General features: G+C 40.5%; 8 protein-coding genes, 1 long non-coding RNA gene, 5 other non-coding genes and 1 pseudogene across 43 annotated transcripts; 10 read left to right on the top strand and 5 right to left on the bottom strand.

The window, feature by feature from the left end:
* Window positions 1-3,689: 3,689 nt before the first annotated feature.
* On the top strand, window positions 3,690-17,289 carry FCGR2A (Fc gamma receptor IIa). Of its 6 annotated transcripts, none has more exons than XM_063625005.1 (8): window positions 3,705-3,842; window positions 4,279-4,299; window positions 4,621-4,878; window positions 8,105-8,359; window positions 9,118-9,240; window positions 10,040-10,096; window positions 12,126-12,163; window positions 15,777-17,289. In XM_063625005.1, exons 1-8 carry the CDS (start codon window positions 3,758-3,760, stop codon window positions 15,948-15,950), a joined length of 1,011 nt encoding a protein of 336 aa, XP_063481075.1. In that variant the 5' UTR covers window positions 3,705-3,757; the 3' UTR covers window positions 15,951-17,289. The 6 variants fall into 6 exon arrangements, with proteins under 6 accessions (XP_063481077.1, XP_063481078.1, XP_063481075.1 ...); XM_063625006.1 differs by having other exon boundaries at window positions 4,624-4,878; XM_063625007.1 differs by lacking the exon at window positions 10,040-10,096 and having other exon boundaries at window positions 3,690-3,842.
* A 2,939-nt stretch (window positions 17,290-20,228) lies between these two features.
* Window positions 20,229-20,299, bottom strand: TRNAG-GCC (transfer RNA glycine (anticodon GCC)). The gene has a single exon. It is a non-coding gene; the product is annotated as a tRNA-Gly (tRNA).
* A 145-nt stretch (window positions 20,300-20,444) lies between these two features.
* HSPA6 (heat shock protein family A (Hsp70) member 6) lies at window positions 20,445-23,286 on the top strand. The gene has a single exon (XM_063625004.1). The coding sequence runs from the start codon at window positions 21,023-21,025 to the stop codon at window positions 22,952-22,954; it is 1,932 nt and encodes a 643-aa protein (XP_063481074.1). The 5' UTR covers window positions 20,445-21,022; the 3' UTR covers window positions 22,955-23,286.
* Window positions 23,287-26,727: 3,441 nt separating this feature from the next.
* TRNAL-CAG (transfer RNA leucine (anticodon CAG)) lies at window positions 26,728-26,810 on the bottom strand. Its single transcript has one exon. It is a non-coding gene; the product is annotated as a tRNA-Leu (tRNA).
* Window positions 26,811-27,504: 694 nt separating this feature from the next.
* On the top strand, window positions 27,505-27,576 carry TRNAG-UCC (transfer RNA glycine (anticodon UCC)). Its single transcript has one exon. It is a non-coding gene; the product is annotated as a tRNA-Gly (tRNA).
* Window positions 27,577-28,486: 910 nt separating this feature from the next.
* On the top strand, window positions 28,487-28,558 carry TRNAN-AUU (transfer RNA asparagine (anticodon AUU)). Its single transcript has one exon. It is a non-coding gene; the product is annotated as a tRNA-Asn (tRNA).
* Window positions 28,559-36,510: 7,952 nt separating this feature from the next.
* Window positions 36,511-36,584, top strand: TRNAN-GUU (transfer RNA asparagine (anticodon GUU)). The gene has a single exon. It is a non-coding gene; the product is annotated as a tRNA-Asn (tRNA).
* Window positions 36,585-38,029: 1,445 nt separating this feature from the next.
* Window positions 38,030-46,250, bottom strand: LOC134734469 (low affinity immunoglobulin gamma Fc region receptor III-A-like). Its single transcript, XM_063627080.1, is given in 6 exon segments — window positions 38,030-39,475; window positions 40,981-41,238; window positions 44,617-44,874; window positions 45,207-45,227; window positions 45,897-46,106; window positions 46,109-46,250. Coding segments are annotated over 6 exon segments (1,077 nt in total). The 3' UTR covers window positions 38,030-39,287.
* A 31,473-nt stretch (window positions 46,251-77,723) lies between these two features.
* Window positions 77,724-92,825, top strand: FCGR2B (Fc gamma receptor IIb). Of its 8 annotated transcripts, none has more exons than XM_063627121.1 (8): window positions 77,879-78,101; window positions 84,996-85,016; window positions 86,144-86,401; window positions 87,721-87,975; window positions 88,707-88,820; window positions 90,007-90,063; window positions 92,098-92,135; window positions 92,245-92,825. In XM_063627121.1, the coding sequence occupies exons 1-8, from the start codon at window positions 77,990-77,992 to the stop codon at window positions 92,320-92,322; spliced, it is 933 nt and encodes a 310-aa protein (XP_063483191.1). In that variant the 5' UTR covers window positions 77,879-77,989; the 3' UTR covers window positions 92,323-92,825. The 8 variants fall into 8 exon arrangements, with proteins under 8 accessions (XP_063483194.1, XP_063483191.1, XP_063483193.1 ...); XM_063627123.1 differs by having other exon boundaries at window positions 77,891-78,101; window positions 86,147-86,401; XM_063627124.1 differs by lacking the exon at window positions 90,007-90,063 and having other exon boundaries at window positions 77,724-78,101.
* Window positions 92,826-105,609: 12,784 nt separating this feature from the next.
* LOC134734485 (large ribosomal subunit protein eL31-like) lies at window positions 105,610-106,051 on the bottom strand (annotated as a pseudogene).
* Window positions 106,052-124,055: 18,004 nt separating this feature from the next.
* On the top strand, window positions 124,056-131,681 carry FCRLA (Fc receptor like A). Of its 12 annotated transcripts, none has more exons than XM_063627063.1 (6): window positions 124,287-124,680; window positions 127,809-127,826; window positions 128,090-128,242; window positions 128,538-128,804; window positions 129,264-129,548; window positions 130,411-131,681. In XM_063627063.1, exons 1-6 carry the CDS (start codon window positions 124,551-124,553, stop codon window positions 130,704-130,706), a joined length of 1,149 nt encoding a protein of 382 aa, XP_063483133.1. In that variant the 5' UTR covers window positions 124,287-124,550; the 3' UTR covers window positions 130,707-131,681. The 12 variants fall into 12 exon arrangements, with proteins under 12 accessions (XP_063483134.1, XP_063483132.1, XP_063483133.1 ...); XM_063627061.1 differs by having other exon boundaries at window positions 124,509-124,680; window positions 127,812-127,826; XM_063627064.1 differs by lacking the exon at window positions 127,809-127,826 and having other exon boundaries at window positions 124,056-124,680.
* A 7,376-nt stretch (window positions 131,682-139,057) lies between these two features.
* FCRLB (Fc receptor like B) lies at window positions 139,058-145,466 on the top strand. The gene is made up of 7 exons (XM_063627145.1): window positions 139,058-139,153; window positions 139,956-140,006; window positions 140,292-140,312; window positions 140,670-140,924; window positions 143,155-143,421; window positions 144,026-144,316; window positions 144,570-145,466. Exons 2-7 carry the CDS (start codon window positions 139,976-139,978, stop codon window positions 144,983-144,985), a joined length of 1,281 nt encoding a protein of 426 aa, XP_063483215.1. The 5' UTR covers window positions 139,058-139,153; window positions 139,956-139,975; the 3' UTR covers window positions 144,986-145,466.
* Window positions 145,467-160,148: 14,682 nt separating this feature from the next.
* Window positions 160,149-177,966, bottom strand: LOC134734507 (uncharacterized). 2 transcript variants are annotated; one of them, XR_010117615.1, is made up of 4 exons: window positions 177,497-177,966; window positions 177,095-177,168; window positions 175,694-175,829; window positions 160,149-161,960 (listed from the first exon to the last, which is right to left on the bottom strand). It is a non-coding gene; the product is annotated as an uncharacterized lncRNA (long non-coding RNA). The 2 variants fall into 2 exon arrangements; XR_010117614.1 differs by having other exon boundaries at window positions 177,099-177,168; window positions 177,497-177,965.
* On the top strand, window positions 161,258-169,184 carry DUSP12 (dual specificity phosphatase 12). Of its 2 annotated transcripts, none has more exons than XM_063627183.1 (6): window positions 161,258-161,738; window positions 163,262-163,375; window positions 163,460-163,578; window positions 163,963-164,059; window positions 164,685-164,871; window positions 168,808-169,184. In XM_063627183.1, exons 1-6 carry the CDS (start codon window positions 161,356-161,358, stop codon window positions 168,967-168,969), a joined length of 1,062 nt encoding a protein of 353 aa, XP_063483253.1. In that variant the 5' UTR covers window positions 161,258-161,355; the 3' UTR covers window positions 168,970-169,184. The 2 variants fall into 2 exon arrangements, with proteins under 2 accessions (XP_063483253.1, XP_063483254.1); XM_063627184.1 differs by lacking the exon at window positions 168,808-169,184 and adding an exon at window positions 167,653-167,745 and having other exon boundaries at window positions 161,356-161,738.
* On the top strand, window positions 177,874-388,377 carry ATF6 (activating transcription factor 6). Of its 5 annotated transcripts, none has more exons than XM_063627165.1 (16): window positions 177,874-178,116; window positions 191,240-191,316; window positions 195,110-195,197; window positions 197,195-197,301; window positions 211,758-211,887; window positions 212,617-212,820; window positions 222,557-222,777; window positions 239,751-239,936; window positions 241,164-241,255; window positions 263,815-263,946; window positions 270,647-270,760; window positions 272,149-272,248; window positions 280,044-280,111; window positions 283,019-283,133; window positions 338,398-338,482; window positions 387,753-388,377. In XM_063627165.1, exons 1-16 carry the CDS (start codon window positions 178,035-178,037, stop codon window positions 387,959-387,961), a joined length of 2,010 nt encoding a protein of 669 aa, XP_063483235.1. In that variant the 5' UTR covers window positions 177,874-178,034; the 3' UTR covers window positions 387,962-388,377. The 5 variants fall into 5 exon arrangements, with proteins under 5 accessions (XP_063483235.1, XP_063483237.1, XP_063483239.1 ...); XM_063627167.1 differs by lacking the exon at window positions 387,753-388,377 and adding an exon at window positions 372,078-372,212 and having other exon boundaries at window positions 177,921-178,116; XM_063627169.1 differs by lacking the exon at window positions 387,753-388,377 and adding an exon at window positions 357,102-357,168 and having other exon boundaries at window positions 177,921-178,116.
* Window positions 388,378-408,072: the final 19,695 nt, after the last annotated feature.

Below are 408,072 nucleotides of genomic sequence, written 5' to 3' on the forward strand. Positions count from 1 at the left end.
AGTCTCACTCTGTTGTGTTGCTCAGGCTGGAGTGCAGTGGTACAATCTCTGCTCACTGCAAGCTCCGCCTCCCAGGTTCACGCCATTCTCCTGCCTCAGCCTCCCGAGTAGCTGGGACTACAGGCACCCGCCACCACGCCTGGCTAATGTTTTTCTATTTTTAGTAGTGGCGGGGTTTCACCGTATTAGCCAGGATGGTCTCGATCTCCTGACCTCGTGATCCGCCAGCCTCGACCTCCCAAAGTGCTGGGATTACAGGCTTGAGCCACCGCACCTGGCCGGTTCTCTTGAATTCTTTGTTGTGTAGTAATGAATAGTTTTCTATCTTCTTTAGTATTAAGAAATGGCTTTTCTGATCTTCTGAGAAACTAAAACGGTATTATTTCTAATTTTAGATTTCCCCTCACTTCTCAAGGCCTCAAACACAATATCCTCTAATGACATTGTCTTTGGGGTGACCCAAAATTATCATATATTTCTTACTTATGAGCAGAGAGTTTGCAGCTTTTACTTGCTTTGTCTCTTTTAATACCTACAGCCGCCCCCTGGGGGCAGAGGAGGGAGTGTGTATCAAGTATCACATTTCCACAGTTTGCCATTTATTTCCACTTAAGCTGATTACAGGCTGTGTTTACTTTTCGTTATTCCACAGCATCTCTTTAGCTCTATTTCAATGGTAAATCCCACCAACGTGCCAGTCTTTCTCCCTCAACTGGATTCAATCTGAAAAGTAACTTAATAAAATCCTAATTGTAGACTCCCTCTCCCTTGGGGTCAAACTAGAACCCCACTGAGGAAGGAACTCCTACAAACAAAAAAGCAGGAGTAGCCCTTCTTGAGCTGTCTTGACATTATTGATTCTGTGTGGGTGCCGACATCCCAGTCATCTCAAAGAGGAGATTTTGTTAATGAAACAACATGAAGAGGTGAACAGTCTTTTGAGAACATAAGCCAGAGGTAGATGTCCTGGGAATGTGAGTGCTATGGCATTGGGTAGGTGAAAGGAGATGCCTACTTCCACACTCAAACAGAACACTGCACCTCATGCTTTGCTGTGCAGTGGGAGTGGGTGGTTGACCTAGAGGCTTTGATTCAGACCCACATCACAATTTCCCTCTAGAATCTTCTTATTTAATAACTGCTGACCCTGCCATAATAGGTCTCTAGGGGATACACCAATCCTCTTTCAATGTTCTGGCCAAAGAGTGGACAAAAATCCCTTCCCTTGATTTCCCAAGACTTGGGACTCTCAAGAGATTTTACTAAATGACAATGAAAAACAAATAAATTTTAAAAATTATAAAAAAATAAAATCCATTGCAGAGGGTACAATAGTTACTTAGGAATGAGGAATACAAAGTATTATGAAAAGTCTGAAGAATTGACAAATATTTGTGGCTGGTTTCTAGGAAATTTCTCCTTGCTGAGAATAGCTTTATCTGGCTACCCAGAAAGTTTAAGTCCCTTCCACACAGTTCCTAGAAGTCACTCAGGATGTGGTCTTGGTGATTGGGCAGAATATATTGCTATAAAGTCTCAGAAAAGGTTTAGGAAAAGTGCTGGGCTCAATAACTCATGCCTGTAATCCCAGCTCTTAAGGAGGCAGAGGTGAGAGGATAGCTTGAGTCCAGGAGTTCAAGACCTGCCTGGGCAATATAGTGAGACCTCATTCTCAAAAAAAAAAAAAAAAAAAAAAAAAGTTTTAGGAAAAGTTTAAACATATTTGTGTTTTTTAAAGGCTACCTTAGATACAAAATCATTGTCCTGAAATTTTACAGTTGGACTGGGGTGGGGTATAGTATATCTCATGGGTAAGCAGAGTATAGATGGCCTGAGAACAATTTATTGCTCCTTCCTTTGCCACCTGCATATGTGAGGATAACATTCTTTTGCCTGTATAGAAATGAAGTGTGCATTTAATTTTCAGTGTGTGGGTATTCCCCTAGGAATCTCTCTAGTCCTAGCCATGATCACAATGTCTGAATCTACCATAACCAGCCCCCTCTCAGACCCATATACTCTGTCACATTCTCTGTAAGATACTCTCCACAGAATATGTCTCTAGCTCTGCTGGCACCTCCCTGGGGGTCTTTACTAGCTTACTCCCAACTTGCCACTTCATGGAGCATACGTTGCTATACTTCCCACCCTGGACTGCATCCTGTGTGCCTTGACTCTCAGGAGGTCCAGACTGTGTGCATGATAACTAGCAACCACTATGGCGAGCAAGATTCCCACTGCACCAGCAGTGGCTCTCCACCTGCTCTGGGAAGCATACTTCCTTGGGCACTGGGAATGAGCACCCTTTTCAGGTAAAATACCACCCACTAAATACAGGGGTGTCACTATCTTCTCACAGGCCCATCCATAAAAGAGTAGCATAAAGATAGTAATTAAATTATTTAACATTTTCGATATTTTTGTTATTATTCTAAGTACTTTATACAATTAATTTACCTGACATTATTTAACCTTCAAAACAACTCTATAAGGCAGTTACTTTTATTTTATTAAATTTATAAAAATAAATTTTATTTATTTAATAAAATCCCCCATTTTATTTACTTTTTAATTAATTTTATAGAGATGAGATTTCACTCTGTTGCCCAGGATGGTCTTGAACTGTCACTATTATCTTCTAATCTTGACTTTTTTCCTTATATGCTACAATACTGCAATGAATATTCTTGTTGATTTTTTTTCACACCTAAGTGTTTCTATTGGACATATTTTTTGAAATGGAATTTTTAGGTGATAAGGCTTACAAATTTCAAATGTTTAATAGATAGTCCCTAAATCCTCTTCAAAAATGTTTGCAAATTTATAACCCCATTATTTGTGTTCCATTTTTGAAAGATATAAATATGTGTGCAAATCAACTGCTCCGCATGGGCAGTTCCTTACAATTTCTGTAATGGAAAACATAGAGGGAAAACTACTTGCAGTTTCAGTGGGAGAAAAGGTTCCCGTTTCAAGAAAAGACAATTTCAGTAGGAGAAAATATTGTGAAAAACAAGGTAATTTTCTACTTTAAGTCTGTCCTGTGGGCATAAAAAATAGCTGGACATTATCTTCTTCCCAGGCTCTGCTCCCCTCTTCTCTGTCAGGCTGCATTGCTGGTCATTTTTGGCTCCTGTTGGAAGCAAACTACTCTAATGCCTTTGGATAAGATTTTGACCAGGAATTATCTTTTTTTTTTTTTGAGACGGAGTCTCGCTCTTTCGCCCAGGCTGGAGTACAGTGGTGCTATCTGGGCTCACTGCAAGCTCCACCTCCCGGGTTCACGCCATTCTCCTGCCTCAGCCTCCCGAGTAGCTGGGACTCCCTGCCACCGCGTCTGGCTAAATTTTTTTTGTATTATTAGTAGAGACGGGGTTTCACCGTGTTAGCCAGGATGGTCTCGATCTCCTGACCTCGTGATCCACCCGCCTTGGCCTCCCAAAGTGTTGGGATTACAGGCGTGAGCCACCGCACCTGGCCGACCAGGAATTATCTTAAACAGAAAAAGAATACTCTAAGGAGGGGTATACCGGCCAGCACAACGGTAACCCCTCCCCCGGGTTTTCACAAGGACACAAGCTGGTGTGTAATAGACTTATCTGTAAAGCAGACTCAACTCCTAACTGGAATTGTTCCTGATTGGTTAGCAGAAACAGAATTGAGGACTGATGACAGCTGCACAAGAAGATGAAACCATTTCCTTCCTCTTTTCTAAGCTTGTCTCTTAAACCCCACTGGACGTTGGCACAGCGCTGGGATGACTATGGAGACCCTAATGTCTCAGAATGTACGTCCCAGCAACCTGTGGCTGCTTCAACCATTGACAGTTTTGCTGCTGCTGGGTGAGTGAGGGTCATTCTGAAATAGGGCAATTTCAGACATTCCTACTGCCTGGACTCCAGCCACCGGTGTGGTAAGGAGCAGGCCTGGGCTCTGGAAGCAGGGGATAGATTGAAAGAGGAGAGAAGACCCTGAATTCTTAAGTGTTCCAATGGTTCCTAAGGTGAGAATTCAGAGGTAGTTTCGTAGTCCCTGGAAAGTCTATTCTGCACCAAACATTCATGTGTACTTTGTAGTCACGAGGAGGAACAGGAAATGAGATAAAGGGGACATATGAAGTGAATACTCTTATAAAAGATCAACTGGAAACAGGATCTTGAGATGGGTCCTGGAGAAGGAAGAGCCCAAGCTCACCTCCCCTGCCCCTTTCACATACGCAGCTAAATTTGAAGCTGTCTTCTCCTGCTTGACGTTGATCCACTCTCTTCTCTTTTACAGCTTCTGCAGACAGTCAAGCTGGTGAGTAGGCCCTTTGCTTCCTTGTATTGACAGTGTTGTATCCTCATAATATGATGCTGTGTTTGCTGAGGGGGGGATATGTCTATTCCACTGAAAATCAAGCTTGGGTTCAGCATGGGCAGTTCCCCCATTTTAGTGGGGTCTGGGGTTTGCTTCTTGGATCCACTGAAGACCCAAGGGAATGAGGCTGCTGCAAGTACAGATCTTGAACTACATCTACAATAGGACTCTGGTGCCTGACCTCCCTTGGGAGCTCTTTTGGCATCCACAGTCCCTTCAGGGTTATTTATTCCACACCCCTTTCCACTCTCTGCCCCTCAGCAGCTCCCCCAAAGGCTGTGCTGAAACTCGAGCCCCAGTGGATCAACGTGCTCCGGGAGGACTCTGTGACTCTGACATGCCGGGGGGCTCGCAGCCCTGAGAGCGACTCCACTCAGTGGTTCCACAATGGGAATCTCATCCCCACCTACACACAGCCCAGCTACAGGTTCAAGGCCAACAACAATGACAGTGGGGAGTACAGGTGCCAGACTGGCCAGACCAGCCTCAGCGATGCTGTGCATCTTACTGTGCTTTCCGGTCAGTGGAGGAAGGCCCCGGGGTGGACCTGGGAGGGCCAGGACAGATGAAATCTGTTTACAGGAAGAGGTTTGCAGGAAAGAGTGGGGGTAGACTGCTTACTGGGAAGCACTGTTGTGAATTGCTCATTCATTCTCCACTTCACCCGCCCCTTTTGCTTAGCATGTGTGGTGGGGGAAGGGGGAATTTCTAATAATTTTCTCAGCATGTGTTAGGTTGTTTTTGCCTCAGTCTTGATTGAGCAAGGGGGTTACGAGGCCACAAACAGCTGAGTGTGAGAGAAGCAGAAGGAAATCCCTACTTTAAAAAACTACCCTCCTCCTGTGGCAACGTGGTAAAGCAGAGAGGTTGGAGGAAATAGACCTCTAAAGGCTCTAAGGCAGGAGGCTGCCAGACAGGTGTGAGCAGGTGGGAGTGCAGAATCCAGTCTGGAAGATGGGGTCAGAGGTGAGGGGAGGGTGAAGGGTAGATCAGGCAGAGGCTGATAGGCTGTTGCAACTATTTTGACTTTTATTCCTGAGTGAGTTGAGATGGCTTTAATTAAAGGAGTCACATGATCTGATTTAGGTTTATGTAAACATCTGACAGTGTTCAGTTTAATAGAGTCTGTAGAGAAAATGCTTCTAGATAGTATTTCTTTTTTTCCCCCCAAATAGCTGGGACTCCAGGTGCACACCACCATGCCAAGTGACTTATTTTTATTTCTTTTTATAGAGACAGGGTGCTCAGTATGGTGCCCAGGCTGGTCTTCAGCTCCTGGCCTCAAGTGATCTTCCCTCCTCAGCCTCTCAAAGTGTTGGGATTATAGGCATCAGCCACCACGCCTGGCTTAGATACTGTTTCTACCTGCTTCCAATGTCTGAAAATATAAGCACATTTCTATTGTTGTTTACTTGAGCTTCACTCTTGGTGCATAAACCCTGGAGATGGTCACAGGTAAACATTCAGTGTTTTAGATTCTCCTGTTCAACACTGAGAGGGTGATTTGTTTTTGTGGTCCTTTAAGGCTGCTGCTGTACCAGAGAGATCCTGGTGGTGGAGTCGCTTTCTGTTGATGGTGCTCTACTGAAGGGGAATAAATAAATATTGAGTTGACCTCAAAAGCTGCCTAATGACATCATAGCTCCTCTCTGTATTGGCTTCCCAGAGACAGCTGATAGTAATTCTGACTCTTCTTATGAAAATGTAAAAATATAGATAATAAAAATTGAGGGCTGGATGTGGTGGCTCATACCTGTAATCCCAGCACTTTGGGAGGCTGAGGCAGGAGGATCACCTGAGGTTGGGAGTTCGAGACCAGCCTGACCAACATGGAGAAACCCTGTTTCTACTAAAAATACAAAATTAGCCGGGCATGGTGGCGCATGCCTGTAATCCCAGCTACTCGGGAGACTGAGGCAGGAGAATCGCTTGAACCTGGGAGGTGGAGGTTGCAGTGAGCCAAGATCACACCACTGCACTCCAGCCTGGGCAACAAGAGCGAAACTCCGTCTCAAAAAAAAAAAAAAAAAAAAAATTGAGATCTGAAGGGTTGTTAGAGAGAAACTACCTAGTCCCACCCATCCATTGTACAAAGAAATGCAACTGATTAGACCCAAGAGCTCAGCAGTTAATGGCACAGCCAAAATCCCAATCCTGACTTTAGTTTCTGTTTTATGCCATCTCAGTAATGGTACCTGGCCTTTCATATACAGAATACTTTTCTTTTGGCCAGGCACAGTGGCTCACGCCTGTAATCCCAGCACTTTGGGAGGCCCAGGTGGATGGATCACTTGAGGTCGGGAGTTCGAGACCAGCCTGGCCAACATGGAAAAACCCCATCTCTACTAAAAATACAAAATTAGCCGGGCGTGATGGCGCATGCCTGTAATCCAGCTATTCAGGAGGCTGAGGGAGGGGAATTGCTTGAACTTGGGAGGCAGAGTTTGCAGTGAGCCGAGATCACGCCATTCCACTCCAGCCTGGGCAATAAGAGCGAAACTCTATCTCAAAAAAAAAAAAAAGAAAAAGAAAACTGTTTTTTAAATGAATTTTTATTTAAATAAGATAGAATAAATTATATTTATTCCTATGATATAGCAATTTGATTTTCATCTTTATTAAATTTATTGAAACTTTGTTAATAGATTTGTCCTCCGAGGTAGCTGAATTTTGGAATCTGATTACTCTGCCATCAATGAAGGGAAGGAATTGTTGGGAGGGAAGATGTTTGTAGGCAAAAAGGAAAAAGTGATTTTAAGTTTAAAATTTTTCTTGAATGCCCCTTTTATTCAGAGTCACAAATGAATACTGAATTCACCTGTGTGAATTCAAAAGTCATACCTTTTTATTTCTTATGTGGATGGAAGATTTCATGCAGGGTATAGTATGGTCTGAATGTTTCTGTGCCCCCAAAATTCATATGATATGAATTAATCAAATAGCAACCCCCAGGGTGATGGTATTAGGAGGTGGGGTCTTTGGGTAGGTGATTAGGTCATGAGGGCAGAGCCCTTATAAAAGAGGGCCAAGGGACCTCAAAGGCCTCTTCCGCCATGTGAGGACACAGCAAGAAGCCTCAGTTCTGTTCTGTGAACCAAGAAGTAGGCTCTTATCAAAGAAGCTGTAAGCACCTTGATCTTGGACTTTCCAGCCTCCAGAACAGGGAGAAATAAATTTCTGTTGTTTATAAACCACCCAGTTTATAGTATTTTGTTATAGCAGCCAGAACAGACTAAGACAGGGTGGATGAGGGACGATTAAGCCTCTATTTTTTTTTTTTAAACCAGCAACAGCGTGTGGAAAAAAGGGGGGAAAAAGGCTCTACTTCTTTGCTAATACAGTTCGTGGCTGCCCACCCTCACTTCCCAAAGCTTGTACAAAATTTACCATTAAATTAGTAATCCCCAGACCACAAAAACTGATGGCTTCAGGCCCCGTCGAGTAGCCTCTACAGTTACTGAAATGCGCTCATTTCTCTACTCAAACACAGTATTTTAAATTCCTCAGAATTGTTTTAAATATCTGCTCTGCATCTTTGAAACTTCTGAAAACTTCTGTTTTTTAGAAGTCCCATAGATATAATACCATATATTGCCTATGAGAGAATGCTCGCATCTGTCATGAAGCATCTTCATTTCTCTCTGCCAGACATCGTTTCAAGTTCTGTGAGTAATGTACCTCTGAGACTGAAAAACCCTTGGAATCTATCCTTACAACTTCTTCTTATCATATTTGTGCCTTTCAGAATGGCTGGTGCTCCAGACCCCTCACCTGGAGTTCCAGGAGGGAGAAACCATCGTGCTGAGATGCCACAGCTGGAAGGACAGGCCTCTGGTCAAGGTCACCTTCTTCCAGAATGGAGAATCCAAGAAATTTTCCCGTTCGGATCCCAACTTCTCCATCCCACAAGCAAACCATAGTCACAGTGGTGATTACCACTGCACAGGAAACATAGGCTACGTGCCGTACTCATCCAAGCCTGTGACCATCACTGTCCAAGGTATGGGGAGTCTGCCAAGATGTAGGGAGGGGAGAAGAGGGGATGGACAAGGGCTGAGGTCACATGGGCCTACATGGAGGTCTGAGAAAGGCCACAGCAGCAAAATTGGGCACTGGAGCAAAGAGGAGTGGTGTGGAGGCCTGGCTAAGTATGGACCAACAAGTAGGGGCCAGAGCTTAGAGTCCTCACCTCCCAGGTAATAGGTAGTCAGGCTGTTGTTTCACTTTGAAATGCAGGCCCCAGACTAAAGATGGCAGCGAAGCAGAGCTCCCTCATTGACACAGAGGTTCCCTAAGCTCCTGGGCATTCCTAAGAGCTGAGGTTTGCCTCGTTTCCTCTCATGGCTCATGTTATAGCCATTCACTCCAGAAGGTCTGGCATGTCATGGACTGTTCAAGGCTGTGCTCCATAGAGTAATGATGCCTCCAGCTATGCGAGGCTTTGGGCCCACCCTCCGTACTGCCCCCAAGGGCTAAGGGGAGCCCTTCCCTCTGCTCCTGCATGCTCACCAGTGTGCTTTCATTCATTTGGTGGAGAAACCTGGGTAGGGAGGAGGCACAAGTCTAGCCACAGAAACCCTGTGCCGGTGAGGCTGGGGATGTGGTGAGTCTTGCACTGGTGAGTGACTCAGACACAGAAGAGCTTCAGGTGACAAGCACTGGGACATAGCATTGGAGGTGGGAGGTGGGACAGGGAGAATACAAACTTTGTCATTAAAATAGTAACCCCCATCCTGCCCTAACGTCTGTCTTCCCTAGCGCCCAGCGTGGGCAGCTCTTCACCAATGGGGATCATTGTGGCTGTGGTCACTGGGATTGCTGTAGTAGCCATTGTTGCTGCTGTACTGGCCTTGATCTACTGCAGGAAAAAGCAGATTTCAGGTTTGTAGCTCCTCCCGGTCCCTTTTGTTATCAGTTTCTATTTGGCCCAGGCCCTAACCCCAGACATTGCCAGAATCTCACTCTTAGGGCTAGATACGCATTCCGATCTAGGCCCACCTTTTATTTATTAGTTCATTTATTAGTTCATCCTCAACAAGAGCACTAATAGGACTCACCTCACAGGGTTGCCATGGGGATGAAAGAGCCTGATGCTCTTACACCAGTGCCTGGTAGGCAGTAACAGCACACAAACAGGGCTGTTGCCATCCTGGAGGAGGTGGTATGTGAGGGCAGCGCTTAGCTAGGGAAGGAGGACTCTCCAGGCACTGGGCCAAGGCAGGGACTGAGGCTGGGTGGGGCTTATATGAGGGGGGAGTAGAGAGGGCACTGCAAGCCACCGAGAAAGAGAAATAATCCCACTAACACCTCACAAAGCACTTTGCAATTGGTTCATACCCAGGACCTCAGTTACTGATGATAAGTAAATACAGAGAAAAAGAGAGAGAGAGACTGAGACACAGGGGTGTTTTTAAAAGGCAGAGTAAGCCTCAGACAGATGCCATGGAGTGGCCTTTCTGACACTCCTGGCATCCCCATGGGTGAGCTGAATTCTGCCTCTGGACCAGCCCTTTTCCAGGCGGGAGCAGCCCCTGAGCAGGGGAACTAGGGGTGGGAGGACAGGAAGCATCTGCCAGAGGGAAGGCCTGAGCTGGTCCCATCCAACCCTGGCCCTGGTCCTTGGTCCTGAGGACTCAGGCCCCACCGCCTAATCCTACTAACCTCTGTGTGCCCCTCCCAGCTCTCTCAGGATACCCTGAGTGCAGGGAAATGGGAGAGACCCTCCCCGAGAAACCAGGTGAGTACAGGGTTGTCTCAGGGATTCAGTGATGGCTCACCAGGGCTGCCAGTTGGACTGGAGCCAGCGAGAAGGGGCTTGTGCGAGTTCAGCTGGGAGCCAGGGAGGGAGCAGCGATGGGGAGATGGCCAGCGCTCAAATCGCTTGGTCAGCTCTGAGTCTAATTGCTGGGCCTAAAGAGGACCTCGCTGGAGATGAGAAGAGAAACACCAGTCCCAGATACAGAGGAGAGGGCTGTGTTCAAATTTCTAGGACCAGGAATCTGGTGATATTTCCAGAGCAGGAAATCAGAGATACTTTGGTCTTTCTGTGGAGCTTTGGCAGAGCTGGCAAAGGATAGGGCTACAGGCTGTAAGACTGAGGCCAATCGGATGCGGGAGGCAGGAGTCTAAGGGGAAAGGAGGAGGAGGTCTGGAAACCCCTCGATTTGCTGAGGAATCTGCCTCTGTGGAGGGATGGGGTGGAGTGGCCAGGCTCAGCTGTCTGTGGAACACTAAGAGGAGGTTTGGGCTTGAGAAAATTCTGGGGGACTAGGGGCACTAGTGGGCTCTACTCTGTGGGCAAAGCTCGGTTCCGATGCCCAGGCACTCAAGGTTGACTGAATTTTGGCCTGGTTCTGCCCCCATCACACAGTGTAGCCTTGAGCATGTCAGTCTCCCTGATGGGGTTCAGTCTCCTCACTGAGGAAATGAGTGGGTGGCCGGGGTGACCTCTCAGGCCTTCTAGGTCTGACATTCAGGTGGGAGTATGTAAACGAACTTCCAGGAGGATGCCAGGCAACTTCCAGACTGTAGTTAAAGTCAGAGCACAAAGGAAACCAGGGCTTTCTCTGGGGGCTTCCATGACAGTACGAACAGGCAGGAAAAAGAGGCTGTCAAAGACCCCACCTCAGATGGCTGGAGTATGATTCAGAGCAGAGCCAACAGATTTAAGAGCTTGAGCAAAACATCACTCGTTCAGCTGTGCTTGCAGCAAGGTTGCGTGTCCGCTGGCCAGGCCCAGTGGTGATAGGGGCCTGTGTTCACACCAGGGCCAAAGCAGATCTGGAAAAAACAAAGTCCAAGCAACTGGATTATCCGTCTTGTTGTGTGGTTCTGTCTACACTGGCATAAGCACATTTCACAAGGCATTTTTGCAGCCAGGCATTGGGGTTTTTAAAAAAAGGTTTTTTAAAAATCCTTTTCCAAAAGGCAAAGCTGGGTTGCTGGAATAGTTGGGGAATGTATTAGAATGGGAATTCAGAATGTGGTTTGCTGCAGAATTTGGAGCATGGCAGTAAAGACTCTCTTTGTTCAGGGGGTGAGAGAAGAGACTAGATGCGTTGTCTCAGACGCCTCCTAACTTCCTGAGAAATGCTGCTTTGCAGATACTGAGGCTGCTTTTCCCACTGGCAAAGTCAGTTTATGACAAAAACATGAGGCAATTACGTGTGTTTTGGACACTAACCAGAGAAAGTCCTTCCTTCCCTCCCTTCCTCCCTCTCTCCCTTCCCCCCTCCCTCCCTCCCTTTCTCCCTCCCTGCCTCTCTTTTTCTCTCTCCTGTTACTTTCTTACTCTGTTTTCCTTTTTAATGCCATGGAGTACTATATTCTTCAAAGTTCCAACAAAGATGAACTACATTTGACAATGTGGAAATGGCCCTCAGCCTTCTCTCCCTGATGTGGTCAGCAAAAATCTGGACTTTACTTCACTCTGATGCTGAACACCCCGCTCCACCTCTTCCCCAGTATCTCAGATCCCCAAGCTGTCTGGTTTGCTTCTAGGAAAGCTCAGCAATTCCCTGAAAAGAGTGTGGCCCAGGTGACTGCTTCCCTCCACCAGTGTGGCCCGTGGGGAAGGCTGTGGCTGGGTGACCCCAAGGGTGGGTACATGAGGCCATATTTACTTAGCCCTTGGCCTTACAGGACTGTGTCGGGGGGTCAGCAGTCCTTGCCTTGAGTCTGGTTATGGTTTTGCAGGCTCAGCATCAGCATGGGCAGGCCCTTTTCAACAGCAGTGCCCTGGCTAATCTTTTTCTTTTTCCCCACAGCCAATTCCACTGATTCTGTGAAGGCTGCCCAATTTGAGGTGAGTAATCTCAGCCATCTCCTTTTCCTCCTGCCTTGTCCCTTCTCTCCCGTTTCCTCTCTTTTTGCCTTTGTTAATGCAAAATTAAAATGGAGACTGGGCCCGAAAACTCCTGAGCAAACAAAGCCACCCAGGCCTTAGAAATAGCCTTATCATTGCTTAAACTGCAAACATAAGTGAAACTCAAGTTGGATTGTAACTAAACATAGGTAATACTTAACCTGGATCATTTCTGGTAAATGTTTATGTTAGACAGAAATAAGATTTAACCCTAGCCAATCGTAAGCAGCCAACTAACATAATTATGTGACTAAGAACACTTCAATAAGGTACCTCACCCAAAAGACAATTATATAACTGCAAACCTATCAAATTTCTTTATTTTATTTCCACATTTTCCCAATTAATACTTGTCTCTGACTTTCTGTCATTAAAACATTAGACCTCTTTTGGTTGGGTGTCGCCCAATTCATGAATTGCTTCTTACTCAAATGAACTCTTTAAAATTGAATTGTGCCTTAGATTTTTCTTTAACAGTTTGGTGTCAGAAGTAGGATATAAAGTAGAATCTCCCCCAAAGATCCCTAACAGCAATGGGTAACCAGGCATAGGACCCATTGAGCCCATTGTGTTCACCGGTTTCTTCCTACATTTGTGAGTCACTAGGTAAGTCCTTCTCAGGTATCAGGCTTGCAACTTGTGTCCTGAGCTCTCTGAGTTTATTTGAGTAATTTTATTTCTCATTTGATTCAGCGGTTAATCTGGGTGTTTGACAAGTTCATCTGTTTCCAACAGGAACTATTAGTTTCCAGTCAAGGTCTGATTTCTGGATTGGGATCCAGAGGTCAAATTGGGTATTTGACAGATTGAACTAGGTGTTCAACAGAAACTGAACTGGGGGTCCAGTTGGAGTCCTCAGGTAGGTAAATTTCAGAAAGGCAAGATATTATGGCTTTGTCAGAATGTACAGAGTCTGGGACTCCTCCATCTGAAACAGTGATTTTTATGTTCAGATAATATGGGCCCAGAACCTGTGACTTTCTAGAGAAATAGGTGTGCCTTACCAGAGATGACTTAAAGTTGCAATGGTCACAGTGAGGATGTTTAAATCTAGAAAAAATTGTTCATTTAAGGGATGCACTGGGAAAAAATGAGATCCCAAATGTCTCAGAGACAATGATAAATAATTTTGATTGGTATGTAAAGGTTTCTAAAAGAATGATTTAAAAAAATAATCTCTCTAAGTAAATCTTTACAATGTGTTAATAAGAAAGTATTCTAAACCTATTAACCTCTTTGATTGCTTGCTTTTTCCATCTGAACCTACTCAATGCTAACCTCCTTAAAAAATTAGATCCTCAAATGAGCCAGGAGTATCTACAACAACTAAATTTAACTCTTGTTATTGCACACATGAACTATTATAAAAGCAACCACTAAGGCTAAAAATAATAAAAACTAATTGGAAATAGGCCAGATAAACTAGATGTCTCTTTAGTCACTCATTTAAAATTTAATTCACAGTCTCAATAAGATTGACTCCTAATAATAGGTGAAAATGCCCCAAAACTCCTTCTTGGAGAAAGCTTCGTACCCTTTCTCTGGGCCTTTGAGTTGTGCAAATGTTTTTAAAACACAAGCTTCAGCGAAATGACTCATCAAAAAGATAAAAGGAGGAATTTTTTTTTTTTTGGAGACGGAGTCTCGCTCTGTCACCCTGGCTGGAGTGCAGTGATACAATCTTGGCTCACTGCAAGCTCCGCCTCCCGGGTTCACGCCATTCTCCTGCCTCAGCCTCTCCGAGTAGCTGGGACTACAGGCCCCCGCCACTACGCCCGGCTAATTTTTTTGTATTTTTAGTAGAGACGGGGTTTTCACCGTGGTCTCGATCTCCTGACCTCGTGATCCGCCCGCCTCGGCCTCCCAAAGTGCTGGGATTACAAGCGTGAGCCGCCGCGCCCGGCCAAGTATTTTTATTTTCAATCTGGGTATTTGCATAGGTTCAATAAGAATCTATTCTCCTTGTAACAGGACATAATTGGGTAAGTCCTTGGCTTGACTTCTTAGCCTAGAGAGGCTTTTAAAGGTCTAATCTGAGATTTCTCAATTACTAGATAGTTTTTAAAAACTAAAGTTGACTGATACAAAGTCAGTAAAGTCTCTTGGATATCACCAAAGCTCTGGCTAAAATATATTTTAGAATTACTGTTTTTGTTATACCTATATAAATAATCAGGTCAAATTTAATGAAACTAGATTTATTTTTGCAAAAAAAGTTAACTTTGATTTTTGGTAAAAATGGAAAATAAAAATATTTTTCTCCAGAATAAAAAAGATTATATTTTAGCAGAAAACTATTGTGCATCCATTGTCAAATTCTAGGCCTGTTCATTTTCTTTGAAGTTTTATTATCTCCCTATAAACCAGATTGACTCCTGAATTTTTTTTTTTTTAGTTCCACTAAAAACTAAAACTGCCCTTTTCCAAAGCTCTGCAAACTGAAACTGGTGATTTTAAGCTTCAGAAAAATCACTACAACAGAGCACGTATGCCTTAATGCCAATCTTAATGCCTGTTGCTATCTGGGTCACTCAGAGAGTTTACCAGAATATTTATTGAAATAACCAGAGACATTCAAATTGCAAACCAGTAAAGCACATCACATCGCAACTGCTATCTTCAGTCTACCATTTAAACTTGCCTCAAACTCACATCTAGAAATTGTTTCACCTAGCTGTCCTCTAAACTCAAAAACTAAGATCATAATTTGCTCCAAATATTAACTTTGTTTTTTTAATAGAAGAATACTCTGAATTCCTTTCAAGCAATACAATCTAAAATGAGCAAGTTAGCCTCAATACCACCCCAAAATAGAAGTTCTTGATATCTTGACAGCTTAACAAGGAGGAGCTTGTGTTCCTACTGATGTCAAAAGAAATGCTTAAAGATCTCAGTTGGCTTTATGGTGATTCTAGAACTGGGCAATACTTGCCTCCTTAAATTAGAATAAGGTTTCCAATGAGTTACAGCAGAGGAGATTGGCTTCATAGACAGAAAAAGGTCTGAAGAAAGCAGAAACAAAGAATTTAAAGTGGATTGGCTATTTTAAAGCTGGTTAAAGTTGCAAAAGACAGAAATAGGGAAACAGAATAATAAATAACTAGTTGGTTAACATCAGGTTACTCTTTTGTAAGGATGCCAATTGAAACTGGCCTGTTTGGGAAATTAGATTTTTAGGTTATTAGGTTATTATCTCTCTCTCCTGATTTTTCCAAAGGCCAGATAAGAATGTAGTTTCTGTTTGGTGACTGGAAACTTTATCATGGGTGATTCCATTTTGATTTTTAGTCTGTTCTGTTTGGGCCTAGTGCAGGAGCTTAGTGCAAAACAATAGCCTCCTAAAATTTAAAAGACTTTAAAGAACAAATATGAGTTTTTCATCAGATAATATTTATTTGTATTCATTAATTTATTTGATTGGTTAAGTCCTGGCTCCCGAGAATCTTTGCTCAGAGGAATTTTTCAATCCTTGGCTATTATTCTCCTTATAGTTATTGTATTTACCTCCTTGGTGTATTGAATTATCCTATGGGTTTTAAATGCTTTCCTGCAGCCACCTGGACATCAAATGATTGCCATCAGAAAGAGACAACTTGAAGAAACCAACAATGACTATGAAATAGCTGACGGCGGCTATATGACTCTGAACCCCAGGGCACCTACTGACGATGATAAAAACATCTACCTGACTCTTCCTCCCAACGACCATGTCAACAGTAATAACTAAAGAGTAACGTTATGCCATGTGGTCACACTCTCAGCTTGCTGAGTGGATGACAAAAAGGGGGGAATTGTTAAAGGAAAATTTAAATGGAGACTGGAAAAATTCCTGAGCAAACAAAACCACCTGGCCCTTAGAAATAGCTTTAACTTTGCTTAAACTACAAACATAAGCAAAACTTCACTGGGGTCATACTACATACAAGCATAAGCAAAACTTAACTTGGATCATTTCTGGTAAGTGCTTATGTTAGAAATAAGACAACCCCAGCCAATCGTAGGCAGCCTACTAACATATAATTATGTGACTAGGGACTTTCTAACAAGATACCTACCCCAAAAAAACAATTATGTAATTGAAAACCAATCAATTGTCTTTATTTTGCTTCCACATTTTCCCAAAAAATACTTGCCTGTGACATTTTGCCACCGGAACACTAAACTTCATGAATTGCACCTCAGATTTTTCCTTTAACATCTTTTTTTTTTGGAGACAGAGTCTCAATCTGTTACCCAGGCTGGAGTGCAGTGGTGCTATCTTGGCTCACTGCAAACCCACCTCCCGGGTTTAAGCGATTCTCATGCCTCAGCCTCCCAGTAGCTGGGATTACAGGCATGTGCCATCATGACCAGCTAATTTTTGTATTTTTATTTTTTATTTAGTAGAGACGGGGTTTCGCAATGTTGGCCAGGCCGATCTCGAACTTCTGGCCTCAAGTGATCTGCCCGCCTCGGCCTCCCAAAGTGCTGGGATGACCAGCATCAGCCCCCATGCCCGGCCTCTTTAACATCTTCTTTCCTATGCCCTCTCTGTGGATCCCTACTGCTGGTTTCTGCCTTCTCCATGCTGAGAACAAAATCACCTATTCACTGCTTATACAGTCGGAAGCTCCAGAAGAACAAAGAGCCCAATTACTAGAACCACATTAAGTCTCCATTGTTTTGCCTTGGGATTTGAGAAGAGAATTAGAGAGGTGAGGATCTGGTATCTCCTGAACTAAATTCCCCTTGAGGAAGACAAAGCGATGCTGCAGTTCCCAAAGAGAAGGACTCTTCCAGAGTCATCTACCTGAGTCCTGAAGCTCCCTGTCCTGAAAGCCACAGACAATATGGTCCCAAATGACTGACTGCACCTTCTGTGCCTCAGCCCTTCTTGACATCAAGAATCTTCTGTTCCACATCCACACAGCCAATACAATTAATCAAACCACTGTTATTAACAGATGTAGCAACATGAGAAATGCTTATGTTACAGGTTACATGAGAACAATCATGTAAGTCTGTATGACTTCAGAAATGTTAAAATAGACTAACCTCTAACAATAAATTAAAAGTGATTGTTTCAAGGTGATGCAATTATTGATGACCTATTTTCTTTCTTTATTTTTCTATAATGATCATATATTATCTTTGTAGTAAAACATTATAACCAAAACATTCTGTTTACCTTTTCAGGGCTGTATTGATTGGGGTGTAGACTGAACTGTCTGGGGTCTGTTTCTTTTCGGTGATAAAAGTCTTGAGAAGGTAGTAATGGATAAGATGTGAGGGAGAGGAGAGATGGAGACTTGGAGTGTAGGGTGAGTGCCCCTCTTCTTAAAATTGAATACTCTTCTTCTAATGAACTTGTATTCTTGTTTCCATGTCTTCTTCCCTTTTCTTCTATGGCAAATAAAACACTCACTTTGTTTTGGAACACAAGTTCTCAGAAAGGCAAACTTCAGGTGAGTCGTCAGTGGAGACTGCTGACTTCTTGCACTGCTATTTTCCCAGTGCAGTTACCAGAAGGATGTGACTTTCTCAGAGAAGTCATTCCAGGCAGATTAGAAACATGACTGACAGTCTCCTTGATGGTTTGGTGAGTGCCCTTAAAGAGGCTTCCATTTTCCTGGGACACAGCATCACTGTGCAAAATTCTTGCATTTGAAAAGTAGCAGCTTTCTCTGTTGGATAGTTTACATCGATTTTTAAGGAGGCTATGGAGCTTCCACCCACCCTTCCAGACTCTATGTATTAGTCTGTTCTCATGCTGCTATGAAGAAATACCTGAGACTGGGTTATTTATAAAGAAAAGAGGGTTAATTGACTCACAGTTCCTCATCGCTGGGGAGGCCTCAGGAAACTTACAATCACAGCAGAAGGCAAAAGAGAAGCAGGCACCTTCTTCACATGGTGGCAGGACAGAGTGAGTGCAAGCAGGGAAGGTGCCAGACACTTATAAAACCCTAAGCTCTTGTGAGACTCACTCACTATTATGAGAACAGCATGGGGAAACCGCCCCCATGACCCAGTTACCTCCACCTGGTCCCACTTTCGACAGATGGGGATTATGAGGATGACAACTCAAGACGAGATTTTGGGTAGGACACAGCCAAACCATATCACCCTAGACAGAGGCTCCACAAATATGTAAAACCTTGTTAAAACCTGCTTTTACATTAAAATCCACCCAGCAATCTGACTGCTTCTCAGTATTCTACTCCTACCGCCCTGGTCCAAGCCACCATTATTTCTCACTTGGATTACTGCAATAGCCTCCTGACTGGCCTCCCTGCACTCACCCTTGCCATCCTATAGTCTATTTTCACCACAACAGCTATTGTGATCTTTTAAAAATGTGTGTCATATTTGTCACTTCTTTCCCCCAAATCATATACTATCTTCCCCTTGTGCTTGAAGTAAAGGCTAGATCCTTTGCAATGTTCTACAAGATGCTACAGGATCTTGCTCTTCACTCTCTCTGACCTCATCTCCTACTGCTTTTCCTTGCTTGCTGTTGGTCACTCTTGCTCTTCCTTGAATGTGCCAATTATACTTCTGCCCAGAGCCTGTGTTATTTCCTGTTTCTGGAATGTTCTTTCTCATAAAGCCACATTATGCCTCATTATGTCCTTTAGGTCTTTACTCACATGTCACCTTATCAGTGAGGTCTCCTTGATCATTCAGTATAACCCGTCTGCCCTCCCATACTCTTAGTGTCCCTTTCCTTCTTCATTTTTCTCCATTGTGCTTATTACTACTGATGTACTATTAATATATGTTTACTGTTTTTGTGTTTGACTTCCCCACTCCTCTCATTAGAATGTGAGCTCCAGGAGAAGCCTTTGTCTGTTTTGTTCACTACCACATACTCAGAGCCCAGGTCAGTGTCTGGTGCATGGTACAGTGCTTAATAAATATGTGCAGAATGAGTACATTCTTTGACGTTTGAAATCAGAGACTTTAAACTGGAAAGTCCTTAGAAACAATGTAGTCCAATCTCTTCATTTTAAAACGGAGGAAGCTGTGGCCCAGACAGGTGAAATTACTTGTTCAAGGACAAACAGGTAGTGGATGTCACTGACCTTTATATATATATATAGTTTGGATTATACTATAAATGTTGTCCTAACCTGTCAAAGGAGAAAATAGCCACCTATGGAGTAAGGGTTTTTAGTTTCTCTTTTTACAAATGGAAGTTTCCTTTGAATCAGGCAAGTAACGTTAAATAGAAGCCAACTTTTAAGTTTCTCTAACACACTGCTAAATTATAACACGAGAATATACCACATACTCTCCAGCTGCCAGCTATTGCAGTTGCCATCCTTGTTACTATAGTGGTGAGTATCTCTGCCTGTCATGCGTGAGAGAGGGGTTTGATTCCCCGACGGGGTGGTCACGGAAAATTGTGTGAGGATTTTGTCAACCTTCAGAAGTCTCAGAAATGTCCCCTGTTTTGGCTTTCAGTGGAAATCCGAACGCCAGAAGATCTGAATGGAATGTTCTGGATTGAAGAAAGTGGGAAATGGCCTCAATTCACAAAGTCACAGCCTGTTAGAAACCAGTGTGACCTTACTGCCCAGTGAACCCATCTCGTCCTCCAGCCTTTAGGAGGTAGGTTGGACTGGAGCCTGCAGTAGTTTACTCTCCACCTGAGTCCTGGTCTCCGGCTCGGAACCCACTCAGGCCATAGAGAAAAACGCACACTGTGCCACTCCACCGCGCCTCTGGAGACGAGGCTCCTCGGGGATACAAACACTGGGGAGAACATGAGGAACATCCCGACCGTACACTGCGTCCTCCTTTCCCGGGGGTTGCGTTCTCTCTTGGGCTGAGCGACGAGGTCTCTCCCGAGTCCCAGGGCCACATTGCGATGTCACATCTCCTTTGTGGAAAGTGACTGGTAAAGGAGAGAGAACAAAACTGGAGGAACCTAAAGTCTTCGGCTACCTGGTTTAATTTATTCAAGACTCATTAAACCTAGATGAGAAAAAGAACTGCAATGTATAGGAAAAGAAACCAAACCTGCATTGGCCGGGAATCGAACCCGGGCCTCCCGCGTGGCAGGCGAGAATTCTACCACTGAACCACCAATGCTACTGTTCGCTGAAACGCTGCAGTATCATCCCTTAAAGCTCACTCTCTCCGGCCATTCATTAAGGAACCATGCACCCTCTTAAATTGCGGTTTGGAAAATATTTTGTTCAAGATAAAATTGTTTTAAGATATATGTATATATATCTTTATATCTGTATTCGCATGGTAACATATTTTCGGCCTTCCTGAGCCGCTGGGCTCGCAGCGGCCCTCCAAGGCAGCCCGCAGGCCCGTGTGCGCCTCAGGGATCCGACCTCCCATAGCCCCGGGAGACCTTGCCCCTGAAATTGCTGCCTTTGCGTCCTCTGCCACAACCGCGCGTCCTCATAGCCAGCGGGGAGAAGCTAGAACCTTCCCCGCGTTTCTTTCAGCAGCCCTGAGTCAGAGGCGGGCTGGCCTGGCGTAGCCGCCCAGCCTCGCGGCCCATGGCCCGATCCGCCCGAACCTTCTCCCGGGGTCAGCGCCGGCCGCTCCGCCCCGCTGAGTCAGCCCGGGCGGGCGGTCGGAAGGCTCTCGACTGGGCGGGAAGGTGCGGGAAGGTTCGCCGCGGCGGGGTTCAGGGGAGGCGCAAAAGGATAAAAAGCCCGTGGAAGCGGAGCTGAGCAGATGCGAGCCGGGCTGGCTGGAGAGAAACCGCAGGGAGAGCCTCACTGCTGAGCGCCCCTCGACGGCAGAGCGGCAGCATCCTCCGTGGCCTCCAGCATCCGACAAGAAGCTTCAGCCATGCAGGCCCCACGGGAGCTCGCGGTGGGCATCGACCTGGGCACCACCTACTCGTGCGTGGGCGTGTTTCAGCAGGGCCGCGTGGAGATCCTGGCCAACGACCAGGGCAACCGCACCACGCCCAGCTACGTGGCCTTCACCGACACCGAGCGGCTGGTCGGGGACGCGGCCAAGAGCCAGGCGGCCCTGAACCCGCACAACACCGTGTTCGATGCCAAGCGGCTGATCGGGCGCAAGTTCGCGGACACCACGGTGCAGTCGGACATGAAGCACTGGCCCTTCCAGGTGGTGAGCGAGGGAGGCAAGCCCAAGGTGCGCGTGTCCTACCGCGGGGAGGACAAGATGTTCTACCCCGAGGAGATCTCGTCCATGGTGCTGAGCAAGATGAAGGAGACGGCCGAGGCGTACCTGGGCCAGGCCGTGAAGCACGCAGTGATCACCGTGCCCGCCTATTTCAATGACTCGCAGCGCCAGGCCACCAAGGACGCGGGGGCCATCGCGGGGCTCAACGTGCTGCGGATCATCAATGAGCCCACGGCAGCAGCCATCGCCTATGGGCTGGACCGGCGGGGCGCAGGAGAGCGCAACGTGCTCATTTTTGACCTGGGTGGGGGCACCTTCGATGTGTCGGTTCTCTCCATTGACGCCGGTGTCTTTGAGGTGAAAGCCACTGCTGGAGATACCCACCTGGGAGGAGAGGACTTCGACAACCGGCTGGTGAACCACTTCATGGAAGAATTCCGGCGGAGGCATGGGAAGGACCTGAGCGGGAACAAGCGTGCCCTGCGCAGGCTGCGCACAGCCTGTGAGCGCGCCAAGCGCACCCTGTCCTCCAGCACCCAGGCCACCCTGGAGATAGACTCCCTGTTCGAGGGCGTGGACTTCTACACGTCCATCACTCGTGCCCGCTTTGAGGAACTGTGCTCAGACCTCTTCCGCAGCACCCTGGAGCCAGTGGAGAAGGCCCTGCGGGATGCCAAGCTGGACAAGGCCCAGATTCATGACGTCGTCCTGGTGGGGGGCTCCACTCGCATCCCCAAGGTGCAGAAATTGCTGCAGGACTTCTTCAACGGCAAGGAGCTGAACAAGAGCATCAACCCTGATGAGGCTGTGGCCTATGGGGCTGCTGTGCAGGCGGCCGTGTTGATGGGGGACAAGTGCGAGAAAGTGCAGGATCTCCTGCTGCTGGATGTGGCTCCCCTGTCTCTGGGGCTGGAGACAGCAGGTGGGGTGATGACCAGGCTGATCCAGAGGAACGCCACTATCCCCACCAAGCAGACCCAGACTTTCACCACCTACTCGGACAACCAGCCTGGGGTTTTCATCCAGGTGTATGAGGGTGAAAGGGCCATGACCAAGGACAACAACCTGCTGGGGCGTTTTGAACTCAGTGGCATCCCTCCTGCCCGACGTGGAGTCCCCCAGATAGAGGTGACCTTTGACATTGATGCTAATGGCATCCTGAGCGTGACAGCCACTGACAGGAGCACAGGTAAGGCTAACAAGATCACCATCACCAATGACAAGGGCCGGCTGAGCAAGGAGGAGGTGGAGAGGATGGTTCGTGAAGCCGAGCAGTACAAGGCTGACGATGAGGCCCAGAGGGACAGAGTGGCTGCGAAAAACTCGCTGGAGGCCCATGTCTTCCATGTGAAAGGTTCTTTGCAAGAGGAAAGTCTTAGGGACAAGATTCCCGAAGAGGACAGGCGCAAAGTGCAAGACAAGTGTCAGGAAGTCCTTGCCTGGCTGGAGCACAACCAGCTGGCAGAGAAGGAGGAGTATGAGCATCAGAAGAGGGAGCTGGAGCAAATCTGTCGCCCCATCTTCTCCAGGCTCTATGGGGGGCCTGGTGTCCCTGGGGGCAGCAGTTGTGGCGCTCAAGCCCGCCAAGGGGACCCCAGCACCGGCCCCATCATTGAGGAGGTTGATTGAATGACCCTTCGTGATAAGTCAGCTGTGACTGTCAGGGCTATGCTATGTGCCTTCTAGACTGTCTTCTGTGATCCTGCCCTTCAGAGATGAAGGGCTGGGGGGGTCTTCCCTCCAAAGCTAGAACTTTCTTCCCAGGATAACTGAAGTCTTTTGACTTTTTTGGGGGAGGGCGGTTCATCCTCTTCTGCTTCAAATAAAAAGTCATTAATTTATTAACACTTGTGTGGCACTTTAACATTGCTTTCACCTATATTTTGTGTATTTTGTTACTTGCATGTATGAATTTTGTTATGTAAAATATAGTTATAGACCTAAATAAACTTGTAAAACTCCTTCTTGCTTTTCAGTCCAACCAATCAAAGTACAAAAGTACACAAAGACTTTCAGAAGCAGAAAATGTTGGGGTGGGTGCTGAAGGAGGAATGTGAAGAATATTCCTGAAACCGTGTGCGTGATTCCTATAGGGGAAGGCAGGATTTGGAAGAGAGTTTGAGGCCAACACATTGGAACAGTACTGAAGAGTTAGGGCTGATAAAGAGGAGAGGATTGAGACTTACAATGCAGGAAGAGAGAGGGAGAGATGTGGAATTGGAAAAGCAGAGAATGAAGAGAAAGTTAAGTACTGGCAAGGTTTCCATGTGTGATCCTATGATGCAAATTCTGTATTTTTGTCATAGGAACCTGGTTTAGTTTGTCAGTCTAGGTGTTTTAATAACACTAACAAATAGTTTACATGCTTATTAGCTGTTTCTAATCATGTCACTTTATCCATTGTTCTTTTAGAGAAAAGACTCTGAGTCCTGGACTCTGGAGGATGGTATATGTCAGAGGAAGTAGGTCTGGTGGTATGATTAAAGTTACTATTGACTTTATCTATGTCAGAGAAATAGTATGATCCCATCTGGTTTCTGCCCATGGCATAATGAGGATGTTGGAACAAGACTGTATAGATTTTCAGCCCTGCAACTTTATATACTGTGCAAATTAAACTCTCCAAGCTTCAGTTTCCTCTTCCCTGCAGTGGGGATGATGATGATAACAGTACCAACCTCCAGATTGTTGTGAGGGTTCAATTAATTAATATATGTAAGAGGCAAAGAAGAATGTCAGCCATATGATATACTATCAACAAACATTAGCAATTACTATTAATTGTTAGTTGGGTGTTAACTATGTACCAGGTACTTGACATACACAATCTAACTTAATCTTCACAGTAGCATTACGGAATACTGTCTTCTTTTTGAAGATGAGCATTATGAGGTTCAAAGAGGTTAAAGAATTTATTCAAAGACACAAAGCTATTAAGTGGGGACAGGAAGGCTGGAATGAAGAACCCTGTCCTGCCTGAGTCTAGAGTCTGAGCATGCCACCTTACAAATAGGCCATAACTCCACTTGTTACCAGATCTTCCCCTAGATGTTTTGAAATTGGATATATTACTCCTTTGAAACGCAGCTGGATGCTGAGCCCCGTGAGAAAAAGTGTGCATTTTATTGTATATTTGCAGAGACAGAGTCTTGCTCTGTCGCCTAAGCTGGAGTGCAATGGCGCGATCTCAACTCACCGCAACCTCTGCCTCCCGGGTTCAACCAATTCTCCTGCCTCAGCCTCCTGAGTAGCTGGGATTACAGGTGCCCGCCATCACACCCAGCTAAGTTTTGTATTTTTAGTAGAGACTGGGTTTCACCATGTTGGTCAGGCTGGTCTCCAACTCCTGACCTCAGGTGATCCGCCTGCCTCAGCCTCCCAAAGTGCTGGGATTACAGGTGTGAGCCACTATGCCTAGCTAGTTGTGTGTTTTTTATAGCAAGTGACGGAATCTGCAAAATATCCTTAGGCAAAACTTTACTGCCAGTTGAGTCAATGACAATATAAAAGCAAGGATATTTGCCTTTGCTTTGTTGGTGTAAACAAAATAATCAAAAGGATAAACTTGTGTTAGTTCCCAATCAATCCAATCCAGAGTATATTTGCCCTATGCACATTGGGAGATTTATTTTTATCTCAGAAATTATGGGAGAGCTTGGCTAGAACAATGCTACATTATACATTATATTTCTTAGGTTGATTTTTTAAAGACAGAGAGAAGGTTACACTAACAACGCACTTGTCCCTGGCTGTCATTTCACATTTTTAACTGCCCTCTTTTCCTGGCCATGGCCCAAGTCTTACACAACCTGGCTTCACATGGAAGGAACCTGAAAAAAAAAAAAAAAAAGAGAGAGAGAGAGAGAGATGGAGTAACACATACATCCTGCATTACATTCTTCCTTTCCTGAATCTCATCTCAATTCTCAACATTGACCCCCCTCAACCTGTTTGAACTTCTCAAGAGGATTGATGGTACTCACTTTTATATAGTTTCTTAGTATTTTGATAGCATGCCTTTTCTCCTTTTAAAAAACCCAACACACACAGAATATAAGAAGAAAGATTTTTATCGTATTTAGTTGTGACATCTCAGATCCTCCCATTTGAGTGCAATCTATTTTTCTATAGAGAGATGTAAACAAACTTTATTTACTTTTAAATGTCTGTTGATCATTTTGCTTTAGTTTCTTTGGGGACTGTTTCTTGTATACTAGGTATCTAAAAATCCTTATATTGTATGTAGTCTTAGTTTGATTATTGTAATCACAACTATGTCACCCAGTTCCAAAGGGGGGGAAAAAGTTTGAACAAATTAAATCAGAACACATGCCCATTATTAAAAAAATCAATTCTTGGTACAAGCAGTTTCTTGCCCCCTTCCCAGGTCCTACTCCTCACAGGCAACCACTTTCAAGTTGTTGGTTTTTTAAAAGAATTTTTGATTTTGCAATAATTTTAGATGAACAGATGAGTTGCAACGATACTACATAAAGTTATTACTCTATATCCTTTCTACTTCCCCTAATGTTAAAATCTTACATAACCATGTTATATTTATCAAACCTAAGAAATTGGCATTGGTATAACATTAATGACTAACTGTAGATTTTATTCAGATTTTACTTTTTTTTTTTTTTTTTGGACACAGGGTCTCACTCTGTACCCCAGGCTGGAGTGCAGTGGCACGATCTCGGCTCACTGCAACCTCTGCCCCCTGGGCTCAAGAGATTCGCCTCAGGATCCCGGAGTAGCTGGGACTACAGGCGGGAACCCCGGGTGCTTGGGAGGCTGAGGCACGAGAACCGCGAGAACCCGGAAGACGGAGGCTGTAGTGAGCCGAGATCGCGCCACTGTACTCCAGCCTGGGGTACAGAGTGAGATCCTGTCTCAAAAAAAAAAAAAAAAAAAAAGCTGGGGAGCGGGGCAAGGCGGTGGAGAATCCGATCCTTACCAAAGTTTGACACTACTGCGTTAGCGTTAAAAACAAAACAAACAAACAAAAAAAACCCAGTTAAGACTGTACAGCAAATTAAAGGATCCTGAGTTGAGGGCGTTCTCTTGTTTAGTCAAAGGAGTTGGTATCTGCCTGCCTTAGTGTGCTTGACGCACAGAAAGGGCTCAACACATTGTTGTCGAATAAAAGAATGGATAAATTGACACTGGGAAGTTGGAATAATAGTCTCAACTGCTCCCTGATTTCATAGACCAGACTCCAGCCTACAATACAGAAAAAATAGATTTAGTTCTATATGTGCAGAGAAGCACAAATAATTTTCGTAAATGTAGATACCCAGGATAAAACGCAGTGTTGACCGATCGAAAAGTCTTTCTCTAAGAACTCAAACATGATTGCTGGTTGGTTCAAATCAGGAGGAAAATTAAGGACGGAAAACATATCTTGTCAGAAGTGGGATTCGAACCCACGCCTCCAGGGGAGACTGCGACCTGAACGCAGCGCCTTAGACCGCTCGGCCATCCTGACTCACGTTTTATGTCCTTTCCTAATTTCTCCTAATTTTATCATATACTGATGGTGCACGCTATCAGGTCACATTAATGTGTCTATTTACTGTTTCAAATAAAATTCTAGCTCTCTCTAGACCTTGTCGCAAAGCGGAAAAAATGAAACAGCCTCCGACAGCTCTTTTCTCTTTCCTATTTCCTCACTACCCAAACTAAACCTTAAGGCTCCATTTTCCCTGGCGACTCTTCGAGCGCCCCTCTGCTTCTCTAGAGGGGTCGAGCCATGTCAAGGTGGACCCTGTGCCGGCCCGTCTCCCTCGGGTCCTCTGCACCAATCACTGTTGCTGAATCCGACACCCGGAGGATCCAGTGCGGAGTCTCGAACAGCTGCGGAGCTGGGAGCTATGGGACGTGAGGAGAGCAGGGGGAAGAGAAGACGGGGGAGGAAAATCCCCCGGCGGTGCTCAACTCCAGCTTTCTCTCTCGGCTGTGAGCCGGCCCTGCCCTCCGGCTTCCAGAGCCAGTGGCTTCTGCGTTCACTGTCCCCCGCCGTTTGCGGGGCGGGGCCGATTCATAAGAATCGGTTCTCACCAAGTGAGGGCTTAGCGTATTTAACCTCAGCATCATAAACAAAAGACACTGCTAGAACGGTCGGGAAATTCATACGCTTTGCTTATCTTATATATAAATTTCTAAAATCCCGAGGTGGGGCCGCGTTGGTGGTATAGTGGTGAGCATAGCTGCCTTCCAAGCAGTTGACCCGGGTTCGATTCCCGGCCAACGCAAGCTTTTGTCTTCTATGAAGAACTTTTCTGAGTAGGATCCTACAGCGCGTTGAGTATCCGTTTTACGCCTCAACGAAACTGCAGCAGTACCTCATTTTCCGTACTCGCTTCCTGTGTTTCCCCGGCCCCTTTCTAGACCCAGGCTCTTTTTGAAGGGATTAAATTCTGATGGTTCTTTCCTCCGTTCCTTCCTTTGTAAACTTCCAACTCTTGAGGACTCTTTGGGATCATTTGAATCCTGGGATGAGTCTTAGCTTCAGAAAGGGGCTCTTGTGTCTTCACTTGCGAGATTCATTCGATAGCCACGCACTATTGAGCACTTGAACTTGGCTAGTTTCTCTAAGAAACTGCATTTTCAAATTTAGTCTTAGTAAATAAATCAATTGAAATAAAATTAATAAGTGGAAATTTTAAAATGGATACTTAATAACTCAACCATTGGAGAAGGTTTCAGTGCATTTGAAACAACTGGGCTATTGAATCTACTTTTTCAAATGTAAATTTTATGAAATCTAAATACGGATTGTTTTTCCGAAGAAAATTTCCCTTCCGAGTTGAAATGTGCTGTCTTTAAGTGTAAAATACATAGCGATTTTTGAAGACTAGCTAAGAAAAAAAATATAGCCAATTAATATTTTTATATTGATTACTTGTAATATTTTGCATATGATGGGTTAAAGAACAGGATTTGTTATTAAAATTATCACCTCTTTCTTTTTACTTTTTAATGTGACTATTAAAAATGACACGTGGGACTCGAATTATATTTCTACTGCAGTGTGCCGGTCTAGAGAGTAGAAGCAAAACTTTGCCAACAGTCAGCAATTTTCCCTGAAAGCATGCTGGTAGTTTAGGAGTATCTTTTTCTAAAAGACAATTTTTGAAAAAAAAAAAAAAACACTCGCGGTCGTCCTCGTTAGTATAGTGGTGAGTGTCCCCGCCTATTACGCGGGAGTTCGGGGTTCGATTCCCCGACGGGGAGATTAGTGTTGGTTTTTACTTTTTTTCCTCGTCTCTTCCAGTCAAGTAAAAAACAATTTACAAGTGCTTAAAAACCAAATTAAAATAATTAACAAATTAGAAAGAAACACAAACTCCAGTCCCAGTTAGCTACAATCCCTTTTTAATAAATTCCAGTCTTCATTTTAAACCTAGTTAGCTCCTAAAACCTGTTTTCCTTATTTGCCTGTGTTAATGTTTAGGCCTTGTATACTCAATGCTGTAACCCAAATTGTTTCCTCTCGCCTAAAGGCTATCAAGTTCCAAAGGGCACCATGCATAAATACGCCTTTCTTCCAAAAACCCTTCAACCTGCCACCCGCAAAAACCTTAGCTGCTGTTCCCCACACAACACCCTTTTCCAGCAAAAAATAGCCAAAAAATTCAACATCCAATCTCCCTAACAGCAGTTAGGGTCTCCACTCCTAAGGGGGAACTGAAAGGAGATAGTTAGCTTGGTAGATAGCAAGGGAAGTGTCTCTGGAGAGCCCCTGGCCCCGTGGGTCAGTGCCTCATTCCCACATAACAAAAAAGCAGCCTGGGAAAAAGTCAAGCTTCGGGCAAACCAGCACCGGAGGTTGCGCCTGAAACCATGCCGGTGGCTGCACAAATAGGAGTGCCTCCAACTTTCTGAGATAAAAACTTGCACAAACCTCCAGCTCACTCAAATAAGGGAACAAGGCCTGAAATAGAAATGCCTTTGATCTTTGTATAGTCAGCGGGCTCCCAGGAAAAAGTTCCTTCTGTTTTTGTAGGCATAGGCACAGTAGGCTCCAGTGGGTTCCAGTAAGCACTTTCCTTTCCTTTTTTTAAGCTGCAAGTCCAGCCTCTATAAATCACAAGTTCAGCCCCTAATTGGTCCTGGGGCAAGGTCCCGGGCCAAGCTTTCACTTCAGCTCCTTAATAGATCTAGGGCCAAGCAAAGCAGCCTCTACAAATCATCACTTAAGCCCCTAATTATTCCCGGCGGAGGTCCTAGGCTAAGGTCCCGGGCCAAGCTTTCTAATTAGTCCCGGGCCAAGGTCCCAGGCCAACCTAAATCACACATTCTCCAAAACAGCCGGCAAACTAAGCACATTCCTTCCTGTTTCCAGTCCATAAAAACCCCCAAAGTGGCCTCATAGTAAGCAACCCATTCGGGCCCCCCTCTCTGCTGGCAAAAAGCTCAGATGTACTGGAGTGAGCATTTGATTTGGAACTGAGTTACACGGGAGAGAGGCAGGGATTCAATTTGGCTGGGAATCAAACTCTTTTGATAATTTCCTAATAAACTGATAGTCATTAGATGACTTGTAGTCTCGATAAGTTGAAACTTTTTCCTAACATGCTGTTTATGATACTGAGTTCTTTGTCACTGGTTGAACTAACAGTAATTGTATTCACAAATTTTCTAGCCTTTAAAATACTGTCTGAGGGTTTTATGTATCTGTTATCTTTTATTATACAAAAGTCATTTATTGGAATGACATATATAATTAGATTGACCCTAACCATTCAGACTGGATGAGGCAACACAGTGTGAAGATTAAGTGCATGGGCTCTGTTGTGCTTCCTGTGTTTGAATCTTGGCTCTCTTTGTCTCCATTTCCTCTCTGTAAAAGAGGATAATGATGACAATTTTAATTCTTAAATGGGTTAGTATATAAACATATATTACAAATGTATAAACATTGCCAGGATGGTCCATTGTTAATGACTGCAGTGGGATGATGTTTGAGATTTTAAGTCTCATTCCATAAAATTGAGGTGAAATTCAACAGGGATGGGAAGAAAGGACATCTGCACCTCAGCCACCCTTTAGCTCCAAACCTCCCTTATGCTCTCATCTGCCCCACAGCCTCCATCCTGTAACGAGGACTAGCTGTGCCAGTGGAGGCCACAGCATCTAGCTTATGCCTCCAATGTAACCTGTTACTGCCCACCTGCTCTCCCTGATATTCTCTGACTCTTAGTACTAAGGTCCCACGGAGGCTGCAGTGCCCACAGGCAAGAAGAACCAAGGGTAGTACTGACTGGTAGTGGCTAGCCACAGCTGTGTGGGGCCAGATTGACACTGGGCAATCGCTAAGTGGATCAGGGTTCAGGCTGCCCTGTCTTGGGAGACATAGAGGGACAGGGACCTATAACCAACACCTGCCATAGGCTGGCTTCAGTTGCCCTTCAGGTTGGGATTCACTGAGTGGTTTTTCTGGAAGTAGCCACCTAGAGTTCCCTGTGGCCAGCCGAAGTATGGGGGCTGGATTTTTGGGATGTCTAGGGAAAGCCAAAAGCAAAACCCAGAAGATAATTCTTTTTGTGGAGGAGTTAACAGATCTAGCACTGACCAATCAGAATAGCCACTGGCTATACATTTCCCCATTATAATAGGATTCGCCACATTCCACAAATTTTGTTTTTTTAAATTTCCAAATATATGAAGCCTTTTAAAAGTTATTTTTTGTCATTGATTTCTGAGTTAAATTCCTTATGTTCAGAAAATGTTCTTCATATACTACTGATTCCATGACATATGTTGAAGCTTACTGGCCTTAGCCAGGTGTGGTGGCTCAAGCCTGTAATCCCAGCACTTTGAGAGGCCGAGATGTGGGATCACTTGAGGTCAGGAGTTCAAGACCAGCCTGACCAACATGGTGAACCTGTCTCTACTAAAAATAAAAAATAAATAAATAAAAAATATTAGCCAGGTGTGGTGGCACGCGCACCTGTAATTCCAGCTACTCAGGAGGCTGAGGCAGGAGAATCACTTGCACCCAGGAGGCAGAGGTTGAAGTGAGCTGAGATAGTGCCATCATACTCCAGCCTGGGTGACAGAGCAAGACTCCATCTTAAAAAAAAGAAAAAGAAAAAAAAGAAACTTATTAGCCTCATATAAAGTCAGTTTTCATAATATCCCATGTGTGTTTGAGAAGAATGTACAACTAATAATTATTGATTGCAGTTCTATATATATGTCGGTTAAATTGAGCTTGTTAATTGCATTCATATGCTTAATAAAAGTAAATAAGAAAAAAAGACACATGCTTAATTTTTTTCTGTTTGATCTAGTAAGGGTTGAAGTATGTGGAATTCTCTCACTGTGGTGACGGATTTGTTCATTTTCCCTTGTAGGCCTAATTCTTGCTTTCATATTTTAATGCCATTTTATCAGTTACATATTCATCAGTAGTTTAATCTTTTATTATATGATGACCATCTTCATCCCTAATGATGCGTTGTTTGTTAAACTTTATTTTGTCTGATATTGTATAGCTATATGCCAACTTTCTTTTTGTTAGAATATTCCTGGCATTCCCTTTTCCATTTAATCTTTCTGTTTCTTTACGTTTTAATGTCATTCTTCTAAACAGAATAAAATTGATCTTAAAAATTCACTTTATCTTTTAACTGGAAGGTTTTGTTCAGTTGCATTATTATAATTACTGTTATAGGCCGGGTCATGGTGGCTCACACCTGTAATCCCAGCACTTTGGGAGGCTGAGGCGGGTGGATCACTTGAGGTCAGGAGTTCAAGACCAGCCTGGCCAACATGGTGAGACCGCAACTCTACTAAAAATTAGGTGGGTGTGGTGGCATGCACCTGTAGTCCCCAGGAGGCTGAGGTGGGAGAATCGCTTGAACTGGGAAGGTGGATATTGCAGTGAGTGAGCCAAGATGCCACCCCTGCACTCCAGCCTGGGTGACAGAGACTCTGTCCACCCACCCTCCAAAAAAAATCGCTGATATATTTGAATTTATTTCACCACCTCGTTTTGTACTTTTGATCTCAATTATTCTTTTATTCTTTAGCAATTCTTCCTTTTTACTCTCCTGCTTTTGCATTGCTGTCACATACATGTAAAATGAAGCACAGGAAATGTATGTATATTCACAATCAACTGGAAACTAATCACTTTTTATTCTGCTGTCAATCCAGCAATGGAGGTAAAGCACAGAGTGGTAGTTCCAAACTTGAACTTCACAGATGAACAAAATTTCCCCATAATGTTTGTTACTGGCCGGGCAAGGTGGCTCAAGCCTGTAATCCCAACTACTTGGGAAGCTAAGGCAGGAGGATTGCTTGAGCTTGAGAGTTGCAGGCTGCAGTGAGCTAAGATTGTGCAGCTACACTCCGACCTAGGTGATAGAGCAAGACCCTGTCTCTAATGACATCAGAAAAGTTGGTCACTAGTATAGGGTGGCCAACTTTTCATTTTGCCAAGTTACGAAATTCATAATACAAATAGCCACAAAACTATCATCTATCCTAATTTTAATTTTAAAAAAGAAAGGACATTTAAAAACAACTTATTTTGGCAAATGAAAACTTATTACTATTGGGTTTTCACCATTAAAGCTGATGAGCTTGGCCTTTCCTCCTTGCTTTTGATAGGGCCAAAAGAGAGACATTCGCTACTTTAACAACTTTAAGGTGGACTCCAGGAATTTCACCAACAGCATGACCTTTTCCACCAAATCCAGCAACCAGAACTGTTGTGGGAAGTCAGGGACCCCGAATGGAGGGACCAGCTGGAGCCGAGGCAGAAGAACATAAATTGTGAAGATTTCATGGACATTTATGACTTCCCCAATCAATACTCTTATAATTTCTTATGCCTGTATTTAATCTCTTCATCCTGTCATCTTCATAAGCTGAGGATGTATGTCACCTCAGGACCCTGTGATGGTTGTGTTAACTGTACAAATTGTAAAACGCGTGTGTTTGAACAATATGAAATCAGTGCACCCTGAAAAAGAACAGAATAACAGCAATTTTCAGGGAACAAGGAAAGATAACCGTAAGGTCTGACTGCCTGCGGGGTCGGGCGGAATAGTGTCATATTTTTCTTCTTGCAGAGAGCCTATAGATGGACGTGTGAGTAGGAGAAATATTGCTGAATTCTTTTCCCCACAAGGAATATTAATAATTGATAGTCCTGGGGAAGGAATGCATTCCTGGGGGTAAGTCTATAGACGGCCACTCTGGGAATCTCAGTATTATGTGGTTGAGATAAGGACTGAAATACGCCCTGGTCTCCTGCAGTACCCTCAGGCTTACTAGGATTGGGAAATTCCAGCCTGGTAAATTCTAGTCAGACCAGTTGTCTGCTCTCAAACCCTGTTTCTTGTTAAGATGTTTAACAAGACAATGCATGCACAGTGGGACAGAGGCCCTCATCAGTAATTCTAATTTTGCCTTGCCTTGTGATCTTTTATTGCCCTTTGAAACAAGTGATCTTTGTGACTTACTCCCTGTTTGTACACCCCCTCCCCTTTTAGAAACCCTAATAAAAACTTGCTGGTTTTGTGGCTCAGGTGGGCATCATGGAACCTGCCAATATGTGATGTCACCCCTGGCGGCCCAGCAGTAAAATTCTTCTCTTTGTACTCTTTCTCTTCATTTCTCAGACCGGCTGACATTTAGGGAAAATAGAAAAGAACCTACATTGAAATATTGGGGGCTGGTTCCCCCGATACAGAACTTCATCATTTTTTTCAATAAAATTCAAGCAATCATCATCAGGTACAAAGGCTGTGATTTTCTTGCTGTTCTCTCATCTGCCTCACAGCCTCCATCCTGTAACAAGAGGACCAGCTGTGCCAGTGGAGACCACAGCATCTAGCGCTCGCTGGATGATCAGCTTGGCCCTGGCATACTTCTCAGTGGCACAGCTGGGCTATTTGGCTCCAATCCCTACTTTTTCCAGCCCAATTCCCTTTGCATGAGAAGCACCTCCAAAAGGGCTGGTCTTCAGGACTGTGCCCGAATGGGCTTTCTTGTACCATTTGCCATGCCACTTCTGATCCTGTCGGTGACTATGGAGCTTCCTGGCGGTAGACAGTCCATGACACTTGCCCATATTGCCGGCTCCACAGGTCTGAGCAAAAGAACAAAAACAAAAATTTAAAGTATGAAAGAAATGACTCTAGGCCTGGCACGGTGGCTCACGCCTGTAATCCCAGCACTTTGGGAGGCTGAGGTGGGAGGATCACCTGAGGTCAGGAGTTTGAGACCAGCCTGGCCAACATGGCGAAAGCCCATCTCTACTAAAAATACAAAAAAATTAGCTGGGCGAGGTGGCGGGCGCCTGTAGTCCCAGCTACTCGGGAGGCTGAGGCAGGAGAATGGCATGAACCCTGGGGGGCGGAGTCTGCAGTGAGCCGAGATCACGCCACTGCACTCCAACCTGGGCGACAGCAAGACTCCATCTCAAAAAAAAAAAAAATACAAAAATTAGCCGGGCATTGTGGCCCATGCCTGTAATCTCAGCTACTCAGGAGGCTGAGGCAGGAGAATTGCTTGAACATGGGTGGTGGAGGTTGCAGTGAGCCGAGATTGTGCCACTGCACTCCAGTCTGGGCAACAGAGTGAGACTCCATCTCAAAAAAAAAAAATTAATCAAAAAAAAAAATGACTCTAGTTTAAAGATCATTTGGCAAATTTATTTATTTACTTATTTATTATACATATACACATATATGTATTTTACATAAGATATAAGATATGTGTACACATAAACATATGTGCATATATAATTTCTGCATATGCATATCTATGTTTGTGTGTCTTCTCATTTCACTGAACATCATTGAAAACTTCCACCTGTACCTAAACTGGAGCCCACTGATGACAGAGGATGGCAGGGCAGAAAGAAAGGAGATTCTGTATGGAGGCTATGGAAAGGCCCAGGGTCTTGGGCAATATAGAAAATGGCTTTTGTCCAAGTGTTCTTATTGTTCAATTCCCACCTATGAGTGAGAACATGCCGTGTTTGATTTTCTGTCCTTGCGATAGTTTGTTCAGAATGATGGTTTCCAGCTTCATCCATGTCCCTACAAAGGACATGAACTCATCCTTTTTTATGGCTGCATAGTATTCCATAGTGTATATGTGCCACATTTTCTTAATCCAGTCTATCATTGATGGACATTTGGGTTGGTTCCAAGTCTTTGCTATTGTGAATAGTGCTGCAATAAACATACATGTGCATGGGTGGGGAACATCACACACCGGGACCTGTCGTGGGTGGGGGGAGGGAGGAGGGATAACATTAGGAGAAACACCTAATGTAAATGACGAGTTAACGGGTGCAGCACACCAACATGGCGCATGTATACATATGTAACAAACCTGCACCTTGCGCACATGTAGCCTAGAACTTAAAGTGTGTGTGTGTGTGTATATATATATATATATATGAATTAAAGAAAAAAAAGGCTTTTTAGACCCAGCACTGACGAGGTTCCCTAGATCGATGGTGGTGGAATTAGGAGTCTCTGTCCTCAGATATTTGGATCTGGATATGTCAGCATGAAAGTCCTTAAGTTGCAGACATTTTTTAAAAAATATTTTTTATTTCCAAGCTGAATAACATTAATTGGAATGTAACAGGCTTTTTAAGCTCCGTGTTCTGTCTGCATGTCTAATACGCCGGTAGAAACCTTTCAAAACAGCATGGGTTGAAGACTAATTTTGTAATACAAAACTCACTTAGACATCACATTTTGCTGGACGTGATTGGACCTGTAAGAAAATATTTTTAATGCTCACGATAATAAGCTTATTATGAGTCAGCACTCAACATGTGCACATGCATACATAAATTGTCTACATCAGCAAAAAAACTTATTGTCGTACTTCTCTGACCAAAATCAACGGAACCCCCGAACCCACAGAGAGCATCCATTTTGGATTCCCCGAAGACCCTTCGTTCCTGCATCCTCTTCTGCTCTCCTTTTCTCAGCCTCTTCTGGTGGAAGCTGAGTCCTGCTCCAGATCTACGTAAGTGCTAGCGCTGAAAAAAGACCTGCCCCGCTCAGGGCTGTGAGCCGCGCCCTGAAGCACAAAAAGCTAATTGTGTCACAGGTTTCAAATCAACCTCAATTTTTTTGGAGACGTAGAGTGCTGAGCATTTTTTCTTCAGTGAAGTGACTTGGCAGCCAAATTCGTTAACACCCGTCTCTGTGGCGCAATCGGTTAGCGCGTTCGGCTGTTAACCGAAAGGTTGGTGGTTCGATCCCACCCAGGGACGGAAGTCGCGTTTTGTGAACCTCGGGTTTTTGAAACTTCGACTGAAAGAACCGCGTGCGATACTATTCGCCGGGAGCGCTGGGGCCTTGGCTCTCAAAACCAGCCGCGGTGCTAACCGCCGGGAGCCCTGGCAGCTGATCTCCGCGTTGTGTGGTTCCCAATGTCCTCTTCTGCCTTAGTGCTGTACGGGTAATTTTGAGGTATTTGGTTTTTCCGACTAGGGTTGTAATGATAACTCTTAAGCTACTTAACCACTGCAATTACGTTATGGAAACTGACACTTTAAGAAAATTTACTGACCAAAGGAAGTAAGTACTAATAATCCCAAAACGAATTGTTTGTCTTTCCACCAAACCTGTACCTGCCTTGCCTTTCTATTTCCTAACTCAGAAAACGGGCAGTATGTGTGGAACCTGGTCCTTAGTCACGCCGTGTACTGTTGGCTGCCAATTCTTGGAGAGTTGGCCTCCTAAATACCTTGTTGATTAAGCACCTTCCTCTCCAGCCTCACCGCCAGTTACTTCCTCATTGCTCCCTTTGGGTTACTGCGTCCTGCCTTGCTGCCCTATCTGGCTTCCGGTCTTCAACTCTCCTGTCCCATCCATCCATCAAGTAGTTGCCAGAGAATCCTTCTAAAATACTATACGGTACAAACCTGGTCTGCTTAAACTCTCTGAATGTATTGCAGGGTCTGATATGATCTCCTTAGTTTGGAAGGTAATGCCCTTCATGATCTGGCCCTGAAACTCTTTCCTCTCCCTCACCGACACAGAACCAAACTGCTTTCTTGAACTCACACTCTGAGTTTTGAATCTTTGCCTATGAACCTCGGGCTTTTCTTCTCTTCTTTGCCTGGCAAACTCCTACTCATCCTTCATGACCACACCCCTCAAATCAAGCCTCTTTTCTGCAGCCCTTTCTTCATTCTCTTCCTATTTAACTGTTTTTCTCACTAGAATTAAAGCTTCTCCAGGGAATGACCCTGTGTTGTTCATTTGATATCTTCAGCACCTGAACTCAAGCTTGCACATTGTAGGTAGTAAATAAATGTGAATTGAATGTCCAAGGTTTCCAAATGCACTTGTGTCATGTCTGAATCTTATGTAATATTTATGTATGTAATCTAGCTTGAATCGTCTTGGTATATAGTTCATAATTCATACAATCAGGCTGACCCTCTACTTCTGCCCAGGCCCCTACCTCCTGCGTAGCTGTGCCTTCTCCTATCTGCCCCAATGCTCTAAAACTATCTCTAATGCTTATTCACCCTCCTATCCCATACTTCCCATAAGAATCCCCCTTAGCCCAATTGTCTCAGCAAGATTTGGAAAGCAAGCTGGCTAATTCATATGAGTTGTGGTGAGATGGTTGCTGGGAGGAGGGGTTGTTTCTCACCAATCCAAACCAATCTCTGTTACAGTGTTGGACAAAGGGAAGAAGAAAGAATTTTATCATTCATATTTTATTACCATGGTTTTCCCATCTTCTATCTAAGAGTAGCATGCAAGATCTTGTAAAATGCTTTATTGGAACCAAGAAATGTTGCACTTAAAGCTTACAAAACAGAGACAGCTAAAGCTTTCTTTCATAAGCAACAATTGTCTTCTCCATCCCCACCTCATTGGAACTGACATGATGAAGGATTTGAAAGTTTCATAATTTAACTCAGCGAAGCTCAGTAGTACATTTAGTATTGGTTATACATCGTTTGTTTAATAAATGCAATGAACAAAGCTACACAGGAATTAGATATTGAAGCAGAAAAGGTGGTTTTACAGTCCCTGCCCTTAACCTCTAATTCTTACTGCCCCAGCCAAGAAAGCATTTTCACCTCCTGCGCTTTCCTTCCTGTGTGCTTGTGGTTCGTTCTTTCTTCTCAGGCTTTCTCATTCTGAAGCTGAGATAGTTCTGTTCACTTAGCTTAACTTGGGACAGTGACACAGGGTTTGTTCTATACTTTCTTTTCCACCCCACCCCCACCCCAATCCTCAGTCCCCTTCCTAGGACCATTTTCTACTCCTAGCATTAAGAGGGCTCATCGTTATATACTTGGAGATGGTCCAGTTCTGACAGACTCCCCGGGAAGACTCAATTCTACTTCACCCTCATGATTTCCTGTTAATTCCACTACGGCTAATGTTCTAGGAAGACAGCCTTATCTCTGGGCTCAGATGGGGACAACTTCCTTAGTCTATCCTGGACTACCCTGCTATTTCTCAGCCATGCTTTCATTGGTCCCACTGAATTCCCTAGATCCCCAGCAGTTCCCACACTCTGTATGGCCCTGCCTCAACCATTAATTCTACTTATCCATTTATTTAGGAATAATTATTTTCTTTTTTTCCCTCTAAACTGGGTAATTTATAATACGAGCAATTTTTGTATGTTTAAAGGATTACCATCCCTAGCCTGTATTGTTGCTTTGCTGTGAGGGAATGGTTGGGACAGAAAAAGTGTTTGTGTAGCTCTGAAACTTCAGTTCCTAGGAATGCAGCTACTCACTGGGGCTTCCCTGCTTGAAGATTATGGGCTTTTCCCTTCCACTGGAGACCAAGGAAAAATCGAGAGTTGGGTAACGGATCTGGCTCTGAGTTCTATGTTTCCTGCTGCTTGTAGAGAGGCCTGAGGATGATGGGGTTGCAAATCCAGAGAAATGTTCAGAGATGCTGCTGCCACTGCTCTTATTACCTGCATGGGATGGGGGTCATTTGTCTTGAGGGTCCTTTCTCCATTTAAATTTATGGTCCTTCCAGTCTCTTGTTGAGCTTTGAATGTTTCTCTTCACAGAGAAATATAGTCCTGTGTCCACTGCAAAAAGGAATACCATCACCAAGCAGAAAGAGATTTGGTACCCAGGTGGAAAGAATGATGAGATGGTGGTCACTGCCAAACCTATTAGGAGAAGTGGAGAGACGAAAAAATATGACAGTCACTAAGGCAGATATTTGGAACAAACAGTGAGGTCACCAGTAGAGAGTCTTTGACAACTGCCAACAGACAAGTGGTAGGAATGGTGGGGAAGTCTGGGGGAAGGTATTGCTTCCTCCCATTGGTTCCTGATCTTAGTGCTATCTGAGCAGAGGACAGCTCACCAAACACTTAGCAAAGGCTCCTGCTTGTTTGACAGAGATGTGACAGGGAGCGTTAGCAAGTTAGGTTGTAAGCTGGATTTTGTGTGACAGTTAAGAAATTGTCAGACAATGCTATGGTCTAGAAACTGGGACAAATTTGTTGATTTTGCATTTCAATTTTTTAAACTCTTGATTTTGATATATTTCCAAACTTAAAAAAAATGACCAGAATAGTATAAAGAAATCTCGTATATCCTTTACCCAGATCCACTCATTGTTTACATGTTACCCCATTTGCTTTATTTGCTCTCTTTCCCTAACCACTTGGGAGTATTTACTTTCAGTTTAAAGTGTCATGAAATTATTTTTGTACAAATTATGGCATTGTAGTGTCAAAATCTCAAAAGGTGTTTTGCTGCCTTTCTACATGCAAATTGTTTACAGTTTATGTCTTAGGCTAGTTACAGATAGAAGTTCTGTGAAACTGGAAAGTCCAGGCACACCACTCTAGAGCTCTGATTCTGGAGGCTGGTGCTATAGAACCTAGAGATGTTTTGTGGATGACTTAATGGGATCATAGGATATTAGTGCTTGTTCAAATCTTTTACTTAATGGTTAAATATACAGGCTTTGAAGTCTTTGATGTGACCTTAGGGACAACTTATTTATTTATTTTTGCACCTCAGTTACTTCATCTGTAAAATGGAATATTACCTATCTCATGTTGTGAAGGTCTACTGTGATAGTCAAACCAGGTGCATGTAAAGAATTGTTTAGCACAGAGTCTAGCACACTGAAAGGTGCCCAATAAATGCCAGCTTATTTTTGTTATGGAAGAATAAATTGGGGTTCAGAGAGACTAAGTGGCTCACCTCTGGTCAGATGGTTAATTAGCTGCAGGGCCAGAACCCAGGTTCTGGGCTCTTTCTGTGAGGGGATGAGGGGCTCCTGCCAGTTTGGATCGTGGCTAAAAGGCTTGGATAAGAAGGAGGCCAGCATGATAGGAACATATGACATCGTGGGTGTGATTAGGGTAAGGAAAGACAGAGGTATTTATTGGGGAGGAGATGTGGCTTCTGCTCCTGCCATCATGCTGCAGAGTGAATGACACCTCTTAGCTACCCTAAAAGAATGGACTGAAACAGAGCTGCAAACCTACACTGCAATCAGGGACTTTTGGGGACCTCCTGGTGATCACCAGGAGGGAACCACATATGAAGACGTGCGTGTAAGAATCAGGAATCTCCTCCCAACTCAACTTCCCAGAGTGAGTGCAGGCTCCACACACAGGCATCCCTGGGCATTCCAGGGTGGCACATGTCTCACCTTGAGTGATGGTGATGTTCACAGTCTCTGAAGACACATTTTTACTCCCAATAAGCCCCCTGCAGAAGTAGGAGCCGCTGTCTTTGAGTTTGGCATTTGGAATGTAGAAGTCAGAATTATGATGAAAATACTTCCTGCCTTTGCCATTCTGTAAATATGTGACCTTATGCAGAGCAGTGTTCTTCCAGCTGTGACACCTCAGGTGAATAGGGTCTTCCTCCTTGAACACCAACCGAGGGGCCTGGAGCAACAGCCAGCCTGAAAGACACAGAGACACCGCAGGCCCGGGAGGCCTCAGCTGTCAGTGCAGAGCTTTGTGAAGGGGCCACGTACCACCCAGATCCTGAGACATAAGGGAAAGCCAGATCGGGAGTCAACCCTGCATAGCTCCCTTTGGGGAAGAGCTGATGAGGCCCTGCAAGAGAACTGAAGTCATACCAAGACCTTTGTCTAATGGGGAAGAGGGACACACACACATGTGATTAACACACAGGGTTAGAGCAGAGGGACTAAGCAATGAGGTAAGTGAGAAGCAACGATGGGCATATCTGCAGGATCCTTAAGTGCTAGACTTAGATTCGCTGTGGCAGGTGACAAGGAGTCACAGTAAGTTCTAGATCAGAGTAAATATTGTATTTGAAAATGATGTTTTGCCCTATTAGAGGAAAAGGTAGATTTCAGAAGGAATAGGCAATCAAAGGAATATTGAAAGACTCTTGTGGCATTCAGGAATAAGGTGACGATGGCCACAGAGTGGCTACAGAAATTGTGAAGGAGAACTCAATGTAAACATCAGGGAGGGGAAGGGCGTGACTGGTAGTGCTCAGCGTGGCAATTCGTGGTTTCTGAGGTGTCACAGGGCCTCGGTGAGACCAACTTTATTACTGAGCATGGCCTTCAAGAGAGGAAATTCTTATATCGCCAGAGCTGATTCTCACAATCGCGTCACCAAGTAATCAGACTTCACAAAGAGAGAACATGAAGTCATGGTCGGGAAAGGGCCTGAATAATTAAAAAATAATGATATTATAGATAAATATTATAATGGCATAAGAAAATATTCATGAGACAATGTTAAGTTACAAAAGCATAATACTTCAAATATTTTAAAAAGTATTATGCACAGAAAAAAGAAGGATATGCACTTATGTATTAACAGGGGTTTTCTCTGAAGGAGTGGGACCAAAGGACATTTTAAATTTCTCCTGTTTACTTTTATATATTTTTGAAATTGACCCCAAATGACTTTTGTAATAAGAACAAAACAAAATTTACTATAATTTTATTTTTTAAATCTACATTCTCAGGTTGAATTACTATAATTTAAAAAATCTACTACCTGATGCTAAACAAAATTGGTAGGACGTGTGTTGGTCATGATTCTCTACCGCAAAGATTTGCCAAACAGAAAGTAATCTTTATTACCTATTAAGATATATCATTTATCAAAAGAAGCCATGTGCCTATATATCCACTTACTTTTTCAGCAGAGAGATGAATCATTATTAGCATAAAGTCATGGTTAGTATACAGTCTTGTGGCCTTTGGAGGAACATTCTTGTTCCAATCTGTCCTGTCATGGACTCAGTGAATGTCCATATGTATATTCCTTCAAGTGATATTTCATCAAGCACTCACTATGCATGACACATTGTGGACTGGAGATACCCAGATGACTGGACATATAGTTCTCAGCCTCAAAGAATCTACAGTCTAGACATGGAAACATAAATATTCAGAAATAATCACAATACAGTATGACGAGTGCTACAACAGGCTAAGAATAAAGGACTGCGGGGCCGACTAGATTGGAATAAAGAAATTCTGCCCGAAAGAAGTAAAAAATGCAGGCTGGGCATGGTGGCTCACGTCTGTAATCCTAGTACTTTGGGAGGCTGAGGTAGGCAGATCACGAGGTCAGGAGATCAAGACCATCCTGGCTAATACCGTGAAACCCCGTTTCTACTAAAAATACAAAAAATTAGCTGGGCGTGGTGGCATGCACCTGTAGTCCCAGCTACTTGGGAGGCTGAGGCAGGAGAATCGCTTGAACTCGGGAGGTGGAGGTTGCAGTGAGCCGAGATTGCGCCACTGTACTCCAGCCTGGGTGACAGAGAGAGACTCTGTCTCAAAAACAAAAACGAAAACAAAAACAAAAACAAAACAAAACAAAACAAAAAAGAAGTAAAAAATGCTTCTCAGAGGAGGACATAAGTGAAATGGGTCCTGAAGGATTAAAGGATGCTCAGAAGTTTACCTGGTGAAGCTAATTCTCATGGTCACCATTTAATATAGCCTTGATTGGCTAGACTTCTAAAGCCAGTTTCTAGAGCCAAGTTCAAGGCAAACTAGTAACTCCTAGACTTGATTTTTCTATTGCTTTCTCTTGGTAATTCCCCATTTTATTTGGTTGTAGGTGGACATCTCTTACCTAGCTAGAAATGGACGTATCTTCTTGTAGCTCTGGAGAGTGAAGACCATGTCAGTTGACTGGTACTGTCAGAGGCCAAAGAGCCACAAAAATCAGTTTCAGAGGCCCAATTCCATGGAGCTCTCTTGCAGATCCACCTCTTTATGCCTTTCTTCCCCCAAAGCTTGTTCCACCCATAAACATTGTATGAATGGAACAGCTGTGGAAGTAGAGTTAGGTTTGCAGGGCGACCCTGCAGGGACCAGGCTATGTGGTAAGATTGTAGGGACACCAGGAAAGACCCCTGCCTTCAAAATATTTCTCCTACCTGCGCCTGATGTCTATATTCTGTTAATAGTACACAAGGACTTTCATCTCATGATTAATGTGCAGGCTGAACATGTTTCTGCTTCTATTGGAAGAGATATCACATTACCAAATTTATGCTTAATTATAGTTTTGAGTACAGCATTGATGAAGAGAGAGAAAGATATGATGCTAGGCCACTAGGATTGCTTTGGGAGGTGGCTTAGGGCATTACACGTCTGAGAGTGAGAAGAAGATTGAGGTCCTAACACCAAATTCATTAATTTATTCAATAAATATTATTGGCCAGGTGTGGTGGCTCACGCCTGTAGTCCCAGCACTTTGGGAAGCCAAGGCAGGTGAATCACCTGAGGTCAGGAGTTTGAGACCAGACTGACCAACATGGTGAAACCCTGTCTCCACTAAAAATACAAAAATTAGCTGGGTGTGGTGACAGGCACCTGTAATCTCAGCTACTCAGGAGGCTGAGGCAGGAGAATCATAGAACCCAGGAGGCAGAAGTTGCAGTGAGCTGAGATCGCCCCATTGCACTCCAGCCTGGGTGACAGAGTGATACTCTGTCTCAAAAAATAAAATTAAAAAAATAAATAACTATTATTGAGCATCTATGCCATGGCCTAACCTTCACATGACACATTCACATTGTATGCATTCCATATGGGGATTCCTGGAATTGTGCAATGCAGCAGTTCTATATCTATTGTCTGATGGGCTTTGACATTTTGCTCAAGACCTACTTAGAGCTAGGACTACAACTCTGATACCATTCAGTGGGACCACAGATCATCTCATCTTAGCTTTTATCTCTAAGAATATCATCTCTGGCTCTTCCCAAGTATTTCAGGACCCTTTGTTTCACCCTTTATTGGTGATTTTCCTCTTCCCCTTCATCAACTCACCGATATGGACTTCTAGCTGCACTGGGTCACTGGGTGTGGAGAGGTTTGTCCGGCACGTGTACTCTCCACTGTCGTTGACTCTGGCAGTGGCAATGAAGTAGCTCGAGGCCTGGCTTGAGATGCGGCTCCCATTGTGAAACCACTGTGTGGAATTGTCCCCAGGGGAGTAGGCTCCCTGGCACTTCAGAGTCACATTGTCCTTCTCGAGCACCCTGTGCCATTGAGGCTCCAGGAACACCACAGCCTTTGGGGAATCTTCTGAGGAGTGAAGAGAATGTGGGGTGAGGACAGGGAGAGGAGCAGACTGTACACTGCCATTCCCAGGGAGCCTCAAAGCCAGAATGAGCTCATTGCAAACCCATGCTTGGTGGCTCAGTCTTAGAGCATCTTAGCCCCATTTTTGGCCTGTTCAATATCTTGAGGAAAACTGGCCAGAGAAGCATAGGGCCAAGTTCTGCTGTGTTGGAGGAACTATCCCTGCTAACTCCACATCGGTATTTTCCCATTCAACAAGCATTTCCCAATATCTTATGGCCATTGTCCCCATATGTGCCCCACTGGGTCAATCCAAGACCATGAAGCTGACTCACCAGTCCGCGTGCCAGCTGAAACTGCAAGAAAAAAGAGTAAATCAAATATTGAGTAGGGGCAGAGATCAGAGTGATTAGAACATAGAGTGAGTTTAAAACTCCCCTGCCCTCCTCTGCCCCAGGAGCCCAATTTTCCCAACAATCAGGATGTTTCTGGTGGAAACCTTCTTGCTACCTGCTCTCTGGTCTCCAGTGTTCATGCCTCTTGTGCCACTGTCAACCCAAAACCCTATTTTCAACACTGGTCCCTTACCCCTTGCTCCCTATGCAAACTCACAAATTAAGGGTACAGGTTGAATTTCCCTGAATCAAGCCACAGAAACAGCCCCAACCCATATCCCCATAAGAAAGGGTAGAAATTAAAAATCATAGAGGAGAACCCTGGAATGTCAAACTGAAAGAGACAGACCCTAGGGACCATCTAGTCGAAGCTCTTCGGTTCCACACAGTGATTCTGAGACCCAGAGGGGTGAAGTGACTGGCCTCACTCATGAGTATGCCCCAGTTGGAACCAGCATTCTCCTCATTTCTAGCCCTATCTTGGCTTGTCCTAGGAGCTCAATCCACAGCTATAGATGTGGTGAGGGGTCCCATCCCTTCATGGGAGTCTCATCCCTAGCCTGAAAATGGGTCTCTGCTGAACCCAAGGCATCTCAAACTTCTCCCTCAACCAGGGAGACCCTGACTTACCTAGAAGTAGCAGAGCAGTTGGGAGGAGCAGCTGCCACATGATGCCCCGCTGGAGTGGACAAGTCACCACAGATATCCACAGCCCTAAAGGGACCAAGCCTACTAGACAGGAGGAAGTAAACAGCCTTTCCCCAGCCCATCCACCCATCTCTGTCACCCACTAGTTTCCTTTTCTTGAAACTTCATCTGACTTCTCAATCTGAAGTCTAGAAGGGAGCCCCACCATATAACAGGAACAGGAAGGAAAGAGCCTGGAGGCAAGGTGGGTGGGTCTGCCCCCTTTATTCCCCCAAAGGTCTGCGGCTGAGCATCTGAGGGCACACACAGAATCTGCCGGAGTGTGCCCTCAGCCATCCCAGGATGCTTGCCCCCATCTGCTGGGTTTGGATCCACCCAGCACCAAGAATGGGACAGCAAGACCCTGGGGATGAGATTCAAGGTGGAAGGAGCATTCTCTGAGGGCTTCCTTCATTTCACCTCAGAACTTCTCACTCTCCTGACTCGCCCAGACCCATCTGTCTCCAGCCGAGGCCCTTCCTGCACACAGAAAGTGGTCCTTTCAAATCTTCAGACCACTAGCAGTGTCTCTGCCTCAATATTACCTCCACTCAGAGTTTCTTTCAAAATTCAAAATTCAAAATCTATATGCTCCTGGGATATGTAATCCACAGGAGCTACTGACTTTTTAGTGTGATTTGATCATTAGATTTCCAGGTTAGAAGAAACCCACATGGGGAGAGAAATGGGCCCTGGAAGAACGAGTCACCAGTGAAAGGCTGAAAAGATCACAGAAAAGGTGGGGGTGGGGAGAGGCGAGGACAGGAACTCTTTACCTTCCTCGTGTTACCAGGGTCCTGCAGATTTAGCTCAGGGCCCTCCGGGCCACTGGATCTGAGCTGGTCTGTCAGCCTAGTAGCCGGGGCTCCAGGGCTCCTTACCAGAAAAGGTGGAGGGGGGTGGCCAGGAAGTGGGAGGGTTGTTAACCTCTTCTCTTCTCTCCAGATTCTCCCCCCCGTAACCCCACGTTGTTTACTCTCACAATGGTCCAGGTCCCAGACAGAAAATCGGATGACTCTGCTTGATAGTGCCACTCCCCCAGTGGATTCTTGGGCATCTGGGACAGGTCTCGCCTGGCTTAGAAAAGCCCAGGAGGCGAGCAGCAGGCCCGTGTGGGCACCTGATACTTGTTAGGGGTGGAGTGGAGGCAGGGGCTGACACAGGTGCCCGCCGACCTTTGCTATAAATGAATGCTCTTTCTACTCCAGAATGACATAAAAACCACTACTCAGGTTTTGTTTTTTATTTATGTGTTTCATTTGGCTCCTGGGTGGAGTTAATTGATCCTCCCATTGCCATCCACGTACCCACCCCTCCCCCCCACACACCGAGTCTTGCAGCAGCCCCTCGTCCACAGGCCCTTGGATTGGACAACGGAAATGAACCCAGGCAGCCATTCCAGTTCTCCTTCTCAAGTGACTCATCTACGCCTTGCAAAATCCAGACAAGTTTCTGGAAACTTAAAGTTCCTTTCTGAAGCACTTCAGATGCTTATCTGGGAAACCTAAATCAGAAACAAAACCTTCAGTGCTAAGGATGGTCTCTGAGGCAAAAAGCGGATATCCCTCAATTCTTTCTTCTCTTCAGATATCCAAGTAGCTTTCTGCCACGTGACTTCTGATGCAAGGTCTTCACTTTGTTTTCCTTCTTTGAGGTCTTATTTTCTTATTTGACTCCTCTTTGGTCTGTGGCTCTCCAATGGAGGGAGGAATTCTTAGCTGCCAAAAGGGTGGGCTAGATAGGAAGAAGAGGAGAGAGCACAGGAGGAGAGAAAGGGACCTTTCAGGGGGTTTTCATTAAGTGGTTGTTGAACAATTCTCAAATTGAGCGTTGTTGGATTTGTAAGGGTTAATTTTACGGTAATGGATAAAATGCAAAATTTCAGCCTATGGTGGCTTATTGTAATCCTAGCACTTTGGAAGGCCAACGTGAGGTGGAAGAATTGCTTGAGGCCAGGAATTTGAGACCAGCCTAGGCAACATAGCAAGACCCCATCTCTACTAATATAGTAATAATAATAATAGCCAGATGTGGTGGTGCATGCCTGTAGTCCCAGCTACGCAGGAGGCTGAGGCAGGAGGATTGCTTGAGCCCCAGAGTTAGAGGCTACAGTGAGTTATGTATGGCACTGCACTCCAGCCTGGATGACAGAGTGAGACCCTGACTCTTGGGAAAAACAAAAAAAAAAAGCAAAATTTTTACAAAAGGGCAGATGGTCTTGGGATATCATATACTGAAGTGTTTATCTTCATGTTTTCTTTTCTTTCTTCTCCTTCCCTTTTTCTTCCCTCCCCTCCTCTTCTCTCCTTTTCTCATTGGAAGGCCAGGCACAGCAGAAGTTTCTGACTACAGAGGTCAGTTGATTGTCACCCTCTAGGACTTACAGTTTCTTAGGGGGAGAACATCAGATAAGTATTTGAAGTGCTAGAGGGACTGTGACAGTATTTATGAAATGCTGTGCATGCACAAAGAAGACAGTGGCTAATTTATCTGAGGGAGGAGTGTACATGGAAGAGAGGACACTTTAATTAGATCGCAAAAGATTCAGCAGGAAGATTTTTGAGGGAAATAGGCATTCCAGGCAAGAGGAGCAGCATGAGCAAAGACTTGGGGTGAAATAGACTGTCATGTTTGCAGAGCTGGTTGTAGTTCCACAAGCGTAGTTGGGTGTAGTTCCACAAGTGTAGTGAGTACTACAAAGGAGAAGCACAGGTTCCAAAAGGATTAAGATGTCTGGGTCTCACATGAGTCTGGGTGAAATCCCAACTCCACCACCTATTTAACCTTCTAGCCCTCAGTTTCCTTATTTGTCAAGCGAGGCTAATAATAATGGCACTCATGGCTTAAATGAGATAACGCAGATAAAATTGTTGGTTCCATATTTGGTACCACACCTGCTGATTACTATTGTAAGTGCAAGATGGGAGATTGACACCTTCCTTAATTTTCTAAATTAGGTTGTGACCCCCACCCCCACCGCCACCCCAACTCCTTTAGGAGCTTGTGCTTCTCCTTTGTAAACTCATTGCATTTGTGGACTGAAAGGTCTTGGAGAGCAGGGAACCTGTTCACCTTGTTTACCTTTGTACCCTCAAAATTTAGCACAAGGGCAAGCACATACTAGGCACTCAATTAGTATTTATCATGAAGAGTTTTGTGTGTCAGGATGAACGGTACATATTTCATTCTAAAAGCTAATGGGAACTAATAAAATGGCTTTAGATTGGGGAATCACAAGATCTGTTTTATATTTTATGAAAACTACTCTGATAGCAGTCCAAGGAATTAGTTAGAAGGGAGAGAGATGGAAGGTGGAAGGAAAAGTTGGAAGATTATTTCAACAATCTAGTTGAGACAAGAGCCACTCTGTTTAAAAAGTGGATATGAAATGGAAACATCTAGGAGAGAAGTTAGGAAGGAAGGATGGACAAGATTTGGTGAGTGATTGGCTGAGGGGTGATGAAGAGGGAGAGGTCTGGGTGATGCTCACATTTGTAATTTGGGTGATAAGGAGGATGGCAGTACCTTTCATGGACAAAAGAAAAATGAGAAGATGAGCAGGCTTTGGGAGGGAGAGACAATAATTTCGGCTTTTGATGTTACTGCGTTTGAGGTAGCTGTGAAGTTTTCAGGTGAAGATTTCCAGTAGGCAGTGAGACACATGGCCCTGGACCTCAAAAGACAGGTCTTGACAAAAGACACAATTTAGGAGGCACCAACACAGTTGAGGTTTCAAACCTCTGATAAAAACCTTTGGGCCCTCTCCCAAGAAAGGATGCAAATATACACATTATGTTTCCTTTAATTTAAGAAGCTCTATTTGAATCCATCCAGAGATCCTAGGTTAAGATAAAGTAAGGATAAGATCTCTCAAACTGTAAGAGTATTGAGAGAGAATTAAAGGGAAACAGTAAGGGAAAGGAAGGAGGGATTGAGAGGGAGAGGAGAAGATGAGAGAGTCAATGACAGAAACTTGACATGCAAACATTTTTGAAGCGTGCATAGGAAAAATAGCTGACAAAGTAGTTTGTATAGGAGGGGCTGAAGAGGAGGGAACAAGGAAGTTTAGTGGGAACAGATCTTCAAGGAGGGAGTAGTCAACAGTAACAGTATTAATGTTGTAGAAAAGAATTCAAACAAGAGTTTGATTGAAATATGGCAATCAAGGAACTATTAATGACCTTTGCCTGGGCAATTTCAAGGGCTAGGGCTGAGAAACAGGAGTTTGACAGCTTTTGATTGAAGACGGAGTAGGAATGAAAAAGTGTTTAGTGAAGTGCTTCTCCTCTTCAGAATCTCCATTATGAAGGAATAGTGCACATATCATCTGGCTGTCCAGTATCACCTCTTCCTCCCCTTCTTATTAGCATATCATTCTCCCTAGAGAAGCCCCGCTGTGAGTACTTAATAGAAAGCAGTGATTGCTTTCTACTATGGAAACCCGAGGGTCCAGATCTTCCTTTTCCCCACTTTGGGGCACTATTAAGGTCTAAATTGTGTCTCTCCCAGTTCATATGTTAAAGTCCACATGTGGAACCCCCTATACCTCAGGTTGTGACTATATGTGGATATAGAGCCTTTAAAGAGGTAATTAAGTTAAAATAAAATCATTAGGTGGGCTCTAGTCCAATATGACTGGTGTCCTTATTAGTTGGGACACAGACACATACAGGGAGAAGATGGACACCTACAAGCCAAGGAGAGAGGCCTCAGAAGAAACCAACCTTATGGACTCAAAGTGGGAACAACAGACACACTGGGGCCTACTTGAGGGTGGAGGGTAGGAAGAGGGAGAAGATCGGAAAAAATAACTATTGAGTAACTAGGCTTAGTACATGGGTGATGAAATAATGTGTACAACAAACCCCCATTATAGGAGTTTACCTGTGTAGCAAACCTGCACATTTACCCCTAAATCTAAAATAAAAGTTTTTAAAAAAAATTAAAAGAAACCAACCCTGTTAACACCTTGATCTTGGACTTCCAGCCTCAAGAACTGTAAGAAAATACATTTTTGTTGTTTAAGCCGCCCAGTCTGTGGTACTTTGTTATAAAAGTGCTAACTAACTGATACAGGCAGATAGAGGACAGGCATATGACCGAGGTTTGGCCCATTAGAGTCTCTTCTGAGATGAATCCTGAATAAGTGACACTTGTTTACTTATAAGGGAGATTCACTTCTAGGAGAGGGAGCTGGTTGGGTCCCAGTCATCACAGCAGTGGGATGGGCTGACCTCCTCTAGTTTCCATCCAATAAATTTCTTTCCTCTACTTAAAAGACCTGGATTCTGATAAAGTTGGTTATAACCCAGGGCCCTAAGTGACACAATAAGAAAGAAGTGGAGGATGGTAACTAGACAGAGCCGATTCATCAAGACAGGGGAATTGCAATAGAGAAAGAGTAATTCATGCAGAGCTGGCTGAGCCAGAGACTGGAGTTTTATTATTACTCAAATCAGTCTCCCAGAGCATTTGGGGAGCAGAGTTTTTAAGGACAACTTGGTTGGTGGAGGGGAAGCCAGTGATCCAGGAGTGTTGATTGGTCAGGGATGAAATCACAGGGAGCTGAAGCTGTCTTCTTGTTCTGAGTCAGTTCCTGGGTGGAGACCACAAGATCAGATGAGCCAGTTTATTGATCTGGGTGTTGCCAGGTGATCCATCAAGTGCAGGGTCTGCAAAATATCTCAAGCACTGATCTTAGGATCAGTGCTTAGGGAGGGTCAGAATCTTGTAGCCTCCACCTGCATGATTCCTAAACCATAATTTCCAATCTTGTGGCTAATGTTAGTCCTACAAAGACAATCTAGTCTTCAGAAAAAAACGAGGTCTGCCCTGGGAAAGGGCTGTTATCATGTTTGCTTTAAACCACAAGCTATAAACTAAGTTTCTCCCGAAGTTAGTTCAGCCTATGCCCAAGAATGAGGAAAGACAGCTTGGAGGTTAGAAGCAAGATGGAGTCAATTAAGTTAGATCTCTCTTACTGTTTCAGACACAATTTTGCAAAGGTAGTTTCAAGAGAATGGGAGTTTTTGTTTTTTTTAAATGAAAGATTTGAGCTTGGTTTTGGGTCTTTGGGAAGAAGTCAGCAGGGTGGGAGAAGTTGGATGCCTAACAGGGACGGAATACCTAGAGAAGCAAGTGTGGGTCCTGAGGAGATGAGAATGGGACATGGACAGGGAGTTGGCTGTAAACTGGATACGGATTACCTCTCGCTCTGAGCTGAAGGTAGGAGCTGAGGGGGTACATATGCAAATCCATTTTCAGATGTTGAGTGACCATCCACATCTGCTGGTCCTGATTTTCTTGGTTAAGGAGGAGTCAAAGACACCTGTGGAGAAAGAGTGGGTAACAGTTGTGGTGGGGGTTTGAGAACACCAGAGTTGAGAATGGCCATTGTGGTGCATGGGAGAAGGAGCCGACTATTTGTATGTACAAGAATTACCAAGAATTCCAAACAATTGTAAGGATTGCCAAGCAATGCCAAGGGTCCATCTGAGGTGGGTTGCTATGGATTTGTAACTGGATCAGTCTTCAGTGCTGGTAACATTTCTCCAATTGTACTCAGTGCCAACTGCTGTCTGATTAGCCTGCTGAAAACAGTCCTGAGCAGGAGTGGAGGGAGTTCCTACAACCTGTATTACCTCCAAAGCAGCTCAACAAGATTGAGGAAATGCTAGAATGAAGGTATGTGGGCTTTCAGTGAGCTCGTCCAAGACAGGTAGTCAGGAAGGCTGTGAGAAAGGTAGGCTGGCCTGGCAGTCTTTGGTATAGTCCAGCAGTTGAATTCCAGTTACCTATTGCTGTAACTGTAGAAAAAACAAACTCAGTTCCTCCCGCTATGCTCTCACAACACATTTCTGACAAAGATATGTGGGGATTTCTCTCCACTGGCAAGCAAGGAAGCAAGCAAGCAATTTAGCAGTGGGCACCGACTGGGTGTCTTCTAATCCAGTGGTCCCCAGCATTTTTGGCACCAGGGATTGGCTTCGTGGAAGACAATTTTTCCTTGGACAGGGGTAGGGGGGTAGGGGATGGTTTCAGGATGATTCAAGTGCATTACATTTATTGTGCACTTCATTTCTATTATTATTACAGTGTAATATTTAATGAAGTAATTATACAACTCACCATAATGTAGAATCGGGGGAGCCCTGAGCTTGTTTTCTTGCAACTAGACAGTCCCATCTACGGTGATGGGAGACAATGCCAGATCATCAGGCATTAGATTCTCATAAGTAGAACGCAACCTAGATCCCTTGCATGCGTAGTTCACAATAGGGTTCATGCTCCTGTGATAATTTAATGCTACAGCTGATCTGACAGGAAGAGGAGCTCAGGCGGTGACGTGAGCCATGGGGATCTACTGTAAATACAGATAAAGCTTTGCTCCTCACCTGCCACTCACCTCCTGCTGTGCAGCCCAGTTCCTAAGAGGTCACTGACAACTACAGGTCTGGGGATTGGGACTTCTGCTCGAATTCAATTGAATTCCAACACTATCTAACTGGAAATAGCATCAGGTCACACAAGTGAAGGACTCAGTCTCACAAGACACTTCTGATACTCCAGGGTGAAGCCCCAGGTTGTTTTACCTGTGCTTTGACCGACCAGTTATAAATGGGGGTTCCCACCACCCGCATCTTGGGTTCAATTAATTTGCTAGAGTGGCTCTCAGTACCCAGGGAAACATTTACATTTATCAGTTTATGATAAAGAATATTACAAAGGACACAGGTAAAGAGTACATAGGGCAAGACCTGTGGGAAGGGGCTTGGAGCTTCCATGCCCTCTGGTGCACTACCCTTCAAGAACCTCCCTGTGTTCGGCTCTCTGGAAGATCTCCAAACCCTGTCCTTTTGGGTTTTTATGGGAGCTTTATTACTTAGGAATGATTAATTAAATCATTGGCTATTGGTGATCAATTCAACCATCAGCCCCTCTCCACTTCCCAGAGGGAGTTTGGAGGGTGGAGCTGAAAGCCCCAATCCTCTGACCTTGCCATGATCTTTCTTGTGCCCAGCCCCTGTTATGAAGCTACCTAAGAGCTGCCAGCCATCAGTTACCTCATTAGCACACCAAAAGACATTACTTTGGAGATTCTAAGGATTTTAGGAGTTGTATGCCAGGAAAAACGATGAAGACTGTATAAAGGACCCTTGACATAACTAACTCCATCTTAGAAAAAGACTCCATTTTATATTTCATAGGGCATTTGGCCAACAAGATAAAATGTTCTAAGAAACAAATTAAAAATGATAAAGACTGCACGCGATCAAATAAGGCCACAAACAGGCACACTCTTCCAACTTTCAGTTCTTATCACCGGACTCCGTGACTAAAAGAGAAGGCCTTCAACAGCTTGAAATGGCTATCTTAGCTGACACTGTCTTGCAGTCACTCATGATAATAATTTGGCATCTGCCACTGAAGGCTTTGCCACCTCAGACTCTTCTTTGCAAGACCAATGGATAGCCAGGCTCAGACCAGGACTCCTTTGGTCTTCTTAGATCCTCATCAACTGGTTTGTTAACCCTTTCTCCTGTCTCTTTTTCCTCTTGATATTAAATAGTACTTAGTTTGTTGTGGAATGTTTAACCTACAACATTTATGTAAATGTTATAGGTAGAGGGGAGTGCCATATTTGGGAGAGAGGGTCACTCTCTCTCTCCCACTGGACGTGAACAAGGGCTCATTTTGTCCTAAGGTCTTGCTGGCAGCTATTGTTAAGACTTTATAACATTTAGGAAGCTATACAGCTTCTCTTTCTGCTGTATTCTAATCACCAGAAGTTATAAGCCCACCCAGATTCAAGGGTAGAGGATGTAGGCCTCATCTCTTGATGGAGAGAGTGTCAAAGAATTTGCAGCCATGTTTTAATGCTGCCACAACTAGCTACTCTAATACACTTTAAAGATTTCTTGATTCTTTGGTGGTGTGGTTAGAGTAAAATCCTTAAAAATAGAAAGGACTGGGGGAAGGGGCGACTGTAAGATCTAGGGAAGCGAAGATTTTTTATCCTATTCTAAGAAAAATCACAGGAAGAAGGGAGGTAGTTGGTACTAACCAGAAAGAAGCAAGCCAGACAGACATTATCCATTCATCCCCTCCCAGGTCCAAGAGTTTGCTTACGATTATAAACAGCAAGAAGACTGTATTTTGTGATGCTATCTTAGCTCAGGGCTACAGAGCAATGCTGTTGTATGTAGGAAAGGATGATTTCTTGAACTTGAATCCATAGTAAGTTCTGAGTTTTTTCCAACTCAACAATTGCTATGACTCAGTTAACTCAACAAATAGAATATGATGTACTAGCCTGATATCCATCCCTCTCCCTCCCTTCTAATATAACCTTGATTCTATTCAGGAATCACCCTCATATGCAGAGGTGGATCTTGACTGATTTAAGCCACTCAGGGTGTAGCATTCCCCTGGCTTTTATTGATTAAGTGGGTGAAGACGGAACTTTGTCCTAAATAGGGCCAATCTGGTAGAGGGGAGTGCCATGTTTGGGAAAGATGATCTCTCTCTCCCACTGGACATGAACAAGGGCTCATTTTGTCCTAGGTTCTGCTGGCAAAACCTAAGATTTTGAAGGCAGCCAGTCTGAGGTCAATGCCGAAAAGCCAAGGACAGAGTGGAGGGATAGAACATGGTCTTGGTGACATCAGTGAACCTCTAAGGCAACCAACCCAGATTTCTTACAATTTCAAGTAAATTTCCCTGCTGTTTAAGCCAACTTAAGTCAGGGCTTGTTACCTTCATCCAAAGGCATCCTAATGAATACCTTGGTATTTACTGAGTACCTACTAAAAGGATAAGAAACTCTCTTTCTGGAAAGAGCTAATAATGAACAGGGGAGGAAACTTGACATTTAATGAAGAAGAAAGAAATGCTGACCTGGAGGCCAGGAGCTCTAGACCTAGCTATCTCACCCAGGGTGACCACCGATTAAATTGTCTAGATCTCAGTCTCTACAATCATGAAATGAGAAAGTGAACTGTGGATTGTATGTTTGCTAAGATCTCCTCTGGCTAAACTACTGTATGTCTTAATGTCAACTAGAGGAAATATGACGCCCTCACTTCTTTTTTTTTTTTTGGTAAGCATCAGTGGTCCACAAAGAAATTAACAATTGGTACCAACAGAGAGGCAAAAAATAACTTTTTTTTTTTTTTTAGACAAAGCCTCACTCTGTCACCAAGGCTGGAGTGCAGTGGCATGATCTCGGCTCACTGCAATCTCTACCTCCCGGGTACAAGTGATTCTCCTGTCTCAGCCTCCCAAGTAGCTGGGATTACAGGCATATGCCCCCATGCCCAGCTAATTTTTGTATATTTAGTAGAGACGGGTTTTTGCCATGTTGGCCAGACTGGTCTCGAACTCCTGACCTCAGGTTATCCACCCATCTCAGCCTCCCAAAGTGCTGGGATTACAAGTGTGAGCCACTGGGCCTGGCCAAAAAGGAATATAATTGCCTTTTAAGAAAATATTCTGCTTGCTTTCTTTTTTAGAGATGAGGTCTCACTGTGTCAGCCAGGCTGGATTAAAAAACTCCTGGACTCAAGCAGTCCTTCTGCCTCAGCCTCCTGAGTAGGCAGCACTACTGCCTGGCTTCTACTTGCTTATTTTAATATTAATAACAAAATATAGTAAGCTCTGAGCTTTAAATACAATAGATTTCAAAATTATTTAATAAAAAAATTCATGGTCCCGGCATGGTGGCTCATACCTGTAATCCCAGCACATTGGGAGGCTGAGGCAGGAGCATTGCTTGAGGCCAGGAGTTCAACACCAGTCTGGGCAACCTGGCAAAACCCCATCTCTTAAAAAAATTCAAAATAAGCCAGGCCTGGGGATGCATGCCTGTGGTCCCAGCTACTTAGGAGGCTGAGGCGGGAGGATCACTTGAGCCTGGGAAGCAGAGGTTGCAGTGAGCTGTGATCATGCTACTGCACTCCGGCCTGGGCAACAGAGTAAGACCCTGTCTCAAAACAAAACAAAACAAAATATTCACCATTATGTGTCTAGTAAAGTGAAGAAAAGAAATAGGAAAGGAAACTGTCAATATAAAAGAAAAGGGAGGAGAACAGGCAGAGTTAGAGACATAAAGACACAAAATGGGATGGGAGTTAGAGGAAAACCAGTGAGAGAAAACTCAGAAAGACACAGTTACTGGGACAGTAAAAAACAAAACAAAACAAAAAACCCCACAAAAAACAGAGAGACACCCAGGTTTACAAATATAGTGTCTTAAAATAGATGGAAAATGCATGAAGAGCAAGGCATCTACTGAGAGGTCTGGAAACAGACACACCTCGAGATACGTCATACAAAGGCAGTCATGGGACAAGGAGAGAACACTTTCACAAAACCAGGAAGACATAGATAGACAACAAGGGGAAAAAACCGCATGAGATCGAAGTAGATTTTGTGGGATGACCTTAAGCTGCACCTGTTTGCTTTGGCTGTGGTTATTAAAATAATATGACCTGTTGACATAGAAGAACTTTCCAAAATTTTATGCTATAGCCAAGAGTGAGTTTTAAATGCCCTGCCTCATGCTATCTCACATCAGAACATGCTTAGATGTCCCCCAGACTTGCAAATTTTTAAAGTTTCAAAAAGAGAGTGATGGCGATGTGTTATGGGAAGGATACTGGTCAAGGAGGAAGGAAATCTCAGTTTTGGTTTCAGTCTGACAGGGGTCAGTTGTCAAGCCACTTCTCTTCCCTAAACTTGTTTCCTCATCACAAAGTGAGGTAATTGGGCTAGATTATATCTAGCTCTTTCCATCTTAAATATTCTCTAATTCTGAATGTTGCCTTCCAGTGGTAATTTCTAGATATTGCAGAATGTAGTAGGCTTTGTCTTCTAAAAATCCTAATGAAGGCAGCTTTTGGGAGCCAAAAGGATTTTCTAGCAGAGCTAGCAAATTATACTTCTAAAAGTTAAAAGTTAGTTATAAAAACTAAACTCATGCTTCTGCTCATGTGCAAAATCTTCAGAATCTACTGGAACAATAAAAGGTAACACCAAAAAGAAAACTTAGTTTTTGAAAAAGTTTTTGAAAAAGAAGTGGAAATACTGTTTTGTTTTGTTCTGTTTTTATCCGTGCCATCCCATTGGAGAAGAGGGAAAGGTTGGCAACATCACTGGGAGTATGAGCAGAGCTCAGAACCGTCCCTAGACACTCAGTCCTTGTCCCTTTCGCCAATATTTTGTTATTGTGGCTATAAGCACTTTTTGGTTTGAAAATACACACGTGATCTATATATGTTCTTGTTGCAAATAAGTGAAACAATTCAGAAGTAAATAAAATAAAAGGAAAAGTGAGATTTAATGACTCCCTCCCTCAATTTCACTCCCTTCCTCAGAGGTAACCCCTTAGAAGCTTGTAGTATATCTTTCCAGAACTTTCCCCATACACTTATATTCATACAAGCACACATCCACCTATATATATATTTATATTTTGTTCATTTTTGTTGTTATTATTAGCATATTACATAATGCATATTATTCTGCAACTTGCTTTTTTATAATGATTCCACATATACATAAACACCATGTTGTTTCACCATGTTGGCCAGCTGGTCTCGAACAACTGCAAACTCCACTCAACATTTTTCACATTTCACATTAAATGGGAGGAGAAATGCTTAAAAAAATGTATTTGAGAGTGTGTGGAAAGAAAGAAATGGTATTATTTTGACTTTCTTTTATTCTTAAAAGATTTGGGTCATTTTGACCACAAAAACAGGAACTTTCTCCTGTATGGGCAGTTGCCTACTACGCAGCCATTTCTTCCCTTCTTCTTTGCTAACGGAACTTGATTTTGTTTAGCAATATTGTGGTCATGAGCTGTAGAGAAGCCTAGACCTTTTCCAGCCTCAGTGTGTGAACTTTCGGTTAGTCTAAACCAGTGGTTCTCAAATTTGAGCTACATCAGAGCCATTTGGAGGGCTTGTTAAAAATACAACTTGGTGAGCTCTACTCTACCCTCAGAGTTTCTGATTCCGGTGGGGCTTGACAATGTGCATTTCTCTTGGTACAAGGACCACACTTTGCGAACTGCTGCTCTGAGCCAATTATGGTGTTCTATTGTCTTGCCATGCTTAGGACTAAGCATATGATACAGTTCTGGACAATTAATCCTCAGGGATAATCTGCTAGAGGGATTCTGGGACACAGGAAGTAACCAGTTCTTTCTCAGTCTTTGGACATGGTGATGCTTAAAGATGTGATGCTGGGAGGTACTATGGCAGCCATCTTGCTTCCAGAGAAGACTGGCTGACATGCTGAGAGTAGTAAAGCAAAGAGAGGGAAAAATCTGGGTTACTGATGACATTATTGTAGATTAAACAGCTCTGGAGCTGCCCTAACTTCAAGAAACTTAATATGTGAGATAGTAAAACATTTATTGTTATTTAAGCCATTTGAACAGAATTTTCTGTACTTGCTGCAGAAAGCCACCTAACTGATTCATTCATACACCTCTCTCTCAGTGCTCAGGGAGACTCCAGCTGATGTAGTAGCAGAGCAATTTACTTGAAGCAAGATTTTGGATATTTTAGGTTGTTTCTAATTTTCATTATCATTCAATATCTCTGCAAAGAGTAACAGTGCTTTTGTATATTTTGGGATATTTCCAAAGATCATTTTCCCAGAAGCAAAATTACAATGTCATAGGTACATAAATTTCTAAGGTTTTGATAGTTTTTCCAAATCTCTTTCCAAAACAATTGTTTTAATTTCTACCCGATTCAGAAATATATGCAAGTTCATTTAATCACGTTCTTTTTTCTTAATTGTGGGCAATTTCATAGATGAGAAATGGGGTCTCATCATTTTTATTTGCATTTATTTGATTACTAGTGTGGAATCAACATTTACCATGTGTCTGTCAGCCAGTTGCATTTCCTCTTTCATATTGCTATTAGATGGAAAGCACTTAGCATCATGTCTGGCCCGCTTGGATATTTATTTTTTGTTTAACTAAATGTTTTCGGGTTTCTCTATTGATATCCCTGCCTTTGCCTATTTATCAAAACTCTATGTTCTTCTCACTAATTTCTTATATAACAAAAATACCCCTTTGCAGGGAGACATGAATTTTTACACATTTTTTTTCCAGTTTTCAGCTAGTAGTTTGTTTTTGGTTGGTTTTAGTTTTGTATCATTCCAAAATTTAAAAGTTTTATGAAGGTCTTTTCTTTCTTTCTTTTTTTTTTTTTTGAGACAGAGTCTCACTCTGTTGCCCAGGCTGGAGTGCAGTGGCATGATCTCCGCTCACTGCAACCTTTGCCTCGCCTCCTGGGTTCAAGTGAGAATGTTCGGCTAATTTTTGTATTTTCAGTAGGGACAGGGTTTCACCATGTTGGCCAGCTGGTCTTGAACTTCTGACCTCATGTGATCCACTTGCCTCGGCCTCCCAAAGTGCTAGGATTACAGGCATGAGCCACCACGCCTGGTCTCTTTTCTTTCATTCTTTTTTTTTTTCTCTATTTTTTCCTAAGCTTAGAAATCTTTCTTCCTTCAGAGAATTTACTCAACATTCAATTCTATTATCCTCTGGTGTGTCCATAGCTTGATTCTTGTGGTTCACTCTATGATCCTTATGAAACAGATTTGCTTGTATTCTGAGAGGAGCTGTCTGCTTAACAACTTGCCTGGCTCGAGGGGCTTACTAATGCCTTTTAGCTCCCTGCTTTTTGACTCTCTTTACAACTCTCCTTAGAACCCAACAAAAAGAGATATAAAATAAGTGACATAAAAATGTGAAGTGCTTAAACCATTTATTTTACATTGCTGACTTTTTTCCATGTATCTTTCCTTTCTAATTAGTACTTAAAATCAAGGCTGAAGCACCTTAAAGATAGAAATGGCTAAATATTCTTGAACCTTTCAATCGTAGGATGCCAGAACAGGCCTCTAGAGTAGATAATATCTATACTGAGATCAAAGAGTCTCCCCTAGAGCAGAGTTTGTTGTATTCTGAGTATGAGGAGAGTAGGACAGTGTGATAAAGCTGCAGTGGAGTAAATGGGTCTTGGTACCACAGTGCTTTACAGAACACATTAAGGAGTTTGGGTTTTGTCCTGAGGGTGTGGGGAGCCACTGAATTATCTGAAGCAGGAAAGTGACATAATATAATTTGTACTTTAACAAAATTACTCTGGTTGCTGCTTGTAAATAGGCTGGAGGAGTAAGACTGGGAGCAGAAAGATAAGTTGATCTCTTGCAGTAGTCATGGTGGCAGATGAAGATAGCCTCAGGCTAAGGTAATGGTGGTGGGGTTGAGATATTTAGCAAGAAGAACCAGCACAATTGGATGTGGGTTGTGAAAGAGAATGTGGGAATCACAATGACATCTAGATTCCTGGCTTAGGAGGTGCCATTCCCTGAGGTGGGGAATACGATGGAAAGAAGCTTAGTTGGAAGGGGTTGGGGAAAGATGGTAAGTTCAGGTTTAGATATTCTGAGTTTGAGGTGCCTGTGGACATAGCAGGGGAGTGGCCAATATCAGCTGGGTAACTGGAAGGAGAAATCTGGGCTATAGCTAGAGACACAGACGGGCTGAATTGTGCTTTTAGAAAATTAACTGGAAGCCAAAGAGATGACTCCTTATTTGCTGATACCTTGCAGCAGGTCTATTTCCAGTGACAAGGAGGCAAGTTTGAATTGGTTAGAGCCTCATTCACAGTTCTTCAAATGTTCTTGTCAAGTATTTACTTGCTACTAAGGAGGACAGCCTCAACCTTCCCCAGGACCATTTTCCAGCATCCTTCAGCATGTTTGGCTTAGGACCAAGTTCCCACCCTTCTGAATCTTTACCCTTGCTGGAGACACATGCACTTGATATAGTCAAAGGGCAAAACAGACCTGACGGGGAGGTTCCAAGCCATTTGAGTTGCAGACCCTGGGTGTTAGAATCTAACTCCTCGTTTTCTACTACAACTTCAAATGTCATCCTCCTCACTAAGGGTCTAAATCCAGAGGGCGGATGAATGAAACAAGCCTTTCTTTCTGAGTACCACTGTCTGAAGTCATGCTGAGGTCAAGAGACATTCAATCAGAAGAGCAGACCAAGTGGCTTAAGGTAAGTGCAGCCCCGGGTTCTCCTTGCTCTGGACTCTTTTTTTTTTTTTTTTTTTGAATTGAAGTCTCGCTCTTGTCACCCAGGCTGGAGTGCAGTAGCGCGATTTTGGCTCACTGCAACCCCCGCCTCCCGGGTTCAAGCAATTCTCCTGCCTCAGCCTCCCGAGTAGCTGGGACTACAGGCACCCACCACCATGCCCGTCTAATTTTTGTACTTTTAGTAGGGACAGGGTTTTGCCATGTTGGCCAGGGTGGTCTCGAACTCCGGACTTCAGGTGATCCCCCCCTCCCACCGCCTCGGCCTCCTAAAGTGCTAGCATTACAGGTGTGAGCCACTGTGCCCGGCCTGCTCTGGACTCTTAATCTCACTCCACTAGACTGTTAGCTGGCTATTTCTTGCGTTAAACCACTCAGATCTCTCTTTACTTTCCTTGAAAACTGGGTTCCTTTGTCCTGCAGAAGAGATGTACACTGTCCACTTTTGTTTCAACAGAGGGCAGTAGAGAACAGCAAACAGTTTACATTTCTAAGCCCAGAAGAAACAAAACAAATCCATTTACAACATTCTCCCCAGGTCAAGGTACCCAAAATATGGCACACTGTGCTTCATGTGTTCATAAATGGGGCATGTCTTTGTGAAGGTAGGGCAGATCCCGGAGAGTCAGCGACTCGTAGACGACCCTTCCTCTTGTGAACAACAGTTTAGCTATGTGTAACTCATGGAAGGCTTTATGGAGAAGGAGTTTGATCTTGAAGGATAAGTATGAGTTGGCAAGATAGCTTTGGTCACAGAAAGCAGCATGGGCTCAAACATGGCAACAGCATGGCAAGCTTGGGGAAGTTCGGAATAGGATTGGGCAGAATCTGACAAGACCGCAATATACCTCAAGACCCTAGGTGTTGGAATCTTCAGGATGGCACATAGCATCCTGTGTCGTGGGGCAGCTGTGATATTTAGATACACTTTCAGATGCTATGTGCCATCCCAAAGTGTTCGAATGTCACTTTGAAGGGTTTAACATCATCCTGAAAGCAATGTAAAATCATTGAAGAATTTTGAGCAGGGTGGTGATCTAACCTATTAGGCAATTTGAGATTTTCTTGTTTGTTTTTAATTGAGGTATATCATGGTCTTGTTAATCTTTTAAACTTTAGCCAACGAGGTGGGTATGTAGTGATATTGTGTTTTTAATGTGTGTTTCCCTGATAAGTTGTGACGACTTATTATCTTTTTATGTGCTTATTTGGTCATTTGGATATCCTTTTTTGTGATGTTTCTGTTTAAGTCTTTTGCACACTTATGAATTAGCTTATCTTATTCTCATTGATTTTTAATAGTTTTTTATGTATTTTAGATATGTCTTTTGTCAAATATACCTATTACAAATATTTCTCCTACTCTATGGCTTTCCTACTAACTTTTTAATGATGTCTTAACTTTTACTTTTTTCTTTTTTTTTTTTTTGAGGCAGAGTCTTGCTTTGTCACCCAGGCTGGAGTGCAGTGGCGCAAGCTGGGCTCATTGTAACCTCTATGTCCCAGGTTCAAGTGATTCTCATGCCTCAGCCTCTGGAGTAGATGGGACTACAGGCACGCACCAGCATGCCTGACTAATTTTTTTATTTTTATTTAATAGAGATGGAATTTCATCATGTTGGTCAGGCTGGAAAATTTTTTAAATATATTTCAATAATGATTATACCAAAATATATTTTGTATTATTTGAGAAAATCTGTAATATATATTTGGGAGATTAATAAATACAATTATGAAGGTCACTGAAGCATGACTCTTCTAAAACAAGTTAACAATACATTCTACAGAAAACCTTTTAGACATTACCATCTCTAACCTATAAAATGGAACTCTAAATACCTTTTTACCATCTCAGTAGTAATTTCTGCCACATCACTTTCAGAAGGCTCATAAGCCAACTCACGTACAACCATAATATTAATGAGGAAAACAGTTAGTGTCAAAGGAAGAGGATTGAAAGTAGATGTGTTATGAAACTCCTCTTTTACTTTTTTGCATGCTATCAAAATCACTGCCAATAATATGAATGTCAGGTCAATTTCCATAGGTAAATCAGTTATCTTTTACCTCTTTAAAAAAAAGTTTTGCAGAAGAGGGCTGAAAATTTCTTGAGCCATTTCAGCACAAAGAATGGAAGTTCAGTTCTCACCATGATACAACTCTATCCTGCTGTCATCTTCATTGTGATGGTGGCAGAAGTTTAGCAGGGTGCAAGTGACCACTAAATGACATCTTTTCATGAAAAAACAATTGAAAAATCTTCTTGAAAACCCTATGAAAGATGAATTGGAATGGAGCAAGACTGAGGCAGGATGACTGGTTAAGGGCTTGTTTCAGCCCTTCTGCCATTAGAGGACACACAGAAGCTACCATCTAAGAAGCAGAGAGCAACCTCTCACCAGAGAGTCTGCTGGCACCTTGATCTTGCACTTCTCAGCTTCTAGAGCTATAAGAAATAAACTGTTGTTTATAACTAGGAGGCAGTTGTACTATTATTATTACTATTTTATGGTTGAGAAAACCAGGCATGGGGAAATTAAATGACTTGCTTGAAGGTTTTCTACTGCTAATCATTGGCAAGAGGAAAAGAAATGTGCAAGAACTTTATTGATTGGATGGGAATGGTAAATACATTAATTTGAAGGATTTTGTCTTAGTAGATCTTAGAGAAAGAAGAGTAAATTTGGGAGAAATAAGTGAATTTTGTTTTAGAAAAAAAAAGTGTGTGTGTTTTAGTTTTTGGACAGAGTCTCTCTCTGTTGCCCAGGCTGGAGTGCAGTGGCATGATCTTGGTTCACTGCACCCTCCATCTCTCAGGTTCAAGTGATTCTCCTGCTTCAGCCTCCTGAGTTGCTGGGACTACACGCCACCATGCCTGGCTAATTTTTGTATTTTTAGTAGAGATGGGGTTTTGCCAAGTTGGCCAGGCTGGTCTCAAACTCCTGACATCCTTGGCCTCCCATAGTTCTGGGATTACAGGTATGAGCCACTGTGCCCAGCCAAAAAAAATGTTTTGAAGTGGAAATGCCTAATAGGTAGCTATCATTATATTATATATATAATATATGATAAATATATTAATAAATATATTTTTCTAGAGTTAAGTAGAAAAGTGTTGGCCAGAGATAAAGACTGAGGAGTCATCAGCATACAGGGAGTGAAGCAAGGCTCTCATTCTCAGCACTATTGACACATGGGGCCAGATAATTCTTTGTTGTGGGGGGCTATGCTCTCCACTGGAGGACATTTAGCAGCCTTCTTGGCCTCCACTCAATAGATGCCAGGGCCAGCCCTCTCCAGTTGTAATAGCCAAAAGTGTCTCCAAACGTTGGCAAATGTCCCCTGGGAGTGGGGGGCAAAATCAACTCTGTTGAGAACCACTGGTATAGAAGAAGCCAAGAATGTAGATAAAATCATTTAGAAGTAGTGAGACATATACAGGATCATGTTTCTTAGCTCTTTAAAGTTCATTTTCAACCTTTTTGAACATAAACATACTTTCTTTAATTTTATCTTAATTTTCATATCTAGTTTGTCAAGTTTACAACTATTAAATTGTATTATAATGCTAAAAAGTCTTTTTAAAATTACACCTCTACCTCTCCTTCCCCCTCCAATTCTGATGCACCCCTTGAGGGAGTCTCTTCTCACTTAGAAAATTATTGATAGAGAATTATGTAGAGGACAGAAAGCTGAGCAAACACCAATATTTAATGGACAGGTGAAGATAGAGGGGTGTTCAGGGAGAGTAACAGGAGTCATCAGAGGGACACCAGGAGGGGAACCCTGGTAAGCCGTAATGAAACAGGTGGTGAATGACTTCAGAGTATTTTGGCCTTGCAAACTGCAAGGGTACATCCTAAAAGAACTGCTTACTGCCCCTGGGGTTCATAAATCACTTCTTAGAGAAGTGAGAGAATTCTGAGCTCTCCCTGGGCTTAGAGTAAAAAAGGCATTTCCAGTGATAGGGCCCAATGCAACATTCAGGACAACTCAGGGAAGAAAACTTTGAGATTCAGAAAGAAAAATGACTTCTTCTGTCAAGGAAGAGATAAGGAAGACTGCAGATGAGGAGATGGCCTAAGTTTTGGACTTGAAGGGAAGATCAGAAAACAAGGTCTGGGTTCCCATTTATTTTGGAAGCAAAGTATTATTGTGCATTAGAAACTAGGCTCGACACTCTTCTTTTGCTTATCTTCATATCTTGGAAAACTTTTCTTTTAAAATCTTCCAGCCAGTTTAGTTGACCAAGAGAAAGATTTAGATATTTTGACATTTCCGCCAATTTAACTTCTGATTATCTCCTTTGTGGCTGGCTAGAGTGGTGGCGCTGGCATCCTAGCTCTCCAATCAAAATTTTTAAAATAAAGATCTGGCCGGGTGCAGTGGCTCACACCTGTAATCCCAGCACTTTGGGAGGCCAAGGGGGGTGGATCACCTGAGGTCAGGAGTTTGAGACCAGTCTGACAACATGGAGAAACCCCATCTCTACTAAAAATACAAAATTAGCCAGGTGTGATGGTGCATGCCTGTAATCCCAGCTAATTGGGAGGGTAAAGCAGGAGAATTACTTGAACCCAGGAGGCAGAGGTTGTGGTGAGCTGAGATTGCACCATTGCACTCCAGCCTGGGCAACAAGAGTGAAACTCCGTCTCAAAAAATGAAATAAAATAAAATAAAGATCTATGGGCATTTTAATAATGCTTTATTTATCTGTGATTTTCAGCAGTTTAAATATGATATATTTAGGAGTGTGTGTGTGTGTGTGTGTGTGTGTATTTTAGTCTGCCTATGCTTCTCTGTCCTTCTTGGATCTGTGGTTTGATAACTTCCATTATTTTTGAAAAATCGTTGGCCATTTTCTCTTTAACTGTTTCTTCTCTCTCATTCTTTCTCTCTTCTCTGGGATTTCAATTACATGTATGTTAGGCCAGCTTATATTGTCCCACAGTTCTTGGGTGTTCTGTTCTGTTTTTCACTCCTTGAATTTCAGTTTCGGTAATTTCTATGAACCCATTTTCAAAGTACTGTTTTTTTTCTCAGCTGTATGGCATCTACTGATGACCCTGTCAAATACATTCTTCTTCCCTTTTACTCTGTTTCAAAATTTTCTAACATTTCCATTTGACTCTTCCTATAGTTTCTATCTTTCTGCTGAAATTCCCCATCTGTTTATGTATGTTGTCTACCTTTTCCACTAGAGCCTTTAACATGTTAAATATGGTTACAATTAATGGTTTGATTTTAAAATTCCCTATTTGATAGTACCAACATCTGAATCATCTTTGAGGCAGTTTCTATTGCTTGCATTGTCTGTTGACAGGATTTTTAAACCTTGCTTTTCTGTGTTGGCTCATTGTTTGTATTGAATTCTGGACATTATGTGTAGGACAGTAGGGACTGAGGTAAATTGCATTTATGGTTGGAAATGAGCATCCCTTTTATTCTGGTAAGCTCTTAGCGTGGGCCAATCTAGTCAAGATTTGAGATGGGTTCGGGTTTTATTGTTGCCATAGTTACCTTCAAATTCTTCTAGTGTTATCTTGTGCTTCGGTGGGGGCAGCATTTCAGTAGACCAAGAGACACTGGTATTACTGGATGGTATTTTCTCAATTTTCCTGCACTACCCCAACTTTAGGCCTTTCTAAAGTATGTGCCTGCACCTCAGAGATTCTCTCTTCAGTGGCAGAGTACTTTTGCTCCTTATTCAGTACTTGCTAGCCTGGGAGGTAGGGCAGAGATTTATCCGTTGTGAAGTTGCCTTTGCAGAATATATATATACATAAGGAGAGAAATATGGCTGGGCGCAGTGGCTCATGTTTGTAAGCCCAGCACTTTGGGAAGCTGAGGTGGGTGGATCACTTGAGGTCAGGAGTTCGAGACCAGCCTGGCCAAGATGGTGAAATCCAGTCTCTACTAAAAATACAAAATTAGCTGGGCGTGGTGGCAGGCACCTGTAATCCCAGTTACTTGGGAGGCTGAGGCAGGCGGAGAATTGCTTGAACCAGGGAGGCAGAGCTTGCAGTGAGCCAAGATCTCACCACTGCACTCCAGCCTGGGTGACAGAGCAAGACTCCATCTCAATAAATAAATAAATAAATAAATAAAAATAAAAAATAAATGAATAGAGAGAGAAATCTAACATGACTGACTCCATCCTGCTTCTAACTCACAGGCTAATTTTTTTTTTTTTTTTTTCTTATTCTAGCATGGAGGTCAAAAAAGCTATGAGAGAAATTTATAGTTAAACTTTGAGGCAAGGGAAACTGAACTCCCTCCTTGTTCAAGATCAAAACTGCATTTATAAGGCAAGGTTAAAATATGGTAGGGACTTTAACTTTGCTAAAGAATAGACTCAGTTAAACAATGACCTGCCATTGCTTAGTGTGTCTTCCTCACTTCCTTGCTTTCCATGTGTCCTTACAGTAGCATGTTGCTTACTGCACCAGAGTCACGTAACCGGGGGTTGCAAAATTTATAGCTTCCCCAACTACTCCATAGATAACATCACTATTGTGAACCCTGAAGAACGAGTCTTCGAGGAATTTTTCAGATTCAACATTTCAGTAGACCAAGAGACGCCACTAGGTCCTGAGATCCACCCACTCCCGGGAACTGACTTGGCTGCGTGAAGACAGCTTTAGACGCCCCAGTAATTTCATCCCCAGCCAATCAATTGTTCTAGTTTCCAAGCCTCCTGCTCACCAAAGTACCCTTGAAAAACCCTAGTCTCTGAATTGTCAGGGAGACGTGTTTGAGAAATTGCTCCTTGCTCTCTTCACATGGCTGGCCCTGTGATTATTAAACTCTTTCTTTGCTGCAATAGCCACTGTTCTTATTGATTTTTTCAGGGCAGTGGCTAAGAAGAACGTGTGGGGCTTGGCAGCTGTTCTAGTCCCGCCTCAGTCTTAGTCGGGCCTTCTGTCCCTGGATCTTGAGGATAGGGCTTTTTCAGTGATCCTAGGTCTCACTCAATGGTAGAAGACCTGTAATCATCTAGGCTCGGGATGGTTTCCAGCCCCTTCCCCAAGTGTAGAGAGTTTTGTTTTTTTTTTTTTCTGTTCCTTTCCTCCAGGTGTAATGGGCTCTTTTCCTGTGCCCTGGGCCCTTCTTCTAGTGATTTAAGACATTTGTTCCTTAGAAAAAAGATTCAGGTGGGCTTCATGACTTTCCCAGAATGATGGCTGCTCCATTACCTAGGTATGTATTCCCTGGCCACAAGCTTTTCATGAGCTCTGGTGGAGTCCCATGAAGATGCTTCAAATGGATAGGAATGGCCCTTGTATCATGAGCTCTCAGTTCTTGGCCACATCTGGCTTTCAGCGATTTATTAAAAATTTTAGCTGAATTCTTCTAACCCATTTGAATGGTAGCCCTGCCTTCCTTCCACGCTGTCTTACAGGTGAGCCTGTGCTCATATCCTAGTCCTCTTTAGAAACATCTGTCTTTTCTTAGATTTCAGGGTACTTGGTTGCCTCACTACCTCAGCACTCTGATGGGTTCAAGAAAAGTTATCGCTTTGTGTATTATCTTTTTTTTTCCAGCATTTCTAATTAATACAGGTTTTTTGGGGAGGTTGTTTCTAATTAAAACATTTTAATGAGGCTGGTTTTCACAGCTGTTTTTATACCACAAATCAAAATGGCCAAGTCCAAAATGAAAAAATCACCAGAATGGCAGGGCATAATGGGTTTAAGCACAGAAATTAGATGAAGTTATCTGTTTCTCACATGACTTGATAATCTAAAAAGCAGAAAGTAAAATGGTATGTTTTAAAAGTTATCATAAAAAGTGTCCTTGGGGTCGGCCCTGACTATGTCCTGAAGGCCATGCAGGCAGGAGTTGTGCGAAGTAGGTAGGCTCTGCTATTGGCTCTTCACCCCTCTGGTTAGTTTACAACCTCTCCTTGTTCAAAGTTTGCACCAAAGCCTGATACTGGCTTTTGTTTTCCTTGAGGCTATGTTGTTTCTCATATAAACATGATTTCCATTTTATGACTGTCCTAACCCTTCATGGGGCAAGCCTGTTTCTCTGAGCTACTACATTCTTCATACGTTTATGTTATAACTTCTTAATATTCAGAAGTACCTTAATATTCAGAACTACCCTCCAAAATGGAGGGCTCTTTTCTGACCATGTTCTCAGCTGTTGGACAGGGGACAGGGACTGATCATGCTGGGTGGTTTGAAAAGCCTATGGGAGGCCAAGTAAGGGAGACCTACTGCCAGGACTATCACTCCAAGCTCAATTCCAGGGGCTTCCACCCTCACATTCTAGAGGAAAGCATATTGCCACTCATCCAAGTTGTGTGCTGTGATTACTAGTGAAATCTGATCAGCTCTGGGGGCCCTCGGCTCTTGGCTGTCAATGGAGGATGATACTGGGCTACATAGGAGGAAGAGGTAAGGAAGAGAGAGTATGCAGATATGTCTGAAATCACAATCTTTCTGATTAGATATTTTGGCTCTATAATCAATTATTTCTTCTAACACTCACACTTTTCCTCAATTTTTATTTATTTATTTATTTATTTTGAGACTGAGTCACTTACTCTGTCGCCCAGGCGGGAGCGCAGTGGCGTGATCTCGGCTCACTACAACCTCCGCCTCCCGGGTTCAAGCAATTCTCCTGTCTCAGCCTTCCAAATAGTTGGGATTACAGGCATGTGCCACAACGCCTGGCTAATTTTTTGTATGTTTAGTAGAGATGGGGTTTCACCATGTTGGCCAGGCTGGTCTCATTGGCCTGACCTGAGGTGATCCACCTGCCTCGGCCTCCCAAAGTGCTGGGATTACAGGCATCAGGCATTGTGCCCAGCCTCAATTTTTAATTCTACTACTTTCTGCTCTAATTCAGGTGAAGCACAGGATAGGTTTGTATTGTTTTTATATCTGTCTCCTGCATGTATCCTGTCTTTCCCATTGTAATGAGGATTCCTCAGGACAGAGACCACTGTTCTTCTCATTTCTTCATTTTTTCCTCCCATCCATCCCCACCCCATCTTTCTTACCTAGCAGAGTCAACACTGGGTTAGAGCACTGGATATGGATTGAGTAAATCAGTCACTAGTTGATCCCCATGAGTTATTGCTTTCCTGCTCAGAATTTACTATTGCCACTCTCGGTATCATTTCCCTCCGGTGATTCCTGAAGACCTCGTTTTACTTCTGTAATTCTGCCAGGGACCAAGTTAACTGCAGCCTGCCCTTCTGCTCCAGTCACAGTAAACTCTTCTCCTAGGGCCTCTACTGAGACTGGAGGCCACAGGAAAGAACAGGTGCTGAGCAGGAGCTTCCACTGTCCTCTTGTACAAAATACTTTTCCCAGTTTCTAGAACGATAAACTGCGACCCAATTGAAGGGCTTTTCTGTAAGACTACTCAACCAGCGGCAATACTTACCTTCGTATTTGCAACTTTACTGAAATACCTTGGTCAGAGGAGAGCTCCTTTTAATTTTTATTATATGTTTATTTAGTAGAGGCAGAGATCTCCTTTATTTACATTCAAATCACTTTTAGGATCTGTCCTGCCTTATCAGTCTGCCAATAAATGCACAAAGAGAAATGGATGATGGGAACTTGATGGTGGCAAGATTTGTTTCTTTTTTCTTTCTTCTTTTTTTTTTTTGAGACAGTCTTGCTTTGCTGCCCAGCCTGGAGTGCAGTGGCATGATCTTGGCTCACTGCAACCTCCACCTCCTGGGTTCAAGCAATTCTCCTGCCTCAGCTTCCCAAGTAGCTGCGATTACAGGTGTGTGACACCACAGCTGGCTAATTTTTACATTTTTAGCAGAGATGGGGTTTTACTATGCTGGTCAGGCTGGTCTCGAACTCCTGACTTCAAGTGATCTGGCTGCCTCAGCCTCCCAAAGTGTTGGGATTACAGGCGTGAGCCACCATGCCTGGCTGACAAGATTTGTTTCAAACTGGCCCTGGACCCAGCACCCTCCCTTCTGCTTCTGACTCCTCACATATCAGTCCTTCTGCTTTGGATACCTGAATAATGGACATTTCTGGTTCTCAACCCTTCTGCTTTCTCTCCAGGGGGTGGCTTACATCTTCCTTCCTGGCTAGCACCTTTTTAGGGTGGCGCTTACAGTAAGCTATCTCTTTGTCCTCACCCTTCTGTGTGTTGCCCCAGAGATGAGCCTGCCCAGGTGTTACCTAAGATCTCAACTCTCTTCTGTCCCTGACAGGTTGTGGCAAACTGGGCACCCTCATACTGAAAATCATCATTGAAGACAGAGTAGAATCCGGAGCTTCATAGCGGTGGAAAGTTATGATGACTTTCCTTGCCCATCATGAGGGTCATAGCTGACACTCCTATAACAAAAGATGAGTTAGCAAGAGAAAAGTTTGTCAACATTTTATTTTATTTTATCAAAATTTTACGTGATGCAGGAGCCTTCTGAAATGAAGACCCAAAGACTCAGGGAAGACTGTTTTTATGCTTAGGTTCAATGAGGAATGCCTAGCCCTGTAGAAATGTGATTGGATAAAGGGTATAGTCTGATGCTAACAGACTGATGGGGAAAACTTAGCAAGGTCTGTGTGTTTAGATTCTTCTTGGCCTGTGTACCATTCCTTCCTCCTGGGTGTGGAGCAGTACTCCTCTGAAATGAGGGTCTTTAATGACTTTTCTCAGTTGCTTTGCATTTGCTTCTTTGTGAAAGATCAGTTGACTATATTCATGTGAGCCTATTTGTGGGCTCTCTATTCTGTTCCATTAATCTATTTGTCTGTTCTTTCACCAATAATTGGATGCTTTTTACAAGTTCTTCCTGGTTCTAACCACCATGTTCCTAATGATGATAAGCATTGACTCATTTCCAATTTTACCCAGTGTTGCCAGTTGGGGCACAGAAACAATACCCCAACATATGGCACTTTGGCCTGCTGAGTGCTTTGAACTGAAGGAGATTGGAAGGCCTCAGAAGCAAGGTCTCTCTGACATTCTCTTGCCCTCCTGTCTTTTACCCTTCCTTCTCCCCTGAAGCAAGTCATAGAAACCAAAATCCCTCTTCCCCAAAGCAAGCCATAAAACGTAGAAAGGTTACTCTCTTCCCTCCTCCCTGGCTGAAGTGATCCACCCACTTCAGCCTCCCAAAGTGCTGGGATTATAGGCAGGCGTGAGTCACCACTCTTGGCCAGGTATTTGCATTTCTAACAGGTTGTTAGAGATGATGATGCTTTAACACAAAGACTTGAATTCCCTGAGGAGGTGTGGTTGATGCTTAGACCTGGCTGAGGCCTCTCCAACCAGAGCCTCCATCAGTCAATCATCATTTTTGTTTGTTTTCCTGGTGGTTGCCTTCTCTGCCAGGCTTTCCCCTCCTTTGGGGTTGGCAGCTGATTGTAGTGCCTGGCTGTCTCAGCTTGTGGGGAAGTGGCTATAAGGAGGAAACTGTAGAGAGGATTGATAAAAACAACCACAGGGATTCACTGAGGCTGTGGTCAGGATATTAAGAGGAAGAGAAACAAAATTCAATCAAGCAGAACAAAAAGAAAGGAGTACATTCTGAATCAAGCGGCTGGAATCTGAGAGTTTGTAAACTTGAACCATTTGAGTTTATAGCATTTATCTGCCTTCCCAAAGTGGGTCTATACACACTAGTCCCAACTGGAAGCAGAGACTAGATTCTTCTAGCCTTTTAATGATAATAATGATAAAGACTGAATTTATATGGCAGTTTCTGTGTTTAGCATTATTTATGGATTTTCTCATTTAATCTTCACAACATTATAAGTTGAGTACTAATGTAATCTCCATTTCACAGATGAGACAACAGAGCTTAAAAAGGATGAATAGGACAGGCGCAGTGGCTCACACCTGTAATCCCAGCGCTCTGGGAGGCCGAGGTAGGCAGATCACTTGAGGTCAGGAGTTCAAGGCCAGCCTGGCCAACATGGTGAAACCCCGTTTCTACTAAAAATACAAAATTAGCCAGGCGTGGTGGCGCACGCCTGTAATCCCAGCTACTCGGGAGGCAGAGGCTGGAGAATCACTTGAACCCAGGAGGTGGAGGTTGCAGTGAGCTGAGATTGTGCCACTGTACTCCATCCTGGGTGACAGAGCAAGACTCTGTCAAAAGAAAAAAAAAGGATAAATAAGATATCCAAGATTGCACAGCTGATAAGAGACAAGATGAGGCTCTTGATCTGGGTCTGTCTCCAAGCATCTTCATTATCGGTTCTCATGATTTTTGAGTTATTCATACTTTTCCCCTTACCAGAATACACATTTTATATAAAATCATCCCTTTCAAAGAATTCTCCTTTCTTTTTTTCCTTAGAGAAAAGTCTTGCTCTGTTGCCCAGGCTAGAGTGCAGTGACATGATCTCAGCTCACTGCGACTTCTGCCTCCCAGGTTCAAGCGATTCTTGTGCCTCAGCCTCCCAATTAGCTGGGACTAAAGGCGTGCGCCACCACACCCAGCAAATTTTTATTTTTTATAGACACAAGGTTTCACCATGTTGGCCAAGCTGCTCTTGAACTCCTGACTTCAAGTGATCCGCCCACCTCGGCCTCCCACAGTGCTGGGATTACAGGTGTGAGCCACTGGGCCCTGCCCAAGAATTTTCCTTTCTGACTGACATATTTCAGTTTTAATAAATAGTGTGTCCCTCTATTTGTAACCATTTTGTTTTAGAAGTATCTCCTTGTATTTTGTGCTTTCCCTTTCCCAGCTGTGATGGGAAAAAGAGACTCATTTCTGTTGTGATTTAGTGTCCTTGGAAATGCCCTACCTGACTCTGTGTCTATCTCCTTTAATGAGCCATCTAAAATATATTGTCTGGTTCTTTTGTCTCAGTAAAATGTCTAGTAGTGGTATTTGGATCCTGAGACAATTCAGGGAAGTAGCATGTGCACTGTGTAGGACTTCCTGATCATTTTTAAATCGTGGCACAGAGAAAACCACACAAGTAAAGTTGTAAACAAATGAGGCTGCTTACAGCCAGGGGCAACTGGCCCTACCTGGCTATTCCTAGGCCTGAGAGCCACTCATTAGTTTTGTGTGCTGGTAACTCATACAAGGCATGTAGGTGGTCCCTGCACACTGTTTGTGAAGCTCCTTGAGTGTTGTAGAAAACGTAAGTCTTTAGCGTCAGGCAGACTTGGTTTCGTATTCTGACTCCACCACTTACTAACCGTGTAGCTTTGGACAAATCATTTTAACTTCTCTGAATCTAAGTTCTTCATGTGCAAATGAGGGTGATAATACTTATCTTCTGGGGTTGTTGAAAATTAGAAATAATGTGAGTTTAGTGCCTCCTCCATAGTAATAATGTGAAAGGAAAATAAAAACTCAGGACTCTAATTCACTGTGCCAAAAAAAAAAATTAAACTGAAAGCTGAGTCATGCAAGAAACTGACTTTCCATTCGATCCTAAGCAGATAGCTACAGATAAAAGATTAAAAATCTCCGTAGATGGCCAGGTGTGGTGGCTCATGCCTGTAATCCCAGAGCTTTGGGAGGCCAAGGTGGGTGGATCACTTGAGGTCAGGAGTTCAAGACCAAGCTGTCCAACATGGCAAAACCTCAGTTCTACTAAAAATACAAAAAAAAAAAAAAAAAAAAAAAAAGAAATTAGCAGGGTGGGTGGCAGATGCTTGTAATTCCAGCTACTTGGGAGGAGGAAGCAGGAGGAATTGCTTGAACCTGGGAGGTGGAGGTTGCAGTGAACCAAGGTCGCACCTCTGCACTCCCACCTGGGCGACAGAGAGAGATAAGAAAGAAAGGAAGGAAGGAAGGAAGGAAGGAAGGAAGGAAGGAAGGAGGGAAAGAAGGAAAGAAAGAAGGAAAGAGAAAGAAAGAAAGAGAAAGAAAGAAGGAAAGAGAAAGAAAGAAAGAGAAAGAAAGAAAGAGAAAGAAAGAAAGAAAAAGAGAAAGAAAGAAAGAAAAAGAGAAAGAAAGAAAGAATGAAAGGAAGGAAGGAAGGAAGGAGAGAAGGAAGGGAAAGAAAGAGGGAGAAAACTCCACAGGTTACTTATTTCTACCTTATCTTACATGAAGTGCCAATTTACCGAGAGCAAGACAATACATAATTGACTATTCCCCTGTCTGCTACTTTTCCCTTACAACATGTGGGTTACCATACTCTTCCTCTTTCCCCTCCGGCCTGCTTTTCCTCTAAATATTGAAACCCTCAAATTCATCTTTGGAGAAAGTCACAGACCACATACTGTTTCTGTGATTCGTGTTTTTATCTTCCGGGCATGTCCTTAACCTTGGCAAAATAAACTAAATTAATTGCCACCTGTCTCAGATACTCTTGGTTTTACAGTAAGAATTCATATGCTTACATAGTAACTATTAATTTTGGTTTCTTAGTGTGTTACCTATATATTGTATGCCTTTGTTTCTAATGATATTTATAAAGTATTGATGCCAGCTCATTGTTATCTCATCGCCAGTTAAAAAAAAACTAATTTTTAACCTAAAAATTAGATAAGAGCTGGAGATGGATTTGGGGTTAGAACGGGGGCAGTAGTAAAAGCATGCATCAGAGTGGGTAGGGCTGCTGAAGGTTTCTGAAGACCACAGAGTGTGATAACAAGGTTTTACAGTGTCATTTCCTTAAGTATTAAAGTATTACAGCTTGCTTCCTGAGAGGGCATTTGGGAGAGTCCCCAGAAAGGGGCCCCAGGAGAGATTCCAGAGAAACTCTTGTTCTGGAGATGTTGAGGGTGAAAAAATGGTAATGAGGATGATGACAGAATGCAAGAAAAGGGAACCAGCATTCACCGGACACCCACGATGTACCAAGCACTTTGCTAACCCTCATATTCTCTTTTACTTTCCAAAAATCTGTAGTACTGTGGTTCTCAGCCAGGGGCAACTCGTCCCCTGGGGAACACTTGCTAATATCTGGGGGCATATTTGTTTTCACAACTGGGGGTGCCACCGGCATCTAACAGGTAGAGCCCAGGAGTGCTGCGGAACATCCTACAATGCTCAGGGAAGGTCCTCACAACAAGAATAATTTGGCCCAAAATGTCCATAGTGCTGAGGCTGAGAAACTGTGCTTAAATGGTAGGCACAATAATCTTCACTTTTACAGATTGGAACCTGACACTCTGAAAAGCCACCTGGCATTCAAACCGAAACCTAACACAGCTCCAAAGCCCATGCTCTTTCACCATGCCATTGCAGTGAGAACAGGGATGGAAATGAGGGTGGCAAAAATGACCAAGATACAAAACCAGGGCATAGATTGGCGCTGAATAGATACTTATTGGGATATTCATTAAATAGAAGAATGAATAAGAAAAAGAATGAATGAGGGCAGGGGAATAATGAGGATGAGTGTGGTCATTCTATTGCCATCCTGACATACCTCCTTGTCCTTGTTCCACAACTCAACAGTGAGTCTGAGATTATGACAATAGAGAAAATTAAATGATGGTAGGTGGCCTGGAGCCCCCATGCTCAATTTCAGGAGGAGTCCAGATTCCAGGGCCTGGGTCTCCAAATGGAAGTAGAAGTACTAGAAGATTGCTGGTGCACGCTGTCCTCCATCGCCCTTTCTCAGGAGGATAGAGACTGAAACAGGAGGTTCTGAGCTGAGTTTTGGTGACCATTTCCCTCTTTCTCCCAGAGGCCCAGGCCAGCTGTGGCCTCAGGGGAAGAAGAAGGGAGTTGTTTCCCTAGTTTCTAAAATTTCTGTGAATTTGAACATGGGCTACACCAGATTTATTCTGGGAAGCTCTGAATCTTCTAGGAGGGAATGACTGAGAGGAAAGAGGGTGGAAAGGGAGGAGCCTCTGATAAAACAGAACCTTTCTTTTTCACTTCCTCTTTCAGACTCCAAAATTTGTTTGCCCTCTAGGGTAGAATCCACCAAGCTTTGAGAGAAGGCTGTGACTGCTGTGCTCTGGGCGCCAGCTCGCTCCAGGAAGTGATGGGAATCCTGTCATTCTTACCTGTCCTTGCCACTGAGAGTGACTGGGCTGGCTGCAAGTCCCCCCAGCCTTGGGGCCATATGCTTCTATGGACAGCTGTGCTATTCCTGGGTGAGTCAGGGCCCCCAGGAGGGAGAGAGGAACAGGAATCTCAGTTGGGGATAACCCTGGGCAAGGATGAGGGGTGGCATGGGAAGCCCGTCAGGACACCCAGGGGAGGGAAGGCAGGCTGGTGAAGACGAAACCCTGATGACTCTGCTGGCTTTGGAAAGTCATCCAATGTGGCAGAGTTCAGGGCTTTTTCAGTGTCTTTCACCCAATCTCACTGAACACCCAGACTCTTGATGTTCTGTTGCTTTCCACATCAAAACCCACTCTGAGAAAAGTCTAGTAACCTATACTTGAATGACAAATGAATGGCCAGAGTGTTTGCCTTCTTTGAAATTTATGTTTCATGAAAGACCAAATCTTAGGCAGGAGGGCCAGTGCTGCCTTGGGTAAGGGGTAGGGAGGAAGTTATAAGGTGCATTTTTGGGAGGAGGTGGCAGTGGCCATTCTCTGTGCCCCTGAAACCACTTCATGTAGCAGAAGCCTATTGTCTTCATGTGTAAGAATATTCCCCTGGGCAGAAACATAGGGAGATCTGGGTTATCCAGGGAACGAGGGCTCTGAGAATACGCAAACCTGGGTAAGTCTGGAGTCATCTGTTGTGGGACCAGAGAAATCATGCATGCTTCTTTTTACTACACAGACCGTGATGGGGAGGAACTGGATCTGATCAGCAAGAAAGCCAGGGTCTTAGGCCAAAATGGAGGGCTCTTTTCTAACCATGTTCTCAGCTGTTGGACAGGGGACAGTGACTGATCATGCTGAGTGGTTTGAAAAACCTAGGGGAGGCCAAGTAGGAGAGACCTACTGCCAGGACCACCTCTCCAAGCTCAATTCCTGGGGCTTCCACCCTCACATTCTAGAGGAAAGCATATTGCCACTCATCCAAGTTATGTGCTGTGATTACTAGTGAAATCCGATCAGCTCTGGGGGCCCTCGGCTCTTGGCTGTCAATGCAGGATGATACTGGGCTACAGGAGAAAGAGGTAAGGAAGAGAGAGTATTCTCCCATGAATGGGATGGAATGGATTAAAGTAGAAGAGAAAGTAAAGTGAACTACCTCATTTGTCATGTGGGGAAGCTCAGGCCTAGAGAGGTGATGTGCTTCTCTATCTCTGCTGCTAGGGCTAACAATGTGCCAGTCACCTGGGCAAGACTCCTGGGAAAGATCTTTGGTATTTTCTCCCATTTGCCTTTTGCTAAGTCATCAAAGATTTACCCCATTTTTTCCATTCTTATTGGGCCTTCCACATTTAGGTCTTCATCACTTGATAACTCAATTTTTATAGCACCCTCTGAGGGGGTCTTTATTCCTCCTGTCTCCCCTCCCCTGCATCCATGCTGCCCACCAAGGCCATGGTATCTTCAGGTCCAGCTATGGCTGTGTCAGTGCATTTCATAACTGCCTTCCATGCTGCTCCATTGCCTACTGCAAAAACTCTAATTCTGCCCTGGTAACTGTGTTCCCCATTGCACCCCAAATGGATCTTCTTCTACAGCCAGGCAGCATGTATACTGCACTTTCTGTTTTTACCACCTTTGCCCCTGCTGATTCTCCAAATTCTATGTACAGGCACTGTTCTAGGACTTGGAGACTTATCAGTGAACACGACCGACAGCCTTCCTGACCGGAAATACGAGGTCAATGAACTTATTGTGAAGCAATAAGTACACCGGGTGGGAGCATATTTGGTATTTACTGCTATTTAGTAACTGTGGAATGGATACATAATTGGTGACTTCTCTCTCCTTTCCTCATCTTTTTCTTTTTTTTTCTCTCCCTCTTCCTCTTCTTCTTTTTTACCCTCTCTCCCACTACACCATCCCCCTTGCCAATCCTACATACTCAGGTTTTTAGCTACCACTTCTATGTCAATAACTCTTAAACCTATTTCTCTTGCTTGCTTCTGTCAAGTATAATTTTATATTTCCACTGCTGGTTGGACACCTCTAAAACGATTCTCCAGCTCAAAAACAAAGCATATTTAAAATCCAACTTATCATCTCCTCCTTACAAATGTTCTCTTCCTCCTAACATTTGTGTTTGCGTAAGCACAGCCACCCTTTTCCTAGTTATCCAACTTAAATCACCCCCACAGTCTATTAAATGCCAACTTCTCTCTGCCACTTAAATTTCTTCTGCATCTGTTTCCTCTTCTTCACCTCCTATTGTCAGTACAACTTTGGGCTCTCATCTCCTACCTAGATTCAACCAGTGAATGATTTCCAGAGCAATGGCACATAAAATTAATATGGCTACTGCTCTCTTTGAATTTATATTCTACTGAGGGATATAAATAGTAAGTAAACAAACAAGAAGGCATAAGTACAAATGGAAAAGGGCTATGAAGATGTAAACAGGGTATTGTGATAAGATTAGTTGTGGGGAAAAGAACAGAGCAGCCTACTTTAAACAGGATGTTATGTAAAGAGTTTTCTGAGGGAGTGACATTTAAGCTGAGACTTTCAACATGGTAAGGATTCAGCCATTTGGTGATCAACGATGCGTTTCAGGGTAGAGGGATTGGCATACAGAAAACTCCCAAATTTCAAGAATGCCAGGAAGGCCAGTGTTAATGAAGCTCAATGAGTGGGGGAAGAGGGATCTGAGCTGAGGCTGGAGAAGTAAGCGTGGACCCAATTTGGTAGGGCTTGTAGACCATTTCCGTTTTATTTTAAGATCAAAGAAAGGCAACTGAAGGCTTGTAAGCAGGGGAGTGACATCATCTGATTTCTTTCTTTCTCTTTTTTTTTTTTTTTTTTTTTAAAGAACTAGCTTCTTTGTGGAAAATGGATTATAGGGGGACCATAAGAAGTGAGGGGACAAATTTAGATATGGGAAAAAGCTGATGGTGACCTAAACTGAGTAGTGTCTATAAAGGGGGTGAAGAGAAGTTAGTGGGTTCAAGATCTAAGTTGGAAGCAGGATCAACAAGACTTCCTGGTGTGGAAGGGGCTGGATTTTGGGAGACAGAGAGGTTAAAAGATGGCTTGCAGGTTTCTGGCCTATGTAGCTGGGTGGATAATGAAGATAGATATTTGATATGGGGAAGACGGAGAGAAACAGAATGTGTCCACTTGATATGACAACATGAAGCCATTGGTGATTTTGACAAGAAAAGTTTTAGTGGGCTGCTGAGGGCCAAGTCCAAATTGCAGAGAATTAGACAGTGAACGAGAGGAGAAGAAATGAGGACAGTCTATGTAAGAAAAACAATGGAGAAATTTAGTTTTGAAAGGGATGAGACAGGCCAGGCGCGGTGGCTCACGCCTGTAATCCCAACACTTGAAGAGGCCGAAGTGGGTGGATCATTTAAGGTCAGGAGTTCAAGACTAGCTTGGCCAACATGGTGAAATACCATCTCTACTAAAAATACAAAAATTAGCCAGACGTGGTGGTGCATGCCTGTAATCCCAGCTGCTTGGGAAGCTGAGGCAGGAGAATTGCTTGAATCTGGGAGGCGGAGGTTGCAGTGAACTGAGATGGTGCCGCTGCACTCCAGCTTGGGTGAAACAAACAACAACAACAACAAAAAAGACCCGAGAGAAATGGGGCAGTAGCTGGAATTATATGTGGTGTCAAGGAAAAGTTTTTTTGTTTTTTGTTTTTAATGGAAGATACTGAAATAAATTTACCATTGATGGGAAGATCCAGCTAAGAGAGAAACTGGTGATGCAGAAGAGAAAGTGAATAACAGAAAGGGAAATCCTTGAGAGGATTAAAGGGAATGGGATCCAGAGTACTTGCTTTGAGACTGACCATAGACAGGAGGAGAGATGCTTTCTCCAATGAAATGCAAGGAAGGAGAAGACAGGTAGAGATGCAGATAGACTGATAGATTTAGTCGGGGGATGATGTGAGATCTTCTGTGTAACCTCTTTTGTTTTCTCTGTGAAATATGAGGAAAGGCATCAGCTAAAAATGAGAGGGTACTGGAGGCAGAGGGTGGGACGAGAAAGCTTGGGGAATGAGGAAAAGATGAGTGTCACTACTCAGAGTAGCAGAGCAAATTTCTTGGAGAAAAGTGCCACAAGGGCAGTTTAGTGTCCTTTTGAATGTGGTGATCGCACATTTACTGCGTCAACAGTTTGCCTTCTTGTGTGGTAATTTCAATAACACGCAGCTGAGCAAGTAAAGGCATGGAGAATACAGGTGCATTTGGTAAAGATAGAGACAGGCAACGAAGTTAAGGGGATTTGCAAGGAGGTAATTATAATGATACCTCATTGAATTCAAGCTAGATGGCGGTGGGTGGGAGGTAAACGCAAACACGTGCTCAAGGATAGACAGTGGTAAGACGGATGCTTTGGGGTTCTTGATAAGGTCAAAGATTATTCTGGGAGCTGTACTTGAGCAGAGAAAGTTCATCTCCAAAGAAAGAAAGTTTACTGATGATGAGCAGTTCAAGGAATGAAGAGGCCAGGTGTTTGATGTGTTATCCACATATTCTGGATCACTGCAGTCATCTTTTTTTTTTTTTCTTTTTCTTTTTCTCTGACCTCATTCTTCCATCACAATTAGTTTCTTTCTTAATTAAGCTCTTTGGCATTTGCCCTGTTCCAATCTATTTGACACTGCACTTTCAGCCCCAATTTGAAAATTCTAAGTGACTTCCCACTGTATACTGAACCAAGGAGTGAACTTATAAAAAAAACTTAAATTTATTTGAAATTCACCATGTGTCATGTAGCACACTAAATGCTTTCTCTGGATTATCTCATTTAATCCTAACAACAACCCTATGAGGTAGATACTGCTGTCATTATCTTCATTTACAAGCAAGGAAACTGAAGCAGAGAAAATTTAAGTAATTTGTGAAAGGTCACTTAGCAGTAGCGGAGTCAGCATTTAAACTCAGTATGTGCTTTCCCCCACTGCCACACCACCTGGCACTAGAAGCCCTCCAGAGTATGACTTCTACCTTGCTTTCCTGCTTTGTCCCTCATTATTGGAAGTGCTTAAGGAGAGACCAGAAATCAAGTAGAAGTTGGGCTGCAACTTGCTGGGAATGTTGCCAAGTACTTGCTGCTCCTTCCCATGGAATACCTCTTCCCTCTCAGCCAAAATCCTATCAGTCCTGGAAGGTCCTTGATGAACCTGGAAGGTCCCATCTTCTCCGTGGGATTCCCCTCCTTACGAACCCCAAACCCTCCCAAACACAGAGCCCTGGGATCTTTTCTTTCTCTGAACCTCCATAGCATTTTATCCATATTCCTCTAATGTCATCTCTTACATCAGATTACACATGTGCTTATCTCCACCGTTAGATTCTTGTCCTCAGTGGAAGTAGGGACTTACATTCTTTTCCCTTAGGTGAACTCAGCATGCATTGCAGGGCAGTAGGAAGCCAATGCAGGTTTGTTGATTAATGTTGGATGCAAAGGAAGGAAGTGATTGGTCCAAGTGTATATTTCGAGATATTGGAGCATCGGGACCAGAATCCAGTTCTCTAAACTTTGAAGCCAACACTTTCTCCACATTGCCCCCTTTTCACCTCTTGGTTCCGATTCCATTTCCTTCCATACTTTTGTCCCTGAAAATATACATGCACTTGGAAGCTTCTTGACTTTCTCTCAGCCCAGATGCAAGACAAACCCCTCACCCATGGACAGATGGACACACAAACACACACACACACACACACACACACACACACACAGAGCTCTGATTCACCTAAGGATCCAGCTTTGCTTCTTTACCCAATAATAGCACCCACAAATCTTTACCCACCCTAGCCCACACTTTGCCTCCACTACGGAAGCTCTTTTCTTAACCCAGTGGCATCCCCCTACCCCTGCATGAAGTCACAGATCTAGTGCCATTTTGCAGTCTCTTCCTCCTTTTATCAGGTATTTCTAATAGCAAAAACCTGGAAGACCTAAATGCCAAGCAAAAGAGTTGTTAAATAAATCACAGGACAGCCAAATAGTAGGATATAGTGTAGCCATTTAAAACGACAACATGGGCAGGGAACGGTGACTCACACCTGTAATCCCAGAATTTTGGGAGGCTGAGATGGGTAGATCACTTGAGGTCAGGAGTTCGAGACCAGCCTGGCCAACATGGTGAAACCCCTTCTCTACTAAAAATACAAAACGTAGCTGGGTGTGGTGGCACAGGCCTGTAATCCCAGCTCTTGGGAGGCTGAGGCAGGTGAATCACTTGAACCTGGGAGGCAGAGATTGCAGTGAGCCAAGATCACGTCATTGCACTCCAGTCTGGGTGACAGAGTGAGACCCTGCCCCCCAAAAAATAAAATAAAATAAAATAACAACATAGAAACAGATTCATCTACTAGAACTTGCATTGCTCAGTGAAAAATCAGGTTAAAGAACAGTTTTTAGAGTATATCCTCATTTACACTTATGTATGTCTGTATGTGAACAGTGTGTGTGTGTGTGTGATCACAGAAAAAAATCCAACAGGATGTATGCCAAGGTGATAATATTTTGCTCCTATGTATTTTCTATTTTTCTATAGTGATCATGGATTACCTGTGCAATTTCTACCCCCTCCCAACAACAGAACAAATCTTGCTCTCAGGATAAACTCTGGCAAAATTATTTATACTGATGCATAAATCATATGTAAAGCCCAACAGAGACCTCTTTCCAGAGGCACATTTATTTTAATCAGTCAAGAGGGGTAAGCCAAAGGAAAATGTCACAAAACCGGTGGAAGAGGGTGTTATATAATTTTATTTCATTTTTGTATGTTACTGGGAGTTCTCAGTCCTTTTAAAAGTGCAGCTCATCCAGGCAGTCCCAGGGCATATGGCCATGAGGGCTGTGCTGTAGGTGAAGGGCGCTCTGGGCCTGGGCAGTCTCTGAGCCAAAGTGGGCAGGTGTCAGTTCAGACACTCCACTGTGGGCTGATCTTTGCTTTCTGTCTTACAGCTCCTGTTGCTGGGACACCTGGTAAGTACTCCACCCACAGCCTTTCCTTCCCCCAGGTCCCCTTTTCCTCTCCTCCCAGTGCCCTGTCTGGAGGTGCTCTAAATGCAGCAGCAACTGAGCCCAGTACCAAGTCAGGGCCAGGAAAGGGTAATTGCTCCCGGAAGACGGAAGATCCCCTGCTCCCTCTCCCACTCTCCTCCTTCCTTTTCCTCCTTCCATGGAGGCAAGTGGTAGGCAGCCACGGTGTTCAAATGGGGGAGCGGTCACAGAAAATGAGAACTCTGACCTCTCTCTCCACTGCCTTCCACTGTCCAAATAAAACCAAGAGCTTCCTCTCTCCAAATAAAATTCAGGCACATGCAAAATCACATGGCCTGCATATGTTGTCCCCCTGTGTTGCTAAATCCTTGACTGTGCATGTTTCTGAGAGCTTCAAGGCCTGTTCCCTGACAGAGTGGTCTCTGCATACCTCTGGCTACACTTTGCTGGGCACTTCTGTGTTTGTGCCACTCAGCCTCCACCGCTCCAGGACTGGCCCTCCAGCTTTTCTCCCTCTCTCTTTATCCTTCTGAGGCCAGAGAGGCTCGTCTATGCTTAGGTGTGAGGACGGGCCATCTTGACCTCATTTTTAAAGTATACAGAATGACATTAGGTCAGAACGGAAACCTGATATCCGACTCCCATGCCTGCCATCTCCACCAGAGCCCCCACTTATCTTCAGCCAGCCCCAGGGGAAATTTATCCACTAGTGTCCAAATGCCTTTGTTTATCGGGGAGAAAAGTTGTCTCAAAAGAGTATGTATGTATGGGGTGTCTGTGTGTCTGTGGTGGTGGGGAGAGGTTGGTGGGGAGAGAGAGAGGGAACTGGTGAAGATATCTCTTGTAAAGTATATGTATTTCTAGGGTGTTTCTCTTGCCTGCTCCCTCCTTCTTCCCTGTTGCCCTGTCTGAGTCCTGGGCTCCCTGGGGCCCTTGTGGTGGGATGTATGAGCAAAAGCAACTGCCTTCAGTTGCAGAACCATTCTGGGCCCGGCTCAGCTTTTGGTGCCCCCAGTAGGCCTACAGGTGCTTTTTTGTCTGAGATTCAGGGCCTGTTCAGGCTCTTGGGCTTCCTCTTCCTCACGCTACCTCCTCTCTCTGCCCCTCAGCAGCTCCCCCAAAGGCTGTGCTGAAACTCGAGCCCCAGTGGATCAACGTGCTCCAGGAGGACTCTGTGACTCTGACTTGCCGGGGGGCTCACAGCCCTGAGAGCGACTCCACTCAGTGGTTCCACAATGGGAATCTCATCTCCACCTACACGCGGCCCAGCTACAGGTTCAAGGCCTACAACAATGACAGTGGGGAGTACAGGTGCCAGACTGGCCCGACCAGCCTCAGTGACCCTGTTCATCTGACTGTGTTTTCTGGTCAGTGGAGGAAGGCCCCAGGGTGGACCTGGGAGGGCCAGGACGGATGAAATCTGCTTTCAGGCAGAGGTTTGCAGGCAAGGGGGGTGGCCTGCTTACTGGGAAGCATCGCTGTGTGTTGCCTCAGCACATGTCAGTGGTTGTTTTTGCCTCAGTCCTGATTGAACAGAAGAAGGTTACAAGGCCAAAAACAGGCAGCCAAGTGTGAGAGAAGCAGAAGGAAATCCCTACTTCATAAAACCCATTTCCATTTTAATGGCAGAATTGAAAAGCACAGACCACAACTGAATCCTAGCCCTGGAAATGACTCACTATACAGCATGAAGAATTCATTTAACCCTTGAGTTTCCATTTCCTCACCTGCTCCGTGGGGCACTAACGCCTCCCTCAGAGGCTTCTGGTGAGAATCAGTGTTTCCCTGCCCCCACCCTCCATGCCCCTTCTCCACGTTCTCACTGTGCTAGGTGCTCTTCTCTGTCTTTCTCTTCCACCAGCCTGTGGGAAACCTGAGATGAAAGTCGTGTCTCATCCATCTTTGTATTTCCAGCATCTGAAACTGGGCAGAGCTTAATAAATATTTTGCCGGAGAGTTTGATGATCTTACAAAGCTCCCATTGAAAGGTGGCTCTCTGCAAAGCAAAGTTACAATGAGATTGTGATGAACACTGCCCTTGTGGCTTTTCACTTAGTCCCCTCCCTTCACCTGAATAGCAAATTTTCCTCAAAAGTACACAGCAAACGAACGACCCACTGGTGACACTGCTGCCTTTAGACCCTGCTGGAAAGAAGCTCCACATTTATCAACATTCCCAAAGTAAATTTATCAAGTAGCATTCATTAGGTAACATTTGTTGCACATTCATGACTTTCTACTGTCCACAAAGGCATATGTCCTTATCATCTGCAGTCTCCTCGGTCAGACTGGATTCCTCCTTCCCTCTTCGACACGAAAGAGATGGCATCTTAGGGTCTCTTGTGTTCTTCCTGCAGAGGCCTGTCGGGCAGGAAAAGGCTGCAGCTGCCTTCCTGGGAGAAGGAGGAGATGAGTGTATCCTGAACACCTGTTATGTGCTAGGGGCTATTGTAGATACATGACATTATCATGCTCATTTTCACAAATGAGGAAGCTGAGTCTCAGAAGACTTAAATTATTTGCCCAAGAGTTCATAAATGACAGAGCCATCATTAGAGTCCTGGACTGTCTGATTTCAGACCTAAGCTGTTCCCTCTGCACATCATGTCCCACCAGTAAGGAAGATCTGGGTCTCAGAGCTGAGCCAAGACCTCCCAGGTCCTCTGGGGTTTTTTGTGTCTTTCAGAGTGGCTGGTGCTCCAGACCCCTCACCTGGAGTTCCAGGAGGGAGAAACCATTGTGCTGAGGTGCCACAGCTGGAAGGACAAGCCTCTGGTCAAGGTCACATTCTTCCAGAATGGAAAATCCAAGAAATTTTCCCGTTCGGATCCCAACTTCTCCATCCCACAAGCAAACCACAGTCACAGTGGTGATTACCACTGCACAGGAAACATAGGCTACGTGCTGTACTCATCCAAGCCTGTGACCATCACTGTCCAAGGTATGGGGAGTCTGCCAAGATGTAGGGAGGGGAGAAGAGGGGATGGACAAGGGCCGAGGTCACATGGGCCTACATGGAGGTCTGAGAAAGGCCATAGCAGCAAAATTGGGCACTGGAGCAAAGAGGAGTGGTGTGGAGGCCTGGCTAAGTATTGACCAATGAGCAGGAGTACGGGCCAGAGCTTGGAGCCCTCAGGTGATAGGTGGCCAGGCTGTTGTTCCACCTTGAAATGCAGGCCCCAGACTAAGGACGACAGTGAAGCAGAGCTCCCTTGTTGGTGCAGAGGTTCCCTAAGCTCCTGGGCATTCCTAAGAACTGAGGTTTGCCTTGTTTCTTCTCATGCCTCGTGTTATAGCCATTCACTCCAGAAAGCCTGGCTCGTCATTGACTGTTCAAGGCTGTGCTCCATAGCGTAATGATGCCTCCAGCTATGCGAGGCTTTGGGCCCACCCTTCCCACTGCCCCTGAGGGCTAGGGAGAGCCCTTCCCTCTGCTCCTGCCTGCTCACCAGTGTGCCCTTATTAGTTTGGTGGAGAAACCTCGGTAGGCAGGAGGCATAAGTGCAGCCACAGAAACCCTGTACAGATGAGGCTGGGGATGTAGTGAGTGCTGCAGAAGTGAGTGACTCAGACACAGAAGAGCTTTGGGTGACAAGCACTAGGACATAGCATTGGATAGAGGGGAGGTGGGACAAGGAGAGTACTGCCTGTCCTGATGTCTGTCTTCCCTAGCGCCCAGCTCTTCACCGATGGGGATCATTGTGGCTGTGGTCACTGTGACTGCTGTAGCAGCCATTGTTGCTGCTGTAGTGGCCTTGATCTACTGCAGGAAAAAGCGGATTTCAGGTTTGTAGCTCCTCCCGGTCCCTTTTGTTATAAGTTTCCACTTGGCCCAGGCCCTAACCCCAGACATTGCCAGAATCCCTCTCTTTGGGCTAGATACACATTCAGATCTAGGCCCTTATTGTATTATATTCATTCGTTCATTTATTAGATCATTCATTTGACAAGACTTGAACAAACTAGCTTATATGTCAGCCAATGCGTGAGACATGGTGGGTGATGCCAAGATGAAGTCCAGTCCCTGCCCTTGAGGAGTTTTCAGCATTGTGAGGAAGACAGGGTCATTATAATAAGATAGGATAAGAGCAATGATAGGGACATGGAAAGCCTAGGATAGAAGTACAGAGGAGGCTCCATAGCCCAACAAGGGCTGAGGCAGTTGGAGAAGGTCTCGGGGAGAGCAGTGTAGTGTAGTGATGGAGTGCACGTAGTGGGGCCGGACTGCTGGGTTCAAAGCTAGTTCTACAGCATACCAACTGTATGACCCAAGTGAGTCACTCCACCTCTCTGTGCCTCAGCTGTCTCATGTGGAAAATGGGGACACTAATAGGACTTACCTCACAGGGTTGCCATGGGGATGAAAGAGGCTGATGCTCTTACACCAGTGCCTGGTAGGCAGTAACAGCGCACAAACAGGGCTGTTGCCATTCTGGAGGAGGTGGTGTGTGAGGGCAGCGCTTAGCTAGGGAAGGAGGACTCTCCAGGCACTGGGCCAAGGCAGGGATTGAAGCTGGGTGGGGCTCATATGGGTGTCAAAGGGGAAGTAGAGAGGGCACTGCAAGCCACCGAGAAAGAGAAATAATCCCACTAACACCTCACAAAGCACTTTGCAATTGGTTCATACCCAGGACCTCAGTTACTGATGATAAGTAAATACAGAGAAACAGAGAGAGAGAGACTGAGACACAGGGGTGTTTTTAAAAGGCAGAGTAAGCCTCAGACAGATGCCATGGAGTGGCCTTTCTGACACTCCTGGGCATCCCCATGGGTGAGCTGAATTCTGCCTCTGGACCAGCCCTTTTCCAGACAGGAGCAGCCCCTGAGCAGGGGAACTAGAGGTGGGAGGACAGGAAGCATCTGCCAGAGGGAAGGCCTGAGCTGGTCCCATCCAACCCTGGCCCTGGTCCTTGGTTCTGAGGACTCAGGCCCCACCGCCTAATCCTACTAACCTCCTGTGTGCCCCTCCCAGCTCTCCCAGGATACCCTGAGTGCAGGGAAATGGGAGAGACCCTCCCTGAGAAACCAGGTGAGTACAGGGTTGTCTCAGGGATTCAGTGATGGCTCACCAGGGCTGCTGGCTGGACTGGAGCCAGCGAGAAGGGGCTTGTGCGAGTTCAGCTGGGAGCCAGGGAGGGAGCCGTGGTGGGAGGATGGCCGGGGCTCAAATCGCTTGGTCAGCTCTGAGTCTAACTCCTGGGCCTAAAGAGGACCTCTCTGGAGATGAGAAGAGAAACACCAGTCCCAGATACAGAGGAGAGGGCTGTGTCCGAATTTCTGGTACCAGGAATCTGATGATATTTCCAGAGCAGGAAATCAGAGATACTTTGGTCTTTCTGTGGAGCTTTGGCAGAGCTGGCAAATGATAGGGCTACGGGCTGTTAAGACTGAGGCCAATCGGATGCGGGAGGCAGGAGTCTAAGGGGAAAGGAGGAGGAGGTCTGGAAACCCCTCGATTTGCTGAGGAATCTGCCTCTGTGGAGGGATGGGGTGGAATGGCCAGGCTCAGCTGTCTGTGGAACACTAAGAGGAGGTTTGGGCTTGAGAAAATTCTGGGGGACTAGGGGCACTAGTGGGCTCTACTCTGTGGGCAAAACTTGGTTCCGATGCCCAGGCACTCAAGGTTGATTGAATTTTGACCTGGTTCTGCCCCCAACACACAGTGGAGCCTTGAGCATGTCAGTCTCCCTGATGGGGTTCAGTCTCCTCACTGAGGAAATGAGTAGGTGGCTGGGGTGACCTCTCAGCCCTTCTAGATTTGACATTCTGAGAGACAGGGGCCACCCAAGCCCTGGCCCAGGTGAGAGTGTGTAAAGGAATTTCCAGGAGGATGCCAGGCAACTTCCAGACTGTAGTTAAAGTCAGAGCACAAAGGAAACCAGAGCTTTCTCCGGGGGTTTCCATGACAGTACGAACAGGCAGAAAAAAGAGGCTGTCAAAGACCCCAACTCAGATGGCTGGAGTATGATTCAGAGCAGAGCCAACAGATTTAAGAGCTTGAGCAAAATATCACTCGTTCAGCTGTGCTTGCAGCAAGGTTGCGTGTCCTCTGGCCAGGCCCAGTGGAGATAGGGGCCTGTGTTCACACCAGGGCCTGTGTTCACACCAGGGCCAAAGCAGATCTGGAAAAAACAAAGTCCAAGCAACTGGATTATCTGTCTTGTGTGGTTCTGTCTACACTGGCATAAGCACATTTCACAAGGCATTTTTGCAGCCAGGCATTGGGGCTGCATAAATGGTTTTTTAAAAATCCTTTCCCAAAAGGCAGAGCTGGGTTGCTGGGATTCTTGGGGAATGTATTAGAATGGGAATTCAGAATATGGTTTACTGCAGAATTTACAGCATGGCGATAAAGGCTCTCTGTGTTCAGAGGGTGAGAGAAGAGACTAGATGCATTGTCTCAGATGTCTCCCAACTTCCTGAGAAATGCCACTTTGCAGATACAGGGGCTGCTTTTCACACTGGCTAAGTCAGTTCATGGCAAAATATGAGGGAATTCAGTGTTTCAGACACTAACCAGACAAAGTCCATCCTTCCTTTCTTCTTCCCTCCCTCCCTTCCTCCCTTTCTCACTCATTCTCTCTTCCTTTTTAATGCCATAGAGTACCATATTTTTCAAAATTCCAACAAAGATGCATTACATTTAGACAATGTGGAAATGGCCCTCAGCCTTCTCTCCCTGAAGTCTGTGGCCAGCAAAAATCTGGACTTTACTTCACTCTGATGCTGAACACCCCCCTCTCCCACCTCTTCCCCAATATCTCAGATCCCAAGCCTCCCTGGTTTGCTTCTAGGAAAGCTCAGCAATTCCCTGAAAAGAATGCAGCTCAAGTAACTGCTCCACTTTTTCACCTTGGCCTGTGGGGAAGGCTGTGGCTGGGCTACCCCATGCGTGGATCAATGAGGTCATATTTACCCAGTGCTTGGCCTAGAGGCCCAAGACAGGGTCAGCAGTGCTTGCTTTGGCTCTAGTTTGGGCGTTGGTTTTGCAGCCTCAGCATCAGCACAGGCAGGCCCTCTTCTCCAGCAGTGCTCTGGCTGATATTTCTTCTTTTTCCCACAGCCAATCCCACTAATCCTGACGAGGCTGACAAAGTTGGGGTGAGTGATCCCAGCCGTCTCCCCCTCCCTTCTCCCCGTTGCCTTTTCTGTTGCCTTCTTTCCTAGGCCCTCTCTGTGGATCCTCACTGCTGGTTTCTGCCTTCTCTAGGCTGAGAACACAATCACCTATTCACTTCTCATGCACCCGGATGCTCTGGAAGAGCCTGATGACCAGAACCGTATTTAGTCTCCATTGTCTTGCCTTGGGATTTGAGAAGAAAATCAGAGAGGGAAGATCTGGTATTTCCTGGCCTAAATTCCCCTTGGGGAGGAGAGGGAGCTGCTGCAGTTCCAAAAGAGAAGGTTTCTTCCAGAGTCATCTACCTGAGTCCTGAACCTCCCTGTCCTGAAAGCCACAGACAATATGGTCCCAAATGACCGACTGCACCTTCCGTGCTTCAGCTCTTCTTGACATCAAGACTCTTTCATTCTACATCCACACAGCCAATCCAATTAATCAAACCACTGTTATTAATAGATCATAGCAACTTAGGAAATGCTTATGTTACAGGTTACATGAGAACAATCATGTAAATCTATATGATTTCAGAAATGTTAAAATAGACTAACCTCTACCAGCACACTAAAAGTGATTGTTTCTGGGTGATAAAATTATTGATGATTTTTATTTTCTTTATTTTTCTATAAAGATCATATATTACTTTTGTAATAAAAAAATTATGAAAACAACATTCTGTTTACCTTTTCAAGGCTGTATTGGTTGGAGCGTAGATTGAACTGCCTGGGGTCTGTTTCTCTTCAGTGATGAGACTCTTAGGAAGGCAGGAATGGATAGGATGTGGGGGGGAGAGGAGAGATGGGGATTTAGAATGTAGAGTGAGTGCCCCGTTTCTTAAAACTGAATACAGTCATGCACCACATAATGATGTTTAGTTCAACAACAGACTGCATATATGATGGTGGTCCCATAAAATTATAATACCATATTTCTATTGTACCTTTCCTATTCCTATGTTAGATGTATGAGTACTTACTGTTGTGTTACAATTGCCTAAAGTATTCAGCACAGTAGCATACTGTACAAGTTTGTAGCCTAGGGGCAATAGGCTATATGCTACAGCCTAGGTGTGTAGTAGGCCACACCATTTAGGTTTGTATAAGTATCTGCTATGATGTTCACACAACAAAATTGCCTGCATTTCTCAAAATGTATCCCCATATTTCAACAATGCATGACTGTGCTCTTCTGCCAATGACCTTGTCTTCTTGTTTCCATGTCTTCTTCTCTTTCCTCCTATGGCAAATAAAACACTGTTTTGCAACACAAGTTCAGAGGAAGTCAAACTTCAGATGAGCCCTGAGTGGAGATTGCTGACATGTCCTGCTTTGCTATTCTCCCAATGTAGTTACCAGAAGGATGTGACCTTCTCAGAGAAGTCATCCCAGGCAGATTAGAAACATGACTGGCAGTCTCCTTGAGGGTTTGGTGAGCGCCCTTGGAGAGGCTTCATTTTCCTGGGACTCTAACGCAGTAACATTGTGCAACATTTGTTGCACTTTTTATGGTAGGATAAAAAGTACTCGCTTTTTATGGTCCCACAATCAGATTTCATACACACTTATTGTTTTACTAATAAGGGATAATAATTAAAATTACTGCATTATTAAGGGCTTACTTTGTGCCAAACTATATGCTTTAGAATTTAGAGAATTTACGATTAGCCTTTTATATTTCCTCTTTTGTGAGTTTCCTGTGTATTTATTCTTTGCCCATTTTTGTAGATACAATGTATGTCCCTTTATTTATAAATTGCATAGTAGTAACTTATTTCCTTTTATTTATATGTAAATTATTTCACTACACTAATAATATATTCTTTTTATAAAATTAAGATACAGATAGGGAAAACAAAAAAATTAGATGGCCCATAAATCCATAAACCAGAAATAATTAATGCTAACATTTAAGGATATCAATCCACATTCCTGTCTGTGGCAGTGTGTATTTGTGTTTTAAAAATTGGGTCTAATCCCAGTTACTCGAGGGGCTGAGACAGGAGAATCGCTTGAACCCGGGAAGCAGAGGTTGCAGTGAGCCAAGATCGCACCATTGCACTTCAGCCTGGGCAGCAAGAGTAAAACTCCGTCTCAAAAAAAAAAAATTGGATCATATCATATATTTTTACATGTTAATAAATACACTCAGGCAAAAATGTATGCTCATTGTAAGCATGTAAGCCCAAATAATACAGAAAGATAAGGAGTAAAAAGTAGAAGTTCCATTTTATCATCACTTCCCTCTATCCTCTTCCCTTTTCTTTCTTTCTTTCTTTTTTTCTTTTTTTTTTTTTTTTTTTAAGAGATGGGGTTGTAGCCCAGGCTGGAGTGCAGTGGCAGGATCACTGCTCACTGCAGCCTCAAAATCCTGGGCTCAAGTGATCTTCCCACCTCAGCCTTCCTAGTAGCTGGGACTACCACACGTGGCTAATTTTCAAGAATTTTTTGGCCGGGCATGGTGGCTCACGCCTGTAATCCCAGCACTTTGGGAGTCCGAGGTGGGCAGACTGCGAGGTCAGGAGATCGAGACCATCCTGGCTAACACGGTGAAACCCCATCTCTACTAAAAAAAATACAAAAAAACCCCCCAAAATTAGCTGGGCTTGGTGGCAGGTGCCTGTATCCCAGTTACTCAGAGAGGCTGAGGCAGGAGAACGGCGTGAACCCGGGAGGCAGAGCTTGCAGTGAGCCAAGATCATGCCACTGCACTCCAGCCTGGGCTACAGAGCGAGACCCCGTCTCAAACAACAACAACAACAACAACAACACAAATAATTTTTTGGCTGGGTGCGGTGGCTCATGCCTGTAATCCCACCACTTTGGGAGGCAAAGGTGGGTGGATCACCTGAGGTCAGGAGTTCGAGACCAGCCTGGCCAACATGGTGAAACTCCATCTCTACTGAAAATACAAAAATTGGCCAGGTGTGGTGGCTCATGACTGGTTATTCCCAGCTACTTGAGAAGCTGAGGCATGAGAATTGCTTGAACCTGGGAAGCGAAGGTTGCAGTGATCTGAGATCATGCCATTGCACTCCAGCCTGGGGAACAGAGTGAGACTCGGTCCCAAAAAAAAAAAAAAGTTTGTAGAGACGGGGTTTTGCTATGTTGTCTAGGCTGATCTCAAACTGTGAGCCTCAGGCGATCCTCCCCCACCCAAAGTGATGGGATTACAGGTGTGAGCCACTGTGCCTGGCCCTGACATGCTATCTAAAGTCTGAAACTTGACTCCTGATCCCCAGGGTCAGTTTCTTTACTGATAGTTTTTCAATAAGCCATTTAGATAGTTGGCTTTATTACGTAGCCAGAGGCAGCATAAAAATCCCTCTACGAACTTCTGCTCTGAGCTCTCCCATAGCCAAGATTCCTTGCATGGATCTCGGTGGTTTAATCCAGACAAAAAGTGCAAATAAGGTACAGGAACTATAAGGATGCTAGGGAGCTTGCACCTGGAATCTCTTGGACTCCCAGTAATTGCCTAGACTTTCTTTCTCTTGCTATAATTTTAAATAAGTGCTTTGTTTGAGCATGCTCGGTAGAGTTCGATGAGTTCTTTCAAATATCCTCTTCAGCAAGGACATCCCTGACTGCACTTCCCCTACTGCTATTCCTCTGCTCTTATTTCCTTCATGATATCTATCACTATATGGAATCATGCATTTTTTTGCTTAAATATTTACTTACAAGTTCTAAAATGTAAGCTCACTCTGGGCAGGGTGTTTGTATTATTCACTGGTGTATTCCAGAGACTAGAACAATGCAATCACTATTTATTGAATGAGTTAATGAATGAAATAATATTATATTTATTTAAAACTCTTAAATGCTTTAAATAGATCTTTACTATATTTGAAACTTATTTTGGGACTTGGTGTAAGGTGAGAACCTAATATAATTTTTCCACATGAAAGTCAGTTGTTCCAATACCATTTGTTGAACAGTTTAATAATTTGAAATCCTAATTTATCACCTAAATTCCCACTCATAGGTCTATTTTTAGCCTGTCTTCTATTACATTGTTCTATTTGTCTATTTCTGCATCAATACCACATTTTTAGTTATTGCAACTTTATAGTGTACTTTGATATATAGAAGGTCGCGTTTTCTTTTTTTTATTTATTATTTTATTTTATTATTATACTTTAGGTTTTAGGGTACATGTGCACAATGTGCAGGTTTGTTACATATGTATCCATGTGCCATGTTGGTTTGCTGCACCCATTAACTCATCATTTAGCATTAGGTATATCTCCGAATGCTGTCCCTCCCCCCTCCCCCCACCCCACAACAGTCCCCGGAGTGTGATGTTCCCCTTCCTGTGTCCATGAGTTCCCATTGTTCAATTCCCACCTATGAGTGAGAACATGCGGTGTTTGGTTTTTGTCCTTGTGATAGTTTACTGAGAATGATGTTTTCCAGTTTCATCCATGTCCCTACAAAGGACGTGAGCTCATCATTTTTACGGCTGCATAGTATTCCATGGTGTATATGTGTCACATTTTCTTAATCCAGTCTATCGTTGGACATTTGGGTTGGTTCCAACTCTTTGCTATTGTGAATAGTGCCGCAACAAACATACGTGTGCATGTGTCTTTATAGCAGCATGATTTATAGCCCTTTGGGTATATACCCAGTAATGGGATGGCTGGGTCAAATGGTATTTCTAGTTCTAGATCCCTGAGGAATCACCACACTGACTTCCACAATGGTTGAACTAGTTTACAGTCCCACCAACAGTGTAAAAGTGTTCCTATTTCTCCACATCCTCTCCAGCACCTGTTGTTTCCTGACTTTTTAATGATTGCCATTCTAACTGGTGTGAGATGGTATCTCATTGTGGTTTTGATTTGCATTTCTCTGATGGCCAGTGATGATGAGCATTTTTTCATGTGTTTTTTGGCTGCATAAATGTCTTCTTTTGAGAAGTGTCTGTTCATGTCCTTCGCCCACTTTTTGATGGGGTTGTTTGTTTTTTTCTTGTAAATTTGTTTGAGTTCATTGTAGATTCTGGATATTAGCCCTTTGTCAGATGAGTAGGTTGCAAAAATTTTCTCCCATTCTGTAGGTTGCCTGTTCACTCTGATAGTAGTTTCTTTTGCTGTGCAGAAGCTCTTTAGTTTAATTAGATCCCATTTGTCAATTTTGGCTTTTGTTGCCATTGCTTTTGGTGTTTTAGACATGAAGTCCTTGCCCATGCCTATGTCCTGAATGGTATTGCCTAGGTTTTCTTCTAGGGTTTTTATGGTTTTAGGTCTAACATGTAAGTCTTTAATCCATCTTGAATTAATTTTTGTATAAGGTGTAAGGAAGGGATCCAGTTTCAGCTTTCTACTTATGGCTAGCCAGTTTTCCCAGCACCATTTATTAAATAGGGAATCCTTTCCCCATTGCTTGTTTTTGTCAGGTTTGTCAAAGATCAGATAGTTGTAGATATGTGGCATTGTTTCTGAGGGCTCTGTTCTGTTCCATTGATCTATGTCTCTGTTGTGGTACCAGTACCATGCTATTTTGGTTACTGTAGCCTTGTAGTATAGTTTGAAGTCAGGTAGCGTGATGCCTCCAGCTTTGTTCTTTTGGCTTAGGGTTGACTTGGCGATGCAGGCTCTTTTTTTGGTTCCATATGAACTTTAAAGTAGTTTTTCCAATTCTGTGAAGAAAGTCATTGGTAGCTTGATGGGGATGGCATTGCATCTATAAAGTACCTTGGGCAGTATGGCCATTTTCACGATATTGATTCTTCCAACCCATAAGCATGGAATGTTATTCCATTTGTATATACCCTCTTTTATTTCATTGAGCAGTGGTTTGTAGTTCTCCTTGAAGAGATCCTTCACATCCCTTGTAAGTTGGATTCCTAGGTATTTTATTCTCTTTGAAGCAATTGTGAATGGGAGTTCACTCATGATTGGCTCTCTGTTTGTCTGTGATTGGTGTACAAGAATGCTTGCGATTTTTGTACATTGATTTTGTATCCTGAGACTTTGCTGAAGTTGCTAATCAGCTTAAGGAGATTTTGGGCTGAGACAATTTTGAGATACGTCCCATCGATACCTAATTTATTGAGAGTTTTTAGCATGAAGAGTTGTTGAATTTTGTCAAAGGCCTTTTCTGCATCTGTTGAGATAATCATGTGGTTTTTGTCTTTGGTTCTGTTTATATGCTGGATTACATTTATTGATTTGCGTATGTTGAACCAGCCTTGCATCCCAGGGATGAAGCCACTTGATCATGGTGTATAAGCTTTTTGATGTGCTGCTGGATTCGGTTTGCCAGTATTTTATTGAGGATTTTTGCATCAATGTTCATCAAGGATATTGGTCTGAAATTCTCTTTTTTGGTTATGCCTCTGCCAGGCTTTGGTATCAAGACGATGCTGGCCTCATAAAATGTGTTAGGGAGGATTCCCTCTTTTTCTATCGATTGGAATAGTTTCAGAAGGAATGGTACCAGTTCCTCCTTGTACCTCTGGTAGAATTCGGCTGTGAATCCATCTGGTCCTGGACTCTTTTTGGTTGGTAAGCTATTGATTATTGCCACAATTTCAGAGCCTGTTATTGGTCTATTCAGAGATTCAACTTCTTCCTGGTTTAGTCTTGGGAGGGTGTATTTGTCGAGGAATTTATCCATTTCTTCTAGATTTTCTAGTTTATTTGCACAGAGGTGTTTGTAGTATTCTCTGATGGTAGATTGTATTTCTGTGGGATTGGTGGTGATATCCCCTTTTTCGTTTTTTATTGCATCTATTTGATTCTTCTCTCTTTTCTTCTTTATTAGTCTTACTAGTGGTCTATCAATTTTGTTGATCATTTCAAAAAACCAGCTCCCGAATTCATTAATTTTTTGAAGGGTTTTTTGTGTCTCTATTTCCTTCAGTTCTGCTCTGATTTTAGTTATTTCTAGCCTTCTGCTAGCTTTTGAATGTGTTTGCTCTTGCTTTTCTAGTTCTGTTAATTGTGATGTTAGGGTGTCAATTTTGGATCTTTCCTGCTTTCTCTTGTGGGCATTTAGTGCTGTAAATTTCCCTCTATACACTGCTTTGAATGTGTCCCAGAGATTCTGGTATGTTGTGTCTTTGTTCTCGTTGGTTTCAAAGAATGTCTTTATTTCCGCTCTCATTTCATTATGTACCCAGTAGTCATTCAGGAGCAGGTTGTTCAGTTTCCATGTAGTTGAGTGGTTTTGAGTGAGTTTCTTAATCCTGAGTTCTAGTTTGATTGCACTGTGGTCTGAGAGACAGTTTGTTATAATTTCTGTTCTTTTACATTTGCTGAGGAGAGCTTTACTTCCAACTATGTGGTCAATTTTGGAATAGGTGTGGTGTGGTGCTGAAAAAAATGTATATTCTGTTGATTTGGGGTGGAGAGTTCTGTAGATGTCTATTAGGTCCACTTTATGTAGAGCTGAGTTCAATTCCTGGATATCCTTGTTAACTTTCTGTCTCGTTGATCTGTCTAATATTGACAGTGGGGTGTTAAAATCTCCCATTATTATTGTGTGGGAGTTTAAGTCCCTTTGTAGGTCACTCAGGACTTGCTTTATGAATCTGGGTGCTCCTGTGTTGGGTGCATATATATTTAGGATAGTTAGCTCGTCTTGTTGAATTGATCCCTTTACCATTATGTAATGGCCTTAATTGTCTCTTTTGATCTTTGTTGGTTTAAAGTCTATTTTATCAGAGACTAGGATTGCAACCCCTGCCTTTTTTTGTTTTCCATTTGCTTGATAGATCTTCCTCCATCCCTTTATTTTGAGTCTATGTGTGTCTCTGCATGTGCGATGGGTTTCCTGAATACAGCACACTGATGGGTCTTGACTCCTTATCCAATTTGCCAGTCTGTGTCTTTTAATTGGAACATTTAGCCCATTTACATTTAAAGTTAATATTGTTATGTGTGAATTTGATCCTGTCATTATGATGTTAGTTGGTTATTTTGCTCATTAGTCGATGTCGTTTCTTCCTACCCCCGATGGTCTTTACAATTTGGCATGTTTTTTTTTTTTTTTTTTTTTTTTTTTTTTTTTTGAGACGGAGTCTTGCTCTGTCGTTCAGGCAGGAGTGCAGTGGCGCAATCTCGGCTCACTGCAAGCTCCGCCTCCCGGGTTCACGCCATTCTCCTGCCTCAGCAATTTGGCATGTTTTTGCAGTGGCTGGTACCGGTTGTTCCTTTCCATGTTTAGTGCTTCCTTCAGGAGCTCTTTTAGGGCAGGCCTGGTGGTGACACAATCACTCAGCATTTACTTGTCTGTAAAGTATTTTATTTCTCCTTCACTTATGAAGCTTAGTTTGGCTGGATATGAAATTCTGGGTTGAAAATTCTTTTCTTTAAGAACGTTGAATATCGGCCCCCACTCTCTTCTGGCTTGTAGAGTTTCTGCCGAGAAATCAGCTGTTAGTCTGATGGGCTTCCCTTTGTGGGTAATCCGATCTTTCTCTCTGGCCGCCCTTAATATTTTTTCCTTCATTTCAACTTTGGTGAATCTGACAGTTATGTGTCTTGGAGTTGCTGTTGTCGAGGAGTATCTTTGTGGCATTCTCTGTATTTCCTGAATCTGAATGTTGGCCTGCCTTGCTAGATTGGGGAAGTTCTCCTGGATAATATCTTGCAGAGTGTTTTCCAACTTGGTTCCATTCTCCCCATCATTTTCAGGTACACCAATCAGACATAGGTTTGGTCTTTTCACATAGTCCCAAATTTCTTGGAGGCTTTGTTCATTTCTTTTTATTCTTTTTTCTCTAAACTTCCCTTCTCGCTTCATTTCATTCATTTCATCTTCCATCACTGATTCCCTTTCTTCCACTTGATCACATCGGCTACAGAGGCTTCTGCAATCTTTGCGTAGTTCTCGAAACTTGGCTTTCAGCTCCATCAGCTCCTTTAAGCCCTTCTCTGCATTGGTTATTCTAGTTATCCATTTGTCTAATTTTTTTTCAAAGTTTTTAACTTCTTTGCTATTGTTTTGAATTTCCTCCCGTAGCTTGGAGTAGTTTGATCGTCTGAAGCCTTCTTCTCTCAACTCGTCAAAGTCATTCTCCGTCCAGCTTTGTTCCATTGCTGGTGAGGAACTGCATTCCTTTGGAGGAGGAGAGGTGTTCTGCTTTTTAGAGTTTCCAGATTTTCTGCTCTGTTTTTTCCCCATCTTTGTGGTTTTATCTACTTTTGGTCTTTGATGATGGTGATGTACAGATGGGTTTTTGGTGTGGGTGTCCTTTCTGTTTGTTAGTTTTCCTTCTACCAGACAGGACCCTCAGCTGCAGGTCTGTTGGAGTTTGCTAGAGGTCCACTCCAGACCCTGTTTGGCTGGGTGTCAGCAGCGGTGGCTGCAGAACAGTGGATTTTCGTGAGACCACAAATTCAGCTGTCTGATAGTTCCTCTGGAAGTTCTGTCTCAGAGGAGTACCTGGCTGAGTGAGGTGTCAGTCTGTCCCTACTGGGAGGTGCCTCCCAGTTAGGCTGCTCGGGGGTGAGGGACCCACTTTAGGAGGCAGTCTGTCCGTTCTCAGATCTCCAGCTGCCTGCTGGGAGAACCACTACTCTCTTCAAAGCTGTCAGACAGGGACATTTAAGTCTGCAGAGGTTACTGCTGACTTTTTGTTTGTCTGTGCCCTGCCCCCAGAGGTGGAGCCTACAGAGGCAGACAGTCCTCCTTGAGCTGTGGTGGGCTCCACCCAGTTCGAGCTTCCTGGCTGCTTTGTTTACCTAAGCAAGCCTGGGCAATGGTGGGCGCCCCTCCCCCAGCCTCGCTGCTGCCTTGCAGTTTGATCTCAGACTGCTGTGCTAGCAATCAGCAAGACTCCGTGGGCATAGGACCCTCTGAGCCAGGTGCGGGACACAATCTCTGGTGTGCCGTTTTCCAAGCCCATTGGAAAAGCGCAGTATTAGGGTGGGACTGACCCGATTTTCCAGGTGCCATCTGTTACCCCTTTCTTTGACTAGGAAAGGGAACTCCCTGACCCCTTGCGCTTCCTGAGTGAGGCAATGCCTTGCCCTGCTTCGGCTCGTGCATAGTGCGCTGCACCGACTGTCCTGCACCCACTGTTTGGCACTCCCTAGTGAGATGAACCTGATACCTCAGATGGAAATGCAGAAATCACCCGTCTTCTGCGTCACTCATGCTGGGAGCTGTAGACTGGAGCTGTTCCTATTCGGCCATCTTGGCTCCACCAGAAGGTCAAGTTTTCTCTCATTCTTTTGTTTCAAGGTTTTCTTGGCTACTACTGTGCTGCTTCTCTTCCAGATGTACTTAAGAATTCCATAACACTATTATGATATTGGTAGAATTGCATTGCATTTATAGATTATTTGGGTAAGGTTTGACATCTGTGTCATATTGAGGCTTCCCAAGTTACAACTCTCCATTCATTCAGACTTATAGACTTTTCCTATAATATCGTGTGAGCTTGGTATATTTTTTGTGATAGATCTTTGACAAACTTTTTTTTCTATCATTTTTGGTCTGGTTAGGATTTTTTCTCTCTCGGGAGTCAATTTTGAAAATTTTTGATTTCCTAGGAATCATCCATTTTATTGGTATGCAGTGGTACATCGCACTTTTTCCCTGTTTTTTGGTAATAAGTTGTGTGTTTGTGTTTACATCCCTCTTCTCATTCCTAGGTTTTGGGTTTTCTTTCTTTTATCAGTTAGGATGACTTCAGTTGGAAATAACAGGAAATCGTGATTCAAATTGGCTTAAACATTAAGGAAATGTATTATCTCACATAACAAAAAGTCCAGAGACAGAGTTTCTAGCACATCAGAACTCTTGGTCCACTTTTCTACAATTCTGTGAGCACTGCCCTTGAGCTAGCAGCAAGATGATTATAGTGGTTCTAAGCAGCATCATACCCAGACCGCTATAGAAAGAAAGGGACTAACTGTCTCTTTAATGTGTAGCCTTTTTTTTTTTTTGAGACAGAGTTGCAGTGGCGCGATTTCCATTCACTGCAATCTCTGCCTTCTGGGTTCAAGCAATTTTCCTGCCTCAGCTTCCTGAGTAGCTAGGATTAAGGCATGTGCCACCACACCCAGATAATTTTTGTATTTTTTAGTAGAGACCAACCAGGCTGGTCTCAAACTCCTGACCTCAGGTGATCCACCCGCCTCGGCCTCCCAAAGTGCTGGGATTATAGGTGTGAGCCACTGTGCCTGGCCTTGTGTCTGTTTTTGACAATGAGGAACATTTTCTCAGAAGTTCTGCAACCATCTTCCCATCATATCATATTGGTTAGGACTGGGTCACATGCTCATTCTTAAAACCATCACGAGAAAGGGGACTGAGATGACCATAATTTACTCAGCTTAATCATTTGGAGAGTCAACCATCTTGTTCATCCTAATCAGACTTACCAAAGGTTTGCTTTATTAGTCTTGTCTCAGCTTTTGTCTGGCTCAAGTACTTTGCCTTTTGCTTGTTTTCTAATGTATTATTTCTTTCTTAGATTTCATTTATATTTACTGTATTATTCATTACTTTCTAAGCTTCTTGTTTTGAAAGAGATTCACAAAAGGCTATGCCTTTTCCTCTTCTGCCATTTTGGCCACACCCATTAGATTTTGAGATGCATGTAACCCTGCCATTGTTGTTTCTAAACAGTCTATAACTTTAGTTTTATTTTCTTCTTAACTCAAAGTTTATTTGGAAGGGTGTTTTGTTGTGTTTGTTTTGTTCAAGAGAAATGAGCACTACCTTTTTTGTTTTCTATTTTATTGCAGGACGGTCAGTAAATGTGGTCTGTATGATTTTTCTGTACTTGAGTATCTTTAAGTATATGTATGAAGACAATATTTTCTTTCATTTTAAAATAAAGTTTTGTTTTTTATTATAGCAACACACACACTTAGTTTACATGGTATAATAGGATAGAAGGCATATAACAAGAAATAGCTGTTTATTGCCCCTTCCCTCACATCTCAGCTCTACTTCTCAGAGGCAACCATGTTCAATTCTTTCAACTATGTCTTCTGCTAACTTACCTCCATATTTCCAAACAATACAATATGCTGCTATTTTTTGATTTTTCAATATTAGACATTATCTATTTGATTTCCTACTATAGAATACGAGGACTATTCTTATTATACCGTGCTTACTCACTTCCCACCTTTCCTACCATGTACTCCAACATAGCTTTATCACAATTTATGATTACTGTTTGTTACTGAGACAAATAATGTTGTCTCCTTATATTTCCCTTCTTGAACAATCTTTTTTTCCTCTAGAGATAATAAATGCCTCATTTTCATATATTTTTTAGTTGTCTATGTGTTTATTAGCCTTTCCAAAGATTTTTAAAAATGCTCTAAAGCAGCTTAATACTATTTTCCATGTGGTCAAATGCACCATGTAGCTTTTCAGTTTCTCTTCCTTCCTTCCTTTTTTTTTTTTTTTTTCTCCATTAGCAAGATGTCCCTCCTTTTTTGACACTGTTTTCGGTCATTTGATCTCTGGACCTCTTGCACAGCTGTTGTCCTAGGACTTCTCTATCTTTTATATGAAATCCTGTTTCCTGAATCTTATGTCTTCCTATTTCTTGGTTTCTTCCTTGCATGGCTGCCGCATGTTTGCCACGGCATCCTGAGAAAGGGTTTGTAGGTGATATAGTGGAGGCCATAATGCCTCACTTCATACTCACTCAACTCATCTGAATTCTCCTGCAGCTGCTGGCTGGGTCAATTTCTCCTGAGAATTAAACTATGACAGGGAAAAATTAGTCACCTGCAAATAGTCACCCTGGGTAGGAGAGAGGCCCTAAGAGTCTAGCTTCTCCTTATACAGAGTTTACAATTATCCTCTCATTTTTAGAATCATTGTTTAACCATATATTTTGTTGTACATGATTCCTCCAAATTCCTGAACTTTTTCTAAGATCTTCAGGAAAATTAGCTTGCTTTTCATTAGCATTCCTTTCTTTAGGGAAATAAACTCAATTCCCTGTTACCCAATTTTCTATAACAACATGACCAAGATTTGTGGTTATCCCAATGTTACTTCTTAGATATTAGACAAAAATAATGTTAAATGGTTGAATAAAAGAGACATCTTTATATCTCTGTTTATCTTAATTAGACTTGTCAGAAGTCTTTTTTATTGGTCTTTTCACAAAATTAGTTTTTGATTGTTTGATCACATCTTCCGTTTGCAATCTTGTACATTGTAATCTCTTCTATTTTGTAATATTCTTAGTCTTGAATAATAAAAAAAAGTATATATTTTCCCTACCACACTAGTCTCTCTGTTTACTGTATTCCTGTGCCCACTGGAATGAAATGTTCCTTAATTTTTCTATTTTTGCTGAAAACCACAATTTCGACTGATAATTTAAATTATACAAATTGTTATCTCAACAAGATTACTTAAGACTTGTCAAACACATTGTAACATACATTTCTGTAACTGCTGTTAGCCAAATAATTAAACACTTCAATCTATGATTTCTGCATACCCAACGAGAACCTATGTCTTTTTTTTTTTGAAGGCAATTTTATAACTTTATTTGATGTATTTGACGATCAGCGATTAGTTCTCATCCACATTGACTGTCTGTAGATTTTTGAAAGTGGCAACAGGTACATAGGTAACCAAAGTATAGAGCTTATTTGGTGAATCTTCATCCTCATTACGTTTTCTGGACAGCCGCACATGGATTCGGTATGGGACATTCTTATTCCTTTGGCCCAGACAGCTTTGTTGAGCCTGATATCAATGCGCGCATCTGGAGTTCCCATCTCCTTCATGGCAAATTTCCCAATCTCTTTGAGTGCCCGAGGGGCACGCTTCTTGAAGTCCACTCCATAGATGCGCTTGTGAATGTAGATGGTGTATTCTCGGATCACCACCTCGTTGATGGCAGAACGGCCCTTTTTCTTCTCGCCACCCTTCTTTGCGGGAGCCATTCTGCTGGGTCCAAGTTGGAAACAAGAGCGCGAGGGATTGTGGGAGAAGGAAAGCCGAGAATCTACGTCTTTTAATAGATCATGCTTTGGGTGTCAAGTCTAAGAATTCTTTGGCTAGTCCTACATCCCAAAGAATATGTTCTTCAGTTTTGTTTTGTTTTTTTAAGTTTTATAGTTTTACTTTCTGCATTTAAACCCAGGATCACCCAGGCACAGTGGCTCACACCTGTAATCCCGGCACTTTGGGAGGCCAAGGCAGGAGGATTGCTTGAATCCAGGAGTTTGAGACCAGCCTGGGCAGCATAGTGAGACTCGACCTCTACAAAAAAAAAAAAAAGTTACTTGGGAAGTCCCAGCTACTTGGAAGGCTGAGGTGGGAGGGTTGCTTGAGTACAGGAGGTCAAGGCTGCAGTGAGCTATGATTGCACCACTGCACTCCAGCGTGGGCAACAGAGTGAGACCTTATCTCAAAAATGTACATAAATAAGTAAGTAAATAAACCCAGGATCCATTTTGAGTTTATTTTTTATGAGGTATGATACTTAAGTTGAAGTTTATTTTTTTTCCTGTAGATGACCAATTGCTCCAACAATCATTTGTTGAAAAGGCCATCTTTCCTCATTGAATTGGTTTTGCACCTTTGTCAATGATCAGTTGGGCCTATTTGTGTGGGCCTATTTCCGGTTCTCTATTCTGTCCCATTATTCTGTGTCTATCACTCTGCCAATACCATACAATCTTGATTATTGTAACTACATTGTAAGTTTTAAAATTGGTTAGACTGATTCCTCCCAATATTCTTTTTTTCGAGATTTTTAAGCTATTCTAGTTCCTTTGTCTTTCCATATACATTTAAAAATAATATTGTCTATATCTATAAAAAATCACGCTAGGATTTTGACAAGAATTGTGTTAAGGGTGTATATTAGTTTGGGCAGAATTGACTTCTTTACTATATTAAGTTTTCCAATCCATAAACATGATATGTCTCTCCATTTATTTAGATTTTTACAAACTTTCCTTCATCAGTGTTGTGTAGTTTTTGTCATACAAAACCTATACACGTTTTGTTAGATTTATAACTATTTCTTTTTTCTTCTTAGTATTGTAATTGTAAATGATACCGTTTTAAATTTCAGAGTCCGCATGTTCATTGCCAATATGTAGAAATACAATTGATTTTTTATCTTGTATGTTTATCTTGTATGTTGCAACCTTGCTGAAGACTCACTTGTTAGTTCCAGGAGTTTTTAATGTATTCTTGGCATTTTCTAGGTAGACAATCACATCATGTATAAGCAGGGGCATTTTATTTCTTTCTTTCCTACCCATATGCCTTTTATTTTCTTCTCTTATCTTAGTGAACTGGCTAGAACTTCCAGCATTATGTTGAATAAGAGTGGTACTAGCAGACATCTTTACTTCGTTTTGATTTTAGGGGGAAAGCATGCAGTCTTTCACTGTTGAGTGTGGTGTTAGCCAAAAGTCTGTGTAGATGCTCTTTATCAAGTTGAGGAAGTTTCCCTCTGTGCCCTCTCCTTTTTGCTTGTTTCTTTTTTAAATTTTTTTTTAGACGTTTCGTCAGGAATTGGTGTTAATTTTGTTGATTTTTTTGTATTGATTGACATGATTTTTTATGGTTTGACATAATTTTTGATGTGATTTTTCTTCTTTAGCATGTTAACATGGTGGATTACATTGATTGATTTTGAAATATTGAACCAGTCTTGCATTCCAGGAATAAACCCCACTTGGTCATGGTGTATAATTCTTTTTATATGTTACTAAATTCTATTTGCTCATATTTTGTTTAGTATTTTTGCATCCATAGTCATGAAAAATATTAGTCTGTAGTTTTCTTGTGTGTGTGTGTGTGTGTGTGTGTGTGTGTCTGTGTGTGTATTAAACCTGTATTTGTCTTTAGCCCAAGATATGATACGTCTATCTTGGTATATGTGTCATGGGCACTTAGAAAGAATGTGTAGTCTTTGGCTTTGGTATCAGGGTAAACTAACTTTGTAAAATGAATTGGATTGTGTTCCTTCCTATTCTATACTCTGAAAACCATTGTATAGAATTGGCTAATTCTTCTTCAAATGTTTGGCAGAATTCACCAGTAAAACCATCTAGGACTGGAGATTTCTTTTTGGGGAGTTTCAAAATTATGAATTCAATTTCCTTTATAATTATAGAGCTACACAACAATCTATTTCATTTTGGATGAACTGTGGCAGTTTGTGCTTTTTGAGGAATTATTTCATCTAAGTTGGCAAATGTATGCATTTAAAATTATAGGCCAGGCACAATGGCTCATGCCTGTAATCCTAGCACTTTGGGAGGCCAAGATGGGAAAACTGCTTGAGGCCAGGAGTTTGACACCAGCTTTGGCAACATAGTGAGATTCCCATCTCTATTTTTTAAAAAATAAATATGGGCCAGGAGCAGTGGCTCACTCCTGTAATCCTAGCACTTTCAGAGGCTGAGGCAGGCAGATCACCTGAGGTCAGGGGTTTGAGACCAGCCTGACTAACATGGTGAAACCCTGCCTCTACTGAAAATACGAAAATTAGCCTGGTATGGTGGGGCGTGCCTGTAGTTCCAGCTACTTGAGAGGCTGAGGCAGAAGAATCGCTTGAACCTGGGAGGCGGAGGTTGTAGTGAGCCAAGATCACGCCACTGCACTCTAGCCTGGGTGACAGAGGGATACTCTGTCTAAAAAAAAAATAATAAAAATATATATAATAAAAATAAATAAATAAAACTATAGTATTCCCTTATTCTCCTTTTGATGTCTGCAGGTTTATTGGTAACTTGTATCTTCACTCTCTCTGTCAGTCTTGCTTGAGGTTTGTCAATTTTATCTTTTCAATGAAGATCAATTTTCTCTATTTCTTATTTATTTTCTCTATTGTTTTTCTGTTGTCAATTTCACTTTTGTGTGCTTATCTTTATTCTTGCCTTCCTTCTGCTTGCTTTGGGTTTATTTTGCTCTTCTTTTTTTAGATTCTTGAGGTGGGAACTTAGATTATTGATTTGAGATTTTTCTCTATGCAATTAGTGCTATAAATTTCCATTCCAATGCTCTTTTAATTGTGTCCCACAAATTTTTATATATTATATTTTCATTTTTATTCTGTTTAGTGTATTTTATTTTATTTTCCTTGAGACTTCCTCTTTGACCCATGGATTATGTAGAAGTACGGTGTTTGGTTTCCAGGTACTTAGAGATGTTCCTGTCATCTTTCTGTTATTGATTCTAGTTTGATTTCATCATGGTTGGAAAACATGCTCTGTATAATGTTGAGTCTTTTAAATTTGTTGAGGGTTTATTTTGGCTTAGCATATGATTTATCTCAGTGGGCACTTGATAAAAATGTGTGGTCTGCTGTTTTTGGGTGGAGTGTTATAGAAATATTGATTAGATCATGTTGCTTGATGGTGTCATTGAGTTCTTCTGTATTTTTGCTGATTTTCCATCTAGTTGTTCTATCAATCATATTGAGAGAGGAGTGTTGAAGCTTCCAGCTATAATTGTGGAGATGTCAACTTCTACTTTTAATGCTATCACTTTCACTTCACATATTTTGTAGCTCTCTTGCTTGGTGAATTTACATTTAGAATGTCTTTTTGGTGGATTGGCCCTTTTATCATTAAATAAAGTCCCTTTTGTCTCTGGTAATTTACTCTGCTCTGTAGTCTAATTTATCTGATGCTTTTGTGGGTGGTGGTGGGGGCCACAGTTTTTTTTTTTTTTTTTTTTCCTGTGGTATCGCTAGACTAGTGCATTTACTATCTAAACATTTTCAGTCATGCTAGGCTGCCCCTTTCCTTGTCTTTTGGGGAGGAAGAGAAGGATTTTCCTGAGGCTTTTTTTCTCTATACCTTTGGCATTTCTGGGTTGCTGGCTTTTTCAGCTCCAGGTGTAGCGTACATGAAACAAAAAGAAAACCTATGGAACTCATCACCATTTTGTTCCCCAGGTTCCAAGGTCCCTCGCTCATCTGCTTTCTTTTCTCTTTTCTCCATTTTTAAGTCTTCTTATTTCTGTTTTATATATAATATCTAGGGTTTTTAGCTGTATTTAGCAGGAGGAATAGGGAAAAGTACCTCTATTACATATTTTCAGTAGTCTGGAAGCTGCGCGTGCATGCGTGTGTGTGTGTGTGTTTGAGACAGGGTCTCACTGTGTCACATAGGCTGGAGTGCAGTGGTGCAATCATGCTTCACTCTAGCCTCAAACTACTGGGCTCAAGCAATCCTCCTGCCTCAGCCTCCCACCCAAAGTGCTGCAGTTACAGGCGTAAGCCACTGAGCTTGGCATATTTTTATTTATTATTATTATTAACATGGGGTCTTGCTCTGTCGCCCAAGCTAGAGTGCAGTGGTTTGATCATGGCTCACTGCTACCTTGACCTCCCAGGCTCAAGCTGTCCTCCTGCCTCAGCCTCCCAAGTAACTGGGACCACAGGCATGCACCACTATGCCCAGCTAATAATTTAAAAATTTGTGGTGATTCCTCAAATACCTAAATACAGAAATACCATTTGACTTAGCAATCCCATTCCTGGGTACATACCCAAAGGAATAGAAATCCTTTTATTATAAAGACACATGCACATGTATATTCATTGCAGCACTATTCACCATTGCAAAGACATGGAATCAACCTAAATGCCCATCAATGATAGACTGGATAAAGCAAATGTGATACATGTATGCCATGGTGTATTATACAGCCACAAAAAAGAATGAAATCATGTCCTTTGCAGGGACACAGATGGAGCTGGAGACCATTATCCTTAGCAAACTAACACTGGAACAAAAAACAAATACCTTATGTTCTCACTTATAAGTGGGAGCTAAATGAAGAGAACACATGGACACAGAGAGGGGAAAAACACACACTGGGGCCTACCAGAGGGTGGAGAGTGGGAGGAGAGAGAAAATCAGGAAAAATAACTAATGGATCCGAGGCTTAGTACCTGGGTGATAAAATAACCTGTATAACAACCCCCCATGACACAAGTTTACCTATGTCACCAACCTGCACATGTATCCCTGAACTTAAAACAAAAGTTAAAAAAAATCTTGTGAAGATGGGGTGTCGCTATGTTGCCCAGTCTGGTTTTGAACTCCTGAGCTCAAGCTATGCTCCTAATATTTTTAATATACATATTTGCACTTATATGTTCATCAATACATAGAGTTAGTCATAGCCTATATTTGCCCCTTGAACTTTTTGGGCGATAAAAAGCACCCAGATAAAAATAAGCCAAACTATCCGTAGGAGAAGTCTCTAGGTGAAGGACTTATGGATGATTTTTTAATTTCCTTTTTCCTTATTTTCTACCATTAGTATGTATTGTAAATAACATTTGGAAGCTCAGTGTTCTATGCACGTTATTTTATTATTATTAAGTAAAATCCTGTTTATTTCTACATCACTTTTATGAATAAAATTGAGTTTTATAGGCCTTCTTTTTGCTTATTTGCTAACCAATAAAATTGCAGGCTTTAACTTTAAAAATGCAAGTTTTCATAAGAAATATAAGGAGTCTCAGAAAGAGATGTCCCCTCTCCCTTTGATTAACAGACGAGCACTATCCTTCTATGTCATAAAGCTGCTTCAGGAATCCAATTTGATAAGGTGTTAAACTGAAGCGTTTTATTAAAATATCAATATTGTTTTCTTGGACAAAATGGAGATGTGTGGATATTCATATTTGTTTACAACCTGTTCTATTGATATCAATCTGTCCTTGGAAGTAAAATTTGAGTAATGAGACCATGCAGAATTCCTTTAAAAACTGCCACATCTGGTGAAAATTATCTTCAAAAATAAATCCATGCTTCATTTTGATGAGATTATTTCAAAATCTGTCGCCTGAGCAATAATGCTTTAATTTACATCTATATACTCCTACACAAAATAAATACTTGTAAAATTGCTCTGTCAAATTAGAAGTGGATCACTGATACCTTCATTTTCTCAGTTATTCATGTTGGGGGAAAGAAGCTCATGGTTCTTTAAGATATTCTACTTCAACGCAAAAATTGGGAGAATTATTTCAATTAATTAACAAATCCATGGTGAGCTGAGAGTTGAAGGCTGTGCACTATGCTGGCAGTCTCAAATAAAGCAGCTAAGAGAGAGGAGAGAAACCTTAGGCTCCAGCAGAAGCCTGCCTGTCTCTGTGATATACCAGCTCAGGATAACTCTGTTAAGGAGTCATTTTGCTGAACAAATCTGCAGAGCCATCACAAAGAGAGTAAGAAAAAAACATACACATATTTTAAAAATTGTTTGTGGCCTAAGAACCTCAAGCAATTTCAATTTCCAAGGGAAGGAATTCAGGGCACTACACTCCATAAATTCTTAAATATTTTATTTGCTGCTAGCAGTCAGGTAGAAAAAATAGCTCAGGGCACTGTCTTCCAGGAATATGTGAGTTTTCTTTACGAAAATGAGGCGCACCTGGCAGTAGAATGAGTTTCCCATACTTCCAGTGACCTGACGGTAAGGGATTGGCTTTCTTTAGAAACTGAGGGCCGCTCCCTGGTGCGTGGGAGATCTGGTGCATGGAAGAACTCAGAGCATCTTTGTGTAATCTTTCTGAATGTGTATTCTGAAAGTTTAACAGGTGATGAAATAGGTACCCAGAAAGGGGCATGTCAATTCATGTCTAGCTTATGTGGAGACTTCCAGCTTCTACCTGAACAACCTGAAACTGGTTCTGAGTGAATTCTTTCTTTCTCTTTCCCTCTCCCCTTCCTCTCTCCATCCCTCTCTCTGTGCTTCTCCTACCTTCCTTTTTTTTGTTTTGTTTTTTTGAGATGGGGTCTCACTTTGTCGCCCAGGATGAAGTGCAGTGGCTCCATCTCAGCTCGCTGCAACCTTCACCTCCCAGGTTCAAGCGATTCTCCTGCCTCTGCCTACCGACTAGCTGGGACTATAGGCGCCCGCCACCACGCCCAGCTAATTTTTGTATTTTAGTAGAGACAGAGTTTCGCCATGTTGGCCAGGCTGATCTCAAACTCCTGACCTAAAGTGATCCACCTGCCTCAGCCTCCCAAAGTGCTGGGATTACAGGCATGAGCCACCATGCCTGGCCTCTTTTTTTTTTTTTTTTCTCTAAGTCAAGGTGTGTGAAATAACTGTGTATCCTGCAGTGCATTTTTAAATCTTAGGAATGAGACAGGTGACATGACTCTAGATTTGCAACGAGCCGTGCAAGTATTCAAAAGCCATCAGTACTGCTATAGATGGTAAATAGATAATAAACGAATATTATGAAAAACTTTATATAGATAAATATGACAACTTAGATAAAATGAACAAATTCCTTGACAGCTGTACACAAACTATCTAGGTTCATTTAAGGAGAAATAGCCTCAATAGCCCTTTATCTATTAAAGAAATGGAATTTTCAAGGGGGGAGGGGCCAAGATGGCCGAATAGGAACAGCTCCAGTCTGCAGCTCCAGTCTTCAGCTCCCAGCCAGACCAACTCAGGAGGCTGGTGATTTCTGTATTTCCAACTGAGGTAACCAGTTCATCTCATTGGGAATGGTTAGGCAGTGGGTCCAACCCATGGAGAGCGAGCAGAAGCAAGATGCGGTGACGCTCCACCTGGGAAGTGCAAGGGGCCAGGGACCTCCCTCCCCCCAGCCAAGGAAAGATGTGAGGAACTGTGCTACCCAGCTGGGTTACTACGCTTTTCCCACGGTTTTTGCAATCTGCACATCAGGAGATTCCCTCGTGTGCCTACACCACCCCGGCCCTGGGTTTCAAGCACAAAACTGGGCAGCTGTTTGGGCAGACAGGGAGCTAGCTGCAGGAGTTTTCTTCATACCGCAGTGGCGCCTGGAACCCCAGTGAGACAGAACCATTCACTCCCCTGGAAAGGGGGCTGAAGCCAGGGAGCCAAGTGGTCTCGCTCAGCAGGTCCCACTCCCACAGATCCCAGCAAGCTAAGAACCATTGGCTTGAAATTCTCGCTGCCAGCACAGCAGTCTGAAGTTGACCTGGGACAATTGAGCTTGGTCATGGGAGGGGCATCCGCCATTATGGAGACTTTAGTAGGCGATTTTTCCGACGGTAGTTAGAAGGCTGGGAGGTCTGGGCAGGGCGTGGCAAAGCAGCTGTGGCCAGACTGATTCTCTAGATTCCTCCTCATTGGGCAGGGCATCTCTGAAGGAAAGGTAACAGCCTCAGTCAGGGGCTTACAGACAAAACCACCATCTCTCTGGACAGAGCACCTGAGGGAAGGGGCAGCTGTGGGCACAGCTTCAGCAGATTTAATTGTTCCTGCCTGCTGGCTCTGAAGAGAGCAGCTGATCCTGACTAGCAGGATTCTCCCAGCATAGCGCACCAGCTCTGCTAAGGGACAGACTACCTCCTCAAGTTGGTCCCTGACCCCCGAGTCTCCTGACTGGGAGAAACTTCCCAACAGGGGTCGACAGACACCTCATACAGGAGAACTCTGGCTGGCATGAGGCTGGTGACCCTCTGGGATGAAGCTTCCAGAGGAAGGAGCAGGCATCAATCTTTGCTATTCTGCAGTCTCCACTGGTGATACCCAGGTGAACAGGGTCTGGAGTGGACCTCCAGCAAACTGCAGAAGAGGGGCCTATTAGAAGAAAAACTAACAAACAGAAAGCAACAACATCAACATCAACATAAAGGAGCCCCACAAAAAAACCCCATCCAAAGGTCATCAGCCTCAAGAATCAAAGGTAGATAAATCCATGAAGACGAGGAAAAACCAATGCAAAAACACTGAAAACTCCAAAAACCAGAATGCCTGTTCTCCTCCAAATGATCACAACTCCTCTCTAGCAAGGGCACAAAACTGGATGGAGAATGAGATTGACGAATTGACAGAAGTAGGCTTCAGAAGGTGGGTAATAACAAACTCCTCTGAGCTAAAGGAGCATTTTCTAACCTAGTGCAGGGAAGCTAAGAACCTTGATAAAAGGTTACAGGAACTGCTAACTAGAATAACCAGTTTAGAGAGGAACATAAATGACCTGATGGAGCTGAAAAACACAACACGAGAACTTCGTGAAGCATACACAAGTATCAGTAGCCAAATTGATCAAGTGGAAGAAAGGATATCAGAGATTGAAGATCAACTTACTGAAATAAGGTGTGAAGAAAATATTTGAGAAAAAAGAATGAAAAGAAATGAACAAAGCCTCCAAGAAATATGGGACTATGTGAACAGACCAAAACCTATGATTGATTGGTGTACCTGAAACTGACAGGGTAAATGGAACCAAGTTGGAAAACACACTGTAGGATATTATTCCAGAGAATTTCCCCAACCTAGCAAGACAGGCCAACATTAAACTTCAGGACATACAGAGAACACCACTAAGGTACTCCTCAAGAAGAGCAACCCCAAGACACATAATGTTCAGATTCTCCAAGGTCAAAATGAAGGAAAAAATTTTAAGGGCAGCCAGAGAGAAAGGTCAGGTTACTTATGAAGGGAAGCCCCTCAGACTAACAGCGGATCTCTTCAGAAACCGTACAAGCTAGAAGACAGTGGGGGCCAACATTCAACATTGTTAAAGAAAAAAACTTTCAACCTAGAATTTCATATCCAGCCAAACTAAACTTCATAAATGAAGGAGAAATAAAATCCTTTCCAGACAAGCAAATGCGGAGGGATTTTGCCACCACCAGGCCTGCCTTCCAACAGCTCCTGAAGGAAGCACTAAATATGGAAAGGAAAAGCTGGTACCAGCCACTGCAAAAACACACCAAAATATAAAGACCAATGACACTATGAAGAAACTGCATCAACTAATGTGCAAAATACCAGCTAGCAGCATGATGACAGGATCAAATTCACACATAGCAATATTAACCTTAAATGTAAATGGGCTAAATGCCCCAATTAAAAGACACAGGCTGGCAAATTGGATACAGAGTCAAGACCCATCGTTGTGCTGTATTCGGGAGACCCATCTCACGTGCAAAGACACACATGGGCTCAAAATAAAGGGATGGAGGAATATTTACCAAGCAAATGGAAAGCAAAAAACAAAACAAAAACAAACAAACAAAACTGGGGTTGCAATTCTAGTCTCTGATAAAACAGACTTGAAACCAACAAAGATCAAAAAAGACAAAGAAGGGCATTACATAAAGGTAAAGGGATCAATGCAACATGAAAAGCTAACTATACTAAATATATATGCATCCAATACAGGAGCACCCAGATTCATAAAACAAGTTCTTAGAGACATACAAAGAGATGTAGACTCCCACGCAATAATGGTGGGAGACTTTAACACCCCACTGTCAATATTAGACAGATCAATGAGACAGAAAATTAACAAGATATTCAGGACTTGAACTCAACTCTAGACCGAGTGGACCTAATAGACATCTACAGAACTCTCCACCCCAAATCAACTGAATATACATTCTTCTTAGCATCACGTAGTGCGTATTCTAAAATTGAATACATAATTGGAAGTAAAACACTCCTCAGCAAATGCAAAAGAACAGAAATCATAACAAACACTCTCTCAGACCACAGTGCAATCAAATTAGAACTCAGGATTAAGAAACTCACTCAAAACTGCAAAACCACATGGAAATTGAACAACCTGCTCCTGAATGACTACTGAGTAAATAATGAAATTATGACAGAAATAAAGAAGTGCTTTGAAACCAATGAGAACAAAGAGACAGCATACCAGAATCTCTGGGACAAAGCTAAAGCAGTGTGTAGAGGGAAATTTATAACACTAAATGCCCACAACAGAAAGCTGGAAAGATCTAAAATCACCACCCTAACATCACAATTAAAAGAACTGGAGAAGCAAGAGCAAACAAATTCAAAAGCTAGCAGTAGACAAGAAATAACTAAGATCAGTGCATAACTGAAGGAGATAAGAGACATGAAAAACCTTCAAAAAATCAGTGAATCCAGGAGCTGGTTTTTTGAAAAGATTAACAAAATACATGGACCACTAGCTAGATTAATGAAGAAGAAAAGAGAGAAAAATCAAATAGACACGCAAAAAAATGGTAAAGGGAATATCACCACTGATCCCACAGAAATACAAACTACCATCAGAGAATACTACAAACACTTCTATGCAAATAAACTAGAAATTCTAGAAGAAATGAATAAATTCCTGGACACATACACCCTCCCAAGACTAAACCAGGAAGAAGTTGAATCCCTGAATAGACCAATAACAAGTTCCGAAATTGAGGCAGTAGTTAATAACCTACCAACCAAAAAAAGCCCAGGACCAAACAGATTCACAGCTGAATTCTACCAGAGGTATAAAGAGGCTGGTACCATTCTTTCTGAAACTATTCCAAATAATAGATAAAAAGGGACTCCTCTCTAACTCATTTTATGAGGCCAGCATCATCCTGATACCAAAACCTGGCAGATACACAACTAAAAAAGAAAATGTCAGGCCAATATCCCTGATGGACACCAATGCGAAAATCCTCAATAAAATACTGACAAACCGAATCCAGCAGCACATCAAAAAGCTTATCCACCATGGTCAAGTCGGCTTCATCCCTGGGATGCAAGCCTGGTTCAACATACGCAAATCAATAAATGTAATCCATCACATAAACAGAACCAATGACAAAAACCACATGATTACCTCAATAGATGCAGAGAAGGCCTTTGATAAAATTCAACATCCCTTCATGCTAAAAACTCTCAATAAACTAGGTATTGATGGAACATATCTCAAAATAATAAGAGCTATTTATGACAAACCCATAGCCAATATCATACTGAATGGGCAAAAGCTGGAAGCATTCCCTTTGAAAACCGGCACAAGACAAGGATGCCCTCTCTCACCACTCCTATTCAATACAGTATTGGAAGTTCTGGCCCAGGCAATCAGGCAAGAGAAAGAAATAAAGGGTATTCAAATAAGAAGAGAAGAAGTCAAATTATCTCTGTAGACGACATGATTGTATATTTAGAAAACCCCATCGTCTCAGCCCCAAAACTCCTTAAGCTGATAAGCAACTTCAGTAAAGTCTCAGGATATAAAATCAATGTGCAAAAATCACAAGCATTCCTATACACCACCAACAGACAGAGAGCCAAATCATGAGTGAACTCCCATTCACAATTGCTACAAAGAGAATAAAATACCGAGGAATACAACTTACAAGGGACATGAAGGACCTCTTCAAGGAGAACTACAAACCACTGCTCAAGGAAATAAGAGAGTACACAAACAAATGGAAAAACATTCCATGCTCATGGATAGGAAGAATCAATATCATGAAAATGGCCATACTGCCCAAAGTAATTTATAGATTCAATGCTATTCCCATGAAACTACCATTGACTTTCTTTGCAGACTTAGAGAAAACTACTTTAAATTTCATGTGGAACCAAAAAAGAGCCCGTATAGCCAAGACAATCCTAAGCAAAAAGAACAAAGCTGGAGGCATCATGCTACCTGACTTCGAACAAAACTACAAGGCTACAGTAACCAAAACAGCATGATATTGGTACCAAAACAGATATGTAGACCAATGGAACAGAACAGAGACCTCAGAAATAACACCACACATCTACAACCTTCTGATCTTTGACCTGACAAAAACAAGCAATGGGCAAAGGATTCCCTATTTAATAAATGGTGCTGGGGAAACTGGCTAGCCGTATGCAGAAAACAGAAACTGGACCCCTTCCTTACACCTCGTACAAAAATTAACTCAAGATGGATTAAAGACTTAAATGTAAAAATCTAAAACCATAAAAACCCTAGAAGAAAACCTAGGCAATACCATTCAGGACATAGGCATGGGCAAAGACTTCATGACTAAAACACCAAAAGCAATGGCAACAGAAGCCAAAATTGACAAATGAAATCTAATCAAACTAAAGAGCTTCTGCAAACTATCACCAGAGTGAAAGACAACCTACAGAATGGGAGAAAAGTTTTGCAAGCTACCCATCTGACAAAGGTCTAATATCCAGAATCTACAAGGAACTTAAACAAATTTACAAGAAAAAAACAAACAACTCCATCAAAAATGGGCAAAGGTTATGAACAGACACTTCTCAAAAGAAGACATTTATAGGGCCAACAAACATATTTTAAAAAGCTCATCATTGGCCGGGCGCGGTGGCTCACGCTTGTAATCCCAGCACTTTGGGAGGCCGAGGTGGGCGGATCACGAGGTCAGGAGATCGAGACCACGGTGAAACCCCGTCTCTACTAAAAATACAAAAAATTAGCCGGGCGTGGTGGCGGGCGCCTGTAGTCCCAGCTACTCGGAGAGGCTGAGGCAGGAGAATGGCGTGAACCCGGGAGGCGGAGCTTGCAGTGAGCAGAGATAGCGCCATTGCACTCCAGCCTGGGCGACAGAGTGAGACTCCGTCTCAAAAAAAAAAAAAAAAAAAAAAAAAGCTCATCATCATCACTGGTCATTAGAGACATGCAAACCAAAACCACAATGCGATACCATCTCACACCAGTTAGAATGGTGATTATTAAAAAATCAGGAAACAACAGATGCTGGCAAGGCTGTGGAGAAACAGGAGCGCTTTTACACTGTTGGTGGGGGTGTAAATTAGTTCAACCATTGTGGAAGAAGACAGTGTGGTGATTCCTCAATGATCTAGAACCAGAAATACCATTTGACCCAGCAAGCTCATTACTGGGTATATACCCAAAGGATTATAAATCATTCTACTATAAAGACACCTGCACACATATGTTTACTGCAGCACTATTTACAATAGCAAAGATTTGGAACCCACCCAAATGCCCATCAATGATAGACTGGATAAAGAAAATGTGGGACATATAAACCATGGGATACTATGCAGCCATAAAAAAGGATGAGTTCATGTCCTTTACAGGGACATGGATGAAGCTGGAAATCATCATTCTCAGCAAACTAACACAGGAACAGAAAACCAAACATCATGTGTTGTCATTCATAAGTGGGAGTTGAACAATTAGAACACATGGACACAGGGAGGATAATATCACACACCAGGGCCTGTCAGTGGGTAGGGGTAAGGGAAGGAAGAGCATTAGAACAAATACCTAATGTATGCGGGACTTAAAACCTAGATGATGGGTTGATGGGTGCAGTAAACCACCATGGCACTTGTATACCTATGTAACAAACCTGCACTTTCTGCACTTGTATCCCAGAACTTAAAGTAAAATAAAAATTGAAAAAAAAAAATTGAATTTATTATCAAAACTTTCCTGCAAAGAAAGCTTAAGGTCCAGATGGTTTTACTGCCAAATTCTAACAAACATTTAAGGAATAAATAATACCAATTCTATACCAAGTCTTCCAGAAAATTAGGGAGAAAAGACAGAAAAGATCTTTTCTCCCTTTTCTGGGGAGAAAAGATGCGACTCAGACATCCAGGCAAAGGCATGACAAGAAACCAAACCTAGGCTGGTCCAAGTGCAGTGGTGTTTACAACTAATTGATCATCACCATTTACAGATTTCTTTGCTCCTTCTCCACTCCCGCAGCTCCATTTTAATAGCCTTTAAATAAAAAGTATTTTAAAAAATGAAGAGGCCAAGCGCGGTGGCTCACGCTTGTAATCCCAGCACTTTGGAAGGTCAAGGCGGGCCTATCACTTGAGGTCTAGAGTTAGAGACCTCGCCAACATGGTGAAACCCCATCTCTTCTAAAAATACAAAAATTACCCGGGTGTGGTGGCAGGCACCTATAATCCCAGCTACTGGGGAGGCTGAGGCAGGAGAATCATTTGAACTTGGGAGACAGAGGTTGCAGTGAGCTGAGATGGCACCACTGCACTCCAGCGTGGGTGACAGAGCGAGACTCTGTGTCAAAAATAAACAGAATAGAATAAAAATAATAAAAAAAAGAAAAAAAGCCTAGAGACCAATATCTCTCATGAACATACATGCAAAAAGTTTTACCAAATTTTAGCAAACAAATTCAATATTATATAAAAGGATAATACATATTGACCAATACAAATTTGGACCAATTCAAAACCAATGAATGTAATTTACCATATTAACAGATTTAAAAAGAAAAAAAAATCATTTCAATAGATGCATAAAAGCACTTGATAAAGTTCAATACCCATTCATGATAAAACAAACAAACAAACAAAAATACTCACAAACTCTCAGTAAACTAAGAATAGATGGAAACTTCCTTAACCTTATAGGGGACATATACAAAAATCTACATCTAACATCAGAAAGAAAGACTGCATGCTTTCTCCCTAAGATTGGAAACCAGGCAAAGAAGTCTGCTCTCACTGCTCTTATGAGCATAGCTCTGAAAGTTTTAGCCACTGTAATAAGGCAATAAAAGAAAATTTAAAAACATGCAGATCAGAAAGGAAGAAGTAAAATTGCCCCTATTTACAGATGACATGATGGTCTATATAGAAAATCCCAAGTAATCTATTTTGAAAAACTCCTATAACTAATAAGTGAGTTCAGCAAAGTTACAAAGTCAATATACAAAACTCAGTTCTATTTCTGTATACCAACAATGAACAATCAGAAATGCATTGTAAAAATACCATTTATAATAGCATCAAGAATATAAAATACTTAGGGGATACATTTGACAAAAGATGTACAAGACCTATATGCTGAAAACTGCTGAAAGAAATTAAGGAAGACTTAAATAAATGAAGAGAAATGTTGTTTTCATGGATCAGAAGATTTGGTATTGTTATGGTGTGAATTATTTCCAAACCGATCTATAGAATCAATGTAATCCTATTCAAAGTCCCAGCAGGCTTAAAAAAATTGACATGCTGATTTTATTTATTTATTTATTTTTATTTTTTTGAGATGGAGTCTTGCTCTGTTGCCCAGGCTGGAGTGCAGTGGCATAATCTCAGCTCACTGCAACCTCCACCTCCTGGGTTCAAGCAATTCTCCTGCCTCAGCCTTCCAAGTAGCTGGGATTACAGGTGTGTGCCACCATATCTAGCTAATTTTTGTATTTTAGTAGAGACAGTATTGTACTGTGTTGGTTAGGCTGGTCTTGAACTCCTGACCTCAAGTGATCCACCCACCTCAGCCTCCCAAGGTGCTGGGATTACAGGCGTGAGCCACCGCGCCCGGCCATGACATGCTGATTTTAAAAGTTTATGGAAGTACAAACGTATTTATATGAAAATTTAAAATTCATATGGAATCGCTTTTTTTAAATTCTGAAAAAGAAAAACAAAGTTGAGGAACAGCGTCCAGAAATAGGATCAAATATATATGATCAATTGATTTTTGATAAAGATGCTAAGGCAATTCAATGAGGGAAGTATAATCTTATTCAACAAATCGGTGCTGGAACAATTGGTAGCCATATGTAAATATTGACAGTGGGGTCCTGCAAGGATTGCTGCAGATGGTATAGGGGAGGGTCTCTATCCAGGTAAGATGCTGTGGTAAGGGCAGTTAAGAAGAAAGGGTGACATAAGAAGAGAAGGATATTGTGATTTGTTTAGAAGCCCCTTAGCCTCTGCCTAACCCTGAGGGTCTATGTTTTATGTAGTTTTAGGAGTGGCGATGCATCTAAACACATTTTATTTATTTAATTTGTATGGCCAAGCGTGGTGGCTTATGCCTGTAATCCAGCACTTTGGTAGGCCGAGGTGGGCAGATCACAAGGTCAGAAGATCAAGACCATCCTGGCTAACACGGTGAAAGCCCATCTCTACTAAAAATTCAAAAAATTAGCTGGGCGTGATGGCACGCACCTGTAGTCTCAGCTACTCGGGAGGCTGAGGCAGGAGAATGGCTTGAACCCTGGAGGCAGAGGTTGCAGCGAGCCGAGATCATGCTACTGCACTCAAGCCTGGGTGACAGAGAGAGACTCCATCTCAAAAAAAAAAAGAAAAAGTTATTAGGGCTAGCTAGGCTTTTCTTCCTCTTCTGAGGCTTCACATCACATCAGCTGCAAGGCTTACTGCCTCACTGCTTTCCCCAGCACCCATTTTCAACCACTCCTGGACTCCCTGGGGCCACCTGCACAAAAGCATATGCCTCTCAGATAATGGAAATTTTATTCTAAATGCTTATTTTAGACTCAGAAAGATCCACTCTCTTATGCTCGTGTGGTTGATACGTCTGCTCTGACCTGTGGTTTTTGTACAGTTGAAGGGCCATACTGTCCCTCTCTCTGCCTTCAAGGGGGACCAAACTACCTTCCCCCATTTCTCTCTCTTTTTTTGCTTTTTTTTTGAGATGGAGTCTCGCTCTGTCACCCACGCTAGAGTGCAGTGGTGCAATCTCGGCTCACTGCAACTTCCGCCTCCTGGGTTCAAATGATACTCATGCCTCAGCCTCCGAAGTAACTGGGACTACAGCCATGCACCACCATGCCCAGCTAATTTTTTTTTTTTGGTAGAGACGGGGTTTCGCCATACTGGCCAGGCTGGTCTTGAACTCCTGACCTCCAGTCCAGTGATCCGCCCACTCTGGCCTCCCAAAGTGCTGGGATTACAGAGGTATGAGCCACAGTGCCTGGCCTACCTTACCCCATTTCTGATGGCTCATTTCATCTCCAAATAAACTACTGGAGGCCTGGTGGGTGTTATGATGAGAGAAAGGGGAGGAATGTGGTCACTGTGGAAAGACACATGGGCCCTACCATTGAGGAGGCCTCAAACAAATAGCAAACATTCAGAGGCAGGCACAATGGTTCCCAGAAGGCCACCTGGAACCGAAGGGAGAGGCTGTAGCCTCTATATTGCTCCTATTCCTGAGTCTCCTCAGGTTTCTCAAGATATCAGATGTCTCCTGTCTCTAATTTCCTCAGGATCAGTGGCTTGAGCTTTGGCTATGAGCCTAAGCCCTGAGCTGGCTGCTGGATCCTCTGGGAATAGATTTTCTTTTTCCTCTACTCTTTCCCAGTGGACTCTCCCTGCCTTGTACTCATATTTCCACTGAGACTGAGCAGCCTTAGTCATGCTCCAGAAACAGAGAGCTGACACGAGTCTAGAGAAATTTGCATGCAAATTTGTGTGGGCTTTGAATAGTCAGAGCCTACTAGAGACTAATCTGATATCTAGCTTGGTGCCATGACTAATCTTCCTTCTCTGTCTTGCTACCTTCTAGTCACTAGAAACATATAAGCGTTGGAATGGGCAGGACATTTGAATTCTCATCATTGATTCCCCAGTGATTTTCTATTGGCCTTCAAACAACAGCCCACCTTCTGTCCCCAGTTGCATCACCAGTGAAAAGGGTGGTTGTTGCACTGACCTTTCCCAGAGTGTACATGAACACCAGCTGGCTATCAGACAATGGCATGCTTTGAAAGGCCCCTGAGCTCTGTGAGGAAATTCTTGAACAGTTGAGAGTGCTACCATTTTGTCACAGCCCTAAGGACGCAGATGATGCTGAAAGCGTGTTGGCCAAATCTGAATGATGAAAGCCAATTACAAACTTGAAAATGAAAACAGACCCCAGATGCAAGGAGATGAGACAGTTAGATTTACTTCCTCTTTTCTAATCTGAGAGGTTTCATGTTGAAGAAAATCAGTGTTGGGGTTGCAGGAGACCTAAACACAGTCACCATGAAGCTGGGCTGTGTTCTCATGGCCTGGGCCCTCTACCTTTCCCTTGGTGTGCTCTGGGTGGCCCAGATGCTACTGGGTAAGTAAAATATTTGAATATTGGTGTGGGAATGGAGCTTTGCTTAACTCTGGAGAAAGGACCTGAAGGAAAGAAACATGGACTAATTCTGGCCCTCCAGAGAAGCAGTGTTCAGGTGGAATAAGAAGGGTAGGTATAAGAAAGTTTGGTGTGCAGGATTGAATGACTTTCTGAATATAAAAATCTTCCTTCCTGAAAGTCCCCTCTGATCATGATGTCCTCTCTAGCTCTAATCTCAACTCTTTTCTTTCACTTATGAGACAAGTTTTCTTAAAAGAATAGTCTGCACTTGCTATCTCCACTTCCTCACTTCTCACAGACTCCTCAATGCTTGCAGCCTGGCTTCTGCCGTAATCGGTTTTGTCTAGGCACAATGATCTTCATATTGACTGGGTTATGGCATGCTTTTCAGTTCATATCCCGCTGGACTTGTCTGCTACACTGGGCTCTGTTGATCACTTACTCCTTCTTGCATTCTCTACTACCCTGGCTTCCATGGCACCATTTTCTCCTCATACTACATGGACTTCTCTTGATCCCTTAATAGCTTTTCTTCTCTTCCCCTTAAACACTAGTGTTCTCTATAGTTTTATAGCCTTGCCTCTGTACTCCTCTTTCTTTACACAATCTCCTTCATGAGCTTATGTGTCTATATAATTTTTGCCACTATAACTCTGTATTTAAGAGTCCCAAATCATATCCCCAACCCTAACCATGCTTTTGAGCTTCACATTCAAATACCAAGCTTCATACCAGACATATCTACCTACATATCTCACAAGTGTCTCTGCGCCATGTGACCAGAGCTGAACTTATCTGTCCTTTTGGCCCCTGCCTCATCTAATTCATTTTCCACTTTCTGATCTCAGCTAATGACACCAGCATCTACCCTTACAAGGCCATAAACCTCAGAAACAACCCAGACTCTTCTTTCTTTTTCATTCTCTAAATCTGATCAATCATTAGGTTTGGCAAATTTTACCTTCTAAATTGTTCATAGAAGCAGTCCCTTGCCCAGATCATCACTAATGTCTTAGGGCAAGCCCTCATCCTCTATGACTTGGGCTATTCCAGTACATTCCTAACTAATCTCCTTGTCCAAACCTTGTGTTCTTGAAATGAATTCCGTACCCTGCAGACAGAGTAATTTCTAAAACTCAAGTTTACCAGCCCAAATTCTTTATCATGGCAGGAAAGGCCAAGCAGCCTCTACTTTTACCCTCTCAGCCTTGTAACCTATGCTCTAATAAATCTCAATCAGTTCATATTTACATACTCACACACCAGACTCTTGCCTGTCTATAAGGCTTTGCTTATACCACTATCTCCACCTGAAATAAGCTCTTTCCATGGCACCCTATTCTCGTGCTGCTTGCAAATGTGTAGGTATCCCTAAAGACTCAGCTTAAGTGGTATCTTTTCCAGGCAGCTTTTCTTGAATGCTTCTTTCTGCTCCAATGGCTGCTTGCGATACATTTTTCTTATTATAATATTTTCCTACTTATGCTGAAATAATGTTTTCATCTACCTGTGTCTTCCACTAAATTGAGAGCTATTTGTGGGTAGGGACAATGTTTTTTTGTTTTTGTCTTGTGATAAGAACTGCAGACTTGGAATCAGATACTCCGGTGTCAAGCCCCTCTTCTATTTACCAGCTCTATGTCACTTTAGGAAATCACTTTTTCTATTTCTGGTTGAGTTTTCTTATTTGTAGAATGAAAATAATAATACCTACCACCTAAGGTTTATTGAGTGAGTTCCCGGTAACCCAACAAGATTTTATTTTACTTTGTTTTTTGAGACAGGGTCTCGCTGTGCCACCCAGGCCGGAGTGCAGTGGTGCAATCACTGCTCACTGCAACCTTGACCACTTGGGCTTAAGCAATCATACTATCTCAGCCTCCCAAGTAGCTGGGACCCACAGGCAAGTGCCACCACGCCTGGCCAATTTTTTAAAAAATTATTTGTTGAGATAGGGTCTCTCTGTGTTCCCCAGGCTGGTCTCGAACTCCTGGGCTCAAGGGATCCTCCCACCTCAACTTCCCAAAGTGCTGTGATTATAAGCATGAGCCACCATGCCTGGACAAGATTTTATTTTTAAAAAGAAAAAATGGAGAGGAGGCAGAGCACAGTTGAGTGACAATGGAGGAACTGAAAAGAGGTAGCATTACAGTGAAGGGAGCTGAGAAAGGATGGAAAGAAAACACCTGGTACTGATGTGATGAGAATTAGGAAGTAGGGAGGGGCCTTGGTAAGGGACATGACAAAATCAAAGAAGAACGCTAGGCTATTGGGAGTGGAAGAGAATAAAAGCAAGCGGGGCACGAAATGACAGTCGGATGGAGTGAAGAAGTATGCACATGTGAATGGTCATGAGGCTGGAGGAGGGGGAGAATAGTTAGGGAGATAAGGAGCAGTCCCAGGGAAGGAAGAAATGTCACTTCCCTTGCCTGGGTCTACCATGAAAGTAAGAGATAGGTTGAAGAGATGTGGTGAGAAATGGATAACTCTAAATTTCAATCTGGAGCAAAGAATTGTTCCACAGGTACTAATATGGACTGGGTGGAGGGGGAAAAAGACAGAGAAAGCTCTGTGCCACTGCCAGGGAAAATTCAAGTGGCAGAGGACATTAAAGTAAAGATGGCTGAAAAGTGAAGACCTGCAAGGGGGAGGAAGAAAGGAGGAGAGACACTGCTGGGTACTGAAAGCTCTTTGATAAATAACATATTCAAGGCTGAGGAGCCAAGTGAAGTTTGGGAAAATTAGAATATGAAAGAAAGTCCCCGAGGAAGGTCTGAGGACTGAAGTAGACCATATCTGCACAGTGAAGTAAAAAGAACACTGATTTTGGACTCAGACACACCTGCCTTTCCCGTTCCATTGCTTAGTCTCTTTTTAAGCTTTGGGTATGTTAATTTGGTTTTCTAAGTGTGTTTCTTTAAGATTATAAAATGAGGATAAAGTCACATACCTGGAAAGTTTGTGAGGATGAAGTAAGATACGGCACACAAGTGCTAACAGGGTCTGGCACCCAATGAACATTAGAATCTGATGTCTCCCTTTCATTCCTGTCCTGTGCCTCCCTGCTTCGAGTTACCATTGTCTTTGCTCCTGGTTTCCCGTACCAGCAGCTGGATGTGATGCCGGTGAGTTTCACCATTCTTTCATTCTCTCCCCTCCCTCTTCTCCAAACCACAGTGCATTTGCTGAGAGCACCTGGACACCAGTGAATCAAGGTCAAAACTATCCCCCTGAGACACTCACAGGGGTCTTTCTGAAAAAAAGGTTTTGGTGTCTAACTAGTCTCATTCTAAAAAGGATGATTAACCTGGGAGATGGAGGAACCCTGTCCTCTTTCTCCAAGTTGCAGCATCATTTTCTGGTTCTCCCTGGGCCATGCCCTCTTCAGCTGCCAGTTTTGAGACGCTGCAGTGTGAGGGACCTGTCTGCATCGAGGAGAGCAGCTGCCACATGGAGGATGACTTGACTGATGCAAGGGAAGCTGGCTTCCAGGTCAAGGGCTACACTTTCAGTGAACCCTTCCACCTGATTGTGTCCTATGGTGAGGTCCTGGGAAGGCCTGAGCAGTGCCCCAAACCCCTTCTTTCAGCCTCAGAGCCCACCCAGGAAAGTGTCCCTAGGAAACTGGCCATGGGATGAGGTACTTCCTTCCCAGTATTCAGCCCACAGCAACCAGGGTGCTCTAAGTCGTAGGCCCTAGGGAAGTTGTCCCATACTCCCAACCAGGGGTGAGAGTTTACCTGGACCCTCAGAGAAAGTTTAGGGGAGTAGGCATCCCTGGGGGTAGCTCCCAAGGGAGGCCCTGGGTGACACTCAGCTCTTTCTCTGGACCATAGACTGGCTGATCCTCCAAGGTCCAGCCAAGCCAGTTTTTGAAGGGGACCTGCTGGTTCTGCACTGCAAGGCCTGGCAAGACTGGCCACTGACTCAGGTGACCTTCTACCGAGATGGCTCAGCTCTGGGTCCCCCCGGGCCTAACAGGGAATTCTCCATCGCCATGGTACAAGAGGCAGACAGTGGGCACTACCACTGCAGTGGCATCTTCCAGAGCCCTGGTCCTGGGAGCCCAGAAACAGCATCTGTCGTGGCTATCACAGTCCAAGGTGAGAGCTAGAAGCAGCATCGTCATGGCAGGGGAGAGTAAGGAGAGACAGGGAGCCCAAATTGTCTTTCTTTAGCCTGGAGGTGGCAAGATCATCAAAAGATTATGGAGCAGGTTGCTGGCAAATGCCCAAGTTGGGCTTCAAAAGGGACAAGACCTCAGCCTTTTGAAGTCATCCAGCCCCACTCAGAGTCCAGCGTAGTTTCTACCACCCAGATCTATGCTTCCCAGTGCTCACTGATTGGGTGTCTGGACAACTATCAGATTTGCCCATCTGTGGATCTTTCCTAGTCCTGTCTACTTGCAGAAAGAACTTGACAGATTCAAATGGAATCTAAGAGAGCCCATTCCTGCTGGAAACAGGGGAAAGGAAGTATAACTCCCCAAGGCTCTTCACCTGCATGCGTCTACCTGTATATAAGATGGCTGAGCTCTTCTTTCTTGCCTATCTTTTTCCCAGAACTGTTTCCAGCGCCAATTCTCAGAGCTGTACCCTCAGCTGAACCCCAAGCAGGAGGACCCATGACCCTGAGCTGTCAGACAAAGTTGCCCCTGCAGAGGTCAGCTGCCCGCCTCCTCTTCTCCTTCTACAAGGATGGAAGGATAGTGCAAAGCAGGGGGCTCTCCTCAGAATTCCAGATCCCCACAGCTTCAGAAGATCATTCCGGGTCATACTGGTGTGAGGCAGCCACTGAGGACAACCAAGTTTGGAAACAGAGCCCCAAGCTAGAGATCAGAGTGCAGGGTGAGTTCGCATCAGAGTGCAGGTTGTCTGTTTGGCATGCATGTGAATGAAAAGGGGGGATAGGGTGAATTGGCCTGTGATCTGGGGTTCAGTGTGAGCAAATTAAGAAGGGACCCAGAAGAGGCAGGAACAATGGGCCAGAATCCCTGATGATGAGAGACAGCACAAATAGAGAACTTCTCCCTCCGACTGTGGTGCACACCTCACCAGACCAAGAGCTGAGCCAGCTCCACACCTGCTGCCCCACAAGCCTTAGCATCCCCCCATGCTCTCTGGGCATTTATAGAAATTTAGTATCTGGAATGAAGATGGGATAGTCTGAAGTCTATGTTCAATTCTGGGAGCCACTGTTTAGAGTCTGCACTTGACCTGAAACACTACCAGAAGAGGTGTCCAGGGTGATAAGGGGGCTTGAAGTCATGTCATATGAAAAATAATGGAAGGGGCTGGAGATGCTATCCTGAAGAGGAGGTTACTCAGAGGCCAGCAGAGGTGTCCTCAAAAAGCTGAAGGCTGGCATTAGCACAAGGAATTGGACTAATGTCTTATATAATAAAGAGGCTGACCTAGAACCAGTTACCGCATTCATGCTTCAGGGAATTAGATTCAGCCTTGATAGAGAAAGAACTGGCTAATAGTTATAGCTGTCCAGTGGTGAAGCCTCACTGCTGAAGAATTTCAAACAGAAGTGGCCAAGCTTCAGATTAAAATTTGGACCAGGAGGGACACTAGAGTCCTCAAGTCCCTGCTGCCATTGGGCCCCACAGCCACTTTCAGAGAACAAGAAAGATTGGCCAGGGATGGGAGGGAAGAGCCAGAGTCAGACTTCACTCTTGTATGTGCCTCCTGCCCCATAATCCAGGTGCCCCCAGCTCTGCTGCACCTCCCACCTTGAATCCAGCTCCTCAGAAATCAGCTGCTCCAGGAACTGCTCCTGAGGAGGCCCCTGGGCCTCTGCCTCCACCGCCAACCCCATCTTCTGAGGATCCAGGCTTTTCTTCTCCTCTGGGGATGCCAGATCCTCATCTGTATCACCAGATGGGCCTTCTTCTCAAACACATGCAGGATGTGAGAGTTCTCCTCGGTCACCTGCTCTTGGAGTTGAGGGAATTATCTGGCCACCGGAAGCCAGGGACCACAAAGGCTACTGCTGAATAGAAGTAAACAGTTCATCCATGATCTCGCTTAACCACCCCACGAAATCCGATTCTTTCTGTTTTCTCTTCCTGTCCTGCACATATGCATAAGTACTTTTACAAGTTGTTCCAGTGTTTTGTTAGAATAATGTAGATAGGTGAGTGTAAATAAATTTATATAAAGTGAGAATTGGAGTTTAGCTATAATTGTGTATTCTCTCTTAACACAACAGAATTCTGCTCTCTAGATCAGGAATTTCTATCTGTTATATCAGACAAGAATTTTGTGATTTAAAGAGAACTAATGGAAGTGGATTCAATACAGCAGTCTCAGTTGGGGGCAATTTTGCTCCCCAGAGGACATTGGGCAATGTTCGGAGACATTTTGGTCATTATACTTCGGGGGGTTGGGGGTGGTGGGATGTGTGTGCTACTGGCATCTAGTAAATAGAAGCCAGGGATGCTGCTAAACATCCTATAATGCATAGGGCAGTACCCCACAACAAAAAATAATCTGGCCCAAAATGTCGGTTGTACTGAGTTTGAGAAACCCCAGCCTAATGAAACCCTAGATGTTGGGCTCTGGAATGGGACTTTGCCCTTTCTAATTATTATCTCTTTCCAGCCTCATTCAGCTATTCTTATTGACATACCAGTCTTTAGCTGGTGCTATGGTCTGTTCTTTAGTTCTAGTTTGTATCCCCTCAAAAGCCATTATGTTGAAATCCTAATCCCCAAGGTGATGGCATTGAGAAGTAGGCCTTTGGGAAGTGATTAGATCAGGTGTGCTAAGCCCTCGTGATTAGGATTAGTGACCTTATTTAAAAAGGCCCCAGAGAGCTAACTCACCCTTCCACCACATGAGGACATGGCAAGAAGGTGACGTATATGAGAACCAAAAAACAGCTCTCACCGAACACCGACTCTGTTGTTGCCTTGATCTTGAACTTCCAGCCTCCAGAACTATGAGAAATAAAATTCTGTTGTTTGTAAGCTATTCAGTTTGTGTATTTTGTTACAGTAGACCAAATGGACTAGGCAGTTGGCCTCTGCCACATGGCTGAGTTTATGATATGTTAAAAATACTCATAAAATAGTGTCTCTGTCTACAGAGGGCTTACACTGTGGGATAGAAGGGAATAGTAGCCCATCCTATAACACAATTAAAGCAGGGTATATAGAAATTTCCCACAGGATCCTACTGGGCTAAGAAATAAGTGACTGAGTATAATATTGCCAGAGTTGCAGATATTTGTTTTTAATTCATCTGTCTCTGAAATCTTTTTCTTTAGTAACACATAATGACTCTGTTTTAGTCCCGTATTAATACTTTTTTCTATGCTTGGACTTCTACTGTACATTCTCAGCCAATGAGAGCTGGCCTGGCAGACTCCATAGTAACCTTAACTCAATCAGTTAGCACATCATTTTATCATGACCTCAGCCAGTGGCTGTTCTACCACGTTATTCTGAATTACATGGTGTGATTTTCTCCACTGTGGCCTTTCTTTGTGCCATTTATTCTGTGCAGTTTTGACCCAAAATGATTTACAAGAGACATGCACATGATCATTCTAGACATGCCACAAAGAAACAAAGACATAGAATCATGCTGATGGTAAAATGAGAGTTTTATGGTAGTTCTTGCCACCTTCGAGGGAAAAAAAGATCAGGAGGCATCTGGGAGTTGGTAGAAGTCCATAAACATCACTACAGCCTGAGAGGACTGATTTACAATTGTATGAATGGGAGTTGCAAGAATGACCAGAACTATGTCATGACTTTGATGGACTTGAAAAAATGGAAGCTCAGTTGCCAATGTACCATGGTGGATGTGTCTCCAAAGATACTATGTTATAACCACTCTACATGGAGTTGATTTCAGCTAATGCTCGCATTTGCATGAATGCGTCCTGCAAGCTCCTGCTAAGTGGGGAATTCATTTACAGATAGTAGAAGCTATCAGAGATCTCGGAAGGAAAACATGGATGCGGCTGGCTGAGATAAATGTAATCTCTGTACACCTCATCCATGTGCATCCGTGCACCTCTATCATCACACTGCATTTTAATTATTTATTACTCATTTTTGTTCACCAGAGGGTGAGGTCTTTGAGAATACTCCTGAGCTCTTTGTTCCATGTTGTGTCATTGATGTCTAGTATAATGAGGCATATGTAAGTTCTCAGTAAACTTTGTTTAGTTGAATCGAGTTGGGCCAGCAAAATAAGGGAAGACATCTTGAAGAGGATGGGAATGAAGCTGGACCTTAAAGGATGAATGTCATGTCTGGCATCAGCTAAATCTCCAGACTCTATCCAGGGGACCCAGCCTCAGTCAAGGACTTAGAAACCTCAGGGAGAAGATCTCCTATCAACAGGGATGAGGAAGGCAAGAATAGAGCTAAACGAATGAGAGAGAGAAATAGGGAGAGCAAGCATTTATCTGTCTCTTTCTCTCTAGCCTGGGGAGGTTGGAGAGAGAGTAGGGAAGAGGAATTGTTACAATGGATCTGGTTTATGGCTTGTGCCATTTAGGATTCTGTAATTGACAGAGGTCCCAATGCAGCTATGCTCAACATTGTCTCTGAAATAAACATTAGACAGCGAGCACATGAAAGGAAAACTGTTCTCCACTCACAATACCTCTGACATCAAACATGGATTTCCATACCAAGCTTTTCTCTGCTTCTCAGTGGAAACCAACTAGATGTTCTACAGTTTATCAATTCTGGCTCCAACTACCTAGAGTTAGCACAGACCCCATAGGTTAAGGGGTCAATCCCACATGACTGCTCTCACTTCAAAAGCCAATTGCAAATCCCAGGCTTCGGGTACTTGACACTGACCAGCTATAAGTCAGAGGTTCTCACAACTCCTTGGGTTCAATAATTTGCTAGAATGGCTCACAAAACTTGGGAAAACAGTTTACTTAACAGCCAATGACGATATACATAGGGCAAGGTATGTGGGAAGAGGTGCAGAGTTTGCACGCTCTCTGGGTGTGCCACCCTCCAGCTTCTCCGTGTGTTCACTGATCGGGAAGCCCTTAGGGTTTTTAATGAAGGCTTTATTACACAGGCATGATTGATTAATCATTGGCAATTGGTGATTCACTCAAACTCCAGCCCTTTTCTCCTCCAGGAGGTCAAGATGAGTTTTCCACACCAAGCAATTCTCTAATTCTCAGCAGAAACCAATTAGATGTTATGTAATTTACCAATTCTTACTCTAACTACCTAGCGTTAGCAAAGACCCCTGAAACTTCCAACCCTCTAATTGCAGAGTTAAGAGTCACCTTATTAGCATAAACTCAGGTATGATTGAAGGGGCTAATTATACATAACAAGAAATACTCCTCTCATCCCTATCACTCAGGAAATCCCCAGGATTTTGGTAGCTCTCTGCCAAAGAGCTACCCAAAGGGGCAGAGAAAAGTATATATTTCTTATTGTGTTACACACATCCATTATCTTGTAAGTTGAATAGTGCATTTGCATACTCTATAACCCAGAATTCCATGCCTAGGTGGATGTGCCCAAGAGAAAATTTAGCACATGCACACCAGAAGACAGGTATGATAATGTTTATAGTAACAAAGCTTGTAAAAGCAAACTTTGGTACTGAAATGCCTTTCTTTTGTTGACAAGAAGTCAGTGCAGATGTTCATCAACAGGAAAATGAGTAAATTACCATGTTAATTTGCTTCAAACCATATTAAACACCAAACTCTATATAAATAGGATGTTGTACTACCAGCTATGCATTTGGAAGTGGGGATGATGATGAACAAGACAGGAACTCAGGGAATAGATCGCTCACTGAGGACTAGAGTGTTCAGGTACATTTCATGAAGAAGATAATACATGGATGGGGCCTTGAAAAACATGACAGATCTACAGAACAGGAGAAGAGAGGGAAGGACTTTCCAGAGTGGGATGATGTAAGCAAGGGCATAAAGGGGAAAACTGGCATGCAGATGTCAGGGAAAAAGAAGGCAAATCCTTTGAAACAGAGTTCAGTGGAAGGAAATAATAATGGAGAAGTAAATAGACTATCGAGGCTCTTAAATGTGCTATAGAGGCTCTTTAAATGTCCATAAGAAAATTGATCGAATTCTGTAGGTAAATTTAGAGTACAAGAGGAACTCGTGAAAAGTGATGTTTAGGATGATTATTCTGGTACTCTGGTATAAGGTGAATGGGGAGACTAGAAGAGAGGTTGAGGGAGGTGGATTGGAAGGCTGTTGTTCTCATCCAGCCTTCAGAGACAAGGGCCTTGGCTAGGGACAAGAGGAATAGAGAGTAATGATCTGAGAGGTGTTAACAGGTCTGGGTGATCAGATATGGAGTAGCATTGCTCCTCCCAAACACAAAGGTCTCTATGCCCAGCCCAGTAGCCCAAGGTAGAAAAACCCGGTTTAGTTACAACTTAGAAGAGACTAGGGAAGGGATAAAATGACCTGCTAGAATCATAGATGGAACTTTAAGGAGGGTGTGTTGGGATAGGCCTCATCCTAGTCCTGTTTTCTTAAAACTTTTCTTCCCTCTTGGTATCAACCTTCTCCCTTCCCACTGGACAAGAGGAGATGTGGAGAAATACGGAGAGTTACAGCACAGCCTTCCTGCCAGAGTTCCTTCAGACAGGCACTGTTAGTTTTCATTAACTGTGTGTGAATTTCTCATAAAGCTAAAGACATTCAATGTAAATAAATACTCTGCTCTCTATTCTGAAATTGTCCTTTGCACTCCTTTGGTATTTAAATGCCTTTCTTTTGCTGGAAAGTTTACATTAAAGAGTATAATTTTAGGCCAGGCACGGTGGCTCACGCCTGTAATCCCAACACTTTGGGAGGCTGAGGCAGGCAGATCACCTGAGGTCTGGAGTTCGAGACCAGTCTGACCAACATGGAGAAACCCTGTTTCTACTAAAAATACAAAATTAGCCAGGCATGGTGGCACATGCCTGTAATCCCAGCTACTTGGGAGGCTGAGGCAGGAGAATTGCTTGAATCCAGGAGGCAGAGGTTGTGGTGAGCTGAGATTGCACCATTGCACTCCAGCTTGGGCAAGAAGAGCAAAACTCCATCTCAAAAAAAAGAATAGTAATTTAAAAAAATATATTATTATCAGCCCTGTCCTGGCTCACAGAAAATAAATAAAATAAAAATGACTTAAAATATTCTTACTTAGGAAAAGAAAAATTTGTTTGGTAAAATTACAAAGGTAAGAAATACTGAATATCGATGACAAGAGGGAACAGGAGCCCTGTGACTTGCTGGTGGGTGTGTAAGCTTCTGCAGCCACTTTTGAGAGTAATATCACAGTATTCAATCTCTTCCTTTGTTTATGCCACAAATACTTACACAGCATGTGCTATGTGCTGTCACTGTTGCAGGTGATACTTCGGCAAATAAGAAAAAATTCCTGCCTCAATGCAGCTTACATTCCAATGGGGGGAAACCTACCACAAACAAATAAATACAATTCTGGGTAGTGACAAGTACAATGAAGAGAAATAAAGCAAAATATGGAGCCAGCAAATGACAGTGAGGAGATACTATTTTAGATAGCACAGTTAGCGACCATCTCTCTGAGGAAGTAATATTTGAGTGAAGTGAGGAAGTGAAACTTACAAAAATCTGGGAGGAGAATAAGAATCTTTCAGGCAGAAAGAACAGGAAATGAGGCCCTGGAGCAAGACTAAGCATGGAATGTTCCAGCAACTGTTCTAAACACAATGTGGCTAGATCAGAGTGAGTGAGGGGGAGAGTTGTAGGAAATGAGGCCAAGGGTCAGAGAAAGGCCGATTTGTAGGGCCCTGTAGACCATGGGAAGGTGTTTGGAACTTATTCTGAGGGTACCTTTGGGGAATTTTGAGAGAAAGTAACACAATATGGTTAACATTTTAAAAGTATCTCTCTAGCGACTCAGTGACTAAATTACTGTACAAAAAGATCAGTGTAGCAGGTAGAGTCATCAGGACTTGCTGATGAATTAGCTTTGGGTTTTGGAATGAGTGTGCATGTAACTCACGAACATAATTCTGCAGTCTCGCTCTCAGGTGTGTATCCCATAAAGGCGCTTCAGGGCTCTGTAGGGAAGCATCATGTCCTTACCAGTACCAACTTACATGAAACCTCCTATGTGCCAAGCCCTGTTCTAAGCCCTTTATATATGTTAATTCATCCAGCCCTCACAATATGTGCCAAGAAGTCCATTGTGGAATTGTCTGTGGTAGTTGAGGGTTGGCAGCAACTAGGATGTTAGGGGAATGGACAAGTGCAGTGTAGCAGAAGCATAGAATATTAGGGCAGTCATGGCTGGGTGCAGTGGCTCATGCCTGTCATCCCAGCACTTTGGGAGGCCGAGGTGGGTGGATCACCTGAGGTCAGGAGTCTGAGACCAGCCTGGCCAACATAGTGAAACCCCATCTCTACTAAAAACACAAAATTAGCCGGGCATGGTGATGCACGGCTATAATCCCAGCTACTCAGGAGGCTGAGGCAGGAGAATTGCTTGAACCCAGGAGGCGGAGGTTGCAGTGAGCTGATATCATGCCATTGCATGCCAGACTGGGTGATAAGAGCAAAATTGCGTCTCAAAAAAAAAAAAAGAACATTAGGGCAGTCAAAAGCAATAAATATGATGCATGTAGGGCAATCTGAACAAATTTGAAACATCTGGGATTAATTTTTAAAAGTAGAAGCAAATATAATATCTAGAACACAATGCCACTTATGTAAATTAACAACACTAAATATTTCTCAAAGATAAAAATTGCATGTCATACCTAATGTAAATGACAAGTTAATGGGTGCAGCACACCAACATGGCACATGTATACATATGTAACAAACCTGCACGTTGTGCACATGTACCCTAGAACTTAAAGTATAAAAAAAATTACATGTATATGGGAACACACAGTAAACATTGTACAGTGAGTGCTTGCGTGGAGGGGAGGAGAACAGTAATGTGGATGAAAGTCGACAAGGTAAGACAATAAGAGGGGGAACTTGCAAAGACCAATAATGACAGCGGGCCATGAGCAGCATCTTGAATCCCTGACAATCAGAGAGATAAGAAAACAGATTTTGGAGACAGACTTCTATTCAAATCCCAGTTTCATCATCTCAGTTTCCTCATATGCAAAACTGGGATATTAATAATTCTTCCTCAAAGGGCTTTACAAGAATTAAGTGCAGTAATATCTGTGAAGCACTTAGCATAGTGCCTGCCACACGCCGAGACACTAAAGTGAGCTGTCATCAGCAACAACAGCATTAGTTCATTACTGTAATTATCACTGAGAACATTTTATCACCAGAATGCTTATCAAATGGTAACATATATTGTCCAGATGTTATGTTGTGATAGGCCTCAAATAATTGCTCAAGTTACAAATGATAATTTCTAAATTTTTCTGCATTGTAAAGGAGTGAAGAATTAGAAATTCTGGGGAAAAGTCCTAGATGGAGTAAAAAGACTCACTTTGGGAAAAACTTAGAGGAGAGCCTAGAATAAATAAATATTTCGTGGGAAATTTTTCAAGTCAAATTCTGAGCACTATATAATATGAACACTATGGATGATTCCAGAGGTTTCTAGGGAAGACTATACAGTTCACAAAGTTTTGGTGTACTAAAGTTTCTTCTGAATCCAGTAAAGGGGCTGAGATCTGTGCTCTGGGGGATGAGAAGCCAAAATAGAGCCAGCTTGTGTTGCCTGAGAGGACAGCTGACAACTGCATTGCATTCTTACCATAGAGGTGGTGGCTTTGTGCAGAAGTCAGACCTCTGTGGCAGGCTGTGGATCATGTGGGAAGCCACACACTGGCCCTGAGACAAGGAATTAGCAGGGTGGAGGGAAAGCACAGGAATGCTGCTCAGCCCAGGCACTCCTAAAGCAGGCAGGTGATCATCCCTGTTCCCAGTCATTAGTACTTCTCTGCCTCCCTCACTCTTGGGCACATTATCAAATATGTCCCTACTTTGTTTGAAATCTACAGGACTCTATCTCTTTTATTAAAACCTGCACTCAAAACATGATCTGAAGTGACTAGCATAATTTAAGTGACTAGCCACATTTTCCTAAGAGGCATTTGCATTTTTAAAAGGGGCTAGTCCATTAAGCAAAATATGAGGGAATTCTCAGAGTGGAACTTCAGGCATCAGCAAGAGGGGAAGATACTATCTTACTGGGAGTTGACAGTACCTGATAATTGATCTCCTTCCCATCAGATTTCCAAGGGATCAAGGTGTCCCGGTTCTAAACAACCACAGGTAAGGACAGGATAGAGTCCAAGGAGACATACTATCAGGCTGGAAAATTCATTAAGTATTTACACGAAAATTCAGGTTCCTCATTGCTCAGGTATGGTCACATGGCTCAGAAAGCACAAGAAGTAGAGCCCCGAGGTCAGATCTGAGAGGCTTCTGAGGGGCCGATGCAGTGACTTCTCTGCTGCAGGTCAGGAGTCCTGGAACTGGGGCATGGTTGGGGAGGGGTTGCAGGGAAGGGTGGGAGGAAGGAAGAAAGGAACAAGTGAGTGGAAGTGCCACAGGATGAGCTCATTGGGATGGGTAGGAAAGAAGAGTTTTCTAACTTCTTAAGAATTTAAGAATTTATGAGAACTCAAGATTTCAGGAAGGGAGGAAGAAGAAACATATTGCATTTCTATCCTTGACTGGGGAACTAGATGATAGGGATGTGAAGGGTGGTTGGTGAGTCATGCCTTTTCGTCTACTCATTGTGGGAGGATGTGAGCTCCAGGGGCAGGCAACCCAACACTGAACTCTCTAGGTCTCACGCCAATGTCTGTCATCAGGAGTGAGCAGGAAAAAGGACCTTAAGGACATGAGGCTGTGTCTTCCTCAGCTGAGCCTTGCAGGGCTGGCTGGAAGGTGGAGAAGGGATGGGATGGGAGTGGGATGTCAATGGGAGCCTGAAGATGGCAGGGTCATCTGCTGGAGCCTGGGGTTCTATGGGGCTCTCTTGTGCTGTGGAAGGCACAAGTTCTACAGGCCTTCCTTACAGCAGTCAGGGCTGGCCTGAGCTGTGAGGTGGCTATAGAGGCGGTAGATGAGACAGTGCCTAGCACTTGGGATACCTGATATTCAGCCTGTCTCCCACTCGTTCAAGTCTGCCATATTCAGGAACTAGGAGTGGGTAGGAGAAGCAGCAATGTCTCCTAGTACTCAGTGGCATCCGCTGGCCACCTTCTTTCTCTCTGTTCCCCATCTCATGCCAGTGCATCTCCATCCTTCTGCAGCTGCTGCAGTCAGATCCACCATGTGGGCCCTGACAGCCCTTCTGCTCCTGGGTGAGTCCGCAGTGAGGTAGCAGAAGAGCTTTGGGTGGTGGAGAATAGGGTGGACCAAGGTATGGGGAGAGGAGGGTGGGTATCCAATCCTCAGTTTCCAAGTGGTTCATTATCTATTTTTGGAGGGGTGAAGAAAAAGGGACTTTCTCAGAGCTTGGGAAACCAGGGGCAGAAGAAGAAAAACAGGTTTTGGGACCATTCAGCCTTTCTTGTCGTCAAGAGTCTCTCTCCTCTCATCACCAACATTCTCCTTCTCCTTCCTCTTCCTTCTTTCTTGTTCTGCAGTTCCAAGCAGTGGGCAAGCTGGTGAGTCTTATACATTTCTCATCCCAATTTTCTACAGCTTCCACTCCAACCCCCTAAGTGACCTGCTCAAGTAGACTCCTCACTTCTTGGCTGCTCTGGGATAGTGTCTCTTCCCACTCTCGTCAACCCCTGGGACTAAATTTTCTTGAAGGCATTTAGAAATGGGTGCTGGCTGATGGACTGATAGTCTGTAACCCAATGAATGTGATCTCCTCTCCTGCAGGGATGGGTTAGTACATGGGCTGGGGCCTGGGAGCTGGGGTTTCCTAAGATTTCCCAAACTCAGGTAGTTTCTTTGGGCACCTCACCTTGGTTCTCTTTGCATGCTGCCCCCTCTCACCCCACCTCCCACCCCAGCTACTCTAGAGAAGCCCATATTGTCCCTACATCCACCTTGGACAACGATCTTCAAGGGGGAGCGGGTAACTTTGAAGTGTGATGGATACCACCCACTGCTCCTGGAGCTCCGGCCCATCAGCACTCTCTGGTATTTGGGCCACCTACTTCTGCCCTCTCACAAGAAGAGCATTGAGGTGCAGACACCAGGGGTGTATCGATGCCAGACACGGGGAGCACCTGTCAGTGACCCCATCCACCTCTCTGTATCCAATGGTGAGTGGTCTGAGCATGAGGGGAGGGGGAGCACGTGTCTCCTCTGGCAATACTAGCCCTCTGGTGGGAGGGGACACTGGGCCAATCCCAAGGTGCAGGAAATAAGGGCCACACTGGGGCCTACCTTAAGTCTCTGGAGCAGGTAGGGACCTGCATGGCACTATGCGAGAGATGCAGTAAGGCATGCCTAGCCCCCAAGGTCCCCTTACCCTCCTGCCACAGTGTGAGGCACAGTGTGAACATTTCTGTTTGTTTCTGAGACCAGCTCAGAAGAGCAAAGGCTCCAAGGACCTGGAGTGCTGGACAGAGAACTTTAGGGGGTGGGGGACTGAGCAGTAAAGGAAACTCAACAAACAGGAAAGGTGAGTTTCCCTGGCAGGCTGAGCACAGATGGAGGATCTACTCTCAGTTGAAGAGTGTGATGCTTCTCTGTGCCTCAGTGTCCACATCTGTAAAGAAGGGACAATAATAGTATGTATCTCTTTGGCTGCTCTGAGGATTAAAAGTGAATTATGATTTGCTAAAGAAAAAAAGCAGCAATTGAACTGACCACTTACTCAAAGTTTTATTGCAGACATGTATATATGTGTACACAGGAGTCAGCTGAGAAACTGATTCTCGAGATGCTTGAAGGGTTTTAAAATAGGATAAGAAAAATAGCAATAATTTGTTCATTAAGGTACAGGATTGCTGGGCACGGTGGCTCAAGCCTGTAATCCCAGCACTTTGGGAGGCCAAGGCAGGCAGATCACCTGAGGTCAGGAGTTCAAGACCAGCCTGGCCAACATGGTGAAACTGTCTCTACTAAAAATACAAAAAAAAAAAAAAAAAAAAAGTAGCTGGGCATGATAGCAGGTGCCTGTAGTCCTAGCTACTCAGGAGGCTGAGGCACGAGAATTGTTTGAACCCAGGAGGCAGAAGTTGCAGTGAGCTGAGATCGTGTCATTGCACTCCTAGCCACAATTTGTATTCAGAATTTAAAGCACTTCACTCAATGTTCTGATTAGCACTTACACACACTTCATATTCATACTCTGTGGTTTCTTGTTCAGAAATCGTTGGTGATAGCAATAATTATACTGAGTACTATAGGAGTAATTACTGCTTACAGATTGAGAGTGCATGTGGATTGTGGCTATTACTTGCGGGATTCTTTCTCAATGTACAACACCTAAAATGGCATCTGCTCTATGCTAGGGCTCTGTAAGTGTGCTATAATGATCACAGGGTAATTATGGGGTGCTGTAGGAGATACTTAAGGCTGTCCTGGGGTGTCAGGGATGTTTTCTAGAGGAGATATGGTCTAAGCCTAGACATGCAGGACAAGCAGGTGAACTTAAACAGGGAAAACAGGGTCTTCTTGGCTGAGGAAATAGCAGGTACGAAAGCCTTGGGCTCAGAGCAGGGCCAGTTCTCTCAACAGTTCAGTATGGCTGGAACTTAGCCTGTTAGGAGTGGAAGGTGAGGAAAGCAGAGAGGAGATGGGGCAGGAATGAATACTGCCATGGTGAGGGAGAGGTAAGCAGGACCCAGTCAGGACGACTCTGACACCATCCTAAGGAGGTTATAGTTGATTCTCATGGTCAAAACTCTTTGAGGCTGGAGCCAAGTCTCTGGCATCTTTGCCTCCCTGGCTAAGTGAAAGACCAGCCATCCCCCTTCCTTCCCACTAACCTACAAATATATCTTGCACTATGAGGCTCCTGTGTGCCAACCACCAGGGAAGCCCCGTCCCCTCAAGAAAGCAGTGGGAGGCCATGCCCGGTGGCTCACGCCTGTAATCCCAGCACTTTGGGAGGCGAGGTGAGCGGATCACCTGAGGTCAGGAGTTCGAGACCAGCCTGACCAACATGGCAAAACCCTGTCTCTACTAAAAAATGTAAAAATTAGCTGGGCGTGATGGCACGCACCGGTAATCCCAGGTACTCGGGAGGCTGAGGCAGGAGAATCACTTGAACCCAAGAGGTGGAGGTTGCAGTGAGCCGAGTTTGTGCCACTACACTCCAGTCTGGGCGACAGTGCAAGACCATGTCTCAAAAAAAAAAAAAAAAAAAAAAAAAAAAGAAAAGAGAAAAAAAAAAAGAAAAAGAAAAAGAAAAGAAAGCGGTGGGAGATGGCGGGGAAGGGAGGGAGAGGAGTTATGAGGAGAAAGCAGGGAGGTTGTGAGAGTGGGAGATCTCCAGGGCTGGACTTTCTGTGGAGTCAAGCGTGTCTGTGGTGTCTGTCGCAGACTGGCTGATTCTGCAAGTGCCCTATGCTCCAGTGTTCGAGGGCGAGCCGCTGGTCCTGCGCTGCCGCGGCTGGTACGACAAGGTGGTCTACAAGCTTCACTACTACCACGACGGCCAGGCCGTGCGCTACTTCCACTCCAGCGCCAACTACACTGTGTTACAGGCGCGCGCCAGCGACAGCGGGCGCTACCAGTGCTCGGGCACCATGCGCATCCCGGTGGAGAGCGCGCCCATGTTCTCCGCCAAGGTGGCTGTGACAGTGCAAGGTGGGAGAGACCAGGGGCCCCGGGAGGGAGGCAAATGAGCACTGAGAATTTCTGGGACAGGAGCTCGGGGGGAAAAGAAGGGGCGGAAGTTCAAATGGTGGCTTTCTCTTAGACTATAGACGCTGTCTCCTCTCCTTTGCCGTGAAGCAGCGCTTGATCCGCCGCCTGCTTGGAGGCTGGTCCCTTTCCCCGACGCACACCCTGGCTTCTCATTCTGGCTGGGGACTCCCACAAAGAGGGCAGCTCTAGCAGGGGCAGGGGGCACTGTAGGACTGGAACGAAGGAGCGACTACCTAGGGTCCTGCAAGGCAGGCTCAGCGTCTCCTCTTCTAGGCTGCAGAACCCGAGCAGAGTGTCAGTCGGAATGTGACATGAAGCGTCTGGCCCGGTCCCTCCTCCTTTAAAGTTTTCCCCGTCCCTCGTGGACTCGGTCCCCCTGCCCCACATTTCAGAAGGCTCCCCTTCCCCCTCCACGTGGACACACGGCCTCCTCCCCTCCCCGCTTGGTGTGTGGGTCTGCAAGGAGCCCTCGCGGGAAACAGGAAGGAGCGGGGTCGCGGAGCGGTGGACAAGCCGGCGCCGTTGCTCCCCGCCCTCTCCGTAGAGCTGTTCCGGGCGCCGGTGCTGAGGGTGATGGGTCCGCGGGAGGCCCGCGGCGCGGCGCTGGGTGGGGTGGTGCTGCTCTGCGACACGCGCCTGCACCCGCAGAAGCGCGACACGCCGCTGCAGTTCGCGTTTTACAAGTACAGCCGCGCGGTGCGCCGCTTCAACTGGGGCGCCGAGTACACAGTCCCGGAGCCCGAGGTCGAGGAGCTCGAATCTTACTGGTGCGAGGCGGCTACCGCCACCCGCAGTGTCCGGAAACGCAGTCCGTGGCTGCAGCTCCCGGGGCCGGGTGAGTGCCTGCACATCCTCCCAGACGCCCACCCTGGCGGTCAGCCCTGCTTCCGCCTCTTGGCACCCACGAATCTCCCCCGCCTCCCGGTCCCCGTCCCGCCCCCCGCCTTTCCCATCTCCCCCTCGCCGCCCTCCTCTTCATCCCTCTTCCGGCCTTCCCCATCCCCGCCCACCGCCCCACGCCTCTCCCCTAGCCCAGCGTCGAGAAGAACCATGCAAGCCGCGTGTGACTGGGCGTAATGCATTCACAGGTTCTCCCCTGGACCCGGCCTCCACCACCGCCCCAGCTCCATGGGCCGCAGCCTTGGCTCCTGGTAACAAGCCGCTTTCCTTCAGAAAGCCCCCGGTGTCCAGATCGGTCCCGTGGGTCACCACCGTCCCGAACACCACCTCCACGGGGCTGCAGTTCCCGGCAAGCGGCGCCCCGACTGCGGGGCCACCCGCCTGCACTCCGCCGACGCCCTTGGAACAATCGGCTGGAGCCCTGAAACCCGACGTGAACCTTCTGCTCCGAGAAATGCAGCTGCTCAAAGGCCTTCTGAGCCGGGTGGTCCTGGAATTAAAGGAGCCACAGGCCCTCCCGGAGCTCAGGGGAACGCCCGAGACCCCCACCTCTCACTTTGCTGTGAGCCCGGGAACCCCAGAGACCGCTCCTGTGGAGAGCTGAGGGGGCGGCTACCGTCCCCTCTGCAGGCTTATTCCTCCCTGGTCTCCTGCTTCCCCTCACGCGAATTTCTTTCAAAGCCATCTGTTTGCATCCTTGTGTTTTGCTGTGGTTTTTAAAAGAGCGCCCACGAAGTGTAGTGGCTGACGATTTCAACCTCACACAGCAGTTTGTAACCGCAAGCAATCTCTTTGAATTCTCACAGAATTCAGCAAGAAGTAGAAACCTGTTATTTACTACATTGTGATTTAACTTTGGAAGTGAATTTAGTCACCCGTAGCCTTTCAGATAAGCCTAGCCAGTACATATTTCAGCACAGGCAGTTTTTTTGGTATTTAAGTACATTGAGGTGACCGAGGACTTGAGAATATTTTAGGGTCAAGGTGTAATTATTCATAATGAATTTACTCTGTTGATATTAAAAAGACGTTCAGTCCTATTACTGATGAGTTCACATCTTCAAATAAATCCTGGGTTCTATTTAGTTTTGGAGAGGGAAAGTTGTTTGTGTGGGCCTCCCATTCCCTGGTTAAAAGGGTCAGAGTCTTTGGGAGGCTGAGGTGGGCAGATCACCTCAGGTCAGGAGTTCGAGACCAGCCTGGCCAACATGGCGAAACCCCATCTCTACTGAAAATACAAAAATTAGCTGGGCATGGTGGCAGGTGCCTGTAATCCCAGCTACTCGGGAGGCTGAGGCAGGAGAATTGCTTGAACCCAGAAGGCGGAGGTTGCAGTGAGCCGAGATCTCCCCATTGCACTCCAGCCTGGGCAACAAGAATGAAACTCCATCTCAAAAAAAAAAAAAGAGAGAGAGATGCTTCTAAACTTTTCCTGCCATGTGGCCACACAGCTGTGCTTGAGTTTTTGTGAGAATGTGGCCTTCCATTACTTCCCAAGGACAGCCCACTCTATCTTTGGACAGCTCTAGCAATTAGAAATTTCTTCCTTACTATAATGAGCAAAATGATTTTGTTGTAACTTCTACTCACTGTACCCCCTTGCGTTACGTAAAACAAAACTAATTTCTGGGCCTCTTGACAGGCCTTCAGATAACTAAAGACACCGCTTAGCTCATGCCTATGTTTTCTTAAAGGTATACTCTTTCATTCAAATTTTTTTTTCCTCAGGGTTTTTAACTTTTTCAAATTTGTAATTCCTTCTCCATCCTGGCCTTTTTAAAAAAATTTTTTATTTTTTTTTTGCTGTTAACCTATTTTTATTTTATTTTATTTTTATTATATTTTAAGTTCTGGGGTACATGTGCAGAATGTGCAGGTTTGTTACATAGGTATACATGTGCCATGGTGGTTTGCTGCACCCATCAACCCGTCATCTGCATTAGGTGTTTCTCCTAATGCTATCCCTTCCCTACCTCCCTAGCCCCCAACAGGCCCCGGTGTGTGATGTTTCCCCCCCTGTGTCCATGTGTTCTCATTGTTCAACTCCCACTTACGAGTGAGAACATGCAGTGTTCGGTTTTCTGTTCTTGTGTTAGTTTGCTGGGAATGACGGTTTCTAACTTCATCCATGTCCCCCCCACCCGCTTGTTTTTTAAATAGCATATCTCCAGTTTTAAAATTTGGGACCCATGACTTACTTACCATGTTCCTCAGATGAATGTGTCCAGGGAGAATAAGGCAGGAAGACAGGGTTTTATTTTTATTTTGTGCAATTAAACAATTGTACTTGTGACAGGATGTCAAAAACGATATTTCAAGATACAGTGGACATGAAATTCTGAAGCTGGATCATCACATGCAGAATTTACAAAGGAAATGGTTGAGGATCTGTTCCTTGACTTTTGGACTCTGAAATCATGTCAAGGGATAAAAAGGGGCCAGGATGTGGAGAGGAGAGAGGATCTGTGAAACAATTTATTTGCCATATTTCACCTTCATAGTGGGGAGGTATGGGAAGCTTACCTCCTCCTTCTCAAGCCTAATGAGAGAGATACCCATGGAATCACCCAGATAGGTCTGAAATGTGTTCTCTGCAGTAGGGAGATACAGGGAACTGGGCCTGACTTAGGCTTGAGAAAGCTAAAGTGAGCTATGGTGGTAGGATAGAAGAGCCTATTTTAGGATTAGCCAGCCCTACGAAAGATCCAGAAGCCACATCTATATGTATTTCTGTGGCCTATGAAAAACAGAGTGCTTGCTGGGCACAGTGGTGCATGCCAGTAGTCCCAGCTCCTCAGGAGGCTGCAGCAGGAGGATCGCTTGAGCCCAGGAATTCTGGGCTCTAGTGCACTATGCCCATTGGGTATTCATACTAAGTTCGGCATCAATAGGTGATCTCCCGGGAGCAAGGATCTCTAGACTGCCTAAGGAGAGGTAAATGGCCCAGGTCAAAACTCTGTGCTGATTAATAGTGAGATAGCACCTGAGAATACCCACTGCACTCCAACCTGGGCAACACAGAAAGACACTGTGTCTTTATAAAAAGAAAGAAACAGTAACAATAAAATTAAGAAGAAAGAGACCTGGTATGGGGTTGCCTTGGTTCCTGTACTATAGGGTCACCAGGAGGGGCAGACAAAGGCACCAAAAAGCTGGAGTTGCATCTGTATTCCTAGGGGCAGAGGAAAGAGGTGCAATGGAACACCTGGAGGAGAGATGCATCTGCCTTGAGCACAACACCCTAAGGAAACGGTTCCCAGAAATAAACATGCAAAAACTCTACAAAAATGCTCATGGGAGAACAAGTTAGCTTTAGCCGCCTGTCAAATTCAGAGAGTAGGAAACAGCTCAGCCAAATAACTTTCTGTTCCCTTACCTATCCTCCCTTTCTTCCCTCTGCTCTCCTACTTTGTCCTATGTGAGAAGCAAAGGAAACAGATGCTAATGAGAGGAGGAGGGGATGTGGAGGGGGGGTGGGAGAGAGAGAGAGAGAGAGAGAGAAACACCAATCAAGTCCCTTCCCCAAGTCAACACCTTAGCTGGATAAGTAAGAAGACAGACTTACCTTTGGATAAAGACTGGAGGTCTGATTAACATCTAGAATGGGCATTCTGATTTAGAAACTGAAACCATACTTGTAGCCTAAAGTCATTATAGGACTCCCCATTACCTAAAGAAGCAGAAAAATCATGGATATTTGCAAACTTCAATGTACACATGAATCACCAGGACTCTGGATGATCCAAAGTTTGCCAATGTCCATGGCAAATGCAGATTGTGATTCAGTGGTCTGGGGTGGGACCTGAGAGTCTGCATTTCTGAGAAGCTTCTAATTGATGCCAATGTTGAAGGTTCTTGGGCCACACTTTGAGTAGCAGGGTGCTGTGAGCCAGGGAAGATTACCCGCACTGAACAAATTTTAAATTGACTTTGAAAGATAAAAGAGCTACATTTTGATCAGGTAATGAATTGTGCTTTTAACATACAAGTTACCCACTTTATTTAATTTTTCAAACATTATTGTGAATATAGTCTGTTTGAAAACTTCATACTGTATTAAAAAAAATGTTAAGCCTATTTTTCTTGCCATCCTCCCACCCACTCCCTCAGTGGGTTATAGACGTAACCACTATTTAACAATTTGATGTGCACTCTTCCAGGCCTTTTATTTTAAAAAAGAGCTTTTTAAGTATATTATTATATTGATCAGGATTCAATTTCAGGGAACAGAATTAACTCTAGCTGGATTAAGTAGGAAGGAATTTATTACACAGTATTTAATAGCTTACAAAATGGTTGGGAGAGATGAAGAGACAGACTGTAGTTTGTGTTTTCAGCAAAGTTTCCCAATATCAATTCAACAAGGGAGTTGCTGCCTCTTCTGAGATCAGAAATTTGCCAGCCTTGGGTCACACAGCCATTGCTATGATTGAGAAAACAGTCATGATAGAAGAGACACTGCTATTGCTACGGTGCCAAGACCATACCTGTCTTCTATGGTCCAAGGAATGGATGCTCAGGGCCCTGCCCCTAGCAGCACAAAGCTAGATCCTGGACACTAGGTAGGTACTATTGCTGGTAAAGAAAAACCAAAATCTTCCTCAACCAGGTTTCCAGAAGCAACATCAGCTGCAGCAGTACAGCCTCCGCTTCAGTTTTATCTTCCATGTGGTGTATAAGGGCTTCTGAGTGGCCAGACTTAAATTACACCCAGCACCTCACTGCAGGGAAGTCACGGTCCCTTTTACATTTCCAGGCTGTGCAGTTCAGAAAGGCACTTGAGATGGTAATGAGTGGATATTGACACCACCTCTACAGACAACAAAGGGGTTAGTCCTAGAATTTTAGTGCTGGAAAAGACTTAGGGATTTAGTCTAACTTGTTAGAGAAAGGAAATTGAGACCCAGAGAGCTGAAATGACTTGGTAGTGATGGAATAGAAATAGAACTCCAGCCATTTACATGGAGTTGAATGTAGCCTAATGAGATAGCTTCCTCTCCAGGACTCTTGATATTCTCCAGCTTCATTGGGCTTATTCCCTATAAACTTACCAGACAGATTGTTTTCATCTAAAGCACACCTCTTTGCTCCCCAACTTTTGTTTATGCAGTTAATTTTGGGGACCAAAACGCAGAACCTTATACCTTATATTTATCTCTTTTAAATTATGTCTTTGTTAATGTAATAAGACAATTTTTGATCCCAGTACAATTTTTGATCCCTTCCAGCTTGTAACACATGCATATTAGGTAAGCATGTCTTTGTGCTCTAATCAAAATTACTTTTTTAAAAAGTTGAATAAAGCAGATAAAAGAAATTTGGGTGGAGCTCTATCTCACTAGAAATCTATTTCTTGATTGCTACCTATCTGTGTCGTACTCTTTTGGTATGATTGTTTAACCAATTACCAGCCTAGTTGACTGTTTTCTATTTTTTTTTGTAATTTTTTTTTTTTGAGACAAAGTGTTAATCTGTCACTCAGGTTGGAGTGCAGTAGAACGATCTTGGCTCACTGCAACCTCTGCCTCCCGGGTTCAAGCAATCCTCCTGCCTCAGCCTCCAGAGTAGCTGGGATTACATGTGCTCGCCACCATGCCCGACTAATTTTTGTATTTTTAGTAGAGACAGGGTTTCCCCATGTTGGCCAGGCTGAGTAGTTGACTGTTCTCATATGGAGCTCATAATTATCTCCCTTGTCCACAAGGAGGTCTGTCCAGAAGCCTAGGGAAGTACTCAGTATATGAACATTTCCCTAATCTGCCTGTCTACTCATCCTGTCAAAAAAGAGAAGGAAAGAAAGAAAGAAAGAAAGAAAGAAAGAAAGAAAGAAAGAAAGAAAAAGAAAAAGAAAGAAAACCAAAAAAACAGACTATCAGGGCAAGACCATTCTTCGTAAGCTCATGCTGGCACCTAGTGGACACTGCTTCTTTTTAGGAGCGTTTACAAGCCCTTCCTGCAGTCATCTGCCCTGAGAATATCATTTTGGATTGGAGGCAGCCTTAAGGTTTGATAGCCTGAAAGTATACGAGCAGGTGGGACTTGCCCATGGAGTACCCCTGTAGCCCCAGTAAGGGGATTTGAGATCCACTGTGAGAGGGCTGTGAACATGAAGCCTGTGAGGGACAAGGACACGAGACTGCAGGTGCCCCTGCCCATGACAGCACTGTGACTCTGTGGCCACCATAAGGGCGGATGTGGCCAGGGTGACTGAACACATGTTCCAGGACAGCTTGCAAAGTCTCAAAACTAATTCTCCTTTTTGCCTAGACATGCCAGGCACATTGAATAAAACAACTTCAAGTGTCTTAGCCTTCATGTCTCTGCCACCTTTGCCTCATCACTCTTTCTACCACCCTTTCCAGGCCCTTATCTCTCATTTCTTTCACTCATGGGAAAGACTCAGCTTAAAGTCACCTATTCTAAGAATTTTTCCCAGCTTCCTCAAGCTAAAATGAATTATTTCTTTGTCCCAGCCGCCAAAGTATTTTGTTTGTACTGTCAATTGAACGTATGGGTTGAGACATCTGAGAGAAAGAAGGGGATATATTTGGTGATAAGGAGATATGTTTGTTGGCATGACATTTTAAAGGATTTGGAAATAATCTGTGGACTACCCTAAAGTTTATAGGACTTCTGATTTTTCTAGTTCAAAAATCCTTCAGGGAATATTAGAGAAGGCATTATTGGCCTTAACTTTTTTGGATAGGGGCACAGAAGTTCAGCGAACTTAACCGGCTGGGCCAAAGTTATTCAACTACTACATGAGAGAACCAAAATTTAAATCTAGGGTTTGTGCATGCAAGTCCAGAGCTCTTTCCACTATAACACACTGGCCTAAGTGCAGGCAGCAAAAGCTCTCCAAGGTTGTGAGGGGACCCATGGCCATTCTCTGCATTTTGTCTGTCTGGGGAAGAATGGAGGGAGAGGGTTTGTGCAAAATGTCACTCAGCAAACCCTGATGTGGAATGGGGAACATCTGTGGTCTCCCTTGCCCCACTCATCTGACTCTCTGTTTACCAATTTCTTCCTGAGTCAAAAAAGGAACTGAGAGCATGGCCCAAATATCACGAACCGGTTCCTGCCCCAGCATTTCTCAGAAGGACAGACAAACAATGTGATGGACGTGCTAATGTTGGGTTGGGTGGGGAGGGTCGGAAGTCGGGCAGGAAGAGTTATTTGCTCAGTTGGCCAAGTTATTCCTACGCAGTGAGAGGGCTTCAACTACCAATCCGTTATCGCTGGTCCTAGGGTTCTGTAGAGCTGAAATTATTGCCTCAGAATCTTGATAATAGGTGCTACAGAAGGAGGACACATCCTTACAAAGACAGACCTCTAAATGAATATGCAGACTTAGGGATGTGGCTGTGGCAGGGTAGATGATTAAGATCTACTTTTCCCTAAGTTCTCATGGCCACTGAATTCCTGGACTGGTTGCGTAGTAATTTATCTCTGCCCAACAGCTTTTGTCACCCGTCGCCCACAGCCATTTCTCTAGCCCACTTCTTCACCATAGCTCCAGCCTCTCCTGTTCTGCATCCTCTCTGAACTGCCTCTAGTGCAGTGGTTTAACTTAGAATTTATTTATCGCACCAATGAGATATGTTAAATCCATTCTTATTACGGCTCTGCAATGTGGCTATACTTATTCCTGTTTTACATATTAAGGAGCTGAGACTCGGGAAATCAAATAACTTTTTAAGAGTACACGATTACCTATTAGTAAGTAGCAGGCCCAGATGCAGCTTGGGATTCACTTCTAGGTTTTCTCTGGCTTCAGACTGTGTCCCTCAAAGACAGTGCAAAATTTGAACTCATCACGTCCTAGGTACCTACCTTCTATAGAATCATGTTATTATTCTTCCATTTATATTTTTGTTCGACATTGTTATTTGGGAGCCTCAAAGTGTATTTTCACATCTGTCCCAGATCTTAAGTCGCATTAAGAATATAATTGTAAAAATTGACAAACATTTACTGATAACTCACGGGATGCAGGAGGGCACTGGTGGCAATGCTGGAAATATTAATAGAAAGAGGAACTTGTCTTTGGACCATGATGAGGAGGTGATGAGACAAAAGAAGGGATATTTCTCTGTGACTGCTCACAGAGATCTGCACTTATAGTAAATGTTCTATAGATGATAATTATAAATCTTAACTGTGACTATGCTCTAGAAGCCCACAAGTTTTGAGAAACAACTAGAGTAAGAAGACTGGGGTCAGCCGGGTCGCAGTGGCTCACGCTTGTAATCCCGGCACTTTGGGAGGCCGAGGCGGGCGGATCACGAGGTCAGGAGATCGAGACCACGGTGAAACCCCGTCTCTACTAAAAATACAAAAAAATTAGCCGGGCGTGGTGGCGGGCGCCTGTAGTCCCAGCTACTCGGAGAGGCTGAGGCAGGAGAATGGCGTGAACCCTGGAGGCGGAGCTTGCAGTGAGCCGAGATCGCGCCACTGCACTCCAGCCTGGGTGACAGAGCGAGACTCCGTCTCAAAAAAAAAAAAAAAGAAGACTGGGGTCACGTGTATCCACATGCGATCAGCCTTGTTACATAAAATGGGTGCCTTCTCAAAAAAGCAAGCCATCGCACACTTGATGATCTCTTAGCAATTATAAGAAATTTTTGCTTGCTCAATATTCATCAAGATTGCAGTTTCAGTGGTGATAAAAACAAATTGTGGCTGTGTGTGTGTGTGTGTGTGTGTGTGTGTATGTGTAGCTACTAATCCTAAGACAGAGAGCCTCTTCTCCTTTCCTTGACGGGAAAGCAACCCGGCTCCCTCTCTAGAGATAGCATTTCCTTCCTTGGGCCTAACATCCTGATTATTCTCTTGCAGGGCTTCCATATTCATTTTTCCTTTTTTCAAGACAAGTGCAGAGAAAACATATTTTACCAAAAGGCAAATAATGCCCCCTAGTGGCTAAGATCCTAAATACAGAAGCTGTTAAATTCACTCCCAGTTAGATATATACTGAGCCAGCCTCTGTGGGCATTCAGTAGCAATTGAGATGTGTCTCCTGCCCCTATCCTTGAAGGAACTTATGCAGTAATTTTAGGGAATTGAGAAGGGAAATCTCATTTCTAAGGATACCATAATAAAATGTCAGTAAATGAACCCTTACGTTTCACCTCTTTTCCAGAATATAAATATCTATTACTCTTCATGGTGAAGAATTTTGATAATACTCGTTGAAATAGATAAATAAAAACTATATAAGAAGTACATAATGCATTTCATGTAAGTCTCTTTCATAATGCCCACTCCCAGAAATAACTAGTTAATGGTTTGATATACCATCTATCTTTCAACATTTTTCATATATGTGCATACATATATGTATTTTTAAAGTAAATGTGCTCAGACATTTCTACTTGTAAACCAGCTTTTTAAAACTTTATGATATAACCATACAATCCAGGAATACCACTGCTAGGTATATACCCCAAAGAAAGGAAATCAGTATGTTGAAGGGATATCTGCACTTCCGTGTTTGTTGCAGCACTATTCACAGTAGCCAAGATATAGAATCGACCTATGTGTCCATCGACAGATGAATGGATAAAGAAAATGTGGTACTCACGTGATAGAGTACTACTTAGCCATAGAAAGAATTAGATTCAGTCACTAACAACAACATAGATGGAACTGTGGATCATTATGTGAGTGAAATAAGCCAGGTAGAGAAAGACAAACATCACATGTTCTCACTTATTTATGGGATCTAAAATTCAAAATAATTGAACTTATGGAGATAGAGAGTAGAAGGATGGTTACCGGAGGCTGGAAAGGGTAGTTGGCGGTTAGGGAGAAGGTGAGGATGATTAATTGTTACCAAAAGAGAAAAAAATAGAATAAGGCCTAGTATTTGATAGCACAACAGGACGACTATAGTCAATAATAATATAATTGTACATTTAAAAATAACTAAAAGGGTGTAATTGGATTGTAGCACAAAGGATATATAATTTTACATCTAAAAATATAGGATATATAATTGTACATCTAAAAATAACTAAAAGGGTGTAATTGGATTGTAGCACAAAGGATAAGTGCTTGACGAATGGGATGGATGCCCCATTTTCTGTAATGTGATTATTACACATTGCATGCCTATATCAAAACATCTCATGTACCCCATAAATATATACACCTACTATGTACCCACAAAATGAAAAATAAAATATCATTTTAAAGAACTTTCTGATAGAGCTAGCACATCCCTCTTTGTTCTATTTCTTAGTAGTTGCCTAGTATTTCACTGAATTGATAAAACAACCCATTTAACCAATCTATTACTTGTAGTCATTTAGATGTCTCCAGTTATTCAATATTATAGACAATGGATGCTGTATCGTCTGTCACCAAGATCATCCTCAGGCTCCCTCAGGCTCAATGATTTACTAGGAGGATTCACAGAACTCAGAAGCGCTGATATACAAAGTTATGGTTTATTAGAGTGAAAGGATACAGATTAAAATTCAGTGAAGGGAAAAAGGCCCAGGGATGAAGTTCAAGAGAAGCCAGGTGCAACCTTCCAAGTATGGCCTCCCAGAAGAATTTGTACAGAGATGTGCTTAATTTTCCCAGCAATGATGCATGGCAACATGTGTGAAGTATTGCCGAGCAGGAAGCTCACCCAAGCCTTGGGTTTTTATTGCGGGCCAGTTACATGGGCATGCGTCATCTGCATGACTGACCTTACCTACTCAATTTCCAGCCTCCCGCAGGTCAAACTGATACAGCATGGCCCAGGGCCTCAGGCATACTGAAACAGCCTTCACCATAGGCTCCCTGTTAGCATATCTAGTCAAACTGATATAGTGTGGCATGAGGAGCTCGTCAAGGGCCAGTCCTCCAGAAGCCAGACCATTCCTTGAACTTGCAGGGCTTGAGCAATCAGAGCCTGCAGAGTTAACCCTTTACTACACATACGTCTTTTATATTTATGATCTGAACACTGACTAGGCTTTCAGCAGCCCGTTCCCACAGGTCTGCTTCCATATATGTTCTCCACAGAGAGTATTCACATATTCGCCACTCTCCTCAGGCAATTTTTCCTCAAACTGGCTATTCTTCTCACAGCTCTATCCTCACGGCATATAAACTAGGTTTTTATTTCCCCCAGAAAATAGAAACCATCAGAAGAGAATGCCTTTAACTTCTTGCCACCAAACTCCTGAGCCTCCCTTCATCCCCACCCATCATTTTCTTCTTTCCTCTGGTTACCATGGAAAAGGTTAATCATCCACCTGGCTTTGGATCCCATTCCACCCCCTAATTAATTCACAGACTCCTTTTCTCCTGTATCTTTAACTGTTTTCCCTCTTCTGATATGTCTACAACTTTTCCTATAGAAAAAGAAAAAGAAAAGAAACACCTCCCTCTTTCACACTTCCCTTTGGGTATGGTCTCTTCTTTCTTTCATCTTGAAAGATGAGTCCACACCTACCGCCTCCATTTTCCTGCTTTCCACTTCCTCCTTGCCCCCTGCAATCAGGTTCCATTTCCCCAACCCCACTCCCAACAATCTCACTGAAATTACTCTTACTATGGATACTAAGACCTTGTGATTTTTAAACCTGATGAAAGCTTTTAGTCCTCACTTTATTTGGCCTCTCTAGTGTGACTCATCCTTGGCTTCTAAGATACCAAATTTTCTTATTATCTCTTCCACTATGACTCAGTTTCTGTTGTGGGTTCCTTTTACTTATGTGTCCCTTAAATCTTATTTTTCCTCAGCAATTGCTCAATTCTTTTTGTATTTTATTCTCTCATCCTAGGCAATCTCATCAATCCTATTTCACTCATAAAATGATGACTGGGGCTGGGCATGGTGGCTCACGCCTGTATCCCAGCACTTTGGGAGGCTGAGGCAGGCGGATCACCTGAGGTCAGGAGTTCAAGACCAGCCTGGCCAACATAATGAAACCCTGTCTCTACTAAAAATACAAAAAAAAAAAAAAAATAGCCAGGCGGGGTGGTGCGCACCTGCAATCCCAGCTACTTGGGAGGCTGAGAATAGCTTGAACTGAGGCAGGAGAATAGCTGAGGCAGGAAAATAGCTTGACCCCAGGAGGTGGCGGTTGCAGTGAGCTGAGATCACACCACTGCACTCCAGCCTGGGCGACAGAGCGAGACTCCATCTCAAAAAGAAAAAAAAAATGATGATGATGATGATTGGATCTCTTTTTTATCTCTTTTCTGAGTGTCATATCCCAGTCTCCAGCCAGCCCAGCCAATGATGACATTTACTTTTCTCCAAACTGTCCCTCCTCCTTTGTTCCCCATCTTGGTGAATGAAATCGTCATCCACTCAATCACTCAAACTAGAAATAAAGTTATCTTTTATTCCTCCCTCTTTCCTCTCCCATATCTATTTGGTCTCAAAGCCTCCTCCCTTCTACCTTTTTAATCGCTCTTAAACACATTCGCTTCCTCTGTGTTTCCTCTACCGGCACCCTTCATTCCTTGACTCAATTATTGCCTTAATCTCTTAACCAGACAAGGTTGTTTTCTAAAATACAGATCAAGTGGTATTATTCTGCTGCTTAAACTTCTTTAACAGTCTGCATGATCTTTAGGAAAAATTTAAAACTTCTTAGCAAGGCATACGTTCCCCTTATGATCTGCTCATGCCTATCTTTCCAGTGTCCTGAAAGCAACTGTGAACACCATCTGCATCATCCTTCTTTCTCCCTTTTCCAGCAACACATTTACACTTCTATGGGGCTTTCTGGCTTTTGTGCCTTTGAAGATGTTGGTCCTTCCAGTCAGAACTTCTTTCCTCGTCTCCCTCCTTTTTCCCTGACAAATTTCCACTCGTCCTTCAAGATGCAGATGAAGCATCACCTCCTCTGGGAGGCCATCCCTAATTACCCCCCTTCCATTAGGATTGGATGCCTCCATGTGCTCCCTTAGTACACCGCCCTTGCCTCTACTATAACACTAATTAGGCTATTTACTTACTTTCACTCTACCATTTCACCAAGCTCCTTGAGGGCAAAGACTGTCATACATCTTTATATCCTCAGCATCTACAGTTGTGCCTTATTTTACTTAGCATAATGTCCTCAAAGTTTTTATTGTTTTTGAGATGGAGTCTTGCTCTGTCACCCAGGCTGGAGTGCAGTGATGCGATCTCAGCACATTGCAACCTCCACCTCCCGGGTTCAAGGGATTCTCCTGCCTCAGCCTCCCGAGTACCTGGATTATAGGCATGCACCACCATGCCCAGCTAATGTTTTTGCTTTCATTTTTGTTTTTTAGGATGGAGTCTCGCTCTGTTGCCCAGGCTGGAGTGCAGTGGCATGAGTTCAAGGGGGTTCAAGCGATTCTCCTGCCTCACCCTCCCAAGTAGCTAGGATTACAGGCACCTGCCACCATGCCTGGCTAATTTTTGTATTTTTAGTAGAGATAGGGTTTCACCATGTTGGCCAGGCTGGTCTTGAACTCCGGACCTCAGGTAATCCACCCGCCTCGGCCTCCCAAAGTGCTGGGATTACAGGTGTGAGCCACCGGGCCCCGCCTGTTTTTTTGTTTTTTGTTTTTTTGTATTTTTAGTAGAGACAGGTTTTCGCCATGTTGGCAAGGCTGGTGTCAAACTACTAACCTCAGGTCATCTGCCAGCCTCAGCCCCACAAAGTGCCGGGATTACAGGCATGAGCCACTGCGCCCGACCTCAAAGAAAATCTGTGTGGTAGCATGTGACAGAATTTCCCTCTTTTTATATGGCTGAATAATAGTTCGTCATGTGTATATACCACATTTATTTCCTTCCTTCCTTCCTTCCTTCCTTCCTTCCTTCCTTCCTTCCTTCCTTCCTTCCTTCCTTCTTTCTTTCTTTCTTGGAGACACAGTCTCTCTCCATCCCCTAGGCTGGAGTGCAGTGGCATGATCTTGGCTCACTGCAACCTCCATCTCCCGGGTTCAAGCGAGTCTCCTGCCTCAGCCTCCTGAGTACCTAGGATTACAGGCGCCCACCACCATACCCAGCTATTTTTGTATTTTTAGTAGAGATAGGGTTTTGCCATGTTGGCCAAGCTGGTCTTGAATTCCTGGCCTCAGGTGATCCACCTGCCTTGGCCTTCCAAAGTGCTGGGATTACAGATGTGAGCCACCACGCCCCGCCCATATCACATTTTCTTTATCCATTAATCCATGATGGACATTTGGGTTACTTCTACCTTTTTGCTATTGTGAATAATGTTGCCATAAATACGGGTGTGCAAATATCTTTAAGATCCCACTTTCAATTCTTTTGGCTGTATAACCTAGAAGTGAGATTGCTGGATCATGTGGTAATTCTATTTTTAATCTTTTGAGGAAACTCCACACTGTTTTCCCTAGTGGCTGCACCATTTTACATTCCCTTCAGCAATGCATAAGGGTTCCAATTTTTCCACATCCTTGCTAACACTTATTTTCTGTGCTTGAAAAAAATACTAGCCATCCTAATGCGTGTAAGATGATATTATCATTGTAGCTTTGATTTGCATTTCTCTAATATTAGCAATTTGAGCATCTTTTCCTATGCTTTTTGGCCGCTTGTATATCTTCTCTGGAGGAATGTCGATTCAGGTCGTTTGCCCAGTTTTTTGAAAATTGGGTTACTTGTTTTCCTGCTGTCGAGTTGTAGGAGATTTTTTTATATGTTCTGCATATTAACGTATCAGATATATGCTTTGCAATTATTTTTTCCCATTCTATACAAATTGCTTTTCACTCTATTGACTGTTTTCCTTGATATGCAGACACTATAAAGTTTGATATAGTCCCATTTGTCTATTTTCGCTTTTGTTTCCTGTGTTTTTTGTATTTTATTGAAGAAATTAAGGGAGAAGAAAAGGAAAAATCAGTTAGGTAGACAGCTAAGGCTAGCCCTTGGAGAAGGAGCCTGCCTGAAAAATCACAGCTACAAACAAAATAGAGCAGCTTAGGCAAAACTCAAGCTGCACCTGCACAGATAAGCAGGTAGGGTCTGGCACAGACGCTTTTCATTCTTTGTGTAATTGGCGAGCTCCCAGGAAAAACTTTCCTCCCCTTTTCAGGCATATACACAGTGGGCTCTGTGGGAACTTGCACAGGGAGGAGGGGGGCTTACCTAAAACAAACCTACAGTGATACAAACAAGAGAAGCCATGCTTTGTGCTTGCCTAGAGACATACCCACATCGGCAGAAGATAAGGGAAGTTGCACCCACAGCTTTATTCATAAGAGAAGTTACTCAAACAGCTATAGAGATGAGAGGAGTTTCTTATAATAGGTTTTGAATTCAACTGTAAAAATGGCACCCCACTTGGGCTCCCCTCTCTGCTGTGGAGAGCTTTCTTCTTTTGCTTATTAAACTTTTGCTTCAACCTCACTCTTGGTGCCCACGCTCCTTAATTTTCTCGGTCGTGAGACAACAAGTTCGGATAACACCTTAGACAATGAGACCATTGACCCTTACCTATTTCAACATTTTTATCAAACCCAAGGCCATGAAGCTTTCCCCCTATGTTTTCTACTAAGAATGTTATGTTTTTAGGTCTTTAATCTATTTGGAGTTATTTTTTGTATATGGTCAAAGGTAAAGGTCCATCTTCATTCTTTTGCATGTGGATATCTAGTTTTTCCCAACACTGTTGAGGAGATTGTCCTTTTTCCATTGTGTGGTCTTGGCACTCTTTTTGAAGATTATTCTAACATATATGCAATGTTGCAGGTGATCAGCAACTTTCTGGGCTGGTGACACGGGTGGCAGGAAGAATTTACCAACACAGTTGTAGGTAAAGAAAGGCAGGTTTATTAGATAAAGTATGAAAATACACGCAAGGGTGCAACAGGCAGGTCAGCAAGAGAGAAGCTGACTGCTAGGAAACAAAGGTTTGCTGGGGATTTTGTAGAATGGTGCTTATGTTGTGGGCAGAAGAGGGCTTTGTGCAGTACTAATAATGCCAAGGTTGCAATGAACTAACTTCCGTTTTTCTATCAGCTGAGGGTCTGGTGATGGCTGGGCACAGGCAGATTGTGAGTTATTTGCACAGCAGGGCTATGTGTCCTGGACCACGAAGAAAGGCAGACTTATGGCTTATCTGCTTTCTCCTTTTACTTCCCTTCGTCTAGCCAGCCTGACTCCTTTTCCCTAATTAGGACTCCACACGCAAGGGTTTGTTCTGTTCCAGAATAGAGACAGGTCGATGGATCTATCTTTATACCAGTACTATAGCTACTACTTCTTGACCAATTACAGCTTTAGTATCTCTCTCACCTGTCCTCCCTATACAAAAGATATATAAAAGACACTCATTGTACTGAGTACCTTCCTGCAGCATTCAGTCTGGAGCAAAGCCTGCTTCCTTAAACTCTTTCCAAAATCCCCAAATAAAAGCCCCAAATCTGTATAGGATCTTCCTAACATCTTCGTGCTGAGATGCCCTGAAATTCTCCATAGCTCATGACACTTGCTTAATTAAAGTTGGTCTCTGGTAGTCCTGACTGGAGGACATTGACTTACAAAAATATAGGATTAATATCTTCAAAATAAATAGACAGTAAACATCAACAAGGATTCACACCCCAATAACGAAATTGGGCAGAAAAAGGAAAAATAATCATAAGATGTAAAGTACAGATGGCTTTATAATATTGGAAAAAATTTGACTTCAAATGCATAAAAGGATGCTTCTGATTCAGCTGGTGCGACCTTTATTTCACATTTGAGTTTAGCTGTTCCCGATATCTCTTTCCTGAAAATTTCAATACTAAGAGCTCGAGAAACCCTGTATTTGGGGAAGCTTATCCTTTACCATCAACTTTGGGGGTGGGGGTCAGAAGGAACACGGGTGGAAAGGCCGCGCTGAACGGGACCGAAGCTCCGCCCCTCAGCGATAAGTCCATATTCTTGCGGCCGACGTGGTCCTCCGAGGGAGCAGCGGAGCCGCTGAGGCTGGCGAGTCCCAGGGGAAGGATGTTCTAGCCGGAGTCTACTCGATGGTAGGGCAGGGAGCCGCCTGGCCTCTGGGTGCGGCCATGTTGGACGCTCCTGGCCCGAGTCATGGCTGCGAGCTCAGCAACCCCAGCGCCAGCAGAGTCAGCTGCTCCGGGCAGATGCTGGAAGTGCAGCCAGGATTGTATCTCGGTGGGGCCGCGGCCGTCGCGGAGCCAGACCACTTGAGGGAAGCGGGCATCACGGCCGTGCTAACAGTGGACTCGGAGGAGCCCAGCTTCAAGGCGGGGCCTGGGGTCGAGGGTCTATGGCGCCTCTTCGTGCCGGCGCTGGACAAACCCGAGACGGACCTGCTCAGCCATCTGGACCGGTGCGTGGCCTTCATCGGTCAGGCCCGCGCTGAGGGCCGTGCGGTGTTGGTGCACTGGTGAGTGGCCGGGTCAGGGGGTGACGTGCCCCGTCAAGCTTCCAGCCGGCCCCCGACGCCCCTTTCCTTCCGAGGCCCTCGGGAGGACATGAGCGCGGTCATGCCGCGTGAACCTCCTCCCGCTGCCTTCTGCGGGAGGCGTGTATCCAAGAGAGGAGGAGGCTGGAGGCGGGCACCTGGTGTGTGCAGGCTTTCATTCATTCACGCTTTAGTTGGTTCTTCCTACAGCAACAGAGGGCGGGGTAGGTATCATCTGATAAATGACAAATTACCTACATCCCAAGGAGTTTACAGCTCTGTTGGAGAAGCTAGACACCCTCCCCGATGATTGTAATGCAGATTAGGTTGCTTGGTGTCTTGTAAACGGGATTTACGAAGATTTAGTGTTAAATGTTTTTGTTTGGGATGGGTGGGGGGGGTGGTTGATGAAGAGGTGAATCGATTTGGATTTAAAGGATCCCTGGGCTTTGCCTAGGGAGGAGATGGTTGCAGCAAAGACAAAAAGAAAATGGTAATCCCGCAGGGCGCGGTGGCTCACGCCTGTAATCCCAGCATTTTGGGAGGCAGGAGGATCACGAGGTCAGGAGTTCGAGACCAGCCTGGCTAATATGGTGAAACCGGTCTCTACCAAAAATACAAAAATTAGCTGGGCGTGGTGGCGCTCACCTGTAGTCCCAGCTACTCGGGAGGCTGAGGCAGGAGAATCACTTGAACCTGGGAGGTGGAGGTTGCAGTGAGCAAAGGTCGTGCCACACCAGTGTGGCCTGGGCAACAGAGTGAGACTCCATCTCAAAAAAAAAGAAAATGGGTATCCCTAAGCAGTTCTTGGTTGGATTGGAGTATAATAACAATCGTTTAAATTTATTGAGCACATAAAAGACAGAAGATAGTGATAGAATCGAAAGAAGTCAGGGACCAGGTTTCATGCTAAGATGAAAGGAGATTGGATTTGTTTTTGTTTTGTTTTATTTATTTTTATTTGGATACAGGGTCTTGCTCTGTCACTCAGTCTGCAGTGTAGTAGTGTAATTACAGCTCACTGCAGTCTCAAACTCCCAAGCTCAAATGATCCTCCCGCCTCAGCCTCCAGAGTAGCTGGGACTACAGGCATCACCACATCCGGCTAATTTTTTATAGAGGTGGGGTGTCACTTTGTTGCCCAGGCTGGTCTCCAACTCCCAGACTCAAGCAATCCTCTCACCTCGCCTCCCAAAGTGCTGGGATTTCAGGCCTAGGTCAGCCACTGTGTCTAGCCAGGAGTTTGGATTCGTTCTGAGCCATTATAAAAATTTAAAAAATTACCGTTATTATTTTTGAATAGGTAATACATTCATATGGTTCAGAATTCAAAAGGAAAAAGGAATAATTATTTTGTACATTGATAATATTTCAGAGGCAATGGGCTTATTTGAGAAGTAGAAATGAAGTGGGCCTAAACTTTACTATTAATAGGGGGCTGGGTTTTGTGTGTTTTTTTTTAATTGTTGCTGTTTGCTGTTTTATTTTAAAGGTCTCTTTTTCAGTCATGCAGGAGTCAGTCGAAGTGTGGCCATAATAACTGCTTTTCTCATGAAGACTGACCAACTTCCCTTTGAAAAAGCCTATGAAAAGCTCCAGATTCTCAAACCAGAGGCTAAGTGGGTTCTTTTTTTATAGTAATAATTATGCTTTTGTGATGTAATTTTAAGAAAATGAAACTTTATATTTCTTTATCATTACAGGATGAATGAGGGGTTTGAGTGGCAACTGAAATTATACCAGGCAATGGGATGTGAAGTGGATACCTCTAGTGCAATTTATAAGCAATATCGTTTACAAAAGGTTACAGAGAAGTATCCAGGTAAGTAATAATTGTTAGTGTGTAATGGGCTTTCTAGATGTCATTTACTTTGGCATTGTATGCTTTACCTTACTTCCAGCAGTCCCTGAGAAACTATTGTTTATTTTTGAAACTGATTTAGCCAGAAATAACGTATTCAAAATCACATGGTTTATAAATGGCAGGGTCAGGATTTGAATTCAGGCAGCCTGTACCCAGAACCTAAGCACTTAAATCACTGTCCTCTCCTACCTCAGCCTGATTTCTCAACACTGGAATTTGATTTTTTTTTTTTTTTTAATTTTTGAGGTTAGCACTTGTTGCCTCAATTTGACATTAACTGAATTTATCTGAAAATGCAGAGTTGATTTTGACAAATAAATGCATTTTAATTATGTCATATAGAATTGCAGAATTTACCTCAAGAACTCTTTGCTGTTGACCCAACCACCATTTCACAAGGATTGAAAGATGAGGTTCTCTACAAGTGTAGAAAGTGCAGGTAAAATATTTTGTATCCTTTGGATATTTTATCTTGTCTCCGTAGCTGAAAAGTACTTAACGTTTTATTTTCTTAAATTTCTGTAGGAAGATTTTGTTTAATTGAATAATATAGAAATTTTTAGTTCAGATCTGTTTTCAGAAAGAATATAAATTCTTAAAAAGAGAAATAATCAGATTGTAAGGGTTACTGAAAATTTAAATAGCGTAATCAATGTTACATTATTTTGTTCTCTAAGCAATATTGCACATTTTGCTGGGTGCGGTGGCTCACGCCTGTAATCCCAGCACTTTGGGAGGCCGAGGCAGGCAGATCACCTGAGATTGGGAGTTTGAGACCAGCCTGGCCAACATGGTGAAACCCGGTCTTTATTGAAAATACAAAAATTAGTTGGGCATGGTGGCAGGTGCCTGTAATCCCAGCTACTCTGGAGGCTGAGGCGGGAGAATTGGTTGAACCCAGGAGGCGGAGGTTGCAGTGAACCGTGATCAGGCCACTGCACTCTAGCATGGGTGACAGAGTGAGACTCTGTCTCAAAAAAAAAAAAACAGAAATACTGCACATTTCATCCATGTTTTCATCCTTTTGGAAGTCATTAATGTTTTTGTTTGTTTGCGGGTTGCAGGCGATCATTATTTCGAAGTTCTAGTATTCTGGATCACCATGAAGGAAGTGGACCTATAGCCTTTGCCCACAAGAGAATGACATCATCTTTCATGCTTACCACAGGGAGGCAAGCTCAATGTACATCTTATTTCATTGAACCTGTACAGTGGATGGAATCTGCTTTGTTGGGAGTGATGGATGGACAGGTGAGAAAACATTTTCTACAATTTTATTCTATCATCTATATTTTATTCCTTCTTGCATTTTAAGCTCTATTTTAAGTAGTGTTTTGCTCCATTTCTTAATTTCTTTATTTCTGAAGATTATATCTTTCTAGTATAGATAAGACTATCAAAAATAAAATATTTTTCAAAAACCAGCTGATCCAACATAGTGATCTACTTCTGGTTGAGAACCCTGGTCTAAGTTAATAAATTTCCTTTAAGACTATTTATATTTTTTCAAATATAAGACTAACATTTATTTTTAAACTAATTAGAATATATTGGCTGGGCACTCATGCCTCATTAGCTCATGCCTGTAATCTGAGCACTTTGGGAGGCTGAGGCAGGAGGATCGCTGGAGCCCGGGGTTTCGAGACCAGGTTGGGCAACATAGTGAGACCTTATCTCTATGAAAGAAAGCAAAAAATTTTTAATAAAAGAAAAAATGTATTTAACAAAATTTGAACTTTGTAACAAGAGTAGGGTAAATCAGGGATTTTAAAATTAGGTTAAAAGTTTTGTCTTTTTCTCTGTTGGCTTCCTGTGTCTCGCTTTTTTTCTTATCTTTTAGGAAAGTGAAATTTAATATGTTTTGCTATGAGATTCTTTTTCATTTCTAGTTAAATAATGCAGCTCATCCTATTGCTCCTATAACCAGTGGGTAGGGAAAAAAAGAAAAAGAAAGAATGCAGTTCATGTGACATTTTACATAAAAAAGGGTTTAACTTGGTTGGAGTGTGCCATGACAGCCACATTTCTCCTTTAGGTTTACTTGATATTAATGTGAAGGTACTCTATAATAATAATCTTAATAATGATTTTGAAAGTTTGTATGGTTTGTATAAAAGTTTGTATAGTGGCTAGTTTATGAAACCCTTTCACTATATTATACCATTTGAAGAATGCCATAGCATTATAAAATAGGTGGAGCAGTTATATTCACATGTTATGTATGAGGAAACTGCTTATGAGTAGTGTCTTGCCTAGAAAGTGGTACCATATGATCAAACTCACATTTTCAGATGATGCTGCTTTTTTTAAAAAAACAGCCTTATTATAGTATAATTCACATAACATACAATTTACCTATTTAAGGTGTACAGTTCAGTGGTTTTTAAAGTGTATTCACAGTGGTTTTTGCAACCATCTTGTATTAATCCATTTTCACACTGCCGTAAAGATAGTACGTGAGACTGGGTAATTTGTAAAGGAAAGAGGTTTAATTGACTCATGGTTCTGCATAGCTGGGGAGGCCTCAGGAAACTTATTATCATGGCAGAAGGGAAAGCAGGCCTCTTCTTCACAAGATGGCAGGAGAGAGAAGCATGTGTGAAGGAGGAACTGTCAAACACTTATAAAACCATCAGATCTTATGAGTACTCATTCACTATCACCAGAACAGCATGGGGGAATCTGCCTCCATGATCCAATCACCTCCCTTCCTCCACACGTGGGGATTACAATTTGAGATGAGATTTGGATGGGGACAGAGAACCAAACCATATCACATCACAATTCACATTCCCACTCTTCCCATTCTTTTTTTTTGAGACAGAGTTTCGCTCTTGTTGCCCAGGACGGAAATGGCACAATCTCGGCTCACCGCAACCTCCGCCTCCCGGGTTGAAGTGATTCTCCTGCTTCAGCCTCCTGAGTAGCTGGGATTACAGGCATGCGCCACCATGCCTGGCTAATTTTGTATTTTTAGTAGAGACGGGGTTTTTCCATGTTGGTCAGGCTGGTCTCGAACTCCTGACCTCAGGTAATCCACCCGCCTCAGCCTCCCAAAGTGCTAGGATTACAGGCGTGAGCCACCGTGCCCAGCCTCACTTCCCATTCTTGATGGTATTATTTGTAGCAGTTAGAGATTTTAATTTTGATCATATCTAATTTATCAGTTTTTCTTTTTTGTGACTTGTGATTCTGGCTTGCTAATTTTACTTAACCTGGGAAACACACACACACACACACACACACACACACACACACACCCTCCAACCAAGTTAAATACATTTTTATGTAAGATTCTAAATCCTGTGCATACTTATTTGTATACATATTTGATTTTTTTTTGTAGAATATATACCCAGAAGTGGAATTCCTGGCTTGAAAAATGTATTTTAAATATTAGTGATATTCCAGGCCGATATTCAAAATGCCCATACAAATTTGGTTATCACTAACTGAATGCATGTACTCGTTACTCCATATCCTTGACGTAATAGATACTATATAACTGGTAACATTTTGTCAATCTGTGGGGTAAAAAATGTTAATCCTAAAATGTTTAATTGGAATTTTATGAAAATAGTCATCAACCACCATCTTTATGTATTTACCAGCCATTTACAGTTTCCTTTTCTATAAATTGCTCTCATATTCCTAGGCCCATTTGCTTACGGGTTTTGTCTCTTTCTTATTCATTTGTAGGACCTCTATATATTCTAGATGTTAATAGTTCATCTAGTATATTGCAACTATTTCTTCAGTCTATTGCTTATCAGATTTTTTATGTTTTGTCATATTAAAACGAAGGATATTTACATAATAAAATTTGTTAGTTTTTTTATTTATGGCTCCTGAATTTCTTTTTTTTGAAATGGAGTCTCGCTCTGTTGCCCGGGCTGGAGTACAGTGGCATGATCTTGGCTCACTGCAACCTCCACCTCCTGGGTTCAAATGATTCTCCTGCTTCAGCCTCCCAAGTAGCTGTGATTATAGGCACCCGCCACCATGCCCAACTAATTTTTGTGTTTTTAGTAGAGATGGGGTTTCACCATGTTGACCAGGCTGGTCTCAAACTCCTGACCTCAGGTGATCTGCCTGCCTCGGCCTCCCAAAGTGCTGGGAATTACAGGTAGGAGCCACCACACTCAGCCCGCTTCTGACTTTTATGGCTAGTTTTCTATAGCTCAAGATTAAAAATAAAAACTCTTACCTTATACTATGCACAAATCAAAGAGCTAAACATAAACATTAATGCTATAACTAACTACATTAGAAGAAAATGCTGTTGCCTTATTAGGCTTTTTTGATTTACTTATTTTCCTGGAATATCAGTTTGTCTTTAAATAGCTAAGAATCTGACTTATATGCTGTCAATACACACAGTTAGTATTACAGCATGAAAATCCTAACATGCTTTTCTGTACTTTAGCCATGATCATTTTCATCTGAAGTCCTAAATTACAAACTGATTTAAAAGATATATATAGATATAGGCATGATCTTGGTTCACTGCAACCTCCGCTGCCCAGGTTCAAGCAGTTCTCCTGCCTCAGCCTCCCAAGTAGCTGGGGATTACAGGCGTGTGCCACCATGTCTCACTAATTTTGTATTTTTAGTAGAGATGGGGTTTCCATATGTTGGCCAGGCTAGTCTCAAACTCCTGACCTCAAGTGATCCACCCACTTCGGCCTCCCAAAGTGCTGGGATTACAGGCGTGAGCCACCGCTCCCTGCCATAATTTTTTCTTTTGAGAAAAAAATTACTCCATTTGTTTTAGCTTTCATAAAATCTTACTTTTTGCTTCATACTATTATTCTCTATTCATATATTATTCTTTAGAAAGTTTTAAAAACAGGTTGAGGAGGTCGGGTGTGGTGGCTCATGCCTGTCCCAGCACTTTGGAACAGTGGCATATATATATATATGCCACATCCATGAAACCTTCCTTAATCAAATCGCAAGCTTCACCTTTCTCCCTTCAATCTCCCTGAATACAACATTCTTCTTATGCGATAATTATAGTCTACTATCTATTACAGTAAATTTCCAATGCATTTTATCTCACTGATTAGATTATAAACTCAAGGTGGGGACCGTGTCTTGTTTTTATATCCTATATTGATTGCCAAAGATAATGATTACTTTTGTATAAAAGTGAATGAATAAAGTAACACATTTGCTCTATTTCAGCTTCTTTGCCCAAAATGCAGTGCCAAGTTGGGTTCCTTCAACTGGTATGGTGAGCAGTGCTCTTGTGGTAGGTGGATAACACCTGCTTTTCAAATACATAAGAATAGAGTGGATGAAATGAAAATATTGCCTGTTTTGGGATCACAAACAAGAAAAATATGAACATGATATTTTATAGCTTGGGAAGAAACTTGCAGATGATATGTGCTGCCTTTGCTTCTTATCATTCATGGAAGATTGTTTATGCTGTCAACATTTCATTTGAAATGAGAGAAGATAAAATCACTTGATGTAACGTGGAAACTATGCTTTACATGGCAATCAAAGCCTTTTGATCATGTACATTTTATTTGATATTAAAATCTTTTATAACCGGATACTGTCTGCGTTTCATATATTTTTAAAAGTTCTGATTTTTGGAATGTTATATGATCTTAAGGTCTGTATAGACAAAATTATGTACAAAAATTTGAAACTATTACATTTAAATGGATATTCTTTTATTTCCAGACATATAAAGCAGATTTGTTTGGACATATTGTAGAATTATTTCACTTTCTTTCTTTTAAGGGACATTAGTAAACCCATACATGTCTGGATTTTTTTCTTGGAAATGGAAAGGCCATTAGTAAAACGCTGATTAAAATGCAATTTTCCTACTACTGTTCAGTAATCCCAATTATCTATATTTCTAGAAAAGTGTTTGAGATCCCTTTTGAAGTTATCTACATAAAGAAATATATAAATGTTAGATGTGTTTCTAATGATGAAGAAAACAAATGTAGAGTTACTATATATCAAGTCATTTTGTAGCCCAATATGTGAGTATTGGAAAAGGTAATACATCCAGATTAGTTTTTTAACCTGATATATAGAAACTAGAATTATTTTACTCATTATTAATAATTACAATTGGACCTAATTAGATATTTGAACATTTACAAGAATCAGAATTAACTAATAAAGGCCAGGTGCAGTGGCTTATGCCTATGATCCCAGCACTTTGGGAGGCCAAGGCAGGCAGATCACTTGAGGTCAGGAGTTCAAGACCAGCCTGGCCAACATGGTGAAACCCTGTCTCTACTAAAAATAAAAAATCAGCCAGGCATGGTGGCACACGCCTGTAGTCCCCGCTGCTCAGGAGGCTACTCCAAAAAAAAAACAAGAATTAATAAAGAAAAATACTGTCCATAAACACCGTAGTGGGAGTAATTTTTAAATGCAAAAATATGTTGTGAATTATGATCCTTTTAAATGCCTAGCTCAGTTTTTTAAACGTATGGGAGTATTATGGAAAATTCTTGAGAAAAATCTTAACATTGGACCTGAAGACTTTGGCAGTTTCCATGTAATAATTTTTCTATTTTTTTTTTTGTTTTGTTTTGAGATGGAGTTTCATCGTTGTTGCCCAGGCCGGAGTGCAATGGCATGATCTTGGTTCACTGCAACCTCTGCTGCCCAGGTTCAAGCTTAATTCTCCTGCCTCAGCCTCCCAAGTAGCTGGGGATTACAGGCGTGTGCCACCATGTCTCGCTAATTTTGTATTTTTAGTAGAGATGGGGTTTCCATATGTTGGCCAGGCTAGTCTCAAACTCCTGACCTCAAGTGATCCACCCACTTTGGCCTCCCAAAGTGCTGGGATTACAGGTGTGAGCCACCACTCCCTGCCATAATTTTTTCTTTTGAGAAAAAAATTACTCCATTTGTTTTAGCTTTCATAAAATCTTACTTTTTTGCTTCATACTATTATTCTCTATTCATATATTATTCTTTAGAAAGTTTTAAAAACAGGTTGAGGAGGTCGGGTGTGGTGGCTCATGCCTGTCCCAGCACTTTGGAAGACAAAGGCGGGTGGATCATTTGAGGCCAGGAGTTCAAGACCAGCCTGGCCAATATGTGAAACACCCGTCTCTATTTAAAAAAATAGTAACAGTTTGCGGCATATGAAATTACCCCTTTTGTAGGTAAAAAGTAGTTACATAGCTGCAGTTTAATATGACTCAATGCCTATCCATCATACACTGTTGATCAGATTATAAAATCAAATAGTATGGATCAAATGCAATTTTAATTAAGTTGTAAATTCACTAGTCATGCTCCCCACCATTTGCAGGGTTCCAACAATAGTACACATTGAGGCCTATATACTATTTGTCTTAACTTTTAAAACATAAATTGGCCGGGTGCAATGGCTCATGCTTGTAATCCCAGCACTTTGGGAGGCCAAGGTGGGTGGATCACTGGAGGTCAGGAGTTTGAGACCAGCCTGGCCAACATAGGGAAACCCCGTCTCTACTAAAAATATAAAATTAGCCAGGCATGGTGGTGGGGGCGCCTGTAATCCCAGCTACTTGGGAGGCGGGGAGGCAGGAGAATTGCTTGAACCTAGGAGGTGGAGTTTGCGGTGAGCCGAGATCGCGCCACTGCACTCCAGCCTGGGTGACAGAGCAAGACTCTGTCTCAAAAAAATAAAATTATAAATCAAGCTATCTGTTAAATAAAATGTTTTATTCTATTATCTTGACAAATAATGCCTTCATAATGACCTGTCAGACCAGTTTGAATTTAGAATTCTCTGATTTTATAAGATTCCATGCCAAAGCATGGCAATGCAGGGAGAGGTGGCCCCCGCCCACTGGGTGCCTCCTTTATTTCCCCACCCTTTGATTTGTTCTGCATCATGAGGAGCCCGGTGCATATATATATGTGGGTCCCCCACCTATATGTATAAGATCTGGCTACAGCCCTGGTATATACCATTGGCCCATTTCACTCTTAAGAGGTATGAGGACTGAGCAAGCCCTAGAAGCAGGCTTGGAGCTATTTGGGCCATTTGGATGTTAGATGCACTTCTAGAAGGGGGCATCTGTTCTAACTGGGCACATCACGTTGGCAGTATGGATTCTTATCCTGTGGGGACAGAGCCAGAGGTCAGAGTAAAGTCTTCTAAAGTGTGGGTCCAGGTTAGGGGCTCCTCTTACCTAGACCAAAGAGTGGTATTGTCTCTAGACATAAGGTTCTCTTTCAAATTGTATTTCTATTCCAAGGGTTTAAGTTGAAAATGAATGAGTAGATTCAAGAAAAAGAATTCCATAACATCCAACATTTAATGAATTAAAAAGAAAAGCCTGGTAAGTAGACTGGAAGGAAGCTTCCTTAATCAGAGTGTCTATGAAACATATATGGGAAAAAAATCTTATTTAGTGGCAAAACTTCAAACATTCACATTAAAATTTAGAAACAAGTTAAAAGATGTCTAGCCCCTACCTTCTGTATCATATTAGAGGTCCTAACCATTGCAGTAAAACAAGGGGCTAAACAGTTTAAGACTTAGGAAAAAAATCTGAACTCACTAATCTCGACATCTCTAGAAGTGGGACAGTGTGTATATGCCTCCTGCTATGATGCAAGGAAGTACCTGTGAAGTATTCTTGCAAAAACAAACAAAAGCAAAAACTATCTAATCAAGCCTCTAGATGTCACTGGCAGTTTCTGGAACAAATTAAGCATCACCGTGAAGATGTAATCAGCAGAATCACAAAGAGGGAAATTCTATAGGACCAATGGCTCAGATTCTTCAACAAATGGCATGGGGGGAAGAAATGGAGAGGGAATTGTCATATGAACTAAATGCAATGTGACAATCTTGTTTGGATCCTGATTTTAACAAACTAACTGTGGAAGGAAGGGCATTTTTGAGACAGAAAACTGAACATGGAACAAGTATCAGATGATATTAAGGAATTATTAATTTTGTTGGGTATGATAATGGGATTATCAGTATGTTTTTTAAAAATAAGAAAAGGCAGGCTAGGTGCAGTGGCTCATGCCTGTAATCGCAGCATTTTGGGAGGCCAAAGCGGATGGATCACGAGGTCAAGAGACCGAGACCATCCTGGCAAACATGGTGAAACCCTATCTCTACTAAAAAAAAATACAAAAAGTTGCTGGGCGTGGTGACATGCGCCTGTAGTGCCAGATACTCAGGAGGCTGAGGCAGAAGAATCACTTGAACCCGGGAGGCAGAGATTGCAGTGATCACGCCACTGCACTCCAGCTTGGCGACAGAGCAAGACTCCGTCTCAAAAAAAAAAAAAAAGGCCTTGTCTCTTACAGATATACATTGAAGTATTTATGGGTGAAATAATATAATATCTGGATATGCTTTAAAATATTCCAGGAAGGCTGCGCAAGGTGGCTCACACCTGTAATCCCAGCACTTTGGGAGGCCGAGGCAGGTGGATCGCCTTAGGTCAGGAGTTCGAGACTAGCCTGGCCAGCTTGGTGAAACCCCATCTCTACTAAAAATACAAAAATTAGCTGGGCATGGTGGCAGGCACCTGTAATTCCAGCTACTTGGGAGGCTGAGGCAGGAGAATCGCTTGAATATGGGAGGCAGAGGTTGCAGTGAGCCAAGCTCACGCCATTGCACTCCAGCCTGGGTGACAGAGCGAGACTCCATCTCAAAAAAAAAAAAAAAAAAAATTCTAGGAAAAACACAAAACAAAATGAAAAAAGTTGTGGAGAGGAGAGGTAGGATAGGTAAAACAAGAATGGCAAATTGTTGAAGCTGAAGCTGGGTGATAGGAACATGGGGATTCATTATATCATCTCTCGTGTTTGAAAATTTTCATACTAAAAGTTTATTTTACAAATTAAAACATTAAATAAAATAGAATTTAAAAGGTTGGTGTTTGCATAATGTTTTTCTAAATAAAAAATCCTAAAGAACTTTAGACAAATTTTTTTAAAGTCATTTTTATTTTATCACATACTAGTTTCCATCTACCATAATATGATTTTTTTTTTTTAGAGACAGAATCTTGCTATATTGCCCAGGCTAGCCTTGAACACCTGGGTTCAAGCAATCCTCCTGCCTCAGCCTCTCAAGAAGCTGGGATTACAGGTGTGCACCACTGTTCTGGCATAGACAAAATATTAGAATAACAGAATTCAACAGGTTTTTTGGTACAAGATTGCTGTACAAAAATCCACAGTGTTGCTATTCCCCAATAATAGCCAAATAGAAAAAGAAAGATGTGAAAAACAAAACAATAAAACTATGAAAATAAAAATGAAAATCTTAATGACCTCAGGAGAGGGAAGGATTTCTTAAGAAAGCTACAAGTCAGCTATCATAACAACAGATTGATAAATTTGACTACATTGAAATTAAAATCTAGAGAACAAAAGCCCCATAAACAAAGATAACAAGTGTCTCCCAGGGAGACAGGTATTTATAACATATATACCAAGTGTTAACTTAAAAAAAATCCAACAATGGGCTGGGTGCGGTGGCTCATGCCTGTAATCCCAGTACTTTGGGAGGCTGAGGCAGAAGGATAGCTTGAGCCTAGGAGTTTGAGACCAACCCCGGGCAACAAAGCGAGACTCTGTCTCTCTCTCTTTTAAAAATGTATACATTAAAAAGCCCCACAATGAATAAATTTAGAAAAGAAGGGGAGACTTTATGGCCTACAAGGTGGCCATCCTGCAGGCTGGGAAGCGTGCCTCCAGAAACAGGCGCTTTGAAGGAGGAGGGCTTGGAGTGTAGTTCAGGCTGAACAGGTTGGCTAAACCTACATTTTCACCAGGTTACAGGAAGAGCTATAAATATTCATGAAAGTGGTCCTGACACATGCGTATTGAACAAAAACTCAAGTAACATATGACCCATATTCACTTTGGGATGGAGACTTAACTTTTTTGTTGTTGTTGTTGAGACAGAGTCTTGCTCTGTCACCCAGGCTGGACTGCAATGGTGCAATCTCAGCTCACTGTAACCTCCACTTCCCGGTTTAAAGCGATACTCCTGCCTCAGCCTCCTGAGTAGCTGGGATTACAGGAATCCGCCACCATGCCTGGCTAATTTTTGTATTTTTAGTAGAGATGGGGTTTCCCCATGTTGGCCAGGCTGGTCTCAAGCTCCTGACCTCGTGATCTTCCCACCTGGGCCTCCCAAAGTGCTGGGATTACAGGCGTGAGCCACCACACCCAGCCGAGACTTAACGTTTAAATGTATTACGAGCCTTATACGTCAAAAGGTCTTTCAGGACATGAAGCCATGCAAATATGCAACCTCTGTAAACCAGCCAGAACCAGTCCATGGCCAGTGGTCTTCTTATCTGGAGAAAGTTACTGAAATCAACAAAAAGTTGTCCAATGAAAGCTGTAGCTACAGCTGGTGGAATGAGGACTGGGGGTCAGTAAGTCAGCATGGAGCTGCACATTATTTTAATATTGTTTATCTTGAGGCCAGTACTTGTTTAGCTGCTAGAGAAGAAACTTGTGGCAGTTAGAACACAGTTTGTTCTTTAAGTATAGGGGTGTGGGACTAAAGCCTTGCCTGTAATGGCTTTAGATCTTGTTTATAATTTGGCATCTTATTGCCAGAGTCTGTTCTGTCAGTCTTATCATCTCTTTTTTAACATTAATGCTGGCCAGTTGTTGCGTCTAAACCACAAAAGGGAGGGAGTATAACAAGGTGTGTCTAACCTGTCCCATCATGGTCTAGAACTCAGTTTTAAGGTTTTCTAGGATCCCCTTGGCCACAAGGGGGCCTATTCCGTTGGTGGGGGACTTAGGAGTTTAGTTTTAGTTTATACAGGTGAATGAATAGAGCAGGCTATCTAATGACGTACACATCATTTGTGAAAGAAAACTCCACAGCAAACTTTATAAAAGGTAAGAGTGGACAGTTCACAGAAGAGGAAATAAGGTTTCATAAGTATGGAAGAATGCACCACTTTGTTAGGGAAATGTAAATTGCAATTTTCACAGTGGTAAAAATGGTAAGAGTCTGACCATATCTTGTGTTGGAGAGAATGTGGAACAAAGAGAACTCATCAATGCTAGCAAGGGTGTAAACTGATAAAATAGTACATACATTATTTAAGACATTCTTGAGGCTGGGTGCTGTGGCTCACGCCTGTAATCTCAACACTTTGGGAGGCAGAGGTGGGCGGACTGCTTGAACTCAGGAGTTTTGAGACCAGCCTGGGCAACATGGCGAAATCCTGTCTCTACAAAAAATACAAAAATTAGTCGGGTGTGGTGGTGGGTTCCCGTAGTCTCAGCTATTGTGGGGAGAGGCATGAGGATCGCTTAAACCTGGGAGGTCAAGCTGCAGTGAGCTGAGATGGCGCCACTGCAATTCAGCCTAGGGGACAAAGTGAGCCCCTGTCTCAAAAAAAAAAAAAAAAAAAAAAAGGGAGAGAGAGAGAGAGAGAGAGAGAGAGAAATTGAGATTCATTCAAGTAAATACCATGGTAGATCCTTAATGTCCAATAAGAAAAATGATTTGGAGAACATTAAAGCTTACATACATTAAAAAAAACCCAAATGACACTAAATGCATGTGTCTATAAACATGTTTAAGCACCGTAAAAGTAAAAATAAAAGTGGACTAGAATTACACTTTTATTTTTATAAAATAAAATTTTATACCCATAAAATTCATGGTAGAAGAGGCCTATGCCAAGGGAGGAAAATGAAGCAGGGAGGAAAGAGGAATTCAATTCTGTAGTATTTAATTTCTTATGAAAAATCTGGGACAAAAATGAAAAATGTTAAATTTTTAAATTCTTGGTGATAGGTCACAAATGTTTGTTTCATAATTACTTGCACTTTTTGAATAAAAAAATCTTTTGGAAATTAAAAAAATTGGCGATTTGTCATGGTGATTTTCTTAAAACACTAAGGTGTCCAGTGGGATACAGAAGACTCGATGATTTTATTTTATTTTAGGTTTTTTTTTTTTTTTGAGACGCAGTCTCGCAATGTCGACTGGGCTGGTGTGCAGCGGTGCGATCTCGGCTCGCTGCAACCTCTGTCTCCCAGGTTCATGCAATTCTTCTGCCTCAGCCTCCCGAGTAGCTGGGATTACAGGCGCCCGCCACCAAACCTGGCTAAATTTTTGTATTTTTAGTAGAGACAGGGTTTCACTATGTTGGCCAGGCTGGTCTCGAACTCCTGACCTCGTGATCCACCCACCTTGGCCTCCCAAAGTGCTGGGATTACAGGCGTGAGCCACCGCGCCCGGCCTTATTTTAGTTTTTTATGCCAATTTTTGAATTTGTAATTGGGTGAGAATAAAAGTGTTATAAATTTCACCTTAAGTGAAAATTTATTAGTTTTTGATGACAAAAGTAGTTACATCTGACGTAAGGGGATTTCATGATCTTTTTCTGGGCTTGCGTCCTGGAACGCTCCTGCATTATGTAATCTGTAGTAATATACAGCCACGAGCAGTTTGGAGGGTTCTGGGAAGCACATTTGTTTTGCTTACCTACCATGGGAAAGATTCCACGTGGTCCTAGAGGCAGACGTATTCGTAGGTTAATTTTAAATATTCACTGGCCGCTGAAATTTAAAATGGATGAAAAAGAAATTATCTTAAGTAGCGTTCTTGAAACTGCTTTATCAAACTCAGTTCATATTTTCAGTTGGAGTTCGTGATGTGTGTGAATTTCCTTTAAATAAAACCCGAATCTTTAGTAATACAAATATTGGGAACTTCGATTACTGTAGGTCTTAGGGTAGGCTTGCTGGGACTTTGACTAAATACTATGCTTTAGAAATTCATCTTTAGGAGATAAATTTGGGGGGTTTATCTTTTTATATTTGCTTTGTTTCAATTTATTTAAATAAAAGTAGGCTTTCTAGAAGTATGTTTTATAGTACCACTTACCTCGGTTACTGTCCCAGTTAAGCAGTTTTCACGAATGTGGAAAAATAGTAGTGTTTTTCTTTCATACACGCGTATATGAATGATTTTTACATTGATAGAGAATTATTCGTAAAAATTAAACTAAATTTACTGTTAGTCTCTAATTTTGTTCTGAGATAGCCACGCTGTGGCATTAAGAAGGATAATCAAGGAATAAGCCAGAATGTTCAGAAAGGGGCTTTCCTTTTTATTTTTAATATTATTGATAAATTTTGTTTAGTCGAAGCGATGTCTGCGTGTCTTCCCCCGCCTCCCCCATAAAACAGCGGGACAGAAAGTCCTGAAAACTCCAAAAGGGAAATATTTACTCAGAAGTCTATTCAAATTTGCTTAGTCTTTGACGTTCTCCTGTGTCGTACAAATCCCTCGTGCGGCAGAAGGCAGAAGTAGTTTGTCTTTACCCGGCCACCGTCTCGTCAGCGTTACGGAGTATTTTGTCCGCCTGCCGCCGCCGTCCCAGATATTAATCACGGAGTTCCAGGGACGAGGAACTTGTGGTATGGGGGAGTCGGCTGGTGTTGCCGGCACCATGGAGTCACCGTTTAGCCCGGGACTCTCTCACAGGCTGGATGAAGATTGGGGTGAGTGGGATCTGAGAATGTACCAGGGTGGCTCGGGTTCGCGTCTACAGGTTTCTTCCTCCCTACTTCCGCCCACTCGTGGTGACAGGTGTGGACCAACCTTGCCTGGGGAGTGAGGCCCCTCGTCACTCCTGTTCGTGCCCCCTGGAAGAGTCTAGAGGATCGTTCGGCTTCTGTCCTGGCCACAGGGAGAGTAGAATATTGTCTAACTGGAGCTAACTATCGTTTTTCACTGTTCCCGCTGGGGAAGTACCGGGTGGATCTTTTTGTGTGGCTAACACTGGACGTCATTAGGAGGTTTAGGGCAAAATGGCTGGGACCGCCAAAAAGGCTACAAGCTATTTCCTGAGTGTGAAATGTGGGCGGTGAGCACAATGGAGTGGGTTTTTGTGTGTTTGGTGTATATGAGAGAATGTGGTTATATACAAGAAATCCTAATCTTACAGCTTTTAGTATTGGTTTAAGCCTGATGTCCATCTTGGCAGAAAAGCAAAACACCCAAGCACCTGACCTCGGGTCCCTGCTTAGCTACACCTAATACTTATGGTGTAATCCTGACTGCACTCCAGATGCAGCTCTTAATTTTCTAGTTAATGGATATTTTATTTGGTTTTGGTGGTCAGGAAGGGTGGAATGGGATGAAGTGGAAATGAGAACGGAGAAACTTTGTTATCTAAGTATTTAGAGGAGACTTTTATTCTCTTCTTGATTGCAAGATATAATAGTAATATTGTTCTTAGGTTCCAATATGAATTTGGGATTGTGTAGGTTCCGAAATGGGCCCCCTAGTGAGCCTACACCACTCATCAGCCTCGGAATTGGGGGCAACCCAATTTATCTTTCTCCCTTGGATCAGCATTCTCAATAGCAGGAGTGGAAGGAATCTCAACTTTTTATTGAGCAAAGTCATTTAATTTTTTCAAGGGCAGATGTTCTCTAAAACTGTATTCTATTGGAGATTTATTTCAATCTTTGGGTAGATTTTTTAAGAGTTGCTGGAAAACTTAAGACTTTTCTATTCCCATTTTCCCAAGCCAAATTCATTAGTGACAGTAACCATTTATTTAGCACTTTGTGTCAGGGACCCTGCTAAACTCTTGACATGAAGTATTTTGTTTAATCCTACCAACAGTCCAATGAGGTACTGTTTATTTTAGAGATGAGGAAACTGAGGCTAACAGAATTTGTGCTCAGATTCTTAGAGCTAGTTAGTGGCAGAAGAAGGATCAGACTAGGTTTTTCTACCTCCAAAGTCTGTACCCCTAGCGTCTATTCTATAATGCTTTCCTAACTCATGTCTACAGATTTTATTCGTCTTAAGATCCCTGGTTATTAATAAGACTACTTGAATGTATTGGGTAGTTATGATTTATTTTGTCAGCTGGTAAGCTATTATATTTTCATGACATTTCTTTTCTTTCTTTTATTTTCTTTTTTTTTTGAGATGGAGTTTCGCTTTTGTAGCCCAGGCTGGAGTGTAATGGCACGATCTGGGCTCACCGCGACCTCTGCCTCTCGGGTTCGAGCGATTCTCTTGCCTCAGCCTCCTGAGTAGCTGGAATTACAGGCATGCACCACCACACCCGGCTAATTTTGTATTTTTAGTAGAGACGAGGTTTCTCCATGTTGGTCAGGCTGGTCTGGAACTCCGGACCTCAGGTGATCCGCCCACTTTGGCCTCCCAAAGTGCTGTGAGCCACTGTGCCCGGCCAGTGACATTTCTTAAACTCTAATTGTGGGACACTTCCTGGTAGCATTATTTTATGTCGTCTTCTGATACCCAGGCTGCATTTTCCAGACTTATCTGATCACTTGACTTAATGTTCTCTAACAGAGCGTTCAGTTCTTTGTAGTCAGTTCACTGACTCACTTCTATGGGGTATCCTGCCCTGCTTCTCCCTCAACGTGCCCATTTCCACTGTTTTCCAGGTTTCCCTTTTCAAACGGTTAACAGTCTTCTCTTCTTTGAAGACTTTAATTCCTTAGGTGTTCAGTAAGTAGGATAGATTTTGTTGGCAATAGAGTGAAACACTACTGTCTGCTAGTGTTTCATTCTGTGACAGTTGCTGTTTTGGATGTTCAAGTACTTCACTGATTTACTTGATTTTTTTTGTTGTTGTTGCTTTTAGAGAGAGGGTCTCACTCTGTCGCCCAGGCTGGGGTGCAGTGATGCAATCATAGTTTACTGTGACCTGGAACTCCTGGGCTCAAGTAATACTTCCATCTCAGCCTCCTGAGTCGCTAGGACTACAGGTGCACGCCACCACCATGCCTGGTTAATTTTTAATTTTTGAATTTTTTGTAGAGACAAGGGTCTTGCTGTGTTGCCCAGACTGGTCTCCAACTGGCCTCAGTCATCCTGCCTCAGCCTCCCAGGTGCTGGGATTACAGGCTCAAGCCACCATGTCTAGCCTTGATTTTTTTTTTTAAATATTAGCCACTATCTAGTTAAAATTAAAAAATCAGATTCTGTAATTAGGATGTCCTGTGATTTTAACAACTCTAAATAATTTAAATAAAGTGATTAACTCAGAACAGCCTGTGAGGGATGTGCTTTCCTTTTTCTTTTTAACTTAGGTAGTGAAATTTAGAGCAAGGGTCTTCAAACATTTTCTGTAAAGGTTCAGATAGTAAATATTTTAGGCTTTGTGATTACATGGTCACTGTTGCAACTACTCAAGTCTGCTCTGATAGTGCAGGAGCAGCCAGAGACAACATAAACAAGTGATCATGGCTGTGTTTCTATAAAGCTTTATAGACACTGAAATTTGAATTTCACATAATTATTTTAAATAATAAGCCTACTTTTTTAGTATAATTATAGATTTACACAATAATTGAGCAGATAGTACAAAGAGCCCATGTACTTCCCCTTCATCCCCAGCTTCCCCTATTGGTAACATCTTGCATTAGTGTGGTACATTGGTTACAATTGATGAGCCAGTATTGATACATTATTATTAACTAAGCCCATCATTTAAAGTTCACTCTGTTGTACATTCTATGGCAGGGATCCCCAGCCTTTTGGCACCAGGGACTGGTTTCTTGAAAGATAATTTTTCCACAGGGAGTGGGGACGGGGAGGCACAGGAAATGTTTTCGGGATGATTCAAGTGCATTACATTTATTGTGCACTTTATTTGTATTGTTATTACACTGTAATATATAATGAAATAATTATATAACTCAACATAATATAGAATTAGTGGGAGCCCTGAGCTTGTTTTCCTGCAACTAGATGGTCTCATCTGGGGGTGATGGGAGGCAGTGATTAGATCGTCAGGCGTTAGTTTCTCATAAGGAGCGTGCAATCTAGATCCCTCACATGTGCAGTTCACAATAGGGTTCGTACTCCTATGAGAATCTAGTGCTGCTGCTGATCTGACAGGTCGTGGAGCTCAGGCGGTAATGCAATGATGGGGAGTGGCTGTAAATACAGATGAAGCTTCACTCACTCACCCACCTGCTGCTCACCTCCTGCTGTGCGGCCTGGTTCCCAACAGGGTTGGGAACCGCTGTTCTATGGCTTTTGACAAAGGTATAATGACATGTATCCATAATTACAGTATCATACAGAATAGTTTCACTGCCCTAAAAAGGCCCTATGCTCTACCTATTTTTTCCTCCTTCCTCTTCCCTACCTCTGGTCAGGTAACCACTGATCTTTTCACTGTCTCCACAGTTTTGCCTTTTGCAGAATGTCATATAGTTGGAATCATACAGTATGTACCATTTTTGAATTGGCTTCTTTCACTTAGCAATATGCACTTAAGGTCCCTCCATGTCTTTTCATGGCTTGATAGCTCATTTCTTCTTAGCACTAAATAGTATTACAAAAATACTATTTACAGTATTACAAAAAATAGTATGTATGTTCTATAGCCTATTAGTCTGCCTAGGCTGCCATAAGACAACACCACAGACTGAGTGGTTTAAACAACGGAAATTTATTTTCTCGCAATTCTGGAGGTTAGAGTTCAAGATCCAGATGGCCACATGTTCAGGTTCTGGTTAGGGCCCTCTTCCTGGCTTGCACATGACTGCCTTCTTCTTGTGTCCTCACATGGCATTGAGAGAGAGAATCTTCTTCTTCTTAAAAGGCCACAGTCCTATCAGATTAGTGCCCCACTTTAATGACCTCATTTAACCTTAATTACCTCCTAAAGACTGTATCTCTCGATATAGTAATATTTGGGGTTAGGGCTTCAACATACGAATTTTGGAGGACACAGTTTAGTCCATAAATTCACAGTTTGCTTATCCACTTACCTACTGAAGCACATCTTGGTTGCTATCAACTTTTGGCAATTATATATAAAACTGCTGAAAACATTTGTATGCAGGTTTTTGTGTGGACATGCATTTTCAAATTGTTTGGGTAAATATCAATGAGCACAATTGCTGGATTGTGTGGTAAGAACATGTTTTTTGTTTGTTTTGTAAGAAATTGCTAAACTGTCTTCCAAAGTGGCTATACCGTTTTGCGTTCCCACTAGCAATGAATGAGCATTTCTGATGCTCCACATCCTTGCTAACATTTGGTGTTGCCAGTACTTTGGATTTTAGTCATTCTAATAGGTGTGTAGTGGTATCTTGTTTTAATTTGCAGTATCCTGATGACATATGCTGTTGAGCATCTTTTCATATGCTTATTTGCCATCTGTATGTTTTACCCTCCTCTCTTCTTCTCTCTTCTCTTTTACTCTTGCTTGAATTTGTGCAAAAGCTGCTTTATTCTGCTTTCTTCTTTCTTCCCTCCTCTTCCTCCTTTCTCCTTTCTCCTTTTTCCTTCTTCTTCTTCTGTCAGCTGTACTTAAGATATGTGTATCAAGATCAGAAGCTTCCACCTGCCACTGTGGTTTCTTTTATGTCTTCAGTCTCATCTGTGAAGGTTCTCTTGGCTTTCTAGCATTAAACCAAAATCTGGTGCTCCTGGATGACACAACTTCCCTTAATGCCCCGGTGAATGGTTGCTAATTTTATTCTCAAAACCTCTTCACCATAGGGCCTCTGATGGTGGGATAGGTGTCTCCATTGTCCTTCACTACTATTCTCCTTTCCTTCTCCCTAAAAATATCTAAGTTTAAATCTCATTTTGTCACAATATCCCATCCTCTACCTCTCCTGTTTCCTGGATCACTCTCTTTCACTTTTTTTGTTTTTTTGAGACAGAGTCTGGCTCTGTCCCCCAGGCTGGAGTGCAGTGGCACCATCTCGGCTCACCGCAAGCTCCGCCTCCCGGGTTCCCGCCATTCTCCTGCCTCAGCCTCCCGAGTAGCTGGGACTACAGGCGCCCGCCACCACGCCCTGCTAATTTTTTTGTATTTTTAGTAGAGACAGGGTTTCACTATGTTGGCCAGGATGGTCTCGAACTCCTGACCTCGTGATCCGCCCACCTCGGCCTCCCAAAGTGCTAGGATTACAGGCTTGAGCCACCGCGCCTGGCCCCACTTTTTTTTTTTCTTTTAGAGTTGGGGTCTTGTTCTCTTGCCCAGGTTGGAGCTGGAGTATGCAGTGGAGCAATCACAGCTCACTGTATCCTCAGACACCTGGGGTCAAAGGATCCTCCTGCCTCAGCCTCCCGAGTAGCTGGGACTACAGACACATGCCACCATGCCTGGCTTCTTTTTGACTTTTTGAAAAAATTTTTTTTTTTTTTTTTTTTTGGAGACGGAGTCTCGCTCTGTCACCCAGGCTGGAGTGCAGTGGCGCAGTCTCGGCTCACTGCAAGCTCCGCCTCCCGGGTTCACGCCATTCTCCTGTCTCAGCCTCTCCGAGTAGCTGGGACTACAGGCGCCCGCCACCACGCCCGGCTAATTTTTTTGTATTTTTAGTAGAGACGGGGTTTCACCGTGGTCTCGATCTCCTGACCTTGTGATCCGCCCGCCTCGGCCTCCCAAAGTGCTGGGATTACAAGCGTGAGCCACCGCGCCCGGCCTGACTTTTTGAAAAAATTTTGTCACTAGCTTACTGTTACTTTCTTCACCATCACTTCCATCATGATTCTTGGATGATTTCAGTATCCTTAGAGAAGATCCTTTGGATGCACTGACCTCTCATTTTCTGGACCTCCTCTTTATCACTGATCTTACCTTTTACCCAGTTTCGGCCATTTGCTTTCCTGACATAAGCCTAAGTCTTGTCACTACCAATAACATCTCACTTTCAAACATCCTGCTCTGACTGCCTTCACCTGTTTTACCAGCTTACTCCCTTTAGTATTCCAGTTTCAATAGTTGTTCAGTCCTTCTGAGATTTTGCCATGTTTCCAGCGTCTCTCATTACCTTCAGTTCATCACGTCCCTCTTACCCAGTTTAAATACCATGGACAATCATTGTCACCATTTCCTTCCTTTCACCTTTCATATCCGTGTCTGTCTCTTGTCTGGTAGGTTTCTGTTGGGTAAATCTATTAGTTAAATGCAGTTTTGCCCACTTCATGCCTGTCCTAGTATAGCTGAATCGGCTGAAGAAAACACTTCAACTGTCCTGACTGGTCTCAATTTAAGTGTTGCCAGACCAATCATATTTCCTTGGTCCTCTCACTGCCCCATTCTGATGATTGCTTTATAAAGTTTCTTCTATCTTCAAACCTCCAACATCTCTCCCATCCTTTGAATCAGAAGAGAGCTTCTACAGTCTCCCACTACCTCATTTACCCACCTACCAACATGTTTGCTTTCTCTTTTGTTGCTGAGAATGAGTGACTTCTTGCTCCTAGCTAGAGCCAATCCTTCCATATTTGCTTTAGATTCTTCCTGTTTTGTTCAAGAATATTGCTCAAGCTATTCTTCTTCCTGTTTCCTGCATCAGCGTTTCCCCTCTCTACTAGATCATCTCTGTCAGTAAATGAACATGTTGTTATTTCTCCTAGAAGTACTGTTTCTATATCTAGATAGTACTCTATCTAGAGTAAAAAAAAAAAAAAAAAAACAAACAAAAAAACAAAACCAACAAACTCAAAACTCTCTTCAGATGTTACTTCCCCTCTTGCTGTTACTGCATTTCTCTACTGTATGTTATGGCAGAATTCCTTTTAAAAAATGTCCATGTTCACTGACTCTAGTTTTTTATTACTCCTTGTCTCTTGAACTGTCCAGTCAGGTGCCACCACTCCACTGAAACTGCTGGTTTTTTTTTTTTTTTTTTGAGACAGAGTCTTGCTCTGTTGCCCAGACTAGAGTGCAATGTGCAATGGCACAATCTTGGCTCACTGTAACCTCCACCTCCTGGATTCAAGAGATTCCCGCCTCAGCTTCCCGAGTAGCTGGGATTACAGGCGCCTGCCACCATGCCCGGCTACTTTTTGTATTTTTTTTTTTTTTTTTTTTTTGAGACGGAGTCTCTCTCTGTCACCCAGGCTGGAGTGCAGTGGCTCACTCAGCTCACTGCATGCTCTGCCTCCCAGGTTCATGCCATTCTCCTGCCTCAGCCTCCCGAGTAGCTGGGACTACAGGCACCTGCCACCACGCCTGGCTAATTTTTTTTTTTTTTGTATTTTTAGTAGAGACGGGGTTTCACCGTGTTAGCCAGCATGGTCTTGATCTCCTGATCTCATGATCCGCCCACCCACTTCGGCCTCCCGAAATTCTGAGATTACAGGCGTGAGCCACTAATTTTTGCATTTTTAGTAGAGACGGGGTTTCACCATGCTGGCCAGGCTGGTCTCAAACTCCCGACCTCAGGTGATCCACCCACCTCGGCCTTCCAAAGTGCTGGGATTACAGGCGTGAGCCATCATGCCTGGCCTGAAACTGCTGTTTTTAAGGGCACTACTGATTTCCACATTGCTAAACCCAGTGACTGTGTCTCATCTTATTACACTTATAAGGAGTAAATGAATAAATAAATGGGCAAGGTGGAGGTAAGGTGGGAAAGTTTGTTGAGTACACTAAAAATAATAACTACCATCATTTACTACTGTTGAGGGAAATCTAATAGTGTGGGACTGGTGCAAAGGATATAGAATCTAATAGTGTGGGACTGGTGCAAAGGATATAGAAATAGGCGATAGGTTTTAGAGATACTTTGGGGTAACTAATACTAACAGTTTCTTATGGATTCTTTTGGAATGTTCTATAAATATACGAGTATATTTATCAACCCACCTTCAGTTATTTTTTTAACCACAGAAAAGTCGAAAGATCAGTACACTGATAAACCTGCGTTTTCCTTATCTAGATTTACCAACTGTTAACATCTTGCCACATTCACTTTATATCTTAATATTACCCACAGTTTCCTCCTCTTTCACATCTGAAAGTGGGCTGCAGATAATATGAAACTCCTGAACACTTCACCATGTATTTCCTAAGAATGAGGAAATATTTATTTTTAAAAAGCATCAATTCATTTTAATATACTTTATACTTCAAAGCTAACATCACAGGGTTCTTTTTCACCTTCTTGCACCATGTGCTTGTATTTCTCTTCTGCCGCTATGAGAATCCTGATTCCCAATAACATCCTTTGTTTTTATAGGCTCACTTTAGCAGCTGTGTTGGAAATAGACTGAAAGAGGGGCAAGGGCAGAAACAGGGAGACATTTTGGAAGCTGCTATAGCAATCCCCATGAGTTACAATAGTAGCAGTGGAGTAATGAGAAGTAGTTGGATTATGGATATGTATACACACACACACACACACACACACGCATATACACACGTATATATACATACATTTTAAAATTTTGAAATAGTTTGAAATCTGTAGAAAAGTTGTAAGAACAGTGCAAAGAACTCTTGCATGCCCTTTACACAGACTCCTCGGTTGTTAAATTTTACTGCATTTACTCCATTTCTTTCTCCCTTTCAAGAGAGAGAGATGTGTTGACCCATCACCTTTAAATACTATAGTGTATACTCTCTATCCTCCTACCCCCCAAAACAAGGCCATGTTCCTGTATTACTACCCTATATTTCTTTCAGTCAGGAGATAAACATTGATACAACACTGTCATCCAATTCAAAGACACCATTCAAAGTTTGCGATCTGTTTCAATAATGATTTGCTTTTCTAGTCTAGGATTTTACTTGTAAACACGCATTGCTTTGTCATGTTCTCATCAGTGTCCTTTAATCTGGAACAGTTCTTTAGTCTTTTCCTGTCTCTAATGTCCTTGACAGTCTTAAAGAGTGCAAGTCTTTTATTCTGCAAGATGATCCTAAACCACTAAGGGGTTCCTTGGAGAAATGACCAATTCCAGGGCTGGGAAAGTGCAGGGAAAGTGCAAAATAAGCCTGGAAAATCTTGGGCCAGAAATTCTCAGCAAATGAACATGTTAAAAAGAACAAAGGCCCCAATATGAATGAACTCCCAGTGGTCAAATCTGGGAAAATTTGAGCATCAAAATAAAATGAGGGTATACATTATAGTATAAATACTATGCGATGTTCCTATGCCATCGTATCATCCTATGATACATTCACATGATCACTTGTTCAAGTTGGTATCTTCCAGGTTTCACCACTGTAAAGCCACTGCTTCCCATTTTGTATTTTATTGCTATTTTGGGGGAGATAATCTGACATGACACCAATATTCTTTTCTTGTTAAACCTCTAACCATGAGCCCTAGCCTCATTAATAACCCCAGTCTATATCAGTTACTACTCTAATGGTTGCCAAATGATAACTATCTAACTCCATCATTCTGTCTATCATTCTATCATTGTTGATTGACATTGCAGTATAAGAACCAACCTTCTTTCCTTCCTTGCTTCCTTCCTTGCTTGCTTCCTTCCTTTCTTCCTTCCTTCCTTCCTTCCTTCCTTCCTTCCTTCCTTCCTTCCTTCCTTCCTTCCTTCCTTCCATGATGAACTCATTGATTCCTTTTTTATTTGGTGGTTGGTAAACCGCTACTCTCATTTTATTCTGATGCTCAGATTTTCCCAGATTCGACCACTGAGAATTCATTCATATTGGGGCCTTTGTTCTTTTTGACATGTTCCTGTCATTTGCTGAGAATTTCTGGCACAACAAGATTTCCAGGCTTATTTTGCACTTTCCCTGCTGCAGCCCTGGAATTGGTTATTTCTCCAAGGAACCCCTTAGTGGACTTCTGTTTGGTGGAAGATGGTATTTAGTATCCAAGATCTGGTTACCCAGTATTTTCATTGCTACTAGGATGTCATTGCTTCTAGGACCTCTTAGCAGACAGAACTAGGAAATATATATACATGTATATATATATGTGTGCATGTGTATATATGTATATATGCATAATACAAACATCTGTATATGTGTGTACATGTATATATTTCTATAGCTATCTGTATGTGTTATATTTTAAATGAGTTTATTTACTAATACTTCTAGTTCTAATCCAACATCTTAGGATTCTTTTAGTCTCCTGACTCTTTCCATGCTCTTAAATCGTTTCTCAGACTGTGAGAAATCTGACTCCAATTATTTTAGTAAAAGGCAAAAGATCCATTCGTTCTGAAGAGAAACCAGAGCATTCTAATAATTTTAGATATATTCAACCATTTGCTCAGTCACCTAACATATTTGTTCAGTATGACCACTCTCCTAACCACTCAGGCTGCCTTTTCCATCTGCTACTCCATTCCCCCTCCCACTGGGCTGGGGCATGCTGGCACCTTTGCTGGGCAATAGTCTCTCCCACACCATCCTATTTCCTTGGATATGAGGCACATTGCTGGAGATGACTGTGCACAAAACCCCATCACCTTTGTTGCCCTGCTTCTTTGGAAGCTGACATCTCTGTGTTGGGAGGGGTAGGGAAGAAAAGGAAGGTTGGGAAGGGAAGGGAAGGAAGAATGGGAGGAAAGGTAGGAAGCCACATTACAGATACATATTTTGAGGACAGAGCTGACAGAATTTTCTGGTAGATTGAATATGGAGAGTGAGGAAGAGAAGTAAATAAGTAATAATGATCCCAAGGTTTTTGGCCTGAGCAACTGGGAAAATCCAATTGTCATTAACTGAGATGAGGACAAAGCAGTAGGAGGTTTGGTGGGGTTGATGAGGAGCTCATTTTGGATATGTTAGGTTTGACGTGACTTTTAAACATCTAAGAGGAGATGTCATACTCACTGTACATGCATCTTGAAGTGTGGGTTGGAGATGTATATTTGGAAATCCTTGGCATATAGATTTTATTTAAAGCTGTGAGCTCAGCTGAGATTACCAAGGAAGTAAGATAGATAGAAACGTTTATGCTGAGCCCAGGGACAATTTTGTGTTAGGGAGATGAGGAAGAACGAGCAAGGTGAGGTCAACCACTGAGGTGGGAGGAAAACCAGGTAAGTGTGATATTTTGGAAGTCAAGTGAAGAAAATGCTTCAGTTAAAATGAAAGGATCAACTATGTTAATGCTGTTGATAGGTCAAGTAAGATGAGGACTATGAATTTACCATTGAATTTGGCAATATGGAAGTCACTGGGGACATTAATAATTATGTGTATGTGGAGCGGGGAGCTTGACTGGAGCAGGTTCAGAACGAATGGGAGGAAAGAAATGGGCCGGGCGCGGTGGCTCACGCTTGTAATCCCAGCACTCTGGGAGGCCGAGGCGGGCGGATCACGAGGTCAGGAGATCGAGACCACGATGAAACCCCGTCTCTACTAAAAATACAAAAAATTAGCCGCGCGTGGTGGCGGGCGCCTGTAGTCCCAGCTGCTCGGAGAGGCTGAGGCAGGAGAATGGCGTGAATCCGGGAGGCGGAGCTTGCAGTGAGCTGAGATTGAGCCACTGCACTCCAGCCTGGGTGAAAAAGCGAGACTCTGTCTCAAAAAAAAAAAAAAAAAAAAAAAGAAATGAGAGAGCCAGATAGAGAACTCTTTAAAGGAGTTTCAGCCTATATATAAGCCACAGTCCTCTGCTTACATGTTTATTGGCTCTGCACCTGAGTAGTCTTTTCCAAGAGTCATGTGAGTAACCTTTTGTTATTACTACATATACTTTTTTTTTTTTTTTTTTTGAGGTGGAGTCTCGCTCTGTCGCCCAGGCTGGAGTGCAGTGGCGCAATCTCGGCTCACTGTAAGCTCCGCCTCCTGGGTTCACGCCATTCTCCTGCCTCAGCCTCTCCGAGTAGCTGGGACTACAGGCGCCCGCCACCACGCCCGGCTAATTTTTTGTATTTTTAGTAGAGATGGGGTTTCACCGTGGTCTCGATCTCCTGACCTCGTGATTTGCCTGCCTCGGCCTCCCAAAGTGCTGGGATTACAAGCGTGAGCCACCGCGCCTGGCCTACATATACATTTTTTTTGCTAAATACTATTTTGTCTTAGGCCATGAAATGTTACTGTAATTGGTTAAGTTAATAACAGACTGACAGTGTAGTTCCTACACTTGTGCACTGAGGAAATTATCAGAGCAGTTTCAGCGGCATAAAATAGGTAGAGAGTACAAAGGAAGACCTAGTTTTGAAAAACTCTTCAAAGTGCTTAAAGTTTTGAAAGTGTCAGAGAAAATAGGAACTTCATAGATTCTATGGTGAGCAGCCTTCTTAGGCCTTGGTCAACACCTTGACCTTTCTCTACAAAAACTTTTCAGTATAGCGTATTGAAGAATGTTTTCTGTATCCACATATTTCTTGATTTATAATGAAACCTCATTAGGAAATTGGAATATAGTTAGATTTGCTGAAATGAATTTGATGGTTCAGATGAATGAATCCTTTATTGTCTAGATAGAAAATTGGTTGCACCCTTAACTTAAGGCATGGATAACAAATATGCAGTGTATATATACTTTCCACAGCCCTCTCCTATTGCTTATGAACCATGTCTACTTTCCACAGTTGTCTCCTATTGCTTATGAACCACATTAACTTTTCATGCTGAACCCAGATGTAGCATCAGAATTCTTGTTAGTAATGTTCCATAAAGCCACTACCAATTTGTCTTACATGACATATGACATAAAACCTTTTTTGATCCCTGGTGTAAGAATTCAGTTCACAAGATAAAAATTATGCAGAAAACAACACATAAATTGGAAATGAGCTTTGAATTGTTTATTCACATTACTAGAGTTTACCAATAATAGTAATGGCTAATGAGAAACCTTAATAGAGGTGACATAGGGATACAGTGCTTGTTTCTTTGTCAAATAATTGAATGGACTGTTCATTTCTATTCTTTTCCTTTGTCCAAAGATTCTGCCCTCTTTGCTGAACTCGGTTATTTCACAGACACTGATGAGCTGCAATTGGAAGCAGCAAATGAGACGTATGTAAGTATTTACTAAGGTTGAATAATGTGATATTTAGTCTTTAAAAATTAAGTATGAAGGTTAGTAGCCATTTTGTAGTCAGTAAATGTAGGACAGTAGAAATTGCATTGGTCTTGGTGTGAGACTTGTATTCTAGGCCCACCTTTGGCCCTAGGGATGAGTGACTTTGGAAAAATCACTAATCTGCCTACCTGGTTTTTACAGATACTTTGCTACATAAGGGAATTGGCAGGTGACTTTGGAAAAGTCACTAACCTGCCTACTTCTTGGTTTTTACAGATTCATTGCTTTTAAAAAGGAAGTTGGTAAGTTCTGCTTGGAAGCAGAACTTACCAACTTCCTTTTCAAAAGTTGTGTATTCGTGTAGAAAGCTCTGAAAAGTAGGTATATCCTTACCTTTGATTGGTTAGAGGTCTGTGTGAAAACTATTATGACACTGAGTCCCCAAGAATATCTTAGATTTTCTTTTCTTGATTAGTACATATAAAACTCTTTGCCCTATAGAAATTTGATTTTGTCGTATTCTTTAATGGATGAGGTGCTGTTTCACTTAAGAAGTAATTCAAGTGAACAGAGTAATTTGTCAATCAGGTTGAGTATCACATCATTTTAAGCTCTTATTAACTTGAGTACAAAATATGTAAAGATTGCTTAGTGAGTTTCAGATATTTCTTAAACAATGATTTAGCAGTTGTTTTACCATTAATCGACAGAAGAGAATGAAGGACATGATATATTTTAAAAAATCAGTACATGGGATTTTAATGGTTTCATTTACTCCATGAGATACTTTAGAATGTGGCCCATTGATTAAATTGCCTTTTAATATTGGCTATTTGAATAAGCAACTGATACTCATATTTCATAACATCTAGAATCCTAAAAGAAAGTGTTTCTTTTAAACTACGTCAAGAAGCTGTGTGCTCAATTGGAAAGATTAAGGGAAATATATTCCTGATTTTACAACTAACATTCTATTATTTTATGCAAATCATTCAATCTTTCAGTTCCTTAGTTTTTCTAGTATGAAATGAAGGGATTGAATCTCTGAGAGCCCTCATGTCATTCTTCTTCCAAACGGCAGTAGAATTTCCCATGCTAAATCACTGAAGAGCTAGAGTATATAAGTGCCAGTATGTTTCATTTTGCATAAACTGGGCCTGTTAAATTTCTGATGAGATAAAATCTTTATGCTGTAGAAGGTGTTTGACTTATTTGGCTGAAGATTGAGTCAGAAGTTTCCTGAAGTAGATCATGCCCGTATTTAAAAGTATTACTGGCACTCAGGGAAGCAACATTGGTAACTTTACTTAGATTAAGAAAGTTTAAGGATTTTTTGGTTGCTAAACAAGGCTGCTTAATTTTTTTTTTTTTTTTTAAGACAGAGTCTCACTTTGTTGCCCAGGCTGGACTGCAGTGGTGTGATCTCGGCTCACTGCAACCTCTGCCTCCCGGGTTCAAGCAATTCTCACGTCTCAGCCTCCTGAATAGCTGGGACTACAGGTGCATGCTACCACGCCTGGCTAATTTTTGTATTTTTAGTGGAGACGGGGTTTCAGTACCTTGGCCAGGCTAGTCTCGAACTCCTGAGCTCAAGTGGTCCACCCACCTTGGCCTCCCAAAGTGCTGGGATTACAGGAATGAGCCACCACACCTAGCCAAGGCTGCTTAATTTTTTGATGTGAAGATCCAAATAAGAGAAAAAAGTGAAGGAGATTGATTTTTTAAAAAATGGTTCTTTTATTATTTAAATACTTTTTTTTCATGTTCACTTTCACATGTCCTCTTTATGTACCTTGTACTAATATTTACTCAGTTATGGGCATCATAAGAAAATAGTTTCCCTTCTGTGTTTCTGTTATATTCTTAATAAAAATGAACCATATAGTAGTCATTTTGAAATGATAATATTCTTCTAGAAATTGTTAACAAATGGTCATTACCAATTACTAGATACATTTTTACTTTTTTTGCCTGAGGTGTATTTTTTTTTTTTTTTTGAGACGGAGTCTTGCTTTGTCGCCCAGGCTGGAGTGCAGTGGCGCAGTCTGGGCTCACTGAAAGCTCCGCCTCTCGGGTTCACACCATTCTCCCACCTCAGCCTCCCGAGTAGCTGGGACTACAGGCGCCCGCCACCCCGCCTGGCTAATTTTTTGTATTTTTAGTAGAGATGGGGTTTCACCATGTTAGCCAGGATGGTCTCGAGCTCCTGACCTCGTGATCCACCTGCCTCGGCCTCCCAAAGTGCTGGGATTACAGGCGTGAGCCACCGTGCCTGGCCGAGGTGTATTTTATTGTTGCTGTTTTGTTGTTGTTGTTGTTGTTGTTTTGTTTTGTTTTTTGACAGGGTCTGGCTCTGTCTCCCAGGCTGGAGTGCAGTGGCATGATCTTGGCTCATTGCAGCCTCCATCTTTTGGGCTCAAGCAATCTTCCCACCCCAGCCTCCAGAATAGCTGGGACCATAGGTGCATGCCACTATGCCCATCTAGTGTTTGTATTTTTTTTTTTTAGGTAGAGATGGGTTTTGCCGTGTTGCCCAGGCTGGTCTTGAACCCCTGGGCTCAATCAATCCTATTGTTGCTGTTTTATCATCTGTGACATTAAGTTAATATTTACTGCCTTTTGACTTTATTGCATTATTTATTAAGTTTACTTCTCTTTTTGTCTCTGTGACTCCAGACACTTAATTTAAAATAGTACTGTTTGGTACTAACTTGATCTCAGACTTAAATGAGGACTCTGAAATTATGTGACACTTCTTTATTCATGTATATAGTATAAGGTGGTTATCTGGATGACCCAGAATATGCTTATATTTCGGTTAGAAAAACCACCTAAATGAAAAGAACTTAATGGAGCCTTTAAGAAGTTTGCTGGCCCCTGTTTTAGAAAATTAGTTTTATTTTATAGGATTAAAAAGTGGTGTTTTTTTTGATTCGTAAAAGTTTTAGAAATTTAAGAAGTATAGAACAGTAGGAAAAAAAAGAAAATTACTCAGTGGTAACTACCCTCTTTATGATTCTTGCCTGTCTTTTGGATATATCTATATTTCTATTGTATATAGAGATTATATGATGAATAGCATTTGCTTTGTCTTGTTTTTCTTTTATTTATTTATTTATTTTTGAGATGGAGTTTTCGCTCTTGTCGCCCAGGCTGGAATGCAATGGCGCGATCTCGGCTCACTGCAACCTCCGCCTCCTGAGTTCAAGTGATTCTCCTGCCTCAGCCTCCCGAGTAACTAGGATTACAGGCATGTGCCTCCACGCCAAGCTAATTTTGTATTTTTAGTAGAGACGGGGTTTCTCCATGTTGGTCAGGCTGGTCTCGAACTCCTGACCTCAGGTGATCCACCCGCCTCGGCCTCCCAAAGTGCTAGGATTACAGGCATGAGCCACCGTGCTCGGCAGTCTTGTTTTTCTTAATGGCAATGGGAAAATGTATTTTGCTGGATTTCCCTTAAGATAAAAGACACATTTTTGACTCCTGTAATGGTCATTCTCATAGAAAAGAATGAAACCAACTAAATGTTTTAAATACTGAATCCCTTACCTCTTTCCTAGTTGTTGCTGCTGTGCTTCAAGTAACTGAATTGATTTTATCTCTAGGCTATCCAAGATGTATTCTCATACAAGACTGACTTAGAATATTCTTTTTACTAGGTTGGCTAATAGCAGTTAAATTATTTGTGCCAAATTGTATTGTGCCAAATTATTGTGCCAAACTGTGTCTGACAGTTTGATTTTAAGATGTGTATTCTTTTAATATTCTTTTGCTGATTTGAAACCTACAGGAAAACAATTTTGATCATCTTGATTTTGATTTGGATTTGATGCCTTGGGAGTCAGACATTTGGGACATCAACAACCAAATCTGTACAGGTAATTATGTGTTTCACTGGTAAAAGTTTTAAAAAGATCAATTTTATTTTGTAGTTTGGTCATACTCAAAATTAGGTGGTGTTATTGGGCTATATTGGTAGGTTAAAAGATTCCTGGTGTTATGCATTCTACTTCTGGTATGGCAATTATGTAAACAAATTTCTTGCCAAAAATGGATATGAGGAGTTTCATAGTTATGTTTCAGTAGTGTAATGAATGAATAGTTCATATCAGAAATAGAAATAGTGATTTTGAATTATGAATAATATCTCTGTGTAAGATTAACCTGAGAACCAGACAGGGCTTAGGGAATCAAAGGGAAGAGCCTGGGTTACCAGAACCTAGGAACTTGGTGGAGGAGTCCCATGCATTTGATACATGTACTTCTAAGAAGGGGCAGCACCTGGCTGATACTAATATCTTTAAGGGGGCCTGATGAGGTCGGGGTTGAGTATACTGACAGAAGCCAGAACCTGGAGCAAATTGCCAGTGCTGGGGTACAGCTGATGGTAGAATGAAGAAAATCCCGTCTCCTCCCTTCTAGCTTCTTCTAGTATCCCCTATTGACAGGACCTAAAAGGATGCCAGCTGGGAATAATTTGTATCACCGATTATAGAAAGTGGACTTAGTGCTGAGAGACAATGAATAAATAACCAGCACATTCTCCCATCTAAATTCCTCCCTACCCCTGCACTACCTGTTCCCCTTCATTTTATGTATTTACTTATATTGTTTCATGCCTGTCTGCCTTCATAGAATGTGGGATACACAAAGTCAGTGTTCTGGTTTCATCGTTTGACAAACTACTCTAAATCTTAGTTGCTTAAAGCAACAACCATTTTATTAGATTGTCTGTGGGTCACGAATTTTGACTGGGTGCTCATGAATTTTGACCGGGTGCTCCAAGGATGACTTGTCTCTGCTCCATGATGTCCAGACCACAACTGGGGAGATTTGAAGATTGTAGTAGCTTGACATTTGGGGGCTAGAATCATCTTGAGGTTTCTTCACTCCTATGTGTGGCACCTGGAGTGGAATGACTTGACAACTAGGACTACCAAATGGAGTGCCTGCGTAGGGCCTCTTTGTGTGGCGTGGTGTTCTCAGTCATGGTGGTCTCAGGGTAGTCAGACTTCAAAGGCTCCAAGTATGAGTGTTCCAGCACACAAAGCAGAGGCTGCATTTCCAGCTTCAGAATTCACATAGCATTACTTCTGTCTTCTTTTGATTGAAGGAGTCAAGCCCACCTAAATTCACAGGGAGGGGAAATCGACTCTACTTCTTGATGGGAAAGTGGCAAGATCACATTGTAGAAGATCATGAGGGAAGATCATGAAGGATGGTAGATATTGTATGGCTAATTTTGGGAAACACAGTCTGCCATCCCCACCCTATTCTATCTTTGACACCAAGGGATACTGCCTGGGCCATAGTTGCTCAGTACATTTTTATAGGATAAATTAATAGTTTAAAAGAGATGAACATTTTTTATGAGTTTTATATTATCAAAAATGCTTTCCAAAATATTTCCTGTTTCTTTTTTTTAATTAAGTTTTTGGGAATCTATAATATTTTGCATATGGTAAAATATTCAAAAGGTACAAAAATCTGTATAGTAGAAAAATGTCTCCTGCTTTTATTCCTCAGCCAACAAGTTCTGTTTTCCTGAGACAACCACTGTTACCAGTTTCTTCTGTTCACCCTTCCAGAGAATTAGTGCAGATGCAAGTGTACACATATATATATACACACACACACACATACATATATATATATACAGCCCCCCTCCCCACATATATATATATAATTTGTTACACAAGTGGAAACATACTAGATATATTGTTTTCTGCATCTTTCATTTTCACTCGTTATATTTTGGTGACCTTAGCTTCCGTATCTGATTGAATTTTAAAAGTAGATTTTACCCTCTTTCTTGTTCATTTTATTATAAGTTTTTATTGTCCAGTGGGTAAAACCTTTCCTCCATGTTTTCCAGTTAAAGATATTAAGGCAGAACCTCAGCCACTTTCTCCAGCCTCCTCAAGTTATTCAGTCTCGTCTCCTCAATCAGTGGACTCTTATTCTTCAACTCAGCATGTTCCTGTGAGTAGCCAGTCTTTTACAATGATTTTGGTTATAATATGCTATCTGGAAAATATGTATATGGGGGAGGCAGTTAACATTTATTGAATACCACTATGAGTTATATTGTCTCATTTAATGAGGGAACTGAGACTCAAGAAAGAGCCCTGTGGGAGCTAGAAAGTTGTTAATGCCTTTGGTTTTGCCCTCTTTCCCCTCTGTTCATGCCTCCATAATTTCATTGTTTCATTTGTTTCATTGCATTTTAACAGTATCCCGTATTTGTTTATTGGCTTACTGTCCTTTCTCCCTCCCTTTCTTTCTCCTCCCTATTAGGATGTACATTCTTTATATATGGACATAGAAGAATGTAAGATGGTCGGTTTTTATATCTCTTTAGTCACAGCATCTAGAATGATTGCCTTAGTTTGGGAATGCCTAGTGTTACCTTTTGAAGGGGCTGACGTTTTTATAGAACTCTGGTAGCTCTTTTAAGAACGCTTCTGCTCTGCGTCCAGACAAAAGCCCTGAGGCCAGGAAAAGGAAGTACCTGATTTAGGTACTTTTTAGAATGGGGAAAGGGAAAGTATAAGAATAAAAAAATCAAATAATATTTTAGTATATTATATGTGCTATAAATTGTGGTATCTTTGTTCCTGCAGGCTCTACATTTAGTTACTAAATCCTGGTGGTTGTATGCACATATTAATTCAAGGATTTATCTTTTCTGCCCCTGCCAGGCCATCACCATCTCACCTGGATTAAGTCAATAGGATTTTAACTGGTCAGCCTTCCAACTCCTCAAACCTTTCTTAGCAGTGGAATCTTCAAAGAGAAATCTTTCAGTATCACAAGCTTTACTGTATCAGTCATTTGCTTAAAACTTTCTAGTAACTTCCCAGTCCTTACAAGGATGAAATTTAAATTTCCAGAGTACTAGGCTCTCCATGATCTGGCACCCATTTACCTTTCCAGTCTCCTTTCTTGCTATCCCCTCCTACTTCCACGTTCCCCTTAACTTGAGCCCAGTGAGAGTTCCTCTCTGAGAGCTCCTATGCACTCCACTCATTCAACCGCTGTGCCAGGCACTGTTCCAGATGCTGGCAGTGAACAGCAGCAGTGAGATCGCTGCTGTTACAGTTCTAGGTTTTTGCACATCCTCTTTCTTCTGCCTAGAATAGCCCCATTTTTTTCTTGTCTTGGAAAACTCATCCTTCAAGTCCCAGTTCAAAAATTACTTCCTTTATGAAGCTTTTCTCTGATTGCTACTATTGGTAGCTCTCTGAGGTCCCACAATTTCTCCAAATGATTTAATTTTTTTAAAAATTAATAATTACAAAAGGTAGCATACTATATACCCTGTCCTGTACCTTGCTTTTTTAGCTTAGCAGGGTAACTCTAATTTCAGAGTATATAATTTTCTCATTATGCTACATAATGTTTCATTGCATGGCCTTATCATGCTTAATTCAGTGATTTCTTTATTGATGAGTGTGTTGTTTTTAGTCTTTTCCAGACCCAATTAACCTGTACATAAGTCTTTTCCAGACTCAACCTATAGTAAATAACCTGATACATAAGTCACTTTATATTTTTGCCAGGATATTTTTGGGATATATTGCAAGAGGTGGGATTACTGACACCAGGGTAAATACACTTGAATTTTGCTAGATATTGCGAACTTTCTCTCTATAGGGGTTGTAAAATTTTACATCCTCATCAGCAGTATGTAAGAGGGCCTGTTTTCCCATCATCACTCCACAATAGGTTTTATTTTATATCTCTTTTATTATAAGTATGGTTAAATATCTATTCCTATGTTTTATATGTTTAAGGCCTATTTGCATTTCTTTTTAAAAAATGAACTGTCATTTCAAATTTTTGTTCTTTTTTTTTTTTTGAGACGAACTCTCTTGTCTACCAGGCTGGAGTGCAAGGGCATGATCTCAGCTCACTACAACCTCCGCTTCCTGGCTTCAAGCAATTCTCCTGCCTCAGCCTCCTGAGTACCTGGGATTACAGGCGCCTGCCACCACACCCGGCTAATTTTTGTATTTTTAGTAGAGACAGGGTTTTACCATGTTGGCCAGGCTGGTCTCGAACTCCTGACCTCAGGTTATCCACCCGCCTCAGCCTCCTAAAGTGCTTGGGATTACAGGCGTGAGCCACTGCGCCCGGCCTTTCGTTTTTTAATTGAATTGTATTGGTCTTTTTCTCTTTAATATTTTAGGTGCTTTATTATATATTGGGCTTATTAGTCCTTAGTTTGTGAAATAAGCTGCAAATATTTTTTCCCCAATTTTTCTTTTGTCTCTTTGCTTTATTTCTGGTGTTTATTTTTCCCCAGGTATACTGTTTTCTATAGCCAAATTATTGATCTTTTCTTTTATTACTTTTTTGGTCACTCAAAGGGAAGTTTTCACCACTCAGAGGTTATAAAATAATTCACTTATATTTTTACTCTTATTTTTTTGCTTACGTTAATTTTTTGTTTGGAACAATCTCAAATTCACAGAAGTGTTGTGAGTACATTGCAAATAACTTGTTTTTTCCTTATGCATTTGAGAGTAAGTTACTAGTCCGATGCTCTATCACTCCAATGCTTTAGTGTCTACTTCCTACAAGCACAGATATTTCTTGGCCATAATACAAGCACAAAATCGGGAAATAAACGTTGATATGTTACTATAATCTAACCTTCAGCTCTCGTTTAAATTGTGCCAGATATCCCAGAGGTGTCCTTTAGACTATCAGAAGGACCCAGTTCAGAATCAAGCATTACATATGGTTGTCTTGTCTTTTTAATCTTGTTCAGTATGAAACAGTTCTTCATTAATCCTTGACTTTCTTCACCTTGTCACTTTTGGGGATTAGGAGTTAGTTATTTTGAAGAGCATTTCTCAGTCGGATTTGTCTGATGTTTCTGTAGGATCATATTGAGGTTTTATATCTGTGGCAGGAATGTCACAGAAGTGCTGTCTGTGTCCAACTTTCGATGACCCAATTTTGATTTTTTCTAATACTGATTATGTTCACTTTGATCACTTCATAGATGTTATCTGGCAACCTATTCCATTGTGAAGTTGCTTTTTCTCTCTGTGCCATACATATTTTGTGAGAAAGATACTTTAAGACTATGTAAAAATATCCTGTTCCTTATCACACTTGATATTTGTTCACTTATTTGTTAATATCAGTATGGATTCATCGTTTCTTATTTTATTCAACAGATTATAATCCGTTACTATAATTATTTATTCTAATTCTTACATTGTCCTGGATTTGGCCAGTGGGGGTCCCTTCACACCAGCTCTTATGTTCTTTTAACATGTCTCCTTTGGGCTCTGATGTGCTTACACCAGGCTGTCTCCCATGTGGATGCCCTCGTCACTCTGCTGTGAGTCCTCATGCCAGGCCGCCTGCCATTTCAGTGCCCTCTCTACCCTTCTTGGACGCTGACATTCCACCAGGCTGCTTCTCTGCATGGATGGTGGTCTTGCTTTGCCCCATCTAGTGGCTTAGGATAAAATTATTCATGAAGGAATATTTTCTAAGTGACTATGAATAAGTATTTATCATGAGATATTATTTTTAGTGTTTAGATCTCTGATCCATTTGAAATTACCCTTGTGTATGATATGAGATACAAATCCAATTTTATGTTTTTCCAAATGACTATCAAAATGATTATTCTAGTGCCATTTATTAAAAAGTTCATCTGATTTCAATTATATGCATGTATTTTAAATTTATGTAAATGGTATTATAGTAGATATCTTTATATTATTTACTTTTAAAAATCAGCACAGTGTTTTTAAGATAAATTCCTATTTCTCTGTGTACATCAAATCTGTTGCATCTAACTCTGTACAACATTCAAGTATGCATTCACTACATTTTTACCTACACCATAATGAATATTTTAAAAAATGTTCCCTAGCGGACCCATGTGAGAAATCCTTTAGGATATATGCCTAGAATTGCTGGGTGGTAGAATGTGCAGGTATCTAATTTGACAAGTGCTTCCATATTGCTCTCCAGGATCATCATAGTACTCTGTGGGCTGGCAGCAGTCCTGAGGATCCCTGTGACTTCTCTCCTGATACTTGGCATTGTCTGCCTTTTTAATTTTTACTCCATGGCACAATGTGTTTTATTGTCGTTTGCTTTTATTTTGTTTTACTTTGTATTTCTTTGGTTATTGTTTTCAACATTTATTTACATTCTTATGAGCTTTTTGGACTTTTTTTATTTTATACATTGTTTATTCCTGTCCTTTGCCAGTTTTTCTACTAAGTTGTTGTCTTGTTTATCTGCAGGAATTCTTCATATATTTGAAATAGTAAACTGTTGTTGGATTTAGACATTCAAATTGCCTATATCTTTTCCCTTTCTATTGTCTATTAGCTTTGTAGTCTTTATTAAGTATAAATAGTTAATGTTCAATTACTTAGGCTTATCTTTTTTTTTTTCTTTTCCTTTATGGCTTATTTAAGAAGTCCTTCTATGCTTTTAGGGCACAAAGATATTCTGCATTTTCTTTTATTAACCATATGGTTTGCCTTTCATATTTAGGTTTCTTAATATTCTTAGACTCCACTTTAATATGTGGTATTATGTAGGGATCTAGCACTAGGTAGGGATCTAGTTTTAATTTTCTGTATAGAAATGAATCAGTTTTCCTAACTGTATTATCTTTATAATCATTTGTAATCACTCTTTTCAACACTATTGTATATCTCTCTGTTTACTCAAATCTTCTTTTATGCCTTGGTTCAATTGTGCAGTTTTCTTCACATGGGTCCTGCACATTCTTTAGAAAATTTCTAGGTATTTTGTAATTGTTATTGCTATTGTGAGTGAAATATTTATTTATTTGTTTTATTTAAATCTTTTTTATTTTTAATTTTTCTGGGTACATAGTAGGCATGTATATTCGTGGGGTACATGAGATGTTTTGACACAGGCATTCAATGTGAAATAATTAGATCATGGAAAATGGGGTATCCATCCCCTCAAGCGTTTATCCTTTGTGTTATAAACAATCCAGTTACACTCTTTTTGTTATTTTAAAATGTACAACTGAGCTCTTATTGAGTATAGTCACCCTGCTGTGCTATTAAATAATATGTCTTATTCCTTCTCTTTTTTTTTTTTTTTTTTTTTACCCATTAACAATCCCCATCTCACTACCAGCTTCTCAGTACCCTTCCCAGCCTCTGATAACCATCCTTCTACTCTATGTTCATGATTTCAATTGTTTTGGTTTTTTGATCCCACAAATAAGTGAGAACATGTGATGTTTGTCTTTCTGTGCCTGGCGTGAAATATTTATTTTTTTATTATGTTTTCTAAGTGTGTATTAATACAATATTTTCAAGGTCAAATTTTTTTTTCAGTGGATTGTTACATGTGCTTCAAGTATATAGCATATTACCTTGCTAAAAGGCACGTTGTCTCTTTTGTTTTAATGTTTTTTAAATTTCTTCTTTTAGTGTAATTATACTAGAATTACAGAAAAAACAGGTATCTATTTTTTATCCTGACTTTAATTGTAATGCATTCAGCATTGGATTTGGCTGTATAATTACTCACAGCTTTTTAATGTTAAGAAAGTATTCCTCGAATCCTTGTTTTCTAGGATTTTATTTATTTTTTATTTTTTAATTTTTATTTTGTTTCTGATTAAACATGCTTTTATTTTATCCTAAAAATATAGTAATACATTTACACAACACAGAACTACATACACTAAAAAATAAAAGTCTCCTGGTACATCAAGATTCTCCCAGTCCTCTTGCCATCATTAATTATTACCAGCTTTTAGATTTTTGTTTATATTTATAAGCACACACATATATAATATTGTCTCATTACTTTTTCTAAAGTTTAAAAAAAGTAAAAATATTTTAATAACTGAAGAGGATTCCGGAATATGAATGAGCTGAAATTAATACAAATCATTCCCAAAGAAGAAATATTTAGTTTCGTCTAAATTTTTGCTCAAAAAATTTTGCTATGGTGACTAACATTTCACAAATGCCTTTAAAACATGTTTTAAAAATGATTTATGTATGTGGTAAACATTCAAATAGTTTTTCAGTGTGGACAGTCCCTGTCTCTCTCAACAGAGAAAGTCATTGTCAGCAGTTTCTTCTGAATTTTTCCAGGGAGGCTGTGCTTTCAAGTGTGTATTTGTATAAATATATTATATGTATATGTATATAAATGTATAAACACATATACGCACATACACACATATACACATACATTTTTTGATGCACAAGTGATACCATACACACTGTTCTACAAACTTGTGTCCTTTTATTTATATGGGGAAAAATTGTTATAAATCAGCCCATATGGATTTCCTGTATTCATATTTATGTAACTTTGAAGGGGTAATATATTCATTGCTCAAATACATATAAGAAAAAATATAAAATGTTTTTCTGTGTAATATATAAGAATGTATTGTTTTTAATAATTTTTAATATTTTTGTTTTTTATTTTTTGTTGTTTTTTAAATTTTTTAGTCATTACTTATATAACACAACCATAACATATATCTTTTTTATTATTATACTTTTGTTATTATACTTTATTATTATTATAGTTTTTATTATTATTATTATTATTATTATTTTTTTTTTTTTTTTTTTCTTCCTGGGGTGACTATAATTGTATTTGGAATGTATGTTCTTTTTTTTTTTAATTATTATTATGCTTTAAGTTTTAGGGTACATGTGCACAATGTGCAGGTTTGTTACATATCTATCCATGTGCCATGTTGGTGTGCTGCACCCATTAACTCGTCATTTAGCATTAGGTATATCTCCTAATGCTGTCCCTCCCCCCTCCCCCCACCCCACAACAGTCCCCGGAGTGTGATGTTCCCCTTCCTGTGCCCATGAGTTCTCATTGTTCAATTCCCACCTATGAGTGAGAACATGCGGTGTTTGGTTTTTTGTCCTTGTGATAGTTTACTGAGAATGATGTTTTCCAGTTTCATCCATGTCCCTACAAAGGACATGAACTCATCATTTTTTATGGCTGCATAGTATTCCATGGTGTATATGTGCCACATTTTCTTAATCCAGTCTATCGTTGTTGGACATTTGGGTTGGTTCCAAGTCTTTGCTATTGTGAATAGTGCCGCAATAAACATATGTGTGCATGTGTCTTTATAGCAGCATGATTTATGGTCCTTTGGGATATACCCAGTAATGGGATGGCTGGGTCAAATGGTATTTCTAGTTCTAGATCCCTGAGGAATCGCCACACTGACTTCCACAATGGTTGAACTAGTTTACAGTCCCACCAACAGTGTAAAAGTGTTCCTATTTCTCCACATCCTCTCCAGCACCTGTTGTTTCCTGACTTTTTAATGATTGCCATTCTAACTGGTGTGAGATGGTATCTCATTGTGGTTTTGGTTTGCATTTCTCTGATGGCCACTGATGATGAGCATTTTTTCATGTGTTTTTTGGCTGCATAAATGTCCTCTTTTGAGAAGTGTCTGTTCATGTCCTTTGCCCACTTTTTGATGGGGTTGTTTGTTTTTTTCTTGTAAATTTGTTTGAGTTCATTGTAGATTCTGGATATTAGCCCTTTGTCAGATGAGTAGGTTGCGAAAATTTTCTCCCATTTTGTAGGTTGCCTGTTCACTCTGATGGTAGTTTCTTTTGCTGTGCAGAAGCTCTTTAGTTTAATTAGATCCCATTTGTCAATTTTGGCTTTTGTTGCCATTGCTTTTGATGTTTTAGACATGAAGTCCTTGCCCGTGCCTATGTCCGGAATGGTATTGCCTAGGTTTTCTGGTAGGGTTTTTATGGTTTTAGGTCTAACATGTAAGTCTTTAATCCATCTTGAATTAATTTCTGTATAAGGTGTAAGGAAGGGATCCAGTTTCAGCTTTCTACATATGGCTAGCCAGTTTTGCCAGCACCATTTATTAAATAGGGAATCCTTTCCCCATTGCTTGTTTTTGTCAGGTTTGTCAAAGATATGCAGCATTATTTCTGAGGGCTCTGTTCTGTTCCATTGATCTATGTCTCTGTTGTGGTACCAGTACCATGCTGTTTTGGTTACTGTAGCCTTGTAGTATAGTTTGAAGTCAGGTAGCGTGATGCCTCCAGCTTTGTTCTTTTGGCTTAGGATTGACTTGGTGATGCGGGCTCTTTTTTGGTTCCATATGAACTTGAAAGTAGTTTTTTCCAATTCTGTGAAGAAAGTCATTGGTAGCTTGATGGGGATGGCATTGAATCTATAAATTACCTTGGGCAGTAAGGCCATTTTCACGATATTGATTCTTCCAACCCATGAGCATGGAATGTTCTTCCATTTGTTTGTATCCTCTTTTATTTCATTGAGCAGTGGTTTGTAGTTCTCCTTGAAGAGGTCCTTCACATCCCTTGTAAGTTGGATTCCTAGGTATTTTATTCTCTTTGAAGCAATTGTGAACGGGAGTTCACTCATGATTTGGCTCTCTATTTGTCTGTGATTGGTGTACAAGAATGCTTGTGATTTTTGTACATTGATTTTATATCCTGAGACTTTGCTGAAGTTGCTAATCAGCTTAAGGAGATTTTGGGCTGAGACAATGGGGTTTTCTAGATATACAATCATGTCATCTGCAAACAGGGACAATTTGACTTCCTCTTTTCCTAATTGAATACCCTTTATTTCCTTCTCCTGCCTGATTGCCCTGGCCAGAACTTCCAGCACTATGTTGATAGGAGTGGTGAGAGAGGGCATCCCTGTCTTGTGCCAGTTTTCAAAGGGAATGCTTCCAGTTTTTGCCCATTCAGTATGATATTGGCTGTGGGTTTGTCATAGATAGCTCTTATTATTTCAAGATACGTCCCATCAATACCTAATTTATTGAGAGTTTTTAGCACGAAGGGTTGTTGAGTTTTGTCAAAGGCCTTTTCTGCATCTATTGAGATAATCATGTGGTTTTTGTCTTTGGTTCTGTTTATATGCTGGATTACATTTATTGATTTGCGTATGTTGAACCAGCCTTGCATCCCAGGGATGAAGCCCACTTGATCATGGTGTATAAGCTTTTTGATGTGCTGCTGGATTTGGTTTGCCAGTATTTTATTGAGGATTTTTGCATCAATGTTCATCAAGGATATTGGTCTGAAATTCTCTTTTTTGGTTATGTCTCTGCCAGGCTTTGGTATCAGGACGATGCTGGCCTCATAAAATGTGTTAGGGAGGATTCCCTCTTTTTCTATCAATTGGAATAGTTTCAGAAGGAATAGTACCAGTTCCTCCTTGTACCTGTGGTAGAATTCGGCTGTGAATCCATCAGGTCCTGGACTCTTTTTGGTTGGTAAGCTATTGATTATTGCCACAATTTCAGAGCCTGTTATTGGTCTATTCAGAGATTCAACTTCTTCCTGGTTTAGTCTTGGAAGGGTGTATTTGTCGAGGAATTTATCCATTTCTTCTAGATCTTCTAGTTTATTTGCATAGAGGTGTTTGTAGTATTCTCTGATGGTAGATTGTATTTCTGTGGGATTGGTGGTGATATCCCCTTTTTCATTTTTTATTGCATCTATTTGATTCTTCTCTCTTTTCCTCTTTATTAGTCTTGCTAGCGGTCTATCAATTTTATTGATCTTTTCAAAAAACCAGCTCCTGGATTCATTAATTTTTTGAAGGGTTTTTTGTGTCTCTATTTCCTTCAGTTCTGCTTTGATTTTAGTTATTTCTAGCCTTCTGCTAGCTTTTGAATGTGTTTGCTCTTGCTTTTCTAGTTCTTTTAATTGTGATGTTAGGGTGTCAATTTTGGATCTTTCCTGCTTTCTCTTGTGGGCATTTAGTGCTATAAATTTCCCTCTATACACTGCTTTGAATGTGTCCCAGAGATTCTGGTATGTTGTGTCTTTATTCTTGTTGGTTTCAAAGAACATCTTTATTTCTGCCTTCTTTTCATTATGTACGCAGTAGTCATTCAGGAGCAGGTTGTTCAGTTTCCATGTAGTTGAGTGGTTTTGAGTGAGTTTCTTAATCCTGAGGTCCAGTTTGATTGCACTGTGGTCTGAGAGACAGTTTGTTATAATTTCTGTTCTTTTACATTTGCTGAGGAGAGCTTTACTTCCAACTATGTGGTCAATTTTGGAATAGGTGTGGTGTGGTGCTGAAAAAAATATATATTCTGTTGATTTGGGGTGGAGAGTTCTGTAGATGTCTATTAGGTCTGCTTGGTGCAGAGCTGAGTTCAATTCCTGGATATCCTTGTTAACTTTCTGTCTCGTTGATCTGTCTAATGTTGACAGTGGGGTGTTAAAATCTCCCATTATTATTATGTGGGAGTCTAAGTCTCTTTGTAGGTCACTCAGGACTTGCTTTATGAATCTGGGTGCTCCTGTATTGGGTGCATATATATTTAGGATAGTTAGCTCTTCTTGTTGAATTGATCCCTTTACCGTTATGTAATGGCCTTCTTTGTCTCTTTTGATCTTTGTTGATTTAAAGTCTATTTTATCAGAGACTAGGATTGCAACCCCTGCCTTTTTTTGTTTTCCATTTGCTTGGTAGATCTTCCTCCATCCCTTTATTTTGAGTCTAGGTGTGTCTCTGCACGTGAGATGGGTTTCCTGAATACAGCACACTGATGGGTCTTGACTCCTTATCCAATTTGCCAGTCTGTCTTTTAATTGGAGCATTTAGCCCATTTACATTTAAAGTTAATATTGTTATGTGTGAATTTGATCCTCTCATTATGATGTTAGCTGGTTATTTTGCTTGTTAGTTGATGCAGTTTCTTCCTAGCCTTGATGGTCTTTACAATTTGGCATGTTTTTGCAGTGGCTGGTACCAGTTGTTCCTTTCCATGTTTAGTGCTTCCTTCAGGAGCTCTTTTAGGGCAGGCCTGGTGGTGACAAAATCACTCAACATTTGCTTGTCTGTAAAGTATTTTATTTCTCCTTCACTTATGAAGCTTAGTTTGGCTGGATATGAAATTCTGGGTTGAAAATTCTTCTTTAAGAATGTTGAATATTGGCCCCCACTCTCTTCTGGCTTGTAGAGTTTCTGCCGAGAGATCAGCTGTTAGTCTGATGGGCTTCCCTTTGTGGGTAACCCGACCTTTCTCTTTGGCTGCCCTTAACATTTTTTCCTTCATTTCAGCTTTGGTGAATCTGACAATTGTGTGTCTTGGAGTTGCTCTTCTCGAGCAGTATTTTTGTGGTGTTCTCTGTATTTCCTGAATCTGAATGTTGGCCTGCCTTGCTAGATTGGGGAAGTTCTCCTGGATAATATCTTGCAGAGTGTTTTCCAACTTGGTTCCATTCTCCCTGTCACTTTCAGGTACACCAATCAGATGTAGGTTTGGTCTTTTCACATAGTCCCATATTTCTTGGAGGCTTTGTTCATTTCTTTTTATTCTTTTTTCTCTAAACTTCCCTTCTCACTTCATTTCATTCATTTCATCTTCCATCACTGATACCCTCTCTTCTAGTTGATCGCGTCAGCTACTGAGGCTTCTGCAGTCTTCATGTAGTTCTGGAAACTTGGCTTTCAACTCCATCAGCTCCTTTAAGCACTTCTCTGCATTGGTTATTTTAGTTAAACATTTGTCTAATTTTTTTTTTCAAAGCTTTTAACTTCTTTGCCATTGGTTTGAATTTCCTCCCGTAGCTCGGAGTAGTTTGATCATCTGAAGTCTTCTTCTCTCAACTCGTCAAAGTCATTCTCTTTCCAGCTTTGTTCCGTTGCTGGTGAGGAACTGTGTTCCTTTGGAGGAGGAGAGGCGCTCTGCTTTTTAGAGTTTCCAGTTTTTCTGCTCTGTTTTCTCCCCATCTTTGTAGTTTTTTCTACTTTTGGTCTTTGATGATGGTGATGTACAGATGGGTTTTTGGTGTGGGTGTCCTTTCTGTTTGTTAGTTTTCCTTCTACCAGACAGGACCCTCAGCTGCAGGTCTGTTGGAGTTTGCTAGAGGTCCACTCCAGACCCTGTTTGGCTGGGTGTCAGCAGCGGTGGCTGCAGAACAGTGGATTTTCGTGAGACCACAAATTCAGCTGTCTGATAGTTCCTCTGGAAGTTTTGTCTCAGAGGAGTACCTGGCCGAGTGAGGTGTCAGTCTGTCCCTACTGGGGGGTGCCTCCCAGTTAGGCTGCTTGGGGGTCAGGGTCCCACTTTAGGAGGCAGTCTGCCTGTTCTCAGATCTCCAGCTGCCTGCTGGGAGAACCACTACTCTCTTCAAAGCTGTCAGACAGGGACATTTAAGTCTGCAGAGGTTCCTGCTGAGTTTTTGTTTGTCTGTGCCCTGCCCCCAGAGGTGGAGCCTACAGAGGCAGGCAGGCCTCCTTGAGCTGTGGTGGGCTCCACCCAGTTCAGGCTTCCTGGGGGCTTTGTTTACTTAAGCAAGCCTGGGCAATGGCAGGCGCCCCTCCCCCAGCCTCGCTGCCACCTTGCTGTTTGATCTCAGACTGCTGTGCTAGCAATCAGCGAGACTCCGTGGGCGTAGGACCCTCCGAGCCAGGTGCGTGACACAGTCTCCTGGTGTGCCGTTTTCCAAGCCCGTTGGAAAAGCGCAGTATTAGGGTGGGATTGACCCGATTTTCCAGGTGCCGTGTGTCACCCCTTTCTTTGACTAGGAAAGGGAACTCCCTGACCCCTTGCGCTTCCTGAGTGAGGCAATGCCTTTTCCTGTTTCGGCTGGCGCACGGTGCACTGCACCGACTGTCCTGCACCCACTGTTTGGCACTCCCTAGTGAGATGAACCCGATACCTCAGATGGAAATGCAGAAATCACCTGTCTTCTGTGTCGCTCACTCTGGGAGCTGTAGACCGGAGCTGTTCCTATTCAGCCATCTTGGCTCCACACCGGAATGTGTTTTCTAGGATTTTACTGAGGAAAACTTGTCGAATATTATCGAATACCTTTTAAGCATCAAAGGCCATGAAGATAATAGTCTCCTCCTGTGTTACCTTGTACTCTTTGGTTTCTTGGAAATATATTTTAATACACTCTACATATTGCTCAGCTTACATGCTGAGTAGGTGTTAAGGATGAATGAAGATGCAATTGTCACTTGTCACTCTCACCAGTGAGACTGAGAGCATCTCTTTCTCCCATATCCTTTCCAGGTCATTTTAATTTTTTTTATGATTAAAAAAAGTTTAAATTTGCATTTGGCTACCATTTACATTTCCTTTTCAGTGAAATGGCTGTTACTGCCCTTTGTCTATTTTTCGCAAATATTTTCTACCAATATGTATCTTTTAACTTTGTTTATGGTCTAGTTTTTATTGTTAAATAGTTTACTTATTATTTGTTCAAATCTATTTCTTCTTCCTTTGTGGCTTCTGGGTGTTCTGACTTAAGAGGGTCTGCAACACCCTGAGAGTAAACAAGTATTCTCTTAAATTTTGTTTTATATTATAATCTTATAGATTATTTTGAAGATGGTATGAAGTAGAGATTATGTCTATTGCGTTATCATGCATGCCATCTTTTCTGTCTGAATTGAATTGCTGCTTCTATGTTGTTTCTTTATTCTAACAGATGAGAATAAATGAGACAGATTCACTGAATATTAAAAGACTTTGGGAAAATGCGAATGTTATCTTTATGTATCTCAATCATTATCAATTCACCTACTAAATTAAAGAAAATAGCACTGTTGGCTGGGCGGGGTGGTTCGCGCCTGTAATCCCAGCACTTTGGGAGGCTGAGGTGGGTGGACCATATGAGGTCAGGAGTTCTAGAGCAGCCCAGCCAATATGGTGAAACCCTCTCTCTACCAAAAATACAAAAACTTAGCAAGGCGTGGTGGCACACATCTGTGGTTGTAGCTACTTGGCCGGAGGCTAAGGCAGGAGAATTGCTTGAACCGGGGAGGCAGAGGTTGCAGTGAGCTGAGATTGCGTCACTGCACTCCAGCTTGGGCAACAGAGTGAGACGCTGTCTCAAAAAAAAAAAAAAAACAATAGCACTGCTCCATTCATGCATCTTTCTTTTACAACATTTGGAACAAAGGCAGTATTACAAAATAGAAAATAGAAAAGAATACAAATAAAATTATTTTGCTTTTGATATTCTTTTAAGACCAAATAAGAGAGATTGTGGAGAAAGGATATTGGCATTTTAACTGCAACCTTATACGGATACTGAATGTTTGTATGACTACGAACCAAGTTTTATGTGTGTGTGCGTGTCTCTGTGTGTGTGTGTGTGTGTAGTTTGTAGGAAGAAATGTGGAAACAGATCAATGATTCATATCTTTAATATAACAGGATGGCAAAGACTTACTCTACATTTTGAGTTATTTTTCCTTTGGTATAGATGGATCATGCTGATAGTCACTTATTACTTAATATATAGATACAGTTTCTAATATACCTTTCCTTTGAAGTTACCTTGAAGTGTTTTTCTGTTTATATATGGGTCTCCTCCTTTTCTGTGCAATTTGCTGCTTAAGGATTGTGCTCATTAATTTTTGTTGTTATTATGCTACAGGAGGAGTTGGATTTGTCTTCTGGTTCTCAGATGTCTCCCCTTTCCTTATATGGTGAAAGCTCTAATAGTCCCTCTTCAGCAGAGCCACTGAAGGAAGATAAGCCTGTCACTGGTCCTAGGAACAAGACTGGTATTACTCTATCTCCTAACTTCTGTTATTTCTATTTCAGATTGAGCTTAGGTTCCATTTCTTAAAAGAAAATGCTGGATTACATTTATGCTTATTAGGCTGGCTTGCTGTTTTTTAATTGGTGGACCTATATTGTTTGTTGTGAGTGATTACCGTGGAGAGGAAAGGGGAGAAATAATCTTTGGTTGTCTCTGTCTTTACAGGTGAAAGATACTTTTTTTTTCTTCTTTTTTTTATTATTATACTTTAGGTTTTGGGGTACATGTGCACAATGTGCAGGTTTGTTACATATGTATCCATGTGCCAGGTTGGTTTGCTGCACCCATTAACTCGTCATTTAGCATTAGGTATATCTAGACTCAGACCCCACCATCTTCAGGAGAGATTGCAAAGTTTCAGTTAAAGATAACTGAATGGAGGGCCATTCAGCTACGACATTTGTTACCTCATTAATCTCTGGGTGTTATTCCGTGATTTCAGCTATTCTCCTTTACCAGTTAGTGTGTCCCATTCCCAAAACTGCAGCTTGGTTAGAAAAGGAGGTAACAGTTTAAGTACTTTTCTTCAGTTCATTTAGGTATATGTACTGTAGCTATGCTTAAACTCCAGTTAAAGATTGTTACTCGAAGTTAAGATAATGTGTAGAGAAAGGTGTGTGATAGAATCTGTTTTTTGGGGCTTGCTTAATTGCTTTCACATTGACTTGTGGTTTGTCTGGTTTTTCTCCAGAAAATGGACTGACTCCAAAGAAAAAAATTCAGGTGAATTCAAAACCTTCAATTCAGCCCAAGCCTTTATTGCTTCCAGCAGCACCCAAGACTCAAACAAACTCCAGTGTTCCAGCAAAAACCATCATTATTCAGACAGTACCAACACTTATGCCACTGGCAAAGCAGCAACCAATTATCAGTTTACAACCTGCACCCACCAAAGGTACCTGAGCAGAATTTAAGGCTGTGTAAATTTATTTGGAGGGCAGTAAGGGTTGTGTCATATGATTTGTTTTAATTCAGGTTATAATTTCTGAGCACGTGCTGTTTGTCAGGAATGTCTTTGGTTATGAGGACGTTGCAGAGATGACTAATGTGTGGTTCCTGTCGTAACAAGGGATATAGCTCTCCAGACCAGTTACATCTGATGGTTATTTTGAAAATCTGGGACACTTTCTTGGTGCCATTTTATTCTGGTGGATAAAATACAGAAACACAAATTTTAAGCTAGTTGAAGGCAGAGTTCAGGTCAGCCAGATTTTTGTGGCTGTGAACTTTTTTTGTTTTTAAGGAATATTTAAAATAATAGGGTCCATTTCAGGTGTGTTATAGCAATAGAATCAAGCCCTTAATCTCTGAGGAGGCTGCATGGTTTAGTAAACAGTATATTGACCTGGTCGTGAGGAGACCTGAACTCTGCTTTCAACTAGCTAAGAATTTGTGTGTTTCGTATTTTATCCACCAGATGGCCTCATACACTTGTGATTCTGTGAGAGGTTTAGGTCATTATTGAAAGAAGTTCAAGTCTGAGGATTTGGTACTATTCAGATATGGGAGTCATTTCCATATGGAGATCTCTTAGGTAGATTAGTTATCATTGTACTCATACAGGTATCTGTATACATTGGGTACAAGAAAACTTTTGCAGCATTCTTCTCTCTGGATTTAGTTTGTTGGCACCAGATATGACTAGGCGATAATGGGGTATGGGTTGTAAATAAACACCAATGTTACATTTGTACTGTATCTCCAATTGTGAATAGTTAGCTCACTTTTTGGAGCATAGTTTTAATGAGGATAAATTTGATAAATTTAATTTCCAGATACTCTTTTAGCTTTGTTCTATTACATGGTCATAGACAATATGACATTGATAAAAAGAAGACCTAGATGAGAGAATGGATGGATCAGTGAAAATTCATCCATCAGTCCCACCAAAAATAAACAGACAAACAAACAAACAAAAACCAGTTTGAAATGCCTGCCCTCTCAGTACAAAGTCAGAACTGCTGCCTTTTCCATCTGAAAAGTAGCAATGCTATAGAATAGGTATTCTTGTGATTTATAAATGTGTATTAAGCGTTCATGAACTCCTTGAAATAAAATGCAGGATTTAATGTATGTTCATATGTGGATTATTCTAGGGATAGTCCCCAAAACTTTCATTAGGATCTCATAAGGATCTGTGCCTTCCCAAAGGCTAAGAATTTAAACTAATGAAGAACCTCATTGTAGTTCCCATAAGCTATTAAAATACGTCTATACAAAAAGTCTGACATTAATATGACTAGTGTATAAAGCAGGGGTATTCCTAAGAATTTGCCCTTAGTAGATCATTGACTATGTTTGAGTGATGGAAGATCTTACCTATAATAAGAAGACAAACTATTCTTTTCTGAGCAGTTCATCAGTTCCAGAAACCTGAATTACACATTATTTGAAACTTCAATACTTTGCTGTCATCTGAAGACTATACTTATTTTTTTTGTGAGCATGTGCTAATATGAGGAACTGCACCTTGTCTGTTTTTTTTCTTTTATTTGAGACAGAGTCTTGCTGTGTTGCCGGGCTGGAGTGCAGTGGTGTGATCTTGGCTCACTGCAACTTCTGCCTCCTGGGTTCATTCTCCGGCCTGAGCCTCCAGAGTAGCTGGGACTACAGGCACGTGCCACCATGCCCAGCTAATTTTTATATTTTTAGTAGAGACAGGGTTTCACCATGTTGGCCAGGATGGTCTTGGTCTCTTGACCTCGTGCTTGCCTGCCTTGGCCTCCCAAAGTGCTGGGATTACAGGTGTGAGCCACCTGGCCTGGCGCCTTGTCTATTTTTATAGTACAATCTAAATAGGTGGTATTATTATAATAACATACAGATTTAAAGTATGTTTTTCATTTATTTGAGAATGGGGAGGAAGAAGGGAAGTATAGGCAAGACGTTATACAGTTAATCATGTTAATACTAGTGGTAAATATTTTACCATTGAAAAAGAAGAGGTAATTTCCACAGGTTTAAGACTGAGATTCTCTAGCTTGGAATGTAAAACTCTTCACAGTTTGGCTCTAGTTTAGTTTTTAGGTTGTTTTTTGTTGTTGTTTGTTTGTTTTTAATAGAGACAGGATCTCACTATATTGCTCAGTCTGGTCTCAAACTCTTGGGCTCAAGGGATCTACCCACCTTGATCTCCCAAAGCTCTGGGATTAGGGCATGAGCCACCAAGCCTGGCCTTCTAGTTTAGTTTTCAAACTTTATAATATTACTCTTTTCTATAAATCCCTTATTCTAGCTCAACTAATCTGGCATTGTCCTTTGAATTCTCTTGCTTTTCCTAGTTTTTTGGCTCACCATTTTCTACCAACCAGCAACAACTCATGCCTACTTTTACTTCTCAGTCCTCCATGTCCTTTAAGACTGTTTTTGAGTAGTGTAGATGAGAGATAGTGAAAGCCTGGAATATCAATGAAAGTGGAGAACCAGAATGAAGAGTAGAGATGTTAAAAGTGTAGAATCGTAGAGATTGGTAATTGGATTGTGTAGAAGGAGGCTGAAGGATAGAGAGGAAGGTGTCTAGGATGACTTCTGTTTTTCTATCTTGGGGTTTTTTGGGTAGATGATGGCGAAAATTATTGAAATGGGAGACAGAGATAAAATACGTTGCCCAGATCACTCTGCTAATAAGAAGTGGAGCCAGAACTTGAGCCCAGGTGGCCTAGCTCGGAGTCTATGTAAAGAATCACTATACTGTATTGCCTTAAAAAAAATGACAGATGCATTCCTTGCTCTCAAGATTTCTACACTTTAATTGGGGAATTAAATTCATATAAACAGCTAAATAACAGTCACTGTGATAACTAATAAATTAATAACTCATGAAGTGCCCATCTGGAAGCTATTATTATATAGAAAAGGGGATTAATAATGGTAATAATTGCATTTAAGTTCTTACTATGTGCCAGACACTCTTCTAAGTGCTTAAGTGCATTATCTTATTTCAAATAATATTTACACATTATTTGAAACTTCAGTATGTTTCTATGATTTATGGTGATGGGCTGTGATATCTCCATTTTATAGATGAGAATGCTAAGTACAGATTATTTGCCCAAAGTCACACACCTATGCTATTTCAGACAAAGTAGGCATTCAATAAATGTTTGATACATAGTTTAAAATCTTTGAAGAAAGTTTAAAAGAAAGAACTATCAAAATCAGTGAGTTACACATAGTCAAAAAAAATATATGACCTTGAATCCAGCCGTGTTCCATTAAGGGGGATTTGCATGTAATGCCAGAGGGGATTTTGAGCATGCTGAAATGGATAAACAGCCTTTGGAATGTCCTTTTTAACTGTTTCCACACTAGGAACAGTAGTAACTATGTTCAGCTGCTATTTAAGGCCCCAAACAATTCTTTGCATTGTAGTTTGTGGCCTGGTCAGCATTTACCAAGTCACCATGAGAGTTTTTTGTTCTTTCACTTGAACATATGTCATAGAAATTTAGTTGTTTCCCCTCATTCTGTGTTGAACCTAAACATGCCTAGAATATTTAGAGTATCCCTGATTTAGATGCTAGGTAATTTGAGGATAGTTGGGTACTCTGGGATGAAAAGGCTTGATGTACAATATGGGAAAAAAAGGAAGCAGCAGTGGCTTGGTAGGACTCAAGCCACATTTGGCCTTGCCTTGGTAGTCTTCCATCTCCTTCTTTGTGTGATGCAGTCCTCTCAGCAAGGAGACAGTGGTAATTACACAATTGGTAGTACAGATTTGGATTATTTTTCTTAATTAGTTTAAGAAATATTACAAAGCCCTCTGTACTTGTTATCTGCCAGGGCTTTAAACTGTAACTATAGCTAGAAACAGGATTCTTTCTTGTAAGTTGCCTAATTCATTATGTTTACACCTCTTCTGTTCTTTAAAATAGTCCCAAAGTTCCCTGAACAGTGTTTAATTTTGGGGAGGGGTCTTTTAATCATAATTTTAAACTCAGAGGATGTAGAACATGGCTTCCTATAATACTCTTCTCGAAGTATTGGTTTAAGTCAGTGGTTCTCAGTCTGTATATTGTGGACCCTGGGGTGTGGGTGATGGGGTAGTAGCCTTATGGCATTTTGCAAAGCATCTGCAAATCCATACTTGAAGCAAGCATTTTCTGTAGACCAAATAAATAATTTATTTCATAGATCTTTGTACAGCTCTTCAAATTTTTATAGCTATACTTCTGACTAATAAACTCCAAGTTCATTTTAAATCTTCACTAAATTCTTAGCAGCCTTTTTCCATCATGTATTTTCTCAATACACAGAAACTGAAAGGACAACTTTGATGGTTTTGGGTGACCAGGATATTATTTTATATTAAAAGAGAGCTCTTATATTCAGGAGCCTTTGGGGAGAGACTATGGGTTTTCTAGGTGTAGAATTATATCATCTGTGTGAGATACAGTTTGACTTCCTCTCTTCATATTTGGATGCCTTTTATTTTTTCTTTTGCCTGATTGCTCTGGCTACGACTTAAGCACTTGGGAATTCTTGTTTTTTTTTTTTTCACATTATGGTAAATATATATTTCCATAGTGCCAGATTTACTGTAATTTCTTATTGTTATTAAAACCTAACACTTAGTCATATGCTATTTACTTTATATGTTACTAATTTTTATTTGCACATTTGGCCGAAGCATGTTTATGTCTGCTTCTGAGTAATTTCTGCGTTTTATATGTTTTTACTTCATAAAAGAACGGAGTCCACCTCAAAACAAATTAGGCATCAAAGGAACATACCTCAAAATAATAAGAACCATCTATAGCAAGTCCACAGCCAACGTCGTAATGAATGGGCAAGAGCTGGAAGTTCATTCCCTTTGAGAACCAGAACAAGACAAGCATGTCCCTCTCACCACTCATATTCAACATAGTGCTGGAAGTTGTAGCCATAGTAGTCAGGCAAGAGAAAGAAATAAAAGGCATCCAAATAGGAAGAGAGGAAGTCAAATTACCTCTCTTCACAGACAATATGATTCTATACCTGGAAAACTCATAGTCTCTGCCCAAGACTCCTAGATCTGATAAACAACTTCAGCAAAGTTTTAGGATACAAAATCAATGTACAAAAGTCAGCAGCATTTCTATACCCCAGTAATATCCAAGCTGAGAGCCAAATCAAGAATGCAGTCTCATTCACGATAGCCAAAAAAAGAATATAAAGTACCTGGGAATACAGCAAGCTGGGGAGGTGAAAGATCTCTACAATGAGTTACAAAACACTGCTGAAAGAAATCAGAGATAACACAAACAAATGGAAAAACATTCCATGCTCATGGATAGGAAGAATCGATAGTGTTAAAATGGCCATACTGCTCAAAGCAATTTACAGATTTAATGCTATTTCTATCAAACTATCAGTGACATTTTTCACACAATTAGAAAAAACTATTCTAAAGTTCACATGCAACTGAAAAAGAGCCTAAATAGCCAAAGCAGTCCTAAGCAAAAAGAACAAAGCCAGAGGCATCACGCTACCTGATTTCAAACTGTACTACAAGGCTACAGTAACCAAAACAGCATGATACTGGTATAAAAACAGACACATAGACCGATGGATTAGGTTAGAGAACCCAGAAAAAAGCTGCACCTCTGCAACCATCTGGTCTTTAACAAAAACAAACAGTGGGGAAAGGACTGCCTATTCAATAAATGGTGGTAGGATAACTGGCTAGCCATATGCAGAAGATTGAAACTGGATCCTTTCCTTTCAGTGTATACAAAACCCAACACAAGACGGATGAAAGACTTAAATGTACAGGCTCAAATTATAAAAACCCTAGAAGAAAACCTAGGAAATATGGTTCTGGACATAGGCCTTGTCAAAGATTTCATGATGAAGACTCCAAAAGCAATCGCAACGGAAACAAAAATTGACAAATGGGATCTAATTAAAGAGGCCGGGCATGGTGGCTCACGCCTGTAATCCCAGCACTTTGGGAGGCTGAGGAGTGGATCACTTGAGATCAGGAGTTCAAGACCAGCCTGGCCAATATGGTGAAACCCCATCTCTACTAAAAATACATAAATTAGCCAGGCATGGTGGTGCATGCTTGTAATCCCAGTTACTTGGGAGGCTGAGGCAGGAGAATTGCTTGAACCCAGGAGGCGGCAGGGGCAGTGAGCTGAGATTGTGCCACTGCACTCCAGCCTGGGCAACAGAGCTCAAAAATCAATAAATAAAAATCAACTAAAGAGCTTCTGTACAGCAAAAGAAACTATCAATAGAGTAATAGGACAACCTACAAAATGGGAGAGAATATTTGCAAACAGTGTATCCAACAAAGGTCTAATCTCCAGAATCTACAAGAAACTAAATTAACAAGCAAAAAACAACCCCATTAAGAAGTGGGCAAAGGACATAAACAGACACTTTCAAAAGAAGACGTAGACATGGCCAATAAGCATATGAAAAAGTGCTCAACATAAGAGAAATGTAAATCAATCATTAGAGAAATGTAAATCAAAACCACAGTGAGATACCATCTCACATCAGTCAGAATGGCTACTATCAAAAAGTCGAAAAATATCCGATGCTGGCGAGATTGCAGAGAAAAGTGAATGCATATACATTGCTGGTGGGAATGTATATTGGTTCAGCCACTGAACGCAGTTTGTATATTTCTCAAATAACTTAAAGTAGAACTACCATTTGACCCAGCAGTCCCATTACTGGGTATATACCCAAGGGAATATAAAGACACACACACACACACACACACACACACACACACACACGTTCATCGCAGAACTATTCACAATAGCAAAGACATGGAATCAACCTAGATGCCCATCAGCAGTGAACTGGATAAAGAAAATGTGGTACATATGCACCATTCAATACTACACAGCCATAAGAAAGAATGAAATCATGTTCTTCGCAGCAACATGGATGGAGCTGAAGGCCATTATCCTAAGATAATTAATGCAGGAACAGAAAACCAAATACTGCGTGTTCTCTTTTATAAGTGGGAGTTATACATTAAGTACACATAGACATAAAAAGGGAACAATAGACAACGGGCCACTTTTGAGGGTGGAGGTTGCAAGGAGGGTGAGGATCGAAAAATTACCTGTTGGGTACTGTGCTCATTACCTGAGTGATGAAATAATCTGTATGCCAAACACCTGTGACATGCAATTTATCAATGTAACAAATCTGCATGTGTACCCCCTGAACCTAAAATAAAAGTTGGGGGAAAGAAAAACTGAGTCCAAGGGAAAATGAGAAGGTAAAAATATTTAATGATCATTTATGCCCAAGTATTAATATATTGTATCTACTCCAAATCCATGAAATTATTTTTAGATCTTCTTATCTGGGATAAAATGCTGTTTATTGAATTCTGCTACTTTCAGTGTGTTTTTTGAGGCCATCTGAAACAAGGGCTTTGCTTTTATAAGTTATCTTTTTAGCCAAGACAGATATTCTTGACAAACAGGTGTTCTGCAGCTTTATTTTGATTTTTAGTTTTCCCCGATCCTTTGAAATACTGAGCTGAGTTTTACATGGGTCAACCTGTCTGGAAGCATAATGCTTTTTTTTCTTAAACAAATTATAAATTTACATGAGATTTTAGTTGCCAGTTATTTTAGTACCTTCATTTTGTTAGATAGGCTCAAGCAGCTGTGGATGTTAGGCAAGGCTTTCAACACCTTATAAAAATCTGCCAGATCTGAAAGGAAACACTTAGCAGGCAAGTAAAATTTTTAATAGATTACTGTTATGAGTTGTATAAGTCTTTAGGTTAATGGTACAGGTTTAGTACCACTTAAATGCTTGGAACCAGAAGTGTTTCAGATTTTGGGTACTTTTGGATTTTAGAATATTTGCATATACATAATGAGATATCTTGGGGACAGAACCCAAGTCTAACATGAAATTCATTTATGTTTCATGTATATTTTATAGCTGAAAGGTAATTTTATATAATATTTTAAATAATTCTGTACATGAAACCAAGTTTGCATACAATGAACCATCAGAAAGCACAGTTGTCACTATCTCATGTGGACAATCTGTAGTTGTTTGGCGCCACTGTCATTCCTGGCTCTGAATTCATATACTACTGACAAGCAATCATTTTCTTACACTTACTCACAGATTCACACCTAAGAACTTAACAAAAATTATGACGTACCATTAATACAGTGAAAAAATAATGTGTGCAGAGTAACTAGGCAGGACAGTAGAATCACCAGAATACCAGTGTCAGCTGCTACACGACAGCAACAACAAAAAATGGCAGCTTTCAGTGTCTGCCTTTGATGCTGTTTTCATTAAAAGCCTACTCTACCCTCTATTTTATGTCTTCAGGTGAGAAGAAACATCAGAAGCAGTTGAGGGACTGGAAGTGGGTCCTCTAGGGATGAGGAGGCATTCTGCTGGATGACTTCTAAAAATGTTTTCTATGGAGTCACCTGCCTCATTAACAAGTTTTTGTCTTAGAATTCTCTTTTTGATTTTATAAACTGACGTGATTTCTTTTTCTGTTATGACTATATGCTGCTTTAGTCCTTCACTAGGCCCATCACACATTTTTACCATGTCATCTATAGGTACTTTTTCTGCAGCATTAACAACATCATCTTCATTGTCATTATTACAGATTGAGTATCCCTTATCCAAAATACTTGGGACAAGTGTGGAGTTTTCCACTTGTGAAGTTGTGTCAGCACTCAAAAAGTTTTGGATTATGGAGCATTTTGGATTTTGGGTTTTTGGATTAAGGATGTTCAACCTCTACTAATTCTCCTCAGATTAGCATAAATTTAAAATAATGATACCTCTGAATACTCAGAAAAGAATTGAAGGCCATTTTTGGGGGAAGAGGGAAAGGGCTGGTATCAAGTACAGACTATTTTGAATCACAGATTTATGTTTACCGTGATTGTTAGCTAAGATTTAATCTCAAATGGTTTTAAGTTTTTTGGTATTTGTAGTCCTTTTTTTGTTTTTTTTTTTTTTGTCCTTTTTAGGGATCTGCCTGCCTCAGCCTCCTGAGTAGCTAAGACTCGAGGCACATACCACCATACCCAGCTAATTTTTAAATTTTTTTTTGTAGAGACAGGATATCACTATGTTGCCTTGGCTGGTCTCAAACTCCTGGCCTCCCAAAGCACTGGGATTACAGGTGTAAGGCACAGTGCATGGCCTGTAGCTCCTTCTTCTAATATTGAGTTACTAAGTTTATGTTCAGATATTTTTGGTATTGTATGCATTTGTAAATCCTATTAATTTAGAATACATGACTCTCCATGTTCAGTGTAAAAGATTTGTTATTTATAATAAGACAAATCCTTTTAGTACTAATAAATTTCAGAGGTTAATTCTTAGAAATCTAGGGATTACAGCAAATCTGATAGCTGTTTAGTTGAGTAAGATAAATAAGAAAGTATATGAAAGTATATTGTTAATGATAACTCAAAGAGATGAATTTAGTTGGTCCCATTAAAAACATAACAAAAAAAAGTCACCATAAGCGTGTGCTGCTATTGATCCAATGTTTTAATTGATGGTGTCCAATCCCTTGGTGTTGATCTCACGCATTATGTCTGCAGAAGAGACCTAATTATAAGCTGCTTCCCCTGCCACAATAGTTGTGTACCGTTTGATTCCTTTTCTTTTTTCTAATGCAGGCCAGACGGTTTTGCTGTCTCAGCCTACTGTGGTACAACTTCAAGCACCTGGAGTTCTGCCCTCTGCTCAGCCAGTCCTTGCTGTTGCTGGGGGAGTCACACAGCTACCTAATCACGTGGTGAATGTGGTACCAGCCCCTTCGGCGAATAGCCCAGTGAATGGAAAACTTTCCGTGACTAAACCTGTCCTACAAAGTACCATGAGAAATGTCGGTTCAGATGTAAGTTTTGAAACCTAGTGCTTCTCTTAATGCCTGATTTAAAAACCAACAGAAAAACACCTTTTGCTTTTGTTGCCTTGTTTTTGTTTTTTTTTAGAGTTTCTTATATTGCATCAAATAAAAGAGTGTGCTGAATTGCACATCTAGTCTTTGGAGGAAAATTAGGTTAAGGCTTACTACGTTAGAATCTAAGTGAAAAGGTTTTTGAAAGTCTGAAGTGGTTTGATGAAAAGCAAAGTATGCATACCTCCCTCTTCTTTACTCCTTCTTTAGAACCAATCCTCTTATTATTCTCTTCAAGCCCTTACACCCTCAACCCAGTCGTCGACTAATATTTTACAGATTCAGAGTTTCCTGAATGAAATGTTTTAGCAATCTTCAGATAAGAGTCTATAGACTGCTTTTTAGGCAGGTTTTATATTTAGCTTTCTTCCTTGCCGTTTTGAAGGGTTTTCACCACTTCATAATGATGACTTGCTACTCTTAGGAATTCTGTCTCTTAGTGATTATTTGGTACTTTCCCATTTTTGCAAACCTTTAAATTTTCTAGCATGTTGTAGGGATTTCTTATAATTTATAAATCACATAGTTTCCTAAGACCTGTCACTCTCTGAAGCCAGTTACTGCACTTGCCAACTAACTCTTGCTTTCTTTCAAAATGATTGGAAATAACTTATGTATTAAACAGTAATTGAACATCTTGGTCCTAAAATTTAGTGAATGTTAAAGTTATATAGTCAAACAGTGGATTCTCTAAAGTTATGATTGGGAAAGCAAAGTGTGTATGTTTTCTTTAAAATAAAAATGGATACTACTAGTTGTTAATATTACTACTTCATCCTTTCTTTAGGTAGAATGCATTTGAAAAGTAATTTTAAAATCTTGTGGGTTATAAAAGGTTGTTTATCAGACTACTGTCTGACCTGTCTACCAGAATTTATTAACCAGCATGTCAGTGACCCATTTAATTATAAAATTGCTCCACAGTTGCATAAACAGTAATCTTGGCCAGCAATATTGTAAAAATTTGTAACAAAGGAATATTGTCTAGTGAAAGTAGAACATCCAATTTCTAGAATAAGAGTCCTATCATTTGTATAGGTATTGAAAACAATGCATGTCAAGACATGGAATAGGAAAATTAGTGTTGCTATGAGACTAGAGACCATGGACAGTACAGGATTAGGCTTGACTGTTATGTTGGTTTGTTTTGAGGACTAGAAAAGGTAAGCACAATGCTTATGGCATAACAGGCTCTAATACATAGCGTGTGTTTCAGTTGAAGATGAAACAATGTGTTGCTGGCATGGGAAGGTGGTGAGCACAGGATAGAGGCAACTGGATTGGCAAAATGTTGACAATGATGTAAGCTGGGTGTTTTCTATCCTTTTGGTTTTTCTATCCTTTTGGTGCATGGAAAAATTTCTACAATATGTAGAAAAAAATGACAATAACAAAAATCCAAAAGCTTTCTGTGATATTTTCAATTAAAAAGTTGTGTAACCAATAAGAAAAGAGTATGGTTTTCATGGGAGACCAACCAGGTTAAGAATGATGAAAAAGGATTTTTAAAAATAATGCTTTGAAATTTCTTTTTAATACTCTTTTAAATTATGAACTTGACTGTTTCTTATATAATACCCCCAAATGAAACTTATAATAGAAAATATCCAAAGTTGCCTTTATGTAATATGTTAGGACATTTAAAATATTTTATGAAATATTTTAGACATGAAATAAGATAAAGACTAATTAGAACTTTAAAAATACATAGGTCAACAGTATATCACTGTTGTTAAAAAAATATTAACAATATTAATCTAAGTCATCCCAAACATGGAAAAGTACAGAAAAGCATAGCTAGGATGGGGAGAGTATCTAGAAACCATGTCACAGGTAGAGGAGTGGGTTAAGGGTTGGAATGATTCAGTAAACTGAAGAAGAGAGGATGGAAAGTAGACCTGGGAGCCATCTTCCAGGAAAGGAAGATTGTTATGTGGAAAATAGAATTGTTCTGCTTGTTCCAGAAGAGTTATCTGGAGCAGGTGCAGGAACAATATAGAAAGGTTTCTTCTAAACATAAGGTTTTTTGATACAGTCATTGTATTTAAAAACCAGAAGAGCACCCCCCGCTGCCGCCTTTTTTTTTTTTTCTACTTTTAGGCTTACTATCTGAATAATGAGCATCTTAATGTTGGCAGTCATCATTGTATGCCATTGACCCATTTTATAATCTCTAAACATATTCCAATTAATTATATGTTGGTCTATTAGCCAGATATCCTTTGTTAGTTCTCTGGTGTGAAAGACCGTGTCTGTTCAGCTTTTGTACTCCTAAGGGGGCTCTGTAAATTTAAAGTATTTTTAATGAAATATTTTAGACATGAATAAAGATAAAGACTAATTAGAACTTAAAAAATATATAGGTCAACAGTATATCACTATTAAAAATATGAGAAAATATAGAACCAACAAATACTGCTAGAAACAAAAGCTAATACTTAATGGTTCTATGTTTTCTCATCTCACACATCCCCTAGTTCTTCAATGTTAATTGAGACTTTGTCAGCAAAGTCTCAATGTATGAATGTCTACATTTATTGTATGAATGTATATTTAGATTATGTTAATTTTTTTAACAGTGATATACCGTTGACCTACATATTTTTAAAGTTCTAATTAGTCTTTATCTTTTTTCATGTCTAAAGTATTTCATTAAAAATACTTGAAATTTACAGAGCCCTCTTAAGAGTACAAAAGCCAAACAGACACAGTCTTTTCGAAGTTTAGAATTGACAGGATTATAAAGAAAGATTCAAACACTTTATGTTTAATGCAAAGAGACCTAAGGACAATTAGAATAATTTTCTAGTCAACCTGCATTGAGGTTTTTGTGCTTATTTTTACTTGGCCAGTACATCGAGATGTGAGCCAAGCTTTTCAATATGAGTTTTTTTGGTAGAAATTTTGACTGAATGTTTATTTCAAGTAAAGAAGCATTAGTCTGCCCTAGCAGCAGGCCAACCCACTCAGGAACCCAAAGTAAATCTGTTCCAGAAGGAGTCGCAGAGAAGAACTTTGATCAGCTTGTATAGCCTTCTGCGTTAGTAACTTGTTTGACCTCAGTATTACATGTGTCTGTTAAAACACAAGTCCTGTTAAATTAGGATAAATTTGAATTAATATAAATTCCTAATTTAAAATGGTCAAAAAGAAAATATTTTTATCATATACCTTTTGTGCCTTTAAACCAAAAGTATGGTGAAAGAATTGTAATTCACCAAAAAAAAAATCATATCAGTTTTTTGTGGCTTTGTAATGCTGACATGGCTTCTTTTCCTACCTGTTTTAGTTCTTTTGTTTGGCTGGTTTCACTCTCCAGAGGCCTGCTACTGCCCTAAGTAGCGTTTTTAGCATACCATATTCTGCAAACTGCATTAAATGCCACATTTTCCGTTATGAAACAGTTTGCCTGGTTCAAATTATATCTTACTCTTCCTGTCTTTTGCTGGTAAATCTGTTTTGTTTAACTCTTGGAGACCTCACCTAAGTTTTCAAGAAATATGGTTTGTTTTTGGCTGTGATCCTGATGGAAAAAATGAACATGATCTCTCATTTCAGAGTAGAAGTTCTCTGTGCAGTTTCTTAATAAATGGCAATCTTGGAACTACAAAGTTGACTTTATAGGAGAGCATGCTTATCTTTCTTTAAAGGGCTATTTAATGTTGCCACACATCAAACCAAGGGCTTAAAAACAAGCAGTCTGTTTAAATCTGCATTGCACTCACTACTTTCACCTACCAATCATAATCCCATAAAGTTTATGAAACATTACTGCCCTGGTTTTAAGGTTATAGGAATTACATTGTTTTAGTTATTGGGACAAAAGACCAGAAAAAAAAGTGGTAAAATTCTACATCTTCCACAGTGGGCCACATTGGAGCAAATACTCTTAATGGAAATCAGTAGGTGGGAATAATGGAAAGAAAAGTATCCAGAACTGATATAGAACTATAAATAACCTCAGATGTGAAGTTGATGAAGGGATGCAAAATACTGTTAGGAGCCTCCTTCCTTCCGGCTCAGTCACCCCACTGAATATCTTCCAAACTCTGTATCACCTTTTACCCTGTTTCTAAATCCTATAGTTAGGAAACTTGATCCCTTCAATCCCAACATGACTACCCTTTGGGAGTCCCTGTCTTGGGTTCCTAGAGCCATCATGAGAAGGTAGGTGCTGGGGGGAATCCTTTCCTACTGGTTTGCAGGTATTAGAAATGGTGTGAAGGGGATTCTCCTGTCATACCAAATTAGAACTTTGTATTTCCTTTCTCTAGAATTGGTGTACAGTTAATTTAGGGATTTCAGGTATTTTTAGTATTGTTCTATGGGAGTGATGTGATATGGGCCTAGATGGATGCCCTGCACACAGCGTTCCTCTCTTGCAGTGGAGGAACGTGAGCTTGGAGAATCTACCATGTTTATAGCAAGCAGAAAGCAAGCCTCCTCATTGTCCAGAGGGAGATTTTATCTCATCCTTCACGGTTGCTTGTTGGAAACTGAACCTTGAAAATGGCCTGGGAAAAGAGTGGTCCGGGCCTTACATTCTTTGCATACCCAATAAGACGTGTAGGAGCAAAACTCATAAGAGACTCCCTGGAGGTGTGTTTCTCAAGAAAAATATGTCTATAATAATCTATTTGCAATGCATAGCAACTCAGAAAAACAGAGAGTGCCTATGTTCTATTTCAGAAAAAAAGCAAAACTTCAATAGACATTTAAGTTGCTTGTTTTATCTGTAACACCCAAGAATAGGACTCTGGTTAGGTCAAAATGTGAGCTGAATCTCCTTAAATTATATGGCTAGCATAGATCTCAGAAGATAAATAATGAATAGGCACTTTTTAATAACTTCTAACAACAAACAAGTTGAGATCATGATATTTCTTTAGGCTGCAAAGTAGAGGAATCCATCAGAACAAATCCAATAGGAAGGATTTGGAGAGCTGGAGTTATCCAGAGTTTAGTAAAAAAATTACTTCTATGCTGACTGCATTATGGCTTTGCTGCTACCAGGGACTCTGCAAATAAAAGAAAATATGCTTTGTTAAAATATTTGCAGTACCTCTTAAATGTAGGTTTGGAGCTTCTAAAAATTTATCTTGAATAGCAGTTCAGTTTCATTTGAGGTTACAGTAGCTTTGGAAGGGGAAGTGAACAGGTTTTTTTGTTGTTGTTTATTTTTCCTTCCTGATGCATTGCATTAGGATAAATTTATGTTGTGGCAACCTTAGCATTCTTTATTCTGTACTTTTTGTACTTTTTAGTTTGGCATCTTTTTTTTTTTTTGAGAAAAAGTCTTGCTCTGTTGCCCGGGCTGGAGTACAATGGCATGCTCTTGGCTCACTGCAACCTCCACCTTCCAGGTTCAAGCGATTCTCCTGCCTCAGCCTCCCGAGTAGCTGGGACTACAGCTATGTGCCACCACGCCCAGCTAATTTTTGTATTTTTAGTAGAGATGGGGTTTCACCAGGTTGGCCAGGCTGTTCTCAAACTCCTGGCCTCAAGTGATCCACTTGCCTCAGCCTCCCAAAGTGCTGGGATTATAGGCATGAGCCACTGCGCCCAGCAGTTTGGCATCTTTATAAGAATAATAAATAATTATTTTTAAGGATTCTGATTTTTATCTTAATAAATAATGAATTACTTCTCTCTCCTTTCTCTAATTTCCCTTCTCAAAACCTTGTGGGGACTCATTCTAGGGAGACAGTCCTTTTATACCCCAGAGGCTTTCTTGCAAATCAGTTTCCCTGTCTGATAGTCATTCTTACTAGTTTTGTGTGCATTCTTCTGGAGACAGTTCTTTAATATATAAGTACTTATAGTTTTATTTATTGACCTATTTCATAGAAAAGGTAGCATACTGTACATGTCATCCTGCAGCTTGCTTTTCTCACTTATACCTTAGAGATCTTTTCAAATCAGTACATTAAAAGTTTTCTTATTCTTTTTTTTTTTTAAAGACAGTCTGTTGCTCTGTTGCTCTGTTGCCTAGGCTGGTGTGCAGTGACACGATCATAGCTCACTATTGCCTTGAATATCTGGGCTTAAGCAATCCTCCTGCCTCAGGCTCCTGAGTAGCTAGATGTGTGCCACCTGGCTAAATTTTGATTTTTTTTTTTTTTTGTAGAGATGGGGTCTTGTATTGCACAGGGTGGTCTTGAACTCCTGGCCTCAAATGATCCTCCTGCAGTGGCCTCCCAAAGCGCTGAGTTTACAGGCATAAGCCACCATGCCTGGTCTTTTTCTTATTCTTTTAATAGCTGCATTTTAATAGCTACATAGTAACCTACTTCATAGGGGTGCCATAATTATTGTAAAATTTTGCAGTCCTTTTCTTTATAAACATTTCTTCATTGGATAACTTGGTACGTATTTCATTTTGTTCATATACAAATATATCTATGGGAGAAATTTTATTTTATTTTTATTATACTTTAAGTTCTAGGGTACATGTGTACAACGTGCAGGTTTGTTACATATGTATACATGTGCCATGTTGGTGTGCTGCACCCATTAATTCGTGATTTACATTAGGTATATCTCCTAATGCTATCCCTCGCACCTCTCCACCCCACGACAGGCCCTGGTGTGTGATGTTCCCCTTCCTGTGTCCAAGTGTTCTCATTGTTCAATTCCCACCTATGAGTGAGAACATGTGTGTTTGGCTTTTTGCCCTTGCGATAGTTTGTTGAGAATGATGGTTTCCAGATTCATCCATATCCCTACAAAGGACATGAACTCATCCTTTTTTATGGCTGCATAGTATTCCATGGTGTATATGTGCCACATTTTCTTAATCCAGTCTGTCATTCATGGACATTTGGGTTGGTTCCAAGTCTTTGCTATTGTGAATAGTGCTGCAATAAACATAAGTGTGCATGTGTCTTTATAGCAGCATGATTTATAATCCTTTGGGTATATACCCAGTAATGGGATGGTGGGGTCAAATGGTATTTCTAGTTCTAGATCCTTGAGGAATTGCCACACTGTCTTCCCCAATGGTTGAACTAGTTTACAGTCCTACCAACAGTGTAAAAGTGTTCCTATTTCTCTACGTCCTCTCCAGCACCTGTTTCCTGACTTTTTAATGATGGCCATTCTAACTGGTGTGAGATGGTATCTCATTGTGGTTTTGGTTTGCATTTCTCTGATGGCCAGTGATGATGAGCATTTTTTCATGTGTCTGTTGGCTGCATAAATGTCTTCTTTTGAGAAGTGTCTGTTCATATCCTTTGCCCACTTTTTGATGGGGTTGTTTTTTTCTTGTAAATTTGTTTGAGTTCATTGTAGATTCTGGATATTAGCCCTTTGTCAGATGAGTAGATTGCGAAAATTTTGTGGGATAAATTTTTAGAATTGGATTTGCTGGGCCAGAAGGTAGGTACTTGTTCAGTTTTGATAGATTTTACCAAATGGTCCTCCATTGAGGTAGTTCTAATTGAGAAGTCACAGGGCTTAATGGAGTCCTTGGGTGGGTTTCAGTGTTTCCGTAATCAGCATCCTGTATTAGTCAGTTCTCACACTTCTATAAAGAAATACCTGAAACTGAGTGATTTATAAAGAAAAGAGGTTTAATTGTCTCATGGTTCTGCAGGCTGTACAGGAAGCATGGCTGGGGAAGCCTCAGGAAACTTACAATCATGGCTGTGGGTGAGAGGGAAGCTGGCACATCTTACATGGCTAGAGCAGGAGAAAGAGAAGAGGGAAGTGCTACACACTTTTAAACAACCAGATCTTATGAGAACTTACTATCATGAGAACAGCAAGGTGGAAATCTGCCTCCATGATCTAATCACCTTTCACCAGGCCCCTCCCCCAACATTGGGGATTACAATTTGACATGAGATTTGGGTAGAGACACAAATCCAGATCATATCACATGCCTTTATGCCACCTCACCTCATCCCTCATATAGTTGTTAGCAATATGCAAATGCATTTGTCTGGGGAGTCCATAAGCTCTTTTGTTGTCTTTTTTTTTTAACGGCTTCATTGAGATAAAATGCACATTACATAAGGATCGCCCTTTTGAACTGTACAATTTAGTGGTACCATCACTGCTGTCTAATTCCAGAATATTTTTGTCACCCTAGAAAGAAAACCCCATAGTCATTAGCCATAGTCTTTCCTCATTCCTTCCTCCCTGTAGCCCCTGGTAGCCATTTAATCTGTTTTCTATGTGGAGCTGTCATCCCAGACATTTCATATGAGTGGAATCATCCACTACGTGCCCTTTTATGTATGGCTTCTTTCACTTACCATATGTTTTTCAAGCTTCAGCCATGTTGAAGCATGTATCAGTGTTTATTCTTTTTTATGACTGAATAATATTCTATTATATGGATATACCACATTTTTGATAATCCATTCATTAGTTGGTAGACATTTGAGTTATCTCCACTTTTTGTCTGTTATGAATAATGCCACTTTGAACACTCATGTACATTTTCACAGTCTTTTAAGGACCATTTTTAATATATAAAGAGTATAAATCAGTGAGAAAAATGCAAATTAATTCAACCATCAATGGACAATATATACGAATAGATAATTCACAAAGAAGAGTGGTAAATTTTAAAAATGAAAGTATCAATGGCTGTGTATTCTTGAAGGGGTATTCCCTCTGAAAGATTGCTATTTTATAACTATGTGAAAGAATATTAATTGTTAGCAGGAGGGATCTTGTGCCTGGTTACAGGTAGTTCGAGAATGATATTCAAGAATTTAAAGTGTTATGGTTAGACTTTTCTGTGGCTCTTACCTCCCTTGAGTATGAGTTCTAAAGGAAAGTGTCTTATGGCTTCTTATAACTTCCCAGTGTGTATACACTGCAGCTGTGTGTGTGTGCTCACACATGTTAAACTTTGGTTATTATATGGATGCACATGTTAAACTTTGTATTTGGTTATAATTTTAAATTTCAAAAAGTACAAAAACAAAAAGTAGTGCAGAGAACACCCAGGTATTCTTCAGCCACATTCACCTTGTTAACATTTTACCCAATTTGCTTGCTTATTCTTTACCTACCTACCCATCCATCCATCCATCCACTATCCATCCATCCATCTACCCATCCACCCACCATCCAACCATCCATCCATCCATCCATCCATCCATCCAATCTCCATATACACACACAATTTTTTTCCTGAACTATTTTAGGGTAAGTTACATACCTCACAGTATTTTACCCTTAATTTTTTCAGTGTGCATTTTCTAAGAATAGGTACATTCTTTTATCAACTTCAATAATTTACGTTAGTAAAATAGTTCAATCACCTGTCAATATTGCAATTCTGTCAGTCGACCAAATATTTACTGGATTTTCACAAAATCTTTGTAAAGGGGGCATTATTTATTCCCATTTTACTACTGAAGGAATCAACTAGCTAAGTGACTCAACAAATGTCATATTGCTAAGATGGCTAATATTAATAAAGTACTATGTGCCAGGCACTTTTCTACGTGCATAACTTGTAAATACTCTCTTTAAATCTTATAACAGCTCTTTGAAATGAATCAGGGCCCTGAGGAATACAGAGTAAGGAACAGACAGAGTGCTCAGAGGAATATTAAGTTTTAGGCTCTTTTTCTGCTTCTGTAGTGACTAAAATAACATATCATGCTTTGTGTGTGTGTGTGTGTGTGTGTGTGTGTGTGTGTGTTTTAATTTTAAAACTTAAAATCTGAAAATGGGAGCTGGAATCGGAGCAGGTATTTTCAATATTGCTTTAGTTGCATGGTATATCAGAGCAGCTGTGAGGTACATTCTTGATGGAAATAATAATTTTGCCTCCGGTGTGTGTGTGTGTGTTACATAATTTTCCTGAAAGCCATATTTGTATGGTACATTATAGCTTACAGAGAACCTTCATGTCTGTTACCCAGTTGATTCTCACCCCAATCATTTGACCACTTATAATTGAGTTAGCATTCAAGCCTAGCTCAATTATAACTGTTCTTCTCCTAATCCAGTGGTGTCATCATTACTCCGTGCTCCATTAATAGAACCTTTACTTTCAAGGTAGTCCTGATGCAGCTCAGACTTTAAATTACCCAAGTCCTTTGCTTACAACTTTATGGGAAAAGAAAAAAGAAAAAAAAGAACAGATTACCCAAGTCTTGAAACTTGCTGCTACCTTTTTTCTCCCTTTACAAATGTTTTTTCTTAATTTATAAAAATTAAGATAGTTTTAAGATTTAATTTTTTAAAATTAAGGTAGCAGATAGTTTTAAGTCATGAGGGACAAAGTTTTAGAAAGATTGACCTTGCCGGGCGCGGTGGCTCACGCTTGTAATCCCAGCACTTTGGGAGGCTGAGGCAGGCGGATCACGAGGTCAGGAGATCGAGACCACGGTGAAACCCCGTCTCTACTGAAAATACAAAAAAATTAGCCGGGCGTGGTGGCGGACGCCTGTAGTCCCAGCTACTCGGAGAGGCTGAGGCAGGAGAATGGCGTGAACCCGGGAGGCGGAGCTTGCAGTGAGCCGAGATTGCGCCACTGCATTCCAGCCTGGGGGACAGAGCGAGACTCCGTCTCAAAAAAAAAAGAAAGATTGACCTTATTTGAATAATTTGGTGGTATCAAATGAAACCTTTAGCAAAACTAATCAGATCCATATTTTATTATACAGTAGTCATTATTGTGCTACGTTGTTGTACCAATTAAATTAAGTGTATCTATTTAGCATCAGCCCTAGAATTATTTTGTTTTTGGATTGGATGAGACCTTTAGAGGACTAATGAAGTGCCTTTAAACTTTTTTGTCCACAATCTACAGTAAGAAATGTATTCAACCTCTCTTTCTCTCTTATACACAATCTCATGAAACAACTCTTACTAAATATAATGCACCCTTTTTCTTTCATTCTGTCCTATGCGTTTCTGTTAAATTGTTTTTAAAGGCTGTGGTGATTTACTAAATTGATAAACCTGATATTGGGTTATAAATAGTGTCAAAAGCACTATTCTGGTCTCTCTCTTTTTACTAATATGTAAATAGACCCTACAAGGTGACATGATTTATTTTTATTTTTAAATTTAGATCTTCCAATTAATTCATTGCAATGCTGGGCCAAGAATTAAGGACACCTAACTTCCAATTTTGTATTTTCATTTAATGACTTAAATTACTATTACTTTTATTTAGTTACATCAAGTATTTCTTTTCTTTCTTTTTTTTTTTTTTTTTTTTTGAGACGGAGTTTTGCTTTTGTTGTGCAGGCTGGAGAGCAATGGTGGGATCTCGGCTCACCGCAACCTCCGCCTCCCAGGTTCAAGCAATTCTCCTGCCTCAGCCTCCCGAGTAGCTGGGATTACAGGCATGTACCACCACTCCCGGCTAATTTTTTTGTATTTTCAGTAGAGACAGGGTTTTTCCGTGTTGAGGCTGGTCTCGAACTCCTGACCTCACATGATCTGCCCGCCTTGGCCTCCCAAAGTGCTGGGATTACAGGCGTGAGCCACCGTGCCCGGCCTCCATCAAGTATTTCTAAAGACACTTGAAGCAGTGGAGTCATTAACTGAAATAACAGGAAACCATTTTGAGGCTCCTTTGAAGATCCCTGTGTACAGGACTTGGGTCCCTCCATTCTTCAAGAGGCTGTGCCCATGTGTGGTTTTCCTAAGAGCATCTGGTGCATACTTCTGCTCTTACCTCTCTTTTGGTTGTTCTTTATCTTCATTCAGAAGATGAGATTGGTAGGGTATCCCCATCCTATAATCTAGCAGGTACTTTGTCTATTATCTGTTCTTATTCTGGAAATTATACTACATATCAGAAGGCATTCTTCATTTTAAAAAATAGAAGGAAATAGTTTGCAGGATGAAGATTATCTCCTTGATAATCTGCCAAATAAATGGTTCAGGTTGCCAGTATGAAGCTTCTTTAATTTTTGGCAAATGGGAACTGGTTATATGCGTACATACACACAAAACTTAATAGAAAGAGTAAAATAAAATTTTGACTGTCATGAGATTGAGAAGAGTAGAGATAGTGAAAGTCTAAATTTTCTCTTTTTTTCTGCTTTAAACAATTTAATGAGAAAAAAGAAGTGTACATAAGATTCTTAACAAAAATCAAATTAAGTTTTTTAATGTACTTGAATATTTAAAGTGGGATTGCCACAAATTAAATTTGCCAATGATTTTAACTATATGTGTTTTTTTAAGAATGTATCTATAAATATGTTTGCTACAATACATGTGCAATAATGTATGTTATGTAATTTTTATTTAATTGAAAGATTGTATTTTTATTTTTGGTCTATTACAGTGAAGAGGTTAATCAGTAATGGCTTCCACTTTATCTATCAGTTTAGAGGGCAAGATTCAGCCAAATGAGAATAAGAACTGTTAGATGTGCAGCAAGTCAGTGATTACTGTGTGATTCATCCATAGGTTATCAATACTTGATCTGACTTGAGTTTACATGAGATATTCGAATGTATTTCTTAGCATAAAAATCCCATTTTAATTTTTTTTTTTTTTTTTTTTTGAGATAGGCTCTTACTCTGTCACCCAGGCTGGAGCACAGTGATGCGATCATGGCTCACTGCAGCTTCAACCTCCTGGGCTCAAGTGATCCTCCTGCCTCAGCCTCTAGGGTAGCTAGGACTACAATTGTGCACCACGATGCCCAGCTAATTTTTTATTTTTAGCAGAGAACAGGTCTTCCTATGTTTCCCAGGCTGTTCTCAAACTCCTGGCCTCAAGCGATCCTCCTGCCTCGACCTCTCAAAGTGTTGAGATTACAGGTGTGAGCCACCACTACTGGCTCCTAATATTATATCTAATTTAATTTATGGTCCTTGAGCTCTTTTCTTAGCGACATCACAGAAACAAGGCTTTAGTCAATTTTGTTAATAAAAGGAGACTATAATAACTTACAGTGTTTATCAATCAATAAGGTTTTTAGTTTTAAAAACCTTATTGATTGATAATTAAATTGATAATTAAATTAAAACAAGCTGGGCCAGCACTTTGAGAGGCTGAAGCAGGAGGATTGCTTGAGCCCAGGAGTTCAAGACCAGCCTGGGCAACATAGAGAGATCCTATCTCTACAAAAAAAAAAACTAGCCAGGCATGGTAGCATGCACCTGTAGTCCCAGCTACTGGGGAGCCTGAGGCTGGAGGATCTGTTGAACCTGTGAGGTTGAGGCTGCAGTAAGCTGTAATTGTGCCACTGCACTCCAGCCTGGGTGACAGAGTGAGATTCTGTCTCAAAAAATTAAATTAAAAACAAAATGTGGACGTACTTGAAACTTTGACTCTTACATTGATTCAACCTTCAAAGGAACTTGTCCATTTGTGAAAGTTTTCCTTTATATAAGTCTTACAGTCAAATAAGTGTTTACTAAGTGAAATACTACATTTTAGAGTGCAGTGGCACTCAAAGGAAACTATTTTGCAGCTGTAGAGTTTTTTCTTTTGTCCTTTTTACTTTTTCCAAGGCAAGATGCCTGGTGGGAGAGTTGTCTGGAGGCAGAATGATCAGAAGCAGGACCTGTCCAGCTGTTTGCTTATTTCAGTCTGTATTAAACCATCTGATATGCCCATAAGGGAGATGTGTCAATTGGTTAATAGGCCAGAGTATTGATTTTATGTTTTCAGATTGCTAACAGAGAGATTAGGCTTCCAGATACAAGGAGTTCCACAAGTCTCTGTTTTCAGACAGGCACATAATTAAAGTAACCACACAGTTCTCTGAGGTTAGCATTCCATGCTGTGATGCAGGCTTCTCTATTTGATATTTAAAAGCAGTTTGAAGCTGTTGTGTAAGTATCACTGGGCTTGGAGTCAACTGACCTAAGTTCTAGCCTTGGCCCTTCTACTCTCTTAACAGTGAATTAAATGATGAGGCTTATTTTAAAGAATCTTGAAAACTATAGTAATTTCAACAAGAGGAGATTAATTGAATATATTATGAAACATCAAGATAATTTGAAAATGTGTGCTGCCATTATTGCATGTCAAAGGTCATTATGATACACTGTATGTGCAAAAGCAGTTTACCAAACGGAATTACATACAGTGTAATCCTTTTTCTCTCATATAGGAAAATACCCACTTCCCCCCACTTAAAAAAATACCAAACACCACAATGTGTGTATGTTTAGCCTAAAAATCATATGTTTTTTTTGCCTAGGAAGTATTGAATGATTTAAATATTTTATATTCAGATAGCTGAAGATGGCTTGCTGAGATAAAACATTGGAGCCCTGTGTTTGGTGATAGCTGTGGGTTTCATTTATTTTTACTGTCTTTACCCTCTGTATTTATTGGTAGTATTGAATATTTATTTTTAGAACTATTATAATGTATCTTTTTCTATGGGAAGAAATGAATATTTGACCACAGATGGTTTTCATTTTTTTAGTATGGGGCACGTGGATTGACAGCCTTTGAAACTTGAATGCTATGTAATATGCAGGTGCTTTTATTGTTTATAGAAATGCCTAATCCTTGTTTGAAATTTATTAAATGCTATGCCATGTGTAAGCCCCTCTAAATTTCACAGATTAATTAGCCTTTAAAGTAAGGTTGCCTTTTGTCTAACTTTTAGTATAAACTCTTCCATCTGGGAACTTTCACTTTTATGTCCCTGTTCAGTGTTCTGTGTACTTCAGCACTGTAGTATTAGTTATGGACACTGGCATTATAAGTAACAATGAAGATCACTGAAAATAAAAGTAGACTGAACAAAGTGGCATTGTCCAGAGAATAGTTTGCATTTGGTGAATAATCAATCCATCATGGCTTTGCCATTGCTCTTTGTATGTGCGTGCATGTGTGTGTGAGTGTGTGTGCATGTGTGTGTTTAGTATTACTTAAGAGTGAAATAGTTATTCTTCAGGGAAATTTTTACAGATGATGGTTTCACAAAAATCAGCCTTTTTGTAGTTTAAATAAAAAAACACCCTTTTTGACATTTCATGTAACATTTCTTTTCCTTGTGGGTTCTGATTTAAAGGTTGTTGAAAATATTTGGTGTTGGGAGATCACTTGGTTGGCTTTGGCATACTTCTCTTTCTAGGAAATGTAGTATCAGGGTGGGAATTGTGTTGTTGTTTTAAAAAAAATAGATTACAGGCCGGGCGTGGTGGCTCACGCCTGTAATCCCAGCACTTTGGGAGGTGGAGGTGGGCGGATCAGGAGGTCAGGAGATTGAGACCATCCTGGCTAACACGGTGAAACCCGGTCTCTACCAAAAATACACAAACAAAATTCGCCAGGCGTGGTGGCGGGCACCTGTAGTCCCAGCTACTCGGGAGGCTGAGGCGGGAGAATGGCATGAACCCGGGAGGCGGAGCTTGCAGCGGGCCGAGATTGCCCCACTGCACTCCAGCCTGGGTGACAGAGCGAGACTCCATCTCAAAAAAAAAAAAAAAAAGAGAAAATAGATTACATTCTTTAACTTTATTTACTGGTCTCAGTAAGAGTTATTGAACACTCTAGAGTGTTTACTTTTTAAGGTCCATTGCAAAATGTATAGAAATTAGTAATTCAGCCATCTGTGTACTCATACTAATCAATTTAATATAGGTTGGTGCTTTTTATGGACTTAATTTTGCCACCTCTCTCACTTCCCCAAAGAAATTAGACTAATGTATAACAATAGGCTTCATAACTTAATTTAGAAGACATAACAAAAATAATTTCCCTCAGTAAGTTTCTATTGTAGTAGATATTGTTGGTATTAAACAAAAAAGTAGGATCAGATGTGGTTTGGCTTTCAAGGTATAAAATCTAGGTGGGGAAAGAGAGAGAGAGAGTTAACATTCTTGAAACAATTGAGAGTATTAGAGTGTTCCAGTGTATCCTCCAAATTCTAAGGGTATAAGATGTTCAGAGAAAATAAAAAATCAGGGTGGGTTAGAATAATTGAGTTTGAATGGACCTTGGAATTAGGTTAGTGGAGGAGATAGCATTCCAAATGGAAATAAACAATGTGAATAAGGAAACAAGTTAGACATGTATGGAGATTATGAAGTAGCCTTAAATGATAAGATTGGAGGAGTGTGGCTTGAATAGCTGTAGATTTAGGGCAGAAGGTCTGGTTAGGCCGTGGGAGGTCACAATATGGAAGACCTTAAAAGAAAAGATGGGTAGCAGGCATACATAACTAGCTTGTTTTTGCAGTTGAGTAGTAAGATAAAAATATTTTGTTGGGAGAAGTTATCTTAGAAATGGTAGAGAGGATGAGATGGAAAACAATTGAAATAGGAGTCTGTTGCAGTAGTATAGGGATGAGTTAATGAGTGCCTGTATTAGGAGAGTGGAAGAGGGAATAGAGAGAAAGGAATAACTGAGACACATTTTCACTGGAATAAATTTGGTCATTAGTATATACTTTTAACATATTCAATGAGTGAATGAGGGATTGAGAAGGACTGAATATAGTGAATAAAGTAAAATAATAGTTACTATTGATAGAAAACGGATAGATTTTTAAACAATCTGGTTAGAGGGAGATAGTTCAGTTTGCACATAATGAATTTGAAGTGGTAATAACTGTAAGAAATGGCCTTATAATTAATTGAATATATGGTTCTGGGGCATAGCCATTTAAGGGCCAGAGATATAGATTTAAGATGTATGTATATATGCATATATATTTAAAGATACTTTCTGAGGGAGTTTCTAAGGGGAAAATTGGAAGATTAATAAACAAGCATTAGAAAACATCAGAAGAAATTATTTAACATTTGGGTTTTAGAAGGCCTTATTTAATCATTTGATTTTAACTTATTTAGTTTGAGCAGTGTGTTTTCAAACCTCTTTTGAAACAACTAGTAACCTATGCTTTGAAAAAATAGTTGGTTAAAATAATTGTAAAAATTAGTATATTCTGATCTATTTTGATCTGATTTTAAAACCAGGATATTCTGATTCATTATAACTTTTTCTAGATTGCTGTGCTAAGGAGACAGCAACGTATGATAAAAAATCGAGAATCTGCTTGTCAGTCTCGCAAGAAGAAGAAAGAATATATGCTAGGGTTAGAGGCGAGATTAAAGGCTGCCCTTTCAGAGAACGAGCAACTGAAGAGAGAAAATGGAACACTGAAGCGGCAGCTGGATGAAGTTGTGTCAGAGGTAAGTGTTAGTAATAGGGCTGAGTCGAGATGGGCTAAAGTGTCCTCTGGATAAATAAATAGAGAAACTTTTACATTTTAGGTTAAATTATGTAAAACAATAGTGCTAGGAAAAGGAGGGTATAATAAGTCCTAAAACATTTGCAGCAAGGATAAAGCCTTTGAAGAGGACCCTTTGAATTGTACTTCCCAATCTATGTAGAAAAGTTTTCTCCTTTTCCTAGGTTTCTCCTCATTCATTGCCTTAGCACCCTCTTTTCTGACTAAATGAATCACACTGAGGCTTCTAAAGTGCCCTGCCATATCTTCCCTTTTAAAAAAGAAAACAATAAAATAAAAGTGTTTTTATTTTTCCTCAGTCCACCTAACAACTAATGTGATTTTTGCATTCTGTTACTATACTGACTCCAAGAGGGTTTAATCTCCTCAGTTCTATTTGGGAAATTTGCTGTTTTCAGAATTTCTCACTGCAGTGCTGAACCATATAGATGCCTACTGAATGGGGCTTCTTACACTATTTTTCTCTTGGCCCTGACTACATGGGAATACTCCTATATTTTACTGAAAACAATGATTTAAAAGGTTAGGGAGGCAAACTATAGAAGTGACTCAAAATTCTTTGGGGATCCGTAAAAATATAAAAATGTTGAATTCTGGCCGGGCGTGGTGGCTCATGCCTGTAATTCCAGCACTTTGGGACGCTGAGGCGGGCGGATCACTAGGTCAGGAGATCAAGACCATCCTGGACAACATAGTGAAACCCCATCTCTACTAAAAATACAAAAGTTAGCTGGGTGTAGCGCACACCTGTAATCCCAGCTACTTGGGAGGCTGAGGCAGCAGAATCGCTTGAACCTGGGAGGCCGAGATGGCGCCACTGCACTTCAGCTTGGCGACAAAGCGACACCCTGTCTCAAAAAAATATATATGCATATATATATTGAATTCTTTCCTCTTGGGTGAAGAGGCAACTGCAATGGAGTGGCTGCTGTGTTTTTTTCTCTTCTGCTTCTCTCCTTTTCTCTCCCTGCTAGAAAAGGGAACTTGGAAGTCTCTGCTCTAGTCTTGAAAAGTATTATTTCCTCACCTTTGATTTTTTTTTTTTTTTTTTTTTTTTAAATAAGACAAGGTATTTACGTAACCGGTAAAGAGGAAAATTCTAATCTTGTGTTGCTTTTTCTGAAATTGATGTTAGTTTAATTGTATTTAATGTGGTCATTTCCTTTAGAACCAGAGGCTTAAAGTCCCTAGTCCAAAGCGAAGAGCTGTCTGTGTGATGATAGTATTGGCATTTATAATACTGAACTATGGACCTATGAGGTAAGTGAATAGATATTTATTTTGGATACTAATGCTAAAAACTTAAATTCTCATTATTTTTTAGCTTTCATCATAAACTAGAGGAAAAATGATTTGTTTTTCAAGATGTATAAAGAGTAATGGGACAGGAGCCATGCCTTCAAAGATCTCATGATTCAGCTGGGAGGAGAGACAAGTAGAAGGATGACTATGGTATAATGTGATGAACATAATAATAAGTGTGAATGAGTCCTAACATAATATAGAGTACCAGTTACTTGAGGTGAAGGTTCTTGTCGTATTGGTAGGTACTCAATACATTTTTTGTTGAGTGACTGAGTTATAAGGGAGATACCTATGAAGGAAGCTGAACATTGAACTGTGATATCAGTTTGCCATATGCAAAGTATGAGAAAGGCATGCCAGGCAAAGGGAACAGCATGTTTAAAGGCACAGTTTTGAAATAGCATGACATGTTTATAAAAAAGTGAAAAGTTCAGTGTATCTTGTATATGTGGGGAGTATGCATGAGGCTAGATATATGGCTAGAGGTATAGGTGCTGCTGTGTACAATGAGGCATCCCTAGATTTTAGGTGGAGAGTAACATAATCAGCTTTGCATATTAGGAAGAGGACTTTGAAGGTTGTATTGAGTATAGACTGCAGTGAGGAGAAACTATTGGCAGAGAAAGGATTAGAAGACTATTGAGGTATTTCAGGTAATAAATGAGAGTCTGAACTTACACTGTGGTTATAAAAAGAATGGGCAATCTTAGGGAACCTCTCTGATGTAGATTTTGTGGGATTTGTTAACTGGTATAATGTGGGACATGAGGAAGAAAAGAGAGAAGTTAAGGATAATTCAAAAATTTCTATCTTGAGGGACCGAATGGTGTTGCTGTCATCTGAGGAAGCAAACATAGACAGACGGATAGTTTTATGAAGAAAGACAATAGTTTTTATTTTAAGTATAGGAAGTTTGTGGCACTGACTAGATATTGAGAATTAACATTATAGATAGGTAGGTAGACTGACAGGCAGATAATGTTAGTGGAATAGATGAGATTATCCAAGAACAAGTAGAGGAAGGAAAGTAAGAAGAATCTGGGAGACACCAGTATGAATAGTAGATAGCCTTGGGAAAAGAAACTTACAGCATATTAGGGGCAGAACTGAAAGAAAGTAGCTTTTTGAAGCCAAAGTAAAAAGAGCTTCAAGCAGGTCTTGGGCAGTGGTATCACATGCTGCTGAGAGCTTGGGAGATGCAGAAAGCTGAATTTGGCAATTATCAGGTCAGTTGTAATCTTGGAAAGCAGATTTAGTAGGGGTAGGCATGAAGTCTGTATTAAAATTGGTTGAGAACTGAAAGGAGTTAAAGTTGAATAATCACTTTTTAAAAAAAAAATTTTTTTATGAAGATTTTCAAACACATAGGAAATTTGAGAAAATAATATAATCAACCCCCTGTATAATCAACCCCCTGCTCTCATGAAATTTATAATCTGATATAGGTGACATATACTAATCAAAATGATCACATTTTGATGTCAAAATAAATGCAAAATTGTAACAATATTAGGTGCCATGAAGGAAAGGTACATGATATCATGAAGCCACATGATAGGGTCACTTGACCTAGTTAGGGAAGTAAGGCAAGGTTTCTCTGAGAAAGAGGTGATTGTGTTAAGATCTAAAAGAAGATTAGGAATTATTTAAGTAAGATACAGGAAGAACATTTCATATAGAATATATAAACATCTATTCCCACATTTGTGTTGTGTCTTTGTGTTTATATGTATTTAGTTTAAAAATTTTGGTTTTACATGAAACAATTATATACAAATTGTGCTTTCTTTAAAATATGTGAATACATTATTCTCTTTTAATACTACATAGTTTTTTGTAGTGTAAATGTGCCGTAATTTAGCAATTCTCAAACTTTAGGTCTTGGGAACCCCTTTGTACCCCTAAAAGTTACCAAGGATCCCAAATAGTTTTTGATTTTGTGGTTTATATATACTGATATTTATTATGTGAGAAATTAAAACTTTAAAAATAAAACTAAAAAATTTTTAATTCATTTAAAAATAATAAACCATAAACCATTACTTTACATGTTAACATAAATAACATGTTAATGAAGAATAATTATATCTCCCAAACCTCCAAAAATTTAGTGAGATACAGAAGAGTGGTACTACTTTATAGTTTTGTAAAAAATTTTTTTTTTGCAGGGGAGCTCAAATACATCAGTTTTAGTTTTTCTCTATATACACATTTATTTGCTACTAAAAATTGAAACAGCATATTGAAATTTCCTTTTGTTGCAATCCAAAATTTTGAAAACCAGAAAACCAAATTAATTATTATTATGCTGTAGCCAGACTACCCAGTATTTTCTTTACATTCTTCCCCCCAAGTTACTTTTCTTCAAATTCTTAATGTTGGGTTTTATCTCACTGACTTCAGGCTTCTAAAACACATGGGGATACTTGAGACCTATTGTTGCTTCTTTAGGTCAAATCAGTAGTTTCATAAAAATCTTTGATGTCTGACTTAACAGAATCTGGCAGGATTATCTGTTTTTCATGTAATCTGTTATGATATATTGTTTGGGTTGAAATAAATGAAGAAAATTTAGACTCCCATAGGTATGCAGTTGGAAAAGGGAGAACTTTGCTGACTTTGAAAGACTTTTAGGATCCCCAGAGTTCCTTGGACTGCTTAAAACCCCAGTGCACACTTGCCCAACTGCTGCCGTAATTTATTTAACCATCTTTTGATAGACAGCTAGGGTATTTCCAGTTATTTATTGATATGTGTACACAAAATGTATTTCCATATATTTATGTGTCTGTATGTGTATGATAGAATCTAGACTAGAACTAGAGGTTACGATTATCTGAAATTGTGATAGGTTTTGCCAAATTGCCTTCCAAAAAGACTGTATCCGTTTACATTCCCACTAGCAGGAGAGAGGAGTATCCATTTTCTCACGTTTCCTAACACTGGATATTGTGTTTTTAAAATACTTGCCTAGCTTGTGGATCAAAAATGTTATTGTTAGCCTGTCACATTGGCCTGTGTGCTCTTCCTCAAACACTCTAAGCCTGCTAGCACTTCATGGTCTTCATTTTTATTCCCACTGCCGGCAGTGCCCTTCCCTCAGAGATTCTTTCTGTCAGGTGTTAAGCTCAAATACCATGTACCCCTGAGCTTCAAATAAAAGTTTTAAAAAAGTGATTAAAAAACATCAATTTTTTTTGGTCAAAAAAAAAAAAAAAAAAGCTCAAATGCCACCCCAGTGAGGCTTTCCTGGACTACCTTTTCTAAATGTCCATCCCAGCTCCTGCCATTGCATTCCCTATCGTCTTTCTTTCTTCATTGTTCTACATAGCACCTCTCCCCTTCAAGTATGCTATGTAACTTATTTATTTTATTTTCTTTCTTTCCCTGCAGGTATTTTTATCTCTTTTGTTTTCCAGTGCTTAGAACAGTGGCTGGCACATAGTAGTTACTCAATAAATACTTGTAGTATGAATGAATGAATGTCTCCCTCACCCAATTAGTAGGAATTATATATGTTCATAAACTATTTCTCAAAAAACTGTGTGTTCTTTTAGTTCCTCATTTCTTATCTGAGGCTATACGTGGTACTTATTTATTTAGTCAGACATACAGCAAATATTTATAGAGCACTTAATGTTTGCCAGGTACTGAGCAAGGAATCAAGGATGCAAATATGAATAAAAGTACAGTCTGGTAAGAGAATCAGATATGTAAACAACTGTTGTATGAGAAAGAATTATATGGATGTCATATAAACATATAGGCATTAAAAAATGACAAGCTTTTTGTTTACACACTTCTGACACCAAATATGTGGATTTTCTACAATGAGCAATTCTCCAGTTCTCTGGACACCAACTGGATGTCCTACAATTTAACTCAATTCTTTTTTAAATTTTAATTGTAAAATATTTTTTATTGAGACAGGGTCTTGCTCAGTTGCCCAGGCTGGAGTGCAGTGGTGTGATTGTAGCTCACTACAGCCTCCATCTTCCAGGCTTAAGCAATCCCCCCATCCTCAGCCTTCTAAGTAGCTGGGACTACGGGTGCACCTCATCACACCTGGCAAAGTTGCTCAGGCTGGTCTTGAACTCCTAAGTTCAAATGATTCTCCTTCCTTGGCCTTCCGAAATGCTGGGATTACAGGTGTGAGCCATTATGTCTGGCCAATTTAAGTCATTTCTGACACTAATTACCTGGAGTTAGCACAGGCTCCCACAGGTTAAGGGCTGAGTCCCCAAAGACTGCCCCTGACTTCAGTCACCAGTTGCAAGTCCCAGGTTGTGACCTGTAACTTCTGATTAAGTGGCTATAAGTTGAGGGTTCCCACAATTCCCTCTTGCGGTTTGATAATTTTCTAGAATGGCTCACAGAACTCAGGAAAACACTCTATTTACTATTACTGGTTTATTATAAAGGATATGTGGGGCAAGCTAAATGGGAGAGACACATAGGGTAAGGTATAGGGGAGGAGTGCAGAGCTTTCATGCCCTCTCCAGGTGCACCACCCTCCTAGTACCTCCTTGTGTTTGCTAACCTGGAAGCTCTCCAAATCCCATTGTTAGGGGTTTTTATGGAGCTTCATTAGGTAGACGTGATTGATTAAACCATTGGCCATTGGTGATTGCACTTAAACTCCAGCCCCCCTCCCCTACTTGGAGGTTGAGGGATGGGACTGAAAATCCCAACCCACTAATTATGGGGTTGGTTTCTCTGGCAATCAGCCTCCATCATCCAAGAGTCACCTCATTAGCATAAACTCAGGTCCAGGTGGAAGGGGCTTATTATGGATAACAAAAGATGCTCTTCTTACCCCCTATCACTCAGGAAATTCCAAGGGTTTTAGGAGCTCTGTGACAGGAACCAGAATAAAAACCAAATATATTATTTCTTATTATATCTCAAATTCACAGGCATATTCTTGAGGGAACATAGAAGTAACCAGTAACACTGCTAGTGGCAATCATGGGAGGCTTTATGCAGTAGTACTTGATGAAGGAATAAAGAGGATTAGATTATGCTACAGGAAGTGACAGTGGGGTTGGGGGGGACATCTCATTGTGGAAGCCCTCATGAATAAATAGAATTTTAGGAAAGAAAAGACTGGAACAAAAAAATTTTTTTGAGTGCCCCCGCCCACCAGACAAAAATTTTTTTAAATGAATTAATGATCTTCACAGCTGCTGAAGTAAAGGTGGGGATGGATCTCATTTCCATGGTAGATTGATTGATTATGAAAGGAAGAGATGATGGTCCCTATTAAGAAGTGGTTTGTGTTCAAAAAGGAATTAGTAGAAAGAGGGGATTAAAAATCGGAGAAAGTTTAGATATTTGAAAATCTTGAGGATCAATCAGTTAAGATCTGTACCTTTCTCTGTGCGAGGCTTTAGGAACAGCCAGCTAAGAAGTAGCGGGAATATTAGGAACTATTCAAGTAAAAAAAACATGTTAAAAGGCTTAAATTGAAGAAAAGCATCAAGGAGAAAAGCTGGAAGGAATGAGGGAGTGTAGAAAGGTATCTTAACAAGTCAGAATATCTTTGGACACCAACAAGGAAATATGGAGGAAACTGGCTGTGATATTCATAAAAACCAAGAACTATTTCTCGTAGACAAAATTTGGCATGAACAGTGAAATATTAAAGCCCAGAGAACAACAGTGATTTGAAAGACTGAAACTTGTCCCTGAATCACATGTTGGGAATTGAGATGTTTCATCATTTGTGTTATTCAAAAGCATGTTTTGATTGGACTCATTTTTTTTTTTTTTTGAGATGGAGTCTCACTCTGTTCCCCAGGCTGGAGTGCAGTAGCATGATCTCGGCTCACTGCAACCTCTGCCTCCCAGGTTCAAACGATTCTCCTGCCTCAGCCTCCCAAGTAGCTGGGATTACAAGCGCCTGCCACTATGCTCAGCTAATTTTTTGTATTTTTAGTAGAGTCGGGGTTTCACCATGTTGGTCAGGCTGGTCTCGTGACCAGCCTTCTGACCTTGTGATCTGCCCACCTCAGCCTCCCAAAATGCTGGGATTACAGGTGTGAGCCACTGCGCCCGGCCTGTTTTCAGTCTTTTTACTGCAAGACTGTGATCTTCTCTGGTCCGGGAGTCTGCCAGAGGAGCAAGAACTTCCCATTTGAACCTTATTAGTAACCGCCTGGAAGATATTTATTGAAGAAGTGTCACATCTATAGTCTTGTGTATCTAGAAACCTTAAGCATGCATTATTATATTTTAACTGGAAAATGCATAGGCTTTAAAAAAAAAAGATTGTGAGCTCTAGCTGAACTTTTCTTAAGTACCACAAAATTAAGTTTGTCAGACAAATAGACATTTGAACCAGAGATTTCCAAAGTATTTTAAATTTAGGAACCTAAACTCTTTTAGAACAGATCACGTTACCAAGGAAAGTGATTAATGTGGTTTCAGATGTTCAGTGTAGAATTGAATGTTTGTGCCTTATTGGTATGGGCCAAATGAAAAAAAATATAAAACACACAAGTTTGCCAAATATTGGTATGCCTTAAACATTTCCTGAAGGCATTTGGTGATGAAATATAAATATATCTAATATATAAAGTAAGAGAGTTTTGTCAAAGGTAATGTGCAGCAAAGCTGACTAGTTTGAAGAGGTTTGGGTTACTGAATAGACATCACACAGAAAAAAAAATAAACTAAATGGACTTATGAGGGTTAATTTTTCTGACCTTATTGATATTTTGTGGATAGTAAAGAAGGCATCTAGCTATTTTTGGCATAGGATTCAAGGAGGTGGCCCACTCTGGGTGGTCTATAAAAATAGTAACTCTAGGCAGCAGGGAGTGGCTAAACACGACAAATGTGAATTGGTTAAAAAGAAAATCCTCTTCTTATTACTCATTGGGGTTAATTCTATGATTATTAGTCATATTTTATTGTTGAGAACCTGAAATTTAACCCAGGTTTTTTTAAAAAAAAATTATCCCTACAGACTCTACCTTCTCCACTATGCTGTAAAGTGTTATTTTATTTTATTTTTTCTACCTTATGGTTAAGGAACCTTAACCTTTTGTTTTTGGCAATGTGGTAGGCTAAAGGTACAGAGAAACTCATTGCAGTTTAGCAAACTAAAAAATGATGGATTGAAAAAATAAATCAAAACTCTTATTTCCTGGCTCAACTGGAGACAAAGTAAGGGCTTCTCAGAGGCCAGAAATAATAAAAGATAAGATGAATCTATAACGGTAAGCTAGCATTGGAAGTGGTGCTTGTTCTGGATATAGTTCCTGATCCTTGTGGCTTAGTGTCTGGGGATGGGAAAGAAAGCTGTGGACCCAAGTGAGGTGGGAAGTCACAACTGAGGCCTCCCTTTTTCTCTACCCAAATAAAGCCAGAACTTCCAAAGAATGACACTCTTGGTTGCCAAAAGAGGGGAACAAAAGTTGCCCTACCACTCAGAGAGACTGTTATTAAGTGCCTATCTTGGTTTTGGCTTTAGAGTGGAAACAAATGAAAAGTCTTTCCTGATAATTCTTTACTCAAAGCCCCTAACTAATCAGGTTAGAGCCTAAATTTATACTACTAGAGTGATCCCCCCCAAATCAAGCCAAAAATGCACTTTAGGTGGGCTTACGTTGGTGGTGCCTGTAAGCACCTGAAGGAATCGAATGCAAATTCTTCTCAGAAGAGACACTTTATAAAAGAAAGTGTCCATCCTAGAAAAATTGGAGACCCATCTCATGTGCAGAGATACACATAGGCTCAAAATAAAGGGATGGAGGAAGATCTACCAAGCAAATGGAAAACAAAAAAAAGGCAGGGGTTACAATCCTAGTCTCTGATAAAACAGACTTTAAACCAACAGAGATCAAAAGAGACAGAGAAGGCCATTACATAGTGGTAAAGGGATCAATTCAACAAGAAGAGCTAACTATCCGAAATAGATATGCACCCAATATAGGAGCACCCAGATTCATAAAGCAAGTCCTTAGAGACCTACAAAGAGACTTAGACTCCCACACAATCATAATGGGAGACTTTTTTTTAAATTTTATTTATTTTTGTGAGACGGGGTCCCACTTTGTTGCCCAGGCTGGAGTGCAGTGGCACGATCTCAGCTCACTGCAAGCTCTGCCTCCCAGGTTCACACATAATTGAAGACTTTAACACCCCACCGTCAACACTAGACAGATCAACGAGACAGAAAGTTAACAAGGATACCCAGGAATTGAACTCAGCTCTGCACCAAGCAGACCTAATAGACATCTACAGAACTCTCCACCCCAAATCAACAGAATATACATTCTTCTCTGCGCCACGTCGCACGTTTTCCAAAATTGACCACATAGTTGGAAGTAAAGTAGACCAATATCCCTGATGAACATCGATGCAAAAATCCTCAATAAAATACTGGTAAACCGAGTCCAGCAGCACATCAAAGAGCTTATCCACCAGGATCAAGTGGGCTTCATCCCTGGGATGCAAGGCTGGTTCAACATATGCAAATCAATAAATGTAATCCAGCATATAAACAGAACCAAAGACAAAAACCACGTGGTTATCTCAATAGATGCAGAAAAGGCCTTTGACAAAATTCAACAGCCCTTCATGCTAAAAACTCTCAATAAACTAGATATTGGTGGAACATATTTCAAAATCATAAGAGCTATTTATGACAAACCCACAGCCAATATCATACTGAATGGGCAAAACTGGAAGTATTCCCTTTGAAAACTGGCACAAGACAGGGATGCCCTCTCTCACCACTCCTATTCACCATAGTGTTGGAAGTTCTGGCCAGGGCAATCAGGCAAGAGAAAGAAATAAATGGTATTCAATTAGGAAAAGGGGAAGTCAAATTGTCCCTGTTTGCAGATGACATGATTGTATATTTAGAAAACCCCATTATCTCAACCCAAAATCTCCTTAAGCTGATAAGCAACTTCAGCAAAGTCTCAGGATACAAAATCAATGTGCAAAAATCACAAGCATTCTTGTATACCAATAGCAGACAAACAGAGAGCCAAATCATGAGTGAACTCCCATTCACAATTGCTTCAAAGAGAATAAAATACCTAGGAATCCAACTTACAAGGAATGTGAAGGACCTTTTCAAGGAGAACTACAAACCACTGCTCAATGAAATAAAAGAGGACACAAACAAATGGAAGAACATTCCATGCTCATAGATAAGAAGAATCAATATCATGAAAATGGCCATACTGCCCAAGGTAATTTATAGATTCAATGCATCCCCATCAAGCTACCAATGACTTTCTTCACAGAATTGGAAAAAACTACTTTAAAGTTCATATGGAACCAAAGAAGAGCCCGCATTGCCAAGTCAATCCTAAGCCAAAAGAACAAAGCTGGAGGCATCACGCTACCTGACTTCAAAATATACTACAAGGCTTCAGTAACCAAAACAGTATGGTACTGGTACCAAAACAGAGATATAGACCAATGGAACAGAACAGAGCCCTCAGAAATAATACCACACATCTACAACCATCTGATCTTTGACAAACCTGACAAAAAGAAGCAATGGGGAAAGGATTCCCTACTTAATAAATGGTGCTGGGAAAACTGGCTAGCCATATGTAGAAAGCTGAAACTGGATCCGTTCCTTACACCTTATACAAAAATTAATTCAAGATGGATCAAAGACTTAAATGTTAGACCTAAAACCATAAAAACCCTAGAAGAAAACCTAGGCAATACCATTCAGGACATAGGCATGGGCAAGGACTTCATGTCTAAAACACCAGAAGCAATGGCATCAAAAGCCAAAATTGACAAATGGGATCTAATTAAACTAAAGAGCTTCTGCACAGCAAAAGAAACTACCATCAGAGTGAACAGGCAACCTACAAAAAGGGAGAAAATTTTCGCAACCTACTCATCTGACAAAGGGCTAATATCCAGAATCTACAATGAACTCAAACAAATTTACAAGAAAAAAACAACCCCATCAAAAAGTGGGCAAAGGACATGAACAGACACTTCTGAAAAGAGGACATTTATGCAGCCAACAGACACATGAAAAAATGCTCATCATCACTGCCTATCAGAGAAATGCAAATCAAAACCACAATGAGATACCATCTCACACCAGTTAGAATGGCCATCATTAAAAAGTCAGGAAACAACAGGTGCTAGAGAGGATGTGGAGAAATAGGAACACTTTTACACTGTTGGTGGGACTGTAAAGTAGTTCAACCATTGTGGAAGACAGTGTGGCAATTCCTCAGGGATCTAGAACTAGAAATGCCATTTGACCCAGCCATCCCATTACTGGGTCTATACCCAAAGGATTATAAATCATGCTGCTGTAAAGACACATCCACACATATGTTTATTGTGGCACTGTTCACAATAGCAAAGACTTGGAACCAGCCCAAATGTCCAACAACGATAGACTGGATTAAGAAAATGTTGCACATATACACCATGGAATACTATGCAGCCACAAAAAATGATGAGTTCATATCCTTTGTAGGGACATCGATGAATCTGGAAACCATCATTCTCAGCAAACTATCGCAAGGATATAAAAACCAAACACCGCGTGTTCTCACTCATAGGTGGGAACTGAACAGTGAGAGCAATTGGACACAGGAAGGGGAACATCACACACTGGGGCCTGTGGTGGGGTTGGGGGAGGGGGAGGGATAACATTCAGAGATATACCTAATGTAAATGGTGAGTTAATGGGTGCAGCACACCAACGTGGCACATGTATATATATCTAACCTGCACGTTGTGCACATGTACCCTAGAACTTAAAGTATAATAATAATAAAAACAAAACAAAAAAATAGATATACTTGAAGAAAGAAATAGTGAATGGGACGATGGATCTGAAGAAATTATATAGAATATAACACAGGGAGACAGAGAGGTAGAAAATGTGAGAGATATTGGATGAGAGGTTATGCCACCATAACTGAGTGATAAAGTAACATTCCCAGTCATGAGACATATTGACATCTGCAGCTCCTGATGGGATGCACTGAGAAGGGCGCAGTATCACTTCTATGATGTTCTTGTCCCAAAAAATGTGTAACCTGAATTGTCTTTATTTTTTATTTTTTTTTTTAGAGACAGGATCTTACTTTGTTTTCCAGGCTGGAGTGCAGCAGCATGATCATAACTCACTGCAGTCTTGAACTCCTAGGCCCAAGCCTCTTGAGTAGTTAGTACTCTAGATACACGCCACCATACCTGGCTCATTTAAAAAAATTTTTTTGAAGCGATGACATCTTGCTGTGTTGCTCAGGCTGGTCTCGAATTTCTGGGCTCAAGTGATGCTCCTGCCTCAGCCTCCCTAAATGTTGGGATTACAGATGTGAGCCAGCATGCCCAGCCTTACTCTGGAATCTTAAAAATATTGCTACCTGAGCCCTACCCAAGACCTATGGAGTCTGATAGGGTAGGTCGAAGGCATTTGTTTGTAAACAAAACATTTTTCCCAGGTGATTCTGAAGTATGTCTAGGGTTGAAAACTGTTGTGTATAGTTTTGTATTTCTTTCTTCCTATACATTGTTGTGTATAGTTTTGTATTTCTTTCCTCCTTATATGTTAGCCATTATGGAAATTGTAAAAGCACTTATTCATTAGATTATAAGATAATGTACGTAAGGGAAGTTTTTATTAAAATGTCTCTAGACAGACACCTCTATATAGATAGGTTTGTCTTATATACTTGAGGACATTTATGGACCTTTGTTTTGGACAGAGTAGGGGCCACAGCATAATCTGTGAGGGGAACTTCTTCCTGGCACATAGAATTGCAGGTTATAGATTCCTTTGTTATGTTTTCCCCTTTCTATTTTAAAGGTCGCTATAGTCATCCTCCTTTGCTGCAAATCATAAATGAACATACTAAGGAGGTTTTAAATATGTTTCAGTTAGGTCTTAAAAAAATTAACAAGTGTTTGGAATTGACAGTGCTTTTACCCTGTTTTTGTTTTGGGTTAGTGCTGCGCCCTCACTAGGTCTGGAATCTTTATAGTTTGAGACATCAGACTCGGATGAGGAAGGGTAAATCATGCTACTAGTGGGCCAGTTACTCTGTGGTTTTCTTATGAGACTGTGCTTTAAGGAAAAGGTAACCACGGAGCATATGGCATTGAGTTTGAGTCATCTGGAACTGGTTAGAAGTAAAATGTTTCTATTCCAGCATTCTCTGAATTTGTCAGCTTTTCATTATTTTATAGGAAGAATTCTAGCTTCTTATCCTGAGATGAGCTTGTCCCCAAATCTGGTTCCAATTTTTTGTTGTTGTTGTTGAGCACATTTCGCCATATGATATCACTATTGGCTGTAGGTTAAAAGTTACTTTGTAACTTAAACGTCAGAATTCAAACCACCAAGTATACACGGTTTTGTTCAGCCAGATTTTTAAATGAAATCTAATTTGAATTTTTGGCTAAAAATACTTTCCACATTTATCAAAGTGACACATGAACTGAAGAAATACAATGTATCTGAGTACCAGGTGTTATTGAATCTGGAATTGCAGGAGAGTAACAGAGCCAGAGGCAGTCCTTTCCCCAAATAGTCTAACATATTCATGTTTGTCAAAAATGTGTCTACACAAAGTAATTGGTTCTCTTTTCTCTGTAGATTTCATCCTTTGTTGAAAAAGATGTCTTAGAGCCTATCAAGCACAGAGCTAGGTTTTGAGGGCATGGAAAATTCTGTTGATGCTTTTCTCTAGTTTTGGCTTTCATATGAGTTGTACATAGGGAGACTTACGAGGAGCATCCCAGTGGCTTTATCGTGTATCACTTGGCTACTTTTTCCCCACACTTCATTGTTGTAATGAAGGGAAAGGCAGTTGAAACCAGAAACCTACATCCCTTACCAACTTAAGAGATAAAAGGAGATTTATCTCTTCTGCTTTCTACCTAGTGAGAAGGGGTCAGTGAGAAACTAGGCCAGGTGAGAAAACTGCTATCAGAGTTTGAGTACTTCGATATGTTCTTCAGATCATACATCTTAGTTAACATAAAACAGGGACTAGTGGATAGTTTGTGTGAAATAGCATTTTCAATCACCATTTTCAGTACTTAATATAGCTGGGTGGAATCATGCTGTGTAAGTGCTGCAGAACATAAATAATAAAGGAAATAAACACCTTAATTTTGTAACAAGTGAATGTCTAGGCTAATATTAAGGGTAGTATAGGATACCTTTGAAGCTTTTGAATGTACAGAAGTACATATGTAATTATTATGTATTGCTTAGACTTCTAGGCAGTTTGCCATTCATGTCTTTTTTGTCTCCAGATTGAGCTGTTTTGTCACTTTAGTAAGCATTTGAAACATAATTTTAAATGTCATTCTACAAATAGTTCTTAATTGATTTATGACTAATGTCAGTATGAACTGCAGGTGTGTGCGGTGCCTTTGGACTTTTTGGTGTCTGTGTGTTCTGAACATAAATTGGCATTAGTATGTTGTGCACACAGTCAGTTTATCACAATCCATGGCCTCTGAGGAGCCAGAATTAGGGAATGTACAGATGATCTATATACCTTATATTATTTTCTGTCTCAGCCCTTTCCCAGAATTCTCAATAAAGCAGATTTCTCAGTTACTTGCTTTTATTTTTCTTTTCTCCCATTTTTTTTTTTTTGGTAAATTAACAATGACAGATAAATGGAAATAAGGCAACTAGAAGAAAAGAGGATGAAAACAGGTGAAGATTCTTAGTTTTGGAATAAGCTAGGTTGGCTATATGTTGATACCATGTGTGCTTGGGTAGTAAAGGTAGCTAGTTTTTTCTGCATGTTGTATTAAGCCATTATTTATCAAACACTAATTACTTTTTATGCACTAAACACTAGTCCAAGTATTCTATTTGATATATGGATTAATTCATTTGTTCCTCTTAGTGCCATGAGGCAGGTATTATTATTCCTAATTTACAGATGAGGAAACCAAAGACACAGCTAATGTGTGGCAGAGATCAGAATCACAATCTGCCTCTGGAGCCTTGGCTTAATCACTGATAGAGCAACAGCCACTCAGGCAGAGAAAAAGGAGTTGGCATTTACAGTTAGAGGAGTGGCAACACTGCCCATTCCCCTAAAGCTTAGGATTGGCTGTGATAGGGGAAAGTAACTTATGAATTGACTGGATTGATGTAAGTATAACAGAAAAGAGAGATTGTACTCAAATTTACAGCCATGTTTTTTGACATTTAGAATAATCAGAGGATACTTTTCTGTAGTGAGAAGCATACAAAGAGTTGTTCACACACATATCTTTTATATTAAACACTGACTCAGTGATGTCAGCAATCTAATTACTATAGAGTATCAGTTATCTAATACTGTGGAACAAACCAACCCAAAACCTAAAAGCTTAAGACAACAGCAGTTACTATTTTGGTAAAGAAATCTGCAAATTGGGCAGGGTTCAGGACAGACAATTCTTCTTTATCTCCATGGAGTGTTAACTGGGGTGGCTTAGGTTGGAAGACCCACCTTCAGATTGGCTCATTCACATGGCCAGTAAGTTGGTGACAGCTTTCAGCTGGGACCTGAGCCTGGGATGTGGGCCAGGGTTCTTGGTTTTTCTCCATTTGGACCTCTCCACGGCTGCTTGGGTTTCCTCACAGTTTAGTGGCTGGGTTCCAAGAATAAGCGTCATCTATTAGAATAGTGCTTGCTTTACAATTGCTTATTGAATGAATGAAAGAATCTCAGGTTGTTTTCTTGTTCATGTTGGCCCATTTGGCAAATAGCCACTGTAAAGTGCAGGTTTCTTCCCAGAGCATGGTAATCCTTGGCTCTGAGAACTGCTATTTAGAGGGTTCTTTTGTCTTGACTTGAAGGTCTGTTTCTTCATTTAACCACATTTATGTTTCTAATAAATTACCCCCAGTTACTACTAGGCTGCAAAAATCATCTCTGAACCATTCAATAAACAGAGAAGAGAAAACCTTTTTAAAATTTGGAAACTACCTTGAAAACTCCCCATTTTTTTTCTCCTTTTAGCCTCAGTTGCATTGAAAATTAACATAATGTTCTGTTCCTGGATCTGGAAATGGTGTAATAGTGACTTCATCACCTGCCATTCTTGAGTTGTGGGTTAGTTTACCTAAAATGTAGATCTTGACAAGAGGCAGATGGTGCACAAAGTTTATTTATTTATTTTTTGAAAAAGGAATACCTCTTATGAACCAGGAACTAGAACACCCCTTAGCTTACATTCTAGCGAGAAGAGAGACAATAAACATAAGTAAAATGAGAAAATTATAAATTCTTTGAACAAAGGGATAATGTGTAGTAGGGTAAATGGTTTTACACGTGGAAGGGTGGTTGTTGGGACTGTAGTTTTATTTACTTATTTTTAATTTTTTTGAGACAAGGCCTTGCCCTGTTCCCCAGGCTGAAGTACAGTAATGCAATCACTGCTCACTCAGCCTTGACCTCCCGAGCTCAAGCGATTGTCCCACCTCAGCTCCTGAGGAGCTGGGACCACAGGCACACTCCACCACACCCAGCTAATTATTGTATTATGATTATTATTATTGTAGAGATGACGTTTCACTATGTTGCCCAGGCTGGTCTCAAACTCCTGGGCTGAAGCAGTCTGCCCACCTTGGCTTCACAAAGTGCTGGGATTACAGGTGTGAGCCACTGTTCCCTGCCAGGACTGTAGTTTTAAATGGTGATCACTGTAAGGCCGGTGTTTGAGCCAAGGCTTAAAGGAGAGGAGAGGATTAGCCATATGGATATCTGAGGAAGAACAGCATTCTTGGCAGAGGAAACAGCCATTGCAGGGATCCTGGGGTGGAAATGTGTCTTGCATGTTCAAGGAAAAGCAAGGGGGTTAGTGTGGCTTTGCTAAAGTTAGAGTAGTAGGAGATGATGTCAGAGAGGTGAGATACAGGGAGAGGTCAATTGAGGTAAGACTTCTGTCATTTTAAAGATTTGGGCTTTTACCATGATAGAAATGGGAAGCCATCAGAAGGTGTTGAGCAGAGGTGACATAATAATCCGACCTAGATTTTAAAAGGATCACTTTAGTTACTATGTTGCCACTAGCCTGAACCTGGTAGGCAGGAAGACAAGTGTCCTGCTCTGTGTCATCTTTGGGCTTTATAAACCATGTTCCCATCTATTGTCTCATTTGAATCTCAGGAAAACCTTGTGAAATATTTGTTATTTTTCATGTTTTACATGTGAGGAATTGGAGGCTTAGAGAAGTTGACCAAGTATCCCAGACATACTCAAGTGACGAGTCTCAGAGTAACATCTTGAACCCAGATCTCCTGTCTCCAAATTTTGTGCTCATTCCACTATTTCACATTAAAACATGAAGATCTCCATGCTCTTTTCATCTTAAAGTAATTTCAGCTTTTTGTGTGTGGCTCTCCAAGCCACAGAGCAGCAGCAGCTTTTGGGGATAAGAAGCAGTTTCTTTTAAGGACAAGAAGCAGTATGATTCTTACCTGGTAAGATGGCTTGAATTCGAAATTGACCTACTTGTACCATAAGAAAGCAGGTTTGCAAGGAGTAGAATGGACTTGGAGATATGCCATTTTTTGTTCAGCTACTTGGTATGAAGACTGAGTATCTGAAACCACACTGTAAGGATTAAGTGGCTTCATAAATAATCTAAAACAGTTGTTGGCTTTTAGAATTTAATAAATGAAAAAGTAAGGTAACAATTCTTATAATACTTTTTCCAGACTTTCGGGGAAATTGAAATCATTTGTGTTTTATTAATCCATGCTTTTCAGGACCAGTGGCCCATAATATGAGCAAGGTTTATTGATGTAATGATTATTTTCTGGCTTAAAACTACTGTTACTCTGTGGACTAGCATGTTTCTGATCATAGAGACATAGAAACTTCTTCAATTTTCTTAATATTTGTAGCTTGTTTTAAACTACTGAATAGAACCTGATTTAAGCAATTATACAAAGTTTGATTAGATTGCTTTATTAATATTATGAACTAGAAACAGTCACCAAATGTGCATTCATTATACTAACCCTTACTATGACTGAGTCATTTCTTTGAGTTCTTGGAAATTTAATTTTTCTAAAATTAACAAAAGGGGACATTTGAATGATGCAAAAGCACTCATGGCAAGAATCTAAAAGTTCATATAAATAATAATTTTCTCATACTCTTTTATACATTTGACCATTACAAGAACTGTCAAATTCCTTTCAATATTTGCGATGTCACAGTTGTACTAAAACAATCTTGAATTCTGGCAGCGAAATGAAGTTCTTACCTGTCTTTCAGATGTTAATAAAAATAAGGGCATTACAAACCTGTAGTTATTCAGATGGTTAAAATTAGTTTCTGTGGGTCATTTTATAGAGTTCAAGTATTTAAATTTTTTTTTTAGCTGAATTGGACAATCAACTTGTCTGTAATTTAGCTTAAGAGAAATTCCATTTTAAGACAAAAAAACTACAGGGAATGGAGGCCAAAAAATAATAACAACCAAAAACAAACAAGTGAAAAACGTTAAAAGATTCTTAGCAGAATTTATTAATATATTACCTCTTCGAAATATTCTAGCCAATGGATAGATAATAAAATTGAGACCCACAGACTATTTGGATCCTAAATTTTGCTTCATCATGACTCCCTTGTTGAAAATACTTTATTGACTCTGTATAATGTAAATAAGATAATTTTTGTGAAGCTCATTGAATGTGTCTGAGCTCCTTGACTCAAAAAAGGCTAAAAGTTACTGAAATAGCTATGGTTAAGGGTATATTGTCATTACAATGGATAATCATTACCAAAGTGGGCACTGGGAAAAATAGTGACCACTTATGAGCCAAACCAATTAACATTAAAACTGATTTTCAGTAAGTACGGCTGCTAAGTGATTATAGAGCAGCCTGGATACAGATGGGATAGACTACACAGATAGGTAAGCTCAAAGCATTTGCCTGTTAACAGCCATGAATTGTGAGTTGAAATGCCAGTTTTCATAGTGTTAGTAAAATCATTAAAAGAACAATGATTAGTAGAAGAGTTCTTTACAAACTTTAAAGTATCAATAGTTCTGAATTAATTCAATGTATAAATTATCCATAAGTCATACAAATAACCACTTTTTACCCTTTCATGTCCCTCCAAACTCCCCCAGTCCCTATTTCCAAACTATCCACTTCTGTTGAATCCACTGTAAAAATGTGTACCTTTTAGGGAACTGAGATAGGAAAGATGTGAAAAACAGAGTTAGTTTAGAATAATGGTTCTCAAACATTGGTAAAGTCACCTAGACTAGTACAACCACTGTGGAAAACAGTGTGGAGATTCCTTAAAGAACTAAAAGTAGAACTACCATTTGATCCAGCAATTCCACTACTGGGTTTCTACCCAGAGGAAAAGAGGTCATTAAACAAAAAAGATATTTGCTCATTCATATTTATAGCAGCAAAATTTGCAATTGCAAAAATGTGGAACCAACCCAAATGCCCATCAATTAACAAGTGGATAAAGAAACTGTGGTATATATATATGATGGAATACTACTCAGTCATAAAAAGGAATGAATTAATAGCATTCGCAGCAACCTGGATGGGATTGGAGACTATTCTAAGTGAAGTAACTCAGGAATGGAAAATCAAACAGCGTTATATTCTCACACATAAGTGGGAGGTAAGCTTGGGATATAGGTGCACCAAAATCTCACAGATCACCACTAAACAACTTACTCATCTAACCAAATGCCACCTGTTCACCAAAAACCTATGGAAATAAAAAATTTTTAAAAAGGATAATTATTCATCCAGTTTTTGGTGAATCAGTGAGTGACAGTGGTTATAGTAGTGGTGGTTTAAATCAAGGAATAAATGTTTGCAAAGTGAAAGGAGCACATCCTACCACACAGTTAAAAAGCAATCACAAATATGGCAGGCTTGCTGAGAGCTTTCATACATCATTTATTGTCATGCACTTGTATGATTATTGTATACTGTACACATTTTTATTTTACAATGATTTGTATTTTCCAATGCGTTTATTGCAGTTCAGGGTGGTAGGTGGCTGGAGCCTATCCTGGCAGCTTGGCACACAAGTCAAGAATTAACCCTGGACAGGGTGCCATCCCTTTGAAGGGTGCACTCACACATGTTCCCCACACTCATTCAGACTGGGGCCATTTAGACATGCCAGTTAACATGCACATCTTAAGGAGGAAACTGTGGGAGGAAACTGGAGTACCCACAGGAAACTCATGCAGACTTGGGGAGAGTATGCAAACTCCACACAGACAGTGACCTTGGCTGGGAATTGACTTTTTTTTTTGTCATCAGTGTTATCACAAAATGACATTGCATGAACCAGCATTATTTGAAGACTTGCTGTAATCTGATTTTTTGTATCTTTCATCTTTGAGTCATTAGCACCAAATATAGTTCTTGGAACATAATAGGTATTTACTACATGAATAAATTAATGGATGAATCATTCATTCTGGGAAATGTGGTCAACATAGTGCAGTGATGGAATTCCAATCCTGAATCCAAATCCTGACTTTCTTAGTTATTTAGAGCATAAACTTGGGCAAACTGTTTAAACTCTTTGAGCCTCAACTTCCTTTGAGCCTTCATTCCTTAATACGTAGTAGGTACTCAAAAGTGGTAGTTACTGTTAAAATATACTGTATTTGCATCTTAGAAGAGCATTTAACATTCTTGTGATATCTTTATGGTCAAGATGGGAAATTTTGATCTAGGTGATATTTCAGTTAATTCATAAGTAGATAAACCTACATTTTTACAGATTTAGAAGGAGCTTTTTATTTTAATAACAACTCAGTGCAGGATATTGATGGCATGCTGATACTTTCTTGGAAGAATTTCTTTTGCTACTGAGGAGCCTAAAAGTTCTTGATTGATTAGTAGGCAAGTATTTTTAAAGGAATTGATATAAATTATTCAGCTGGATCCTAAAACTCAGTTACATAAATTCAGCGTTGAGGTGGGATAGGAAGAGAAGCAAAAGTCATGGTTCAAAATCAGTTTGTGTGAAAGGACTTAGGGTTTTAATTACACTGGGCTCAATATAAATAGAGTATAATATAACTGCCAGGAAAGCCTATGCGATATTAGACTGCATCAGTAGAACAACAGTGTCTAGAACAAATGGAGGAATTATCCTTTTCCATTCTGTAGTGGTCATACTACCTAAGAAGTACTGTGGCCAATTCTGGACATTACCTCTGAGAAGCGTATTGATAGGAGAGTGACCAAATATGCTAAAGGAACTTCAGACTATGCTGTAAAGAGGAGTATGTGAAAGAATCAAGAAACTATAATCTTGAAAAAGAAAGCCTGGGGTAAGGGGGATGTTGGATGTCTTTGGACATTAGAAGAAGGCTTACTTAGACTTGTTCTGGATAGCCACAGAATCCAGAACTAGTATCAAAAGGTGGAAGTTTTTTTGTTTTTTGTTTTTTAAAAAGGAAGCACATTTCTAGTTGAAACAAGGGGAAACTCTTAATAATTAGGATGGTAGAGATACTGGAGGGATCAGGGAGTGAGTACTTCCACCAAACAGGAACATTTGTATATGGATATTTCACTAACAACAATAGCGGGGTCAGTAGGGGTTGAATTAATTGAGAGTCTCTAAACTTAGGGGAAAGTTCTTAACTTTGATTTTATTCATAGCTTACTTTCATAAGTAGAATTTTTGGCACCATGCTTGAAAGAAAAAGTAAACACTTTTTTTTTAAAGTTAGTTTCCAAAAAAAGAAATAAAATTTCTTAGTTATCATCACACTCTTCATTTGACTTCCCTTCCAAATTGCTATTGTTTTCTGCTTCTCTCATGTTTTCTTAAATACTCATCAGGGTGACTTTTCTTAAGTTTAGACAGACATTCCACTAGGTCTCTTACCTCATTTGTGGCAAGGTTTATATTGATGTGTGACTGCTCAGGTAAACATTTAGTCTGAAAGATACAACTGTGATAAAATATAGCCTCAGTTGTAGCAAAATTAAATGTTACACAATGGCTTTAATTGGTGGTACACCTTTGAAGAGTTTGCAGTATTCCCAAGTGCTACAGCATGCCATGTGAGAATCACTGGGTAGCAATGATTTCTGGGGGTGAATAATTGAGGAGAATGGAAAATACATTAAGGGATCAGAAAGATATTCTAGAGAGATGTGTCTGCTCCCCGTTTTCCCCCAACACTGATTTCCCCAAATTTGGAGGCAAGCTACTATTATCTCAAAGAACTGCTTTTCCTTTAGAACCACAGTCTCCTTAACTACCCTTTTTCATTAGCCTTACTTTCCTCTTGCATTTTATCCCTCCAAATAGAATCTTTTGTGCTTCTCTAGGGAGATTCCCTTTGTGTTGAATTTTAAGAAGTAGTTTATCCTTCCAAATAGAAGCTTTTGTGCTTCTCTAGGGAGATTCCCTTTGTGTTGAATTTTATGAGTAGTGTAAATTGTGTGGGTTGCATCATAAAACAAATTGCGAACACACAGACAAAGTCTTATTGATGAGCCAAGTTCCTAAGCACTATTAATGAGTTAAAAGTGTTAATTAAGGCGGGGCGCAGTGGCTTACGTCTGTAATCCCAGCACTTTGGGAGGCCAAGGCGGGAGGATAGCTTTAGCTCAGGAGTTTGAGACTAGCCTGGGCAACATAGTGAGACCTCATTTCTACTAAAATTAAAAAAAAAAAAATTAGCCAGGTGTGGTGGCACATGCCTATAGTCTCAGCTACTCAGAGGAGCTGAGGTGGGTGGATTGCTTGAGTCTGGGAGGTCAAGGCTTCAGTGAGCTGTGATTGCGCCACTGCACTCCAGCCTGGGTGACAGAGTGAGACCCTGTCTCAAAAAAAAAAAAAAAAAAAGTGTTGAGTAAGTAGGCAGTATTTGCTTATATGTATATATTTTGTTGTTTTTTCCAAATGCTTATGCCTCTGAAGAGGATATACATTGATGAATGAAGATATTAGGGACGGTAGGGAGAAAGAATGGAAGTTTTTACATATAAATACAAATAGAAGTATTTTTAAAATTTTTTTTTCTTAGCTGTATCTGATAGCCTGCCTTCTGGAATTGTGAAAGGCTAATAATGAATTTGACTGTTGAGAAGGAGAATACTTCCTACTTCATTTGAAGTATTCTGTCCTTGAAAACACCAGTTTGCACTGTCCAGGAGGCCTTCTTATTTCAGTTATTATTGGAGTTCAAAATTTGTTTTTAGGTGTGTCGTATTTATTTCTACTTCATATATACATGTAATTATCGAGTTTTTAAAGCATATGGAACACTACTATTGTTTAAACAGTTTATAAATAAGGTGCTTTTATACTTATAAAAATTGTTTTTGATATGTGCAGGTTACCATGCTAAGGATTTGAACACCTTCAGTACCCTATTTGTACTTGCTTCTATGCCTAGCATTTTTGTTACATGCATGGATCTACAAAGGAATTGTGGTTTGTTTCAGAGCCGCATGTAGCAGGCATATGTGTGACATATTTTTATTTCAGCTATTATTTCCTGCTTTTTATTTTCAGCATGTTGGAACAGGATTCCAGGAGAATAAACCCTAGTGTGAGCCCTGCAAATCAAAGGAGGCACCTTCTAGGATTTTCTGCTAAAGAGGCACAGGACACATCAGATGGTATCATCCAGAAAAACAGCTACAGGTAAGATGGCATGCATCTATCTTTTGGCCTAAGTGATTTAATGAAGCAGAAACAAGAGAATTATCTGTAGTATAACATTGCATCTAAATTGTTCATGTATCATTTTGAGTAGTAGAACACATAAATTACTGAAACCATTAATAAATTTTACTTTTGATATTCTAAAACTAAATTTACTTTGAAACCTTTTGTAGTTTTAAAATTCCTATAGAGATGTAATCTTAAAATCTCAGTTTGTGTGCATTAATATACATATTGAAATATATACATATTATATATAATGTCTTCAATAATTATCTTATCTATCATGTGTTTATACATATAATACATCTAATATTTGTTACTGTCTCACCTGTGGATGGATATGATATGGTGGAATAATATGATTGAACCTATTTGCAGTCATTAGGTAAAATCATTTATACTCATTTATTGTGATCTTTGTTGAATCCCTCCCTTGCTGCAATTTAATAATGACTTGATAAATTTCCATATTGCTTGTCAATAGCAAAAAGGTTTAATTGTATAAAAATGCAATTTCTGTATTATGTTAACTAGAAGAAGATATAGTGGACATTTTTATAGTTGCATACTTTTTGATAAACATTTCCCTGTGTTATTTAGAATTTGTATTAGAGCCAAATGGAGCCAGGTCCTTGACTAACAAGGCAAAGGGAGGTCACAAGTATGGTAACCATTGCACAGTATAATGCTTGAAAATTATTACAGATTTGTTTACTTTTATCTCTTTAAGGATTTGTAGGTTGAGGGCAATCATTCTTCCTGATTTTTACTGTGTTACATCCATACTGTTGAAAGATGATCACTACAATCCTGCAGGCTTGTCTCCACTTAGCCTTCCTGAAAAAACTGTTATTTTTGTAGAATACAGTATGCCAAGTCAGTGGAGGACCCAAAGGATTTTATGGCAGTAGCTGAAATGCAACATAGCAGTGATAGATGTCATAATGTTGGAAAACATAACATTTCCTGCTTTTTTACATGCCAAAATTCATCATACTTCTTAAATATTCACCTTGATGATCTCTTAACAGTGCCCCTGAATATTGGTAGAGTTTAATAGTATCTTTAATTTTACTAAGTAATTTGTCCAGGTTTGCCCTACGTGTTCTATAATTTTGAATTCTGTTAGTGTCCACATAAGATCCATCAAAAATTAAATTTAAATCTAACAGCCTTGGGATTTATGAGAGTTGAGATGGCTTCTTGCTAAAGAATAGAACAAGTTATGGATTGAATTCTTGAAATTAAATTCAGGTAAGCTTTACAAGAATATTATTTATTCTGCATTAACTGCAGCAAATAGAAGCCTTCCACATTAGCATAAGATAACATGGTGGCTCCTAGAAAGCATAGTAGTCTGATCATACTAGTTCAACCTAAAAGTCTAAATGACTTTCTGGCTGAAATTTATCAGCTTTCAGAGTAGTACATGGATGCAAGCTATTTTCTCTCTCCCTACTCCAAAGTCACCATTGAGTGAATAATCTGGGTTACTGGTCTTGGGGAAAAACAAAAAACAAAAAACAACCCAGGAAAGATTATGGATTCTTGATTACATGCAAGTCCTCTGAAATATTATTCAGCAACTTGAGAGATTTAAATAAATGTCAGTCCATTGATTTGATGTTCTTGCTTTTATCAGTATAAATACTGAATAAAAGATACCAAAAAATGTTTGTGAAACATTTGAAAGCACCTAAGATTACTTTGTTCTGTGTTCTGAACTGAATTTTAGATGTTTTATCTATTTTCAGCCATGATACCTATACATTTTTTTTAATGCAGCTTACTTTATGTTTTTCTAAGGAGAGCTATGAGACATGGTTCAAATAAAAAAGTAGATTCTAATCCCATAGTTTATAATATTGTATTAGCCTGTCATTTAGTAATTAACTGCATATATTTTTTCAGTCATAGAAATATGTGGCATATAAATAGTATGACCATATAATGTTCTATCAAACTGGGACACTCTTAAGAAGGAAAGGTGGTGCTAGTAATAATTACATCAGAACACCAGTACTGCTGTCTTGGATAAATGGGAAAGGATGGTCACCCTATGTAAGATGTCACCCAGAACTGATCTTTACTCCAAGAATTCTCATTAACTCTAGCTCCCTAGCACTGTCCTTTACTTTATTTACTTTAATGATTTATTTGCTGAATTTTTTTCTCTTGGCATAAAATGTTTGCAAGCAGACTCGAACTCTGACTGTTCCTGGGCTAATGTTGGTCTAATTGTCTCCAGATTGTATGTTGGCTGATTTTCTCTCTCCTTTAACTCCACCCAATCCTTGTCCTGGTATTTCTCCTATCAGACTTTTTTTTTTTTTTCCAAAGAATATTTTTGGCTGATAGAACAAAGCCAGTTAGCACAGATGTGCAGAAATCATTACTAGAGTTCAGATCAGAAATATATTTTCAAAAGCAGTTTTGGACTTTTCTCATGGACTACAGTGTTTGTATTTTTCTAAGTATGCAGGCATGATTTTTTTTTTTCCTTAGTATTTATTGATCATTCTTGGGTGTTTCTCAGAGAGGGGGATGTGGCAGGGTCATAGGATAATAGTGGAGAGAAGGTCAGCAGATAAACACGTGAACAAAGGTCTCTGGCTTTCCTAGGCAGAGGTCCCTGCGGCCTTCCGGCCTTCCGCAGTGTTTGTGTCCCTGGGTACTTGAGATTAGGGAGTGGTGATGACTCTTAAGGAGCATGCTGCCTTCAAGCATCTGTTTAACAAAGCACATCTTGCACAGCTCTTAATCCATTTAACCCTGAGTTGACACAGCACATGTTTCAGAGAGCACGGGGTTGGGAGTAAGGTTATAGATTAACAGCATTCCAAGGCAGAAGAATTTTTCTTAGTACAGAACAAAATGGAGTCTCCTATGTCTACTTCTTTCTACACGGACACAGTAACAATCTGATCTCTCTTTTCCCCACATTTCCCCCTTTTCTTTTCGACAAAACCGCCATTGCCATCATGGCCAGTTCTCGATGGTGGCTGTCTCTTCAGAGCTGTTGGGTACACCTGCAGAAAGGCTGTCACTTCACACTTGAAAGGTTGCACAGCGGCCAGGCAGAGGCGCTCCTCACTTCCCAGACCAGGCTGCCGGGCAGAGGTGCTCCTCACATCCCAGACGGGGCGGCCGGGCAGAGGCGCTCCTCACTGCCCAGACAGGGCGGCCAGGCAGAGGCTCTCCTCACTTCCCAGATGGGGCGGCCGGCCAGAGATGCTCCTCACATCCCAGACGGGGTGGCGGCCGGGCAGGGGTGCTCCTCACTTCCTAGACGGAGTGGTGGCCGGGCAGAGACGCTCCTCACTTCCTAGACGGGGTGGCAGCCGGGCAGAGGTGCTCCTCACTTCCTAGACGGGGTGGCGGCCGGGCAGAGGCGCTCCTCACTTCCCAGACGGGGTGGCGGCCGGGCAGAGGCGCTCCTCACTTCCCAGACGGGGCGGCCGGGCAGAGGCGCTCCTCACATCCCAGACGGGGTGGCCGGGCAGAGACGCTCCTCACTTCCCAGACGGGGCGGCCGGGCAGAGGGGCTGCTCACATCCCAGGCGATGGGTGGCCAGACAGAGACGCTCCTCACTTCCTAGGTGGGGTGGCGGCCGGGCAGAGGCTATAATCTTAGCGCTTTGGGAGGCCAAGGCAGGCGGCTGGGAGGTGGAGGTTGTAGCGAGCCGAGATCACGCCACTGCATTCCAGCCTCGGCAACATTGAGCATTGAGTGAGCGAGACTCCGTCTGTAATCCCAGCACTTCGGGAGGCCGAGGCGGGCAGATCACTCGAGGTCAGGAGCTGGAGACCAGCCTGGCTAACATGGCGAAACCCCGTCTCCACCAAAAATGCAAAAACCAGCCAGGCATGGCGGCGTGTGCCTGCAATCCCAGGCACTCGGCAGGCTGAGGCAGGAGAATCACGGGAGCCCGAGACAGGGAGGTTGCAGTGAGCCGAGATCACGCCACTACACTCCAGCCTGGCAACAGAGGGACCATCTCAAAAAAGGAAGAAAGAAAGGAAAGGAGGGAGGGAGGGAGGGAAGGCTTTTGTTTTTTTTTTTGAGATGGAGTCTCACCCTGTTGCCTAGGCTGGAGTGCAGTGGTACGATCTCGGCCCATGCGACCTCGGCCTCCCAGGTTCAAGCAATTCTCCTCATGATTTTTAAAATAATGCGTATGTCATAGATTTATAAGGAGGTGTTAAGCAGCCTCCTTTTAGAGGCATTCAGATTTATCAAACACAAGACAGACGTTTTTTTTCCTTCTCACTCAATGCTTCATTTTAGGCTGATCCTTTTGTGTTTTCAGTCATTACCTGTGCACCAACATGTCTATTTTATTCCAAACAACTTAAACCTACTTAACCCTTATAGCCACAAGAGAGGACATTGAGAATATTCCTGGTGCAAGTTGCAGGGAAGAATGTTCTATATATCCTCTGCTATTGTTTCTTTACTCTTGTGTGTGGCATAAATAGATATCTCTAACTTTTAACTTGAAGTTAGTCTTCCACTCTGCCAAAATTATTTCTGTTAAGGGGCCAGTGCTTTCTGCCATCTTACTTGCCCTTTCCTCAGCATTTGGCTGTGTGGGTCATTTGCTCCTTGAAAGACTTTCCTTTTGTGTTGCTACGGTTTTTAGTTTCCCTTTTTTATTGGCTGCTGCTTCACAGTAATCTTTGTGGGCTCTTTTTTTTACCCAAATCTCAAGTTTGGAACTGTGAACTTTTTTTATTTTCTTTCTGCCTAGATGACTCATCCATAATTTCATGCACAGTTCATATCTATATGTCCTGATGACTCTCAAATTTATGTTTTCAGTCCAGACTTCTCTTCTGAGTCTCCAGAGTCACATATCCAATAGTCTCTCTGACATCTCTGTTTTAACATTTCAAACTTAACATGTGCACTGTGGAACTCAGTTCCTCTCCCTGTTTTACTTCCAACCAATTTTCTACAACTGTTTTTTCCTTTCCATTGCTTAAGCCAGAAATCCTGATTCCTCTCTTTCAACAAGTGTTGTTGTTAATCTTCCCAAAACTTGTCTTGAATTGGTCCACTCCTCTCGGTCTCTGCTGCCACAAACCTAGTCCATGCCATCATCAGTTCTTGCCAGGATTGCCATAGCTGTTTCCTAATCAGTGTCTCAGCTTCCCCTTTTGCCTCCATTGAGTCCGTTTTTGGTACCGTGGCAAAGTATAAATGTAAATTGAAATATATCTCTTCTTTATTTGAAACACTTTTATGACTTCTTATTACATTTAGTAATTCCTTATTATGACCTGGTCTCTTATTATGACCTTATTATGATTCCTTTCCAGCGTCATCCTGTTCCCTTTCTACCTCCCCACTTGCTTGCAACTCTTCAGCCAGTGGTCTTTTTAAAGTTCTTTGAGCTTACCTTTCCCCCACCTGCCTCTTTTATGCCTAGAACGCTCTTACCCCAGTTTCTATAGAGGCAGTGTCTTCTCATCGTTTAGGCCTTGATGTAACTACCATCTTTTCTCGGACCATTCTATCTAAAGTATATACTACCATTGCTTTTCCATTTCAACCATTTGTTTGTTTCTTTCATAGCACTTACCAGCGTTCGGATTTATTTTTTGCATTTATTTTCTTCTATTTGGCCCATCTTCCCCATTAAGGTCTTTGGGGACAGAAACTTTGATTCTCTCATTCCCTACTGGATTCTCAGCACCTAGCACAATACCTGGCGCACAGTTGGTATGCAGCAAGTATTTGTTGAATGAATAAATGAAAAGTGTGAATCTCACTGTGTTCAGTTTTATATGTTTACATGTTTTCTTTTGAGATATTAGCATATCTAGTTTTCTAAATCCAGATCATCCTATGTAAAGAAATTCAGGAGAGATGCAAGTTTTGTTAGTGAGAGAGATTAAGATTGTAGACTGAAGAGCATAAATAGCAGTAATATCCCCATCTCAAATTCTAACTTTCAACTCCAGTTTTGCTTCCTACGTCACACCTTGGGTATGAATTCACATGATCTACATCAGTGTGATGGCTAGGAAAGTATATATTTTTGAAGCAAATGGAGTAAATAGGTAATGTCAGTCACCCTGTTGTTTTATTAGTGATTCACATTCTTCCATGATCCCATAGTTTATATTTGGCTTTTCAACTCTTTCACTTTTCTCCTGCCAAGCATTTTATGTCTCACCCTATCCTTAACATACACACACACACACACACACACACACACACACACACACACCCCTACCTGTTTTAGAGATACTATCCAGTTTTATTATCATAGAATTGTGAATGACCCCAAAACTTTGGTCACATAAGACCAGTGATTTTCCCCTCAATTACCCCGTTACTGTGTTACTACCTCTGTACCAGCAGCATTGTGCATGTCTTAAGCTCATTGAAGACATGATGAACCATGTGTTATTGTATCCCTTATTCCAAATTAATTGCTCAATAAATGGTGACTAGACAAATGTGAATTACCATCCTGTCTCTGTAGAAAATCAGAAAATGACATTTCATGTAAAATAAGGTTTTGTATTTTATACTTTATCTTGCAGTATATTCTGTTTACTATATTTTTATTTCCATGAAAAGTTAACACTAATGATGATTTTCTTATAGCAAACTTCTTAGGCATTTAAGATATAAGGAAACAAATTTTGTGCATCCATGTTTCAGATATGATCATTCTGTTTCAAATGACAAAGCTCTGATGGTGCTAACTGAAGAACCATTGCTTTATATTCCTCCACCTCCTTGTCAGCCCCTAATTAACACAACAGAGTCTCTCAGGTGAGTGTCATAGATTATTGCAGAAACATCTGAGTTGGTTCCCATGTTTAGTTTTGGAACCTAGACAAGTAGTTGGTCAGGTTCACTAAGTGACTGAGAGAATCTCTGAATTATTTGTGGATAACTGTAGGCATATTAGTTGTCCAGTTTCTCCACCAACCTGATAGAGATGGTGATGGGTCTATTTTATGTGATAGTTGCTTACTTAAATATGTCTTCTTTAAAAACTACAGAATGAAATTAATATTAAAATTTCAGGGTGTTAGGCTTACAGTTGGTAACATTCATAGCAGAAAATACCTTTTTCTTCCAATTAGGAAAGATAATAATTTGTGGATATGTGATTCTGGAGATACTTTACCATTAGTACACACTTCTTTATCAAGTTTTCCCTTGAATTTTTTTTCCTGTGATTTTGGACCTTATCCTTAAAACCTCAAAAACTACCTCAGGTTTTTTGTGATGTGTAGTAATCAACTACAGTTAAACATAGTTTAACATCTTCACAGCTGCTGTAAAAAGTAAGCAAAAGAAGGGAAGTTATATATGAGCTATGCTTTTATTTCGTGTGTTGAACAATTTGAATTTTTTTTTACCCCAGGCAATTGAGTTCATTCTTTTTCTTCTCCCAAAAGAGCATGATTTTCAAGAGGTTTTAATGCATCTATTTGTTGTTAGGGGTCCTATGACTTGTTAAGTTCTCTACAGTGTGTCTCAAATGTTTGTGTTTATATAGCCCAAGAATAGAAATAGGAAATACTTTTTATTTTGTCTTGTTTTATTTTATTTTATTTTTAGACAGGGTCTCTCTCTGTTGCTCAGGCTGGTGTGCAGTGGCTGGATCATAGCTCACCGCTTCCCCAAACTCCCAGGCTCAAGTGATCCTCCTGCCTTCGCCTCCTGAGTAGCTGGGATTACAGGCACATGCCACCATGCCCAGTTAATTTTTTAAAAAAATTTTCTGTAGAGACAGGGTCTCACTGTGTTTCCCAGGCTGATCTCAAACTCCTGGGCTCAAGCAGTGTTCCCACCCCAGCCTCCCAAAGTGCTAGGATTACAGGTGTGAGCCACTGTGCCCGGCAGGGAAATACTTTTTTTGGTGGAAAAACCTTAGCATCCAGTGTTTATATTTGGGAGGTATTTAGCTGTAGTTTTCTTTGAATTTTTAATGCATGGTTAACAAGTTTACCATGTAAAAATGCATGTCTTATTAAAAACAACATTAAGTGTCAACTTTTTCAGATCAAAAAGCAATATTGAGTCATCAGGCACTTGGAATGCTCTTTGGAACCTACAAATGATTAGATTCATTTCCACCCACAGGGTGAAACATTCATTTCTATGTTTAATTAATTTCTATGTTTAATTAATTAAACTGTATTTTATAGGTTAAATCATGAACTTCGAGGATGGGTTCATAGACATGAAGTAGAAAGGACCAAGTCAAGAAGAATGACAAATAATCAACAGAAAACCCGTATTCTTCAGGTATGTTTCTGCTTGTTTTTGAACAATAGTTGGTGTTTTTGTTGGAAGGCTTCTCCCAGCTGGGTTGCTCTCTTCCCTAGAAGATTTGGTAAACTTGAGCTTTAGCGTCTTCCCACTGTCTCCTGCTGCTTCTGATGCAGCTATCATTGCCACTGAAGTCCTCCTCCCAGGTTTTATAGCACTAGTTTAGGTTTTATAGTATTAGTAGTTCCCTGATCAGGCATCGTGCTATTTCTTGCTCTCACCTTCAAATTTGCTTTCAAGCCAGGAGTTCCTGTGCATGGATATCTATATCAAATGTCTTTGGCACAATGGTATAATAAATAATACTGCTTATCTCCTGTTTTCTTAGAACTTTTCAAAAAGAGAATGTTGAGACATGGGGCAGTTTGGAAATGAAGACATATCCATGGAGGGTATTTCTGAACTTAAGACATTTACTACTATGGTTTAATGACAGGTCTTACTTAGAATTTGTTAAGTGGGGGTTCCATCTCAATGTTGTTTGCCACAAAACACCATTAAGTCATTCCATCATTCATCAAATATTTGTTGTTAGAATTTAGACTAGCAACTGCCATCTGCAAGTTCCCAATAATGAGCCAAGGACTGTTCTTGATCCTGAAATAAAGTAATGTGTATGATAAAGTCCCTACCTTAATGGAGCTTACACTCTAGTGCAGAGCTAAACAAATAAGCAAATAAATAAATACACAAATACACTCAAAATTAGAGCTAAGTTCTCTAAAGAAACACAAAGCAGCATAGGAGGTTAGAATTTGAATTGAGAAATGAGTGACTAGACTGAGTGATCAGGGAAGGCTTCTCTGAAGAAGTTCCACTTTAAGACAACATTGTCAAGGTAATTAATGCTAGCTGTTATAACAGCCCCAAAATCTCAGTAGCTTAATGGAATAAAAATTTTTCACTTGCACAAAATTTGACTTCACTTTTTAGGATTGCTTTTCTCCAAGCAGGGAATAAGGGATCCAGGTTCTTTCTATTGTGTAGCCCCAACAACTTGAAATTCTTTGCTTCTTGCTTGGGATGTTAGGGAAGAAAGAGTTTGGTAGATTGTGCAAAATGTTTTAAGAATCAGGCCTGGCTTTTAGCCAATGTTTAGTTGGCTAAAACTGTCATTTTGCCCGAACTACTGTTAGAGAGCCTGGGATCATGTATCTTCTTGTGTGCTGGAGAAGAAGACAAGGGTTTGGTGAGAACATTGCTTTTGCCATAGGCAGAAAAGTCACTGAAATAACAATGTAAAGATTTAGGGGAGGCTGGGCGTGGTGGCTCACACCTGTAATCCCAGCACTTTGGGAGGCTGAGGTGGGCGGATCACGAGGTCAGGAGATCGAGACCATCCTGGCTAACACGGTGAAACCCCGTCTCTACTAAAAAATACAAAAAATTAGCCCAGCATGGTGGCGGGTGCCTGTAGTCCCAGGTACTCGGGAAGCTGAGGTGGGAGAATGGCGTGAACCCGGGAGGCAGAGCTTGGAGTGAGCCAAGATCGCGCAGTCCAGCCTGGGTGACAAAGCGAGACTCCATCTAAAAATGAAAAAAAAAAAGATTTAGGGGAAAATCTGGAGAGAGAGCTTCTAGACGGAGGGAACAGCAAATGTAAAGACCCTCAGGAAGGAACATGAAGAAGCTGAGTACGACTGGAATGCAGGGGCTGAGGGGAGAGTGGTAGATGAGATTGGAGAGGCAGCAGATGTAAGCTCATAGCAAACTTCATAGGCTTTGGTGAGAACTTTGGATTTCATCATGGGTTTGAGGGGATGCCATTGAAAGGTTTGAGTAGGGAAGTGACTTGATATGATTTATATTTGAAAAAATTAGTAGTTGCTACATAAAGTGGACTATGGTGGGGAGTATGACTGGAAGTAGGGAGACAAGAAGCCATTTTAGTGGGCTAGGTGAGAGAATTGTTGTGATCCATACTAATGTGGTAGTTGTGAAGGTGGCAGAAAGTACTTGGATGCCAAATATATTTTGAAAGTAAAGCTGATAGAAATTGTTGATATAATTATAAATCCTATGCTTAGGTACTGGATGATTGGTGATACCATTTACTGAGACCGGTACTGGGGAAGGAGCAGTTAGAGGTGGAAGTCAAGAATTTTAAGTATGTTAAGTTTGATATGGCTATTAGGCATTCAAGTGGAGAAGTCAAGTGGACAATCAAATATCTGGGTCTGGAGTTTAGGAGAGAGGTTGAAACTGGAAGTTTAATTTGTGGTGCTACTACCTAGAGAGAAATAAAGAGGAAAGAGTGAGGTACCAAGTTCTGGGCCATCTCCAACATTACAGGCTGAAAGAGAAAGAGGAACCAGTATTTGAAAAGGAAGAAGAGTAGCTGGCCAGTAAAATAGGAGAAATTTTAGGGATAGTGGTGTCCCAAAACTCAAGCAAAGAAAGTTTTTAAAGAAGGGGATGTAACAGTTAATTACAGGGGCTAAGAGAGCCAAGAGATGCTGATTCAGATAAAGAGTGAGAAATTACCTTTGGAATTGACCATCAGAACTTGTTAGTGACGTTCATGAAAGTTCTTTCATTGGAGTGGTGATGGCAAAAGCCAACTGAAGTGGATTCAGGGAAGTAATAATAGAGGAGGAAGTGAAGAAAATGATTTCAGGGTGATCCCTATACATGGGAATAGAGAAATGGAGTAGCTACAGGAGTCAAGAAAGAGTTTTATTTTTGGATGGGAAATATTTCACCAGGTTTACATGTTTACATGCTAATGGAAACATCTTAAAATACTTAATTATTTCCTGACTAATTGGAAGCAGTATGTGTTATATTCTAAAGTACATTAAAAGGATAACAAGAAACATGAGTTTTTAACCATTATGGAACTGTTTTCGTACATAAAATGAGGGCTAGTCTAGGTGAGCTCAAACTCTGACATCCTGAAATTCTGTAATTATCTACTGTGTGCTTCTCTTGGCCTCTCCAACAACTTTTTTCACCTACTATAGTAGGCAACTTTATTGGTTGTTAATACTAATAGAGGCTGCAGACAGTCATTAACAATGTCACATGTACCCCAAAGTCCCAAAGCTGCTTATTGGCATTGGAATGTGGAGTCTAGTACTTCAAAAATTCATGTCTGCCAAAGCCTACACATAAGCTGCTACCATGGTCAGAGGAAAAATGGACCCTGTCTCCCTTCTGCTTTCCACATCTGAAGCAAGTGCATCTTATTGGCAGAATCTAAATTATATCCAGAGCTCTGGTGGCAAAATAGTTTGAGTGATATAGGTTTCAGGCTTCCATCCTTTGCTACACAGAGGAAGAGCACAGGAGTCAGGAATAGATCATTGCCAGTAGGTAATCCCACACAGCTAGTATAATTAACTTAATGAAAAATTAGATTAAAATTCTTGCCCTAAATGCCTTTTTTTGGCCTTATCATTAGATGGAATTTGTCATGTTTTTCTTTCCTAGTCATTAAATGAATAGAGCATTTACCATGGAAGGGGTGCTTGATATTCTTTAATCTTAAAGGAATTCCAATGCAAGAAAAAGAATTTTGTTTTAATTTTACTGTCTTTGTTCATTTGGAGATGTGTAGTTTAAAGTCTTCTTTCATTCTGCGCTATTTTGGGTACATTTCTTTCTGTAGGGAGCTTAGATATGCTCAGAAATGTGAGAATCTTAGCTACTATAGAAGGGAATGATGGGGAAGAATCTATATTTGTCAGTAGTAAAGAAGTTCCTGGTTAGAGGAAGGAGAAGAATTATTCTGCTTTTATGCTTTTGTCAATGCCAAAGCATATCAAGATTTAAAAAAAAATTCTGTTTCTTAGTGTAAAGAGCCTGTAACTGCTCTCCTTTTTCTTTTCTCATTTCAACCTTTTTTCTTCCAGTTACCTCTTTCAGTTGCTAAGAGTATCCCAAACTCTTATAAAATATTCTGTAATTTTAGTGAACTGACATTTCTTTGAAATATCTGTTGTATTTAAGCATTATGTCTTATAAAATATTCTGTAATTTTAGTGAACTGACATTTCTTTGAAATATCTGTTGTATCTAAGCGTTATGTCTTTGATTTGACTTGTCCTATTTCATAGTTCTACCCTCTTCCTAGACTTTGAGTTTTTAGAAAAGGTAAAGGGGAAAATTAATGAATATCTTTCAAAATGAAGGCAAAATAAGGACATTTTCACATAGAGAAAACCAAGGGAATTTGTCTCCAGAAGACCGGTGCTATAAGAAATGCTAAAGATGTTTTTTAAAAGACTTGGGTAAATGATACCAGATAGAACCCCAGATTAGCAGGAAGGAAGAGCATCAGAATGGGCAAATATTTGGGTAAAAAGAACAGGCGTTTTTTTTTTTATTTTTTATTATACTTTAGGTTTTAGGGTACATGTGCACAATGTGCAGGTTTGTTACATATCTATCCATGTGCCATGTTGTTTTGCTGCACCCATTAACTCGTCATTTAGCATTAGGTATATCTCCTAATGCTGTCCCTCCCCCCTCCCCCCACCCCACAACAGTCCCCGGAGTGTGATGTTCCCCTTCCTGTGTCCATGAGTTCTCATTGTTCAATTCCCACCTATGAGTGAGAACATGCGGTGTTTGGTTTTTTGTCCTTGTGATAGTTTACTGAGAATGATGTTTTCCAGTTTCATCCATGTCCCTACAAAGGACATGAACTCATCATTTTTTATGGCTGCATAGTATTCCATGGTGTATATGTGCCACATTTTCTTAATCCAGTCTATCGTTGTTGGACATTTGGGTTTGTTCCAAGTCTTTGCTATTGTGAATAGTGCTGCAATAAACATACGTGTGCATGTGTCTTTATAGCAGCATGACTTATAGTCCTTTGGGTATATACCCAGTAATGGGATGGCTGGGTCAAATGGTATTTCTAGTTCTAGATCCCTGAGGAATTGCCACACTGTCTTCCACAATGGTTGAACTAGTTTACAGTCCCACCAACAGTGTAAAAGTGTTCCTATTTCTCCACATCCTCTCCAGCACCTGTTGTTTCCTGACTTTTTAATGATGGCCATTCTAACTGGTGTGAGATGGTATCTCACTGTGGTTTTGATTTGCATTTCTCTGATGGCCAGTGATGATGAGCATTTTTTCATGTGTTTTTTGGCTGCATAAATGTCTTCTTTTGAAAAGTGTCTGTTCATGTCCTTCGCCCACTTGTTGATGGGGTTGTTTGTTTTTTTCTTGTAAATTTGTTTGAGTTCATTGTAGATTCTGGAAGAACAGGCGTTTTGTAAAAGAAACTATATTTATCTTGTGTGTGTGTATTTAAATGTCTTTAAAAGACTATTGTCTTTTTAAAGCAATAATAATAGCAGTTTATTATGGGGTTTATTGCTTATATAGAAGTAAAATATAAGACAATAAGAACACAAAGTGGGGAGGGATAAATGGAATTGTACTCTTAATAAAGTTTTTATGTTGTTCAAATAATATTTCAAGATCGACTGCAGTAACATATCAAAGTATAATCTCTAGAGCAACTACTAAAAGCTAACATAAAGAAGTACAGCTAGAGCCAGGCACGGTGGCTTGTGCCTGTAATCTCAGCTACTAGGGAGGCTGTGGCAGGAAGATTGCTTGAGTCCAGGAGTTTGAGAAGCTGCGGTGAGCCTGCCTGGGCAACAAAGCAAGACCCTGTGTCTTAAAAAGAAAAGAAAAAATATAGCTAAAAAGACAATGTAAGAAATAAAAATGGAATACTAAAAAATATGCAGTTCAGTGAAAAGAAGACAGGAAAAGAGAAACACATAAAGAACAAATAGAATAAATTAAAAATGCATACCAAGATGATAGACTTAAATCCAACCATATTAGTAGTTAAATTCAGTGGGCTAAACACATCAATTAAAAGGAAGAAATTTTCAAACTAGATTTTTTTAAAAAGGGAAGATCCAACTATATATTGTTTATAAGAAATAACATTTTAAATATGAAGACACTGACAGATGGAAAATAAAGGTGAAAAAGGATGTATGCCATGCAAACGTGAAGCATTAAAAAGCTGGCATGGCTATATTAATCAGAAAAAGTAGACTTCCAAACAAAGGTTATTCTAAGAGACAACAAAAGAAATTTTTTATTGATAAAAGAAGCATACAAAGAAGATAAAACAATTCTAAATGTGTAGGCCCCTAATAACAAAGCTTCAATGTACACAAAGCAAAAAGTGACAGAACTTGAGAAAAAGATCTACAGCATAACTGGAGATTTTAACATCCTCTCATTTCTGTGTAAATGCCTCTCACATTTTTGTCAATTATGATCTTTTGCTAAACTCACACAGCTGAAAATGCAAAAGCTCATGACTAGTTTTTCAGAGCTTCTTTAGTTAATTGGTATAAATCTTGGATAGGTAAATGGAATATCTATTTTCTGATTGCCTGATATCTCTGTAACTTGGCTTTTCCTAAGGCATACGCATTCCTTTCTGAGACTAGGGAAAGAAGTCTGGCTTCTTTCAAACTTCTTTGCTCACTTCATATGGGCCAAAGTAGCACAAATCATTTAAAATTCACCAGCTAATCTGTTCATTTTAAACCTTATATTTATCAACTAGCTATAATTTAGTTTTGGTTTTATTTACTACTTACTGGATAACTATGCCAGTAAGTGTAGTATTTTATTATTCAACTGTGTTCTTCTTTTCATTTTATTGGTGATTTTTTTCATTTGTTGTTAAACAAAACATTTATTGAACACCTGCAATATACAAGACCCACGTTAGACTTTTATAAAATAAGATCCTTGACTTGTTACAGAGCCAGAAGTGGGAACCCCTATATTCATCTCTGCATATTGGTTCCATCCACCAAACAAAATTGTTTCCTTTTCTTTTCTCCCTTAAACTTCTGTTTTACCTCCTGTTTTAGCACTTATATGCATACATGCTTCTGTTTTAGCACTTATCACATTGTATTGTTTTCCTATATCTGTCTTCCCAGTTAAACTGTGAGCTTCTTAAAGGCAGAAGTCAAATATTTGATTTTGTAGCTTGGGCCCATGTAGGTGCTTTGATTACTGAAAGATGGATATATGGACACAGTAATGAACAAATGATTAAAAAATTATTTAAACCATTGTTTGACAGGGTAAGATTACGTTCTAATGTAATAGAACTTGGTAATATGCCCTTGAACTCTGATACCCTGACAAACCTCTTCTGAAAATCAGCTTACATAACTACCAGGGAGAATAAAAAGGCATAGTGCAAAGCAAATGCTATGTGAAAGACAGGTTTCCAGTGTAGCATATGTGGGCCACTAATGGGTGTAGATTGAACTGTTCTCTTGCCAAGAGTCATCAGTAAGAACTCTTTAATGATGGCTTAGTTCATAGATGTATTTTGGCATGAAGATCTCTGTGTTTAACTCAGTAAACAATAGGATCTACTTTCATTATGGACTTTTCATACTTCTTAGGAACTTGTCATTGGGAAGATAATTATTTTAGACAAGCATACATTGTTATATGTTCAGTAACACTTACATGGCTTGGTCATAAAATTTGTGGTGCTTAGACTAAGCTTTTGGGCTTTTTCTTTAAACTTAATGGAAAGCGCCTTAAATGCCTTAATCCCCATAATACACTTCTCCCAGACCAGAATGGACCTAAAGAGTTCTAATATCTGTCAGTGTTTAATTATTTGAACTGAATATGTCAGAAATCTTAGCAATGGAAGTTTAACAAATGTAAGTATAGAATGAACCAGTATAGGAAGATTTCATATAATTTCATGATACAGTATTAAACTTTTTTTTTTTTAATATTCCAGGGTGCTCTGGAACAGGGCTCAAATTCTCAGCTGATGGCTGTTCAATACACAGAAACCACTAGTATCAGGTAAGACAGTGCAGAAGCTCTTGGCCAGGGAATTTAAAATAGCTAGTATTTTAAGAAAGTTGAAATTCACACTTCCTTTTCACCTTAAATTTGTTCTCATCTATGAGTTTTATATTAGTCATATACTCTCATATATATATATATATATAACATATACTACTGAGCAGTTGGAATAAAGCCAGATAATTCCAAAAGTTCAACTCTCCCAAATCCCTTAAATACAAATTTAGTCAGAATGCTGTTCCATCATAATTTTGATGAAAATCTTGAATACCCATAGCTTTCTTGCCCTTGATTTGCATCTGTTTCATGAACTTAGGGAAGGGAATGTTATTTTTTGAGTGCTCTGTGCCAGGTGTCCTGCTGAGTGTTTTACATGCATTTTATCTTTAAATCCATGTAATAACTAAAAGTATATTTTATATATAGAAAAACTGGTCAAATCATTTATTTTTTTTTGTAATTTTCAGAGTCATAAGACCTAGTGGCAGACTCAGAATTCAGATCCTAGCTGTTTTACTTACAATGCATTTTTCACTACACAATAATACTTAAGATTTTGAAAGATTTCAAAGAGAATGCTGTATCTACAGGTTTAAATGTCTTCAAAGGGAAATATAATAATGGGAAGCAATGTGGTGTCATGGTTAAGATGCTAGCTTTATTTGCCCTGTTGGGCAGAGTTAAAATCATAACTCTACCTCTTACTTTGTGGGCTCAAGCAGATTACATGCAATTGAAGTTTCCTCATCTACAAAATGCTGGCTGCACAGAGTTGATATAATGGTTAAATTAGATAATATATTTAGAGCACTTAGCATGGTACATAAGTGCCCCCCAAACTGGTAAATGATAATGATGCAACGTTATTTACAACAGTATCACCGAAGTGAAATTTGAGAATCTCAGCTTCTATCTGTAGCTCTACCACACATTTGCAGTTCACTTATACGAATTTAACATTTACTTAGAATATACTGTGTGCCAGTGTTCTAGGCACTGAGAAAAAAATATATATCGATAGATAGTAAAAATGTAAGTCGAAAGCTATTTTATTCATTATACTAATAACTGAGAATTCCTATTAAATAGCAATGAGCAGCATATCAGCAATCATGAATGTTTAAAATCCTGAGATTGTATTATCCTGTTGAAATTGATAATTCAAATATATTTAAATAATAACTAATAATTCTCTGCTAACCAGAATATATCATTCAATTACATTTATTTTAAAAATGTATCAATTTTTGGATGCATGGTTATGATGGCATGGTATTTCTTCATTAGTTAAAATGTTTTAGTGAATTACAGCCAACTTTCATTATTTGTGGATTCCATATTTGCTAATTCACCTACTAAAATCTGCTAAAATGTATTTGTAACCCCTAATATTAGCAGTGCTTTTGTCATCATTCACAAACATGCGTGGATGCTCCCTGGTGAGGTTGAACAAGGCAGTGTTCTGCCCTCTAGTCTCAGCTATATAAACAAGGTCCTTTTCACAGTCCATATTTTTCATATTTTTGTGCTTTTTGTTGGTAATTTTGCTGTTTGAAATGGCCCTGAGTCATATTGCTGAATTGCTGTCTAGTGTTGCTAAGCCCAAGCGGGCTGTGATGTGCTGTGTGGAGAAGCTATGTGTGTTAGATAAGTTTCATTCAGGCATGATTTATAGTGCAGTTGGCTGTGAGTTCAAGTTAGTGAATGAATACTATATGTTAAAGAAGGTGTCTCTAAACAGAAACACATGAATAAAGTTATATATTTATCACTTAACAGAAACACTGTAACCAGAGGCTTGCAGGAACCTATCCCTGTATTTCCCCTAGGAGAACAGTTTAGGATTCACTAATTCTTGCTGGCAGTGACTTTTTAGAACACAACTATCACAAAATAGCAAGAAGTGACTATATATTCAAAATATCGTAATCAGAAATGGCCTAGTAAACAAATGGAGTTATTTCAAAGGAAGTTCTTATGACTCATTTATTACTTCAATTTAGGTCAGTCTTTTTCTCCTGTTAATTTAATTATATTTGATTGATACATACAAGTTTTCTCTTTGAGGAAAAATGAAGCATTACAGGATCCCTTTAACTCTTCGAGATATTGGTCCTAAACACTAGAAAATCCTGAACACATTAAAACTCTATTAGAATCATTTGACTGTATCTTTTGGGGCATGTTGTGGTTTGAGGTCTTATCATTTTAGTTTTTAATTTTAGTAAGGCACTTACGTGGTACTTTTAATATCAATGACTAGCAGTTGTTGAGTGACTCCCACGGGACAGGATCCATGCTTGGCACTTTACATATATAACATCTCCAATAACAGTCCTACAAGGTTTGTGTGGTTATCCTCTCTTTATTGAGGAGGAAACAGTTTGTTCATGGAGGGCGATTTCCCCGAGTGCCCACTTGAGAAGTGAAGCAGGAATTCTAAACCAAGTCTGTTTGTTTTCAAATCCTAAGCTTTTTCCACCTTTTACACAGCCTCGTAGGCAAGCATACCTTCATATATTCGACATAGTGGTGAAAAATCATTTTTCCTCAGATTTAATTTGTATTACTAAAAAATTAAAAATCATTCAAACCTATGCAGAAATCTCTCTATTTTCTGATACTTTCATTATTTTTACATGCTTTGCAATGTACTTGACCATCTGGTACATTTTACAGCCTTGATTCAGAAATCAGAATTTTAGCATTAGTGAATGGGTTCTTATAAAATATCTTGATCCTTGGGCTTTACAAAGTATTGTTATAAAAATTACTGCCAAAGTGCAACTAATGTTTTGGTTGAGAGAGATTCTTAGAATTCAGACATAGCCTTAGAATGGGAAGTATTTTGGGAAAGCATGAAACTTTTTATTTTAGTAATACCTTATATTTTTTTTACTTTAGCAGGAACTCAGGGAGTGAGCTACAAGTGTATTATGCTTCACCCAGAAGTTATCAAGACTTTTTTGAAGCCATCCGCAGAAGGGGAGACACATTTTATGTTGTGTCATTTCGAAGGGTAAGTTCATCTTGAAAGAACAGAGCAAATATTTTTGAGTGCTTGCCGTACACAAGACATTGGGCTGAATATTGTGGAAAATACAAAGATGTGAGAAATAGGAAGCAATATAAAATAAATTATGTGAGTGGAACAGTCTAAGTACTGTAATACATGCTTTACTTTGAGCTGTTGAGTATTTTTAATAAAAGATGAACATGGAATTGGTGTCAGACTATGAGTTTATATTTAGGAAATATAAACTACTTGTTGATTTTTATTGTTTGTAATCCTGATAGCCATGCTGTTTATAACAAAAGGAAAAGTAAAAACATAAAAATATTCTATTTAGGCTTTTCCTATTTAGGCTTTTAAACCAATTCCCATTTGGTTATTGAGAAATAGACTTCTGAAATGTAGGTTTGAGATGGATCATGGGCTGATTATTAATTGTGGAATGTTTGGATCTATGTTCCTAAGAATCTCTATTCCTCTTTTATCTCTTCTTAAACATTTGTTTGGTGAAGAATGTGTTAGATAATCAGTTAGCTTAAGTAAAAGTAAATGTTTATACTAGCACTTTTGAATGTTATGAATGTTAGGCTAAATGGAAAAAATGCATAGCTATATTTCATCTACTTTTTCTATAAAATGAAAATATTTTCTTCATAGAATTGCCTTGTGAATATCTCTGTTAGAGTGCTGTAGGTTAACCCAGGAACACATGAATGAATTAGAATTCCTCAGTGGTGGTTTCTATCCCAAGCTGTTTTTTCTTTCTTTCTCTCTTTTTTTAAACAAGAGAAGGGACCTCACTATGTTGCCCAGGGTGGACTCAAACCCCTGGGCTCGAGTGATACTGAGTAGCTGGCTTTCTTTTTTTCTTTCTTTTTTTTTTTTTTTTTTTTTTAAGAATACACTGGTTGTGGTTAGAAGTAAGTACAGTTGACCCTTGAACAACACAAGTTTGAATGAAGCAGGTCCATTTATATGTGGATTTTTCTCAACCTCAGCAGGATGCCAAACCCACTTATATGCAGGGCCAACTTTTCACACATGTAGATTCCACAGGGCTAACTGTGGGACTTGAGTATGTACTGATTTGGAGTTATACAGGTGGCTCTGTAACCAGTCCTCCACATATATAAAGGGACAAGTGTCTATACTAACAATAGAATGAGCAAATTCATTCTCTGATTATTACCACTCACTATCACTGAAATTCTCAGTTAACTAGTTAATTCTTTTCCTAAGGTATAAATATCTAGCAGCTCAGGTTTTTAGGACCAGAGAACCTTGATACTTGAAAAATAGGGAGATCAAACATCTTATATATTTTCAGTTATTAATCAAAAATGCTAAGATATTTGGAACACTTTAGCCATAGTGTCTCATGATCACTGCCTTTTCACAAAATTCCGTGTTCACCTTACTCTATCAGACATAACTGGTATGTTTCTATACAGCACCAGCCTCAAAGTTTCTTTTCAGCAGCAAGGGGGCAGCTGAGAACAATGTCTCCTGCAAGGCTCCAACTGTACTAAAATATGAAAACAAAGTATTTCCTTACTATTGATGCAATTACGTTCAAAGTAGGAGAAAAAAAGTAAACATTTAAGAATAAGATTCAGTACTTTGAAGAAGAAACCTGCTGGGTGTTAAAATGATTGTGTTGAAGTGTATTTTATGGAAGTTACTGTAGAAGAATGTTTTTAACACTCAAATAGACAGTTTTTCTGAGGTTCAGGATAATTACTGTATTATTTGATCAAAAGAGTATAACAGATATTACAAGTAACACTTGTCAAGCCATGGATTGAAGTCATGGTTAGTAATGTTTTTCTAAGGGAAGAGAACAAGTATTTTTTATAGAGAAAACACTCCTAGCTTTTTTTTTTTTTCTTTTGAGATGGAGTCTCTCTCTGTTGCCCAGGCTGGAGTGCAGTGGCGCCGTCTTGGCTCACTACAACCTCCGCCTCTCAGCTTCAAGCGATTCTCTTGCCTCAGCCTCCTGAGTAGCTGGGACTATAGCCGCATGCCACCATGCCTGGCTAATTTTTGTATTTTTAGTTCAGACGGGGTTTCACCATGTTGGCCGGGATGGTCTCGATCTCCTGACCTCGTGATCCACCCGCCTCGGCCTCCCAGAGTGTTGGGATTACAGGCATGAGCCACCGTGCCCGACCAGTCCTAGCTTTAAAGGGACTGTATTTTTTATAAAAGACAATGAATGGCGGTTTGAAATACATATATGTATTGCATTTTTTTGCATTTGTAAAAAGTGATTTCTCATTAATTTGCTGTAAAAGTGCTGTTAGAAAATTACTGATTTCCACTCCCCCCCAGTCCCTTGATGTTCACTCAGGAAGACCGTTAGGACTGTCTCTCACACAAATACTATTAGGAGTATGTCTAACATTCTGTTTGGATTTTTCATTTTCAAATTACTGATTTATCACATTTTGGTGTTTTATATCAAGGAAAAGTAAAGATAAACCTGAACCAAATTAGATAATAGTAGTTAGACAACATCCTTTTTATTTTTTCTTGTTTTGTTTCAATAGTAGGGAAAAGGAAGTTAATTTTATCTTGATGACTGTAAACTATGTTATGGGACAGAAATTTAGTTCTTAAATACCTGGATTGTTCTTTTTGCTCTTGCTGAAATGAAAATGAAATAATAAATTACCTCATGCTTGGTGTTTTCTTTCATCTTTCAATATAAAATATTCTAACAGTTTCATTAAAAAGGTGAGTGGCATCATTTCTTGTGCAGAAGGATGTAGACTTTTTCTCCCACTTAGGTTCTTAATTTTATTGGCAGAAATTATTGTAATTGGTACTACATTGGAAATTCAGAAGAAGATTCCAGAGCCCCAGGTTTTGGCTTAGCATGAACCAGACATTTATAACGAAGCCGATAAGCAAGCCATGTTATTTTATTTTATGAATGGACATGTAGTTAACAAAATATTTTAATATCTAAAAATGTAGAAGTAGCCATTGACTGTTTAGTACTGTTATTGAAGCCACTCTCTGCCAAACTTACCCTCCCTCACACCCTGCATTCCTGTACCTTTTAATCTCTTTACAGTTGAGCTGTTGAAATTATTTTCTCTAAAGCAGACACACTCTTGGATAACTACTGAGTTCCTGTTATAGCTCAGCAAGAAAAAATGCTTATGATCCCAGCAGTCCAGACAAAGGTCCAAAGTGCTTCTGTTATTTTGACTCTCCTTAAAGAGTTTTTACCACCAACATAGTAACCTATTCTGCTTTCTTTGCTTAGTTCCGGTTATTTGTAGCTTATTTTCCTGTAAATACTTTGCCTTTTTCTCCTCTCTTTGATTTGTTTGTTTTAGTATGATTTGGAGAGGGAGGTTGGGGAATAACTTTTTCTCAAACTTCCAAGTCACTTTGAGTGTAGAATAACTGATACATTAATAAGAAAAAATCCAATTAAGTTTAATGCTTTTTTTGTTGTTTTAAGAGACAGAGTCTCTATTGCCCAGGATGGAGTGCAGTGGTACGATTATAGTCTACTTCAGCCTCCAACTCCTGAGCTCAAACAGTTCTGCGTCAGCCTCCAGAGTATCTGGGACTACAGGCGAGTGCCACCACACCCAGCTAATTTTTATTTATTTTTTGTAGAAATGGGGGTCTCACTTTGTTACCTAGGCTGGTCTTGAACTCCTGGGCTCAATAATGCTTATTTTAAAAATGCTTTTGTATGATAGTCTATTTAGGGAGGGAGGGAGGAGGTTGAATAAATAATATAACAAAATGAATTCAAGAGCTAAGACAGAAACAAATACTCAGGAAAGCTCAAATAAAGTTAATAAGAAGATTTTAAGAGGGCAGAAAAGAAACATTGAGAAGAAAGGTTGGGAAATGATATTAATTTATTGTTTCAATACACATTTAAATACCATCCTTACATGTTGCTGTCTCGTCCGCTAATATATAGGGAAAGAATTTCTTCCTGGGGCAGTTTTTCATTAAAAACATGTTCTCTTTGAATCAGATGGCTATGAATGTCAGTTTGCCATATTATCTCTGCTTGTTTAATATTTTTTCTTTTGCAAATGAGATGGATGCCGACTTTGGGAACATTTTTTATTTCTATTACATTTTCTGTTTTCATTACCTGTCTCAAATTGTAAGTAAATACGTAAAGTGTCTTTTCATCAGTTTCAAATAAATACATAATATTACAGAAGAACCTGAGCTATAGCCATATGAGTGCCTGAGAGATGTCTCTTTCTCCTCTCTTTCCAAGTGTTTTATATATTCTAGCAATAGTACCATATTTGGGTATTTACCACTTACTGGTCCCTTATAAAAATTATTAACACTATCATATATATGGCATGGATTACAAGGGTAACATTAACTAATAGGGACTTATTGTAAGATATGTGAGATTAAAGAAGCACAGGAAACTGGGTCAGAATCCAAATAATCCCTCTGTGCTTGTGCTTCATCAGGTGGAATGTATACTAGTCTTCATGGAGAATTGGAATAGTGGTTTATTGTATTTCTGATTTGACAGCAGCTCCAGTGATTCCACTTTCGTCTTTTTTTACACATTACTGATTCATACTCCTCAAACACAAAGATCTGATTGGGTAGTTCTGGTCACCATCTCTTATGCAGAGAATTACTATGGCAGCTTTGGCTTATGATCCACAGTTATTCATTTGTGACAAGAGAAATAGGGTTGGCTTCATTAAATGTATTCTCTTGCTTTATAAGCCAGCAACTTTATGTAGAAGGAAAAACCTGGGGCCACTCTTCTGAGAAAATGACCGTGGCAGGCACTGGGAGCTTCATAAACTACTACTATACCACACAACTTGTTTTTTTTTTTTTAATTATTCTTTTTTCCCCGTTCTTAGTAAGTGTGCATTAAATTCTTTCTTGTATTGGTTCCTAATTGTTTGATCTAAAAGGCTCATCTTCTCATCTATATGATAAGCCTTTTGAAGGCAGGAAATATTGTATGCTTTTGTGACCACCCCTGACACTGAGCGATGCCTATCACTGAGTGCTTATTGAACAGAATGGTTTCAGACGTGATCCGTTGAGAGAAGTCCCAGTGATGGAAGTTTGTTGTTTTTCATAATCATTTAAAAGGTATTTTTTTACATTGTTTTGCTTAAAGAAATTGGGATCTATTTTACTGATCTAAGAAGTAATATAAGCTGTGCTGAACGCCAGTAGAAAGTTTAGTGAGAGATGATCTCTGTTTTTTCCATTTATGATTTGCACTAGCCAGATATCATCAGCTTATTCTTGTCTCTGAATCTAAGCTGTAGAGCTAAATAATTCACCTGAGTGTAGTGTTTAACAGTTTTCTATGTCAGTAAGTAGAACTTTGAGGTACTTGCATCTTCATTTAAAATATTTGTTGGCAGCATTTTGGAGTAGATTGTTGTTAGACCTCATTGATTTCTTCTTTGGAAAAGGGATGAGTTCTACTATTTGTACAGATTCAAGCAGTAGGAGCCAGAAACTTGAAACTTTGGAAACACTGTAGGAAATACTGTGATTATTGCAAAAAAAAAAAGGTTGACTAGTGATGTTATTTGTTCAAAATGTTTGCCAGAGGTTTAGTCCCACGGATGGGCATAAAAATGAATTTCAAAAATAGCAATGATATTTTCTAACTTAATATCTACCACATGAAGAATGGCATATTTTCTTAATGCCTGTTATTTATTTCTTAGAAATTTATGTTTAGTTTATATGCATATATAAAAATTCTATATACAATTATATGTATATATATATAATCTTCAGAGGCAGGAGGAATTTCTTTAGTATCAAAGGAAATTCGTTTATAAAGTCTACTTCAAAAGGGTACAGCTCCTTTGTTTCTGAGACCTCAAAACTTGAGCGTACACATAGATCTTGGAGTTTGGCCATTTTCTTATCTCCACTTTCATGGCCTTTCAGCCAAATTCTAGCTGGAAAAAATGTGAATAGATGAGTTTGGAAAGATACTTGCATTTTAGAAAAGGGTCTTATCTCATAAGAGAGATGTTTTAAAAAACCTTCTTTTAGAAGGCTTTTTAAAATTAATTTTTAACTTTAAAATATATTCTCATTCAGGTCTACAGCACATTATAAAAAAATAGAGCAGAGTTGACTGAGTACCCTAGGTTAATAAACTTAACCTAGATTTATTTAATCATTATACCAACAATGTTCTTTTTGTATGTCCATTTTCTATTTCACTTTATTATATACAAATATTAACACTTCAATGTATACTACCTTTGTAGTTTACAAACCTCTTTCACATACATAATCTTAGCAATTCCTTACATATAGTCACATAAGTATTCTTAGTCCTATTTTATGGCTGAAAAAGCTGAAGCAAAGAGAGATTAAGTAGCTTATCTAAGGACACAAAAATGGTAAGCATTAGAACTAGGACAATAATTGATGGATTCTAATTGAATACAGTGATTTTTTTTTTCTTTACATTGTGGTGCTTTTTTCTTTATATCTGGTACTTTTAGTTATATTACAGCATATGTAAATAACAAATTAATCTAACCCTCCAAAATCAAGATATTTCATTGAAAAATCTGCTGGACAGTTTTGGCAGATTCATTACACAACTTCAAAAATTTTTTGTTTGTTAATTACCTGATTATGTTTGTTTGTTAATTACCTGTTAATTATAATTGTAGATTAAGTACTTTATTAGATTATGCTTTCATAAAGCTGGAGAATAACTTAATGGTTTGAAATATTATAATATAGCTTCAGATTTCAAGTCAGGGAATAGAATAAATAGGCCTTGAAAGTTTCTGGTTTCTTTTTAAAACAGTATCGGAAATTTTCAACATAGTAGAAAAGAAATGTCTTTGCTTTGTCTTAAAAAGGAAGTAGTTTAGCAAAAATAGAAGCTGTTTTAATTATTGGTATTCTAGAGCTTCTCATTGAAAAGAGTGGGATTTTGTGTGTGTAAACACATTTTATTATGGATTCTGTATATGGCATGCTAGATCTTTGAGATCAGAAGCATGTGATCTCAAACTCCTTGTTAAATGTGAGTTACTGTTGTGTGGTTTTAGAGGATTTAGCTATTTGTTCTTTGTCTCTATAACATTGCTAGCTAACATAAAAACTTTTTTTTACTTACACTTTTCAATCACAAAGAGTCTAAAATAACTTGCTTTATGTTTGAGAAATGATTGTTCAGTAGTCTGTAACTAGACTTGTATATAGCCACAAACAGAGAAGTTACAACTCAAGAATGATATGAAGTCTTCAAAATTCTCAGAATGGTCGGTCGGCAGATCCATCTGAGTCATGATAATTTTTCAGCGGTTCTTATTTGTTTGCTGTATTTGGTAGTCTTATTATTGTGAAATGTTTTTCATATGCACTTGTTTAATCTCCCCTTTTTAGGTTGTATGCTTTCTCTGGGCAGGGATAAAGTCTATTCATTCTGTTTTGTCTTTTACAAGATCTATTGTAATGCATTGCAGGCTGGGCAGAGTAACTCCCAAATAAATGTTGACTACTCAGACCACTAACTGTTTATTTATGCTGTTTACCCTTATTTTTTATGTCCTACTCTTCAAAAGATTACTAGAGGTGGGGTTTGCAGAAACAAAGGAGGACGTTTTTCTCAACGTTTAAAATTACTTTGGTGACTTGGATAGCAATGAAAATTTTAAGAATATATAGTCAGCTTTGGTGTGGGTGGACTTTTAGCTGTGGAATAGAATAATTCCTGAAAGACTTCTAAAGTTACATTGAAAAAAGGCAGGAATTAGGGTGGGAGGTGGGAGGTGGGAGAGAAGCAGAAAAAATAACTATTGAGTAACTAGGCTTACTATCTGGGTGACAAAATAATCTGTACAACAAAGCCCCATGACATGAGTTTACCTATAAAACAAACATGCACATGTACCCCTGAACTTAAAATAAAAATTAAAAAAAGAAAAAAGGTAGGATTTAATGATTGATAGCTTAAAGTTCTCATCAAATTTTTTGTAATGAGGGAAGAAAATATTTCCCCAAAGCAGAACTGCATTCCCCCCACAAAAGAATTTCTTCACATCATGAATATGTGAGGAAAAAATGTATTTTAAACAACTCATAGGTACAGACCCTAGGGACCTGCATTCTAGCCCCAATTTTGCCACTCAGTGACATCTGCTATGTGACTTTAGACAAATCATTTAGTCCCTCTCATCTTCAATTTCCTTATATGTTAAGTGATAAAGTTAGTGTAGATTTGCTTTTTTCCTTCTGGCTCCAGCAATCTGTAGTTTTTTTTCTGTATGTTTGTGTGTGTGTGCTCACTTTCCTCTTAGAAAGCTGTAGTATTGCTTTAAACTCTTTGAAGTTACTAAGTGATTCAATCTAGTGGAGTCAGTATATTTTAAGAGTTTTGAAAAACAACCATAACAAAAACAACAAAATGTGAAGTTACAAGGTGGGACTATACATTAATGAGTTTGTTTTTTGAATAGCTGGCAGTTTTTAAATTTATTTAATAACACTTATACAGTACACAATACAACAATCTTTAATCTTTATAATTGAGATAGGTGTAGTTATCATCATTTTACAGATGAAGAACCTGAGGCAGTCGTGTCCATTGTGAACTCCAATAAGAAAGATTAAAAAGAAGGAAGAAAAAGTCAGCTGTAGAAATGAAAAAACAAATTTATCCATTGTGACATAGTTTAGAAATGGCAGAGTCAGAATTTAACCAAGTCTGGCTCCAGAGTCTGTGTTCTTGATCATTTCCCTCTATTGCCTGTTTAAGATATCCAAATATCATATCTTTGAAGGTGGTCAACTTGGAGTTTAATTACATTCATCTCTTTTTTCAAAACATATTTTGAGTTGTTTCAGGATCATTTTCCAGAGACCAAGACAAAGCCCTGTGGAAAACCAAGCCACATGTTACTCAAAGTAATAGTGTGGGAGGAACAAGAGCTAGCAGGGAAACACAGAGGAAATTATTAGAAATATAGGAGAATTGGAAGAGTACAGATGAAGGAAAATAAATCAACTTGTTTATGTTATTTTAGAACATAGAGGTCAAGGAAGAAGAGTTCAGAAAAGGAGGTTGTCAGTGGTATCAGATGTTATAGAGCTCCCTGAGAATGAGAAATGAAAGAAACTCATTTGTCTTGTGTAAACATAAAAATCATTGGTAACTTGAGATTACGTTTATTGTAGAGTAATCAGAACAGAATCCAGAGTAGAGATAGAAGAGAATGGGAAAGAAAAACAATGGTTTGGTAAATCTGACACTGGAAGGAAGTGGAGATAGTCTAGATACAGATAAGGAGAAGAGAACTAAGAGTGTGTGTGTATGTGTTTGTGTTAAGGACAGGAGAGATATAGAGATAGGGTATAAGGTAAATAGGGACTATTGTAGTTAGTTTATATACATATAAGAATAGAGTATATATTTTATGTTTTATGCTTGACAGGTGTTCTAAAGGAAAACAGACAAGTCATTGTTCCTCCTCTATATTGTTTTCTGTTTAAAGTAAAAGCATGGAGAAAGTTGAACAGTTTTTGTTTATTTGCAGTAGGACTACAGAAAAGAAAAATAAAAGAGTGTATGGAATTAAAACCAGATTTTTGAAAAATAAAATCATATTTAATGATTTAATTTTAATATCTCCTTGAGATATCAAAAGTCTTTTAAATCTTAAATATGGAGCTGGTTTTTAATAATGGTAAAGAGTTTTCAAAATGTTAAAGTTGATAGAACTATTTCTCATTTAACTTATATGTAAATGGTTTTATAATTTTTTCTCATATTAAGTTAGAAAACTAGCAAAGTAACCTACATAAAATTTGGTATAACCTTTCTTATGATGTCACAAAACTTAATTATGGAGGAAGCAATTATTATAATTAGGAAAAATTGATGACTTATAATCTGACTCAGGATCAAGGTCTGAAATACTCATGTCATTTCCTCCCCTCTCCTATATAGTATACAGTGATTTGTTCATTTTGGACTGTTAATATTTTAAGTTTTGACACCATCAGCAAATCTAAACACTGACAGTTGGTGTTTTCCTGAAAAATCTTAAGGCTAATAATTGTGTGATATTTATTTCAACACATTGCTGCTAGTCTTCTATAAAGATCTCATTATGGGTAGGCTTTGAGGAGATATCCAATTCATAATATGGGCATCACACTGGAAGCCTGCAAGATGGATGATTGGCTGAGAGTAGGAGTATAGTATCTAACTAAATAATAATTATGTGATTGTTTAATGTCTGTTTCCCCTGGCAGGCTATAAGTACCCTGAGTGCAAGAACCCTCTGTCTTAGTCATGACCCTGTTCCCAATACATGGTATATCAGGCATGTGGCAGGTATTCAATAAACATTGAATGAATAAATGAACAAATTAACTAGATACCAAATCCATCAGTTTGACACTATATTCTAAATTAGTTTATATAGTCATCGTAAAGTGATAAAGAAATTGTGATAGTCCAGTTTACTGAGTATTGTTATCAAGACCATCTGTGTCTCATGTTTAAGTCTAGCAATCAGTCTTTGAAAATGAGTGAATTCAAATGCATTTTTAAAAGTCTGCCATTTTGCATGAGGGAAATTATATACCTAGTAAGAATTTCTCTGTGTTTCAAAGTCGAAACAGTGATCTTGGTAATACGTGGACAGAAAGGATTATTTTTCAATTAGGGTGCTAAACAGATTGTGCTATCATTTTAACCTCTGGAATGAATAAGCCCCAGACTGAATAAGCTCCTTATGGATAAGATGCCTGTTATAATGTGTCTGTGATGTCCTAGAAAGATGAGAATATCCCCTGCATAGTGCTTATTTCTTGTATGGAATGAATTTAAGATAAGCTTGTCAAATTATTAAATCTGACATAGGCTATCTTTTGAATAATTTATTTGGAGTCATCTCTGTCTGATTATAATACGCCCTAAAATAAATCTTGAAAAATTAAACTAAAATATATCATACAGAATAAACAGTTTACGTGTAATGGTTAACAGTAACATGTAAACTTATTCAGATTACATTTTACAGCTATTTCTTTTCTGATTCTATTTTTTATTGAATAGAAGTTCAATAACTTTTATTCTGTTAAGAATGAGTCTGTCTTGGAGAGGGTCAGTGTCACATATTTACTTTGAAGTTCCTTAAAGAGGTTAGTTGAATTCTCCCCCCAAAATGTGCTTTGAATTAGCAGCTTTCGAATATCTATTCTAGTAGAGGTAGGAGCAATGTGAACTAGAGAGAATGATATACAGTAAAAATAATAATTTTTCTTTGACTTTAGAATGAGGATAATCTAAGCCACAGCCATGTAGGCAGACATTTTCTGATGTATGTATATGTTTGCATGTCCGTCTATCTATCCATCCCTTTGTTTTCTATATATTTGACCCTAACCTTTCAGGCTCCTATTTTGCCATCAGGTCCAAAACCAAACTGAGCAATAAGAGAGTGGAAATCCTTAAATCAGTGGTTCTCAAACTTTTTGGTTTCCAAATTCCTTTATATTTTCAAAGAAACATTAATGAGAAGAGTAGCATTTTTTTTAACATTGAGAAAAACCTCTTTAATAACTGGCTTAATAGAAACCAGCTAGATTCTTATATCTGTTCCTTTTGGTCAAAATATATGAAGAAAATCCAGCCTCACACGGAGCTGTAGTTGTAAAGGAAGGACTATTTTAAAAGCCTTTCAGATAATTGTGGGTATTCTTTGATGCTACACCAAAATGCAACAAGAGGTAGTTTTTTAAAGGTTAGTTGCAACGTGGAAGCCAAATCTGTGAATTTTAGTATTCTGAAATTAAAATCCATTGGTTGATCTTGCACTTTGAATGGATCTTTTACCTATGCAAGGTTTTGTTACATCATACACTGGTCATTTGAAAATACTGGTTCACTGAGTTATGCAGATCTTCCAAATGTTGACACATTTTATTATATATTAAAATGTCACATTCTTTAATACTATCACAAATCTTATCAGAAAAGTCTTTAAGTATTGTAAGCAGTTCATGGTAGCAGATACGAGTTTTCCAAAATTCTAGTTTTCACTTGAAGGTTCAAATTTTATCATTGTCAAAAATATGTCAGTTTTCCTTGAAGTGGTGGATTCACTTAATTTATTTTCAAGAACATATCTGTCAGATACCCAAGGCTAAACAACTATAGTTTATCAGTTAGTCTTTCAAGTAAAAATGGTGTTCCATGAAGAAAGTAGCTAGTGCAGCTCACAACTCAGTTGCACAAGTGGTTTTCCTCTAGACAACAATTGTACTTTGATATGCAGCAGAAATGCTTTATTTGTACTTCCCATTTTGTCATACAGAATATTAAAAAGACATCTACTCAAGGGTCAAGATTTCATAAAATTAATAACTTTTATTGCTTCATCAAAGACTTCCTTCAGTTACATTGACTGTGTGTGGTATGTGCATGTATATGAACATAGGGCAGTAATACAATGAACTATATAATACAGTTTGATGTTGCTGTCTTAATTCATGCTAGGGCACCATCATTGCTTTTGCATCATCAGTGTAAATATCAACACAGTTGTTTCAAGATAAATGATGAGATTTAGGAAAGTTATTCAACACTGAATATTTCAGTACTGTTAGTGTTTGTTGCCAAGCATTCCTATAAAAGGTCTTTGTTGTTGATTACTTGAGCTCATACTGAATAAATATAAGCAAAACATAAAGTCTATAGATTCTTCCACTTGTAAAACAAAAGCACAATTCTGTAGTTGAGATATTAACTCAGCCTTCATATTTGCAACTAAGTGTAATTTGATGAATTAACATATGGTTGGAAAGTGCCATGATTTCTTATACTGACTTTTCAAGAGGCATTGAGCAAGGTCGATTATCCACAATTTTATTAGTCTCTCAGCTATTGTATGCACTTTTTCAGTCATTGCATTATATTAATAACTTATAATGTAGGATACTTCCGTAGTCTTTTCACTTCCAGTATGAAAAGCTGTAACAGAGTTTTTTTTTAGAGGATTCTTCACATCTATGTTTAAAATATCCAGTTCCTTTTTCTTTGAACTCTACATGATTGGTCTCAGAATGACATCACAACTTAATTGGCACCATTATAGTATTTGAAAGATTTTGTTGCATAAGAGAGAAGAAGATAGATTATTCATACCTCTGAAACAAGAGAAAGATGGCTTTTAATGTATGGTCATTTTTTATTAACAATTTTGACTGGTTTCTTTGCTAGATTCCACCTTTCCATGAGTCATAAAATTCTCAAATATATCAGTTTTATCTTTTTCTGTATCTTATATGTAGACAATATAGTTGTGGGTTAAGGAGGCAGATTTTCTCATCTCCTGTCTTTTAAGCCGACAATTCATTCTTAAATATAAGAAAAGTATGTAATAGGCTTTTATATGAAATATTAAAATTTAAGAAGTTTTAGATAAAAGATTAAGAAAACTTTTCCAAAATATTTAAAAATAGCATTATAAAACAAAACAAAGTATACATTCTTCTTTGTTGTATTTATATAGAAGTTTTAGTAGTGGAGTCCATATAACTAAGTTCCATAATAATGTGTTTCATAACTTTCTCCATTATTCTACTACTAGATCATAGAAGGCTTGTTTCTCTTAAGGTTTAGTTTTTCATGCACTCAGAAAATAGTTTTTCAGGAAGTATGTACTGAGTATTCTGAGGATATGCAAGGAGCATGGGTTCCAGTGATAAATAATACATAGTCTCTGTGCTCAGGGAACTTATAGTTTAGTTGGTGCTAACCAGATAAATTAGCAAAATAATTGACAGGTATAATAAGTATTATGATGAAAACACACAATGGACTCAGAGAATAACAAGGATGCTCTCCTGAGACAGCGACATTTGGCTGATATCTCAAACATGGGGGGAATTCAAGGATTCCAGGCAGAGGAAAGAGCATATAAAGGCAGTTGAGTAAGGCAGGAAAGAGCTTTATTTGAGGCACTGAAAGAAAACCAATGTGACAGGAAACTAGTGAATGGGATGGGGGATGAGTAATGAAAATGAGGTTTGAGAGATTGGAAGGGGCTAGATCTACAAAGCCTTAGGAGCTATAGTAAGTAGTTTGGGTTTTATTCTGAGGGCCAGCGAAGGGATTTAGGCAGCAGAATAACATGAATGATTTAGTTCATAGAAGATATTCACTGCTACATGGACAGTGCATTAGAGAGAGACCTATTAACAGTAGAAGCAGAGAGAGCAGAGATACCAATTAGAAGACTTTTTTAGTAGCTCTGGCAAAATGATGATGGCAGCGAGGTGATGAATGGATTCTAAATACATTTTGTGGATAGATTTAGTGAGAATTGGAGATATATTAGATGTGTTCAGATTTCTGTCTTGAATTACTAGGTAGAAAGGACTACCATTTACTAAGATAAAAATATTTGGGGGGGCAAGGTAATATGTTTGGTATAAATGTGGAGAGTTATTTTTGGACACATTTAAATTTGAAATGTCTGTGACACATTCAAGGGAATGTGTGCAATTGGCTCTATGAACGTGGGACTCGAGAGGATAGATCTGAGCTAAGAAGAGGAATTAAGAATTGTCAGCTTATACACATTATTTATTTAGAGGCAGAGTCTAATTCCATCTTCCAGGCTGGAGTGCAGTGGTGTGATCTCAGTCCGCTGCAACCTCTGCCTCCTGGGTTCAAATGATCCTCCTGCCTCAGCCTCCTGAGAAGCTGGGATTACAAGTTCGTGCCACCACCTGACTAATTTTTTTTTTTTTTTTTTTTATACTGTAGGGTTTTAGGGTACATGTGCACAATGTGCAGGTTTGTTACATATGTATCCATGTGCCATGTTGATTTCCTGCACCCATTAACTCGTCATTTAGCATTAGGTGTATCTCCTAATGCTGTCCCTCCCCCCTCCCCCCACCCCACAACAGTCCCCGGAGTGTGATGTACCCTTTCCTGTGTCCATGAGTTCTCATTGTTCAATTCCCACCTATGAGTGAGAACATGCGGTGTTTGGTTTTTTGTCCTTGCGATAGTTTACTGAGAATGATGTTTTCCAGTTTCATCCATGTCCCTACAAAGGACACGAACTCATCATTTTTTATGGCTGCATAGTATTCCATGGTGTATATGTCCCACATTTTCTTAATCTAGTCTATCATTGTTGGACATTTGGGTTGGTTCCAACTCTTTGCTATTGTGAATAGTGCCGCAATAAACATACGTGTGCATGTGTCTTTATAGCAGCATGATTTATAGTCCTTTGGGTATATACCCAGTAATGGGATGGCTGGGTCAAATGGTATTTCTAGTTCGAGATCCCTGAGGATTCGCCACACTGACTTCCACAATGGTTGAACTAGTTTACAGTCCCACCAACAGTGTAAAAGTGTTCCTATTTCTCCACATCCTCTCCAGCACCTGTTGTTTCCAGATTTTTTAATGATGGCCATTCTGACTGGTGTGAGATGGTATCTCACTGTGGTTTTGATTTGCATTTCTCTGATGGCCAGTGATGATGAGCATTTCTTCATGTGTTTTTTGGCTGCATAAATGTCTTCTTTTGAGAAGTGTCTGTTCATGTCCTCTGCCCACTTTTTGATGGGGTTGTTTGTTTTTTTCTTGTAAATTTGTTTGAGTTCATTGTAGATTCTGGATATTAGCCCTTTGTCAGATGAGTAGGTTGCAAAAATTTTCTCCCATTCTGTAGGTTGTCTGTTCACTCTGATGATAGTTTCTTTTGCAGTGCAGAAGCTCTTTAGTTTAATGAGATCCCATTTGTCGATTTTGGCTTTTGTTGCCATTGCTTTTGGTGTTTTAGACATGAAGTCCTTGCCCACGCCTATGTCCTGAATGGTATTGCCTAGGTTTTCTTGTAGGATTTTAATGGTTTTAGGTCTAACATATAAGTCTTTAATCCATCTTGAATTAATTTTTGTATAAGGTGTAAGGAAGGGATCCAGTTGCAGCTTTCTACATATGGCTAGCCAGTTTTCCCAGCACCATTTATTAAATAGGGAATCCTTTCCCCATTTCTTGTTTTTGTCAGGTTTGTCAAAGATCAGATAGTTGTAGCTATGCGGCATCATTTCTGAGGGCTCTGTTCTGTTCCATTGATCTATGTCTCTGTTGTGGTACCAGTACCATGCTGTTTTGGCTACTGTAGCCTTGTAGTATAGTTTAAAGTCACCACCTGACTAATTTTTGTATGTTTTAATAGAGAGAGCGTTTCACCGTGTTGGCCAGGCTGGTCTCGAACTCCCAACCTCAAGTGATCCACCCACCTCAGTCTCCCAAAGTGTTGTGATTATAGGCATGAGCCATCGCACCCGGTCAGCTTATACACATTATCTCATGGATTTACATGGGAATAATGGAATAATCAAAAAGAGAGTATATAGAGCGAGGAGGGTTCAGGACCAAATTAGATTTTGAATTGGAGACGGATGAGAGCAGCAAAGGATACTAAATAGGGGCAGTCAGCAAATAGGGAGAAAACCAAGAGAAGAGACTTTTGAAGAGGGAAGGAGTGGTTTATTCTTGAATACTGTTGAGACATTAGATAAGATGAAGAATTGGTTTTCACTGGATATGTCAACGTGAAAGTCACTGATATATTTGACAAGAGCCTTTTAGTGATGACATGAAAGTAAAAGTTAAAGATGGATTAAGTATTAAGGAAATGAGAACAGCATAACTATTTAAAAATGTTTGCCTATAAAAGAAAATAGAGAAAAGTTAGGGTTTTGTCTTATTTTCAAACTCTAGATATCAATTATTTATTTTAAAGGAATGAACTCATAGATAGGAGGAAAGCATTGTTAAAAGAGAAGTCAAGTCCTTGAGAAGGGGCAAAAGGGTGGAATTCAGATAACAGGTGGAAGGATGGCCCTTTGCTAGTAAGGCAGGACATTATGGTAGAGGCAAGATGAGTTCATTGATAGGACCTTAGGTTCCAGGAAGATAAAGAGAAGACACTTCCAACAGTTTCTGTTTTCCCAGTGAAGGACATCTCAACTGATGTCAGCAGCTGAAAGTAAGGATATTAGAGGAGGTATAGGAGATTTAAGCAGAGAGGCACAAGTATGAAGTAGTTGTCCTGGCCAGTGGGATAGTGAGCCTACCAGAGACATTTGGATTGTGAGGCCTTGGTGGGGTGTCAGTATGCAGTATGCTTTAAAGTCAAATCGCTACAACAAAATGCCAGGTGTAGAGTTACAGTTGATTAATAAGACACAGCCCCTGTACTCAGGGAGTTTGTAATCTAGAGAATGAAAGACATATAGTTAATTACAATATGGTGTGATGGTTGTGATGAACAAGGTAAATATAGGGTGTCGTAAGAGCACACATTAACCAATCTTGGAGGGGCTGTCCTATGCAAGGAGGTCTTCATGGAGACCTAACAGCTAAGCTAAGACCTGCCTGTTCTGCAAGTACCTTACTTAAAGCTATTACATAATAGCTCCTGGGGATGAAAATATTCTAGAAGGTATGATAGTCACACTGTATTATTATATCTTTATGCAGCAGCTTTTATTTCTGCTGACATCATCAGGCATCTTTAAAATTTCTTTTTTTTTTTTTTTTTAACACTTTGAAATGCTGTGAAGAAAAGTATCATCCCTCTCTTTCCTCACCCTCTTCTCTTCCCTAACACCTTTCTTCAGTTCTAGCTGTTGGCAACTAGATGCAACTTAATAATACCATTTTGTTTTCATTTGGCATGTCATTCATCATTTTCAAAATAAATGAACTTTAATTTTGTGCTGCCACAATCAGGAATATTTGAACATTTAGTGCTTATCTTGGGTATCTGTCGTTATTACTTTCTGAGAAGCTGCCCTTTATAGCAATCAGGGAACTATACCACTTGGAAGACTAATTGTCTTTATACAAAAATAAAATCCTTGTGTTCAGATTTCTGTCTTGAGTGGCTGGTTTGAATCTAGTTTTCTGTTATATGAAGCAAAGATTTATTATTTAACATAGTTTCAAAATTAAAATTGATAGTGAAATTTTATGTGCCATGCAATGTCATGTGTGTTCTTTTAAGGTGAAGATTCATTTTTAATAGCTTTATTGAGGTATAATTGACGTATAATAAACTACACATATTTAACTCCACATTTTATGTGTGATGTGTGTGTGTGCATGTGTATATATGTATATACTTATATAGGTGAAATCATCACCATAGTCAAAATAATCAGCATCCCCATCAGTCCCAAAAGTTTTGTTTCTGATGCCCCTTTGTAATTTTTCCCTGCCCTCTCACCAGGCAACTATCTTTCTGTTACTACAAATTAGTTTATAGTTTTAAAAATTGTATATAAAGGGATCTTAATTATGTATATATTTTCCTTCCAGCAGAATTATTTTGAGATTAATCCATGGTGTTGCTTGTATCAGTAGTTTATTTCTTTATTGCTAATATTCTGGTGTAGGGGTATAGCACAATTTACTAATATATTCACCTTGTACTGTTAGCTACTACAAACAAAGCAACTGTGACTATTCATGTACAAGTCTTTGTAGGGACATATGCACTCACTTCTCTGGTGTAAATACCTAGGAGTGGGATGGCTGGGTTATATAGTAAGCATATGTTTAGCTTTTTAAGAAACTACCAAACTACTTTGGTACAAGTGGTTGTACCATTTTACATTCCCACCAGTGGGAATAAGAGTTGCAGTTCCTCCACATCCTTGGCAACACTTGATATAGCCTATCTTTTTATTTTTAGCCACTCTAATAGAGGTAAGTAGTGGTAGCTCATTGTGGTTTTAATTTGCATTTCCCTAATGACTATTAATTTTGACCATCTTTTTATGTGCTTATTTGCCATCCATAAATCTTCTTTGGTGAAGGGTCTGTTCAAATCTTTCCCGATTTTTTATTGGGTTATTTTCTAATGATTGAGATTTCATTTTGAGGATTTTGTATGTGTGTTGTTTTGTTTAGCAGCTTAGAACACACACATTTATTATCTCACAGTTACTATGGGTCAGGAGTCCAGGCCTAGATTTGCTGGGTCTTCTACTCCAGGGTTTCATCTGAAAGTAACAATCACAGTCTTGGCCAGGGCTGCAGTTGCATCTCAAGGTTTTACCGGGGAAGGTTCCACTCATAAGTTCACATGATTGTTGGTAGAATTCAGCTCCTCGTGGGATGCCGAACTGAGGGTCTCAGTTATTTGCTCAGTTATTTGCTTGAGGAATTTATCCATTTCTTCTAGATTTTCTAGTTTATTTGCGTAGAGGTGTTTATAGTATTCTCTGATGGTAGTTTGTATTTTTGTGGGATCGGTGGTGATATCCTCTTTATCATTTTTTATTGCATCTATTTGATTCTTCTGTCTTTTCTTCTTTATTAGTCTTGCTAGCGGTCTATCAATTTTGTTGATCTTTTCAAAAAACCAGCTCCTGGATTCATTAATTTTTTGAAGGGTTTTTTGTGTCTCTATTTCCTTCAGTTCTGCTCTGATTTTAGTTATTTCTAGCCTTCTGCTAGCTTTTGAATGTGTTTGCTCTTGCTTTTCTAGTTCTTTTAATTGTGATGTTAGGGTGTCAATTTTGGATCTTTCCTGCTTTCTCTTGTGGGCATTTAGTGCTATGAATTTCCCTCTACACACTGCTTTGAATGTGTCCCAGAGATTCTGGTATGTTGTGTCTTTGTTCTCATTGGTTTCAAAGAAGATCTTTATTTCCGCCTTCATTTCGTTATGTACCCAGTAGTCATTCAGGAGCAGGTTGTTCAGTTTCCATGTAGTTGAGCGGTTTTAAGTGAGTTTCTTAATCCTGAGTTCTAGTTTGATTGCACTGTGGTCTGAGAGACAGTTTGTTATAATTTCTGTTCTTTTACATTTGCTGAGGAGAGCTTTACTTCCAACTATGTGGTCAATTTTGGAATAGGTGTGGTGTGGTGCTGAAAAAGATGTATATTCTGTTGATTTGGGGTGGAGAGTTCTGTGGATGTCTATTAGGTCCCCTTGGTGCAGAGCTGAGTTCAATTCCTGGGTATCCTTGTTAACTTTCTGTCTCGTTGATCTGTCTAATGTTGACAGTGGGGTGTTAAAGTCTCCCATTATTATTGTGTGGGAGTCTAAGTCTCTTTGTAGGTCACTCAGGACTTGCTTTATGAATCTGGGTGCTCCTGTATTGGGTGCATATATATTTAGGATATTTAGTTCTTCTTGTTGAATTGATCCCTTTACCATTATATAATGGCCTTCTTTGTCTCTTTTGATCTTTGTTGGTTTAAAGTCTGTTTTATCCGAGACTAGGATTGCAACCCCTGCCTTTTTTTTGTTTTCTATTTGCTTGGTAGATCTTCCTCCATCCCTTTATTTTGAGCCTATGTGTGTCTCTGCACATGAGATGGGTTTCCTGAATACAGCACACTGATGGGTCTTGACTCTTTATCCAGTTTGCCAGTCTGTGTCTTTTAATTGGAGCATTTAGTCCATTTACATTTAAAGTTAATATTATATGTGAATTTGCTCCTGTCATTATGATGTTAGTTGGTTATTTTGCTCATTAGTTGATGCAGTTTCTTCCTAGCCTTGATGGTCTTTACAATTTGGCATGTTTTTGCAGTGGCTGGTACCGGTTTTTCCTTTCCGTGTTGGATGCTTCCTTCAGGAGCTCTTTTAGGGCAGGCCTGGTGGTGACAAAATCTCTCAGCATTTGCTTGTCTGTAAAGTATTTTATTTCTCCTTCACTTATGAAGCTTAGTTTGGCTGGATATGAAATTCTAGGTTGAAAATTCTTTTCTTTAAAAATATTGAGCACTTTGGGAGGCTGAGGCAGGCGGATCACAAGGTCAGGAGATTGAGACCATCCTGGCTAATGCAGTGAAACCCTGTCTCTACTAAAAATACAAAAAATTAGCCGGGCATAGTGGCAGGCGCCTGTAGTCCCAGCTACTCGGGAGGCTGAGGCAGGAGAATGGCGTGAACCCGGGAGGCGGAGCTTGCAGTGAGCAGACATCGTGCCACTGCACTCCCGCCTGGGCGACAGAGCAAGACTCCATCTCAAAAAAAAAAAAAAAAAAAAAAAAAAAAAATGTTGAATATTGGCCCCCACTGTCTTCTGGCTTGTAGAGTTTCTGACGAGAGATCCACTGTTAGTCTGATGAGCTTCCCTTTGTGGGTAACCCAACCTTTCTCTCTGGCTGCTCTTAACATTTATTCCTTCATTTCAACTTTGGTCAATCTGACAATTATGTGTCTTGGAGTTGCTCTTCTCGAGGAGTATCTTTGTGGCGTTCTCTGTATTTCCTGAATCTGAATGTTGGCCTGCCTTGCTAGATTGGGGAAGTTCTTCTGGATAATATCCTGCAGAGTGTTTTCCAACTTGGTTCCATTCTCCCCATCACTTTCAGGTACACCAATCAGACGTAGATTTGGTCTTTTCACATAGTCCCATATTTCTTGGAGGCTTTGTTCGTTTCTTTTCATTCTTTTTTCTCTAGACTTCCCTTCTTGCTTCATTTCATTCATTTCATCTTCCATCGCTGATACCCTTTCTTCCAGTTGATCGCGTCGGCTCCTGAGGCTTCTGCATTCTTCACGTAGTTCTCCAGCCTTGGCTTTCAGCTCCATCAGCTCCTTTAAGCACTTCTCTGTATTGGTTATTCTAGTTATACATTCGTCTAATTGTTTTTCAAAGTTTTTAACTTCTTTGCCTTTGGCTTGAATTTCCTCCTGTAGCTCGGAGTAGTTTGATCATCTGAAGCCTTCTTCTCTCAACTTGTCAAAGTTATTCTCCATCCAGCTTTGTTCCGTTGCTGGTCAGGAACTGCGTTCCTTTGGAGGAGGAGAGGTGCTCTGCTTTTTAGAGTTTCCAGTTTTTCTGCTCTGTTTTTTCCCCATCTTTGTGGTTTTATCTATTTTTGGTCTTTGATGATGGTGATGTACAGATGGGTTTTTGGTGTGGGTGTCCTTTCTGTTTGTTAGTTTTCCTTCTACCAGACAGGACCCTCAGCTGCAGGTCTGTTGGAGTTTGCTAGAGGTCCGCTCCAGACCTTGTTTGCCTGGGTGTCAGCAGTGGTGGCTGCAGAACAGCGGATTTTTGTGAACCGCGAATGCTGCTGCCTGGTCGTTCCTCTGAAAGTTTTGTCTCAGAGGAGTACCCGGCCGTGTGAGGTGTCAGTCTGCCCCTACTGGGGGGTGCCTCCCAGTTAGGCTGCTCGGGGGTCAGGGACCCACTTGAGGAGGCAGTCTGCCTGTTCTCAGATCTCCAGCTGCATGCTGGGAGAACCACTACTCTCTTCAAAGCTGTCAGACAGGGACGTTTAAGTCAGCAGAGGTTACTGCTGACTTTTTGTTTGTCTGTGCCCTGCCCCCAGAGGTGGAGCCTACAGAGGCAGGCAGGCCTCCTTGAGCTGTGGTGGGCTCTACCCAGTTCGAGCTTCCTGGCTGCTTTGTTTACCTAATCAAGCCTGGGCAATGGCGGGTGCCCCTCCGCCAGCCTTGCTGCCGCCTTGCAGTTTAATCTCAGACTTCTGTGCTAGCGATCAGCGAGACTCCGTGGGCATAGGACCCTCCGAGCCAGATGCGGGATATAATCTCCTGGTATGCTGTTTTTTAAGCCCATCGGAAAAGCACAGTATTAGGGTGGGAGTGACCCGATTTTCCAGGTGCCATCTGTTACCCCTTTCTTTGACTAGGAAAGGGAACTCCCTGACCCCTTGCACTTCCCAAGTGAGGCAATGCCTCACCCTGCTTCGGCTCGCGCACGGTGCGCTGCACCCACTGTCCTGCGCCCACTGTCTGGCACTCCCTAGTGAGATGAACCTGGTACCTCAGATGGAAATGCAGAAATCACCCGTCTTCTGCATCACTCACGCTGGGAGCTATAGACCGGAGCTGTTCCTATTCCACCATCTTGGCTCCACTGTTTTTGTGGTTTTAAGAAATATTTGCCTAAATAAACATCACAAATATTTTCTCATATTTTTTTTTCTAAAAGTCTTACAATTTTAGGTTTTACATTTAGGTGTATGATCCATTTTGAATTAATTTCTGTATATGTACAAGGTGTATATCAAAGTTCATTTTGTGTGTGTGGATATCCAGTATTGTATGATATTCAATGCTGTGTTTTCACCTAATAGCTTTTAAAGGAAGAATTAAAGCAAAGCCAAGTTAAATAGGTTATACCAGACTGTTAGTTTTCTTTGTGTTATCCTTGACTTTGTTAGGTTGCACATTTTGCTGGAACTTCTTAAAACAGTATCCTATGATTGAACTTCTTCAACCTCAAATTTCCAGTCTTTATACTTAACCAATGAAATGTTATTTATATACTCTTTGGAAACATAACATGTACTGTAGATAATTATAGCAAAAGTGTAATGGGTAGCAGAAGATATTGCCAAACCAAAATTCTGGAGACCAGATGAGACAAACACATAATATGTGCCTATATGGGTCACAGTGCTAGGAAATACACTGAAAAGTGAATGAAGAACTAAAAATAAGCCTCTTATAAGAAAAGTTGCTACTTCTGGGCTAATCTATTAGCAGTTTGTTTTGCTTAATTTGGTAAAGAAGAGCTTCAGAATCAGACTCTAAAGTGAATCTTTTAAAACTATATATATTATGCATGTATACACATATACATACTCTATGCATTGGCTTAAATAATATAAAAACAGCACAGGAATAGTTTATGCTGTAGTATTGTGCAGTCTTATTCAGAAATAAGAAAAAAAGTTTTTCCATTTAGCTGTGAGTCATTACTTTTTAGTTTCGTGGAGAAATTAAGTTTTAGTGGGGATTGATACAGCTTTTTTTTTGGTAGAAAATCAGGTAGCATAGGCTTTGGAGTCAGACAAATCTCGGTTTTAATTTTCAGTGTCCTTATCTCTAATATAGTAATATTAATAGTTATCTCTTCCTAGGTTGTTGAGAGGTTTAAATGAAATAATAAGTACTGGCACAGTGCTTAACGCATAATAGGTATTCAAGATATGTATACTTCTTTATCATCAGGGGATTGACCTTGGAAGCATATGGATACATAGAAAGAACCCATAAATGGATATGACAAGGGGAGAGGAGTTTGTTTTCATTAGATTTAGCAAATTCATTCTTTCCCCCAACTCCCCAGAAAGATTCATTTTAATGCTATTATTTTCCTTATCACCCATAAACGGACAGAAAATTGGCATGTTTTGAAAGAGTGTTAAAACTGCAAGTGTTACACGGTATCATTACATTACCATTCATTATCTAACTGGGTTTATTTATGAAGGTTAGATTTAGATAATTTAGACTTACCCTTTTTCCATTTTGTGGGGAAAGAGAATCAGAAACGTGAAAAGAAGAGCTCTTCCAAACAGAAAGATAGCTAGAATCTCTCTCAATAGTCTATATAATCTCTTCTAATAATCTTTAGCAAAAGTGACTTTTGAGTTCTTTTAAGTATTTCCTGTATTGATTCTAATTCAATGCTCATTTCATGTGATGTCTATAGAACTAGAGACTTAGATTACAGTCAGAAAACTGAGTAACAGCAGACACCAGGTTTTCAGCTGTTTTAAGGATTTATTCAGATTGACTACATCACATTCATTTGGATGGATTTAGTGACATCAGTTGATAATTGTAAAGAAATTAGCCTTTAATCTGACGTTTTCATATTGGTATTAGATAGAGGAGCCACATGACTATGTCATGGGTTCATTCACAAGATATAATAAACATTATTTTCACTTGTAGCATAAAAGCAGTCTTTAATGTTATCTTAGAAGCATTAAAACACACACACATATATATAAAATCATATAGATTAAAAAATTCTATCAGCATAGGTTCTGTAATTGTTAATAGATGTAATTGCATAAGGTCGCTATTCATTGTTTCTCATTTTCAGATGAAGCCTGTCACCTGACATTTTTATATATAATAGGAATCCACAGGTTGTTAAAAACATAAGGAAATTAAGATAATTTGAATTCAGATTATAAAATAGTTCAGGTCTATTCTGATGAAGCAACTTCACTTAGGTCTGAGGCTTTTGGGTCAGCTTTTAAAAGTTTATCTTATTTTTCATTAAAATATGTATGTATAATTATCATGCAAAGAGAAATGGGCAGCAGAATTTCTGTGCATATATGGTTGCTGGTTATTTGAAAGCCGTTCTCCTCCTAGGATTATTTGACCAATTTTGTATTCAGCTTAGATTAGGGAGAATATAGTATCTCCTTAGGTAAAATACTTACTAGAACCAAAAAGTCCAGATTAAATTGTTTTAATTTTTATTTTACTGCAGTTTTGTGCAGTTGACCTGATTTTAAAATATAAAACTAGGGAGGCATATTTTCCATCTACCAAAATGTGAATCTTACTTACATTTTGAAACAAACACCTCTGCTTTAAGAAGATGAATGGCAGTGATAAATACAAAAACGTTAAAATTTTTTAAATGAATAGCGTTTGTTGATCTTTAAAGAAAACATAAATGCGAAATAACTTTAGAGCTTAAAAGTTTTCTTCCTCAAACCTTTTAGGAATTGATTTTATTATCCAAAACAACTTTATTCACACTAAGTGTGACTATCTGAATAATTACCTCACTTTTATAGTTTTTTTTTTTTAAAGCTCTTCTAACTGTAATTATCCTCAAAGAATTGGATTAAGAAACTTAATAATTTTCTGTCATTAGTCCAACGAGATATTTACTGAATAGCCATCATGTTCCTGGCTGTTAACACTACAAGGACTCCAGCAATGAGCAAAGCAAACAAGCCCTTGCTTTTCCAGAGCCCACATTCTCCAGACAGATGCTAAACAAATACACAGATAAATATATAATAAAATATTGGTTTAAGTGTTGAAAAGCAAAATCAGAGTAAGAAGGCAGGTAGTCATTTTAAATTAACATTGAGAAATGTTCCCATTTGAAGCATATAAATTCTTTGGCTTCTCTTTTTAAATTTGCTTTTGACTGTCGCTGGCGAAAATTATTTAAAGTAATTAGGAACTCATCGTAAATATTTTGTACACTACTCTAAAAATCTAACTCCAACTAGTGAATTTAGCATTTATAAATGGAGGTGTCTATAGAGGAATAAAATCTTTGGTTAACCACTACTTTACTTTTAGCAGTAAAGTCTGCAGCTCATGAAATTTGTAATTCTGGAGTGGTTTCAGTTTGCACCATCCCCTGGGGAGCCTGTTGATACAGCACTGAGCTACAGATTATTATTCAGCTGTAGAAGTTTTATGCTTAGGCATTTTCTTACGTCTTCCTCTCAGTCAGTTGAAATCTTGTATTTTTGCCAAATAAAACAAATCCTATATTAATAAGAAGCTATAAATAAACAGTAGGAGCATGAGTCAGAGCCAGCATCACCCCATTCCTTGTGTGTACCTCTCTAGTACTCCCCAGTATGTTCCTTTTGCACAAACATGTAGTACTGCGTAACTACTGTTCTACAGATGAACTCCAGTTATTTAAGTGAGGCCTGTTTTTTAGAACTAAGTAATACTGTAACTAGTAGAATTCTGGCATGTTACCACAGTCAAAAGCAGAATGTGAAGCTGTATGCTATTAATGGGAGAAAAAAAGAAATGTATTTCCTACCTTTCCTGTATAAAGCCCAGAAGATTCCTGTTAGATTTCCAAAATGGGTTTTTATATAATAAAATTCAACATTTTTTTCAGAGGAAAAAAGAAAAAGTTGCTTGAAAGTCCTATCTCTTTTGCTAGTCAGCTTCTGTCTGATAAAATTTTATTCTTTTTTGCTTCATTGTTTATTCATTCAGTAAATGTTCATTGACCACTTACTGTTACCAGGCACTGTGCTACCATAGACTGTATAAAGACAAATAAGCTAAAATCCTTGTTCTCAAGGAATTTATTATTATAGAGAAAAGTGACTTGTAAATCCAAAATTTCATACTGGGATAGGGACGATAAAAGAGACATCCTGCAGAATACTGAGATTATAAATAAAACTACTATGTTTGAAGCATTTAGTGTCCTAGCTGTTTTACAGAAGTCATTTCATTTAATCCTTTCAACAGCTTTATGAGGTAGATATCATTACACTATTTTACTTGTGCCAAGAGCACTACATTCATCAAGGACGGAGGAGGTAGTATCAAATTTTTCAGAAAACAATAGAGTTGGTTATAGAAGGATGAGTAGGGTAGAGAGTGGGAGGAAGATGAGGCAGTGTGGCATTTCAGACAGAGAGGTGAATGTGTAAGCACACAGGATGAGTGAGAGAATTGTTGGAATGTGGTCAGTTCTAGGAAATAAAAGATGGCAGGGTCCAGATCATGAAGTTTGGTTCTTAACCCGTAGAAGACAGAAATATGATCGGACTTGCATTTCAGGAAGGTAACTCTGTAATTGTTTGCAATTCCTGTTAAACGAAGAAATTTTCTCCAGCATTGACTTATGTTTATTAAATACATACAGAAACTAAATTCTAGAAACATCTTATACAGTTATGCATCACTTAGCAATGGGATATGTTCTAGGAAATGCATTGTCAGGCAATTTCTTCATTGTACAAATGTCATAGAGTATACTTACACAAACCTAGATGTATATCTTTATTTATATTTATTTTTTCATATGGAAAACCAAATTTCTTAGCCGTATTACTGAATGTCAGTCATTTCCCCTACTTGATCTGCATCGCCAACATTAAGTGCCATGTATCATATTCCTATATATGTTCCATTATAATCTTATGGGACCACCATAGTACATGCGGTCCATTGTTGACAGACACATCATTATGTGGTGCGTAAGTGTACTTATAGTTTTACAACTACAAAATGAAGCACAGAGAGGTTGCATAACTTAGCCAGTGTCACACAGCTAATAAGTAGCAAAGTCAGGATTCGACATGTTAAGCCAACTTCATGGACTTAACCAGAGTCCTGTATTGCCGCTCCTCTTCATTTAAAGGCATGCATGCACATGTTAGATTTGGAGACAGTTCTAGAGACACTGAATTGGCAACTACAGTCGACAGAGACATTGCAGCAAGTACCTCTACATTGTTTGTTTCTGTACTCTTAACTTGCAGTGGTCTAGGAGAAAGAATGAAGGAAGGGAAGTGATATATTTGTCAACCCTAACTACATTGTAAAATGAAGCTTTTTTTTTTTTTTTTTTTTTTTTTGAGAGGGAGTCTCGCTCTGTCACCCATACTGGAGTGCAGTGGTGTGATCTCAGCTCACTGCAACCTCCACCTCCCGGGTTCAATCTATTCTCCTGCCTAAGCCTCCTGAGTGGCTGGAATTACAGGCATATGTCACCACACCTGGCTAATTTTTGTGTTTTTTTTAGTAGAGACAGGGTTTCACCACGTTGGCCAGTCTGGTCTCGAACTCCTGACCTCAACTGATCCGCCTGCCTTGGCCTCCCAAAGTGCTGGGATTACAGGCTTGAGCCACTGCACTCGGCCTGAAGCATTTTATGACGCTCACTACCAAGTGTGTTCATAAGAGGTAAATAAAGCCCTTGGGCTAGATAATGTAAGATCCACTGCAACCTGGAGATGAAGAACTTTGTAAAGGGGATAATTGTTATCACCCATCAGAGTTTTAAGATGATCTAGATTTAGTCCCACTAGTTATATTTCTCCTAACTTTTATAGACAGAGAAATCAGTGAAAAATATGTATTTCTAAGGATTAAATCCCAATCCATAGCTCAAGGCTACCTTTATGTCTAATAGTTGTGATATAATGTGTTGCTTAGAATAGGTTCTATAAATAGAGTTCACACATAGGACCCCAGAATCGCTTCTTCACAGGGTTTCAGAGTTGGAGGACATATCAAAGGATAAATCAATCCATAAATCTGTAAGTATTCCTAAAAGAAGAGTGGTGTGTCAGTTATTGGCACCAGTACATGATGAATCCTGCTGGGCTGTGGAGAAAGGAGAAACGGACTTGAACAAGACTATACTCTACACAGCTGTCCCTGACATTCCACCACCTGTTAGCGTTCAGTATTAATTTCATGGATCAAATCAAGGCATGCAAGTGCATTAAATAACTTTTTAAAAAACAACTGTTGATTGCTGAGGGTCTATGAGGGAAGCAAAATTAGGGGCTGTTATTTTCCTATCAACCATTACTCTCATTAACAAGAACAGGAAACATTATAAATAAATAAAACTCTTACATCATACCAGAAAAAAGAACAGCTGAATCCCCTAAAGGATTTCATAGTCTATCATCAGACAACTAAAGAAAATAATTCCATATAAATGGCTGCATTAATTATTGAAAGAAACGTCCCTGCTTTTTTAAAAGAGCAACTAGAAATATTTACTTTTTGAAAATAGAGTAACCATTTGTTAAACCATATATACCATTGAAGATGTTTTGGGTGTAAAAGGGAATTTCCATAATAATTACATAGTAATCTTTTATAGCCAAAGTTATGAAGAAGATCAGGATTTGGGAAAATTGTGGTCAATATTTAATTTTCCTTTTCGGTTTGATAGCCTTATCTAAATTCCCGTAGCTTAAATGTAGTAAATATGAGTGTGTAAAAATGTGTATCTAATTCACCTCTTGGGGGAGGTTTAATGTAACTATAAATAAAAATTCTTTCCCTAGGTAAAAAAAAAAAATTACATAGTGTTTAATTCTACCTTTTCTCATTTCTCTACATCCAAAACTATCACCAAGTACTGTTAATTTTACTTTATAAAGCTCTCTTGATATGTCTCTTCAACCTCATCACCACTGCTTTAAATGAGGCATACTTCCTCATTTGGACTATGGCAGCAGTCTCTCTTCCTTTAGTCTCTCCTTCAAATCCACCTCCATCCTTCATATCATCCATCATGTATTTTTCCCTGCCTAAATTCCTTGGTTGGCTTCTATTAAATCCAAGTTCCTTAAGCATGGCAAACAGGGGCCAGCTTCCATGAGCTGGTCCATACTTCTCCTGCCTTATTTCCTGACACTTTCTCTTATACCTTGAGATCCAGCTTGCCAGTAGTTCCCCAATATCTCCACCGCATATACAACCACATACATATACACCCTTATCCCCTCCCTCATGTACCATGCATGTATAATTCTCTTTACCACATCCTTTATCACACTCCTACAAGCCTTGAAGCAATCTGAACACAGAAACCATCTTTGATTTTCAACTCCTAATTGGGACTGAACATACTTGTCTTGAACACAGATTGCTGCCATGTTAGTATAGGTATCCTAATATGGCACATGTGTATAGTTGAAGCTATAATGCATTCCCCAAGTTCCCTTTCAGGACTAAAGGGTTATTTCCCAACAGCTGGAAGTCCTGCTGCCAGACAACATTCTTCAGGAATTGCCTTGTCCCCAACTCAAGACAACCCTGAAGGACCTTTCCCAGTTTTCCATGGGGTCCGCTGAGGCCTTGAGATTGTACTGAAGTCAACGTCTCCCTCTGCTGTCGCTTCCCTTCCACAGGTGTTTATCACAAGAACAATCCCTAATAAACTTCCTGTAAACACACTCTCAGAGTCAGCTTGCTGGGGAACCCAAGCTATAACAACATGTTTCCCTTATTGACACTTTCTTCTGAGTTCTAAATCACGGGAAGTTATGGTTATCCAAAATCTTACTAATTGAAGATCATTTCATCAGACGTGTATTGAGTACCTGCTCCATGCCAGGCATTGTGCCAGATACAATGGAAACAAATCAAGGCTTGGCCCCTGTCCTCGAGTTTACAGTCTGAGGTGACAGTTATATATGAACCTAACTGTACTAAAGCATCTTGAGAATCTTTTTGATTTAAACGTCAATCATTTTAGTATAAAAGTCAAAAGCATGGATTTTGTGGTATTACAAAGAACAAAAGGAAAATATTTCAGGGGAAGGAAAATGAATATAAATAAGTAGAATGAAATTTTAGAAGAGCACAGAATTTGTCTTTATAATTCTGAAAGCCTTTAGGGAAAAGGTAATTTTTTCACTTTTTATTTTGAAATACAAACTTACAGAAAAGTCACATGAATACTGAACTCCCATACATCCTTTATGCAGATATATCAGTTTTTAACATTTTCCCTCATTCTGTTTCTTTACACACATACAATTTATTTTTGTGAACTCTCTGAGAACAGGTTAAATACTACATTATATCACTTTATACCTTAAAAATGTAGTATTTCCTAGAAACAAGGGTATTCACCTCCATAACCACAATGCAGCTGTCAAATTCAGGTAATTTGACCTTGATCTTTAATCTAGAGTCCAGATTCAGATTTTGTTAATTGTCCCCAAAAAGATGAGTTTAGAAAGAGTCATATAACTTAACATTTGTAATGTAAATTAAAGATCTCGGAAGTTTGCTAACCTGATTTAAATACCGTAGTGAAATGAACCACTTCTGATTTTCTAGGGAGAAAGCAAGGATTAGGTCCAGGTTACCTGTAAAGGTGTGACTTAGGGCTCCCCAGAAGTGAACCATGCTCTGGAGAGCCCATTTGGTGAGGTTCTTTTCAAAAGAGATTGTATATTTTTGACCCAGGGATTGTCGATTTGTTGAGCTCACATGTCAGTATGCCGCCTTGCCATTAACAGGTCTTCACAATGCTTACTTAAATGACATTCTTTGGAACTGTCTTTCACAGTCAGGCGACCCGCCAGCCAGGCCGCCAGGTAGGTAGAAGGGCGGCTTCGGGAACTAGATCTGGCTGGTTCTGTGCTAACACGTGGTCCTCGATGCTCTAGCGGATTGGCCCCGAACCTCAGCACACAGCGCTTTGGTAGGGCTGTGGATGCAGGTCAGCCTGCAGAAGGCGTCTAGAGGACTTGGGCAGGGGCGCAACTTCCTGCTGCACCACTTCCTTTCCAGCCACGTGGGCTTCTGGGACCCTATGACATGATTTCTGGAGTGGTATGTTGGGAGTTGTTGCGGCCGCGAGGCCCAAGCACAGCCGGCCAAGGCGGGTGTAAAACCCAGGTTGTGTCCACCCCAAAGCTCGACGTCTCTAGAAGCCATGGCTTTTCCGCTGAAGCTAGAGCTGGACATGCAGGGGAAAGTAGATTTGTTTCGGGCCCGTGTCGCCCAGGAGGCCAAGGATCTCGTGTCCATCTTCTTTCCTCAGAAGGTCTTGGAGCTGAATAGCGAGTTCAGGAGCTGCGGCTGCAAGACCTGTCCAGAATCCATTTGGTGCCAACCCCGGAGTCCCTGGCCACCCCAGGCAACGTGGGAGATGGGCCCAACCAAAATCTGCCACTTCTGCTGACTCAGTTCTCCATCAAGGGCCCAGCACTGCTTGGCAGCGAGGGACAGTTTCTGAGGAGCAGCCAGCATCTGGTGGAGCTGATTGAGTGGGTGAAACCTGAGATCAAGCTGCTGAGAGAAGAATGCAACACAGTGCGGATGTAGGTGCACCTGCTTATCCCAAAGATGGAGGAGGGCAACAACTTCAGGGTGTCTATCCAGGAAGACACTGTGGACTAGCTGTGGACTGTGGAGAGCACAGCGGCCTCCTCTCTATGCGGCTTCTCCACCTACTACAACACTCTGGCCAAGTTGGTATCCAAGATAGTGAAATACCCCCAAGTGGAAGATTATCGCCGCACTGTAGAGAGGTCGACGAAAACGAGTACCTGAGTGTGCGCCAGATCCTGCTGCACCTACGGAACGAGTATGCCACCTTGAGTGATGTAATCCTTAAAAACATTGAGAAGATCAAGATCCCTCGGAGCACCAACAGTGATAACCTATACCGATAGCCTTTCTCCACCCCACTTGCCTTCAGGAGTTGGCGGAGCTGTTTAGGCACCTAGAAGGCTGGTTATTAATAACTCTACAGGTGATGAAATTACTGGAAATGTGTGTTACCATTTAGAATTTCATACAGCTTATCCTCATACCGAATCATCTTTTGGTGTAATTTTTATTTGATTTTCCTTTTGTGAGGAGAATGGGGACAAACCATCAAGGAGAAAAGACTGCCATTTTTAAAAGCAGCTTTGTAGATGAATGTTGGCCAAGGTTTCTTTATTATGGCCCTAGCGACATTGAATGGTTTTACGGGCTACTTAAAAACTAAATCTTAAAGTTAAATGAAGTTTTTCCTAAAGTTCTGCTATCCGTTAAACTTTGTTCAGACTTACAGAAATGTTCCTTTTACACCATCATTTTTCTTTTTTTTGCAAGGAACGGAGTTTAAAGGGATATGTTTAGGTCATTGTATGCCTCCAGTTTAACAGATTGAAATAAAACTTGGTTATAAAATTTTATGATGGCCTGAGTGTGCTTATCTGAGCTTTAATTTTCGGATGTGGACAATTCAGATGATAATTTCCTACTTCAGATGGGCTCATACACTTGATATTTTTCTACTCTGATGGGTAAGAAAAGTGAACAAAGAGTAGTATAATTATTCTAAACAAATGGACATCTACTTCCCTTAGAATGAAAAGAGGAATCTGTGGAAAATGACATCCTTCCATAACCTTCTGTCATCCCAGCATCTTCATTTCTTTTTACACAATTTAGAATTTCTTCTGTGTATCCATTTGTCTCTTTAAGTCTCTGCTAAATCCATCAAGCTTTGTATCCCATAATACTTTTTCCCCCAGTTGATTTTCATTGCCCTTTCTTTTTGTCTCTTAGATATTTCTTAAAGTCCCTCATTAGCATTTCCCTCTCAGGTTATACAGGTCATTCTTTTTTTTTTTTTTTTTTTTTTTTTTTTTGAGATGGAGTCTCACTCTGTCATCCAGGCTGGAGTGTGGAGTGCAGTGAAGCGATCTCAGCTCACTGCAGCCTCTGCCTCCCAGGTTCAAGAGATTCTCCTGCCTCAGCCTCGCTTAGTACCTGGGACTACAGGCGCATGCCACCACACCCAGCTAATTTTTGTATTTTTAGTAGAGACGGGGTTTCGCTATGTTGGCCAGACTGGTCTCGAACTCCTGACCTCAGGTGATCCACCCGCCTTGGCCTCCCAAAGTGCTGGGATTACAGGCGTGAGCCACCGCGCCCGGCCGGTCATTCTTTAAAGACTCTAAAATGTGGCTTTGCGTTCTTTTCCTACCTCGTTGAGGGAAAGCCATTGTCCTCTCAACAGTGAGCTATATGGTTGGTATTTTTAAAGTTCAGCATTTCCAGATTTCATTTGCAGGTAAGATAAATTACTGCACTGTGAGTCTATTCTAACTTATGTAGATTAGAAAAATCATACACTGGTTTAGTGGAAACTTTCTCTTTTTTTCTTTTTTCTTTTTTTTTTTGAGATGGAGTTTTGCTCGTTGCCCAGGCTGGAGTGCAGTGGCACGATCTCGACTCACTGCAGCCTCCACCTCCCAGGTTCAAGGGATTCTCCTGCCTCAGCCTCCTGAGTAGCTAGGATTACAGGCATGTGACACTATGCCCAGCTAATTTTGTATTTTTAGTAGAGACGGGGTTTCTCCATGTTGGTCAGGCTGGTCTCAATCTCCTGAACTCAGGTGATCCGCCAGCCTCAGCCTCCCAAAATGCTGGGATTACAAGGCATGAGCCACTGCGCCCCGCCACGGAAACTTTATTTTCGAAGCAAACTCCTGAAAAATGATAACAAGTGAAACTATTCTTTTGTTGACCTTCTGAAAAGCCTGAGTCTTTCAAATCTGTGCTTAAAAAGCAACAACAGCAAAGCTATTGCCTAATAGAAAGACTTCTTACTTCCTCCCCCTTCAAGTAAAAAGAGTTCTTTTTATTTTCCCTGTAAGGTGTTCTATCTGGTTCAGAAAAGTGCCAGGAACCCTAAATCAGTTCATACCATTTGACAGGCTTTAATTGCACACAAGTGTATAATGGGCAATGTAAGGGAAGAACAAATGTTGCTTAATTTTTCAACTAATGTTAATCATCTAAGACTTAACATATCTGTTCCTCACATAATATAATCATCTTTTGCTTGTTTCTTTTACTCAAACTGTCAAGCTTTATGACAGATTGAAATAAAATTTCTCCAATCCCTGGCATGCCTTTTACTGAGAAAATATGTCCTTTGTAGTTAAAGATTTCTGGTATATGCATTTTTCACCTTTTTCCAACTCTATGTCAAATTAAGTTGGCTCTGGAATACTTTATAAAGTCCCTACTTCTGCAAAAGTTAATCCCTTTGTGATTTTCCCCTTTCTTGCAAATGGTTGGAAAAACTTTTATAATAATAAACTTAGGAACTGGTGTTAAAATATGGTATCCAATGTGAATCATTTGCCTGTTATTAGTACTAGATACCTGAAGCCACCTTTTTGTTCCTTTTAAGATGGCAGCTGAATTGAGCAGGTTTTTTTTTTTTTTTTTTTTTTTTTTTAAGAAATGATTTTAAAAACTTATTCTGGAATTAAGTAATTTTAGTTTTAAATTCTAAAACTAAAACATGAAGGCCACTAAAATTTGATTGGAAGTTGAAATTAGTAGATCTAATTTTTAGAATTGAGTGAAATGTCTTTCTTAAACCACATAAATGATGGAGAAGAGTCTTAATTTTAAAGTTCTTAAACTTCAAACTTCTTAAACGTGATCTGGGCTCACTGCATCCTCCCCCTCCCAGGTTTAAGCAGTTCTCTGCCTCAGCCTCCCAAGTAGCTGGGATTACAGGCACCCACCACTACGCCTGGCAAATTTTTTTTTGTGTGTGTGTTTTTAGCAGAAACAGGGTTTCACCATCTCGGCCAGGCTGACCTGGAACTCCTGACCTTGTGAGCCACCTGCCTTGGCCTCCCCAAGTGCTGGGATCACAGGCGTGAGCTGCTGTGCCTGGCCTATTTTGTAGTCTTTATGAGGTTTACATATTTATATAGAATTCTTACCAAGTGGTCTCAACTATTAATAGATAACTGTATGATCAATTTAAGTGATTTTTAATTTCAGGCCAGATGCAGTGGCTCATGCCTGTAATCCCAGCACTTTGGGAGGACAAGGTAGGCAGATCACTTGAAGTCAGTTCAAGAACAGCCTGGCCAACATAGTGAAACCCTATCTCAAGCAAAAATTACCAAAGTTAGCTGGGCATGGTGGTGTGTACCTGTAGTCCCAGCTACTCTGGAGGCTGAGGTGGGAGAATTGCTTGAACCCAGGAGGCGGAAGTTGTAGTAAGCTGAGATCATGCCACTGCACTCCAGCTTGGCTGACAGAGTGAGAATCTGTCTCAAAAAAATAAATAAATAAAAAGCTTTTTAATTTCAAAAGTACCATCTCAATGTTCAGAAATTTGAAAAGTATAAAAGGAGAAATCACCTATGGTTTACTAGCCTAACAAAATCATTACTATTTGTGTGTGTTTTACTTATTTTAAAGGATGCATATATGTTTTTACATCATTGCAATATAGTATATGCCTACTTTTATAGAGGATAAACATCTGCATTTAAATCCAATCTAATATTATAATTTCATTTGATAGATATCCCCTGATTCAGATAACAGATACATCCATTCCGCCAAATATTCTTAAGGCTCTGTTTCCTAATTGTGAAAATGATATTTGTCTGAGGCAGGAATTGTGATTAGAGTATGGAACATAAAGATCAAGTAGCTGGGAGGAAATGTGCCTATATGACTGTGAGAATGTCTAGATATTTAGAATAGGATTTTACTCTGCTTTTAGGTTGGGGCTTCATAATAGCTTTAGCAACATATCTGATCATTTTATTACTCAGTGCTTTTTCCCTCCTAGAGCATTTAAGTACCTCTAAAAGTATGTACAAGAAAGCATTCATGTCTTATACTGATTAGATGAACTGTTTCAGCTTTCGTGATTCGGTATGAGTAGGAGGGAATTCTACTTCCTCTGTCGGCACTTAAACATTTCTGGAAAATGCTGTAGTGCATTGACATCAGGCATTTTTAAAAAATTACTGATCTTTGAGAAAACAAAGGACCCAGTGAGTTACAGAAATAGGTGCTGGACCATCCCTGTTCTCTGCATTAGAAAACTATACTGCTAACACATAGAAATATCTGCTCACCTTGAACTGAAATTATCCATGAGAAGCCAAATACATCCATCTATCTATCGATCAATCGATAGATAGATGTATTTGTCTCATTCTGTCTCCCAGGCTGGAGTGCAGTGGCATGATCTCGGCTCACTGCAACCTCTACCTCTCGGTTTCAAGTGATTCTCCCACCTCAGCCTGCCGAGTAGCTGGGACTACAGGTGTGTGCCACCACTCCCAGCTAACTTTTATAATTTTGATAGAAACAGGGTTTCATCACGTTGGCCAGGCTGGTCTTGAACTCCTGACCTCAAGTGATCTGCCTGCCTCGGCCTCCCAAAGTGCTGAAATTACAGGCGTGAGCCACCATGCCCGGCCTCCATATTGGATGATTATACATTTGTATGTATTTTTCTTTGCTTGCTTTATTTTGATGAGTCTTCAAGTCAGTAGCAAAATTTTATTAGTGAAGTTTAGTAATCCCAGTTACTCAAATTTAAAATGTTTCACTAGTAAACTGAATTTGACGAATTCTCTTTCATAGATAATGTTGTGTTATTTTTACTTATTGGTGAAAACCTACCTGGTGCAGATGAACAGGAATTGAACCTATTATCAGTAAAATTAGATTTCTTTTATAATTTGGCCATTTATTTTAGCTTTATTATTTAATCTCATTTTTACAAAGTTATGCAATAGTATATTGGAAAAATAATATTGCTTTGAAAGTGCAAAATATTTAGAATTTCTTAAATAAATATATAGTTTCCACTTTAGATGTCTGAGATTTAGAGGTGTGCTTTTAGCCCCTTATTTTATAGATGGAGAAATTTAGACCCAGAGATATATATGGCAGCATACAACTCATCTGTGACAAAACAAGGCCTAGAAGTCAAATCATCTTCCATTTCAGGCTAGTGCACTTTTCACTGCACTTTACTATGTTCTAATCAGTAAATAAAATTGCATTAGAAGAGAGTTCTTTCAGAAATATGCAAACCAGTAAAATTTCAACAAATTAACATCCCTTTCAAGTTGTGTGTTATTTTTTTCTGCAAAATGTAAGAGAAGTTGAAATGTTTCCAACTCAGAATGGACTATAATATTTTTAGTGAATTAAATATTATGTAAAGAGCCGGGCTTGGTGGCACATGCCTGTAATCCTAGCACTTTGGGAGGCTGAAGCAGGCGGCTTGCCTGAGCTCAGGAGTTTGAGACCAGCCTGGGCAACACGGTGAAACTCCATCTCTACTAAAATACAAAAAATTAGCCGGGCGTGGTGGCGTGCACCTGTAGTCCCAGCTACTCACAGGCTGAGGCGGGGGCAGGTGGATCACTTGAGCCTGGGGAAACAGAGATTTCAGTGAGTCAAGGTGCCATTGCACTCCAGCCTGAGAAACAGAGCGAGACCCTATCTCAAAAAATAAAATAAATAAAAATATTCTACTGGCCAACTCCTCCCCCACCTTCTAACCTTCAGCACCAAAGAACTGCTACATAGATTTGTCATGGCTGCTGCTCCTAAAAAACCTACAGAATAAAAGGGGGAAAGGAGAAGAGCTGTAGTTTTCTGTTAGGGAGGAAGCCTGAAAGGATCATTTCCCAAAAGAAGTTTATCTTTTAGAGCTGGACTGGTCAGTACAGTAGCCACTAGTCTTGAAATGTAGCTAGTCCTAACTGAGATGTGCTGTAAGTGTAAAATACACACTAGATTTTGAAGACTTAGGGTGAAGAAAAAGTAAAATATTTTAATAACGTTTATGTTGCTTACATGTTAAGTGATAATATTTTGAACACATTAAATAAAGTAGATTATTAAAATTAAATTTACATGTTTCCTTTTAGTTTTTTATTTTGTGTGCCCAAAATTTTAAGGTTATATATGTGGCTTGCTTATATGCCTCACAGTATATTTCTATTAAACAACACTGCTCTGGAACTAAGATTTCTAAGGTAACTGAGATGATCCTTGGAGTTGAGCCAAAACCTGCTATTGTGGTATGTTTTGGAGATGTGGGTTTCCATTAAGTATAGATTTTTTTTGACTCCTAGTAAATTTTTATTGATTTGTTATCTGGTTCATAATGTACAATTCAGTAAAAGCCATTCAGAGAGAGGCTAAACATTGTGAGCCAAACCTTCTTACAGCGCAACTTGGTCTTGGAACTTAGAATGCTTACAGGAATGGATGGCTAGCATGTGCTTTATGCAAGCCTTTTAAATATCATATCCAGGCTTTTGGTGAGAGACTAGAGTACTAATATTCTGTATTGCTAATTCAGGGCTGCTCCATATGCTTTATAAACCGAATAGAGGGTAGATTTAGCATGAATATTGAGACATTTACCCAGTGTTTTTATCTGGATGAAAGAATAATGTACCTTGAGAGTACCTATAGGCAGTTAGGCGTTTTCTCAAGGAGCAATATTTGAACACTGAATTAAATCCCCATGATTTCATTGAATTCCCATAATACAGTTATATAGTACTCATTGTATTCTGTGTGTGTGTGTGTGTGTGTGTGTGTTTTGAGACAGAGTCTCACTCTGTCTGTCGCCCAGGCTGGAGTGCAGTGGTGAGATCTCACTGCAACCTCCACCTCCTGGGTTCAAGCAATTCTCCTGCCTTAGCCTCCCAAGTAGCTGGGACTATAGGCACACACCACCACGCCTGGCTAATTTTTGTATTTTTAGTAGAGACAGGGTTTCACCACATTGGCCAGGCTGATCTTGAACTCCTGACCTCAGCTCCCGCCTCAGCCTCCCAAGGTGCTGGGATTACAGGTGGGAGCCACCGTGCCAGGCCTGTATTCTGTATTTTTATGTATATCCTCACTAAATAAGTTTCTTGAGAATAGTATAGGGTTTTTTATTCACCCTTTTTCCATTATGGTGTTTTGCATATGGTAAAATTCTAAAGTATTCTGAATTAAATTGAGCTAAACCAAACCTGGATGAAACTAAAGAAAATCATTTCTCCCCTTTCTGATTAGAGGAGGCACTTTGTTACAACAGAGGATATGTGTGGGTAAGTATACCCAGGAATATGTAAGAATGTTGAGACATCTACAAATCTGATTCAGAATTAAACAAAGGCCAATGAAGTTTCTGCGCTGTTTTCTGGCTTCTAATTAAACATTTTTTTCATATCACAATAATATAAATATTTTAAAGTACTCCAGGCAGTTCTCCTTCAGTATTCCCAGGACGTCATTAAGCCTAGTCACCCTGCAACAGCTGCAAGTTATTCCAAACATCTGTACTGAATCTTTACACTCTGCAAGCCCATTTGAAATCAACTGTGTCACCCTATTAACAGCTTCAGTAATTCTTTATTACTTTTCTAACCAAGAGTTAGGGAGAAATAAGTCTAGTATATCAGAATGAAGAATGCTGAAAATTGCTTTTCAAAACCGATTCTCTGTGGTCACGAACATAATGTTTTTATTTACCCTTCCAGATTTTGGTACTTAAAAAGTTAGTTTCTTAAATATGTAAAAGTTAGATCATTTGATAAATGATTAAAAAGAATTTCCCTTAAGTTTATTAAGTCTTAGTTGGTAGTAAATATAAAAGACAAAACATTCCAGTTAAAAATTATTTCATACATTTTAAACAGTTTAAATAGAGTAAGTGTAGTCCTTGCCCATGCCTATGTCCTGAATGGTATTGCCTAGGTTTTCTTCTAGGGTTTTTATGGTTTTAGGTCTAACATGTAAGTCTTTAATCCATCTTGAATTAATTTTTGTATAAGGTGTAAGGAAGTGATCCAGTTTCAGCTTTCTACATATGGCTAGCCAGTTTTCCCAGCACCATTTATTAAATAGGGAATCCTTTCCCCATTGCTTGTTTTTGTCAGGTTTGTCAAAGATCAGATGGTTGTAGATATGCAGCATTATTTCTGAGGGCTCTGTTCTGTTCCATTGATCTATGTCTCTGTTTTGGTACCAGTACTATGCTGTTTTGGTTACTGTAGCCTTGTAGTATAGTTTGAAGTCAGGTAGCGTGATGCCTCCGGCTTTGTTCTTTTGGCTTAGGATTGACTTGGCGATGCGGGCTCTTTTTTGGTTCCATATGAACTTTAAATTAGTTTTTTCCAATTCTGTGAAGAAAGTCATTGGTAGCTTGATGGGGATGGCATTGAATCTATAAATTACCTTGGGCGGTGTGGCCATTTTCACGATATTGATTCTTCTTACCCATGAGCATGGAATGTCCTTCCATTTGTTTGTATCCTCTTTTATTTCATTGAGCAGTGGTTTGTAGTTCTCCTTGAAGAGGTCCTTCACATCCCTTGTAAGTTGGATTCCTAGGTATTTTATTCTCTTTGAAGCAATTGTGAATGGGAGTTCACTCGTGATTTGGCTCTCTGTTTGTCTGTTATTGGTGTATAAGAATGCTTGTGATTTTTGCACATTGATTTTGTATCCTGAGACTTTGCTGAAGTTGCTTATCAGCTTGAGGAGATTTTGGGCTGAGACAATGGGGTTTTCTAGACATACAATCATGTCATCTGCAAACCAAAAGCAACGGCAACAAAAGCCAAAATTGACAAATGGGATCTAATTAAACTAAAGGGCTTCTGCACAGCAAAAGAAACTACCATCAGAGTGAACAGGCAACTTACAAAATGGGAGAAAATTTTCGCAACCTACTCATCTGACAAAGGGCTAATATCCAGAATCTACAATGAACTCAAACAAATTTACAAGAAAAAAACAACCCCATCAAAAAGTGGGCAAAAGATATGAACAGACACTTCTCAAAAGAAGACATTTATGCAGCCAAAAGACACATGAAAAAATGCTCATCATCACTGGCCATCAGAGAAATGCAAATCAAAACCACAATGAGATACCATCTCACACCAGTTAGAATGGCAATCATTAAAAAGTCAGGAAACAACAGGTGCCGGAGAGGATGTGGAGAAATAGGAACACTTTTACACTGTTGGTGGGACTGTAAACTAGTTCAACCATTGTGGAAGTCAGTGTGGCGATTCCTCAGGGATCTGGAACTAGAAATACCATTTGACCCAGCCATCCCATTACTGGGTATATACCCAAAAGATTATAAATCATGCTGCTATAAAGACACATGCACACGTATGTTTATTGTGGCACTGTTCACAATAGCAAAGACTTGGAACCAACCCAAATGTCCAACAACGAGAGACTGGATTAAGAAAATGTGGCACATATACACCATGGAATACTATGCAGCCATAAAGAATGATGAGTTCATGTCCTTTGTAGGGACATGGATGAATCTGGAAACCATCATTCTCAACAAACTATCGCAAGGACAAAAAACCAAACACCGCGTGTTCTCACTCATAGGTGGGAATTGAACAATGAGAACTCATGGACACAGGAAGGGGAACATCACACTCCAGGGACTGTTATGGGGTGGGGGGAGTGGGGAGGGATAGCATTAGGAGATATACCTAATGCTAAATGATGAGTTAATGGGTACAGCACACCAACATGGCACATGTATACATATGTAACAAACCTGCATATTGTGCACATATACCCTAAAACTTAAAGTATAATAATAATAAAATTAAAAAATAAAAATAAAAAGTAATATAAAGCATTCAAATAAAAAAGAAAGAAGTGAAAAAAAAATAGAGTACATGTAGTCAACTCAAAACTCCACTGCTTTATTCCTCTGGGTCTTGCATATTTATTGGTGGAAATTTTTCTCTGCTGTTTTTTTACATTTTACGTTGCGGAATAAGCACAGAATTATTGAACCTATGACCTATATATTCCACAGCTTACTTCAATGCTTCTATTAGGCACCCGTCCAGAGTTGAAGAAACGTCTCAGATCACAGCATCTTCTCAAAAAATGTCATTTTGTTTAGCTTCATTTCTATGTAACATTGATGAGAAAAAAAAATCAGTTCCCAGCTGGGGCCACTGTCTGTGTGGAATTTTCACATTTTCGCCATGTGTCTGCACAGGTTTTCTCCAGTTTCCTCCCACATCCTTATAACTTTTGCTTCACAAACATTTATTGACTTAACGTACCATCACTACGACCACCATCACTTACTGATTCACCAAAAATTGCGTAAATTATCTTACTTGTTTTTATTAGTCTTTATTAAATGTATAGCTCACATTTATTTCAATATTTAATATTAGAAGTGCTTGGGGTGTTTATTTAGAAGTTTGGTGATGTTTTTGTAGCCAGAAATATGCTGTAGGAACGTAACTCTTGTTTATATCAATTAGGCTATCGTAAAACTGGTTTCCTTTATGTCATTTCACTTAAAGAATTTATGGACGACGTGAGGAATAGTACTCAACTTTTGCTTATAAATAATTAACAGATGACATGAAAAGAGACTTCTTAGGAAGCAATTTTTACGAGCCTCCTGAGCTGGGAGTTAACATTTTCAATAAGAAGCCATGAAGTCAAATATAATCTTTTGCATTTAAACTCTACATCATTATATTATATTACTAGAAGTCTAAAAACCAAACAGTATGGTAGGAAGAATAAAATGTTACTTATGAATATAATTTCTGCTTATACTTTTAGAAAGAGGATTAAAAGTACTGACAACAAATGAAGTCAGAATAGCTTGGTTAGTTTATTAAAAGTATCTCCTTAATGTTATAGCATATGCTAATTATTTGCTTTGCATATGTACACATCATGACATACATTTATGCATTAGCTGAGACATGTTCATTCTGTAAGTTTTGTACAAAACTAATGATCTTCAGTTACACAAGAACATTTAAAAATTTTATGTTTGAAATAGATAATTAAGCAATGCTGTGTGAAACTGAAAAATGAAAACTTTGATTAAAAAAGTATTTTCAAATATAGGATAGTAGATGTATATGAGAATACTTTTTTGGGTATAATCTTAGTAACATCATTATGATGTTATATAAACATATGACATATGACATAAAATTATAGTAGATAGATCACTATGTTGCCCACTTACACATTCTTCTGTCGTATTAAGCAACACACATTATTCTTATCTATAATAAAACATATTTCTGTCTGTCATACATATGAAATATTGTATGTATTTATTGGAATTAATTTTTAAGGCTAGTCTTTTTTTATAATTTCAACTTTTATTTTAGATTTGGGGTAGATGTGCAGGTTTGTTACACTGGCATATTGTGTGATGCTGAGGTTTAGGGTATGAATGATCCCATCACCCAATAATGAGCATAGTACCCAACCAGTTAGTTTTTCAACCCTTGAGTAGACATTGCTCCTAAGGAAGATATACAAATGGCCAATAGCACATAAAAATGTGCTCAATATCATTAGCCATTAGTAGAAATAAAAATTAAGAAATGTTTAAAATATTTAATGTTTTATTTGAAAAAAATAAACCAATTAAAATTTTAAATAACATTTTTAATGGAAAATAATTATATATCCCAAAGCCAAAAAAAAAAATTAGTGAGAAGAGTAGCACTGTTTTACAGTTTTGCAGATTTTTAATATGTGATTTAATGGAAGATAACAAGATTCTTATATATTTCTGTATTCAGTCTGTTGCAATATATTGTTTTAGTTGAAATATATGAAGAAAATCTACCTCATGCAGGTAAGTAGTTGCAAAGGGAAGGAGTATTTTAATAGCCTTTTCAAATAATTGTGAATTATTCTGTTTTGATACTACATAAAAACTCAGCAAGTGGTAATTTCTTAAAAGGTTAGTTGCACTATAGAATCTAAAGCCATATCAGTGACACTTTTATCCTCTGTAACATTAAAAATCCATTGATCTATCTTGCAGTTTGAATGGAACTTGTACCCATGCATGATTTTGTAACATCATTCACTGCTCATTTGGAAGATATTGGTTCACTAAGAGTTAGGCAGATCTTCCAAATATGAACACATTATACAATGTCAAAAAATCACATTCATTAATATCACCACGAATCACATCAAGAAAGTCATACTCATGGTGGTAGATAACAGAGGTTTCCGAAATTCGGATTTTCACTCAAAATCCCAAATTTTATAATTTGCAAATACTGTCAAGTGTTTTCTTTGAAATATCAGGCTTACTTCATTTTTAAAAAGTGCTTAATGGGTTACCCATGCCCGAATAACAATAATTCGCCATTATTTCAAGTAAAAGTGGTATTGAAAAAAGTGGGTTGTTCAGCTTGCAAATCATTCACCCGAATGCTTTTTCTTGAGATAGCCATTATGCTTCAGTAGGCAGCAAAACAGTTTTTTATGTTCTTGCCCTTTCATCACAGAGAATGTTAATAATTTTTACTGCTTCAACAAGGATATTCTAAATTGAAATTGGCTTTAAAGTATTTTATTCATTTATTCGTTTGTTGGTTGATTCATTGTTACTGTATGTGGCAGTGAAGAATACAGTGACTACTAGACTAGTTTGGTGCCACTACATAGATTTATACTAAGGCCTAGCAGTTTGGCTTTGCTTTTTCACCAACAGAGTAAATTTCAACAAAGTGCAAAAAGGCTTGAAAATAGTTTGACCTGAAAGGGTCTTAGAAATTCTTGCCTCCTTAGGGAAAAAACTTGTTTAAAAGCTATTATAATAGTCCTCCTTTAGCTAGTTTACATTATAAATCGTTTGTGGATACCTACTATATGAAAGGTTGTAGTAGATCCTGGGGATTCACCAATGAACAAAGCAGATGAAAATGTCTGCTGTTATGGAGCTCATTTATAAAGGGTAAAGATATATAATAGGTGTTAGAGAGAAAAGTAAAGCAGAGAAAGGAAAGGAGGTGTGTTTCGTGGGAATGTGTGTGTACAATTTAACTAAGGTGGCTAGGAAAGACCTCACTGAGAAATTGACATTTGAATGAAGATCTGAAGTGGGGGCAGGTAAAGGTGTGTGCCTCTACAAAGGCCACAGCTGAGGCTGCCCTTCTTTATCCATCTCTTTTCATCCTTCCAACTTCCAGACGTTTTTTTCTGCTGATAACTCATACCTTTTCATTAAACTTTAATTTAATTTAATTTAGTTTCTTCGAACTCTGCTCTCCACCACTTCCTTGCCCCTAGCACACACAGGATCAATCAGCACTTACAAAAACAAAAACTTAACCTCTTTACAAAAGGTACAGGGATAGAGTAGAGGCCTTGAATACTTGTGCTTCAATTATTTTTCCCCTGTCATCTTTTATATTAAAGGAAATAAAATATAGGGGTGTCTTCTTTTCCTGGTTGAATTGGTAGAGAATATCTATGGCAGTTAGTGCTAATGTTTATAAAAAGGAATAAACACAAGTGAGATCATGATGGAGAGAGACCAAATCAGTAGGGACCAAATTATAAAGAGATTTCATTTCTAGGCTAAAGAGTTTGGATTGGTCATGTGTGCCTGTCATCCTTTATTTCATTCAGTAGTGGAACAATGGCTCTCAACTATATGGTTGAGAGAATAAACTTAAACAACAAATCTAAATTTCTTCTATCAGTTGCATTTAACTGTTGCATTTCCTCAAGGACTTCACTCTCAAACTTTTTGGTCCCTTTTTTAAAAAAAAAAATTATTGAACACTTACAAGTGTTGAAATACTAACTTGTCTAATCTTTATAAACAATCGGTGCAATAGGTGTTGTTACTGTCCCTATTTTACTAACGAGAAAATGAGGACACAGAGAGATTAAGGAACTTGCTCTATATCCTACAGCTAGAAATTAGGTGATGGAAGCAGAATTCAAACCCAGGCAGTCTAGCTCCAGAGTCCATCCTTTTAATCTCTGTCTGTGCCACTCTGGCCAGTGTTTGTGAATGCAGAGTCCTGGAACTATCTGCATCAGAATCACCAGGGATACTTGTTAAAAGTGAAAAATTCTGGCCCACTTCAGACTTAACCATGTAAGAAATTGTTTTTCAAGAGTTGAGGAATGTGAGTACTTATATTATAAAATCCTGCAGGTGATTCTGATATGCATCCTTTGTTAAGAACTTCTGTTTTAGAAGGACCTACTATTGGCACTGTTTTTGCTTCTGATCCCAGCTTCCTATGATTAAATGCTTTCTGAAAGATACATAGTTAGTACAGAACTTAATACTATTATACTGTTCTATACTATTATACCCCAGTTTGACTTTTAAGCTGTTATCACCTGAAATTTAAATGAAATCCTTTTTAGAACAATACTTGACCAAACAATTTAAAAATTGTATTTCCTACAAATGCATTATACCTTAAAAATGCACTTTAAAACTGAATGGAAGCCAGGCACGGTGACTCATGCCTGTAATCCCAGCACTTTGGGAGGCTGAGGCGGGTGGATCACCTGAGGTCGGGAGTTCGAGACCAGCCTGGCCAACATAGTGAAATGCTATCTCTACTAAAAATAAAAAAATTAGCTGGGCATGGTGGTGGGTACATGTAATCCTAGCTACTCAGGAGGCTGAGGCAGGAGAATCACTTGAACCCGGGAGGCAGAGGTTGCAGTGAGCCGAGATTGCGCTACTGTACTCCAGCCTGGGTGACAGAATGAGACTCTATAAAAACACACACACACACACACACACACACACACACACTGAATGGAAACTGAGAACTTACTGTTCTATTTATGATGAAAGAAAACTGGTAGGCTTTAGAAAGTACACCCTATGTGATATGAAAAGTGAACTCTTTTAGATTGTGGAACAGCTTTATATAGTATCATACCTCCATCTTTAACTAGGATTGCAGCTGGCAATAAAGCTCGGCTTCTAATGCAAGCAAGTGTTGAGTTTGGCTATTTTGTTAACCCAAGATTCTGAGAGAAAATTTGTTCACTGAAGTACATAAAGCATATTATGGTTAAAATTTCTTATTCCACTTTGTAGTCGGTCTTGTTAAGACTACTCTTTCCTAAAATGTGCTTTAGGGGCATTTTATAGTCCTCCATATTTCTTTATGTGAAGCCAACATCAAAATTGCTTTGAAAAGGATCAAGATCTGGAGTAAAGGCTAGAGGAATAGCTAGACACTGAGTCTCATGCAAGGAGAGAGAACTTTAGAAATGTAAATTACATGAAACCCCTTTTTTCTCCCCTTCCAGAAATTTGTAGAATCATTGATATGAAAGAGTTGGTTAGTATATCTCCCTGTGTTCCCTTCCCACCCTGCTGTGCTGTCTACATAAACACAAGTGGCATTTGAGGTAACTTTGAGATTCTGCTGGGTTAAAAAATATATATTTTTTGTCTCAACCCAACATGTTCCCTCTTTTTTTCAACAAAAAGTATAATGATTCTCTTATATATCTATGTTTAGCTTTTTACTTGAAGTGTTTCCTAATAACTTTTCTCAGGAAACTTGTTGACTCAATTTGCTGTAGCCGTAGACCCTCCTACCTGACCCGCTGTGGTCTGCTTTGGTAGCACACCTGTAGGAGGCAATGTAATCTTCAGGAAATTCACTTCCTACCAGTAGTCCTGAGTAAAGTGAATTTTCTAAAATGAAACATCTTGTAAACATTATATATGACAAACTCCCAAATGGTTAAACTCTTTATGCATTTAGTGTTTGATCTTTTTCCTTAAGAAGACTTTTTTTTGGATTGCTGTCCTGTTGGCACTCAACAAATTACAATTGCTAATAAGTTTCAGAGGCCCTAACTTATTTTCCTAAATCATATACTTCCCAGTTTTTGAAAAGGCTCTCTATTATAGCTAACAAAGTTTTGAACTTTGATTAACTCAAGTGTTTTTTTTTGTTGTTTTGTTTTTTTTTGAGATGGAGTTTCGCCCTGTTGCCCAGGCTGGAGTGCAGTGGCAGCGATCTCGGCTCACTGCAAGCTCAGCCTCCCAGGTTCACGCCATTCTCCTGCCTCAGCCTCCCGAGTAGCTGGGACTACAGGCGCCTGCCACCACTCCTGGCTAATTTTTTTGTATTTTTATTAGAGACGGGGTTTCACCATGTTAGCCAGGATGGTCTTGATCTCCTGACCTGATGATCCACCCGCCTCAGCCTCCCAAAGTGCCGGGATTATAGGCGTGAGCCACTGTGCCCGGCCAACTCAAGTTATTGAATGAAGTAATATGAAGCACATGGGCAGAGACTTCCTGGTCCTATACCTGTCCAAAGCATGTAACCAACATTTTGTCTAAGAGCTTTCCCTAGGGAGATCAATCCTGACCTGGTTTAGAAACATTTTTTCCTGAAACTCTCATCAAAAGAGAAGAATGATTTTGGATGCTACTGTCTTATCCTTAGGAAAGTATTTACAAGAAACCATTTTGACCAAGAAACTCAAAATTAATTCTGGTTTTTAAAAAGAGAGTCATATATCACTCTTAGATTGAACCTTATGAAATTACTGATATTTGACTCACAAAAACGACAGTTTTTTATGGTCCAACCTAATACTTTTTGGTGTTAATAAAAGGGGAGGCAGGGTTAGTTGGGCAGTTTGTGGGGGACATCCTACAGAGTATGACATGAAAAGTATGTCTTAAATCAAAACTTGAATTTGTACTTATTAGGATTTCAAACTCATTTTTCCTCTGGTGACCTTGCCAGCATTATCAGATTTGTATTAAGTGTCAAAAGTTTCCTCTTGTCAAAGCGTAAACCTTGGCTCATTCTTGGGCCATCTGTTGTACACTAATAGTTTTGATTTATTCTTCTGGCTGACATGCATACTAATGGTACAGATGCAAGCTTTATATTTCCTTTTATTGGTCTGTAGTTTTATTGCATATATTAGTGGCACAAATACAGCATTCATATTAGCTATTTATGTTAACTATTTCTAGTTTTGGGGTGACTAGAAATAGTTAATATTCTAGCACATTTGGTTTTTGATCAGGAATTACTATAACTACTAGAAAACAATGCTAGTGCAAAATGTGAATTTAGATCAATAACTCTGAAAGGCCTACTTCTAGTTGATGCTTTAGCTCTAATTTTTGAGGGTTAACATGTTCTTCAACTTCTTTGACGGCTTGAAAGATATGAAATAGAGTGATAGAAGAAAACAAAAGCTCTCTAGGACAGGGACATAGGTTAGAGAAAATTTAATACAAAGCTGTTTTTGAAATAAGGCTAGGTGCTATTTTTAGTTTTGGATCTTCTTTTAACAGTTTCCTATATTGGAAAACCAACCCCATCTCTGGAATCCAGTGGATATGGGCCAAATATAAAATGTTAAGAGGCTGTTGTTACTATTGGTCTGCTATGCAAAACTTTTTCCCTAATAGAGATCTGTGTTGATCCGTGTGAAAGCTGCTCAGTGTCACAAGTGCAGCCTGAGTTTCCTTCATTTCTAGGGGAAATTATGATAGAAATAAATTCCTTTCTGTTAAAGATAAAGGGCTCCAACCTTGAGCCAGAGTTTTCTAATACAGTAGAAGCTATCTTATCTATATAATGGGTACTAATAGATAGTCTGTTAATAAACAATACTGGTTAAAATTATTTTTTAAAAAGATACGTATCTTTATTTCATTTGATTATGTAAATGTGCACTCATTGGCTAGTTTTGTATGTAGGGCCAATTTCTTTTCTTTGAGTCCGAATCCACTCTTCAGAGTTCCACGTTGCCGTTCTCGCATAAACTATACTCACAATTCAGCAACCATAATTTCCAGTATTGGTTACAGTTACTGTAAATTGGAATAAGAACTTAAAGGTACTTGTTAAGCAATCTGAGGGCAGACTATTAAGATTTTTATGGTTGCTTTGCAAGGAGAGAACATTTTAAAACTTATTTTTATCTTTTTGCTCTCTTTTCACACTATTAGTTTATGTAATATTTTATTACACAATTATACTAATACAATTAATGAAAGTAGTCTTGAAAAAAGACACAACTCAACTAGTCGTGAATGTTCCCTGTGCTATGGGCACCAGTTAGTGAGTTTTATAGGGAGAATGGGAAGGGTCATTTAATCAGTTTGTACTCTACATGGATGTGTAGAATCAACATTTGACAACTCTCAGTAGGGCCTAAATTTTATTGTGAGTTGCCATAATTAATTTCAGTAGAGCAAAATGTGGTCCTTTTCTTTGGATAAGCCGGTCTCCAATGCTTTTGTTTTCTTAAAAAGAGAAGAAACGTAACTTTGAAGGCTGTGTTATGCACTAATATTTTGTTGGTTTCTAACAAATTGCTTGGAAGAGGGAATTGGGAGAACTGTATGAAAGTAGCATATTTTCTCATGTACAATATTGCATAACATTAGAAAACTGATGCTTTATTTTCATGGTGAAATGTTTTGGTGTTTCTCCGCGCCCCCCCCCCCCATGTTTCTCTAACTTTTTCTGGGAATAAGAGTAACAGTACATTGATTATAATATTTGTCCACATGATTTCATTCCAGAGGAAATCCTATGGTATCTAAGCCCTACAGAAAGCCTGATAAAGACATTTCAGGAGTTCATTCGAAGATGTCTTAAAATTAGTGACATAGTGGCCGGGCGCGGTGGCTCATGCTTGTAATCCCAGCACTTTGGGAGGCCGAGGCGGGCGGATCACGAGGTCAGGAGATCGAGACCACGGTGAAACCCCGTCTCTACTAAAAATACAAAAAAATTAGCCGGGCGTGGTGGCGGGCGCCTGTAGTCCCAGCTACTTGGAGAGGCTGAGGCAGGAGAATGGCGTGAACCCGGGAGGCGGAGCTTGCAGTGAGCCGAGATCGCGCCACTGCACTCCAGCCTGGGCGACAGAGCGAGACTCCATCTCAAAAAAAAAAAAAAAAAAATTAGTGACATAGTTTTGAGTGACAGTGCCGAAATATATTTCTTTCTATGGCAACATTCTTATTCTACTATCCTTTTTTATTTTTAAGTAGTTTCATTTTTGTCACAGTTGGGTTATTTTAAATGATTTAATTGGAGGGAAAGAAGTACAAATTCATCAAATTGTACCTCCGGAATTGAATTTCCTTCACTAGTTCCTTAATAAGTATTTAAGTAAAAGGGGGTGCGATATCAAGAAGACTAAATTATAAATATGGTTTCTATGCTGTTAAAAAATAACAATCCTGTCCTTGATTAACCATTATGGAGATTCCTCTTGACCAAATATCTTTAGAACTGTTTCACAAATTTATAATTTAACTAGTAATTTGGTTTAGGTTTAGGTTTGAGTGACAGAAAATCCAAAATATTAGTGGCTTAGATAAATTATAAGTTTATTTCTGTCTCATGTATAAGTTTCAGAGATCTAATGATAGCTACTTAATCGTCAGGATCCCTGTCTCCTTCGGTCTTCTTGCTCCATAATCCTCAACTTGCAGCTTCTGTCTCATGGAACAAAGATGGCTACTCCAGCTCTAGCAGTCATATCTGCCTTCTAGCTAGCAAGAAAGAGAAAGGGAAGGAGGAGGGAAGCCTTCTACCATTACCACCTTGAAGAAGTTGCCATTTCTTCTTACAGTCCGTTGACCAGACCGTGTAGCCTTATTTGGTTGCAAAGGAGGCTAGGAAATATAGTCTTTATTCTGGGTGGCCTTGTGCCCAACTAAATATCACAAGTCCTGTTGCTGTTTTAATGTTATAGAGGAAGGAGAGCATATATTGGGTTTAAAAAAAAAAAAAAAAAAGGCTGTTTCTGCCACAATTCAGTTTCCCCAACAAAATAAAAACTTGGATTTATATTCTTTAAAAGAAAATATCCTCTGCAGCACAGTGCTCAATACATGACAGGACACTGTGCTCAGTAAATTTTTTTTAAATGAACAGTAAGGGCCGGGCGCGGTGGCTCACACCTGTAATCCCAGCACTTTGGGAGGCTGAGGCGGGCGGATCATGAGGTCAGGAGATCGAGACCATCCTGGCTAACATGGTGAAACCCCGTCTCTACTAAAAATACAAAAAATTAGCCGGGCATGGTGGCAGGCGCCTGTAGTCCCAGCTACTCTGCAGGCTGAGGCAGGAGAATGGCGTGAACCCAGGAGGCGGAGCTTGCAGTGAATGGAGATAGTGCCACTGCACTCCAGCCTGGGTGACAGAGTAAGACTCCATCTCAAAAAAAAAAAAAAAAAAAAAAAAAGAACAGTAAGAGGCTAGTAAATATTTATTGAGTGAATATAGCTCCTTTGTTTCTGAAAATGTGACTCACAGTATTAATGATCTAAAAAAGAGTAAGATGAACACAGAGAGAAAATAATGATTCAGGGTTCATTGTTGTGAGGTTCAAGGAACATTTATTTTGAGGAAGTAGAGGTAAATATTCAATGAAGTAACTACATGTCCCAGATATATAGATAAGACAGATGAAATATATATATTATATATTATATAGACACTTATTTTTATTATAAGATATGTACTGTTAGAGTTGGTAGTATACCAGCTTTTGTTCCCTGCAGACTGATTTTTGGGCCTCTTGGTAAACAAGTACTTAAAAACTGTTACCCCAGTTTGCAAACCTTTAATAATTAGCGACAAGGCAGGTTAACTGTAATAATTTGTATGCATGCAAGGTGTGATTCTTCTTTTTCATAAATCGTACCTAGTTTTTAGCTTTCTGCTGCAAAAATAACTAGTTTGTTAGAAATTTAGTGAAAAGAAAAAGTAGGAGACACTGTGTTCAGAAGATCATGTTTAAAAACAACAATTAGTATGGCATCTATATCTTAGCAGGAAACTCAGAATTAAGTCTGAGCTTGACCTTAACCCATGACCAGTGGAATCTAAGTTTGTTTATTTTTACAATAGCCTTAATTTGGGGCTTGCAAGTTTTTTGGTTTGTTTTCACATTCAATTTAGAGACTCTGAAGCAGTATTTTAATGATAGGAATTAAGCTATATATAACTTTCATGGCTTGAAGATCAGCAAATTCTGTTTTTTCTTGGTTATAATGTTATCTTACTCAGAAATGTGTGATCTTTGTGTCTAACAATGCACTTAAAAAAACAAAACAAAAAATTCCCTTGCTGCAATGCTGGAATTCTAACAGAATTTACTCATCTTCTCTCTCATCCCCAGTTTTTAAAAACATGTTCTCATGGAAATTTTGCCTTGAATTACACAAAATACAAGCAGTTACTGGAAATGTTTTCTACACAGTTCTGTTCATGTATATCAATTTCAATTTGTTTTTCACTTTTTAGATTTTTTTCTTAGTTTTGCTGATAATCACTTCATAATCATACCAACTTTGAACTCTGAAGTTGTGTTGAATTTTTATTGCTTTCAGCTGTATCAGATCCTACTTTTTGATGAGTTATTTCATATAGTAAGTTCGTTGAATGAATGGTGAAACAATGAACACAGGAACAAGAAAAGAAAGCAAAATGCGTCAAACTTAGGTTTAGTTTTATCTCCAGTTTAACCATGCTCCCTTAAATGGAAATGCTAATATACTTTTTTTTTCTTTTTTCTGTGACAGTTCATATGTTTTTGCTAGGAAGAAGAGGAGTTATTGAAAACAGTAGTTAATATCAACGTTATAAGTCATTTATAATCAGCCTTAGAATGCCTACAGATGTATATACATTTTTCAAAACACTTATACTCTGCCTTTTCTGAAGCCAAGCTTCTCTTGGCTCATTCTTACTTTTAGTACTTGTGTGCTGGAAATTAGAAACCTCAGATGCCCTACGCAATGTAGACTATACAATTGTGCTAGGCATGTATTTATAATTCTTTAATTCTTCTACCAAACTGTATGCTTTTTAAGGGCAAAAACTGTACATCTTCTTTAGCATGCACCTGTCACTTGCAAATAAATGTCTAATGCTGTGGTCCCTTCAAAGGGAGAAGAGGAGGCTAAGCAGGCAAGGCTCTAGGCCTTGGCCCTGCTTCAGTCAGAATTTTTCTTCTACATGTTGATAGTTTCTTTCTTCTACAGGTAGAAAATTCCTGGGATAACAGGAATTTTGATGGGAAAAAGAGTTTATTGCCTTTAAAAAAAAAGTTTGAAAATGACTGTTTGGGGGATAGATACTTTCAGTATCTTGTGACATTATCTAGTCTAGCCCCCATCATTTTACAGGACTGGAAACTGAAACACAGAAAGGATATGTAGTCTTGTCCAGATTATACAGCTATTTAGTGGCAGAATTAGAATTAAAATCCCTTGTCTTGACTGCTTGACCAGTATTCTTTATAGTGTGCTACAGCATATGTGTTGTAAAAACCTAAGAGTTTTCCAAGATCACTGTATAGTGCCTGGCAACGGTAGACACTCTGTAAATGTGTATTACATTAATGAATGAATGATTCTAAGATGGTTTGTAGTTAATTAAGCCAACTCGAAATAAAAACTATAATTTTTCATCATCCCAACGAAATGTTGGCCTCTTAGAAGCCCTGAATTTGGCCTGTTCTAGGACTAAGCCAATTGTTATATGTAACAGATTGTTCTTTGTTAATTTTAGGATCACCTGCTGTTACCAGCTACCACCCATAACAAGACCACAAGACCAAAAATGTCAATTGTGTTACCAGCAATAAACATAAATGGTAAGTTGAAATTCTGGTTTATGAACAATATGAGATTTCTTTGTTTAACCAAGATTCTCTTTATTAGTTCAAAGACATTTAAAATGTTCAGTTAAATGAGTATATATCCATACATTATTTCTGAAACATTTTTCCACTGTTTTATTATTTTTAAAATCCATTATTCTTTTTTAAAAAATTACTACATCCCTAAAAGAAAAAGTAGCTTTCTTTTACTTACAAAATTGGAAAAGCTAGCATCTTGACTGCTCTACAGACTTGCATCTGGGACCCTTCTAGTCATAAATGTAGTGTGAGAAGCCCCTGCTGTGTTCTGACAGTGAATTTGTAAATTAGATTTTTGGAACTCAAAGCAGTTTCCTGTGTTACCTAAATGTTGATATCATCCTAGACCATGCCACAGAAGCCTATTTATGTTTAATTGATAATACTGATGAGTTTGACACTGATAGTATTACTATTGCATTTTGTTGTATTACTAGCCCTGGACATTAAGCAAAATACAAATAATAATATAATGCACAGATGTTAAGGCATAATATACCTGCTTATAGTTTAGAAGAAAAAAAAAAGACAAGCACAAAAATCACTGTACTCCAAAGAGAAAGTCACATAAGTAATATGTGAGGTACTAAGAAATCTAGCGAAGGAGAGATTACTTCCAGCTTGATTCTTCATGGAGAAGAGAAATAACTCACTCCCATTACCAGTTGTGGATTATAAATGAGCACAGTGTATGTTATTGACTAGTTGCTTTCTCTGACACATTGTATTGAAAATCGGAGAGTTGGCCATCTTTTTCAAGCTTGTGTATCTCACATAATGGAGGTACTAGTAAATTTTCTGTCTGGTAGCAAAAACCTCATAGTATATGAAGAAGATGAAAATGAAAAGCCCTTTGAACTAACCTGCAGTTGAACCAGTTCACATTTTGATTGATAAATATAATTAAACCTTCAAATACAATTATAAAACAAAACACTAGAATTTTGGGGGGATTCCAGATAAGTTTCAATAAAATTTAGTCTTTAGGGGAAAAGTAGTATTCATCATACATTTTAAGACCATAGAGGACCTTAGAATTTCGTGAGCTGTATATAGACAGCTTATTAGAAATGCTTAGGAAGTAACTTCATAGACATAAACATAAATGGGCTTTTTGTTAAAGCATAAAAATTACAATATTTACTTAGCCTTACAAAGACATTCAGAATAAGTTTAAGAAAAACAGTAACATTGAGAAGAACATCTCTTTCTTCAGTAAAGACATACCTCTGAAGTTACTCATGGAGTAATCATTTACTATCTGAAGAAGAATATATTCCAAAGTGCATTTTATTACATTCCAAAGAATGTATTTAGGAAGTCTCACTTATTCTCAATCTATAGGTACTTAAGTTTCTCTGCCTAAACTAGAATAGACCAAAGGGTCAGCTTATGCTCAGAAAGGCTATTTTCTAAGCTTTATTAAGGCAGAATTCACTTAATTTTGTTCTTCTGATATTGGGTTCTTATGCAAGAGAATGCCTGGTCTTATTTTGTAACAGTGAGCTATCTATTTATATTAAGCCAAAACCAACAAGATGCTGTTTGACTATGTTTATCTTGGCCAGGTGACTGATTTTTGAAGAGGAGCCTTTCATGGATTTGGAAAATCCAGTCATTAGAGGATCATTGTCTTTTTAATCTGTTTCAGACTCTTTGTAAATAGTCTTTTTAAAAACTTCCCTTTTTAGGATAAGTCCTATTAAAAAATTCAAATTCAAATTCAAGAAATATTGATTGAATATATACCGTGTTTCAAGTACCATGCTACATCCTCAGCCTTCTCTCTGAACAGTCTTGCTCTGAGGATACTTCTTAAATTAGAGCCTGATTTTTTCCCCTTCCTCATATACCTCAAAGTCTGCAGCAGGGCAGGTGGTATCCTTGCTTCCCACTACAACTTTCTAACTATTTCTCCTTCTTTCTCCTTCAGTCCCCTTAACATCTTGCAAATCTATCACATCCCACTTTACTCCTCTAACCCTTATTTGTTGCTGTCGTCTACTCCACCTTCACTGACGACTCCTCCACTGCCTCTGTCATCCTGCTGTCTAACTTCAGCATCCCCGTAGAGAAGTCATTAGTACTCTAGCCTTTTTTGATCCAGTCATCTTTTATTCTGCGCCACCTCAGCCTCCCATCCATATGGTCATAATCTAGACCTTATCATCATCAATAGCAGCACTCCCTTTGAAATCTCCTTTTCAGGCATCCCACTCTCTGACTGTTACTCTCTTACTTTAAAACTCACACTCCAACTACTCTCTTACCACACAAGTCTACAGTCCTTTGACCCTGCCACTTCTTTTCTGTGTCCATCACATCCTTAATGGCCATACATTCCTCCTTACCCAGCTTAAATTCCATGGTCCTGTACTGTCACCACTCTCTTGTGAACACCCCTTACTTCCTGGCTCCTTTCTTAGGTCTCACTTTCTTGGAAAAACTGCTCTCTAGGTAAACCCAGCACTTCTCTCTATGCCTGCTCTGAAGCAGCTGAAAATTGCTAGAAAGTATCATTCAGTGAGAACAAGTAGATTCACTTCAAATTTATGACCATTAATTTCAAAGGGATATTTAATATTGCCAGTGATTACTAGTAAATTCACTTTCCCTGTCTCTCTGAAAAAAGAATTTCTCACCTTCTCTTGTCAAAACTCCAACATCCTCTCTTCCCACCCCCTCAGCTGATGAACTCACCAAATACTACACTGAGAAAATAGATGTCATCATGCAAGAGCTACATCATGTTTCCACTACTACCGGCCCAGCTGCATCTACACCCACAAACTCTGCCTTCCCTCTTGTTGCACTGAAAGAAAAGTCTCTTCCATTGGGTTCTAAATCCCAGCTTTGCTACTTGCTAGATATGTATCATTGGGCAAGTTAATTAACTTTTCTGTACCTCAGCTTCCTCATCTGTAAAAGAAGATATTAGTAATACCTTCCTCTAAGAGTTGATGTGAGAATGAAATGAGTAAAAAAGCTTTAAATAGTGCCTGACTATTTTGGGGTTAGCTGCTGTTTTACTGCAATAATCATCATTGCCATTGTCCTTAAGACATCATCGCCAACTTCTAAGGTAATTTCTTCCTTTTGGACCCTGACTCCTAGCACTTCTCACAGTGCTCAAAGACTTTACTCTGCATTTATACCATTCCTCTTTTATACAGTTTCTTCTTCTCTACTGGGTCATTCCCATCAGCATACAAATGTCTTTTTTTTTTTTCTCAAGGGAGGGACTCATTCTGTTGCCCAGGCTGGGGTACAATGGCGTGACCCATGGCTCACTCCAGCCTCCATCTCCTGGGCTCAAGCAATTCTCCCACCTCAGCCTCCCGAGCAGCTCCTGAACACAGGCACATTCGACTCCCAGCTAATTTTTAAATTATTTGTAGAGACAGAGTCTCCCTATGTTGCCCAGGTTGGTCTTGAACTCCTAGGCTCAAGTGATCCTCCTGCCTCAGCCTCCCGAAGTGCTAGGATTACAGACATGAGCCACTGCACCCAGCCCAAAATATCTTAATATTACTGTTACCTCTGGTGTAGGGAGACTTCTTTGACTTCACATACTATTTCTCTGTTACCCTTTAGAGCAGAACTCTCAAAAGACTTACACTCATTGCTTCTACTTCCTTACCTCTGATTCTGTCTTCTTTTCACCCTTACCAAGCTTTTGCCATTTCACTTCATGAAATGCTCTTGCCCTTCCACTCCACTGAAATGCTGTTGCAAAAGGGAAGTCAATGACAAATACCTCTCCAAGTCGAAGGTCATGTCTCCATGGTCATCTTACTTGACCTCTCGACAGTATTTGACACAGCTAAGTATTCCCTCTTTTTTTTAGTCCACCCAATTCTTATTTTTAAAAATTTCAAATCTATAGAAAAGTCGACAGATGAGTGCAGTAAATATCTAGAGACCTTTAACTAGATATCACCAATTGTTAACATTTTTCTATATTTGTTTTATATCTATCTATGTACACTCACCAGATTTTAAAACCTATTTGAGAGTGAATTGCAGATAACATGATGCTTTACCCCTAAATATTTGAAAATACATCTGCTATAGAAAGGACTTTCTCTTACATAACCACAATAAAATGACGATACCAAAAAAGTTTAACATTGATACAGTAGAGTTCAATGTATAGCATATATTCAAATCTCTCCATTTGCCCCCAAAATATTCTTTATAACTTTTTAAATATATGTTCCAAAGATTATACATTACACCCACTCATCATACCTCTTTGGTTTCCTTTAATCTAGAAAAGCTCCTACCCTTTTTACTGTCTTTCATGACATTTACATTTTTAAAAATTAGACTTATTTAGGTATAATGTACATACAATAAAATTCACCAATTTTTTGTATACAATGTAATGAATTTTGACAAAAGTAAACCATTGTGAAGCCACCATTTCAACCAAGATATAAATGTTGTCACTGCTTCAAAAAATTCCCTCATGCTCCTTTCCAGTCAGTCCCCTCCTGTACATTTTTGGCATCCCTTCTTTCTTGAAATGTTATTTTCTAGGCTTTCATGATACCATGACTTGTCTAGGTTTCCTCCTGTATCTCCTTAGTCAGCTTATCCAGCTTTTCCTCTTCTGTGAGGATGGAATCTTGTTTGTTATGTTTGCTGCTTACCACCATATCCCCAGCCCCTGGAACAGTACCTGGTGTAGGAAACCTTGAAAGATGAGGCACTTTCATTTACATTAACTCATGTCATGCTGAGCTGCCAGCTAAGTGCAGGTTAACTGTTCTTTATTCAAATGCTTGGGATCATGTGGTGTGAATCCATTGGTCAAAAAGGAAAGATAAGAAGGACAAAATGCATGGGACCAGAATTATTTCAGATTTTGGATTGTTTCAGATTGTGGAATATTTGCATATACATAAGGAGATATCCTGGGGATGGGACCCAAGTCTAGACATGAAATTTATCATTTATGTTTCAGATACACCTTATATACACAGTCTGAAGGTAATTTTATACACAATTTTTTTTTTTTTTTTTTTTTGAGACAGAGTCTTGCTCTCCCGCCCGGGTTGGAATGCAGTGGTGCGATCTCTGCTCACTGCAAGCTCCGCCTCCTGGGTTCACACCATTCTCCTGCCTCAGCCTCCTGAGTAGCTGGGACTACAGGCGCACGCCACCACGCCTGGCTAATTTTTTGTATTTTTAGTAGAGACGGGGTTTCACCGTGTTAGCCAGGATGGTTTCGATGTCCTGACCTCGTGATCCGCCCACCTCGGCCTCCCAAAGTGCTGGGATTACAGGCGTGAGCCACCGCTCCCGGCCTTTATACACAATTTTTAACAATTCTGCTCATGAAACAAAGTTAATATACATTGAACCATCAGAAAATAAAGGTGTCAGGTGTGGATTTTCCACTTGCGGCATCACGTCAACACTCAAAAGGTTTTAGATTTTGGAGCAATTTGGATTTCAGATTTTTGGATTAGGGATACTCAACTTTTATTCTCTTTATTTTTTATAGATAATGCCTCAAGAAAGTAATTCATATCATTTACACAACCACTATATAGCAGAGCCAAGATTTACATACATTGTATAAAATATCTTCTAATTAATTACATTATTAATTCAGTATTAAAGACAGATGTGCAAGGATTGAAAATATTTGGGACTCCAAAATTTAAGATTTTTATACCATTTTATTCCTACACTATAAGGTTGAAAGATTCATTGGGAGCAGTATAACATAATACAGTCATTTCAATTTGATAGGTATACGTTTGTTGAATAAAAGAATAAGAAAGGTAAATGTTATTGAAAATATTTTACTAGTTTAATAATATTTTATATAATTAATAATAGTTGGAAAGCACAAATTAGTCTAATCTTTTCAAGTGTAAAGTAATTAAAACATATACTAGGCTACCTTTCTACCACATTGAGATTTGGACTTCAGAGTGAATTGAAATTATCAGCCTCCTTTTCAGCAATTGTTCTATAAATAAAACCATGCAAAAGGTTGTCCTATAGGAAACTATAATTCTATAGGATTCTTCAAGACCCAGAGATAAATTTCTTTGGCTTATTAGACTTATGGATTTGACAAATTATATTATAATTACATAATGTATAATCTGAAGAGTTTAAGTTATGTAGGCACAAAAAGTTTGAGTGCCTATTTGTTGAAAGAGCAGAGACATTGTGAGGATATCCCTAATATCAGAGTTGTTCATTCTGAGCATATAAGGGTTTGAGAAAGTTGAATAAAATACATTTTCTGTCATTTCTGAGTTTAAAAGTTACATACAACTTGGAAACAAAAATGAGTTGTGGAGGTGATCCCTCTCTCTGACTCAAGTGGAGCTTGTGAAATTTTGGAGAGGGTGGCAAAGGACAGAAAGTGAAGACAGAAATTCAGATTTTATTGAGCAACTGGTTTGTGTAATATGCTGGATGGGGATATTTGTAAGATGAATTTGATTTTCCAATTTAAGCACAGTAAATTACATTTCCAGGTCAATGTCTGGTCTTAAACTGTAATGTATTATGATTATACTTTGTGGTTTTGAGCCATGGAAGAAAGTTTCAGAAATCGCTAAAGAGAGTAGGATATGGGTGTGAAATTAATGCCATTTAGAAATCACCACTCATATCGTCTGTGTTCTCCATGCCAGTTTTATTTTTATAATTGATTGTTTTTTACTTTGCATTCTGTTTATTATTTAAATTCCTTTGTTTCATAAGAGAGTTGAAAACAGGTTAGTAAAGCCGCAAGAAAGTAAGTCTTTCTTTGTCCGAGGAAGTTGTCACACAGAAGATTATTGAAATAAAAATAGAATGCTAGGTATGCTTTGAAAAGGCTTTTTTAAAAAAGGATTGCATGGTTGGTGGAACAGTGGATGATGGACTAAAAGCTACTGATTTCTTTTTTTTAAAGGATTTTGGAAGTCCTACTAGTAGTTACTATAAGCTAACATTTCCTGCTTTTAAGTTATTTCTACTTACGTTGTGGTAAAACTGCTCATTTCCTTTCTTCCACTCTTGATAAATAATTGAACAAGATAGAGCATAGAAGAGGGGTTTTTTTATTTGATTTTTTAGTGATATGTTTTTTTTTTTAATGGTAGATAGCTAAACTTTGTAGATATCTTTCATAAGGGAAGGAATTCTATGAACAAGCCATCAGCAGATATGTTTCATAATTTGGCCAACATGTTCATTGATTTGTTTTTACCATTTCCCTTCCCTTCTGTATGCCATGTACCTGTTTGTGTGGTACATGTGTAATAAAAATAAACAACTGTTTATAACTGTTACTTGAATTAAGGGCCCACGTAGATGAACAAATGACTACCAGGCTAAACTGTAATTATATTTAATCTCAAAGTAATTTCCATCCATATAAAGAAAATCTAGAAGAGCTTAATAGCAATGGTCGCAAATACTAGTGCCAGCACATGCAACACGTTTTTAGTTGGAGAGGTCCTAACAGAAGGGTAGGAAGCAAACCAACCAAATAAATGTGTTGGTTTTAAAAATAAAAGAATGTTCATATAACTGCTTTTGATGATCACAGTTTTTTGGCCTATCCCAAGGCAAATATATTTGGAAACTGTCCTATTCATTCTGCTCAAGCAGCCTGGTTTCCTAAGCAGGTCAAGAGTTTTTCCTTTTACCCTTCTCAATTTATTTCTCCTTAAAGGTCTGCAGGTTGTCTATTTAAAAAAAAAAAAAAATGTATTATCTACCTTGCATTTTCATTGTAATTCATTTCATTTCAATTTCATATAATTGCATCCAGACAGTTGAATGGAGTCTTCACTTAAAACTATGTTTTAGTTTTTAAAAAATACATAATCATAGTTCTCTTTCTCTCTCTCTTTTTTTTTTTTTTTTTTTTTTTTTGAGACAGAGTTTCTGCTCTGTCACCCAGGCTGGAGTGCAGTGGCACGATCTCGGCTCACTGCAACCTCCACCTCCTGTGTTCACGCCATTCTCCTGCCTCAGCCTCCCAAGTAGCTGGGACTATAGGCACCCGCTACTATGCCCGGCTAATTTTTTATATTTTTAATAGAGACGGAGTTTCACCATGTTAGCCAGGAAAGTCTCGATCTCCTGACCTCATGATCTGCCTGCCTCGGCCTCCCAAAGTGCTGGGATTACAGGCATGAGCCATCACGCCTGGCCCTTTTTTTTTTTTTTTTTTTTTTTTTTTAGGAGACAGGATCTTGTTATGTTTCCCAGGCTGAACCTGAGCTCCTGGGCTCAAATGATCCTCCCACCTCAGCCCTCTGATAAGTAGCTGGGACTATAGGCATGTGCCACTGCACCCAGCTTTAGTTCTCTAACTTTTGACTCATTATTAAAACTAGTAGTAAAATTCCCATACTAAGAATTTCCACTGAGGAAAGGAGAAAAATCACACTATTCACCTGAAAAAATAATTTTTTTTCTCAAAACATATATACAGATCCACTAATTATGTGCAACTGGCAAGTAAAAGATGAGAGTTCACATTTACTCTACTAACTTCAATAGGTACTACCTTTGTAGAGACCTGAGGCCTGAACTGATTTGGCAGTTGTCTACAGAGAAGGCAATCACCTACAGAGACACAGTATGAATCAAATTATCTTTAGAATTTAGTGGAATTTGGCTGAATTCCTTAGATCCGTTTTTAGCTCACTGCCCCACATTGATGCTAAGATACCAGTTAGGCCTAGACCAACAATGATGATTTAGATCAATTCTAAACCAGAAACAATAGGCTGATTTATTTTTAAGACATCAGTTAGGTACCAGGTAAGATAAATTCCCAATGTCTATGGTATAGAATCAAAAATTAGAAGAATATGATACATAATAGAATATTGATGACTAGCATCAGTTGGTACCTTGGGAGATAAAAATTGAACTGGGCTATCAAGGATATTTAGAATATAAGGATAAAGAAAATATAAGGTATTTGTGTAAGGCATCTAGCTACAAGTTGCAAAAACCTAAGATTTGGCTTAAATAAGTTGGTTTCATTTCATTTCATTTCTTTTCTTTTCCTTTTCTTTTTCCTTTCCTTTTCCTTGCCTTTCCCTTGCCTTTCCCTTCCCTTTCCTTTTCCTTTCCTTTCCTTTTTCAGAGTCTCAATCTGTCACCCAGGTTGGAGTGCAGTGGCGTGATCTTCGCTCACTGCAACTTCTGCCTCCTGGGTTCAAGTGAGTCTCCTGAGTAGCTGGGACTACAGGCACACATCAGCATGCCCAGCTAATTTTTGTATTTTTAGTAGAGACTGGGTTTTGTCGTGTTGGCCAGGCTGCTCTCGAACTTCTGGCCTTAAGAGATCCACCCTCGGCCTCCCAAAGTGCTGGGATTACAGGTGTGAGCCACCGTGCCTGGCCTTCAGTTGTTTTTTGTTTGTTTTATTATATTGAGAAGTCCACAGCAAAGAATCACAGTGAATGAGCCAGTTGCTGTGTTGAGTCAACAACTTAAGAGCGGCTAAGGCCAAGATTGCTGAAATTCTTTTGGCCTTTCCCAGATGATCACAAAGTGACTGTTGCAGCTCAAGCCATCATATTTGTATTACAGGCAGAAAAAAGGAGGTGTCTATCAAGAAAGCAGACATTTTCCAGAAATTTCTAGAAAGCTCTGCTTATGTCTTATTGAACATAAACTGTGTCAACTATTTAGGCCTGGCTTCAAAGTAGGCTCAGAAATATAATATTCTAACTAGGCATACTATGATTTGAAAAAAAAATTGGAGTCCTTTTAGTAAGGATCTCCCCTCGGCCTCCCAAGTTGCTGGGATTACAGGTATGAGCCACCGTGCCTGGCCATCAGTTGTTTTTTGTTTGTTTTATTACATTGAGAAGTCCACAGCAAAGAATCACAGTGATGAACCAGTTGCTGTGTTGAGTCAACAACTTAAGAGCGGCTAAGGCCAAGCAGCAGCTGCTTGCTGCAGCACTCCATCATATGCTAAATTGGAATTGAGCAAAGTGTCTGAGAAGAGACAGTAAAGAGAGGATTCATGTTGAAAAGAGAAATATTTATTTATTGCATGGGATGCAGCCAGGTGATTTAGGTCATTAATGAGTTGAGGAAGTAACTTTAAACTATCAAACATAAGAATAACACAATGAAGACTCTATTAAGAGATTATTAATCTGGCTAAGAATTGTATATAGAAAAAAAAATGAAGAGAGAAGATGAGCTAGGATAGATACTAGGATAGATACTTTGGAACAATCTCGAGATGAAGTGATTCAAAGCTTGGAATGGGAAGAAAGGAAAAATTTCCAAAGAAATTCCAAAGGAAAAATCTATATCATTTGGCAGCTGATGATTTATAAAGGAGAGAGAAGGAAAAGCTGATTCCATGATTTTGAGACCAGAACACTGAGAGACTAGGACTGCCATTCAAAGAAATGGATAAAATGGGAGGGACAGTGTGAGATTTACGCATCTTGAATTAGAGATGTCATTGGTGGGTATTTTTGTGTATCTCTTGTAACAGATTGGTGGGTATTTCTGTGTATCTCTTGTAACGGAATACCAAGTAATTCTTTTTTTTTTTTTTAATGATTTCCATAAGCTTTTTTATTACTACATCTATAATGTGTATTTTATGAGCAATCATAAAGAAAATTACATTTGGGAATTATCCTATGTCTACTAAAACATTTGCCAGGTTTAATATCATATTGTGAAAAGTGGAATAGATGAATTTCATTTTCTTTCCTTTTTGTTAGATACTACCAGCCCCTCACAAGTTAGTGTCCCTTTCCGTCTGTTGTATTGTCTTAGACTTCTCATTCACCACCTTGATGCTTTTACAAGATACAAAACTTATGGAGATAGGCATGGGGCAGCAAGAAATACAGAGTGGGGATCTGCAGAGAAAAGAAAGATGAGCCCTCTTTCTTTGCTTGTTTTCTCTGTTTGTTTGTTTTGTTTTTTTCTTTGCTTTGCCTTGGGCATGATTGGGATTACTGAGATTATTCCTCTTGTCTATATTGTTGCGGTAGTATTTTAACTGGTCTCCCTAATTTGTTATTTTTCCATCTTAATTCCTACAATTCACCCTGCATACTGCTGCCAAGATGAGTCATCCTTACATACTGCTTTTGTTATATCATTATCCTTCTTGAGAACCAGCAGTGGATTTTCAGTGTCTATCAGATGAAATCCAAATGCTTTAGCCTGGCATCAAAGGCCCAGGACAGTCTGTCCCCACATTATCTTTTCAATTCAGTTCTAACCAAACTGTTCTACTAACAGTTCCTTGAATCTGTTTTCATTAGTTCATTTAAAAATACTCATTCACTGATTCTCCTTTATGCCTAATGCTGGAGATACCAACATAGAATAAGGTATCCATGATTTGTACTTTACTGTAGCCTCTAAGTGGAAGAGACAGAAGAAAACAAACAAAAAAAAAATTAACAACCCAAACAAAACAATTGCAGCTTATGACAGTTTGGGAGAAAGAAAGAAATATGGTCCCTTCATGAAATATGGTGGGAGTCAGGGATAGAGAAGACCTTTTTGATTGGGTACTGAGGGGATGACAGTTAAACCAAGATCTGAAGGATGGGAAGAATCAACTGTGAAGAGCCAAGGGGCAGAAGATTCCAAGCAGAGGGAGCAACAAGAGAGCAGAGGCCCTGAGCCTGGAAAGAATGTGTTAGTTTTAGGATTTGTCAGAAGACCAGTAAGGCTAGAGTAGGACCCAGTAGGGAGAGGTAGGAATGATACGAGATCAGATCAGGAAGGTAAACAGGGGCCACATCAGACAGGGAATTGTAGGCAGTGGTGAAGAGTTGTGATTTATCAATATAGTGGGAAGGTGCTGAGGAGTTTGAGGTGGGAAGTGACTTGATCTGATGTACATGTAAAGAGATCACTCTATTTTTGCACATGTGGTGTCCATGTCTTAGATTACCTGCCCTCTTCCCTCCAGGCTATCTCCTACCCATCCTTCAAAATCCAGCTGAAATCCTACCACCTCTGCAAAACTTTTGCTTTACTTCCGTGGACCACTAGAATACTTCTGTAGGTCCTAGAATAAATAGTCTTTCCTCCACTGAACATCCTTAATGTAACCACCTCTCATTTATGGCTTTATCTAACACTACTCAAAGATAATTACCTTGAAGGTGTTTATTTTTTTTTTTATCTGTGTCTCTTCCTCCTCTTCATCCCATGCCTAAAGAAATGCTCTGATACTTAATTTTTAATATATACTTAGTGTTGGGAAATTTTTGCCTTTTTATGATTCACAAAAAATAGCTGTTCTATAGCTGTATCTTGCCTCCCTCATTTCCTCTGGTTGGCCTTACTTTTCTCTTATTTCTTGAAGTCATTAGTGCATCCATTTTTAACTCTTCCCAAACCATTAGATTTTCTCCCACTTAGCAGAGCCTCTTCTGAACTCTCTACTATAAGGTAAACCTGGAAATAAATAGATTTCTTTAGTGGAAAAAATAGGGTTAATGGTAGAGCTGCCTTTATGTACTTGGAATGCTATTACTTTGCCAAGAATGATTATTGTGTTGATGATTTATTGGCAGTTGCATGGGTAATTTTTCCATGAATAGTTTGTCTTTATTGTATTTGATTTACTAATTAATTATTTAGTTTATAGGAACCTTCACAAGACCCCAGAGGTTTAGATTCAATCAGCTTGCATTGAACCTTCTAGGATATTAGTTACTTCTTTGACCCAAATGAGCCAGTTGCTGAGTCCCCTGTACCTAAGTGACCTTCAGAGTCTTGTTAGCTTTCAGTGAGATCACATTCACTCTTTTTTTTGCCTTGTGGCAAAAATCTGTTTCTACTCAAACAGATGATTTAGCTTTCAACAAATAAAAACTAGAGATCAGCATCTATTTAAGCCAACAGAGATGGTTTGAGCCTCCCACTAACTCTCCAAAGTCTGTGTTATTTTTTATTTTTTAACGTTAAGCTCCTCATAATGGATTTATCTTTGTATGGGGAAATCAAGAACCTTGCACTTTGTCAGAAGATGAGCCACTTCACATAATCTCAAGTTTCTATGTTTTAGAAGAATTGCTTAGTAAGCACAGGTTCAACTGCTCTGTGTTCTCTCTTTTGCAGTTACACCAACTGGAAACATTGGGGATCATAACTTTCTGTGGAGTGTTACATAGGTGTGTCAGCACTTACATGATACTTTCTTTGTTATTTAAGACATCTGCAAGCTGAGGATGGCCAGTGTCATTTCACAGATGTACATGCCAAAGACATGGTAGTTTTCGTTGACATTGGGAAATACTACTTCTCTTGAGCTTTTACAAATAAAAGTTAGACAGTTCTAAGAAATCCATATTTTTTTAAAAATCTGGAATCTTGACATTGAAAATATAAATGCAGATTGTTAATTATATGTTCCTGTGTTGAGAAAGCATTCTTGCTTTGGGGATCTTGAGTAATCAGACAAGAGTTGCCTTTGAACTCAACCAAGTATCCATAGAGATATTTGCCTCTATATGTATTATTAATTTTACAGAAACAAATGCCTAGCTTAAATATAATATTTAGATTTAATAATGAGACAAATGTAAGCTGCACAATGGTTTGTTGCTAGGAAAGGAATTGTTAGGAAGGCCATATAAGCAGTTTCTTTGAAGATACCTAGGACCTATCTCTTTCTTTTCACTCTAACTATTATGTAGGACAGAACCTTGTGGGAAATGTGATCTACTTGGCATCATTATGGTATGGATTAGGACAAAGAAAGATGCATTAATATTCCTGTATTCATGCCATAAAATATCATGGTTAAAAAGGCCTTAGTACAAAGTTATCCATGGTAACTCCCTTCTAGGGATTGGATTCCTTTCTGCAACATGTTGCTGTGTGGCCAACAAGTTTAGATATAATCACCTCCACGTATAGAGACTGCCTGCTTTAAATAGCTCTGGCAATTTGTAAATTGTTCCTTTTCTGTCTCTTAAATCCTCAGGATTATATATAATATTTCTTCCACATAACAAACCTTCAGCTGTGTGTATGCTATATACCCTCTGAGTCTTCACATCCCAAGACCTTCCAGTTTTTGGAAGCTATTCTTATGACCTGGGTTCATGGTGCCTCGATTCTGGTCATTCTCTTCTGAATGGGCCATGGTTTTTCCACATCTGTTAAAGAGGGCCGATGAATGCTGAGCATAGTGGAGTATCTCCTAATTCTATATAGTGTATTTCTATTCGTGAAACCAAGGTGTTTTTTTCTAGTTACATCATAGATTGTACCTTCTGTCAAATATAGTCTTTAGCTTTTTCATATATGTTACTACAAAGCTTTTTAATTTTATTTGCTGATTTGGATTTTTGGCCTGAATTTAGAACTGTGTTTTTATCCTGATTAGATACAGGTTTTCATTAAGTTCCTTACTCAATAAACATTCAGAGAAGGCTTCCCTAAGTCCATGGAATAGGTTAGGATCCCTTCCCCACTTTATGTACCCAGAATACTCTGAACTCTCTTATTTTTGTAACATTCATCTTACTTGTAATCAGTAGTTATCATCTAACTTCCCTGCTAAATTGGAGGCTCCTTAAGGTTAGGAACTTGTTTATTCAATATTCTTTGTTATTCCTACTGCCTGACAAGAGTAAGTGCTTAATACATAGTAGCTGCTCAAAAATGTTTGTCCAGTTGAATTAAATATATGAAGTATCTATATAAGCCAGGCACTGTCCATTGTATCTAAGAAAAAAATGTAATTAATTAAATGAACACACAGTGAAATTTGAACTGAATCTTCAATACTGGCCAAGCGAATGAGGCATTCTGAGCATAGGGAACAGTATAAGTAGGGATATCAGGGAAAGAAAAGTACTTAGTCCATTTGGGGAATTAAAGTTGGACTAAAGTGCACATGGATCCAAGGTACAGATGAAGCTGTAGAGGCAAGCAGAAGCCAGTTCATCATGGCCTTGTAGGACATGATACAGAGTTTGACTTAAGCCTCTGAGTAATGGGAAACTATTAAAATATTTTGAGCAGGGAAGAGGCACAAACAGAGTTACATTTCAAAAGATTTCCCTAGCAGCAACATAAAAGATAGATTAGAGGGGACGATGCTTTTATAGGGACAACAGTTAGAAAGTTATCATTTAGGCAATAGATGATGGGTACTTCATATTTAAAAAAGGATTCTTTCTGTATATTATCTATTGTGTGTAACAAGTTACTCCAAAACCTAGCAGCTGAAGGAAAACAAACATTATCTCAGACAGTTTCTGAGGGTCAGGAATCTAGGGCCAGCTTAGCAGGGTGATTCTGCTTCCAGATCTCTCTTGAGGTTGAAGTCAAGCTGTTGACTGGGGCTGAAGACTTGACTGGGTCTCAGGGATGTGCCTCCACATTCGCTCACTCAGCAGGTGGCATCTTTCTGGGGCTGCTCACAACATGGTTTCCCCAAAGCAACTGCTCCATAAGAGTGAGAAAGCAGGTGAGTAAGAGCACTCCCAAGATGGAAGCCACTGTCTTTTAAACTTAATCTTGGAAGTCTCATACCATCACTTCTGCTGCATGCTGTTGGTTACTTAGACCAACCCTGGTACATTGTAGGAGGGGACTGTACAAGGGTATGAATACCAGGAAGTGGGGATCATTTGGGGGCATCCTAGAGGCTGCCTTCCATGCTGCTTGTCAAAGAATGTAAAGAGTAATCTACAAGTCCATAGTATTTTGATGGCTTATGGAGATGAGAGGACAGAACACTCCACCTAGAAACTATCCTATTACCTAGAGCAGATAAATAAAGTCATTTGCTTGACTGAAAGGTAAGAGAGTTAAGACCACCATTATAAATGTCAAGTAATAGTTACTTTGCAGTCATTGCTTAGTTTTATACTATAAATTATGATAATTTGGTTCCATGTTTTTTTTTAGTAGAATGTGATTGCTGTTCAGCTTTATATTCAGCACATAGCACTATGCCAAGTAATGTACAGGTTTCAAAAGAAGACTAAAATGTGATTCATGCCTTCAGAGAGCTAATAATTTTACTGGAAAGCAAGGCATACATAGATCATAGAAAATCTTAGACCCCAGAGAAAACTTAGGGGAGTTTAACACAACAGCCTCATGAAACAGCTAAGAAAACAGGTTGAGGGAGGTGAATGGCTGATCCAACCCAGCTACTGACGGAGCTGAGACCAGATCTCAGACCTTTATGTCTGTAGGCAAGCATTTTATTTAAATATAAAATGTAATTTGTTTACGATACCAAGAACATTCTTTTTTAAATATAATGTAAAAAACATTTATAGAGACAGAGTCTCACTGTGTTGCCCAGGCTGGTCTCAAACTCCTGGGCTCAAGCAATCCTCCTGCCTCAGCCTCTTAAAGTGCTGGGATTACAAGCGTGAGCCACCACACCAGGCCAAGAACATTGTCTGAGGACTTAAATCATTTTTCTATTTGAAATCAGAATGACTTAGTATATGATGTGGGGAAAGGCAAGACATAAACGTGTTAGAAGACATTTCTGTCTTCTCTTGAAAGACCAACTCATCCTGTCACTGATTACTGTGTGACTTTGAGCTAAATTATAACACATTAGTAAATACAGAAGAAAATAATGAGCAATGCCACATCCCTTGTATTTTTTAAAGCAAGGACCACCCTAATTGACAGTGAGATCTTTATATTAATTTTCCCATATAAAATAGATAATATTCAGTGTTTGATGAAGAAAGAATTATGGGGTAAATTATGAAATAATAATCGGAATACTATTACTGTTAATAGTAAAAAATGTCTGAACTATACTGTTGGAATAATAAGAGTAGATATAAGTAAAATTAAGTATTTACAAGGTTTAAAGTATTTTGGAGTTTTGTTTCCTTTTTTAAAAACAAAATGCTTTTTAACTGTTCATTGCCTACATTACCAAATAGTTTTAAGTTATACATTCAGGTTCAGCTCCCCTTTTTTGAGTACCCACCATTTGTGTTAAGTATATTACTGGGTGCTTTAACAGATATAATTGCATTTGGTCCTCATAAAGCCTATGTGAGATAAACATTTTCCCCATTTTACAGCTGAGATGACTGAGAAATTAAGAGAACCACAACTGAACTTTCTGTATGGTCCTTTGAGGTCATTTTTCTGAAAAGCAAGTGCTAACTTTTAATAGTGTCTTTAGCCTTTCCCTCAAGCAACAGCATATGACTAAGTCAAGACAGCAGAACTGAATACGAGTTTATGTTACCATAATTTCAGAGTAACTGCTACTGTTTTATGTTCTGGTCATCTATTACATAAATATTTAATACTGAGCACATAATTTGGCATGATGGCAGCAAAAAGATGTCTATCCTGGAGTTTCCATGATAAACCAGAAAGGCTTTTTTACCCCACCAGTATGTTAAAATATGGAGAAATAAATTAGGAGATGGTAAGCTACAGCTTTCTTGTCATCTTAAGTTTACCTAATTAAAGCACTTTAAAATAAATTCATTCCATCCAAATTTAGCAGCCATCTATTGCAAAGTTTGCTTACTTTTTCCATGGCATTTAAATATACAAAAGCCTTTTTTAAAAAAAAGCATTTTTTAGTAGGTAAGTGTCAGTCACTTTCTTAAACTAGCCTGTCCTAGACCAACAGACCAGTTCTACTTTCAAAACAAAACATACCATTTAATAGTAAAAATAAACTATCTTCTCACTAATGAATTTACCGTCTACATTTCTATAGATGTGGCCATGTGTTTTCCCAGGAAAACTGGCTTGAACTCAAACTAAGATAGCTGCTAAGATCCATTTAGACAAAGTGGGCTATAAACATGAGAAATCTCCCACCCCCTATTCTGTGTTTGGTTAATTTTGCTGCTCTCATACATTTTAGCAATGTACCATTCTGTTCTCCCTTTTACTCCAGGGAGCCTCATTTGGCATCTAGTTAGTCATACGCATACACCTTTGAAAACAGTCAATGCAATTCCACAGCTATTAAGAACCTGATGGGTGCTAGGCATTGCCTTATGAACTGAGAAGTACAACTATGAAAACTATATAAAAGTTCCTGCCCCAGATAAACTACGATATAGAAGAACATTTGTTAGCTACTTTTGAGATGCTGTGTATCAATCAGTTTTCTTAGTTTCAGGTGACAGAAACTAACTCTGGGTAACTTAAGTAGAATTTCTAGGAGGGCCAAAGAATCTGACTTGGAGGTACAGTAAACAAAAACAAAGTCCTAAATTACACCACAGAGCTGGACATAGACCATAGCTTACATCAGTGATATTGCTGATCCTGAACTGTACTTCCAGAACCAAAGCCATGGCTGGCCCTTGCAACTAGATACCACTCCTTCTAGGGCCACCCTTCTTTCCAGAAGAGTCTCCTTTGCAGTCTGGAGCTGGTGCATCTGTGTGGCAGAGCCTAGGCCATATGCATGTACCCTAGTTACAAGGAAGTCTGGGAAATAAATTATCTGGTACTTTATACACTTAACTAGTGGGAAGTCAGCTCTATCTCACAAGATAGGAGGTTCTGTAAACCTAGGTATGCAGTCAGGCACTAAGTGGCCAAAAACTTCTATCAGCAGCATTTTGAATAATCAGAGAAGATTCAACACAGGAGATGAGAACCAGGAAACAACAACCAAAGAAGAAATATGGTGAGTTTGGCCTTAATATCACGAAAAGATGAAAAAACAATGTGTTCCTTAACCAGTTTACAAACCTACAGTTAGTGAAAGGCTAGGTGATCGCTTATATTCTCAGAAGTTATAAAGTCCTAAAGAATGTAGCCTCTACTTGAGACCCATTTGGTCTGTGCAGGTACAGGCACTATCATCTCTCTCTGTAAAGGGTCAGTATGATGTTTAGGAAAGCAACCCACATTTGGAGTCAAAGCCTTTTGTTCTTAACCTGCGCAGCCCTTAACCAGATATGTGACCTGTAAGCAAGGAGTTCAGTTAGTATCCTCATCTATAAAATGAGAAGGTTGAGGTAGGTGATCTTTAAAGCTCCCCCTTGGCTCTAAAATTCTATACTTTATACATGATAGGCCAGTGACAACTAATGTTTTTACTCAAGTCGATTGTATGTTTTAGAAGGCAAATAAATTATGAACTTATTTTTTGATGACAGTACATTTTCATAAACCCAAAATAATTAAATCTCCACCTCCCACTTAGTTTAGTTGTTTTGGGTTTTTTAAAACAATTTTATTTTCCCACACAGTACAGTTTAAGCATTCAAGTTGCAGCAGGGGAAATACTCATTGAATTTGTCATCATTATTTTTGGCTTCTCTCTTTATGAGAGCCATTTTAGTTTTCTAGTTTCAGTGATCTATTTTTTAGATTTTAAGCTACAATATATTTTAACATTTGAATATTAAATTGCATTTGTCATAATGAATTAGAATCTTATGTTTCTTTCAAAAATAGCTTTATCTCAATATGAAATGCAAGATTCTTCACATTTATTATAAAGAGGAGAATTTTTGAGACATTCTGTATCCACTGGTCAGTTACTATTTTGATTTGGTGATGGAAAATGGTAGCAAATTGTACATTTAAAGTAAAACAAAGAAATAACTTTATGCAGAGATAGAGATTGAAGTAGCCATTTGGAGATGAGAATTTTATTTCCATGCCTTCAAGAATGACCATATGTAAACCAGGTCAGAAAAATAAAAATTACACCATATTTATTTTAATAGGACCATCTTAGAATACAAGACATAACACAAGAGAGTTTATTTCTGGAATGACTTGAAGGAATTTATTATACAAACCGCTCCATCTAAAACATGTTCCTATAATGTAGGTTCCTAGAATTTTTTTTTTTTTTTTCCTGGAGACATAGTTTCCCTCTGTCACCCAGGCTGGAGTGCAGTGGTGTGGTCTTGGCTCACTGCAACCTTCGCCTCCCAGGTTCAGTCTCTCCTGAGTAGCTGGGATTACAGGTGCACACCACCATGCCTGGCTAATTTTTGTATTAGTAGAGATGAGAGTTTCACCATGTTGGCCAGGCAGGTCTCAAACTCCTGACCTCAAGTGATCCACTCGCCTCAGCCTCCCAAAGTGTTGGGATTACAGGCGTGAGCCACTGCACCTGGCTGGTTCCAAGAAATTCTGTTTGTTCTGTTTTTAAGGAGAAAAATTATTGAACAACTTACCTCTAAACTATAGTCCTTTACTGATAAACACTACTGTTAAAAATCTTATAATTAACATAATCTGATATTGTTACTTAAGTCTTTGAGGAAATAGAGAAAAACTGGCTAACATCTCTTGTGACTGCATGTTTTTATATATTAAATAGCAGTATCGAATTGCCTTCCACTGTCTTTTTCAGACTAAATAATATATATTTAAACTTTGCAAGCCTTATCCTTTTTTATACTTCTTTTTTCTAGAACAGCTTTATTGAGTTATAATTCACATACCATACATTTCACCCATTTAAAATCTATAACTCAGTGGTTTTTAGTACAATTTTAGAACATATCACCCCAAAAGAAACCTATCCCCATTAGCAGTGACTCCTCATTCACCTCTTTCCCCACTCCAGTAATGCTGAGCATCTTTTTATGTGTTACTGGCCATTTGTATATCTTCTTTGGAGAACTGTCTATTCAAAATTTTGCCCATTTTTATTGGATAATTTATCTTTTTATTGAATTATAAAAATTATATCTTCTAGGTACAAGTCACTTATGAGATATATGACTTGCAAATATTTTTACTCATTCTGTGAGTTTGTCTTTTCACTTTCTTGAGCAAGCCTTGTCTTGAGCAAGCCTTATTCTTAACTCTGGTTAAATTTTGGTTTTCTGAACATTCTGCTAAATTTTCTAAAGGTCTCCAGTTGTGGAGTAACCTGAAATTAATACTTTATTTTTTGAAAGTGGAACTAAACTCTAATTTAAATCTATAATAGAAAAGAGTAATTGCTATAGGAACCAACATTTTTTTTTTTGGTTGTTTACCCTGTGCCAAGCATTGTGCTGAGTGCTTTGCAGCCCTAAAATATAGGGTTATTATTCCTGTTATATAGATGAAGAAACAAAGGCTTGAAGAAGTTAAGTTGCACAAAATCAAAAAGTGCTAATAAATGGTCAATTGGAATGACAATGCAGGTTATTTTTTTGACCAACTTTCACATTTTATGTGGGGTGTTTGTATTCCACTATTGTACTTTTTAAGACAATATTATTTTACAGCCTCATTTTCCATCCACTACAATCCCTAGATTTTTTCAGGCATATTGGAACCTAATCATTCACTTCTGTCTCTTTAAAACTGGAATTTAGTGGTTTCTGAACCAAGAAATTTGATTTGATTTCTATAACCTTTTGATTTTTTGACTGTCCCTTCCAAATTGGCCCTTTTTAAACTAATTTTAACAATTTTCAAAGCTAAAAAAAATTCTAAAAGTAAACTTGCTATTAAAATGATTAAATGTAAATTGCAGACCATTTTAAATGTCTTTTTGATTAGCCACTGTTAAGAATTTAGCTGATCTACTTCATTAAAATGTTATATTAGCTCAATGAATAATTATACATTGCTATGTAACAAATTACCCCAAAACTTTAATGGCTTAAAGCAGTATTTGTTATTTCACAGTTTCTTTGGTTTAGGAATCCAAGTAGAGTTTAGCAATGTGGTTCTGCTCTAGGTCTCTCAGGAGGTTTAAGTCAGGCTGTTGGCTGGTGCTGTGGTCTCACTTTTGGGGAGGATCTATGTGCAAGCTCACTCGTATGGTTGTTGGGAGGATTCAGTTCCTTGTGAGCTTTTGGACTGAGACCTGCAATTCCTCACTGGCTGTTGGCCAGAGTTCTTCCTCAGTTCCTTGCCATATGTGCCTCTCTGTGAGACAGCACATGACATGGCCTCTGGCTGTGTCACATTAGCAACACAAGAGAGTGTCCAAGATGGAAGCCATAGTATCTTTGTAACCTAATCTCAGAGTTGATATATCATCACTTTTCCCATATTCTACTCATTAGAAGCAAACTATTATGTTCAGCCCACTCTCTATAGAAGGGAAATACCAAGGGTATGAACACCAAAATATGGGGCTTCCTGAGGGCCATCTTAGAGGCTGCCTGTCACACTCAGTGAATCTATTGTTTAATCATGGAGAATCCAAAAGTCATGGTGTTTTTATATAGAACATTGATATACACAATTCCATCCTGCAAACAAGTGATAATTTTATCTGAAAATATATAAGGAAGTTTCTCCATCCTAAAATATGTGTATGTGTATATGTATTATTTTTAAAGCATCTTTAGTCTGCATATACATTTGCTACTTATTAATCTGTTTTACCAAGAGACAACATTAAAGTTGTAAGACACAATTAGAATAGAAAATTTTATGTGTAACTTTATGTTTTTCCCTCAACTTATAAAGATTGCTATTGAATTTTAGTATTGGAAAACTTTGGCCAATGTAAAGATGATTGTAATTTAAACATGTACAACATACAAAAGAATATTTTTTCTCCTTAAATCATACTTTAGAATTCAACCCTAATTTAACAAAATAGGTGATCCTGAATGGACTTTAATTCATTTGTTCAGCAAGGCTTATTGAATTACTCTTCTAACTCACCATGAGTTACACTCATAATAAAAGTCTGCACTCCTAATTTTGAGCTCAGTCAATCTCTATCTATCTTTCCAGTTTCATTTCCTATTGTCATCTCACTTAACCTTCCACTCCAGTACAGTTTTCCTTGCTCTTCCCCATGTTGACGCTCATGCATGCCTCAGGGCTTTTCCATCTTCCTGAAAACCTCTTACCCAGATCGTTACATGGCTCGCTTCACTTCATTTATTTCTCTGCTCCAGCATCACTACCATAAAGAAGCATCCCACCACCACTCTTCACAATACAGCAGGGACCATCAAAAAGCAAGAGACACAATAAAAATGATAATTGAAAAGATTAATCTCATGACAGTGTACAAGATAACTTGTACGTAAACAGAGGTTGGATTAGACATGGATGAGCAGGGGCCACAATTAGGAACTTTCACATTCATTCAGGTGTGAATTGATAATGATCTGGTTATGACCACCTTGGGCATGAGTAAAGCTACACAAACGTTCTCCCAAAACCAGGTCTTCCCTCGGATTTGTAATGCTGGTAAATTGTTGCCACCTTCCTCCATCCTCCTCTAACAGAGCCATTTCAGAATGAAAACTTTTTAAAGAAAAGGTTGAAAAAAATAAGAAGCACCAAAGAATTAGCAGGAAAAGCTTAGGTTTTAGGACTAGAAACCACGATGCAGTAGGGGCTCTGCAAGAGGAAGGAGTGAGTGCTTCAAAGTGACAACAGCAGCTGTGTGCTGTTGTGCCTGAGGCTCCTCCAATCCTGGATGTTTCCTAGTGGTGTTGGCAAAGTTTCTGTTGGCTGTACCATGTTCTTTCCCAATGCCCTTTTAAAGAAAGTGTATGTCCAGCTCCCTCTATGTAAAGTCTCATAATTCTCAGGATCCTGGGTTCAAATGTAAGTCTCTTCCATAGTAGTTACCATTTGGGTGTTTCTGCTTCTTCTAAACTCCCTTCTAATTGTTTTTTCTCTTGTTTTTAAGCTAGTGATTTTTTCCCCTATATTTTACATATGCTTATGGAAAGAACAGATATGTTTTCATGGCACTTAGCATGTTATAAATGCATTGTTTTCCATGGAGTAAGATCGTTCTACCACTGAGAGCATTAAATCCATGTTCCTAAGGTAACCCATGTTTTCCTAGAAACAGGGGAAGAATCATGACCAACTTTCACATTCTCTGGTTTGTTCTTGGGGCATCATCCATTGTGATAACCATTCCCAAGAAGTTTCCTCCCCAAAACAGAATTACTTCTCTCCCTACCCTTGATTCAAGTGACCTTTCGTTACAGATAAACTGGTTTTATAGGGAAATCTAGTAGGTTCTGCACTCAGTTGTAAAGAAAGACAGATGCAAGTGGGTTTCAGTAATTGGTACAACATTGTCACAAAGCTCTTTAGATTAGCAAGTACTTATAAACTAGGTGGAATATTTTTTATTCCATGTTGTTAATAAGAATGCCCTAATCCTCTTTACACACTTGAAAATATCCAGGGACTGCAGAGAGAGACAGACAGAGAGATAGACTCGTATATAATCATGGACTTTTGAGATAGGTAGGTATAGATGCTCCTGTAAACTAAGTGTTTGTAGCCTCCCAAAATTTATATGTTGAAATCCCTACCATACTGTGATATGGAGCCTTTGGTAGGTGATTAGGTCGTGAGGACAGAGCCTTCATGCATGGGATTAGTGCTCTTATAAAACAGGCCCTGGAGAGCTTCCTCACGCCTTCTGCCATTTGAAGACACAGTGAGAAGATGAGTATCTGTGAACCAGGAAGCAGACCCTCACCAGACATTAAATCTGCCAGTGCTTTGATCTAGTTCTTCTCAGCCTCCAGAGTGTGAGGAATAAATTTCTGGTTTTTATAAGCCATCCTGCCTATACAGTTTGTCACAGCAGCCTGAACAGACAGAGACAAGTGTAATCCCATCTCTTCCTTAGCTGTATTATTAGGTTAGTGCAAATGTAATTGCTGTTTTCACCATGTTAATGGCAAAAATCACAATTACTTTTGCACCAACCTAATATTTGCTCACTTTTGTCTGTTGTAATTTTCTCATATGAGATTGTAGGAAAGAATGATTTAATGTATTCTATAAAGTGCCTAGTAATATAATAGGTCCAGCATATGAAAGCATTCACAATAGGTTCTCAGTAAAGAGTGGCAATGCTCGAACATTTCTAAAGAAAGGGAATTGATTATATGTAGCACAGTCCATTCCTTTTTCAGACAGTTATAAACGTTAGAAATTTCTTTCTGTTACTGCTCCAGAATCTGTGCTTTTCAATTATTGGTTCTAATTCAGTATTTTCAGGCCTCAGAGAAAAAGCCTTAATGCCATCCTCACGTGGTAGGCTACCAGGTCTTTGAAGATGGCCATTTTGTATCCCACATCTTCTCCACATCTGCTCATAGAAATACAGTTTCTTCATCTGCTCCCTTATGGTCTAGGTTCGAAGCAGCTCAGAATGGAACGCAACGCTACTGGTGTGTTAATTAGCAGGTGAGAATGGAACTATCACCTTTTTTGTTGTGTTCTTAACACAACCTTAGTTGGCATGAATTTGAGGAGCAGTTATATTTCAGTTTTGTCAAACTTACACTTGACTAAAACCTACAGATGTTTTTCTTTTTAATTTTTAATTTTTGTGGGTACATAGTAGGTGTATATATTTATGGGGTATGTGACATGTTTTGATACAGGCATGCAACATGAAATAATTACATCATGAAGAATGCGGTATCCATCCCCTCAAGGATTTATCCATTAAGTTGCAAACAATCCAATTATTACACTCTTTAAGTTATTTTAAAATGTTACAGATGTTTTTCAAACATGTCTCTGTTATATCCTATCTCTCTCATCATATATTTGTATGGGATTTTACATTTTGACATATTAAATTTCATCTTGTTGGAGTTTGCTCTTTTTCTTCTTACCTATCAAGCTGTTTTGGGACCCTAATTATGACAGTAAGTGACTTGGCTGTGCACTTAATCAGCATGTGTTTAATATCCACACTCACATTTTTATAAATATTTAACAGGAAGGGAAATTTATACCTCCAAACCCACTCTAATCCCTGAACTCCAAATGCATGTAACAAACTGCCTGTTAAATATCTTCACTTAGATGATTCCTGTCAGTTCACACTTAACCAAACTGATTTCCACCCTCAACCTTCTCCTGTAGTCTTCTCATCCTAGTCACAGTGAAGCATATCTATCCTTCACATTGCACAGCCAAAAACCTTCCTTGCACTCATCCTTGACCCCTTTTGTTTCCTCCCACATCCCATATCTAATCCCTCAGCAAACTCCACTGGCTCTACTTCACAATGCATCCTGAGTCATACCTTTCTTCTTACCTTCTTGCACTACCACTTTGGACCAAATCATCAGAAATAGATTCCTAACATTTCTGTATTTACCCTTGCATTCTTTAGTCTTTTTTAAATATTGACACTAGAATGAACCTGTTAAGACTTAAATCATGTCATTCCTACTAAAAATACAAAAATTGGCCAAGTATGGTGAGGCATGCCTGTAGTCAGTCCCAGCTACTCAGGAGGCTGAGGTGGGAGAATCACGTGAACCCGGGCGGCAGAGGTTGCAGTAAGCAGAGATTGCGCCACTGCACTCCAGCCTGGGCGACAGAGTGAGACTCCCTCTCAGTTGAAAAAAAAAAAAAAAAAATCACCTTAATTCCTTTTATCTCTGGTTATTTCAATACCATAATTACCATAAATAATTCATCTCTGTTGGAATATTTGTGTCCCGTTAAAATTCATAGGTTGAAATCTCTTCACTAATGTAATGATATGAAAATCAGCCTTTAGGGGGGTGATTAGGTCATGAAGGCAGAGCCCTCATGAATGGAGTTACTGCTCTTATAAAAAGACAAAGGACTTTGCAGGGACATGGATGAAGCTGGAAACCATCATTCTCAGCAAACTAACACAGGAACAGAAAACCGAAGACCGCATGTTCTCACTCATAAGTGGGAGTTGAACGTGAGAACACACGGACACAGGGCGGGGAACATCACACGTCGGGGCCTGTCGGGGGGTGGGGGACAAGGTGAGGGATAGCATTAGGAGAAATACGTAATGTAGATGACAGGTTGATGGGTGCAGCAAACCACCATGGCACATGTATACCTATGTAACAAACCTGCATGTTCTGCACATGTACCCCAGAACTTAAAGGATAATAATAAAAAAAAAAACACCCCACTCCTCTGTTCAAAACTTACCAGTAGCTTTCCATCTCACTCAGAGTCAAAGCTAAAGCCCTGACAATTGCCTGCACAACTCTACATGGTTCTGCCTCCCCTTCCCACACGTGTACACAAACACACTTGCTTTTCTGACCTCATTTTCTAGCCTTCTACCCTTGCTTCCTCCTCTGCATGCACAGAGTCCTCTTTGCTGTCCCCTGAACATGCCAGGCATACTCCCACCTTAGGGCCTTTGCATCTACTGTTCACCTGCCTGGAGTGCACTTTCTTCATCCCATGCACTGTGAATCTTCCTTCTGCTCTCATTTTTGTTTAAGGTATTATATGAGACTCTGTGCTACTAATAGAAATTATAGGGCTCTTTTGGCTAGTGTCAAGTATAGATTTGCCTTTTGGACTCACATAACTGAGTATGTTAGAATTACATCTAAAGGAATAATTGCCTATAAATGGAGTATTGTGTGTGAAGAGTTAGAGTCCTGCCCCATCTCTTTTCCTATTAAATGATAGTGATTTTCATAGTATCTGAGATAGCCCTTTGAATATCAGAGAAACATAAGAGCATAAAGATTTTCAAGGAAATGGTCATATTTTTCAGATGAGAAAAGTTCACCAAAGATTTTACCCATTGGTGCCAAAAATGTAAGGCAGGCAAGAAGTTAGTAGAAGAAAGTCGTCACACTGTAACAAATATTTTTTTTAAGTTGTAGGCACTGATTTCCAAATGAGTTCCGTAAATCACTGCTATTTCCATTTGTAGTGTAGCAATAGGTTGTGATACTAACCTTAAAGGTCTCAAGTTTAACAGCTTATTATGAGGAAAACTCCCATTCCTTTAAGAAGGTGAGTTTCTATTATCTTTTTAAAGAGAGAACTACTCCTTTATAAAAATGTAACTGCTTCATACTGTATTTCAGAACTCTTGCTTTTTAGTAAAACTTTTCATTGCAGTGGGTTTGATAATACTAGTGCTCACTTTAAAAAAATTCCCTAAATTTTAGTTTCCCCTCCAGTCACCAGCTCATTTTTCTGTGATCCTCTTTAGCAGAACTCCTTGAAAGACTCATCTATACTTGCTGTTTCCTTCTTCTCTCCTGCTGTTCTCTCTTTAACCCACTCCAAATAGGCTTTCATCTCATCACTCCACTGAAACTACTTACCAAAGTTTCCATCACCATCATACTACTATATTATCTTCTCCATCCTCATCTTATTCCCAGCAACATTTGACATCACCTTGGAACAGTTTATTTACTTGATTTCACTGAGACCTCCTGTCTGGTTTTGTTTTTCATCTTATTTCATTAGATGCTAATTCTCAGTCTCATTTGACTCTCCCTTCTCCCAAACCCTATAGGTTGAAATATCCCAAGGCCTAGACCCTCTAGTCTTTTGCCTAGGTGATCTTTTTTTTTATATACTTCAAGTTCTAGGGTACATGTGTACAATGTGCAGGTTTTTTACAAATGTATACATATGCCATGTGCCATGTTGGTTTGCTGCATCCATTAACTCGTCATTTATATTAGGTGATCTTATTCAATCACATGGTATATAAATTACAATATAGTTTAGGCTACTATGACGGAGGCCCCAGAATGAAGGTGCCTAAACAAGATGAAAGTTGATTTCTTTTTCCTGTAAAAGTGTGGGAGCTGGTCCAAGACTGATAGGATAGCTTGTTAGTACTGGAGACCCACGCTCTTTCTTTCCTGCACTCTGCTGTTCTCAACATGCTGCCTCCATCTCCTGGTCCTAGATGGCTGCTCCAGCCCCTGCATCCTGTCAGTATTCTAACCAGCAGGAAGAAGAAGATAGGAAGTGAGAACGTATCCTTTCCCTTTAGGACTCAGAAGTTAAACATGTTTCATCTGCTCTCATTTCATTGGCCAGAACCGAGTCACATGATGGTAACTTGTTGAAGAGAATTTAGGAAATGTAGTCTTTAGGTAGGTAGCTATGGCTTCCAGCTAAAATGGAGCAGTTCTTTTACTAGAGGAAAAAGAGAGTGATGGATTTTGGAGGACAGGGAGCAGTTTCTGCTGCACATGGCTTTAAATACTATCTGTGAGCTAGTGTCTCCCAGATTTGTAGCTATTTCCTGAGTTCAGGACTCTTTCCTCAGCTGCCTCCCTAACATTCTCGAACACCTGCATGTTCAAAATTGAACTCTTCACTTTTCTCCCCAAACTCCTACCCATCTTAGGTCTCCCAGGTGCTCATGCCAGAAACTTAGAACAGTCTTGATTCCTTGCCTTCTCTTTCATCCACTTTTGACCCATCTGCCAATCCTATTAACTTTACCTTCAAAATAGACTCCAAGTCCAACCACTTCTCATCAGATCTATCTTCCACATTACCACCAATGACTTATTTTAATAAAATACATATCCCCATCCTGTTTCTCACTTCCTTAAAACCTTCCTCTGTCTCTTTATTGCCTTTGGGATAAATTCTAAACCCTATGTGAACCAACTCTTTCTATCTCTCCGGCCTCATTTTCCCACTTTCCACTTATATTTTGTATTTCGGTACTACCTAGCACAACACACCTCATGACTTGATATATTTACTAATGCTTATCCCTCTGTAGAATTTCCCCCACCTCAGACCTGGCTGAAGAAGAATCCTTTAGTCTCAATTCAGGTCTTTTTTTTTTTTTTTTGAGACGGAGTCTTGCTCTGTTGCCCAGGCTGGAGTGCAGTGGCGCAATCTTGGCTCACTGCAACCTCCACCTCCCAGGTTCAAGCGATTCTTCTGCCCCAGCCTCCTGAGTAGCTCGGACTACAGGCGTGTGCCACCACACCCAGCTAATTTTTTTGTATTTTTTAGTAGAGATGGGGTTTCACCATGTTGGCCAGGATGGCCTTGATCTCTTGACCTTGTGATCCGCCCACCTCGGCCTCCCAAAGTGCGGGGATTACAGGCGTGAGCCACCGTGCCTGGCCAGAAAATCTTCTTTGTCATCTCTCCACCTCCCCAGGCTAGGTAGGCACCTTCCTCTTTATTCTCGTTGAACCAGATGCACACCCGTATCACACCTATCCTGGATGATATCAGTTTACATAGCTGCCTCTTTTCCTAGATACAAGCGCCTTGGTCAGGGGCAAGGTCTTACTCGTATCTCTCAGTGCCCAACACATAATAGCTGCTGAGTAAATATTTATGTAATTGAATCATATTGATCATAGGAACAAACTCCCATTGGGAGAGCATCACCTCTGCCTTACATATCTGAGAAAAGCCCTTGTTTATTGTACCCTATCAACTGAATCAGATATGCTGTATATTAAAGTGGGTATTTTAGTCCCTGCTTAAAAAATAAAGGTTAAATTGAGCATATTCATTGCTCTGTTAGGATTACATAATGCCTGATAGTGCAAAAATATGGGTGTTGACTGAACTTTATAGTTGTCTGGGGTTTGTGAGGCCCAGCTGTAGTCTAGGTAGCTTTGTGTGTTTGAAGGTATTCTGACTAGATGAGTCAGTAGTTTAAAAGTAACAAGTCACTGTTGGTCCGTGGAAGAAGTTGTGTGGACTTAGACTTGCCTTCTCTGCTTTAAAATCTTACTTTTTAAAAAATCCCAAGAAAGGTAGGTTCTTTTAAGAAAGTTTATGGCCTGCATTTGCTGTCATAAACCAACCCAGTTTTCAGCCTTTAGCCGGGCTCCCTTAGAGATGCATGGTAACCCATATAAACTACATGGCGATTCTAGTTGTTTTTAGTCAGGAAAAGCCCCAAGGTTTTTATTAAGAAGCCCAGAAAGAAGAGATGTCAAGGATTCCGGTGAGAAGTACTATGTTGTAAGAAGCAGATTAGGATAACTTGTCTTAAAAATGAAAAAGGGATGAGAAACTTGACAAGCTTTTAGTGCTTTCTTAGCACTAAATGATGACTTAAAGAAAATTTAGTCCTTGCCAAATTTTCCCCTTTGGAGCTGTTTCCACTGTGTGATAGAGATCTGCCTCTATGAGCTTGTCATCATTCTCATCCACTGTCTTCTTTGTCTTCTTCGAAGTCATGTCCTACTCCTCTTCCTCTTCTTTATCTTTTTTGTTTGTTTGTTTTGGTTTTTTTGTTTGTTTTTTGCACTAAGTCATAGAACTGAAAAGACTCTGGGTAATGTTTTCAAAATAAAGCCACATTGTTTCCAATACAACAACTTTCTCTGGGTTCTTTCACTGCCTCCTTAATGTAAGTCTTAGTCACACTTGTATTAACAGTAGAAACACTCTGCAGTATCTCATTTCATACAGTGGTGTTAGAAGCATTAACTCCTCAGCCCTCATACCACCACAGGAAAACAGCAATCATTGTTAACCCCCATCCACTGGGGAGATGAAGAAAATGAGCAAACTATGAAGAATGTAGTTTATTTCTTCTCCATAAGACTGCGAGGCAGTGGAAGGTAAGGGCTAGACCCCAGGATGGCTGGGGTCTTTCCTGTGCTCCAGAACACAGTGACACCTTTCAGTTCTTGCTGTATTCAGAGGGGTGTGTTGCATGTGATAGGTACAGTACTTGACATTATTAACTCTTGCAACCACTGTATGGGTTAGGTATTAATATCCCCATGTTATAGATGAAGTCTGTGATTCCAAAGCCTGATGTCTGTCCACTGCGCCACACACACTGACTCCACACAATCACAATTACTCCCATTTTATATCACTTGACATCCTGAAAGTCCTCCACAAACATCATCATATTTAATCCTTAAGAACTTTGGAAATATCAGGGATTATCACACACTTTGAAATAAGCAAGTCACTAATCAATGTGAACTTATTAAAATTTAAGTCAGTTCATGATGCTACTGCTCCAACCTTCCAATTGTATCGCATCTGTCTAGAATCAAGGCCCAAATCTGTGTGACCTGTGATACGGTTTGGCTGTGTCCTCACCCAAAACCTCATCTTTTTTTTTTTTTTTTTTTTTTTTTGAGACAGAGCCTTACTCTGTCACCCAGGCTGGAGTGCAGTGGCACAATCTTGGTTCACTGCAACCTCCACCTCCAGGGTTCAAGTGATTCTCCTGCCTCAGCCTCCCAAGTAGCTGGGATTACAGGCATGCACCATGACACCCGGCTGATTTTTGTATTTTTAGTAGAGACGGGGTTTCACTATGTTGGCCATGCTGGTCACCATTTCCTGACCTCGTGATCCACCCGCTTCGGCCTCCTAAAATGCTGGAATTACAGGCATGAGCCACCGCGCCCAGCCCCAAAACCTCATCTTGAATTATAATTCCCACATGTCAAGGTTGAGACCAGGTGGAGGTAATTGGATCATGGGGGCTGTTTCCCCCATGCAGTTCTCATGATAGCGAGTCTCACGAGATCTGATGGTTTTATAAGCATCTGGCATTTTCCCTGCTTGTACTAACTCAGTCCTGCCCCCTTGTGAAAAGGGTACCTGCTTCCGCTTTGCCTTCTGCCATGATTATAAGTTTCCTGAGGCCTCCCCAGCAATGTGGAACTGTGAGTCAGTTAAACCTCTTTCCTTTATAAATTACCCAGTCTCAGGTATTTCTTCATAGCAGTGTGACTAATACAACCTGTAAGGAGACTGGTCCACTGGTTTCCTCTCCAGCCTCATTGCCTCCTGCTCTTCCCTTGATTCTCTCTGCTTCAGTCACACTGGTCACCTTACTATTCCTCAGATACTCAGGGCACGCTCCTGCCTCAGGGCCTCTATACCTGCCGTTCCCTGTATATGTAATGCCCTCTCCCCAGACACCTGCTCGACTAGCTCCCTCAGTTCTGCCAGGTCTCAAACAAAAAATCACCTTTTCACACTCACACAAAAAGCCATCTTGCTGGTCAGGACTTCCCAGACCACTCTTTGCAAAATTCCAGTCTAGCCCCTAACATTTCATATCCACCTTCCATGCTTTAGTTTTATTCTTAGTCTTTATCATTTTCAAACATACTGTATATTTACTTACTTCTCTCGCTTACCGTCCGCTCACTAGAATGTGAATGCTGTGAGGGTAGGGCTTTCATCTGTTTTGTTGTTCACTTCTCCACTCCAGCACCTATAACATACCGGGCACATAGCAGGCACTCAATAAATATTTGATGAATGAAAACAGATTAGAAAATAGAAAGTCAAAGAAGCTAAGTGAGTTTCCCCAAAATAATATGGTATAGCAGCATCAAAGCTAAAACCAAGACTGGTCTTCTGATCCACATGCAGTTTGGCGCCCAGTTAGGCCAGAATTGGAAAAAGTTGTAAGTAAAGTTCTGAAATAAAACTCAGCTAAATAAGATAGTTTTGTGTAATTTGTACTTTTAAAATAATGTTTTTCATCAGTTACTATATCATAGAGGATGAAGAGCAGTCCTTCCCTTGGACTGTCTCCAAGCAGCAGAAATAATGAGAATAAGTTACAGAACTTAAAATAAACCCAGGTGTTTCTGGGCCTCAGATTCTTAATGTCCACAATGAAGGGACCATGTCATTTCAGAGCTCTTCACAGCTCTAATCTTGAATCCATCTCATGGATGAATGAAATGCCTGGTTTTCTTTGTAATTTGTTCAGTTCTATGCATACAAGGTATGCAGTTTGTTCTGTAGATAAACTACACATGGGTATTTCTGTAACTGTTCTTTTATCATCATTACCATCTGTTTGATTCTTTCCCCTACATTTGTGCAAAATGTAGCCTTGTCATCTCACTGTGTTATATTGCAGGATCAGCAAGCATGTCTAGGATCTCATGTGTCTTCTAATCTCGTGCAGCCTCTGCTGCAAGGAAGCTCTCACCACTGCCTCCTCAGAGTTATCCAATGGGCAAAGAAACAAGAAGGCAGGACCACTTAAGGCCAGGGAACTAAATATGCAATAATGGTGTCTGGGGGTCAGGAAAGGAAGTAGTTGTACAACATGGCCTAGCACTCTGTCACTCTGAATTAAATCTGCACGTGGTAATCAAACCTAAAAGAAGTGCACCAACAAGTCAGGCCATTGGTTATCCAGCTCTGTACAAGTTTTGGCAAAGAAGGTTAAATGCAGTGTCTGGCATTGTGTCTCAGCCTGGTTCATTTCTTCGTTAAAAATTCCCTCTGTAGAGAGTAAAATACAGTTATTTTGAGGTGGTGTCCATATCCTTAAGAACAGGAGGCACCATCCTAAGCTCCTTTACACATACTAGCTCTTAAATCCACAACTTGAGTAAGGTTTGTAATTCTCATTTCTATTATATGCTGCACATGGCTTATGATAACGTGAACGTGCAGATGATGGCAAGATAGAACAAGTCTGCAAAAGTAAGAATGGCAAGTTAATTACAGAAGTTGGGATCCTGTCAGTAATTTAAACCAAAGCATTTATTTGAAAACAAAATAAAACAAAACACCAATGCCTTCAGTCACCTTCTTCTTATTCCATTCCCGATTTGCTCCAGAAGGAATTAATCTCTTTTTTTTTTAACAAAAATAATTTTATTAATTTTTTTTTTGCACACAAAAACAATAAACATTTTCTAAAAATACATACAAACAAAAAGATGCGTATCAAACATATTAGGAAGGTTGCACATGGGAAGTCGGGGAATAGAAATGGGGGGTGGGAATTAAAATAAATGAGAGAGGGACTTTATATGGATCAGTGATAATAACTCAATCCTCTATTTGACAAAGAAGAAGGAGAAGGAAGAGGAAGAAAAAGAAAGTGGGATAAAGGATCAGAAAGGGAGGAAAATAGAAAAAATTAGAGTATGACTCCAGGGTAGACCTGTTTTGTTGTCACTGAGTTGGTTGGTTGGTTTGTCTGTTGTATTTTTCATATGTTTCGCCATGTTGGCCAGACTGGTCTCGAACTCCCAGCCCGAAGTGATCAACCCGCCTCGGCTCCCCAGAGTGCCGGGACCACAGGCGTGAGCCACCACGTCCAGCCCCCACATTGCTTCTGGCCTCCGTGGGAAATCTCTTTATTTCTCCTTACCCTTGAGCACTTTTATATATCTGCACTTGGGTTAAAGGCAGTTCTATTAATTTCTTTGTTTGGACAGAAGTTTCCTTAATTTACCATAATCATTACTGCTGTCACTATGCCAGTCCAGTATGTTTGGACTTCACAGATAAGTCTTGCAGTTTCCAAAACACCATCCCATCCTTACTGCATTTATTCTTGAATGACTTTTCACTGGGAGATAGTATAATTATCTTTTACAACAAAACTACAAGTGGGATCCTAATAACAAGTTTACTGTTTGTTAATTTGTGTCAGATATAGGCATACTGTCATATTTTCCTATAATTTTTCGTATCTGGTCTTGTGAACTGTTGCTAGTATTTTTCTTCCATATGTATTTTACCTACCAACTTGATTGTAAATTGCTTAAAGATAGAAGCTGTGCTGGCTCAATGAATCACAAATAATCGGGAATTTGGTTAGACATCTCATCTGAACAATCCCTGCCCTGATACTACCCTGGGACATTCAGCCCTTGACCACCTGCTTTGATGAGCACATTTCTATGTCTCCGGCTTAAGTACTTACGTAAGATGCTGCTGAGTACCTGACTTCGGACCTACAGAGTCTGTTTTTGTTTTGTTTTGTTTTGAGACAGGGTGTCAGTCTGTCACCCAGGCTGGAGTGCAGTGGCTAGATCTCAGCTTTCTGCAGCCTCAACCTCCCAAGCTCAGGTGTTAGCCTCCTGAGTAGCTGGGACTACAGACACAAACCATCATGCCCAGCTAATTTTTGTATTTTTCATAGACACAGGATTACTCCATGTTGCCCTGGCTGCTCTCGAACTCCTGGGCTCAAGCAGTCTGCCTGCTTTGGCCTCCCAAAGTGCTGGGAATTACAGGCGTGAGCCACTACACCTAGCCCCTGGAGTCTTTATCAAACAGAAGTGAATATTAGGAGGAGCCTGGGGAAGAATTCTCTTTGATTTTAACCCTGGTGTTAACACTCCAGCGATACAACTATGGATCCTCCAGAAAGACTATGTTTTTGCTGTATCAGTGCCACCTATTAGGAATTATTCCATAAGAGAGCATGAGAAACTCTCTGGAGTTCAAAAAGTCAAAATGACATCCTTGCTAAAAAATCTCTTTATGGTTTGAGTTCCATAGTTAAACCAGGAATCTCTGGGAGTTTGGTCTCCAAGCTATTCTCAGAGCATGTGTTGCATACATTCTGCAAAGCCCTTGGGGGATGGAGCAGGCCTAGTTTTTGGTTTTCAGCAGTGTTTGTTATCTTCACAGTTAAATGGAACACTGGAATGTGATATTTACTCAATTTTGCCCATTTTTCATTGAGTATTTATAATTTTTAATGTGGTAGGTCTTCTAAAAAACCAACAAAAAAATCACTGATTTTGTGATTTTAGTTTCTAAAACAAATGAAAGCAAAAACCTTCTCTCCCTGAACTCCATCCCTGGCTGTTATCCTTCACTCTCTGTTCTTTCTCTTTCCTAGGCAAGTAAGGTATGACATTTATTCATCAGAGCATTTTATGGTTAATTCACTTTTCAATTTTCTAAAATACCATTTGGCTTGTTACCTACAGAGCTATAGCACCAGAATTCACTCAGTATATGTCTAAGAATGACTGCTTCCATTTTCTGAAAGAAATACAAATAGGACTAAGAGCAGTGATTTCCTTGTGTTAAAGAAAAATTATTCATGGCACTTGTTGAAGACAATAGAGAGGACTTTATTCAAGGGAGGCTATGGGAACAATACAAGGATTACGGCAGTGGAGTCTTGCAGTGTGGGAGAGAGATTGGGCTGGAGTCTGACTCTGACAAGGACAAGTAGGGATTTGTAGCCAAGGAGCAAGGTGTGGGGGTCAGTAGATGGAAAATTACTAAGTGGAAACATCAAAGGTATGGGAGATTCTTGCTAGACAGACTCAACGGAATTCTTGCTGAAGGCAGGCCAGGGTGATTAGATGTCGAGGGTAATCAGATACCAAGGGTGGAGGATTTTTGTTAAACTTTAGCCGGATTCTTGCTCAAACTGGATTCTATAAGGACAGAGAGGGAAGCCCAAGGTCAGGCCCATTTTAGCAGGGGGCTTAGGGAAATCTGATTAGAGTTAGTTTAAGGAGAGTCTTTGTCACCTACTAGAAAGAATTCGTTTTTATGGCTCAGAATAATAATGTAATCATAGCAAGAGATGTCTATGTCCATTTTATAATAATTCAAAAATCTCGATAATTTCTAAAAAAAGAAGCATTTGTTATCAGAGTCATGAATGTTGCTATTTATATGCTTAAGTAGTAGTATATCAGAATTCACAGAAAGGAACAATTATTTAATGTGCAGGATAGTATATTCCAAATTATTTCATATTATGGAAATCAAAAATGTTCCATAGTCCTTAAGCCACGTTTTTTTTTTTTTTGAGTGTCACTCTTCTTGCTGAGGCTGGAGTGCAATGGCATGATCTCAGCTCACTACAATCTCTGCCTCCCAAGTTCCCAAGTTCAAGTGATTCTCCTGTCTCAGCCTCCCGAGTAGCTGGGATTATAGGCGTGCACCACCACATCTGGCTAATTTTGTATTTTTAGTAGAGACAGGGCTTCGCCACATTGGTCAGGCTGGCCTCGAACTCCTGACCTCAAGTGATCCACCCGCCTCAGCCTCCCAAAGTACCTTAAGCCATTCCTTTTGAGACTCTGAAGAAAGGGTACGTTCCTAATGTTTTTGGTTTGGATTATCAGTTCGTGGCAGAGCAGTGCCTTAATTGTACTTGGTAGTGACCCCTACTAGCTGTTCAATCATGAATCCTCCAGTACTTTTTATCTGAATGATATGAAGATCCTTTCTTAGTACTTTGTTAGACAACTTTTCTAGATCGGTTTCCAATAGTAGCAAAAGAGAAAATCCTTTATCCCCTCTTTTCCAGAATTAATATTTTCTAATCACTTCATTTGCAAGAGTAAAGTGAATATTGAAAATGCCAAAGTGAGCTTCAGTCATTTATAAGAATTGTTTAAAGAAGGCAGTAATCAGTTACTTTTTTCGTATGATTGTATTACTGAGAGTAGTATCTGCATTAGTCTCTTAAGCAAGACTTTAAAGAATCCTACTGTTGTCCCACCTTTATTTTCAAAAGATAAAATTTACATTTTTAAAAATTTTTAAAAAGTAAAATTTTAAATGACTCAACAGGGGATTAGATTCCATCTAAGGATGAGATTGAATTCACGATCTCAGATTCTCAACATATATTTGGCCTTACCTATTATTAATGGAACTTGCCTGCAAGTAGGGCTGCATGTTGCAGAACTTAAACAGAGCAATAAAACTATTTATAAATCCAGAAACCTTTATGAGGATGTTTCCTTGGTTTCCACTTATGTAAGCCGACAAAATGATCAGTTGTAAGGAACTGAAGGAAGTAAACACTTGAATGTACTCAAACGTCTAGGCTTTGCTGAACATTATATGATTAAAAAGCAGCCAAGTTCAGCGTGGACTGAGAACTGCTGACAGCGGAGTACATGAGACCCAGAATGGCAAATAATGTTTCAGACATTGACTTGTAAGCCTGGTCTCCACCCTGTACTTAATGCCATTCTCACCCTTTTTTGGAGGGGAAAGGAATTATCTAGTTAAAAACTGAATCTATAGGACAACCTGTCTCTCCTGAGGCAGCTGACTTATGCTAATTCTTGCTTAGCTCGGTTTCTTGAGTTTAGCAGAGGAGATCACTGTCACCCACACCCTCTTTAAATCAGCCTCCTGTGGGGCCATTTCTACACAATCAAGGCCTTTCATTCATTCATTTATTCCAAAATATATTTATTGAGTGCCTTCTGTGTGCCAAGGACTGGGGATTCAGTGGTGAATAAACAGATAAAAACACCTGTCCATAGGGAACTGATATTCTAGTGTGATTACTGCTAGGAGTGTGTCTGAGTTGAATTGAGGCTCAGAAGTAGATGTGTCTGAGAGGCCTCAGGAGTTTGGAAATGGGGGTGTCCAACCTGTTTCTTTGTCCTCCAACAGGCTTTATTACCTGTGCAGGTATGGTAGTAAGTCTGTTTTGTGTTCCTTTAAGGAATACCTGAGGCTGGGTAATATATAAAGAAAAGAGGTTTATTTAGCTCACAGTTCTGCAGGCTGTACAAGAAGCACAGTGCCAGCATGTGCTTCTGGTGAGGGGCTCAGGCTGCCTCTACTCACAGCAGAAGGTGAAGGGGAGCCTGTGTGTGCAGAAATCACATGATGAGAGAAGCAGCAAGAGAAAGAGGGAAGATGCCAGACTCTTTAACAACCAGCTCCCATGGGAACTAATAAATCAAGAACTCGCTCACCCCTGAGGGAGAACATTAATCTCTTCATGAGAGATCTACCCCATGACCCAAATACCTCCCATTAAGCCCCACCTCCAACATTAGAGATCAGATTTCAACATGAGATTTGGAGGGGTCAAATATCCAAATCGTAGCAGGAAGAGACACTCCCTCCTATGAAAACACAAATTTGAAGAACAGTTGTCTTCAGTGTTATACAAACTGCTTTCTGACTGCATATAAGAGAATTCCGTTTATGGGGTTTTGGTCTAAAATTATAATGTCATGTCAGATCTCAATCATTTTAACTTAAGGCCGTTATTCTAGCCTTTGAATACATTTTTCCCCTGAATATTTGTGGTGTGGTGTGACAACCATCCAAAATATTTTAAGATTCCATTTTATCAGTAAAACACGCCAGGCTTTGTAATAGGCAGAGAGTAATTTGGTAGTATCATTCCTCTTATCCTTTAAAGTTCCTTCATGCTCTAGAATTTAATTCAGTGATTCCTTGTAGAAGCTAGCCTGCCCAACACCATGGGCAGAGATATTGCAGAGAATGCCATTTTGATACTCTGAGAAGAACATGTAATTCCCATGCCTTGATTTTAAATGCAATTAAAGAGCCATAGTTTTTCAGAAGAAAGAGTACTCTTTGGCCTAACAGTAGTAATTGCAGAGGTTTGGTCCTTAATCTGTTTTCAGAGTAGTTATTTCATGGTTACTGGATGTTATAGGGACGTGCTTCTGAACATTGGTTTAGTTTTTATGGGTCTTGAATTTCAGATTGTGACATAAAACAGTTTTCTAGTATGTAGTGCCAGTGATTTAATCATTAGAAGCCAGAAAGTAATAGGCCGTTCCTTGTGTTAGCTGACGACCCCAGGCTAAACCTCCAAGCTGTGTTTAGGACAGTGAATCAGGTTCCAGGGCTAGTTCACTCAGCCTTCAAAATGATTTTTTACCCCAACCCAGTCTTCTCATGGGCCTCTTTGTACACACACCTGAAGTTCATTTGTTTTCTGTTTTTGAGGCACTAATTGTAACTACATAATCAGGTGTCAGTTTGGTAGTCTAGAAACTCAATTTGAAGAAAATGAGTAATAATTTTTTTAGTTGTATTCTTTTTAATGGTGTTTCAGGAAGTATTTGAGATCGATGAAATGGTATTCTTTTCTATGATCTAATGAAGAAACCTCCCACAGTTGTGGGTAGCATTTTTGGAAAAGAGTAGCCAGGTCCAGTGAAAAGCAAATCTAATACCATTAGTCTTTGAACTTTAATGGAATTAGCCAGATTTCCGAAATAGTCCTAGAAGACTATCAAAAGCCCTAGGGGAGCTAAACTTGATTGAAAATATTATAGGAACTTGACCATATATACCTTAGACCTCTGTGGCATAGGCTGCTAAATTTCCCAAGGGAGAAATGTCATCGGGTTACCTTTCAAAGAGTCATTGTTGATGGTTATGAATTCAAAAGATAAGTTTGAGGTTGAAAAGAAGTGATTTTGTGTTTTAGGGGCAAGGTCTTAACAAAGTATTGTCTAAATTTGTATTTTAGGATATTAGAAATCCAGAAACCACCATTTCTGGAACTATTCTGGGATGGCACTTTCTCAAGTTAGAGCCAAGAATGGTTGAATTTTCAGAAAGCAAAGGGTTTCTTGATGACTTGACCAGCAAGCATTAGAGGACAGCCTTCTCAGTACTGAAGGTTGTGTTCTATATTTTCATCATCTGCTGGGTGCCAGGCACTGTGCTAGCTTTGGGCATGTAGTGCTGAACAAAACAGATGTTCTCTCTGAATTTATGGAGTGGATAGTCTAGTGGGGGTGACACATATTATTAAATAAGCAAATAAGCCAAAGTTTAATTATATTTTGTAACAGATGCTATGAAGGAATAGAACAGATATGATTTGGGGGTGCTACTAGAGTTTTGGTCATAGGAGAAGACATGAGGAAATGCATTTGTTTGATGATTTACCAGTATTTTAAATGGAATTTCTGCTTTCACAGAACTTGAGTAAGCTGCACAAGGGAAAAAAACTCATCTTCTGTAATTCCTCCCAGTTTCTTAAGCCACTCAGTAAATGTTGACTATGGTTTTGTGGATCTATTTTGTGGTGTCTGTTTTCCTTTAGGCAATCCTCCTTCTGTCTAATTTGCATACAGAATCTAAATCTTTATGAGTCTGTAACAGTACGTGGCCATTACCAGTCCGTAATCAGTGCTCATATAATTGTTGAATGAATTAGTGAAGGTTACAAATTGAGTGTGGTTTATCAGTTAAAAGTGCTCTCTCAATTATCTGATGGAACCATAAACCTTCTCTTTTCCCATTATGCCGCTCCTTCTTTTTTTTTTTTTATAGTTATTTAAATTTTTTTTTTGTTATTATACTTTAGGTTTTAGGGTACATGTGCACAATGTGCAGTTTTGTTACATGTGTATCCATGTGCCATGTTGATTTCCTGCACCCATTAACTCGTCATTTAGCATTAGGTATATCTCCTAATGCTGTCCCTCCCCCTTCCCCCAACCCCACAACAGTCCCCGGGTTGTGATGTTCCCCTTCCTGTGTCCATGAGTTCTCATTGTTCAATTCCCACCTATGAGTGAGAACATGCGGTGTTTGGTTTTTTGTCCTTGCGATAGTTTACTGAGAATGATGTTTTCCAGTTTCATCCATGTCCCTACAAAGGACATGAACTCATCATTTTTTATGGCTGCATAGTATTCCATGGTGTATATGTGCCACATTTTCTTAATCCAGTCTATCGTTGTTGGACATTTGGGTTTGTTCCAATTCTTTGCTATTGTGAATAGTGCCGCAATAAACATACGTGTGCATGTGTCTTTATAGCAGCATGATTTATAGTCCTTTGGGTATATACCCAGTAATGGGATGGCTAGGTCAAATGGTATTTCTAGTTCTAGATCCGTGAGGAATCGCCACACTGACTTCCACAATGATTGAACTAGTTTACAGTCCCACCAACAGTGTAAAAGTGTTCCTATTTCTCCACATCCTCTCCAGCACCTGTTGTTTCCTGATTTTTTAATGATGGCCATTCTAACTGGTGTGAGATGGTATCTCACTGTGGTCAGAAATGATGCCGCGTATCTACAACTATCTGATCTTTGACAAACCTGACAAAAACAAGAAATGGGGAAAGGATTCCCTATTTAATAAATGGTGCTGGGAAAACTGGCTAGCCATATGCAGAAAGCTGAAACTGGATCCCTTCCTTACACCTTATACAAAAATTAATTCAAGATGGATTAAAGACTTAAATGTTAGACCTAAAACCATTAAAAGCCTACAAGAAAACCTAGGCAATACCATTCAGGACATAGACGTGGGCAAGGACTTCATGTCTAAAACACCAAAAGCAATGGCAACAAAAGCCAAAATTGACAAATGGGATCTAATTAAACTAAAGAGCTTCTGCACAGCAAAAGAAACTACTATCAGAGTGAACAGGCAACCTACAGAATGGGAGAAAATTTTTGCAACCTACTCATCTGACAAGGGGCTAATATCCAGAATCTACAATGAACTCAAACAAATTTACAAGAAAAAAACAAACAACCCCATCAAAAAGTGGGCAAAGGACATGAACAGACACTTCTCAAAAGAAGACATTTATGCAGCCAAAAAACACATGAAGAAATGCTCATCATCACTGGCCATCAGAGAAACGCTCCTTCTTAACACAGATATTCCCAACATTCTCTCCCCAAGAGTAATACCCTATGGCCCCAGGGCTCCATCTATCTCTTTTCTACAGATAAGTCCCAAACCTACAGGTTCTAGCCCTGTTTTCTCCTGCAGAGTATGAGTCCTCACCCCAATTTCTTACTGCTTGTCAGTCCTCTCCACTAAAATGCCCTCCTGGAAACTCAGACGTGTGTGCAACTCTTCTCCCTTTGCCTCCTTAAGTCTTTAGAGGTCACCTTCTCAGAGAGTCCTCCTGTGGGCCCTGCACTTAAAACTGCAAGCTACTCTCCCATCCCACCTCACCCCACACTCACTCCCTAATCAACTTCCATGCTTTTCCCCCCATAGCACTTATTCATCATTCTCTACACCTAACTTACTTTCTGTATTTTCTGTATCCACCCTCTCACTCTCTTTTTTTATAAGAATTAAGCTCCATGAGGACAGGATTTTTTTTTTCTGTTTTGTTCACTACTATGTCCCCCAGTGCCTGTCATGGGGTAGGAATTCACTAAATGTTTGTTGAATTAATGAATATTTAATGTTCAGGCATTATATATATATATAATATATCATAATGCTTCTATTGCATTAGGAGATAGTGAACAAGTCAGACGCTTGCACTGATCTGTACTGTCACTGTGAATGTAACAAATACAGACTGATCCAAGTGTTCCTGATGGTGACTCAGATATCAAGTGCGTCTTTGACCATAGATGATGTGATTTTCTGAAATGATAGACAATTCTTGATTGAATTCAGACAAAAACGATGCTCCTAGCAAAGTGGAATGGTGGTGAGAATGGATTCTGAAGCCATACTGCTTAGGTTTGAATCTCTCCTGCCATTTGCCAGCTGAGTGGCTAGTCACATGATGTCTCCATGTTTCATTTCCTCATCTACAAAATAGGAATAATAATAATTCTTCCTCATTTAGGAGCTTGTTACAAGAATTAGATGAGCAGTGTTTAGCACACAGAAACACTAAGTGTTTCTTAAGTAAATTACTATTCAGTAGTTTCATTCCTGGAAATTTAGGGTATATTAAACTCATGTAAAAATACTTTATATTTAGATGTAAAACAGTGAGCTTCTAGACTAATTTAGTAATAATCAAGTTTCTTTTTAACCTACATGAATTATATGAGATACAAGACAGTTGTCATATGGGACTGTCCTTGTCCCATATGGCTGTCCGAACGGCCAGCAGCCCTGACCCCTGCTCACTAAATTTTAGTAATACCCTTCAATCATCATGACCACTTAGAGTGCCCTGGAAGGTTGGTGGTTTTTACATACACTGTTCTAGCGAGGCCCATACGTTTGTTTTGTGACATCATTATAGATCATCTAACTAGACAAGCTCTCCTTATCTGAATCCTCATTGCCCAGTGTCCACAATACCCTTATCACAGTGAACACATTCTGCTCTGTCACAGCCGAATGTGTGCTATCTGTTTTTTTCCCTCCCTGCCTTTGGACACTTCCCATCCTAAATCTCTCCTGTCAGAGGAACTGTTTTTAATTTATTTCAGCAAAAGGAATACGTGGTGGTGGCCAGAAGCTCTTTGCCCCATGCATGTGTTCTCCCTTAAGCCTCCAGAAAGATTCTTCAGTTTGGAAGCACTTACCCCATCTGCAGTTTGACTGTTACTCACTCAGCGTTCTTCCCACTTATAACTGAGGGGCTCTAGTTTTACCACCCTCCCGACCAGCTTCAATTTCACCCCACCTCAATTTTTGCCAGGCACTTCTTAAGGGAGCCAAACCTCATTTCTAAAAGTATTTTAACATTATTCAATTAAATGGAACATTTATAAATTGGTTATAAAGGGAAAAGGTCAATATTGGAGTTCCCATGGAAGGTTTATAAGAAGAAGTGGGCCTCAAAGAATTAATAGAATTGGACTAAGTAGAAAATTAGACTGGGCAGAAAAGAGCAGGAAAGGAGGGGGTTTGTTTGTTTGCCAAGCAGAGAGAAAAAATACTAACAGAAATGCAGTGCATGGTGTGTAGGGATGGTCAAAACCAGGACTCAGATTGAAAATTAGAAGTAAGAATGGCATAGTAGAGTTAACTTAGGGAAGTTATTGGAAACCACAGTAAAAACACGACATTCCACCACTTCCTTGTTCATTGTATTCCCACCTCCCTTGTTTTTCTGTTTGTTTTGGTTGAAGGTGTCTCTCGTGGTCCATGAGTGAGTGGATATTTATTTACCTTCCATGCCCCCACACATGTGTACCCCACACCCCAGGGGATTCAGGCACATATACAGCAGCACTACCTGTCACTAGCCTAGTTTACACAGAGAAAGCTACCTCTTTTTAGGATTAGTGTTTGATTCTGAATAGAAATCTCATTATTTATGCTTCTTTGCAAAGTACTGGTGAAGTCTTATCACTTTTTAATATTAAACTTCATGTAAATATTTTGGATATTTAATTGTTTATGATCAAGGTTCTGGCTTGTGTGTTAGTCATCTTCCAGGTAACAGTCTCTTAGCAGGCCATGCTTAATTCAGTTATTGCGCGTTAACAGGCTGTTTGAAATTCCACATTGCCTAGAGTTTTTCCACCTCCAATGTCCAGACACTTTTTCTGGCTTCTCCAACACTCTAGGCATTCAGAATCATAGTTTAGTGCTCCTACTTGAAGCCATTTAGCTCTTTCCTTTTTATTTGCCTGATTAATTTTGAATTTGAATTAATCATATTTTATGTCCTTTTCCTGACTCAGTTCAGTGTTCATCTCATTCTGTTTACTCAGAAAGCCTAGAACAAAAGATTTGAACCATTTATGCAGTGCCCAAATGTGTGCTGATGGAAGAGTGAACCTTTAACGTTTTGACTCCTGTACTATTCCATTTGGTTCTATTTTTCCTAAATAAGTCATTGTCTTTTTTCATTAAGTATACATTTACAAAAATGGTTCATCAGTCTTTGCACATAACTCAGCTCTCACAATTCCCTAATCTAATGTTGACCATGTTCTATTTTGTCATAAAACCCATGATTTTACTGCTTTCTCTTTACTAGAGCCCTGCATATTAGCAGTGAAGACCTGGTCCTTAATGAAGGTGTGTGGCCCGTCCTCAGTGTCTCACATCCCTGCCTGTGTTTTCTTTCAGGAGACCTTCCTTTCCTTCCTATCTAAGCCAGAGTCTTCTCTGTTTCCCCGGTTAAAACTTGATCTCATAGTTTTTATTCACACTGACAGGCAAGTTGTAGGCAACGATTGAAGGTGCTTTTCTTCCCAGGGGTGGCCAGAACTCAAAGTCTTAAGGTAAAGAGTAGCAGGAGCTTCATCTGCTACGATTAAGAGGAGTTCTGGGGACTCTCTGCTGCTCCTGGGTGCGTACTATATAAACAGATGCCCAGCCACCCAGGGGAGGGACCTACAAAGATCATGAGTTACCACGAGCTGTTTCCAGTTTGTCCTCCATTAATTAAAATAATTAGAGCCTCATCAGTAATGATGAGATTGCCTCACTAACTGTCCAAGGGTGTTAGTACTAAGCCACCCAAAGAACCTTTTTATAATGTCTCATAGAGTAGACCAGAGAATGTTGCTGTGACTCCTTTATCCTTTATAGAGATGTGGCTATGTTGGGACTCCTAATGGCATGTTACCCCAAATGGTGAACTATCCAGCTTGTCACTCAGAAGGAGCTTCCCAACTTCAGCTTCAGGCATTCACATGCTGTCTGGTAAAGTCATCTTCTAGCAATGCTGATAGTTTCCTTGGTCCAGAATGTGTTACCTTCAGAAGAAGAGTGTGAGGAAGAGATCCCATTCTAAAGCCACCTAGACCAAACCTAGCCTGAGTCTCCTTCTGGTTGGGCTTAAGATGACAATGACATTCCAACCATGGCTAGGAACTCCTGAGTCTTGGAATCAGATCACAGCTTTATATTTCCCTCAAAGCATCTGAGCTTATATTCCCAGGTTTTCCATCTCTTCTTGATATTTAAAGCTTTAAAAAAACTGCAGTTATCAGTTTAAACCATTACAGGCACATGGGCTCTAATGACTTCTGCAGGTGGTTTGGGCTGTATTAGAGAACCTAGTCTTGATCTTAAACTGTCATCTGGATTCTGAGTTAATCCAGGAAACCAGTAAAAATTAGTAATGTGTATTGCATGTCTCTGATACATGTGTTTTCCATTATTTGGTCTTCCACAGTGCATGCGCATACACACACACACACACACACACACACACACACACACATGCACACACACAGCCCTTCAGTTTTTCTAAAATGGGGAGAGAGGGACTATGGTTCCAAAAGGAAATGACTGGTGTGGCGCCTTGAAATCTGAACTTAGTCACGTGTTCTAAATGAAATGACTTCAGGCACATTAACAAGATTTCCAAGATTTCTTTCTTTCATCTCCTACATTTTGGAAAACACTTTGATGAGAAACATTGGCTAACTTATAGACTTTCAAATTTATTTCTGTAAAGATAAGTAATAGCCATTGCAAAGCAGCCCTACTTGTGAAATTGGAGTTAAGCTTCCATAACAGCGGTCTTAAAGAATAGGTAGGGTTAGTTAATACACAGCAGCAACCAGCTGTTCTTCATCCCTGCTGAGGCTGGGAAAGAAGGAAATTAGCTTCAACTATAATGGAAGAGATTTTCAAGACTGGTAATGGGAGAAATTTATCATCAATGAAGACTATTTTAAACATTGGAACAAATGAGTGACCAACAGAAGTGGAGGAATTATGTATTCTATTGGATTTAAAATAGAATATATCATCTGCTCAAGACACTTAGAATTGGTAGATTAGATCTGTCTAGTAATTTTTAACTTTTGGGGGTCGCAGACCCCATTCAGAATGTGATGGCCCCTCTCTCCAGAAACATGCACACACAAAACTTTGCGTATGATTTCAGGGAACTTACAGACTCCCTGAAGTCTATAAATTAGACCCGAATTTAGGACACCCTGGACTAGATGATCTCCAAAAGCCTGTTTTAGCTCCCTAAGTGACAAGCTCCACAGCGTAGTTGTCCCATACATAGCAATGGAATCTGAAGATCAAATGTCAGACTTTGGATTTTCTTCCTCCAGATTTGTAATGCTTGGCATGCTCAGTGTCAAAGTTAAAAAAAAAAAAAAGTACAATAGAAAGAATTCTACATTTAAATTCAATTCTTTGTCTTGGAAAAGCCAAACATTTAATTTTAAAATTGATTGGTTGGCTCTGTGTCATCTTTGTAGAAAGGCAGTACAGAACTAGGCTGTCACCAGCAGTTCTTCCTCAGCCCCATACCCCGCTCTGGATTCACAGTTGAAAATGCAAACTCAGATGCCATATTAACTACTCAGAATTCTTCCATGTTCACACATCTTTTTACTGTATTGCTGTGATTGTTCAGCTGGGCTTGAAAAATATTATCTAATTTTCTCATCAGTTTTATGTCTAAGTTTCATTGACTATGAGTTGGAAAATGACCACCCAGAATTACAAATCAGGGAGTAATTTGGTCCTCTCCCTAAAATAAAGAGCTTTTATCCTCTTAGGAAGTAGGAGTGGAGTATAGTCTGTGTCTGTGTATTTTAAACTCATGATAATGAGTTGCTCCATATGTAGAAAGCATGTTGACTCTATATGGTTTTCCCATTCCCTTCTGCAAATATTCTCTAGCTTACCTGCAAGTTCTGTAGACTCCCTTTAATTCCATGTTGGAGTTGTACTTGACACTTTGTGCCTGGAATCAAGAACTCTGGAAATAAAGATCGCCTCAGTATGGAAGGGAAGTGATCTCTGGAAAAGAGCATAATTGTTAGATGTCTATAACTTGTCAGTTTTCACTGTACCTCACGCTTCTAATGGCAAACCTTTAAATTCGTAGTTGGAAGTGTCTTAATGAAGTCAGAAATATTACTGATGAATAGGAGCTAAGCACACTTGGCCAGGGTCTCCTTACCATTCACATGGAATGCTGGTCCTTTTGACAGTTGTTTCTTCCCATTGTTGAAGGCAGGGAGGAGGACTTAGGGATTCTTCTCTGTATTCCCCACTAAAAACCCCTTCTGTTCCAGTTGCCCCGATCAGAGTAATACACTGCACAGAAAGCATACAGGATATACGATGTCTGTGGACAGATGCTCTGTGGCATTATTAACCCTGGCAGTTGCTTTAGCCCTTGTTTAGTCAATGCAGATTGTTTGGGAGCTAGAATTGGGAAGGAACAGGTGATCCTGACACCCAGCCCACTTGTAGCTCTGCTTACTGAAAGTCCCTCTGCACCCCTTGAAAGTTTACTGACAGTTCACACCCTTAAAGCACATTTCTGTCTTTCTGGGGCTGAAGCTTATGGCAGAGATGCACATTCTGTTGAATATTTATTCTTTGTGTATATTCCTGTCTGCAGAGAATGTGATCAATGGGCAGGACTACGAAGTGATGATGCAGATTGACTGTCAGGTGATGGACACCAGGATCCTCCACATCAAAAGCTCATCAGTTCCTCCTTATCTCCGAGATCAGCAGAGGAATCAAACCAACACCTTCTTTGGCTCCCCTCCCGCAGCCACAGAGGCAACCCACGTTGTCAGCACCATCCCCGAGTCATTACAATAGCACCCTGCAGCTATGCTGGAAAACTGAGCATGGGACCCTGCCAGACTGAAGAGCAGGTGAGCAAAATGCTGCTTTCTGCCTTGGCGGCAGGCAGAGAACTGTCTCGTACTAGAATTCAAGGAGGAAAGAAGAAGAAATAAAAGAAGCTGCTCCATTTTTCATCATCTACCCATCTATTTGGAAAGCACTGGAATTCAGACGCAAGAGAACAATGTTTCTTCAGTGGCAAATGTAGCCCTGCATCCTCCAATGTCACCTGGTGTAGGTTTTTTTTTTCTGTACCTTTCTAAACCTCTCTTCCCTCTGTGATAGTTTTGTGTTTAAACAGTCATCTTCTTTTAAATAATATCCACCTCTCCTTTTTGCCATTTCACTTATTGATTCATAAAGTGAATTTTATTTAAAGCTATGCCACACATGCATGTTCAAGTGGTTTCCATTGATTCAATTTTTCATTCATTTAATGCAAACCCATTCTGGATATTGCGCTTATTTGAGAAAACACATTTCAAAACCAGAAAAGCCAAAAACACTCCAAAAACAATCAAAACAATTTGGAGCTTTAGATAAAAGGAAAAACTCCCAGTTGGTAAAGTTTATCTTTACTTAGGACTTGTGGCTCACACCTAAACAAAGGGGGTCAGGGAGTGGGTACAAATTTGAGAAAATAGAAAGGGAAGGGAAGGGCCAGTGGTGGGGTTTGGAGAGAGGAGATAGCTGCATTAATACACATGTTTAAAAGATGGAAAGTTCGATGTGATTGCAGTATGAGATTAAAGCCACAGCTATTGTTTAGAGGACTCTAGGCCACCAAGTATTAGCACACATACTTATGTTTTCTCTTTACTAATCTGGTCCAGGTCCTCATGGACCACAGGACAAAGCTTTCATTTTCATTCATTCTTCTATTGAAATTATACAAAATTCAGCTGAGGAACATGGAAGTAACTTTAGACTTAAACAAGACAAAAGTTTTTTCACTGGAGAATTGACAAGTATTTGCTCCTTAAAACAATGCAGATTAGTGAACGTGGATTCCTGCTGAGGGAATGCATCCCATAATATGGCAATAATTTTCAGTTTCTCCAACGAAAAGACAGTGAAGGAATTAAATCTTTTGTCCTCCCATGGTTAAAAAAAAAAAAAAGCTGTGTTCATTTTTACTGTACTATGCCCCTTTTTTCACCATAGTAGACAATTATGTTTCATTTGATGAATTCATAGAAATGGATCTCAGACAGCGATGTCCTCTCTAATGTTCTCCCTTCAGTTTCTAAAGTGAGTCTTCCTCCCTCTCCTACAAAACTTTTCAATTTTTGGATGTAACTGATCTACAAACACTGTTGCTTACCCCAGTTGACTTGCCTTTGTCACATTTCTTCTTGTTCCACACTATAGCAATCAGTTTCTCCTTTTCCTTGCAAGAAAGGGAAAGAGAAATTATAGCAACCTTTCAAGGATTATATGCAGCTAGTTAGTTTTCTGCCTGTGAAATTAGGCCTGGCTCCTAAATAATTTTAAAGAACCATCAGCACTTCTAACTCTCTGGACAGGTGCCTCTTTGTCCAAGCTAGTTAAATGCTTTCCAAGGAAATCAGTTCAACTTTTGTGAACGGGGAAAAGCAGGGCTTTATTGTTGTATTACCTGGGAGTCTGGAGTTTGAAAAGTGCTAATTAACCTTCCTCTTTTTCCACATTGCAAACCTTTTCAAGTCAGCACGGTACTCCCCTTAGATTTGGCTATCCTGGGTGATTTTCAGACAAGAACCATTTTTTCTGGGGACCATTCTTCTACTGGGTGCCAAGGAATATAAGGCAAATGCCCAGAAGACCTTCAGGTGACTGGGCAGTCTTATCGTGGGATATTTCTTCTGGCCCTGCCCCTTCCCATTCTGTAATGTGAATTAGCCACACCAGAGGCTGTGACCATGGCTAGTAGACAGTGGCAACGTAGTCATCCCCAAGATGCTAATCTTCTGCTGGAACTGTCATACGTTATCATGGTCAATGTAAACCTGGTTTGTGTGGGGTGATTATAAATAGAGTTTCCCTCCTCTCCATGACAGAATCACAGGAGAAGGACCCATCTCGTGGCCTTCTTGTTCTTAGCGCTTCACTTTTACTTCATCCCTCGATTCCCAGCTTTTTCTATGATCATTTTACCAACTCCTCAGATGCAAGACTTTGGTTATGTCATACTCACCAACATTAGTCCCTGTCTTCCAGGTGAAAAGGTGGGTAGCGGTTGGCAGGGAGTCTCCACTGAAGAGCAGAAAGGTGGTAGCAGGGCCGGCAGCTCCGCCACAGAGCTAGGGGTGCCTGTGAGGTGCCGCCCAGAGCATCCTGGGAGCTTTGCCTTCTTTTCTCTCTCACCAGCCCTTCTACTCTTTGTCATTGCCTGTTCTTGAATAGATCTTTGAGATGAGGGGACAGGATTCTCCTAAGGGCAGAGTTTCAGGAAATGAGTGAAAGGCAATTGACAAATGCAAAGAAGTAGTCTACTTTTTAAATTGCTGGCAAAGCTATAATTAATCCCTAGGCACAATTGTAGTTTTTATTTTAATGTTTGTATGCACAAGGCCCTTTAGGAAATGAGAAGTTGTCATGCCAGATTAATTTTTTTTTTGGTGGGATTGCCTTTTGGGGGTTGCAGCCAGAAATTGTGGGTAATATGTGTATTTTTTTATTTATTAAATTTTAAATGGGATTTTGCAAGCTTATGAGACAATTAGATAAACTCATGGAGGAGGCAGGTCCTCCTGTTATTAGATGATTTTGTGCTCTTTGGGCTGACAGTAATACAGTCTTGGGAAGTGATGGTGGAGACTGATGGGAATAGTCTTTCTGCCTGGTTGCAAGTCCCAAATTTTTAAGGCTTAATGGAAGTAAGTGGATGTTTCCTCATGTTAACTACTGAATCAGATGTTAGGAGCCTGTCCCTTTGGGGTTGACTTATGCCCAGCAGTACAGGGACACAGCTTCGTTAGAGTGTTAGTGTAAACTAACTCCAAAGTTAGGAGTTAATGTGGAAGGATCAAGCTTGAAACAAATCTGCTGTTTGCTATGCTTGTAGTACAGAAACTTCACATTGAGTTTTGGGTGGGATTTGTGTTTTCACAAATAAAAAATCCCCCATAATTATAAAACTCAGAGCATCATCTAATTTTTTTTTAAAATGACTACAAGTTCCAGCACAAAACTGGCATTTCTTTGCCATTTCTTGCCAGTAAGAAGTTGACATGGAGGTATTTGAAAGCAATGTTATGTGAGTCATTCTTAAGTGTTCCAAGTAAATTTAGAAACAGACAAGGAACTTGGGATTCAAATTGATTTTTCAAATCATTTTTAAAGAGACATCATCCTGATTAAATCTTCTTAGCCTGAACCTTCCTCCCCGGTGTGTATTCCCTGGTAGTCACTGCAGCGAGATGCTGGTGAGACTGCCATGGCAGCATTTAGCATCGTTAAAACTGGAAAACTCTCAAGCTCTTTGCCACTTTCCTACTATTTTTTGATTCTTGCCATTTTACCAAGCTTAGGTTGTGAAACTTGACAGAAATGTATTACAGGAAAAACTTGTAATTGTATTTGACTTTCTAACACATTGCAAAGTTTCAAAGTGACTTTCACTTTCAACAACATATTAGAAGTAACCACTTTTGCTTTCACAGCCTAAAGAGTTAGAGCCTGATCTGATGCCCCCTTTCACTCTAAAGTCATGGGAAATTTTCCAGCCGTGAAAGCCCTCTTTCCACTGCATACTGATGGGCTGACTCAGCTTCCTTCAGCCGACTGAGATCTTTTCATACTATTGGCTATTTCATACCAATTAACCTCTTAAATAAGATTGTGAATTGCCAAAATTGATAGACACGTATTACCACCTGTGGACTCTATATTCCTTACCAAAAATGTTATTTTCATCAGTCCTGAGTCATTTTAACTTACAGAAATTAGGATTGTTGCTGCTAATATGAATACCAATTATAACTTTTAAAAACAAGAATAAAGCCTAAAAGAGAATGAAATATAAGAAATGTTTGTTCCCACCCCTAATAACATTTGAAGTGAATATTCCCATTTCTTTCCACCCACAGGGATTGGGATTGATTTTTAATTTCCTAGGAAACAATACTAGACTACCCAAAAAGATGTTGCCAGAATCCAAAAGGAACTATGCTCGTAAAAGAAATGCAGTTTTCTCCTACCTAAAAAAAAGAAAGTAAAGTGTGTTCTGTTCTTATCTTTTTAATGACTAAGCTTTAAACAGTTTATTTTGGGTAAGACTAGAACTTTCAGCGTTTGTTCTAATATCTGTGTTATTAGATGCAATAGAGTTTATGAAAGAAGAATGACAAAGGTATCTGATTAGGAAATTTGATCTTACGTATGAATCCATGTCATGGCCAGCCACTGTCACATAGTGGGTGCCATTCTCAACATATTGGTTTGCTAACTTTAAGCATTAGGGATTTAGCACATGAAAATACTTTTAATTATATTAGGCTTGGTAACTAAGGAGTAAATAAATCATAGTTTATCATTTGCCAAGGCCAGCAAACAACACTGTTGTGCTGTTTGCTCTCAACGAAGTTGAATAAACCAGGAGGCTTGGCATATCCCCTTTATGTTAATCCCAGCTAGAGATTAGCAGATTGACTTTCACAGCAATTGTATATTGATCCATTTTTACTCATACATGCCATAATTTCCAGGCCAGTCACCAGGACAGAGGAGATGATGAGGAAACAAGCTTTAGATGAAAACTGCTATGCACTACTAGCCTTAGAGGCACTGGTTTCCTGTTACCACTTTGGCAAGTATGGCTGGTCTAAGTCCAGTAGGGCTTCATCCATGGAGCCATTAGAACTGAGGGGGGAGTGTTAGAGATACCATTTCACCAGGATCTTTTTGCTCAGGTTGTACCCATGCCAATTGAAGAACGTGTTAAAGATGAGGGGGAGAGATGTACCAGTCTCTCCCTTAATAATGATGTTGGTTTGCAAAACCGAAAGAAATAATAACAACAGACTATTTCATACTTTCAAGCAAGTCTTTATAATACCTGTTATTTCTCTAAAATTCAAATAAAGAATTTTTAAACTTACCTTGTTTTATTCTGTATGTAGAAAGAGAGAAAAAAGCCCCCAAATGAATCTTCAGTGTTGGGGGGTTAGTAATGGGAAAGGAACCCTGAAAAGGCTTTGTGGCTTGTGTTACTGCTAAGATGAAACTGTTGAACTATTTTCCACTCTTCTCCCAAGCCTAATTAAGTAAAAATTTCCTTTATTTAAGTGTCCAGATATTTAAACTACAATTTTATCAAGGAAAAAAAAAATCTAAAAACACATATTTTATCATATTTTATCTATGTCTTCAGGAAAATGGGTTACTCGATCACGCATCATGTCCTCACCAAAGGCCTCTTCCCAGCTTGCAATGGCAAATGCCACCACACCTGAAGCTAGTCACTGCAGACTGACAGCAAGGGATCCATCAAGGAGTAATTAATGCAGGCATTTACTGAGCACCCAATGAATACCTGCGACACTGGTTTATTAACTGTATTATCTTATTTCAATCTTCTCTACATCCTATTTTGTAAGATGGTTATTAATAAGTAGTGGAGCTGGCCGGGTGCAGTGGCTCACGCCTGTAATCCTAGCACTCTGGGAGGCCAAGACAGGTGGATCACCTGAGCTCAGGAGTTCAAGACCAGCCTAAGCAAAATGGTGAAACCCTGTCTCTACAAAAAATACAAAAATTAGCCAGGCATGGTGGCAGGTGCCTGTAATCCCAGCTACAAGCTACATGGGGAGCTGAAGTGGGAGGATCACTTGAACCCAGGAGGTGGAGGTTGCAATGAGCCAAGATCACATCACTGCACTCCTGCCTGGGTGACAGAGTGAGACCCTGTCTCAAAAATAAAAATTAAAAAATAGTGGACCCAATATTTGGACCCAGGCAATTATGTGAATTATTCACCACTGTATTGTTCCACCTGCTGATGCATAGATCTGGCATAAGCTCATGCCCTAAAAGAGCTCACAGTCAGCCCATGGAGCCATATACATAAATTACAAAATTACAATAACATCAGCATTCTCTGAGAGGCAAAACTACATTTGTTTCAGAAGATACTTTAATGGACTTATTTAGAAAATGAGGCCCCCCGCCCCCTCATCTAGGAGACCAACCTCAAATCACCTCTTCTGCAGACAAAGTTAGCAGAGATTGGAGGGTAGAGGGTTGAACAGCAGAAAAGAGAAATGGGACCAAGGAATAGGGCTGGAGACTAAAGCCCTCGAGGGGAGTGTCATGAAAAGACCCCCTGGTGGCAGGAGGGCAGAGGACTTTTACAAACTGTAATGCTGAAATGCAAATCCTCTTCATTGCCCCAACTCTTCATTAAAAGCAAATACACAGTTTTGTATCAACGTTGCCTTGGGAGTGACAGACTGAGGGTAGGACTCAATGTGATATTACTAGTGAAGAAGAAGACAGCACAGCAAGATAATTCATACACTGAAATGTCAGTGGACGTCACGTGAAACGGAAATAAAAACTTCAACCCCCCACCCCTGGGACATCTCACTCTATGTGGGGTATGGTTCTTTATGGCATTGTCCCCTGGGACTTCTCACTCTATGTGGGATATGGTTCAAGCCAATTTTTGAATCTCAAAGGGTAACCACAAATGACATTTGGGTTATATAATACATGGTATCATAAATAGAGGGCCTCTTTAGCATTTACCCTGTAATTTACCTAACTGGTCCAATTTTGGTAGAGATTTAAATCACTTCCAATGTTTTGCTCACCATAGGAAACGTATCGCATATTTCACTCCATCATATTCATTCGGCATGATCTGTACAAATGCCTGAAGAGAATCCTTCTCTTAGTTCAGTTCAGAGTAGGAGCTGATGGTTATTGAGGACTTAACCTTCCAGACATCATGCTAAGCCTTTACAAGCATTAGCTCATTTGAACTTTGCAGCAAGCCTTCATCATTGACATAATAATACCTATGTCTGTGAATTACAGATGAAGAAATAGTCACAAGAGATTAAGTAACTTGCCCAGGATCTCACAACTAGTACATAGCAGAGTTGAGATTTGAAATTAAGTCTGTCATGATTTTAAAGCCACATTCCTTCTACTATGCTACATTGTCGTTCATCCTTTGAAGTCATAAAGAGACAAATGAGTGAGGAAGAAACCAAGCCACATAACACAGGCAACCAGGGTATTGAGGCATGTTCAGGAAAGAGGGAGAGTCGCTAAGAGGCAAGGTCCAGCAGTACTCGAGGGTTTTCTGTGAGTAACTCAGAAGGCATATGCTCAATGCTGGCTGCATGCAGAGCCCATGCTGGGCTGCTGCACCAATTCTTCTAGACCTCAGTCCTTGTAGTCCCCATCTTGGATGAGTTACCCAGTGGGGTGGATACAAGCTGGCTCCTACACAATTGAAGATCCCAGGCTCTCCCAACTCTCCTACTCTACTCATATCCAAGAGCCCACCCAAATGTGACATCCAGCTCCATCCCAGGATGTATCGACTGTTTGCCCTGTGATCACAAGTTCTATAGAAAGTTTTCACTGCAGCATTAACTGCTGATGTGGATGCTGGACTATGAAATAGAGATGCTTATGTAAGCGATCACTAATCTGCAGACCCAAAATTGAAATGATTTGTTTCAGAAGTGAAGGATATATCTTTAAAATAAATACAACACACCATATTAGTAAATGGATCATCTTGTAAGATTGAGTGCAGCAGTGTCAGTCCTAAAAGCTGTATCCATTTAGAAGGGGGACCTTGCCAGGCTAACAGAAAATACTGTTGCCAATTGTTTACAGTACAGCCCATATTTCTGCAAACATCAACTGGGTACAAAGGAAGAACTGAGAACCTCAAAAGCCATCTCAGATGCTCCTTCCCTAGGTGTCCTGCTTGACTTCTGAAGCCTCCGAGGTTATCTCCATTTCCTGAGCACCCGATGGAGCTTCGATTCTTGGGCTGCATTTCTTCATAGTGGGCTAGAGGCAATGGCCCTGGAATTTAAACATTTGCCACTAGTTCTGAGTGTTGTGTGAAGCTCCGACATCTACCATGGAGCTGTAGGAAACCATACAGATGAACTAGACAACATCCTTGACATGTCCTTCACATGTCTAGAGACATGAGTTATGTCTCTTCCATGGGACTATGTGGTCACCCTTCTGTCCCCACAGAAGAGTAAAGATCGTTTCCAGGCGAGGGTAAGATTTCTGGTCAGCCTGAAAAAGAAAGCTCAGTTGGACACAAGCTACTCTCAGGAGAGCCTCTTTGCCGTGGGCACAGATCTCACCCACTCACTTGGCTTCTGGCCCCAGGACATCAAATGATCCATTTCGCCATATTGCCTCTGGTTTCCTGGAGTTGCTGGAATTCTCCTCTGCTAAGCCACTCGTTCACATGAGATCGACACGTTGTCCCCTTCTGCCTGGCAGCCTTTAGAAAGACAGAATTACAGCAACCCCCACACATCCAACTAGGCTATCTCCATCAAATCGCCAGCTAGGGGGAATGGGAAATTCATCTTAATTTAGACAATAGGAGCAGGAAAGATGCTGAAACACTTGATCTCTTGTTTTAAATGACTCTATAGGTCACCACCCAGGGGAGCACAACTAGAAGCACATTGCAAGTAGCAGCACGGTTGGGGCTGATTCTGTCTTCCCAGGATTTATCATCTGGTACAAGTCAGCAGGGTTTAAACAGTCCAAGGAAGGAAAAGGCCACTCGTAGAAAGATTGTTTTTGTTGCCATAGCAGCATCTTGTACTTATCCCTTCCTAATTCCCATCACCTTTGCAATTACCAGTTAAACATTTATCATCCCTGTGGGACAGTGAGCTCCAGAAGAGCAGGAACCCTACTAATGTCTTGAATTCGATTTTTTTCTCCAGTAGTGCTGTGGATATAGTGTGCTTGGGACATGGTGGTTTGGGCGTTTTAGGCTAAATCAGGATTTCGTTGAATTATTGAGCATTTAGAAAGCCACAAATATACACTGTCCTTCCAGGAGTCTGCATGATAGACTGGCATTTGTCACACTGCACTAGCTACCGCACCCTATTCAGATATTCACAGGGCACAGAAGTTGCAGGATGTGCGATGCCCAGTGCTGAGGCAGGACTGCAAGGGAAACAGCAGAGATCCCTGCCTTCCCTTAAAAGACGAGGCATCATTTGTTTTCCTCTTCCCCTTTTCTTTTTCTTTTTTTTTGAGACGAAGTCTCGCTCTGTTGCCCAGGCTTGAGTGCAGTGGTGCAATCTGGGCTCACTGCAAGCTCTGCCTTCAGGGTTCATGCCATTCTCCTGCCTCAGCCTCCCAAGTAGCTGGGATTACAGGCGCCCGCCACCACGCCCTGTTAATTTTTTGTATTTTCAGTAGTGACGGGGTTTCACCATGTTAGCCAAGATGGTCTCCATCTCCTGACCTCATGATCCATCCGCCTCAGCCTCCCAAAGTGCTGGGATTACAGGTGTGAGCCACTGCTCCCGGCCTTCCCCTTTTCTTTTCATCCTATTGCTTTTTCCTCTGGCTTCAGTCTGTGGCATATTAGAAATGGGCTTGGAAAGAGGATGTAAACCAGCGAGTCTGCAAGCGGGGCCCTGAGACTGCAGCAGCACCTCAAAACTTGTTAGAAATGCAACTTTCCTGGCCCCAACCCAGACCCATTGAGTCAGACTCCAAGGCCGGGCCTAGCACCCTGTGTTTCAACAAGTCCCCAGATGACTCTGAGAGGGGACTGAGAAACACCCATGTAGTTCCCTGTCAGCGAGACTGGAGAATGGGAAGATGCAGACTCCTGACGGAGATGAACCTTCCCCTGGCTGCTGTTGTTGGGGTGGGTGGGAATATCAGGATCACCTGATGTCAGGAGTTCGAGACCAGCCTGGCCAACATGGTGAAACCCATCTCTACTAAAATACAAAAATTAGCCAGGCTTGGTGGTGCATGCCTGTAATCCCAGCCACTTGGGAGGCTGAGGCAAGAGAATTGCTTGAGCCTGGGAGGCAGAGGTTGCAGTGAGCGGAGATCGTGCCACTGCTCTCCAGCCTGGGTGACAGAGCGAGCTAGACTCTGTCTCCATTAAAAGAAAAAAAAAAAAAAAAGAAAGAAAGAATTGTGTGTGTGTGTTGCCTTTTTGGAAGTCCACAGGGGTTCCATCTTCAGCATCCACAGCCTCCATCCCTGCTGCTGCTGCCCTGGGTGGCTGCACTCCCAGCTGAGGGGCCTGAATCAGGCCTGTGGATATAGTGTGCTTGGGACATAGTGATTTGGGCATTTTAGGCGAAATCCGGGTTCTGTTGAATTATTGAGCATTTAGAAAGCCACAAATTATACACTGTCCTTCCAGTAATGTGCATGATAGACTGGCATTTTTCACACTGCACTAGCTACTGCACCATATGCAAAAAGAAAAAGAAAAAAAGAATTGATTAAAGAATCAGATGCATGCACTCAGCCAAGTCAGCCACCATCCAGGCTCGGGAGATGCATCCAGGACGAGAGGCAGAACTGGCTGCTTGCTCCTCCACAGGTCCACAGCTCTCCTGGGCACTGAACTCCTGGGAGCCCCTGCTCTGAACCAGCACCCTTTGCTGTGGGAGGCGGCCATCAGCCTCCCTGGAGCAGGTCTTCACTAGGTGGCTGGGAGAACCCCCAGCGCTGGGCAGGGGCACCCCAGAGAGAATGCTTCTGGCCCCTCCTTCGCAGCTCTGGAGACAAGGTGTGTGCCCCAGGCTCCATGGGCAGAGTTGGCTAAAGGCTGGAACCCCCTTCACTTCAGCCCTAGCTTGGTGGTTCTCAAACTTTGCTGCACTTTGGAACCACCTGGGGACCTTTAAAAAATACTGGTGCGTGGCTCCCACCCTCAGACATTCTGACTGAATTGGTGGAGGGTGTGACCCGGGCATAGGAGTGTGAACATTTCCCCAGGTGATTCTAATATGCAGAAAAGCTTGGGAACCAATGGACGCTGTCTTTCGAGGCCTAGTTCTGATGTTTATGGAGCACCACCATCCTAGAGGTTGAGGGTGGAGTAGGGTCCCTGGAACAAGAAAAAAAAATGTGTTTGGATAATCAAAGTCCAAACCTAGCAAACAGCTGGTAAAGAAAGGAGGGGAGAGAGGTAGGGGTGGGGACTGGAAAGTGCTGGATTCACTTGTGGAGGTGATGTCAGACATTCCTCTGCGATGTTAGAACGGGGAAATGCATGAAAATAACCATGGCTGTGAAAATGGAACTTTTTGGGAAATGGCATATTCTTGGAAGAAGAGGGAGCTGGGAGAAGAGGGAGAGAGGGGGAGAAGGAGAAGAGGGAGAGAGGAGAGGAGTGGTGGGGGGAGGGCCTGGAGCAGAGAGAATAAGAGGGAGAGTCTGCTCCCAGACCTCAGGAAACTGGAAAAACAAAAACAAAAACAGAAAGATGTGAAAAGAACTGCAAAGGAAAGGAGAGAAGGTTTGGGTTGGGTGAGGAATGGGGAAAGAGGATAACTGCTGACCCAGAAGAAGCGTGAAGCAACAGAAGAAACGGTAAACCAGGAGGGACAGAATAGTACACAAACAGCGGGCCAGCCAAAGCCACCCCGCTTCGGGCTCTCGGGCCAGTGGGAGGCTGAGTGCACCCCTTCCCACAGCAGCCCTGAGGCAAGGGAAAAGACACTGCAATTTGCCTGTGTGTTCAGTCCCTTCCATCCTGAAGGTTCTCTCTCCCCTCCAGACTTTGCAGAGCTCCTAGAGGAAGGAGCTCTGGGTCTGTGGCTGGAAAGCCAGACCCTCCCTCTTTGAAATCTCCCTGCTTGGGAGAGGGCTTGTGCTGCCATGGCAGCCACGGGGCAGTGCCCCAGGGACAGGCAGGTGAGTTGTGGGTGCAGGCCTCTGTCTCCGTGACTGTTGGGGTGGAGGCAGCTCCCCCTCTGTAAGGTTGGCACCAGCCTGATTCTTAGATCTTACCCTGATGGCTTCTCTCAGGGAGAGACATCCAAATATTGAGTCACAGAGGAAAATTTAAAAAAAAACTTTGAAGACAAAACCAAGAAAAATTATACAGGTTCTTAAATTCCTAGAGGAAAGATTTGACTCCAACTTTGTACAAAATCAGGAGACGCCTCACAAGTGGGTGTGATTGTAACCCACCTGCTATGACAAGCCATCAGCAAAGTCAAAATACCAGCCCATGACACAGCCCCTCTGGTTCTCAGTGTGCCCTGAGAGCAGGCGGGCAGGTCCCATCTTTGCTAGTGGGACAGCACAGGGTGGAGCAGGTGTGAAGACCCTCACCAGCCCAGCCTGCAGTCAGTGCTCCCCACCAGTGGAACTGTTTTCCTGACAGTGTCAAGATAGGTGAACCATTTGGGTTTATTCAAAGCTAATGTCAACATCAAGTGCTTCATGATGCTGAGTGTATCTACCAGCCAGTTTCACTCTTCTGCGGCATGGCAGGCTCTCGGCACCTGGGGTCAGGCTGTCCTCTCTCCCCAGACTGTCCTCTCCCCAGGACTGTCCTCTCCCCCAAGACTGCCCTCTCCCCCCATGACTGCCCTCCCCCTCCAGACTGTCCTCTCCCTCAGACTGTCCTGTCCCCTCCCCTGGACTGTCCTCTCCCCCTGGACTGTCGTCCCCCCACCCCTGCCCACCCCCCAAGACTGTCCTCGCCCCCGAACTGTCCTCTCCCCTGGACTGTCCTGTCCCCTGGACTGTCCTCTCCCTCAGATTGTCCTCTCCCCTCCCCAGACTGTCCTCTGCCTCAAGCTGTCCTGTCCCTCAGACTGTCCTCTCCCCCTGGAATGTCCTCGTACACTGGACTGTCCTGTCCTCTCCTTCTAGACTGTCCTCTTCCCCCAGACTGTCTTATCCCTCAGACTGTCCTCTCGCCATGAACTTTCCTCTCCCCCCAGACTGTCCTCTTACACTGGACTGTCCTCTTCCCCCAGACTGTCTTGTCCCTCAGACTGTCCTCTCCCGCCAGACCGTCCTCTCTCCCTGACTCTCATCTCCCCTGGACTGTCCTGCCAGCTAGGTTTGAGGTGCTCTGGGAATTCACAGGACAATGCTTTGTGCCCCACAGTGGAAAGCCGCCTTGCATGCCTCCAGACAGCAGTTTCCTGCAGAAAAGCGGCCTGGGGCCTCCGCTCCTCACTGCCTGACTGAACTCCCTTCTCTCTGCGCGGCTTCATGTCCATCCTGACCAATGGCCTGGCCTCACAGAGGAACAAAATGTGGACTGGCTTCCTCAGAGTAAGAAAAGCAGCAGAGCCTGGGGCCAGTGCCAGCTACTGGCCCTTCTTTTTCAAGAGAGAGGAGAGAAGTTAGGGGTGGGGCTCACCCTGGGTACCCAGGGGCCTGTCTCCTGCAGATCTGCAGAGAATAGGCCAGTGCACTCTGCAGGAATGCCGTAACCCCAAGGGCATTCCAGTGAAGGCCCTTTCTGTTCTGAAAATGCGCCACAGCAGAGTATGGCCGTTCCATAACAGAAGTGGCCATTGTGAGGTGAGGGAGTCAGCACAGGGCTGGGGTCTTTCGGGGGCAGAGGGGAATTCCACTGCTGGAAGAGAGGGCTAGAGGGGCAGGGTGACCTAGGGGCCACTGGGCCCTGGTGGGTTCTAGGGGCTGTTGAAGGGTCAGAAGTCCTTCTGTGTGACCAGAACTGGAGCTCTCTGGTGGCAGCCCACATCAGCCCATCAGCCCCTTTACTCTCCTGGCCACGCTCTGACAGGACACAGAGACATCCTCCAGCAACCAGGCTAGGGAGGAAAGCACACACAGGCGTGAGTAGCTGGGAGGCGGCCAGATGCCAGGCAGGCTAAGACAAAGGTGCAGAGGCCCGAGGGAGAAGAAGGGGGAGGAGAGGATGGGGCTGGGGCCTTCCTGTGGGAGGTGGGCTTTGGCTAAGTCCTAAGGGAGTGGGAGAGGTCAATCAGGTCGTGACTGGGGAAGGACGCCTGTCCAGGCGTGGCAGGGGTGAGAACAGCTTGAGCACAGGCAGGGAAGAGATACTTAGGAGCCATCGCAGCCTCCTGGCAAAGGCCTGTTTGGCCCCGGCGGAAGTAAAGCTGGTGGGTAGACAACTTTCTGCATTCAAGTACCACTTTGATGTGAAATCGGTGTTGAATAATCCTCCGAGGGCTCACATGGTTCCTTGAACTTGGGTAGCTCTGTCTCAAGAGAGTCATGCTGGAGGAGGTCCCTAGCAGGAGCTACGCAGGTGTCAGCCTGCAAAGTGAGTCTGTTTCTTCGGAAGTCACAGAGCATTGCTCTTCTTCAGTGACCAAACACACTTCGTGTCCTCAGAGTCCTTGAGCCCAGTAGCCCTGGGGTGCGGGAATCCCTCCCACAGTGCTCTTGATAGGAGTCAATCTGGACCCTGAAGCTCTTGTGGGTCCTCTCAGTGACCCTTCCACTAGAGGAAGAACCAGTGTTGACTCTTCCCAATGGGATCCACATGTATTGAGCCCTCCTATGAGCCTAGGGGTCTATGCGGCCTGTTCCTTCTACACGGCTGGCTGGACAAGGGGTGGATATGGTCAGTCCACATGCTCAGCATGGACAGATGAACTGAGCCCCTCAGGGAGTCTGAAGGGGACGGGGAGTCGTGGATGCTTGAGCTTGGGTGGCTTGGGGAGGCTCCTTGTGCTGCTGCTGAGCAGAAGTGAGAGAGCTCTGAGGGCCCAGAGAACTATAATCCTAGCACTTTGGGAGGACTGACACAGTTCCAGAATTTCCTGTCCCGGTCCTTGAGAGGAGCATGAGGCTTCACTGAGTATCTGTGGGCTGTCTGGGGCACTCTTACAGCTAGCTTCTCTTTGAACCAGGCTGAGTGGGTTTCTGATCTCCACAACCAAGACATCCTTGATAAGCGCACAGGCCTTGGGCCTCTCCTAGCCTCTGGGCTGAGGGGGGAGAAGCCGGCTTATCACAGAGGTTGGAGGGTGGAGCTGGGGTTCTTCTGAGGGCAGCTGGCAGACCTCCCGCTTTTCTCTCCAACCCCAGACTTTCGTCTCCAACTCCACACTTTCCTCTCCAAACCATAACTGAAGTTGCCGTGTGACTCTGGGAAGTTCACCAGCATTTTCCAGCCCTTTCCTGGCACCTGCTGCCGTTGGCCGCACTTTAACTCCCTCAGGCACTGCCAAATTTTCCTTGGTGCTCCAGAGCCAGGCAGGCTTCTCCAGAAAGAGAGAGCTCAGCTGAGGTCACATGGAAAATAACCCCAGAGCAGGGCCCGGCCCCAGGCTGCCTCAGCCAACCTCCCTTTGTTCTTGTTCATTCTCTCTCTCTCTCTCAACTGGCCTGTCTTACCATGTGTCAAATTGCATTCCCCTAACCATAGGAATACTATGCAGTAAAAGTTTGATGCAACTGGTCTGCATCTAAGTGCTCTGGGAAAGCTTTAAAAATAGAGAACTCCAGGGATTCTGTGCCACCAGGACATCTTTGTCACTGTTGACTTCCAGACTACAAGCCCCGGGGGGAAAACTCACAGCACAGACAAACCTTGCTTTACACCATAATGCATTTCTGAAGAGTCACAGATAATCTGCTCATTTATATTCTGCCTTATTCCAGAAAAAAAAAAAAAGTCACAGCATACACCAAGGCAGCAAACTAGAGATAAAGGAACATTAAAAAAACAAAAACAAAACAAAACAAACAAACAAACAAAAAACATAAAATAGAACCAGGAGAGAGGCAAAGGCAACGTGGACACCATCAAAATCCTACATGCTTGCTATGAACTTTAAACTTTCCAGCAGGTAGTAGGAAAAGAGAAATTCAGTTAAACAAAGAGTTGTGTATACACTGAACTTTGGAAAATTGAATCATGTTTCAAATATATTAGTGGAATTGTTTTTAGTGGACATCTGGTTTTGTTTTTTGGTTTTTATTTGTTTGTTTTTGTCTGTTCAACAGCCCTTCACTGGGGGAACTGGCCCTTCCCGACTTGGTGTGATTAGGGTGGAGCTGTCAACCACAAAATCCAACCCTGGTGACAAAGTGGTCTTTGGACCCAAGCTCACCAACCAGACTCTCTCCTAAAAATGTGTGTCTTGAATGGAGACAACTGGGGGCTATGCATAGCTGAAACAGAAGCTCCCATGAAGGTATCTTCAAAGAGAATGTCGTGCTGCCCAGAGCCAGCCTGCTTCTTGCCTTCCCATGGCCTGATTTTCCAGGTTTTCTTTTGAGTCTGTGAACTTCCAAGTATCCTCCTAATAAATTCCTTTTTGCCTAAGCTAGAAAAACTCTATTTCTATTGCTTACAACCAAGGACTCCTAAAGGTATAATGCTAATAAGTTCATAAGGATATTAGAATGCTCTCAAAAAGCAAATATTCCTTCTGTGTTGTCTTCTTGGAAAGTCATAGTCCAAGACCTTTTCTTGGTGCCCATTTGTGATTTCATGATGGTTAGGGACAGACTGAGAAAGTCAAGCATTGATGGAGGAGGTGGGGAAGATGACCCAGCTGTTGAGGGTGCATGGGCAGCCACATGAAGCTCCCTGGTCAGGAGGGCTGAGGTCACCCACCAACCCACCCAGGATCAAGGCCTCAGACACTGAATATTGCTCATCTGTGCTCAATAAAAACCCCAAGTTGTCATATTTCCTGTTAATTGTATAACTGGTTGAGAAACTGGGCATAATTCTGTGTCTCTTGCTTTCAAGTGGGGAAACAGCCCATTATCCTCAGTGAGACCTTGGTGATATAAGATGAACAGGACACGTCCTGGGCTCACAGATGACCACAGGGTGGAGATTGTTGGCCCTTGCAGCAATTCTCTCTTAAGAGTGGCCTGCACTTCTCAAGCTTCAACTTCCTGAGTTCCAGCAACCAGATCCACCTGGTTTGTGGGCATTGTACTATGAGTCTGTGGGCAGGATAGCCTTGAGAAAAGCACTGTTTGAGAATGGCTCCCCAAACACAGATTGCAGGAAGGCCCGTGACTTTGGTCAGGTTCCTGTTTGGGAAGGCACTGATGTGACCTTGAATTTTGTATGGCCAAGATGAATTCCTTGTTCATTCATTTATTCATTTAGCACATCCCTAATGAGCAGGTATTGTGAGTCAGGCTCTGTGCCAAGTGCTGTGGAGAATCCTGGGTGAATAAGAAACAGCCTCTGCTTTTCCAGAGAGAGAAACTTCACTGAACTGATTAGATTTGTTCTAATACATGCAAAATACAAACACATGCAAAAAAAAGACACATGTAGTCGGTGCCATGCATGGTAGTAAGGGCTACTATTGCTCCAGTTAAGGAATTGGACAAGACTTTACTTGAGCTGGATCTTGAGGACAGTCTAAGGTGTCAAGAAGGGCAGGGTGGCTGGGAAGGCATCCTGGGAGGAGGGAACTGCCAAAGCATTATGGGGTGTAAGGGTGGGAGTTTTCAGCCAAGGGCCCAGGAGATGCCAGATCTCACATTCCAAAGGATGGGCCAGACCGCAAGCAGCATTCACCAAGGAGGTGTCTGGAAACTGGTTAGAGACTTTTAAACTCTTCAACCACATTAAGAGTGTAAAAGAATTGAGAATTGGAAACTTTAAAAGGAAATGTTAGAAGAGGATTCCTCTGGAGAGAGCTTTCTGGAGTCTTACCCCTTCCACCCTGGGGCGAGACGTGCCTGCCCTTTATCTTAGGGCTAAGAGAAGAGAGTTTTAAGTGGACTTCTTGGGGCACGTAGTCCATGTTCTTTGCAGTTTGGGGGTAACAGTGGATTAGTGACGCACTCCCATTTGGGAGACCTAACGAGAGAAGGTGGGCTGGCTAGCTACTCTTCAGCAAAGATGACTTAGCTGAGGGCCAACCTGCACTCCAGCTTTGTCAGGATACATCACGTATGGGAATTTTCTGTGCACCAGATATGTCCATGAATGGGGTCATCTTAAGTCCTATCCAAGTGGACCATTTAGGGTGGCAGAGATACCAGTAGAATCAGCCAGATGTACCCCTAGATTTCTAAGGGCTGGGGAAGGGGAGGACAACCAGCCAGAACAGAGAAGCTTTAGTCCACGTGAAGAGACAGTGACAAGGCATCCCTAGCAAAAAGGGGGAGTTCTTCAAAGAACCCACAAAAGTGCTCAGGAGACTTTAAGCACCTCTCAGGATTGCTAGACGCTATGACTTTACCAGCAGAGTAACACCTTTCCTGCCCCCTTTGTCCTCCCCTCTTTCTCCTGCTCAAATCTGGAAGGGCAGGTACCAAAGTTAGCCATGGGGGAAGTGGATGACCCCTCACCAGTGGCCTCAGCAAGGACGAGGCTGGGAGCAGCAACCTGAAGTCAAGTTCAACATTCTGATGATTAAAATGGACTGGCTGTTTCAATTACCCAACAGAATCTGTGTTGTTCTTGTTTTAATTTAAAATGACCACAGGACTTTTTATTACCTGAGAGTTGCCAGAGAAATCAAGGGGTCTGTCCAAGTTTTCATCCAGGAGAAGGAAAAGAACTAGACCCACCAAATAAATTCATGGTGATATTGACAGGAAAAAACCAAACCTACTTGATGACTACTGCCCAGGAGGCACTCTTGTTTAACCTGACAGTGGTTACAGGGACAGGACCAAAGCAAGATTCATTTGTCAGCATGGGAACTACAGATGTGTGGGGGTGGGAGGGGACCAAGGGGGCAGGCAGAACATGTATGGGGTGTTTGCAGTGCATCATCCTAGGGTGGTGAGGTTGACAAAAGGCACTGAAAAGAGTAGGGCAAGTATGAAAAATATGGAGCACCAAGTTCACAGCGTCACAATGAAGTCTTTTGTCAAAAATGTCTCTCCTAAATCTAATCAAGCTTTTAGATCTAACCTCCACTTTAAGGCAAAAACTGGAAAGAGGATGTTTTAGGCCCCTCAGACTACTATTGAAAAGGGATAGTTCCCTGATTCCCCTGGCAGCACCCGAGACAGGGGTGTGGTTCGCCTGCTCAGTCGCCCCGCAACCCCTAGGGACACGTGCAGAGGCCGCTGCATCTGCTTTTGGGCTCTGGCTCCACAGCAGCGTCTAGGGGCGGGTGTCTGCGACTCCCGAAGCCCAAGTGGACGTGTGTCACAGGCTCTTTCAGATTTGCTGTCTGAAGACGGCTTGTGTGTTAATCAGCTCAATGGACCCTCTGCCTTCTGTATCCCCAGCTCTTGCCCAGTGTCCTGAAAGAATCGGATCACACGCAAGCTCGAAGGATGAGTGCAGGGTTTTACTGAGTGACGGAGGTGGCTCTCCGAGAGATGGATGGGGAGCCACAGGAGGGGATGCAGTGGGAAGGTGGTCTTCCCCTGGAGTCGGGCTGCCCAGTGGCTGGACTCTTCTCCGACCGCCCCTGGACAAACTCCCCTCCGCGTCCAGGCGTCCCTACTCTTATCTCTTTCTCTGCTGCATTGTTCCGCTGTTACTGGTCTGCTAGTCTCAATGTTCCCTATTGGGAAACTGCCAAGCTGCTTGTGTGTTCCCGCTAAGGTCTTGGGTTTATATGGGGGCAGGATGCAGCGGGCGTGGGGGATCGAAAGGCAACTTTTTGGCTCAAAAACAGAAATGTCTGTCCTCATTTAGGGCTGTGGGTCTTCAGGCTTGAGGGTGGGGCCTTTGCTGGGGAACTGCCCTCTTCTACCCAGTATTTCCCTGTCTCCTGTCTGTATCACTATAACAAAAATACCCTAGACTGGGTAATTTATAAACAACAGAAACATAGCTTACAGTTCTGGAGACTGGGAATTCCAGGATCAAGGCACCAGCAGGTTTAGTGTCCGGTGAGGGCACTTCTGCTTCCTGGATGACTCCTTGCTGCTGTGCCCTCACATGGCCGAAGAGGCAAGGGGCCTGCTTGGAGCTTCTGTTTTTTTTTTTTTTTATTATTATACTTTAGGTTTTAGGGTACATGTGCACAATGTGCATGTTTGTTACATATGTATCCATGTGCCATGTTGGTTTGCTGCACCCATTAACTCGTCATTTAGCATTAGGTATATCTCCTAATGCTGTCCCTCCCCCCTCCCCCCACCCCACAACAGTCCCCGGAGTGTGATGTTCCCCTTCCTGTGTCCATGAGTTCTCATTGTTCAAC

The sequence above is a fragment of the Symphalangus syndactylus genome, chromosome 12 (genome assembly GCF_028878055.3).
Source record: "Symphalangus syndactylus isolate Jambi chromosome 12, NHGRI_mSymSyn1-v2.1_pri, whole genome shotgun sequence".
NCBI classification, from domain to species: Eukaryota; Metazoa; Chordata; class Mammalia; order Primates; family Hylobatidae; genus Symphalangus; species Symphalangus syndactylus.

Bases quoted from the DNA above. Each gene is read 5' to 3' on its own strand.
- FCRLA (XM_063627062.1), top strand. From the start codon at position 124,551: ATGTTGAAGAAAATCAGTGTTGGGGTTGCAGGAGACCTAAACACAGTC. The intron at 128,243-128,537 runs GTGAGGTCCTGG...TCTGGACCATAG, and splicing joins CCACCTGATTGTGTCCTATG to ACTGGCTGATCCTCCAAGGT. The intron at 129,549-130,410 runs GTGAGTTCGCAT...CCCATAATCCAG, and splicing joins GCTAGAGATCAGAGTGCAGG to GTGCCCCCAGCTCTGCTGCA.
- HSPA6 (XM_063625004.1), top strand. From the start codon at position 21,023: ATGCAGGCCCCACGGGAGCTCGCGGTGGGCATCGACCTGGGCACCACC.
- FCGR2A (XM_063625005.1), top strand. From the start codon at position 3,758: ATGACTATGGAGACCCTAATGTCTCAGAATGTACGTCCCAGCAACCTG. The intron at 4,300-4,620 runs GTGAGTAGGCCC...TCTGCCCCTCAG, and splicing joins TTCTGCAGACAGTCAAGCTG to CAGCTCCCCCAAAGGCTGTG. The intron at 12,164-15,776 runs GTGAGTAATCTC...GCTTTCCTGCAG, and splicing joins TGAAGGCTGCCCAATTTGAG to CCACCTGGACATCAAATGAT.
- DUSP12 (XM_063627183.1), top strand. From the start codon at position 161,356: ATGGTAGGGCAGGGAGCCGCCTGGCCTCTGGGTGCGGCCATGTTGGAC. The intron at 163,579-163,962 runs GTAAGTAATAAT...TATGTCATATAG, and splicing joins GGTTACAGAGAAGTATCCAG to AATTGCAGAATTTACCTCAA. The intron at 164,060-164,684 runs GTAAAATATTTT...TGCGGGTTGCAG, and splicing joins TACAAGTGTAGAAAGTGCAG to GCGATCATTATTTCGAAGTT.
- FCGR2B (XM_063627121.1), top strand. From the start codon at position 77,990: ATGGGAATCCTGTCATTCTTACCTGTCCTTGCCACTGAGAGTGACTGG. The intron at 87,976-88,706 runs GTATGGGGAGTC...TGTCTTCCCTAG, and splicing joins TGTGACCATCACTGTCCAAG to CGCCCAGCTCTTCACCGATG. The intron at 92,136-92,244 runs GTGAGTGATCCC...TGCCTTCTCTAG, and splicing joins ACGAGGCTGACAAAGTTGGG to GCTGAGAACACAATCACCTA.
- ATF6 (XM_063627165.1), top strand. From the start codon at position 178,035: ATGGGGGAGTCGGCTGGTGTTGCCGGCACCATGGAGTCACCGTTTAGC. The intron at 222,778-239,750 runs GTAAGTTTTGAA...AACTTTTTCTAG, and splicing joins TGAGAAATGTCGGTTCAGAT to ATTGCTGTGCTAAGGAGACA. The intron at 272,249-280,043 runs GTATGTTTCTGC...TTAATATTCCAG, and splicing joins AGAAAACCCGTATTCTTCAG to GGTGCTCTGGAACAGGGCTC.
- FCRLB (XM_063627145.1), top strand. From the start codon at position 139,976: ATGTGGGCCCTGACAGCCCTTCTGCTCCTGG. The intron at 140,007-140,291 runs GTGAGTCCGCAG...CTTGTTCTGCAG, and splicing joins GACAGCCCTTCTGCTCCTGG to TTCCAAGCAGTGGGCAAGCT. The intron at 140,313-140,669 runs GTGAGTCTTATA...CTCCCACCCCAG, and splicing joins TCCAAGCAGTGGGCAAGCTG to CTACTCTAGAGAAGCCCATA.